This window comes from Bos javanicus, chromosome 16, assembly GCF_032452875.1.
Source record: "Bos javanicus breed banteng chromosome 16, ARS-OSU_banteng_1.0, whole genome shotgun sequence".
Classification (NCBI taxonomy): domain Eukaryota; kingdom Metazoa; phylum Chordata; class Mammalia; order Artiodactyla; family Bovidae; genus Bos; species Bos javanicus.
Window position 1 is genome coordinate 36097371 of NC_083883.1, and position 506863 is coordinate 36604233.

At 39.1% G+C, this 506863-nt stretch overlaps 1 protein-coding gene and 1 pseudogene across 8 annotated transcripts; both read left to right on the forward strand.

Annotated features, from left to right (window-relative positions):
• The first annotated feature begins 3618 nt into the window (after nt 1-3618).
• On the forward strand, nt 3619-483356 carry RGS7 (regulator of G protein signaling 7). 8 transcript variants are annotated; one of them, XM_061382530.1, is made up of 18 exons: nt 3619-3708; nt 4913-5042; nt 274391-274487; nt 360233-360283; nt 397638-397744; nt 404888-404939; nt 413893-413957; nt 415293-415369; nt 415476-415557; nt 447741-447815; nt 456880-456978; nt 458163-458224; nt 459189-459299; nt 460547-460672; nt 466601-466787; nt 469889-469978; nt 472171-472251; nt 482667-482753. In XM_061382530.1, the coding sequence occupies exons 2-17, from the start codon at nt 4965-4967 to the stop codon at nt 472243-472245; spliced, it is 1434 nt and encodes a 477-aa protein (XP_061238514.1). In that variant the 5' UTR covers nt 3619-3708; nt 4913-4964; the 3' UTR covers nt 472246-472251; nt 482667-482753. The 8 variants fall into 8 exon arrangements, with proteins under 8 accessions (XP_061238514.1, XP_061238516.1, XP_061238517.1 ...); XM_061382531.1 differs by lacking the exon at nt 3619-3708 and adding an exon at nt 3857-3951; XM_061382532.1 differs by lacking the exon at nt 472171-472251 and having other exon boundaries at nt 482667-483356.
• LOC133227698 (E3 ubiquitin-protein ligase ARIH2-like) lies at nt 88621-179937 on the forward strand (annotated as a pseudogene).
• Nucleotides 483357-506863: the final 23507 nt, after the last annotated feature.

The window sequence follows — 506863 nt, forward strand, 5'->3', positions numbered from 1 at the left end:
GTGAAAAAGATAAAGAGGAACAAGCAATGAGGCTGAGAAACAGCAACCAGTAATGCAGAAAAGAAATAAAAAGGTATAGAGGAAATGAGAGAAATAGGTGAGGGAGATTAAGAGGTACTTACTTTCCATTTATAGTAGTATGGTGGTTTAGTTGTGTCTGACTCTTGCCATGCCATGGACTGTAGCCCACCAGGCTCCTCTGTCTATGAGATTCTCCAGGCAAGAACACTGGAGTGGGGTGCTATTTCCTTCTCCAGGGGATGTCACGGGTATAAAATGTACAGTGTGGGACATGTAGTCAATAATTATTTAATATCTTCATATGGTGAGAAATAGTAACTAGTCTGACTGTGGTGATCATTTTGAAATGTATAAAAATATTGAATCACTATGTTGCAACAGGAACTACACAGCCTTGTAGGTCAGTTTTACCTCAGAAACAAACTAGCACGTGAACACATTCAAAGAAAAACAGATCAGATGTTGGGGGTGAGGAAGGGGAAGCAGATGAAGGTAGCCTAAATGTACAAATTTCAGCCACAAGATAAATAAGTACTAGAAAGGTAATGTACAACAGGGTAAATATAATTAACACTACTGTACATGGTACATGAAAGTTGTTAAGAGAGTAAATCCTAAGAGCTTTCACCACAAGGAAAAAATAATTTTTTTTCTTCCCCTTTGCATCTATGCGATAATAGATGTTCATTCACTAAGTTTACTGTGGTAATCATTTTACAACGTACGGAAATAAAATCATTATGGTGTACACCTTAAGCTTATATAGTGCTGTATGTCAATTATGTCTTAACAAAACTAGAAAAAAAAAAAAAAAGAAATAACAGCCAGTGGTACCCTGATAAGCAAATGTAGAAAGTTTTTGAGAAAGTGAGAGGCATAAACTTTAACTTATAAGTCGATTCACATATTGCGAAATGACCATTGATATAGTAACAAGGAGATTATTGTCAGAATAGAATGGGTTCAAGGCAGAATGAGGGAAGAGGAAGTTTTTGGTATAAAGGCAGAAAAATAGGACAAGAGTAAGTGGGAAGTGTGACAAGGGAGAGTTTACACATGCCTATATCTGTATCTATGTATAGATGCCTTATGTACATATCTTATGTGAGATAGTCTACATATAGATATTGACATATAATGGGTAGATAGATGGATAGGGTATATTTTATACTTTATGCATACAACTGGTGCATATTTTACACCTCATTCATAAAATATAAAATGTTAGCTCTTTTCTGTTAGTTTGCTGATTGATGGGAATGTTCCATCAGTGCTAAGCTTGGGTGAGACCCCACTAATGGGATAAAATCTCTATCTTGGGATGTGAGGGAGAAACTGCTTCTTTCAGGCAGTCCTCCTTAACACAGTATTAACCAGAGACATATTAATACATCTTTTGTTACCAGAACTTTATTGACCAGAGACGTATTAATATCTCTTACATAACAAATCGCCAGCCACAGGTGTTAGTTTCTGAAAATATCCTACAGTCAATAATGAGTTAAGAAAAAAATGTTCAAACTGAGTTCAGTTCAGTTCAGTCACTCAGTTATGTCCGACTCTTTGTGACCCACGAACCGCAGCACGCCAGGCCTCCCTGTCCATCACCAACTCCCGGAGTCCACACAAACCCATGTCCTTTGAGTTGGTGATGTCATCCAACCATCTCATCCTCTGTCGTCCCCTTTTCCTCCTGCCCTCAATCTTTCCCAGCATCAGGGTCTGTTCAAATGAGTCAGCTCTTCGCATCAGGTGGCCACAGTACTGGAGTTTCAGCTTCAACATCAGTCCCTCCAATGAACACCCAGGACTGATCTCCTTAAAGATGGACTGGTTGGACCTCCTTGCAGTCCAAGGTACTCTCAAGAGTCTTCTCCAATACCACAGTTCAAAAGCATCAATTCTTCAGCGCTCAGCCTTCTTTGTAGTCAAACTCTCACATCCATACATGACCACTGGAAAAACCATAGCCTTGACTAGACGGACCTTGGTTGGCAAAGTAATGTCTCTGCTTTTTAATATGCTGTCTAGGTTGGTCATAACTTTCTTTCCAAGGAGCAAGCATCTTTTAATTTCATGGCTGCAATCACCATCTGCAGTGATTTTGGAGCCCAGAAAAATAAAGTCAGCCACTGTGTCCACTGTTTCCCCATCTATTTGCCATGAAGTGAATATGCCCAATTACTCTTTCCAAACTTATTAATCCAATTCATCACAACTTCCCGGAATTGACTGAACGAATGGCTAGAGAGAGGGGCTGAAGGGGACGAGGCAGGTTTTGGCTACAGTAAGAAAGTTAAGCACATATTTAGAGAAGAAGTGGAAAAAGTGGCAATTTTGCTGAAAAAAATCACAATTTCCAGAGCACACGAGGGAGATGGTCAGACTAGGGTGTGTGTAACATAGTTTGGGCTAGGAATCTCTGCCCTGTATTATTCAGAAAAGAGGGTAGGTTGAAAAAATACATGTTTCCTGGTTAAAAGCTGACAGGAGCTAGGTGGGACTGAGGAAAGGCACTTGAGGACACCGCCCTGGGTTTACTTTGATGGGCTCTCCTGACCAGTTGTAACTTCCATTCTTATCTAGGATGTTAGGAAGAGGCTAGCTTGATTATTTTGTGTTTCTCCCCAACACCTGGCCCAGCTGTGGAAGGAAAACTTCAGATATTTTTAACTTCACGACCCTGCCCCTGAAAGCCAGACACACTACTTTCTTTACTATAATTGGGACAAAAGTGATTTTTCTTCTTAATGTCACTCTAATCCTTACAGAAGAACTAGTGACAGCCACCTGAAGAATAATTATGGGGGAATCATCACCCCACCCTCATTCTTTGAAAACTGCTGGAGGGTGAGAGTTAAGTGGGTGACAGGTCCTCTGAGCATCTCCTGTCTAAAAGACAAACCACATATTGCGACTATACCTTCATTGTGCACTTCGAGTTGGCAGTCTCCAAATCGTTTTCCATTTCTCCAACTTAGGAGGAAGCTGTGAAATTTGCAGGCAAACGGGCTGAATGACTCATTCGATCCTGGACATTTCCTTCACTCCTAGGATGTCTCAATATCCCTCTACTCCCGTTTTTAAAGCATAACGATAATCAGTCATCTGCTACCCTCGCAGTGTCAGCGTAGTCACCGGGCACGTGACCAAAGTGGCCCGCCGCAAGGGGCTACCTCCATTCCTGCATGCCTCCATCCATCCATCCACCCACCCACCCATCGCCCTTTCTGTTCTCCGGCTTAACACTCCCATCTCCAGGCCTTCAGCGGCGCGCACACCGGCGAGCCGGGTGTGCAAGGGCCCGGGTTGCACGCGCCTGGGGGCAGGGCGGCCACTTTCCCTGCCCGAGACGGTGGGGCGGCAGAGGAGACGGGGCAGCGAGGCCGCGCGGAGCCGAGCCCCCCGAACCCCGCCCGGCTCCCCTCCCCGAGCCGGCACCTAGGGACGCCGGGTCCCACGTGACAGTCCCCTCCTCCCTCCCCAGTCGCGCGCACGGGCCGGGCGTCTCGGTCCCGCGCGCGCTCGTGGTCCGGGAGCCCGGGAGCCAAGCGAAGGAGGGAGCGGTGGAGCGCGGGCCGTCAGAGCCCTGTGCCCGCGCGGAGGTGATGAAGCTGGCCGCGCGCTGACACCGCCGCACCCAGCCGCCGGGAAGCAGGCGCCTCGGGCCGCGACCTTGAGGAGGAGGTACGAGGCTGGGCACGGGGATGGGGGTGGGCTGGGGTGGGGGCGGAGGTCGGAGGCGGTGCCCCGGAGCCCCGCGCCCGGGTCCGCGGGGCTGACACCGCCGCCGGCCCGGCTCCAGTGCGCGGCTCAGGCTCGCCTGCCATTTGCTGCCGCCGCAGGCGAGCCGGGCTTGCTTGTTTTCCCCTCTCTCTCTGCCTGGTCGCTCCGAGGCTTCCGCAGTTGGCGCTGCTCACGGTGACCCAGGTAATTGCCTGAAGGGCCGACCTCCCACCTGGTCTTGTTGCCAGGACACCTTCTCCGCCTTCTGGCCGGGGTTGGTTAGGGTTACGCCGCGACTTCCGAAGCCCAGTTGGGCCGAGGGGAGAAGCAGCAGTGGCCGGGCAGTGCAGGCAGGTGAAAGTCGAGGAAGCTGCCTTGACTCTGTGCGGGAGACCTAGGGGAATGAAGAGGAAACACATGACTGGAGAATGGCCCAGGAATGGGCCTCTGATGCGCTTGCATGCGGGGAAACTAGACAGACACCTGGGAGAAAGTGCTGCCACAGGGTGTAGCCTTTTTAACCACTCGGGGAGGGAGGGGGGAAACACCATCCGGTGGAGATGCAAGTATTGGGAGAGAAGAGAACTCTGTAGGATGGAAATGGTAACCGTGTTTGTTTTTTTTCCCAGTGAGCCTCAAACACTTAAAAATGAGTATCCAGAAAATCAAGTCAATTAAAACCCTAGTCAAATGACAGTTTTAACTAAAAGATTGTCATTTCTTACAATTTCCTGGGAGTACTGTAGGTGTAAATTTTTTTTTTTTAAATCTATTTCTGTGCTACTTTCTACAAGCCAGCCCCAGCATGTAAGCATGCTCCAATGTTGGATGGGGGTGATGAATCAAGAGTCAACCTGCTTGGATAGTTATTAGGGAGTTTGGGATGGTCATGTACACGCTGCTGTATTTAAAATAGATAACCAACAAGGACCTTTGTACAGCACATGGAACTCTGCTCAATGTTATGTGCCTGCCTGGATGGGAGGGGTACTTGGGGGAGAACGGATATATGACTGAAGAGCTTCACTGTTCACCTATAACTACCACAACATGGTTAATCGGCTGTACTCCCATACAAAGTAAAAAGTTTAAAGTTTGGAAAAATAAGAGTCAACCTTCTTAAGTACTACCATTATGAACTCACTGAAGTCTCTGTCTCTTGCAGGGTAGACTGACAATTCCTGTATCTGAGAGTGGACCACCGGGTGTGTGGTGACATGGCCCAGGGGAATAATTATGGACAGACCAGCAATGGGGTGGCAGATGAATCACCCAACATGCTGGTATACAGAAAGGTAAGGATTTCTTCACTTTTCTGGAAAAAAGGAAACTTCTGGCTTCTTTGAATTTTTCTTTCCCCCCTCAGATCAGAGTATCTATCTAAGTTTTGTGACCTTAAAAATTCTCCAAATCCTTAATGACTGCATACTATACTTGAGGATGAGCTGACATTCTCAAGTAATGCATATGTATAGAGACATAGTGAAGTACACGAGGCTACTGATACTCTGTTCTCACACTTTCTCTGTGGATCCTACATGGATGAAGCTGTAGTCAGCAGCAGCAGCAGCAAATTTGGACATCCCACATATTTTGTTTGTCACATACAGGATTTTATAGTATCTGTAATAGTTTTTAAAAGCTTTTTCTAATACTCTTCCTAAGCTTTTGGGTTGTAATGATCATACAGATGTATAACATTTTAGAAATGAATGAAGACTACATTGCATTCCTGGGGCAAGAGTGAATGTGGCTATGTATGTATGGGTGATTTAATAATTTTGCTTCTAACTAAATAATTCCAGTTTCTTTTTTTAAATCTTAGCTTAAGGTATTTTTTACTTTGTGTTATTTTTATAATTTTACTTATGGGTATTTATGTTCTAGTGCCATATGCCCATTAAATAAGTCTTTATATTTTAGAAGCTTTTTTTCCCTCCAAACTGATCTGACAGCTTTATGCATTTTATAATGATGCTGTCAACACCAAATTTCTAGATATTGAGCCACCATAATAAAGATGTATTTGAATAGTGTATGTGCTTCAGAGTGGTTGCTTAGGTAAATTCTTTCTGGTTAGAATCAATAATCTTACTAAAATTAAGGAAGCAGCATTCTTCATTTAAATTCTGGTGCAGAAGTTACTGCATTTTCTGGGGGATTATTTTTCTTTAGCACATTATTTGTAGTGCTTATTGGGGTAGGATTTCTTTAGTTAACACTAGCAGTGGTAAAAAGGAAATTGGGCCTGGAAAACCAAGAAGACTGTTAAAGATTTTAATTAGCGTGAGCCCATTGAAGAGTCTAGGATGAGTTTACTAGAGGATCAGAACTGGTTATGGAGAAAGATGAAATGCTTTCCACCTTGACCTGTACTAAATCCAGACTTTCCTTCATTGTGGCCCAATGTCATTAACAGGTGCTGATGATACGTGTTTGCGGAAATCTTGTTATTGTTTCTATGTGAATATGCATGGATATCCTGATGGTGCTAATCTTGTAGACTGTAGTATGTTGTGTACCTGTAAATGCAGGTGTGTGTGTGTGTGTGTGACAGCACAGTAAAACTTTTTCTTCACAGGGAACAAAATTGCCTATTTTAGTCTTAAAGCATCCCGACTGGATAAATCAAGGAAATAATCCCCTTGAGCTTAATTATTACTATTCTATTCCTATACTGATTGAAATTATTGGATATTTGCCCATTCTATATAAATTCAGTTAGGAGAAGACCTATTTTGGGGCAAGTTACGTGTTTCTAAAGAAGTTGTAATATTCCTTATTTTTTTGTATGACTTTGAATATTGTAATATGAAAGATATGAGAATTGTAAATTCTATCTTGTATGTTTGTGCAGTGTTGAGAGTTGGACTTTTGTAAAATTACTAAGTTAGCTATTTTTGTTAGGTCAAACACTGTATTCTCCATTTCTCTATAAATGATCCGAGGCTAAATTGATTGGACACCTAACAGTTATCTTGATTAGAAATAAACAATATGATATCAATCTGTGTGTCTCATTTAGTCAGTTATCATGAGAATAAGTGAAAACTGAGGCTAGGAGTTTTATAGATAGTTATTGGATTATTTAGTGTACCTAAGGTTCGTACTGCTAATTTTGAAACATTAAGTTGTTGTTTAGTATCAAACTGTCATTATGGTTACTTAAAAGTGAACAGGCTATGATGACTTCATAGCCTGGGGAGAGAATGTAATTATTTTTCATTCTTTTAAGCCTTGCTGTTCTGTTGTGTAAGCTTGGAACCGCTTGTGCTACTTCTTTTGCCCTCCTTTGTTTAGGGTAGTGACACATATAATTAATTTCTAGAAAAGATTTCCCTGAGAAATCCTTATTAGAAAAATGTAACTCCAGTAAATTTTACTCATAATGCTTAATTATGGGTTGCTTGTCTATCCTTTTATTTTCTGAATGTATATATTTTTTGTTTTTGTTTGTGACACAAATAATAATATTAATACATAAATACCAGATAATTTATATAAAGAAACACAATGTTCTTGGTTATCATTTGCTGGTTACCAAGTCTCATGGTCTGTCTCTGTAGGCAGATATACATCATGACATCATGTGACCATTTAACTTCTGTTTTTTTGTATCTTATGTGGGCTTTGACATTTAATATCTTCTCAGTAGAGACAAAATTTTAATGTGAAGAACAGCAGAGTAGTTGGAGGAGGGTTGTAGGTTAACTTCATGTATTAGAATATTTCAACTGGTGGACTTGCATAAAAGAATAAGTGACATGTTACAAATGCTAAATCAAAGGTAAGGAAAGAATTTCAACCTCACAGTGCCTTGCTTAGTATCAGTGAGGAGAATGCTTGGGGAAATTGCTGTTTTATTGATTTATGCCAATTTTCCACTTCTGGTTAATTGTGGAAACATAGCATTTAAAGTGGGCTCTGAACTAGAAGTGTTCATGGTGTTCTCACTATTTCCCCTCCCTGCAAGCCGCCCAGGATTCAGATGGCTTATACCTACTAAAGATATGCATGCACTAATTCCGTGTTCTCTTGATAAGTTATGTATGAGGTTTAGGAACGTTCTCGTGTGGGATAGGAAACAGTGAATGGTTGTCAAAGTGGAATACACAAAAGAGCTGGGGTTTGTGAATTTCTTGTGTTGGTCTGATGTCCCTCCACTATGATTGCCCTCATACGGATTATTGTGGTTCCTGCAAATAATGGGAACATTCCAGGAATCTTTTTTTCCATGGAGAATTCCTTTGTGATATTATGGGGAAAATGTACAATGGGTAGAACTATGATCTTCCAGGTAGAATGAGTGCTACCTTTGTAAAAGCTGCAGGCATTACTAACACTGTTACTGACCAGGGTTCTTGGACTCCTTAATCAATAGAAATTGATAAGATTCCAGATGAGAAATTCAGGCAAGATTTTATTGGCTTTAAGGCTTTATTGCTTACTCCCCGAGGTGGAGCAAGGTAGCCCATTAAATGGGATGAGGGTAAGGATGAACGTGTGGTTTAGACTGGACAGATGCCTTGGGTGGTCTGCCAGCCCCCTTGGTGGGGCTGTGTGCAGGGATCATGCACAGTACCCGGGATGCCTCAGAAGTGGCAGCTGGGTTTTTGGTCTTTTTGTATCTTGTTCATAATTTGCCAACTGCATATGTACGCAGTTATTTTTAGTGTCTTACAGTTTCTTTATATTCTGTTGCTTGAGATGAGCAGATGAAGAGATGTGCAGGTGCAAGCATTACAACAAAGGGTCCCAGGTCCCAGGCCCAGCCTGTCTCAACACTGCTTCACAATCAGGGTTGGTACCTGCAAATCAGTCTCGGATATTTGCTGGTACCTTTTTGACTTAATATGAGGACTCTTTGTAGGCTTCGTTTGATAGCAGAGGTACATTTTAAAAAATCATATGGACAAGATATTATCCTTAGCAATTTTTCAATTTATAATGTTGCTTTTTCCACAAGCAAGTGATGAAACTAGAGTGGTTATGTCATTTTATATATATGAAAACATTAACAAATGTATAAAATGTGAGGCTTAACCACTTTTAGTAGTGGGGCTTCCTAAGTTCCCTTCGGTAGGCCTTAACTAGAATGGAATAGAAATAAATCAACTTCCTGAAGAAGAGACCCACCTAGCTCCAACTCACCCTGGATTCAGACTAGCTTCTTGAAATGTATGTAGAGGTTTGACTCACATGTCAAACACTGCTCTCTTTCTTGGTCTTCTCATTCCTGGGGTACTGGCTGTGAAGGATTGCTGAGCTAGAACCCGAGATGATAGGGAGACACATTCTAAATTTGGTGTCTGGCCAGTATGCTGCCCACCAGACAGCATACATCACTTTTCATCCAGAAGCTGACATTCCTACACTCGAAAAACAAAATATCTAGGGCACCTTGTGGGCCAGTATTTCAAATTGGCTGGCATGCTGGCTTCATACTAGCAGGAATGTTCAGAATGACCAATAATTTCTGGTGTTATTGCAACAACCATTTATGCTCCAGCTGTCAGAAAAGAAAAGGAAAATATTTTCCTCATTCACTGTTTTAGTGGAATGAACACATCTTTTGGAAAGAGCAAATGTATAAAGTTCACGATACCTCTCCCCTCCACAAGCACCCTGACCTTTTTCCTCACCCATTCTCTCTTCCCTTCCTCTCTCTTTGTTGTCCATCTAGTCACTCTCTTTCCATTTGTTTCTTCCTTTTAATTTTTCTTTTCAAAAAAGACCTAAGGGTGAAGATATAATTTTCCCTAAGATGCTGCTCATTTTAATTGTGAAACAGAAAGTTATGTTTTGGAGGTGAGAGCAGGTACCAGCCTTGTTTTGACTACCTCTTAGGCACAGACACTCAGATGGGTGCTTTTAAACTTGGTATCATATTGTGGTTGTGGCAAAGGGTTAGTCTTGAAGGACACAATTCAGTTCAGTCGCTCAGTCGTGTCTGAGTCTATGTGACCCCATGGACTGGCTTCCCTGTCTATCACCAACTCCCAGGGCTTGCTCAAACTCATGTTGGTTGAGTTGGTGATGCCATCCAACCATCTGATCTTCTGTCATCCCCTTCTCCTCCTGCCTTCAATCTTTCCCAGCATCAGGGTCTTTTCCAATGAGTCAGTTCTTAGCATCAGTGGCCAAAGTACTGCGGCTTCAGCTTCAGTGTCAGTCCTTCCAGTGAATATTCAGGACTGATTTCCTTTAGGATTGCCTCGTTTGATCTCCTTGCAGTCCAAAGGACTCTCAAGAGTCTTCTCCAACACCACAGTTCAAAAGCATCAGTTCTTTGGTGCTCAGCTTTCTTTATATGTGACTATTGGAAAAACCATAGCTTGGTTAGCTGGACCTTTGCTGGCAGTATCTCTGTATTTTAATATGCTGTCTCGGTTGGTTATAATTTTTCTTCCAAGGAGCAAGCGTTTTATAATTTCATGGCTGTAGTCACCATTTGCAGTGATTTTGGAGTCCAAGAAAATAAGGTCTGCCACTGTTTCCATTGTTTCCCCATCTATTTGCCATGAAATAATGGGACTAGATGCCATGATCTTCGTTTTTTGAATACTGAGTTTTAAGCCAGCTTTTTCACTCTCTTCTTTCACTTTCATCAAGAGGCTCTTCCTCTTCGCTTTCTGCCATACGGGTGGTGTCATCTGCATATCTGAGGTTATACTGACATTTCTCCCAGCAATCTTGATTCCAGCGTGTGCTTTATCCAGCCCAGCATTTCTCATGATGTATTCTTCATATAGGTTAAATAAGCAGGGTGATGATATACAGCTTCGATGTACACCTTTCCCAATTTTGAACCAGTCTCTTGGTGTATGGCCGGTTCTAACTGTTGCTTCTTGACCTACATACAGGTTTCTCAGGAGGCAGGTAAGGTGGTCTGGTATTCCCATCTCTTTTAAGAATTTTCCACAGTTTTTTGTGATGCACACAGTCAAAGGCGTTAGCGTAGTCAATGAAGCAGAAGTAAATGTTTTTCTGGAATTCTGTTGCTTTTTCTGTGATCCAATGGAGATTGGCAATTTGATCTCTGGTTCTTCTGCCTTTCCTAATTCCAGCTTGAACATCTGGAAGTTCTCTGTTCACATACTGTTGAAGCCTAGCTTGGAGAATTTTGAGCATTACTTTGCTGGCGTGTGAGATGAGTGCAATTGTGCAGTAGTTTGAACATTCTTTGGTGTTGCCATTCTTTGGGATTGGAACAAAAACTGATCTTTTCCAGTCCTGTGTCCACTGCTGAGTTTTCCAAATTTGCTGGCATATTGAGTGCAGCACTTTCACATCATCTTTTCGGATTTGAAATAGCTCAGTTGGAATTCCATCACCTCCACTAACTTTGTTTGTAGTGATGCTTTATTGAAGGACTGAGATAGCTCTATTTTTGAAGAGTAAGATGCGACAATTGGCCTTTCTTACATAAAAGATGTAGGGGAGCTCTCAGCCCAGTCAGAAGATCACCTCTGCTGATTGCTTTGACCTAGACATTGCCTTGGGAAGCTCTTGCTGTAGTCAGTCTGTTCTGTGAAAACAGCTATATCTGCAAGAGAGGGGAGTGACTTGTTTTCCTCTTTGGAAAAGAGTGAGTCATAGACATCACTAGTTTCTTAGTGGCGATTTAGCTGACATTTTCAGCATTAACTCAGTGCATTTGTCTTTTCAGGATTGTCCAGTCTGGTCAACCTTGAAGTTGTCACGTTTCTCCCTCCTCAAGCTCTTTTATGAAAAATAGGCTTTGACATTTTTGCACTTTCATTATCTTGATCTGTCCTTGTATAGGGTGCTGCTGCATGTTAGTGTAGAATATTTATAGGTGATAAAAAGAGAAAGGTCTGTTAGAAAACAAAGGAATGTTTGCAAATGGATAATCACAAAAGGCATTTAGGTCCTCAGATTTCTAAACTAGGGGCTCAGAGGGAAGGCAGGCATCTACGCCATTTCTAGAAAATTCCAGAATGAAGTGTCTTCTGAATATATGACTTGAAAGCTCCTTCCTAAAGGATGTGTCTGCTATAAATATAAGTTTAATCTGTTTGAATCAGATGCAGACCTGTTTTTTCCCCTCAATGACACTAATGCGCCCTGAGATAGAATAGGACCATCATTTGTGATAGTTCTGAGAAGTAGACAGAGATGTTTTATGAGTAATAATTTAATCATGAATTTTGGATAATAATTAACATAAGCTTGAAGCAAGGAAGCCTTCCATTGAGCTTTTTTCCTCACCAATTGTTGCTTGTCAGTGCTATTTGTGGAATTAAGATAAGGATTTGTGGCTTCAGTTTTATTTCCTTCCTTTCTCACCTCCAGCCTAACCGAAATCTTAATTGATCAGAGGAAAGTGCAGATGCAGAAAGGAGAAACTATGTAGAGGTTTTTAATGCCTTATAATAGCCTTTGTGGCTTTGTTGAGTGATGGAAGCAGGGTATATTTAGGTAGTATGGTTGATGGAATGGGATCACTGCAGAGAATATGAAATTATTTTGGATTTGGATATTTAGTGACTTAATAAATGTTAAGTCTCCTTGAAAACGATATTGCAGCACAAGTAATTGGCCCTTGCTCTCCCTCTCTCCCTGTACAAAGGAGGCATTTGAATGTCAGTGTTATGGAGGCTTCTATCTTACAAAATATCAATCTAATTATAAAATAATTGTAAATGTTAAAGTGGGTACGCAGTTCCTCAGGGAAAAAAAGACCCACTTCTCTGACATTTGCCCAAGGCAATATGAAAATTTAACTTACCCTCCTTTTAATTCCCTTTGTCCTGTGTCTAATTCAATTAACAAAGGTCTCAGGACATTGGAACTCTAATAGACAATCATGAACTTGATTCCAGTTCCATTAAAATTGCCGCTTGGCCTAAGCTAGAAAGAATTTGGGCTGAGGGGCCTATCCAGGGAAATAAGTTGTTGTTCTGTCTTCTGGAAAAATATATAGGAAAATGGTAGCTGTGTGATATTAGCTGGGTTCTTAACAGTAGTCTAGGAGCCTTCTTATTTAGGTCCTTTCTAATGATTAGCATGTAAAATTCTCTTTAGGAGTCAGTGTGCTAAAGTAGAAGCATGTGCACTGCAGCTGAGTGGTTTTCGTTTTAAATCATGACTCTGCCCTTGTTTAGCTCTGCAGCTGTGGGTTAGCAACCTGCTGCTGCTGCTGCTGCGGCTCAGTTGCTTCAATCGTGTCTGACTCTGTGCGACCCCATAGACGGCAGCCCACCAGGCTCCCCCGTCCCTGGGATTCTCCAGGCAAGAACACTGGAGTGGGTGGGTTAGCAAGCTAACTCCCTTCATTTCAGTTTTCTTACATGTAAAATGTAAAATAATAAAAAATAAAAAAAAAGTTTCCTTCATAGAGCTGTTTGATGATAAAATGAGTTCGCCTGTTCAGTTCAGTTCAGTTCAGTCGCTCAGTCGTGTCCGACTCTTTGTGACCCCATGAATTGCAGCACACCAGGCCTCCCTGTCCATCACCAACTCCCGGAGTTCACCCAGACTCACGTCCATCGAGTCAGTGATGCCATCCAGCCATCTCATCCTCTGTCGTCCCCTTTTCCTCCTTCCCCCAATCCCTCCCAGCATCAGAGTCTTTTCCAATGAGTCAACTCTTCGCATGAGGTGGCCAAAGTACTGGAGTTTCAGCTTTAGCATCATTCCTTCCAAAGAACACCCAGGGCTGATCTCCTTTAGAATGGACTGGTTGGATCTCCTTGCAGTTCAAGGGACTCTCAAGAGTCTTCTCCAGCACTACAGTTCAAAAGCATCAATTCTTCGGCGCTCAGCCTTCTTCACAGTCCAACTCTCACATTCATACATGACCACTGGAAAAACCATAGCCTTAACTAGACAGACCTTTGTTGGCAAAATAATGTCTCTGCTTTTGAATATGCTATCTAGGTTGGTCACAACTTTCCTTCCAAGAGTAAGCGTCTTTTAATTTCATGGCTGCAGTCACCATCTGCAGTGATTTTGGAGCCCCCAAAAATAAAGTCTGACACTGTTTCCACTGTTTCCCCATCTATTTCCCATGAAGTGATGGGACTAGATGCTGTGATCTTTGTTTTCTGAATGTTGAGCTTTAAGCCAACTTTTTCACTCTCCACTTTCACTTTCATCAAGAGGCTTTTGAGTTCCTCTTCCGTTTCTGCCATAAGGGTGGTGTCATCTGCATATCTGAGGTTATTGATATTTCTCCCGGCAATCTTGATTCCAGCTTGTGCTTCTTCTAGCCCAGCATTTCTCATGATGTACTCTGCATAGAAGCAAAATAAGCAGGGTGACAATGCACAGCCTTGATGTACTCCTTTTCCTGTTTGGAATCAGTCTGTTGTTCCATGTCCAGTTCTAATTGTTGCTTCCTGACCTGCATATAGGTTTCTCAAGAGGCAGGTCAGGTGGTCTGGTATTCCCATCTCTTTCAGAATTTTCCACAGTTTATTGTGATCCACACAGTCAAAGGCTTTGGCATAGTCAATAAAGCAGGAATAGATGTTTTTCTGTTAAACAACCTCAATAAATGTTTCAATAAATGCAATAATAATAATAATATAATTATGCAGTTATAATTATAACAATGTATAATATGTCATAGTTACATTATATATTATAATTGTAATAATTATTCTTTCCCTATTACTATTTAATGAAACACATTGTATATGCCATAGGGTCCAGTATGTTGCTATATTTTTTGATATTGGTAAAAATGTGAACATTTTAACCACTCCCAGTCATGTCTTTCTGGTAGTTAAAGGCAGATTCTGTAGGATGCTGTGGTAATACCATTTTTATGACACAGTGAGTGTCCTAACTTACATTCTATATAGCTAGCTTCTTCTAATTTTAATAAAGCCTTTGAATTATTATCTAATATATATTTGAAGTCTGCACAGTGTTTTAGATATTACATAAACTAAATAAAGTCTTTGCCTCTGGAATTTCAGAGGTGAAAAGAAACTAAGAATTTATCTACTTTTCAATTTTGCAGATTATGAAATTTAAGATCAGAGGAGTAACATGATTGGTCTAAGTCACACAGGATGAATTCAGGTCTTTATTTATTTGTCTTTCTGTGTTATGTGTGTTTCTCTATCTTTCTCTTAAAATAAATGCAATAAGTCTTGTGTTTATGATTTAGTTTCAGTAAGAAATCAGTGTCCTGGTTACGCTGTGGCATCCATGATTATTCCCGGATATTTAATCACCACTATAGTAGATGACTAGATTCCCTTTTCCCTTCAGCTATAGTTTAGCATTTGAAGCCCCAGGAATAATATTGAGAACTAGTCCTACCTACTCTGGTAGTAGTTTTGTTCTTGATTTAATCCTGACTGGAAGTTCTAGGCTGATGAAAACCCAGAATTTGATGTTCTGTGGCAGCACTGCCCAATAGAGCTTTCTATCATGATGGAAATATACTATGTACTGTCTAATATAGTAGCCACTAGCCACAGAGGGCAGTTGAACACTTGAAATGTGGCTAATGTGACCAAGGACTTGAATTGTAAATTATATTTAATTTTAATTAATTATAATTTAAATTTAAATAGTCCCCTGTGGCTGGTGGCTATTATATTTGATAGCACAGTGATTATGGAATAAAGCCCGTAGAAAAAGCGGTATCAAAGAGAAAAGATAAAAGAGAAGGCTGTACTTAGCTTGAGACTTGGCATGCAGTGCTTGCAACAACGTTGCAACAAAAAAACTGTTCAACAAACAATTTTTAAAAATTATAGTACAGATGTAAAGCTTTAAAGGAGAACCATGGCCTGCTAAGGAAATATTAGGAGATATTGTAATAAATTACACTAAAGGTTTATGTTTTGGTTTTTTTTCTGCCATGTGGAAACTGGAAGTGGTCTGCAGAGGGTGGCCCTCCAAAGGTCAGATGATAGAGGTTGTTTTGCAGCAAGACTAAAATCTGCATGCACGACTAAAATCTGCATGCACCATGAGTATCCCAGGAAGTGCACTTGCAGCATCTCAGGTGGTTTACTAATGTTGAAAGCATTCTAATTAACCTTTGTATCTTATGGAGTCTCAGACATGCATTGTAGCCATTCCAATTCCTGTTAAGACTGAGGGGAAAACCAGAGTTCTGGGTATAAGGGATTTAAAGTGGTTGTAATCCTTGTTGAGAATTTAAAATTGGGGTATAAAGAAATCCAGTTTTTTAAAGCTTACTTCTTTTCATATACCTCAGAATGTTGAAGGGAAGGCAGTAGTCTAGGGAAAGTAGTTAACTCATGATGAAGTGACAGAGTCTCCAAGTCAGAAGAGCTAGATGTGAACCCCTGCTCTGCCCCTGATTGGCTGCATAAGTCTGGACAAGTTTGTTAACTTCTCCTAGAGACTACTTTTACAGAATCATTGAAAAGATGAACTGTAAGTGAGAATGTTTGACTGAAAGTGACTGACAGGTTATGCTACAGACTCTTTGGGAATTGTGGAAGATACTGAGGTTCCTTGCAAGAATAAACTTTGCTATACTCTCCTTGACCAGTCTTCCCAGTTTGCTGAGTGTCCCTATGGCCATAGGTCATTTAGAAGCCCAACTTCCCCCCAGTTGGCCATTGATGGAAGTTCTCAAGATTGATATATATCTACATGACCATCTTTGGCCATACAAAACCTTTTGGAATGTCAGGCAAACTGGTTCAGTAGAAAGTTTTTCTCTAGTACAGAATCTAGGGAAAGTGTTCAACTTTAGTATTTAAAATGATGTATACCAAAGCATTTTGAAGGAAATTAAGTATCACATAGAACATATTATTACTCATATTTCTCTTGGTAAACTTTTTAAAATACATTTTTTTTTTCTGGAAATCAGGGCTATTTGTCACTTGCTCCAAGGTTTATATTTAGTATTTTGGGTTTTGACTTTCAGTTTATTGTTAATTAGAAGAGTTGTCTTTTATTGAGTGCTTACCATGTGTCAAGGCCTTCATGTATATTATCTGATTTCCTTAAAATATGTTGCATGTTGATTATTACCGTCCTGTTTTTCTAATAAGAAAGCTGAAACTGACATACGCAGACTAAGTGGCTGTCCAAGATTGCTCAGGGATTAGTAACAGAGCTGGTGAGCTCCATGAGGATGGAGACTCCTATCTTCAGTGCTATGTTCACAGCACCCAGAGATGGTATAGTAGATGTTCCTGAATATTGAGTGCCTAAGCACATGATCAGTGAATGAACAAATGAATGACTGCACAAATGAATGAATGCTTGACCCAAAGTCTGCATTCTTGCCTCTTCACTGTGTTGCTTTCATTTAGATTAGTGAATGGATAGCATGTTCAAAATTCAATTCTGTACACCATACATACACTGAGCCTCAGCTATGATTGAACTGTGTGGTGGGCCTTGGAATTAGAGTTGTGAACTAGACAGATAGGGGTTTGAATCCTCAATGAGCTTACTTTACAGTGGTGAGGTCAGATGTCAGATAACTTACTGAAGAGTGATTACTGCTGTTCTCCAGTGGACCACATTCTGTCAGATCTCTCCAGCATGACCCACCCATCTTGCCCCATGGGCATGGCTTAGTTTCACTGAGTTAGACAAGGCTGTGGTCCTAGTGTGATTAGATTGACTAGTTTTCTGTGAGTATGGTTTCAGTGTGTCTGCCCTCTGATGCCCTCTTGCAACACCTACCGTCTTACTTGGGTTTCTCTTACCTTGGGTGTGGGGTATCTCTTCAAGGCTGCTCCAGCAAAGCGCAGCCGCTGCTCCCTACCTTGGACGAGGGGTATATCCTCACTGCCACCCTTCCTGACCTTCAACGTGGGATAGCTCCTCTAGACCCTCCTGTTCCCCGTAGCCATGGCTCCTTGGACATGGGGTTGGTCCTCCTGGCCACCACCCTTGGCCTCTGGCGTGGGGTTGCTCCTCCCGGCCGCTGCCCTGGCCTCGGGCGTGGGGCGTGGGGTAGCTCCTCCCACCCGCCGCCCCTCACCTTGGACGCTGGGTATCTCCTCTCGGCCGCCCCCCCTGACCTCGGACGCGGGCAATGCAAAGAAATAGAGGAAAACAACAGAATGGGAAAGACTAGAGATCTCTTCAAGAAAATCAGAGATACCAAAGGAACATTTCATGCAAAGATGGGCTCGTTAAAGGACAGAAATGGTATGGACCTAACAGAAGCGGAAGATATTAAGAAGAGATGACAAGAATACACAGAAGAACTGTACAAAAAAGATCTTCACGACCAAGGTAATCATGATGGTGTGATCACTGACCTAGAGCCAGATATCCTGGAATGTGAAGTCAAGTGGGCCTTAGAAAGCTTCACTACGAACAAAGCTAGTGGTGGTGATGGATTTCCACTTGAGCTATTCCAAATCCTGAAAGATGCTGCTGTGAAAGTGCTGCACTCAATATGCCAGCAAATTTGGAAAACTCAGTAGTGGCCACAGGACTGGAAAAGGTCAGTTTTCATTCCAATCCCAAAGAAAGGCAATGCCAAAGAATGCTCAAACTACCACACAATTGCACTCATCTCACACGCTAGTAAAGTAATGCTCAAAATTCTCCAAGCCAGGCTTCAGCAATATGTGAACCGTGAACTTCCTGATGTTCAAGCTGGTTTTAGAAAAGGCAGAGGAACCACAGATCAAATTGCCAACATCCGCTGGATCATGGAAAAAGCAAGAGAATTCCAGAAAAACATCTATTTCTGCTTTATTGACTATGCCAAAGCCTTTGACTGTGTGGATCACAATAAACTGTGGAAAATTCTGAAAGAGATGGGAATACCAGACCACCTGATCTGCCTCTTGAGAAATCTGTATGCAGGTCAGGAAGCAACAGTTCGAACTGAACATGGAACAACAGACTGGTTCCAAATAGGAAAAGGAGTACGTCAAGGCTGTATATTGTCACCTTGCTTATTTAGCTTATATGCAGAGTACATCATGAGAAACGCTGGACTGGAAGAAACACAAGCTGGACTCAAGATTGCCGGGAGAAATATCAATAACCTCAGATATGCAGATGACACCACCCTTATGGCAGAAAGTGAAGAGGAACTCAAAAACTTCTTGATGAAAGTGAAAGAGGAGAGTGAAAAAGTTGGCTTAAAGCTCAACATTCAGAAAACAAAGATCATGGCATCCGGTCCCGTCACTTCATGGGAAATAGATGGAGAAACAGTGGAAACAGTGTCAGACTTTATTTTTGGGGGGCTCCAAAATCGCTGCAGATGGTGACTGCAGCCATGAAATTAAAAGACGCTTACTCCTTGGAAGGAAAGTTATGACCAACCTAGATAGCATATTCAAAAGCAGAGACATTTACTTTGCCAACAAAGGTTCGTCTAGTCAAGGCTATGGTTTTTCCTGTGGTCATGTATGGATGTGAGAGTTGGACTGTGAAGAAGGCTGAGCACCGAAGAATTGATGCTTTGAACTGTGGTGTTGGAGAAGACTCTTGAGAGTCCCTTGGACTATAAGGAGGTCCAACCAGTCCATTCTGAAGGAAATCAGCCCTGGGATTTCTTTGGAAGGATGATGCTAAAGCTGAAACTCCAGTACTTTGGCCACCTCATGCGAAGAGTTGACTCATTGGAAAAGACTCTGATGCTGGGAGGGATTGGGGGCAAGAAGAGAAGGGGACGACAGAGGATGAGATGGCTGGATGGTATCACTGTGTTGATGGACGTGGGTCTCAGTGAACTCCGGGAGTTGGTGATGGACAGGGAGGCCTGGTGTGCTGTGATTCATGGGGTCTCAAAGAGTCAGACACAACTGAGTGACTGATCTGATCTGATTACTGCTGGGAAAAAGGAAGAACCGAGTGTTAGGAAAATAAATTTATATTGGGTCATCTGGTTTCTAAAATAAATATTATGTTTATCCATGTCTTCTGTTTGCAGTTCTAAGTGCTTATCACAGTGCCCAGCTTCTGAGACTTAGTAAGTGCTCAATAGATGAACTAAATTGAGCTGAGATAATGTTGAAAGTCTTCAGAAATTTACAGAGACAGATGAGGCAAGAGTGTTGATCTTATCCCTTCTATCTTATGATAGAGGATCAAATCTCTCCTTCCATAGACTTAAAATTTACTCAATACTTGTGAACTTGAATAAAATTATTTTGCCTCTTTGAGTCCCAGTTTCCTCATCTAAAAAATGGAGATAGTAATAATAATAATGATGATGATGATGACAGATTATTATAAGGATTACATAAATAGTATATGTAAAGCTTGGATAAGTAGGAAACATTTAATATATGTTAACTGTTACTTATAAATGCTGCCCCAAAGGGTTTCTTTATAAGTGGAAGAAATGATATCTGGAATTCTCCAGGCAAGAATACTGGAGTGGTAGTCATTCCCTTCTCCAGGGAATCTTCCCGACGCAGAGATCCACCCTGGGTCTCCCAGGTCGCAGGCAGATTCTTTACCATGTGAGGCACCAAGGAAGCCCCTTATAAGGAGCATGTCCCTTTAAAATTTTTCTTTCTTACACTTATTTTAGAATTTAGAATTTGCTGCTCTTCATTGGCTTTTGATGATTTTGTTTAAAACTTTTTCATATGGTAAATGTACGATAAACAATATTAAAAATTTTCATTATAGCACAATTCAAGCAAGTGCAAAAGTAGAGAAAAATAATATAAAGAATCTTCATGTGCCCATCCTGTAGGGTCAACAGTTCTTAACTGTTGGTAAATCCTGTTTAATTTATATATCCTCACTTTGGAGTTCCCCTAGTTGGTTGTTTTGAAGCAAATCTCAGAAAATATATGACTTAAGATATAAGTTCTTTAGTGTGTATAAGTAATTTTAAGGAAGATAAAGGTAACTAAAATGATTATTACTTGTCCTGCATCCCTGAAACAATGACATATTTTACTCCATAAGCTTTTAAATTCTTTCATATTGCTCAAGTGAGTCTATCATTCTTTCCATTTTTTCCAAAAAAATAAGCACAACTTTTTTTATGCACTTATTTATTGGCTGCTCTGGGTCTTCATATTGTGGCTCACAGGCTCTAGGCTCGAGGGCTCAGTAGTTGTGGCTTATGGGATTAGGTGCTCCATAGCATGTGGGATCTTCCCTGACCAGGAATGGAACCTTTCCCAATGGAACCTTTCCTTTGGGCTTCTCTTGTGGCTCAGTAAAGAATCCTTCCCACAATGTGGGAGACCTGGGTTTTATCCCTGGGTTGGGAAGATGCTCTGGAGAAGGGAAAGGCTACCCACTCCAGTATTCTGGCCTGGAGAATTCCGTGGACTGTACAGTCCATGGGGTTGCAAAGAGTTGTACACGATTGAGTGACTTTCACTTCTTTACCACTGGACCACCAGGGAAGTTTGTTTCTGTTTCTTTTTGATAAAATACACACAACATAAAATTTACCATTTTAAACATATTTAAGTGTACAGTGGATGAAGCACAGCTGGAATCAAGATTGCTGGGAGAAATATCAATAACCTCAGACATGCAGATGACACCACCCTTATGGCAGAAAGTGAATAAGATCTAAACAGTCTCTTGATGAAAGTGAAAGAGAGTGAAAAAGTTGGCTTAAAGCTCAACATTCAGAAAACTAAGATCATGGCATGTGGTCCTATCACTTCATGGCAAATAGATGGGGAAACTGTGGAAACAGTGACAGACTATTTTTTTGGGCTCCAAAATCACTGCAGATGGTGACTGCAGCCATGAAGTTAAAAGACACTTGCTCCTTGGAAGAAAAGTTATGACCAACCTAACAGCATATTAAAAAGCAGAGACATTACTTTGCCAGCAAAGGTCTATCTAGTCAAAGCTGTGTTTTTTTCAGTTGTCATGTATGGATGTGAGAGTTGGACTATAAAGAAAGCTGAGCACCAAAGAATTGATGCTTTTGAACTGTGGTGTTGGAAAAGCCTCTTGAGAGTCCCTTGGACTGCAGGGATATCCAACCAGTCCATCCTAAAGGAAATCAGTCGTGAATATTCATTGAAAGGACTGATGCTGAAGCTGAAACTCCAATACTTTGGCCACCTGATGTGAAGAACTAACTCGTTGGAAAACACCCTGATGCTGGGAAAGATTGAAGACGGATGGAGAAGGGGACGACAGAGGATGAGATGGTTGGATGTCATCACTGACTCAATGGACATGAATTTGAGTAAACTCCGGGAGTTGGTGATGGACAGGGAGGCCTGGCATGCTGCAGTCCATGGGGTCACAGAGAGTCGGACACGACTGAGTGACTGAACTTAACTGAAGTATACAGTTCAGTGGCATAAAGTACATTCACAGTGTTCAGCAACTATTACCACCATCCATCTCCAGAACTTTTTCATCTTCCTAAGCTGAAACTCTGTACTCATTAAAAAACAACTCTTCATTCTCCTCTCCCTCCACCCCTGACAGTCACCCTTCTACTTCCTGACTCTATGAATTTTACTGCTCTTGGTACCTCATCTAAGTGGAATTATGCAGTGCTTATCCTTTTGTGATTGGCTTTTTTAACTTAGTATAAGGTCCTCAAAGTTCACCCATGTTATCACATGTGTCAGAATTTCCTTCCTTTCTAAGGCTAAAAAATGCTCCATTGTATGTATGTACCACATTTTGCTTATCCTTTCATACATCAACGGGCATTTGGGTTACTTTCTCTTTTGACAGTGTGTGTCATGCTGCAGTGAACACTGGTGCATAAATATCTGACCAAGACCCTGCTTTTAATTCCCAGAGTTAGAATTGCTGGATCATATGGTTATTGTATTTCTAACTTTTTAAGGAACTGCCATATTGTTTTTCATAGTGGTTGCACCACATTTTACATTCCCATTAGCAATGCACAGAGATTTGAACTTCTTCACATTCTCACCAAGACTTGTTACTTTTGATAATAGTTTCCTAATGGGTATGAAGTGGCATCTCTTTGTGATTTTGATCTGCATTTCTGTAATAATTGAGCATCTTCTCCTGTGCGTGATTGGCTATTTTCATATCTTCTTTGGGAAATTTGTGAACTTTTAAAGACAGACTAGATTGTCCACATCTAGAAATGGTTATATGAACTATATGATCATATGTCTAACCAGAATTCTGTTATTTTTGTTTGGATTTCTGAGCTACCTTTTTAATAATGGGGAGATTTTCAAAATACTTTCTATCCTTAGGTTCCAAGTTTATACGGTTAAAGTGTAACTTCCATATTTGACTCTTTCAGGTGATGGTAGGGATAAAACTTAATGAATACAAAAATTAAAAAATAGCACACTTAAAGATAAATTCAGTTTTGTTTATTTTGAATCTATGAAATAACTGCTTTGGGGGCATTGAGGTAGGACAGGCAGTCCACATCTCTTAAAGAATCTTGTAAATGTTTGAAAGAATATCCCAGACTCTCTGAAATTATATATTGTCTTTCTTTAACTTTTATTTAGTCTCTCCACCTTTTTATTCCTGGCACATTTAAATGTACTAGGACAGTGTTAGTGAATATAGAGTATTCACTCTATTGTTTTTTTTTGTTGTTGTTGTTAATTTATTTGTTTTAATTGAAGGCTAATTACTTTACAATATTGTATTGGTTCTGCCACACATCAACATGAATCTGCCACGGGTGTATACATGTTCCCCATCCTGAACCCCCCTACCACCTCCCTCCCCATACCATCCCTCTGGGTCATCCCAGTGCACCAGCCCCGAGCATCCTGTATCGAACCTGGACTGGTGATTCGTTTCATATATGACATTATACATGTTTCAGTGCCATTCCCCCAAATCATCCCACCCTCTCCCTCTCCCACAGAGTCCAAAAGACTGTTCTATACATCTGTGTCTCTTTTGCTGTCTCGCATACAGGGTTATCGTTACCATCTTTCTAAATTCCATATATATGCGTTAGTATACTGTATTGGTGTTTTTCTTTCTGGCTTACTTCACTCTGTATAATAGGCTCCAGTTTCATCTGCCTCATTAGAACTGATTCAAATGTATTCTTTTTAATGGCTGAGTAATACTCCATTGTGTATATGTACCACAGCTTTCTTATCCATTCATCTGCTGATGGACATCTAGGTTGCTTCCATGTCCTGGCTATTATAAACAGTGCTGTGATGAATATTGGGGTACACGTGTCCCTTTCAGAATAGAGATATAATTGATTTTAACCAGAAAAGTTCATTTAGATTAGGGTAGAAAGATAATTGTAAATGAATTTCTCCTTTCATCTTAAACCTTGTTTTTATGCAGTTATATATTCTTTTCATAACATTTCTTTTAACTGATTTGAACTGATTAACTGATGTGAAGGTGTTGGGATGGAACTTTCAGTGGCTTCAATCAAAATCATTTATCTGTTGGAAATGTGTTCCAGGATTCCTCATTACTGTCTTACTCTGAAAGTTTACTAGAATTAATTAATTTGCTGTACACTGTGATTTGTTTGACCTGTACCCTATTGATTTGTTTGACTCAAAGCTCATTATCACTTTATAAAACTATGTAGACCTGTCTGCCATTGATATTTCTTTTCTTCTTCCATAGTAATAGCACCCTGCTTTTTCATCAAGGCATATGGCCTCTAGAATAAAGATTGAATTTCCCAGGTTCTCAGGCAGCTAGGTGTAGCCCTGTGATATATCCTGGCCAATGAGATGTAAACAGAATAAATGTATATAGTATCTGGGAAGTGCCCTTAAAGAAAGGGAATATACCTTTCTTTTTTTCTTTTCTTGCTCTTCCTGTCTGGAAAGCAGTCATCTTAGCCAGGAGGTGAAAACTGAGTCGTGGATAGCAGAGTGAAAAGGGAATGAACCTGGTTCCTTGATGGCTATAGAGGCAGCATAGCAACTTGATCTGCCTGTGTAATTGTATTAGAGAAAAATTAACTTATGTACCTTCTGTTTTTTTAAGTTTTTTTTTTTTTTGGAGTAGTTCTAGGTTTACAACAAAATTGAGAGGAAGGTGAAAGTCACTTGGTTGTGTCTGACTCTTTGTGACCCCATGGACCCCAGTCCATGGAATTCTCTAGGCCAGAATACTGGAGTGGGTAGCCCTTCCCTTCTCCAGGGGATCTTCCCAACCCAGGGCTTGAACCCAGGTCTCCTGCAAGGCAGGTGGATTCTTTACCTGCTGAGCCACCAGGGAAGCCCATGAATACTGGAGTGGGTAGCCTATCCCTTCTCCAGTATATCGTCCCAACCCAGGAATTGAACTGGGGTGTCCTGCATTGCAGGTGGATTCTTTATCAGCTGAGCTACCAGAGAAGCCTGGTAAAAGCCTGGAAATTGAGAGGAAGGAACAAAGATTTCCCAAATATTCCCTACCCTACTTAATTAACCTTATCAATACTGTTCATCAGAGTGGTAGATTTTTGCCAAAGATGTACCTATATTGATACATCATTATCACCCAAAGTTCATAGTTTACCATAGGGTTTGCTATATTTTTTTTGCCTTTTTTTAAAAAATTTTATTTTAGTTTTAAATTTACATAATTGTATTAGTTTTGCCAAATATCAAAATGAATCCGCCACAGGCATACATGTGTTCCCCATCCTGAACCCTCCTCCCTTCTCCCTCCCCACACCATCCCTCTGGGTCGTCCCAGTGCACCAGCCCCAAGCATCCAATATCGCGCATCGAACTTCTTACGCGCATCGCGTTTCTTACATGATATTCTACATATCAAAAAATTATTTTATTTATTTTATTTTTGATTGTGCCGGATCTTCGTTACTGTGTGGGCTTTTCTCTAGTTGCAGTGAGCAGGGGCTGCTCTTTTGTTGCAGTGCTTGGGCTTCTCATTGAGGTGGCTTCTCCTGTTTTGGAGCATAGGCTCTAGGGTTCGAGGACTTCGTGCAGCTCCCAGGGTCTGGAGCCCACGTTCAATAGATGTGGTGCATAGGCTTAGTTGCTCCAAGGCATGTGGGAGCTTCCTGGACCAGGATTTGAACACATGCCTTCTGCATTGGCAGGTGGATTCTTCACCACTGAGCCACTAGAGAAGCCCCAGGATTCACTATTGATGTTGTACATTCTGTGGTTTTAACAAATATATAAAATGTATCCATTGTTATAATCTCTCTCAGTATTTTTATTGCCATCTTTATGTCTTCTAGATATTATGGTTTGAATTTTCTGTAACTTGCAACCAAATCAAATTCTAACCAACAGCTATATCCAAAACCTTTTATTTTTAATCTGTAAGATAGTAATTGGGAAGAAGCTTTTTTTTTTTTTTGAATATATGTTTGTTGTTTTATTTAAAAAAAACATCTATTTGTTTTCTAGGAATAAGTCTAATTTCTTTTAAGCAATATAATTTGGAAATTCTGACACATAATTATGTAAATGGTTCAATTTAATTTAGTAAATATTTGTTGAACAGTTATTTTGTGCAAGTTAATTTGCTAGAAGTGTCAGGGGATAAAGAATCAGTGATGACAATAATATATTCTTTATCAGAGCACTTTACAATCCCAAGATAGGAGAATCAACATTTTTACAATTAATTTCATGTATGTATATGTGTATTTGTAAAACCTCATAAAATTGATGGTCCACTTATTCAGTTAACAAAAAAAGCTCTTGTTTTCTTTTGAGAAAACTAAGGCCTGGAAATATTACTTGTCCATGTCAAAAAATGCACATTAAAACCATATGTTTCATTTTGTGTCTTAGTTGCTCAGTCGTGTCTGATTGTTTGCGACCCCATGGACCCTGCCAGCCTCCTCTGTCTATGGAATTCTCCGGGCAAGATTACTGAAGTGGGTTGCCATTCCCTTCTCCGGGGGATATTCCAAACCCAGGGATATAAGAGGAAAAACTTCATAAAATTTTGAATTTATTTCTTTACCTTAGAAATTAGTTACTCATAGGACAGTTTTTATAGCTGAAGATGTTCTTAGAGTGCCTTTGTTGCTTGTAAGTTTAACTTATTTGAAAATGAAATCATTTTACATGATAAAACACAAACCACTTAAAGTTGTGGACCTAGGCCAGTACTGCTTAAATTTATTTGAACAGTATATTTGAACCTTATTTTATATCTGGAAGCACTTTGTTGAAATTATTTATGAAAAATAGTATGAGTTTCCCTTCTTGGTAGCATCTTTGTTGGAAATTGTACATTCTTAACCATGTAGATGAGGTCCTGAGTTGAATTTTAACAAAGTGAGTCAAATCAGTGCAATGAAAACAATTTATTTACACCAGCTATTCCATCAATCTGTGGTGCCCAAGTATATCAGAAATATCCACACAAGAAAGCAAAATATAGACATTTCTGCTGTGGCATAATACATTCCATTAAAGAAACCCCACACTCTGCAAAATCACATGCTAAAAATAACTGACATTTTGAAAGAAATAGAATAGGAATAGATCACTTGAAATGTTTTACTCACCCCAAACATTTAATGTTATAATTAAGCAATAACCAAAACAATCTTATTAAAAATTCTAGCACAGCTGTAAAAATATGCTAACTTCCTTATAAGTAAAGCAGTAACACAGTGATACAAGCCATTGCCTTTAGAAAGTAAAGGAGAGGGTGGCTTGATGGAAGAGTATATAGGGGAGTATTGTGTGCTGAATTATGGAAAAGAGAACAGAAGGACATTACCAGGTGGAGAAACAGTGACAGGCTTACCATGAAATAGTCCTAGCCTGTTATCTAGTGTTTGCTTGTTTGTTTTGTACAGATGTCTGAGAGAAATGTGGAGTAAACCCTTTTGACACCTAATGATTGAGCCAAGAGGAAGAACGAGTCGTATGAGCAGTGCTACATTCCTCCAGAGCTTGCTGCGCCCACTTGTGTGTGTACTTTGAGTTGGGCTGCTGTATCATGGTGGCATAAAATGTGATGTGCTAAGAAAAATTGTGAGGCTTCCCAGGTGGCTCAGTGGTAAAGAATCCACCCATGGAACAGGAGACATGAGTTCGATCCCTGGGTCAGGAAGATCCCTTGGAGGAGGAAATGACAACCCACTCCAGTATTCTTATCTGGGAAATTCCATGGACTGAAGAGCTTGGTAGGCTACAGTCCATGGGGTTGCAAAGAATCAGATATGACTTTACGAGTCAACAGCAACAAAGAAAAATTGTGCATGAACCCATGGGGCTTCTATGTTGGTCTGATAAAATTCCCTGATTTAGCAATGGGCTAATTCTTGCTATGGAAATACACTCCGTGTGAAACACACCATGTCAAATGATTGTTAAAATCCTCACTGTTGAGCTAGGGAGACCTGCCCAGTCCAGGCGAGAAAAAAAGCAACTGTGTTCCAACTAAGGGGGTTGCAAAGAAAGGAGGCAAAGGAGATGAACAATGAAGTAGAGAAGAGTAGACAAAGGAAGGTGAATGTTTTGAGAAATCTTCTGTTTTCTTTGTATGGTTTTATTTGATTTTCATGATAATCATATGAAGAAGATTCTATTCCTTTATTCTACATATGAGGGAAATGAGGCCCAGAGAAGGTGAAGACTGGGCTCAAGATCACACCGAAAATGGTGGCATCAGGATTCGAAATCAAGTCTGTGTAATTCCAAATTGTGTGTTTTCCATAACATAGCAGTTGGGTGCTACTTCCTTACTGGCTTGGAGTATGTGCTCTGTAGCCCTTGTCTTAAAAGCAGTGGGCTACACTTCTGTGACTTTGTCAGTTTAGGGAGCCTTTTAAACTGCCTGAGCCTCTCTTCACACACAGTGGTGCTAGGCATAGCCGCTTCAGAGGATTATTGTGGCAATTATGTATGATAACACACGTAGAAGTGCTTTGCAAATGCTTAAACGTTATGGAAGCAATAAAGCATCTTATTTTCTCTCCACAAAACTTTTAAATTAAAATTTAAATGTTTTCTTTCATTAAAATGTTTATAAATTTTTTTTTTTTTAAGATTAGAGGTTTAGTAGATTGTATAGTGAAGTCACTCAGTCGTGTGTGACTCTTTGTGACCCTGTGGACTGTAGCCTACCAGGCTCCTCAGTCCATGGAATTTTCCAGGCAAGAGTACTGGAGCGGGTTGAAAACAAAGAGGAAGGTCTCTGGAAAGTTTGGTTCCAAAGCACAATGCTTCTGTATGTTATGTAAATTGAAGGAGGAACGATTGTTTCCAGCTGCAGACACTGTTGAAAATAAATCTCAAAACTAAATGGATGGCATATCACTGCAGCTTTTCTGGGGGCTTTGGCAGAAGCAATAGTGTTCTTGCCTGTATCCTGTGCTTTAGAGATCACCTTTTGGCTTGTTCCCACTTCCCTGGATATTTGAAATGATTAAGGATGTATGACTTAATCATTGTATGACTGGATATTTGAAATGATTAAGGATGTGTGGTGGGGGGCATGCTTTATACATATAGTCTGTAGGTTATAGGAAGTCCTGTGGTTATGAAGGTGGAGCTCAGGAAAGCTTAGTGCTAAATGAAGTCTTGTGATGTGTTCAGGCTTCTCTGGTGGCTCAGATGGTAAAGAATCTGCCTGCAGTGCGGGAGACCTTGGTTCGATCCCTGAGTTGGGAAGATCTTCTGGAGAAGGGAATGGCTACCTACTCCAGTATTCTTGCCTGGAGAATACCGTGGACAGGGGAGCCTGCAGGGCTACAGTCCATGGGGTCACAAACAGTAGAAGACGTCTGAGTGACTGACACACTAACACTATATATATATATATATATATATATATATATGCACGTGTATAAAAATTATATAAATATAAACATAAATATAGTAGTAATGCACTGGAGACAGCTCAGTGCACATCGCTCCCTAACACCATGTTCACATACAGCCTGTGTACAGTTTGAAATCTGCGATAGTGGGAATTGGCAAATGCTATAAAATCAGGGCTCTTTTACCCTCTTCCTCTTCTTAAATGTTAAACATTTACTAGGACATCATGGTGTGTGTGTTGTGTGCCCATGTGCGTGTGTGTGCCCATTTGTGCATGTGTGTGTGTATGTGTGTATGTGTTTTAATCTTTTTAGGTATTTAAAAAGAGGATCTGGTTCTGGTTTCCTTTTGTGTCCCTAGAGAAACTAACGTATCACCTGGCAGAGTTAGTGAATATTTAATATTACCCTGGTAGCTCAGCTGGTAAAGAATCCACCTGCAATGCAGGAGACCTGGGTTCCATCCCTGTGTTGGGAAGATCCCCTGGAAGAGGGCATGGCAACTCACTCAGTATTCTTGCCTGGTGAATCTCCATTGACAGAGGAGCCTGGCAGGCTACAGTCCATGTGGTCGCAAATAGCTGGACACAACTAAACAGGCACACACAATAACTGTCTGACAAAGTTAAGAAAGAGAATGTGGTTTAAAATTTTTACAACAGATTCAATATATTTGTTTCTACAATTTTATTAAAAAGTAATTCCATAGACTAAAATGAAAATAGCATTTTTGCAGTTTGCTGTGTAAGTTGTTGAATTGATAGGAGTGGTATTAATGCTCCAATCCCAAGATTGTTTAAACAACCATTTAAGCCTCCACAGAGTAGAAAGTACATTGGACTGATGTGAAGTCCCTGGTCCTGACTTTGCTCATCTTTACTGGCTTTTTGGTTTTGACAGTCTGTCTGGATCTTAATTCTTTGATTTGTGGAACTTGTATGTATCGGTGCATGTCAGAGGGGCATAGCTGATGCAAAGATGCTTTCCAAGCAGTGCGGAGCTTTCAAGGCATGATTCAAGGTGCCAGAGTAACTTCCTGTACTCTCCTAGTAACCTGAGAGATGTAATCTATCTCCCAGTCCATTTCCCCCTTACGAGTGCGCTCAGTCTTTAGTTTCTTGCTGCACTGTTTCATTTTATCCGGTTTGCTGCTGCTGCTGCTAAGTTGCTTCAGTCGTGTCCGACTCTGTGCCACCCCATATATGGCAGCCCACCAGGCTCCCCCGTCCCTGGAATTCTCCAGGCAAGAACACTGGAGTGGGTTGCCATTTCCTTCTCCAATGCATGAAAGTGAAAAGTGAAAGTCAAGTCGCTCAGTCGTGTTGACTCTTTGTGACCCCATGGACTGCAGCCCACCAGGCTTCTCCGTCCATGGGATTTTCCAGGCAAGAGTACTGGAGTGGGGTGCTTTATCCAGTTTAGGACTTCTTATTAGTGTGGAGATTGGAATAATCAATGTGCAGGAAATTGTCTCATGGATATTATTTTTGATTGTTCGGAACATTAGACCAGCAAAACCCAGTGTCCCTGCCTGCTGATTGTTAATGACTCCTAATATGTCATAATTTAATAATGCTTATGAAATAAATGTTTGCTTTCTTTTGTGTTTGTGTATATTAAGAGTCTTTTCATAATCAACTGATTATTATTTGTTAATTAATTAATTTATTTTAATTGGAGGCTAATTACTTTACAATATTGTGGTGGTTTTTGCCATACACTGACATAAATTGGCCACGGGTGTACATGTGTCCCCCATCCTGAATCCCCCTTCCACCTCCCTCCCCATCGCATCCCTCTAGGTTGTCCTAGTGCACTGGCTTTGAGTGCACTGTTTCATGCACTGAATCTAGACTGGCGATCTATTTCACATATGGTAATATACATGTTTCAATGCTGTTCTCTCAAATCATCCCACCCTTGCCTTCTCCCACAAAGTTCAAAAGTCTGTTCTTTATATCTGTGTCTCTTCTGTTGTCTCACATATAGGGTCGTCATTACCATCTTTCTAAATTCCATTTATATGCATTAATATACTATATCAGTGTTTTTCTTTCTGACTTACTTCACTCTGTATAATAGGCTCCAGTTTCATCCACCTCATTGGAACTGATTCACATGTGTTCTTTTTAATAGCTGAGTAATATTTCATTGTGTATATGTACCACAGCTTTCTTATCCATTTGCCTGATGATGGACATCTATGTTGCTTCCATGTTCTGGCTATTGCAAAGAGTGCTGTGATGAACACTGGGGTACATGTGTCTCTTTCAATTCTGGAGCCTGGTGGGCTGCAGTCCATGGGGTCGCAAAGAGTCAACACGACTGAGCGTGTTTCCTTGGTGTGTTTGCCCAGCAGTGGGATTGCTCGGTCGTATGGCAGTTCTATTTCCAGTTTTTAAGGAATCTTCACACTGTTCTCCATAGTGGCTGTACTAGTTTGCATTTGTACCAACAGTGTAAGATGATTCCCTTTTATCCACACCCTGTCCAGCATTTATTGTTTGTAGACTTTTGGATCGCAGCCATTCTGACCAGCGTGAGATGGTACCTCGTTGTGGTTTTGATTTGCATTTCTCTGATAATGAGTGATGTTGAGCATCTTTTCCTGTGGTTGTTAACCATCTGTATGTCTTCTTTGGAGAAATGTCTATTTAGTTCTTTGGCCCATTTTTTGATTGGGTCATTTATTTTTCTGGAATTGAGCTGCATGAGCTGCTTGTATATTTTTGAGATTCATTCTTTGTTAGTTGCTTCATTTGCTATTATTTTCTCTCATTCTGAAGTCTGTCTTTTCACCTTGTTTATAGTTTCCTTCATTGTGCAAAACCTTTTAAGTTTGATTATGTCCCATTTGTTTATTTTTGCTTTTATTTCCATTACTCTGAGGGGTGGGTCTTAGAGGATCTTGCTGTGATTTATGTCAGAGAGTGTTTTGCCTATGTTTTCCTCTAGGAGTTTTATATTTTCTGGTCTTACATTTAGATCTTTAATCCATTTTGAGTTTATTTTGTGTATGGTGTTAGAAAGTGTTCTAGTTTCATTCTTTAAGAGGTGGTTGAGCAGTTTTCCCAGCACCACTTGTTAAAGAAATGGTCTTTTCTCCATTGTATATTTTTGCCTCCTTTGTCAAAGATAAGGTGTCCATAGGTGCATGGATTTATCTCTGGGCTTTCTATTTTGTTCCATTGATCTATATTTCTGTCTTTGTGCCAGTACCATACTGTCTTGATGACTGTAGCTTTGTAGTACAGTCTGAAGTCAGGCAGGTTGATTCCTCCAGTTCCGTTCTTCTTTCTTAAGATTGCTTTGGCTATTCGAGTTTTTTTTGTATTTGCATACAAATTATGAAATTATTTGTTCTAGTTCTGAGAAAAATACCGTTGGTGGCTTGATAGGGATTGCGTTGAATCTATAGATTGCCTTGGGTAGTATACTCATTTTTGCTATATTGATTCTTCTGATATGTGAACATGGTATATTTCTCCATCTATTTGTTTCATATTTGATTTCTTTAATTTCAACTGATTATTCTTGAAGTGATTTTATAGCTAGGACTAGTGATAGAATTTTTTGTCAAGGCATGGCATTTTTTATTGCAATTCCCCTTCTTTTTATAAAAATACATAGTGGTCATAATATTAAAAAAAAATGAAAAATCCATTGTTGTTGTTGTTGTTCAGTTGCTAAGTCATGTCTGACTCTTTGTGACCCCAGAGACTGCAGCACACCAGTCTCCTCTGTCCTTCGTTATCTCCTGGAGTTTGTTCAAATTCATGTCCATTGAGTTGGTGATGCTATCTAACCATCTTGTTCTCTGCCACCCCCTTCTTCGTTTTGCCTTCAATCTTTCCCACAATCAGAGTCTTTTCCAATGAGTCAGCTCTTTGCATCAGGTGGCCAGTTTTGGAGCTTCAGAATCAGTCCTTCCAATGAATATTTGGGATTGATTTCCTTTAGGATTGACCAGTTTGATCACCTTGCATTCCAAGGGGCTCTCAAGAGTCTTCTCCAACAGTTCAAAAGCATCAATTCTTCAGCTCTCAGCTTTCTTTGTGGTCCACCTCTCACCTCCATCCACAGTAATTTTGGAGCCCAAGAAAGTTAAATCCATGGACTTAAAGTTACTCTTTAAAAAATACAGTAAAGAAGGAGACTTTTGTCAATTGAGTGGGTCCTGCTTCTTCGGAGGAATGCTTAGTTTGCCCCCTCCTCACTATATTGCCCTTTGATAATACGAAAGAACTTTTAACAGCCATTCAACTAGAGAATGAGTCCCTTCGGAATAGGAAGTCTCTTTCTCTAAGAGGTGCATTAGTTCAGTGAGACTGAGTGTCATTGAGGTTATTAAAGCATTCTGTGGTCTAGAATGATCTTAGAGATCTTTATGACCCAGACAATCTCTAACTAAGAATGAACTCTGCTATTTCAACCATTGCTCTTGTTCTTAGTGGAAACCTTAATTACTCTTTAAAGGGAAAACTATTTTAAGCTACCAGTTAACTACCATGTTCATAATGTCTAGAAGCTGAGAATTCTGAAAAGCTTTTACTTTTCCTCTTCTATCATTTGCTTATTCTAGATTATTTTATTTCTGGTTTACTCTCTTTTTGAAGGAAATAAAACATTTTTGATATATATTATATTGAATTATTCTGCTAATAGATTTCTGAGAAAGTTTCCTGTGGTTATGGCTTTTGTTTTACTTAAATATAATGAAACCAAACAGTGTTCACAAAATTATAATTGCTATGTATGTAGAACTTTCACAGAAATTTATTAAAATAGAGAAATACAAAGCACTATTTTTTCTCCTAAAAATAACACAGATGTAAAATAAAAAGAACTTTTTTATATTAATAAAGAAATCTAAAAGTCAAAATGACCTTTTGATCTTGCTAATAGATCATACTACCTATACAAATAGTTTTGATGATCTTACAAAAAATAATAAACTATAGGACTTGCCTGGTGGCACAGCATATAAGAATCTACCTGATGATGCAAGGGACATGGGTTCAATTCCTGGTCTGGGAAGATTCCACATGCCTTGGAGCAGCTAAGCCTATGTGTCACAACTACTGAGCCCACACTCTAATGCCATGTGTTGCAACTCCTGAGCCTGTGAGCTGCAACCACTGGAGCCCATTGCCTAGAACCCATGCTCTGCAAGAAGAGAAGCCAATGGAATGAGAAGCCCGTGCACCACACCATAACAAGAGAATAGCACCCCCCCCGCAACTAGAGAATAGCCCCCACTCTCCCCAACTAGAGAAAGCCCTTGAGCAGCAACCAAAGACCCAGAGCAGCCAAAAATAAATTAAAGAAGTGAACAGATATAATTATATAAAAAGGAAAATATGGTGTATTCCTTTAAATCATTGTTAAATTATTGAATTTAAGGAGTCACATCATGACTATTAGGCTCAGTGAAAGATTGCTTTGCTGCTGCTGCTGCATCGCTTCAGTCGTGTCCGACTCTGTGCGACCCTATAGACAGCAACCCAGCAGGCTCCCTCGTCCCTGGGATTCTCCAGGCAAGAACACTGGAGTGGGTTGCCATTTCCTTTTCCAATGCATGAAAGTGAAAAGTGAAAGTGAAGTCGCTCAGTCGTGTCTGACTATTAGCGACCCCATGGACTGCAGCCTACCAGGCTCCTCTGTCCATGGGATTTTCCAGGCAAGAGTACTGGAGTGGGGTGCCATTGCCTTCTCCCGAAAGATTGCTATAGCTAACATCTAAGCAGTATTTTGAACTTTACAAAGATGCTATTTTAAAGATGCTATTTCTTTTTAGTCCTTATAGTCATCCTGTGGAAGTTATTTTCCTTATTGAGTATGGCAGATGAGAAAATGCAGTCGTAGACTTAGCCAAGATTATAGATATAAGGATACAAACCAAGGTTTTCTAACTCAGAAAGTGGTTGTCGTTCTTCTAACCTAAGTCTTTCCTTAGTCATCTAGATGCCATTTTGAACGCATCTGTTTTAATGGCCTCAAAGTAAAGATTGGAATGATCTGGCTGAGATATATCCAGTCACTACTGGATTACTCACAGCAAATTTTCACCTGTGAATGAACAGACTTTATGAAGTTGCTGTACCTCAGTAACCTCATCTCAGCAACTGAGTGTTTTTCTGTCAATCCGCAGTAAGCTAGCAGGACTTCAAAAGTTAGTGGTGGAGAAAGCTAGGGGAGCAAATGACAGTGTTGTAGTGGTTGATGCCTTTAAGGAGTGACTGGGTCTGCCTCTCTATTGATCTGTTTGGAAACTCTTTCTAAACTCCCAACTACTGAATTTCCTCTCTGTGAGAGACTCTTCAGAACAAAACCTTGATTTGTTATCCTTTTCTTCCCAGGTGAGAGTGAATTGAGACAAACTCAGTCGTGACTGTTCACCATTTTGGAATAAAACTCTCCACCCCTTGCAAGAAGCAGTGAAAACAAAGGCTGGTGGGGAAATAGGACTATCTGTTGCTTTCCTATAATGTCTGAATGTGGTTCAGAAGTTGAAATGTTAATTTTTCTGTTCATGTCAGTTAGTGGGGAGGATTCAAAGACTTTATTTTATCCACATTCCAACTAAATTCTCCAAGGAAGGTCAAGTTGCCAGTAAGTTTCTGCTTCTCATTTGTTTATAGTGCGCAACCAGGAAATGCACCACAATCAAGTTTTCAAGAGTTTACACAGTTAATTAGGTTTTCTCTAAAAGGGAAGTGCCTCATTGTTTTTGATATTTCATTGGCAGTTTATGAAGTAAAAAATTACTTTTTAAGTTTGAATGGTACTTTTTGGAATAAATGTCTAGATAAAAGGACTGGAGTGGAGGCTGATGGTACAGTGGGTGAGAGGAAGATTCATTGTGAAAGTACAAGAACAGTTTTGGAAACTAGACTGTGCTCTCAGTCTATTAACAATTTTAACCTTCCTGGAACAACAAAACTCCTTCTCTATCTGCTGAACTCTTCCAACATTTGATTGATGTTTCTTTTATGATACTAATAATTTTTCATCTCTGCCTTACCATATATCTTTGTATTTGTGTGTATGTGAATGAAAAATTACCATGTGACTCTCTAACTTGGAATATCTGAATATAAGCTGTATTTCTCTTTTTTTTTCTATAAAACATCACTGGGAAAACTGCTAGCTGGTTAATAAAATCACCCAGAGTTCTACCCATAAGCTACATTTGGCAGAGCCAGGATTCAAGCCCACATTTTTAAAAAAAATGTTCTTTCCACTATTTTATTACTATAATGCATTAAATTAAATAGATTCTCAATGAGGTTTCATTAACAGTTTTTCACCCTCGAAGTGAAGCTAAGTGGTTTTGCAACCTTAGTGATGACTTTAAATTCAGTAAACAAAAGCACAGTGGATAAGTGATAAACCCGATAAAATTAGAGTTTTTCTGTCATTTTTGATAGAGAGGATCTGAAGTTGGCAATAAAATAGTATGTATATTTAAGTGCCTCTTTAGTTGGTTTTTGATATCTGACAGAGCAGTTTTAGAAGGAAAAATCCACTAAAGGGGAATTAATATAGGAATTATGTATAAGCTATACTAAATAGGGATGAAAGGATGAGTGAAGACACTTACTGCATCCAAATAGAAACGGGGTTTTATTTTGCTTTGTAGTGTGAAAGAGTATAACTTTAGATTCTACAGTGAATAAATAGTTTCCATAATAAAATTCAACCACAGAGTAGCTTGATTAGTAGAGAGCTCTGGACATTATAATTCTGTTTTTGCATGAGTGTTTTCAACAGCTCTTTGTTTTGTCAACCCCCTTACAGTTTAGTTTAAATTGAACTTGCAATCAAAGGAAGACTCCAGGTATTTTTCAGAGAAGTCTATTATATAGCAAGGCCCTCTTCAAGTCCTACTTTGATGATTATTTAAACCTAAACACTAGCTTTATGTTGAAATTTGTCTGATTACATTTTGTTAAATTCAATTCAGCTTTCCATCATGTTGGTTTTTTTTTTTTTTTTTTTGGTCTGAAAGATTGTATATTCTATTCCATTTCACTATCAGATGTGTGACATGGGCCATTTAAAGCTGATCATATCAGAAGACAGAGCCATAAAGCCTCACTTTAGTTAACAATTTGCCACCAAGTTTTCACTGATATATTTACCAGTATTTTCTGTAAACTCTAATTTGAAAACATCATATGTATCTTGTACCTATATATTACCCACCAGGAGCATATATGGAATTTTTTCATATATCTTCCAAGATTTCACTTAAGTTCCTAGAGCTAAAGAACATTGTCATTTTATCTAGTATGAGGGACAGCACCACACTGTTCAGCAATTAAGAACCCATGGGAATCTGCCCCTTAAGTGGTTGCTGTTGACTTAGCTGCCTTACGGAACAGCGTTAATTGGAATGCATGGTCAGCTGATATCACCAAGCCTTGTGTAGAAGATTAACTCTTCATTGGATTTTCTCAACCGTAAAGTCTCTTGTGAAACATTTTGTGTAGCATAATACAGGAAAGATACTGATATTTCACCTTTAGTGATGGATGTACCATCTGTGAACAGTTCCAAGCAACTGTAACTGGATTCACAATCATTTGGACATTTAAATACCCTTAAGCAATTGAGTGCATTTTGTGTGTTTTCTGATCTTCATTGTTGTTATTCAGTCCCTAAATCATGTCCAACTCTTTGCAACTGCATGGACTGCAGCAAGCCAGGCTTCCCTGTCCTTCACTATCTCCTGGAGTTTACTCATGTCCATTGAGTTGGTGATGCCATCCAACCATTTCATCCTCTGTTGCCCCCTTCTCCTGCCTTCAGTCTTTCCCAGCGAGTCAGCTCTTTGCATCAGGCCTCTCTCTTTTTACATTTTATTGTTTACTTATTTATTTATGACTGCACTGGGTCTTCATTGCTGCAAGAAGGCTTTGTCTACTGTGATGAGTGAGGGCTTCTCTCTAGTAGCGCATGGGCTTCTCATTGCAGGGGTTTCTCTTGTAGAGTGCATTCTCTAGGTGTGTGGGCTTCAGTAGTTAACAGCACATGGGCTCAGTAGTTGCAGCATGTGGGCTTCATGGAATCTTCCCAGATGAGGGCTCAAATCCGTGTCCCCTGAATTGGCAGGCAGATTCTTTACTGGGCCACCAGGTAGGTTCTCTCTTTTCTAATGATATTATCTTTCTATCTTGTCAAGGTAAGATTGGAAATGATTGTGCAATTCTTTTGATACCTATTGATTATATATGTAACTCATCAGTGGACCTTGGTATGGAAGGTTTTGGTATAGATATGGGTTATAGTCAAATTTGCCCTGAGAAATTTAGGGGATAAGTGACAGCCCCAAAGTTGGCCAATGAGGGATGATAGATGTTGCTACTAACATTTTACAGATTGCTTTTTTATTAAATGGAAATATATCAACTGTCTAACAAAAATGATTCTTTTCATTCCTTTATGTTGTCCATAAGGGAAATGAGAGAAAGTATTGTTTATGAAGATAAAGTCATGTTGGCCTCTATTTCACATTTATTGTTGATTTTTTGATGTGAGTCTGTGTTCTGGAGGAAGGAAAAAAATTTTGTATCCTCAGTAGACCACTTGCCTGAGCATCAGCTTTGTTTTCAGGATGCTTCCACAAAAGAAATCACCCCACTATAGATTTATTTTCAGATATTTAACAAAAGATAAGATGGACTTTTCTAAAATGTTATTATAGAGACCTAAGATTTAATAAATAGGGTTGCAGGAAGACATCATAAGGTATTAATGCAAGCATCCTAGGTTAGCCAAACCTAGGAGATGAAAAGGGCTTCCAAGGGGTGCAGTGGTAAAGAATCCGCCTGCCAGTGCAGGAGACACAGGAGACTCGGTTGTATCTGTGGGTTGGGAAGATCCTCTGGAGTAGGAAATGGCAACCCACTCCAGTATTTTTGCCTAGAAAGTTGCATGGACAGAGGAACCTGGTGGGCTATAGTCCATGGTGTCACAAAGAGTTGGACATGACTGTGTAACTAAGCCAGCAAACACACGGGAGATGAAGAAGCATGCTGGAGAGTTTAACTGTCAGAGATCAGAACAGATAGCAATGATGTCAGTGGGGCATATGGAAATTAGAGGCCAGAGCAGGTGAAAGGTTTGAAATTCAGACAGGTTAAATTAATCTATGTTGAAAACTAAATTAAAGTGCTAGCCATTAGAGTATGGTTATATGATCTCACACTGGCATAAAAACTTGATTTAAAACCTGTGAGGATAGATATTAATTCTGTATTAGATGTTACCCAGGCAGCTGGAGTTGGTGAGCAGTTAGTGGTCTCTTCAAAAGTCTACAGTCAACAAAATATTGAGGATTCAATGACCAGGAAGTCCAACAGTTTTAGTTTATATATGAGAAGATGAAACTTTCTGGAAGCTAAGTCATTTGTCCAGGGTTGCTAGCTAGGAGCTGTAAGGCTCTAAACATGCTACCTACCACATATCAAAAGATGGTAACATGAAGAGACTTCTGTAAAAAACTGGGGTAGGATTTCACTTATTTTCCCCCTGGGCTTTCATTTTTAACAGCTTGTAAGTGGATCCGTTTTTAGCCAAACACACATTCCAGACTTTCTGTGGCACTTCTGACTTCATAAAGATTTTCAAAGAGCCATTAGATGTAAGATCAAATTTAAAATATATATAAATTGTAATCTTTAAAACAAATACTGACCCCCCACCCCAATCCAATACCTTTTTCAAGTCATATCTCCTTGTTTCTGTTTTGAAAAATTTGGTCACTTTAGCTGTATTATAATGTGACAGTTGTACTGTTAGGAACAATTTTAAATCAAAACCCTGAGTTAGACTTCAGCCACAGAATGAATTCTTTAACTTTTAGGTTAGTCGATTGTTAGATTTTTTGGGGTTTCTTTTTCATAAATGACAAACAGCAGTGTAAAGGTGTATTTTTGTACTTAAATTGTATTATTTAATGACTGATTTAGTTGCTTATGTGGTAAAATGGTGAACTTTTGTCCTTGTGCTGTCATTTACTCAATAATAAATAATAAATCCAAAATGCAGTACTTGGATGCAATCTCAAAAATGACAGAGTAATCTTTGTTCGTTTCCAAGGCAAATCATTCAATATCACAGTAATCCAAGTCTATGCCCTGACCAGTAATGCTGAAGAAGCTGAAGTTGAATGGTTCTATGAAGACCTACAAGACCTTCTAGAACTAACACCCAAAAAAGATGTCCTTTTCATTATAGGGGACTGGAATGCAAAATTAAGAAGTCAGGAAAAACCTGGAGTAACAGGCAAATTCGGCCGTGGAGTACAAAATGAAGTAGGTCAAAGGCTAACAGAGTTTTCCCACGAGAACGTACTGGTCATAGTAAATACCCTCTTCCAACAACACAAGAGAAGACTGTACACATGGACATTACCAGATGGTCAATACCAAAATCAGGTTGATTATATTCTTTGCAGCCAAAGATGGAGAAGCTCTATACAGTCAGCAAAAACAAGACTGGGAGCTAACTGTGGCTCAGATCATGAACTCCTTATTGCTAAATTCAGACTTAAATTGAAGAAAGTAGGGAAAACCACTAGACCATTCAGGCATGACCTAAATCAAATCCCTTATGATTATACAGTGGAAGTGAAAATAGATTCAAGGGATTAGATCTGATAGAGTGCCTAAAGAACTATGGATGGATGTTTGTGACAAGGTATAGGAGGCAGTGATCAAGACCATCCCCAAGAAAAAGAAATGCAAAAAGGCCAAATGATTGTCTGAGGAGGCCTTACAAATAGCTGAGAAAAGAAGAGAAACAAAAGGCAAAGGAGAAAAGGAAAGATATACCCATTTGAATGCAGATTTCCAAAGAATAACAAGGAGAGATAAGAAAGCCTTTCTCAGTGTTCAGTGCAAAGAAATAGAGGAAAACAAGAGAATGGGAAAGACAAGAGATCTCTTCAAGGAAATTAGAGATACCAAGTGAACATTTCATGCAAAGATGGGCACAATAAAGGACAGAAATGGTATGGACCTAACAGATGCAGAAAGTATTAAGAAGAGATGGCAAGAATACAGAGAATTATACAAAACAGAATTTCATGACCCAGATAACCACGATGGTATGATCACTCACCTAGAGCCAGACATCCTGGAATGTGAAGTCAAGTGGGCCTTAGGAAGCACCACTATGAACAAAGCTAGTGGAGCTGATGCAATTCCAGTTGAGCTATTTCAAATCCTAAAAGATGATGCTGTGAAAGTGCTGCACTCAATATGCCAGCAAATTTGGAAAACTCAGCAGTGGTCACAGGACTGGAAAAGGTCAGTTTTCATTCCAATACCAAAGAAGGGCAATGCCAAAGAATGTTCAAACTATAGCACAATTGTGCTTATCTCACATGCTAACGAAGTAATGCCCAAATTCTCCAAGCCAGGCTTCAACAGTATGTGAACCATGAACTTCTTTTCTTGGGCTCGACAATCACTGCAGATTGTGACTGCAGCCATGAAATTAAAAGACACTTGCTCCTTGGAAGAAAAGCTATGACCAACAGCATATTAAAAAGCAGAGACATTACTTTGCCAACAAAGGTCTGTCTAGGCAAAGCTATAGTTTTTCCAGTAATTGTGTATGGATGTGAGAGTTGGAGTATAAGAAAGCTGAGCACTGAAGAATTGATGCTTTTGAACTGTGGTGTTGGAGAAGACTCTTGAGAATATTTTGGACTGCCAGGAGATTCAACCAGTCCATCCTAAAGGAAATCAGCCCTGAATATTCACTGGAAGGACAGATGCTGAAGTTGAAGCTGCAGTCCTTTGGCCACCTGATGAGAAGAACTGACTCATTGGAAAAGACCCTGATGCTGGGAAAAATGGAAGGCAGGAGGAGAAGTGGACAACAGAGGATGAGATGGTGAATGGCATCATCGACTCGATGGACGTGAGTTTGAGTAACCTACGGAAGTTGGTGATGGACAGGGAAGCCTGGATTGCAGTCCATGGGGTCGCAAAGAGTCAGACAGGACTGAGTGACTGAACTGAATTGAAATAGTAAATATGAATGTGTCTAAAAAAGCCCCCTGAGTTAGGGTAATTATTTTATTGGGAAAATGAAATTAAAGAGTTTCAGATTTCTATATAATTATTTTTTCCTGTAGGAATTTTAATAATAAGAACTTTAAAAAACCTTTATATGTGTAACTGTAAGACCTAAACATATAAATTGATTGATTCTTGATTACTTCTGACTTTTGCTCAAGAGTAATAACCTTTCTTTTCTTTCCATCACTATCATCGGCATAGCATTGTTTGACATTCTTGTCACATTTCCCATTGAATGGCAGTCTTATTGTGGGTGTCTAGTCTTGATGCTGCTATTTCTGTCATTATAATACTGACTCACATACTGGAACTTAGAAAACAATTGATGTCCATTTCCTAGGCTCAATTATGAAAACTTATGCTACAGTGTTTTATTCTTGCTTACTATGTATTGCTTATTAAGGAATCTCATACAAATGCATTTTTATTTTTCAGGCTGTTTAATTCATCTCCTTTAACATTATAATAGAAAAATACCCATGCCAAGCCAGTCTTATGAAGTTTATTTATGATACTGTATATCCTATAACCAACTGCATTTTCCCTCAAACATTAGTATGTTTAGAGGTCATATCTGTAGCCTGCCTTGAATAGAGTGTAAGGATGAGAGGCAAGTATTAAAATTACCTAACAGTGCTTATGGTGTGATTCTACTTTCTCTTCTGTCATTTTGCTTCCTTGGGATTTTCTAATCATTGAAATTTAATGTATCTTTATAATTGACCTTATATATATATTTTAAAAATAAGGCATGACATAAATAATAATGTAGATAAACTTCAAATACATTTTTTAAAGAACAAGATGAAGTACAAACAATAAATATATGCAAAATTTGGTACAGCTCTTGTTGGCAGACCTACAGATAATGTTGGTTCACAACCTCAGGGACTTTCTGGGTGAAATCTGAAACCTGCTCCAAAGATGGAGGGTAATAGGAAATGGAAGAGGCAGACAGTCCCGGGTCCAGGTTGTTGTTGTTATTCAGTAGCTCAGTTGTGTCCGACTCTTTGCGACTCATGGACTGCAGCATGCCAGACCTCCCTGTCCTTCACTATCTCCCAGAGTTGGTTCAAACTCATGTCCATTGAGTCGATGATGCCATCCAACCATCTCATCCTCTGTTGCCCCCTTCTCCTCCCGCCTTCAGTCTTTCCCAGCATCAGGGTCTTTTCCAGTGAGTCAGCTATTTGCATTAGGTGGCCGGAGTATTGGATCTTCACTTTCAGCATCAGTCCTTCCAATAAATATTCCAGATTCCAGGTGGCAGGTGGAATAAGCAGGAAACATGCATATGAGACTTGCCTTGGGTGACTGTAAGACAAATATGTCTCCACACCTGCCCTCCAGAATCTTAAAAGTTTATCTAGTTATATCAACTGTACCTCAGTAAAAAATAATAATAAAGCTAAGTTTGAGAAACTCTGAAAGAAAATCCATCTGGAGGCCTCAATAGGATTCAGTCGTATATTCATTTCAGATGGTCTCAGCACCACACAGCTCTCTGAAGTCTGCATCTGTCATAATGGCTCCTGCTGGAGAGTCCTGCATGGAATATGTACTCCAAGGACAGGGTCCAGGTGGGGAGTCTCTGAATGCCTAGAGGCAGCTCAAGAGTCGACCTGCAGTCCTATCCTCTCTATACATTCTTCCAACACATACACAGAGAAACACTCTCATAGGGATTGAAGAAAGGAAGATGTTAGCTGAAGGATTCTCTACATTGAATAAGTGATGGTGCAAATGAGGAGGCCAGATAGGCACAACAGACAGTCTGTGGCAATAAACCATCCCTCCTGGAGTGACCTGAGAGAAAGCCAGACCAAGAGTGGTTTCCTCTGCTCCTCACTCAGGAGTTGATGTCATAGCACAACTGGGGTCCCCCAAGTTGGGTGTCGAGGGATTTCTTCTTTTCCTTAGTCTTTTTCCATTAATGGTGAAACTGGAGATGTAGCTCTTAAAGGTACCTCTGTCTGGATATGAATCCTGAGGGAGGAAAATTAAAGTTATTAGTGCTTGAACAGTGTTATGACTTTTCTGAGAAGGCTAATAACCCCTGGGGAAGCTGACCTTTGCTGGGAGAGGTGGCAAAGGAGTCCCATTGTTTTATCAGTAGATTCTGTTACCCTGTACTTGAGTTTATTTAACAGTGTAGTCTCTAGAGAAGAAAGTACTTGTGATATAGTTAAAAAAAAAAAAAAAAAAGGAAGACTAAAAAGCTAATGGTTGTTCCAAGTTGTCCTGTTTACCTGGAGAAGTGAGGAAAATTACCTTTTCCTTTGATCAGCTTACAGATATTCCCTCGCTCTTTCCTTCCTTTCCTCCCTCCCTCCCTCCCCCTCTCTCTCCTTCCCCCTTCCTCTTTCTTTCTCTCCCTCACCCTCTCTTTGTGTCTCAATACTTGATTGTACTTAATTTAAAAACTACGTAGCTTCTGAGCATGTTATCCTACAAACCAACAGACACATGCACAACAGATATCAGGTCTAAAATCCGCACTTGACGCCTTGGAGTTTGAAGAATGATCTCTGTAAGAAATACTGGAGTGACCCAAAGGGGTCACCATTTCTCTTGCCAGTAGGCATATCCTGCTACTCTCCTATAGTAATGAAGTGAATGTCAAACAAGATTTATTTGGGAAGCAAGTAGGTTTGTGTATCTATGTCTCACAGTGGATTATGCATACATGAAAGATGTCTTGAAGCTATTCAGATCCTTTAATTTTCTCCTAATTCCAGCTCTCATGTTAGCAACATAAATATCCCTTTTACCATTGTGTGGTCATAATGCAGTTTTGTATTTACCTTTATGGGAGTTACTGGAGATGGATGAGTGCCATAGTACTTATTGTATGATTATTTTTGCCTTTTAATTTTTCCAGTTTTATTGAGATATAATTGACATATAACATTGTTTAAGTTTCAAGTGTATAACATAATGACTTGATATTTCTATATATTGTGAGATGATTACCACAGTAAGTCGAGTTAACATGCATCCCATAGTTATACATTTTTTCCTTTTTGATGAGAACTTTTAAGATCTACTTTTGTAGCAACTCTCAGATATACAATATTGTTAACCTTACTCATCATGCTGTATATTACATCCCCCAAACTTATAACTAGAATTTGTACCTTTTGACCACCTTCACCCACCCCACCCACCTCACTGGCCTCTGGAAACTACACATATGATTTCTGCTCCTGTGAGCTTGGTTCATTTATTTATTTTCCTAATATATGTATTTTTTTGAAGTATAGTTGACTTCAAAACACTATACAGTGTTTCACGTGCACAGTATAACAGATTCAGTTATACAAATGCACATGTATTATTTTTCAGATTATTTTCCATTATAGGTTATTACAAGATATTGGCTATAGTTCCCTGTGCTATACAGTAAATCTTTGTTGCTTGTTGCATATATATTTTTTTTAAATAGAAGTTTTGTTTTTTTTTAGATTCCACATATAAGTGAGAGCATATAGTATTTTTTTTTCTCTGTCTGACCCACTTCTCCTCGAATAATACTCTTGGTGTGGTGTGTGTGTGCTCAGTCGTGTCTGACTCTTTGCAGCCCCATGGACTGTAGCCTGCCAGGCTCCTCTGTCCATGGGATTTCCCAGGCAAGAACACTGGAGTGGGTTGCCATTTCCTTCTCCAAGGGATATTCCCAACCCAGGGATGAAACCCGTGTCTCTGGAGTCTCCTGCATCGGCAGGCTGATTCTTTACCACTGGCACCACCCAGGAAGCTCTCATAAATGCCTTTATGTTTAACCAATATCATTGCAAATGGGGGTGCAGACATCCTCTGGGGTAGTGTTCCTGTTTCCTTCAGACACACATCCAGAAGTTGAACCACTTCACCATATGAAAGATCTATTTCTAGTTCCCTGAGGAACCTCTTCACCGTTGTCCTCAATGACTGCATCAGTCTGTTCTATCCCCAAGAATGCATGAGGCCCACCCTCACCCCCGCCAGCACTGACCATCCCTCAGCCGTTTCATCAATTGTGAGGTGACACCTCACTGTCGTCCTTCTCTGACTGTCTTAATAATTCCATGCACGTGCTGGCCACCTGAATATCTTCTTTGGAAAAAGACCCATTCAGGATTGTATGCCTTCCACGTAACTGGTAGATATGAGGATCCCCTGCTAGTGTGGATCATAGTGATCATTCATAAAGAATTTGGTGAAAAGGTTGCGTAGCTCCTTCACGTCTGGTTTCACTTTGTTGTGCTTGACACCACCAGGAAGGCCTGCCATTGTAGTGAGTAAAAAGTTTGTCGCATTGATATAGAGAAAATCTTTGTTGTGTAAATGATTGTTTTGTTTTCGGTCATTAGGATTCTTGAAATCTCCTTAGAGTCCAGTTGTTGACGGGGACGTGTTGATGGGGAAATGTGGACGTTGAAATACATTATGTCGACTAGTTTGGAATACATTTGCCAGTATTTTTCTCATATCAAGTTTACCTTGCTTATGAATTTTACATTCACTTTATTTTTCCATTCCTCTTCATTTGAAATGTAGCTGCAGATTTTTAAAACTTTATTTATGTTTGGCTACATTGGTCTTTTGTTGCTGCAAGTGGGCTTTTTCCAGTTGCGGTGAGTCAGAGCTACCCGATTGTGGTGCCCGGGTAGGCTCTAGAGTGCGGGCTTCTGGTAATTGTGGTGCATGGGCTTAGTTGCTCCAGGGCATGTGGGATCTTCCTGGACCAGGGATCAAACTCATGTTGCATTGGCAGGCAGATTCTTAACCACTGGACCACTAGGGAAGTCCCGTGGCTACAGATTTTGAAGAAAATGTAAAATTATAAGTTTATAACAGAATGTGAAGTGTTATAGTAAAAATACAGATTGCTCTGACCACAGAAAAGGACATTTTAAATTCTGAATATAAGTATTGAATATATTTCATAAGGAAAGAGCAATATTCTGAGCCTTAAAATAGGTCAGATTTTTATGTAGACACATAAGTTAGAAGGAGTATCTAGCCAGGGAAAATTCATCGATATGAGAATGAGCCATGAAAAGTTGGTGGGCAGCAGTAGAGAATGATGCCAAGAAATGAGGTCAGTTTGTAAAAGGTCGTCATAATCATTATAATAGAATTTAGCCTTTATGCAGCAGATGGTGGTGCTCTATAGGAGAGTTTTAATTGAAGATGACTGTGAATTAGAAGGTCTTTTGAAGCAATACAAAGATTGCATGTGTGAGAAGACAGGAGACTCAATGATGAGGTCCTCATAAAATCCCCAGGAGGGTAATGAGGGCATAAGTTGTGCTGTTTGTAGAGAAAATGGGGAAAAGGGCATTGGTTATATATGAAATATAGCATCAGTAGGTAGTGATGGATAAGCAACCATCATCTAAGTTATAAGGCAAAAAATGTTCTGGGTTTCTGCTTCCATCTCTATTCTTTTCCTTTACAAATTTTCTCCATGACAATGCATTGTGGATTTAAAATACTCACTATAATATCTAACTATTTGAAGTGATAAGCAGTTAGATAATTTAAATTTAAAGCTCATTTATTCCTCTATTGAGTAGAAAAGAAAATCCTCATTATTATTGTCATTATCACAATAGTGATCATCATCTAACAACATTGAAGGCTATTTGTGCTCAGCACTATTGTTCATAATTTCACTTATTGCTTATAATAGCCCTTTGAGGCCCTCTTATTATACCCATTTTACACATGAGATACACTAGGCTTAAAGAGATTAAATAGCTTCAGTTCAGTTCAGTTGCTTAGTCACGTCCGTCTCTTTGCAACCCCATGGACAGCAGCACACCAGGCTTCCCTGTCCATCACCAACTCCTGGGGCTTGCTCACATTCGTGTCCATCGAGTCAGTGATGCCATCCAACCAACCATCTGTCTTCTTCTTCTCCTCCTGCCTTCAATCTTTCCCAGCATCAAGGTCTTTTCCAGTGAGTCAGTTCTTTGCATCAGGTGGCCAAAGAATTGGAGCCTCAGCCTCAGCATCAGTCCTTCCAATGAATATTCAGGACTCATTTCCTTTAGGATGGACTCGTTGGGTCTCCTTGCAGTCCAGGGGACTCTCAAGAGTCTTCTCCAACACCATAATTCAAAGCATCAGTTCTTCAGTGCTCAGTTTTCTTATAGTAAACTCTCACATCCATACATTTCTACTGGAAAAACCATAGCTTTGACAAGACAGACCTTTGTTGGCAAAGTAACGTCTCTGCTTTTTAATATGCTGTCTAGGTTGGTCATAGCTTTTCTTCCAAGGTACAAGCGTCTTTTAATTTCATGGCTGCAGTCACCATCTGCAGTGATTTTGGAACCCAAGAAAATGAAGTCTGTCACTGTTTCTATTGTTTCCCCATCTATTTGCCATGAAGTGATAGGACCAGATGCCATGATCTTAGTTTTTTTAATGTTGGGTTTTAAGCATACTTTTTCACTCTCCTCTCTCAGTTTCATCAAGAGGCTCTGTAGTTCTTTTTCACTTTCTGCCGTGGGGACACATAGGTAGTGAGTGGCAGAGCTGGACTTCGGGTTCAGGCAGCGTTGGCTTTAAAAAATGACGCTATTTGCCTTTGTGCCTCTTTGCTGCAGCAGTTTATCAAGAAAAGTTTAAATTCTTTTATTTATGAACTTCCGGAATTTATTCAAATTATTTGGACATATTATGAATCTGTTGTGTTGGAGTTTGGGTTATATTTCAGAATAGTCGTAACCCAGTGGGTTGACTGAAATCAGATTCTCCAGGTATCAGGACCTCAGACAGCTCTCTAATGGCAACTGCTTTGGTCTGGCATCTTTTATTTTTTTATTTTTAATTTTTTTAATTTAAAAAAAATTTTTTTAAAATATAAATTTATTTGTTTCAATTGGAGGTCATTACTTTACAATATTGTATTGGTTTTGCCATATATGAAACGAGTCGCCAGTCCAGGTTCGATGCATGATACTGGATGCTTGGGGCTGGTGCACTGAGACGACCCAGAGGGATGGCATCTTTTACAAATAATTCTATTTATTTATTTATTTTTGGTTGTACTGGGTCTTTGATGACGCATGGGCTTTTCTGTAGTTGCAGTGAGTGGGAACTACCCTTTAGTTGTGGTAACTTGTGCTTCTTATTGCGGTGGGTTTTCTTGCAAGTGGAGCACAGGTTCTAGGGCACATGGGTTTCAGTAGTCGAGGCAAGTGGGCTCAGCAGTTGCTGCTCTGGACTCCAGAATGCAGACTCAGTAGTTGAGGTTCACGGGCTTAGTTGCTCTGCAGCATGTGGGATCTTCCTCCATCAGGGACTGAACCTGTGTCTCCTGCATTGGCAGGTGGATTCTTTACCACTGAGCTACTAGGGAGGTCCTGGCATCTTCATTTGTCCTTTTTTCTACTAGTTAGACTTCATCCTATAGCTTTTGTCTTCCCTCATAACATTAAATTACATTGGCTCACTCTTCTGATTTCTAAGTTTTTGAGTTTAGAATCTGATTGCCTGATTTATCTTTTGACATTGGGGTGTAGGTTTGCCAATGCCTAATGTGTGCACTGGCTGTCCTTCAGTGAGAGCCAAATTTTTGTTCTCAAAACTGGATCTGGGAGAAGGAGAAGACTGTGCTCTCCTAGGCCTACCTCTTTTGTGAAGGTGAGCAGTAACACAGGCTCTGACAGGTATTTCTTTGGTTTAGAAGAAGTAAATGGTGTGTGTTGCAAATACATCTCTATTTAAGTAAAATAAATTGTCATATCATCTATTGGTAACACCGGGTATGAGCTAGAGCTTGGTGTATTCACTGACACTTAATACAGCCACAGAAACATATTATCAAGAAATTTTATATTACCACAGAATCAAATGCCTCACTTTTTATTTCTTTAATTTTCAGATACAAATATCAGAGTAATTTATAGCATATAAGAATAAATATTTAAATGATTAAGTTAAATTAAAAAAATCCTTGGTTTTTGTTTTCTACTTTGATAAAATTTATGTCTATGTTTCTTAACTGTCAGAAGAATTTTAGAAAGCATTTTATTTACCAGCCCTACCAAATTTATTTCTGTCCTTTGGAGTATTCTAAGATTGCAGATAAAAATTCAAGGTCTGGGCAATATTCTTGTGATTCTGTTTTTGTTTGTTCCTCATGTGGGAATTCATGAATTATAATATCTTTATTATTGGAATTATCTGGAAAAGGTCAGTTTTCATTCCAATTTCAAAGAAAGGCAGTGCCAAAGAATGTTCAAATTACTGCACAATTGTACTCATTTCACATGCTAGCAAAGTAATGCTCAAAATTCTCCAAGTGAGGCTTCAACACTACATGAACAGAGAACTTCCAGATGTTCAAGCTGGATTTAGAAAAGGCAGAGGAACCGGGGATCTAATTGACAATATCCGCTGGATCATAGAAAAAGCAAGAGAGTTCCAGAAAAACATCTACTTGTGCTTCATTGACTATGCTAAAGCCTTTGACTGTGGGGATCACAACAAACTGGAAAATTCTTCAGGAGATGGGAATAGCAGACCACCTTACCTGCCACCTGAGAAACCTGTATGCAGGTCAAGAAGCAACAGTTAGGACTGGACATGGAACAACAGACTGGTTCCAAATAGGAAAAGGAGTACATCAAGGCTGTATATTGTCACCCTACTTATTTAACTTCTATGCAGAGTACATCATGAAAAACGCTGAGCTGGAAAAAGCACAAGCTGGAATCAAGATTTCTGGGAGAAAAAGCAGTGACCTCAGATATGCAGATGACACCACCCTTATGGCAGAAAGTGAAGAAGAACTAAAAGTGTGTTGATGAAAGTGAAAGAGGAGAGTGAAAAAATTGGCTTAAAGCTCAACATTCAGAAAACGAAGATCATGGCATCTGGTCCCATCACTTCATGGGAAATAGATGGGGAAACAGTGGAAACAGTGTCAGACTTTATTTTGGGAGGCTCTAAAATCACTGCAGATGGTGATTGCAGCCATGAAATTAAAAGACGCTTACTCCTTGGAAGGAAGGTTATGACTAACCTAGACAGCATATCAAAAAGCAGAGACATTACTTTGCCAACAAAGGTCTCTCTAGTCAAGGCTATCATTTTTCCAGTGGTCATGTATGGGTGTGAGAGTTCGACTGTGAAGAAAGCTGAGCACCAAAGAATTGATGCTTTTGAACTGTGGTTTTGGAGAAGACTCTTGAGAGTCCCTTGGACTGCAAGGAGATCCAACCAGTCCGTCCTAAAGGAGATGAGTCCTGGATGTTCATTGGAAGGACTCATGTTGAAGCTGAAACTCCAATACTTTGGCCACCTGATGTGAAGAGCTGACTCATTGGAAAATACCCTGATGCTGGGAAAGATTGAGGGCAGGAGGAGAAGGGGATGACAGAGGATGAGCTGGTTGGATGGCATCACCGACTCAATGGACATGAGTTTGGGTGGACTCTGGGAGTTGGTGATGGACAGGGAGGCTTAACGTGCTGTGATTCATGGGGTTGCAAAGAGTTGGACATGACTGAGCGACTGAACTGAACTTGAAAATCCCTTGGACTGCAAAGAGAACCAACCTGTCCATCCTGATGGAAATCAGTCCTGAGTATTCTTTGGAGTATTCCAAAGACGCTGAAGGTGAAGCTCCAATACTTTGGCCACCTGATGCAATGAACTGACTCCTAGGAAAAGACCCTGATACTGGGAAAGACTGAAGGCAGGAGGAGAAGGGGATGACAGAGGATCAGATGGTTGGATGGTATCACGGACTCAATGGACATGAGTTTCAGTAAAGTCTTGGAGTTGGTGATGGACAGGGAGAGGCCTGGCGTTCTGCTGTTTATGGGGTTGCAAGAAGTTGGACACAACTGAGTGACTGAACTAACTGACTATCTTTATCTTACATTTCATAGAATATTTGTTAGAAAAAAGTAGGGCCACTGACACTATGACTGTGTAGAAAGAATACTTGCTGCTCTACTGTCAGTAGGATTTCCAGAACTAATACCATCAATAGTAGTCATGTTGGTATTTATTATTTAATGCCATAAAGACCTTCAAGTTTTCTGAGGTTGGAACTTAAGGAACATCTGAGGGGTTGCCTAGCATCAAGGTTTAGTTCACCTGTAAAGGAGAATTCATGCAGCTGACAATTCAATTCAGGGTGGTAGATAATAAGCTCTTTTTTACTTTCATTTTTATAAGTAGGTTATTCAACCATCAGACTATTTTTCATTAACTTTATTGACATGAAATATAAACAAGTGACAGATAAGCCGCTATGTATATTTTCTAAAACAAACTTCTGATATCAGTTATAGGGTGGACATAGAATGACTAACATCTTACAATACCTGAATCTATTAAGGAATGGTAGTAGATATGTGTGGATTATGTGGAAAAATAGAGTAATCCTGGATTGTCTTATGAGTAATTATTTTGAAAGATCCAGTCATTCACTTATAGTTCTGAAGTTGTATGCCTACTCTGTCTTCACTGCTGTGAAAGGCCATAAAAATGAGTAAGATATGTTAGAGGTGTCAAGAGAGATATAAGTCAAAAGATTGAGAGTGTAGAGGACAGAGATGTTACCCTCATATGTGCAGACTCATGGAGGAGAGGTTTGGATGAGTTGGGTTTGAATAGACAGAATGGAAGGAATGTTAGTCCAATTGAAAAAAAAGAGGAGAGCACAGATGTGGGGTTGAAGGCGAGTTCTCTGAATGCTACGAGAATACCACAAAACCTTCTGGAGATGAAGTATAGATTTTTACAAAAGGTATGTGGTTTACCAGTGAAGGAGGCAGGTTGGAGCCAGCTTGTGAAGAGCTTAATTCTAGACTCAAGGTTTGGACTTTGTTCTACAAATAATAAACAGAAATTATACACTTTAAATCAAGGACACATTTTTGAGCTGTATTTTAAGAAGCCTAATCTGGGTACTATGCCTGGGATATACTAGAAAGATTATTTAGGATTATGGTAATAAATTCTAGGTATATTTTATTCTTTAAGTTTTGGAGTAAATATCTGATACATGTGGTAATTCTGTGTGGTAATTTCAGCAACCACTGAACAACTGAAGCAACCACAGCCTCCTGTCTTCACGTTGTTATGTATAAATGACAGTATTCTTTGGTTTGAAGTAGTAATTTTAGGAAAAATGTTTGAAATAGTCTGATGTTGAAAACTAGACAGCATATTAAAAAGCAGAGACATTACTTTGCCAATAAAGGTCCATTTAGTCAAAGCTCTGGTTTTTCTAGTAGTCATATATGAATATGAGAGTTGGGCCGTAAAGAAGGCTGTTGCTGCTGCTGCTGCTGCTGCTAAGTCGCTTCAGTCGTGTCCAACTCTGTGCAACCCCATAGATGGCAGCCCACCAGGCTCCCCCGTCCCTGGGATTCTCCAGCCAAGAACACTGGAGTGGGTTGCCAAAGAAGGCTGAATGGTGAATAATTGATGCTTTTGAACTGTGATGTTGGAGAAGACTCTTGAAAGTCCCTTGGACTGCAAGGAGATCAAACTAGTCAATCCTAAAAGAAATCAGTCCTGAATATTCTTTGGAAGGACTGATGTTGAAGCTAAAGCTCCAATACTTTGGCCACCTGATGGGAAGAACTGACTCACTGGAAAAGACCTTGATGCTGGGAAAGATTGAAGGCAGGAGGAGAAGGGGACGACAGAGGATGAGATGGTTGGATGGCATCACCGACTTGATGGACATCAGTTTGAGCAGGCTCCAGGGGATGGTGATGGACTGGGAAGCCTGGTGTGCTGCTGTCCATGGGGTCGCAATGAGTCAGACATGACTGAGTGACTGAACTGACTGATGTCGAATTAGTTAGAAATCTGGCTTTTGATTCTGAATCAAGTGGAAAGTTTTTCACTATCCTCTTGGAAATTGAGTCTGTGTCCATTCAACTTCATATTTTTGGAATGTCATGGAAGAACGTTGGCTGAGGTAAAAGAGATGTAGGGTTCAGATCCATCTGGGGACTCTGAATTGCTTGGAAGCAGAAAGCATTGGAGACAAAAAGACTATTCATGCTTACTAAGTTATTAATATAGAAACAACTTTGTTTCTTTGGTAGGTAGAAAGGACAGTAATGCTCAAAGATGAGATGGCTGAAAGTGACCCTGATCTTCTGCATTAATTTGATCTGAAAGAATTTCTCCCTGTGGTGGTACAGTTTAAGGAGAAATTTATTATCTCCTCCCCACCACTCTGCCCGAGTTTGGACCTAGGAATCATACTCATGCTTGTGCTAAGTCATTTCAGTCGTGTTCAACTCTTTCCGACCCTATGGACTGTAGCCCACCAGGCTCCTCTGTCCATGGGATTCTCTAGGTTTGGAAAATAATAAAATTGATGCCAGATTTAAATATTTATAAAACCTTCATGAAATTCCCTTTTTCAGATCTAGACTTCCTATAGTGAGTGACAGCATGTCTTCCAATCTTTCTCTGTGGGCCGGTGCTTATAACAGTGAGCTTTTGCTGTTTCCTCTGTCCATTCAAGTTATGTAACATTGAGTGTTTACCCTGATGATGTTAGTCAGGTAATTGTCCAGTCTAATTTCTATTTTGCTTTGTATTGTAGACATAGCTGCATTTGAATTTTATGTGTTATTGGAACAAGGAAGTCTTGTTCCCACACCCCAGCCATCCGCACCCCGCCCCCCCTTTTTGCTACTGCTGCGGAAAGTGCCTGCCTCAGTACAACACTCAGCAACCTCTGCTGTAACTGTTGATGAATGTCCTGTCTCCACTAGTCTGTTTGTTGAGAGAAGAAGCAGTGTCTCTCCTTTCTATGTTCCAGTGCCTGACACAGTGCCATGAATTGATGTTTACTCAGTAAATGCTGTTGCTGCTGTTTAATCACTAAGTCTTTGTGACCTCAAGGACTGTAGCCCACCAGGCTCCTCTGTCCATGAGGTTTCCCAGGCAAGAATACTGGTGTGGGTTGCCATTTCATTCTCTGTAGGATCTTCCTAACTTAGGGATCAAACTCAAGTCTCTTGCTTGGCAGGCAGATTCTTTACCACTGATCCCCCTGGGAAGCCTCAGTTAATAAATACTACTAATTAAATTAATGGATTGAGTTTATGTGAATAATTGTAACCTTTCTTAAGACATCAAATCACCTAGTTGGTTTAACTGTTCTAGTCAAAGGGCTAATCATTTAAATGAAAGAAAGGACAAAGGCCTACCGTTCATTTAACTTATGGGAATGTCAACATTGTTCATTCATTCCTTTTTTTATTCAGTAGGTGCTGTGCTAAATCACTTGGGAATAACACTTTCTGCAGTGATTTCAGAGTGATAAATCCTTACTGTTGATGAATACATGGAGGGTTCTGTTCAAAGGATAAGCATTTATATTGCGCTTGAGAGCCCAAAAAGTCTTCCTGGAGAAGGTGATGGCTGAGTTTTGAAGGAAAATTGTTACTTTAAGAACACAGGGTAGGATACTTAAGGTTTAGGAACAGAAGTTCCTTAGTGGTCCAGTGGCTAAGACTCTGCACTCCCAATGCAGGTGACCTGGGTTCAATCCCTGGTCAAGGAATTAGATCTCACATGCTACTAAGAGTTTGCTTGTTGCAACTAAAGACCCAGCATGCTGCAACTAAGACCTACCAGAGACAAATAAATAAATAAATAAAAGTGTATATTAAAAAAGATATCAGGAATAGCATCTACAATGGTGCAGAGTTGGAGTCGGCATAATGCTTCAGTGAACTACAAGTACTTCAGCATGGCTGGGGAAAAGCCTGGGAGAGTAATTAGCTTCTTTTGGACATTTACCTTAGATAAGAAATTATAAAATATTTTCATAAAGATATTTAATTAGTAAAATGAAATGGTAATCTTCTCTTTCTTTTTATTTATCCTTATTAAAAATAAAACTTACTTTCTTCAGCCCAATAGTAATACATGATTGTTATGGAAACTTGGACTACATAGAAAATAAAATGAAACTCCTCCTTTAATCTCTCCATTCAAAGAGCCCACTGCCATTAATATTTTGGTGTATTTTCTTACTGATTTTTAAGATATCAACATTTAACAGATATCATTAACAATAATAATTGATGTGTTTTTGTAGTTTTTTCTTTTGTATGTTTCATATCTAATTCCATTAGATGTGTAGAACATGAGAAAAAGTCAGTCAATAAATCATTTCATCAATAAATCATTTAATGATCAATAAATCATTAAACCATTCTCCTTTTATTTTAGAAAAGGAGAAGAAAGTTAGCATTCATAGACAAAATGTTAGGTTTTTTCATATGAAATATTGTCAGTCAACCAAGTTAGCATTGAGAGAAGAATTCAGACTATAATCCCTAGAAAATAAGAAGTACTCATGGGATGTTATGTTTCTGTGGATTTCCTGCTGCATTTCTGGTTGTTCATGTGGTCATTTTAACAATCTGATGAATTACATGAAAAATCACAGATAATCCTAATGTAGTTTATGGATCAGTGCTCTTCATTTGATCATTTCTTTCTACCTTCTGTTTTCTTTTTTTTTGAGTCATGTACCATGCATGTTTAAAGGGTTAAGCCAATGCAGTCTTTAAAAGGATACAGAGAATTGAATAACCAATTGCTTTATAATAAAAAAACAGTACAGATGTTGACTATTTTTACTTGTAAAACAGCACTCCTATGTTGAAAGCCCTCAGAGTAGGAGCACTTAAATGCTGGCAATTGCATGCATGTATTAATACGTAAGAATAGTTTAAAATGCTATCATATATAAGAACCAACTTTTAAAAGTGCCAAGCTCTTAGAGATAACCCACTTACTATATTTCAGCCAAGTATTATTTTACAGTTAATGTGAAATACTGTAGATGTGTATAATTTTATTGCTCTTTTATTGTTAGAGCTGAGACATTTCCAATAGTGTTTGATGTTTGGATTACCATATTGACTCAATAACTTTAATTTACTGTCCATATATATGTCTTTATTTTGCTTTTTCTATCAGAATGCTTACTCTTTGGCTATCAATGCCTGAGTGGCAGGAGATATATCTGTAATACATAAGCAAATGTATTAAACAAGGAATAAGTATCATGCTCATTCTTCATGGGTCAGGAGCATCAAGATGGCAGGAGATAGCTTTCATGTGGAATATGCAAGAAAGGATTTAGTTTATGTAAGGAAGCCAAGGCCCTGAAGGGGAATCTCAGAATAACTGGTATGGCATATGAATCACTGTTTACTGCACAATGTTATCTTCTACTTTGGCAAAGGAGATGATGATATTATTATCCTTAAAGCTATGTTCAGAACCTAAGAATACATCCAACAACAGCAACTGAGGAGTGGTTGAGAAACAGATGTGTGAAATCTTGATAATCCAAAGAGATACGTCTGTAGTGTAAATAATTTATATGTTTATTCCATGATGTTTTACAAAGGTTGCATACTTTGATATGTGGGAACCACACTGGTCTCTGCTTTCAAAACCTGTCATCAGAATCCTGGATGACTAGGCGTGTGGTTTAGTATGGTGGGTTCCTACATGAGATCTTAAAAAGCCTCAGCTGAAGGGTTGATGGCAGCTTCTTCTAGGCATATTGAGAGACCCACAAAAAGATGAATGCAGAAAGCAAGAGGCACATCTTTTCCCTATATTTGGCTCCAGGTCATCTTGCTTACTGGAAACTCAAGCTGTGATTATAAAGCTGACTTGTGATGTTTCACAAGAGTCAGTTGTTAAACAGCTCATACAACTCAATAACGAGAAACAAAACAACTCAATCAAAAAATGGACAGGAGACCTAAATAGACATTTCTCCAAAGAAATAACACAGATGGCCATTAGACACATTAAAAGATGCTGCACATCACTAATTATTAGAGAAGTGCAAACCAAAACTATAATGAAGTATCACCTCACACAGGTCAGAATGGCCATTATCAAAAAGTGTGTAACTGAAAAATGCTAGAGAAGGTGTGGAGAAAAGGGAGCCCACCTGCACTGTTAGTGGGAATGTAAATTGGTGCAGCCACTATAGAGAACAGTGTGAAGGCTCTTCAAGAAAACAAAAATCGAGTTACCATGTGATCCAGCAATCCCACTTCTAGGCATATATCCAGATAAAACTCTAATTTGAAAAGATACATGCACCCCTATGTTCATAGCCACACTGCTTACAATAGCCAAGACTTGGAAGCTACATGTCCATTGCCAGAGGAGTGGATAAAGAAGGTGTGGTATATATACACAGTGGAATAGTACTGAGCTATAAGAAGAAAAATCAAATAATGCCATTTGCAGCAACATGAGTGAACCTAGAGATTATCATAGTAAGTGAAGTCAGACAGAGAAAAACAAATACCATAGGATACCACATGTATGTGGAATCTAATATGACACAAACGAACTTACCTATGAGATAAAAGCAGACTCACAGACATAGAGAATAGACTCATGATTGCCAGGGTGGAGAATGGGTTGGGAAGGGATGGATTGGGAGTTTGGAATCAGTAGATGCAAAGGAGCCCTGGTGGCTCAGAGGGTAAAGAGTCTGCCTGCAATGGGGGAGACCTGGGTTTGATCCCTGGGTCGGAAATATCCCCTGGAAAAGGAAATGGCAACCCACTCCAGTATTTTTGCCTGGAGTATCTCATGGACAGAGGAGCTTGGCAGGGTACAGTCCAGAGGGTAGCAAAGAGTCGGACACAAGTGAGCGACTTCACTTTCACTTTCTCTTATTATACATAGAATGACTAAATAACAGGGTTCTATTGTATAGCAGAGGTAATGGTATTCAATATCCTATAATAAACATAATGGAAAAGAATATAAAAATAATAGATGCATATAACAGAATCACTTTGCTATACAGCAGAGATTGGCACAATATTGTAAATCAACTATACTTTAATAAAATGAAAAAAGAGCCAATTGTTAAAGTCTCAGAAAGTTTTTGTGTTGGTTTTTAAACACAGCCATAAATAATATAAATTTACAATTCTGTAAATTATATTAAATGAGATAATAAATACTGAAAGCTCATCAGGTCTCTAGCAGAATTTTCTGACCCAGGGATTGAACCTGCATCTCTTATATCTCCTGCATTGTCAGGTGGGTTCTTTACCACTAGCACCACCTGGGAAGATACATTATTCATCAGAAGCTTGAAATCAACCACAATGGGGTTGTTACACCACAGAAATTAGCTAATAGTATGAATGAGTTGCTTACTTAACTGTTTTTTATTAAATTCTAGATCTGAGAAAGTGATGGTGAAAACATTGACAATGAAGATGCAAACTTATCATACATTGTGTTTGTAGCTGTTACATGTGAACAGCAAAGAAAAAAAGTGTTTTAATATTTAAAAACTGTTATCTGAATAGAAATGTTGCTCACATCATTGATAAGCAAGTTAAGCTTTGATAACCATCTTCCTTGTTTTACTTGTTAAAATAAAAATATCAACCAGCATCCCTGCCACATATAAAATTATAACAAAAATTTTATTTGGAAAGGAGCTATAGCTTGAGATTCAACTCCATTTGTCAAATCATGGTTGAATTCCAACCATAGTTGGCTGTGGATAGGGCAGTTGGGTAGAAATCAATGAAAGCATCCTGTGAGAATCAATTGACTATATAGAATTTACAGTAGAAGTATGTTTATTTTATTCTTGGTTAATTGTGTGGCACTCATTCTGTCAGTAACTGTGTGTGTGTGTGTGTGTGTGTGTATGTGTGTGTGCGCGCTCATATGCTCAGTTGCTCAGTTGTGTCTGACTCTTTGGCAGACCATAGCCTGCCAGGCTCCTCTGTCCATGAAATTTTCCAGGCAAGAATGCTGGAGTGGGTTGCCATTTCCTGCTCCAGGGGATCTTCCCAACCCAGGGATCAAACCTGTGTCTCCTGCATTGGTGGGCGGATTCTTTACCACGTGGGTATAATTTATAATAAACTTATGTTTATACTTACAGACATTTTTGGAGAGCCAGGTTCTGTCATTTATTAACAATGCTGCCAAAATAGAAGCTGATAGCAATACCACCTACCCCTTGACCTTCAAAGTTGGGCTTGTTTATTGGACTCTGATTATGAATCTGTGGAAAAACCCTTTCTCCTCCTTTGTCTTGATTAGAAATTTATTTCATAGACTCAAAGCTTCCTGGTTGTTTAAAATGTTAACATTCCCAAGAGAAGTGGCATGTTATTCTTTATTAGTCATTAGCATTATACTATGCTTGAATTTATTGTATTGCTTCATTGATAAGAGAGTCAGGGATATTGTGGCAGTGAAAAACTGAGAATGGAGAGTCAGAAATCACAGAGGAATTTTATCCACTTCATTATTTTGTTCAAGGGCAGCAAGGAATTTAGAATTAGAATTATTTATGAATATTGGCCACAGGAGTATTTAGCATCCTTTGTGGGATAGCGATCTTAAATTGCTTGCTTCTTTTATTGGGGTCTTTTCTGGTCAGCGGTTCTATGTGACATTCCACATGTGGCTCAGGGGCTGGAAAGTTAGTAAGGCAGGAATTTTGGTGTTGTTCAAAACATAAGTCAGCTGAAATTATCAGGAAGAACTCGTATTAGAGAATGCATTCAAATCTTTGGTACTACAAAGAAGTGACTTGCTGATTACTGATATATTTTTTAAGCCATTAAATTCCTGAAATCTATTTACTCCTAATCTGAAATTTTTCGACAGTAAAGCATAGCAATTTTCAGACATCAGAGAGTTAACAGGATAACTATGCTGGAGGAAATACAGGATTCAAGAGGAACACTTTAAGTTCATTATTAAAAAAACATGAAGTTAAAACTTTAAAATTCCTTTGGTAAACAAAGTGGGGTGGTTGATTTTGAGACTGATCACTATTCAGTTTCAAATAATTCTTTATAAGGCTTCTCTTTTCCTTAGGTTGAACTCTGAGCACTGTTAAGTAGATCTTAAATGCTGGCACTCCTGTACTCCCTAGCCCCACCCTCATTTCTGCCATCATTGACATCTCAAAAAGTGGTACTACCATTCATTCCATTGTTTAATTAAAAATCTGGAAGCTGTTCTTGATTCTGTCCTTTTTCTTTTCTTTCTTTTTTTTTTTTTAAAGGATAGTGTTTTGATGTCTTTATTGAGTTTGTTACAATATTACTTCTGTTTTATGCTTTGTTATTTTGGTCACAAGACATGCGGTACCTTAGCTCCCCAACGAAGAAACAAACCTACACCCTCTGGGTTGGAAGGTGAAGTCTTAATAACCACTAGACTGCTGGGGAAGTCCCAGATCCTGTCCTTTTCCTCACGTTATAGTCCATCCATCAACAAGTTCCCTTGGCTCTACCTTTAAAATACGTCATGACTTCATCCACATTAAGTCATTTTCATAGCTACCACTATCATCTTTTACATGAAAGTGAAAATGAAGTCGCTCAGTCGTGTCCGACTCTTTGCGACGCCATGCGCTGTAGCCTACGAGACTCCTCCATCCATGGAATTTTCCAGGCAAGAGAACTGGAGTGGGTTGCCATTTCCTTCTCCAGGGGATCTTCCTGACCCAGGGATCAAACCCATGCCTCCCACATTGCAAGCAGACACTTTTATCACCTGAGCTACCAGAGAAGCTGTGGCTTTACACAGCTATGTATCTTTAACATAGGCTATTGCTATTTTTTTCTCCACAGTACAGAAAAATGGATCTATTAAACATTTCAATTAGCTTATGCCATAGCATACTCAAAACAGTGCACTTGTAGTTCCTTGTTCTAGGTTACAAATCTGTATGGTCATTCCTATGACCACTTCTTTCACCAAATCTGTGAAAGGCAAGGGTCTGTCCCTGGCCCTTTGCTACAATTGCATTGGTCTCTGGATGGGTTTCCAATGTGCCAAGCTCATCCTAATGCAAGCAGTTTACACCTGCTGTTCTGTCTGAAATTCTCCTTCCCCAGATAGTCATATGAGTCTTGATTTCGCTTAGCTCATGTGTCAAGTTTCTTGAACTCCCTGCGTTATTCTCTTTGTTTTCACCCTGGTGTACTTCTCAGCATTAATCATTATATGATATTATATTACATATGATTTTTAGTGTTTGTTGTCTGCTTTTCAACGAGGACTTCTCCTTGATCACATAATTTAGTAATGCTGTTTTCCTGATATTTCTAATTCCCCTTCCCCTTTACTCTTATTCATTACATTTATCACTTTCTTACATTGTATGTAATTTGTATATTATGCTTTTGTTCCTAGTCTGTTTCCCTCACTAGAATGTAAGCTCCATGAGAATAGGTACCTTTGTAGGTTTTATTCACTGATGTATCCTCAGTGCCTAGAATAGTGTCTGACACATAGTCGGTGCTCAGTAAATAGTTACTGAATGAATAAATATCAGGAATGAACATTTGTTGAGTGATTGGAAAAAGTAAGGAAAATCTCCCTATGGTTTGCAATCTAGTGATATTAATTCCCTAATCAAATGTCCTTTGTGAGGCTTAAAGTTAATAATATGCTAAGAAAGTCCCAGTTGCAGCGAAGTCACTTTTTTTTTTAAATAACCTTTTATTGAATGCCTACTATGTGCCAGTCTTTTTACATTCATTATGACATTGCATCATTATAACCCTCTTAACTAAGAGCTGGACCTGGAGCAACAAACTGGTTCCAAATAGGGAAAGGAGTACATCAAGATTGTATATTGTCACCCTGCTTATTTAACTTCTATGCAGAGTTCATCATGAGAAATGCTGGGCTGGGTGAAGCACAAGCTGGAATCAAGATTGCCAGGAGAAATATCAGTAACCTCAGATATGCAGATGACACCACCCTTATGGCAAAAGTTAAGAACAATTAAAGAGCCGCTTGATGAAAGTGAAAGAGGATAGTGAAAAAGTTGGCTTAAAGCTCAACATTTAGAAAACTAAGATCATGGCATCTAGTCCCATCACTTCATGGCAAATAAATGGGGAAACAGTGGAAACAGTAGCTGACTTTATTTTTCTGGGCTCCAAAATCACTGCAGATGGTAACTGCAGCCATGAAATTAAAAGACGCTTACTCCTTGGAAGGAAAGTTATGACCAACCTAGACAGCATATTCAAAAACGGAGACATTACTTTGCCAACAAAGTTCCGTCTGGTCAAGGCTGTGGTTTTTCCAGTAGTCATGTGTGGATGTGAGAGTTGGACTATAAAGAAAGCTGAGCGCCGAATAATTGATGCTTTTGAACTGTGGCATTGGAGAAGACTCTTGAGAGTCCCTTGGACTGCAAGGAGGTCCAACCAGTCCGTCCTAAAGGAGATCAGTCCAGGGTGTTCATTGGAAGGACAGATATTGAAGCTGAAACTCCAATACTTTGGCCATCTGATATGAAGAACTGACTCCTTGGAAAAGACCCTGATGCTGGGAAAGGTTGAGGGCATGAGGAGAAGGGGATGACAGGATGAAATGGTTGGATGGCACCACCGACTCAATGGACATGGGTTTGGGCGGACTCGGGGAGTTGGTGATGGACAGGGAGGCCTGGCGTGCTGTGGTTCATGGGGTCGCAAAGAGTTGGACGTGACTGAGTGACTGAACTGAATTGAACTGAATGCAGGAGACCTTGGTTCAATTCCTGGGTCGGGAAGATCCACTGGAGAAGGTTTAGGCTACCCACTCCAGTATTCTTGGGCTTCCCTTGTGGCTCAGCTGGTAAAGAATCCGCCTGCAATGCTGGAAACCTGGGTTCAGTCCCTGGGTTGGGAAGATACCCTGGAGAAGGGAAAGGCTACCCACTCCAGTATTCTGGCCTGGAGAATTCCATGGAGTGTAAAGTTCATTAAGTCACAAAGAGTCAGACACCACTGAGCAACTTTCAGTTCGCTCTCTTCACATGTCCTGGCTATTGTAAATAACGCTGCAGTGAACACTGGGATTCATGTATCCTTTTATGGTTTTCTCTGGACAGAAGTGAGACTGCTGGCTTACATGGTAGTTCTGTTTTTAGTTTTCTAAGGAGTTGCCTTAGTGGCTGTATCAGTTTACATTCCCAGGGGTGAAATTTTGAGTGTTGTGTTTCTAACTACATTTTCCCTCCCATAAGCTGTGTGGATTTTATTCCACAATTTTTTGTACTGTACAATTGTGTGTTATAACACAACAACAAAAATAGCAAAATTGGATAACAAAAATGGTATGCAATTTTTTATTTTCTTAGTGATTCTAATGAAGAATCAAAACATGAGAGAGAGTTGAGAACCTTGTCAAGAGTCAAAAATCAGTCAATGTCAGAACTATAGTCAAACCCAAGCCTCTGTCTCTAAGTGCGGTTCTCTGCCTCAGCAACTACAAGGACCAAGATTCGAGGATGCTGGCTTATTTCTTTGATCAATGTCTTGCAGATGCATTCCATATTCCTCTGTGGGAAATTGTCAAATGAATACCTTTGATTGAACAATGAATTTTTTAAATTTTATTTTATTTTTAAACTTTACATAATTGTATTAGTTTTGCCAAATATCAAAATGAATCCACCACAGGTATACATGTGTTCCCCATCCTGAACCCTCCTCCCTCGATTTTTAAAATAACAAGAATATTAAGGGTTTTAAAGTTTCACATAACAACAGAATATTGTTTAGTTGCTAAGTTGTATTCAACTCTTTGCAACCCTATGGACTGTAGCCCACCTGGGTCCTCTGTCCATGGGATTTCCCAGGAAAGAATACTGGAGTGGGTTGCCATTTCCTTCTCCAGGAGATCTTCCCGACCCAAGGATCAAACCTGTGTCTCTTGCATGGCAGGCAGATTCTTTATCACTGAGTCATGTGCAAAGCCCAACAGTGGAGTAGGAAAAACAGTTTTAAATTGGGTGAGGGAGGTATTTATAGGCTATGGGAGCATGATTTCCTTATCAGTCGCTCTGATAAGTCCCTTTTCATGGATAGTCATTACCTCCCTGGGAATTTTATGATGCCGTGATTTTGCCCTGGGTTTTGGTAACATTCTTTACTGTAGCAGATGGTATATTGGTAAAAAGAACACATTCCTGTCTTCCGGTGTTGACTGCTTCATTCTTTCATCTCTTTCTCTCTCTCTCTCTCTCTCTTACACACACACACACACACACACACACACACATATTACTTCTTCATCCAGGTCTTAACTTACACTAAGATAAACATACTTAATAGAACATGGTTGACTTGACTAAATTAGAAGATGAATTTGCTGCCAGGAGTCAATTTCTCAAGTTCTTAACTTTTTTCATAAAGAGAAGAATGACTGCAAGTATTGGTTTTTTGCTCTCCTTAAAATGAAAGTTAGTCCTTTGAAAATAATCCACCTTTCAGACATCAGGAAGAAGCAAACATGCTGTGTGCCTTGGAAATATGCCTTATTAACTTATAATGGAATTACTCACAAGACAGCTTTAATGGCATTTTTGGGCTGATGCATCTCCTATCTTGCTCTGGGATGCTAGCATATTTTTGTGAGTAGCAGAGTCTGCGGCATTTAAACTCCATTTACTAGGGTTCTTAAAGATACTCATGTCAGTGTGAAAAATAGATTATTTTAAACTAATAAGAAGCTGAGCACTGTATGGTGAGAGGTTAGACTGAGGCAATCATGCAGATTCATGAATCTGTGCTATTTCAACTCTCACGTTAAATGAAGTATTGTAATTTTAGATTAATTCTAACATTTGCATTTTGCCTTGCCTCCTCTGCCAGAGAATTAAATGTCACAATCTGTATTCTTTTCTTAAGTTTTTGGTGAATCAGGCATCTTTTATAGGAAAAGGCACTGTAATGCATAACACTGTAACACAGTATTCCTCAGATCTTTGTTATTATACTGATATCACTTTTGCATTCTAGTAATGCTTCACTATATGAGTTTGTTGTTGAAATCTTCTGTTTCCAGGGGCAAATGTCAGATCCCTACAGTTTTATTGCTAGATGCCATGACTTTTGAATGATTTCTTTTGATAACAATCTTTCTTTACAACAGCTTGGAATATAACCTAGATGATTGGATGATTTCTGTTCATTATGGACTCCTTGGGTTGCTTATTCTTGTCATTTTCTATTGAGTGCTTGCATGCCTTGAATATTACAGGAGAGATTATTGGAAGGTAAGTGAGTGAAAGAAAGTGAACACTTTTGAGCTCCTCGTGTGTCCATGTACTCAGTCACTAATGCCTCTCTGACATAGGCGATGGCTGTTCCTCAGTTTTAGAGAGGATGATGGCGAGGAAAACAAAGGAGACCTGATGTTATAAGAACCAGTATTTAAGTAATTACAAACATTTTTAGTTTAAAAATCTGCATTAGCTAGCTTTCTTTTAATAAATCCTGCTTGCTTTCTTTTGCTGATGATTTTTGTGTGCGTTAAGCTCGGAAGACCCCCAGACAGTGGGCTCATTGTAAGTATCTGTGGTGTGAATCAGTGTTTAATTCTGGAAGCATGCTGTAAAAGGCAGTTGAGAGTCATGGTCAGATCTACTAGATTATAGATACTTATACCCTGGCTATGTTAGAAACTTTAAAAATACTTCGCAACAGTCTAGCTCAAGGCCTTAAAAGTACTTACACAGCTGAGCACGACCCTTTCTAGGTCTTTCAAGAAACAGCTGTTGTTGCTTAGTTGCTAAGTGATGTTTGACTCTTTGCGACCCCATGCACTGCAGCCCACCAGGCTCCTCTGTCCCTGGGGGTTTCCAGGCAAGAATACTGGAGTGGATTTTCAATTCCTTACCCAAGGGATCTTCCTGACCCAGGGATCAAACCCACATCTTTTGTGTCTCCTGCATGGGCAGGTGGATTCTTTACCCCTGAGCCACCAGGGAAAGCGTCTCAGGAAATAGATCTGCTGATAAAAAAAAAAAAAAAAAAAGCAACTATTTGCTCTGACCCCGTATCAGGCTTGTTGCTGTCATCTTATAGAGCAAATGTCTAAAGTGTGATACTTTATTCAGGTTCTTGATCCACATAAGTGTAAAAATGTAAAGTTGATTTAGTTTTGCTTAAACATGACTAGAATATTATACTATAGCTGAGTTTTAAGCCAATACTTTTATGGTCCTGTTTTAAATACCAAAATGGCATCACAGCTCCTTCTGTCTTCAGTGGACTGTAAGGGATTTGATTGGAGGCTGGACTGGTGGTGTTTTTCCATTCTGGTCAGTATGCCCTGGGCTGCAGGCTAAAGAGAGCACTAAGTGCCCCCCTGCCTCATCTCCCTAGCAACTGCAGTGGCTTCAGTGCCTGAAACAGCACTTGAGAAAGGATAAAGATGATTGTGTCCAAAGTTATTCCTAATTTCCAAGAGGTAAGGATGTGTGTGCATCCATCTGCACATTTTAAGCATAAAATCACAAGAGTGAAAAAAATATTAGAATGGGGGGAAAAACAGTATCAACAGAGAGCTGGAATTCTCATTGAACACATATTCCTATTGCCATCTATATCTGTATCCTGAGATCAAGGGAAGCTTTGACTTTCACCAAGGATACCCTCTGAATGCTGTGCAGCTTTGGGTCAACAAAGCTGTCTTCTGTTAGCTGCCTTGTTTGATAAGACATTCCATTCATTCAGTTGTTTGTGTGTTTATGCATGCTAAGTTGCTTCAGTCATATCTGACTCTACGACCCTATAGACTGTAGCCTGCCAGGCTCCTCTGTCCATGGGATTCTCCAGGCAAGAATACTGAAGTAGCTTGCCTTTTCCTTCTCCCGGGGATCTTCCCAACCCAGGGATCTAACCCACGTGTCATTATGTCTCCTGCATTGCAGGTGGCTTCTTTACCACTCGTGCTATCTGGGAAGCCCTTGTTCATTCAAGAATATTAACTGAGTATTTATATATGTCAGACTCTGCAGATGCTTGGAGACACAACAGAAACACAGAACAAATTAAGACCCCTGCTCTTACAGAATTTCTTTTCCAATGTATACTCATCCATGTCTTAATATGACTTATGAAAAGGGCTTAGGAAGAGACCTTTTATATAATGGGTGATCAGTAACAGCATTCTCTGGTGAAGATAAAGAAGTGACCTATCTTCTTTTTACCTGAATTTCAATTTCCCTAAAAAAATCATGTGTCTTTTAGTTGGTTTGAATGAATAACTAAATCTCTTAGCAGTTTGTTGTGATCTATTGAGGAGTTAATAGAAATATCTTTGAAAGGCCTGTTCACTGCCTTTGCTCAATGGAAAGTACCGAGATAATTGATGCATTCAAAACAGTCTGTTGTTTATTTTTATATAATATGCATTTGGTATTTATCTCCTTTGGCAGTTGGTTACACCAATTTCTATTAGACTCTTCCTCAATGTGTCCTTATTAATAGATTAGTGAATTTAGTAAATTTTCCTTTAACCACTTTTAAATTTATTAGGATGTAGGAGAGAGTACACACTTCCAGGCTTACTTGGAGATTTTTGGATGTTCTCAAAGTGTTCCTATAAATATCTCATTCAATAGATTGCATGTAAAGACTGGAAAGGAAGAAGAGCGTTTTTCTATGGTCACATTTATAATAAAGCTGAGAAGGCTCAAGAAGGAGGAGATACACACATACACACACACACAATCTTTTGGCTGATTTGTGTTGTTGTAGGCAGAAACCAACACAACATTGTAAAGTAATTATCTTCCAATTAAAAATTTAAAAATGTACTATAATAAAGCTGAAAAAATGATACCTAAAGCACCAGACACACAGTAGAATCTTTCAATGAAAATCTATTTTAGCAAAAAACAGTGGGTGAACAAATACTCATTTGCCAGCCGGGGGCTTTGATTTCATTTTTATAGCCTTTCTCCCTTACAAACCATTTCATTACCTTATTACCTTTTTGTTAGTATGCTATGAAAGGAAACACTGTAAAACCAGTCATATGATGCTATTTTGCCAGTTAACCTCTTCTGTTCCACAGTAGGCTTCTAGAGAGGGGTGTGTGTGTGTGTGTGTAAGAGAGAGAAAGAGAGAGAGAATGAGTAGGGTGTCTTCTTGTAGTTACTTAGAAAATATATTAGTATTTCTCTTTTCTAGTCTATATTCCATCCTCCAAGGCCATGAACTATTTCCAACTTCATTTCTACTGGTTAGTTGCAAGTTAATTACCTTGGAGGAAGTTACTTCACCTCTTCACATCTTTTTTCCTTCTATAAAAAGAGAGTGGGAGAGTAAAGTTTGTCAGAAGACCTTTGAAGTTCATCCAGTTAAGAGATTATTTTATTCTTTTAACAAATCTCTCTGAGGAAAATGCCCACCCAGGTTCTTTGCACATGTTCTCTATTATCCTGACACACTTTTTAGCAAGCGTGGTCATGTCTGATCCTATGAGAGCATGGCAGTCAGTGAGGTGGAACTTGATCTAGAAAATAGGCTGAAAATAATGTGGCATTGAGCATCAGCTTCATATTAATACCTGTTTCTCCAGTTATATGTTTCTTAGTTAACATAGGAAAACTGGATGGTCAGTTCGTTTCTCTACCTGGCATCTCCTAGCATCTCCCCCAGTACCCTCTCAGCTCTTTGCTGAGTGATTTGATTTTCTATACAGCTTGTGGCACCTAGAAATTGAAGTCCTGCCTGAGCCATATTACACACTTTTAATCATCAGATACCTCCTGTGAAGTTGCTCAGTCATGTCTGACTCTTTGTGACCCCATGGACTGTCGCCTGCCAGGCTCCTCCATCCAGGGGATTTTCCAGGCAAGAATATTGGAGTGGATTGCCATTTCCTTTTCCAGGGGATCTTCCTGACCCAGGGATCAAACCCTGGCTTCCCATACTGCAGGCAGACTCTTTACCATCTGAGCCACCAGATACCTCCTGGGCCACTTGCAAATAGCAAAAACAACAACTGAACAACTCCAATCCATTGAGAACTTTGGTTGGATGTTGTCATTCAGTCCCTAAGTCCTGTCCAACCCCATGGACTGCAGCACACCAGGCCTCCCTGTCCTTCACTATCTCCTGGAGTTTGCCCAAGATTCATGTCCATTGAATCAGTGATGCCATCCAGCCATCTCATCCTCTGCTACCCTCTTCTTTTGCCCTCAATCTTTCCCAGCATCAGGGTCTTTTCCAATGAGTTGGCTTTTCATATCAGGTGACCAAAGTATTGGAGTTTCAGCTTCAGCTTCAGTCCTTCCAATGAGAATTCAGGGTTGATTTCCTTTAAGGTTGACTGATTTGATCTCCTTGTAGTCCAAGGGACTCTCAAGAGTCTTCTCCAACACCATGATTCAAAAGCACCAATTCTTTGGTGCTCTGACTTCCTTATGGTCCAATTCTCACATCCATACATGACTGCTGGAAAAACTTTAGCGTTGACTATACAGACCTTTGTTGACAAAGTGATGCCTTTGCTTTTAAATACACTGTCTAGGTTTGTCATAACTTTCCTTCCAAGAAGTAAGTGTCTTCTAATTTCATGGCTGCAGTCACCATCTGCAGTGATTTTAGGGCCCAAGAAGAGAAAATCAGTCACTCCTTCCACTTTTTCCCCTTCTATTTGCCATGAAGTGATGGGACGGGATGCCATTGTTAGACGAACTTCAAGAAAAATCTAGGATCTGATGCTTCTCACCACTTCAACAGTTGTTGTTCAGTTACTCAATTGTGTCTAATTCTTTGTGATCCTATGGACTGCAGCACACCAGGCTTCCCTGTCCTTCACTGTCTCAGGGAGTTGCTGAAACTCATGTCCATTGAATTGGTGATGTGGTTACACCCTGCCATTAAGCATGACTGTGGCTCTCCCAGGTGAGTGAAACACCTAACTCACATCTCTGCTTCTACACTTGCCTCTCTGGTCTTTCCTCTGCACAGCAATCAGAGTGGCCTTGATAAAATGTAAACTCATCAGGTGGTTGACCGATGAAAATTTCTCTTATAGACATATTCAAATAATAAGTAGACAGGTGATAGAATGTAAAATATTATCATGTTGGAATGATCATCAATAGGCTTTTACTACCATAAAATAAAACTTAATCTATATTACTGTTCCTCCTGATAAAATACTCTTTCTTCACCAATAAAGGAGATTTGTCCAAAAAATGGAACTGAGTCTGCATTAGCTAGCCCCTTGATCTTACTGCCAATTTATAGGAGATAGGGGATCATGTTATGTGAAGTCAGAAGGCTGCAGTCAGCAAAATCCAGACTGTGGCAAGCTCTGTGGAATAGACAACCTGTTTTTTTTTTCAATAACAGCAAAAACAAGTACAAGAAAAAAAAAAAAAGATGTTGGAGACCCTGCAGATTAAAAGCAACTTAAGAAAAAGCAACAATTGCAAAGTGTGGGTCTTATTTTGATCCTTGTTCAAACACACAGACTAAAGAATATTGTAAGTTTACCAAGAAAATATGACCCCTGACTGGACATCTCTTGATGTTAATAAAGCATTGTTAATTTTTCAAACATGAATCTGAGGTATGATGATAAATATTTAACAAATGGATCTCCTTAAATTAAAGCCCTGATTTTCATATTTGTTGATTTCTGTGAAATATGTGCTCCCTTTGTGGCCAATTTCAAGTAATCTGTTTTAGGTCAGAGATCCCTAAATGGGAAGGGATATACACATTAGTGCTTACTGGCCAAGTCAGTATGAACTGCTTTAGCCCACACTGAGGGTGGTAATTGTTGATATACTACAGTGGTGTTAAAAAAGAGTGCCTATATTTTGGAGGTCTCTACTAAAATACATGGGTTTCTCTGGTGGCTCAGGAGTAAAGAATCTGCATATCAATGCAGGAGACATGGGTTTGATCCCTGGGTAGGGAAGATCCCCTGGAGAAGGAAATGGCCAATCCACTGCAGTATTCTTACCTAGAGAATCCCATGGACGGAGGAGCCTGGAGTCGCAAAATGAGTGGGACATGACTTAGTGACAAAGCAACAACAACCACTGAAATTCATATACAATATTGTAAAGTAATTAGCCTCCAATTAAAAGAAATAAATTTGTATTACAAATATATATAAGGAATTCATATAGTTGAAATGACAGGATGTCTGAGGTTTTCCTCAAAATGATCTGGGGTGAGAGTGGAGTAGGGAGTATAAATGAAACAGTGTTTTAGACTTAGTCACAAGTATACTGGAGTTTCTTATACATTTTTCTCCACCTTAAATGGGTCTTATATTTTCTAAAATAGACAAGATTGTAAAAAGTAAGTTATATTTTCTACTGAAAATCCTCCAGGACTTCCTGTCTGAGTAGATGCTGAAATCCTGCCTACAGGAGGACAGAAGGTTAAGAGGCCTACACTTAACCTTCTCCTTTGACTCTGCTCCACTGCTGTTGGCCTACCTGCTGGCCTTCAGTGTGCTAAGCCTGCTCTCTCCTTTGGGCCTCTGTGCTGTCTCTGCCCAGACTACTTTCCCCAGATGACCACAGAATTCACACCCTCACTTTCTTCAAGCCTTTGCTTAGATGCTGTCATCCTAACAAGGGCCCTGTTTAAGGCCCCTTTCTGCTCACAGCTCCAGCCTAGTACTCTTGATGTCCAAAACTTACCATTTTCTAACACATAATATTATTTACATATTTAAATCAGTATAAACTACACATTTAAGTAGTATGAAGTGCCTGGAATGCAGTGCTTACTCAAAATAATTTTTTGTTGAACAAAATGAGTGAATGAAGGTGACATCTGTGAATGTCACAGAATTTTTCTTCTCTTTTATTTGACACTTCTGATTATATTACCTGCACTGACTACAAGATTTTTATTTCTGGAAGCTGTAGCTGCTGGAAACACTTCTTAATATCGATAACAGTAGTACAGATTGTCTTAGATTCTCTTTAAAACCTCAATATTAGCTTGTTTCCACACCAGTATTGCAGAGGTAGGCACCTTTTATAAAAGACTCCATTATCAGTTCAGTTGCTCAGTCGTGTCCAACTCTTTGCAACCCCATGGACTGCAGCATGCCAGGCTTCCCTGTCCATCACCAACTCCCAGAGCTTGCTCAAACTCATGTCCATTGAGTCAGTGATGCCATCCAATCATCTCATCCTCTGTCATCCCCTTCTCCTCCTTCCTTCAATCTTTCCCAGCATCAGGGTCTTTTCCAATGAGTCAGTTCTTCACATCAGGTGGCCAGGTATTGCAGCTTCAGCTTCAGCATCAGTCCTCCCAATGAATGTTCAGGACTGATTTCCTTTAGGATTGACTAGTTTGATCTCCTTGCATTCCATGGAATGTGCAAGAGTCTTCTCCAACACCACAGATCAAAAGTATCAATTCTTCAGTGCTCAGCTTTCTTTATGTTCCAACTCACACACCCATTCATGGCTACTGGACAAACCATAGCTTTGACTAGACAGACCTTTATTGACAAAGTAATGTCTCTGCTTTTTAATATGCTGTCTAAGTTTGTAGTACTTTTTCTTCCAAAGAGCCAGTGTCTTTTAATTTCATGGCTGCAGTCACCATCTGCAGTGATTTTGGAGGCCCCCAAAATAAAGTCTGCCACTGTTTCCATTGTTTCCCCATCTATTGGCTATGAAGTAATGGGATTGGATGCCATGGTCTTAGTTTTCTGAATGTTGAGTTTTAAGCCAGCTTTTTCACTCTTCTCTTTCACTTTCATCAAGAGGCTCTTTAGTTTCTCTTTGCTTTCTGCCATAAGGATGGTGTCATCTTCAAGCCTGAGGTTATTGATATTTCTCCCAGCAGTCTTGATCCCAGCTTGTGATTCATCTAGCCTGGGATCTCTCATGATGTACTTTGCATATAAGTTAAATAATCAGGGTGAAAATGTATAGTCTTGACCCTTTCCCAATTTGGAACTCTTGTTCCGGTTCATTGTTCCTGTCTGGCTCTAACTGTTGCTTCTTGACCTGCATACAGATTTCTCATGAGGCAGGTAAGGTGTGTGGTATTCCCATCTCTTGAAGAATTTTCCACAGTTTGTTATGATCCATAGAGTCAAAGGCTTTGGCATAATCAACAAAGCAGAAGTATATGTTTTTCTGGAATTCTCTTGCTTTTTTGATGATTCAGTGGATTTTGGCAATTTGATCTCTGGTTCCTCTGCCTTTTCTAACTCCAGCTTGAACATCTGGTTCACATATTTTGAAGCTGGGCTTGGAGAATTTTGAGCATTACTTTGCTAGCATGTGAAATGAGTGCAATTGCACAGTAGTTTGAACATTCTCTGGCATTGCCTTTCTTTGGGATTGGAATGAAAATTGACCTTTTCTAGTCCTGTGTCCACTGCTGAGTTTTCCAAATTTGCTGGTGTGTAGAGTGCAGCACTTTAATAGCATCATCTTTTAGGATCTGAAATAGCTCATGTGGAATTCCATCATCTCCACTAGCTTTATTCAAAGAGATCATAACACATATTTTCAAAACAAAATCAGTAAGCTTCAAGAGGAAAAAGAATGACAGTTTGATTAGTTTACTTCTAAAATGTCTTGGTCATTGTTTTAGAGGGTTAACGATTTTTAGTTAGGAGCTGGTTCTTTTGGATTTTAGCATATTTGCATGAATCAGAATTCCCCCACCTCCACTGTTCCCCCATTATCTTGCAGCATATACTTAGATAACTTGCTTTTTTTTCAGTACATATTCATCTAGGTAGATTAATGTTGACACTCCATAACCATCATCACTAAATGTTCAGGGAAACATCTTGTCAGAACTTCAATGAAGAACAAATCTCCTTACTTTTTGGACCTCAAAGAAGCACTGATAATGCTAGGTGAAATAACTAATGCCATGGCCCAAGCAGAGAACTCCAAAACTTGTCTGAATTTTTTTCATACGTGTTATTAGGGTGTGTGCTAAGTCACTTCAGTCGTCTGATTCTTTTGGATCTTATAGACTGTAGCCTGCCAGGCTCCTCTGTCCATCAGATTCTGTAGTCAAGAATACTGGAATGGGTTGCCATGCAACCAGGGGATCTTCCTAACCCAAGGATCGAACCAGTGTCTCATATGTCTTCTGTGTTGGCAGGTGGGTTTTTTACCACTAGTGCCCCCTGGGAAGCACGGGCCTGACTGCTGTATTGAATTGTGCTGTCCTTTTTTCCTCTTCGTTTCTGCACAGATTTGTTTTCCCTATCAAAGTTAGCTATTTCAGTGACCCAGGAATAGGAGCGCTTCATTGTAGAATGTGAAAACCATGGTTGTTTTTTTTTCCTTAAATCACAACCAGCTAATGACTGAAGGACCTGGTTTTCATTCTGTTGCATGGCTTTCAGTGGGACACTCAGGTATTGAGTAAAAGGAGAAAGGCTTAGAAAGTAAGCATATGTGAAAGGTGCTCTACTTTGTATGGTGTTAGTCACTCAGACATGTTCACTCTTTGCGACCGCATGGACTGTGGCCCACCAGGCTCCTCTGTCCATGGAATTCTCCAGGCAAGAATACTGGAGTGAGTTGCCATGCCCTTTTCCAGGGGATCTTCCTGACCCAGAGATCGAGCCCAGATCTCCCTCATGGCAGGCAGATCTTTTACTGTCTGACCTACCAGGGAAGCTCTATCTTCAGTTCAGTTCAGTCACTCAGTCATGTCCGACTCTTTGCAACCCGATAAACTGCAGCAAAGCAGGCTTTCTTGTCCAACACCAACTCCCAGAGCTTGCTAAAACTCATGTCCCCTGAGTTGGTGATGCTGTCGAACTGTCTCATCCTATGTTACCATCTGCAGTGATTTTGGAGTCCCAAAAAATATAGTCTCACAATTTCCATTGTTTCCCCATCTATTTGCTATGAAGTCATGGGACTGATTGCCATGATCTTAGTTTTCTGAATGTTGAGTTTTAAGCCAGCTTTTTCACTCTCCTCTTTCATTTTCATCAGGTGGTCCTTTTGTTCTTCACTTCCTGCAATAAGGGTGGTGTCATCTGCATGTCTGAGATTACTGATATTTCTCCCAGCAAACTTGATTCCAGCTTGTGCTTCATCCAGCCTGGCATTTCGCATGATGTACTCTGCATAGAAGTTAAATAAGCAGGGTGACAGTATACAGCCTTGACCTACTCCTTTCCTGATTTGGAACCAGTCCATTGTTCCATGTCTGGTTCTAACTGTTGCTTCTTGACCTGCATACAGGTTTCTTAGGAGGCAGGTGAGGTGGTCTGGTATTCCTATCTCTTTAAGAATTTTCCATAGTTTGTTGTGATGTACACAGTCAAAGGCATTGGAGTGATCAATAAACCAGAAGTAGATATTTTTTCTGGAATTCTCTTACTTTTTGTATGATTCAACGGATGTTGGCAATTTGATCTCTTTTTTTTAATTTAATTTAATTTTTTTTCTTTTTTTTGTTATTTTTTTTTTTAATTTTTTATTCCTTTATTTCTCATGTGTTCCCCATCCTGAACCTGATCTCTGATTCCTCTGCCTTTTCTAAATCCAGCTTGAACATCTGGAAGTTCACGATTACATACTGTTAAAGCCTGGCTTGGAGAATTTTAAGCATTACTTTGCTAGTGTGTGAGATGAGTGCAATTACACAGTAGTTTGAACATTCTTTGGCATTGCCTTTCTTTGGGATTGGAATGAAAACTGACTTTTTCCAGTCCTGTGGCCACTGCTGAGTTTTCCAAATTTGCTGGCATATTGAGTGTAGCACTTTCACAGTATAATCCTTTAGGATTTGAAATAGCTCAACTGGAATTCCATCACCTCCACTAGCTTTGTTCATAGTGATGCTTCCTAAGGTCCACTTGACTTCCCATTCCAGGATGCAGCTGGCTCTAGGTGAGTGATCACATCATTGTGGCTATCTGGGTAATGGAGATCTTTTTTTGCATAGTTCTTTTGGTATTCTTGCCACCTCTTCTTAATATATTCTGCTTCTGTTAGGTCCATACCATTTCTGTCCTTTATTGAGCCCATCTTTGCATGAAGTGTTCCCTTGGTATCTCTGATTTTCTTGAAGAAATCTCTAGTCTTTCCCAGTCTGTTGCTTTCCTCTATTTCTTTGCATTGATCACTGAGGAAGGCTTTCTTATCTCTCCTTTCTATTCTTTGGAAATCTGCATTCAAATGGGTATATCTTTTCTTCTCTCCTTTGCCTTTAGCTTCTCTTCCTTCCTCAACTATTTGCAAGACCTCCTCAGACAACCATTTTGCCTTTGTGCATTTCTTTTTCTTGGGGATGGTCTTGATCCCTGCCTCTTAACAGTGTCATGAACCTCCATCCATAGTTCTTCAGGCACTCTTTCAGATCTAATCCCTTGAATCTATTTTCACTTCCACTGTATAATCATAAGGGATTTGATTTAGGTCATGCCTGAATGGTCTAGTGGTTTTCCCTACTTCCTTCGATTTAAGTCTGAATTTGACAGTTAGAAGTTCATGATCTGAGCCACAGTTGATTTCTGGTCTCGTTTTTGCTGACTGTATAGAACTTCTCCACCATTGGCTGCAAAGAATTGCAGCCAAATTGGGATTTGGCAGTCGAATTGGGATTGACCATCTGGTGATATCCATGTGTAGTCTTCTCTTGTGTTGTTGGAAGAGGGTGTTTGCTATGACCAGTGCTTTTTCTTGGCAAAACTCTGTTAGACTTTGTCCTGCTTCATTTTGTACTCTATAGTCAAATCTGCCTGTTGTTCCAGGTATCTCTTGACTTCCTACTTTTGCATTCCAGTCCCCTATGATAATAAAGACATCTTTTTTGGGTGTTAGTTCTAGAAGGTCTTGTAGGTCTTCATAGAACTGTTCAGCTTCTTCAGCATTACTGGTCGGGGCATAGACTTGGATTACCGTTATATTGAATGGTTTGTCTTGGAAAAAGCAGAGATCATTCTGTCATTTTTGATCATTCTAACTTAGGGAAATGCAAATTAAAACAACAAGATACTACTATATGCCTGTCTGTTAGAATAATGGAAATCCAGAACACTGACAGCACCAAATGGTGTGAAATATGGGGTAACAGGAACTCTTCATTCATTTTTGGTTGTATAGTTACTTTGTAAGACAGTTTGGAAGTTCCTCAAAAAATTAAGCATAGTCTTGTCTACAGTCCACAAGCACTTTTCTTTGTTATTTATCCAAAGATATTGAAAAGTGTATCCACAAAAAAGCTTGTGCATGGATATTTATAGCAACTTTATTCATAATTGCCAAAAGTTGAAGGCAGCACAACATCCTCTAGTAGGCTAGTAGATAAATAAACTGTGGTATAACCAGACAATGTAGTATCATTCAGCACTAAAAAGAAATGAGCTGTTAAGCTGTAAGAAGACATGGAAGAACCTTAAATGCATATTACTAAGTAAAGGAAGTCAATCTGCAAAGGCTACATACCGTATAATTCCAACTATGTCACATTCTGGGAAAGGCAAAACTATGGAGACAGTCAAAAGACAGGTGATTTCCAGGGATTAGCAGGAAGAAAAGGATAAATAGTGGGGGGAGAGTGGATTCTTAGGGCAGTGAAATTACTCTATATGATCCTATAATGATATTTACATGTCACTAAGAGTTGACTCATTGGAAAAGACTCTGATGCTGGGAGGGATTGGGGGCAAGAGGAGAAGGGGATGACAGAGGATGAGATGGCTGGATGGCATCACTGACTTGATGGACGTGAGTCTGAGTGAACTCCGGGAGTTGGTGATGGACAGGGAGGCCTGGCGTGCTGCGATTCGTGGGGTCGCAAAGAGTTGGACACGACTGAGTGACTGATCTGATCTGATCTGATCTGATACATTTTTCAAAACTCACAGAATGAAAGTACAATACCAAAAGTGTACCCCTAATGTAAACTATGGACTTTGGGTGATTATGATGTGTGAGTGTTATTGGAGTAACAAATGTACCTCTCTGGTGGTGGATTGATGATAGGGAAAGCTTTTTGTGCATTGGGGGTTGGGTGGAATATGAGTACTCTCTGTATTTTCAACTCTGTTTTGCTGTGAACCTAAAACTGTCTATTTTTAAAAAGAAGATAGGAAGGCCTACTAAAACTGAGAGGAGAGTACATTAATGTGTTAACGTGATTAGTTAAGGAATGAAATGAGAGGCTGCTCCATAATGCTCATACCTTTGTAATAGATTGTTATCTGTTGATTTGCAAGTATAGGTGTAAATAGATTCAGGAATGAAAATCAAAGCTATATTCAAAATTAGAGTGGATTAGACCTCATAGTCTTTTCTGTTTCCTGCAAAAGATGCTAGATGTGTAGCGATACTGGCTTCAAATCATTTTCTAAATATTCCAGTTGCCATAGCAGCCAAAGCTGATGATGGAATTTATATACAGAGCCTTCAGAAAAGAGATTTGCTAAAAAAGTCTTAATAGTTGCTCAAGACAGTTGGTTTTTCATATCTCATCTTCAAAACGTTTCTTTGATTATAAGTTTTCTGCATTTATTTTAGTAATTAATATGGTAGTGTTTTTTTTTGACCTAAAATATGGGCCTATCATCTAAGTGACATATATGAAATGGTTAGTGTAGTAGGTATAGTGTAGTCAGGATAATTGAAACACTGACTTTTCTGGAGAATATGAAGACTGTCAACAAATCTGGGAGTGTCAGTGGCTGGATGGGGAAGCTCAAGAGTCTTCAGAACTCTATTAGCTCAGATTTTTTAGCCTTTCTTTCTCTTTAAACATATTATCATTTCTTGGGGATTGATCCTAGATTTGAGATTGTACACACTAGAATTAAAATTAAAGTGGGGAGTGAGAAGTACTTGTCATGTCTGCAGAGATCTAAGAACTAGCTCTGGGTTTCCCTGGATATGTAGTTTTACCACCTCTTGTTCTTTATCTGCAATCTGTGTGGTGGCAAAGATGCCTCAGCCTTGTGCACAGCTCAATTGACCTTATTACATTTATTTTTATATTTCTTTTCTAGATGCTTATCTTAAGGGTGCCAGAAATGTTGTGAAAGGAGTGAAAACAATGGACACTAAACTCTTTCTCCATGACTCTCTGATATCCTCGGATGATTAGATGATGGGAGTTCTGGAAACTTTGAGAGAACTGACCTTTATCAGTGTTGCTACTACCAATTAACATGGTTTCCCTGTTGACTGGTGCCACTGTCTGCTTAGTGTTTAACATTCATAGAAAAGAACAAGCCTTATTTGGGGAAAAGTATTTGTGAGTTGCTCGTCTACCCTCTGTAGGCGCCAGAACATTCTCTAAAGTTGGGTCGTGGTTTCTACTTAGCCTAAGCATCTCTTTAATAATACACAAGGGGGTAGATGACTGTGCTGAGTGCAATGAAGAAACAGTAAAATATGCCATCAGGGAATATGGAAAAACCTGAGTTAGTTGGAGGAGTGAGATGAGAGAAGATCTTCCTGAAGTGGTAACATTTGATCTGGGATCAAGAGAGTGAGTAGGTATCAGTCAGGCAAATGACTCTTCTTGGATTAACTGACCTTATTGTAACTTTTCAAACATAATGAAAGCTTCCTGATCAGGGTCTTCAAGTTACTTAACATTGGCTTGATGTGCAGGTCCTCTCCTGGTTTCTGATTATTTTTGTGATCATCCATTTCTTAGTCTTCGCTAGTAATCCACAATCAGGACATTAAGTTTCTTTCTTTATCATCCGAATTTGAGTGATATTGAATAATTTTGTGATTCCTCTTCTATGTCTCATTAGTCACTGTCCCCCCAACATCTCCTTTGAGGGGAGTGAGTTAATGTACAGGTAGTAGATCCAATGGGAATTGAATGAAACTTGGCTTGAAAAATTTTCTGTGTTGCTCAAGTTCCCCTTAATAAAATAAGTTTAGTGGTTTTCTAGTTGACTTTCTTTAATATATTGTTTTACCGTATATATGTTTCAGTGTTTGGTTTAAATCTTGTAGTAAAGTTTGCAACATTACAGTTGTTTCTTCACCATTTCATTGGGCACCTTCAGACTGAAGTAGGTGCCACTTTGAGTCACTTTGATTTTGCTTTCTTCGATACTGTTCATTAGAAAAGGATTCTTTACCATCTGAGCCAAGATTAGGACACTCTGAAAATCTGAAACTGTTTGTATCAATCCATTATTGAAGTCCAGATTAATGGGGGCTTTAAGGATTTATGAAGTCAAAACTGTCTATGGCTTAGTACTATAATTGTTTACATGTCAAGAATTCAGCCCTGGCTTTTATAGACATCAAAGCAGCTCAAGCTTTACATGTAGTTTTTCCTGGTATTGGCCAATTATGCTGTTGAATTTTCACCTGGTGGTGGTGTCCCTAGAGACAGGTTCATTCTCATTTGCTAATGAATTCTTAAATTTCTGAAATGCGGTTTTTAGAATCACAGAGTTTGTTACTGATTTTTCTTCTCATGGAGCTGAATAATCAAAGCCATGTTCAAGTTACATATGAAGAAAACTGACTATTCCTATACCTCATTACAAAAATTCCTATCTTTTCCTTATATTAGTAGGACATTCTTGTTGTGTCCTCTCTGAATTGAGTCCACTCATCTTAATCTGGTTCTAAAATGGTGCTGCTATCCTTCTGGAGATTCATTCTCATAATTTATCTGTCCTTTCCATCCCTCCTTTTACACATTAATCCCATAAACATTCATTGAACACATTCTATAGGCCAGACAGCTATCTAGGTTCTAGGACTACAGCAGTTAATTAAATATACACAAATCACTTTCTTGGTGGAGTTCACATTCTAAAGGCAGGAAGTGAGTGAAAGTCTCTCAGTCGTGTCTGACTCTTTGTGACCCCATGGACTATACAGTCCATGAAATTCTCCAGGTCAGGATACCAGAGTAGGTAGCCTTTCCCTTCTCCAGGGGATCTTCCCAACCCAGGGATTGAACCCAGGCCTCCTGCATTGCAGGCGGATTCTTTACCAGCTGAGCCACAAGGGAAGCCCAATCTAAAAACATGAAGCAATGAATAAAAGAAATAAGGAAAATACATCATTTTAGTTGGTGATGTGTGCCATAGAAGAATAAAAGAGAGAAATGGAGTGCTGGTGGGCAAATTAAATTTTAAATCAGGTGGCTAGAGGGGGAAAAAAAAAAAAACCCAGCTAAGAAGCTTCCCTTGGAGTACAGATGTAAAGGAAATAAGATGGTACTATCAGAGGAAGAATTCCCAAGCAAAAACAGCAGCAAGAGGGAAGATCCTAGAGGAGAAAAGATGCCTTGAAAGGTCAGGGGTCTTGAGTAGACCAGAGGGGTCAGACTGGAAGGACCAGCAGGAAGAGGAAAAGAGGATGAGGATAAGATCAAGTATGTGACAAGGATCAGGACATGTAGGGCTGTGTGGGCTACCTCAAGGACATTATGGATTTTACTGTGAGGGAGATGGAGAAGCCCCTGGAGTTCTGAGGAGAGGAGTGATGTGATCTGATTTACACACAAGCAGGTTTACTCTGACTGTTGTATAATAGGCTGAAGGGGATATAGGGAGACTGGTTAGGAGTTTGTTGCAATAACCCATGCAGGAGGTGAAGGTGGTTTGGATCATAATGGTGGCTGTGGAGGTGGTGAGAAGGAGAAGGATTCTGGGTGTATTTGTCAGGTAGATTTAGATAGTTTGTTGATTGATTGGGATGTGAAAGAAAGCATCACATCAAGAAGGACTCAAACGTTTTTGGCCCAAGCAACCGGAAATGTGAAATTACTATTAAGAGAGGTGGGGGCTTCCCTGGTGTCTCAGTGCTAAAGAACCCGCCTGCCAATGCAGGAGATGTGGGTGTTCGATCCCTGGTCTAGGAAGATCCCACAGGTTGTTGAGCAAGTGAGTGCATGTGCCTCAGCTGCTGAGCCCACCCTCTAGGGCCCTTGAGACACAGCTGCTGAGCCCACATGCCGCAACTACTGAAGCCCTTGAGCCCTAGAGCCCAGGCTCTGCAGCAAGAGATGCCACTGCAGTGAGAAACCCATGCAGCACATCTAGAGACGAGCCCCAGCTCTCTGCAACTAGAGAAAAGCCTGCACAGCAACAAAGACCCAGCACAGCCTAAATTAAGTAATTAAAAAAAAGAGAGTTGGGGAAGGTTGGAGGAGTATAGGTTTGGTTGATGATCAGAAGTTTAGACAAGGCCTCCTCCTTCCTCCTCCCTTTCTCAAGAGCCATAGTTGTCCTCAGGCCCTCAGTCCTGGCACACACATGCTCACTCCTTCCCCGCTGAAGGTGGTTGACGGCTTCCTAGGGGCTAGAGTCTCATTCAGTGCTGAACAAAAGGGTCTGGGGCACGGGAGAGGATCTGTGTAGAGACAGAGTTGCCTTTGTAACATTTGAATTTTGTGTGGAGTCCTGGAGGGCCAGGGATGTGAAGAAAAAAATGCAAATTATATTATCAGATCAGATATTTAATTTTAAAGTAATATAATCTCAGAAAGAGTCAAATGAAGAACTTTGGTTGGTTGTTCTGATACACTGGTATGTGTTTTCCTCTTTCTAGTCAGAGTTGAGACCTCAAGCTAGAAGCCATTCTTCTGGGATTCACATTTTTAATTCCCTCATGCTATCCCTCTACTCCTAGGCCCCTTCTGCCTAGATTTAGATCTTACTCCCAGCCTGTTGCATCAGGTGCATATTTGCTTCTTCACTGCTGAATTTGTTGCCTGAATGGGGTTCAGATCTATGATATGACTTGTGCCTTAAAAAGTTCTCCTCTTAGAACAGATCATACTATCATTCATAAAAGGATTTCACATTAAGATTGGGCTTCACTGGGAAGAGATTTGTTAAGATATGGGTACATAAGCTATTTGAATGTAACAAAGAAAATGGAATCTTTGAGATTCAGTATTCTCAGAGGTATTAGCACGTCAGTCATTTGTTAAACTGTATTTTATCTAGTAATGTTTACATGTTTATACTATAAGGCCACTTTGAAAGAGGCTCACCTAAAAATATTGATTTAAACAAAAGTTAAGTAATAGTACAGGAGGGTCACAGTAATAGCAAAAATTGTGTGAAAGCTTGGATGTAAATATAAACTTAGGAACCTTGTTGTTATTTAGTTGCTAAGTTGTGTCCAACGTTTTTGTGACCTCGTGGTCTGTAGCCCACTGGGCTCCTCTGTCCATGGGATTTCCCAGGCAAGAATACTGGGGTGGGTTGCTATTTCCTTCTCCACGCCATCTTCCTGATCCAGGGATTGAACCCCGTCTTCTTTTTGGCAGGTGGGTTCTTTACCACTGAGCCACCAGGGAAGCCAGTTCTAAACCATCAGTTGATACTTGGAAGTATTCTTCTGTATCTTTGCTCATTGGTCATTCAGCCTATCATTGTGTATATTGAAGACTGGAGATTTTTCATGCCACAAGGTCATATTCAGACATCCTGGGATTTATGAGAGTTCTCTATTGTATTAATGATACCTTTCTACTGAATCTAGTAATTGTAAGACGCATAATATACGGATCTTCAACTCTCAGTTCCCCTGCGCTGCTTCTCAAGCATGTTTTATTTGTTATTTTAGTACTGTTAGTAACAGTAATTAGGTAGCATGTGTGTATGCTCAGTTGCTCAGTCATGTCTGACTCGTTGCGACACCATGGACTATAGCCCACCAGGCTCCTCTGTCCGTGGGATTTTCCAGGCAATAATACTGGAGTGAGTTGCCATTTCCTCCAGGGGATCTCCCTGACTCAGGGATAGAAGCAGTGTCTCCTACGTCTCCTTGCATTGGCAGGCAGATTCTTTTACCACTGAGCCACCCGGGAAGCCTATCGGTAGCATTGATTCAAATAGTTTCAGGTATTATCTACTTTGGCTCATACAAATGCCAATAAAATGAATAAAAGAAAAATCAATTTATGTGAAAAAGAGAATAGACTGAATAGCTGATTCTTGTCCTTTTCCCAAGCTGGCCCTTCAGGACAAGGAGAGACATAAGCAAGACCCAGTGTTTGATTTAGGTCTTCCCCCGTATCTCAGTCGGTAAAGAGTCTGACTACAATATGCAGGAGACCCAGGTTCAGTCCCTGGGTTGGGAAGATCCCCTGGAGAAGGAAACAGCAACCCACTCCTGTATTCCTGCCTGGAGAATTCCAGGGACAGAGGAGCCTGGTGGGCTACAGTCCTTGAGGTCACAAATAGTCGGACACGACTGAGTGACTAACACTTTCAGTGTTTGGTTTGCTTTTGCAGGGATGTTTTAGGTGTATGAATTTCCTCTTCAGTATTAAGGAAAAGTATCAGTTTGATTAAGGAATTGCTAAAATTGTGTCTTAAAAAACAATTAAATCCAATATGAATTGATAAATATATTATAGTCCACAAAGCTAGGAATTAGTTTGTCTCTCCTGACTGCTACCAAACTGCTTGGTAGATTTTATCATTCTAGTTTTTAAAGAAAATACACTGTCAGGCAGTGTTCACAGACACCTGCAACCATGCTGAGTCCCACACAACAGGATTTGAAAGAACAACTTCATTTCTATGCATTTCACAGCCTGCAATGTAGTTGGCGATGGGCAGAGTTAAAAAACAACAGTTGTTCTGTTCGTTGCTGTGGTGATGGCCTCAAGTTGGTAGCATTCCAGAGGTGAATGTCTCAGCTCATTTGGGTGAGGCAGAAATGACGTGATGCTTAGAGTTTGGCTCTCCAGGTGTGTTTTTAATGTGACAGTTACTGCAGAGAAATGTCTATTCTGAGACTGGCTGATTTTATTTTTAATGTTTCACCTGAAAACATTTTAATGTCAGTTGACACCCGCCCCCACCCCCCATCACCATTTCCAGCAGCCGTTTCTCAGTGCTCAGTCTCTCTGAATTTTGTGCCACATTTACCATTGAGGGTGACTTACCATTCTTAGATCCTTTTTTCCATGGTACTGAAATAAGGGCTCACCTTTCTGTTTGTTTTTCGTGACTCTGTCAGTGTCCACTTTTCTTTGTTACAAAGTATGATTCTCTGATGTTATTGCCTGTGTCCTCTGTCTGACTCTTTCTTGGTCCCTTCTCCCTTCTCTCTCTCTCCTACTCTTCATTTCCCCATCCACCACTCATGTCTATACAGATGATTCCTGAATCCATGTAACCAGCCCAGAGTTCTCTCTCAAGTTTCAAATTCACATTTCTAATTCGCTGTTAGAATCTTAAGATACTCCTTTGTTGTTGTTCAGTCGCTAAGTCATGTCTGACTCTTTGTGACCCCATGCCAGGCTTTCCTGTCCTTCACTATCTCCCAGAGTTTGCTTAAACTCATGTTCATTGAGTCAGTGATGCTGTCCAACCATTTCATCCTCTTCTGCCCCCTTCTCCTCTTGCCTTCAATCTTTCCAGGCATCAGGGTCTTTTCCAGTGAGTCGTCTCTTTGCATCAGGTGGCCAAGGTTTTGAAGCTTCAGTTTCAGCACCAGTCCTTCCAGTGAATAGCCAGGGTTGATTTCCTTTAGGATTGACTGGTTTGATCTCCTTGGATGCTTTAAACTCAACTTGTTGAAAATATACTCATACTCCTACCTCAATTTTGGTAAATAATATGGCTCTCTAATTAGCCACCCAGAATGGAGTCCTTGAGGCTATCTTTAATCCTCCCCTCTCCCATTTGTATCCAAGCATTGGTTGAGTTATAACCAGGCACTCAGGTCTACCACATCCTCACCTTCATCACCCAGGCTTAGCTGTCATCGCCTGACACTTGGACTCTTAAAATAGTCTCACTTTAATTGATTCAGGATGCTACTTGCTGGAGTAATCTCCAGAAGCACAGTTTCAGCTGAGCCTTCCCTCATACTCAGAATATGCTCTGTGGACAGAAGAAAATCTCTGTTCCTAAGTGTGGTATTCAGGCCCTTTGTGCCCTGTCCCCATTCCCTATATTCTGCCTCAGCACAGCTATCTGCACCCACATGCCAGTGCTCTGGCTGCTCAGGAAATGGGTTTTGTTTTCTTTTTATAAAATAATTTTATTTACTTGTGTATTTGTTTTTGACTCTGCTGGGTCGTCTTTGCTGTGCAGGCTTTTCTCTAATTGTGGTACTTGGTGCCTACTTTCTCGTTGTGGTGCATGAGGCTTCTCTTGTTGCAGAGCATGGGGCTTTAGGGCATGTGGGCTTCAGTATTTGCGGCATATGGGCTCAGTAATTGCGGCTCCTGGGCTCTAGAGCACAAACTCAGTAGTTGTGGCTCATGGGCTTAGTTGCTCCACAACATGTGGGGTCTTCCTGGACCAGGGATTGAACCTGTGTCTCCTCCACTGACAGGTGGATTCTTTACCACTGAGTCACCAGGGAACCCTGGGTTTTACTTTCTTACTGACTTGTCTTTGCTTTGAAAACTCTTTCCCTCAACCTCTGTTATCTTTACATTTTTCTTATTATATAACAAACTTTAAATGATGAATGTAACCTCACATAAATTTTGGAATACAACAGAAAAATTTTAGAAAGGACCTAAAATTCTTTTTTTTTTTTGGTTTTATTTTTTTTTAATTTTATTTTAACTTTACAATATTGTATTGGTTTTGCCATATATCAAAATGAATCTGCCACAGGTATACATGTGTTCCCCATCCTGAACCCTCCTCCCTCCTCCCTCCCCATACCATCCCTCTGGGTCATCCCAGTGCACCAGCCCCAAGCATCCAGTATCGTGCATCGAACCTGGACTGGCGACTCGTTTCATATATGATATTATACATATTTCAATGCCATTCTCCCAAATCATCCCACCCTCTCCCTCTCCCACAGAGTCCAAAAGACTGTTCTATACATCAGTGTCTCTTTTGTGGTCTCGTATACAGGGTTATTGTTACCATCTTTCTAAATTCCATATATATGCGTTAGTATACTGTATTGGTGTTTTTCTTTCTGGCTTACTTCACTCTGTATAATAGGCTCCAGTTTCATCCACCTCATTAGAACTGATTCAAATGTATTCTTTTTAATAGCTGAGTAATACTCCATTGTGTATATGTACCACAGCTTTCTTATCCGTTCATCTGCTGATGGACATCTAGGTTGCTTCCATGTCCTGGCTATTTTAAACAGTGCTGTGATGAACATTGGGGTACACATGTCTCTTTCCCTTCTGGTTTCCTCAGTGTGTATGCCCAGCAGTGGGATTGCTGGATTAACCTACAGCCCAGATTATTGTACCCAGCAAGGATCTCATTCAAATATGAAGGAGAAATCAAAAGCTAAAATTCTTATATAATCATATCACTCAGATGTAAGAACTAGTGTGTGTTTTTATATATATATGTGTGTGTGTATATATATATATATATATTTACCACACATTCAAGGGCTTCCCTGGTGGCTCAGATGGTAAAGAATCTGCCTGCAATGGAGGAGACCCAGGTTTGATCCCCTGGAGAGATGGCAACCCACTCCTGTATTCTTGCTTGGAGAATTCCATGGACAGAGGACTGGCTGGCTACAGTCCATGGGGTCGCAGAGAGTCAGACACAACTGAGCTACTAACACACATGCCAAACTTTTAGTTTTGTGATATTGATAAACACTGTATGTACAGATTTTACATCAGCTCTTTTTACTTTATGTTTTAAGCACTTTCTGGTGCATTAAATATTATTTAAGAATATGTGTCTAATGTCTTCAAAATGTTTTATCATATGAATGTACTGTAACTTACTTGAAATCTACTGGTCTGTGTAGTCAGTAATTTTAAAGAGGTGTAGTTTTCCATTGCATTTTAAAGATGATTATCCCTATACTGTTTCTTTAGGACACATGGTTTATTTCCTCTGTCCTCCCTCTCTTATTTCTGTTATTATCCCTTTATTTTCCCTAGAATGAGGAGTGTTCAGTGAAGATTAAGCATTTGGCTGTAAGCAGGGGCATGGGCTTGTCCATGGATCCACCCACTTTTGGCTTGAGTGCTTATAATGTCTTCTCACACCCACAACCTGGACTGGTGGTGTTATGAGCAGTTTCTAATTCCTGCACTGGTCTGTCGGATTAATGGGATCCTCTTCTATCCTCACTGTTTGTCTCTCTAATGCACTAATAAATGGACAAAGCACATGAAAATCCACAGCCCTGATGTCTCCTAATGTTATCAGGGCTCTTCAGACTTTGCTGTACAAGCCACCTTATAGTGTTTTGCTTTGTACAATCATACCCCCTTTCAAGAAGTGCTTTATGTCTTAAGTGATCCTGTTTACACCCTCTCTTCTTGTTTTAAGGAATTAGTTTCTATAGAAAGTTGAGGAAAGAATAGAATGGATTAAAGTTGAAGCCAAGACACAATTTCTCTCATTGACTGCACTACAGAAGGAGTGCTCCTAGTACTTTGAATACTGAGAATTCCTTGGGGTGGAATTAGAAGAATAAGGAATGTCTGATCTCTGCTGAAGCTGGTAACACTGTTGCATTTTAGGCAGTAAACCATGTTCTGGCCAGTCACAATCCTCAGTTCAGCTCTGCAAGTTGGTGACCAGTGGAAATTCTTTAGGGTTCTTTATTGGAGAACCATCTGCCTTAGCTTCTCTTTCTGTGTTAACATGTTACTTCAGCTGTGAGACTTATTAACTGTAAGTCACACATCAAAAGCACCCCATGGTTCTGTGAAGCCCATCTAAAATGGCCTTTGTGTGAACTGATCCTGATGTGCAGGGGAACTTGGCCCCAAATCTTTATCCCTGTGTTCTCTTAACATGTGGGTTATTCTGCGTTCATTTGGCTTAATCTGTGTACATTTTAACCCCTTTGCCAGTCTAAATTCATTAAGGAAGGAAGTACCTTATTTACCTTGCCATTTTCTCAATAGAAATCTGGGAAAAGAGGTGGGGTGAGTGGAAACAGAAGATGAGTGCACGTAGCACACTAGGCCAGGTGCACGATGCTTTACTTGTGCCATTGCGTATGACCCTTACATTCTGGTCAATTGCATACGTGGGTGGGGGTCTCCTTTTCAGTGCCAATGTCACATTAAAAAGGAGTGATCACAAATATACACATATTTATAAATAAGTTTATTTATTAAAATCCATATGGTTTTTCCTGTGGTCATGTATGGATGGGAGAGTTGGACTGTGAAGAAGGCTGAGCGCCGAAGAATTGATGCTTTTGAACTGTGGTGTTGGAGAAGACTCTTGAGAGTCCCTTGGACTGCAAGGAGATCCAACCAGTCCATTCTGAAGGAGATCAGCCCTGGGATTTCTTTGGAAGGAATGATGCTAAAGCTGAAACTCCAGTACTTTGGCTACCTCACGCGAAGAGTTGACTCATTGGAAAAGACTCTGATGCTGGGAGGGATTGGGGGCAGGAGGAGAAGGGGACGACAGAGGATGAGATGGCTGGATGGCATCGCTGACTCGATGGACGTGAGTCTGAGTGAACTCTGGGAGTTGGTGATGGACAGGGAGGCCTGGTGTGCTGCGATTCATGGGGTCGCAGAGTCGGACACGACTGAGCGACTGATCTGATCTGATCTAGTCAAGCCATGTAATGTCTACGCTTATTTCCCATTGACAGTTGAGAAAACTGAGCTTTGGAGAGTTTACAGAATTTATCCAGACTCACATGACTATGAAGTGACAAAACTGGTTCAAAATCCAGATCAGATCAATTATAAAGCCTCTTTGTCTTCCTCCCACATCCCCTACTTCTGATAAATTTATGCTGAGGTGTTCAGTTAATGTGCAATTGAGTACAAAGTGCATTCTCTTTCTTTAATACTTGCTTTTAATTGAAGGATAATTGCTTTACAATGGTGTGTTGGTTTCTGCTGTAGAACAATGTGAATCAGCTGGAAGTAGACATATATTCCCTCCTCCGGAGCTTCCCTCCCTTGCTCCCATCCCACCCCTTTAGGTTGTCACAGAGCACTGAACTGAGCTCTCAGTGTCACACAGCAGCTTTCTACGAGCCACCTATTTTACACATGACAGTGTATATATGTCAGTGCTAGTCTCTATGTATATATGTATACAGAGACAGTGTATATATGTCAGTGCTAGTCTCTATGTATATATGTATACAGAGACAGTGTATATATGTCAGTGCTACTCTCTATGTATATATGTATACAGAGACAGTGTATATATGTCAGTTCACCCCACCCTGTCCTTTCTCCTGCTTTCTCCACAAGTCTGTTCTCTATGTCTTCATCTCTATTCCTGCCCTGCACATAGGTTTATCAGTACCATTTTTCTAGATTCTCTCTCTCTATATATTCAGTTCAGTTCAGTCACTCAGTCGTGTCTGACTCTTTGCGACCCCATGGACTGCAACACGCCAGGCCTCCCTGTCCATCACCAACTCCCAGAGTTTACTCCAACTCTTGTCCACTGAGTCAGTGATGTCCTCCAACCATCTCATCCTCTGTTGTCCCCTTAGCCTGCCTTCAATCTTTCCCAGCATCAGGGTCTTTTCCAGTGAGTCAGTTCTTCGCATCAGGTGGCCAAAGTATTGGCGTTTCAGCTTCAACATCAGTCCTTCCAACATTCAGGACTGATTTCCTTTAGGATGGACTGGTTGGATCTATATATATGTATATATGTATGTATACATATATACATATATATATTAATATACAATATTTGTTTTTCTCATTATCTTTTTAAAAAATCAATCAATCTAACAAGAAGAGGCCAAAATTTCCTTTCTACTTTGCAAAAAAAGAAAAAGAAACAGAAAATCTTTATTTTGCACTCAGAGATAGTGAATAATGGGAGAGATGTTTAGGTATTTGGATTTCATAAAACTATTCTAATTTTTTAAGTCTTTGCTATCTTTTGGTAAGCTTTTGTTAAGAAGTTATTCATGTATCTTAAAAATTTAATCTGTTGGCTAGTGGACTGTGTCTGAGGGAAGTTTGCCCACGTTCTTTGGAATGCTACTTTGTTTTCAAACCATCTGAGTTGTACATTTGGCATCAGCTGCTGCTATTTTTCTCTTGATCATCTTGCCTATAGCAGTTGTGGGTGAGACATTATTGCATATGCACTCCCTAAAATACATACTTCTCATTTACAAACACTTGTACATATGAACCCTACTTGCTAATGTGGCATTTGATTTTTTAAAGAGGTTTAGGTATTTATTGACTGGTGGGTCTTCGTTGCTGCATGTGGGCTTTCTCTAGTTGTGGTGCACGGGCTTCTCGTTGGCATGGCTTCTCACGTTGTGGAACACGGGCTCTAGCTGTTTGGGCTTCCGTAATTGCAGCGTGTGGGCTCAGAAGTTGCCACACCCTGGCTTGGCTGTTTCATGGCATATGGGATCCTCCCGGACCAATGATCGAACAGGTGTCCACTGCTTTGCAAGGCGGATTCTTAACCACTGGACCAGGGAAGCCCCAGCATTTGATTTTAAAGGGAGATTTTCATATGTGTTTGCAATTAAGTGAAGTTGCTCAGTCGTGTCCAACTCTTTGCAACCCCATGGACTGTAGCCTACCAGGCTTCTCCATCCATGGGCTTTTCCAGGCAAGAATACTGGAGTGGGTTGCCATTTCCTTCTCCAGGGGATCTTTCTGACCCAGGAATCGAACTCGGGTCTCCCACATTGCAGGCAGACGCTTTACCCTCTGAGCCACCAGGGAAGCCCCATTTGCAATGAACTAGAACATAAAAACTGAGATAGAAGACTGAGATGCAACGCTGCTTTAACCTTTGTATATGTTCTAATGATATCTTCTTTGGTGAGATAAGAAATTCCTTGAGAGAGGATTCCTGCCGAGTTTGGATAAGTGATGACAACACCCCTTTCCAGTGTGGGTGCGTTGGGTGGAAGGTGCCTCTGTGCTCTCCCTTGCCTCCATAGCTTCTCCTCTCACTTAAGCAGCACCAGGCACAGTCGTGCCTCAACCCTGTTGTCTTCCCTGCCATTCCCAGTCTCCCCTCCAAGTAGGTTGTTTGAGAGTCTGTTTGATCTCTGATGCACCTGAAAAACTGAAATATGATGAAGGCTTCCCTCACTTAGAATATGGACTCAGGAACCCATGTGCTTTCTAAATATGCTCTGAGGTTACTCTGTAAATATTTCTTCAGTCAATAAATGAGATAAGTGCACCCTTTTGTTAAACACTTATTTAACAACTACTGTGTCATAGAATCTGAAACTATAAAATTGGATGAGTTGTATAGAATCTAATTGTTGAGGAAGGTTACTAGATGTTACTGTACGACATGGTGAGTATTATGATAGGAGCCTGGAAAGGCTATTAAGGGAAAGCAGAAGACAAATAAATCAAGCTTGTGAATCAGGGAATATTTCCTGATAACTGGACAATGGGACTAAATTTTGAAATATGAATGGGCATTTACTAGGTGGCGAATGTCCACAGGGCAGAAAGAAGAAAAAGTGTATGCAAAAAAAAGTACAGTTTTAAGGAAAAGATGCTGCAATTAGTTTGAATTGATGGACTGGGCTGAACTCGAGCATCAAGAGAAGCTGAGCAGCTTCAAGGAGTCCAAGGGTGCCCTTGGTGAGCATGTATGACCAGCTTTTTAGCCTCGGTCCTAAAGGTACCTCATTGAGTTGCTAAACTTACATTAATTAATTTCCAGTGGCAAGTCACAGAGATACTGGACTAATACAAGTCTAATTCTGCTCAGCTTCTCGTTGAGACTTGAGTTCAATCCATTCACTGAAACTTGTCCCCACAGCCCATCTCCTCACCACTGCACAGTGTGTATGCAGTTTGTGTGGAAGGAAAACCTACTCTCTCTAGCCTGTCAGCACAAGTTTTGCCACAGCCACTTGGAGAAGTACTGCTCAGTACTTATCAAGGATGGTCTGGGTGTGGGTGTCTCTTGCATGGCTCAGGACTCCCCGCTTCGAATACCAGAGGACTTCGTGTTTCTGTTGCTGCTCAGTGAAGAATCGAGAGACAAATACAGGCACTACATCTTCAGGGATTTCATGGAGAGTCACTGCCAGCTCCAGCTGTGTCATGCAGACTGCCCCATGGTTATCCGGGTACAGGAGCCCTGAGCTCACCAAGTACAGTGCCAGTGGTGCAACAAAATCTTCTGTTTTAAGTGTCATCAGATGTATCATGCCTCCACAGACTGCGCCACAACCTGGAAATGGATCTCAAAGTGTGCAGATGACTCTGAGTCGGCCACTACATTAGTGCTCACACTGAAGACTGTCCCAAGCACAACATCTGCATTGAGAAGAATGAAGACTGCAGTCACATGCAATGCTCCCAAGTGTAAACATGACTTTTGCTGGATACGTCTAGGAGATTGGAAGACCCACGGGAGCATAAGAGTACTATGAGTCATGAAGAAGGTACAAGATGAACTCTGACATTGTCAATCAGAGACAGCAAGCCCAGGCTAGGGAACCCCTTGAGACATTCTTGTTCTACTTTGAGAGAGGCACAGACATACCAGTGGATTCATGAGAAGATTCAGGAGAGGGTCATGAATAATCTGGACACACGGATCGATTGGTAGTACCTACAGAAGGATGCCAGCTCTTGGACAAGTGTTGATATATACCCTGCAGGACATACACCTGTGTGCAAACTATGTGGAGTCTGGACTCAGGAAGAAACTGAATACCAGTAGATTCAACTAGAGGTTGAGATCCAAAACCTGTCATAAAAGGTGAAGCATGTGGACAACTATGACCAGATGCATATAACAGAGCAGTGGAAGAGAATCCTGCCGAAGGAATTTTGTGACACCTGGGTTGTGACATGGACATACTGGTGTGAGGAAGATGTGGCTGCAAGGTCTTGCGGTTGCCCTACTGCATGCTACAGGCTTTCACAACGCTAGGCAACAGTCAGAGCCTCACTCCTAAGAGACGGTGGCCACATACCTCTTAGTCAATTTCTGTTTGTTTTTTTTAAATCTTTTCATTCCTACCAGGGTAGAGGCCATGTTGAATTGGCCTCTTCTCAGGACCTTTAGTTCCCCCAGGATGGTTGTTGGGAGGGGGGAAATTTTTCCTGAGTGACTGGTAATAGTATAAGATCATTGTGCTTGTGCTGAGTCACTTGGTTGTGTCAGACCCTTTGTGACCCCATGGGATGTAGCCCACCAGCCTACATGGAGATTCTCCAGGCAAGAATACTGAAGAGGGTTGTCATGCCCTCCTCCAGGGGATCTTCCCAATCCAGGTCATTACAACCTATGTAATATTTAGTGGTTGTACAATTATATGAAAAAGGAGGGGGGCAAAGAAACCATAGAATTACACAGAACCCTTTTAAAAATAAATTGGCATTGGAATGTTAAAAAATAAACTGAAAGTAAGTGATAAAAGATGGAATCTTAAAATATCAGGAAGGAGCAAAGAACATGTTAAGTGAAAGTATGGGTAAATACAGTAATTTTTCTTCTCCTCTTCAGTTTTCTGTGTTATATTTGACAGTTGAAGCAGAAACTACAACTGTGTCTAATGTGGCTAAGTGTATATGAAGGAAATATTGAAGGCAACTATATTGTAAAAAAAAAGAGGATAAAGATATATAAAGTGAGTTAAATTTTCTGTATGTCACTCAAGTTGGTAAAATAATGATACCCAAGTAGATTTTGATAAATTATGTGTCTATAATGTAAAACCTTAAAGCAACAAAAAGGATTACTCATAGAAATTCACCTAACAAGACTGTAAAGGTATCAAAATGAAATTTTATAAAATATTCGAATAATCCACAGGAAGGCAGGATAACTAAAGCATATGTAAAAAACAGAAAAAAATTACAAAGGCAGACTTAAGACCTAACATTTCAGTCAATCATTACATTAAAAATAAATCACTCAGTGAAAGGTTGTTGCTGAACCACGAAAAGACGCTGGGATTCTTGGCCTCCGGAGGAGAATTCAATCTGGGGCCAGAGACGAGGCTTGATCGCTCAGAGCTTTTGTGTAATAAAGTTTTATTAAAGCATAAAGGAGATAGAGAAAGCTTCTGACATAGGCATCAGAAGGGGGCAGAAAGAGTACCCCCTGTTAGTCTTCAGCTGGATGTTATATAGTCACTACCAGTTTGTTCATGAAAGAAAGGAATGTCTTAAAACTCAGAATGGCACCAGGTCCCTCATCCATAAGATGTATTTTGGGATAATCTTGGCAACAGATGAGTCATCCCAAGCCATGATTGACTTGAATCTTGTAGAAGGGCAGATTACCATACAAATAGTTTCGTTTACGTAGATTAGGGGAACAATATCTGAGTATAATATAATGGTTTGTCAAGTAGGTTCTGAGCCATTAGGCGGAACCGACTTGAAGACAGAGTCTGGGGTAAATGCATAGTACATTAACATAGCTTAAGACAGACATTTCCATAAGAAAAATGCATTGGTTAACTCAAGGTTTGAGAATAGTTAACTTCAGGTGGAACCAGGTGTCATTATGGCAACAGTATTTTAAGAGAAACTTTTTAAAATTTGTATAGAGAAGGGAAGAGAAAAAAAAAATATATCACTAGTTTGTTTCCTCCTGCTGCTTAAGAGAGATAAAAAATGTCTGACGCTTGCAGCCTATTTCCTCCATTTGGAGACCCCTGGCCTTTGTGCCTTTTAGTTACCCTCTCATCAAGTATACCAATAAAAACAGAGTTTGGCAGAATGGATCTGAAAACATGACCCAACTATACACTGTCTATAAGGAACTGACTTCAAACACAATAATAAACAGATAGAAAGTGAAGAATAGAAAAATTTATACAAATATTAAAAGAAACAATAAGTGACTATATTAGTATTATATAAATTAGGCTTCAAGGTCAAAAATAACTAGAAACAGAGGGGGACATTATGTAATGATAAAAATGTCAATCTTGCAAAAAGATAGCAGTCTGAAATATGTATGCATCAAAAAGTGGTTGTGAAATATTTCAAACACAGCTCATAACATTGAAAGGAGAAGTAGACAGATCTACAGTTTAGCTTGAGACTTCAACAATTCTCTCTCAAAAGTGGATTAGAACAACTGGATAGAAAAACAACAAGGTTGTAGAAGAACTGAGCAACACCTTCAACCAGCAGGATCTAATCAATATTTAAAGAATACTCTGTAAGTAAGATATATACTTTTGTTCAGTCCCTCGGTCATGTCTGACTCTTTGCAACCCTATAGACTACAGCATGCCTGGCTTCCCTGTCCTTCACCATCTCATGGAGCTTGTGCAAATTCATGTCCATTGAGTTGGTGATGCCATCCAATCACCTCATCTTCTGTCGTGCCCTTCTCCTCCTGCCTTCAATCTTATGTATATAAAGATATATATATATATATATATACACACACACACACACACATATATATATATATGTACATTTACAAATCCTTATGGAACAATGCCAAGATAGACCACATCTTAGGACATAAAACTCCTTTCAGTAAACTGTAAATAATCTAACCCATAAATAGTGTGTTTTTTGACCACAGTGGAAACGAATTAGAAATTAATAACAACAACAAAAAAGAAATTAATAACAAAATAATAATAGGAAAATCTCCAAACACTTGGCCACTAAACAGCATAGTACCAGATAAATCATAAGTCAAAAAGGAAGACAAATAGGAAATAGTTAAACAATATAGACTGAATGAAAATGAAAGTACAGTATATCAAAGTTTGGAAGAGAAAGGAGTTCTCTCTAAAATTGAACAAAGCAAAGATGTTTACCCTCACCACTCTCATTCAGCACAGTGCTTAAAGTTTTGGCAAGTACAGTAGCTCAAGAAAAGGAAAGGACATTCAGTTAGAAAGGAAGAGGTCTCTGTTTGCCAATGACATGATTGATTATGTGGAAAATTCCAGGGAATCTATGAAAAAGCTCCTAGAACTATGAAGTGAGTTTAGCAAGATCATGGGATATATGATACAAATCTTAAACTCACTTGTATTTCTATTATCATAGCAGTGAAAATTGTGAACACCAAAATTAAAAATGCAATACCATTTACAACTGCTAAAGATAAAATTGAAATGTTATATATAAACATAATGAAACAAGATATATGCTGAAAACTGTGCAATGCTGATCTAGTAAATCAAAGATTTAAATGAATGGAGAGACATATGTTCATGGACTGGTTGACTCAAAACATTAACAATGTCGGTTCTCCCCTGAATTGATATATAGGTGTAATATAATTTCTATCAAAATGCCAACAAATATTTTTGTAGATATAGGCAAGAATGCTCTAAGATTTATAATGAAAAGCAGAGGAATTAGAATAGCTAAAACCATTTCAGAAAAGAAGGATAAAGTTGGAAGAATCTGTCTTCTCAATTTTAAGACTTATTATATAGCTACAGTAATCAAGATTGTGTGGTATTGTCAAGAGGGACATATACATAGATTAATGGAACAGAATACAGTAACCAGAAACAGACCCATACAAATATGACCAACTGATTTTTGACAAAATTGCACAATTTGAAGGAGGAAAGGTAGCATTTTCATCAAAAGGTGATGGGGTAATTGGACACTCGGGAGGAAAAGTGAACCTCAACCTCTCATGTTTCTCATACTAAAATTAACTGAAAATGGATTATGAGCTTAAATATAAAGTAAACTGATAAAGCTTTGAAGAAAAACTTAGGAGAAAACTTTCAAAATTAAAGAGTTAAGAAAGATATTAAAAGCATAAAATATAAAAGGGAAAAAATAAAAGTGGACATCATCAAAATTAAAAGCTTTTGCTCTCTGAAATACCCTGTTAAGAGAATGAAAAGACAAGCTTTGGATTAGGAAAGAATATTTGCAAACAATATATTTGACAAAGGACTACTACTAGGAGTATATAAAGAGCTGTCATGATCCATCTTTGAAAAACCAAACAATGCATTTAAAAAATGGCAAAAGAAATGAGATTTTTCACAGGACAAATGACAAATATATAAAAATATGTTCAACATCATTGCTTATAAGGGAAATGAACCTTATTGTTGTTAGAACCAACAATAAGAAGCAACTACACAGCTTCGAATAAAATAAGAAAACAGTAGCAACAGCAAATAATGGGGAAAATGCAAAGAAACTAGATGATTCATACATTGCTGGTGGGAGTGCAAATTGCTATAGACATGCTGGAAAATAATTTGACAAATTCCTAAGAAAATAAACTTGCAACTATTATTCTACCTTTCCAAAATTTGCATTCCTGGATATTTTTATCCCAGATAATTGAAGATTTTTTGTTTTGTTTTTTAGTCAGTAAGTCATATCTGACTCTTTGTGACCCCATGTACTGCAGCACACCAGGCTTTCCTGTTCTTCACTATCTTCTGGAATTTACTCAAACTCATGTTCATTGAGTTGGTGATGCTATCCAACCATCTGATCCTCTGTCATCCCCTTCGCTTCCTGCCTTCAATCTTTCCCAGCATCAGGGTCTTTTCTAGTGTGTCAGCTCTTCGCATCAGGTGGCCAAAGTATTGGAGCTTCAACTTCATCATCAGTCCTTCCAATGAATATTCAGGGTTGATTTCCTTTAGGATTGACTGGTTTGATCTCCTTGCAGTCCAAGGGACTCTCAAGAATCTTCTCCAATACCACAGTTTGAAAGTATCAATTCTTTGGTGCTCAGCCTTTTTTATCGTCCAACTATCACCTCCATACATGACTAATGGAAAAACCATAACTTTGAGTATATTATTACTTTTGTTGGCATAGTGATGTCTTTGTGTTTTAATATGCTGTCTAGGATGTCATAGCTTTCCTTCCAAGGAGCAAGCATCTTTTAGTGGCATGGCTGCAGTCACTGTCTGCAGAGATTTTGGAGCCCAAGAAAATGAAATCTGTCACTGGTTCTACTTTTTCCTTTTAAGCCAGCCTTTTCACTCTCCTCTTTCACCTTCATCAAGAGGCTCTTTAGTTCCTCTTCACTTTCTGCCATTAGAGTGGTATCATCTGCATATCTAAGGTTATTGATATTTCTCCCAGCAGTCTTGGTTTCAGCTTGTAATTCATCAAACCGGGCATTTTGCATGATGTACCCTGCATATAAGTTAAATAAACAGGGTAACAATATACAGCCTTGCCGTTCTTCTTCCCTGATTTTGAACCAGTCACTTGTTCATGTTAGGTTCTAACTGTTGCTTCTTGACCCACCTACATGTTTCTTAGGAGGCAGATAAAGTGGTCTGGTATTCCCGTCCGTTTAAGAATTTTCCAGTTTGTTGTGACTCATGAAGTCGAAGGCTTTTGTGTAGTCAGTAAAGCAAAAATAGATGTTTTTCTGGAAATCCTTCCTTTTTCCTTATCCAATGAATGTTGGCAGTTTGACCTTTGGTTTCTCTGCCTTTTCTAAACCCAGCTTTGTACATCTGGAAGTTCTCAGTTCACATATTGCTGGAGCCTAACTTGAAGGATTTTGAACATAACTTTACTAGCATGAGAAATGAGCGCAATTCTCTGGTAGTTGAACATTCTTTAGCTCTGCCTTTCTTTGGGATGGGAATGGAAACTGACCTTTTCCAGTGCTGTGGCCACTGCTGAATTTTCCAAATTTGCTGGCATACTGAGTGCAGTTCTTTAACAGAATCATCTTTCATGATTTTAAATAGCTCAGCTGGCATTCTATCTAGTTTTGTCTGTGGTAATGTTTCCTAAGGCCCACTTCACACTCTAGGATATCTGGCTATAGGTGAATGACAACACTATCATGGTTACCTGTGTCATTAAGACCTTTTTTTGTATCATCCTTCTATGTATTCTTACCATCTCTTATCAACGAACTTCCTTTGGTGGCTTAGCTGGTGAAAAAACCACCTGCGATGCAGAGACCTGGGTTTGATCCCTGGGTTGGAAAGATTCCCTGGAGAAGGGAATGGCTACCCACTCCAGTATTCTGGCCTGGAGAATTCCATGTATTGTATAGTCCTTGGGGTCACAAAGAGTCAGACACAACCGAACGACTTTCACTTTTTTCTTATCTAGTCTTTCCAATTCTGTTGCTTTCCTCTATTTCTTTGCACTGTTCATTGAAGAAGGCCTTCTTATCTCTCCTTGCTATTCTTTGGAACTCTGCATTCAGTTGGATATATATTTCTCTTCTCCTTTGCTTTTCACAAGTTATGACCAACCTAGATAGCATATTAAAAAGCAGAGACATTACTTTGCCAACAAAGGTCCGTCTAGTCAATGCTGTGGTTTTTTCCAGTGGTCATGTATGGATGTGAGAGTTGGACTGTGAAGAAATTTGAGTGCCGAAGAATTGATGCTTTTGAACTGTGGTGTTGGAGAAGACTCTTGAGAGTCCCTTGGACTGCAAGGAGATCCAACCAGTCCATTCTAAAGGAGATCAGTCCTGGGTGTTCTTTGGAAGGAATGATGCTAAAGCTGAAACTCCAGTACTTTGGCCACCTCATGTGAAGAGTTGACTCATTGGAAAAGACTCTGATGCTGGGAGGGATTGGGGGCAGGAGGAGAAGGGGACAACAGAGGATGAGATGGCTGAATGACATCACCGACTCGATGGACGTGAGTTTGAGTGAACTCCGAAAGTTGGTGATGGACAGGGAGGCCTGGCATGCTGCAATTCATGGGGTCGCAAAGAGTCGGACACGACTGAGTGACTGAACTGACTGAACTGACTGACTGTCTTCTTTCCTGAGCTATTTCTAAAGCCTCCTCAGACAACCACTTCACTTTCTTTTTCTTTGGGATGGTTTTGTTCACTGCCTCCTTTTGAACCTGCATCCATAGTTCTTCAGGCACTTTGTCTACCAGGTCTAATCCCTTGAATCTATTTGTCACTTCTACTGTACTGTATAATCATAAGGGAGTTGATTTTGGTCAAACCTGAATGGCCTAGTGGTTTCCCTTACTTTCTTCAATTTAAGCCTGAATTTTGCAACAAGGAGCTCATGAACTGAGCCACAGTCAGCCCCAAGTCTTGTTTTTGCTGACTGTATAGAGCTTCTCCACCTTCAGCTGCAAAGAATATAATCAATCTAATGTCAGTATTGGTGATCTGGTGATGTCCATATGTAGAGTTGGTGATGTCCATATGTAGAGTTGTCTCTTTTGTTGTTGGAAAAGGGTGTTTGCTATGACCTGTGTGTTCTCTTGGGAGAAGGCAATGGCACCCCACTCCAGTACTGTTGCCCGGAAAATCCCATGGATGGAGGAGCCTGGTAGGCTGCAGTCCATGGGGTCGCTAAGAGTCAGACATGACTGAGCGACTTCACCTTCACTTTCCACTTTCATGCACTGGAGAAGGAAATGGCAACCCACTCCAGTGTTCTTGCCTGGAGAATCCCATGGACGGAGAAGCCTGGTAGGCTGCAGTCCATGGGGTCGCACAGAGTCAGACATGACTGAAGCGACTTAGCAGCAGCAGTGTGTTCTCTTGACAAAACTCTGTTAGCCTTTGGCTTGTTCCAAGGTATTCCAAGACAGACTTGCCCATTACTCCAGGTATTTTTTGACTTCCTACTTTTCAATTCCAATTCCTATTTCAATTTCCTATGATGATAAGGGCATCTTTTTTTGATGTTAGTTCTAGAAGGTCTTTTAGGTCTTAGAACTTCAACTTCTTCAGTGTTAATGGTTGGGGCATAGACTTGGATTACTATGATATTGAATGGTTTGCCTTGGAAACGAACAGAGATCATTCTGTCATTTTTGAGGTTGCACCCAAGTACTGCATTTCAAACTGTTTTTTTTTTTTTTTGGACTGTGAGGGCTACTCCATTTCTTCTAAGGGATTCTTGCCCACAGTAGTAGATATGATGGTCATCTGGATTAAATACACCCATTCCCGTCTATTTTAATTCACTGATTCCTAACATGCCTATATTCATTCTTGCCATTTCCTACTTGACCATATCCAATTTGCCTTGATTCATGAACCTAACATTCCAGGTTCCTATTCAGTATTGTTCTTTACAGGACTGGACTTTGTTTTCACCACCAGACACATTCACAACTGATGTGTGGATCATTTCCGCTTTCGCCCAGCTGCTTCATTCTTTATGGAACTATTAGTATTTGCTCTCACTCTTCCCCAGTAGCATACTAGACACTTTCTGACCTGGGAGGCTCATATTCTGGTATCATAGCTTTTTGCTTTTTCATACTCTTCATGGTGTTCTTGTGGCAAGAATACTGGAGTGTTTGCCGTTGCCTCCTCCAGTGGGCCATGTTTTTTCAGAACTCTCCACTGTGACTCATCCATCTTGGGTGGCCCTGCAAGGTATAGCTCATAGCTTCATCGAGTTACACAAGCCCCTTTGCCATGACAAGTCTGTCATCCATGAAGGGAGAAATTTTCATTATATAAGATGAATAAGTCCTAGAGATCAATCATTCAGCATTTTGTCTATAGTTAACAGTACTCTATTGTAGACTTAAAAGTTTATTAAGAGGGTAGATCTTAACTGTTTTTTATCATAAAAGTAAATAGAGAAGGCAGTAAGAAACTTTTGTAAGTATTGAATATGTAAGCATAGATTATGGTGATGGTTCTGTGAGTATATACTTATCTCCAGACTCAAACGTTGAATACTTAAATGTGTACAACTTTTGTATGTCAGTTGTAACCAAATAATGCCGTTTGAAAACTGTGGTTAAAAATATAAGTGTGACCGCATTGAGGAAAGCAAGCAGAATAAGATGAGCAAAAGTTATAATGATTTTAAAAAGTGATAAATATGGAAGAGAAAATGAATCAGCATACACATATTTACTATTTCTGAAAAAAAGAAGCAATGAAATGGAAAAAAAAAACTAAAGATGCAATTTAAGAAAAATTTTCATAACCAAAGGAAGCCTAGAACCCAGGATTCAAGTGCCAAAAATTTTTGATGAAAACAATCAAAATAGCTGTATATTCTAGTAACTTTAGTAGTTCTCAAAATTAGAAAAAATGATTTGGGTATAATATGATGAAAAAAACTGAGCCCAGTTTTAGACGTTCAGCAAATTATCTACAGCAGAAATAGAAGACATTGGAGCAGTACCCTCTATTGTTCTCTACCCACCTCCCCCTAATTGCACCAGTGCTTTTAACAGCAAAAGAATCAAAGCAATATGTAAATGCAATCATTAGAGATCTATTTAAATGAATTATAATATTAAGTTATAGTATATACATGCATTGGGAGATTTTATAGCTATTAAAAGAATACAGCACCTCCAACAGTAATATTTGGAAAGACTTCAAAGATATACTTTAAACAAAAAATCCAGTGACATGCTACTCTGTATTATTTTAAGATATATTTTTAGAAACTAATAGTAGAGATTGTCAGCAGAGGTAAGAGGGATACTGTTAGCTCTGTCTCTTCTTTTTTTCTCTGTGCCCATGCTATTTAGAAAAAGAACTGAAACAAAAAGAAATGAACTTGTTTATTCAAAATATATTCTCTACCAGAGCCTGAAAATTCCATTAGAGTCACCCTTCAGTTTAGCCACTGATTTCCATTATAAGGTGATATTCATAGGTCAGGTAGCACATTGTGGTTTCCTTGGGAGAAATGGACCATTGCAATTCATTTGTTTTTCTTCAGAACCAGAGAAGATGCTCCACAAACACTGCTTGTCTGAACATTCACTAAACTAAAATGAAGCAACAGAATAGGATCCTTAAGATGATTCATATTATTGCTTGAATATGAAAATTTTACCAGATTGTCAGCATTGCTCCTGAAACCCATTTAGCCAAATGAAACAGGGAATTGAGAATTGGAAATAAAATCAGCACTTTCAAGCCATTTTTCACTCTGCTGTAAGACTTGTATTTTTCCTTTTTTCATCAGAAAGAGATATATCTGTGCCTGTCAGTAGAATAATATTAACCTTTCAGGCTTTATCAGGAGCTAAGTATACTAATGACAGGAGTTATTCTAAGTTAATTGTTTTTAGTCTGAACTGTTTATAGAATATTTTGGGGGTCCCTAGAGCATTTTGTGTTCTGATCCATTTTGAGCTGATCTTAATGTCTCTTACTTCATTTCCAAGTTCTGTAGGATAAATCTCACTGTAACCCCTGTGGTTCCCACTATTGACACAAGAGTTATAACGGAAAAAGCTCCAAGGGATCTTCCTGACCCAGGGATTGAACCCACGTCTCTTATGTCTCCTGCATTGGCAGGGGGGTTCTTTACCATAGTGCCACCTGGGAAGCCCCCCTTAAATAGGGTAGGGTGATAAAATAATTGGATCATCTCAGTGTCTCCCATACAATCACATGATTATTTCTCAGCCATCAGCATGGATCATTTTGGTGTTGATTTAACCCACACAAGCCCATGTAAGTCACCTTTCTATATTCATTAAAATCTTCAAATAACTAAGTCTCCATTTGAATGATAGGTACTTCTAATAAGCAAGTAGGTTTTTCTTTTGTGTGCTCAGTGACTTTAGGCATGTCCAACTCTTTGCGACCCCATGGACTATAGCCCACCATGGTTTGCTGTCCATGGGATTTTTCAAGCAAGAATACTGGGGCAGGTTGCCATTTCCTCCTCCAGGGTATCTTTCTGACCCAGGGTCTGAAACTGTGTCTCCTGTGTCACCTGCTTGGCAGGTGGATTCTTGCTGAGCCATCGAGGAGGCCAGGTCTTTGTTTTACTGACTTGGTTTTGTTTCCTACTATAACTTTTTGAGAAATGTATATACAAGTGAAAGAACTGAGTGAAAAGAGCAAGGGAGAAGTAGCTAAAATGCCATCTGGAATGGCAGTGCTTAGACTGGCTAGTTTAAAGCATGCAAGCTTGATTCTTTCCCTGTTGTGTTCAAGTAGGGCTCTATGAGATCACTGAAAGGAGGTCCCTGGAAAGCTTTTATAGATGAATACCTTGCCTGCTCTTAACTCTGTTTTTCTATTCAGGCCATTAATAAAGACCTACTAGCTAATCTTAATTGCTACAAGAGAGAGAAAGGTGCCCTCAACTGTGGCCAACATTTCCTATCACAGAAGATTTTAAAAATATCTTAAGCTACTATAAGATGCAAATAGAGAGACACAAAACTCAAGACAGCGGAGTAGAAGGACATGCGTTTCTTATGAGAACACCAAAATCACAGCTCACTGTTGTACAACCATGGACATAACTCTGGAACTTACCAAAAAGATACCCTACATCCAAAAACAAGGAAGAAGTCACAGTGAGATTGCAGGAGAGGCGCAATCATGATAAAATTAAATCTCATACCTGCCAGTTGGCTGACTCACAAACTAAAAGATAATTATTTGGCAGGAGTTTTCCCACTGGTGTGAAAGTTCTGAGCCTTATGTTAGGCTTCCCAGCCTAGGGGTCTGGCAATGGGAGGAGGAACACCGAGAGAATCTGGCTTTGAATCTAAGTGGGGTTTGATGGCAGGAATTGCACAGGACTGGAGGAAACATAAACTCAACCCTTGGAAAGTGTACACATGGACCCATGTGTACCAAGACACAGGAGAAAAAAGCAGTGATCCTATAGAGAATAGGTTAGACATACCTGCTTGTGTTGAAGAGTCTCCTGAAGAAATGGGGGCTGGCTTTGGCTCAGGGTGGGGACATAAACATTGACAGCAGCATTCTGGGAGTACTCATTGGCATGAACCTTCCCAGAGGCCACCAGTAGCTCCACCCAACAGACAGCACAATGATTCAAAACTTACGGGATGCAGGATAGGCAATTTTAAGAGGGAAGTTTGTGGCAATACAATCACAAATAAACAACCTAACTTTATACCAAAAGCAAATAGAGAAAGAAGAACAAACAAAGCCTAAAATTAGCAAAAGGAAAGGGATAATGAAGATCAGAGCAGAAATAAACAAAATAGGAATAAAACAATAGAAAAGATTAAGGAAACTGAAAGTTGGTTCTTTGAAGAGATAAACAAAATTGAGAAACCTTTAACTAGACTTGTCCAGAAAAATAGGGAGAAGGTTCAACTCAATAAAATTAAAAATGAAAAAGAAGTTACAATGCATACCACAGAAATACAAAAAATCATAAAAGACTACTACAGGTAACTATATTCCAAAAGATGGAAACATAGAAAAAATGGACAAATTCTTACAATTGTACAATCCCATAAGACTGAACTATGAATAAATGGAAAATATAAACAGGCTAATCACAGGCACTGAAACTGTGATTAAAAGTCTTCCAATAAACAGAAGTCCAGGACCAAGTGGACCCACAGGTGAATTCTATCCAGCATTTAGAAAAGAGTTAACATCTATCTTCTGAAACTATTTCAAAAAATTGAAGAGGAAAGAATTCTCCCAAACTCATTCTATGAGGCCACCTCACCTTGATATCAAAAGCAAAGATACCACAAAAACAGGAAATTACAGGCCAGTATTACTGATGAAGATAGTTGCGAAAGTCCTCAACAAAATACTAGCAAACTGAATTCAACAATACATTAAAAGAATCATACACAGTGATCAAATGGGATTTCTTACAGGGATGCATGGGTTTTTTAATATCTGTAAATCATTCAGTATGATTCACCACATCAATAAGTTAAGAATAAAAACCATATGATCGTCTCAATAGATCCAGAAGAAGTTTTTGATGAAATTCAACACCCACTTACGATAAAGACTCTCCAGAAAGTGGGCACAGAAGGAAAATACTTTATCATAATAAAGGCTGTATATGATAAACCTATAGCTAACATCATATTCAACACTGAAAAGTAGAAAGCATTTCCTTTAAGATCAGGAATAAGGCAAGGATGTCCACTGTTGCTCCTTTTGTTCAACATAGTTTTGGAAGTCCTAGCTATAGCAGTCACAGAAGAAAGAGAAATAAAAGGAATCCAGATCGGAAACAAAGTAAAACTATCACTGTTTGTAGATGACATGATACTACATAGAAAATTCTAAAGACGCTACCAGAAAATTACTAGTGCTCCTAGAGCTCATCAATGATTTCAATAAAATGATGGGAAACAAAATTAATATACAGAAATCTGTTGTATTTGCATACGTTAACAATGGAAGATCAGAGAGAGAAATTAAGGAAACAATCCCACTTACCATCACATCAGAAAGAATAAAATACCTATAAATAAAGCTTCCTAAGGAGACAAAAGAATTGTACTCTGAAACCTGTAAGATGCTGATGAAAGAAATCATGGACAACACAAACAGGTGGAAAGATATACCATGTTCTTGGATTGGCAGAATCAATATTGTTAAAATGACTACAGTACCCAAGGCAACTCACACCTTCTGTACAATCCTTAACAAATTACCAGTAGCATTTTTCATAGAACTATAACAAAAAAATCTTAGAATTTGTATGGAGACACAAAAGACCCCTAATAGCCAAAGCAATCTTGAGAGATGAAAAACAGTTGGAGGAAAAGGCTCTTTGACTTCAGACTATACTACAAAGTTACAGCAGTCAAAACAGTCTTGTACTGGCAGGAAAAAATAACAGAAACATCAGTTCAGTTCAGTTCAGTCGCTCAGTCATGTCCAACTCTTTGCGACCCCCATGAATCGCAGCACACCAGGCCTTCCTGTCCATCCCAACTCCTGGAGTTCACTCAGACTCATGTCCATAGAGTCGGTGATGTCATTCAGCCATCTCATCCTCTGTCGTCCCCTTCTCCTCCTGCCCCCAGTCCCTCCCAGCATCAGAGTCTTTTCCAATGAGTCAACTCTTCACATGGGGTGGCCAAAGTACTGGAGTTTCAGCTTTAGCATCAGTCCTTGCAGTGAACACCCAGGACTGATCTCCTTTAGAATGGACTGGTTGGATCTCCTTGCAGTCCAAGGGACTCTCAAGAGTCTTCTCCAACACCACAGTTCAAAAGCATCAATTCTTCGGCATTCAGCTTTCTTCACAGTCCAACTCTCACATCCCTACACGACTACTGGAAAAACCATAGCCTTGACTAGACGGACCTTTGTTAGATCAATGTAATACATTAGAAAGCCCAGAAATGAACCCATGCACCTATGGTCAATTAGTCTACAACAAAGGAGAGAAGATTACACAATTGATGAAAGATAATCTTTTTAATATATGGTTCTGGGATGATTGGACAGCTATTTGTCAAAAAATGAAGTTAGAGCATGCTTTAATACTACACATAAAAATAAACTCAAAATGGATTAAAGACCTATATGTAAGATTGGATACTCTAAAACTCTTAGAGGAAAACATAAGCAGGACACTGTTTGACATAATTCATAGTAGTATCTTTTTGGAGTCATCTTTCAATCTCTCACAGTAATGAAAATAAAAACAAAAGTAAATGAATGGGACCTAATCAAACTCAAAAGTTTTTTTGCACAGTAAAGGAAACCAAAAAAAAAAAAAGAGAGAGAGAGAAGGCAACTCACAGAATGGGAGAAAATATTTATTTTCAGTTACACAACCAACAAAGAGTCTCCAAAATTTATGAAAGCTCATGCACCTCAATATGCCAAGAAGCACATGAAAAGATATTCAACAGCGCTAATTATTAGAGAAATGAAAATTAAAACTACAGTGATATAGCACCTCACACCAAGCCAAATGGGCATCATCAAAAAATCTATAAACAGTAAATGCTAGAGAGAGTGTGTAGAAAAGGGGACTCTCATACACTGTCAGTGGGAATATAATGTGGTACAGCAACTATATTGATACAATGGACTATCACTCAGCCGTTAAAAGAATGAACTAATGCTATTTGCAGCAACATGGATGGACATGGAGATTATCATGCTAAGTGAAGTAAATCAGGCAGAGAAAGACAAATATTATATGATATTGCTTATATGTGAAATCTGAAAAAATGATAGAAATAAACTTACTTACAAAACAAAAACAACAAAGTTCTGGTTACAAGGAGGGATGAAATTGGGAGTTTGTGATGGACATGTACACATTACTATATTTAAAATAGATAACCAACAAAAGTTTACTGTGTATAGTACAAGGAACTCTGCCCAACATTCTGTAATTATGTAAATGGGAAAAGAATTTGAAAAGGAATGGGTGCTCGTATATGTATAACTGAATCACTTTGCTGTACACCTTAAACTAACACAACATTGTCAATCAGCTGTACTCCAATATAAAGTAAAATTTTAAAAAACATCCTTAGAAAAATAAGATGCAAATAGGAAGTTCACACACTCCTAAGGTGACCAAGTCTAAGACTGTATAAGCTAGTATCCTGTTAAGGGTATGTTAGAAATCAAACAACTGATTACACAGACTCTTCCTACTAAATATTATCTTTCTTCAGAAAAGATAGACAGCTTCTTTCACTCATCATAGGAATTAGTAAGTACTTAGCAATGTCTTGTCTGTCCTGCATCAAAACATTATTGCTGGTCTGTGGCTTTAATGTATGACTGTGGTCGCTTCTGAAGTGTCAGCTGTACTCAGTCTTCATGGTGAAGATCTGTTATGCTGAGCCACCCCTAACTTTCCTCTGTACTGGGTGCCATGAGTACAGTTATAGTACACTGTTTTGACTCTTAACTTTCACTTCTGTCAATAAATCCAAGTGGCTATCCAGATAATACAGGAGTGCATCCACCTTGCCAAAGTTAACTTGAACAATCAATCCATCCTGTATAAGGAAAGGTCTTAGTGCTCTGGTTGTGGTATGATCTGAAAGAATGTATTTAGAAAGTGAATGATACAGATAATTTAATATAATTTCTCATTTTAATATAAACCAGGAGAAATTTAGGATTGCAGTTTTCCATTGTCAGTCATGAGATTGGGAAGAAATACCAAATGTAACCACAGGGCATTTCCATGGGCAGTAATTAGGTTTTACTAGTAATATAATTGTATTCATTTTAAACCTGGGAAAGTCATGAGTAATAAGCCAATTCAAACCATCCATTAAAATTTTTCTAACTTAATTTCTTTATTTTCCACCTAAATACATTAGAGTTTAGCCTTCTCAGTTAATATCATAATCATATTTCATAGATTAAATGGATATTTCTTCATCTATAAAATTACAGCAGATATCTGTGGTATAAAATCACAATAAATAATAGTTCCAGGTAGAAATTGCCTTGGAATGGCATTATTACTAAAAGTTATTTGAATAGTTCTGTTATTTGTGTTGTTACTTCTTCAAAAAGTTCAGGGGAAGTTTAATTTAATTAATCTTTGTCCAGCTAGGTGTCTGGGTAGCACAAGCAATTTGGTGTCTAATTGTGTCTAATATCACTTTCCTCTTTTTACACATTCAGTAAAAGTTTGCACATTTACACATTAGAAAGTGGTGTCTAATATTAATTTCCTCCTTTTGCACATTCAATTAAAATTTGAGTGGCTACCAAGTATCAGCACCAGTCCAGATGCTGAAAATATAAAGATGACAATTTCTGGTTGGATGTAGGAAGTTACAAGGGAATATCACTCCCACACTAACTTTGACATCAAGCCACATACTCTACAGTATTATAATCTTTCAAATCTATCAGAACTGAGTATGAAAAGAAAGCGAAATTAACTAAATGCCAGACAGCCAAAAGCTGTTTTTATGAGAGGAGAGACTCATAGTTACTTTCATTCTTGGTAGATCATCAGGAGAGGAAAAATCTACCATAAGCAAAAGGATAAAGAGAAACCAGCTTAACTTTTGACAGTTGCGTGTAAGTTGGCATGAAAGATTATAATTCCAAGGAGCTCCAGACACAGGCTATCTGCACCCATTTGCCAGCTCTTTTCTAGGGCCCTTCACCAAATGTACAGAGATACAGTGCCAAATTATGGCATCAGAACAAGTTTGCTGAACTCACTTATCTCTGAGATATGAGAGGCCTTCCTGAAATACAAGTCAGAAGACTACTGAAAGCTGGGGGTAGGGCACGAGGGATAAGACATCTCTCTCAGGGGTTTTAGACCTTTGTGAAGTATACTGTAGTAGCCACCTTCATTGGAAGCACTGATGCTGAAGCTCCAATACTTTGACCATCTAATGCGAAGAGCTGCCTCATTAGAAAAGACTCTGATGCTGGGAAAGATTGAAGGCAGGAGGAGAAGGAGATGACAGAGGATGAGATGTGGATGGCATTGCTGACTCAGTGGACAGGAATTTGAGCAAGCTTTGGGAGATGGTGAAGGACAGGGATGCCTGGCATGTTGCAGTCCATGGTCACTAAGAGTCAGACGTGACTGAGCAACTGGACAACAGAAGGCTGCAAGTGAGGCAAGAAAGCTGAGATCATCTCCCTAGAGTAATTAGGGACTTCACAGAATGTACTGGAAAAGCTTTCCGAAGACTAGGGGTCAGGTAGTAGTGCTAAGAGAGATATCTTGAGGTGCACAGAGCTGTTAGTGGGACTGGAATAAAAAAGATACCTCCCTAGAGACCCAAACAAACAAATGAAAAAACTAGAAGATAGACTGAAAAGTAAGTAGAGATTTTTCAGAGCTTGAAAATTGGGTGGCTGAGTGCTAAAGGAGAACTTTAGCAACTCTTATAGACTTGCCAACGGGCCATTCTTGCTGAAGGGAAAGTCTTAATCATGTCTTTAAACCTTTGAAGTCAGTGCAGAAGTAACTGTGACTAAAGCTAAATTTCAGCCCAGATGCATCTCAACTACAGATTATTTGAACTCTGCCCTGACCGAAGAAACAATGTATTCTTTCTTGGGAATTACAATTATTTTCTTTAGCCTCTAATATTATTTTACCTACAATGTCTGAACCACAATAAAAGTTTATGAAGTGTGCAGAGATAGAAGGAATATGACTCGAAGTAAAGAGAGGAAATAGTCAATAAAAGTGGACTAAGGGATGGACTAGATGATGGAATTATCAGACAGACTTCAAAAGCCCATAATATAATTCATTAAAGGATCAGGGGAAAGGGGACATAATATGTAAACATACAGGCAATTTCACCAGAGAGATACAAGATATTAAAAAAAAGCCAAAAACTGTACTAGAAATGAAAACTACAAAATAAAAAAATACTTGATGAACTTAATAGCAAACAGAGGAAAGGATCAGTATATTGAACAAATGAAAAGTGAACAAATGATCCAAACTGTAAAATAAAGAGAAAAAAAGAAAAAAGTATGAAACAAGCTACTTGAAACCTGGGCAGAATTTCAAATGGTCTAATCATAAGAAATTAGAACGTATGGAAAAAGAGCAAAGTAGCAGAGAAAAAAGAAATATTTGACAGGAGACTAATGGAGAATTTTTCAAAATTGATTGACAATCTCAAACTTGACAGAAAATCTAAAGAAAGACTAGATGGAGTCAAAAACTTTTCAGATTGGATTTTCAAGGAATGCTTTATATGAGATTGGCATAATTTGAACATAAATCATTAGCCATGGTTAAATATAGTTGAGAGAATTTTAGGGCAAGAAAAAACCAAACAAAGCCCTAAATTAGTATTAATAATAATCCTTGCGTGTTTGAGGGCAGCAGAAAGCCAGTAAAGGAGATGCCGTGGAAATAATGTGTAGAGATCAACAGAGTGAAATCACATGACCTTGAGTATGCTATTGAAAGATGTGATTGGCAAATTCTGCTAAGGGAAGATATTGGCAAGTCTTTCTGCATTTAATTGGAATAGTTTGGACTGTGGAAATACCCAGACAAGTTTTGACATCTGATTTCCTTTTTAATCCTTTTGAGATATAAACTTTTTAATTCAGGAAAGATTCTTTACTGGTTTTTCTAGTCAAGCTCATCAGGAAGCTCTGACATCATCCTTGGGTAAAGATCATAATAATTTTATTATTTTTGATTTCTTGATGATGATATTTGTTAGCATTAAATTATGTTACTATGTCTCCAGATAAAATTAGAGAATTTCTGTTTGTCTTAGTTTACTATTTATTTATTATTAAAATTTTTTTAACTTATTTACTTACTTTATTAATCTTTATTAGAGTATAGTTGCTTTTCAGTGTTTTATTAGTTTCTGCGTATAGCAAAGTGAATCTGCTATACATATATCCCCTGTTTTGGATTTCCTTCCCATTTAGGTCACTGCAGAGCACTGCATAGAGTTCCCTGAGCTATACAGTAGGTTCTTATTAGTTATGTATTTTATACATAGTAGCCATAGTGTATATATGTCCATGCCAATCTCCCAATTCATCTTACCCACTCTTACACACTTTGTGTCCATGTTTTTTCTCAATGTCTGTGTCTCTCTTTCTGCTTTGCAAATGAGATCATCTATACCATTTTTCTAGATTACACATATAAGCATTAATATATAATATTTTTCTCTTTCCGACTTACTTCACTCTGTATGACAATCTCTGTGTCCATCCATGTCTCTACAAATTTCCCAAATTCGTTCTTTCTGTGACTGAGTAATATTCCATCATATATATGTACCACATCTTCTTTATCCTTTCTTCTGTCGATAGATATTTAGATTGCTTCCATATCCTGGCTATTGTGGGTAGTGATGCAGTGAATGCTGGGGTACGTGTGTTTTTTGGAATTATGATTTTCTTTTGGTATGGCCTGTTAGTGGGATTTCTGGGCCATATGATAATAGAAACCTCCTTAGTGGCTGTATCAATTTACATTTCCATTACAGTGCATGAGTATTTCCTTTTCTCTGAACCCTCTCAAGTATTTACTGTTTGTACTTTTTTTAATAATGGCTATTCTGACCTGTGTGGAGAAGGCAATGGCAACCCACTCCAGTACTTTTGCCTGGAAAATCCCATGGACGGAGGAGCCTGGTAGGCTGCAGTCCATGGGGTTGCTAAGAGTTGGGCACTACCGAGCGACTTCACTTTCACGCATTGGAGAAGGAAATGGCAGCTCACTCCAGTATTCTTGCCTGGAGAATCCCAGGGACAGAGGAGCCTAGTGGGCTGCAGTCCATGGGGTCGCTGAGGGTCGGACAAGACTGAGTGACTTCACTTTCACTTTTCACTTTCATGCATTGGAGAAGGAAATGGCAACCCACTCCAGTGTTCTTGCCTGGAGAATCCCAGGGATGGGGAAGCCTGGTGGGCTCCATCTATGAGGTTGCACAGAGTTGGACACGACTGAAGTGACTTAGCAATGATTACTGATGTTGAGCATCTTTATCTCTTGGCCATCTGTATGTCATCTTTAGAGAAATATTTATTTAGGTCTTCCACTCATGGTTTGATTGGGGTATTTGTTTTTATTTTTTGATATTGAGCTGCATGAGCTGTTTGTGTATTTTGGAGATTATTTCTTTGTCAGTTGCTTTGTTGCAAATATTTTCTCCCATTTTGAGGTTTGTCTTTTTGTCTTGTTTATTATTTCCTATACTGTGCATAAGCTTTTCAGTTTAATTAGATCCCGTTATTATTTATTATTTTTATTTATTTATTTTATTATTTATTTATTTATTTTAATTTTCATTACTCTAAGAGGTGGGTCAGAAAAGATCCTGCTGTGATTTATGTCAAAGAATATTCCGCTGTGCTTTCTTCTAAGAGTTTTATAGTGTCTGGCTTTCTATTAAGGACTTCCATTCACTTTGAGTTTATTTTTGTGTATGGTGTTAAGAAGTGTTCTGATTTTGTTCTTTTATGTGTAGTTTTGCCGGGAGAAATATCAATAACCTCAGATATGCAGATGACACCACCCTTATGGCAGAAAGTGAAGAGGAACTAACAAGCCTCTTGATGAAAGTGAAAGTGGAGAGTGAAAAAGTTGGCTTAAAGCTCAACATTCAGAAAACGAAGATCATGGCATCCAGTCCCATCACTTCATGGGAAATAGATGGGGAAACAGTGGAAACAGTGAGAGACTTTATTTTTGGGGGGCTCCAAAATCACTGCTGGTGGTGACTGCAGCCATTAAATTAAAAGATGCTTACTCCTTGGAAGGAAAGTTATGACCAACCTAGATAGCATATTCAAAAGCAGAGACATTACTTTGTCAACAAAGATTCATCTAGTTCAAGGCTATGGTTTTTCCTGTGGTCATGTATGGATGTGAGAGTTGGACTGTGAAGAAGGCTGAGCGCCAAAGAATTGATGCTTTTGAACTGTGGTGTTGGATAAGACTCTTGAGAGTCCCTTGGACTGCAAGGAGATCCAACCAGTCCATTCTAAAGGAGATCAGCCCTGGGATTTCTTTGGAAGGAATGATGCTAAAGCTGAAACTCCAGTACTTTGGCCACCTCATGCGAACAGTTGACTCATTGGAAAAGACTCCGATGCTGGGAGGGATTGGGGGCAAGAGGAGAAAGGGACGACAGAGGATGAGATGGCTGGATGGCATCACTGACTCGATGGACGTGAGTCTGAGTGAACTCTGGGAGTTGGTGATGGACAGGGAGGCCTGGCGTGCTGCAATTCATGGGGTTGCAAAGAGTCAGACAGGACTGAGCGACTGATCTGATCTGATGTGTAGTTTCACCAGTTATTGAAGAGGCTGTCTTGTCTCCATTGCATATTCTTGCCTCCTTTGTCATAGATTAGGTGACTATATGTGCATGGGTTTATCTCTGTACTTTCTGACCTGTTCCATTGGTCTATATTTCTGTTTTTGTGCTAGTACCATACTGTCTTGATTACTGTAGCTTTGTTGTATACTCTGAAGTCAAAAAGCCTGATTCCTTCAGCTCCATTTTTTTTTTCTTCTCAAGATTTCTTTGGCTATTTGGTGTCTTTTGTGTTTTCATACAAATTGTAAAATTTTCTGTTCTAGTTCTGTGAAAAACACCATTGGTAATTTGATAGGGATTGCATTGAATCTGTAGATTGCTTTGGATAATATAGTCATTTTCACAATATTGATTCTTCCAGTTCAAGAACATGGTCTATCAGTCCATCTGTTTGTGTCATCTTTGATTTCTTTCATCTGGATCTTACAGTTTTCTGAGTACAGATCTTTTGGCTCCTTAGGTAGGTTGCTGCTGCTGTAAGTCACTTCAGTCGTGTCCGACTCTGTGTGACCCCAGAGACGGCAGCCCACCTGTCCCTGGGGTTCTCCAAGCAAGAACACTGGAGTGGGTTGCCATTTCCTTCTCCAATGCATGAAAGTGAAAAGTGAAAGTGAAGTCACTCAGTCATGTCTGACTCTTAGCGACCCCATGGACTGCAGCCTACCAGGCTCCTCCATCCATGGGGTTTTCCAGGCAGGAGTACCGGAGTGGGGTGCCATTGCCTTCTCCGTTAGGTAGGTTAGTTCCTAGGTATTTCATTCATTTTCTGGTAATGGTAAATGGTATTGTTTCCTTTATTTCTCTGTATTACGTTCATTGTTAGTGTATGAGAATACAAGAGATTTCTGTGTATTATTTTTGTATCTTGTGACTTTACTAAATTCATTGATTATTTCTAGTGATTTTCTGGTGGCATCTTTTGGATTTTCTATGTATAGTATCATGACATCTGCAAACAGTGACAGTTTTACTTCTTTTCCAATTTGGATTCCCTTTATTTCTCTTTCTTTTCTGATTACTATGTCTAGGACTTCCAAGACTATGTTGAATAATGGTGGTGAGAATGAAAATTGTTGTCTTATTCATGATCTCAGAGGAAATGCTTTTAGTTCTTCACCACTGAGAATAATGTTTGCTGTGGGTTTGTCATATATGGCCTTTATTATGTTGAGATAGTTTCCCTCTATTTCATGGAGATATCTTCCCTCTATGTCCACTTTCTGGAGGGTTTTGTTTATTTATTTGGCTGTAGCAGGTCTTAGTTGTAGCATTCAGGAACTTTAGTTGCAGAAATGTGGGATCTTGTACCATGACCAGGGGTCGAACCAGGGCCTCCTGCATTGGAAATGCAGAGTCTTAGCTACTGGACCACTAGGGAAGTCTCTCTGGAGGGTTTTTTTTATTATAAATAAATGTTGAATTTTGTTGAAAGTTTTTCTGCATCTACTGAGATGATCATGTGGTTTTTATTCTTCAGTTTACTAATATGGTATATCACATTGATTGATTTGCATACATTGAAGAATCTTTCCTTTTTTGGGATAAAACCCCACTTGATCATGGTGTATGATCCTTCTAATGTGTTGTTGGATTTAGTTTGGTAGTATTTTGTTAAGGATTTTTGTGTCCATGTCCATCAGTGATATTGGTCTGTATTTTTCTTTTTTGTGATACCTTTGTCTGGTTTTGGTATCAGGGTGATGGTGGTCTGGTAGAGTGAGTTTGGAAGTGTTCCTCCCTCTGCAATTTTTTGGAAGAGTTTGAGAAGCATAGACGTTAAGTCTTCTCTAAATGTTTGATAGAATTTTTCTGTGATTCCATCTGGTCCTGGACTTTTGTTTGTTGGAAGATTTTTAATCTCAGTTTCAATTTCACTACTTTGATGGGTGTGTTCACATTTTCTATTTCTTCCTGATTTAGTCTTGCAGGACTGTACTTTTTGTCCATTTCTTCCAGGTTGTCCATCTTTTTTTTTTTGCATATATTCCTTATGGTAATCTCTTATAAGCCTCTAGTTTTCTGTAGTGTCACTTGTAATTTCTTTTTCATTTCTAATTTTATTGATTTGTGTCCTCTCTCTTTTTTTTTTAATTTTAATTTTTTTCTCTTTTTTTTCTTGATGAATCTCACTAAAGTTTAATCTGTTTATCCTCTCAAAGAACTGTGCTGTGGCATGGACCCTCTGTGTAGGTCTCACTCTGTCCAGTCTGCCACAGACTGGTTGTTTAACCCTTCTCCAACAGCCTCAGATGCTCCTCTGTTCCAACTGATCTCCCTGTTGGTGAGGGGCCTTCCTGGATGTGGGAACCTCTCCTCTTCCTCAACTCCCCTACAAGGGACACAGGTCCCATCCGTCCTGTCCTCTTCTTTTTCCCTTATTCTTCCTCTCATCATACCTGGCTATGTGGGGATCTTTCCTATCCTTTCCAGTGTCCAGGGTCTTCTACCAGTGTTCAGCCAGTGCACCGTGATAGTTGTTCCTTCTGTAGGTGTATTCTTGATGCATTTGCAAAGAGAGACAAACTCTATGTCCTCCTACTCCTCCACCATCTTGAAATCCCTATGGTCCTAATAGTTTGATGTTTTAAAATTTATATATATGTGTATTTTTGGCTGCGTTGGGTCTTTGTTGCTTTGCATAGGCTTTCTCTGATTGTGGCGAGTGAGGGCAGTTCTGCATTGTGGTTGGAGGGCTTCTCATTGCAGTGACTTCTCTTGTGGAGCACAGGCGCTTGGCACAGGGGCTTCAGCATTTGGAACACCTGGGGTTTAGAGCAGGGCTCAGTAGTTGTGGCATGTGGGCTTAGCTGCTCCACGGCATATGGAATTTTTCTGGACAAGGGATCGAACCCTTGTCCCCTGCATTGGCAGGTGTGCCAGTCCACTTATCCACTGTGCCACCAGGGAAATCCCATAATAATTTTAAAGGTTATAAAATATATTTACAATTTTTGAGTTTTAAATTCACATTTTAAAAGAAACATTTTAGCCAGGTTAGTTTCCACCACCAGAAAATAGGTCAAATTTCCACATAGATCAGAAGTGAGGTGATGAGTGTTTTGAAAGGCCATTGTCATGATATTTAAAATATCATGCAGAAGTCAAAAGGAATGTTAAATATCTGAATGGGGAGTTTTATTTCTATGAATGTTGCTTCATAGTCATTCTGAATGTCGAGTCTTTTGTACTTCTCATGACCTAGGACAATAACCTACCTGAAGAATAAAAAGCAAATTCACTAGAACTTCAATTGGTGGAATTTTCTTTAAACTAAGAGTTCTTTAAACTGAGTTAAAACTTGAAAGTTTTCTTTGCTAAGACAGATGCTTGACCTTTGAGCCATCAGTATGCTTTCCAAGGCCAGGTTGAAAAAAACTGCTTGAATTTTCATGTAAGCTATGGAAATATGGCTTAAATTTTGTCTGTTAAAAAATAAGTTTAAGTAGGTTTGGAATGAGTTTTTATCCTTGTGAGATTTAGAATTCAAAAACCAAATGACCCCCGAATCATTTAAAGAGTATTTCTGCCCCTTGAGATTAATGGAAGGAATAGATGTCTGCTGTTCCATGTGTCCAGTTTTAAACATGCTTCTAGTTAGGCCAAGGGCACAGACATGTTTGTGCCGTAGAATGTTTTTAGCCTTATTCTACTCTGCCTACTGAGGTGGAGAATTTCAATGGGAATTGACCCTGTGGGAGAGGGACTGCCATTTTCATGGATCCTTGAGAGCAGTCAAGGGGGCAGAAGCAGGCACCCATCAGTGGAGCCAGTGGCAATCAGGCAGGGCTGACACAGTGGGTCTCCCAGTTCTGAAATTAGTGAGGTGAATTAAGTAAGATTTTGTAATACTCAGGGTCTCTGAGTTTGTTTTAAAAAAGCTTATATCTGTTCCTCTGTGCTATCCAACTCATTTCAGGCTTGCTGATAAATGTGCTGCCCAAAGTAATGATGTTCAGAAAAAATGAGCTGTTTTTAATTAAGCTTCATAACACCCTAAGTTTGCCAACTACTTTTAAGTCCATGGCCCTAAATGGTTAGGATGATTTGCAATGATGGATTTGTTCTTGTATTGTTCAGGCACTAATGTAAAATTCTACTGGAAAATTCATAGGTTAAGTTTTGAAAACCTGGCACGTCTAATTTGGGATACTGATGATGCTTTTAGATAGAGGAAATGTATTTATGGTTGAAAGAATATCAGATCGCCCCATTGTTATCAGAATGACTTTCCTTTATTTTTAAGTTTCTAACTGGTCCATTTTTCTCTTTCTTTTTCAGTTCTTCTGACTCAATCTTTTCCTTTTGCTTTTCCTTGCTTTCTAAATCTGACCAGAGGCATATGAATAGACAAGCTGAGAGCATGCATGTGTGGGTACATGCTCAGTCATGTCCAACTCTTTGCGACCCCATGGCTATAGCCCTCAAGGCTCCTCCATCCATGGAATTTTCCAGGCTAGAATACTTAAGTGGGTTGCTATTTCCTCCTCCAGGAGATCTTCCTGGCCAAGAGATTGAACCCACATCTCTTGTGTCTCCTGCATTGGCGGGTGGATTCTTTACTTATGTGTCACCTAGGAAGCCCAAGCAGAATGCATATTTTTGTCAGTTGTTCTTGGAAAAAGCTTTGGAAAATTGTATGACAGTTGTATTACCATTCCCACCTAGTAAATCTATCAAGCTAGAAATACATGACTTGGCAGGAGTCCTTGCTTGAGGAACCCTGGGAATGAGATGTGTGGTACAATCCAGTCTTCCTTCACGTTTATTTTTACTTGCTGGCACCCCCAGATGTTGTGGTTTTCCACTGGGAGGTCTGGGAGGTATCTCCTCATTTTTCCAAAAACGCATCACTGGACAAGAGTGTCATCTCCTTAATCCTCCTACCTTTTCATCTGAGGCTTTTGAGAGTTTTAAGTTTTAAAAAATTACAGAAGAGTTACAAAAAGAGTTTTCTTAAAAAGAGGCCCTGGATTCTGTCAGCTCCTCCATTTTCCTTAAACTATTAAAGCTAATCTCCTGGTAACATGAGGTAATTGGACTGCAAGGAGATCCAACCAGTCCATTCTGAAGGAGATCAGCCCTGGGATTTCTTTGGAAGGACTGATGCTAAAGCTGAAACTTCAGTACTTTGGCCACCTCATGCGAAGAGTTAACTCATTGGAAAAGACTCTGATGCTGGGAGGGATTAGGGGCAGGAGGAAAAGGGGACGACAGAGGATGAGATGGCTGGATGGCATTGCTGACTCGATGGACGTGAGTCTGAGTGAATTCCAGGAGTTGGTGATGGACAAGGAGGCCTGGTGTGCTGCGATTCATGGGGTCGCAAAGAGTCGGACACAATTGAGTGACTGAACTGAACTGAAGGAAAAAAAAAATGACAAGGATGATCAGTATCATGCTATATAATTAGTCCATAAAATTTTCAGGATAACTGCTGAAGAAATTTCTCCTATATTTATCTAAACAAAGAATTGAAGTTTTAAACTAATAGTACAAATTTATAGTTGAGCATGGAGCTTTGAACACATGGTTCACCTCAGCATCCTTCTAAAAGTCCCCTTAAATGCTGGTGCAAGATATAAAAGTTTAAGTTCAATAGTCAAGAGGAAGGAGAGAAGTCAGGAGTGGGCTGGGAGTGCCCAAACATTTCTGGAATAGGTTAAAGAGGTTGTAGGGGTGGAGACCGATACAGTAATGAGATAAAGCTATAATTTGTGCTTGTAGATGTTATCAAACAACACTCACATGATTCTCAGAAAGGCAGCATGATTGGAGGTACCGATCATAGTATCCCCAGGTACCACAGATAAGGATAATGTACAGGAAAATCAATTTACATATGACATTTAAACCTGCACTTTCCCTCTCATACCCCACAGTGCCGGGCAGCTACCCCTACCCTTGCTTCTGTAGGAGCCTAGACATCTACAACGGGGAAAACAGACTGGAGAAACTGCTGCCTCAGGGAGCCCAGGCACTTGGCAGGCCTGGGTTCTCAAGCAGGGACGGTTTTGCTCCCCTCCGTCTGGTGGAAGCTTGCCAATATCTGGAGACCTTTTGAATTGTCAGAACTTGGGACACTTCTGGTGTCTAGTGGTTAGAGAGGCTAAACAGCCCAGCAGTGTCCAAAATGGCCTCCCATAGCAAAGGATTGTTTAGCTCCAGATGCCATTAGTGCTGAGGCTGAGAAACCCTGCTCTGGGGTGAGCAGAAGCACAGGGCTGGATGAAGGGAATAAAACCAGAGTCTGCCTATGGAACACTGGGAACCCCAGTTCCTTTCCCTACTCTACTCTTGGAATACCAAATGGCAGGCAGTCGCTCAGAGATATCTCTTCTGCAACAGAGAAGAAAAGGTCATGGGACAGAGTCCAGGCAGCAACGGGCAAGACCACCAATACACACAGAGATCAGTCAGCTTGTTACCATTTTAGCTTTAAATATGAGTGACAGGAATTCATGTTCGAAATATTTCAGACTCAGGTTGTTATTTTAGAACAACCTCTGAAAGAAAGCACACAGGTACTTATACTGAAATTAAAATTGTACAAAGTATAAACAGAGAACGCTAAAAAAAAGTGTAGAAAAGAGAACACTTCAAAAAAATCTCATAATATCCTCAGAGAGATATTAGAAGTTTCAATGTATTCTATACTAAAAAGAGAAATCAGAGAGCAGGAAAGAGCATAAAAATGTATGGTGTTAAATAAAATGGGAGCATTAAATGAAAGTTGAACTTTGCAAGGAAGTAAAATAAGAAGCAAAGAAACTGACAATTGGAGAGAAAAGAGGAGAACTGCAGTTCTACGTGTCTACTGAAAGTTATGTAGAGAGAGAGAATAGAGAAAATATAAGTGAAGAAATGAATGAAAACAGTAATGTGAGATTAATTCCCCAAACTAAGGAATTTGAGGCTCAAGAGGGGAAGAACTGCCAAGCAACCAGCACCAAGACTTGGAAGAGAAAAATCAAGTCAAATGGTTGTGAATTTTTGGAACACTAAGAGAATTAATAGGTCCAAAGAAAGGATTGGGAATAAAAATTGGATCAGACTTCTTAGCAGCAACCTGATCCACTAGAAGTTAATGGAAAAATCCCTTCAAGAGTTATGAAGAACAAATGGTGTGACCTGGTCACAGTCATCAAACTAGAATTCTAAACCCAGTCAGACCCTCTGTGAAAGGTGAGGAAGAAAAAGGCATTTTCAGGTAAGCAAGAGGCCCCAAATCTACATTTTATGTATCCTTTTTGGGGGAAAGATGCTGGAAAAGGGGAGAAGCTATTGGAGATGAACCTGGGATCCTGGAAGCAAGGTACCAGGGCACCTCCCTAGCAGTTTACCTAGGGAGCACAGTGGGGAAGGGAACTTGCAGTTGGCTGAACCCCTCCTGGTTTGCTGCAGATTGTTAAGACACATATAATGTTGTGCCTTGATACCTCAGGGTCTTTCTTTTATCTCTTGCTCTGTGTATGTGTTGTCTACTTAATCCTTTCCTGTACTAATCACTGCATTTACCTTTCCCTCTCTTGTGACATCATGGGGAAAAAAACCAATCCACAGTCACTGCTTTGATATACTCAGTATTATGAGATAAAATATAGCTTGATGGAAACCCTCAAGATTGTCTCCCTTGATAACTTCATTTCATAGCTCAGGGAATGAAAGCTGTGGCATGACTTGATCATAATCCCATAGTTAGTATTGCTGCTGGGCATAATGTTATTAAGATAAAATATTCATTTATTTGTTTGACAATGAGATACTTTGGAGTTTCCATTCAGGAGCCATAGAAGGCTTGGGTCTTTACCAGCTGAAAAGGGACCTTAAATAGTTTAAGAATTAGAACAAGGGGTCATTAGCCACATATACATATCTCTCCTGTGTCATCTGCAGTACTTGGGATCCATCCAGAGAGGCCTCCTTCCCTTCTTCTCCCTAGCACACTGTGAATGACTAAGGCATTGCAAGGGGGGCTGATGAATAGAGTAGGGCAGTGGGCTCTAACCCTGTAGATGAAGAGCTGAAATTCAGACTTTGAGGATATATTGTTGTGGTTTAGTGGCTAACTCTTGTTCAACTCCTTTGCAACCCAGTGGACGGTAGCCCTCCAGGCTCGTCTGTCCACGTGATTTTCCAGGCAAGAATACTGGAGTGGGTTGCCATTTCCTCCTCCAGGGGATCTTCCTGACCCAGGGATCGAACCCATATCTCCTGCATTGCAAGTGAATTCTTTACCAATGTGCCACCTGAGAAACCCCTGAAAATATATAAATGTGCTGTAATGTTGCTAAATAATTTTATTTCACTTGGAAAATCCTTTTTTCCCCCTGTTCTTTGAAAATAACTTATTTTTCCTGGCCCATCCACAGAGTATATATGCAATATATATTATTTTCATTTTAATCTGAAAAGTGCCTTCATTTTTTTTTAATGTACAAACACATTATAAAAATCAGGGCAAATAGCATTTTTTACTTCTGGCTTTCCTAACTATCATAATTTTCTATAGGTTGGAAAATCCCATGGATGGAGGAGCCTAGTAGGCTGCAGTCCATGGGGTCGCTAAGAGTCGGACATGACTGAGCAACTTCACTTTCGCTTTTCACTTTCATTCGTTGGAGGAGGGAATGGCAACCCACTCAAGTGTTCTTGCCTGGAGAATCCCAAGGACAGGGGAGCCTGGTGGGCTGCTGTCTATGAGGTTGCACAGAGTCGGATACGACTGAAGTGACTTAGCAGCAGCAGCAGTAGTATTACTAAATGGTTATTTGTCTCTGCTTGGTTATAGTTAACATCATGACTACAGGTTCTTATTTAGCAGCTGTCTTCTGGATATAAAGGGTGTAGAATTCTAGAGCTGGAAAGGATTTTTGTTACATCTCAATTGTTGCCCTTATTTTTTAAATAAGTAACTTGAAACCCAGGCAGAGCTGAGACTGGAATGTATATGAGAAACCAGACAATTTGAGGCTCCTGTCTGTGTGACAAGGCTTGAGGAGTGCCAGCAGGACTCCTTTGCTGAATGTCTGCTCCACTGTCTGTCATCCAAGAGGACATCGGAGCCTTTGAGGCTTGGGGAGATTTTACATTAGAAGTATTCTGTTGAAACACAGGTGTCTTATGGAGGAGTCCCATCTTAAGTCCATCTTATTTATGTAAATTTTTAAATTAATTTATTTATTCTGCAGTGTCAGGTCTTAGCTCTGTCACGTGGGATCTTTGTTGTGTCATGTAGGATATTTTGTTGCAGCGTACAGATTCTCTAGTTGTGGCCCAAGGGCTCAGTAGTTGCGGTGTGCATGCTTAATTACTCCATGGCATGTGAGATTTTAGTTCCCTGGTTAGGGATTGAACCCGTGTCCCTGTATTGCCGGGCCAATTCTTAACCACTGGACCACCAGGGAAGTCCCTTAAGCCCGTTTTAGCCAACTTTGTGGATATTTGCTGGAACTGTATAAGGAATTAGCAGAATGAGGCACAGGACTTATCTGGATTTAGGTCACAGGGAACAGTGGGATATAAAGAAAAAGGGCATTTCAATGCTTTGTTACTGACTTTCATGGCAATATTGTCTACATATAAAGTCGATACTACTATCCCCATATTAGAGATAAGGAGCCCATGATTCAGAGAGGTTAAGTGACTTATCCAAGGTCTGCCTACAGAACAAAATCAAATGTTCCCAAACTAAACAATAGAACACTTTAATCTTTTGCCTCATGTAAACCTAAGTTGAATGTCTTTTGAGTTTTGAAACATCAATGCTTGCATTAGCTACCTTGTGAGAAAGCAGATGTTACTTTGAAGAGAAGTCAGGTTTTTTCAGGCAATAAAGGTAATTGAGGTGGACAGAAGCAATTAAGTTACATTTCATGATGACTCAACCACTGAACAGGTATTTAGAGCCACATTGTCTGTGTCTAGTAGAAACCAGGAACAGAAGAGCAGTCATCAGTCCCTACCCTCCAGTCACCTACAGTGTGTTTGTGAGCATTTCCTATGAGAAACAATAGAATGTTATTAGGACAACTGTATGGCTTAGCCTGCAAGTGTTGTAGGAACTCAAAGAAGACCAAGGCCAGTAGAGCCACAGTGGTTAGAGGAGCTCCAAGGTGAAAGTGGAGCTTTCAGTGGACAAGCAATGAGAATTTGGATGTACACAAGACAAATGTCATATGAATAGCAGACAGTGTGGTGTAGCTGAACAAACATAGGGAGTCAGATGACTTTGCGTTCATTCTGATCTTCACCATTCAACAAGCTGATTATGGAGTTATAAACCAATATTTTAATCTCTAGTCTGAGTTTTAAAATGAGGGAATAAGCCTGTTTGATCTCTAAGGTCCCCTCTAGTGCTAACATTGTATAATTTTAAATGGTGCCAACTAAGTGGGTATCAGGGGGTATCAGTAAGAGTGGGTATCAGTTGAGGTTTGAGTACTATCTCACGGGACTCGATGATGCAGATGCTGTGCCCTACTTCGTCCTAGACCCTTTCACTCTTCGGCCTCAGAAACAGTTGTTTTCGCTATTAGATTAGTGTTTTAGTGGTATATAATTTGCTCCTGACTTTGTTCTTTCTTTCTTTGTTCTTTCTTTTTAGTCTTTATACTTACCATATCTTTATATGTCATCCCAGTGCGTACATTAAGTGATAAGCTCCTTGAAAACAGGGCCACGCCTAATGAATACTTGCCTTGTACAGCGTGTGCCACACAGTTGCTGCTAAATATTTGCCAGATAGAAGTAAATAGGACATTTGAAATGCTTGACTTTTTGTGAGAGATATTGCATTGGTCATTAGAGTTGGTGCTGGAAACTGAGACGATGGAGGGAAAAGAAGGGAAAGTGGCCTTGGTTATGTGGGCCAAAAAACCGGAATTGGGCTCATATCTCTGTCTGTCTATAATTTCCTGTGTGTAGCATGGTTCTCTGATGCAACTGACATTTCCTGTAGTATTGGGGAATCATCATTTCTATTTAGATGTAGAAATAAAAAAATGATGGTGTAGATTTAGACTTTTCTTTGAGGTACTGTAGGATGGTAGTATGGAAATGTGAATTCCATGTTGCTGGGCAAAGTCAATTGGTGTAGAAATTTTTGCTTGTATCTTGCCTCTCGTAGATCATTTGAGTACTCCTCTCCTTACTTCCCCCTTGAAGTTTTGCTTGTTAAAACTCAGGCTTCGATGATGTCCACAGAATTTCTAGCCCAAATCAGTTCTACTAGAAACAACCTACACTTGTCTGTTCCTTAATGGGCTTGTAAGTTGTTTGACTTGCGTGACCTTGGCCTTTCCTAGTGTAGGCATGGATTGAGAAGAACTTGTGGTTGCTTGGGGGAAAAATTACATTTTATGACTTCCTCATTTTTTCTACTTAATTATGTTCTTTAAAAGGCTTGGCATGCATATATGAGTACTGAAAGGCTGCTGTGGTTCTCACTAAATATTTAAGTAAATTGCCTTAGAGAAGGTCATCAAAATCTTTAGATATTATAAATTACGTGATTCAATAAAACTGAATTCTGCCACTCAAATTCTATTGCTTCTTGTGTTTGAAACATATAAGACTTTTAGTCTGGAATAGTTTCCTCATTTCTTTCCCACCCACATTTCCTGTCAATTTGTTTTATCTACTTTGAATCTTGGGCTCTTCTCTCATTTTCACAGGGGATATGGGGTTCACTAAGATTATTAAAGTGCTGCAATTAATTCCATTTCTGGAAGAAAGGGGAAGTCTTTCCACTTTCCATAAATCAAAATGAATAGGATGAAATGAAAAAAAAAAAGAGAATTAAATCTCTGCCAACCCGGTATATCAGATCTCATTAGATAGTCAATGGCAACCCACTCCAGTGTTCTTGCCTGGAGAATCCCAGGGACCTGGGAGCCTGGTAGGCTGCGGTCTATGGGGTCGCGTAGAGTCGGACACGACTGAAGCCACTTAGCAGCAGCAGCAGCAGCAGCAGCAGACAGTTCTTTGGGAGAAGGCAGTGGCACCCCACTTCAGTAATCTTGCCTGGAAAATCCCACGGATGGAGGAGCCTGGTAGGCTGTAGTCCACGGGGTCGCGAAGAGTGGGACACAACTGAGCGACTTCACTTTCGCTTTTCACTTTCATTCATTGGAGAAGGAAATGGCAACCCACTCCAGTGTTCTTGCCTGGAGAATCCCAGAGATGGGGGAGCCTGGTGGGCTGCCATCTATGGGGTTGCACAGAGCCGGACACGACTGAAGTGACTTAGCAGCAGCAGCAGACAGTTCTTTAACTGTATTCAATCTCTGCAGGAGATCTAAATTTTTATAAGGCTGTGATCTATATCTTTAACATACTATTTAAGTCCTCCTACGTATGTGGTGGTGTTGTTGTTCAGTTGCTCAGTCCTATCCAACTCTTTGTGACCCCATGGACTGCAGCATTCCAGGCTTCCCTGTCCTTCACCATCTCCCGGAGTTTGCTCAAGCTCATGTCCGTTAGGTCGGTGATGCCATCCAGCCATCTCATCCATCCAGCCTCTGTCCCCTTTGCCTCCTGCCCTCAATTTTTCCCAGCATCAGGGTCTTTCTTTTTTTGCATCAAGTGGCCAAAGTATTGGAGTTTCAGCTTCAGTATCAGTCCTTCCAATGAATATTCAGGGTTGATTTCCTTTAGGATTGACTGGTTTGATCTTGCTGTCCAAGGGACTCTCAAGTCTTCTCCAGCACCACAATTCGAAGGCATCAGTTCTTCACATCCATACATGACTACTAGAAAAACCATAGCTTTGACTATACAGACCTTTGTAGGCAAAGTTATGTCTCTGCTTTTTAGTACACTGTCTAGGTTTGCTTTTCTTCCAAGGAGCATCTTTTAATTTCATGGCTTCAGTCACCATCTGCAGTGATTTTGGAGTCCCCGAAAATAAGATCTCTCACTGTTTCTATTATTTCCCCACCTATTTACCATGAAGTGATGGGACTGGACACCATGATCTTAATTTTTTGAATGTTGGGTTTTAAGCCAGCTTTTGCATTCTCTTCTTTCACATTCATCAAGAGGCTCTTTAATTCCTCTTTGCTTTCTGCTATAAGGGTGGTGTCATCTGCATATATGAGGTTATTGATATTTCTTCTGGTAATCTTGATTCCAGCTTATGCTTCATCCAGCCCAGCGTTTCACATGATGTACTCTGTATATAAGTTAAATGAGCAGGGTGACAATATACAGCCTTGACCTACTCCTTTCCAATTTTGAACTCGTCTCTTATTCCATGTCTGGTTCTAACTGTTGTTTCTTCACCTGCATACAGGTTTCGCAGGTGGTGGTCTGGTATATCAATATGTTTAAAAATTTTCCACAGTTTGTTGTGATCCACACAGGCTTGAGCATAGTCAATGAAGCAGAAGCAGATGTTTTTCTGGAATTCTCTTGCTTTTTCTATGATCCAGTAGATGTTGGCAATTTGATCTCTGATTCCTCTGCCTGTTCTAAACCCAGCTTATATATCTGTAAGTTCTTGGTTCACATATTCTTGAAGCCTAGCTTGAAGGATTTTGAGCATTACTTTGCTAGCATGTGAAATGAGTGCAATTGTACAGTAGTTTGAATATTCTTAGTCACTGCCTTTCTTTGGGATTGGAATGAAAACTGACCTTTTCTAGTTCTGTGGCCACTGCTGAGTTTTCCAAATTTGCTGGCATATGAGTGCAGCACTTTCATAGTATCATCTTTTAGAATTTGCAATAGCGCAGCTGGAATTCCATCACCACCACTGGCTTTGTTTGTAGTTGCTAATTTTCAATGATGTAAAGTAACTGGGTACTTTCTGCTTATTTAATGATTGGTCTAGTAGACTAAAAGTTAATTTTAATTCTAGCAAACACTTTTTGCATGAAATTTGGCATTCCATTTCAATTCTCTGCAAGAGAATTGTACTTTATCTGTGAGGCAAGGTACATAGCTTTTCTTTTCTTTTCTTTGTGTGTACCTGCGAGGTGAGTGAGAGGGTAAGAGGTGGGGAGAAAGAAAATGAGGAGAAGGCTGTGGACAAACAGTGAGAGTTTGGGTGCTGACAGTTCATCTTCTTCATTCAGTTTAAACACAAGGAATATTTTTGTTTTCGCTGTTCCCTCAAACTCAGTGTCTGTTCATTTTTCTGTCTGTCCTTGGAATGCTTTTGGGTTGGTGTTTCCTGTCATAGGCAGCGAATTCCTCAAATTTGTTTGATTCAGTTTGAATGACACTGTGTTCAAGTTATGGGCATTACTAACTGCATCTGTCAATGACATAGTGGAAAGAAGGTTTTTCGATGGTGATTAATGCCAGTCTCTCTGTAAAACTTGGCTTCAAAAGTGAAAGAAGAGTTATTTCTCATTCCCAGGAGAAGGTTAAAATACCTTTAGTGGACATGAAAGATTCAGAACCAGTCATGTCGCATTGCTTTGTTTCATGTTTATCATCCAAATAACCTGAAAATCAGTAGTTGCTAACTAATCATTATATAAATAGGGTCAGCATGAGATACTGTTCACTTATTTAGAAGAATTGTGAGAACTTTAGCAAACTAGTTCCTAAGATTATATATCCTCAGGGTTAGAAAAGATTTCAACAGTCATCTTCAGCCCTCTTTGTGTCCCAGTTTCTTCATCTTCAAAAGGAAAGAAGGCTGAATAATTGGATAAGATGATCTACCAACTCTGAAATTCTTTGAAATTTTGTGTTTTGGGTGTTTCAGCACTTGAGTAGGTGAATTCTAGGATAAGCTTCAAGAATAAATTGAATATTTCAGGGGAGAATGTTAGAAATGTTGGTTTCTAGCATTTTCCAGGTGGTAAAATACTAGAGCAATATAATTCTTAGTATATAATTATTGCTTTGCAATTTATCCAGTTACTTTTCTGAGAATATTCTGAGATTAGACAATATTATTCTGAGAATAGTCAGCATCTTATAACTAATTTATAAACAGACAGCTAAAACCTCAAAACCCAGCATCCTATAGATTAAATGTTTGTATTCCCCCAGATTCTTATGTTGAAGTCCTTAATTCCTAATGGGATGGTATCTGGAGGTAAAGATTTGGGGACATAATTGGGCTTGGATGAGGTCATGACAGTGGAGGCTTCATGGTGGAACTGGTGCCTTTATGAGAGGATGAACAGGCCAGAGTTTTCTCTCTCTGCCATGTGAGGGCACAGTAAAAAGGCTGTATGTAAACCAGGAAAAAGAGAACCTTCACCAGGCTTCCCAGGTAGCACTAGTGGTAAAGAAGCTGCCTGTAAGTGCAGGAGACATAGGAGATGCAGGTTCGATCCTTGGGTCAGGAAGATCCCCTGGAGTAAGAAATGGCAACCCACTCCAGTATTCTTGCCTGGAGAATCTTATGGACTCTGATGAGCCTGGCAGGTTACAGTCCATGGGGTCACAAAAGAGTCAGACTTGACTGAGGCAAACCAGTCTGGCACCCTGATTTCAACCTTCCCAGCCTTCATAACTGGGAGAAATGCATTTTTGTAGTTTAAACTACCCAATCTATGGAATTTTGTTAATAGCAGCTTGAACAGAACAAAACACATCTCAGAAAAAAAGAAAAACTCCCTCTCTTTGGCTTTCATTTCCTACAAAAGTGATTTTATTACCCCTTTAAACTACTCCTGTGTCCTTCTTATTCTTTTACAACACAGCTTTAGCATTCACTTCTTAACAGTATCCACTAACCATTCAGGGTCTCTGCTTAGTTTGCTTCTTAATCTCTTAACCACATGGTACGTTGTCATCCTTGATCCTGAAATTGTAATTCTTAAGTCTATTTCTGGCTGCTCCATTTCTGTCTCTACCTCTAGCCTTCTAGCCTCTAATTCATTAGTTTTTGAAAATTTTTACCCAAGAAGGAGGACCACAGAATCAGAGACCTTGGAGAGTTTTTCAACTTGCATACATGCCACGTTGTTCTTAACCTCATGTGTCTTTGTGACAGAATTGTGGAAGGAGAGGGAAGTGTACTTTAGCCATTTTGTACAGCCAAAACAAGAGTTGGCATAAAGCAATTAAGTGGTGATTCTATTGCTGGAGCATTGCATGGAGTGGCACTTCTTTGCTTCTTCCACAATTAGGAATCAACGTTCATTTCCTCTTCAAGCAGAGAGCGATTCTTCTTGTTAAAAGGGGTTTAAAGCCTTCTTCCTGTCATCACAATAGCCAAAAGGATGTTCACATCGTAGAAATCGACAGCCACCAGGAAGCCCTCAAGAATGAAGTGGACATGTCACATTAAACTGTACCAAACAAGACCCCACAACATGGAGCTCCAAGCCAGACCAAAACCACTCTCCTAACTGCTGTGGTTTGCATTTCTTAACCTGTCTTCTAGTGAGAAGAAATTTAGAATAATACGAGAATCTACTGTTTATTTCTTACTAATAGTGTTACATGTAGATAGACCTAGCAAATGATAATAGTTCTCATTCAGAGATTTTATTAACAATATTGTTTGTCTTTATAAATTCGGTAGTTAAGCTGAATTAACAGAGATGAGAATAGGTCAGAAACCAACTCAGATTAGGAAGAAAATAGGTAATCACTATAGAATTCTGTCTCAAGGTTTATTTCTGTTTTAGGTCACTACACGACATAGGCTTTCCTCAAGTTTCTGTAAACTCTAGAATTTCAGAGAATGAATACTACTTATTTCTCACAAAGACAATAAATCCCAAGACAAAAGAGTAGTATGCCTGGAGGAAGGCTTAATGGACTTGATCTTCTGTCTCAAGGCCCATGCAGAATAACCTCTGTCTTCCTTAAGAATGTGCCATATTCATCAAGAGGTAAGAGCAAAGAAGTAGCAGCAAGTGGTCTCTTGTTAGTCTTAAGAAGCCAAAGACTGTGTTGTGGAGATGGCTATGTGACAGCAAATGATAGGCAGACTCCAGGAGCTGAGGGCCTTACGGCCACAACCTCAAGAAATAAATCTTGTCAAAAAATGGTGAGGTTGGAAGAAGACCTCAGACAGGAGTGCAGATTAGCCAACACCTTTTTTGCAGCCTTGTTAAACCCTGAGCCGAGGACTGATGTAAATTGTGCCAAGATTTATGACCTTTGGAAGCTATGAAGTAATAAATGTATGTTGTTCAAAGCTGCTAAGAAAACACATCATGTCAAACATCTGTGTAGAAAGGTGAAAATGCCATAACATCTACCCTTGAAGGATTTAAAATTTATTTGTAGAACTAGCTAAATTGGATATGTATGGGTGGGGGGAGTTGTGAGGCTTAGGAAAACTCATGTGAGAGACAACCAAGTATGGTCTCAAGACCTCCTGTCCCTCTAAATTCTATGATCCTCATGGAAAAGGGTCATCCAAGATCTTTTAGAAAGTAAAAAGTGAAAGTGAAAGTTGCTCAGTCATGTCTGACTCTTTGCCATCCCATGGACTATACAGTCCATGGAATTCTCCAGGCCCAAATACTGGAGTGGGTAGCCTTTCTCTTCTCCAGGGGATCTTCCCAGCCCAGGGATCGAATCCAGGTGTCCCACATTGCAGCCAGATTCTTTACCAACTGAGCTATCAGGGAAGCCCCAGAGCTTTTGGAAATAGCTACTAAATGAACTGAGAAAACACTGAGATGAGTGTAACATGTTTCCCAAGTATTGAGACTTGACTTTGTGATGTTTCCCAAAGAAAGAAAATCCCAATGTGTTGTTCAGGGGGCGTGTCAGGGAGATGAAGAGAACTTGGTCTTCATCTCCTGGTGATAAGCTCACCTTTCAGTTCCATTTGCTTTTAGAATCATCAAGAAGGAAGCACAAAAGTTAGCCTTTTCTTGACATATGGTTACGAAGGACCATGTCATACCTGCAGTGCCATTCTCTGCAGCCTCACCCTGTAAATCTGGCTATGGCTGGTGAGGGTTCTTTTGCTCTTGCAGATCTCCCAAATAACTTGATTCTTCTGGTGCCCAAAGGATTGGCTTCTTATGATTTAAATGTGTGGCTTCGTGTTTGGAACTTGAGCATACATTCTTGAAAAATTCTGGGCCTCCTGTGAACTGGAGAGCCCTTTGACTGGAAGGACCTTCACTCCAGTCAAGCTTCATGTGCTTTATTCCTTAGACTGTTTCCTTTCTTTGCTTTGTTCCTTACAGTCATATACTCTCTACAGTGAGAGCATAATAGGAAAACATTTCAGGAGAGGTTCTTTTCTTGCTGAGCTGCAATGATAAAGGTAAGATATCTGAGTAATAATTAATGTCTTTGAAGCCCAGGGTGGTTGTTGAAGGCTTCAAGTACTTTTTTATTAGCACCAAACACAAAATTTAATTAAAAGCAGCCAGGGATTAATTTTTAATCTGTACCACTGGTAGTACCTTCTCAGTATCAAATAATTACTTGATTAATGTCTCCAGAGTGTTGTGAAAGTGTGTTTAAATTTTCAAAGGATTCAGTATTTGGTGCAAAAATACAGGATTTGAACATACACAGTGAAAAAGACATGTTATTATTTTAAAGAGTCATCAGAAAATAAATGTCAGAGTATCAATCAAGGACACTTGTTGAAAACCAGTCCTAAGTATAAAGGATTCAAAAATGAAAGGCTTAACCCTGCCCTTAAGTGAGCAGAGGAGGCAGACCTAAAAATAACAAATACAGCAGAATAGCTTATTATTCAAAGGGCCTTTCAGAAATCCACTGGGCTCAGCCTTCTTGTTTTTTGAACTTCCTGATGCTACCAGTATTTCTTAGTTTGAAAGGGTTGTTATTTCCTCTTGAGTTATAGAGTTTTATATTTGCTACGTGACAAATGACAGGCATCATCTGACACATGTCCAAACACTCATGGAACAGCCATTTATCAAAATGACTAGTGCTTTAAAGACACAGTGCTTACCCCTAAGTACAGAAGGTTTGTGCACTAGAGAGATCTGAAAGAAAATGGAGAGGCAGAAGAGAAAGGCACTGCCTGCTTTATCTTACATGGTGTTTTTATACAAAGATTAATTCTCACAGTTTAAAGTGCATTTGTTACTCTGGAGACAGTGAATGTCAAAAACCACAGTGTTAAAATGTTCACATTGGTGACTCCATATTATTTAGAGCATCATTTTGTTATTCATAGGTCAAACATAGAAAGGTATGAATAAGCAATTACATATTTTTCAAAGTAAAAGAATCATAAGTGCTTGTCAGGGACTGAATGTCTGCATACACCCCCACATTTATGTGTTAAAATCCTAACTCCCTAAAGTGATAGTATTGGAGCCTGAAACCAGGAGGTGATTAGATGATAAAGGTGGAGCTCTCATGAATGGTGTTAGTACCCCTATAAAAGAGACCCAAGAGAGCTGCCTCCCCACTTTTGCCATGTGAGAATGCAGTGTGACATCAATGTACTGGGCAGTGGGTTCATATTACTATCCCAGTGCCTTGATCTTGGACTCCCAACCTCCAGAACTATGAGAAGTAAATTTCCATTGTTTATAAGTATCCTGCTGCTACTGCTAAGTCACTTCAGTTGTGTCTGACTTTGTGCGACCCCATAGACGGCAGCCCACCAGGCTCCCCCATCCCTGGGATTCTCCAGGCAAGAACACCGGAGTGGGTTGCCATTTCTTTCTCCAATGCATGAAAGGGAAAAGTGAAAGTAAAGCCGCTCAGTCGTGTCCGACTCTTAGCGACCCCATGGACTGCAGCTTACCAGGCTCCTCCGTCCATGGGAGTTTCCAGGCAAGAGTACTGGAGTGGGGTGCCATTGCCTTCTCCGTATAAGTCTCCTAGTGTATGGTAATCACTGTATAGCAGCCTGCACAAACTAAGATGGTGCTTTTGACCTGTTTTGCTAATGTGAGATTTAATTTACTCTTATTTCCTCCACCAGCAAAAGTATTTGCTCTTTCTTTTTAAAAATGAATTTTTATTAAATATGAAATAGAAAAAGTGTAAAATGTAACATATGCCATAAAGAATAACACTTAAATGTTATGTACTCATCATTTTCCTTCCACTAAAAAATTACCCATATCTTCATTCCTCTATTTAGCATTCTCTGAGGCTTCTTTACAGTTTTCCCATGTCTATTTGCATTGTAAAATGGCATCTTTGCTTTTCATATTCTTGGTGGTTTAGTCACTAAGTCGTGTCGGACTAATTACGACCCCATGGACTATAGCCTGCCAGGCTCCTCTGTCCATGGGATTCTCCAGGCAAGAATACTGGAGTGGATTGCCATTTCCTTCTCCAGGGGATCTTCCCAACCCAGGAATGCTTAATGTAATATTAATAGAATAATATTATATATATCCTTTAAAAATTTAACCATTATGAATCAATTCATTGTTAAGTGCCATATAATATCTCTTAATTTATTTACATATAAATACCATTTATTCTTTCAACTGATGAAGGAAGTTGTCAGTATCTTTCTGTTACAAACAGTTGCACTAGAGGCATCCTTGCATATGTCTCCTTGTGAATTGTCAAAGAGTCTCTAAGATGTGTACCTAGGAAGAGATTGCTAAGTCACAAGGTATGTGTAAGTTTTCCCTCAAAAGATTTTTAGATTTAATGCAGTATCAATCAAGACCACAGCAAACTTTTTAGGTAGAAACTGGCACGTTGATTCCAAATTTATATGGAAATGTGAAAAGCCTAGAATTGCCAAAACAATTGGGAAAAGGAGGTCAAAGCTGAAAATTTTACATTACTGACTTCTGGACTTATTCAATCAACAAAACAGAATAGTAGTCTAGAAATAGTCCATGCACATGTGGTCAATGAGTTTTGATAAAGATGCTAGGACAGTTATATGGGAAAAATAATCTAGATGACAAACCTAGACATTATATTAAAAAGCAGGGAAGTCACTTTGCCCATAAAGGTTCATATAGTCAAAGCTGTGGTTTCTGCAGTAGGGTTGTATGCATGTGAGAGTTGGACTATGAAGAAGGCTGAGCGTGGAAGAATTGATGCTTTCAGTCTTTGGTGCTAGAGAAGATTCTTGAGAGTCCCTTGGACAGCAAGGAGATCAAACCAGTCAATCCTAAAGGAAATCAACCCTGAATGTTTGTTGGGAGGACTGATGGGGAAGCTGAAGCTCCAATACTTTGGCCACCTGATGTGAAGAGCTGACTCATTGGAAAAGACCCTGATGCTGGGAGAGACTGGGGACAAGAGGAGAAGGTGGCGACAGAGGATGAGACGGTTGGATGGCATCATCGACTCAATGCACGTGAGTGAGCAAACTTGGGGAGATAGTGAAGGACAGGGAAGCCTGGTGTGCTGCAGTTCATGGGGTTGCAAAGTGTCAGACTTGACTTAGTGACTGAACAACAACAATATAAATAAAGTCAACTCATTATTTTTCATTTGCGATGATTTCAGAAATTTTAAAAAATCTAAGCAAATCAGGTATAAAGCAAAACAGGCCATCTCAAGTACTCTGTTAGTGTACATTCCTAGAACTTTTGTGGAGTATAGTAGGCTAAATGTGAGTATCCCAACTTCAATCTTTTGGACTGGGCAATCTCACACTAAGAAAATAATTGTATATCTTCAAATATATATTTATTGTAGCACTATTTATATTAGTAAAATTTTAGAAACAACTTAAATGCTCCTTAACAGAAGTCAGTTCAGTTTAGTTGCTCAGTCATGTTAAATAAGTTATAATACATACATAGTGTGGAATATGTAACTATCAAAAGAATTGATTGACCAGTTTCTCCCATTTCCAGTCATCCATTTATCTTTCCGCACATTTATGTTTGTTTGTGTATTCATATTTGTGTAACAAGGGAAGTGACTCCTGTATTAAATGTTTCATGTTCTAAGTCACAAAACGTTACATGTTCTAAGGCACAATTGAGTTTTTCAATTGGAGAGAAAAGTGCTTCCCCTGCTGGGGGTTTAGGAGAGGTGGCTGGGTCTAGGAAAAGCTGAGAAAACACATATGGACAAGTAAAAATAACGAGATGGTGGTTTTAAATCATGATAGACTATTTTTCATGGCTCAAGTAGACTTATTGCCAAATTTAGACTTAAATTGAAGAAAGTAGGGAAAACCACTAGACCATTCAGGTATGACCTAAATCAAATACCTAACGATTGTACAGTGGAAGTGAGAAAGATTTAAGGGACTAGATCTGATAGACAGAGTGCCTGAAGAACTATGAACAGAGGTTCATGACTTTGTACAGGAGACAGGGATCAAGATCATCCCCAAGAAAAAGAAAGGCAAAAAAGCAAAATGTCTGTCTGAGGAGACCTTACAAATAGCTTTGAAAAGAAGAGAAGCCCAACGCAAAGGAGGAAAGAAAAGATATACCCATTTGAATGCAGAGTTCCAAAGAATAGCAAGGACAGATAAGAAAGCCTTCCTCAGAGATCAGTGCAAAGAAATAGAGGAAAACAATAGAATGGGAAAGACTAGAGATCTCTTCAAAAAAATTAGAGATACCAAGGGAACATTTCATGCAAAGATGGGCTCAATAAAGGACAGAAATGGTATGGACCTAACAGAAGCAGAAGATACTAAGAAGAGGTGGCAAGAATACACAGAAGAACTGTACAAAAAAGATCTTCATGACCCAGATAATCACAATGGTGTGATCACTCACCTAGAGCCAGACATCCTGGAATGTGAAGTCAAATGCGCCTTAGAAAGCATTACTACGAACAAAGCTAGTGGAGGTGATGGAATTCCAGTTGAGCTATTTCAAATCCTGAAAGATGATGCTGTGAAAGTGCTGCACTAATATGCCAGCAAATTTGGAAACCTCAGCAGTGGCCACAGGACTGGAAAAGGTCAGTTTTCATTCTAATCCCAAAGAAAGGCAATGCCAAAGAATGCTCAAACTACTGCACAATTGCACTCATCTCACATGCTAGTAAAGTAATGCTAAAAATTCTCCAAGTCAGGCTTCATCAACATGTGAACCATGAACTTCCAGACATTCAAGCTGGTTTTCGAAAAGGCAGAGGAACCAGAGATCAAATTGCCAACATCCGCTGGATCATGGAAAAAGCAAGAGAATTCCAGAAAAACATCTATTTCTGCTTTATTGACTATGCCAAAGCCTTTGACTGTGTGGATCACAATAAACTGTGGAAAATTCTGCAAGAGATGGGAATACCAGACCACCTGACCTGCCTCTTGAGAAACCTGTATGCAGGTCAGGAAGCAAGGTTAGAACTGTATATGGAACAGTAGACTGGTTCCAAAAGGAAAAGGAGTACATCAAGGCTGTATATTGTCAGCCTGCTTATTTAACTTCTATGCAGAGTGCATCATGAGAAACGCTGGGCTGGAAGAAGCACAAGCTGGAATCAAGATTGCCAGGAGAAATATCAGTAACCTCAGATATGCAGATGGCACCACCCTTATGGCAGAAAGCGAAGAACTAAAGAGCCTCTTGATGAAAGTGAAAGTGGAGAGTGGAAAAGTTGGCTTAAAACTCAACATTCAGAAAATTAAGATCGTGGCAATTGGTCCCATCACTTCATGGGAAGTAGATGGGGAAACAGTGGAAACAGTGGCAGACTTTATTTTCTTGGGCTCCAAAATCACTGTAGATGGTGACTGCAGCCATGAAGTAAAAAGACGCTTACTCCTTGGAAGAAAAGTTATGACCAACCTAATATGATAGCCTATTAAAAAGCAGAGATATTACTTTGCCATCAAAGGTCCAACTAGTCAAGGCAATGGTTTTCCCAGTGGTCATGTATGGATGTGAGTTGATGCTTTTGAACTGTGGTGTTGGAGAAGACTCTTGAGAGTCCCTTGGACTGCAAGGAGATCCAACCAGTCCATCCTAAAGGAAATCAGTCCTGAATATTCATTGGAAGGACTGATGCTGAAGCTGAAGCTGCAATACTTTGGCCAACTGATGTGAAGAACTGACTCATTTGAAAAGATCCTGATACTGGTAAATATTGAAGGCAAGAGGAGAAGGGGACGACAGAGGATGAGATGGTTAGATGGCATCACCCACTCAATGGACATGAGTTTGAGTAAACTCTGGGAGTTGGTGATGGACAGGGTGGCCTGACATGCTGCTGTCCATGGGGTTCAAAGAGTCGGACAAGACTGAGCGACTGAACTGACTGACTGAGTGAAGTAGACTATGCTTGTGGTAATGTCTACATCTGCCCCATGGACTGAGTGAACCTTTGTCCATTTGATGTTTTTAGGGAAAGAAGAAAGCATTTTGTGCAGGATGAGATTCAGAGTCAGAGATAATACCTAACTTGAATATTTAAAGAGATGTATTATGAATTCGTTCCATAACTGCTGAAAAAAAAATGTACCTGTTACGTCAGTGTATGCTTATAAGAGGGCTTCCCATATGGTGCTAGTGGTAAAGAACTCGCCTACCAATGCAAGAAATGTAAGAGATGAGGGTTCAATTTCTGGGTCAGGAAGATCCCATGGAGGAGGGCATGGCAACCCACTCCAGTATTCTTGCCTGGAGAATCCCATGGACAGAGGAGCCGGGTGGGCCACAGTCCATAGGTTCACAAAGAGTCAGACACGACTGAAGTGAATTAGCAGGCACTCATGCTTATAAGAATAGATGTCTGGAATATAGTCACTTAAAAGCTTGTGATGGCCATATTTGGGAAGTGAGATTTCGGGCTTAAAGTTTCTTCCTTGATTTTTATATATTGTTTGATGTTTTCCAAATAGCCAAGTATTATTTTTATAAAGTGCAAAAGATGATTTTAATGAAATGCCATTAGAGTTTGCATGTGATCATTTCATTAGGGAAATGAAGCTGACTAATTTTTAAATTTGTTTAATTAGTTTTTGAACTTTGATAATGTTTTCAACCATCTACAGATACTCTTGTACAAGCTTCTAAAAATTAAACTCTATAAAGAAAATTCTTCTTTTATGACTTGGGAATGTTATAATTTTGAAGATAATCTGTGGATTTACAAGAGTCCCTCTTTTGTCTTTACGTCTTTGCTATTCAATCTTCACCTCTTTACCAATTGTCATAAATAAGTTCAACAGAGTTACCAGGATATCTGAAAATGGTATGTGTTTTGTAAAAATTTTTCTTAAGATCTCAGAGATAAGAGATGGCCAAACAGTAGTTTTTTTTTTTTTTTATAATCTTGTTTATTTTTGGCTGTGTTGGGTCTTCGTTGCTGTGCAGGCTTCTCTCTAGTTGAGGTGAGCAGGGGCCAGTCTCTAGCTGTAGTGTGCAGCTTCCTCATTGAGGTGGCTTCTCTTGTGGTGGATCATGGGCTCTAAAGCACAGACTCAGTAGTTGTAGTGTATGGGCTTAATATCTCTGTGGAATGTGGGATCTTCCCAGATCAGGGATGGAAGCTGTGTCTTCTGCATTGGCAGGTGGATTCTTTACCACTGAGCCACTAGGGAAGCCCCAAATAGTAGTTTTTAATCTACTTAAAAATTATCTTGAAATAACTTTTGTAGTAGAGTCCATATAATAGTGTGGACTCAGGAAAACCATTTAAAGTACATCTCAGATGCAGTATAGTTTGACAACACTGCTTTAATAAATTACTGTCCTGGTTTGACATCCATTAAGCTACTCCTTGTAATAAGTAGAGGAAAATCAAACAGGAATTCTTCACCATCTCCCAGAGTTTGCTCAACTCTGAGTGATGCCATCTAACCATCTCATCCTCTATTGCCCGCTTCTCCTCCTGCCATCAATCTTTCCCAGCATCAGGGTCTTTTCCAGTGAGTTAGCTCTTTGCATCAGGTGGCCAAAGTATTGGAGCTTCAGCTTCAGCATCAGTCCTTCCAATGAATATTCAGGGTTGATTTCCTTTAGGATAGACTGGTTTGATCTCCTTGCAGTCCAAGGGACTCTCAAGAGTTTCTCCAGCACCACAATTCAAAAGCATCAATTCTTCAGCACTCAGCCTTCTTTATAGTCCAACTCTCACGTCCATATATGACTACTGGAAAAACCACAGCTTTGACTATACGGACCTTGATCTGCAAACGGATGTCTCTGCTTTTAATATGCTGTCTAGGTTTGTTATAGCTTTCCTTACAAGGAGGAAACATCTTTTAACTTCATGGCTGCGGTCACCATCTGCAGTGATTTTGGAGTCCAAGAAAATAAAATCTGTCATTACTTCCACTTTTTTTCCCTTCTATTTGCCATGAAGTGATGGCACCAGGTGCCATGATCTTAGTTTTTTGAATGTTGAGTTTTAAGCCAGCTTTTTCACTCTCCTTTTTCACTTTCATCAAAAGGCTCTTTAATTCTTCTTCACTTTCTGCCATAAGGGTGGTTTCATCTGTATATCTGAGGTTATTTTTATTTCTCCCAGCAGTCGTGATTCCAGCTTGTGCTTCATCCAGCCAGGCATTTCTCATGATGTACTCTGCATGTAAGTTAAATAAACAGGGTCACAATATATGGCCTTGACTTACTCCTTTCCCAATTTTGAACCAGTCCATTGTTCCATGTTCGATTCTTGACCTGCAAACAGTTTTCTCAGGAGACATGTAGACTGGTCTGGTATTTGCCTTTCATCAAGAGTATCATTTGTAAATTTCTGGAATACAGCCTGGTGATTTGATACATGTATAATTGAAAATGATTGTCACAATAGGATTAGTTAATATTATCTTAATAAAACTGGAAAAAGCAATACAGGATATAGGAATACATTAAAATTTTTTATTTATATTGTGGTATAGTTGATTTAAAATGTTATGTTACTTTTAGGTGTCCAGTTATTCGTACACATATTTCTATTCTTTTGTAGTTTCTTTCACCATTTATTATAGTATATTGAGGAGTCCTCTGTGCTGTACAGTAGGTCCTTGTTGATTATCTGTTTTATGATAATAGTGTATTTTATATTAATCTCGAACTCCTCATTACCACTCCCTTCCATGTTCCCCTTGGTAATCACAAATATATTTTCTAAGTCTGTGAGTCTGTTTCTTTTTGTAATTAAGTTCATTTGTATCATGTTTTTAGATTCCACATATAAATAATGTCATATGATATTTGTCTTTCTGTGTATGATTTATTTCACTTAATATGATAGTTTCCAAGTCTATCATGTTGGAAATGGCATTATTTCATTCTTTTTTATGGCTAAGTTATAATCCATTGTATGTAATCCAGATCTTCTTTATCCATCCTGCTATTAATGGACATTTATTTTGCTTGCATGCCTTGGTTACTATGGATAGTGCTGAAGTGAACATTGAGGTGCACGTTATCTTTTCAAATTATATTTTTCTTTAAATGTATGCCTAGAAGTGTGATTGGTGGATTATATGGTAGTGCTATTTTTAATTTTTTAAGAAACCTCCAAGCTCTTCTCCACAGTGGCTATACCAATTTAGATTCCCACCAACAGTGTAGGAGGGTTCCCTTTTCTCCACACTGTCCCCAGCATTTATTGTTTGTAGATTGTGATGATGGGCACTCTGACCAGTGTGAAGTGATACCTCATTGTAGTTTTGATTTGCACTTCTTTAATGATTAATGCACTCAATCTCCCATGCTAGTAAGGTCATGTTTAAAATCTTACATGCTAGGCTTCAGCATTATATGAACCAAGAAATTCCATATGTCCAAGCTGGATTTAGAAAAGGAAGAGGAAAAAGAGATCAAATTGCCAACATTTGCTGGATCATAGAGAAAGCTAGGCAATTCCAGAAAAAAACATCTACCTCTGTTTCATCTATTATGCCAAAGCCTGTGGCCGTGTATATCATAATATACTGTGGAAAGCTCTTAAAGAGGTGGGAGTACCGGAGTACCAGACCATCTTTCCTGTCTCCTGAGAAACCTGTGTGCGGGTCAAGAAGCAACAGTTAGAACCCTGTGTGGAACAACTGATTGGTCCAAGATTGAGAAAGGAGTACGACAAGGCTGACTGATGTCACTGTGTTTGTTTAATCTATACGCTGAACACATCATGAGAAATGCCGGGCTGGATGAGTTACAAGTTGGAATCAAGATGGTTGGGAGAAACACCAGCAACCATATCATTATCATATGCTAATGATACCACTCTAATGGCAGAAAGCAAAGAGGAACTAAAAATCCTCTTGATGAGGGTGAAGTAGGAAAGTGAAAGAGCGGGCTTAAAACTAACTATTAAAAAACTAAGATCATGGCATCCAGCCCCATTACTTCATGGCAAATAGAGGGGGAAACAGTGGAAGCAGTGACAGATTTCCTCCTCTTGGGCTTTAAAATCACTGCACGTGGTGACTGCAGCCATGAAATCAAAAGATATTTGCTTTTTGGCAGGAAAGCTATGATAAACCTAGATAGTGTATTAAAAAGCAGAGACATTGCTCTGCCGAGAAAAGTCCATATAGTCAAGGCTATGGTCTTTGTTGTCATGTACAGCTCTGAGAGCTGGGCCGTAAAGAAGTCGGAGCACCAAAGAATTGATGCCTTCGAACTATGGTGCTGGAGAAGACTCCTGGGGGTCCCTTGAACAGCAAGATCCAACCAGTCAATCTTAAGGGAAGTCAACCCTGAATGCTCATTGGAGGGACTGATGCTGAAGTTGAAGCTGCAGTATTTTGGTCATCTGATGCAAAGAGCTGACTCATTGGAATGTCCCTGATGGTGGGAAAGATTGCGGGCAGAAGGAGAAGAGGGCAACAGAGCATGAGATGGCTGGATGACATCACCGATGCAATGGACATGAACTTGGGCAAACTTTGGGAGATGGTGAGGGACAGAGAGGCCTGGCATGCTGTAGTTCATGGGGTCACAAAGTGTTGGACATGACTGGGGGACTGAACAACAACAACAGTAATTAGTGAGGTTGAGCATCTTTTTCATGTGATTTTTGGCTAAGTGTATGTTTTCTTTCTAGAAATGTCTATTTTGATCTTCTGCCCATTAAAAAAAATTTTTTATATTGAGCTGCATGTGATGTTTGTATATTTTGGAGGTTAGTCTCAGGTCAGTCACATCATTTGCAGATACATTTTGTCAATTGTTCTTTCATTTTGTTTATAGTCCCTGTGCTGTGCAAAGTCTTTTAGGTTTAATTAGGTTCCATTTATTAATTTTTGTTTTTATTTTCATTGCTCTTTGAGGTGGATCTGAAAAGATGTTTTCTGTGATTTATGTCAGCAGTATTCTGACATACATAGAGAATACAGCAGTATTCTCTAAGAGTTTTGTAGTATCTGGTCTTACATTTAGGTTTTTTTCTGTGTATAGTGTTAAAGAATGTTCTAATTACATTCATTTACATGTAGCTGTCCAGTTTTCACAGTACTACTTATTGAAGCGACTGTATTTTCTCCTTGTATATTCTTGCTTTTTTTTTTCCATAGGTTAATTGACCATAGATGTATTGCTTTATTTCTGGCTTTATATCTTGTTTCATTGATCTATATTTCTGTCTTTGTGCCCATACCATACTGTTCTGATTGCTTTTGCTTTCAAATATATCCTGAAGTTGGGGAACCTGATGCCACCAGCTCCATTATTCTTTCTCAAGTTTCCTTTGGTTATTTAGGGTCTTAGTATTTTCCTACAAACTGAAATTTTTTTGTTCTCATTCTCTGAAAAAATGCATTGGTAATTTGACTGAGATTGCATAGAATCTGTAGATTGCCTTGGGTAGTGTAATCATTTCAATAATATTGTTTGTGCCAATCCAAGAACATGGTGTATCTTTACATCTTTTTCTGTATCTTTGGTTTCTTTCATCAGTGTCTGAGAATTTTCAGAACACAGGACTTTTGCCTCCTTAGGTGAGTGTATTCCTGGAATTTTATTTTCTTTGATGTGATGGTAAATGAGATTGTTTCCTTAATTTCTCTTTTAGATCTTTTAATGTTAGTGTATAGAAAAGCAGCAGATTTCTGTATATTGATTTTGTATTCTGCAACTTTACTGAATTCATTGATGAGCTCTAATAGTTTTCTGGTAGCATATTTAGGATTTTCTATGTGTAGTATCATGTCATCTGTAAATAATGACAGTTTTATTTTTCCAATTTGAGCTCTTTTTTTCCTTCACTGATTGCCATAGTTAGGACTTTAAAAACTATGTTGAATAAAAGTGGCAAGAGTAAAAATTATTGTCTTGTTCCTGTTCTTAGAGGAAATGCTTGAGACTTTTCACTGTTGAGTATGATGTTAGCTGTGGTTTTGTCACATATGGCTTTTAGTATGTTGTGGTATGTTTCTTCTATATCTACTTTCTGGAGAGTTTTTACTCATAAATGAGTGGTGAATTTTGTCAAAATCTTTTTATGCATCTATTGAGATGATCATATAGTTTTTACTCTTTAATTTATTAATTAAGTGTATCACACTGATTAATTTGCAAATATTGAAAAATCCTTGCATCCCTGGGGTAAATCCCACTGAATCATAGTATATGAGCCTTTTAATGCTTTGTTGGATTTATTTTGCTAGTATTTTTGTGCCTATGTTCATCAGTGATATTGGACTTTGAGTTTTATTTTTTTTAGTGGTATGTTCTCTAGTTATGGTATCAGGGTGATGATGGCCTCATAGAATGAGCTTGGAGTGTTCCTTCCTCTGCAGTTTTCTGGAATAGTTTAAAAAGGATGAGTTGCACTCATCTCACACACTAGCAAAATAATGCCAGACTTCAACAGTATGTGAACCATGAACTTTCAGATGTTCAAGCTGGATTTAGAAAAGGCAGAGGAACCAGAGATCAAATTGCCAACATCCACTAGATCATCAAAAAAGCAAGAGAATTCCAGAAAAACAGCTACTTCTGCTTTATTGACTACACCAAAGCCTTTGACTGTGTGAATCACAACAAACTATAGAAAATTATACAAGAGATGGGAATGCCAGACCACCTGACCTGCCTCTTGAGATATCTGTATGCCGGTCAAGAAGCAATAGTAAGAACTGGACATGGAACAACAGACTGGTTCCAAATTGTGAAAGGATTACATCAAGGCAGTATATTGTCACCCTGCTTATTTAACTTCTATGCAGAGTACATCATGAGAAATGCCGGGCTGGATGAAGCACAAGCTGGAATCAAGATTGCCGGGAGAAATATCAATAACCTCAGATATGCAGATGACACCACCCTTATGGCAGAAAGCGAAGAAGAACTAGAGAGCCTCTTGATCAAAGTGAAAGAGGAGAGTGAAAAAGTTGGCTTAAAACTCAATATTCAGAAAACTAAGATCATGGCATCTGGTCCCATCATTTCATGGCAAATAGATAGGGAAACAATGGAAACAGTGTCAGACTTTATTTTTGGGGGCTCCAAAATCACTGCAGATGGTGACTGCAGCCATGAAATTAAAAGACACTTGCTCCTTGGAAGAAAAGCTATGACCAACCTAACAGCATGTTAAAAAGCAGAAACATTACTTTGCTAACAAAGGTCCCTTTATGGTTTTTCCAGTGGTCATGTATGGATGTGAGAGTTGGACTATAAAGAAAGTTGAGCGCTGAAGAATTGATGCTTTTGAACTGTGGTGTTGGAGAAGACTCTTGAGAGTTCCTTGGGCTGCATGGAGATCCAACCAGTCCATCCTAAAGGAAATCAGTCCTGAATATTCACTGGTAGGACTGATGCTGAATCTGAAGCTACAATACTTTGGCCACCTGATGCAAAGAACTGACTCATTGGAAAAGACCCTGATGCTGGGAAAGATTGAAGGCAGAAGGATAAGTGGACAACAGAGGATGAGATGGTTGGATGGCATCACTGACTCGATGGACAGGAGTTTGAGTAAACTCTGGGAGTTGGTGATGGACAGGGAAGTCTGGCGTGCTGCATTCCATGGGGTCGCAAAGAGTTGGACATGACTGAGTGACTGAACTGAACTGAAAAAGAGTAGGTGTTAAATCTATACATTGTTTATAGAATTTGCCCCTGAACCATCTGGTCCTGAACTTTTCCTTCTTTGAAGTTTTAAAATCACACTTGCTGTTTCTGTATTTGTGACTGATTTGTTCATATTTTTATTTCTTCCTGCTTCTGTTTTGAGAGATTGTACCTGTCCACGAATTTTTCCATTTCTTCTAGGTTGTCCACTTTATTGGCACATAGGTGCTTGTAGTAGTCTCTTATGATCCTTTCTATTTATATGGTATCAGTTGTAATTTTTTCTTTTTCATTTCTAATTTTATTGATTTGAGCCCTTTCCCTTTTCTTCTCCATGAGTCTTCCTAAAGGTTACCAATTTTATCTCTTCAAAGGTCCAGTTTTTACTTCCATTGATCTTTTCTATTGTTTTCTTATTCTCTATGCTGTTTATTTCTGCTCTGATCTTTATGACTCTTTCCTTCTACTAACTTTCTGTTTTGTTTGTTCTTTTTTCTCTAGTTTGTTTAAGGTGTAAGGTTAGATTGTTTATGTGAGGTATTTCATGTTTCTTGAGGTAAGCTTGTATTACTAAAAACTTCCCTTTTAGAACTTCCTTTGCTGTGTCCAAAAGGCTTTGGATTGCTTTTTTTTTTTTTTACATTTTAATTTTTCTTTAAATATTTTTTTATTTCCTCTTTGATTTCTTTAGTGATCCATTGGCTGTTTAGTAGCATATTGTTTAGCCTCCACCTGTTCATTGTTTTTTGTTTTTTTTTTTTTGTAGTTGATTTCTAATCTCATAGTGCTGTGCTCCAAAAAGATGCTTGGTATGATTTCAGTTTTTATAAATTTACCTCTGCTTGTTTTGTGGCCCAGCCCATGATATGTCCTAAAGAATGTCCCATGTGCACTTGAAAAGAATATGTATTCTTCTGCATTTGGATAGAATGTTTTGTAGATATCAATTAAGTACATTGGATGTAATATGTCTTTAAGGCCTGCATTTTCTTATTGATTTTCTGTCTGGATGATCTGTCCTTTGATGTAAGTGGAGTGTTAAAGTCTGCCACTATTATTGTGTTGCCATCAATTTCTCCTTCTTTGGCTGTTAGCATTTGCTTCATATATTCAGGAACTCTTATTTTGTGTACATTTATTGTTGGAGAAGGTAAGGGCTACCCACTCTGGTATTCTGGCCTGGAGAGTTCCATGGACTGTATAGTCCATGGGGTTGCAAAGAGTTGGACATGACTGAGCGACTTTCACTCACATTGTTGTTCAGTCGCTCAGTTGTGTCCAATTCTTTACGACCCCATGGACTGCAGCATGCCATGCTTCCCTGTCCTTCACCGTCTCCCAGAGCTTGCTCAAACTCATGTCTATTGAGTCGGTGATGCCATCCAACTGTCTCATCCTCTGTCATCCCCTTCTCCTGTTTTCAGTTTTTCCCAGCATCTGGGTCTTTTCTAATAAGTCTACTTTTCACATCAGATGGCTCAAGTATTGGAGTTTCAGCTTAAGCATCAGTCCTTCTAATGAATATAATGAATATTCAAGGTTGATTTCCTTTAGGGTTGACTGGTTTGATCTCTGCCTTCCAAGGGACTCTCAAGAGTCTTCTCTAACACCACAGTTCAAAAGCATCAGTTCTTCAGCACTCAGCCTATCTATGGTCCAACTCCTACATCTATACATGACTACTGGAAAAACCAGTAGTTTTCTGGGTGCATATATATTTATAATGGTATATATTTTTATTGGATAGATCCCTTTATCTTAATGTAAAGTCCTTCTTTGTTTTGGTAGTATTTAAAGTCTGTATTGTCTGATATGAATATTGCTATTCCAGCTTTCTTTTAATTTCTATTTGTATGGTATAGTTTTGCCATACCCTCACTTTCAGTCAGTATGTGTGTCTTGAAGTGGGTCTCTTGTAGACAGCATATATTTGGGTCTTGTTTTTGTGTATGTTCAGCCAGTCTATGCCTTTTGCATGATGCATTTAGTCCATTTACATTCAGTGTAATTGTTGATATATATCTTCCTATTGTCATTTTGTTGTTTTGGTTTACTTTGACAGGTTTTTTTTTTTTTTCTTTCTTTCCTTTTTTGTATTTGCATGTGATTTGGTAACTAAATTTAGTGTTGTGTTTGGATTCCTTTTTCTTCTTTGTTTGTATCTATTGTAGATTTTCACTTTGTGGTTCCCCTGAAATTTGTATATAGCAGTTTATGTATGAATAAGATTGTTTTAGTTTGTTGCTTTTTTAATTTACAATTTGCTTCAAATAGCCTACATTTGTACTCTCCTAAGCCTTCTTGGAGTAGGTTGCCGTTAACCCCAGCATAGAGCCACCAGAACTTACAAATGGCTGGGGAAACAGACTATTGGAGGGCACAAACAAAACCAGGAGAAAGGAGCAGTGATCCCCAAAAGAGATTGACCCAGATTTGGCTGTGTGTGTCCAGGAGAATCTGGCAGAGGCGTGGGTTAGCAGTGGCCTGCTGCAGGGTTGGGGCACTCAGTGCAGCAGTGCATGCATGGGGCCTTTTGAAGGGGTCACCATTAACTTCATTACCTCCACCATAGTTTGGCCTCAGGTCAGACAACAGGAAGGGAACACAGCCTGCCCATCAACAGAAAATTGGATTAAAGATTTACTGAGCATGGCTTTTCTTGCTCCTTGGAAGAAAAGCTGTGACCAACCTAGACAGCATATTAAAAAGCAGGGACATTATTTGCCAACAAAAGTCTGTCTATTCAAAGCTACAGTTTTTCCAGTGGTCGTGTATGGATGTGAGAGTTGGACTATAAGGAAAACTGAGTGCTGAAGAATTGATGCTTTTGAACTGTGGTGTTGGAGAAGACTCTTGAGAGTTCTTGGAATACAAGGAGATCCAGCCAGTCAGTCATAAAGGAAATCAGTCCTGAATATTCATTGGAAGGACTGATACTGAAGCTCAAACTCCAATACTTTGGCCACCTGATACGAAGAACTACTCATTAGAAAAGACCCTGATGCTAGGAAAGGTAGAAGGCAGGAGGAGGGGACAATAGAGGGTGAGATGGTTGGATGGCACCACTGACTCAATGGACATGAGTTTGAGTAAGCCCTGGGAGTTGGTGATGGACAGGGAAGCCTGGCGTGCTGGAGTCCATGGGGTCGCAAAGAGTCTGACAAGACTGAACATCTGAAGTGAACTGTACTCTCCTACTCCAAGGGTACTGGTTTTCATATTATATTTATGTGTGTATGAGTCCTTACCTTTACTATATATTTGCTTTTACCAGTGAAGTTTCACATTTTGGAATCTTCTTGTTTCTGACAGTGGTGTTTTCTTTTCCACATAGAGAAGTTCCTTTGGCATTTGTTGTGAAACTGGTTTGATGATGTTGAATCTCTTATCTTTTGCTTGTCTGTAAAGCTTTAGAATTCTCCATCAAATCTGAATGAGAGCCTTCCTATGTACTGTACAGTATGTCCCCTATATACAAACATTCAAATTGTGAGCTTTCAAAGATGCAAACTGGCATTCTGTCCATGCCAGTCATGAATGACATTGCAGTTTTCCCTTCATGTCCTATAACTGATGTTTCTTTAGCTCTACAATCTTCTAACTCCTCACCTTTTTCAGTCAGTAACCCTGACTGCTTATTCACATGATGCCAGCCCCTGTATGACACCTGTTTTACTGTTCAGTTCAGTTCAGTCACTCAGTCGTGTCTGACTCTTTGGGACCCTATGAACCGCAGCATACCAGGCCTCCCTGTTTCCATCACCAACTCCCGGAATCCACCCAAACCCATATCCATTGAGTCGGTGATGCCATTCAACTGTCTCATCCTCTGTTGTCCCCTTCTCCTCCTGCCCTCAAACTTTCCCAGCATCAGGGTCTTTTCCAATGAGTCAGCTCTTTGCATCAGGTGGCCAAAGTATTGGAGTTTCAGCTTCAGCATCAGTCCTTCGAAAGAACACTCAGGACTGATCTCCTTTAGGATGGACTGCTTAGATCTCCTTGCAGTCCAAGGGACTCTCAAGAGTCTTCTCCAACACCACAGTTAAAAAGCATCAATATTTCGGCACTCAGCTTTCTTTATAGTCCAACTCTCACATCCATACATGACCACTAGAAAAACCATAGCCTTGACTAGATGGACCTTTGTTGGCAAAGTAATGTCTCTGCTTTTTAATATGCTGTCTAGGTTGGTCATAACTTTTCTTCCAAGTAGTAAGCATCTTTTAATTTCATGGCTGCAGTCACCATCTGCAGTGATTTTGGAGCCCAGAAAAATAAAGTCAGCCACTGTTTCCACTGTTTCCCCATCTATTTCCCATGAAGTGATGGGACCAGATGCCATGATCTTTGTTTTCTGAATGTTGAGTTTTAAGCCAACATTTTTACTCTCCTCTTTCACTTTCTTCAAGAGGCTTTTTAGTTCCTCTTCACTTCCTTCCATAAGCGTGGTGTCATCTGCATATCTGAGGTTATTAATATTTCTTCAGCAATCTTGATTCCAGCTTGTGCTTCCTCCAGCCAAGGGTTTCTCATGATGTACTCTGCATATAAGTTAAATAAGCAGGGTGACAATATACAGCCTTGACGTACTCCTTTTCCTATTTGGAACCAGTCTGTTGTTCCATGTCCAGTTCTAACTATTGCTTCATGACTTTCATACAGATTTCTCAGGAAGCAGGTCAAGTTGTCTGGTATTCCCATCTTTTTCAGAATTTTCCACAGTTCATTATGATCCACACAGTCAAAGGCTTTGGCGTAGTCAATAAAGCAGAAATAGATGTTTTTCTGGAACTCTCTTGCTTTTTCCATGATCCAGCGGATGTTGGCAATTTGATCTCTGGTTCCTCTGCCTTTTCTAAAACCAGCTTGAACATCTGGAAGTTCACGGTTCATGTATTGCTGAAGCCTGGCTTGGAGAATTTTGAGCATTACTTTACTAGCGTGTGAGATGAGTGCAATTGTGTGGTAATTTGAGCATTCTTTGGCATTGCCTTTCTTAGGGACTGGAATGAAAACTGACCTTTTCCAGTCCTGTGGCCACTGCTGACTTTTCCAAATTTGCTGGCATATTGAGTGCAGCACTTTCACAGCATCATCTTTCAGGATTTGAAATAGCTCAACTGGAATTGCATCACCTCCACTAGCTTTGTTCATAGTGATGCTTCCTAAGGCCCACTTGACTTCACATTCCAGGATGTCTGGCTCTAGGTGAGTGATCACACCATCATGATTATCTGGGTCGTGAAGATCTTTTTTGTACAGTTCTTATGTGTATTCTTGCCACCTCTTCTTAATATCTTCTGCTTCTGTTAGGTAGGTCCCTACCATTTCTGTCCTTTATTGAGCCCATCTTTGCATGAAATGTTTCCTTGGTATCTCTAATTTTCTTGAAGAGATTTCTAGTCTTTCCCATTTCATTGTTTTCCTCTATTTCTTTGCATTGATCGCTGAGGAAGGCTTTCTTATCTCTCCTTGCTATTCTTTGGCACTCTGCATTCAAATGGGTGTATCTTTTCTTTTTGCTTTTGGCTTCTCTTCTTTTCACAGCTATTTGTAAGGCCTCCTCAGACAGCCATTTTGCTTTTTTGCATTTCTTTTTCTTTGGGATGGTCTTGATTCCTGTCTCCTGTACAATGTCATGAATCTCCATCCATAGTTCATCAGGCACTCTATCATATCTAGACCCTTAAATCTATTTCTCACTTCCATTGTATAGTCATAAGGGATTTGATTTAGATCATACATGAATGGTCTAGTTATTTTCTCCACTTTCTTCAATTTCAGTCCTAATTTGACAATAAGAAGTTCATGATCTAAGCCACAGTCAGCTCCTGGTCTTGTTTTTGCTGACTGTGTAGAGCTTCTCCATCTTTGGCTGTAAAAAATATTTTACTGTACTTCTGTACTTTTCAAGGTACTGAGATTAAAAATGTTTTCTTTTTTTTGGTGCTTGTTTGTTTTTTATGTATTATTTGTGTGGGAACTGTTATAAGCCTTCTACAGTGCAGTACTATATAGCCAATTGTGTTAGTTGAGTACCCAGGCTAACTTTATTGAACATACAAAGAAATTGAACTTATGACTGTGCTTTTAGAGCAGAACTCGTTTGTATGTTGTGGACTTACTGTAATCTTGATTGCAGGATTTTCCTTTCATCACTTTAAATATATCCTGCCACTCACTTCTGACCTGTATAGTTTCTGTGAAATAATCACATTATAACCTTATAGGGATTCCCTTGTTTGTCATTTATTGCTTTTCTCTTGTTGCCCTCAGTATTTTCCCTTTGTCTTTAATTTTTGTCAGTTTTGTTATATGTGTTTTGGCGTGTTTCTCATTAGGTTTTTCCTGTATGGGACTCTGCAATTCATGAACTTGAGTGATTATTTCTTTTCTCATATTCAGGAACTTTTAAACTCTTATCTCTTCATATATTTTCTCAGGCCCTTTCTGTCTCTGTTTTCCTTCTAGGACCCTAATTATGCTGATGGTAGTGCATTTAATATTGTCCCAAGGGTCTCTTAAATTGTAAATGGATTGCTTTTTAATTTTATTGTCTAATAGTTTGCTGATAAAATGTTGAAATATAATTAAATTTTGTATATTGACTCTAATTCCTGTAATTTTGATAAATTCATTTTGAGTTCTAGTAGTTTTTGTGGAGGGGTTAGATTCCTTTGACTATTTTATACATACAGTCATGTGAACTATAAAAAAGACTGTTTTTTCTTTTTAATTTTTATACTTTTATTTTTTTCTTACATTGTTGTACTAGAAAGAGCTTCCAATATATTGTTGAATAGCTGAGGAGACAGTGGATATCTTGTTCTTGAACTAAGAAGCAGTCAGTATTTCACCATTAAGTATGACATTTACTATTGTCTCTTCATATATGCCCATTATCAGGTTGATGGAATTCCTTTCTCTTCCTTGTGTTTTAGAGTTTTTTCTTTCATGAATGGGTATGACATTTTGTCAAAAATGTTCTTACATCAGTTGAAATTTTTTTTTCTTTGACATTTTTAATGGGATGAATTATAACCATTGATTCCATAATGTAAAACCAACTTTAATCCTGTCATAAGCTCCACATATTAATAACATTTATCCTTTTCATATAATGATGAATTTGATTTGTTGATATTTTATTGAGGACTTCGTATATTTATTCATGTAAGGTATATGCTGTGAAAGTGCTGTACTCAATATGCCAGCAAATTTGGAAACCTCAGCAGTGGCCACAGGACTGGAAAAGGTCAGTTTTCATTCCAGTCCCTAAGAAAGGCCATGCCAAAGAATGCTCAAACTACCGCACAATTCCACTCATCTCACACGCTAGTAAAGTAATGCTAAAAATTCTCCAAGTCAGGCTTCATCAACACATGAACAGTGAACTTCCAGATGTTCAAGCTGGTTTTAGAAAAGGCAGGGGAACCAGAGATCAAATTGCCAACGTCTGCTGGATCATGGAAAAAGCAAGAGAGTTCCAGAAAAACATCTATTTCTGCTTTATTGACTATGCCAAAGCCTTTGACTGTTTGGATCACAGCAATCTGTGGAAAATTCTGAAAGAGCTGGAAATACCACACCACCTGACCTGACCTGCCTCTTGAGAAATCTGTATGCAGGTCAGGAAGCAACAGTTAGAACTGGGCATGGACACAGAACAACAAACCGGTTCCAAATAGGAAAAGGAGTACGTCAAGGCTGTATATTGTCACCCTGCTTATTTAACTTATATGCAGAGTACATCATGAGAAACCCTTGGCTGGAGGAAGCACAAGCTGGAATCAAGATTGCTGGGTGAAATATCAGTAACCTCAGATATGCAGATGATACCACCCTTATGGCAGAAAGTGAAGAACTAAAGAGCCTCTTGATGAAAGTGAAAGAGGAGAGTGAAAAAGTTGGCTTAAAGGTCCACATTCGGAGAATTAAGATCATGGCATCTGGTCCCATCACTTCATGGGAAATAGATGGGGAAACAGTGGAAACAGTGGCTGACTTTATTTTTCTGGCCTCCAAAATTACTGCAGATGGTGACTGCAGCCATGAAGTAAAAAGACACTTACTCCGTGGAAGAAAAGTTATGACTGACCTAGACAGCATATTAAAAAGCAGAGACATCACTTTGCCAACAAAGGTCCATCTAGTCAAGGCTATGGTTTTTCCAGTAGTCATGTATAGATGTGAGAGTTGGACTATAAATAAAGCTGAATGCCGAAGAATTGATGCTTTTGAACTATGGTGTTGGAGAAGTCTTGAGAGTCCCTTGGACTGCAAGGAGATCCAACCAGTCCATCCTAAAGGAGATCAGTCTTGAGTGTTCATTGGAAGGACTGATGTTGAAGCCGAAACTCCAATACTTTGGCCACTTGATGCGAAGAGCTGACTCATTGGAAAAGACCCTGATGCTAGGAAAGATTGAAGGCAGTAGGAGAAGGGGCCAACATAGGAAGAGATGGTTGGATGGCATCACTGACTCAGTGGACATGAGTTGGGGTAAACTCTGGGAGTTGGTGATGGACAGGGAGGCCTGGTGTGCTGTGGTCCATGTGGTCGGAAAGAGTTGGACACAACTGAGCAACTGAACTGATTGGTCTATAATTTGCTTTTCTTATAATGTTTTCATGAGGTTATCATAACAGGGTTTTGCCATCCTCATTAAACTACTTAAAAAGTGTTTCTTTGTATTTTCTCAAAGAGTTTGTGTAACTGCTATATGAGTTTTGACCTTAAACCTTTGGTAGAATTTGTGAGTAAAGCCATCTGGTTTGGGATTTTCTTTGTTAAAAAGCTTTTTTTAAAAAAAAAAAAAAATATATATATATATTTGATTGTTCTGAGTCTTCATTGCTGTGTTCAGGCTTTCTGTTGTTGCAGCGAGCAGGGATTAGTCTTTGTTGCAGTGCATGGGCTTCAAATTGTGGTGGTTTTTCTCCTTGCAGAGCAAGGGCTCTAGATGTATTGTGGCTTGCAGGGGCTCTAGAGCACAGGTTCAGCAGTTGTGGTGTATGAACTTAATTCCTCTATGGCATGTGAGATCTTCCCAGACCAGGGATCAAACCTGTGTCCTCTGCATTGGCAGGCAGATTGTTTTCCACTGTACATCAGGGAAGTCCTGTTAAAAAGTCTTTATCAATTCAGTTTTGAAAATGGATACAAAGCTCTTTGAATATTTCTGTTTCTTCTTGTGCTAATTTTGCTAAGATGTGCTTTTCTAGAAATTCTTCCACTAGCTCTAAGTTGTTGAAATTACAGGCATAAAATCATTAATGTTTTTGTCTTCTTGGAAATTTGAATCCCTTTTCATTATGTAATAAGCCTCTCTAGTGAGTAGTAGTAGTGAGTGATATTTCTCTTCTGACATCTACTTTAATATTAGTAAAGCTATTTCAGTTTTCTTTTGAGTTGTGTCTGAATGGAATATCTTTTTCTCATTCTTTTGCTTTTAATCTATGCCTTTATATTTAAAGTGGTATTCTTAATAGGCAATATATAGTTGGGTCTTGATTTTTGTCTAATCTAAAACTAACAGCCTATCTTTGAATTAGTATGGCTTACATTTAATCTGATTATTGATATGGTTGAATTAAAATCTACCATATAACCAGCAATTTCCTTTTATAAATCTATTATTATTATTATTAATCTTATTTGCTTGGCATTTTGGGCTTCCCTGGTGGCTCAGATGGTAAAGAATGTGCCTGCAATGTGGGCGACCTGGATATGATAAAGGGTTGGGAAGATCTCTGGAGAAGGGAATGGCTCAGTATTCTGGCCTGGAGAATTCCATGGACAGAGGAGCCTGGTGGGTTAGTCCATGGGGTCAGAAAGAGTAGGACACAACTGAGCAACTTTCACTTTTCACTTGATTTTCAGTGCTGTGTTAGTTTCAGGTAAATAGCAGAGTGCTTCAGATTTTATATCAGTTCAGTTCAGTCGCTCAGTCGTGTCCGACTCTTTGTGACCCCATGAATCGCAGCACGCCAGGCCTCCCTGTCTATCACCAACTCCCACAGTTCACTCAAACTCATGTCCATCAAGTCGGTGATGCCATCCAGCCATCTCATCCTCTCTCTTCCCCTTCTCCTCCTACCCCCAATCCCTCCCAGCATCAGGGTCTGTTCCAATGAGTCAACTCTTCGCATGAGGTGACCAATGTTTTGGAGTTTCAGCTTCAGGATCAGTCCTTCCAGTGAACACCCAGGACTGATCTCCTTTAAGATGGACTGGTTTGACCTCCTTGCAGTCCAAGGGACTCTTATATATATATATATGTGTGTGTGTGTGTGTGTGTGTGTGTGTGTGTGTATTCTTTTAAGGATTCTTTTCATTTATAGGTTATTGCAAGATATTGAGTATAGTTCCTTGTGCTATATAGTAGGTCCTTGTTGGTTATCTATCTTATACATCAGTTCAGTCGCTCAGTCATGTCCCACTCTTTGCGACCCCATGAACCGCAGCATGTCAGGCCTCCCTGTCCATCTAGTAGTGTATATATTTTGATCCCAAACTCCTAATTTCTCTCTCTCCCTTTTCTTCTGTGGTAACTCTAAGTTTGTTTTCTGTGTCTGTGAGTCTTTTTCTGTCTTCAAATAAGTTCATTTGTATAATTGTTTAATATTCCATATCTAAGTAATATCATATATCTTTCTCTATCTGACGTACTTCACTTAGTATGAAAATCTCTAGGCCCATCCATGGCATTATTTTATTTTTTTATAGCTGAGTAGCATTGGTGTATAGGTATCACATTGTGTTATCCATTCCTTATATTGTTGAATATTTAAGTTGTTTGCAAGTCTTGGCTATTGTAAATAGTGCTGTAGTAAATATTGGGGTGCATATATCTTTTCAAATTAGAGTTTTTTCTTTTCTAGATTTATACCAAGGAGTAGGGTACTGGATCATGTGGTAAGTCTGTTTTTGGCTTTTTTAAGGAACCTCCATTCTGCTTTCCATAGTGGCTATACCAGTTCACATTCCCACCAGTGGTGTAGGGGGGTTGGTCCTTTTTCTCTTCACCCTTTCCCACATTTAATGTTTGTAGACTTTTTGATGGTGGCCATTTTGATTGATGTGATGTAATACCTCACTGTAGTTTTGATTTGAATTTCCCTACTAATTAGTGATATTGAACATCTTTTCATGTGCTTGTTGCCCATTTATATGACTTCTCTGGAGAAATATCTGTTTAGATCTTCTGCCCATTTCTTGATTGGTTTGTTAGTAATGTTAATTCTTGACTATTTTAGGAATATGGCAAAAAAATCTCTGCTGCCATACTCAATTTTATTATAGTTGGATTGTGAGTGAGTGCTCATGCTCAGTCGTGTCTGACTCTTTGCAACCCTGTGGACTGTAGCCTGCCAGGATCCTCTGTCCACAGAATTTTCCAGGCAACAATACTGGAGTGGGTTGCCATTTCCTCTTCCAGGGGATCTTCCTGACCCAAGGATCAAACCCCATGTCTGCTGTCTTGGCAGGCAGATTCTTTACCACTGAGCTGCCTGGGAAGCCCCCATAGTTGGGTTATTGCTTACCATTTTTCCACTTTTTCCTTTCCTTTCTGGTTTATACAATCAGATTTGACCCAGCACTTGTCTGTATAGTTAAATCACTTTCTAAAAAGGAAACAGTGCTTGATGTACATTTTCCTTATCTTGTTCTTCTTGGGAAATGCTACATAATACACCAAAATAGGTAAAGCAGAAGCTTTTGGAAGGCAGAAAAGATTTATTCTTTGTAGCATTTAATAGGGCATAGATTTTTTTCCCCTGAAATTTATATGTGTTAATCATAAGATGGAGTTTTTTTTTTTTTTTTAAATACTAGAATTATTTTGAGCCCTTGGTCTATGGAAAATTTTCTTCCTAAAGCTTTTCTGCTCAGCACTATTGTCAATTTTTAACCTATGTCAAGTTCAAATTCAGACCTAAATCATATTGGTTTTTTAATGATTGTAACTTGGGCATGATAATAATGCTGGGACCTTTCACCTGAGTTTTCCTTGTCCTATATTATTCATATTCTCTCAAATCTAAACAAGCTCAGCACAAATCTGACTGAGATTATGGCTTACTTGCAGATAAAGTGCAGTTTAATAAGATATGTCTTCCTTATCTGTAACCAATGTGTTAACTAGAAATAGGAAATCAATAAGTTAACACTATTCTCTCTGTGTGATGGATGTGCAGAAGTCCTTGTTTTGGATCAAATGACAAGGTGTTAGCAAGAGATATTAGCATCTGTGGGAGATTTAAGTGGGTCATTTGGTGTCTGTAAATTTGTTTCATGACTAACTCTACACACTGAGGAAAAATAAAAACCTTGAGCTGTGAAATTGCGTATTACATAATATAATATCCTGAATACATTTCACTTTGTATTAGTTTCCAGATTAAAAAAAAAAACTGCTTCCTTTTTGGTGTTTAAATATGTGCATTCATGCGCTAGCTTGTTTGCTTTGTGCTGATCATGAATTCAGCTATGTTCCTATTAATAAAACATCAGGGATATAGAATATATATATCAGGGACATTTGTTACCTTGGGGTATTCTGCCTGCTTCTCCTCTTCCTCTTCTCCACAGCATCTCAGTGGGAAGCAAATCACGGTACTTGGCTTCATGTTAATAAATCTGGAAGATCTCAGAAGTTCCTTGCACTGCCTCATCTTCACTCAAAGGCAGACACAACATCCAGAGTTGACTAATCAGACCCTTTTCCATATACTTAAAATCATGAGTGACATATAAAGTGGAATACTTTGTGACTGAAGGTAGGAGATAAGCCAGCTTACGGGTGGCTTAAGCAACAAATATATGATCTCATATAACAAGAGCTCTGGAGGGAAATATTTGGTAGAGTGAGGAGTCATCAGCTCAGAAACATCATTGAGGACTCCCTGCTTCTCTTCAATGTTTCTCAGAGGGCTGAGTTTTTTTCATTCTTAAGTATATCATCTCATGGTCCCAAACTGTGGATGTTATATATTCACACAGGCACACAGAAGATTTAAAAACAGAATATGAGGGGTTGTCAGTAAGCTGGAAAACACACAGAGTCACATAAACACACTTTCTCTCAAAAAACAAACATTTCCTAGGGTACTTCAAGAGACTTCCTCCTCTGTTTCATTTCCCTATGGCTAGTTAAGGGAAACCGGGAAGATGGCCACTTGGCAGTCTCAGCCGCTATCCTAGGAAGCTGGTTTCAGTCTGCAGGGAAGAATGGAAAGGGGGAATGGGCCTTTCCCCAGACAAAAACAAAAATCCCAGAATCAGAATGAAGAACCAAGCAGTAGATATTGCTGGAGCTTATAAATCCATTCCATTGGCCACATCACCATAGAAATTTTATAGAGCTGCCTGATGTCTGTCTGTTCCAAATTTTGATCTTTTACATACCCAGATTTTAAAAATATTTCCCATTTTGCTTATGTTAGGCAATTTGCTCTTTACCAAAAGAACCCTAACTGATTCAAAGAATACTAAGTTGGAAGCCAGATTAATCTGGGTTCTGACTTCAGTTCTGCCATTCAGTGTTTGTGTGATCTGGAATTAATTGCACAACCTCTCTGAACTTCAGCTTTTCATCTATGGAATTGGATTGTTTAATGGCTTTGCATGCTATTGTCATTAACGGCTATGATTTTGTACAATCTATTATTATATTCAATTATAGGCCTTCACTCTGCTTGAATATTCCCAGAATAATTGCATAAATTTGTCTTTTTCCTGCTACATCAAAAAAACAAAGAGCTTATTAGTATCATGATAAATAAATTAAAATAAATTAGATTTAAAAAATCTGAGAGGCTTCTGAAGGCCATATTGTATACCTAAAATGTTAGAAATTTAGTACCCTGGAAATAAAATGAAACTTGAAGTTGATATTCCATGAAGTTTTTTTTTTTCTTTCTTCTACTTTTGCTATTTCTTTGCAGTAAACCAGCAGATGTCAGCTAAACACCTACAAGGTGTTAACACTACATCAGTTACTGAGGATGTAGTGAAGTGTGGTGTATATGTTTGGATTAAGTTTGGCAATAGGTAACAGAGACCCAGAGACACAACAACTTAAGTCAGGGAACAGTGTATGTCTTTCTCATGGAAAGCCCAGAAGCAGGTGACCAGAGTTGCATGTAGAGATGCAGGCTCTTCTCTTATTTTTGCTTTGCCATATATGGTACCCCATTCCCAAGATCACCACATGGTCAGGATGGCTGCTGCTGATCTGCCGGTCAGGTTGGAGACTGGCTAGCAAGAAAGAGAAAAGCATAAAGAAGGAAAATGTGTACACTGGCTGTTTTGGAGGGAAGATTTCTGGAAGCTGTCTCATGAAGTCCTGCTCACTCATCACAGCATACTCATGCTGCCACATCTAACTGCTGGGAGGTTGGGAGATCCAGTCTTTAGTGTCTTTTTTGTTTTTGTTTTTGGTGTTGTTGTGCTTACTAAAAACTTAGGGACTCTCTTTCTTTGAAAGGAGAAGGTGAATATTGATGAACAACTAGCAGATTTTCCTATACATGGTTATTCAGTTTCTCAAGATGTGTATATAAGAATGTAGTTAAAATGCAATATGAGAAAAACAATGATGGACCTCCAATTTTAGAGTTTTGGAAGCACATAAGAGGAGCTCTGTGTGTGTGTATGTGCACGCATACACTGTACACATGCATTTCACAGTGGAAGGTAGGGCAGGTGGAGAGAAATCAAAAGAGATTTCTAGGATAAGAATGTATAAACTAGATATGAGATATAAATGAAAATTTAAGCAAGAAACATCATAGGATTGCAGGGTGCTACCAAAAGTTCAGTGCTAAGGAAACAAACACTCTGAGTTGTGGGTGATAGGAAATGATGTTAATTAGCAGGTAGATATGGTGTCCTGAAAATCTTTTCATACCATCACATGACTTCTGTAGAAAGGTTATAATATTTTACTTTATAAAAACCAGTGGTCTACAAAACTTATTTATGTATACTGGCAACAAGCAATTTAACAATGAAAAAAGCACAGTTTCATTCATAATAGCATTAAAAACTCAAGTCACTTAGGAATATATGTAACAAAAGAAGTGCAAGGTGTGGACATTGAAAATTACAAAACATGGATGACAGAAGTACATGTTCATGGATTAGAAGACTTAATATAGTCAAGACGGTGATTCTCTAGTTGATCTATACAACACAGTTGCTAAATCCCCACTGGCTTTTGATTTTTCTAGAAACTGATGAGCTAGTTTTAAAACTTAAATGGAAATGTAAAAGACTCAGAATATCCAAAGCAATTTTGAAACAAAAAAGTAGACTACTCAACTCAAAAACTTATTATGATCTTACATTAATTAAACAGTGTGGTATTGGCTCAAGAATACACATATAGATCAGTGGAACAGAATAATGAGATCCAAAATAAATCCTATATTTATGGTCAACTAATTTTTCAACAACGATGTCAGGATGATTAAAAGGGAATAAGAACAGCTTTTATAGTACTGGGACAATTAGGTAACCACATGCAAAGTGGTGAGTTTAGATCCTTACCTTCTATCATACACACAACTTAAAATAGATCATCGACCTAAATATAAGCTCTAAAATTATAAAAATTCTAAAAGAAAACATAGTAGAAATTTTTTGTGACCATGAATTAGTTAACAGGTTCTTAGACATGACACCAAAAGTGCGATCGTGAAAGAGAAATTGATAAACTGAATTTTGTCAGAATTAAACCTTTTGTTGTTCAAAAGACACCATCAATAAACTGAAAAGACAAGCCTCAGCCTGAGAGAAAATATTTGCAAGTTATTTATTTGATAAAAATATGTGCTGTAGAATATATAGAAAAATCTTACAATTCAGTAATAAGGTAATTTATTTAAAAATTGGAAAAAAGCTGAGTAGCTGTTTCATCAAAGAAGATGTATTAATAACCATTAGGCGCTTAAAAGATGCTCAGTATCTTTTGTCATTAGGGAACTTCAAATTAAAACCACAATGGAGTACCACTTCTCATCCAACAGAAAATGTATGTTATCAAAGACAATTACCAGTGTTGGTAAGGATGCAGAGAAAATGAAACTCTCATGCATTACTGGTGGGAATATCAAATAATTCAACCACTTTGGAAAACAGTTTGGAATTTTCTTGAAAAGTTAAATATGAACTTATAATACAGCGCAACAATTTTATATTTATCTATTTATCTAAGGGAATTGAAAATATAAGTCCACATGTTCATAGCAGAACTATTCATAGTAGCCAAAAATGCACACAATCCAAATATCCATCAAACGGTGAATGACTGAAAAATGAGTAAAAGCATACAGTAGCATATTTATAGCCTTTAAAAGAAAAAAACTACCTACACAAATTATAATGTGTAGGAACCTCCAGAAAGAAGCCAGTCTTAACAGGTTACATTTATGTGAAATGCCCAGTACATGCAATTCTATAGAGAAAAAAAGCAGATAGTGGTTTCCTAGGGATAGGTTGGAAGCAGGCTTTACTGTATATGAACAGAAACTCTTTTCAGTTCAGTTCAGTCGCTCAGTCGTGTCTGACTCTTTGTGACCCCATGGACTGCAGCACACCAGGCTTCCCTGTCCATCACCAACTCCCAGAGCTTACTCAAACTCATGTCCATCGAGTCAGTGATGCCATCCAACCAACTCATCCTCTGTCATCCCCTTCTCTTTCTGCCTTCAATCTTTCCCAGCATCATGGTCTTTTCCAATAGGTCAGTTCTTTGCATTAGGTGGCCAAAGTTTTGAAGTTTCAGCTTCAGCATCAGTCCTTCCAATAAATATTCAGGACTGATTTCCTTTAGGATAGACTGGTTGGATCCCCTTGCAGTCCAAGGGACTCTCAAGAGTCTTCTCCAACACTACAGTTCAAAAGCATTAATTCTTAGGCACTCAGCTTTCCTTATAGTTCAACGCACACATCCATAAATGACTACTGGAAAAACCATAGCTTTGACTGGATGGACATTTGTTGGCAAAGTAATGTCTCTGCTTTTTAATATGCTGTCTAGGTTCGTCATAGCTTTTCTTCCAAGGGGCAAGTGTCTTTTAATTTCATGGCTGCAGTCACCATCTGCAGTGATTTTGGAGCCCCCCAAAATAAAGCCTGTCACTGTTTCCATTGTTTCCCCATCTATTCTCCATGACGTGATGGGACCAGATGCCATGATCTTTGTTTTCTGAATGTTGAGTTTTAAGCCAACTTTTTCACTCTCTACTTTCTCTCTCATCAAGAGGCCCTTTAGTTCTTTGCTTTCTGCCATAAGGGTGGTGTCATCTCTGTATCTGAGGTTATTGATATTTTTCCTGGCAATCTTGATTCCAGCTTGTGCTTCATCCATCTGGGCATTTCGTGTGATGTACTCTGCATACAAGTTAAATAAACCCAGTGACAATATATAGCCTGGACATGCTACTTTCCGATTTGGGACCAGTTTATTGTTCCATGTCCAATTCTTAACTGTTGCTTCTTGACTTGCAAACAGATTTCTCAGGAGGCTAGTCAGGTTGTCTGGTATTCCCATCTCTTGAAGAATTTTCCACAGATTGTTGTGATCCACCCTGTCAAAGGCTTTGGCATAGTCAATAAAGCAGAAATAGATGTTTTTCTGGAACTCTCTGGCTTTTTTGATGATCCAGTGGATGTTGGCAATTTTATCTCTGGTTCCTCTGCCTTTTCTAAAACCAGCTTGAACGTCTGGAAGTTCACAGTTCACATATTGCTGAAGCCTGGCGTGGAGAATTTTGAACATTACTTTACTAGTGTATGAGATGAGTTCAATTGGGTGGTAGTTTGAACATTCTTTGACATTGCCTTTTGTAGGGGTTGGAATGAAAACTGACCTTTTCCAGGTCTTTTAGGAGTTATAGAAATGTTCTGAAACTGAATTGTGGTTAAAGTTGCCAAAGTTTGTAAATTTATGAAAACTCATTGAATTATGCACACAAAATGGGTGAATTTTATTTATGTAAATTATACATCATCAATAACACTTTTGAAACAAAACACAGTGAGCGATCTGAATTAGAGTGGTCCGTGTTTGATTAGAGAGGTCCATGTTCTGGATTAGAGACACATGTCAGAAGTTCTGAGAAGACTTAATACATACATGCTCAGACACCTTCCCTCCCTGCCTCCTGCCCCAAGGTAGTCCTGATTCTGTAGGTGAGGAGTGGGCATAGGCATTTATTTTATGAACATTTCCCCAGCTGATTTTGGCAAGCACTCTTAGATGATACTGTATGAAAGAGACACTGAAGACTTATAATCAGGAGAGACCCAGGGTGGCACTTATCTATTAATGAACAATGGAAATTTAGTGGAGAGTAGATTTTGAAGATAATTAGACTGTAAGCACAGCATGTTAGAGGAGATTATTGCACTTGTTCAGGGAAAAAATGATAAGGACCCAAGTGGAAGTAATCTAAAGCACCTGTTTCCTTATCTATAAAATGAGTGTAAGAGACTCATTTTTATTAGACCATAGTTCATAGAATTGTTGTGAGGATTAAATGAGTTTGTATGTGTAATGTGTTTAGAACAGCTTCTGGCAGAGTATTATATGAGAATTTGCAATTATTATTATAATATAATTAGCAGCAGCTTGTTATTGTCATTATTTTAGTCACTCGGTAATGTCCGACTCTTTTGCGATCTCATGGATTGTAGCCCACCAGGCTCCTCTGTCAATGGGATTCTCCTGCAAGAATACTGGAATGGGTTGCCATTTTCTTTTCCAGGGAATTTTCCCAATCCAGGGACTGAACCCAGATCTCTGGCATTGGCAGGCAGATTCTTTCCCACTGAGCCACCAGGAAATTAGCAGCAGCTTAAGACATGTCTAATCATCAGAAATACAGATTCGGATAATCAGGTGAACAATGGTAATACTGACTCTATAAGAGAAGGAATGTTCAGTAGGATAAGGAATCAAGATGACCCAGGAGAGAAGTGGGGAGGCCGGGGTGGGACTGGACCCATCACCCTCTGTGACAGGACGAACTCAAGTACGGATGTGGTGGTAGGTGTGATTGCAGGTGGGGAGGAGATGGGGAGCTGCGCTTGCAAACAGGCACTGGGGCTGGCATCTCGCTTGCTTGAGGAAGGAGAAAGTGGGTTTTTTGGCTGAGGGGGCATAGTTGTGGACCTGGGGAAGCCATATAGTGCCCAGGACATTCTTGTTTCCTCATCTTCTCAAATTTTACCTCTGTGCATTAGTACTTCTCTTAGTGCTTTGTACCCTCTCCTGTTTCCTTCAGTGACCAGTCTAGGAGTCATTCCTCCTTAAATTTTCTATGCTTTTGTCTTTATCCTTAGGTGAAAATTTTTTCAAGTTGGCTTTGATGAAGCTAGGTCTGAAATGACTTCTATTTTATTACTTTGTTTGTAAAATAAATGTATGACTAGAGAGGAGGATGACATAAATGCCCCTTGAGGCCAGACAGGGAAGATTCTGCCAGTGTTTTTGCATTTTATAAAGCAAAAGAGCATCCATTTATTTATCCCTTTTGAGGATGTAAAACATAACAGGCTATTTGATGAAAATTAATGTTACCCTCTTTAGTTCTAATGAAAATTCCTTTGTTAGCATAATATCTTAATAGATATCAAGTGTCTTGCTTTTAATGATTTTCCAGAACACCGGTGGTAGGATCACATTTGCTTTGCTCTTACTCTGGAAGACAGCTGGGGATGAGAACAAGTAGCCTGATGAAGTGACTGTAGTACAGACCAAGACCTATGGCTTTGACAAGTTATTTGACATCTTATGGAAATAATAAGATGTGATTTAATTTCATAAATATTGAAGTAATTGAAGAAGGAAGAGAGAGAAATAAATTCTCCCTGAATATAAAAAAGTGAAAATGAGCAGGGATATATAATACTTGTATAATGAGCCAGTTTATCCAGTCTGGTTGGAGAACAGTGCATTCTAGTTTTTTATGATTCTGGTAGTTTTCTGCCCAAACCTAAGGACAACTAATTTTCAAGGACTCACAATCAAAGAAGCCATATTTGACCCTATGGCTTTATTTTGCTGTGTGCAATCAGTCGCTCGGTTGTGTCCAACTCTTTGTGACCCCTTGGTCTGTAGCCTATCAGGCTCCTCTATCCATAGAGTTTTCCAGGCAAGAATACTGGATCAGGGTGCCGTTTTCTCCTCCAGAGGATCTTCTCAACCCAGGGATCGAACTCCCACCTCTTGTGCCTCCTAATTCTTTCACTGCAGCATCTGGGAAGCCCTGTGACTTTATTAAACATAAGTTACCTATACTTAATGATTCAGAAGATGCTCTCAGGCATTGTACAGGCTTTGGGGTCAATATTATTACTCTCTAAGAATACTGAACTATGAAAATAAAAGATGGACCATGATTAAGGGCTCTGTGGTGCAGAAAAATGAGTCTGTGTGGCCCCAAATTGTTGTGTTTTCTTACTACATTGACACACATCAAATAGGAATTTCCAAGAATGATAAGGCAAGGACTTCAGGTAGAAAGCAGTCTGATGTTAGAGAGACACAATATAGTACAGTAAAAAGAACCTTGAATATGGATGTTGGAGGTTATTAGTTTTATGAACTGATGAAGATTGGTCATCTTGTAGCCAAAATTCTGAATGTTGGGCAGCAACCCTTAACACTTACCTGTAGAAGTTACCTGTTTTCTGTTATAGATCCACAACAATATGTTTTTGGAACAGTCTGTTCTTTTGGTTTCAAGACAGGAGGCCAAGCCCATTGCTATTCTGCTCGTTTCGTATCTTTATGTTCATGAAAGTGAAAGTGAAAGTGAAAGTCACTCAGTCGTGTCTGACTCTTTGCGACTCCATGGACTGTATAGTTCATGGAATTCTCCAGGCCGGAATACTGGAGTGGGTAGTCTTTCCCTTCTCCAGGGACTCTTCCCAACCCAGGGATCAAACCCAGGTCTCCCACATTGCAGGTGGATTCTTGACTAGCTGAGTCACAGGGAATCCCCTTTATGTTCATAGATAAGTTTTATGAATGTCCCCAGGATTTGAAGATGGTAGTTGGCAAAATTATTTTTAAATGATTCTGATTACTGACCCCTGAGTTATCCTTCACTTTCTCCTTTATGGTATGGCAGGGTTCCCAGACCCCTGGTAGACTGATAAAATACATGTTTCCTTGAGGGAAAAAGGAGTTGGCCCAATCTACCATTTGGAAAAGCTCTTTAAATATCTTACTCAACTTCTTTGGTGCAACCCCATTTCTGTCTTTTCACATATTAATATTTAGAGTAATTCAATTAGCTTTGGAAGGGAGTTTCAGAGAGCGTTCAGCTAGTTCACGGCTGCAAACAGATGGCATCTAATGGCAGAGGGTGTCTCATCTCTGAACAAGGGCAAGTACAAGTGGAAGCTACAGGCGTGAGGACTCTCAACTAGACGAGAGCTTGTGTCCGCCAAGAACTCAAAGACCAGAGAAGAGGTTTAGACATTTCACTACTGTGGAAAGTTTCCCATCATCTACTTCTGAAGTTAATTTTCTCAAAAATGTTTTGGCTGCAATGTGCTTGACTGTAGCTACAGTGTATTAGGATACTGCCTCCGAAACAGGGCCTGAACTACCAGTCCGTTGACCATCTCTTCTGACTTTATCAGAAAGGTGTGACAGGTGAAGCAAACGGAAATGGAATACTTTCTAATCACCAAGAATGGTATTTTCCAAACACAGTGTTAAAAAAAACCTTACTAAGTAACTAGTGTTTTCTTTTTTTAAAACAAATTTAGGTCAAATTTTATTTAGACCCGATTTTACCTAAAAAATTTTGCAAAAATACTATGGAAATCTTGTATACCCCTCTCACAGCTTCTCTTAATATCAGCACCTTATATATTGTCTTAGTGGAATGATCAAAACCAGAGAATTAACATTAGTACAGCTCTATTAGTTACAGATCTCATTCAGATCACTATGTTTTTCCTGCTGTTGTCCTTTCTCTGTATTCTTCCAGTTTTCAGTATATAAGGACACTGAAACATAAGGAAGATTTTTAAGGACATAATCAGCTTGGATCGGATTCTAAATCATGTGTTTTTTTTTTTTTTTTTTTTTTTAAGCTGTATCATGTTTGGTCTAATGGGACTTCCCAGGTGGCTCAGTGGTAAAGAATCTGCCTGCCAATGCAGGAGATATGGGTTCTATCCCTGGGTCAGGAAGATCTCTTGGAGGGGGAAATGATAATCCACTCCAGTATTCTTGCCTAGAAAATTCCATGGACAGAGGAGACTGGTGAGTTACAGCCCATGGGGTCACAAAGAGTCAAAAATGATTGAGCACGCATGCAAGCTTGGTCTAATATTTTGGAAAGAATGCTAGCAGAAATCTAAATTCCTTTCCTGGATCCGCCTTTAACTGTGTATCTTGATCCAAGTCATTTTTCTCTGGGTCTCAGTGTCCTCAATTGAATGTCAGATGATCATTTTATTGTTATGATTTTATCATTCTATTTATTTTTCTATGATCTAGTTAACTTAATCTTACTGTGCCTTAGATTTTTCATCTGTTTAATGGGCTCAATACTCATACTAACCCTTATAGGGAAAACAAAAACCAAAACATTTGTTTTAGTCATTTATTTTTGGGTAACAAACAAACCCGCTAAGCCTGATGGCTCTAATTTATATTTACACTATTTCATTATGCTTATGGTTTCTGAGAGTCAGGAATTTAGACAGTGGGGTGTGTGTGTGTGTGTGTGTGTGTGTGTGTGTTTCCCCTGCTCCATGATGTCTAGGAACTCAGCTGGAAAGACTCAGATGGTTGGGGGAATCCCTTCTTAAACAGCTCCTCTATTCTCTTTTTGACCTCTTGGCCAGAATGGATGGAAGACTGGGCTCACCTGGGACTAGTCTGGAGCATCAGTATGCAGCCTTTCTAGTGTGGCAGTCAGTCTTGGAGTGGTTAGACTCTTCCATGGTTGTGGCTTCTCCAGAGTAAGTGTCCCAAGAGAACCAGGCAGAAGCTCCATGGCCTTCCTGACCCAGTCTGAAAAGTCACTCAGGATCACTTCTACTACATTGTGTTGGCTACTAACAAGTTATAAGGCAGCCCAGATTCAAGGGGAGGTAAATTAGACATCACTTTTTTTTTTTTTTAGGATAATTACTTTACAATGTTGTGGTTGTCTCAGCTGTACATCAGCACAAATCAGCGATAGTGTATGTATGTGTGTGTGTATATATGTATGTATGTGTGTGTGTGTGTGTGTGTGTGTGTGTGTATATCTTGAGCTTTCCTCACCTTCCCCATTCCACCCCTCTAGGTCATCACAGAGCTACAAGCTGGGCTCTCTGTGTTGTACAGCAGCTTCCCGTTAGCCATCTGTTTTGTATATGACCGTGTATATATGTCAATGCTGCTTTCTCAATTTGTCCCACCCTCTTCTTCCCCCACTGTGTCCACCAGACCATTCTCTACATCTGCATCTCCATTTCTTCTCTGTAAATAGGTTCATCAATACTATTTTTCTAGATTCCATATATATGTATTAATATATGATATTTGTTCTTCTCTTTGGATGTCACCTCCTAATGGAGAAATGACAAGATCTCATTGGAGAAGAATATGTGGGCTGAGAGATATGGTGGGGAACATCTTTGGAAAAACGTAGTATGCCACCACTATAAAAATAAAGTAATGATAATAAAGAGTTCTAAGCTACATAGAAGTGCCCTCAGGGTACCTGGTTAATCAAATCACTATTGCTTGTTAAAATTCTGTGCTTCTTTAATTTGAAAAATGTCTTTTTTCGACCCTGAAATCTGGCCTTTTGCATAATGAAGCCAAATAAAACTCTTGAGCTTTAGGCTTCATACCAATTACCTGCTATCTGACCTTACCTTTTCCCTCTATGAGCAATTTTGCCACCGAGTTTATTTTACCCATAGGTGGATTTCATCATATTCCAGTGCATTCTTAGCCATTGTCACTTGCTGGCTGAGCAACCTGAGCAGTATCTCTCATCTCTATGAGTCCCTTATCTGAAGTGTGAGGAGTTCAGGATATACAGTTCCTATATTCCCCTACACCTCTTCTCTCGTGTATGCGTGCACATGGATGTATTCCAATACATGGGCTTTATTTTGCTATTCTAGATCCCAGCTTAGAAAACTTTTTCCCAGCTGAATAAGTGAATTTTAACAACTTTAGACTTACTCACCAGAGCTGAGCTTTGTATTGTCAGTTCACAGTCATTATTGCATCAGATCCCAGATTGCCTTCTAAAAGCGAAAGTGACATGTGTTCTTATACGTTGGAATGTCATGAATGGTCATGACAATTTTTGGTGATGTCATCTGGGCAAGTAAAACCCATTTTGTATTACCGTATTTTTTTTTTTACCTTTTGATACTTCAGAATTTAAAAAATCAAACAAGACAAAGCAAAAACCTCATGCAGAATAAATTGTTAAAGAGTTTTGAAAAATAATGATTTGTAAATCCATCTGAGGGTAAAATAAACTTGGTGGCAAAAATTGCTCATAGAGGGAAAAGGTAAGGTCAGATAGCAGGTAATTGGTATGAACTCTAAAGCTCAAAACAGAGTTTTATTTGGCTTCATTATGCAAAAGGCCAGATTTCAGGGTCGAAAAAAGACATTTTTCAAATTAAAGATGCACAGAATTTTAACAAGCAACAGTGATTTGATTAACCAGGTACCCTGAGGGCACTTCTACTTAGCTTAGAGGGCACTTCTACCAGGCTTCCCTGGTAGCTCGGTCGGTAAAGAATCTGCCTGCAGTGCAGGAGACCCGAGTTCTATGCCTGGTTGGAGAAGATCCCCTGGAGAAGGAAACGGCAAATCACTACTTTATCCTTGCCTGGAAAATCCCGTAGGCAGAGGAGCCTGGCAGGCTGCAGACCAGGGGTCGCAAAGAGTTAGGCACGACTGAGGGACTAACACACATACCTGTCAAGGGTGATGATGACTTTCTCTGATCAATTCCTTTTTATCCTTCATCATTCAGCTGAAATGTCACCTGGAGGTAATCTGTCAATTTTCCCAATTTTATAAATTCCTACTCTTATTTATTTCTTTTATAACATTTGCCACAAATGTTATATAATTGAAAAATTATTGTGTAATGGATATTATATTGTTAATTATTTTTTACCTTCACTTTAGTATAAGCCTCATGATGATCTTACTCATTATATTTCCCACTGCCTGGTCATTAATAGGTGCTCAGCAAAGTTTCACTGTATATAGAAATGTAGAATAGGAAATACCCTGAATCCTGTATATTGAGATAGTGTGCATGCTTGCGTGCATGCTCAGTCATGTCTGACTCTTTGCAACACTATAGACTGTAGCCCACCAGATTTCTCTGTCCATGGGATTTCCCAAACAAGAATAGTGGAGTAGGTTGCCATTCTCTCCTCCAGGGATCTTCCTGACCCAGGGATTGAACCTGCGTCTCCTACATTGGCAGGCCAATTCTTGACCACTGAACCATCCGGGAAGTCCCATATTGAGATAGAGAGATCATCTAATCATTTTACCCACCAGACTCTGAGACTTGCCTTATCCTGAACATGACTGGAGCAAGTACCCACAGAAAAGGATGCTAGCCTTCCTTGAGCTCCTTCAAGGGTACGTGCAGACTATGATGGTAGCCAGCTTATTGTTTCATACATTTTAGAAGTATTTAATATTTAATAAAGCATTTTATTTGTGTTCCTCACCTAGAGGATAAAATAGATTTTCTCATTCTCTCTTTCTTTTCTCAGAGAGTGTCTTTATTTGGCTAATGCAGTTATCTTCTTTTATAGATGTGTGTTAGGGAATTTTAAGGGACATGGGGTGCTCTCACCTCCAGCATTGTTGGTGTGAGATGTAGCCGCTGAACTGCCCTTGTGGATGAAACAGTACCCTCTTGATGACGTGCGTTTCTCTTGGCTCCAAGCCCAAGTTTCAAGTAGTGTTGCAGATATCAGCACTCTTGAAGAGGTTTCAAATGTTTAGTCCAATAGATCAATTTTTCCTTACTCTTAGCACTACTAAATGGCACTCTTTTCTCAGTGGCAGCAAAAAAGGCAACTTAACATGGAAACTGCAATTGGGAAGTTGGCATACAGCTCCTGTTTATATCTCGCTCAGGCTGGACTGTTATCACTGTTGATTTCTGTACCTCACAAGTCAGAAATAACTGAGCTCAAGAAAGGATTCATACTTTTACCCTCTCTGTCAACATGAACTTTAAGATGCTAAATAAGTCATATGCTCAAAGAGAAGCTTGGTGGAAATATCATAGTCACTCAAAGGTCTTGTAATATCTCTTTAAAAGGCACATTAAACATTTCATTTTCAAAGCCTGCTCATTCATTCATTTAGCCAGTCTATGTGCCAGGTGCTGGGATACAGCAGTCAACATGAAAAGAATCCTCCCTGACTTCAGTGTACTACCGCATTCTATAAGGGAGGAAGCTGAGCATAGAATTTGAAGATTCATTAAAGTTCTTATGGTATCAGCAATGAAGTGTATGATGCATTAAGCCAGTATATTTACTATATATGTCTTTTTTGGAAAAATTGCATGAATTAGATCATAAGCCTAATTCTTTCACTTTTCCCTGAATTATAGGAACCTGTCTAAAATGTACTTTTCCTGAATTACACATTTTCCTCAATTCTCCACTACGCTCTGAGTGCAGAACCACAAACAACTTTTTTTTTTGGTCTAGGTCATTTCCAAATCAAAATTTTGTTGAAGACATTCTATGTGGCATTCACTCTGCTATACATGGTGGGGGAACCAAAACTGTAGTTTGGGCCTGTTTAGATACTCAAGTGAAAGAGGAGAGTGAAAAAGTTGGCTTAAAGCTCAACATTCAGAAAACGAAGATCATGGCATCTGGTCCCATCACTTCATGGGAAATAGATGTGGAAACAGTGTCAGACTTAATTTTTGGGGGCTCCAAAATCACTGCAGATGGTGGCTGCAGCCATGAAATTAAAAGATGCTTACTCCTTGGAAGGAAAGTTATGACCAACCTAGATAGCATATTCAAAAGCAGAGACATTACTTTGCCAACAAAGGTCCATGTAGTCAAGGCTATGGTTTTTCCAGTGGTCATGTATGGATGTGAGAGTTGGACTGTGAAGAAATCTGAGCACTGAAGAATTGATGCTTTTGAACTGTGGTGTTGGAGAAGACTCTTGAGAGTCCCTTGGACTGCAAGGAGATCCAACCAGTCCATCCTAAAGGAGATCAGTCCTGGGTGTTCTTTGGAAGGAATGATGCTAAAGCTCAAACTCCAATACTTTGACCACCTGATGTGAAGAGTTGACTCATTGGAAAAGACTCTGATGCTGGGAGGGATTGAGGGTAGGAGGAGAAGGAGACGACAGAGGATGAGATGGCTGGATGGCATCACCAACTCAATGGACATGAGTTTGGGTGAACTCTGGGAGTTGGTGATGGACAGGGAGGCCTGGCGTGCTGCAATTCATGTTGTCACAAAGAGTCGGACACGACTGAGTGACTGAACTGAACTGAACTGAGAAACTCTTGCTGTGGAGAAGGTGAGACAAGGCACAAATTCAAGAAAATAAATGGAATGATCACCCTTGGTAGCTGCTAAAGAGAGACATTGGCCTCCATTCTCTCTCAGGAAATATTTTATCCACTGATGTATTTGGTGGTGTTTATATTAAATATTGGAGAAGGCAATGGCAACCCACTCCAGTACTCTTGCCTGGAGAATCCCAGGGACGGGGGAGCCTGGTGGGCTGCTGTCTATGGGGTCGCACAGAGTTGGACACGACTGAAGCAACTTAGCAGCAGCAGCAGCATATTAAATATAATGAACATTTCACAGTTAGCCTCCTGTTAAGTTTTCATCAAGCAACACCTGCCATATTATTGTCATGAATTTTTGCTAATTTTAGTAATGGGAAAAGAGAGACCATATTCTACTGACATTGGAATCAATATACTATATAAATAGAAAGTGTGTATTTTATTCACTAGTTATAGGACAAGACATTTCATAAAACATCTTTTCCTGGAAACCTATGGTATGTAAAGATAGAATCTTAGAAATATACTTGGCTTTAACTATCTTCTTCCTTTCCAGTGCCAAAAAACAATTTTAGTATCTACTTGAACATTGCAATGGATGGGACCTCGCAAATGTGATAATAGAAACAAAATTACCTAGTATTTTATATGCTTTTTACAAAACATGTTTTCTCATTAAATTACCCCAGCAACCTTGCTTGTTATTTTTAGAACAGCACTAATTATTGGAAAGTCTTCTTTATATCAACTACAACTTCCTTTTCTTGCAAAATCTAACTTATGATACTGATTTAAATCTCTGGAGATAAGCAGAATCTGCTTATTTTATTTGGATAAGCATAATAACCTCTTTTAGATGACAACTTTCACAATATTTGAAGGTATTACCAATGTTCTCTTGTTCCAGTCATTTTTTCTCTCCACTCATCAAGTTAATTTTGCCTTTTTTTGTGTCAAACCCTTACATATTATTTTAACCTCTCCCCTGTGGAAATTGGTTACAGAGTCTCCAACAACCTGAGCACCCCTCTCTGGACACAAATTTGCTATCATCTTTAAACAAAGGTGCTGGGGTTAGAACATAGGTACCTGACTGTGTGTTGCCCAGTGAGATTCTTACTTATCTTAAGGCATTTTATTCAGGTGGATGGGGGGTGTCATAGCCTAGAGTTCAGAGTGTAGACTGTGAAATCAGCAAGACCACTAGTTTAAACTAGGGCTATCTGACTGTGGCTGTAAGCTCTTGAGCAGTTTACCTAGTCTTCTCTGTTTGAGCTTTGGTTTTCTCAGCTAAAACATGCAAAGCATACTATTTACAAAGCAGTTTTGTTGTGAGATATGTGTATAACCTTCTTGTTACTATTAATAACAACAATAATAATATAGCTCAAGAACTTTGATATGAGGCAGGCACATTATGCTGTTCTTTTGTATTATGCTTTTCACCCACAGACTCTTGGTTTCTCTTACACGTTACTTTTCAAATCTGGTCTCTGTCATCTTGTGGACCATTTGTTCTCCAACGTATCACCTGGGGAGCATTTAGAAATTCCGGTGTGCAGGCTGTACTTAAGAAACCAATTAAATTATACTTTCTGGGAGTAAAGACCAAGCACCAGTATTTTTAAAGGCTTTTTTTTTTTCATACACAGCTAATTTTGAAAGCCATCGCTGTAAAATGTAGCTTCAATATGATCTAATTAAACATCTACCATGTTATTCCTATTAAATACACACATGTTAGTAGTTGAGCACTGTGAAAGTCCATTTCCCATTTACTCCATGTCCAGTATGGATGTTTCTAGTTGTCAGGAGGACTTCTGATGCACAAATTCGAACTCCTTCCATTTTGTCTCTGTTGGTTTTGTTGTTGTTGTTTACTTTCTAAGTTGTGTCTGACTCTTTTGTGACCCCATGAACTGTAGCCCACCAGGCTTCTCTGTCCATTGAATTTTCCAGGCAATAATACTGGAGTGAGTTGCCATTTCCTTTTCCAGGGGATCTTCCCGACCCAGGGAATGAACTTCCATCTCCTGCGTGCGTCTCTGCCTTACAGGCTGATTCTTTACTACTGAGCCACCAGGTCTAATTCTTTCGAGTTCTTCATAAAAAGTTATTGTCTTGATCAGGGCTCTCCAGAGACACCAATAAGTAGGATATGAACACACACGTATACACACACACATATAGTACATATTCATGTATGTATTTATATGCATAATATGCATAAATACAACTGTGTGCTGTGCTTAGTCACTCAGTTGTGTCTGACTTTTGGCAACCCCATGGACTGTAGCCGCTAGGCTCCTCTGTTCATCAGGCTTCTCCAGGCAAGAATACTGGTTTGGGTTACCAGTTCCTCCTCCAACTGGGTTGCCATTTCCTCCTTCAAACTACAACTATATATATATATATGTATACATATACATATATATTTATTTATTAAAGGATTTGTTTTAAGGAATTTGCTTACACAGTAGTGAAGGCTGTCAAATCTAAAATCTGCAGGTTGGGTGGCTAGTAGGCTGAAGACCCTGAGAGGAGCTGTTGCTATAGTGCAAATCCAAAGTCCCTCTATTGCAGAATTCTCCTCTGCTCAGAGGATATCACCTTTTTGTTCTAGTCAGACCTTCAACTGATTGAGTGAAGCCCACCACATTATGGAGGGCAATCTGCTTTATTCAGATGGAACTAAATATGAATTTATTTCTAAAACATCTTCACAAAAATATCCAGAATACTGTTTGACCATCTGTCTTGGCACCCAGTGGTTCAGCCATGTTATGCATGAAAGTTTTCGTTAACCATCTGTTCATATTACACTGGCTAGAATTCAGTCACATCACTACAATCAAGGACAAGAAAAGTTGGAAAATATGGTTTAGGTGTCTGCCCAAGAAGAGAAGAAATAGGTGAACATCTAGGCTGTATAACGCCTTCCCTGATAGCTTAGTTGGTAAAGAATCCACTTGCAATGCAAGAGACCCCGGTTTGATTCCTGGAGAATGGATAGGCTACCCACTCCAGTATTCTTGGGCTTCCCTGATGGCTCAGCTGATAAAGAATCCACCTGCAATGCAGGAGACCTAGGTTCGATCCCTGGGTTGGGAAGATCCCCTGGAGAAGGGAAAGGCTACCCACTCCAGTATTCTGGCCTGAAGAATTCCATGGGCTGTATAGTCTATGGGGTCACAAAGAGTTGGACACGACTGAGCGACTTTCACTTTCAGGCTGTATAAGCCACATCTACATTAAAAAAAAACAGAGAAATAAATATTAGCTCTTATTAACTAATAGAGAGTTGTGTTATTGTTTCTTCTTTAACTGAAGTGAAGAACCTTATTTTTGTCTCCCTCTGTTTTTTAAGTTTTTCATTTCTTCTTTTTATTTCATTAGAATCTAAATCGTTAGTATACTTGTAGAGTATCAACAATATTAATAATATTAACAGTTACACTGCCACTACAGGAAGAGTCTCCCTGCCCTAAGATTAAAATGATCTTTATAAGAACCCAATAAGGTTCATAAAACTATAACACCCCATCTAATTTGAAATCTGTCTCCCAGTATCTTCTCTCCCTTATTTGAGGAATTTTCTACGTTTCCCACTATAAAAAAAGGAAAGAAGAAAAGGGAGAATGAGAGAGAAGAAAAATAATTTTCTCATAGGAATAGACTACATTCAAAAGTTCTTAATCCTGAATACACATTAGAAATACCTGTGGAATTTAAAGTATATTCTGTGTCGGCCCTGTCTCTAGACATTTTGGCATTGCCTTTCTTTGGGATTGGAATGAAAACTGACCTTTTCCAGTCCTGTGGCCACTGCTGTGTTTTCCAAATTTGCTGGCATATTGAGTGCAGCACTTTCACAGCAGCATCTTTCAGGATTTGGAATAGCTCAATTCGAATTCCATCACTTCCACTAGCTTTGTTCGTAGTGATGCTTTCTAAGGCCCACTTGACTTCACATTCCAGGATGTCTGGCTCTAGGTCAGTGATCACACCATCGTGATTATCTGGGTCATGAAGATCTTTTTGTACAGTTCTTCTGTGTATTCTTGCCATGTCTTCTTAATATCTTCTGCTTCTGTTAGGTCTATACCATTTCTGTCCTTTATCGAGCTCATCTTTGCATGAAATGTTCCTTTGGTATCTCTGATTTTCTTGAAGAGATCCCTAATCTTTCCCATTCTGTTGTTTTCCTCTATTTCTTTGCACTGATCGCTGAAGGAGGCTTTCTTATCTCTTCTTGCTATTCTTTGGAACTCTGCATTCAGATGTTTATATCTTTCCTTTTCTCCTTTGCTTTTCGCTTCTCTTCTTTTCACAGCTATTTGGCTCCAAAATCGCTACAGATGGTGACTGCAGCCATGAAATTAAAAAATGCTTGCTCCTTGGAAGGAAAGTTATGACCAACCTAGATAGCATATTCAAAAGCAGAGACATTACTTTGCCAACAAAGGTCCAGCTAGTCAAGGCTATGGTTTTTCCTGTGGTCATGTATGGATGTGAGAGTTGGACTGTGAAGAAGGCTGAGCGCTGAAGAATTGATGCTTTTGAACTGTGGTGTTGGAGAAGACTCATGAGAGTCCCTTGGACTGTAAGGAGATCCAACCAGTCCATTCTGAAGGAGATCAGCCCTGGGATTTCTTTGGAGGGAATGATGCTAAAGCTGAAACTCCAGTACTCTGGCCACCTCATGCAAAGAGTTGACTCATTGGAAAAGACTCTGATGCTGGGAGGGATTGGGGGCAGGAGGAGAAGGGGATGACAGAGGATGAGATGGCTGGATGGCATCACTGACTCAATGGACCGTGAGTCTGAGTGAACTCCAGGAGTTGGTGATGGACAGGGAGGCCTGGCGTGCTGCGATTCATGGGGTCTCAAAGAGTCGTACACGACTGAGTGACTGATCTGATCTGATCTAGACATTTTAACTTAATTTGTCTGCAGTACAGCTCAGGCATTGATATTTTTAAAGAGATTCCTAGGCAAATGTGACCAGAGTTAACAACTCAAAATTACTTTTATTGGCAGGGTTAAACTCTAAAATTGCAAAATTGAATATTTATTTAAATACTAAATACTGTAAAGTTATATATATATATATGTATATATAAATTTTTTCAAATATGTAACATAACCAAATGAAGCAGACCATAATAGCAATCAGGTGGAAAATGTATATGACAGAGTGTGAAAGTAGAAATGTTCTTCTTATTTGCAGATCAGGTTGGTCAGTCAGTCAGTGCAGTCACTCAGTCGTGGCCAACTCTTTGCAACCCCACGGACTGCAGCACGCCAGGCTTCCCTGTCCATCACCAACTCCCGGAGCTTGCTCAAAGTTACGTCCATTGAGTCGGTGATGGCATCCAACCATCTCAACCTCTGTTGTCCCCTTCTCCTCCTTCCTTCAATCTTTCCCAGCATTAGGGTCTTTTCCAAGGAGTCAGTTCTTCGTATCAGGTGGCCAAAGTATTGGAGTTTCAGCTTCAGCATCAGTCCTTCCAATGAGTAATCAGGACTGATATCCTTTACGGTAGACTGGTTGGATTTCCTTGCAATCCAAGGGACTCTCAATAGTCTTCTCCAACACCACAGTTCAAAAGTATCAATTCTCGGGCACTCAGCTTTCCTTATAGTCTAACTCTCACATCCATACATGACTACTGGAAAAACCATAGCTTTGACTGGACAGACCTTTGTCAGCAAAGTAAAGTCTCTGCTTTTTAATATGCTGTCTAGGTTCATCATAGCTTTTCTTTCAAGGAGCAAGTGTCTTTTAATTTCATGGCTGCAGTCACCATCTGCAGTGATTTTGGAGCCCCCAAAAATAAAGTCTGTCACTGTTTCCATTGTTTCCCCATCTTTTTGCAATGAAGTGATGGGACTGGATGCCATGGTCTTCGTTTTCTGAATGTTGAGTTTTAAGCCAGCTTTTTCACTCTTCTCTTTCACTTTCATCAAGAGGCTCTTTAGTTCTTCTTTGCTTTCTGCCATAAGGGTGGTGTCATCTCTGTATCTGAAGTTATTCATAATTCTCTCAGCAATCTTGACCAGCTTGTGCTTCATCCAGCCTGGCATTTTGCATGATGTACTCTGCATATAAGTTAAATAAGCAGGGTGACAATATATAGCCTTGACATACTCCTGTCCTGATTTGGAACCAGTTTATTGTTCCATGTCCAGTTCTAACTGTTGCTTCTTGACCTGCATACAGATTTCTCAGGAGGCAGGTAAAGTGGTCTGGTATTCCCATTTCTTGAAGAATTTTCCACAGTTTTTTGTGATCCACACAATCAAAGGCTTTGGCATAGTCAATAAGGTGGAAGTAGATGTTTTTCTGGGCCTGTCTTGCTTTTTTGATGATCCAGTGGATGTTGGCAATTTGATCTCTGGTTCCTCTGCCTTTTCTAAATCCAGATTGAACATCTGGAAGTTCACGGTTCATGTACTGTTGAAGCCAGGCTTGGAGAATTTTGAGCATTACTTTGCTAGTATGTGAAATGAGTGCAGTTGTGCGGTAGTCTGAACATTCTTTGGCATTGCCTTTCTTTGGGATTGGAATGAAAACCTTTCCAGTCCTTTTCCAGTCCTGTGGCCACTGCTGAGTTTTCCAATTTGCTGGCATATTGAGTGCAGAGCTTTAACAGCTTCATCATTTAGGATTTGAAATAGCTCAACTGAAATTCCATCACCTCCACTAACTTTCTTTATAGTGCTGCTTCCTAATGCCCACTTGAGTTCACATTCCAGGATGTCTAGCTCTAGGTGAGTGATTGCACCACCATGGTTAATTGGGTCATTAAGATCTTTTTTGTATAGTTCTTCTGTGTATTCTTGTATCAGGTTAGAGATTAGGAAATATTCTTCGTATGGAATTTAAAGATTGCCTTTATGTGGAACTTGTGATATCACATACATCAGATAAAAAAATTTGCATTGTCATATGAATGGCAATTTAGAATGCAGATGATGTTTATGAGGAAGCCCAAAGCAAACTACCACTTCTTCTATTGGAATGATCATTCCAACTCTTGGCTTTGAGATTTAGTTAAGCCAAGAGTGAAAAAAATTAAGGAATGAATGAAGAAATTTTGTACACATTTTAAAAAGTTTTTATCACCTTTTAATACAGGAATATAATATGAATTAAGATATGCATGTAGTGGGCAAAGAGTAAACAAAATATCTTTTTCTCTTTGACCTTCGTTTGTCTTCCTTGTACTGTTTTCCTGGAAACATATAAAGATGGCTTGGGTCAACTTTGTTACCAGGCTTCATTGTAAAACTGACCCCTGTTTGGTATTGATTGGTCCTGTAAGAGTCGGACACGACTGAACGACTTCCCTTTCACTTTTCACTTTCATGCATTGGAGAAGGAAATAGCAACCCACTCCAGTGTTCTTGCCTGGAGAATCCCAGGGATGGGGGAACCTGGTGGGCTGCTGTCTATGGGGTCACACAGAGTCCGACACGACTGAAGTGACTTAGCAGCAGCAGCAACAGCAGCAGTACCTGGACTGAGAGACCTATAAATGCCTGATAGGAAGGCTTAATTTTGGTCCCAGACTGTGACTTGAGTAATCAGCATGTCCCTTTTGGGGGTCCTGAAACCTAGGACTGTGGAGTTACTTTAAAAAGATATGAGGCATGTATTTTCTGAACCAGGATGCTCCTCACACCTACCAGATGTGAACTTCGTAACTCTTGACAACCGGGTGAGCTACTACAAGGACTTCCCAGAAAGAGGGACACTTGGTGCTTTCCTCTGCTGGCAAGATACATCTGTAGCATTAGGGGTTCTTAAAGTGTGGCTCTCCAGTTTACCATCATGATTATCTCCAGGGAACTTAGAGTTCAAATTCTGGGACCTTATCTCAGGACTACTCAATCAGAAACCCAGGTGGAAGAGGAGAGGTGGGGAACAGCAGTCTGTGTCTTAACAGTCCCTTGAGGTGATTCCAGTGCATACTCAAGATTGAACACCATTGCTCCAAGTGAGCTTGACACTAAGTGTGCCCTATGGTAGTCTTATGTTGAGCGTTCAATTGAACCTATGATGGTGATCTTCTCTGGTGGATATTGTGCATTAACTATACTCGAAAGTGTGTCAGGGAAATGCACTTGTTTTTCCCATGGGTTAGAAGTGGTTTTAGTGTTTACTGAGGATTTAGTTTGACATATATTTTATGGACCATAACATGAAATAATGTTCCTATTTGTGGTGAAACTTACTGAGTCCGTTTTACCTATTAAATTCCATTTCCCATAAAGCAAAAGTTCTCACCTGGACAGATGGTAGTGAAGGAGGGTAAAAGAAGATATTTGAGACTCTAATGCAAGAAGCACATTGTGTCCATCCTATTAGAGTTAACAGAATTTGAGGGTGAAGAAGTGTGTAATTCAAGGACATGTAACACACTCACACACATACATACGTGGGCTTTCCTGGTGGCTCAGATGGTAAAGAATCTGCCTGCAATGTGGGAGATCCCCGGGGCGGAGGTGGTGGGGGGGGTGGGGTGGTGGGGGGGTGGTGTTCAATGCCTGGGTCAGGAAGATCCCCTGAAGAAAGAAATGGCAACCCACTCCAGTATTCTTGCCTGGGGAATCCCATGGACAAAGGAGCCACACACACTCTCACACTTACATACACAGACACACTAATTACCCTCCCTTTTCCCCTTTGACCTTTCTTTCCTTCTTCCTTTTTCCTTCCACCCTCCCTCCCTCTTTCCTTATTCTTCATTTTTTTTCTTTTGTCTCCAATTATTTAATTCTCATAAAAATATTTCTTTTTGTTAGTGCCTCAAAATTGGAAAGAGATATACCAGTTACATGGTTAGCCTTGTTCGAGTTTTAGAACTTTTAAAATTTATTAAAAGCCATTTGAAAGCTTATCCTATAGTAGAGAATTCTTTATTACCATTTTCAGTATTGTACTCTTGTGTCAAGTTGAGATAATCCTGAGTGGCTTATGTGAAATGGCTCTGATTTGAGAAAAATGTAATTAGTCTAGGCTTAACACATAATAGTTAAGTGAATAATTGGTGGCAATTGTGTGATTGCAAAGTCCTTTTAGTTTAATTGGAACCTTGATTTTTGCCAGTGAACCACTTGGAAAGGTAAAAGGAAAATTTTTTAAAGTAAATTTTAAAGGTTTTTGTTAGTACAGTGGATTTTTAGTCTTAATGGGGCTCTTTTACTGAATACAGTATGGTTTTTCTTGAAGGGGAGTTTTGTCAGTGGAGTAAATTGGCATGATAGGGTTGTAATACAAATCTGCCTATGGAACCCTTGCTGCCATATTATATGGTGACAGTATTCATAGTTTTAAATGACTCTAACTATATTAGCCTACTCTGGCTGCCATGACAAAATAGCCCAGATTGGGTAGCTTAAACAACATGCATTGATTTTTCTTACGGTTCTGAAGGCTAATAGTCCATCATCTACTAGTTCTGAAGGCTAAGTCCATTATCAAGGTTCCAGCAGATTTGGTTTCTGGTGAGGACTCACTTCCTGGCTTGTAGACTGCCACCTTCTCCTTGTGACCTCACATGGCTTCTCCTCAGGGTGCTCGTGGGGTTGGATGAGTAGGAGAAGGAGAAAGAACTTTCTGATGGCTCTTCTTTTACCTTGTTTAACCTTAATTACTTCTTTAGAGGCCCCATTTCCAAATATAGTTGCACTAGGGGTTTAAGGCTTTAACACATACATTTTGGAATGACACAAACATTCAGTCTGTAACACCAGCTTAATTGAAAATGTCTTGAGGGCAATTAAAGTGGTCAAATAAGTGAAATTTCAGATCCGTTTATCAAAGTTGCTGGATGCAGGCTTAAATGAATTTGTTGGGACTCTTTTCTATATCTCTTAGCTTTGATTTTTATTCTTAGCTCGACTCTCAACAAGAGATGGCAAATGATCACTACCAGATTCCAAGTTTATGTTCTGTCATCTAACTCAGTGAAAGAAAGCTTCATGTTACCAACTGTTCTGTTCAGATTCCCATGATGGTATCTTTTTAAACATATTTGAGCCACAGACTCATTCCTGAATCAATTATATTGATCAGGAAGCCAGTTGGTCAGACCCAGGTTATGTGGCCAGATCAAGGATTGGGGCAGACATGTCCAAAAACTTGGACCAAGAATAAAGAAGAGGGTTTCCCTGCTGACTCAGTGGTGGAGAGTCTGCCTGCCAATGCAGGAGACAGGAGTTTAACCCCTCATCCAGGAGGATCCCACATGCTGCGGGGCAGGTAGGCTCTTCTGCCACAACTGTTGAGCCTCTGCTCTAGAGCCCAGAAGCTGCCAACTATTGAGCTCATGTGCTACAATTACAAAGCCCATATGCCCTAGAGCTGGTGTTCCACAACAATAGAAGCCGCCGGAATGAAAAGCTCGTGCATTGTGGCTACAGAGTAGCATCCGCTCATTCCAACTAGAGAAAAACCTGTGCAGCAACCAAGACCCAGCACAGACATAAATAAATAAAATTACTTTAAAAAGAAGAATTTACACAAAGGAAACTCTTTATGCTGTTGACGAAAGGAAAGCCCGTTCTTGGCATGCCGAAATGATACCTGCACCATAACTTCCTAAGCAGAGTGGACTTTCCTCCAGAAAACTGCTTATCTCTTCCTACAAATCTGGCTGGTATTGATAGGATTCTGTCTTACTTGGTATGTATTTTTTCTAAAGTTGAGCTGGATTTAGAGTGACTTCCTGAACACTGTTTGAAGGTTTAAGTATAGAAAGTCATAGTCAAACATGTTTTAAATCTTTAGAATTAAACTGTCCATGGTTTTTTCTCTTCTTTTTAAAGAAGAAATGTACATAGTTATCTATCCTTACAAATAGATGAGCTGAAAGATGAGATACTTCAATAATGCCAATTCTTGGAGTATACTTTTTTCTGTTGGGAATTTAAAGACATTATTCTCCCCGCTCATATGAGATATGAAAGGCATTGGATGTCTACCAGCTGGAGCTACTGAGCCTGCACGCTCTAGAGCCCATGCTTTGCAGCAACAGAAGCCTGTTCACTGCAATGATGACCCAGGGCAGCCAAAATTTAAAAAGATAATTAAAAAACTTAAAAAAAAAAGCTAAACTCTGGGGGAAAATTTTAAAAACCCTCACGTCACTGGGAAGTAATCAAAAGCAGACAGAAGTTAGAATACGTCTGAAACAAGTCCTTAAGCTCTGATTGTATAAGAACAGTGTATCTTGCTCCAGGACATGTTTCTCCTTCTTAAAAGGAACCTTCTGACTAATTTTGTTATCTTAAGATGTATGTTGTGGGAGTGGGTCTGTTAAAAGTATATAAGGCCTTGATAAGACTATCGGGGGGGGGCACTCTCCACCCCCTTCTGATGTCTGTGTCAGAAGCTTTCTCTGTTCTTTTTTCTGTAATAAAATTTCTGCCACACACGCTCAAGAAGAAGAATCTCTAAGAATCTTAGCCAATGTATGTAAAGAAAACCATACATAGGTGCATCTACTGAAGTCCTGAGATTAAAATAAAATCTTAAAAAAAAAATAAATAAAATAAAATAAAATCTTAAGTTCAACCAGAGGAAAAAAGAAACATTACATCTTGGATAAACATGATGAGAGTTTAAAAATTTTTAAAGACATGTCATTGGCAATAGTTGAGGCCAGACAAAATGGAATGATATCTTTCAAGTATTGGGGGAAAAAATTGTTGATCTAGAAATCTGTACTAAACAACATCATATCTAAAAAAAATAGAAGCACAATAAAGACATGTGTGTGTGCTCAGTCACTAAGTTGTGTCTAACTCTTTGTGACCCCATGGACTGTTGCCTGCCAGGCCCCTCTGTCCATGGGATTTCCCAGGCAAGAATACTGCAGTGGGTTGCCAATTCCTTCTCCAGGGGATCTTCCCAACCCAGAAATTAAACTGTGTCTCCTGCATTGGCAGGTGGATCCTTTACCACTGAGTCACCTGGGAAGCCCACAATAAAGACATTTTCAGATAAATAACAACTGAATTTGTTGCTGATATGTCTGCAATTCTAGATACGGTAAAACAGAGTATTCAGGCTAAAGTATTCAGTATTCAGGAAACTTAGAAATACAGGGGAAAAAAAGCAAAGGACATTTTTTGATATGCAGATAAATATAATTAATGTTTTAGTTTCTAAAATTATTTGAAGTCAACTGAATGTTTATACCTAAACTAATGACAGTGTATTTATGGGGTTAATAACATGGGTTTTCTCCTTGGGATAAAAGCCATGACCAACCTAGACAGCATATTAAAAAGCAGAGACATTACTTTGCCGACAAAGGTCTGTTTAGTCAAAGCTATGGGTTTTCCAGTAGTCATGTATGGATGTGAATTGGACCATAAAGAAAGCTGAGAGCCAAAGAATTGGTGCTTTTGAACTGTGGTGTTGGATAAGATTCCTGAGAGTCCCTTGGACTGCAAGGAGACCCAACCAGTCAATCCTAAAGGAACTCGTCCTGAATATTCATTGGAAAGACTGATGTTGAAGCTGAAACTCCAGTACTTTGGCCACCTGATATGAAGAACTGACTCCTTGGAAAAGACCCTGATGCTGGGAAAGATTGAAGGCAGGAGGAGAAGGGGATGACAGAGGATGAGATGGTTGGATGGTATCACTGACTCAATGGACATGAGTTTGAGCAAGCTCTGGAAGTTGGCGATGGACATGGAAGCCTGGTGTGCTGCAGTCCATGGGGTTGCAAATAGTCGGACATGACTGAGCGACTGAACTGACTGCCTGACTGAACATGGGTGAGTGTACTTTGCCTGCATACATGTTTAGTCACTTAGCTGTGTCCAACTCTTTGCGACTCTATGTACTTTAAACAATAGCAAAAGAATTGCAAAGTCTGTAATAGAATTATACTTACATTATGTGTAAGTGGTTTAATATTAATATTGTTAGCTTATTATAGTAATTTATTAATATTATTAATATTCAAGGTAAACTGTGGTAAGAGTTCATGTCCTAATCTTTATGGTGGCAATTAAAAGACTGCTATAAAGAGGAGTACCGAAAAATTCAGTAATGATGTTGAGTGTGACTCTGAGGAGGGAGGTGGGTGTTGACTAATGTTTTTGTTTGTTTGTTTGTTTTTCCAGTAATGTTTATACAGAATTCAAGGGGTTTTTCTTCTTTCCATTCCTATGGCTAAGTTTCACTTCCTGTCATATATGGTCCAGCTTCACATGAGTTATGACAGCCTAAGATAGATAACTTGATTTGCATTCAGGATTCATTCTGATTTGTATGAGATGGGCACAAAGTAATAATTGGAGCAGAGATATTTCAGTGCTTTGCCACCTCAAGTGAGATTTATGATTGGTAATGAAAGCCCAGTATCTGATACCCAAGGACATGCTTGTAAACAAGACATTACCTAGCAATAAGTCCTCATCCTTCAGGAGCAGTTTAATAGATAAATAATGCATTCCAAATGCTTTCCAAGTCAGCAGCATCAAAGCAGAGTCCACAGTATGTGGCTGAAGGTTATTCTCAGGTGTATTTCACCAGGAAGCTGAAAATAATTGAGGGTAAATAGAAAAAGGGAAAAAAAAAAAAAACACACACTTGGATTAATATAAGGTTCGACCCATTTTCTCAGTAACTGATACCAGGAACTTTGGGGAAATGTGAGAGAGTTCCCAAATAAATGGAGCTCAGACCAAGGAGCAATAGAAGGATGTGTTGATTCTGGAAGCAATATTTATAACCTGGGATACAAAGCTGTTCCTACAAGATCTCTTTATTTTCCTGGGCAAGTCATTCATTAGACAGAATGCAGAGTGTACCGCTGATGAGCTGGGGACCTTGGAAAAGTCACCAAAATTCTGGAGGCCTCAGTGTCTTCAACTGAAATGAGAAGGTGGGACTGACTGATATCCAAGGTCCCTGGGGTTCTGATTCAGTGCTGCAGTCCAGTACAACTGAGGGCCTTTCCTGCTCAGACAACCAGGAACTTCCTCCTCAAAGCCCACCTCTTTCTCTTTCTCCCCCAGATTCAGCTTGTATCGTCACTGGCAGGACTGGCTACATAATTTGTGAGGTCTAGTGCAAAATGAAAATGCAAGGCCCCTTGTTCAGATACTAATTAGATTTCAGGTTGGAGAGAGCAGAGCATGTCTTAGAAGCACAGGGCCTTCTAAACATGTTGCCCTGTATGACTGCCCAGGCTACATGTCTGTGAAGCCATCTCTGCTTACTGTGCTCTGAAGATGAAAGCTTAGCAGTGACACACATTATCCCAAAAGACAAATATGCAAGTATTACATTTTGATGTTAGAGTATCTATAAACTATAAACTGTCTCCTCATAGTATAAATCTGATAGGGTTAATTATAATTTTTATTGACTGAATTAATTTAATTACTGGTAATGATATTGATTTTCTAATAGATTTTATTTTTTAGAGCAATTTTAGATAGTGAAATAGAATGGAAGGTATGTGTGTGTGTGAGTGTGACTCACCCACCTCACCACACACACATAGCCTCCTTTTTTTTTTTATCAATATCACTCACCAGAGTGCTACATTTGTCACAAATTGTTGAGCCTACAGTGACATATCATTGTTACCCAAAGTCCATTGTGTACATTAGGGCTCACCCTTAGTCTTGTGTATTTTATGGGATTAGGAAAATTTAAAATGACTTGTACTCATCATTACAGTATCATATACAGTAGTTTCACTGACCTGAAAATCCTTCATTCATGGTTCACGTATTTGTCCTTCCCTTCCCCTTAACCCCTGGCTACTACTGATCTTTCTACTCTCTCATAGTTTTGCCTTTTCCAGAAGGCCATATAGTTGAATCATACAGTATGTAACTTTTCAGACTGGCTTTTTTTACTTAGTAATATGCATTTAATTTCCTCCAGGTTTTTTTGTGACTTGATAGTTCATTTCTTTTTAGTGCTGAATAATACTCAGTTGTCTGAATGTACCACAGTTTATCCATTCACCTACTGAAGGGCATCTTGGTTGCTTCCAAGCTTTGACAGATATGAATAAAGCTGCTGTAGACATTGGAGAAGACAATGGCAAACCACTCCAGTACTCTTGCCTGGAAAATCCCATGGATAGAGGAGCCTGGTAGGCTATAGTCCATGGGGTCGCTAAGAGTTGGACAGGACTGAGCGACTTCCCTTTCACTTTTCACTTTACTGCATTGGAGAAGGAAATGGCAACCCACTCCAGTGTTCTTGCCTGGAGAATCCCAGGGATGGTGGGCTGCCATCTATGGGGTCGCACAGAGTCGGACATGACTGAAGCGACTTAGCAGCAGCAGCAGCAGCTGTAGGCATTAGTGTATAGGTTTTGTGTATATGTAGTTTTAAATTCTTTTGTACAGTTGCTGGCTTGTGTAACAATGTAGTCAAACACTCAGTCGTGTCCGACTCTTTGCAACCCCAGGAGTATAGTCGGCCAGCCTCCTCTGTCCATGGGATTCTCCCAGCAAGGATACTGGAACAGGTTGTCATTTCCTACTCCAGGGGGTCTTCCCGACCCAAAGATTGAACCGAAATCTCCTGCTTCTCCTGCATTGGCAGGAGGATTCTTTACCACTAGTGCCACCTGGGAAGCCCGGCTTGTGTAGTAAGAGTATGTTTAATTTTGTAAGAAACTGCCAAACTGTCTTTGAAAATGGCTGTACCATTTTTCATTCTCACCAGCAATGGGTGAGAGTGCCTACTGTTCCACGTCCTCTCCAACATTAAGAGTTGTCAGTTTTCTGAACTTCAGTCATTTAAAAAGGGGCGAAGTGATAATTCATTGTTTTAATTTCTATTTCCCTGGTTACATATCATATGGAACATATGGACCATCTTTTCAAATGCTCATTTGCCATTTGCCTATATTCTTTGATGAGGTATTTGTTCAGCTCTTTGACCATTTTTACAATCAAGTTGTTTTCTTATTGTTGAGTTTTAAGAGTTGTTTGTATATTTTGGATGACAGTCCTTTATAAGATTTTTTTCCGCAAAAATATTTTCTCCCAATCTTGTCTTCTAATTCTCTTGACTTGTTTCTTGCAGAGCAGTAAATTTTAATGAAGTCTAGCTTTTTCATTCTCTTGTTCATGGATTGTGCCTTTGGTCTTGTATCTAAAAAATATCATTTTCAGACTGAAAGTCGTCTAGATTTTTCTCCTATGTTATCTTCTAGGAGTTTTATGGTGATACTGGTTTTCTGCTTGTATGACTTGTCACCGTACACTGAATGCTTTTCACCTAACATCATTATATTGGGTTCTTAGAAGCCTGTGAAAAACACAGTTGTTTTCCAGATTAAGCAACTGAGGCCATGAGACAGAACAATGATTCTGAGCCATTTCTTTTTACTCTTGGTCCAGTTTTCTTTCTTTGAGACCATGATACCCAACTATGTTACCTCCGTGAACTAAAACTTGATGAAATACAGAGACGCTTTTCATTTAGGAAGTTCAAACTGCGCTAGGTGTGGTTACTTATAAAAGATTGTTTTGGTTGTTTTGTAGAAATAAAACTGATACAGCTGTGTGGTGTTGTGTGGTCAGTGGCTAGCCGTGTCTTACTCTTTGTGACTCCATGGACTGTAATGTGCCAGGCTCCTCTGTCCATGTGATTTCCCAGGTGAGAATACTGGAGTGGGTAGCCAGCCCCTTCTCCAGGGGGTCTTCCCAACCCAGAAATCCAACCCATGTCTCTTGCGTCTCCTGCATTGGCAGGCAGATTCTTTATCACTAGTGCCACCTTGGAAGCCCCCAAAACTGGTATAGCAGATGCTATTAAATAAAAAAAATAAAAAAAAAAACCACCTTTATGACTACCAGCCATATGCTAGAATAGCCTTGGCTGCAAAATCTTTTGTGATTTTTTTTTCTTTTGTTGCGTACAGAGGAGACTTACCTCTGCTCTGAATGCCTTGGTCCCCATGCTTTGCATTTCTTGCCACTGAGCTAGAGTAATGGGGTCTTTCCTTACGAAGGTTAAGGGTTTCTAAACTTTACAATAAAGTTGCTGTTTTAAGAATGAAATGCATTGTTTAAAGATAATATTGAAACTGTTATCTACTTGATACTATACTATGCCTATCTTTCATTTTAGGGTGGGGTTGGGATAGTTAGAAGAGGATAGCCTGACGAATTAATGAGTTTAGTTCCATCACTAACTCACTCTAACACTTTGGACAAGTTACTTAATCTTCCTGTGCCACTAAAATATTGGAAAATATTGTACCAACAAAAAAGGGTTGTGCTGACTAAAAGAAATAGAAACCACATAGTTAGCTCCCTAAAATTCAGATAACAGCAGTTTATTATTTTAGAAGGAAATAAAGTGAAGAGTTGTTAGAACAATGTTCTATGAGTGATTTTGTTAGCAACTTGATGACACACTCCAGGAACTAGCATGAACATTATGCAAAATGGGAATATAGTGAGATGGCAAAAATGGAATGAAAATGACAAAAACATAATTTAGGAGAAAATTTTAATAGTAAACAAACAAACAAAAAAAACAGCAAGCACACAAAAAACAAACAGCTCAATCAAAGCAAAAAATATCTGAACTAAGCTTCAGAAAAGTAAAATTACCCAAATCAGATTATGCAGGAAAATAAAAGATGCAACCTTTAATTCAATTAATTTATTTATCCAGAACATGCATTATTCTGAAAGGCAATTTAAAACTAATGTAAAATGGATTTAGGGACTGTTGAAAACAATTAAGGTCAAGGTAATGTGTGCCTAAGTTCAAATTCTTATGGTTATAAGTTTGCTTTATGTCAGTATACTCTTGAAATAACTATTTGTAGCATATTTCAAATTAGTAGATGGGAATTCTCTTAAAATAGTTACTTTGTTCAGGGGAAAGTAAGCTATAAGCTTATGAGTAAGTCATGATCCCTGCCTATGGGTAATCAGGCATATAAAAGTCAATAAATGTTTATTGAATTTAACTGAAACACACAGAGGTGTAAGTGGAGGCCTTCTCAGAGGACTTTTGGTTTGGTAACCGTAATATACTGTTAGCCTTGGATTTAATTATGCTGATGTGTTACCAAAACAGTGCCTTTAATTTATTGATAGACTCACAGCATAATGATCCTTGGCAATCACTTGGTTCTATGTCATCTTGTGTCTACAGCTTGTTAATCCTCCACAAGGTTTGATTCCCACTAGAAATCTTTTTATTGACTATTATTAAGTCTCTTCTTATTGTCCTTCACATCTAAACCTTGTTCTTTGTAATTTGAGAAACAAAGTAAACACTCTGTGGAATGTGCCTGCTATTATTTCTATGACCACTCCTTGCAGAAGTGCAGACACCAGGTGGACAGCCCAAGGCTTGAGGACCCCTGCAAGCTGTTATGTTCTTCTCTTTCTGTTAAATAATAGAAAGGTCTAAATTTACCAATCTAGTGGTTGCATAGCCTCTCTTAAAGAGAGTTAAAGAGAGACTCAATTTTTCCTACAACAGAATACTTTCAGTGCAGGCTGATGTGGGGAAACTAGAGAAGCATTATTAATTCTCTTGTTCTGGGCATTATTCTTTAACAACGCTTGGTGGTGGTGGTTTAGTTGCTAAGTTGTGTCTGGCTTTTAGATCACATTAATATTTTTGACAATTTCAATTCAATATTGATGCATTTTAAGTTATTTTGTACTTCAGTTTCTTCACTTATAGAATGGGAATGCCAGTAATTTATTACGCTTCAAGGGTTTTGTACAGAGTGAATGAATTAATGATTTTGAAATATTAGACACTTTAAATGACTAGAGCAGTGCTCAGTACATGTTAAACCCTTGATATTTGTTAGCTGCTATTATTTTATGATTTTATTATTATTCTTATTGCTGTGCTTAGTTGCTCAGTTGTGTCCAACTCTTTGCAACCCCATGGACTGTAGCCCACCAGGCTCCTCTGTCCATGGGATTCTCCAGGCAAGAATACTGGACTGAGTAGCCTATCTCTTCTCCAGAGTATCTTCTGAACCTAGGGATTGAACCCAGGTCTTCCACATTGCAGGTGGATTCTTTACCGTGTGCTCCTTATTAATGATCAGTTAAGATTCCTAAGTCTTAATCGTACTGATGTTCAATAACTTTCTTCCTATCCATTCTGGGGTTTTGTTTTATCTTTAAGGGAAAGGTTTGGATTTACTAAATAGAATCTCATTAAAGATCCGTTATGCCACATTATCTGAATCAAGATACTCTTACCCAATTCATGCTGTGTTCTTCTGGACTGTGCATTATTTCGCATGTGATAAGTGTGTCATCTGTGTGCCCCAGGCTGTTAAGTCTCTGTTAAAGGTGTCAAGTTGGACAGTGACCTGCAGCAGACCACTAGAGACATTGCTCCAGGTTGACACTGATTTAGTAATCAGTTTTCTTTGGAGAGAGATGCTCAACCAGCAAAAAGTTGACCAGACTTTATTACCATTCCACCTGTACTCCATGTGCAGTAGATCCTGCATCCAGAGACTTGGTGTTGATAGAGGCCTCTGCCTTCATAGGAGCTCCACTTCTGCCTGAGTGCTCCGAGATTTTCAACTGTGGTGCTGTGATCTCTTTGGCAAGTTCTTTCACTGCCTGATAGTGCCATTAAAACAATGAAGCTCCTCTTACCTCACCTGAATATCTCTCTGTTAATTATATTTTCAAATCTCTCAGGGTTTCTTCCCTATTTTCTAGACCACCTCGGCACATTGGAAAGAACAAAACCATTGCTTGAACACAGAATTTCTGTAGTATTTTGAGCATGTTTGGGATATTGTTTCTGATTCTGGTGTGGCACTGGCTTGGGACATACAGTTGGAATAGGGAAACTATAGTATCCTATTTACCTGGAATGTTCCTCTTTGTCATGGAAAAGGAAATTGTATGGGGATATGGCTAACTGGGAAGGGCTAAGGGTTGAAATTAGACCAGTTCATTGGGATGCTCATTGTCACTGTCTTTCTTCCATCTTCCAAAAGAGAATACTGGTGTGGTTCTGGAAATGCCTCCTGATCTGTGGACATCACTGAGCGTGTCACAGTAGTCTCATTCCAGTGATCATTGGTTGACTCAGACATGAACGTGAGATGTAGAGTGTGAGGCAAAGGCCAAGTGAGAAGAATTGTGTCCTAAACAAATACTAAGAATTACTACTATTTTTATTTTAGAGAGGAAAACAGAATGCAGTGATGTCCGGAGAAAGCAACGGCACCCCACTCCAGTACTCTTGCCTGGAAAATCCCATGGACGGAGGAGCCTGGTAGGCTGCAGTCCATGAGGTCGCTAAGAGTCGGACACGACTGAGTGACTTCACTTTCACTTTTCACTTTCATGCATTGGAGAAGGAAATGGCAACCCACTCCAGTGTTCTTGGCTGGAGAATCCCAGGGATGGGGGAGCCTGGTGGGCTGCTGTCCATGGGGTCGCACAGAGTTGGACACGACTGAAGCGACTTAGCAGCAGCAGCAGCAGCAATGATGTCAGAGTTTCTACTCAAAATCCCACAATACATAAAGAAGAAAGAATCAGTCTACTCTTTAATCTTGAGCACTGAGCCATTATTTTCTTTTCCTAGGGCAGCAGTTCAGTGAACCTTCCATTTGAGGAGTTTTATGGACAATTAACTGCTTCTGTTGATTGATTTAGGGGACTGAGATATAAAAATTTTGCAAAACATTTTTACTTGAACACTTCACTTGATTTTTTGGTGAGTTTGGTTACTGAACCCTTTTGAAAATGCCCATTGTAAAGCTCTTTGCCAGTACCTCTTATTTTATTACCAGCAATTATTGCAGGCTGAAATTTTCTTCTTGTTCATTTTCTTGTTTGTTCTCTGTCCAGCTCAGTGTGGGCTGCATGAAGACAATGGTATTTTCTGTCTCATATTTCAGTGTTTGGAATATGTAGTCTCTTTATAAATATTCACTGAATGAACAATCAGATTTGTAGCTATCTCTATGATATCAGTATGTAAACACATTTTTAAGTGCTTTCTCTATTCCTGGCATAGTGGTAAGCAAAATATCTCATATTTGATTCTTACTTTTTAAAGGATAAAAGCAGAGAAGGAAGGAAGGTAGGTAGGAGGAGAGAGAGAAGGAGGGGGAGGAACAGATGGAAGGAAGGGAATGAGGGAATAAAGGAGGGGAAGGGAAGGAAAAAGAAAAAAGGAAAGAAGGAGGGAAGAAAGGAACAAATATCACAGTTCTGGAGGCTGGGGAATGTGCAAGATCAAGATGCCAGCCAACTTGTTTCCTGGTCTTGCAAACAGTTCTCTTCCTGGTTTGCAAATAGCTGCCTTCACCCTCTGTTCTCACCTTGTCTTTCCTTAAAGTGTGCATGTGGAGATCTCTGTCTCTCTCACTCTTCCTTTTCTTATAAGTACACTAATCCCATAATAGGGGCCTCATCCTTTTGACCTTTGTTGTCATTGTTCAGTCACTTAGTCTTGTCTGACTCTTTGTGACCCTATGGACTGCAGCAACCCAGGCCTCCCTGTCCTTCACTATCTCCTGGAGTTTGCTCAAACTCATGTCCATTGAGTTCAACCATCTCATCCTTGTTCACCGTCTTCTCCTCCTGTCCTCAATCTTTCCCAGCATCAGGATCTTTTCTATTGAGTCAGCTCTTCGCATTAGGTGGCTAAAGTATTGGAGCTTCAGCATCAGTCCCTTCCATGAATATTCAGAGTTGCTTTCCTTTAGGATTGATTGGTTAGATCTCCTTGTTGTCCAAGAGACTCTCAATAGTCTTCTCCAGCACCACAGTTTGAAGGGATCAATTTTTTGGTGCTCAGCTTTCTTTATGGTCCAACTCTTACATCTATACATGACTACTGGAAGAACCACAGCTTTGACTATACAGACCTTTGTTGGCAAAGTGATATCTCTGCTTTTTAGTACGCTGTCAATTTTGTCATAGATTTTCTTCCAAGGAGCAAGTGTCTTTTAATTTCGTGTCTGTAGTCACTGTCTGCAGTGATTTTGGAGTCCAAGAAAATAAAATCTGTCACTGTTTCCTCTTTTCTCCCATCTATTTTGACCTTCAGTTCAGTCACTCAGTCGTGTCCAACTCTTTGTGACCCCATGAATTGCAGCACACCAGGCCTCCCTGTGCATCACCAACTCCCGGAGTTCACTCAAACTCATGTCCATCGAGTCGGTGATACCATCCAGCCATCTCATCCTCTGTCGTCCCCTTCTCCTCCTGCCCCCAATCCCTCCCAGCATCAGAGTCTTTTCCAATGAGTCAACTCTTCGCATGAGGTGGCCAAAGTACCGGAGTTTCAGCTTTAGCATCATTCCTTCCAAAGAAATCCCAGGGCTGATCTCCTTCAGAATGGACTGGTTGGATCTCCCTGAAGTCCAAGGGACTCTCAAGAGTCTTCTCCAAACACCAATACAGTATACTAACGCATATATATGGACTTTAGAAAGATGGTAACAATAACCCTGTGTACGAGACACCAAAAGAGACACTGATGTATAGATCAGTCTTATGGACTCTGTGGGAGAGGGAGAGGGTGGGGAGATCTGGGAGAATGGCATTGAAACATGTATAATATCATGTATGAAACGAGTCGCCAGTCCAGGTTCAATGCACGATACTGGATGCTTGGGGCTGGTGCACTGGGACGACCCAGAGGGAGGGTATGGGGAGGGAGGAGGGAGGAGGGTTCAGGATGGGGAACACAGGTATACCTGTGGTGGATTCATTTCGATATTTGGCAAAACTAATACAATATCGTAAAGTTTAAAAATAAAAAAAATTTTAAAAAAAGCATCAATTCTTTGGTGCTCAGCTTTCTTCACAGTCCAACTCTCACATCCATACATGACCACTGGAAAAACCATAGCCTTGACTAGATGGACCTTTGTTGGCAAAGTAATGTCTCTGCTTTTGAATATGCTATCTAGGTTGGTCATAACTTTCCTTCCAAGGAGTGTCTTTTAATTTCATGGCTGCAGTCAGCATCTGCAGTGATTTTGGAACCCCCAAAAATAAAGTCTGACACTGTTTCCACTGTTTCTCCATCTATTTCCCATGAAGTGATGGGACCAGATGTCATGATCTTCGTTTTCTGAATGTTGAGCTTTAAGCCAACTTTTTCACTCTCCACTTTCACTTTCATCAAGAGGCTTTTTAGTTCCTCTTCTGCCTTAAGGGTGGTGTCATCTGCATATCTGAGGTTATTGATATTTTTCCTGGGGATCTTGATTCCAGCTTGTGGTTCTTCCAGTCTAGCATTTCTCATGATGTACCCTGCATAGAAGTTAAATAAGCAGGGTGACAATATACAGCCTTAACATACTCCTTTTCCTATTTGGAACCAATCTGTTGTTCCACGTCCAGTTCTAACTGTTGCTTCCTGACCTGCATACACCTTAATTACCTCTCAAAAGTTTATTTCTAAATACTATCATATTGGGGGTTATAACTTCAGTACAAATTCCACCCCCAAATTGGGGGTGGAAGATGCATTCAGTTCACAAAGGAAGGAAAAAAGAAAGAGAATATGAATGAAGGAAGAAAGGAGGTAATTTAAGATAGCATGAAGCATTATGGAAAAAAAAATTAGGTTGAATCATGTAATGTGACTGGAGAATTGTTAAATTTGGTGGTCACATGGCCTGTTCAAAGAGGTGATATTTATTTAAGATTGACATGTGTAGGTGAGCAAGAAGAGAATTCCAAGCAGAGTGGTAGGTAGTCCAATGTTCTGAGGAGGAAATAGCTCAGTGTATTTGAAGAACTGGAGGTCAATGGGGTAAGCATGGTAAGTGAAAAGATGGTGACAAGGAATAACGTTAGTCACACTGGTGGGAGTTCCATAAAACATACATATGTAAATCATGGTTAATAAGTTCTAAATTATGCAGAGAGTATGGGAAGCCACACTCTCTGCATAAATTAGAACTTCTCCCTTGGACTGCAAGGAGATCCCACCAGTCCATTCTGAAGGAGATCAGCCCTGGGATTTCTTTGGAAGAAATGATGCTAAAGCTGAAACTCCAGTACTTTGGCCACCTCATGCAAAGAGTTGACTCATTGGAAAAGACTCTGATGCTGGGAGGGACTGGGGGCAGGAGGAGAAGGGGACGGCAGAGGATGAGATGGCTGGATGGCATCACTGACTCGATGGACGTGAGTCTCACTGAACTCCGGGAGTTGGTGATGGACAGGGAGGCCTGGCGTGCTGCGATTCATGGGGTTGCAGTCGGACACGACTGAGCGACTGATCTGATCTGATCTGATGGGAAGCCAATGAGAAGTTTTTAGAAGAGTGAAACCCTCTGATTAGATTTTTCGAAGTTCACTCTTTACATCATGAGACAAATGGATCATAACACAGTAAGAATGGCAACAGGAGACTTGAAAAGGTATTGTATTAGTTCTTGACATAATAATGATATGTGGGACCAGGTTGGTTATAATAAGGATGGGGAGATGTATTTTGGAGTCAACTAAATTTGATAATAGATTAGATGGGGCTTAAATGCAAAAAAAGGGACATTACTGCTTAGTTTTGGCTTGAGCAATGAGCTTCACAGCTGTGAGAAAAGTCTAGTGTCTTGAAAATTTCCTCCACAGTTCTTTTCACCCAAACTGTGAATTATCAAAACCCATTACCTCTTGTTATCATTACTGGTACCTTATAATCCTTTTTTGGGGCTTCTCTGGTGTCGCCTGCCAAGCAGGAGATGTGCATTCGATCTCTGGGTTGGAAAGATCCTCTGGAGAAGGAAATGGCAACCCACTCCAATATTCTTACCTGGAGGATTTCATGGACAGTGGAGCTTTGTGGGCTACAGTCCATAGATCGCAAAGGAGTCAGACACGACTTGGCAACTGAAAAACAACAATCCTTTTTAGGAGTTTCTTCAAAATTAGAGTCAGAAAGTGTTCAAGATAATGAATTTCCATTTTTCTCCATTAGCTAATTATTTAATGAATTAGCAAAAAAAAAAATTCAAAAATAATGATTAACATGAATGTAGGGGTCTATCTGTGGATTCTGTTGCTGATCCTTGAATTTAAGACTATAGATAGAATATTAATAAATAATTTCACTTTTGTATACCTAAATGTGTATACATACAGTATGCCTGTATATGTATGTGAATATTATTTGAAACTCAGCACTTCTGAGAGCAAGATGTTTAAATATGAATTTTTAGTATAAAACATTTAAAAGCCCTCAAGTGGAACATTTTATTATTGATACTATTTAAATATATTTTCTGTTTTACAGCTTATGTATTGTTACTCTGTGAAAAGCCAATTTAAAACATTAATGATATTTCCTCCATTAACATTTCTTTTAATATATTCGCTTTTTTTTTTTTTTTGTAGCAGATGGGAAGAAGAAAAAAAAGTAAAAAGGCAATTAAGACAATGGTCTCTTCTCTTTTGTTGATACATCCACTAACTTTTAAAGAGAGCTCCCTAAATTGGATTCTTTCATTTTTAAATATTTCTGTTCTAAATTGGCAGACACCATAATTGTTAGCTTTTTAGAGAGAAAGAAGGAGTGCTCTAGTTACCTTGATTTTATTTTTTTGCCTAATGAATGTCTCCCTTATTCACCAAGAAAACTGTACAGTACCCACTTCACATTCATGATGTGTGCTGTGTGTTTTAAGACTTTGCACATCACACCTGTCCCCACCCCTCCCCATGGACTATAGGATAAAGAGCATTCTGGAACTTCACAGGCAATCACAATGCTTGACCTTTTCTTCTTCAGAGTTCTCTTTCTGTGGGATCCTTTCCATTTTAACCAGTTATTCTCTTCTGTTATTTGTTAACCCTGATTCTTGAGCTCCCTTCTTTGTGCGGTTTCTAAGAATATTTTACCCCATATCATTCTATCCCTCCCCCTTCACACATGTCTAAGTTCTTCCATTTTTTTAAGGTTCATTCTTTCTGATCCTTGCAAACATTTTATCTATTTTCTGTCCCTATATTTTATCTTTTCCAGAATATTTTATACAATATTTTATACATTGTCTTTTCCAGAATATTCTATACCTTTTATACAGAGTAATATTGCATGAAGTCTTTTGAATCTAGCTTATTACACTTAATATAACATTTTAGATTCAACTATGGCATCGCCAGGTATTAGTGCTCTATTTTTATTGCCAAGTCATAGTTCATTTCATGGATGCATCATTGTTTATTTAACCACGAGATTATTAAAGGTATTTGGGTTGAAATTATGAATAAATCCTCTATGAACTTCATAAATAGGTTTTTGAGTTGAGCATAAAAATTTGAAGGGTAGGTAGAAATGGCTTAATATCTGCTTTGTAACATTTTTATTATCCTTTCAGTATTTGTTAAGGTTTATAGTGATGGGCATTTTGTATCCCCAATGTTGACGATTTGTATCTTCTCTCTTTTACTCTTTATCAAACTGGCTAAATATTTGTCAATAGTTTAGTTTATTTTTCATGAACGAATGTTTGATTTTATCTATATTTCTGTTTTTAGTTCCACTGGTTTCTTTTCATGACTGTCATTTTCTTTCTTCTGTTTATTTTGGCTTTAGTTTGCTCTTATTTCCCTAACTTTTAATATGGAAAATTACTCTTTTTAAATTTTAGTGTTTAATGCTATGGATTTTTCTCTAAGCAGTCTTGAATGCATCCCATCATGTTTGATATAATGTGTTTTCATTTTCATTCAATTAAAAATCCTTTCTGTTTTCCATTGTGACTTTTTTTTGGGTTCATGGCTATTTAGAGGCATGTTTTTAAATTTCAAAACATCTGGGGATTTTCCAGTTTCTCTTTGTTGTTAAGTTCAAGTTTAATTCTATTATAATGAGAATTTGTAAGATTTTAATTTTTATGATTTCTTAAGTTTTGTTTCATGGCTGAGATTATGGTTCAACTTCGTGGATGTCCCAATGCACTTTAAAAGAATGTGTGTATTCTACTGTTGGAATGAATATTCTATAAATATCAATTGGTGCCATGGTTGAAGTCGCCTGTTTTTTCACCTTTTCTGTCTGTTCTATTGATTACAAAAAGTCTTGAAATATTGAACTATAGTTGTGAATTTGTTTCTTTCAGTTCTATCAGTTTTTGCTTCATGAATTTTGAAGCTCTGTTTTTATGTGATCATGGAAATTTCATATTAAAATAGGATGAAGTAGTCCAGGTTTGATGCACGATACTGGATGCTTGGGGCTGGTGCACTGGGACGACCCAGAGGGAGGGTATGGGGAGGGAGGAGGGAGGAGGGTTCAGGATGGGGAACACAGGTATACCTGTGGCGGATTCATTTTGATATTTGGCAAAACTAATACAATATTGTAAAGTTTAAAAATAAAATAAAATTTTTAAAAAAAGATAAAAAAAATAGGATGAAGAAGTAGAATCAATTGTTGTTCAATCAATCAGTCCTATCTGATTCTTTGCGACCCCATGGATTGCAGCATGCCAGGCATCCCTGTCCTTCACCATCTCACAGAAGTTGCTCAAACTCATGTCCATTGAGTCGGTGATGCTATCCAATCATTTTATCCTCTGTCATCCCTTTCTCCTCCTGCCTTCAATCTTTCTTTCCCATCAGGGTCTTTTCTAATGAGTCAGCTCTTCACATCAGGTGGCCAAAGTATTGGAGCTTCAGCTTCAGCATCAGTCCTTCCAATGAGTGTTAAGGGTTGATTTCGTTTAGGATTAACTGGTTTGACCTCCTTGCTGTCCAAGGGACCCTCAAGAGTCTTCTCCAACACCACAGTTAAAAAGCATCAATTCTTTGGTGCTCAGCTTTTTTTGCTGTCCAGCTCTCACATCCTTACATGACAACTGGAAAAAACATAGCTTTGATTATATGGACCTTTGTTGGCAAATTAATGTCTCTGGTTTTTAATATGCTGTCTAGGTTCATCATAGCTTTTCTTCCAAGGAGCAAGTGTCTTTGAATTTCATGGCTGTAGTCACCATCTGCAGTAATTTTGGAACCAAGAAAATAAAGTCTCTCACTATTTCTATTGTTTCCCCATCTTTTTGCCATGAAGTGGAAACAATGGAATTGTTTATTTCTCTTTAAGAAATTACTTTAAAAGAAGAATCATGTTCATGCATAAATCATGTAGGCACAGTTTTTGTTGTTGTTGTTCTGTTCTTTAGATTACATGGTGGTTCTCAGACTTTAGGTTAAAAATCCTACATGATTGTAAATCCACATCCATGTGTACTTCATGGATAACTTCAGAAATGTAAAAGGATACATTTAACTTTCTTTGATTTTTCTTTATGTACTTACTTGAGAGCCCAATCTCCTATAAAAATGCACCTCCACAATATTTTTTCTCCTTTTTTCTATATTCAGTTCAGTTCAGTCGCTCAGTCATGTCTGACTCTTTGCGACCCCCTGAACTGTAGCACACCAGGCATCCCTGTCCATCACCAACTCCCAGAGTTCACTCAAACTCATGTCCATTGAGTTGGTGATGCCATCCAGTCATCTCATCCTCTGTCATCCCCTTCTCCTCCTGCCCCCAATCCCTCCCAGCATCAGAATCTTTTCCAATGAGTCAACTCTTCGCATGAGGTGGCCAAAGTACTGGAGTTTCAGCTTTAGCATCAGTCCTTCCAATGAACACCCAGGACTGATCTTTAGGATGGACTGGTTGGATCTCCTTGCAGTCTAAGGGACTCTTAAGAGTCTTCTCCAACACCACAGTTCAAAAGCATCAATTCTTCGGTGCTCAGCTTTCTTCACAGTCCAACTCTCACATCCATACATGACCACTGGAAAAATCATAGTGATAGTGATAGTGAAATCGTTCAGTCATGTCCGACTCTTTGGGACCACATGGACAGTAGCCAACCAGGCTCCTCTGTCCATGGGATTTTCCAGGCAAGAATATTGGAGTGGGTTGCCATTAAATGGACCTTTGTTGGCAAAGTAATGTCTCTGCTTTTGAATATGCTACCTAGGTTATGAAAATGTTCAAATTAAAGGTTAATTTCTCCTTAGTAGATTAATCTGAACTTCCACATCTTTTCAATTATGTCTGTATCATGGCACTTGAAAATATATTATATCTGATAGCTGCCTTCCAAGAATAACTTAGCCATCTGTTTATCCATTGCGTGTCATAGCAACCTGACATGTGCTTAGGTCAATAGGAGTTGTTTTTAAAATAAATAGGTATAAAAATAGCTATAAAAATGAATATATTCTGTCATCTTCAACAAAGCAACTAGGTAATTTAATTTTTTTCTGGGCTCCTGACATCACAGTAATTGTGGGCTCATGATCCTTAGTAGAATGTGGTGGTTGGTGGTGGTTTAGTTGCTAAGTCATGTCCAACTCTTGGATTGTAGCCCACTAAGGCTATTCTATCCATGAAATTCTCCAGGCAAGAATACTGGAGTGAGTTGCCATTCATTCTCCAGGGGATCTTCCCACCCAGAAATTGAACCTTGTCTCTTGTGTCTCCTACATTGGCAGGTGGATTCTTGACCACTGAGACACCTGGAAAGTCCTTTAGTAGAATACTTCACTCAATGCATTTTAAATGTTTTTACTCAATGCATTTCTTGATTAACAAACCAGAACTGCTTATGTTAGATATTAAGTGACTTTACTTTTTTATTAATAATATAACCCTCTTTTTGTCTGTTGATTGATGCAAAGTTGCCTCATCCTTACTTGTAATACTCAGAGGTGAATTGCACTCCATTTCCCACCCTCTTCTGCTGTGTCTGTCTGGCTTCTACTAAGTAACAATCACTTCTTTTAGCTATCTGGTGTCTTTTTCCTGACAGTGAGGCCACAGATGTTTTTTGGTCTGAAGATGCCTAAGGGGTGTCAGGTTCTCTGATGTCATTCTTGTGCCAAGGCCATACAGAAGTAGGGAGAATGCTCCTCTCTCATTACTCTTCCATTTTTCCCACATGGTTCCCATGGGGTTCGCAAATGTTTTTCTATATATAACCTCTCTTTCCCAATCTCTTACTAGAATTCAGACAGGAATATATGGGAAGACCAGGCTGGATGACAAATCTGAACTCGTAAAATTAGTCGTCTTCTTTACAAATTATCTTTGCACTTGACCCAACTTGACTTCTTCCTGAGAGTGAATTATTTCCTTAGGAAAAATTTCAGTACCATCTATAGATAGACTGTTTATAGGCCTGACCCATCTATCTACCACACACACATAGATTACTTTTTTCCAGTTGTCATCACAGTTGTGATAAATGAAGGATGATTTATTGTGCTTTGAATATCTACAAGGCCTATTTAGCCATTTGCAACAGGATAAGCCAGACGAGAAAGGTTCTATTCCTGTCTGGTGAGATAGAGCAGACTGTGGCTGAGGTGAACCTTTTTCAAGTGCTGACAGTAGAAATCAAGTACCAAAGATAGACACACACTCAAATCACACTGCAGTCATTGTTGCAAAGAAATAATTATTGATAGAGATTTCTAGAAAAGGTAGTGTAATAGGCACACGTGTGAAGTCCAAGGACTGAGAGCTAAGACATAGTCAACTTGTATATCTAAGCAGGAAGGCAAGTCATATTTGGGTGGTCTCTAATAGGGAGAAGGACCAGCCCTCAGACTTAGTTGTGAATCTGGGCTTCAGGGTTTAATGAGTACATGGCAGTTGTAAATTTCACAGACAAATGTAGAGGAAGGTGCAGTGGTTTCCCTGCTGCTACACATGCGTAACCTCTCCCACTATGACATCCCACACTAGAGAGGTTGTCAATAGTGAGATAACCTGGAGTAACAGGCAAGTTTGGCCTTGGAGGACAAAATGAAGCAGGGCAAATGCTAATGGAGTTTTGCCCAGAGAATGCATTGGTCATAGCAAACACCCTCTTCCCACAATGCAAGAGACGACTTCTCATCCAAGAAATGGACATCACCAGATGCTCAATACCAAAATCAGATTGATTACATTCTTTGCAGCTGAAGATGGAGAAGCTTCAGACAGTCAGCAAAAATAAGACCAGGAGCTGACTGTGGCTCATATCATGAACTCCTTATTGCAAAATTCAGACTTAAATTGAAGAAAGTAGGGAAAACCACTAGGCCATCCAGGTATGACCTAAATCAAATCCCTTACAATTATGCAGTGGAAGTGACAAATAGATTCAAGGGATTAGATCTGACCGAGAGAGTGCACGAAGAACTATGGATGGAGGCTTATAACATTTTACAGGAGGCAGTAATCAAAATCATCCCCAGGAAAAAGAAATGCAAAAAGACAAAATGATTGTCTGAGAAGGTGTTAAAAATAGCTGAGAAAAGAAGAGAAGTGAAAGACAAAGGAGAAAAGGAAAGATATACCCACCTGAATGCAGAGTTCCAAATAATAGCAAGGAGAGATAAGAAAGCCTTCCTAAGTGATCAGTGCAAAGAAACTGAGGAAGACAAAAAAAAATGGGAAAGACTAGAGATCTCTTCAAGAAAATTAGAAATATCAAGGGAATATTTCATGTAAAGATTGGCACAGTAAAGGACAGAAATGGTATGGACCTAACAGAAGCAAAAGCTATTAAGAAGAGGTGGGAAGAATACACAGAAGAAATATACAAAAAATATCTTCATAACCCAGATAACCACAATGGTGTAATCACTTACCTAGAGCCAGACATTCTGGAGTGCAAGGTCAAGTGGGCCTTAGGAAGTATCACTATGAACAAAGCTAGTGGAGCTGATGGAGTTCCAGCTGAGCTATTTCAAATCCTAAAAGATGATTCTGTTAAAGTACTGACTCAATATGCCAGCAAATTTGGAAAACTCAGCAGTGGCCGCAGGACTGGAAAAGCCCAATTTTCATTACAGTCCCAACAAAAGACAGTGCCAAAGAATGTTCAAACTACTACACAGTTGCACTCATTTCACATGCTAGCAATGCAATTCTCCAAGCTAGACTTTAACAGTACACAAACTGAGAACTTCCACATGTTAAAGCTGGATTTAAAAAAGGCAGAGCAACCAGAGATCTCATTGCCACCATCCTTTGAATCATAGAAAAAGCAAGAGAATTCTAGAAAAACAGCTACTTCTGCTTCATTGACTATGCTAAAGTCTTTGACTGTGTGGATCTCAACAAACTGGAAAATTCTTAAAGAGATGAAAATACCAGACCACCTTACCTGCCTCCTGAGAAATATCTGTGCAGGTCAAGAAGCACAGTTAGAACCAGACATGGAACAACAGACTGGTTCCAAATTGGAAAAGGAGTATGTCAAGGCTATATATTGTCACCCTGCTTACTAATGCAGAGTACATCATGCGAAATGCCTGAATGTTTAAAGCACAAGCTGGAATCAAGATTGCTGGGAGAAATATCAATAACCTCAGATATGTAGATGACACCATGCTTATGGCAGAAAGTGAAGAAGAACTAAAGAGCCTCTTGATAAAAGTGAAAAAGAAGAGTGAAAAAGTTGGCTTAAAACTCAGTATTGAAAAAATGAATATCAAGGCATCTGGTCCCATCACTTCATGGCGAATAGATCGGAAAACAATGGAAGCAGTGACAGACTTTATTTTCTTGGGCTCCAAAATCACTGCAGATGGTGACTGCAGCCATAAAATTAAAAGATGCTTGCTCCTTGGAAGAAAAGCTATTGACATCTTATTACAAAGCAGAGACATTACTTTGCTGACAAAGGTCTGTCTAGTCAAAGCTATGCTTTTTCCATTAGTTAGATATGGATGTAAGAATTGGACAATAAAGAAGGCCGAGCACCATAGAATTGGTGCTTTTGAACTGCAGTGTTGGAGAGAACTCTTGAGAGTCCCTTGGACTGCAAGATCCAGCCAGTGAATCCTAAAGGAAACCAGTCCTAAATATTCATTGGAAGGACTGATTCTGAATCTGAAGCTCCAATACTTTGGTCACCTGATCCGAAGAACTTACTCATTAGAAAAGATCCTGATGCTGGGAAAGATTGAAGGCAGAAGGAGAAGGGGACGAAAGAGAATGAAATAGTTGGATGGCATCACTGACTCAATGGATATGAGTTTCCGCAAGCTCTGGGAGGTGATGAAGAACAGGGAAGCCTGGTGTGTTGCAGTCCATGTTGTCGCAAAGAGTTGGATACGACTGAGTGACTGAAGTGTCTGAGCGACTGAACAACAGTAATAACTAGAGTGGTGCATTTATTACAGCTGATAAACCTACACTGACATAGCATTATCACCCAAAGTCTGTAGTTTACATTAGAGTTCACTCTTGTTATTGTACATTAAATGAGTTTGGACAGATGTATAATAACATGTATCTGATTGGGGGAAGGAGGAGAAGGGGACGACAGAGGATAAGATGGCTGGATGGCATCACTGACTCGATGGACGTGAGTCTGAGTGAACTCCGGGAGTTGGTGATGGACATGGAGGCCTGGCGTGCTGCGATTCATGGGGTCGCACAGAGTCAGACACGACTGAATGACTGAACTGAACTGAACTGAACTGAACCACTCTAGCATCATGCAGAATAATTTCATGACCTGAAAAATTCTCTGTATTCTTCCTATTCTTCCCTCTACTCTCTAGCCTCTGAAAACCACTGATCTTTTTACTGTTTCCATGGTTTTATCTTTTCCAGATTGTCATAGAATTGGAATCATATGGTATGTATCCTTTTCAGATTGGCTACTTTCACTTAGTTACAAGCATTTTAGATTCCAGTGGTACTGTTCTTCCTGGTTTATAGATAAGAACATAACAGTGAAAGCTGTGTGACTTGCCTAGGATCACACAGAAGAAGTTTAAGTGGCTATGTGTCTGACTTCAGAGCTGGAGATAGCTCCAGACCCCCTTCCTCCTGCTGACCTTTGTTGGTAGCAAAGTCAGGAATCCCCAAGCCCCTTGACTCTTGATCTATTGCTCTTTCTATGGTGCCATTTTGTTTCTCAAATAAGGTGCTATTACAATATAAGAGAAGGTCTTCCCTGGTGGCTCAGGGGTAAAGAATCTGCAGTGCAGGAGATGCAGGAGACGTAGGTTCAATCCCCGAGTTGGGAAAATTCCCTGGAGCAAGGCATGGCAGCCCACCCCAGTATTCTTGCCTGGAGAATCCCATGGACAGAGGAGCCTGGCAGGCTGCAGTCCATATGATCATAAAGAGCTGAACATGACTGAAATGACTGAGCACACATGCATTCATAATACAAGAGAGGGGCTTCCCAGGTGGCTCAGGTAAAAGTATCAGCTTGCCAAGCAAGAGATGCAGCTTCAATTCCTGGGTCAGGAAGATCCCTTGGAAAAGGAAATGGCAACCACTCTAGTATTGCTTGGGAAATCCCACAGACAGAGGAGCCTGGCGGGCTACATTCTATGGGGTTGCAAAGAGTACGACACGACTGAGTGACTGAACCACCACCACCACCACACACATAATACAAGAGTAATTATAGGGATGGAAACCTTATTCTCTGCTTGGAAACACAGTCCCACATGCAGGCTGTGTCCTAGAGATCTGTTTCTCAGCATTACATTTCCTTATGGTTGCCATGCAACAAGAAACATGCGTCAAGGTGTGTTTCTTATATATGATGTTCTGGGACTGATAATTTTTAAGGGAGAACAAAACACACACACACACACACACTTTGTTATGTTCCTGTGTTTACCACACATTCAGCTAAAGATTCTTATCCACCTTATATTTGAATCACACTGAAGAATGGATGACTATTAATTATATAGGACCTCACATTTGTAATTTTTCTATTATTGCAAATTTACATTTTTAACATTTCATAAAGTGAAAGACATATACCTAAATTTTAGAATTCCAAAAGGCCTGGAAATGTACTCTATATTCCTTTGTATCCCTCACAGTGCCTATTGTGGAGAAGGCAATGGCACCCCACTCCAGTACTCTTGCCTGGAAAATCCCATGGATGGAGGAGCCTGGTAGGCTGCAGTCCATGGGGTCACTAGGAGTCGGACACGACTGAGTGACTTCACTTTCACTTTTCACTTTCATGCATTGGAGAAGGAAATGGCAACCCACTCCAGTGTTCTTGGCTGGAGAATCCCAGGGACCGGGGAGCCTGGTGGGCCGCCGTCTCTGGGGTCGCACAGAGTCAGACATGACTGAAGCGACTTAGCAGCAGCAGCAGCAGCAGTGCCTATCGAAGTGCTTCCTGTGAGTATAATTTAATATAGATTTGCCAATTAACTTGTCCCTAAAACCAAACTGTGATAATCGCACACCTTTTAGCTGAAACTCTTGGTGAATTTCTTCTGGGTGTCCACATACTGTGATATTATATTCTTCTGGAATTTGGTGGAGAATTGGACTAAGAGGCTTTTTAGATCAATTGTGTATCAGTAGACTCTCTATAATTACTGTGAGGGAAACTGTAGGTCAGCGTTGTCCATCTGAACCTGTGTGGCAGTAAATTGTGTGCTTGTGGAGATTTATTATGCACCAATATTATGAATAATGGAAGGCTTTGGAGCTACAGGTATTTACCTGCTTACACAGGACTTTGCTCAATTGTGGCTACCTCATTTCAGTATGTCAAATGGGAGTCCTAACCATCTTTTACTTGCTCTAATTTGGTGCTGCAGTAACTCAGAATAAGTGATTGATGATTAAATTATGTATCAACTGGAGTTTTTGAGAATCTACAAAGTATTTGACATTTGTTAAATTCTAGGACTTTATCTATGAACATATCAGGCCTGTTCCCACCCTCACAGATCTAACAGTTCAGTAATAATGTATTTAGTGATGCACATGTCTTTAGGCTGAGCTACAATGTTATAGGTATCTTTAAAATTCTACACAGTGAGAACTAAAGATATATAGCATAGTTTGATATATATCTTTATATATAGAGCACAGATTGATATATATCAGTCTTAGAGTAGGATCTAAAACTGATGCATGAGAGATAAATGGAAGTGATAATGAATAAAAGTTTATCTTTATTCCAAACATCTGGTGTGAGTAAATGTATTAAATTTTACCTGGATTTTCATGTCATATCAGTAAAACCTAAGATGCATTCTTTAGAAACTATATCCATAAGAAATATATTTGGCAAAATTTGATACTGCCTTACCTTATGCAGCGTATCAACCTCATTATACACGATTGACCACATCTTCCTTGAAACATATTTTTCTATTGGCTTCTGTCTGTCATATTCCTTTGGTTTTCCTCTTATTGCAGTGGTCCTTGATGGCTATTCACCCTCTATCAGCCTCCAAATACTCAACTCCCAGGCGTTGATATTGGGCACTCTTCTCATCTCTATGATTAGTCTCTCTATAAGTTATCACAGATAGTCCGACAGCTTTCAGTACAGTTCAGTTCAATCGCTCAGTCGTGTCCGTCTCTTTGCGACCCCGTGAATCGCAGCACGCCAGGCCTCCCTGTCCATCACCAACTCCCAGAGTTCACTCAAACTCACATCCATCGAGTTGGTGATGCCATCCAGCCATCTCATCCTCTGTCATCCCCTTTTCCTCCTTCCCCCAATCCCTCCCAGCATCAGAGTCTTTTCCAGTGAGTCAACTCTTCGCATGAGGTGGCCAAAGTACTGGAGTTTCAGCTTTAGCATCATTCCTTCCAAAGAACACCCAGGGCTGATCTCCTTTAGAATGGACTGGTTGGATCTCCTTGCAGTCCAAGGGACTCTCAAGAGTCTTCTCCAACACCACAGTTCAAAAGCATCAGTTCTTTGGCGCTCAGCTTTCTTCACAGTCCCATAGCTTTAAATCCATCCAAATACTGATAATTCCCAAATTTGTATCTCTTACTCTCAATAATATCCTAGACTCTTGACTTACGTATACAACTACCTTTTTCACATCTCCATCTAATTTTTAGTAGACGTCTCAACTGTAATGCAACTAAATTGAATCTCTGGATTTCCTCCTTGTTTATTCGCTAAGTTGTGTCAGACTCTTTGCAACTCCACAGACTGCAGCATTGCCAGGCCTCCCAGTTCCTCACTATCTCCCAGAGTTTGCCCAGGTTCATGTCCGTTGCTATTCAACCATCTCATCCTCTTCTGCTCTCTTCTCCTTTTGCCTTCATCTTTCCCAGCATCTCGGTCTTTTCCAGTGAATTATTTGTTCCCATCAGGTGGCCAAAGTATTTGAGCTTCCAGCTTCAGCATTAGTTCTTCCAGTGAGTATTCAGGTTGATTTCCTTTAGGATTGACTGGTTTGATTGAAGTAAATTGAACCTCTGGATTTCCCCCTACCCTTCCCTTTTCCTCCAGTTTTCCCAGTCTCAGTAAATGCCACATCCATCTAGGTAGTTGCTTAGGCACTTAAGAATAAGACCTAGGATTTGACTTTATTCTCTTTTTCTCCTCATTCTTACCCCATTCTCACCAAGAAGTCCTGCTGGCTCGATCTCCAAAATGTGTCTTAATTCTGTTCATTCCTCTACCTCCCCACTGCCACCGTCAGTCCAAGCTCGTACTGATTTTCACCTGAACTTCTGCAGTAGCCTTGTAACTATTTTATCTCAGAATTTGCTTCCCTGCAGTCCATTTTGCACTTAGCATTCAGAGTGCATAAAGTTATTTGAATAATTTTATTTGTCCTAAAAGGACATTCCCTTGTTCAGATTTTTCCAGTGGCTTCCTATATTCACAGTAAAACCCAAATTCCTAAATATGGTCACAGATGATCTGGCCAGCATGAACCTCTCTGACCCGCTTTTCCAGTGTGTTCCCCATCCATTTTTATGCTTTAGGTTCATGGGCATTCTTTGTTTTCATTGAGAATGCCAGATGCGTTCTTGTCAGAAGACCCTTAGCTCTACTACTTCCCTCTGTGTCTGATGCCCTCCTCTGGCCTTTGCCTTTTTACTACTCTGGTGTCTGCTCATTCATTGCTTCTTCAGACAGGTCTCCTTTGGCCAGCTCTATGAAGTAGCCTTTTACTCACCTTGTAATGTGATCAGATTTTATTTCTTTCATGGCCTGTTTCATTATCTCTTTACTGACTGTGACAGGCATCTTTATCCCCACACCTGAATGTAAGCTCACTGAAGACATGTGCTTTTCCATATTGTTTGTTGTTCTCTCCTAGTCAGTCAGAATACCCATCAAGCCCTCAGGAAGTACTGCTTGCATAAATCCCTTAGCTCTGTGCATAGCCTCAAAGTCCTTTTCAGTTTGGTGAGATGCTACTGTGTCAACTTGATACATCACCATTTTTAGAACTTGGAAGGCCAAGTTGCATAGGGTCCTACTCCAATACTTTGGCCACCTGATGCGAAGAGTTGACTCATTAGAAAAGACCCTAATGCTGGGAGGGATTGGGGGCAGGAAAAGAAGGGGACAACAGAGGATGAGATGGCTGGATGGCATCACCGACTCAATGGACATGAGTTTGGGTGAACTCCGGGAGTTGGTGATGGACAGGGAGGCCTGGCGTGCTGATTCATGGGGTTGCAAAGAGTTGGACACGACTGAGTGACTAAACTGAACTGAACTGATTGCTGAGCAGTTTCTCATGCCTAATCCCATTATTTCCCAGAGGAGGGAATCAGCACAACAGACTACCAGAGGATCCTGCCATGTGACTTTGCTCTCCAGGATTTCCCTCAAGATGTGAAGAGTTCAGAGTAGGGTTTATTTTTCCTTATAAGGTTAATATCATTGTTGCTGTTCCATCACTGTCATGTGTCTGACTGTTTGCAACCCTAAAGAATTGATGCTTTTGAACTGTGGTGTTGGAGAAGACTCTTGAGAGTCCCTTGGACTGCAAGGAGATCCAACCAGTACATCCTAGAGGAGATCAGTCCCGGGTGTTCATAGGAAGGACTGATGTTGAAGCTGAAGCTCCAGTACTTTGGCCACCTGATGCGAAGAGCTGACTCATTTGAAAAGACCCTGATGCTGGGAAAGATTGAGGGCAGGAGGAGAAGGGGACGACAGAGGATGAGATGGTTGGATGGCATCACCGACTCAATGGACATGGCTTTGGGTAGACTCTGGGAGTTGGTGATGGACAGGGAGGCCTGGTGTGCTGCGGTTCATCAGGTCTCAAAGAGTCAGAGACAACTGAGGGACTGAACTGGAACTGGAACTGGATGCAGCACACCAGGCTTCCCTGTCCTTCACCATCAATAATGCTATTATTGTGCTGTGCTGTGCTGTGCTAAGTCGCTTCAGTCATGTCCAATGCTTTGTGACCCCATGGATGTAGCCCACCAGGATCCTCTGTCCATGGGATTCTTCAGGCAGGAAACTAGAGTGGATTGCCATGCCCTCCTTCGGGGGATCTTCCCAACCAAGGGATTGAACCTGCATCTCTTATGTCTCCTGCATTGGCAAGTGAGTTCTTTACCACTAGCACCACAGCTTTAATTACCCCAAATGCAGCTGCATTTTACCTTTATCTAACATATAAGCTCCCAGTCCATGTTTCCTGTCTCAGTGGTTGTGTATAATTCTCAGACCTTCATTTACTACTCCTGGGTTTAGGATCCTTCAGTTCAGTCACTCAGTCATGTCCAACTCTTTGTGACCCCATGGACTGCAGCATGGCAGACTTCTCTGTCCATCACTAACTACTGGAGCCTACTCAAACTCATGTCCATCGCATTGGTGATGCCATCCAACCATCTCATCCTCTGTTGCCCCTTTCTCCTCCTGCCCTCAATCTTTCCCAGCATCAGAGTCTTTTCCAGTAAGTCAGTTCTTTGCATCAGGTGGCCAAAGTATTTGCGTTTCAGCTTCAGCATCAGTCCTCCCAATGAATATTCAGGGCTTATTTCCTTTAGCATGAACAGTTTGGATCTCCTTGCAGTCCAAGGGACTCTCAAGAGTCTTCTCCAACACCACAGTTCAAAAGCATCAATTTTGGGGCACTCAGCTTTCCTTATAGTCCAACTCACACATCCATACATGACTATTGGAAGAACCATAGCTTTGACTAGATGGACCTTTGCTGGTAAAGTAATGTCTCTGCTTTTTAATATGCTGTCTAGATTGGTGATAGCTTTTCTTCCAAGGAGCAAGCATCTTTGAATTTCATGGCTGCAGTCACCATCTGCAGTGATTTCGGAGCCCCCAAAATAAAGTCTGTTACTGTTTCCATTGTTTTCTCATCTATTTGCCATGAAGTGATGGGACCAGATGCCATGATCTTCTTTTTTTGAATGCTGAGTTTTAAGCCAACTTTTTCACTCTCCTCTTTCGCTTTCATCAAGAGGCTCTTTAGTTCTTCACTTTCTGCCATAAACATGGTGTCATCTGTATATCTGCGGTTACTGAGGATCCTTAGCCAATTAGAAAAGTTCATCTGACTTCTAGGTAAGTAGTGTTCTCCTAGAGGGTAAAATGAGTGCTTGGAAGATATTGACTCAGAAATAAAATGCTTCAGATGAGTGTATGAACAAGTGAACAAGCTAATAACTGAGATTTTAGAAGCATCTCAGGCAGCTTTGGTCTTCCCAAAGCTCAGCTCTGAACCTGACCCTGATAGAAATCTTTCAAAGCTTTCCATTGCTGACACATCCTATCTTAGGATAATGCTCAAGGACTTTTTTCAGCCATGACTCCAGTTCACAACCGTATCTCCCATGTCTTTCCTTCCAAGGATGGCAGAATAACAAAGGGAAGCTGGGGTCTGGCTGCTGGTGTGTCTGCCTTGTCTCAGCTCTTCCTCCTCTCACATATGATCTTCTCTTGTTTAAATTTATTGAAGTTTAATCCTTTTTGCCTCCTTTGTCATGGATTCCTCCCACCACACAGCCTGACACACTTCTCTCTTTTAAATCTCATATTTCTCAGCTATTCTCTTAGATATTAGAATTACCACATTCTGGCTTTGATGCAGATGTTCACTTTCTTTCCTAGTCTGCAAGCACCTTACAGTCTTCCAGGTCTGTGAAGATCCATAAGCCTTGCACAAAAGCCTGGTCTTCCCTTTGAGAGGACCTCTTCCACACATGTGGCATCCTGGGGGGTTATTCATGGAGCAGTGAGTGAGGAAGTAATACTCAGAGAGTAACATGAGAACCCCTACAAACTGGGGAGGTGGTGACTGAAGCCTCCCTGCTGTGACATCCCGTTCTTCTGCTCTCTCCTGTGTGTGTGTTCAGTCACTCAGATGTGTCTGACTCTTTGTGACCCCCATGGACTATGGCCTGCCAGGCTCCTCTGTCCATGGAATTTTTCAGGCAAGAATACAGGAGTGAGTTGCCATTTCCTACTCCAGGGGATCTTTCTGACCTGGGGATTGAACCTGTGTCTCTTGCCTCTCCTGCATTTGCAGGAGGATTCTTTACCACTGCACCACCTGGGCAGCCCCTGGTAACCATATAAAAGTAGTAATGAACCTTACATGCTGCTAATGTGTAACAGGAGACAAAGATGCCTTCTGTTTCTCAGGTATCTTTCTTTTGATATTTTCTATGAATTAGAGTCTAGAAATACATGGGAGATATTTTCCCTTTCAAATATTCTAAAAAAGAGCTCCATTAGTTTTCCAGTATTCATAGAGCTGCACAGAGTGCTTTTCTTACTGATCACCAAGTGTAGAGGAAAAGAAAGGAGTTGCCCTGGTATAAGCACTTTTCCATTTAATTTTTAAAAATAGCTCAAGATTGTAATGTGTTTTAGCTTTGGGTCCACCACTAATATGCTAGACTTCCCAAGTGGCTCAGTGTTAAAGAATCCTCCTGCCGATGCAGGTTCGATCCCTGGGTCGGGAAGATCCCTGGAGGAAGAAATGACAACCTACCCCAGTATTCTTGCCTGGAAAATTCCATGGACATGACTGAAGTGACTGAGCATGCACGCATGCATGCTAACTAGCTGGTTCCTGATAAAATGGGAATTAGTAATAGTCTCACCTGAAAGAGTTTTAAGGATTAATGAAAATACTTCATGCAAAGCACTCAGCCTAGTGTCTGGACAAGAGAATGACTGAGATATTAAAAATAAAAGTTTCCCTCGGGTGTGCCGTGCAACACTTTGAGTTTTCATTAGCATTAATAGCTCACTCTAATTCTGTGGATCTGAACCAACACACTTCTTATTGGAACAGAAGAATCAGCCTCTTACAAATTTGTACTTTGGGCGAAGTAAAGATTTACATTTCTAAAATTGCCTCTTGCTTTCTGACTCTGGTTTTAACACATAGAAATTGCTTTTGTGGACAATAATTTAAGTGGTGGAATGCTTCCATGATAGATTTTCAATTCTCTCAATGTGATACTTCAAGCAATGCTCAAAGTTAACCATTTTATTTAAAAATTGGGTTGTGTCTTATTAATTTCTTAGGATCACTAAAATTCTTGGTGAATTCCTCAGGATTAATAAAAGAGGGCTGTGAGCTCCTATTTTTCCTTACTTTCCCTTCAGCAGACCTCCAGGTGGGTGGTAAGTGAATATACGAAGTCAGTGCACTTGGAAATAAATTTGTATTTTTAAACAGCCAAACTCTCCATACACTGTGGTGTTAGGTAAACCTGACACAGAAACATGAGTAGCATTTCCGCTCTTGTCCTTCCTCCAGAATAAGTGTGAGTAAGTGTGTTCTGAGTAAACCAGAAGAATGGGAATGTGGACTCATTTCTCAGTACTGTCTCAAGCTGCATCTCTTGCTGTAAAACTGAAGTATCATCTGGCTTGACTGGTAGGAGAGCAGAAGTGGTTGTTGGATGGATGGGTAGCTGGGAGGCAAAAATTGGTGATTATTAGATTACCATAAAAATAGCTAACTTGGAGCCATGTAACCACTTTTCTCTCAGGCAAGTCAACCATACTTTCTATATACTTTGAAATAAAAACTTCTGGCTGTTAAATTTCTAAAATATGTTGATATACATTATGATGCTTGATATTGATAACAACTCTGTGACCAAGGTAAGTCAGGCGTCTTTATTTATTTATACAGAAAAGGAAAGAAAGAGTCAGGCAGTCAAAGTATCAACATTCACTGGAAGAAGTTAACTAGAACAGAGGCTTGAGTATGAAACCCAGAGGCTGTGCTTCAAATCCTAAACCTGCCCCATGTAAATGGTGACTCTAAAGGATAGAAAACCTCTGAACCTCAGCTTATGAATCTAAAAAATGATTATAACTGACATTATGTATGATTTATTACAAGGAACATAAGTTGGAAGCTACATTTAAGATATGAAGATGGTCTAATAATCTCTAAGGAAAAAATTAGCATTGGTTTATTTATGCTTCTCTTTCAAGGACCAAAAAGTTATGCCAGGAAAATTCCTTGGCTCCCTTTTAGTGCAAAAATGTGGTAGAAAGAAGGCCTGATTGTCATGTATCCTTCAAGTTGCTTGCCTTTTTGCTCTTTAAAGGAGCATTGAGAATTTTGGGGGAAAAAAGTGCAGTTACTGGTGGATAATCTCCACTGTTTATTGCATTCTTTATGAACTTTAGAAATAAAATTTCCTTTCCTGCTGATTTTGTTCTTTTCCACTTGACAGAAACAGATGACTCATTTCTCCAGGTTTGAGGACGGCAACGATTTAACGTTTTCAAAGTCATCAGCAAATTAACTGACATCAAAATCAAGGCTGAGTTTAGACGCAAAATCAGATTACTTTGTCCTTGGATTGTCAGTTCAAAATCTGGTGAATTCTTTCTAATGTGAGTCCAACTTACTGTTCACAAAGCATTAAACTATGCTGTGTGTGTGTGTGTGTGTGTGTGTGTGTGTGTGTGTGCATACTCAGTCGTATCTCACTCTGTGACTCCATCAGCTCCTTTATCCATGGAATTTTCCAGGCAAGAATACTGGAGTAGTTTGCTATTTTCTTTTCCAGGGAATCTTCTTGACCCAAGGATCAAACCTGTGTCTCTTGTATCTCCTGCTTGGCAGGCAAGTTCTTTAGCAGCTGAGCCACCACTATGGATAGGACCTTAATTTTAGTCAGTAATTTATAAATGTACAGTCCAGCAAACCTATCCTATTCTTTGCCCTAGTCTTCTGGTTAAGTATTGGATTTTGAGATACTGTTTTTTTTTTTTTCTTTACTATGAGTAAATGTAATTATTTCAAATCCTGGATTTGAAATAATATTTCAAATAAAAATATTTTTGTTTTACCATTTTATCTTTGTGTTTTGCAATTTCTTTATCAAAATCAATGTGTTCATTCCCCCAAAAGCATAGCTAGTGATGCCAGCAAAGATCATAGTATCTAGACTGCTAAAGAAGCTGTGCTTTTTAAAAAAAAAATAATGTGCCAAAATCAGAAACAGAAGACAAAACCAACAAGTATCTTAGCAACACAGAAGTGACTGTATAAACAATAGGTTCATTAGAAAAGCAGTTTCTAAAATACACTGAGTCCTGGTAGAGAAATCCTAGTTTGCTAAAGGCTCATCTGAGTATAATCAGTTAGGTTAAACTTTCTATCACATAATTTTCCACTTGTTAAATTGTGAAGAAGATGCAGTCTTTTTTTTTTCTTTCTGGGTTGTTAATTGGGATATTTCATGAGTAGCACAAACACTAAATCTACGCAGTTTTAAAAGAAATACATTGAATAAAGAAACCTGTAGTCAATCCCTTTACGACAGATGGATTACCTTTGATTTCTTTGCACTACTGGAGTGAATGATTAAGAAAGCATTACAAAAGTGTTCTAATTAACTAATTATCTAATAAACATAGAGAAAGCTGGAGTCATTTCCATTTACTCTACCTATTTTTCTCATGGATTAGGTACAGAAATAGTCTGGTTTTCAAAATATCACATGTGTTAAGATAGTCTCACATTGTTAACTCAATGACAGGTACTAGAAAGTGATTTAAAAACCTCTAGAACTCACTTATTATAAAACTGAGCTTTGGAGGAGTTTTGAATCATATCATAATATAATTGTAGATTTACATTTATATTTAAAATTTCTGACATTTTATTTTGTGGAACTATTAGTCATATTAATGTTCGATAAATTTGTGTTAAATGAATGAATGAATGGACCTGTGAAAGAACATTTATAGGAGTTAAAAAAACGTCATACTTGCTAAGTCATCTCAGTTGTGTCCAACTCTTTGTGACCCTATGGACCCCACCAGGCTCCTCTGTCCATGGGATTCTCCAGGCAAGAATACTGGAGTAGGTTACCATACCCTCCTCCAGGGGATCTTTCTGACCCAGGGTTCGAACCCAAGTTTCTTATGCCTCCTGGTTTGGCAGTTGGGTTCTTTACCACTAGTGCCACCTGGGAAGCCCTAAAAGAACTGAGTCACTGTCTAAGATTGTGTGGCTGTGTCTCAGTTAAATTGTCAGCAAAGTGGGACTGATATCTGATTTATGGGATTATGGTGAGAAATGAAAGAAAACCGCTGATAATTATTTAAAGTAATGTAATCAGCCCTGGGATTTCTTTGGAAGGAATGATGCTAAAGCTGAAACTCCAGTACTTTGGCCACCTCATGCGAAGAGTTGACTCATTGGAAAAGACTCTGATGCTGGGAGGGATTGGGGGCAAGAGGAGAAGGGGATGACAGAGGATGAGATGGCTGGATGGCATCAGTGACGCGATGGATGTGAGTCTGAGTGAACTTCGGGAGTTGGTGATGGACGGGGAAGCCTGGCATGCTTCGATTCATGGGGTCACAAAGAGTTGGACACGACTGAGTGACTGAACTGACTGACTGATGCTTTATTTAGTGTGGTAACATTTAATTTATCCAACATTGAGAAAATGATATGTTTGATGAATGAAATTTCTAGGCATTCACCAATTTAGTTCACTTCAGTTGCTCAGTCATGTTCGACTCTTTGTGACCCCATGGACTGCAGCACGCCAGGCTTCCCTGTCCTTCACCAACTCCCAGAGCTTGCTCAAACCCATGTCCATGGAATCGGTGATGCCATCTAACCATTTCATCCTCTGTTAACCCCTTCTTCTCTTGCATTCAATCTTTCCCAGCATTGGGGTCTTTATTAATGAGTCAACTCTTCACATAAGGTGGCCAAAGTATTGGAGCTTTAGCTTCAGCATCAGTCATTCCAGTGAATATTCAGGATTGATTTCCTTTAGGATTGACTGGTCTGTTCTCCTTGCAGTCCAAGGGACTCTCAAAAGTCTTCTCCAACACCACAATTCAAAAGCATCAGTTCTTCGGTGTTCAGCTTTCTTTATGGTCCAACTCTCACAACCATACGTGACTACTGTAAAAAACATAACTTTGACTATATGGACCTTTTTCAGCAAAGTAATGTCTCTGGTTTTTAATATGCTGTCTAGGTTGGTCATAGCTTTTCTAACAAGGAGCAAGTGTCTTTTAATTTCATAGCTGCAGTCACCATCTGCAGTGATTTGGGAGCCCCCAAAAATAAAGTCTCTCACTGTTTCCATTGTTTCCCTATCTTTTTGCCATGAAGTGATGGGACCAGATGCCATGATCTTCTTTTTTTGAATGTTGAGTTTTAAGCCAGCTTTTTCACTCTCCACTTTGATCAAGAGGCTCTTTAGTTCCTCTTTGCTTTCTGCCATAAGAGTGACATCATCTGCATATCTGAGGATATTGATATTTCTCCCAGCAATCTTGATTCCAGCTTGTGCTTCATCCAGGCCAGTATTTTGAGTGATGTACTCTGCATATAAGTTAAATAAGCAGGGTGACAATATACAGCCTTGACGTACTCCTTTTCCAATTTGGAACCAGTCCATTGTTCCATGTCCAGTTCTAACTGTTGCTTCTTGACCTGCATAATTTAGATAGTATTAAAAATAGCTAATTTGACAGAAAAACTCTAAAATGTGGCATGTATTTCTTTCCTTTATTGAACAGAACATAATGAACATAATTTAACCTTGCTCTAATGACTCTTTGTTATAAAGTGTGCTGCAAATTAATTATTTTTTCTTGTTTATTCAGTTTGTAGGACTGATGGCTCCTACATCAAATGGCCCCTGACTGCTTTGCTTGTCTAATTAGGTTATTCCTATCACTGGTCACTTCTAACTATCTTAAGAAGATTGACTTTATTGCTTCTAGTCTTTAGTTCTCTGTGTCTTGGATTAGGTAGGATTCATAGGAGAAAGAGGGGATCTAAACATGTTGAGTAATATATTGTTGGGTTTTAGTCACTGATTTGTTTCCAACTCTTTTGTGATCCCCTGGACTGTATTGGAGTGGCTGCCATTTCTTCCCAACCCAGGGACTGAACCCAAGTCTCCTGCATGGATAGTCAGACTGTTTAGCACTGAGCTACTGGGGAAGCCCTTTTGAGTAGTATTTGTTATTGTTGTTCCGTCCCTTAGTCAGTCCAACTCTGGCCTGCAGCATGACAAGCTTCCCTGTCCTTCACTATCTCCCAAGTTTTCTCAAATTAATGTGCATTGAGTCAGTGATGCTATCTAACCATCTCATTCTCTGCCACCCTCTTTTTTCTTTTGCTTTCAATCTTTCCCAGCATTGAAATCTTTTCCAGTGAGTTCACTCTTTCCATCAGGTAGCCAAAGTATTGGAGCTTCAGCTTCAGCATCAGTCCTTCCAATGAATAGTAAGGGTTGATTTCCTTTAGAATTCACTGGTTTGATCTCCTTGCAGTCCAAGGGACTCTCAAGAGTCTTCTGAAGCACCGCAGTTTGAAAGCATCAATTCTTTGGTGCTCAGGGTTCTTTATGGTCCAACTCTCACACTCGTACACAACTGGTGTAAAAACCATAGCTTTGACTATGCAGACCTTTGTTGGGAGAGTGAAGTCTCTGCTTTTTAATACGCTGTCTAGGTTTGCCATAGCTTTTCTTCCAAGGAGCAAGTGTCTTTTAATTTCATGGCTGCAGTCACCATCCACAGTGATTTTGTAGCCCAAGAAAATAAAATTTGCCACTGTTTCCATTTTTTCCCCATCTATTTGCCATGAAGTGATAGACCAGGTGCCCCTGTGAGTATGTATAAGTAGTATAGTTTAGTACTATGGTTATGGTTATGGTTATAGTCATCTGAGTTAAATGTTTTTCATGATATTCAGATTATGTAAAACCTTATTGGCAACTCTGAGAATAGTTACTTACATTCAGACTGAGGACAAGAGTTTCCTCAGTTTGGGGGTTTATTGATCCCAAGTACACATTAGCATATGTCCTGTTGGTTGGTTGCAAACTGATGCCCCATAGACAAAATCTGCCTAGTTGATAATGTTTTGTTTGTCTTGCACAGTATTTTTAAAATGTGGCAAACTTCACATGCATATTTAGATATCTGGCTTCTTGATAATGTCCTTAGCAGCAGTCTGCCAGGTCTAATTAGAAGCTACCGTGTTCAGATGGATCAGGGGCTTCTCAGAGTAACAGTACCCCACTGGTCATCTTACACCTGGCTTTCATTCCTTTATGTTACTTCCTTGGGCCTCCTGTAGACTCATGAGTTTTCAACCTGTCATTGTGTTATATAATAAGCATTAGCAAGCATGTGTGATGTGAAGAGATGATTAAGACAGCCCTAGGCCTCCAAGCACACACAGTCTGTTGGGAAAGACAGGCACTGAAGCAAATAATTATAATGGTAAAAGTGCCATAATGAAGATTTGCATAAAGTACTAGAGGAGTTATTACTACTTATTGCAAAGAAGCAAGAGAGAAACAGAAAATGTATCCAAAGGTCTTTTGTTCTTTATGAGATGAAATGCCACAGATATGGGGAAGATTTTTTTTTTAATGCAGAATAATTCTTGGACAAGTGCATGATATCCACTGGGCTTGTCCTTCTCTTTTTTCCCTTTTTATATGTAACTATTTTGTTTATTGAGAACATTTGATACGTGTTCCCCTTATCTTTACCACTGAAGGCAGCAATGTAAGGTTATTGATTTTGTCTTTTTCTTTCTTCATGTTGTCATGCACGTGATACAATATTTCATTTCAGATTACTGCTTTTTCAGTGTCACCAGAAACAAATGATAATAAAAAGTAATTAGGCAAAACGCTACCAACCACCACCACCAATGTGTTTTGTATTTGGCTGACACTGTTTTTATTTTAGCTTCATCAATGATTTGTTATACTTTTCATCAGAATCAGGTTTTTAACCTGACTGTATGAAACATGATAATTGCCTAGGTAATTATGACAGAAGTACTATTTCATGTAGGATTTAGCATAGGAACACTTGGAGAAATGTCTCCCTGTAATTTGTGATGGCATTCATATTTGTTTCTTCTTGTGATCTCTGCTCAAAGGAATTTTTGTTCCTCCCAGGAATATGCACCTCATTTTATCTGTGTAAACTGGGCTTCCCAGGTGACTCAGTGGTAAAGAACCCGCCTGCCAATGCAGAAGACAGGGATTTGATCCTTAGGTTGGGAAGATCCTCTGGAGGAGGAGATGGCAACCCATTCCAGTATTCCTCCTGAGATAATCCCATAGACAGAGGAGCTTGGTGGGTTACAGTCCATGGGATTGCAAAGAGTCTCACACAGCTAAGTGACTAAAGCGCGTCTGTTTTAATTACTAGTGGAAAAGGAATGAAGCACTGGGATCAGCTAGAGAAAAAGAGGTTCTCAGGCTAAAAGTCTAAAGATTTTTGTACATGAGACTATCTTTTTTTTTTTTTTAATTGGAAGGTAGTTGCTTTACAATGTTGTGTTGTTTTCTGCCATATAAAATGCAAATCAGCTATAAGTATACATATACATATACATATACATATATATATATATATCTCCCCTCTCTGTTGAACAATATAGTAAGGTTTATCAACAAAGAATTTTCTCTAAAATGAAGGTGAGATACTAAGTGTAATATTCAGTTTAGTTCAGTCACTCAGTCATGTCCGATTCTTTACGACCACAGTGACTGCAGCGTGTCAGGCCTCCCTGTCCATCACTGACTCCTGGAGTTTACTGAAACTCATGTCCACTGAGTCGGTGATGTCATCCAACCATCTCATCCTCTGTCATCCCCTTCTCCTTCTGCCTTCAATCTTTCCCAGCATCAGGGTCTTTTCCAATGACTCAGTTCTTTGCGTCAGGTGGCCAAAGTATTGTAGCTTCAGCTTCAGCATCAGTCCTTCCAATGAGTATGCAGGACCGATTTCTGTTAGGATGGACTGGTTTGATCTCCTTGCAGTCCAAGGGACTCTCAAGAGTCTTCTCCAACACAACAGTTCAAAAGCATCAATTCTTCGGTGCTCAGCTTTCTTTATAGTCCAATTCTCACATTCATACATGACTATTGGAAAAACTGTATTTTTGACTAGATGGACCTTTGTTGGCAAAGTAACATCTCTGCTTTTTAATATGCTGTCTAGATTGGTCATAGCTTTTCTTCCAAGGAGTAAGCATCTTTTAATTTCATGGCTACAGTCACCATCTGCAGTGATTTGGAAGCACCCCCAAAAATAAAGTCTGACACTGTTTCCACTGTTTCCCCATCTATATGCCATGAAGTGATGGGACCAGATACCATGATCTTTATTTTCTGAATATTGAGTTTTAAGCCAACTTTTCACTCTCCTGTTTCACTTTCATCAAGAGGCTTTTGAGTTCCTCTTCGCTTTCTGCCATAAGGGTGGTGCCATCTGCATATCTGAGGTTATTGATATTTCTCCCGGCAATCTTGATTCCAGCTTGTGCTTCATACAGCCCAGCGTTTCTCATGATGTGCTCTGCATATAAATTAAATAAGCAGGGTGACAATATACAGCCTTGATGTACTCCTTTACTGATTTGGAACCAGTCTGTTTGTTGTTCCATGTCCAGTTCTAACTGTTGCTTCTTGACTTACATACAGCTTTCTCAAGAGGCAGGTCAGGTGGTCTGGTATTCCCACCTGTTTAAGAATTTACCACGGTTTGTTGTGATCTACAGAGTCAAAGGTTTTGGCATAGTCAATAAAGCAGAAACACCACTCCTGCATCATACAGCCGCCAAGTGTAATACTAGATCCTGGAATAAAATTTTTTAAAATTGATTTTTAAAAACTTTTAAAAAAATAATTAAAAGCAGAGCAGAATTTATTAGTTTACAGTACAACTTGACAAGAGTGCTGAGATCTTGTGTCTTCTAATCAACCAAAATGCTCTCTCCAGATACAAATACATGAAAAACTAAATTAAAAATGGAACGTTCATTGTGACCATGTTGTATATAACGTTGCATATAACTGTTCCAATAATACAGTTTCAAAGTAAACCCCAGGACAGCTGAATTCCCATCTTTGAAAAGATGGGTGTTATGCAGTTATCTCCTCAAAGCTGCATTTAGCCCTGGGACTGAACGTGTTGAGGTAAATCACCTTGTTTTCAGCGAAAGGGTTGGAAAGTGACTACAGTTGCTTTCTTTAAGTACCTTCCTTTCCTGCCTTCTGATTCAGCCCCTATTCATCTCATTGACTGAATTAAGCCACAAGTGGTCCTGCTTTCCTACCTGTGGAGGTAGTCTTTCTTTAAGGAGACGTTGTATGTAACTTCTGATCGTATAGTCTTCAAAGTAAACCCCGGGACAACTGAATTCTCATCTTTTCCAAGTTCTTGGAACATAATGCTGTCATTTCCAATATACTAACTCTAGGTATCCATTCTAAACATATAATAGGCTTAATGAAGGCAATAGCTATCAAGGAACTGGAAACTATGATTTAAAAACTTGTTTCAGACTGCCTTAATTCAAGTAAGTGCTCTGCTAATTACTGGCTGTGTAGATTTCACAAAGAAATGTACAACTTTGTGTCTCAATTTTAACATCTGTAGGAATAGTTATGATTAAATGAGATGATATACACATAAAGTTAAGCAAGTTTCCTGACATTTATTGAAGTAAGTGTTAAGTTGAATGTTAGTTATTAGTATTATAGTACATGGCATTTTTAATCATGTCTTAGCACCAATCAGGTGCAGTGGGCTGACCAAGTCTTGATTTTCTTTCTTGGTGCAATGAGTTCTCTGTGTCAATGGTAGAACTTTCAGGATCCTTCTGACTGCTACTTTTGATCCATTGGTAGCTATCGTCCCTTCTCATGACATATTGCATCAGACATTATATTTCAGTTATTTCAGACCTCTGCGTATACAGATACAACCTGGGAATGATGTAGTTTCTATGTTGTAACTCTTGAAGAGAGTGTTTTATTTTATGAAGATTTCTTAGTCATTCCTACAGATTATTTGGGTGTCTAACTAAATGCACAATGCATCAGCTACCATAATCCTTATGATTTCAAAACAGCAAAATGTGATAAATAGTATGAATTCCTAGCATAGTGCCTAGCTCTTGAAATAATTTGCTTGGAAGATTAACTGTAATTAATGTCTGACTAGGCATCATAACTCCAGTACTCTTGCCTGGAAAATCCCATGGAGGAGCCTGGTATGCTGCAGTCCATGGCGTCGCAAAGACTCAGACATGACTGAGCGACTTCACTTTCACTTTTCACTTTCATGCATTGGAGAATGAAATGGCAACCCACTCCAGTGTTCTTGCCTGGAGAATCCCAGGGATGGCGGAGCCTGGTGGGCTGCCATTTATGTGGTTGCAGAGTTGGACATGACTGAAGTGACTTAGCAGCAGCAGCAGCAGGCATTATAATCCCTACGGTAATTACCTTAATTTTATTTAGTTGTATAGAAAGAAGTAATTGAGGCTTAGAGAAAAGAAGAGGGAATCCAAAAGGATTTCTTATTTTCAGCCTGTGGTCCATTTGGCCTTTTCTAAAAATCAGACAAAACCTAAGTATTATCTGAAGAATCACTCTACATGAAACACAGTGCTCAGTTGTAAAATTTGTGTTTGTTTTTTTTTTATTTTTTAAAATAGAAGCTGACTGGAATTCTCATTTGCAGACTAAATTGTTTATTTGCAGATAAACAATTTTACTTTAAACATACATATTTTACAGAACTTTATTTTGAAAGGTGTTTGATTTCTTAATTGACTGAACAGCACAGGCAATTGCCTTGTTTTTCTTCAAATGAGCATAAATTTTGGATATTGGGCTTCTCAGGTCTTTCTGACAGTTCTCAAATTTCTTGGCTTCTCTTTGGATCCCGTAAAAAATACAAAAGATGCCTTGTTTCTTTTTTTTTTTTTTCTTTTCACAAATTGTTCTGTGCAAATCTCCATTTTTATTTTTTGAAGAAGATGAAAGTGAAAGAGGAGAGTGAAAAAGTTGGCTTAAAGCTCAACATTCAGAAAACTAAGATCATGGCATCTGGTTCCATCACTTCATGGGAAATAGATGGGGAAACAATGGAAACAGCGTCAGACTTTATTTTTTTGGACATCACTGCAGATGGTGACTGCAGCCATGAAATTAAAAGATGCTTACTCCTTGGAAGGAAAGTTATGACCAACCTAGATAGCATATTCAAAAGCAGAGACATTACTTGGCCAACAAAGGTCCGTCTCGTCAAGGCTATGGTTTTCCCAATAGTCATGTATGGATGCGAGAGTTGGACTGTGAAGAAAGCTGAGCACCAAAGAATTGAAGCTTTTGAACTGTGGTGTTGGAGAAGACTCTTGAGAGTCCCTTGGACTGCAAGGAGATCCAACCAGTCCATTCTGAAGGAGATCAGTCCTGGGTGTTCTTTGGAAGGAATGATGCTGAAGTTGAAACTCCAGTACTTTGGCCACCTCATGCGAAGAGTTGACTCATTGGAAAAGACTCTGATGCTGGGAGGGATTGGGGGCAGGAGGAGAAGGGGACAACAGAGGATAAGATGGCTGGATGGCATCACTGACTCGATGGATGTGAGTCTGAGTGAACTCCGGAGTTGGTGATGGACAGGGAGGCCTGGCGTGCTACAAGACACAACTGAGCGACTGAACTGAACTGAATCAGATTAATTACGTTGCAGTATCAACCAGTTAAAAGTATTTATTTTGTTTTCATTGTTTGTGTGTTCTCAGTAGCTCAGTCACGTCTGACTCTTTGCAAATTTACCATGAAATTTACCTTTGGCAGTTTATCTCAAGATTAGTGAGTTTGTGATAAAGTTCTTTTTTATTCCCTTTATTGATTTTCTTTTTCATATCTGGCCTGTGCTGTTTTTGTAAAACAGCATGGCTTTTTGGACATTTTTTTTTTTAGCTTTTTGCAAGTTGCTGTCATTGTTGATTATAACTTCCCTTGGAGTGATCATTTATTAGATAGTCTCATATCCCATCTCTGCTGACACTGACAATGAAATCAGGTAGCTGACCGTCAGTTGTCTATTATTTCTGTCTCCTCTTTGCCCTTGTCATGCAGTATGTCTCTGGGCTTTGCCAACTTTACCTTGGTACAAGTTTTCAGATTTTGGCATCTGCAATAACTGCCTAAGGCTAGATTCTACTTATCTTGCACTTAAAATATTTTAATGGCCTCTGCCCTGTTTCCTTGGCATTCATGGAATGAATATATATATATATATATATAATATATATATATATGTATATATATTTGTATCCAGCAACGGGTTCATTTTCAAGAGCCTTCTAATAACTTTCCCTTCTCTGGGTGCTGCCCTGGCTCTCACTGACCTTTTCTTAAAGTCCCCCTCCTGTCACTGCTGCCTTTATTCTTATGTCCTGGGCTCACCCCTTCTCTTCAATGTGAGGCACACTGGCCTCCTAGGAAGACACGCTGGTTTTCCTTTGAGCTCTGAACAGTTGCTGCTTCCTCAGTTTGAGACTCTACGCTCCCTATGTCTCCTTGAGGTTCTTTCCCTCCCTACCCCAGGACTCTAATAGAATTCTGTTTGCACAGACCAGAGTTAACCATCTGCCCAAAGAAGCCAGACCCATTCTTCTCTATCCTCTTACTCTTCCTTATCTTTCTCCATGGTACTCATTCAGTTCAGTTCAGTTCAGTCGCTCAGTTGTGTCCGACTCTTTGCGACCCCATGAATCACAGCATGCCAGGCCTCCCTGTCTAAGAAGGGGACGACAGAGGATGAGATGGCTGGATGGCATCACTGACTCGATGGATGTGAGTTTGAGTGAATTGCAGGAGTTGGTGATGGACAGGGAGGCCTGGCATGCTGCAATTCATGGGGTCACAAAGAGTTGGACATGACTGAGCGACTGAACTGAACTGAACTGAACTGAATAAACAGTGCTTGCTTCCCTGCCCAGATTCTGGGCAAGTGGAGACACAAAGCATAGCAGTAAGACTGAGGAGACCACATTACCACCATTATTCCTGGTGAAGGCTACACTGAGAGATGGGGTTTAGGTCTGCAGGCAGATACGCTACCCAGTGCTGAGCATTCAAAGTAGATACACTGACCTGTGTGGCCATAGGTGGCACTCATCTGGGTCAGACCCCTCCTCTGCTGGGAAAAACTTACCTTAGGGGCACAGTGGAGAATATTTCCCTTAATGCATTTTTATGTATAAGACCTTCATGAATCTCACCACTTTCCCCCCAAATGATCTCATCACATATGTATAACTTGTACAATCTCTTCTTCACCAAATCATGCAGTACCTCATTATGCACATTATAATGTCATGCTCATACCCAGAAATTATTTTTACTTTTAAAGTTGATTGAGCTGAATTGCATAACACCTGAAGGCGGTGCTTGAGTCTCAAGGTACCTGCAGGATTGCTGAGCTGTCATTGGAGTTGTTAGCACTTCTGACACGATTCTTTACAATGCTACCCCTCATTTATCAGTGTGATATATGTACCTCATTTAAACACAATCCATCTGTGGGTTTATCTATAGATCCACAGTGGCTATTCATTACCAGTTGATGTTTACTGAGTGACACTTAGATGGGGAATGTACTACCTAAATTACTCTGACTTCCAATCAATCAATTCATAGACCTTTATAAATAAAAACATTACACTGACTTCCAGTCCAGGCATATTTAGTAAATGACCTGATCAGCAAATATTAGTATAGTGAAGTGAAATCACTCAGTTGTGTCTGACTCTTTGCAACCCCATGGAGTGTAGCCTACCAGTCTCCTCAGTCTATGGAATTTTCCAGGCAAGAATACTGGAGTGGGTTGCCATTTCCTTCACCAAATATGAGTATAGAGATATGCAATAATACATTTATTACAGTCAGACTCAGTTAGAGTATGGAAACTAATAACCTCCAAATCTCAGTGGCTTAAAACAAAGTTTTCTTTCTTTTGTCCTCACCCATTGAAACAGTGCTGGCTACTGTGATAGGAGGAAGAAAGTGATCTCCTACCAGCAAGTGTGCAAAATCTTTGGCACATCTCTCCCACTCACACAGTGGCCAGAGCTAGCTACATAGCTCTGTTCAACACAAGGCTCCAACTCTCATACTCGTAACGTTTCCCTAGATAGTAGGGAGCCAGAAATACTTGGGAAAGGGCATTAGGGGCTATGTCAGCATTGTAGCACATGTAGCATTGTAGCATATGTAGCATATGGCTGCACTGAGTCAGAAATTAAGCAGACTGTATTGTGGCTAAAAGCATGTGGAAGATTCACCAAGCTTAATGAAAAGAGTTTCATTCAATGACAAAAAAAAAAAAAATAGCAGTTACTATTAGAAATAGTTCTCAGTGTTTCTAAATAACTTAAAAGAGCCATTACTAGGGTACTGCTGCTGTATCTTCAGTGAATAATAATTTTTCAGTAACAATGCAAAAAGATACCACTTGAGACCTATTTTTAAAGTAATATACATTGTGAGGCATTAGGACACTATTTTGTTGATACTTTGAAACTGGGAGGATTTTGTTCCAGAGTTAAATTATCAAGAAAAGTATCAGACATGTATGGCACTGGTGTCCAGCTCTACACTCTCCTTTCTCTTTAGGACTTTGACTGCCCTAAAATCCCATTTTCTTCACTCTCAGTGGAGTAGAGTCACCTTTCTTCCTCATTTTCCATTAAGTCATTCACTAAAATATCCATTAGCATCAATAAGAATACTATTTACAGGGGCACACATTAGGTAATGAAGGGAATAAGAAGCAAGTAAGTGGAATTTCTGGACTAACTTTGTTGTTTAAGTGAATGTACCATAGACATAGTTTGCAAAGATGGCTCAGTTCACACCCCAAGGTACAGTAAAAGTTTTTATAGACAATCCCATGGCATCAAGAATTGGTGTCCATTCACAACACATATAGACGTCAACATAAAAATGTATCCTTTCCTCTCAGATGAAGTTCTTTGCTATTAATTTAAGAGAAATTCTACTTGATGTTTTTCTGGTTCTTCTAGCAAACGTGTAATAGTGCATCTTCTCATTGTAATAGCACAGAAGTGGAAGTGAAGTTGTCTTGTTAGATGTACCCCAAGTGTTTTGGCAGCCTGGAATCCAGACCTAAAAGGATTCCTAGTTCACTATTCCCTCTATTCACTTGATAGCTCCCATCTGTGCTCCCCTTGACTGAACTGGAACTGGATGTTTCTCCTCTGGTCCTTATTACAGTCCCTTTCTCAATACCACATGCTAAGTGAACTCTTCCGTTTCCTTCTGCTGGAGTCTCTACAAATGCCTAGGCTGCTTTCATGGACATGGTCTAAGGAACTCAGGCTTTCTTTGCTCTGACACTTCAGTCAGTTCAGTCACTCAGTCGTGTCTGACTCCTTGTGACCCCATGAATTGCAGCACACCAGGCCTCCCTCTCCATCACCAACTCCCGGAGTTGACTCAGACTCACCTCCATCGAGTCAGTGATGCCATCCAGCCATCTCATCCTCTGTCATCCCCTTCTCCTCCTGCCCCCAATCCCTCCCAACATCAGAGTCTTTTCCAATGAGTCAACTCTTCGCATGAGGTGGCCAAAGTACTGGAGTTTCAGCTTTAGCATCATTCCTTCCAAAGAACACCCAGAACTGATCTCCTTCAGAATGGACTGGTTGGATCTCCTTGCAGTCCAAGGGACTCTCAAGAGTCTTCTCCAACACCACAGTTCAAAAGCATCACTTCTTCGGTGCTCAGCCTTCTTCACAGTCCAATGCTCACATCCATACATGACCACAAGAAAAACCATAGCCTTGACTAGATGGACCTTTGTTGGCAAAGTAATGTCTCTGCTTTTCAATATGCTATCTAGGTTGGTCATAACTTTCCTTCCAAGGACTAAGCGTCTTTTAATTTCATGGCTGCAGTCACCATCTGCAGTGAGTTTGGAGCCCCCAAAAATAAAGTCTGACACTGTTTCCACTGTTTCCCCATCTATTTCCCATGAAGTGATGGGATCAGATGCCATGATCTTCGTTTTCTGAATGTTGAGTTTTAAGCCAACTTTTTCACTCTCTTCTTTCACCTTCATCAAGAGGCTTTTTAGTTCCTCTTCACTTTCTGCCATAAGCATGAGGTCATCTGCATATCTGAGGTTATTGATATTTCTCCTGGCAATCTTGATTCCAGTTTGTGCTTCTTCCAGCCGAGCGTTTCTCGTGATGTACTCTGCATATAAGTTAAATAAGCAGGGTGACAATATACAGCCTTGATGTACTCCTTTTCCTATTTGGAACCAGTCTGTTGTTCCATGTCCAGTTCTAACTGTTGCTTCCTGACCTGCATACAAATTTCTCAAGAGGCAGGTCAGGTGGTCTGGTATTCCCATCTCTTTCAGAATTTTCCACAGTTTATTGTGATCCACACAGTCAAAGGCTTTGGCATAGTCAATAAAGCAGAAATAGATGTTTTTCTGGAACTCTCTTGCTTTTTCTGTGATCCAGCAGATGATGGCAATTTGATCTCTGGTTCCTCTGCCTTTTCTAAAACCAGCTTGAACATCTGGAAGTTCACGGTTCATGTATTGCTGAAGCCTGGCTTGGAGAATTTCGAGCATTACTTTACTAGTGTGTGAGATGAGTGCAATTGTGCAGTAGTTTGAGTATTCTTTGGCATTGCCTTTCTTTGGGATTGGAATGAAGACTGACCTTTTCCAGTCCTGTGGCCACTGCTGAGTTTTCCAAATTTGCTGGCATATTGAGTGCAGCACTTTCACAGCATCATCTTTCAGGATTTGAAATAGCTCAACTGGAATTGCATCACCTCCACTAGCTTTGTTCGTAGTGATGCTTTCTAAGGCCCACTTGACTTCACATTCCATGATATCTGGCTCTAGGTGAATGATCACACCATCATGATTATCTGGGTCGTGAAGATCTTTTTTGTACAGTTCTCTGTGTATTCTTGCCATCTCTTCTTAATATCTTCTGCTTCTGTTAGGTCCATACCATTTCTGTCCTTAATCGAGCCCATCTTTGCATGAAATGTTCCCTTGGTATCTCTAATTTTCTTGAAGAGATCTCTAGTCTTTCCCATTCTGTTGTTTTCCTCTATTTCTTTACATTGATCGCTGAGGAAGGCTTTCTTATCTCTTCTTGCTGTTCTTTGGAACTCTGCATTCAGATGCTTATATCTTTCCTTTTCTCCTTTGCTTTTCGCTTCTCTTCTTTTCACAGCTCTGGCACTTAGGGGGCACAAATTGTAGTACCCACTCTTCAGGACGCCTTCAGAACTAATAGCCAGCACCATCTCTCTTATAGATTTTCAGGCATCAGTCAGATAGACATCAGGCCAAGCCCTACCTGCCTTGTCTATCTGTATTATTTTATGAGTGAGGAAAAAATCAGGTGTAGTGACATGCCTTAGGCTACACATAGTGGAAGGAATGTTATCATTCAGTATTATGATTATTATTTACATTTCAACTGACCCTTAGAGTTAGGTGTACAGGGCTAAGTGCTGGGAATAAAGTATTGAGACATAGTCCATGAGAAGTTAAAATCTACATAGGAAACAAAAGGATTTCTTACTTACACTAACCAGTATTATCAGCAGAACCTATCCCTTACCGTCTGGCTAAATGACATGAAGTGAACAGAACATTTAAAACAACCACATAGTACCAGTAAAACTGTTTTGCCACTGGGCGTATCCATGTAGTTACAGCTTCTCAGTCTTAACATGTTTCCTCGAAAGCAGTATTCATTTGATGAATATTTGTTGAATAAGGAATGAATGAGAAAAAAGTAAAAAGGTAAGAAAACAGTGTATTTTTTGAGTCCCCTTATGGTATTGTGCTGCTTTCTTACAGTGTAATACTTAATCTGGATGGAATATTTAATCTGCTGAAAAAAATAGTTACTTTGTGGAGTGACTGATTCTCAGAATGCTTTAAAGATGCATTTTATTGGTACCCTGCATAGAAGTTACATGTTGAAACTGTGATTTCCTGGGGGTATTACACCTATTAGACAAAAGATTCAGATGAATCATTTATGCTTATCATTATCAAATCTTTTTTTTTCTGTTTTTCTTTAATCATAAAATATGGAGAAAATAAAATTCATTGTATTTTACAGACAGAGAAGACCCAGACAGATAATGTGGCTTAATTGGTCATATAGCAGTAAATTCCCTCAAAACTGAGAAGAGAATCCTACTTCTAGGTTAGGCTCTAGGTTAAGGTTTGCTTGTTGTTTCTCAGTTGCTTAGCTGTGTCTGACTCTTTTGCGACCCCAGGAGCCTTCCAGGTTCCTCTCTGTCCATGGGATTTCCCAGGCAAGAGTACTGGAGTCGGTTGCCATTTCCTTCTCCAGGGGATCTCCCTGACCCAGGGATCAAAACCATGTCTCCCTGCATTGGCAGGCAGATTCTTTACCACTGAGCCACCTGGGAAGCCTAAGATTTGGTAACCAGTATGAACAGTAGCGGTGGTCTGATCTTGCAGCAGATTGAGATTAATTTAGATTTTACTTTTTTTTCTTTTTTCGGTATATAGGGAACAATCATACTGGATCCAAATGTGTGGAGAAGGAAAAGAACCCAGGACCGTGAATTTCTTTGCATTAATCAGTGTGTCTCCCCATTCTTATAATAATCTCTGGACCTTTCTCTGACTAGCCAGAGAGTAATTTTTTTTTTTTTTCTGGAGGTTGCCTTTGCTAGACAATGGAATCTTGTGTGTATGCGTTATTAGTTACATGTGGTATACATGTGGAGGTGGTGATTGTCAACCCAAGGGATGCTTCAGGTATGGAAGTGTGCAAGTGAAGTCATAAAACTTAGCTATCAATAAAGCAAAAAAAAAAAAAAAAGCCTTGAGAAATGCAATGAGTGCCCTGTGGGGAGAAAGAAGACAATATCTTATTTTCTTGGGAATCTTGTCCCCAAATTATTTATGTCCAGAGCTCAGCTATTGTGACAGGTTTTCCAGATGATTCCTCTGATGCTGACAGTTTACTGAGAAGGATAAGGGAGCACTTGTGTGACTCTGCTGCTGCATCAGTAGCTTTTGGAAGTGCTCTTGGAAGAGCACATTGCCTTCCCTTCCTCAGCTTTCTCTATCTGTCATCCCCACCCCCAGCAGAGCAGAGATGTGGTTACCTCTTTATCTTCAGCCAACAGACAAAAACACCTTGCCCTTTCCAAACTGTGACTTTCCCCTTCAAAGGTCCACTTAAGGGATTAAAAAATCTTATAGCTTACATCTTCCTCAAAACAGAAATATTAGGAAATTTGCAAGGCAGGAGAGCTCTCAAAGAAAATGCAAAATTTCACTCTAATTATCACCACTAGAACTGCGAAGTACACTGCGGATAAGAACGTGGAATTATAGAATGTAAAAGCATAGCAGCGGGACCTTGAGGGCTGTCTAATCCAACTTGGAACCTAAAATGCAAAGTTCTTGTCAGAAATCCTGCTTGAGTCCTTCCAGTGGCGAAAGGGTTGGTTTATCTCAGGACAAAATGCTCCCTTTTTATAGAGCTCCAATTAATGTGAGAATGTGCCTTCAGACTCTGCCTGGAGCAAACAGGCATAGAAACCTTTTTTTTTTTTTTTAAATAAATGATACCAAAGCCTGAGGCGGGGAAGCAGGAGAAGGAAGGGAGAAAGAGCCAGCTCCTCCCGACTTACTAAGCTGTCTTTTTGGAGAGAGTAAGATGTCAAGGAAGAAAAAGAGGCAGGAGCAGTAGCAGAAGAGGAAAGATGATGGTGCGCCTCATGCTCTCCTGCAACACTGACTAGTTGAAGGGCTTCCTGCCCCGCTGGCAGCTTTGGGATTGACTGGCTGGTTGTCAGCCGTGTGCATCAGGCTTGTGGCTGCTTGGAGGATGGAAGGCTCCAAATGCCAAGTTTAGCATCCCTCTGCTTCTGTCTGGCAAATGCAGCCAGATAAACAGCACTTATTGAGGCAGGCCCAGTACAGAGCAGTGGCAGAGATGATTAGGTTTCTGCTGAGGAGGCCAGCCCTTTGAAAGCACTTGCCTGGTGGGTTAATATGCTACCGCAGTGCGCATCAGTGAAATATTACGTTTATGGCTTCCCAAGGAGGGTGGGGTATTTTGAAAGTTTACAGAGCTGCTTCTGCAGATAATCCTCTGTGCCTCAGTAAATGATAATGGGGTCTAGAAGTTCTTATTGATAAGGCCTTTTGCCAAACATCACTGTGAGACTGATAGAGGGCTCTACGGGACATATCTACTGTGCACGTTTCTGTGTGCACACATGCCCATGTGCATAGTACCTCCAGGGTGTGCACGTGTGTGCAAGTGCATAAGATGGATGCATGTACAACAAAGATTTGGTTTAAAGACCAGTGGAATAAATAGCATACACACCAGCACACAGATAGCAGTTTGAATGAGAAGTTGAGTCTTTTAACAGCATGTGCTGTGGCCTCTCTTCCAGAAGCAAGCCATCTGAAAAATGCTTTTAGTTTTATATATATTGTCAAAACAAACTTGGAAAATCAGTAAAATCTGTGCATTACTATTTCAGCTAAGTAAGTAGTTTAATTCTTTGGAAAATATATTCCTCCCTTGCTTGCTTTAAATATTCCATTCAGAGCTGCCTGCATATAGCAGTGGTTCTTACCTCGAGAGGGAATACCCATCTCCTTGAGGGCTGTCAGGAATGCGCATTTCCAGTCTTGCTGCTGGAGAGTCCAACCCAGTGGATCTGGGAGTCAGAGCCCTGCACTGGAGGGACTGGTGATTCTTAGCCTCTTGATCAGGCCTCATAACTGCTCCTTCTTGGGCTGCCCCTCCAAGGGGCTTTGGGTGGGGCTCTGATCTTCGCTTGCCTTCACTCCCCATCAGTAGTGAAGTTCAATAGTCAACAATCCATAGCTCCAATCTGGGTAGACAACATCTACTGTAAAGCACACTGGCTCTTAGAGACATTGCGCACTTTTTGGGTTGAAGAAAGATGCTTTGGCAACTGTAGGAAAACTGAAAGTGTACCTTTCTTATTTTTATACTGAGAAGGGTGGAGGTGGTGAGATTGTCTTCTACTGCAAGTGACTGCAAAAGCAAGATAGGGAGGTGACTGTTCTCACAAGAAACCCAAATGCTGTGAAATCAGAGGGGAATGGACGCTAGTGGGTAAACTGTGTCAACTATGCCTAAATCAATGACTTCAAGATAACTATTAATATTATATTTTTGTTTTATGCATATTAATAATAAGAAGTTTTGCTTATTTTCAGTGTCAGTCAGTGAGCCAGAAGGAAGGAGGACAGGCATTTGAAAGTGGCTATTTGAAGGAATGAAAGATGCCCAATCCAGAGGGTGGGCAAGGTTAAGGAAACCATCAGGGAATGGGGGAAAAGAAGGGACCAGTCCCTGCAAGGAGCCCTTCATGCCTCTGGGCTCATGGTACAAAGAGAAGGAGGTCTTGGTGGGAGCTGTCAGGAACTTTCAGCCACAAGAAAGGGCCTGCCTGGCAGGACTGTTCAATAGGAAAGGACAGAGGGAAATTGTTCTCCAATCCTGCTATCCTGCTGCCTGTGTTCCAGTCATAAGCCAGACACAAGGAGCTTAGTGTGGAGGAAGAGAGAAGGGGTGAGACAAGAGTATGGCAGATGTAGAGAGCCAGTGAGAATATGCTGTGAGGTCTGTCTCTGTAGGGTAATTCATGTAAGGAGCAGCACTCAGAAACAGGATGGTTGTTGGGTATGGGTCTCTTAAAAAATCTACTTGGGTTGAAACCAAGATTATGACTGTAAATGTTAGTTGAGGCAAAGCTTTTTGGGAGAGTGTTTTACTAAATTGGGGAATTATAACGATGAGAAAAAACATAGTTGAGAATTTATTGTTGTGTTGTTCAGTGTCTCAGTTGTGTGTGACTGTTTGTGGCCCCATGGACTGCAGCATGCCAGGGTTACCTGTCCATCATCATCTCCCAGAGCTTGTTCAAATTCATATCCATTAAGTCAGCAATGCCATCCAGCCATCTCATCCTCTGTCGTCCCCTTCTCCTTCTGCCTTCAATCTTTCCTAGCATCAGGGTCTTTTCTAATGAGTCGACTCTTTGCATCAGGTCGTCAAAGTATTGGAACTTCAGCTTCAGCATCAGTCCTTCCATTGATTATTCAGGACTGATTTCCTTTAGGATTGACTGGTTTGATCTTGCAGTCCAAGGCACTCTCAAGAGTCTTATTCAACACCACAGTTCAAAAGCATCAATTCTTCGGCATTCAGCCTTCTTTATAGTCCAACTCTCACATCTATATATGACTACTGAAAAGACCAGTTAAGAATAGTCAAATGAAAGTATTTTGAAATGAACACTTTATAAGAAAGCATGGCATAAACACACAAGAAGATGCAGAGCATCAATAGTCATTAGGGGAATGCAAATTAAAAGTACAGTGAGATACAACCACACACCCAGTACAGTGGCTATCATCAAATAGACAGAGAATAATATGTTGGCTACCATGTGGAGAAATGGGAGCCTTCAGACTTGTCCATAGGAATGTAAAGTGGTGCAGCCACTGTGGGAAACAATTTGGCACTCCCTTAAAAAGGTAAACATAAGCTTATCATCTGACCCATTATTTCCACTCCTAAGAATCCATTACCTACCCAAAGGAAAGAAAAATATATTTCCATCTGAAGAATAGTACGTTAATGTTAGTGGCTGCATTATTAATCATAGCCCCAAAGTGGAAAAACCCAAACAGTCATCACAACTGGTGAATGGATAAACAAAATGTACAAATATTCACTCAGTGGAATGCTATCTGGAGAAAAGAAGGAAGGAAGAAAGGGAGGAAGGAAGGACAAAATCTACCAAAACATGAAACAATATAGATGAACCAAAAAAAAAAAAATTATCCTAAATAATTAAGTCAGACATATATTTTATGATTCTATTTTTATAAAATATCCAGAAAAGGTAATCTATGGAGATAGAGTTTTGGAGCATTTTTAATCTTTGATGATATGCTATTTCATCTCATTCCTAGGAGTTGAGTGTTACTGATTGATGATTTGTATCAAATATACAAAAAGCCTGAAGCTGATACTTCATTCACTTCATATCAGGTGCAGTCATTTAGCCCTAGTCTGAATTATGAAAATCTTATATTTTATAAAATCATATTATGGGAGGAACTTCCACAAAGATGTTTAAGAAAATTGGAAATAACCCTAAAAGCTTTTAAAGAAATATATTAATAAATAAATATTTATGTGGAGAAACTCAAGTAGTAACTGGAAAGGGTGGATGACTTTTTTTAGATATGATTTTTTAAGAAATGAGAGTTAGTGCAGTAAGTAAAATAAAGAGGATACAGAAGACTCTACACATGGGCATCACCAGATGGTCAACACCGAAATCAAACGGATTATATTCTTTCCAGCCAAAGATGGAGAAGCTCTATACAGTCAGCAAAAACATGACTGAGAAGCTGACTGTAGCTCAGATATGAACTCATTATTGCAAATTTCAGACTTAAATTGAGGAAAGTAGGGAAAACCACTAGACCAGTCAGGTATGACCTAAATCAAATCCCTTACGATTATACAGTGGATGTGACAAATAGATTCCAGGGATTAGATCTTATAGACAGAGTACCTGAAGAACTATGGACGGAGGTTTGTGACATTGTACAGGAGGCAGTGATCAAGACCATTCCTAAGAAAAAGAAATGCAAAAAGGCAAAATGGTTGTCTGACATTGTAAGATGTCTGACATCTTACAAATAGCTGTGAAAAGAAGAGAAGCAAAAGGCAAAGGAAAAAATGAAAGATATACCCGACTGAATGCAGGGTTCCAAAGAATAGCAAGGAGAGGTAAGAAAGCCTTCCTCAGTGATCCCCAAAGAAATAGAGGAAAACAATAGAATGGGAAAGCCTAGAGATCTCTTCAAAAAAATTAGAGATACCAAGGGAACTTTTCATGCAAAGATGGGCACAATAAAGGACAGAAATGGTATGGACCTAACAGAAGCAGAAGATATTAAGAAGAGGTGGCAAGAATACACAGAAGAACTGTACAAAAAAGATATTCATGACCCAGATAACCACGATGGTGTGATCACTCACCTAGAGCCAGGCATCTTGGAAGGTGAAGTCAAGTGGGCCTTAGGAAGCATAACGATGAACAAAGCTATGGAGGTGATGGAATTCCAGTTGAGCTATTTCAAATCCTAAAAGACGATGCTGTGAAAGTGCTGCACTCAATATGCCACAAATCTGGAAAACTCAGCCGTGTCCACAGGACTGGAAAAGGTCAGTTTTCATTCCAATCCCAAAGAAAGGCAATGCCAAAGAATGTTCAAACTACCACAGAGTTATACTCATCTCACACGCTAGTAAAGTAATGCTCAAAATTCTCCAAGTCAGGCTTCAACAGTACATGAATCGTGAACTTCCAGATGTTCAAGCTGAATTTAGAAAAGACATGGGATCCAGAGATCAAATTGCCAACAACCATTGGATCATTGAAAAAGTAAGAGAATTCCAGAAAAACCTCTACTTCTGCTTTATTGATTATGCTAAAGCGGACTGTGTGGATCACAAGAAAATGTGAAACTTCTGAAAGAGATGGGAATACCAGACCACCTGACCTGCCTCCTGAGAAATCTGTATACAGATCAAGAAGCAACAGTTAGAACTGGACATGTAACAGCAGACTGGTTCCAAACTGGGAAGGGTATAAGTCAAGGCTGTACATTGGACCCTGCTTATTTAACTTATATGCAGAGTACATCATATGAAATACTAGGCTGGATGAAGCACAAACTGGAGTCAAGATTGCCGGGAGAAGTATCAGTAACCTCAGATACTCAGATGATACCACCCTCATGGCAGAAAGTAAAGAAGAACTAAAGAGCCTCTTGATGAAAGTGAAAGAGAAGAGTGAAAAAGTTGGCTTAAAACTCGACACTAAAAAAAAGAAGATCATGGCATCTGGTCCCATCACTTCATGGCAAATAGATGGAGAAACAATGGAAACAGTGAGAGACTATTTTTGGGAGCTCCAAAATCACTGCGGATGGTGACTGCAGCCATGAAATAAAAAAACACTTGCTCCTTGAAAGAAAAGCTATGACCAACCTAGATAGCATAATGAAAAGGAGAGACAATGTTTTGCTGACAAATGTCCATCTAGTCAAAGCTATGGTTTTTCCAGTAGTCATGTTTGGATGTTAGAGTTGGAGCATAAAGAAATCTGAGTGCTGAAGAATTGATGCTTTTAAACTGTGGTGTTGGAGAAGACTCTTCAGAGTCCCTTGGACTGCTAGGCGATCCAACCAGTCAATCTTAAAGGAAATCATTCCCGAATATTCATTGGAAGTACTGATGCTGAAGCTGAAACTCCAACTGATGTGAAGAACTGACTCATTGGAAAAGACCCTGATTCTGGGAAAGACTGAAGGCCAGAAGAGAAGGGGACGACAGAGGATGAGGTGGCTAGATGGCATCACCGACTGGATAGACACGAGTTTGAGCAAGCTCTGGGAGTTGGTGATGGACTGGGAAGCCTGGAGTGGTACAATCCATGGGGTCATAGAGTCAGACATGACTGAGCGAATGACCTGAAACTGAAACAGGGTATGAAATTATATTAATTATCAAATTCTAAGCATCTGTGACTCTCACTGGATCAAAACAATAGGTACGATAATTTTAGCAAACATTCTGTAGAAGTCAGGTGTGCCTGGGGGCACTTTCCTTCTCAGAGAAGTGCTGTGCCTCATGTTAGCCTCCTGTTTACCTGTGGGGTATTTAGCTTCAGTTGGCAAACTGTGCTTAGCCTGTTCAGTATCCTTAAATCTCTCCTCTTCCCGCTCTCTTTGTACTTCCTCTCTAATGCCTCCTTCTTAATTTTCATTCACTACAACACCCCTTTCTGGTTTCCCATAGCATTTGTTACTGATGTTACACATTTTAGCTTTTGATTAAATTAAACTTTTATTTTATTATTCTCTAATAGCTTTGTGTTGATTAATACAATCATTTCAAGTGATAGCATTCAAGTTCCTCTTGGGTAGTATACAACCATACTTTGTGATTCAGTAGAAATAGTAGTATACTGGTAAACCAGCTCTCTGGGAGAAAGAAAAGCCCCTGAAATGTAACATTTGTCAACTTTTGTGGTTTAAATACTCCTGCTATGGCCAGTTTCAAGCTAGCTATTGTTTAACGGGAACTTCCCTGGTGACTCAGAGGTAAAGAATCTGCCTGCCAACACAGGACACTTGAGTTTGATCCATTGGTTGGGAAGATCCCTTGGAGAAGGAAATGGCAACCCACTCCAGTATTTGTGCCTAGAAACTTTCATGGTTGGAGGAGCATGGCTTTCTATAGTCCACGGACTCATTAGTCACAAAGAGTTAGACACACCTTAGTGACTAAACAACAAACAACAAATTGTTTAATGACTTCTCATACAATTCCTGAAAATTTAGCCTTCGGCTCCTGCAAACAGGTGTGTGCCAGGTCCAACCCATGCCACAACTAGTGTAGAGACTAATGATGTCCAGCAGCTGGCTTGGAGAGTCTGAATCAACTCACAATGGAGGTTCTGGCAGTTGAAATTTTAGAATCTTATAATGAATATTAAAATTTGGAAGCTCAAAGTCATAAAAGGCCCCTTTGTAAGTCCTTGTATGTTCACACTCCCTACAATAACAATAAAGACAAAAGAATAAATAAAGAGACTAATAGTGTTCTGTATTAAGAGGGCTCAGTATTTTTAATTCAGATATGATTCATTATTTATTTGATGTAGACTCTGTGCCACTCTCTGACTTAAACACCAGATATGTGAAGACTTAGGAGACATAACTACTCCTCTTGATTAATCCATAGTAGGAAGTGGAAAAATGTAAAAAGAAATGCCTATAAAATATAATTTTTGCTAGTAAAACATCAAGGAGCATCTATCCCAGACTTGAAGGGAGAAGGGTCTAGAATTAGGAAAAGCATTTGAAAGGAATGATGTCTGAGCAGAACCCCTAGAGACCATGTCTCCCTGAGAAATTAGCCTCCTCAGCTTACTGGTCAGCAATTAATCATAATAAACATTATTTTAATAAAGAGATTTATAATAGAATTTTGCTTTTTTTTGAATGGACATCAAGATGATCCAGGCAACTAACAGATTAACAGAAGGCACATCTTCATGGTTTCTTTGGGCTCCTCGAAACTCTAACATATGAAAAATACACATTTTTTTAATGCAAAGGATGAGAAAATAGTCTAGATGCCAAATCATTGTGAAAGCAAAATAAGAATAATATAATTCCCATTTGTAATTTTTTAACAGGTGAATTTACAAATGAACTTGAGCTGGGACTATGGACATTCCCCATACCAATTGAAAATGAAAACAAGGTAGAACAAATTAGCTATTTTTTGGTATTCTTTAAAAATAAAGAGTATGATCACTTTCAGGTGATCAGGTAATTTTGTTGCTTCTTCACCCCAACTTTCCCAGTTGCTGCCAGCACCTTCGTGCCTGGAGCTCCTGACCAGATGCACAGTGCTGCACATGGCCAATCCCTGAGCTTTTGTGGTGACTGTATGAGCACTCTGGGATGACACACACCTTTTGTGTGTCTCCACTCACCTCTAAACCACTAGGAACGTTTTCATAACGTGCTTTCCAAGGAAAATCTCCATTGTGACCATCTGTGGAGACAGTGGAAACCTGTGTTTACTTTTTATTTTTTTGACTTTTTCTACTCATTCTATTCTTTTTTAAATTGGAGCATAGTTGATTTACAATGTTGTGTTAGTATCTGGTGTACAGCAAAGTGATTTAGTTACATTTATAAGTATACATATATACAGGGGCTTCCCTCGTGGCTCAGACGGGGAGAATCCATCAGCAATGTAGGGGACTTGGGTTCACTCCTTGGGTCAGGAAGACTCCCTGGAGAGGGAATAGCAACCCACTCCAGTATTCTTGCCTGGAGAATTCCATGGGCAGAGAAGCCTGGTGGGCTACAGTCCATGAAGTCGCAAAGAGTTGGACACGACTGAGCAGCTAACACTTTCACTTTTCATACGTATACACATTCAGTTCAGTTCAGTTCAATTGCTCAGTCGTGTCCGACTCTTTGCGACCTCATGGACCGCGGCATGCCAGGCCACCTTGTCCATCACCAACTCCCGGAATTTACCCAAACTCATGTCCGTTGAGTTGATGATGCCATCCAGTCATCTCATCCTCTGTTGTTCCCTTCTCCTCCTGCCCTCAATCTTTCTCAGCATTGGGGTCTTTTCAGATGAGTCAGCTCTTCACATCAGGTGGCCAAAATATTGGGTAATTTACATGAATTAGCCAACAACACCTATGCTGCTCTCTCTTCCTAACCCACTTTCTCTCATTTCCTCATTGCCCCTGACTTGTCTCCGTGTCATCCTTATACATATTCAGTTTTATATATATATATATAATGTATGTATTATACATAATATATATATATGTATGTATCATACATAATATATATATGTATGTATTATACATAATATATATATGTATGTATTATACATAATATATACATGTGTATATTATTTTCCCTATTATTTTCTGTTATAGGCTACTAGAAGATATTGAATATAGTTCCTTGTGCTATACAATAAGACCTTGCTGTTTATGTTTATCTATTTTATACATAGTAGTTTGTATCTGCTAATCCCAAACTCCTAATTTATCTCCTCTTGCCCTTTTCTCCTTTGGTAACCATAAGTTTGTTTGCTATGTCTGTGAGTTTGTTTCTGTTTGTAAATAGTTGATTTTATCATATTTAAATTCCATGTAAGTGATACCATATGGTATTTGTCTTTGTGTGATGTACTTCACTTAGTAGGATAATCTCTAGGCCCGTCTGTGCTGCTGCATTATTTGGCATTCCCATGGCATTATTTCATTCTTCTTATGACTGAATAGTATTCCATACACCAAATATTATTTGTCCATCCATCTGATGATGGTTATATAAATTGATTTCATGTCTTGATTATTGTAAATAGTGCAACAATTAATATTGGAATTCGATGAATATGGTTTTCTCTGAATATATACCCAGGAGTGGGATTGATGGATCACGTGTGTGCCTGCTAAGTCTCTTCAGCCGGGTCCGACTCTTTGCTTCGCTATGGACTGTAGACTGTAGACCGCCAGGCTCCTCTGTCTATGGAATTCTCTAGGCAAGAATACTGGAGTGGGTTGCCATCCCCTTCCCCAGGTGATCTTCCCAAACCAGGGCTCGAACCTGTGTCTCTTATGTCTGCTGCATTGGCAGACGGGTTGTTACCACTCGTGTCACCTGGGACCTGGGAAGCCCTTGCAGGATCATATGGCAACTCTAATTTTTAGTTTTTTGAGGAACATACATACTGTTTCCCATGGCGGCTCCAGCAATTTATATTCCCACCAGTAGTGTAGGAGGATTCCCTTTTCTCCACACCTGCTTCAACATTTATATTTTTAGACTTTTTGATGATGTCCATGCTGACCAGTATGAGGTGATACCTCATTGTAGTTTTGATTTGCATTTCTCTAATAATTACTGATGTTCAGCATCTTTTCAGGTGCCTGTTGGCCATCTGTATGTCTTCTTTGGATAAATGTCTATTTCGATCTTCTGTTCAATTTTTGATTGGATTTTTTGTTGTTTGTATTATTGAATTGTATGAGCTGATTGTGTATTTTGGAAATTAAACCCTTGCTAGTTACATCATTTTCAAATATTTTCTCCCATTCTGTAGGTAGTCTTTTAATTTTGTTTATGGTTTTTCCTTCACCATACAAGGAAAAACCATACAAAGCTTTTAAGTTTCATTAGGTCCCATTTGTTTATTTTTGCTTTTATTTCTTTTGGCTTGGGAGAATGGCCTTAGAAAACATTGTTACAATTTATGTCAGAGAATGTTTCATCTGTGTCCTCTTCTAAGAGTTTTCTTGGAAGAAGAAGTCCTCTTGGTAAAGTGGTATCCCATTTTATATTTAAGTCTTTAACCCATTTTGAGTTTATAGTATTTGGGGGTATGGAGTGAGAGAGTATTCTAGCTTCACTGATTTATATGCAGCTGTCCAACTTTCCGGAGAAGGCAATGGCACCCCACTCCAGTACTGTTGCCTGGAAAATCCCATGGACGGAGGACCCTGGAAGGCTGCAGTCCATGGAGTCACTTGAGGGTCAGACACGACTGAGCGATTTCACTTTCACTTTTCACTTTCATGCATTGGAAAAGGAAATGGCAACCCACTCCAGTGTTCTTGCCTGGAGAATCCCAGGACTGGGGAGCCTGGTGGGCTGCTGTCTATGGGGTCGCACAGAGTCAGACACGACTGAAGTGACTTAGCATTAGCATAGCATGTTACACAATGATCTCCATGGTAACTGTAGTTATCATCTGGAACCATGCAGTTATTATATTATTATTGACTATATTACATATGCTGTACATTACATCCCTGTGACTTACCTATTTTACAACTGAAAGCTCATGTCTCTTAATCTCCTCACTCATTTCATTCATCCTATCACTTGTCTCCCTTCTAAGAAACATTTTGTTACGTGTGCCTGTAGGTCTGTTCCCCTTTTGTTATATTTGTTCATTTTTTGATTCCCAATATAAGTGAAATCGTATAATATTTACCTTTCTTTATCAGACTTGTTTCACTTATCATAATACCTCTTAGGTCCACCCATGTTGTCTCAGAGGCCAGACTGCATTCTTTCTCATGGCTGAGTATATATGTATATATATAAATACACACATACACTACATCTTCTGCATCCATTCTTCTGTTGATGGACACTTGCTTCCATATTTTGACTATTTCAAATAGTGCTGCAATGAACGTGTGAGTGCATGTATCTTGTTGAATGAGTATTTTTATTTTCTTTGAAAAATATCCAGCAGTGAACTTGCTGGATCATATGGTAATTCTAGTCTTAATATTTGGGAAAATTCCATACTGTTTTCTGTAGTAGCAGCACCAACTTACAATCACGAAAGTGTCCCAAGTGTTCCTTTTTCTCCACATCCTTGCCAACACTTTATGTTTGTTATCTTTTTATTAACATGTTCTGATAGGTATGAGGTAAAATCTCAAGGTTGTTTTAATTTGCATTTCCCTGATAATTAGTGATGTTTAGTATCTTTTCATGTTACTGTTAGCCATCTATCTTCTTTGGAAAAATGTCTATTTAGGTCCTCTGCCCATTTTGTTACAAACTGGATCTTCAAAAACATTTTGAATAGTATGAGTTCTTTGTTTATTTTAGATTATTAACCCTTTTTTGAGTATGTCATTTGCAAATAAGCTCTTCAGCAGGATGCCTTTTTTTTGCTGATAGTTTCCTTTACTATAAAAAGCCTTTTTATTTTATGCAGTTCCATTCATCTGTTTTTGCTCTGGCTTGCCTTTGCTTGAGGAAAGGGAAAGTGAAAGTCACTCAGTCATGTCTGACTCTTTGTGACCCCATAGACAATACAGTCCATGGAATTCTCCAGCTCAGAATACTGGAGGGAGTAGCCTTTCCCTTCTCCAGGGGATCTTCCCAACCCAGGGACTGAACCCAGGTCTCCTACTTTGCAGGCGGATTCTTTACCAGCTGAGCTACAAGGGAAGTCCAAGAATACTGGAGTGGGTAGCCTATTCCTTCTCCACCAGATCTTCCTGACCCAGAAATTGAACTGGGGTCTCCTCCATTGCAGGCAGATTCTTTAGGAACTGAGCTATCAGGGAAGCCCAGGAGGAGACATATTCAAAAAAGCATTGCTAAGACTGTTGCCAAAGAGCATACTGCCTGTGTTTTCCTGTAGAAGTTTTATTATGCCTACATTTTCCTCTGGAAGTTTTATGGGTTCAGGTCTTTCATTTAAGTCTGCAATACATTTCGAGTTTACTTTTGGATATGGTGTGAGAAAGTAATTCAGTTTGATTCTTTTGCAGGAATGTGTCCAGTTTCTCTAGCACAAATTATCGAAGAGGCTATTTTTCCCCATTGCATATTATTGTCTCCTTTTTCATAGATTAATTGACCATATAATCATGGGTTTATTTCTGGGTTTTCTATTCTCTTTCATTGATCTATCTTTTGATTTTTGTGATACTATATGGTTTTGATTACTGTAGCTTTGTACTATAATTTGAAGTCAGGCAGAATTATGCTTAAAGCATTGTCTTTTTTCTTCAAGATTCTTTAGGCTGTGTGGGGCCTCTTTGTCTGGAGAGGCAAAGGACTTACTCTAGTCCTATGATAAATGCCATTGCTATTTTGGTAGATATTGCAGTGAACCTGTAGATTGCCTTGGGAAATATGGTCGTTTTACAATATTAATTCTTGTATCTGTTAGCATGGCATATTTTTCCATTTTTTGTGACTTGTTTCTTTCGTAAATGTCTTACAGTTTTTCATGTACAGGACTTTGATATCTTTGATTAAGTTTAACCTATTATTTGTTTTTGCTTCAATTGTAAGTGGAATTGCTTTTTAAATTTCTCTTTCCAATTCTTTTAATGTATAGACACAAATTTCTGTATATTAATTTTGTATCCTGTAACTTTACTGAATTATTGTTTCTAATAGGTTTGTGTGTGTGTGTGTGGCTTCTTTATGGAAAAGTCCTTTTCTGGACTTTTTATATATAGTATCATGTTATCTGCAAGCAGTGACAGTTTTATTTTCTGTCTGATTACTGTGGCTAGGACTTCAAGTACCATGTTGAGTAGAAGTGTCAAGAATGGGCATCTTTTTCTTGTTCTTGATCTTAGAAAAGTGGTCTCAGAGTTTCCCTGTTGAGTACAATGATAGCTACATTTTTATCACATATGATCTTTATATATTTAGATGTGTTCCCTCTATACCTACTATGTTGATAGCATTTTTTAATAATAAATGAATGTTGAATTTTGTCAAAAGTCTTTTCTTTATCTATTGAGATGATCATGAGTTTTATTCTTCAATTTCTTAATGTGACGTGTCACAGTGATTGATTTACGGATATTTAACCATCCATTAATCCCCAGGGTAAATCCACTTGATCATGTTGTATGATCCTTTTAATGTATTTTTGAATTCAGTATGTTATAATTTTGCTTTTGTTATGCTGCTTTTAAAATTCTCTCTTTATCCTTTTTTTTTCCTCCATTTTATTTATAATGTGTCTTAAAGTGGAACTCTTTGCAAAAATTGGTCATGACCTTGTATGGCTTCTGGTATCTGGATGTCTGTTTCCTTTCCCAGGCTAGGGACATTTTTAGCTATTATTTCTTCAAGTAAGTTCTCTGCCCCTTTCTCTCTTTCTTCTTCTTATGAAACACCTATAATGCAACTATAGTACATGTCATGTTGTTCCAAAGGCCTCTTAAACTATCCCAATTTTTAAATATTACTTCTACTTTTATTCCCTTCAATTTGGGCTATTTGCAGTACTGTGTTTTTCACTTTGCTGATTCCTTCATCTGTATCATCTAATTTACTGTTGATTCCTTATAATGTATTTTTTATTTCAGTTGTATTTTTCAGCTCTTTCTCTTCTTCTTTATGTTTTATAACTGTTAGTTAAACTTTTCACTGTTGTACATTCTTCTCTCAAGTTTGTTGAGCATCTTTATGATCATCATTTGAACTCTTTATTGGGTAAATTGCTTTATCTCCACTTTGTTTAGTTTTTCTTCTGATGTTTTATCTTCTTCATTTGTGATATATTCCCCATCTCCTCATTTTGCCTTATTTTTCATGTTTTTTTTTGTATGTATTATGTAGATTGGTTACATTTCCTGTACTTGGGAAAGTGGCTTTACCTAGGAACTCTCCTAAAGGGCTCAGTAGCACATTATCCTCTGGTCACCAGAGCTGTATGCTCTAGGGGTGCCCCATATGTGAGTATGTCCTGAGCCCTTCTGTTGTGCCGTGGCAAACTAATGTGTGAACACTGGTAGATGGTGCTTGCTCCCAGCCTGGTTGGCTATCAGCTCCTGTCTCTAGTGGTGGCTTTCAGCCAGCTGGTTGGTGAGGTTGGGTTCTAGAGTAGCTGGCTATAGCATGCAGTGGCCCAGGGCTTGTGCTGACCTGCCAGTGGGCAGGTCCAGATCCTAGGGCAGCTGGATGCAGATCTGTTCCTGGCCTACTAGTGAAGTAGGCTGGTTCCTGGGGAAGCTGGCTGCATGGCTGGAGGAATCGTGGAGCTGGTGCTGACCTGCTGGTGGGCTGGTAACCCCCCTGGCACTAATAGGCTAGTGGGAGGATTCTAATGCACCAGCACCAATGTCCTCATGATTGAAGGAACTCCCCCAAATGGCTGCTGCCAGGATTTAATATATCCTCAGAGGGATTCCCAGTTGGCTCCTGCCTCTCAAAGAAGCTCTCTGAAGTGTCTGAGTGAGGCTGCTTTTCATTTACTGCCTCTGTGTTGGGACTCAGTGTACATATGATTTTTGTTTGCACCCTTTTACAGAGTCTCTGTTTCCTATAGGCCTCCCATTCTCCCATATGCAAGCCCCACTGGCTTTCAAAGTTGGATGTTCTGACGGCTTGTTTCTTGTTGCAAGGCCCCCCAGGCTATGGAGCCCAGTATGGGGCTTGAATTGCTTAATGCTTGGAGAAAATCTCTGCAACTGTGATTATTCTGTTTGTGGGTTGCCTGCTCAGGGGATATGAATCCTGACATACTGCATCTTCAACCCTCCTACCTATCTCATTGTGGTTACTTCATGCACCCTTTAGTTGTGGAAATCTTTTCTGTTAATCTTCGTGTTGTGCTTATCAATAGTTGCTGTGTAAGTAGTTGTAATTTTGGTATGTCTATAGGAGGAAGTGAAGAAGGCAATGGCACACCACTCCAGTACTCTTGCCTGGAAAATCCCATGGACGGAGGAGCCTGGTAGACTGCAGTCCATGGGGTCACTAAAAGTCGGACACGACTGAGCGACTTCCCTTTCACTTTTCACTTTCACACATTGGAGAAGGAAATGGCAACCCACTCCAGTGTTCTTGCCTGGAGAATCCCAGGGATGGGGGAGCCTGGTGGGCTTCCATCTATGGGGTCGCAAAGAGTCGGACACGACTGAAGCGACTTAGCAGCAGCAGCAGCATAGGAGGAAGTTAGCTCAGCGTCTTCCTACCCCATCATCTTGGCCACATGTCCTCTGCATTACAATTTTTACAACCTGTTACATTTCTACAGTGTATTACGATATAGAATATTTTGCTCATTTTTTTAATTTTAAAATTCCATTCTTATAAGCCAAATTATTGAAAAATTTTAATAATAAATCTAATGTTTAACCTTGAGATTGCTTGTATTCTGTAAAATTTTGGGCTAATGTACCCCATCAAGAAATGCAAGTATCTCTTATAAACTTGTGTCAGTATATACCACAGTGTCCTACACTCATGCCAGTTGTATTTAGTTATTTAGTTGCTTATTTTTTCCTTTGATTAAAAAATTTTTGCTTGAGACTTTTATCTTAAGCAGGTGTTGTATTTTTGTTCCTAGCTGACAGGCTGTCAAAACTAATGAAGAGAGGGATTTTTTTTCCCTATCCAAAGCACAGACCTGGCCCTGTGCTTTCCACGAATGATTATTAAGTAAATATGTAAATGAACATTTTTCTGAGCTTCATTCTACACATGGAGATGGGAGAATCATTCAATGAAGTCCTTGTGCTATTTTGTAACAAAATATCTATGGATTTCTGCCTGAAAAATATTAGTCCACCCCAAATTATCCTCCTTCTTAATTTTTATATGAAACATATACAAGTAGAATATTTTCCATTGTCTGTAGGCTCTCAGGAAGGTTTGAATTGTATTTGTGAGAATTTTCTATTAGTGAAAAAGGGGGCAGAATCCTTGGCTTGTGAACAATGACCGTCCTTCAACAGGTCCATCATTAATAGACTGCTGCTTCTTTCTTTCCTTTTATTTAATCTGTCACATTTTCTAGTTACGGTTGATAATAATGCTGCATTTGATTTGCTAAATTTTTGAGCATCATCTATTAACAGGATATGTAATGTGATTCAAGCTAGTATAATGAGCCAGACAAGTAAAAGAAAAAATGTCCTTCATTCTCTGCTTGGTTAATAAACATTTCTTTGCATTTTATTGTAAGATAGCTAGCAAAGGAAGTCAAAGTTTTTCTGTTTATTTAAGAGGAAAAAAAAATATCAGTGAAGTAACATTGTATGTTGGGTTTAATCAGCTCCAGCTTGTACATTTGTACTGCTCAGAATTGGAATCAAAATAAGTAGAAAAATGAGAGCTGTGATGTTATGAGAGATACATGGTATATCCTTAACCGTTTAGGTGTCCTTTTTCTTTTGAAATATTTTCCTACTCTGTGCCCAGTTCCCACATGTATGTCTAAAGAGACAGTCTCTACTTCATACTTATCAACCATTACCCGTCTTCTAGAACAATAATCCCTAACTATGGACCCGATACCATCAATGTCAACCAGCGTATCCTGGAAAAATATTAAAAATGCAAATTTTCAGGCCCTACTTCAGATCTACTGACTTGGAAACTCTGGGGGTCGGACCCAGCATCTCTTTTTATAAGCCTACCAGTAGATTCTGACACAGGCTCAAGTTTGAGAACTGTTGTTCTAGAAAGAGTGAAATATCATCTTTATTTTGGTGGTTAGATTCAAGTGAGTGAGCAGAGATCCAAATTCCTTTACTTTTCCAAATAAACATTTCATTTCTTTCACATGTGCTGAGTGTTTAGTTTAATTCAAGGATGAGTATGACTCATGAGTGACTCTGGAAAGGTGTTTTTAAGATACAGAGAGGAAAGTCTATAGGAGAAACACGTATTTTGCTTAAGTTTTCTTAAAAAAAGTGGATCTTGTTATTGGCGTGGACACATCATTCTTCAAACTGGCATTAATTCAGTTAATATTCCTTCTTAAATTGTTGCCATCTCTATCATGTTAGCCATGAAATTAAAAGACAGTTACTTCTTGGAAGGAAAGTTATGACCAACCTAGACATCATCTTAAAAAGCAGAGACATTACTTTGTCAACAAAGGTCCATCTAGTCAAGGCTGTGGTTTTTCCAGTGGTCATGTATGGATGTGAAAGTTGGACTATAAAGAAAGCTAAGCACTGAAGAACTGATGCTTTTGAACTGTGGTGTTGGAGAAGACTCTTGAGAGTCCCTTGGACTGAAAGGAGATCCAACCAGTCCATCCTAAAGAAGATCAGTCCTGGGTGTTCACTGGAAGGACTGATGCTAAAGCTGAAACTCCAATACTTTGGCCACCTGATGCAAAGAGCTGACTCATTTGAAAAGACCCTGATTCTGGGAAAGATTAAGAGCAGGAGAAGGGGATGACAGAGGATGAGAGATTGGATGGCATCACTGACTCAATGGACATGGGTTTGGGTGGACTCCGGGAGTTGGTGATGGACAGGGAGGCCTGGCGTGCTGTGGTTCATGGGGTTGCAAAGAGTCGGACACAAGTGAGCTACTGAACTGAACTGGACTATCATGTTACAACCAGCTCTCCTTTCAGATCAGAATCATCCTGGCCTCCTGTTTTCTTTTACTTTGTAATTAAAAATCTTTTTTCCTATTATTTCATATTTAATTGCTATTAACACCTATCTCCAAGTGCAGGGGAAGGAGTTGTCATCTTTAGATTGTATTTGAAAGGAATATTAAAAAACAAAAAAATTCAATCCAAACCCTTAATGGTTCATTCAGGTAAGGAAATGGTGTTCAAGAAAGTTAAGTGGCTTGCAAATTTAGGATGTTTGGTGGTTTAACAGAGAATGTTTACTGCTGTTTGTTGTTAGCAATTCTATATCGTTAGGAAAAAGATTTTAGAGTTACTGACTAAGAAATATGTATTTTTTGGCATGAAGTCATTACTGATTTTATCTTTGCCTTTTTCTTATTGTCTCCTTTCTTATTAATAGACATGAATAATTGAAAGCTTCCTACAGAATTTATAGAAGTAATTACTTGCTCATTACAACAAGTAAATGTTGCCAAGTAGAAGGGAGATTCATTCCAGGACTTTTTTGTGAGTCAAAATGATTCTGGTTCTTGAAAATGAGAATGAACAATGGTCCATAGTACAATTCAAAGCATCAGTAGAGAGCTTAGTGCTTTTTTTCTTTGTTGTTGTTAATCACTTAAAATGTGTAATTAACTCTCAAATTAATCCCTGGAAAATTAAAGGAGCATCTGGTGAAGTGCATTGTTTTGAATTTTTTTACTCAAAAGTGGTTACTAAGTGAATGCTTGCTGGGCTAGAAAAAGTTGTAACCTCAGCCTCTTTTTCTTCTCATTTTTAAAGTCAGCCAAATAATGCTCATTCTAAATAGAAGTAATAGCTCCATCTATAGTAACCCTGATCACTCAGTTGGTAAAGAACCCACCTGCAATGCAGGAGACCCCGGTTTGATTCCTGGGTTGGGAAGATCCACTGGAGAAGCGATAGGGTACCCACTCCAATATTCTTGGGCTTTCCTGATGGCTCAGCTGATACAGAATCCACCTGCAATGTGGGAGACCTGGGTTTGGTCCCTGGGTTGGGAAGATCCCCTGGAGAAGGGAAAGGCTACCCACTCCAGTATTCTGGCCTCGAGAATTCCATGGACTCTGTGGACTTTGTGTCCATGGGGTTGCAAAGAGTTGGACACCCATGGGGCCGCAAAGAGTTGGACACAACTGGGAAACTTTCACTGTCATGTAGTAACACTGATGATTTGAAGACTGTGTTCACTGAGCAGTGATAGCAACTTTCTGAGTTATAGTCTTGCCCTAGATTCAGAGAGATAGATCAGTAGTTATATACATCAAAAGCTTGTGATTCTAAAATACCTAGAAGATACTCAGTTATGTCATTAATTTGATATAAAAGTAATGGATGAAAAGCAGTTTTAATAATATAAGATATCTGAGATGAACTTTGGTTGATTACCTAAGAGTTATTCCCCTGACCCCTGCTCACACACCCAATTTTATGTAGGCATTCATACTCACTCATGCTTTAGAGCAATATAAAGCATGCTTAAAAGGATCCGCATCACCTAGGAGCTTTTTGGAAATGCAAACTCATGAATCTGCATTTTAATAAGCTCTCCAGATAACTCCAGTGCATACTCAAGTTTGAGGACCACTGCTTTCTGGGTGGCTGATTATGTGTATTCCATTCTCCTTGCCAGTGATGGGCTAATCAAATACATGTAACCAAATTCTGGCTAATTTGACCTAAAGAGATCTCCTTTATAGGGCTGCTGGGAACATTTCTTTGCTATTTGAAGGAAGCACAAGTAAGTGCTAGGTCCGTTTTGTTTGTATTTCAAGCTGGAATATGAAATGTGATGCCACCCTATGATTCTGAAGGTCACAAAGATGTAACCAGATCTCAAGCCACTCTATCTCAGGGCCTCTCATTTTGTGAGATTTTAAAACAGACAAAAATAATCTGTTATTTTACTGCTTAAGGAATTTTCGTTCAGTTTTTTTTTTTTTTTTTTTTTTGCCTGTTTGTTTCTGGTGGCCAGTAGCCAAGTGCACTTGAACACAGAAGTTATTTATGGCATTTTGCAAATAAATCTTATGGTTGATTTCAGTGTTGAGACTGAGGGTGAAAAACTCAGCTCTTTTTTCAACTTCTGTTTTGAAAGTTCTTTTTCAAAGTGTTAGTTCAGTTTAGTTCAGTCGCTCAGTCCTGTCCGACTCTTTGCAACCCCATGAATCCCAGCACGCCAGGCCTCCCTGTCTATCACCAACTCCCGGAGTTCACCCAAACTCATTTCCATCGAGTCGGTGATGCCATCCAGCCATCTCATCCTCTGTCATCCCCTTCTCCTTCTGCCCCCAATCCCTCCCAGCATCAGAGTCTTTTCCAATGAGTCAGCTCTTCGCATGAGGTGGCCAAAGTATTGGAGTTTCAGCTTTAGCATCAGTCCTTCCAATAAACATCCAGAACTGATTTCCTTTAGGATGGACTGGTTGGATCTCCTTACAGTCCAAGGGACTCTCAAGAGTCTTCTCCAACACCATCAATTCTTTGGCGCTCAGCTTTCTTCACAGTCCAACTCTCACATCCATACATGACCACTGGAAAAACCATAGCCTTGACTAGACGGACCTTTGTTGGCAAAGTAATGTCTCTGCTTTTTAATATGCCGTCTAGGTTGGTCATAACTTTCCTTCCAAGGAGTAAGTGTCTTTTAATTTCCTGGCTGCAATCACCATCTGCAGTGATTTTGGAGCCCCTAAAAATAAAGTCTGACACTGTTTCCACTGTTTCCCCATCTATTTCCCATGAAGTGATGGGACTGGATGCCATGATCTTCGTTTTCTGAATATTGAGCTTTAAGCCAACTTTTTCACTCTCCACTTTCACTTTCATCAAGAGGCTTTTGAGTTCCTCTTCACTTTCTGCCATAAGGGTGGTGTCATCTGCATATCTGAGGTTATTGATATTTCTCCCGGCAATCGTGATTCCAGCTTGTGTTTCTTCCAGCCCAGCATTTCTCATGATGTACTCTGTGTATAAGTTAAATAAGCAGGGTGACAATATACAGCCTTGACATACTCCTTTTCCTATTTAGAACCAGTCTGTTGTTCCATGTCCAGTTCTAACTGTTGCTTCCTGACCTGCATATAGGTTTCTCAAGAGGAAGGTCAGGTGGTCTGGTATTCCCATCTCTTTCAGAATTTTCCACAGTTTATTGTGATCCACATATTCAAAGTGTTAGAAGAGTATAATTTTGATAAAGTTAAGTTTCCCCCTTCTCTGCAGTGTTAATTGGCACATAAATAGAAGCTGTCCTCTGTCACTATTTCTTGGTATGAACATCAATACAATCATTTAGTTGTTTAAGCATTATTTAATTTGCCTTCTTTCTGGGCTTAAGACAGCATATAGGATAGAGGATGAAAATGTGAGCTGTATCCAAAACTGAAAAATCTTAATAGAGTTCCCACCCCTTTTGTAGAGTTCCCTATCTACTTCTCTGATGAGCTGCTTTATCCTTCTTCTTATTATTATTCTGTATGTTCAAATAACATTTAAGTAGTCAGTTTTTGAGCAATTGCTTTGTGAAATAATTTTTAAATATTTTGTAGAGTTGTAGAACATTCATATATACTTACATAAATATTTGTGTTTTATAATTTGAATTTTTTGATATAGTGAAATCATTTCTGACCTTTTAGTAACATATCTCTCTATATTTCTATTTGAAGCTACAAATTTGTTTATCCTTATATATTTATGAAATATGTTAAATTTTTGCAGAGAAAAGTCTCTAAAACTATGTTTTTACATGCAGATGTATATATCTAGATACATGTTAGTACCACAGTTGGCAGTCTACCTTGTTCAAGTATTTACTTCTATTTTAAATTTAACTGATAAAATAGTATGGAAATTATTTTTAAATGGCTATTTGATCTTTACTACTCTACCTAGTTTAATACTGTACCATAATGCACATGGAGCTTCCCAGTGGCATCAGTGGTAAAGAACTCGCCTCCCAATGCAAGAGACTTAAAAGTGTGGGTTCGATCTTTGAGTTGGGAAGATCCCATGGAGGAGGGCATGGCAACCCACTCCAGTACTCTTGCGAGGAGAATCCCATGGACAAAGGAGCCTGGCAGGCTACAGTCCATAGGGTTTCAAAGAGTCGGAGATGGCTGAAGTCGGAATTAGCACACATGTGTAGTACACTTAGTAGGCACTCAGGAAATATTTCTGGAGAGGAGGAAAGAAGGAAGAAAGGAAATAAAAATGGAAGGAAGAAAGGGAAGTGATAAGGGAAAAGAAAGGAGGGAAGTGAACAATAGAATGGCAATATGTTGGATTTAATCATATGCTTAGAATTCTGCAAGGTTGGTTTCCGTAGTTAGACAATGCTGTCACCAAGAGAAAAAAAAAAATCGACTCAGGGTTGCTAAAAAAGAATGAGCAATTTGAAAAGAAGGCATAATTATAGCCAACAGTTATGTGCTGTTTTTTTGTACCAGGCACTTTCCTAAGCTCTGTGGTAGGTGTATGGGGAGCTGGGGGTAGGAGGGTGTAAACTCATTTAATCCTCACAATAGCTCTGTGAGGTGGATACTATTATTTATCATTTCTATTTTTCAGATGCTGAGATTGAGGCGATAAGATGTTGACTAAGTTTCTCAAGATAGGAAACTACAATAGCAGATCTGTGATTTTTATCCAAACAGTTTTGCTCTAGAGCCTAGTTTGAACCTCCTGCTATACATACTACCCCAATGAGTACAAATGGTTGAAACCTCAGATTTTACCAATTTTGAGAGAAAGCACAAAATTTGAAAATTTTTTCTTGGTGAGACGACATTGTCTCCTGGCCCTTGACTTGGGTTTTCAAAACTCCAGGTTCTAGCTGTTGTTCTGCCCTTTGCTGCCTGAAGGCCAGTTTTGGAGTCATTTACCCCACTTATGTCTCCTCTTCTCTCTCTCTGCACATTGAAAATAAGAGCGTTTTTCCTTTGTTAGACAGCAACTGTGAGAAAATGTCTGAAGTTCATGTTCCAAAGAGGAACTGAGATCTATGTAGTTAAGGGGAATTAATATATGTCTTTCCCTTTATAAATTAAATGGGGTGTGTGTGTGTGTAAAACTCTCTGTCAACCTAGGCTGTTTCTATGCCAGCTCACAGTGCAGAGAACCTTCTATACTCAGAGCAGTAAATATGTATGTATTTATTATATTCTAAACACCTACTGTGTGTTTAAATTGGTTTTGAAAAATAGGATGATTGCTTTATTCTTTTTGCAGCTGGCATGAAAACTTTTCTTAAGTAGAGAATTGACTTGGTTGAGAATGCATGCTTGGAATAGAAGCTGAAGGCTGAGTGTGGGGGAAGAAGCTGATGTTCACGAGAGCCAAGGAGAAACACATGACTTTTCTGCAGAAGAAAGGAAGGATGAAGTCAGTGTGTGTGTGTGCGTGCACACACACATATGCACATGCATACATGCATCAGAAGTATTTGGATGAGGGAGAAGGAGGGACAGAGACCTAGAACAGCCTTCTCCATGTTATCTTCTCAAATACTGAGTGAATTCTAGAAAACCTTGAATTGATGTGAGTAGCATTCTTATGTCGGAGAAGGCGATGGCACCCCACTCCAGTACTCTTGCCTGGAGAATCCCAGGGACGGGGGAGCCTGGTGGGCTGCCGTCTATGGGGTCGCACAGAGTCGGACACGACTGAAGTGACTTAGCAGCAGCAGCAGCAGCAGCATTCTTATGTAGAGCTATGTAATTGATCTTGAGCTCACTATATGCAGACATAGAATAATGACCCTCTGTCTGTGTAAATCTGAGCCAGGAAGAGATTAGCCGATATCCCAGAACAGCATAAAACTTCCTCATGTCATTCATTGGAAGGTCAAGAAAATTCTACATTAAACTCCAAGGACATAGCGTTCCACCTGACATCTAGATTGCGGTTCATGAAGCAAAATGGCAAGACCATGCCTCAAATATTTAAGATACCAAGAAACATTTTCCACCTAATATCTTTGTTTTTGTTGTTGTGTTTAGTCACTAACTCATGTCTGACTATTTGTGACCCCATGGACTGCAGCAATCCAGGCTCCTCTGTCCTTCAATATCTCCTGGAGTTTGCTCGGATTCATGTCCTTTCAATCAGTGATGCTGTCAACCATCTCATCCTCTGCTGCCCTCTTCTCCTTTTGCCTTCAATCTTTCCCAGCATCAGTGTCTTTTCCAATGAGTCAGCTCTTTGCATCAGATGGCCAAAAGTAATGGAATTTCAGTTTTAGCATCAGTCCCTTCCAGTGAATATTCAGGGTTCATTTCCTTTAAAGTTGAATGGTTTGATCTCCTTGTAGAGATCCAATGAACTCTCAAGAGTCTTCTCCAGCACCACAGTTCGAAAGCATCAATTCCTCCATGCTCAGCCTTCTTTATGGTCCAGCTCTAACATCTGTACAGACTACTGGAAAAACCATAGCTTTGTCTATATGGACCTTTGTCAGCAAAGTGATGTCCCTGCTTTTTAATACATTGTTTGTCATAGCTTTCCTTCCAAGGAGCAAGCATCTTTTAATTTCATGGCTGCAGTTGCCATCTGCAGTGATTATGGAGCTTAAGTAAATTAAAAAAATGTCTTGGAGAAAGACAAACCCTTTATTCTCTTTCTGAGTGTGGGGAACTTTCCTCCCCTTCAGCTCTCCTCACCTTTAGCTTCCCGCTATGATTTCTGGTTCCTTTTTTGATTCCTCTTTTCTTTTTTCCCCCTTCTTTTGTCCAACCCAGTTGCAAGGAGATTTTTCTCATCCTTTTAGGTATTTGAAGTCTTCCTTCCACGAATGTTCAAAAGGAGCTCTGAGAGAATTGTTCCATTTGTGATGTGTTGTTGATGTACTTGTGAGAAGCAATGAATTCCACATCCTCTTATGCTGCCTCCTTGACTCCTCCTATAGTTGTGTTTTGGATGTCTTTTGGGGGATAGGTGATCTCAATATTTTCTCTTACTCTGCCACCTTGGTTGATCTCCTACAGCCTAATTTTTTACATACATAAGTACATCATTAAATGATTAACATAATCAGTTTAGTAAGCATCTATCTCATAGGTACAAAATTAAAGACAAAGCAAAAACTTTTCCTTTTGATGAGAGCTCTTCAATTCAGTTCAGTTCAGTTGCTCAGTCGTGTCCGACTCTTTGTGACCCCATGAATCGCAGCATGCCAGGCCTCCCTGTCCATCACCAACTCCCGGAGTTCACTCAGACTCATGTCCATCAAGTCAGTGATGCCATCCAGCCATCTCATCCTCTGTCGTCCCCTTCTCCTCCTGCCCCCAATCCCTCCCAGCATTAGAGTCTTTTCCAATGAGCCAAGTCTTCACATGAGGTGGCCAAAGTACTGGAGTTTCAGCTTTAGCATCATTCCTTCCAAAGAAATCCCAGGGCTGATCTCCTTCAGAATGGACTGGTTGGATCTCCTTGCAGTCCAAGGGACTCTCATGAGTCTTCTCCAACACCACAGTTCAAAAGCATCAATTCTTTGGCACTCAGCTTTCTTCACAGTCCAACTCTAACATTCAACATGACCACAGGAAAAACCATAGCCTTGACTATACGGACCTTTGTTGGCAAAGTGATGTCTCTGCTTTTGAATATGCTATCTAGGTTGGTCATAACTTTCCTTCCAAGGAGTAAGCGTCTTTTAATTTCATGGCTGCAGTCACCATCTGCAGTGATTTTGGAGCCCAGAAAAATAAAGTCTGATGCTGTTTCCACTGTTTCCCCATCTATTTCCCAGGATATAAAATTACCCTGGAATACTGTTAATTTATGATACACACCATAGTGATTCGATATTACTTTATATTTCAAAATAATCACCATAAAAATCTAGTTACATGTCACTGTGCAAAAATATTATATAGTTATTGACTGTGTGTCCCACACTGTACATTTCATACTCCTGACTCATTTATTTTGCAACTAGATGTTTGTACCTCTTAATTTCCTCACCTATTTCTTTTTCCCTCTACTCTCCTCCACCTGTATGTTCTCTGTATCTATAATTCTGCTTCTGATTTATTATGTTTGTTTATTTGCTTTGTTTTTAAAATTCCACATTTACATGAAATTATACCTGACATCCATGCTTTAACTATAAAATAATAGACACAGATGTTCTAGGAGGAAGTAAGGCAAACTATTTTTTTTTATCATGAAATTATTGTGTATTGTTGTCGGAAGAAGGCAGCTAGGAGTTCTGAATTCCTTGGCATGAGAATTTTGTTTTCAAGGGGGAGAAAATCAAAGTATGGGTGATATAAAAGAAATGTTTATTGTATGAGAAGTTATATATTTCATGTCTAGTTTTGGACCTAATTTGTATAGGAATTTTGTATTAGCTTGATTATTATGTATCCTAGTTTCTCTTTTAAGAGTAGAGTTGAGTGAGTGAAGAGCTGCACTAAACTCGGTGTAGAGAGCTTTTTTTGGTAGACATATCAGTTATTAAGAGGTGATTTTTGCCAAATCCCCATCTCCAACCTTCTACATGTAAAGGGTGAATCAGAAAAGTCACATGGAATTTTCCCTTATTTATAGCTAACTGTTCAGTAGGTTGGAAACATTAATATGTCTGTTCAAATGCTTTTGAAAAAATAAAACCCATTTTTGCCTTGTAATGCCTGAATTGGTAGCACTACAACAGATAAAAGAGGAATTTTTTCCCCTTTTGATTTCTACAATTTACTTATTGATCTCAGAAGAATTCTAAGAAACTGAACTTTAAAAATCATTTTATGAAATAAGTAAACCAAGGAATTCATGTAGAGAAGATCAACATCAGCAGGAGCGAAAACCAATTTAAAACTTTGAAAAACATGAAATATAAGGCAGATAGCCAAATCATTATATTTTTATTTTTAGAGTGTGCCTCTGAAGTAGGTAAACCTTCATCATTAGCATGAGTATGCTTTTGTCCATTTAAAGTGCTTTTGATTTACCTTCAGGTTATAATCCTTAATTTTTTTTCAAAATGGGAGCCACAGACAGAGTATTAATTCTTACGCTAAGCAGGCTGGATTAACCTAGGCTAGACAGTAATCATATATCTGGTGGTGGTGATCATAAGACATTGTTTTGGTCATTCTTGTAACAACAATAGTGAAATCATTCCTGTAGCCCTTCTACCCACACTTAATCTAAAGCCCTCATTTTTTTCTCAGCAGAAACAGAACATAGCTAGTGCTCATGACTCCACAAATAACACGCCATGCACTGACAGGTCTCGTCTGGAACAGAACTCTCAACCAGGATTTTCTGAGAATATTAAACCCTAATTGCCTGAGGGTTCCATTTTATGTAAAAAGTTAACTGCTATACTATCAGAATGCCACTGCCCCACTACCAACTTTGAGAGAATTCAGAAAATAATCACTAATAGCATATTTTGAAGGGCTTAATTTTCTTACGGAATCCCTGATGGGAAAGGAGCCTGGGCAGAATATTACTTCCTCTGCCATTGTCTTTTGCAGTTTTGTGAAGGAACGAATAGTCCAACCTAGGAGAACCTATGTATCAATGAAACCACTGGATAAACTTTTTTTTATAGTCCTTAAAAAGGATCTCACATTTCTGACTCCTGAGCCCTGACAAGAATGTTCAGATTCTAGGTCTCCAGGCATATAGATGGGCAAAGAACTGCCTGTTGCTTCCAGGCTGGGAAAAAACACAACACGTAGTGAGCACAGAGTTGGACACGACTGAAGCGACTTAGCAGCAGCAGCAGCAGCAGCAGCAGCAGCAGCAGTGAACACAGATCTTGTCTTGTCTACCTAACTCAGAAAGTTTGCCATATTTTTCTACTTGATCAATGCTGCAAGTATACTTGTCTCTTAAATTTCGTTCTCAGTGCACCTTCCTTTCTGGTCTTAAAAATCTCTTGACAGTTTTCTGAAGTCTTCCTGATAGTGATGAGACTTAGGGAACTTAACCTTATATTTACAGACCAGCTCTAGCTGGTCTGCTGGTTTTTCGAGTAGTCATGTATGGATGGGAGAGTTGGAGCATAAAGAAAGCTGAGCACTGAAGAATTGATGCTCTTAAACTGTGGTATTGGAGAAGACTCTTGAGAGTCCCTTGGACTGCAAGGAGATCCAACCAGTCAATGCTAAAGGAAATCAATGCTGAATATTCATTGGAAAGACTGATGCTGAAGCTGAAGCTCTATTTCAATACTTTGGCTCCCTGATACGAAGAGCCAACTCATTAGAAAAGACCCTGATGTTGGGAAAGATTGAAAGCACGAAGAGAAGGCAATTACAGAGGACAAGATGGTTGGATGGCATCACTGACTCAAAGATAATACTGGAAGTATTATGGTTTAAGGTCCTTCATTTAAATCTTTAATTCATTTTGAGTTTATTTTTGTGCTTGGTGTGAGAGAGTAGTTCAGTTTGATTCTTTTGCATGTAACTGTCTAGTTTCCCCAACAGTGGCCTTGTTGAAGAGGTTGTCTCTTCCTCACTGTATATCCTTGCATCCTTCCCCATAGATTAATTCCCCTATAATTGTGGTATAGTCTCTGTGCTCTCTCTTTTGTTCCAGTGATCTATGTGACTTGTTTTGTCCCAGCACCATACTGTTTTGACGCCTGTAGTTTTGTGGTACAGTTTGAAATTAGGAACTGTGATACCTTCAGCTTTGTTCTTCTTTCTAAAGCTTATTCTGGCTTTTGTGGGTCTTCTGTGTTTCCATACAAATGTTAGAATTATTTGTTCTAGTTCTGTGAAAAATACAGTGTGTATTTTGATAGAGCTTGCATTGAAGCTGTAGATTAATTTGGGTAGTATGGTATTTTAGCAGTATTCGTTCTTCCAATCCAAGACCGTGGTATATCTTTCCATCTGCTTATGTTTTCATTTCCTTCATCAGCATCTTACAGTTTTCCATGTTCAGGTCTTTTACCTCCTTAGATTTATCCCTGTATGTTTTATATTTTGCTGCAATTGTAAATGGGATAGTTTTCTTAATTTCTCTCTCTGATAGTTTGTTGTAAATTGGTAGAAATGCAATAGACTTCTATATATTGATTTTAAATCTTGCATCTTTGCCCAGTTCATTGATGAGTTCTAATTTTTTTTTTCCAGTGACATCTTTAGGATTTTCTGGGTAATCTGTCACTTGAAAATAACAGTTTTACTTCTTTTCCAGTTGGAATTCCTCTTTTTTCTTGATTGCTGTGTCTAGGACTTCTAATACTATGGTGAATAAAAGTAGTGAGAGTTGGCATCCTTTTCCTGTTTTGATCTTACAGGAAAGAAGTTCTTTTCATCCTTGAATATGATGTTGGCTGTGGGTTTGTCATTGTTGCTGTTGTCCAGTCACCCAGTCGTGTCTGACTCTTTCTGACCCCATGGAATGCAGCACACCAGGCCTCTCTGTCCCTCACCATCTCCCGAAGTTTGCCAAATTTCATGTCCATCACTTCTGTGATGCCATCCAGCCATCTCATCCTCTGATGCACTCTTCTCCTTCTGCCCTCAGTCTTTCCCAGCATCAGGGACATTCCAATGAGTCAGCTCTTTGCATCAGATAACAAAATACTGGAGCTTCAACTTCAGCATCAGTCCTTCCAATGAGTATTCACAGTTGATTTCCCCTAAGATTGACATGTTTTGATCTCCTTGCTGTCCAAAGGACTCTCAGGAGTCTTCTCCAGCACCATAGTTTGAAGGCATCAATTCTTCAACCCTCTGCCTTCTTTACCATCCAGCTCTCACAACCACATGTGACCACTTATGTGGGTTTGTCATATATGGTCTTTATTATGTGAGGTTTGTTTCTGTTATACTCACTTTGTTGAGTTTTGTTTGAAATCATATATAGATATTTAATTTTGTCAAATGCTTCTTTATGTATCTGTTGAGATGTTCATATAATTTTTATTCTTTAATTTGTTAGTGTACTGTATCACATTAATTTACAGATATTGCACCATTGTTGATTCAGTTCAGTTCAATACAGTTGCTTAGTTCAGTTCAGTCCAGTTCAGTTGCTCAGTCGTGTCCGACTCTTTGTGACCCCATGAATTGCAGCACGCCAGGCCTCCCTGTCCATCACCAACTCCCGGAGTTCACTCAGACTCACATCCATCGAGTCAGTGATGCCATCCAGCCATCTCATCCTCTGTCGTCCCCTTCTCCTCCTGCCCCCAATCCCTCCCAGCATCAGAGTCTTTTCCAATGAGTCAACTCTTCGCATGAGGTGGCCAAAGTACTGGAGTTTCAGCTTTAGCATCAGTCCTTCCAAAGAAATCCAAGGACTGATCTCCTTTAGAATGGACTGGATCTCCTTGGATCTCCTTGCAGTCCAAGGGACTCTCAAAAGTCTTCTCCAACACCACAGTTCAAAAGCATCAATTCTTCGGTGCTCAGGCTTCTTCACAGTCCAACTCTCACATCCATACATGACCACTGGAAAAACCATAGCCTTGACTAGACGGACCTTTGTTGGCAAAGTAATGTCTCTGCTTTTGAATATGCTATTCTAGGTTGGTCATAACTTTCCTTCCAAGGAGTAAGCATCTTTTAATTTTGTGGCTGCAGTCACCATCTGCAGTGATTTTGGAGCCCAAAAAGTCTGACACTGTTTCCCCATCTATTTCCCATGAAGTGATGGGACCGGATGCCATGATCTTCGTTTTCTGAATGTTGAGCTTTAAGCCAACTTTTTCACTCTCCTCTTTCACTTTCATCAAGAGGCTTTTTAGTTCCTCTTCACTTTCTGCCATAAGGGTGGTGTCGTCTGCATATCTGAGGTTATTGATATTTCTCCCGGGAATCTTGATTCCAGCTTGTGTTTCTTCCAGTCCAGTGTTTCTCATGATGTACTCTGCATATAAGTTAAATAAGCAGGGTGACAATATACAGCCTTGACATACTCCTTTTCCTATTTGGAACCAGTCTGTTGTTCCATGTCCAGTTCTAACTGTTGCTTCCTGACCTGCATACAGATTTCTCAAGTGTCAGGTCAGTCATGTTCAACTCTTTGTGACCCCTTGGAAACAGTACATTTGGCTTCCCTGTCTATCACCAACTCCTGGCACTTGCTCAAACTCATGTCCATCAAGTCAGTGATGCCATCCAACCATCTCATCCTCTGTCGTCCCCTTCTCCTCCTGCCTTCAATCTTTCCCAGCACCAGGGTCTTTGCCAATGAGTCGTTTCTTCGCATCAGGTGGCCAGAGTATTGGAGCTTCAGCTTCAGCATCAGTCGTCTCAATGAATATTCAGGACTGATTTCCTGTAGGATTGACTGATTCAATCTCCTTTCAGTCCAAGGGACTCTCAAAAGTCTTCTCCAACACCACAGTTCAAAAGTATCAATTCTTCGGCACTCAGCTTTCTTTATGGTCCAACTCTTATATCCATACATGACTACTGGAAAAACCACAGCTTTGACAATATGTAACTTTGTTGGTCGGAGAAGGCAATGTCTCTGCTTTTTTAATATGCTATCTAGGTTTGTCATAGCTTTTCTTTCAAAGAGCAAGCGTCTTTTAATTTTGTGGCTGCAGTCACCATCTGCAGTGATTTTGGAGTCCCTGAATATAAAGTCTGTTACTGTTTCCATTGTTTCCCCATCTGTTTGCCAAGAAGTGATGAGATGGGATGCTATGATCTTTGTTTTTTGAATGTTGAGTTTTAAGCCAGCTTTTTCACTCTCCTCTTTCACTTCCATCAAGAGACTCTTTAGTTCTTCTTCGCTTTTTGCCATAAGGGTGGTTTCATCTGCATATCTGAGGTTATTGATATTTCTCCTAGCAATATTGATTCCAGCTTGTCTTTCATCTAGCCCAGTATTTCATATGATGTACTCTGCATATAAGATAAATAAACAGGGTGACAATATACAGCCTTGACATACTCTTTTCCCAATTTGGAACCAGTCCATTGTTCCATGTCCAGTTCTAACTGTTGCTTCTTGACCTGCATACGGATTTCTCAGGAGGCAGATAAGGTGGTCTGGTATTTCCATCTCTTGAATTTTCCACACTTTGTTGTGATCCACACAGTCAAAGGCTTTGGCATAGTCAATACAGCAGAAGTAGATGTTTTTCTGAAATTCTCTTGTTTTTTATATGATCCAACAGATGTTTGAAATTTGATCTCTGGTTCCTCTGCCTTTTATAAATTCAGCTTGAGCATCTGTAAGTTCTTGGTTCACATACTGTTGAAGCCTGGCTTGGAGAATTTTGAGCATTACTTTGCTAGAGCATGAGATGAGTGCAATTGCTTGGTAGTTGGAACATTCTTTGGCATTGCCTTTCTTTGGGAAATACAGATAGATAGGTAGATAGATAGATGCATATATACATGTCTTATTTGAAAGGTAGGACATCTGAGTCTTTAAATTAAAGGTATTAAATTAAATTAAAGGTATGACATCTGAGGCCTTAAATTAAATCATCTCAAAGGATTTTATCATTTATTAAAGTTACTTTTTTAGTCTCTTCCTATCTAGCTTGCTCTTTAGTTTGTCTGCTCTTATTTTCTAATCTTATAATGAGAATGCTGGTGATCAAGCATGTTAAAACCTGCTTATTTTAAAAATAGACTCTGAGTGAATGCTTAAATGAGTTTAGAATGATTTTTTATTATATGTGGCCTTTGTGACTGATCTTAGCTTTTAAAAACTAGATTGAATTTATCTTTGTTTGCTCTTTCTATTTCATGATAAAGTTCATGCATAGATCATATCTGAATTAAGATAAAAACATGAATTCATTTTGGTCATCACATTTTCAATCTGGAATACAAATCCTGTTTTTACATGGATTTTTAAACTTTTTCCTCCTGTGGAAATTATGGCTCAAAAAATGCAAGATTTTAAAATACAACCACATAGGTTACTCTTAATTCCCACATTCATAACCTTGGTCCTTTGAAATTCAACAGACTGAGAAGCAGACCTTAATTCCACACCCAAGACCAGAGGTGATGATTGTCACATGCTGGGGAGCTGAATTGATTAAAGTGAGAGTCAGAGAGGTTTCCATGTCCATCATAGGTGGCCGGGTTTAAACTAGTAAGCTAATCATACAAAGGTTTACAGGCTGATATTAGGTAAAGCAAAGCAGCTTATTTGTCACTTCTGAACATTGTGTCAGATGAATGAAGGACAAACAACAACAAAATAAAAGTCATAAAAGTGGATCTTTTTCATGATTCTGTAATTGGATGAAATATATTTACTACATGTGAAGAATTGAATATGTTGGTGTGTTTGGGGGGTCTGATCTTAGAAAAAAGACTTCCTTTCCTATCTGAATTCAGAACCCATTGAAACTCACATCCAGAAAGTAAAGCAGTTAGAGATCACAGTAGCACCTTGATTGCTGACAAAGCTATTATATTGAAGAGTATTTGTGAACACGGGAGACTTAATCCTAAAACCTAGTACCTAACTGACTAGTCACCCACTGGGGTGGGCCTCTCTAAATCAGCAGATTTGGATAGGGGCTTCCCCACAGGAAAGTGATGGGCCCAATAGGCCAATTTCTCTTTACCAATCCTCTACCTAAGTCAGCCTAGATCCCCAGAGTGGAGTTAATTGGGGAACAGAGAGAGGCAAGAGAATTCAGCTAATGGTGCTGCTTTCACATGGAAAAGGGACATAAGGAGTGGAAAATATACATCGCTAAGTATCAGGGGTGTTTATAGACATCTGAAGTCCAATATTTGTTGTCTGCCCATGTATGGTGCTTTGTATATGCTAGCTTGTTTAGTAAATTACCGCTTTTGCCCCAACCCAATCCTACAAATATTGTGAAAGAATAATTATAAATATCATTATATGCATTTTATACATGAGAAAATGAAGCCTTAGAGAACTTACTTAGCTTGTTCAGAGAGTCATAAATGATAATAAGATCTTATATCCATTCTTCCCACATCTCAGTTTCTCATGTTAATAAACCTGAAAATACTTACCCAGGCAAGTAAGATTTCTTCATTGAATATTGTTCTGAAGTTGTATTGGTTGATAATTGATGGATAAAACAATTTGACATTGAGGGGAAGAATGGGGGGAAGGGATATTTAGGGAGTTTGGATGGACATATATATACTGCTATATTTTAAATGGATAACTAAGAAGGACCTACTGTATAGCACATGGAACTCTTCTAATGTTATGTGGTAGCCTGGATGGGAGGGGAGTTTGGGGGAGAATGGATACATGTATATGTATGGCTGAATCCCTTTGCCACTTACCCTAAACTATCACAACATTGTTAATTTACTACACTCCAATACAAAATAAAACTTTTTTTAATGTTTTATTTTGAGTAATTTTAGATTCACAGAAAGGGATGCAAAAATAGTACAGAAAGTTCTACGTCCTTTACTCAGTTTCCTCTAATTCCAGCATCTTATATATTTATAGCATAATTTTCAAAAATGGGAAATTGATATTGGTACTACACTATTAATGAAACCTTACTCAAATTTTACCATTGTTTTCAATATTGCCTGAATTTTTTTGAAGGCAGCAAGTGTATTATATTCATTTTCACATCCATAGTGCCTTCTGTAAGTCTGGTCTAGAATCCAGCATCAGTAATTTTGTTGTTGTTTAGTTGCTAAGTCATCTGTCCATGGACTTCCTAGGCAAGAATACTGGAGTGGGTTGCCATTTCCTTCTTCAGGGGATCTTCCTGACCCAGAGATCGAACCCGCATTTCCTGTGTCTCCTGCATTGGCAGATGGGTTCTTTACCACTAAGCCATTTATAGGGTCATAAATGAATAGATTTTGAGATTCATAGTGTTCATACAACGTATGTATGTGTATATATATGTGCCATAGGTTTAGAAGCACATACAAAAGTCAGAAGCTGTGATTTGAATGAATGTTATTTAGAACTAAATTTCATATTAGACTTGGTAAAGCAAAGCCCTTTAAAACTGAAAAATTTTCAGAAACAGAAGAGAATGTACTAATCAAATTGAAAGAAAAATACGTACCTTAGAAGGTAGTAAATAGGCAAAAGCTATCATGTGACATTTATTTTATTAATTGTGTACATGTGTGTTGGTGCATGTACATTTCACATCTCACTTTAGTAAATGCCTGAACAAGAGAAGCAACAGTTGCTGGCAATTAGTCCTGTATTTCTAGGCAGATCACAGGTTGTAGGCGTTAATATTAAATTAAATAATAGAAACTCTCTTATTTGAAGAGGAAATCCAAGCTGATGCTTTTAAGTCTTCTATTTTCTTTTGCACTGAGCTCAAGAGCTAGCACTAATGAAATGTGGATCTTATTATCACAATATTTTCTATCATTTATAACCAAAGAATATGAAAACAGGAGAGAGGCAATATTCTAAGCACAAAATTATTCTTAAGCTTAGTGGACTCAAAAATAGCCACCTTTCTGTTTTATCAATCACCTTTTAACCAAACTGAAAATATTTATATGATAAAGTGTAGAAAGACAAAAACATGGCATTATTCTTAGCTAAGCAAAACAGATATACAAAATTCTTATGAGAACTATTTTTTTTCTCAAAAAGTTCAACTTTTAAAATGCTTTAATTAGTAATGGTGAAAGTGGGCACCCTTGTCTTGTTCCTGACTTTAGAGGAAATGCTTTCAATTTTTCACCATTGAGGATAATGTTTGCTGTGGGTTTGTCATATATAGCTTTTATTATGTTGAGGTATGTTCCTTCTATTCCTGCTTTCTGGAGAGTTCTTATCATAAATGGATGTTGAATTTTGTCAAAGGCTTTCTCTGCATCTATTGAGATAATCATATGGTTTTTGTTTCTCAATTTGTTAATGTAGTGTATAACATTGATTGATTTGCGGATATTGAAGAATCCTTGCATCCCTGGGATAAAGCCCACTTGGTCATGGTGTATGATCTTTTTAATGTATTGTTGGATTCTGATTGCTAGAATTTTGTTAAGGATTTTTGCATCTATGTTCATCAGTGATATTGGCCTGTAGTTTTCTTTTTTTGTGGGATCTTTGTCAGGTTTTGGTATTAGGGTGATGGTGGCCTCATAGAATGAGTTTGGAAGTTTACCTTCCTCTGCCCAGCAATCCCACTGCTGGGCATACACACTGAGGAAACCAGAAGGGAAAGAGACACGTGTACCCCAATGTTCATCACAGCACTGTTTATAATAGCCAGAACATGGAAGCAACCTAGATGCCCATCAGCAGATGAATGGATAAGAAAGCTGTGGTACATATACACAATGGAGTATTACTCAGCCATTAAAAAGAATACATTTGAATCTGTTCTAATGAGATGGATGAAACTGGAACCTATTATACAGAGTGAAGTAAGCCAGAAAGAAAAACACCAATACAGTATACTAACGCATATATATGGAATTTAGAAAGATGGTAACAATAACCCTGTGTACGAGACAGCAAAAGAGACACCGATGTATAGATCAGTCTTATGGACTCTGTGGGAGAGGGAGAGGGTGGGGAGATTTGGGAGAATAGCATTGAAACATGTATAATATCATGTATGAAACGAGTCGCCAGTCCAGGTTCGATGCACGGTACTGGATGCTTGGGGCTGGTGCACTGGGACGACCCAGAGGGAGGGTAGGGGAGGGAGGAGGGAGGAGGGTTCAGGATGGGGAACGCGGGTATACCTGTGGCGGATTCATTTCGATATTTGGCAAAACTAATACAATATTGTAAAGTTTAAAAATAAAATAAAATTAAAAAATTTAAATGCTTTAATTATTTTATTATTTTTATTTAGATGGAAGACGTCATAGCACGCATGCAAGATGAAAAAAACGGAATTCCTATTCGTACTGTCAAAAGTTTCCTCTCCAAGATACCTAGTGTCTTCTCTGGTAAGTCTGCATTCAGTGTAACACTTTCCTGCAGCACTTTTCACAAAACTATTTAAAATCCGTTTTAGCCATTTACTTATTGAAGCTCTTTCTAACTCATTATTCAATAATTATTTATAAAAACTCATGACATGGTCAACATTATGTTGGATACTTGACAGTAAAACAAGTCAAAACTGCAAAAAAAAAATCATAATCTTACCAAATTTAATTGTGAAAATGTAATAAATGTGAAATAATAGAAAGTAATATTAAAATTAAAATGTATGAGCCAGTATGATGTAGATTATATACAGAAGTTAGGAGGGTGACTGAAATCAATGAGGAGTCAAGAAAGGGTTCCTGAAGAGTAGTGATAAGCTGAGTTTGAAAAATGAAGAATTTTATCAGGCTTAAGACTACTACTGCACCAACTCTGCGTGTAGAACTTGGAGGGACCAAACTGCTGAGAACTGGGTGGATAGATGAGAACGGCTAGAGTTGGGTCAAATAATGAGGGTCTTTGAAAGCCAACCAAAGAGTTTAATTCTGATACAGTGGGAAATATGGAGACATGTACAATGTTTGCCGAGAATGTTATGACGAAAGTGCTTAGAAATACGTGCTCTGGCTCCAGGAGACAGTGAACGACCACGCTCAGGGGACTCGGGTGTGCTCTGGCCTTGCCTTGCACAGGTTAGAGAAGAGAACAAAACCAGAAAGACCAAAGCCTTAGCAGTGATTAAGCATAGTAAGGAGGCTGGTGCTGAGCATGTGGAGGGAAGGGTGCTTGATGAGAGTCATCAGCAAGAGTTGTACTATGCATCCTTGTGAACAAGGATCAAAAGAAGACCAGAGATTGGAAGAATTCAGCCTTGGGACTATGCTAATAATTAGGACCAGAACACAAGTAGGCAGGCCCAGATGTTGGTGTTTCATAACTGCATTGCTCTCAGATGAAAGAGAGAGCGCAATGGAGCAGATGAAGGCTGAAATAAAATGATATTTTGCTCTAATGAAATGTATTCTCTTTTTCCTGTTACTGTCTTTTAAGCCCACTTTGTTCTAGTTTCTTGTTCTTCCTTGGTGATGCCTTATATTTTTCCACATCTAGGACTTCCTTCATCACTCGCCCACTTCCGGACTTCTAGGTCATTCAGACCATTAAATACTGTCCATTCTTCAATGGTTATCTCAGAAAGCTCTTTGGAGAAAACTATTCTGAACCTTTTTCTCTGTTCTCTCAAAACATGTTTTGTTATTGTTTTGCCTCTATTATTATACCTCACCTTGGCTTATAGTTATTTTCTGTATGCCCTATGCGTGTGTGTGTGCTAAGTCACTTCAGATGTGTCCAACTCTTTGTGACCCTGTGGACTGTCAAGCTCCTCTGTCCATGGGATTCACCAGACAAGAATACTGGAGTGAGTTGCCATGCCCTCCTTTAATATGTCCTATATCCTCAAGTAAATATTAAACTCCTTGCCATCAGTAACTCAGAGAATTAGCTTTACCTTTAAACACAAAATGGGAAAACTACTTGTTATTTTGTCAACTATTGAAAAAGAGAACGTATCTCCTTAAGATACTTCAATACAAGGGCTGTAAACTGAAATGCATTCAGAATCCAGGCACGTAAGTCCACTAAGTTTCCCATCTGAACTGAGATTGTGGTCGATTCAATAGTGCGTAGCCAGCTCCCCTGGTGGCTCAGTGGTAAAGAATTCACCTGCCAATGCAGAAAACATGGGCTCGCTCCTTGATCCAAGAAGATTGCACATTCTGTGGAGCAACTAAGCCCATACACCACAACTATGAGCCTGTGCTCTAGAGCCTGGGAACTGCAACTGCTGAAGCCAGTGTACCCTAGATCCCATGCTTTACAACAAGAGACTACAAATGGAGAACAGTGAGAAGCCTGAGCACCACAACTAGCGAGTAGCCCCCACTCACCCCAACTAGGGAAAGCACACGCAGTAACAAAGGCCCACCGCAGCCAACAGTAAATAAAAGTAAGTAAAACTTATTTAAAAAATAGTGTGCAGCCCATCCAAAGGCATTTCAGTTCAGGAGTTTTTATGACAATATACATGTGCAAAAATGGCTGAATGTAAAAGGATTGCCCATCAGTTTAAGCTGACCTTCAGGTTCACGTTATCTGCTATAATGGCAAATTTAAAATTTTAGTTGAGTTCTTCAGGTAACAATACCTCATACAATCCCAGTATAATATCATATTAGAATTCTGGATTGACAATATTAAATCTTTAATTAAAAAGCGAGAATGAAATTGGGCCATGAAGTGCCTGATATTGTTTTAAGGTTCATTAATATACACCAACAATGTTCATTGTGAAATAAAGAGAATATTCAATGACATTGTTCATATTAGTATAATTAGTTTCTAATTATCATTCTGTGTTTCCTAGAAACATTTAGGAGCTTTTTGCTTCATATGTTCAACTAGAAGCTCTGCTGTAGATTTAATTTGTATGTCTAGTATTTTACCAACTTCTTTGTATTGACGTCCCCAAATTATAATGGTCTCTACCATTAAAGTAGAATCCTCTCTACTTTATTAGCAGTTTTTGGTCATTTTTAGTAATTTTCCTCTTCTTCTATTTCTTATGGTGATTTGGAATTAATTCCTGTGTTCTTTTGTGGCCTGACTTGCTACCCACTGCCTGCTTTCCTGCCTCTTATTGCGTCGCCTTCATCATTTACTGCAAAGTTGCTAATGAAACAAGGAATCTACTAACTTTAGGCCCTTATGTCAATCAGAAACCAACTGTGATGAGTGATGTAATGTATGAGAGTAAGGTAGTGTGATTGTTGAGGAAAGGAGTCTATTTTGTATGGATCGTTCTACAAGGGAAAAACTGTCTCAAATATTGTTAAGCTATTTCCTTAAGTTTACCCATTTATGGTCCCTAAAGCCTTGATGAACAAAGCATGGTCCATGAACCAGTAGTATCAGCATCACATGGGAATTTATTAGAAATACAGCATCTGGGCCCTCTCCAAACCTACTGAATCAGAATAAGAGTTTTAACTAAAGTGTAAGAAGTATATCCAGTAGTCATGTATGGATGTGAGAGTTGGACTATAAAGAAAGCTGAGTGCCAAAAAATTGATGCTTTTGAACTGTGGTGTTGGAGGAGACTCTTGAGAGTCCTTTGGACTGCAAGGAGGTCCAACCAGTCCATCCTAAAGGAAGTCAGTCCTGAATATTCATTGGAAAGACTGACTGAAGCTGAAACTCCAATACTTTGGCCACCTGCTGAGACTCATTGGAAAATGATCCTGATGCTTGGAAAGGTTGAAGGCAGGTGGAGAAGGGGACAACAGAGGATGAGATGGTTGGATGGCATCACCAACTCAATGGACATGAGTTTGAGTAAACTCTGGGAGTTGATGATGGACAGGGAGGCCTGGCATGCTGCAGCCTGTGGGGTTGCAAAGAGTTGGACACGACTGAGTGACTGAACTGAACTGAAGAGGTGCTGCCAGACCGGGTTCCAGGCCAGCACTTGTTTTTTACTGGGTGCAGTGGCCAACCTGTTTGTGCAGAGCTTTCTATTTCCCTTCGAGGGCCCTGCTGTTTTTTTCTGAAATCTGTCCTCAGTCAAGCCCACCCCAGTTTGCCTATTGGTTCTTTGTTGTTTTGGTTTTGTTTTGATTTATTTCGCTTGCAGGAGGGATTTGAAAGAAAATCTAGTTCCTTCTATTTTGTTTGTTCCAAGCCAGGAGCCTCCTCAACCTCTAAGACTGAGGGATGTTAACAGTTAAGTGGAGTTACCTGACTCTACTAGGCAATACCCATGCATAATAATATGTCATGGTGACTAATAATGCTCACATCTGCTTCAGGTGAAAACAGCTGTATTTTGAACACGATGATGCAATTTCATCTTCTCACAGCGTCTGAGAGCCAAACTCAGAATCATGGCTGTTACACAGATGGACTTTGGAGATTTTTTGTTTGTTTTTCCCTACCTCTTGATAAATGCTTTCCTCCAGCTAAACATCCAAGACTTCTCTATTTTGGTTTTGGAGTTGTTAATATTAGCCTCCTGGTTTCCATGGTCCCAACATCAGAAGAAAAATATTTGGAAGAACACTCCACTCTGACCTCTTGAGCTATGGGATAGATGTCTTTGGGTAGGACAGTGTCCCTTCACAGCATTGTTTTTCTCCAGAATTGCCTTCTCAGTTTCTTAGGTTAGGTAGTTCCACTGGTGTTACATGACTGGACCCCCTCAAGTTCAAGGGGTGAAATCAGTAGTAGACATTTGAATGTTCTCATATGCTGGACATTCAGTATTTCACTTATTCCAGATCATGGTAAAATAAGCCTTTACCCACTGGATGAGTTTAATTTTCTTCAACGGATTGACTGGGAAATTACTGAATTTCCTGATAAGTCATAGCAGGAAATGGTGTAGGTTTTCATTAAACTTGAATTGGGCCACCCTTGTGAAACAGCCCACTGAGATGAAATAATTCTGTAGGATTTCCTGTTGAGAGTGAAAAGTGAAAGTATTAGTCACTCAGTCGTGTCTGATTCTTTGCAACCCCATGGATTAAAACCCACCAGTCTCATCCATGGAATTCTTCAGGCAAAAATACTGGAGTGGGTTGCCATTCCCTTCTCCAGGGGATCTTCCTGACCCAGGGGTCGAATCTGGGTCTCCTACATCGCAGGCAGATTCTTTACCATCTGAGCCTGTTGGTGAAGTGAAGTGAAAGTCGCTCAGTCATGTCCAACTCTTTTGACCCCATAGAGTATACAGTCCATGGAATTCTCTAGGCCAGAACACTGGAGTGGGTAGCCTTTCCTTTCTCCAGGGGATCTTCCCAACCCAGGAATCGAACCCAGGTCCCCCGCATTGTAGGCAGATTCTTTACCAGCTGAGCCACCAGGGGAGCCCAAGAATACTGGAGTGGGTAGCCTATCTCTTCTCCAGTGGATCTTCCCGACCCAGGAATTGAACCGGGGTCTCCTGCACTGCAGGTGGCTTCTTTATTAGCTGAGCTACCAGGGAAGCATCTGTTGGTAGCTAACAAATAAAAACACCCTTATTAAATTATTTAATGAGTTTGAAGACTGAATTTACTGAACTTGGAATAGGTGCCTATTCCAAATCAGCAAGGACTGTATGTAGGAAAGAAAGTGGACAGAAATAAATTAGGAGTTCTCAGCCACCATTTCTGCATTTCATATATTTCTGTGTTTTGTCTTAATAGCTTGAGGAGGTTCTCCATTATGAGCCCATTGATACTTAAGGAGTTGCCTCTTTTTGTTGCTCGTCTTTTCCAACTTAATTCCATTCTTCATCTGAGTTTGCCACTCTTTTTTTTTATTGGTGTATCCAGTATTCTTTTCTGCGAAATCTCAAGGACAGAGGAGCCTGAAAGGCTGTAGTTCATGGGGTTGCCAAAGAGTCAGACACAACTGCACACATGCACATAGTTGCTTTGTAGTTTATGTTAATTTCTGCTATACAAAGAAGTGAATCAGCTGTGTGTGTACATGTATCCCCTCCTTCACCCCTACCCATCTAAGTCAGCACAGAAGCCCGAGCTGAGCTTCCTGCACTACACAGCAGGTTTCCACTGGATATCTGTTTTACATGTGGTAGTGTGTATATGTTAATTCTAATTTCCCAATTCATCCCACCACCACCCCCATCATGTCCACAAATCTGTTTTCTACATCTGCATCTCTATTCTTGTCCCGCAAAGTGGTTCATCTGTACCATTTCTCCAGATTCCACATATATGCATTAATACACGGTATTTGTTTTTCTCTGACTTACTTCACTCTGTATATCAGACTCTAGGTCCATCTACATTTCTAAAATTGACCCAATTTTCCTTTTTTATGGCTGAATAATATTCCATTGCATATACGTATGACATCTTTATCTATTCATCTGTTGATGGACATTTAGGTTGCTTCAATGTCCTGACTGTTGTAAACAGTGTTGAAATCATTGGGGTACATGTATTTTTTTGAGTTACAGTTTCTCAGGGTATATGATCACTTATAAAATTCAGATGAAAAAATTTAAAGTTATAGAGATATCCTGTACAGCATAGTGCCTCAAGTTAACAATATTGTATTGCATATTTTCCCTGGAGAAGGAAATGGCAACCCACTCCAGTATCCTTGCAGAAGAACCTGGTGATCTACAGTCCATGGGGTTGCAAAGAGTTGGACACGACTAAGCAACTGAGCAGGCTTGCATTGCGTATTTTAAAACTTGCTAAAATGGTAGCTCTTATGTTAAATATTCTTACCCAACATTAATTAATTAAGACAGGAGGAAATTTTAAGGGGTGATGGATATGTTTACGACATGGATAGTGGTGATGATTTCACCTATTATGCTGCTGCTGCTGCTAAATCGCTTCAGTCGTGTCCAACTCTGTGCAACCCCATAGACGGCAGCTCACCAGGCTCCCCCGTCCCTGGGATTCTCCAGGCAAGAACACTGGAGTGGGTTGCCATTTCCTTCTCCAATGCATGAAGGTGAAAAGTGAAAGTGAATGAAAAGTGAAAGTGAAGTCGCTCAGTCGTGTCCGACTCTTAGCGACCCCATTGACTTCAGCCTACCAGGCTCCTCCGTCCATGGGATTTTCCAGGCAAGAGTACTGGAGTGGGTTGCCATTGCCTTCTCCTATTATACTTACCTCCAAATCCATCAAGTTGAATATATTAAATATGTATAGGTTTTTATGTTAATCAAACCTCAATAAAGTAGTTATAAAAAAGTTGTACCCTTTGACGATTATGTTCCCACTTCCCCATCTACCAGTCCTTGGGAACCACTATTCTACTGTCTGCTTTTATAGAGCTTGACTGTTTTATATTTCTCATTATATGGTGTCATACAGTATTTGTCCTTCTGTGTCTGGCTTATTTCACTTAGCGTAATGTCCTACAGATTCACCCATGTTGTCTAAAAGGCAGGATTTCCTTCTATTTTTAAGGCTGAATAGTATTCTATTAACCTCAAGTTTTAGGCTCAGAAAAGCACCTTTAATTCTCTAGAATCCATTCAGTCCATTTTTTCCCCTCTCTGTTCTATTCTTACTCTCAGCAAATTTGATAACAAAAGAAGCCCTCACCAGTGATATGTTGAGCTACTCCAGTTAGATAGAAAGAGGAACTATTATATTTCGTATTACTGGATAAGGAATCATTTTCCATATTTCATTATTATTTTGGCCCTCTAATAAAGTATACAGTTCTCTGTGATCTGTTGTTTTTAGGCATATATATAAAACTGAGTAGTAAGTATGAGCTTAAAAATTAAAGAAAGAAAGAAAGAAAGAAAGTGAAGTCGCTCAGTCATGTCTGACTCTTTGTGACCCCATAGACTGTATCCTACCAGGCTCCTCCGTCCATGGGATTTTCCAGGCAAGAGTACTGGAGTGGGTTGCCATTTCCTTCTCCAAAACTTAAATTGCTTTTAAATGAAATAATTTGAATATGTCCTGCCTCTTATATTTTCTTCTTCCAAGGCTTGTATGAATATTTATTAGTTATCAGGGAGAAATGATCTGTGTAGCCTTAGAGTTATCTTGTGGGTAGCTGCATGGGTAAGAAGAAAAAGGAGAAAGCTTGATGATATGAAGTGGCTGAATGCGAGTTTAGTTAGTGTATATTTTACACCTAAAAGTTTTTGAGAAAGCTTTCAAGGTGCCTTATGGCTTAAACCTGTCTACATTTGGAATCAACTTAAAGACAATAAAAATAAATAATGTGGAATATTTTTCATAGAGACTGTCTAGGTAATTCTAAGATACTTCTAAGAGTCTAAGATAACTTTTCTGAAACTGACATCTTACTGTGAAATATTTTTCATCTATCATTGGAATGGCTAGCATGGGTTCTGCAGAAACTCAGAGAGAAATAGATTGCTTTTCAAAACAGTTGTAAAATATTTTGGCATGAATCATGCTTATAATATTTTGCTTTTATAAATAAGCTAAATATGAACCTGAAAAAAATGGCATACTTGGGTTTTATCCTTATTTTTTTATGTTGATTGTTACTGGGAAATTCAATATTTCTGTGTGTGATACACAGGAAATGAGCACTAAGTGGAAAATTATTGTAGTTAAAACCAATAGTATTATTACTTTTATTACCACTTTCAGAAGCCTGGATTAGGCCCAGATTAGACACTCTCTGCCCTCCTAGAGAGTTCATGTGTTGCAAGACCATGAGTTAAGTACCTGTGTTGGAGACTGTAGCATGTAGCACAAGGTTTTTTTAGTACATCCTTAAAAGGTATTTTTTGAATGCCTTCATTAATTGGTGATGATTCCCCACATTCTCAAGGTGTAGCTTATAGATTTTAATACTGTGTAATGTATCCTATCTTTTATTTCTCACAAGTAACTAAGCATATGAAATTGAAATCTCCTAGGGAGATGAATGGATGTTAATGGCTCTTTCATATAGTATCATTGGAACTTAAGATCATTACATATGGATATTGATTTTTTCCTTAAATAAATCACATTTTGGCTTTCTTAGCTAATTTTTTTCCCATTATCATCATGTCAATACCCAGTTAATTGTGCCATCTGTACTCTTAGTGAAACAATAGTGTAGTGAAAATCAGAGGCAACCTTCCAAATTTGTTTAGGGAGATTTAACTGATGTGGGTATGTTAAATTTTCAATTTGTATTTACCTACTCTGTGAAAATTTTCACAAATGTTGACCTTTCTTTAAAGCAACAGACCTGAAAACCTTAATTTTGTTCATTGGTGAGTTATTTTCTAAAATCCTAGAAATGATTGCTAAAGAAAAGCCTACCAATGTGGAGCTTTACTTCTTTTAATTAATGCAATAGCATTGCTTTCTTTTGGGAGGAGATCAAAATTGACTATAGAGACAGACACTTAGTTGGGATGACACTAAAGCCTTAATTATCTCCAAGAATGAATAAATCTTGATGACTGAATTGCTGGTCTGGATATGTTTTCTGAAATGATGAATCACTATAATTGAGGTACACCATTTTGCTCTGCCTTTTTATCCTGATGCCATCTAGCTTTCTCTTCATTTCTGTCTCTCTCTCAACATACTTTGAAGGGCTTCCATTTTTCACATCCTAGAAATTCTAAGGTAGAGAATTATTCTGTCCTTATCCCCATCCTGCCCTATCTGCATCCCCAAGCCAGCCTGTATTAATCATTCCTTTCTTTGGGTTTTTCTACCACTGTGCCTTTTAAAAAAATGTACTGATTTTTTAATTGAGTAATAATTGCTTTACGGAATTGTGTTGTTTTCTTTCAAACCTCAACATGAATCAGCCATAGGTATACATATGTCCTCTCCCTTTTGAAACTCCCTCCTATCTCCTGCCCCATCCCACTCCTCTAGGTTGATACAGAGCCCCTGTTTGAGTTCCCTGCAACATACAGCAAATTTCCATTGGCTATCTATTTTACATATGGTAATGTAAGTTTCCATGTTTCTGTCTCCATACATCTCACCCTCTCCTCCTCTCTCCCTGTGTCCATAAGTCTGTTCTCTATGTCTGCTTCTCCATTGCTGTCCTGTGAATAAATTCTTTGGTACCATCTTTCTAGATTCCATATGTATGCACTAGTATACAGTATTTATCTTTCTCTTTCTGACTTACTTCATTCTGTATAATAGGCTCTAGGTTCATCCACCTCATTAGAACTGACTGACTCAGATACTTTCCTTTTTATGGCTGAATAATATTCCTTTGTATATATGTACCACAACTTTATCCATTCATCTGTCAATGGACATCTAGGTTGCTTCCATGTTCTAGCTACTGTAAACAGTGAACACTGGGGTACATGTGTCTTTTTTCAATTTTGGTTTTCTCAGGGTATATGCCTAGGAGGGGGATTGCTGGGTCATATGGTAGTTTTATTCCTAGTTTTGTAAGGAGTCTCCATACCATATTCCATAGTGGCACTATTGATTTTCATTCCCACCAACAGTGCAAGAGGGTTCCCTTTTCTCCACCACCCTCTCCAGCATTTATTGTTTGTAGACTTTTTGATGATGGCCATTCTGACCAATGTAGCACTGTGTTCTTCTTCATGGAATTTATTTTATCTCACATTTTGTCCTCAGTGAGCATGTGCTGTGATTCTTACTCATGGCTGTAAGCACCTGGAGAACAAGAATAACTTCTCATTTCAATTTGTATCTTCTGTACATCCAGTATCTGGCACATGGTGGATACTCAGCAAGTGTAATGACTTCTCACAGGACAGCTGATATCCCAGGCATTTGGGTACATCCACAATAAATTTCACTTTTTGATTCAGTGGCAGTGGAAAGAGCACTCAGTATAATTATTTGCTGTGTTGGCATCCAGCACTGTATGATCCTTTTATTTCAGTAGAGAACACTAGAAAGCTGACAACTCTGCATTGCTATCATCTACTAGCTTAGAAAGGTTTCAGGATGGAGACTCAGGATAAATTCCAGAGCCCAAAGCACCCTCGATTTAAATTTTATTATTTGGTTTAAAGTGAATGTTTAGAATGTCAGACATTCCCATATTTAAATGTAAATATTTTTCAACATCTGCATAGAATAGTGGAAAGAGTATATATGTTTTGGTATATATTATCTTGTGTATATACTTTTTTATATATATTCTGGAGACCTAGATTTCAGTCCTGTTTTTCATGTTGCAAAGGAGAATATTATGTGTTAAGTGATAGCTCTAGCTCCAGTGCATTTAAGAATATGAATGTTCTGGTCATAACTGCTATATAGGAACTCCTGGCACTCACAATATGCTTGATATTCAGTAAATATTTACTTTTTGGATGTATTTGTTTATATATCGTTGTCCTTACAAAAATAAGTAAAAGAAACTTCAGAGAAACTAAATAATTCGTCCAAGGTAATGCTATTAATAAGGTCCTAGGTATTTTCATCATCAATACCTTTGCTGCAAATAGTTTCATAGCAAACTAACTGGCTATAAAGGCATTTTGCTATAAAATAAAAAAATAACGGATGAATATTTTGTCTGGATTGCAGTAGAAAATGATATATCATCAGTTTTGCAAATCCTTTGGTGATCCCTCCCATGTGTCAGAATCAGAAGTTCTCCAAGGTAAGCACATTTTGTAAGAGGTGGCTAGAGATTCCCAACAGTTTTTGAGAGCACTAATGATCGATTCTTGACCTAATTTAGTTTCCATGGCTTGTTCTCTCTTGCTGTCTTTCCCAAAATTATGACATAATTTTAGAAATTGTAAGCAAAAGAAGAATAAAATCAAGCTCCTCCTATCCTCCCGCTGCTCCTCTACCCCCTGGAATTGGTTACATGATCCTGATGCATGTAAGTTTCTTAAAAACGTTGAAAACTTTAACAGAATATGGCTAGATTAGATCACCAAAGGATTTGCAAGAACTGATACGTTACTATTTTCTAGTATGATGTAACAGTCAACTATCTTATCTTTTACAGCAAAATGGCCTCACAGCTGGTTAGTTGTATGAGAAACTGCTTGCCAGGAAGTTATTCATAGGAAAATAGTGGACATGTGTTAGGTAAACTATAGAGCTGATGTTAATCTAGTGTGTGTGTGTACATATGTATACAAATTATGATAATACATATCATTATATAGATAGTACATATCATTGTATATGATAATACATATTATGTATATCATTATATATATATAAAACATTTATATATATGTAAGAAATTTATGAAACATACATATATATATATATATATATAATGATTCATACTCTGATCCCATAAAATAACTTGAATGCTTCCTGTTTCATTCTGCATTCAGCTTGGAAATGCCTCTTTTTCTTTTACCAAAAAAAAAAAAAAAAATCAGTCCATTAAGAGACCTATGTCAAGGTAAGGTAACATGAGTAGTAATCAAAGGCATTTTTGGTTTTTCGAGACTTGATTACTTTACAAACATCCATCCATTCACCATAGTATTTGGGCGTTTTATCCAATGAAAAAGTGCCATGTTTATTTAGGAGATATGTACTGTAGATGGTGACTATAACCATGAAATAAAAGATACCTGCTCCTTGGAAGGAAAGCTATGACAAAACTAGGCAGTGTATTAAAAAGCAGAGACATCACCTTGCCAACAAAGGTCCGTGTAGTCACAGTTATGGTTTTTCCAGTAGTCATGTATGGGTGTGAGAGTTGGATCATAAAGAAGGCTGAGTGCTGAAGAACTGATGCTTTTGATTTGTGGTGCTAGAGAAGATTCTTGAGAGTCCCTTGGACTGCCAGGAGGTCAAACCAGTCAATTCTAAAGGAAATCAACCCTGAATATTCACTGGAAGGACTGTTGCTGAAGCTCCAATACTTTGGCCACCTGATGCAAAGAGCTGACTCATTCTAAAAGACCCTGATGTTGGGAAAGACTGAAGGCAAAAGGAGAAGGGGCGAGAGAGGATGAGATGGTTAGATAGCATCACCAACTCAATGGACATACATTTAGAGCAAACTCCAGGAGATAGTGGAGAACAGAGGAGCCTGGTGTTCTGCAGTTCATGGGTTTGCAAAGAATTGGACATGACTTAGTGACTAAACAACAACGATAGTCAGTGAAGGAGAAGAAAACACATGCTGAGAACAGTATAGTGGAAAGAAATAGAACAAAACAGAGCAAAAACAAATAGAACAATAGCTAGAGGGTTAAAGAAGGGACCATGCTTGTGTAAATTTCCCTGGGGACCTACCATTGCAACAAACACACTGGCCCCCTTTCACTTCCTTCCTTTCCACTGACTCTGAGCAGCAAACACAGGAACATCCCACCAATATTCCCAGAACGGGGGCACACCCAAAATTCCATAGCTCTATGCCCATCACTTTTATCCAAATACCGAGACTGTCACATTACATAATTTTCACATTTGTTCTTATTATTGGTCACCACAGAATGGTCTTGTGTCCCAGTTAGCCATTTTGTCTCTTTCATTTATTTTGGGGATCAGATTTCTACTAACTTGTGTAATTTGCATAACCACTCAGATCTTTTTCCAGGGAAACAGTTATACTTTTCATGTAGATGTAAGTTTTTTGTCCTAACTCCACATTGTCACATTTTGTTACTAAGAGATATTTCAGGTATTTGTTTATTTTTAAAATTTCTTCTTTGAAATGATTTCTTGTGGAAATCATGTACAAAATGACTTATCCCTTTTACTATATGCAGAACTTTATTGAGAAAGGAGAACGTTGCCTGAAGAGCATTTGTTTGGACAAGGGAGAGTCAGAAAAGTTATGAGATTGGACTGTAAGCTTTGTCTTTAGCCTATGGTGTGGAATTAATTTAGAGTGTGATTTCTCCAGCGTGAGCTGGAGATTTGAGAAATTATTTACACAAGATCAAATTTTCCATGAGAGCAAAATGACGATTTTGGAAACTACACCCTTTCTTTTGCAGCATTGGAGTTCTTCACTGAGTAAAAATTTCCCCACTGTTTATTGCAGAGTGCTGCATTGTCCATGTCTGTGCGGGGAAGGTATCGTGAGGGCTGGGGAAGGGGAGGCTCATCACTAAAAGGGAGAGGGATATGGAGGCAAATGAAGAACATTCTGTTAATAGAAGAGGCTCAGTCTGAGAAACATGACACTTGCATCAGGTAGCATCATCTTTTCCACCCATCATGATAGATATGGATCCTTCCTGTGGGGTCCTCCAGGTAGACTGTGCTATGCTCAGTATAACAAGAGGATAGCTCTGAGTGTTAATCCATTGCAAGTTGAAACTGAAAATTGCAGATTTCAAATGGTTTGGGAACAGAGTTTGGTGATGGATGAATCATAAGAGCCAGTCTAGAAGACACCATCACTAGAGTTACACTGATGATTTAAAATGTTTGGAAAGCATCTATGTTCATCAGTGATATTGGCCTGTAGTTTTCTTTTTTTGTGGCATCTTTGTCAGGTTTTGGTATTAGGGTGATGGTGGCCTCATAGAATGAGTTTGGAAGTTTACCTTCCTCTGCAATTTTCTGGAAGAGTTTGAGTAGGATAGGTGTTAGCTCTTCTCTAAATTTTTGGTAGAATTCAGCTGTGAAGCCGTCTGGACCTGGGCTTTTGTTTGCTGGAAGATTTCTGATTACAGTTTCAATTTCTGTGCTTGTGATGGGTCTGTTAAGATTTTCTATTTCTTCCTGGTTCCGTTTTGGAAAGTTGTACTTTTCCAAGAATTTGTCCATGTCTTCCAAGTTGTCCATTTTATTGGCATATAATTGCTGATAATAGTCTCTTATGATCCTTTGTATTTCTGTGTTGTCTGTTGTGATCTCTCCTTTTTCTTTTTTTTTTTTTTAATTGAGGCTTGCTTTGTGGCCCCAGACTTAATTTTTGTAATTCTTGGATAAGTGTTTGATATATCCATACCATATCAGAATAACCTTGATAATTGCTTTTCTCAGAATATTTAAATTCATACTATTTTTCCCCTTGTGAATTCATCAATTAGTGAGAGAAATGTGCACTATCAATGACTGGGGATTTGTCAATTTTCCTTACAATTCTGATTTTTACTTTTTATATTTTGAAACTCTTTTGTTAGTTGTATATGTATTTCTATTTTCATTTGGAGATACATATATGTATCTCCATTTTCATTTATAATTTTGTTGATTTGATTTTTCTCCCTTTGTTTCTTGATGAGTCTGGCTAATGGTTTGTCAATTTTATTTATCCTCTCAAAGAACCAGCTTTTGGCTTGGTTGATTTTTGCTATGGTCTCTTGGGTTTTTTTTGCATTTATTTCTGCCCTAATTTTTAAGATTTCTTTCCTTCTACTTACCCTGGGGTTCTTCATTTCTTCCTTTTCTAGTTGCTTTAGGTGTAGAGTTAGGTTATTTATTTGACTTTTTTCTTGTTTCTTGAGGTATGCCTGTATTGCTATGAACCGTCTCCTTAGCACCGCTTTTACAGTGTCCCACAGGTTTTGGGTTGTTGTGTTTTCATTCGTTTCTATGCATATTTTGATTTCTTTTTTGATTTCTTCTGTGATTTGTTAGTTATTCAGCAGTGTGTTGTTCAGCCTCCATATGTTGGATTTTTTAATAGTTTTTCTCCTGTAATTGAGATCTAATCTTACTACATTGGGGTCAGAAAAGATGCTTGGAATGATTTCAATTTTTTTGAATTTACCAAAGCTAGATTTATGGCCCAGGATGTGATCTATCCTGGAGAAGGTTCCGTGTGCACTTGAGAAAGGTGAAATTCATTGTTTTGGGGTGAAATGTCCTGTAGATATCAATTAGGTCTAACTGGTCTATTGTATCGTTTAAAGTTTGTGTTTCCTTGTTAATTTTCTGTTCAGTTGATCTATCCCTAGGTGTGAGTGGGGTATTAAAGTCTCCCAATATTATTGTGTTACTGTTAATTTCCCCTTTCATACTTGTTAGCATTTGTCTTACATATGGCAGTGCTTCTATGTTGGGTGCATATATATTTATAATTGTTATATCTTCTTATTGGATTGATCCTTTGATCATTATGTAGTGTCCTTCTTGGTCTCTTTTCACAGCCTTTGCTTTAAAGTCTATTTTATCTGATATGAGTATTGCTACTCCTTTCTTTTGGTCTCTATTTGCATGGAATATGTTTTTCCAGCCCTTCACTTTCAGTCTGTATGTGTCCCCTGTTTTGAGGTGGGTCTCTTGTAGACGTATATAGGGGTCTTGTTTTTGTATCCATTCAGCCAGTCTGTGCCTTTTGGTTGGGGCATTCAACCCATTTACGTTTAAGGTAATTATTGATAAGTATGATCCTGTTGCCATTTACTTTATTGTTTGGGGTTTGAGTTTATACCCCCTTTTTGTGTTTCCTGTCTAGAGAAGATCATTTAGCATTTGTTGGAGATCTGGTTTGGTGGTGCTGAATTCTCTCAGCTTTTGCTTGTCTGTAAAGCTTTTGATTTCTCCTTCATATTTGAATGAGATCCTTGCTGGGTACAGTAATATGGGCTGTAGGTTATTTTCTTTCATCACTTTAAGTATGTCCTGCCATTCCCTCCTGGCCTGAAGAGTTTCTATTGAAAGATCAGCTGTTATCCTTATGGGAATCCCCTTGTGTGTTATTTGTTGTTTTTCCCTTGCTGCTTTTAATATTTGTTCTTTGTGTTTGATCTTTGTTAATTTGATTAATATGTGTCTTGGAGTGTTTCACCTTGGGTTTATCCTGTTTGGAACTCTCTGGGTTTCTTGGACTTGGGTGATTATTTCCTTCCCCATTTTAGGAAAGTTTTCAACTATTATCTCCTCAAGTATTTTCTCATGGTCTTTCTTTTTGTCTTCTTCTTCTGGGACTCCTATGATTCGAATGTTGGGGTGTTTAACATTGTCCCAGAGGTCTTGGAAAGCAAAGTTTGATATAAACTTGATGTGAAAAGTCACTGGCCACTTGGTCATTCTCACCCCACAAATAGTGGTATCTTAAGGTGACAAACTAATTTGGTAGTTCAATTTAGGACAGTTTACCATGTCCATATGTCTTTATTTAGATCATATGCTTTTTAGTGATCATTCTTACTCAGAACAAATTTCATGTTAGAAATCTTTCAGGGCCCATCTGTGGAAGGTACTGATGTGATAGAGGACTGGATTGCCCGTGGAAGACCTGCGTTCTCTCTTTGTCCTCCTTATCAGACATTTCAATAGAGGGTTAATGAAGCCTAGGTATGAAATATTTGGTTTTTAAAGCTTGTTGCTACCTGACCTCTTTGTTAGACTAAGCCTTAGAGAACCCAAACAGGGAGTTAAAAATAGAGTTAACATTTGCTTTAAAAATTTAAGGATATTCCTCTTTTGGGTGAGAGCAAGGAGGTTTCTTTTAATATTTGACTTTTCCCCCCTTCTCTCTTTTGGCAGCCTTCACATGTACAGATCTCACTGAAGTCATTCCAGGATGAAAGCATTTATGATCAAATACCAGAAACTAAAAATAATTATCCTACCCTTTCTCTAGAGGTTATTGAATATTTCTCCTAACTATTCTGGTCAGCTGGCCTTTTAACAAGAGATGGATTTTTATGGTTGAGGGGGGTGAATGTAGTAGATCAGTAAATAATTCAAAATAACTGCACTCAAAACCACCCTTTAGTGCCAAGCAATCTGGCTTGCTTCACAATTCAAATAGTTTTGGAAAATGGTGATGCAGCCCAAACTCAAAGAAAATATTAGATTACACCAGTCAGTAAATGTTGTGTTTGATAATGTCTCAGCCATCCTCCCCTTTCCTGGCACTAGCTCCATGGATTTACATTGGGCAAATATCTCGTCCTACCCTCAGTCCAAGTGGTTTGAGTGGGGCCAGCCAGTCTCTGGATCAAAGTGAGGGGATGGAATGTGACTCAGGTTTGGCGAATCTGAAAGTCATGACCAGTGGTTTTGCTGAAACAGTTGGAGAAAGAGACCTTTTCTTTCTGCATGTTGTTGTTAGTAGGTATAAACCTAAGGTGAAATTAGTCTGAAAATGAAACCAGTACAGAGAAGAGCAGAGTCACAGAGTAGAGTGAAATTTGGTCTTGACAACAGCTTTTTTTTGGCTATTATTTTATCTATTTTATTTTTTTAATTGGAGGATAATTGCTTTACAATGTCATGTTTTTTTCTGCCATACAACATGAACTCGCCATAAGTATATATATAAATACATACGTGTGTGTGTGTGTGTGTATATATATACATCTATGTGTGTATGCGTGTGTGTGTATATATATACCTTTTCTCTTGTGCCTCCCTCCCTCTACCCACCCCTCACCCCTCTAGGTTGTCACAGAGCAACAGGTTGGACTCCCTGTGTTATATAGCAGCTTTCCATTAGCTGGTTTTTTGTTTTTTTTTTTTTAGTTCCTCCTCGATTCTATGTTGTAATTGAAGCTTTTCAATTACTGAGCTAATAAATTCCCACTTTGCTTCAGTTCATTTCAGTTCAGTCACTCAGTCGTGTCCAACTCTTTGCGACCCCATGAATCGCAGGACACCAGGCCTCCCTGTCCATCACCAACTCCCGGAGTTCACTCAGACTCACCTCCATCGAGTCAGTGATGCCATCCAGCCATCTCATCCTCTGTCGTCCCCTTCTCCTCCTGCCCCCAATCCCTCCCAGCATCAGAGACTTTTCCAATGAATCAACTCTTCACATGAGGTGGCCAAAGTATTGGAGTTTCAGCCTCAGCATCATTCCTTCCAAAGAAATCCCAGGGCTGATCTCCTTCAGAATGGACTGGTTGGATCTCCTTGCAGTCCAAGGGACTCTCAAGAGTCTTCTCCAACACCACAGTTCAAAAGCATCAATTATTCGGCACTCAGCCTTCTTCACAGTCCAACTCTCACATCCATACATGACCACAGGAAAAACCATAGCCTTGACTAGACGGACCTTTGTTGGCAAAGTGATGTCTCTGCTTTTGAATATGGTATCTAGGTTGGTCATAACTTTCCTTCCAAGGAGTAAGCGTCTTTTGATTTCATGGCTGCAGTCACCATCTGCAGTGATTTTGGAGCCCCAAAAAATAAAGTCTGACACTGTTTCCACTGTTTCCCCATCTATTTCCCATGAAGTGATGGGACCAGATGCCATGATCTTCGTTTTCTGAATGTTGAGCTTTAAGCCAACTTTTTCACTCTCCACTTTCACTTTCATCAAGAGGCTTTTTAGTTCCTCTTCACTTTCTGCCATAAGGGTGGTGTCATCTACATATCTGAGGTTATTGATATTTCTCCCGGCAATCTTGATTCCAGCTTGTGCTTCTTCCAGTCCAGTGTTTCTCATGATGTACTCTGCATATAAGTTAGCTTAACCTGGGCTTCTGGTAATGAGTTATGAATTATACATTCCTCTTAATTATATTCAGTCCTCATTTTTCCCTAGAAATTCTTTGCATCTGACACTAAACTTGGTTATTTTGATCTGTTTTGGGTGGGGGAAGTGGGTAAAATTTTTCTTTTTAAGTTTCATGTTTTTATTTCTTTGAGCTGTAAAACTAAAACAATGCATCATTGTGTCCCTGTTAAAAATAGAGCAATCTAAGACATGGAGAGTTAAGCTTTGTCTCCTTGTATCTATGTGGCCTAGACTTGACTTGTCACAGTTGCAGAGATTCAAAGAAAGATCGCATTTGTAAAGGCTGTTAAATGGTGCATTAATTTTACAGGATATTGCCCATTAACTTTAACTATTTGACTATGATAAAGTTTCTGTGGCTTTTTCTTCTTCTTAGGTGCTTAACACTAGAAAGAAGCATGGTCATGCATACTCTTGTTCCTACTGCACGTTTTCAGAGTCAAACCTTTCTGAAGGAATTCCACCACAGTATAAACCACAAGAAGTAAAACTTGTGTTTTATTTACTCTCAGATCATGTGTCAGTGGTCAGTGCCTCTCTGGAACCAGAGAAGTAGAAACAGCCTCATTGCAGCCTTTTGCAGAATGGAGGGTCTCCTGGAAAGTAGTCTGTGCAACAGTTTCTCACAGACCACCCATCTTGCCATGTTCCAGGAAGGATGGCCAAGAACATTCTGCATGAACATGGTCAGACTGTAATGAAGCCTTGCCTGCATGATCTGTGTGGGCATGTGTAAGGTCCCAGGGCACTCTGGCAAAACAGTCCCCTCCATGTGTCATTTCTCAAGGTCTTCTGCTGTTTCTTGCACTGTGATATTTTAATGACAGCTTTAGTTTTAAACTCTACCCAGTTTAACTCATCAGATGTGCTGTGTTTTTATCTGATGTCTTTTAAAATGTGTTTACCACTTAGGTGACTAGATTATGGATCTATTCTGAGAGGTGTCAGAAATATTACCATCTAGTTCTATCCATTTCCTTAATTATTTCAACCTTTACACATTTTGTGTAATTTCAAAGTGATAAAGCATCTTTCAGTAAAAGGAAAAGACTAAGGGTCACATTTTTAAAATCAAGATCCTCCTTCCTTCCCCTTTTCTTTCTCCTTTCCGTACTTCCCGTCCTCTTTCTTTTTGTCTTACTCGGGTTTTGTAGTGTAACATTATGTTTGTCTATGGGTGGAGGTGCTTGGAATGTGATTTAATTAACTTTAGTGAGTGGGGAAATGGCAATCCACTCTAGTAATCTTGCGTGGAGAATTCCATGGACAGAAGAGCCTGGCAGGCTACAGTCCGTGGGGTTGCAAAAAGTCAGGTATGACTGAGCAACTATTACTCACTCACTCAGACAGTAAGTGAAAGTCAGGATATAGGTCTAGATTTCTTGAGTGGACCTTTGATTGTTAATTGTTCTTTGGTGGAATTAATCATGTAAATAAATTAAGGAATGTGTAAAAATTTAGCACAGCATACTTTCGCATATTATATTCTTAGTAAAAGTTTACCTTAAAAGTAATTTAGCATCTAAGGATTAACAAAGATTTTACATGCCATTTTATTTGAGCCTCTCAGTACCCTATGAGGTAAGACTGACTGCTTTTTCACTATTTATGGCAAAATAATTGAAGATTGGGGCTTTCCAGGTGGCTCAGTGGTACAGAATCTGCCTGCCAACGCAGGAGACTCAGGAAACATGGGTTCAATCTCTGGGTCGGGAAGATTCCATGAAGAAGGAAACATCAGCTCACTCCAGTATTCTTGCCGGGAAAATCTCACAGACAAAGGAGACTCATGGGCTACAGTCCATGGGGTCACAAAGAGTTGGACATGACTTGGTGACTGAGTATGAGCAGAAACTGAAGACCAGAGAACAAAAATGTCTTGACCAAAAACACACTGCCAACAAATATAGAAATAAGATTTGAACCCAGGCCCGGCATAGTTGTCCATAGTTATAATTATCTTGAGTCTCACACATGTTGTCTCAGGCGCTGTTATATCCTGAATTGTGCTTGCTCCAAATCCATATGCTGAAACCCTAATGCTTCGTAATTCCGAATGTAACTGTTTTGAGGTACAGGGCCTTTAAAGCAGTATTAAGTGAAAATGAGGCCCTTTGGGGTGGGCCCCAATCCAATCTGACTGGTATCCTTATAAAAAGAGGCTATTAGGACAAAATAGAGAGACACCACACCAGAGAAAAGCCACATGAGAGCACAGTGAAAAGGTTGGCCGTCTGTAAACCAAACACCGAGCCCTCAGGTAAAGCCAAACCTGCAGACACCTTATCTCGGCCTTCCAGCCTCCAGAGCTGTGAGAAAATAAATTTCTGTTGCTGAAGTCATCCAGTCTGTAGTGTTTTTGTTGTTGTTGTTGTTGCTTTTATGGCAGCCCTAGCAAACTAGCATAGGAGCGAAACAAAAGCTAAGGAATTCATTAATTCAACATATTCTTACACCAAACCAGCTTTCTGTTCAGGGCTGGTTCTGAGCAGAAACCATGGAATGTCTACTCAATTAGTGCTATGAAAGATGAATGGATAACTTTCTATATTGGAGATGTTTAAAATATCTGCCAAGGCATGCTGTCTCTGAGAAATACCCTGTTATCTAAGAATATAATCAGTCCAGTCCAAAACCTCCTACTGAGAAAGTGGATTAGAAAACTAAAATTGCAGAGAATTCTCCTCCAGCTATAAACTAAGGTGAAATACTGACAGCAATAGGAAAAAATTTAAATGGTCATAAAAGACAAAATTTTTATAGACAGTGCCACCGGCACCAAGGTAACTGGAGAACATGTTTAATAAAAACCAGAGAAAGGAAGACAATTGACCTTTTAAAATATGTATTATTTCATTGGAGGATAATTACTTTACAGCATTGTGATGGCTTTTACCATCCATCAGTATGAATCAGCCATAGGCATACATTTGTCCCCTCCATCCTGTACTTCTCTTCCATCTCCCTCCACACCCCATCCCTCCATGTTGTCACAGAGCACTGGCTTTGGGTGCTCGATGTCATACATCAGACTCCCGCTGGCTATCTGTTTTACTTATGGTAATGTACATGTTTCAGTGCTATTCTCAGATCATCCCACCCTCTCCTCCTCCCACTGAGTCCAAAAGTCTGTTGTTTATGTTCTGTCTACTTTGCTGCCCTGCACGTAGGATCACTTCACTTTTACCATATATATTGTATGAGGTTGGAAATGTCTCTCTAACAGGGCTATTGTGAGGATTAATGGGGCTTCCCTGGTGGCTCAGATGGTAAAGAATCTCAAATCATCCCAGCCTCTACCTTTTCCCACGGTGTCCAGTTTGATACAGTTTTGATAAACTGCACACAAAATGGAAGCCCAATGTTATTGTCAAACTTTTTGAGAAGAAACAGGAATTTTTTTCATCCCCATCATTCAGTTCATCCCTCTGAGTTATGTGAATATGATGAATTTTGTGCCATTTCTCTTCTAAACAGAGAATATCCCGCATAGTACCTGATAGGTGATTACCCAAGCACGACCCCCAGTTGGGCTGTTGCTTACAATATTTTCTTATAATGGTTTGCCAAATTGTACGCCTAAGGAAATTATTACCCATCCCAGGCGTGCCCTGCACACCATCTGGGTCTGTTCTTGTGCCTGCTTCCCAGCAGGGCAGCTCTGCCCGCAGTGTGGTCATCCTCCTCTGGAGGCTTGTCTTGTCCCTAATCAAGCCCTGAAGAGGCGTCTCCTTATGGCACTCACAGATGGCTGTGTGGAAAACATTATCTCATCTTGGGAAAGCTTTTGTAAGGTCATCTTTAGGCCAAGGTGACTTAACAACAACAAAAAAAAGTTGTTCAAAGAGGCTAGAAAACAATTGCTTGACTAACATTGGACAACCTAATTCCCCAGCTTATAAAAGGGACAGATCATAGATAAACTGATTTTGTTTAGCCTACTCTACTTCCCAGGTGGCTCAGTGTTAAAGAACCGACTTGTCAATGCAGGAGACACGGGAGACATGGGTTCGATCTCTGTGTTGGGAAGATCCCCTGGAGGAAGGCATGGCAACCCATTCCAGTATTCCTGCCTGGAGAATCCCATGGACAGAAGAGCCTGGTGGGCTACAGTCCATGGGGTCACAAAAAGTCGGACAAGACTGAGCAGCAGGCGTGGCACTAGCCTACTTTAATGACTTCCTGGCTGGGGCCTTCTTTGAATTTTTACTGAACTATGGAGAGAATCCCACGGATTTATTTGGATTACTGAGCTGTATAGAATAGAATGGCAAATTATCAATGAACAGCTGATCAACTTGTGTTTCATAAAAGTGAGTTCAGCTGCTCCTGGTGGACTTTCTTCCCCTGCTTACCTTGCCAGATGTTACCTTTACAGTCCCTCTTCATGTGTCCTATCCAGCCCTGTCCACTTGTTCCCTACTCTTGGGGTCAGGGAGCAGTTGTGTACACAGTCTCCTTGTCAGGAGAAAGAATGTTGCCCTTCTTTGAATGGTCCTGTGTTATCATAGACAAAGGCTTTGTCATCTGAGCTTCTTTGAACCTGCCTAGCTAGTATGTGCCACTAGGAAAAGTATTCAGTGTATCTGAGATTCAATTTTCTCAGTAAAATGAATATAACCATGCCTTTCTGTTAAGATTGTTGTAACATTAAATGTAATTTATATGCATATATATTCATATCTGTAAATGCATACATATCCAAAAGCAGTAAATATAAGGCATCCTCCTAGTACAGGTTCTGTTTGATTGCTTTTCCTTCAGTCAATTTGGTTTTGTTGTAGTTTTTTCAAATAGCATGTTCCTATCAAGGGCACTTTTGACTAGTACATTCACGCATTTTCATATGTCAGAAATAAGTCAGCAATGAACTGTGTTTCTTTTACATTTTCATGAATCTTTCACCATCTCAGTAGTACAAAAAGCCACATATGAATAAATGCAAAAGATGCTATACTATCCCTTTCTTCCCAAAGCAATCTGAAATCATTGCATGATTTCTTCCCCTCATGAAATATTTAAATTTTTCTCTTACTGACTCACATAGGAAAGATAAATTGTTATTAGCATGTTTGCATCTGTTACTCTTTATTGCTCTGGGGTGTTGGAGGCTCACTACGAAGTGCTTATGCTTTTAAATTAGGCATAGTCAGATTTCTCCATTTCTCTGGAGACATGGAATATGGGGGAATCAGAGTTACCAAATACACTACTAGTTTTAAAATATCTATATGTATCTCTGATAATATAAAAATTGTGATATTGACCAAAGATGAAAAAACATTTACTCCTATTGTGCTTCTTGTGTTTTAAATATCTTTCTCCCCAGTGTCAAGACCATACTGCTTTCCTGTACCTTCCACTTACAACACCCTCAGAGAAGAAACAGTGTGAGGTCATGGTTATGAGCGCGTGGTTATGGGAAGCCACGCTCCCCAGTTAAAGCCAGCCCTTCGGTTCACAAACTTTGTGACTTAGACTCTCTGGTGCTTCTGTTTCTTCATCTGTGGAAAAAGACTGATGGTAGTTGTTGTAAAAATTAAATGAGTGAATAAATATATGTAATATATTACTATAGTAGCTGACTGATGATAAATGCTTAGGAAATTTTTAGCTATGGTTCTTAGCTGTCATAGAGATGAACAAGAAAGAAAAGCTAGAGGGAATCCAGAGATTCCTAATTTCTTTGGCTTTGGTTACAGGATGGGTCTTTAAAAAATTAGATTTACAAATAGTATTTTATTTTATTTTATTTTTAAACTTTACAATATTGTATTAGTTTTGCCAAATATCAAAATGAATCTGCCACAGGTATACATGTGTTCCCCATCCTGAACCCTCCTCCCTCCTCCCTCCCCATACCATCCCTCTGGGTCGTCCCAGTGCACTAGCCCCAAGCATCCAGTATCGTGCATCGAACCTGGACTGGCATCTCGTTTCAATGCCATTCTCCCAAATCTTCCCACCCTCTCCCTCTCCCATAGAGTTTTAGATAGATGGTTAGAAAGGAAGAAAGAAAAGAAAGAAACAAAGAAGTGAAAGGGAGGAAGGAAGAAAGGTAACGAACCCCACAATTCAGTAAAATTTATTTTCGCTGGTCAAAATATGGACCCACCCATTGAATTAATACAGTGCATTCTGTATTGGCTTCTTCATTAGCTTCTTTCCACTGCTGACTGGTGGAGAAGCTTATGGGCAGCAATAACACGTCTCCTGAGTTGCTGTCAAGCCTGCTCCCAGTTGATATTATTGCTTTAAAAAAAAAAACAAAAAACCAACCCTCAATATATGACTTTACTTTATATTCCATTTTGGACTCAGCCCAAATCATTTAGATGGGAGCAATTACCTGTACATCTTACTATTAGGTAAGAAACCAACCATAGAAAACATAACAATTTATTGTTCTGATTATAGTGATTCTATAATTATTAATACATTTGCAGATCTTGTACTTAGAAAAATTCAAATTTTCAAGTAGGCTATTGATTTTTCATGACTATTGACTAGCTGTATGTATAGGTATCTGGAAGTCCTGGAAAGATAGTTCTCACTCAGTCCTTGCTTACTTAGACATTGTAAGTGTCTACTAAGTGTCAAGCTAATATCATGGAATACAGAGTTAAATTGGTGACAACTCTTATACTTTAGGAGTTCCCAGCCTACTGGGAGAGTAAAGTAGACACACAGTAATCTTCATAACACCGCGTTGTTAACATTATAATAGAAAGGAGGGCACAGCTGAGTCAAGCTGCAGCACATAGAAGAGTTCATTCCTTTAGCTTCATTTAACTATCGTGGAATTTCACCAGAATGACTATGTTAAGGCTTAACAACATGCAGCTGGAAACTTCACACAGCTAATTAGTACCTAAGCCCTTTGGGAAATCCAGACCTCCTGATGCTAAACGATGTAAAGTTGGACACTGTGTTTTAGTGAAGGAAAGATACATTTCTTCTCTTTTCACCAAATTAACAAATTAGTGATTATTTGTGCCAGGGATTGCGAAAGCTCCTTAACAACCAAACTCCTAAACAGTCTTACCTGAAGATTCTTTCTTATTTCCTCCTACAACAAAGGGGCAAGGGGTTCAACCTCACAACATGAGGAAGTCTTACAATAATGATCCACACCATGCATCTGATAGATAGTTTTGCTGTTCGTGTTCCTCTGTCAATCAAGTACTTTCATTTAAAAGCTTAAGTGAGTGTCTAAGTGGGTCTTAGATGGGAGGGTAGTTATTACTGGAGAAGTGGAAGATGAGAAGTAGACAGTTGGTCTCATCTAAAGAGATGAAGGCTCTTCAGAAAAAAGAAAGAAGCCTGTAAGAACTATGTATTGAGGGCACAGTGTTGCCCGCTGTGAATGTTTATTCAAATCTCGTAGTTTTATTTTTAATAGTAATGAACTTGGTGGATGGTTAGAGAGAAGGAAACAGAAATGAGCTATTCAACTAACCATTTAACTACAGGACTTCCGCAAGTGTAGTTCCTTTATTTGTGGTGCTTATTCTTAAGAAGACCAGAGCAAAGCAGAACTGAAAGTGTCTTTTTTTCAGCATGATTATTTGCATGGACCATCCTAGAATGGGCTAGGTGGTTCAGAGTTATACTGCTCTTCATAACATGGGATCAATGCATGTACATTTCTAATTGCTTATCCATTCACTGATACAGATAATCTTGAGAGTAAATGAGGAGTGCCTTAATGGATAATAGGTTAGAGTTAAGAGTGAAATAAAGATCAAAATTTCATCAAGGTGGTAATTGATTTTTCTTGCATGAGATAAATGAGAGTTTGTCATTTACTGCATTATTAACTTATAATGTATGCTTGTCCTAAACTTAACTCTTCATAAGAATTGAAATACATTCTGTTTTTACTATGTATTGTCAATAACTACTCTCTGTGTGGGAAATAATACTAAATAGCATCATTAGAGTGCATACCATATGCCAGATAGTGTTCTAAGTACTACATATGATTTACTTTATTTAATCTCCATAACAATTCTATGGAAGAACTATTAGCCTAGTTTAATACTAGGAATGTTTGAGGCTAATAAATAGCTCATCTAACATCACTCAGCTAATTAATAAACATTTATTCACATCCAGGTAATCAAATTATAGCTCTTCTGTGTGACAATACAGTCTCAATAATATCTATTGGATGGATAAAAAATTGATTAATAAATGAAAAAGTGATATTTTAAAAAATAAATATAAGCAATGTAGAGAGAATAATAAATGTTTTCTGTTATTGAACATTAACTTTGTATCCAAACTTTCTGGTAACTTAAACTAAAATATGGTGGTATGTATAATTCACATTGATATCAAAGAGAAACAATGTTTCAACCAAAAAAAAGTGAACTTGATTCTGCTGCCATATTCTAAAGGGAATTTAACATCTGACATTTTATACATCAGAAAGGTAAGGTCTTAAAGAACAGCATTTCAGAAGAGTTTTTATATGGCTACTCTGTTAAAACTGGCAAAACTGATGGGGGGAGGGTAGTTAAAACTTGGAGAGCATCCCTCCAAGCCAACTTTTGCTGGGTGCTTATCTGTAAATATTTCAGTCTCAACAACTAACTTGTCGTTGTTCCTTGCTAATTGTCCCAGTTTTATAGAAGAAAAAACCAAGACCTGCACAGATTAATTAGCTTGTCAAGCTTATGCAACTAGTAAGTAGTGAAGGTTTATCTTTCTGTTTCCAAAATCCATGCCTTCTTCACCACACCATGTTTAAAATATAATGATGGCTCAAGCTAGAGTCTCATATATATGACTTTCTAGTGATGTTACACTTAAAAGAAGTAATTTTCAAAGAAGCTCTAGCACTGGATTCTATTTTTTCTGGATATATTACACAGTAACCCAAATACATTTTAAAAACTTAAGAGAGAGAATGATCCTGTTGAAGGGACTGTGTGCAGAACTCCTTTCTACTCCCTCTTCTGTGAGATTCTTAGGGCATATTAGGTGCGTAAAGAGTACCTGGAGCACTGGTTTTAAAATGCAGATTCCTGGGGCATGACCCCAGATAATCTGATTTGAGGTGATGAATCTGCATTTTAAACAAGCACTGCAAGTGATTTTGATCCAGGTGTCTTAAAAAACAAACAAACAAACAAAAAACACTGACCTGCAAAATGCACAGCCCGCCTGTTACCTGATTTCCCTCAAGTATCAGATGCCCAGGTTTTTAGACAGGATCTCTAAGATTCTTAAACTTGGTAGATTTTACCTGGATTGTAAAAGCAAACACTGATTTCATTTATTATATTAATACCATCATTTGTAAATTTAATAAAAATCAGAGCAATGCCTGCCACACAATGGGTTGTCAATAATGTATGCCAAATGAATGAATGGATGAATGAATGAATAGTTTAGTTGCAAGAATAGGTCCAGGTTGGGAAATAGGAAGAGGCATAGTTTATGGGTCCAATGCAAAAAGATATTCAATTGAATTGAGTAAGAGAATTGTTATTAAAAATAAGGGTGTCATTTATGCCTATGATTTCTCTTAGTGATTGTTTTTCTAATTTGAATATTTGCATTAATTCACACTGAGATCAATTAGCCAGCTTTACTGAAACTCAGTGAAGTGCTAAATTGAAATCCTATTAATTCTCTAGTCATTTGTTACTTCTGAGCATCTTCTGATAATAGAGGATGGCATCTAAAGAAAAGAAAGGTAGGTGAAAGCAGAAAGTTTTAAATGGCTATCAATTAGATAAATCCCATACTTTTAAAAAGAACAGATCCTCTGTTTGAGGTGTCTGTTTGGGGGTTAAATTGCTTGCTTTCTGAATTTCCCATGCTCAGTAGCTGGAATTCTGCTCTGAATCTCTGTGTAAGAGTCTGCAGTTCTCCTGGCAATTGATGAGGCCCTAATCCAAGCCAGAAAAAATACTCTTATTGCCTATTTTAGAGGGAAATATTGTGTGCTTCCATATGAAATATTCTAATTCTTCAAAACTAGTAACTGTTGCTGCTGCTGCTAAGTCACTTCAGTCGTGTCCAACTCTGTGCAATCTCATAGATGGCAGCCCACCAGGCTCCCCCGTCCCTGGGATTCTCCAGGCAAGAACACTGGAGTGGGTTGCCATTTCCTTCTCCAAAGCATGAAAGTGAAAAGTGAAAGGGAAGTCACTCAGTCGTGTCCTACTCTTAGCGACCCCGTGGACTGCAGCCTACCAGGCTCCTCCGTCCATGGGATTTTCCAGGCAAGAGTACTGGAGTGGGATGCCATTGCCTTCTCCAAGTAACTGTTAACTCCCATCAAAATATTTAGTAATTTGTGGCTTTCCTACATCACTCACTCAAATCAGATTTTCACCAGTAATCCAATGTTGGTGAGAAATTTTGAAGGAGTACAGCTAAATAAAAACTAGGTGAGGATTCAGTGAACCTTTGTGATTAGACGGTGTTCGTGTTGTTCTGCCAGACACTTGAGATGATGGACAGTATGAAACAAGGAGAGATTGGTTACATTTAGCTGGAAAAATTTCAGTTTTGGTTAAATGAATTAGTTATGCTTAGCCATACCGGTTTCTATATTGTTTGGATATGTATTGATGAATACAGACTTCTAATCAGTGGATCATTTTTCATTAGAAGGGAGCCCCTTTATGAGTACTTGTCTATACTCTGTGAGAGACTTCCTGTAGAAGAGAATTTCTAATAAGACTTTAAAGGGAAGTGATTATACAAACTGACATTTTTAATGATCACTGAAGGAAAAGCAAAAACAGAAACTGTGAGCAACTACCTTAACTGGAATGGAACAAATGATCTATGATTCTTGACTGTTGGGATGCAGCCAAGCACGAGTCTTGGAGCTTGAGATACTTTTCAAGTGGTAGTGAAGATTCGGTGTAGCAGACTTAATAGGTTACAGAAAGAAACAGATAATGATTTCAGTTTAGTTCAGTCGCTCAGTAGTGTCTGACTTTTTGCGACCCCGTGAACCGCAGCACGCCAGGCCTCCCTGTCTATCACAAACTCCCGGAATCCACCCAAACCCATGTCCATCGAGTCGATGATGCCATCCAACCATCTCATCCTCTGTCGTCCCCTTCTCCTCCTTCCCTCAATCTTTCCCAGCATCAGGGTCTTTTCCAATGAGTCAGCTCTTTGCATCAGGTGGTAAAAGTATTGGAGTTTCAGCCTCAACATCAGTTCCTTCCAATGAACACCTAGGACTGATCTCCTTTAAGATGGACTGGATTTCCTTGCAGTCCAAGGGACTCTCAAGAGTCTTCTCCAACACCACAGTTCAAAAGCATAAATTCTCCAGTAATGATTTAGGCCCACATGAAGTACTGAAAACTCTAAGTCAAGATGATGAAAAAATCCAACCAAAGGGATTGCCTGTTTCCCAAGCCTTCATCTGGTGAATTTGTTTCTCAAAATCTAGTTCAAGCATCACTTCTTTTAAAGTCCTATCTCTTACCCTCCCCTTCCTTAACGAATTTAATTGTCTTTCTGTATGCTCCTGTTGCTGCTGCTGCTGCTGCTAAGTCATGTCAGTCGTGTCCGACTCTGTGTGACCCCTTAGATAGCAGCCCACCAGGCTCCTCCGTCCCTGGGATTCTCCAGGCAAGAACACTGGTGTGTTCCTTATCCAATGCATGAAAGTGAAAAGTGAAAGTGAAGTCGCTCAGTCGTGTCCAACTCTTAGCAACCCCATGGACTGCAGCCTACCAGGCTCCTCCACCCATGGGATTTTCCAGGCAAGAGTACTGGAGTGGGTTGCCATTGCCTTCTCCAGTATGCTCCTGTAGAATCCTGTTTATGTCTCTAGCTTAGCACTTATTTGGAATGGATGGGCTTCCCTTCTGGCTCAGGCAGTAAAGGATCTGCCTGCAATGCAGGAGACCAGGGTTTGATCCCTGGGTTGGGAAGATACCCTGGAGAAGGGAATGGCTACCCACTCCAGAATTCTTGCCTGGAGAATTCCATGGACGGAGGAACCTGATGACTGCAGTCCATGGGTCACAAAGAGTAGGACATGACTGAGCAACTAACACTTTCACAAATTTTAGAAGTCTTTTATACTGAGAGGGCAAAACTATTGTGTAACTCTACAATGTAATAAGAATTAAATAATATCAAATGATAATATAAGGTTAACAAAATTCACAAAGCTCTGAATTTGTCCACTGGTGCTTGTTCTGTATTAACTTTTTTGTTAACTATACAAGAGTATAGTTTTTTTGTATTAACTTCTTTGTATTAACTGTATCAAACTCTTTTAATTTTTTCTCAGCATCTTTGGTTCCTTGTTATGCTAGTATTCTAAGTATGAGGTTAATCTTCCTATTGGACAGTTTTGGGTTTTGGTTTTTTTTTTACTTAAAGGATCCATTTGTGTGTTTATTTTCACCAACATACAGTGAGTTTTTAAAGGGAAAATGTGTGTTACAAACACTGTATGACAAGAGTTTGTCAAATATTGGTTGAACTGGACATAACTGTTCCTTGATAGACAATAGAGGATTCAGTTGCACTGAGTCCAGAATATTGGTCAATAGGCATTAGTGAAACGTCTCAGTCTGTAGATCTGGGGCCTACTCCAGTCCTTAAGAAACAAACTGGTGGATGGAGGTGGAGTGGAAGGGGAAAAAAGGGAATCACTCCCTTTCCTAAAGAGACAAGAGAATGAGATGGATGCAAATGTAGGATTCAATATATCAAGGCCAGAAAAGCAGCAAATGTAATTTAGTAGTGAGCTTGAAGTCTTAGATCACTATTTCTTAAATCCACATTACTTCCCATTCCCAGTAGGCTAAGAATTGGTTCTTGAAATCAAGATACTAGAAATCATGTTGAAAATATTGGCTTATTAATTGATTTATTGAAGTATCTCCTCATTCATATTTATTCATTTGTTCAACAACAGGCTACTGCGTGTCAAATTACGTGCTAAGGATACCAAGGTTAACACTGACATAGCTAATCTATAACACAACAGAGTATGCAGACTAGTAGGAGTTATAACTGCATGAATGACATGGCTTGTCCAAAGTGGTGTTTAGATCAGTTTCTCATTGTAAATGGATTGGTATTTGCTCTGACTGTCTGGTGCATAGATATTTTTAATATCATCCTTATTTTACAGTGAGTAGCTACAATGTAATTAGAACACAGATTTCCATTTCTATGAGTTACTTTGACTGATGTATAGAGAAAAAGTAGAAGGATAAAGACTAGAGACAGAAAAAACAGGGAGAGAGTCATTGTAGTAACCTAGGAGAGATGGGAGAATGCTAGCAGCCTAGATTTTGGAAGTGCCAGTGGAGATGGAGGGAAAGAGATGGACTGGAAAATTACTTAGGTGATAGGGATAAGGGAGCGTGGTACCTGCCAGAATGTGGGAAATGTGGGCAATTCTCTTGATCTGTGCATTGGGAGTGGTCCCTCTGCTTTGTCATTTTACTCATATTTTTCTGACTCTTTGAGTTTAGGGAAAACAGTTATCTACTGTGTGCTTGAAGGACTATTTTTATGTGGAAGTATCCCTGTGTAGCATGCGTGATTCTGATATTTTTGGTGCAAGGGCTGTTCTTAGTCTGTGAGTACTTGCCATGTCTTTTCTCAGTGTGTGCTGGCCATTATCCCCTTGATAAAGGGGTGATATTAGTGTTGTGGTGACCAGGGAAGAATATTGGAGTGGTTTGCCATGCCCTCCTCCAGGGGATCGTCCCAACCCAGGGATCAAACCCACATCTCCTGCGGCTCCTGCATTGCAGGTAGATTCTTTACCATTGAGCCACTGGGGAAACCTGCTTATACTTAATAGCTAAATCAAATATATGGTAAAGTGTTTCATGAGTCTCTAAACTAACAGTTCTCAGGATAAGTCTCTCAAGATGATTCTTCATGAAACAACTGACAAGGGATTAATCTCCAAAATGTATAAGTAGCTCATTCAGGTCAATACCAGAAAAACAGCCCAATCAAAATGTAGGCAGAAGACCTCAACAGACATTTCTCCAAAGAAGATGTACAGATGGCTAATAAACACATGAAAAGATGTTTAACATCGCTCATTATTAGATAAATGCAAATCAAAATTTCAGTGAGGTATAACCTCACACCAGTCAGAATGACCATCATCAAAAAAATCTACAAACAATAAACGCTGGAGAGGGTGTGGGGAAAAGGGAACCCTCGTGTAGTATTGGTGGGAATATAAATGAATACAGCCAGTATGGAGAACAGTATGGAGATTCTTCAAAAAACTAGGAATAAAATTAGCATATGATCCAGCAATCCCACAACTGGGCATATACCCCGAGGAAACCATAATTGAAAAAAACACATGTACCCCAATGTTCATCACAGCATTATTTGCAATAGGTAGGATATGGAAGCAATCTAGATGTCTATCAACAGATGAATGGACAAAGAATCAGGGGTACATATACACAATGGAATATTACTCAACTGTAAGAGGAAGGTATTCGACTCAGTCCTAATAAGATGGATGAACCTGGAAACTATTATACAGAGTAAAGTAAATCAGAAAGAGAAAGACAAATATTGTGTATTAATGCATATATATATGGAATCTAGAAAGATGGTACTGACGCCCCTATCAGGGCAGCAATGGAGATGCAGACATGGAGAAGACTTATGGACTCAGCTGGGAGAAGAGAGAGAAGGGTGGGGTGAACTGAGAGATATATGTTATGGGGCGAATTGAAACATATATGTTACCATGTGTAAAATTAGATAGGTAGTGGGAATTTGTTGTATAACACAGGAAGCTCAACTTGGTGCTCTGTGACAACCTAGAGGGGTGGGATGGGAGGCTCAAGAGGAAGGGGACATATGTATACATATGGCTGATTCATGTTGATATATGGCAGAAACCAATGGAATATTGTAAAGCAATTATCCTCCAATTAAAAATAAATCAAATATTAAAAAAAAATTTTAAGATGATTCTTCATGAGAGAAGTACTTGATCAAATAATTGAGGGTTGTGTTATATACTGTAACTTCTTTATGGAGTTTCACAATGTTCATTAGCATTTTTAAGGTTCTGAAAATTCCCATAGTAATGATACTTTTCAAAAAAATATTTCTTAACCCAGCACTTCTGAGCATATTTGACAATAAACTCTCCCCTTCTTTTTTTGAAGGCAACCTCATTTTCAGTTTAGAGTGTACTTTGGAAATTTATGCTCTAAATTAAACATTCCCCAAAGTTTAGGGGGCTGTCGTCCAGTTGCTAACCTTATTTTGCCAAGTTAAGACATAAAAAAAACCCCTATAATCTGTTATTGTTATAATTTATTAAAAGGAAGGGCATTTTATCACCCTCAAATTTTAGAAAGGGCAGTAAAAAATAAACTTTTAAAAATTAAGTATATTTAGTTTCATAAAAATTTCAACATGTCATTTTAATTTTTCTCCTTTCATTTTAAACCAATGAGAATTTCATCATGAGTATGTAAGCCATTTCAGTTGTTTTTTTGCTGTGGAGCATCCCTTCCTCCTTTTAACATCAGAACTTCCACTTTTCAATAAGAAGGCCTTCATTCAATGTACTTTGTTTGGGGGTGGTATGAGGGAATTCACTGTTCGCTGGTCACAGGTACAAATGTAATTTGGGGCTGGCCCAGCTGAGCTCCCCCCATCGCCTGATATGACCTTGGACTGTCAGCCTCCATCTTTGTTATTATGTGGATAGGATTTTCTAAAGAGGAGTGCGTTTTCATTATTACTTTGGCTGTTGTATGAAGAATGGCTCTAGGAGGAGGAATGGAAACCAGGAGACCCAGAAAGGTCCCATGGCATAGACAGGGGAAAGATGATGTTGCTCAGACTAGGGTAGTGACCGTGGAGATGAGAATGAGTTAGGTTTTGAAATTCTTTTGCTGATAGAGCCAATCGGACTTGTTGATGATGGGGATGAGAAAAATAAAGATCAAGGAGACTCTGGGTTTGGATTTGCACAACTGGATGGGAGGTGGAACCATCTGCTGAGGGGTGCATTTTTTATGAAAAGTTACATAAATTGTGGTAAAAACAGACCAACTTAAAAATTTATCTTGATGCTCTGAAGGAGAAAAGAAACTAACCTCTCTCAATCAGTACCCGATGTTCCTTTTGTCTCAACAAATCATGGCTGATGTGAAGGAAAAAAGAAACCACTTTTAAGCCTCCCAGTCAATCCAGTTTTGTCACTACCTGGTTGGAGTAGGAGGGAAACCATACCTGGCTATTCCTTTAAATAAATTTCCAAACATTATTGAGAAAGTGGCAACCGAAGAAGAGTGATCTTTACACTTAGCTTAATTAATAGCTTAAATCAAAGGCTCTTGCCCAAACCTGGAAGCTGTATATTGTGATGTGCATCACCCAGGAAGGTCTTCAGAAGAAAGCTGTAAACCATCATCAATAAAATAGAAATGTCTGTTATTTGTGCCTCTTCATTTCACATAAGGGCTTCCCTGGTGACTCAGACGGTAAGGAACCTGCCTGCAGTGTGGAAGACCCAGGTTCCATCCCTGGTCCGGAAGCTCCCCTGGAGAAGGAAATTGCTGCCCTCTCCAGTATCCTTGCCTGGAGAATTCCATGGATAGTGGAGCCTGGCAGGCTATAATCCGTGGGATTGCAGAGAGTCAGACACGATTGAGCCAACTAACACTTTCACTTTCCTTTCACATATAGCAACTACCAACTATATTTTAAAAGGTGAATATCATCAAAGAGAATTGAAATAAGTTAATGCTAATACAGTTCTTTTGGTAGCTGTTGTTTACATCAGAACTGATGCACACAAGAAACCACATCTGTATATTTGTGTATCAATGTTGTGAAATCAAAGGTTAGAGACAAGCTGTCAGTAAGAGTATGGTATCCCCTGTAGGGGGAATTAATTATTCAATTTAGCAGTAAATAGATTAGTATACTGGGAAAACTGATGTTAAATTAAACCCTGGGATGCAGGGTAATAGAATAATCATGGATTTTATTCTTGTTCAGCTCAACATTCATCTTAAAGGCTTAAAATATTAACTTTCTTAATTTTCACATGCCACTGAACTCAGAATATTCTGCTCAAAAGGCAACAACAGGCTCTACAGCAGATGGGTGCAAGCTCATTTACAAAATATTTCACTTGCCACCAAAGTCATTTTAAACCACTATTCCAAGCCCTATTTCAGCCTTTTTTAATTAAAATGCTAGACTTGGGGAGAGGTTATGTTTAAAATGAATGAACATAAGTTTATGGGTTTTTAAATTTCATGGAAAAAAAAACACTGAAAGTAAATATTCATGTCTGTTCCTGAAGCTAAAAGAAAAATGGGTACTGTTGATTTTACTGAATTCTTAATCTTTTTTCTGCATTTTTTTTTGTCAGTGAGAAAATCACTGGATTTGTGCCACCTGGTAGAACATCTTCCTCTAATTTCTGCTTTTTTTCCTACTTCAAAAACCTCACCCTACTTAGCCATTTCCAAAATGCTCCTGACTTCAGTCTTATTCTCCATTATCCTGAGGATTATGTTGCAACTCAACCGATCAACTGATTTCTCCTACCTACCAACATTGCTCAGACCCGTACCTGGAACATCCTTTTTCCTTCTCTCCATGCATCTAACTCCTAGTTTCTCAAAAATATGGATGAAATCTTGTATCTTTCAAAGCTTGTTTTGGATTTGTCCTAACTACCCAGATGAAAAGCCTCTCAAAAATAAGAGTATTGTTGAATATAGTTGTTGACTCCTTCATGTCTGGTTTGTGTCTCTTTACTTGGCCTCTCCCTTTTTGCCTGTCTAAAGGTATCTATACCCTCAATGGAACTAGCCATGCCTATTTGGATTCTCACTGGTCTCCTTGTTTGCTTTCATCTTACTTGACTCTTAAGCAGCATCTCTTGGCTGAAACACTTTCTTTGGTTGGCTTTTGCAGTGTGATGCTCTCTGGGCTCTCCTTCATCTCATCCTCAGTTATGTATTCTTGGCTCAAAAATCTAATACAAAAGTTAATCCACTGGCACAGACTGTGTACCATGCTAGCTTTTTCAATTCTCTAACTACATATCATCTGTAGCTATATAACAAGTATAATGTTATAACATTAAGGCTTTGGATATGCACACACTATAATTGCATTTATTTCTACAAACTGAGTATGAGTTCCAAATTCTCTCCTAGCAGACAACTTAATATAGATACTTTCAATTCAATAATGTTATTTCTTGGTTGAAGGGATGATTGTTAACATGTCCCTGGCATTTAGTAGTGCCCACTCCAGTACTCTTGCCTGGAAAATCCCATGGACGGAGGAGCCTGGAAGGCTGCAGTCCATGGGGTCGCTGAGGGTCTGACACGACTGAGCGACTTCACTTTTCACTTTCATGCATTGGAGAAGGAAATGGCAACCCACTCCAGTGTTCTTGCCTGGAGAATCCCAGGGACAGGGGAGCCTGGTGGGCTGCTGTCTATGGGATCATACAGAGTCGGACACGACTGAAGTGACTTAGCAGCAGTAGCAGCTTATTCATAAGATCTTTTTTATTTTCTTCACAGTGCTTAATGTCTGAAATAATTTCACTTATGCAATACTACAATTGTCTGTCTTCTTCACTACTATGTAAATATAGCCAAACCATCATCTTGCTTATTGACTCATTGTTATGAAAGTGGCTGTTCCCATCCAGAGCTTAGCATCACAGATACCAACCAAATAAATGTTCATTTAATTATTTACAAATCTTTACGTACTACAAGGAAGTTTAAAATATATTAAAGACACAACTTGCCGATATCCATCTAGTACTGCTACATTTAGAATATATGCCTACATTACCATATGCCATTTATACTACATACTGAATAAAAAGCATAAATAATTCAGACTGTATTTCCCCTGAGAATTTATCATCCCATTATGATTCAGTTTTAACACCAGCATGCCTTCACTTCAAGAAAATTAATGTGCTATTGCTTACATTATTGATCTATTAATCATCTAGTAGGCATCTGGGCATTTGGGTTCTGTACTACAGTAGCTCCATCAAGTAACTGATTTCACTGAAAATGATCCCCATACTAGTTATGTTCTTTTTATGAAGTGTAGTATTCTCTATTCAAAGAGGCAGAGGAGCCAGAGATCAAATTACCAACATACATTGGATAATGGGGAAAGCAAGAGAATTCCAGAAAAATATCTAGTTCTGCTTCATTGACTGTGCTAAAGTCTTTGTGTGGATCACAACACACTGTGGAAAATTTTTAAAGAGATGGCAATACCTGACCACCTTACCTGTCTCCTGGGAAACCTGCATACGGGTCAAGAAGCAACAGTTAGAACTGGACATGAAATAACTGACTGGTTCAAAATTGGGAAAGGAGGACGTCAAGGCTGTATATTGTCACCCTGCTTATTTAACTTATATGCAGAGTACATCATGAGAAACGCTGGGCTGGATGAAGCACAAGCTGAAATCAAGATTGCCAGGAGAAATATCAACAACCTCAGATATGCAGATGATAGTACTCTAATGGCAGAAAATGAGAGGAACTAGAGAGCCTCTCCATAAGGGTTAGAGAGGAGAGTGGCTTAAAACTCAACATTTAAAAAATAAGACCGTGGCATCCACTACCATCACTTCATGGCAAATAGAAGGGGGAAAAGGTGGAAGCAGTGACAAACTTTCTTTTTTGGGGCTCCAAAATCACCGCAGAGAGTGACTGCAGCCATGAAATTAGAAGACACTTGCTCCTTAAAAGGAACGCTGTGACCAATCTAGACAACATATTACAAAGCAGAGACATCACTTTGCTGACAAAGGTCTGTCTAGTCAAAGCTATCGTTTTTCCAGTAGCTGTGTATAGATGTGAGAGCTGGACCATCAAGAAGGCTGAGTGCTGAAGAACTGATGTTTTCCAACTGTGGTGTTGGAGAAGATTCTTCAGAGTCCCTTGGACTACGAGGAGAACAAACCAGACAATCCTAAAGGAAATCAACCCTGAATATTCATTGGAAGGACTGATGTTGAAGCTGAAACTCAAAATACTTGTGGCCACTTGATGAGAAGAGTTGACTTATTAGAAAAGACTCATACAATTATGTAAAGTTTAAAAATAAAATAAAATTTAAAAAAAAAAGAAAAGAAAAGACTCTGATGCTAGGAAGGATTGAAAGCAAAAGGGAAAGGGAGCAGCAGAGGAAGAGATGTTCAGATAGCATCACCAACTCAATAAAGTCTTCCCTGGTGGCTCAGTCGGTGATAAGTGTACCTGCAATGTGCGAGACCTGGGTTCAGTCCCTGGGTCAGGAAGACCCCTGGAGAAGCAAATAGCAACATACTATGGTATTCTTGCCTGGAGAATTCCATGGACAGAGGAGCCTGGTGGGCTACAGTCTGTGGAGTCACAAAGAGCTGGACACAACTGAGTGACTAATACTTTCACCAACTCAAGGGATGTGAATTTGAGCAAACTCCTGGAGACAGTGGAGAACAGAGAAGGCTGGCATTCTACAGTTCATAGGGTCACAAAGATTTGAACAGGATTTAACAACTGATCAACAACAACATCCTCCATCCAAAGAAAAGCTTTTGTATTATAATTTCCCATTTTTATACATGCTTCATCTCTGTGGTTCTCCAGGCCAAGATAATGGGAAAAGTTATTACTCCTTCCCCCAAATTTTATTTTAGTGATTTTTAGCAATACAGAATATGAAAAGCTCCCTGTCACAGCCCCAAGCCCTAGTCATGTCAAGTGGTTAAGAGCATGAACCCAGTATTGGGCTGAGGGTTTGAACCTCAGCTTACCAGTTCTGTAACCTTGAGAAAACACCTGAACTTTTCTGTTTTACTTTTATTAGCTGTGAACTTGGATAAAGAAAGCATCTAAAGGGTTACTGTGAGGATTATAATACTTAATACATATAAAGCCTTTGAATCAATCATAGGCAATTCAAATATGTTCAATACAGCATAGAAGCAGTACTGTCTATTGACTACTGGCCTGTCTTCAAATATTGTGTATTTTAACTTTCCCTGATAGCCCATATCCTCCACTATATGTATGCATTTGAGAGTACATCACTTGTCTTAAAATACTTTGCATTTCATGAGTTGAAATATTTTTTTCTCAGAAACCAAAGGATGACATTCACTCTTCCCAAGAGTATTTTAGACTTCCTGACAATAAAGCCTGAAACCAGTTAACCCCTGAGGCTACTTCTTGGGGACCCAATGGAGTGAAAGCATTTGCAGTCCTTCAAGGTTTCTAAAATCAGTAGCTCTCCATAGGAAATTATCAAAAAGTAACATGGGTATATGCATGCATGCTCAGTCAACTCCGACTCTGCAATCCTTTGAACTGTAGCTTGCCAGACTCCAAATCAAACTCACGTCTCCTTGCAGGAAAATTCTTTACCTGCTGAACCATCATAGAAATTAACATTTTAATTGTGCATTTGTGCATGCTCAGTCTCATCTGACTCTTTGAGACCCCATGGACTGTAGCCCACCAGGCTCCTCTGTCCATGGAATTCTCCAGACAAGAATACTGAAGTGGGGTGCCATTTTCTTCTCCAGGGGGATCTTCCCAAGCCAGGAATTGAACCTGAGTCCTGCATTGACAGGTGGATTCTTTACCACTGCACCACTTGGAAAGCCCCAAGATTTTGATAATAATCAAGAATTGCTTTGACCTATTCTGCTCTAGATAAAGGGATGAAAAGATCACATTTCCTTTTTAAAATGGGCACAGTAGAAAACTGGCCTAAATTATCCTCAGTTAATACATAGTCATTTCAAATTAGTGAGCTGCAAGTGTTATTTTTTTTCTTTCTTTCTTTTATTATTATTATTATTTTACTTTACAATATTGTATTGGTTCTGCCACACATCAACATGAATTCACATGTTCCCCATCCTGAACCCCCTCTCACCTCCCTCCCCATACCATCCCAAGGGTTTTTTAATTTCAGTATTTTTCTTTGGAGTATAGTTGATTTACAATGTCTTGTTAGTTGCAGATATACAGCAAAGTGATTCATTTATACATATATATATATATATATATATATATATATATAAGATTTAGAATCAAATGGACCCTCCCATAAATTTCTACTTAATGAGATCATAGGCAAATCACTTAGCTTTTTTGTTTATTTATTTAAATTGAAGGATAATTACTTTACAGTGTTGTGATGGTTTTTGCCATACATCAGTGTGAATCAGCCATAGGCATACATTTGTCCCGTCCATTCTGTACCCCCTTTCCCCTCCCTCCCCACTCCATCCCTCCAGGTTGTTACAGAACACTGGCTTTGGGTACCTTGTGTCATACATCAAACTCTCACTGGCTGTCTGTTTTACATATGGCAATATATATATTTCAGTGCTATTTTTTCAAATCGTTCCACCCTCTCCTCCCAGAGTCCAAAAGTCTGTTTTTATGTCTGTGTCTCTTTTGATGCCCTACACATAGGATCACTTCACTTTTACCATATGTATTGTATGAGGTTAAAAACATCTATCTAATAGGGCTATTGTGAGGGCTAATGGGGCTTCCCTGGTGGCTCAGACAGTAAGAATCTTAGTGTAATGTGAGAGACCCTGGTTCAACCCCTAGATTGGAAGATCCCCTGGAGAAGGAAGTGGTTACCCACTCAAGTATTCTTGCAGGGTCTTGAGTATTACAAGACTTGCATATAATCAGTTCTCAATAAATGAGAGTTAATATAGTTCTCTTAGCTATCTCTTAGTTCCTTAGCTTAACTAATATAGTTCCTGTTCTGCCTCAAAAACTGCTGCCTTAAACAGCACAGCATAACACACAGTGTTCAGAGAGAACCCAAGGGGCAACTAGCCACCTTTATCATACCTGCTATTACGCATCCCTACTTAGAAATGCCATATGTTCAGTTGCTTATCCTTTCCCACCATTTCTCTCAGGTCTCTCGAGTTGAACAGAACATATGCTCCAGTATTAGAAAATAAACTAGGGCAATGGAGGTGGAACACCAAGTGATCAATGATTATTTAATAATGGAAAGTGATTAGCTTTTGCAAAGACACAGAACTGGAAAATTATCATATCCACTAGGAATGTTTCCACATACATTTTTAATAGTAGTGAAAAAGACATTCAATCTCAGTTGATTGTCTTCCATCTCCTTGTTACTCTTCATAATTTTAAAAGTGACAGAGAATCTAAAACTGTCCATACACCACTGAGTCAGCTAATACCTAGTTCTTATTTTGAAACTGGATAAATGGTCTTGTGAATCCATACTTCTAGTGAACTGTAATTTTTTATTGTTCTCTACAAGTCAGAGGTGTTTTTGCTGTCTAAATGATATGTATATGCTTAGAAATGAAGCTGAAGCATTATATCTAAGAGAATATTTAAACATTTTGAAAACAAATTACAGACCTTGGAAATTAGGATAACTATATTTTGAAATAACCTTTTTTAAATTTAGAAATGGAATATTATTGTCTCTTTGCTCTCTTATTTACCCAGCTCTGTGTCTCATCCCTGGCATGTGCACTGAACCAGTGAGAAATGAAACAACAAAACTGCTTATCACAGTAGAATGAGGACTTCTAAGCAGCTGCTGTAGTGTGACAGAGGAGGATGGATAAGCATAAATTGTTCATTGCTACTGATGCATGCAAAATAGAACTTCTTTGGTTCTGGATCCCAAATTGAATTTGAGAAAGAAATTAAGATGAGGCAATAAATGCAGTTATGTTGACAGCACTAATAAGGAGGTCTACCAACACTTCAAGTCATTCTGTCAGCATTTCTAATTAAACTGTAAACATTAACTGAATTACCCTTCTGTCTGAATTTCCCATTTACAACATAAGAACCACATTATTTGCTTTTTCTCTACTTAAAGGAATGATGCATAGTTGCTTCTGAAGATAAAATATTGAGATCCACTCTAGAAGAAAACTATAATTGGATATGGTTGATCATGTTTCATTGAGTATTTAGCCCTGATGATTATATAGTGGAATCTGTTGTGTTGGGCAAGGAAGTAAACACATTCCACTCTGGTCTTCTAGGGAAATCTAGAACTTTACACAAAGATTTAAGATGAACCCTTTGACCAAATTGATAAGTTGTTTCAGTGCAGCAACCGATTTAGCTAATGCATTTTTGTAAGTTGAATGGTGACCCCTCAAAAGCATGTCCACAGCCCCTAACTCCTAGAACTTGTATGTGAGCTTATTTTGAAAGCAAAAAAGCCTTTGCAGATGTGCTGAAGTTAAAGATTTTGAGATTAAGCCACCCTGCTTTATCTGGATGGGCCATAAAACTGATGATGAGCATCCTTACAAGAGATAAGAAAGGAGAACTTTCCTGATGGGTCCAGTGGTTAAGAATCCACCTTGCCAGGTGGTGCTAGAGGTAAAGAACCTGCCTGGCCATGCAGGAGATGTAAACAGACCCAGGTTTGATCCCTGGGTTGGGAAGATCCTCTGAAGAAGGGCATGGCAACCCTCTCTAGTATTCTTGCCTGGAGAATCTCCATGGACAGAGGAGACTGACAGGCTACAGTCCATGGGGTCACAACGAGCCGGACATGACTCAAGTGACTTAGCATGTGTGCATGCACACCAGTGCAGGGGACATGGGTTTGATCCCTGGTCGGGAGGATTCCACATGCTGTGTGGCAGCTAGGCCTGTGTGCCATAGCTATTGAGGCCCGCGTACTCTAGAGACTGTAGGCAGCAATGAAGATCCAGCACAGCCAAATATAAATAAATAAATATTTTAAAAATTAAGATAAGAAGGGAGAAGAAAGAGAGGAGAAGGCCAGGTGAAAATGGAGGCAGAGATTAGTGATAATACCACCAGGAATGCCTGGCACCACCAGAAGCAGGAAGACGTGAAGAAGGATTTTTCCCAAGATCGTTCAGAGGGAGCATGGCCATTCCAAAACCCTGATTTTGTACTTATGGCCTCCAGAACGGTTTAAGCTACCAAGTTTGTGGTCATTTCTATGGCAGCGCTAGGAAAGTATACAAGCATGTCCTATTGACTTAGAGAAACCATGTCCCTGGGAGGAGCAATTTGTTGGATTATTCTGTTTTGTTTAGATGTAGCGTGTGAGACAACTAGTAGATAAGAAAACCCACTGAACTGTAAAAATATGCATGTTTATGTAGCCCTAAATCAAGTGGGCAAATCAAGATTTCATTCCTTTTTGAGCCAAACTTGTCTGTTGGCATAATGGAGAGTGGAATCATCATTGAATGAACATCAGCTTTTAAAAAATGCAAAAATGGATTTAGTAACTCGCTAAGATTCCCATAGAAAAGAAGAAATGCGACTGCTACTTTCACCTCCAGCATACAAAGAACTTTTAATTGTAAGTGTAAATTGTAATTCATTACTCCCATCCTTACAATAAGAAAAATCTGGACAAACTTAAATCACTGACCTATTCTAGACCTATCAGAGAACTGAGGTCATCAGTCTACCTGCCACCCCGAAACCTATAGACAGATAGTTGCATTCATGGAAATACCACATGAGAATAGGAAGGGAGTGGGCAGAATTCATTATGGGGAAAAGAAGGTACAAGATATTTTAAATTAGTTGTTATGTTGTTGTTTAGTTGCTGAGTCATGTCCAACTCTTTGCAACCCCATGGATTGCACCCTGCTGGGCTCTTCTGTCCATGGGATTTCTCAGGCAAGAATACTATGGATTGCCATTTTCTTCTCCAGGGGATCTTCCCTACCTAGAGGTCGAACCTGCATCTCCTGCATTGGCAGGCAGGTTCTTTACCACTGAGCCCAGGGTAGGAACACTTAAATAGTAACCACAGTGAACTGGTGGAGACTGAGGGCAGAGTAGCATGAGAGTGAGGGAGTCCTAGTCATGGTAAGGTCCTCATACATTGTGGGCTTTCCCTTTAGAAAGCACATGAGTTTCTCAGGATTAGGCTCTGAGAAGGATCCTCTCAGGACCTTGGCAGGGGTGGGGTGGAAAGGTAAGTGTTCCAGACTGTTTTCACCAACAAAGGCCTTCCCTTCAGAGGGAAGGAATTTTCTGGAACTTTATCATAGCTAGGATAAGGGAATTCTGCTCCAATTCCAGTACTATCTACCCTGAGGAAAAAGAAAAGCTAGTCATCAAGGGGCAGCTCTTTAAAGAAGTAGATTGGAAACACCCAGAGAAGAGAGCAGGGAAAGTGGGGGAAAAGCACAGATTTATATCCCTTGAGGAAGATAGGACAAAAACACATATGAATGTCACAGCCCCACTAAATAACCGAGAAGCATTCAGAAAATTGTAGAATGCTCCTATCTGTTATACCCTACCACCGTGTCAATAAGCCTCCAGTATATTAACACTGTATTAGAGTTTGAAAATCAGTAAGGCTCAGATCTTCTTGAAATCAAGAGGGCTACCAAGAGTAGCCCTCAAATCAAGAAGACAAAAGGCAATCAAGCAAAAACAAATGAAAAAATGGAACCTGGAGGAATTGGAAGCCTCTGATCCTGTAGCTGCAACTAATAGCTGAAATCTTAGCCATATTAATAGAAATTCTCACATTAAAGCCTTATTTTTCTTAGTCCCTTTTACTTGATACAGCATGTCTGGCTTTCAACAAAGAAATTACAAGGCATGCAAAAAATGAGAAAAAACACAGTCAAATTAATCATCAGAATCAGACTAAGATATAACAGATACTGGAACTGTTAAACAGAGAATTTAGCATAACAGTACTTAAAATATAAAGTGCTAGAGTAGGATTTCCCAGGTGGCACAGTTGGTAAAGAATCCACCTGCCATTGCAGGAGATTCATGATACATGGGTTTGATCCCTGGGTCAGGAAGATCCTTTACAGTAGGAAATGACAACCCACTCCAGTATTCTGCCTAGAAAATTCTATGGACAGAGGAGCTGGGGAGGCTACAGTCCACGGAGTCACAGACAGTCAGACATGACTGAGCACACACAACAACTAGTAGGAACAACAGACAATGTAAGAGAACAGAAGGTGAAGTGGGAATTCTTTTTCAGGAATAAAAGAACAAAAACAAAAACCTCAGCATATTATACCTATTGTGGTAAACTAAAAACAGAAAATCTTCAAGAAAGACAGACGAGGATAAAAATCACCTTTTATGTAGGAAAATGCACAAGAATTAGAGAAGACTTATCAGAAACTATGCAATACAGAATGGACTGAACTCCTTGAAATATTGAAAGAAATATCTGTCTTCCTATAATTCTGTGTTTACCTAACTTGACTTGAACGGAGACATAGAAACATTTTCTCAGAGTGAAGTAGACTTCCCTTGCAAGAAATGTTAAATTATTCAGGCAGAAGTTAAATGACATAAGTGAGAAGCTTGCATGTACACAATGAAAGAATGAGCATCAGAGAAGAAATAAATGAAGGTACAGCAAAATCTTTTTATTTTCTTATTCTTAATTAATCTAAAATACAACTTTTAAAATCAATAATGAGAATCAGTTCAGTTCAATTCAGTTCAGTGGCTCAGTCGTGTCCGACTCTTCACGACCCCATGGATCACAGCACGCCAGGCCTCCCTGTCCATCACCAACTCTCTGAGTTCACTCAGACTCAAGCCCATTGAGTCAGTGATGCCATCTGGCCATCTCATCCTCTGTCGTCCCCTTCTCCTCCTGCCCCCAATCCCTCCCAGCATCAGAGTCTTTTCCAATGAGTCAACTCTTCGCATGAGGTGGCCAAAGTATTGGAGTTTCAGCTTTAGCATCATTCCTTCCAAAGAAATCCCAGGGCTGATCTCCTTCACAATGGACTGGTTGGATCTCCTTGCAGTCCAAGGGACGCTCAAGAGTCTTCTCCAACACCATAGTTCAAAAGCATCAATTGAGAATAATGGTAGGTAATTATAGTACATGGATAAATGAACTAAATAATAGCAATGTCAACAGAGATGAGAGGAGCTACAAACTCTGTTATCAGGCTCCTGCACTTCTAATGAAGTAATGTAGTGTTATTTGAAAGTGGATTTAATTTAAGATATATTTTGTCTATCCCAGGGTAACTTTTAAATTTTAAATTATTGAATAAAATTTTTTATATAAAAACAAGCACAAAAGCAGAGATAAAATAGAATGATATACTCAGTAAGCTAAAGCAGTAAAGAAAGTGAAAAAAGAGCACATGCAGTGAGCAGAAAACAGATACAAAGATGATAGATTTTTATCCAAATATATAAATAATCATTTTAACTGTAATAGTATAAAATACCAAGTTAAGACAGAGATTGTCAGATTGGATTTAAAAAATAGATCCAACAGTATGCTGTGTATAACACACACACACATTTTGAACCCAGAAATTCAGGTAAATGCTACATAGATGGAAAAAAGAGATTCTAGTCCCAGACCTCTCCCTAAACTTATATGCATTACAAAACTCAACATTCGAAAAACTAAGTTCACAGCATTCACTCCCATCACTTCATGACAAATAAAAAGGGAAAAAGTAGAAACAGTGACAGATTTTTTTTTTTTGGCTCCAAAATCACTGCAGACAGTGATTGCAGCCACGAAATTAAGACACTTGCTCCTTGGAAGGAAAGTTATGACAAACCTGCTGCTAAGTCGCTTCAGTTGTGTCCGACTCTGTGCGACCCCACAGACGGCAGCCCACCAGGCTCCCCGTCCCTGGGATTCTCCAGGCAAGAACACTGGAGTGGGTTGCCATTTCCTTCTCCAAAGCATGAGAGTGAAAAGTGAAAGTGAAGTCGCTCAGTCGTGTCCGACTCTTAGCGACCCCGTGGACTGCAGCCTACCAGGCTCCTCCATCCATGGAATTTTCCAGGCAAGAGTACTAGAGTGGGGTGCCATCGCCTTCTCCGATGACAAACCTAGACTGCATATAAAAAGCCAAGACATCATATTGCAGACAACGATCCAAATAGTCAAAGCTATGGTTTTTCCAGTTCAGTTCCATTCAGTCGCTCAGTCGTGTCCGACTCTTTGCGACCCCATGAATTGCAGCACGCCAGACAATCCTGTCCATCACCAACTCCCGGAGTTCACTCAAACTCATGTCCATCAAGTCGGTGATGCCATCCAGCCATCTCATCCTCTGTAATCCCCTTCTCCTCCTGCCCCCAATCCCTCCCAGCATCAGAGTCTTTTCCAATGAGTCAACTCTTTGCATGAGGTGGCCAAAGTACTGCAGTTTCAGCATCAGTCCTTCCAATGAACACCCGGGACTGATCTCCTTTAGAATGGACTGGTTGGATCTCTTTGCAGTCCAAGGGACTCTCAAGATCTTGTCTTCTCTAACACCACAGTTCAAAAGCATCAGTCCTTTGGCACTCAGCTTTCTTCACAGTCTAACTCTCGCATCCATACATGACCACTGGAAAAACCATAACCTTGACTAGATGGACCTTTGTTGACAAAGTAATGTCTCTGCTTTTTAATATGCTATCTAGGTTGGTCATAGCTTTCCTTCCAAGGACTAAGCGTTTTTTGATTTCATGGCTGCAATTACCATCTGCAGTGATTTTGGAGCTCCCAAAAATAAAGTCTGACACTGCTTCCACTGTTTCCCCATCTATTTGCCATGAAGTGATGGGACCAGATGCCATGATCTTCATTTTCTGAATGTTGAGCTTTAAGCCAACTTTTTCACTCTCCACTTTCACTTTCATCAAGAGGCTTTTTAGTTCCTCTTCACTTTCTGCCATAAGGGTGGTGTCATCTGCATATCTGAGGTTATTGATATTTGTCCCAGCAATCTTGATTCCAGCTTGTGCTTCTTCCAGCCCAGCATTTCTCATGATGTTCTTTGCATATAAGTTAAATCAGCAGGGTGACAATATACAGCCTTGATGTACTCCCTTTCCTATTTGGAGCCAGTCTGTTGTTCCATGTCCAGTTCTAACTGTTGCTTCCTGACCTGCATACAGGTTGCTCAAGAGGCAGGTCAGGTGGTCTGGTATTCCCATCTCTTTCAGTATTTTCCACAGTTTATTGTGATCCACACAGTCAAAGGCTTTGGCATAGTCAATAAAGCAGAAATAGATGTTTTTCCAGTAGTCAGTCACAAATGTGAGAGTTGGACCGTAAAGAAGACTGACCGCAGAAGAACTGATGCTTTTGAACTGTAATGCTGGAGAAGACTCTTGAAATTCCCTTGGACTGTAAGGAGTTCAAACCAGTCAATCCTAAAGGAAATCAACCCTGAGAATTCATGGGAAGAACTGATGCTGTAGCTGAAGCTCCAATACTTTGGCACCTGATTAAAAACCCTGACTCATTGGCAAAAACCCTGATGCTAGGAAAGATTGAAGACAAAACGAGAAGACGGTGGCAGAAGAGGAGATGGTTAGATAGCATTACTGACTCAGTGGACGTGAATTTGACCAAACTCTGGGCTTCCCTGGTGGCTCAGATGGGAAAGAATCTGCCTGCAATTTGGGAGACCTAGTTTCGATCCCAGGCTTGGGAAGATCCCCTGGAGGAGGGGATGGGTACCCACTCCAGTATTCTTGCTGGAGAGTCCCATGGACAGAGAAGCCTGGCGGGCTACAGTCCATGGGGTTGCAAGGAGTCAGACATGACCAAGCAACTAAGCACAGCACACTAGGACATAGTGAAGAACAGGGAAGCATGGCATGTCTGGCTCTAAGTGAGTGATCACACCATCGTGATTATCTGGTTCATGAAGATATTTTTTGTACAGTTCTTCTTTGTATTCTTGCCACCTCTTCTTATCTTCTGTTTCTGTTAGGTCCATACCATTTCTGTCCTATATTGAGCCCATCTTTGCATGAAATGTACCCTTGGTATCCATAATTTTCTTGAAGAGATCTCTAGTCTTCCCCATTCTGTTGTTTTCCTCTATTTCTTTGCACTGATCACTGAGGAAGGCTTTCTTATCTCTCCTTGCTATTCTTTGGAACTCTGAATTCAGATGTTTATATCTTTCCTTTTCTCCTTCGCTTTCACTTCTCTTCTTATCACAGCTATTTGTAAGGCCTCCTCAGACAGCCATTTTGCTTTTTTGCATTTCTTTTCCAAGGGGATGGTCTTGATCCCTGTTTCCTGTATAATGTCACGAACCTCTGTTCATAGTTCATTAGGCACTCTATCTATCAGATCTAGTCCCTTAAATCTATTTCTCATTTCCAATGTATAATCACAAGGGATTTGAGTTAGGTCATACCTGAATGGTCTAGTTGTTTTCCCTACTTTCTTCAATTTAAGTCTGAATTTGACAATAAGGAGTTCATGATCTGAGCCACAGTCAGGTCCTGGTCTTGTTTTTGCTGACTATATAGAGCTTCTCCATCTTTGGCTGCAAAGAATATAATCAATCTGATTTCGGTGTTGACCATCGGTGATGTCCATATGTAGAGTCTTCTCTTGTGTTGTTGGAAGAGGGTGTTTGCTATGACCAATACTTTGTCTTGGCAAAACTCTGTTAGCCTTTGCCCTGCTTCATTCTGTATTCCAAGGCCAAATTTGCCTGTTACTCCAGGTGTTTCGTGAGTTCCTACTTTTGCATTCCAGTCCCCTATAATGAAAAGGACATCTTTTTTGGGTGTTAGTTCTAAAAGGTCTTGTAGGTGTTCATTGAACCATTTAACTTCAGCTTCTTCAGCATTACTGGTTTGGGCATAGGCTTGGATTACCATGATATCGAATGGTTTGCCTTGGAAACAAACAGATCATTCTGTCATTTTTGAGATTGCATCCAAATACTGCATTTTGGACTCTTTTGTTGACCATGATGACCATGATGACCACTCCATTTCTTCTAAGGGAGTCCTGCCCACAGTAGTAGATATAATGGTCATCTGAGTTAAATTCATCCATTCCAGTCCATTTTTTTTCTCCAGTCCATTTTAGTTTGCTGATTCCTAGAATGTCGACGTTCACTCTTGCCATCTCCTGTTCGACCACTTCCAATTTGCCTTGATTCATGGACCTAACATTCCAGGTTCCTATGTAATATTGCTCTTTACAGCATCAGACCTTGCTTCTATCACCAGTCTCATCCACAACTGGGTGCTGTTTTTGCTTTGGCTGCATCCCTTCATTCTTTCTGGAGTTATTTCTCCACTGATCTCCAGTAGCATTTTGGGCACCTACCGACCTGGGGAATTCCTCTTTCAGTATCCTATCATTTTGCTTTTTCATACTGTTCATGGAGTTCTCAAGGCAAGAATACTGAAGTGGTTTTCCATTCCCTTCTCCATGTCTGCCCTCTGATGCCCTCTCGCCAACACCTACCATCTTACTTGGGTTTCTTTTACCTTGGATGTGGGGTATCTCTTCATGGCTGCTCCAGCAAAGCTCAGCCGCTGCTCCTTACCTTGGACAAGTCGCCCCTCCTGACCTTGAGTGTGGAGTAACTCCTCTTGGCCCTCCTGCGCCCGCGCAGCCACAGCTCCTTGGATGTGGGGTTGCTCCTCTCCTTCACCGTCCCTGTCCTTGGACATGGGGTAACTCCTCTTGGCCACCACCCTGACCTGGGACATGGGGTAGCTGGTCTTGGCCACTGCCCCTGACCTCGGACGTGGGGTAGCTCCTCTAGGCCATGCTGAAAAAGTGGTGAAAATCCTAATTGGAAATGAGAAGTTTTATTTGATAGTTTTTGCATTATATTTTGTCTTCTAATTTGTAGCAGCACAGTGAACCTAGAAAGTATGGTGCAGATGAACATAATGAAACTTAAAATTTCAGGTAAAATGAAAATGCATCATTAAAAGTCATGACTTTTCCTTAGCTCCCCAGAAATTGACTTAGAACATCTCGCTCTTTCTCTGTGAGCCTGGAGATGAAAAATGCAAGGCTTTTAGAAACTGTGGTTCTTTAAATTTAGAGGTATCTTAATCATGAGTTTGAACATGGGTGAATTTTTCAACTCATTCTTCATTGCTCATAAACATGCAGGAAAATGAAGGGGTATTCTGAAATCTGACAACTCTTTTAGTTTTCAGTTCAGTTCAGTTCAGTCGCTCACTCGTGTCTGACTCTTTGGGACCCCATGAATTACAGCACGCCAGGCCTCCCTGTCCATCACCAACTCCTGGAGTTCACTCAAACTCATGTCCATCGAGTCGGTGATGCCATCCAGCCATCTCATCCTCTGTCGTCCCTTTCTCCTCCTGCCCCCAATCCCTCCCAGCATCAGGGTCTTTTCCAATGAGTCAGCTCTTTGCATGAGGTGGCCAAAGTGTTGGAGTTTCAGCTTTAACATCAGTCCTTCCAAAGAACACGCAGGACTGATCTCCTATAGTTTTATCTCACTCTATTTACCTATGCCCCATCTGAACTAGACTGCATGTTGTTTCCATTAAAATTTCTGTGTTTGGTATAAGCAGTTGGCTGCTGCTACCACTAAGGTGCTTCAGTCATGTCTGACTCTGTGCGACCCCATAGACAGCAGCCCACCAGGTTCTGCCGTCCCTGGGATTCTCCAGGCAAGAACACTGAAGTGGGTTGCCATTTCCTTCTCCAATGCATGAAAAGTGAAAGTGAAGTAGCTCAGTCGTGTCCGACTCTATGCGACCCCATGGACTGCGGCCTACCAGGCTCCTCTGTCCATGGGATTTTCCAGGCAAGAGTACTGGAGTGGGTTGCCATTGCCTTCTCCGAAGCAGCTGGCATGCCTGTTTATCTCCATGTAGGGATCTCATCTTTCAGTCTAGGAAAACTTACCCATTCTTCAATGCCAGCTGAAATGCCTTTTCAACTCACCAGAGCCCGAATGATTTATTTCTTTCCAAGATTTTCACAGTTATTTCTATCCACTCATATGGAAACTTTCATACTGCAGTATTTGTGAGAATATTTTAATTCCTTTATTTGATCATAGGCATCATAGTATCATGGTACTTCCTGAACATAATAAATATACAAAGAATAAGTGAATAGGTTGAGCAGTCTTCATGTTTGGGAAATGACTATAGTTACTTGGTTGGCCCAGTAATTTCTGCTGTCTAACAGTCCTGTAATAGCCTTTGCTCTGTAGCCAAAAACACGAGAGAGAGCTTGTAATAGTTCAATTCTGAGGATACCTGTAGTTAAGTAATATAGAGTGCATCTGTCCAGTGGATTTAAAATTAAAGTCCTGTGTGATCCATTAATGTTTAAAACTTTATTTTTAGATAAGATTGCATAGAAGGCTAATATAAATATATATAGATAATGTCTAGACAATGCTGTCTATTTATTGGGCAGACTCAACTTTTATTTTGAGGAGTGGATGTAAACAAAGGGATGCACAGAAAGAAATAATTTTAATTTTCTATGCTAGTTACTGTTGTGCCATCTAGTTTTTGCATTTTAAGACATATGCTTTGTTTAGTTGCTCAGCTGTGTTCAACTCTTTGCAACCCTATGGACTGCCAGGCTCCTCTGTCTTTGGGGATTCTCCAGGCAAGAATATTGGAGTGGGTTTCCATGCCCTCCTCCAGGAGATCTTCCCAACCCAAGGATCGAAGCCAGGTCCCCCACATTGCAGATGGATTCTTTACCGTCTGAGCCACCAGGGAAGCCCATTTTGAGATGTAAAACTCAATAAATGTAGAAAATGGAAGATTGTAGGGAAAAAAGAAACCCTAAGACCTTTTTAGAAATAGCATTTTAAAGCCTTTCATCTAGAAAAGACCATCATCATCATTTCTCAAGTTAATGTCCTAATGCTAGTGAAGTTCCCTGAGAAGGGCATTCTCTCTGTAGCTCTCATTCTTGAAATTTTCTGAGTAGGATTTAGCAATATTCATTCACATTATCCTGCTGAAAGTTCCCATTAATATTCTGACTCTCAGGAGTGGCATCACCTCTCTTTGTCCCCTCCTGCCCTATGTCTTTCACTAATATGTTATGGTGGAGACATTTCATTATGGAGTGTAACACTAGGTAATGTCTCTATTTTCCTTTTTAAGTTACAGCTTCTTAAAGCCATTACATCCATTGACTAGGTTGATTTCCTTTTGCTCTGCATGAGTGGAAAGAGGCACATTTATTGAGCTGGATTTCTCATCAGCAGGGAGAAAGCAATAGTCAAGCCTTCTGAGCTTTGAAATGGAAAGGAATTTCCCTTTTGAACCCCTAGTTCAGGTTTTTAAAATTAATCACACCATGACATCAACAGAAACATACATATACATCATTTTATTTCTGAATAACTGACCTGAACTTCCTTGTGAGCTCTATTTCTATTTATTCATTTCCAGTTTCATGAAATGTGACTGGATTTTGCCTGTTATATATAACTGAGTCACATTCTGTTTATCCTATCACTTCCCAGTGACTTACTGTCATTTGGGTAAAGTTTCTTCCCTGATCCCCTTTCCTTCTCCTTTCCTTTTCTTGGACTGCATTCTGATGCAGGGGGTGGGAGAGGGGTGGTAGGTTAATATGACACCATGTTTTTGCCAGAGGGGCCTTGGACCTCTTGCTGGCTTCAGGTCCTTATTTGCTCCTTGGGCTCTCACTGGCCTTCACTGAGGTTTTTCTTGCCATATTATATTATCTTTGCATCTTGCCTTCTGGCCTAGCTATATCCAATATTCAATTCACCAGCATTGGTGCAGCCCATGTTCTGTTCTCTGGGCATGGTCAATGTTAGACACTCCTTTCCCCATCACCACCATTATCACTGTTGTCTATAACTGGCCACCTTCATCTACAAGTCCCTCATTCCACACTGTAGAGAACCTCAGTAGGCAACATATTTAATTCTCACCTGGCACCCATGCCCAACATTCAAGGGCCTCAGGAATGTTTGAACTTCTTCAGCCTCTTATAGATCCTCCTTGAGCAAACAGGGCCAGATTCCATTATTTCTTCCTGAGTCTACTCCACTTTGCTGTCAGCCATTCCATGAGACCAGTCCCTCCCATGATGCTAAGAAGGAAGTTGGACCTGTGTCATTCTGCTTTTGGATCCCCAAACCTATCTAGTTTGTTATAGACTGATAGGTTCTATCCTTCTCTGACCATCAATCAGGACTTTCTGCTAAATGTCGCATTAAAAGAAAGCAAAATATAAGAATGAAAAAAATACCCAAAATCCTTGTGTGTTTCTTAGACTAATCCAAAAGGATTAGCCCCCCCACCAGAGAACATATTCCTCCAGGCCTCTTTTTTATAGGCTTTTCTCTGCTTGAGACAAAAGAAAATTTCCTTTTATATCACTAGAGTTATATATTTAGTTTTAGTTAAAATAAAATGCATATAGTTCTTGTTAGATACCAAAACAATCTGTGCAGCATTTCTGATGAGAGGATCGAGCATCTGATGGAGCTCTTCACCTCTTGCACAGGAGCTAATTGTCATTCTCCCCCTTAGGACACCCTAGATGCTGAGTTTCTCAGATGAGACCCATTGATAATATCAGCTGGAAATTGCAGCATTGGCCTCAAAAGATGTTTGCTTGAAAGTCACAGAAACACACAGTTAGTTATGAATGTTAACTAATATATAGATACATTTCCAGAAGAGATGTTGAGCTTTTGATCTATGAGTTTTAATTTAGTTTCTCCCTCTTGGCCTTCTCTGCTAGGTTGGAGAGCGGAATAAAATAGCCCAAAATGCAGTCTCATTCTTGGCATGTTGCAGATAATCAGCAAATTGTTCTTTTCTGGGTGGTAAACCTGCTTATGAGAGATGATCAAAGAAAATGATTCTTAATCCTTTTGGGACTTTCTCCTGATGTGTTCAGTTAGGAACAGGAAAGCTGTGTTGCTAAACGTTTCATCTTAAAAGTTTATGTCTATGTGTATTCTCTTGCTAATATTTATTCGCGGAGGGATCCAGTTTCTTTGGCTGTACAATAGGTGCCCACACTTTGGACTATTAACATCATCAGATATTTTTTCACAGCACCAGTGGGGTAATTGCTTTACAGCAAAGTGCCCTTCAGGTACTCAAACCCAGGTAGTCATACCAAGTCTCTTGTCTTTTATTTTAGCACTACCCAAATGCCATATCATTTACTCTATTGCTTGGCCAGGGCTGCCATAACAAAGTTATCACAGAATGATTGGCTTAAACAACAGAAATGCATTGCCTCACTGTTCTGGAAGCTGTACACCTGAGTTCAAGGTATTAGCAAGGTTGGTTTCAGGTGAGGCCTCTCTCTTTAGTTTATGGATGCTCATCTTCTCCATATATTCATATTGTCTTCTTTCTGTGTGTGTGTCTTGGTTTTTTCTTATAAGTACACCCATCATATTGGATTAGGGCCCAACCTAATGACCTTCCTTAACCTTAACTACATTTTAAAATACTGTGTCCAAATACAGTCACATTCTAGAGTATTGAGAGTTAGGAATTCAACATAGGAATTTAGGAGACATGATTCAGCCCATAACATTCACTTAACTCTACGGTTTTATAGTTTCAGCTGACTTGATTCTGCTTTTTGTTCCCCTTGTTGACTCTTCTTTCAGCCATTTATAGTCTGCCCTCCAACGTGCCTATTAAATGATGATGATGACAGAGAGGTTCACTTGCATTTCTTGATAGTCTTTTTGATGTCAGTCTGTCCCCAGGGGTCCAGATGATGCTGGCAGTTCTCAATTTGGTGACTGAAGAAATTTGTGAACAGCACCTCCTGTTGGAACTATAATCTCCAAAGCTATTGAGCAGTCTTGGAATTCATACCAGTGTAGACTTCTTCACCATGGAGACCTAGGGATCCTTCTGTGTTTCTTCTGCTTTTTGTCTGATATCTGGCAGCTTCTCTTCCTATATTCTACAACACAAACATTTATGAAGTCACTCAGAATTGACTTACACTCCTCACGGTCAGCAACAACGTCACCTGGGCGTTTGTTAGAAATGGAGCCTCCTGGGTCCCCATCCAGTTTTACTGAGTCATAACCTGCATTTTAACAGGATTTAAGTGGTGTTATTAATGTGCACATTAAAATTTGAGAAGTGCTGGCCTTTCTGGCATCTCTGTCATTCCAGAGGAGATAAAACTAAAGAGTTTTAGCTCAGTCACTAAGTCTTGCTTATATATAGAAACGCCCTTATGTCTCTTTATAAAGATCTTTTAGACTCCTGGCCTTAATAGAAGCTTGGTCTTTCCTGAAAGACACTGCTCTCTTTATAGCCCTGTATGGCAGAGGCTGAACATGCAACATGTATCTGTGTGTTTGAGATGGGGCAGGAGAAAAGAGATTTTTAAACTTTATTGTCTTTTTAAGACTCTTGAATCTTTTCTAATTCTTTCAACCATTTTTCTGGATTTCCTAGATCACTGAATGGCCACCAGGGCCTATCCTTGTGCCCCACACACCTTGAAAACCTCCTGCTTCCTCTGTGAGCTTGTACCTGTACAGCTGAGAGCTGTTGGTGGAAGCCTCTCACCATGCTTCCCAACCTCACCTGGGCCCTTAGTGTCTGTCTTCAAACCTTTGTCAGCAGCTTCTCCCACTTATAGCAGCACTTCCAATTCCTCACTTCTTTCTTCAAATTCCCGATAGTAACCACACTTGACTCAAAAGACTGCCCTGCCCCCTGATTCATGGGAAAATTTTGAGATATTTACATACCAATTTGCATATGTTGAGAGTACTTTCAATTTCTAGTTCCATCTTTCTTTCCATCTCAGAAAAAGTGTTTTGGTTTGTATCCCGCCTGAACTTTGTCCTGTACTTTGATTTGAATTCTGTCCTATCTCTTCAAGAAGTTTCCTTTCCTATAATTCCGTCTCATACATAAGTTCAGTCTTTTCCATCCAGATGTTTGGAAAAACCTCTCATGCTTCCAGATTACACCAGGATCCCTTCTTTTAATCTTTCATTGTTCCCTTTAGTTTTTGGTCATGATATTTGCCACTTCAGTTATATATTTGATTTGGGATTATATGTACTGTATTTTCTCACTTGCTAGAGTCTGAGTACCATATTGTTTTCTATGAAGCTTCATTTTTTTCCTTAATATTAAAAAAAAAAAAAAAAACCTTGAGGGCAAAGTACAGTTAAGCTCTCGAGGAGATGGAATAAAATGAGATAAAAAGGGATTTGCTTTGGACAGGAAAATAGAACCCTCTTCTTCAGAAACTGGGGAAATAGGAGGGAGGAGTTACAAAGACAAGCAAATGTATGCATGTAGGGGCAGTAAGTTGATGGAGTTAATCTTTGTTAGCCTCCATTTTTAAATTGAAGTGTGGGGTGAGGGGAGGTCACTTGAATATTAAATTGAAATTTATGAACTCTCTGTTACCATTGGGTTTTTTATGCCCACTGTCTAACTTTTAAGGTTCAGAAATACTATATTCTGTTCGTCAAAAGCAGGTGGAAGGTATTCACATTAAAAATGAAAACTTGAGCCTATAAGAAGAAATGACCTGAATATTTATAGCAGTTTTATCTATAATGACTGTAAGCTAGAAATAACCCAAAGGTCTATAAACAAAGTGCAGTATATTCATATAATGAAAGAACTCATCAATTACAAGGAATGCTGATGCATGCAATAATATGAATGATTATTAAAGCAGTATATTGAGCAAAAAAAGCCAGGCACAAGTAAGTGCCTACTGTACAATTTTGTGTTTTGGAGTTCTGGGATAGGCAATAAACCATGGTGATAGAAATGAGAGTCCTACTTTCCTCTATCTGGAGAAGGGAGTGTCTTGTCCAAAAGTGATCATGAGGGTATTTCAGTTAATATGATGATGAAAATGTTCTGTGTCTTAACTGAAGTATAGCGACATCTGTCAGAACTTATCAAATTTTATACTTGAAATAGATGTGTTTTGGTGTGTATAAATTATACCTCAGTAAAGCAGGGCTGTAAGTTTTAGTTAACTTAAGCTTCTCCATTTTTCACTCATTTTGAGCAGCCTCATAGCAGTTGAGAAATTTGAGCCAGTAGTGAAAGATTGGAGTAGGCACCATAAAGAACAGGACAGGAAGCTACCTATGAGTGCCAGTTCCTGCTGTCCCGTCTCTTTCCTTCTCTCTCACCCTGTGGTAGGTACCCTATGTACTAGCTCCTCAGAGGGCTGTTCTTAGGTCTGTCCTAGCGCTAACCACATCTGTTTCCTTGCCTCAGCTGCCATTCAGTGAAAATGAGCATAGTACTTTTTTTTGCCTTTTCTCTCCAGTGTGCCAGTGTCCCCATTATTACATAACATGTAATGAGTGAATGAGTGGAAAATAAATTACTGAGTACCTGTGAGTACCAACTCATTGGAAAAGACCCTGATACTGGGAAAGACTGAAGGCAAAAGGAGAAGAGGGAGGCAGAGGATGAGATGGCTGGATAGCATCACCGATTCAGTGGACAAACTTGGGCAAACTCCAGGAGATGGTGAGGGACAGGGAGGCCTGGCATGCTGCAGTCCATGGGGTCGCAAAGAGTCAGACATGACTTAGTGACTAAACAATGACAACAACCAGTGAGAAAGGCTGAGGTAGGAGACTAAGTTCCTAATGGAGGTCTATGAGTTGTGTGAAATCTTCAGGATTTTCAGTCTTGGTATTGGAAGAAAGGCACAAGGTAACAAGGGTCCAACTTTCTTCCCTTTATGCAGCTGCCTTCCCTGACTAGGCAGGAAACTTCTAGGTAGAAGTCATGCTTCTCTTGTGTTATTCTCTTGCAGTGCCCAGGAGGTGATAAGAGAATTTGTCTTAATGAATTCCTGTGACACTTTGCTGGAGACAGAATGAGGAGTAGGAGGGAGAATTCCTTCATGAATTACAATTGGGTACTATTTTTTTTGTAGTAATTATATTTTAATGCAAATTCAGAATCCCTTGTTAAGACAAAACACTTTATGTGATTCTGTTATCCTCAGTACTAAGCTTCTTTTTAAGAGTGAGGTTGATACTCAGGAAACTGGACTCACTTGCTCAAAACACCAGAATATCAGATTGTATTGACACTTTATCTGAGGGAGAGTCATTGCAAACAATGCTGAAATGAGTCATATCCAACTCTTTGTGACCCCGTGGACTGTAGCCCACCAAGCTCCTCCGTCCATGGGATTCTCCAGGCAAGAGTGGGTTTCCTTCTCCAGGGGATCTTCCTGACCCAGGGATTGAACCCAGGTCTCCCGCATTGCAGGTAAACGCTTTAACCTCTGAGCCACCAGGGAAGCCTGTTACTGTGTTCAGATCAGATCAGATCAGATCAGTCGCTCAGTCGTGTCCGACTCTTTGCAACCCCATGAATCGCAGCACGCCAGGCCTCCCTGTCCATCACCAACTCCCGGAGTTCACTGAGACTCACGTCCATCGAGTCAGTGATGCCATCCAGCCATCTCATCCTCTGTCGTCCCCTTCTCCTCTTGCCCCCAATCCCTCCCAGCATCAGAGTCTTCTCCAATGAGTCAACTCTTCATATGAGGTGGCCAAAGTTCTGGAGTTTCAGCTTCAGCATCATTCCTTCCGAAGAAATCCCAGGGCTGATCTCCTTCAGAATGGACTGGTTGGATCTCCTTGCAGTCCAAGGGACTCTCAAGAGTCTTCTCCAACACCACAGTTCAAAAGCATCAATTCTTCGGCGCTCAGCCTTCTTCACAGTCCAACTCTCACATCCATACATGACCACAGGAAAAACCATAGCCTTGACTAGACGAACCTTTGTTGGTTAGACGAACCTTTGTTATTCATGTCCAACTCTTTGCGACCCCATGAACTGCAGCACACCAGACTTCCCTGTGCTTCACTATCTCCCAGAGTTGCTCAAATTCATGTCCATTGAGTTGATGATGTCATCCAATCATCTCATCCTCTGTCGCCCCCTTCTCCTCCTGCCCTCAATCTTTCCTAACATGATGGTCTTTTCCAGTGAGTCAGTGCTTTGCATCAGGTGGCCAAAGTATTAGAGCTTCAGCTTCACCATCAGTTCTTCCAATGAATATTCAGGATTGATTTCCTTTAGGTTTGACTGGTTTGATCTCCTTGCTGTCCAAGGGACTCTCAAGAGTCTTATCCAGCACTACAGTTCAAAAGCATCAGTTCTTTAGCGTTCAGCCTTCCTTGTTGTCAAGCTCTCACATCCATACATGACTACCAGAAAAACCATAGTTTTAACCATAAGTACCTTTGTCGTCAAAGTGATGACACTTTGCTGGCTTTTTAATGTGTACTACTGCTTTTTCATGTGTTGTCTAGGTTTGTCATAACTTTTCTTCCAAGGAGCAAGCAGCTTTTAATTTCATGGCTGCAGTCACAGTCCACAGTGATTTTGAAGCTCAAGAAAGTAAAGTCTGTCACTGTGACAGCTATATAGATAGCTAAAATTTAATAAATTTTACAAAATTATTGTACAGAGGGACTGAACTCTAATTAATGCCTAAAAGTTCTAGTTCCCTATCCTTTCCTCAAAATGGTACATTATAAAAGATTTTTTCCATTTTGCCAATATACTGAGTATAAATTTTATGGATATGCTCTATAATTTATTTATATATGAGTGAGATTATTTATTTAATATGGACTATTTCCATTTAATTTTTAGTGAATATCTTATTCATATTTCTGCCTGCTTTGCTGTTCAGTTGCTCATCACTGTTATTTTCTCAAAGTTTTAAATTTATATTCATCCATTCATTCATCACCCTTTATTGAATTCTTATCATATGCCAAAACTACTTGAGGCACTGAAGGTACAATCATGAACAAGGCAGATCACAGGCTTATCTGCATGGATCTAATATTTTACTTGGGGTTGAAGACAAACACCCACAAATCTAGTGTTAATAAATATAAAATGTAATGTCAAGATGATGAGTTCTGAGAAGAAAACATGGAAGAAATACGTTCTTTTCAAATTGATTGCAAAACTTCACAATTGTCCTTTTTATTATTTTGTTTATATGTCTTTCCTTTTTTTGTATAGAATTTTTTAATTTTAAAAATTCACATCTTCCAGTCATTTATTTTATAGCTTCTTGATTTTGTATCTTGTTTAGAAAGTTTTTATTATCCTTACTATTTCACTTTTTAAGTAATCTTTAAGTTTCTTCTGCTATAAATTGATTTGAACTTCTTTTATTTTCAGTTTGGAACAATTCTTTGAATTCCCTTGCTTTTTTTCTTACTCTTACTACATGGAAGCATTACTTCCAACTTTAGTGGAAGAGATACCAACACATTTTTGTTGTTGTCATATGGCTTTATATTGTGTTAGATACTGTGCTGTTTACTTTCACATGCATAATCTCATTAATAAGGTTTAGCCTGTGAAAACACGTACATATTCAGATAATTGTTCTTATAATACTTTAATATCTGGACCAGTGCTGTCCATTAGACTTTCTGTAGTGATGTAAATGTTCAATGTCTGCAGTTCCAGTAGCCACATGAGGATATTAAGCACTTCAAGTGTGACAAGGAGGAACTAAATTTTAAAAAAAATTTTTATTGGAGTAGAGTTGCAATGTTGTATTAGTTTCAGATGTACAGTAAAGTGAATCAGTTATAGATACACATATATCCATTCTTTTTTAGATTCTTTTCCCATATATAACATTATAGAGTATTGGTTAGAGTTCCCTGTGTTATACACTAAGTCCTTATTAATCATCTACTTTATATATAGTAGTATGTGTATGTCAGTCCCAATTTCCCAGTTTATCCCTCCCCAAGCTTCCATCTGCCCCTAGTAATCATAAGTTAGTTTGCTGGATCTATGACTCTATTTCTATTTTGTAAATGTGTTCATTTGTACCATTTTTTAAAGATTCTGCACATAAGTGATATCATATGATATTTGCCTTTCTCTGTTTCACTTATTTCACTCAGTATGACAATCTCTAGGTCCATCAGTGTTGCTGCAAATGGCATTAATTCATTCCTTTCTGATGGCTGAGTAATACCCCACTGTATATTTGTGCCACATCTTCTTTATCCACTCCTCTGTCAACGGACCTTTAGGTTGCTGCCATGTCTTAGCTATTGCAAATAGTGTTGCAGTGAACACTGGGGTGCATGTGTCTTTTCAAATTATGGTTCTGTCCAAATATAGGCCCAGGACTGGGATTGCTGGATCATATCATACTTCTTTTTTTAGTTGCTTAAGGAACTTCCATACAGTTCTCCAAAGTGGTTGTTCCAGTTTACATTTGCACCAGCAATGTAGGAGAGTTCCCTTTTCTTCAGATCCTCTTCAGAATTTATTTTTTGTAGGCTTTTTACTGACGGCTATCCTGAATGGTGTGAGGTGATACCTCATTTTTAGCTTTGATTTACATTTATCTAGTAATTAGTGATGTGGAGTAATGTTCATGTGCTTTTTAGCCATCTGCATGTCTTCTTTGGAAAAATATCTCTTTAGGACTTCCACTCTTTTTTTTTTTTTTTTTTAATTGAGCTGCATGAGCTGTTTGTATATTTTGAGATGAATCCCCTGTCAGTCACTTAATTTACAAATATTTTCTCCCATTCTAAGATTATCTTTTTTTTTTTATGGTTACTTTTGCTGTGCAAAAGCTTTTAAGTTTAATTAGGTCCCATCTGTTTACTTTTGTTTTTATTTTAATTACTCTAGGAGGTAAATCCAAAAAGATGTCCTGGAATTTATTTCACAGAGTGTTCTGCCTGTGTTTTCCTCTAAGAGTTTTATAGTTTTCAATCTTACCTTTAGGTCTTTAATCCATTTTGAGCTTATTATTATGTATGTTGTTAGAGAGTATTCTAATTTCATTTGTTTACACGTAACTGTCCAGTTTTCCCAGCACCACTTACTAAAGAGACTATATTTTTCTCCATTGTATATTTTTGCCTCCTTTGCCATAGATTAGGTGGCCTTAGGTGCATGGTTTTATCTCTGAACTTTCTGTCCTGTTATGTTAATCTATATTTCTCTTTTCTTGTGCTGGTACCAAACTGTTTTGATTACTACAGCTTTGTCATACAGTCTTAAGTTAGGGAGCCTGAATTCTCCCCCTGCATTTTTCTTTCTCAAGATTCCTTTGGTTATTTGGGATCCTTTGTAGTTCCGTACAGATTGTAAATTTTTTTGTTCTAACTCTGTGAAAGATGCCTTTGGTAATTTGATAGCTATTGCATTGAATCTGTAGATTGTTTTGGGTAGTGTAGTCATTTTGACAGTCGTGATTCTGCCAATCCAAGAACATGGTATGTCTCTTCATCCATTTGTGTCATCTTTCATTTCTTTCAATAGCACCTTGTAGTTTTCTGAGTACAGGTCTTTTGTCTTCTTGGGTAGGTATATTCCTAGTTATTTTGTTCTTTTTGATGTGATGGTAAATGTAATTGTTTCCTTAATTTCTCTTCCTGATCTTTCATTATTAGTGAATAAGAATGTGAGATATTTCTGTGTATTAATTTGGTATCCTGTAACTTTGCCATATTAGTTGATTTGCTCTAATAGTTTTCTGGTATCATCTTTAGGATTTTCAGTGTATAGTATCATGTCATCTACAAACAGTGATATTTTTACTTCTTATTTTACAACTTGAATTTGATTTCTTTTTCTTCTCTGTTTGCCATGTCTAGAACTTCCAAAAGTATATTGAATTAAAAGTGGTAAAGAGTCAGCATCCTTGTCTTGCTAATCTTAAAGGAAATGCTTTCATTTTTTTCACCACTGAGAATGATGTTATCTGTGAATTTGTCATATATGGCCTTTATTATGTCAAGTTAGTTTCCCTCTATGCCCACTTTAAAGAGTTCTTTTTTTTTTTTATCATATATGGGTTTTTGAATTTTGTCTGGATTTTTTTCTGTATCTATTGAGATGATCATGTGGTTTTTATTCTTCAATTTATTGATGTGATAATCACACTAGCTGATTTGTGGATATTGAAAAATCCTTTCAGCCCTGAGATAAATCCCACTTGAACATGATGTATGATTCTTTTTTTTTTCTTTTAATGTTTTGTTTGATCATGTTTACTAGTATTTTGTTGAGGATATTTGCATCTATATTTATCAGTGATATTAGTCTTTAAATTTTTTCTTTTAGCTCTTCATCTGGTTTTGGTACCAGGGTGATGGTGGCCTAATAGAATGAACTTGGGAGTGTTCCTTCCTCTGCAAATTTTTGGATGAATTTGAAAAGAATAGTTGCTAATTCTTCTCTAAATGCTTGATAGAATTTGCCTATGAAGTCACTTGGTCTTGGGCTTTTGTTTGTTGGAAGATTTTCCATCTCACTTTCAATTTCATTACTTGTAATTGATCTGTTTATATTTACTATTTCTTCTTGGTTCAGTCTTTGAAGGTTGTACCTTTTTAAATAAGAATTTGTCCATTTCTTCCAAGTTGTTCATTTATTGGCATGTACTTGCTTGTAGTAGATGCTTATGATCCTTTATATTTCTGTGGTGTTGGTTGTAATTTCTTCTTTTTCATTTCTCCTTTCATTATTTTGAGTGCTATCCTTTTTTCTTGATGAGTGGGTTTGTCAATTTTGTTATGTTCTCAAAGAACTAGCTTTTATAGTTTTATTGATTTTGCTATTTTTTAAAAATTCTATTTCATTATAATTTCTCTCCTACTAACTTTGGATTTTGCTTGTTTTCCTTTCTCTGGTTGCTTTAGGTATAAGGTTTAGGTTGTTTGTTTGAGTTTTTCTTGTTTCTTGAGGTAGGGTTGAATTGCTATGACTTTCCCTCTTAGGACTGCTTTTGCTGCATCCCATAGGTTTTGGGTAATTGTGCTTTCATTGCCATTTGTTTCTACATTTTGGTTCCCTTTGATTTCTTCAGTGGTCTCTTTGTTATTTAGTAGCATATTGTTTAGCCTCCATGTGCTTGTGTTTTTTACAGTTTTTTCCCCCATAATTCTTTCTTTTTTATTTATTTTAATTAATTAATTTTAATTGGAGAATAATTACTCTACAATCTTATGATGGTTTTTGCCATATATTAACATTTCTAATCTTACAATGTTGTGGTCAGAAATGCTACTTGATATGATTTCAGTTTTCTTAGATTTACCATGGTTTGATTTGTGTCCCAAGATGTGATCTATCCTGGAGAATATTCTGTGTGCACTTGAGAAGAAAGTGTATTCTGCTGCTTTCTGATGGAATGTCCTATAAGTATCAATTAAGCCTCTCTGATTAATTTTGTCATTTAAAACTGTGTTTCCTCATTTATTTTATGTCTATATATTCTGTCCACTGGTACGAGTGGGGTATCAAATTCCTCCTCTATTAATGTCTTACTGTCAATTTTCCCTTTTTCGGTTATATAAAGTTTTTCTCCTTATGTATTGAGATTCATGGGGTCGCAAAGACTTGGACACGACTGAGCGACTGATCTGATCTGATTGAGATGCTTCTATGTTGGGTGCCCTTATCAGACATATCATTTAGAAATATTTTCTCCCATTTTAGTAGATTGTCTTTTTGTTTTGTTGATAGTTGCCTTTGCTGTGAAAAAGCTTTTAAGTTTAAATAGGTCCCATTTATTTATTTTTGCTTTTGTTTCTTTTGCCTTAGGGTACAGAAGAATAAAAAATATTGCTACAATTTATGTCAGAGAGAGTTCTGTTGGTACTGTCTTCCAGGAATTTTATGGTTTCAGCTCTTACATTTAGGTAATTTATTTTGAGCTTATTTTTGTATATGGTGTAAGAGAAATATTCTAACTTCATTCTTTCACATGTAGCTGTTCAGTCTTTCTAGCACCATTTATTGAAGTTTTATCTTTTACCCATTGTGTATTCTTACCTCCTTTACTGGAGATTAATTGAACATAAGTATGTGAGTTTATTTCTCATCTCTGTATTCTTTTTCAGTGTTCTGTGTGTGTTTTTTGTGCCAGTTTCAAATACTGTAGCTTTGTAGTACTGGGGCATGATATGTCCATTTTTGCTCATTTTTCTCAATATTGCTTTAGCTATTTGGGTCTTTTTTGGTTATATAAAGTTTAGGATAATTTATTCTAGTTTTGTGAAAAATATCATGAGTATTTTGATAGGGATTGCATTAAATTTGCATTTTGGGTAATATAGATGTTTTAATAATGTTAATTCTTCCAACACATGAGTATAGTGTGTGTTTCCATTTCTTCCAATTGCTTTTACCTATGTATTATAGTTTCCAGAATATACGCCTTTAAACTTGGTTGTTTATTCCTAGGTATTTAACTCTTTTCATGTGATTTTAAAGTGGAGTATTTTCTTACTTTTTCTCCTTCAGATAGTTCATTATTAGTATACAGAAAAGCACAAATTTTGTATATTAATTTTGTATTCTGCAATTTAATGATTTCATTAATTAGTCTTTTGGTGGAGACTTTTGTGTCTTCTTTATATAGTATCACTTCATTTAGAAATGCTGATCATTTTGCTTCTTCCTTTCCACTTTGTATGCATTTTATTTCCTTTTCTTGTCTGATTGCTATGACTAAGACTTTCAATACTATATTAAATAGAAGTGGTGATAATGGACATCCTTGCCTTATTTCTGATTTTAGAGGAAAAACTTTAAGCTTTTCACTGTTGAGTATGATATTACTAGTGGGTTTGTCCTAAATGGCCATTACATGTTGAGATATGCTCACTGTATACCAATTTTGATGAGAGTTTTTATTATGAATGGATATTAAATTTTGTAAAATTCTTTTTCTGTGTCTATTGAGATTATTATGTGATTTTTACCGTTCCCTTTGTTAATGTGTTATCTGACAGAGATTGATGAATGGATATTAGCTATTCTTACATCCCTGGGAAAAACCACTTGATCATGGTGTATGATGCTTTTTGTATATTGTTGAATTAGGAATGCTAATATTTTGTTAAGGATTTTTCCATGTGTATTCCTCAGATATATTGGCCTGTAATTTTCTTTTGTTTTAAGGTTCTTTATCTGGTTTTGGTGTCAACGTAATTGTGGCCTTGTAGAATGACTTTGGGAGTGTTCTCTTCACTTTTCTGAAATAGCTTGAGAAGAATAGGTGTTAGCTCTTCTTTATATGTTTGGTAGAATTCCCCAGTGATGTTGTCCAGTTATGGACTTTTGTTTGCTGGGAATTTTTTTATCGTTAATTACATTTTACTACTAGTAATTAGTTTGTTCAGATTGTCTATTTCTCTGTCATTCAGTCTTGGAAGATTTAATGTTTCTGGAAATTGAAATGACCTGTTTGTCCTCATATCCTCTTGCTTTTAACTTCACTGACTCTGTTCCAGTTGTACGTACCTCTGTGCTGCTTCTCTAATAGGTCAAGAAGAATTCTAGCTTTGGGCCTCAGAATTCATTTTCTCTGTCTGGAATATTTTGCCCCATATATCTGTATAATTTATCTCATTCCTTCCCTGATAGCTCAGTTGGTAAAGAATCTGCCTGCAATGCAGGAGACCCCAGTTTGATTCCTGGGTTGAGAAGATCTGCTGGAGAAGGGAAAAAGCTATCCAATCCTGTATTCTGACCTGGAGAACTCCATGGACTGTATAGTCCATGGGGTCACAAAGAGTCAGACAGGATTGAACGACTTGCGCTTAGTTCCTTCAGGTCTATACTAAAACCATACTTTACCAGAGATGTCTTCCCTGACCACTCTATGAAAGATAGTAGCATGCCACCCACCCTCAACATCAGGCTTCTTGCTTCATTACACTCTTATTTTTACTACTGCAGTTATCATCACCTGACATATTTACATATTTATTTGCTTATTTTCTGTCTATCCTCATCAGAATATAAGAGCCAGGAATGTTGTTCACTGCTGTTTTCCTAGAACAGGACAGCCCCATTGTAGATACTACAGTCTTTCTGAAACTACCATTTATGGAGTGGCCGTCCTCGCTAGACTGTGTAAAATGCTTAAAATGTATTTTCTATTTACATCATACTGAGACTTTGAGAGAGAAGCATAACATTTTAATAGAGAAGTAAGCAGTTGGACTGTAGGCATGTTACATATAAATTAAGTAACTTAGTAATTGAATAACATGCAACCAGATTTTAAACTTCAAGAGAATGAATAGAATGGACATATTAAGAAAGGTGAAAGACAGTCTTCTAAAGGAATGAATCGAAAGTAAATCTATTAAATGGATTGTACAAATTTGATCTGACAAAGGTGATGAAAAGAGTATGAGTGAAAAGCCGAAATAGGAAGAGTAGACAAGGATTCATTTGCCCATTAGGTATCACCTCCATTTCCACTGGCTTGCAGTTATAACATGATTTTATTCAAGAAAATGAAGCAGAAAACCAGTAACCAATAACCATACTCTGACCATTGTGGACTTATAATACAAATTCTGACTTAAAAAGGATCAAGTTGAGTTAATAAGTCTATGAACTGATTTTTTATTGAAATATGAGAGCTTGCCGTGTCTAGCCTGTATCACAACTTACTAGCCGGTATTATAATAAGTTGTGAAATGAGAAAGTGAACTATAATAAAACAGGAGATATGTTGAAGAGCACTTATTTTTCCATGATTCTAATACAAAATTTTATTTTAAAAATTAGGATAATTATGTTACTTATTTTTATAACTATTTCATAGGGTGGATAAAGTACTTTAATTCAGTTCAGTTCACTTCAGTTCACTTGCTCAGTCATGTCCGACTCTTTGGGACACCATGGACTATAGCATGCCAGGCCTCCCTGTCCGTCACCAACTCCTGGAGCTTGCTGAAACTCATGTCCATCGAGTCGGTGATGCCATACAACCATCTCATCCTCTGTCATCACCTTCTCCTCCCTCGTTCAATCTTTCCCAGCATCAGGGTCTTTTCCAGTGAGTTAGTTCTTTGCATCAGGTCGCCAAAGTATTGGAGTTTCAGCTTCAGCATCAGTCTTTCCATTGAATATTCAGGACTGATTTCCTTTAAGATTGACTGATTTGATCTCCTTGCTGTCCAAGGAACTCTCAAGAGTCTTCTCCAACACCACAGTTCAAAAGCATCAATTCTTCAGCACTCAGCTTTCTTTATAGTCTGCATAAATTTAGATGAACACTACTGAACTGATAATAAAGAATGTTGTAGAGTAAACTATGGAGAGCTAAGGTTTGACAGTTTTCAGTTTTCTATTTTTTTCTTCAAAAGAATGCTTTGGTGAGAATGGTAAAATTAAAAGTATCTGTATTCTAGGAAATTTGCATTCATAATATAACCATTAAAAAAACAGATGTTGAAGTGTTTACTTTCAGGAAAATGGATTACATATATTTCTACTTATTCTTCCTGGTAAGTACAACTAAAAACCCTAGTCACAGGAAAAAATGTAACATTCTGAAAGGTAGATAGAACAAATTAGGCTATGAGGACTCAGGAACCTAGGAATGACATAGTTATGAGTTCCCTGGATTATATGTTTGCTTCACACATCTCAGACTTGAAGTGGAAAAGGTCAACAACCCAGAAATGTTAATGGGTATAGGCAAAAAAGGGGCTTCCTAGGTGACCATAGTGGTAAAGAATCGGTCTGCCAGTGCAGGAGTTGTCAGATGAGGGTTTGATCCCTGGATCAGGAAGATCCCTTGGAGGAGGAAATGCCAACCCACTTCAGTATTCTTGCCTGGAGAATCCCATGGACAGAGGAGCCTGTCCATAGGATCTCAAAAAGTCCGACGTGACTGAAGCAATGTAGCATGCACGCACGCATAGACAAAAAACAAAAGAGTAAAACACCAATTAGGTCCATGCATTCAAGCCAAAGGATTAGGAAAAGGACAACCTAGTGAGTAGGTAGGTAGCTTTTATATAATAATTACTTCATTCCAGTGAAACACCACAGGAAAAGCTATAGCCCCAATCTCAACCGTACTAACAAAGGCCAGGTAGAGAGCCTAGATTTCCATCCATGGGCGGGTATAATGAAGTAATCTCATACTGACACTGGTGTGGTGTTAGAGAAGGCCAAGCAGGGAACCAGGAATTTCATCCCCACTGGCCAGTAAAGCGGTCCCTTCCTCCAGCCCTGCTGTCAATGGATAACCACACCCACCTGGTAGTTTAAAGGCACCCTGCATCGCCCCACCACAGTGGTATCAGAGGAAGCCTAGCGGAAGGTCAGGACTTTGACCATCAGTCAGTGGCAACCAGGCTACCCCTCTGCGGTGTCATATTTCTACCTTCACCTGACAGTAACGAAAAAACAACCCCTTCTCCCTAGCAGAAGCAGTGTCAGAGAAAGTCAGCTGAAGGTTTAAATAAAATCCAGAGTCTCATAATATAAAAAGGTTCAGATTATTAAGAAAAGCACTTTCTACATCTAGAGGCAGGAATATCTCAAGCTTAATGAAAAACCATCAATAATGCCAACACTGAGATGACAGAGATGTTAGATTATCTTACAAAGATTTTGAAGCAGCTCTGATAAAACTTTTTCAATGAATAGTAGTGAACATTTTTGAGAAAAAAAAAAAAACACTGGAATTGCTCAGAAAACAAACAGAAATTCTTAGCAAAGAAATATGAAATATAAAGAAACACCAAGCAGAAATTTTAAAACTGAAAAATACAATAACAAATTAAAAACCTCAGTGGATGTGCTTGACTGAAGACTGGATGAAACAGAGGAAAGAATCAGTAAAATAGAAGATAGAGCAATAGAAATCCCCTAAGCTGAACAGCAGAGAGACAATAGACTGACAAAAATGAGCACAGCCCCTGACACTTGTGAAACTATAACAAAAGATCTAACATTTGTGTCATCGGAGTCCTGAAAGAAAAGGAGAAACAAGGTGAGAATTTAAGAAAGCTCTCAAAGAAATAATGGCTAAAAAATTCCCAAATATAGGATAAGACATAAATCTAGTCTAAAATAGGGTACATAAAAATCATCGAAATCTATGTTAAGACGTATCATAATTAAATTTCAGACAACAGAAGAGATTTTTGAAAGCTGTCACAGAATAATGATACTTTAATGGAAAAATAATTCAAATGAGAACAGATATCTCATCAGGAAACAGAAAGAAATGGCATGACATTTTCAAATACTGTAAGAAAAGAATTGTCAACCCAGAATCCTTTGCCCAGTGATCATTTCCTTGAGGAATAAAGTGAAGATAAAACATTCTCAGATAAATGAAAACTAAGAGAATTTGTCACCAGCTGACCTAGTTTAACAGAATGACTATAGGAAATTTTCTAAATTAAAAGGAAGCAATAAAGGAAAGAAGCTTGAAACAACGGAAAAAAAAAAAAAAAAAAAAACATGGTAAGCAAATATGTTGTTGCTGATGTTTAGTTGCTGCCATGGCTGACTCTTTGAGACCCCCATAGGCTGTAGCCCTCCAGGCTCCTCTGTCCATTGGATTTCCCAGGCAAGAATACTGGAATGGGCTGTCATTTCCTTCTCCAGAAGATCTTCCTGACCCAGGAATCAAACCAGCATCTTCTGCACTGGCAGGCAGACTCTACCGCTGAGCCAACAGAGAAGCCTAAGTAAATAAGTAGGTAAATGCAATAGGTTTTTCTTCTACTCTTTGGTTTTCTAAATAATTTCATTGCTGAAGAAAAAAATATAGCAAAGTCTGATATGCTTCTAAAAGTATATAGAATAAATACTTAAGAAATATTACAAACTAGAGATTAAAGGGACATAAAGGAATATAAAGTTTCTATCCTTTACTAAAACTGGTGAAATGATAGCGCCACCAGAAGTTGTGATGTTACATATATGTACTGTAATTTGGGCATCAACCATGAAATGCTATACAAAATGATACCCTCAAAACAACTTAGATAAATCAAAATGAAATTCCTAAGAAATGTTAATACAACCCATAGGATGGCAGAAAAAAAGAACATAGAGATAAGAAAATAATGTAGATAAACCAGAAAATGATAAATAAATAGCATATATTAACATATCAGTAGTTAAATTAAATTTGATAACACCAATTAAGACAAAAATTGGCACAGTGGACAAAAAATCATAACCCAACTAAATACTCCCTACCAGAAAGTAACATTAAACATATTTTAATCAATGGAAAGTAGGAGTAGCTCTGTTAATTTCACATTAAGCATTACAAGGAAACATTCGTTATGTTCATTACAAGGAAACATATCAAAGATCAAGAAAGGTAGTGAATAGAGAGTTTAGTTCTTTTAAGAAGATGTAACAAACTTGAATGTGTTTATACCTAAAAAGGGAGAATCACAATACACAAACCAAAAAAGGACAGAACTGAAAAAAAAATAGATGACTACTTTATTACAGCTGGAGATTTTGACACACTTCTAATTGATAGGTCAAGCAGCATTTCCCACACTTACTCTCGCCATCCCAAACAAGAAACACAGTGGTGTTTTTCAGAACACGATTTGGAAAAAACTTTTCTGGTTGATCAGTAATTATCTTGAGCTGTGGGACAGGGTGAGAAACAATTCTTAAGATCGTCTTGATTTCCTTTTATCCCCTCATTGTAGTCATTTATACTGCCTTCTTGTTTTTGCGGGCTATCTTTAAAGCTTAGGCCTTGAAAAGACACATACATAATCCTTGCTTTGTGTCTAAAGAGATCTTTTTATGCCTTATGGAAGTTACACAGCAAAGTTTAAAAATCTAGATAAATTCCCAAGGTCTTGATTAAATATCTGCTTAAAAAACAACCAGGGACCTCTACACCCCATAACTCCAACTTACTTTCACTGTGCTTTACTAGAAGATAAAGAAATGTATTTTTATTCTATCTTCAGTGTTGGAGAAGGCAATGGCAACCCACTCCAGTACTCTTGCCTGGAAAATCCCATGGACGAAGGAGCCTGGTGGGCTGCAGTCCATGGGGTCGCTAAGAGTCGGACACGACTGAGCGACTTCACTTTCACTTTTCACTTTCCTGCATTGGAGAAGGAAATGGCAACCCACTCCAGTGTTCTTGCCTGGAGAATCCCAGGGACGGGGGAGCCTCGTGGGCTGACGTCTATGGGGTCGCACAGGGTCGGACACGACTGAAGTGACTTAGCAGCATCTTCAGTGTACACTGTTAGTACTTGGTATGAATATTTGGGCTTTTGTCTCTTTAATTTGCAGGTTCTGGTTATGTTTAGAAAGACCAGTATTTTCTGTGATTCTACTTTTGTTCAAGGGCCATAGAAATCTGAGTAAGAACCTGAAAAGAAAATGTAATCAACCACATAATTTGTTTTTGCCATCTCATCTACAAATGCATTTCAATATCCTTTTTTCTACCTTTTTAAAGTGTTGTAGACCAAGGCTTAAAATGTGTTTCCGATTTAGCGAAAGCAAAAATTTAGCAAATGTACTGTTTTTGATTAGTAGTCTCCCAATGGTCTCTGGATGTCAGGGACGTTATTAGGTCTGGAAGATTGGGAGATGTGCTATTATAACTTCAATCCTGTTTAAAACTGTGACCAGAAGTAATTTTAATTCTATAGAAACTGGATAATCTTTTCTAAATGAAGCTGATATATAAAAAACCAGACATAGGGGCGCCGCGAGGCGGGGAAGATGGCGGCGCGGCCCGCCCGGGCCAGCCGCGAGGGGCAGCGGTGCTGTGCGCTCTCTCGGCTGGGCCGGGGAGGCTAGAGCCGCGCCTGGGCCCGTGCGGCGCGGCTTCCTCCCCGCCCGCAGCCGCCACCACACCTGACCCGCCCTCGCCACCGCGCCCCGCCCCGCGCGCCCGCCCCTCCCTGGGCCCGGCCCTCCCCCGCCTCGTGCTCACCCGGGTTGGCCTTCGCGCCGCAGAGCTCAGGCGGAGCAGCTGCGACCGCGCTCCAAGGGCGCGCGTGAAGGGGCCACCTGGGGGCCGAGCGGGCGCCGTCCGGGTCTGGCCCCTGAACCGACGAGAACTGGAACTCAACACCAAGTGGGTGGTGGAGATGGAAGGGAATCAAAAGGTCCTGCACCCTCCTTCTTCTAACACCAAACAAGAGAAAGAAAACCTCCCAAGGTATTTGAATTTGATTATTGCTTTTGGTCCATGGATGAATCTAACACTACAAAATATGCTGGTCAAGAAGTAGTTTTCAAGTGCCTTGGGGAAGGAATTCTTGAGAAAGCCTTTCAGGGGTATAATGCTTGCATTTTTGCATATGGACAGACAGGCTCAGGAAAATCCTTCTCCATGATGGGCAATCCTCAGCAGCGAGGCCTCGTCCCAAGGCTCTGCTTTATTTCAAAGGATCTCTCTGGAGCAGAATGAGTCACAGACCTTTAAAGTGGAAGTATCCTATATGGAAATTTATAATGAGAAAGTCCAGGATCTTTTAGACCCCAAAGGGAGTAGACAGTCTCATAAAGTTCGAGAGCATAAAGTTTGGGGACCATATGTAGATGATTTATCCCAACTGGCTGTATCATAAGAGACTACTATCAGCAATTATATGCCAATAAAATGGACAACTTGGAAGAAATGGACAAATTCTTAGAAAACTACAACTTTCCAAAATTGAACCAGGAAGAAATAGAAAATCTTAACAGACCCATCACAACCATGGAAATGGAAACTGTAATCAGAAATCTTCCAGCAAACAAAAGCCCAGGTCCAGACGGCTTCACAGCTGAATTCTACCAAAAATTTAGAGAAGAGCTAACACCTATCCTACTCAAACTCTTCCAGAAAATTGCAGAGGAAGGTAAACTTCCAAACTCATTCTATGAGGCCACCATCACCCTAATACCAAAACCTGATAAAGATGCCACAGAAAAAGAAAACTACAGGCTGATATCACTGAACATAGATGCAAAAATCCTTATCAAAATTCTAGCAATCAGAATCCAACAACACATTTAAAAGTTCTTACATAATGACCAAGTGGGCTTCATCCCAGGGATGCAAAGATTCTTCAATATCAGCAAATCAATCAATATAATACACCACATTAAAACAAATTGAAAAATAAAAGCCATATGATTATCTCAATAGATGCTGAGAAAGCCTTTGACAAAATTCAACGTCATTTATGATAAATACTCTCCAGAAAGCAGGAATAGAAGGAACATACCTCAACATAATAAAAACTATATATGACAAACCCACAGCAAACATTATCCTCAATGGTGAAAAATTGAAAGCGTTTCCCCTAAAGTCAGGAACAAGACAAAGGGGCCCACTCTCACCACTACTATTCAACATAGTTTTGGAAGTTTTGGCCACAGCAATCAGAGCAGAAAAATAAATAAAAGGAATCTGCCGGGGACCAGCCCCGGCTGATCCAGGGTATTCGAAGGAGAGACGGCATAGGCGAGGATCAGGATACAATAGCTTCAATTAGATATTAATTAAAGATATAAAGAGTAATAGAATAAGGATAGCTCAGTAGGAAAATTCAGTGGAGAAAAGAGGCTGAGTAGCTTGGTTTACACGGGAGACCAATAAAACTTCAAGACAAGAAGTTTGCACCACTTACGTAGGCCGCAGGCGTCCTTCCGTTCTCCCGAAGGAGAGGAGACACTGAGGCCTCCCCGGTCGGATCTTAGAAGCCCAGGCATAATTAGTAAGCATGGTGGGTTCCGCGCTCCAGATGGAGACTCAGCCAGAGTGAGAGAGAGAGCGACATGGGGAGACCAGTATTTCGAGAAACTGATCCCAAATCTTTATTTTCCAGAGTCTGTTTTTATACACTGAGATGTTATACAAAAGTCACGTGGGGACAGCAGTCCTGACTTTTATTAAAGTCAGGTGCTTCACACAAATGTATACAGAGGTCTTAGGGGTGTTACATCATCTTCTGGCCAGGGGGGCCTGCTGACAATTTACGACCCTCTCCTTGTGACAGCGGTCAGTCAATCAGGACACTTATTTCTCCAGGGCTGATTATTCTCAAAACAGATGCCACCCAAGTAAAGTTACATTCCTACAGGGTGAGGGTGTAGTGGGTTTTAGTTAAGGAAAGAATTTACTTAGCCTAAGGTCTAACGTGATTAATATCAAAGGTTAATACTTATTTCTTCTATATATTCATTAATGTGTGTAAGGGCAGGGGATGTGGAGACGTAGCAACAAACATTGGCTCAACAAATGAAAAACCCTTCACCAACACAATTTCTAATCAGCCCATTATACTTATACTAATAGTTTTCTAACTTTTCTAAGGAACCTGTTTTTAGAAGGTTTAAAGCATCTCATGCCTCTCACAGTTGGGAGGCTGTGAACAATCACATGTGGCCGGACGAGCCTGTCAGGCAGGCCAGAGAACCTTCAGAGGAGTTTGTAGGTTAAAACAGTCTTATCACGCCCAGGAATTATTATTAACTGGATCTCTAGGTTAACTCCTTCTCCAAAAGAGGTGGTGGGGGACAGCCCCCGTAAAGTCAGAGGTGTAGGTAAGAGCACAAAGTAGTAAAGTAGGCAGGCTCTGGTTATGGGGTTAGACGCTCGAGGATTTCCAGGGGGACTCCTGAGGCTCGATCCCGCCTTTGCGTATGTCGAGCCTCCTTCCTCATGACCTTTGCCATGGGCGGAGTACCTCACTCTGGCCCCCAACAGGAATCCAAATTGGAAAAGAAGTAAAACTCAGTTTGCAGATGACATGATCCTCTACATAGAAAACCCTAAAGACTCCACCAGAAAATTACTAGAGCTAATCAATGAATATAGTAAAGTTGCAGGATGTAAAATCAACACACAGAAATCCCTTGCATTCCTATACACTAGTAATGAGAAAATAGAAAGAGAAGGAAACAATTCCATTCACCATTGCAACAAAAAGAATAAAATACTTAAGAATATATCTACCTAAAGAAACAAAAGACCTATATATCAGTTCAGATCAGTCACTCAGTTGTGTCTGACTCTTTGCGACCCCGTGAATCACAGCATTCCAGGCCTCCCTGTCCATCACCAACTCCCAGAGTTCACTCAATCCCATGTCCATCAAGTCAGTGATGCCATCCAGCCATCTCATCCTCTGCCGTCCCCTTCTCCTCGTGCCCCCAGTCCCTCCCAGCATCAGGGTCTTTTCCAATGAGTTAACTCTTTGCGTGAGGTGGCGAAAATATTGGAGTTTCAGCTTCAGCATCAGTCCCTCCAATGAACACCCAGGACTGATCTCCTTTAGAATGGACTGGTTGGACCTATATATGCTGCTACTGCTGCTGCTAAGTCGCTGCAGTCGTGTCCGACTCTGTGCGACCCCATAGATGGCAGCCCACCAGGTTTCCCCGTCCCTAGGATTCTCGAGGCAAGAACACTGGAGTAGGTTGCCATTTCCTTCTCCAATGCAGGAAAGTGAAAAGTGAAAATGAAGTCGCTCAGTCGTGTCTGACTCTAGCGACCCCATGGACTGCAGCCTACCAGGCTCCTCCGTCCATGGGATTTTCCAGGCAAGAGTACTGGAGTGGGGTGCCATTGCCTTCTCCTGGACCTATATGTAGAAAACTATAAAACACCAGGACACTAATAACTATAGTTATTTATAGTTTTTTATAAAAACTATAAAAAGAGGACACTAATAGATGGAGAAATATACTGTGTTCATGGATCAGAAGAATGAATATAGTGAAAATGAGTATACTACCCAAAGCAATCTATAGATTCAATGCAATTCCTATCAAGCTACCAACAGTATTTTTCACAGAGCTAGAACAAATAATTTCACAATTTGTATGGAAATACCAAAAACGTTGAATAGCCAAAGCAATCTTGAGAAAGAAGAATGGAATTGGAGGAATCAACCTTCCTGACTTCAGGCTCTACTACAAAGCCAATGTCATCAAGACAGTATGGCACTGGCACTGGCACAAAGACAGAAATATAGATCAATGGAACAAAATAGAAAGCCCATAGATAAACCCACACACCTATGGACACCTTATCATTGACAAAGAAGGCAAGAATATACAATGGAGAAAAGACAATCTCTTTAACAAGTGGTGCTAGGAAAACTGGTCAACCACTTGTAAAAGAATGAAACTAGAACACTTCCTAACACCATACACAAAAATAAACTCAAAATGGATTGAAGATCTAAACGTAAGACCAGAAACTATAAAACTCCTAGAGGAGAATATAGGCAAAACACTGTCAGACATAAATCACAGCAGGATCCTCTATGACCCACCTCCCAGAATATTGGAAATAAAAGCAAAAATAAACAAATGGGACCTAATTAAAATTAAAATCTTCTGCACAATAAAGGAAACTATAAACAAGGTGAAAAGACAGCCTTCAGAATGGGAGAAAATAATAGCAAATGAAGCAACTGACAAAGAATTAATCTCAAAAATATATAAGCAACTCCTGCAGCTCAATTCCAGGAAAAGAAACGACCCAATCAAAAAATGGGCCAAAGAACTAAACAGACATTTCTCCAAAGAAGACATACAGATGGCTAATAAACACATGAAAAGATGCTCAACATCACTCATTATCAGAGAAGTGCAAATCAAAACCACAATGAGGTACCATTTCATGCCAGTCAGAATGGTGGCTATCCAAAAGTCTACAAGCAATAAATGCTGGAGAGGGTGTGGAGAAAAGGGAACCCTCTTACACTGTTGGTGGGAATGTAAACTAGTACAGCCACTATGGAGAACAGTGTGGAGATTCCTTAAAAAACTGGAAATAGAACTGCCATACGACCCAGCAATCCCACTGCTGGGCATACACACTGAGGAAACCAGAAGGGAAAGAGACATGTGTACCCCAATGTTCATCGCAGCACTGTTTATAATAGCCAGGACCTGGAAGCAACCTAGATGTCCATCAGCAGATGAATGGATAAGAAAGCTGTGGTACATATACACAATAGAGTATTACTCAGCCATTAAAAAAATACATTTGAATCAGTTCTAATGAGGTGGATGAAGCTGGAGCCTATTATACAGAGTGAAGTAAGCCAGAAAGAAAAATACCAATACAGTATACTAACACATATATATGGAATTTAGAAAGATGGCAACGATAACCCTGTATGCAAGACAGCAAAAGAGACACAGATATATAGAACAGTCTTATGGACTCTGTGGGAGAGGGCGAGGGTGGGATGATTAGGGAGAATGGCATTGAAACATGTATAATATCATATGTGAAAAGAATTGCCAGTCCAGGTTCAATGCATAATACAGGATGCTCGGGGCTGGTGCACTGGGATGACCCAGAGGATGGTATGAGGAGGGAGGTGGGAGGGGGGGTTCAGGATGGGGAACATGTGTACACCCATGGCGTATTCATGTTGATGTATGGCAAAACCAATACAATATTGTAAAGTAATTAGCCTCCTATTAAAATAAATAAATTTATATTAAAAAAAAAACGAGATATAACAACACTTAACTGGATGTTATTCACGTTAGAAAATAATTTCCTTAAAAATATACACATTCATATACAAACACCCCAGTGAATTTCTTTGCATATATACCATGAAGTTCTTTTGCATAACTCTTTTATTACACATAAAGAGTGGGTTTATTCACACACAGAGAGATGTATTCATACTCTGCCCTTCAGGAATATAATAATTTCATAGAACAGAACACATTTATATTTATAACAAAGCAGAATAACATGCTCATTTCATTCACAAATTGACATGCTTTTGAGTTCTACCTCCTTCCTCTTCTCTTTTTTTCTGATGGAAATATAAACACTAAAGAATTAAAGGAAGCTATGGTTTAACCTGTTGTTTTGTCTGCCAAGTACTCAAATTTCTGGACACTCTTTTGTATATGCCTCCAACCAGTTTACCAATGTTTGTGATCTCACTTTTCTTGCCACAGTTGATTGATGCAGGAATGAGTTCCTTCCCCAAACTTAGACCACCACCATCCCCCCCCCCCCCCCCCCCGGCCACCATGAGAAATTAGGAGTTGTGCCTACAAAATTTTAGTCTCAAACTTCTTGATGCCTTTAATGAAGGAGATGTAAACCCAGAAACTATGAGCCCTCATGATCCACCTTGTAGGAGAGAAACAACAGAGGCTGTTTTTTAGAGAGAAGTATATCCAGAGAGGAACCATGAGGAACTCTCATATCATCAGAGTCCTGTTTCCATTTTTCCTTGTAGCCTTATGTATCCTTTTGTATCCAAATGTATCCTTTTCCTTTGGCCCAAAGTTGTTGTTGTTTAGTTGCTAAGTCATATCTGACTGTTTGCGGCCCTGTGGATGGTAGCCCATCAGGCTCCTCTGTCCATGGGATTTCCCAGGCAAGAATACTGAAGTGGGTTGCCATATTGTACTGCAGGGGATCTCCCCGATCCAGGGATCAAACTTGTGTTTCCTGCATTGGCAAGTGGATTCTTTACCCCTGCGCTACCTGGAAAGCCCTGTTTTTTCAGTTCAGTTCAGTTCAGTCGCTCAGTCATGTCCGACTCTTTGAGACCCCGTGAACCGCAGCATGCCAGGCCTCCCTGTCCATCACTAACTCCCGTAGTCCACCAAAACCCATGTCCATTGAGTCAGTGATGCCATCCAACCATCTCGTCCTCTGTTGTCCCCTTCTCCTCCTGCCTTTCAATCTTCCCCAGCATCAGGGTCTTTTCCAGTGAATCAATTCTTTGCATCAGATGGCCAAAGTATTGGAGTTTCAGCTTCAGCATCAGTCCTTCCAATGAGTATTCAGGACTGATATCCTTTAGGATTGACTAGTTTGATCTCCTTGCTGTCTTTAGTTGCTTACAAGTCCTCATATATCATATTTATAAAAATTGAACAATATTTTTCTTTTGATGAACTTCATTTTAAGGTTCGGGTGGGGATAGTTATAGTTGTCACTTGTGAGGGGATTTGCTGTAATCTAAGGAGGCTATATGGCCTGAGTGGAAATACAGTAGCCTCAGCATAGAACCTAGTCCTGGTCTTGTCACTCAGCATTGGAGCAGTCTTGAGGAAGCCCCTTTACTACTCAAGTCTGTAGCATGGATGAGGAGATAGTATTTATGTCTAAATGTCTTTGATTCTTTCTTTAATTATGGAGGGTGTTCTGAAGTGATTGCCTTGGAAAGGGAAGATTATCACTATGAAGAGAAATTATGGTAGCTGAAAACTATATGCCAGTCAAATATCTTTGTATGACCACTGCCTTTGTTTTATAAATTCCCTTAGAGTAGGATATGAGGGGAGAAATCTTGCTGTTTGTTCATTCATCCTTTTAACACTTGCTCATCACCTTTTATATGTCAGCCACTGGTCTGGGTGTTTTAGATCCAGGGATGAGTAACACACACCCTGACCTCCAAGGAACTCAACAAGCAAGGAAAAGACAGACAAAAATTAACAGAGGTCGATAAAACCATTGACAAGTGTAATGAATGATGAGGATATTAATAGGTTTTAAAGGAGAAACAGATTACCTGGTAAGGTGGAGGTGAGGGTGAGAAGAGTAGGCTTCCTGACGTAGGTAATATATGAACTGAAGTTGATGAAGTCATCTGGGATTAACTGAAGGAAAAAGAGACAATAGCATAAGCAGTCATGGAAGTAAAAACAATATGGCATGTGGAGAACTATGAGCAGTGTGTGAGGATCACTTGCTTGTTTTGCTTGTTTTCACTTCAAATCATAGATTATAGGATTATCAGATCAGATCAGATCAGATCAGTAGCTCAGTCCTGTCCAGCTCTTTGTGACCCCATGAATCACAGCACGCCAGGCCTCCCTGTCCATCACCAACTCCCGGAGTTCACCCAGACCCATGTCCATCGAGTCAGTGATGCCATCCAGCCATCTCATCCTCTGTTATCCCCTTCTCCTCCTGCCCCCAATCCCTCCCAGCATCAGAGTCTTTTCCAATGAGTCAACTCTTCGCATGAGGTGGCCAAAGTACTGGAGTTTCAGCTTTAGCATCATTCCTTCCAAAGAAATCCCAGGGCTGATCGCCTTTAGAATGGACTGGTTGAATCTCCTTGCAGTCCAAGGGACTCTCAAGAGTCTTCTCCAACACCACAGTTCAAAAGCATCAATTCTTCGGCGCTCAGCCTTCTTCACAGTCCAACTCTCACATCCATACATGACCACAGGAAAAACCATAGCCTTGACTAGACGAACCTTTGTTGGCAAAATAATGTCTCTGCTTTTGAATATGCTATCTAGGTTGGTCATAACTTTCCTTCCAAGGAGTAAGTGTCTTTTAATTTCATGGCTGCAGTCACCATCTGTAGTGATTTTGGAGCCCAGAAAAATAAAGTCTGACACTGTTTCCACTGTTTCCCCATCTATTTCCCATGAAGTGGTGGGTATATACAATAATATAATTTACACTGCTTATGTTAAGTAGAGAGAACACATAATTTTGTAACCCTAAAAGTGATAGATGCTCTAAGATTTCAAGACAAAAGCACAGATCAAGGCTCAACTTTCCAGAAGCTGCAGTGACAGGGACGACTTTTATCTCTTAGGGTATAAGATACTGTTACATCTCTTAACTAATTTCACATTGTAGCTAATTGATAGCTCTAATGCAATTTAAAATAAAAACAAAACAAAACAAAACATCCTACTTGTTACTCTGATGTCCTCAGTATAAAGATAAATGAAACGCTGAAGTATTCTGCATATATACATTTGTGCATGAAAATTTTAGCAGATCTGCCCACTTATTTATTAATGTATGACAACCCACTCCAGTATTCTTGCCTGGCAAATCCCATGGACAGAGGAGCCTGGTAGGGTGCAGTCCATAGGGTCGCTAGGAGTCGAACACGACTGAACGACTTCTCTTTCACTTTTCACTTTCATGCATTGGAGAAGGAAATGGCAACCCACTCCAGTGTTCTTGCCTGGAGAATCCCAGGGACGAGGGAGCCTGGTGGACTGCCATCGATGGGGTCGCACAGAGTCGGACAAGACTGAAACGACTTAGCAGCAGCAGCAGCCCACTTATTTGTTAATGTTAAAGATAAAGCTTAGAAATTGCTACAAAGGTGCTATTCCTCCCTCTACCCCTCCTGACTATAAAGCCATTGAATCAGTTGTTAATGTGACTATGATAACACATTTCTCTTTCAATCTCTTGGTTCCATAAGATGCTGGAATTTTTTTCTTTCCTTTCTCTGTCTCTAATTGTCTCAACTGGGAGTTAAGGTCTTGCTAACATAGGTGCCTAATAAATGAATATGATGAACATGATATGAATATGATACATTTAACAATAAAATAATAATTCATAATGTGTTAACTTAAAGCCATAAATATATTGGGTGATCACACAACAATAAAACCACTATGATTATACTGACAAGCAATCAAACTGGCTTTTTTATGCTGAACTGAGACTACCTCTGTGACAGAAATAACCAAAAACCAGGCCAGTAAAATAAGTTTCTTGTTTCTTGTATTAAATGCAATTTCAAAAAGTAGGCTTCTTTGCATTTCTTTCTGTTCAGGAAAGTAGGGTGGAGGAAGAGAGAAGAAAACCTTAAAAAAAAAAAAACTTAAGATATTTTAAAATCATCTTTCACAATAAGAAAAAAATATAGTCCTGGAACCAATATTTGGCTCTCTTCAAAAGAATAGACATTTTCCAATGGTTGCTTGTATATTTTCCCTAAATAGATGCTCAACTGTGAAAAATAAGCAGGGTGCCTGGAGATAGCTAATAACATTTAGGTACTTGAAATTCTACATTGGTCAAGTAGCACTACATACATATTTGAAAAGCTGAGTTTCTGCTTTTTTCAAAAGGGAAGACAACTCCTCAAGATAACTTAGGGTGTTAGTGGCAAGTTAGGCACAACACTTTGCAATATCCATGCTCTTGTGAATGGTTTCCTGTCCTTCATTTCCTCAGAGCTTTCTTTAGGATCTAGATGAATCCATCATCTCAAATGCATTTAAATCATTGGCAGTTTTAAAGGAACAGCTATGAAATAGCACAAATTCGATTCAATATTTGCAAAACACGTGCTTATTAAAGGCTATTTTGGGTGTAAATGTTTTCATAAATTTTAGGAAATTTCATAAACATTGTCAAGTTTGATAATCAAGTTTATTTTAAAATTAATTTGGACCCATTCAGTTTTAAGCAACTGGAATCATTTGCCCGCTGTTAATGTCATTTACCAGATCTCAGGTGGGTAGGCTACAACCCTACCAAGTCTCCAAGAGAGGTAGAAATGGAATCTCGATTTTCACAGAATTTCATCCATGCAGCGCTGAGGCAGTTTACTGAGTGTGTATAGCTGTTTACATTACATATTTTTTGTTGTTGTTATTTTATGTAGAAATGAATTACACTGAAAACCAAGTTAAACAGAAATGAACCTCTTAGGTAAATCTCCTCTTCTGGAATCTCCCATTTCCTACCATTCTGTTCATCCATAATGCTTCTGGACTGGAAAACTTGAGTCCTCATAGTTCCCCCACTGGCCAACTCCAACCCTAATTAGTCACAAGTCTGATTTTGTTCTAATTCTCTTGTACACTGAACTAGCTCAGGGCCTTTCAATCTTGGATCACAACTGGCAGAAATGTTGACTACTCTGCTTTTCTTTTGACTGGCTTAAGGCTCTCCATGCACACTGCCAAAGGTGAGGATCAAGGGAAGGTCTACTGTGTAAATCAATCTTGAGTGTCTTGAAAATAGTAGAAAGACCTTTCAGTCAAAGAGAATAGTACTATAAAGGCTTGAAACACAAAGGAGTTTCAAAAACTGACAGCACATTTGGGTTGACTTGAGAGTAGATATAGGGATGGATGGAGCAAACCAGAAATTAGACAACTATCATCTTATAAAGTATTGGCTTTGCCATACTAAGAATTGTGCTTAAAACATAATAGATACTCAGCAATCATTCATAAAGTGAATAAATAAATGAATCACTTTATCCAATACTAGTATATTAAATCTTTCTGTTTAAACATTTCATATTTAATAACGACTAGTTTGCACTTGACTCATTGAATGAAGACAATGTATTCACACTATTTTCAACACATCGTGTGTGGCTGATCCTTAATCTGTTATAATAATTAGAAACATTCCTTCTCTTATGAGTGCTGTTAAATGTTCTTGAACTTAACATATATAGATATTCACATATATTTGTGTTTTTCTTTTTTTCTTATTCTAGGGTCAGATATCGTTCAATGGTTAATAAAGAACTTAACCATAGAAGATCCAGGTAAATAAATCATTTTCCCATAGAATTATTTTCTTTGTGGTTTTAAGAAATATGTTTCCTCAGGGCTAACATGACAAACAAACTTGGCAAGCAAATCTGAAAAATTATAATTATATTTAACTATATTTTTCACATATATACAGATTTTATGCTGATCAATGTATATTTAACTAAAAACTATAGTATGTTTAACTGTATTTAATTCAGTTTACTATAATTTTTTTCAATATGTAATATCCTATTTTATAATATTTAACTCAAGTGATTGGTGACTGTTAGAATGGATGAGCATTATATATGTCTAAAATAATTATACATATAATTTATAGAAAGTGATTATGAAATAATGAGATTTCTCTTATGAAAACACACAGAACTAAATCTCGTTAATTTTCCCTTAACTATGTTTTTTTGTGTGAGGTTTGAAAACAATTTTATTTTTAATTCCAACTTCTTTTTATCATGCCTATATTTTGTTTTTAATGGTCTTATTGCAGTCATGGACTTATTCATTGTGGTAGACATTTAGTGTATTCTGCAACACAAAACCAATATGCAGAGTTTGAAAACAGTTTCTAGGAGCACACTTTTTCATTGCCTAGACAGTGAAAGTGAAGTCACTCAGTAGTGTCTGACCCTCAGCGACCCTATGGACTGCAGCCTACCAGGCTCCTCCGTCTATGGGATTTTCCAGGCAAGAGTACTGGAGTGGGGTGCCATTGCCTTCCTAATTATGAGGAATTTAATTAATATTAAAAAGCATCATGTAAGAAGAGCCTTCATGTGTCGCAAATTTTTCACATCCTTGAAATTAAAATGAGATGTATTTTGTTTAGAGAAAATACATTGAACTTACTAAGGCCCCGTGGTGTTTTTCTGTTTTACTGCCGGTTGCATGAGAATAATTCAGCTGTTCTCCTACCATTCTAAAGTATGGTATTCTTTGAGTTCTCTAAGGTCCTTTCTGCATGGGCACACCATTTATTCCTTACAGTATAAGCCTTCTGGTTTTTCAGGTCTCTATTGGGAAACAAGAAACAGGTAGTCTGTGCTCTTAGATAAAAGTAGTAACCTTTTGTTTGTTTTTTCCCCCATTGTTTGAAATAGTATTCTATCATATCGATTAACTTTTGCTGTGTAACAAACTACCCTAAAACTTAGTGGCTTAGAATAAACAGCTCTGTGGATTGGCTGGTCACGTCTTCTGGCCAGTTTCCTTGGTTGATTCCTGCTGGACTTTCTTATGGACTGTAGCCAGCTGGTGGGTGGATGATCTAGGATTTCTGACATATTTGGTACTCAGTAGGCTGTCAGCCAGGTGCATCTCATTCTCTCATCCTCCAGCCTGCTTGCAGTGGCTTTTTACCAGGGTGTTTTCAGGGTTCCAAGGGCAACACAGGCTTCTGCTTGTGTTGCATTTTCTCTTGTTTCATTTGCCAAGGCAAGCACCGTGGCTAGGAACAGAGCCAGTGTAGGAAGGTACTATCCAAAAACATGGATGCAGAAGGGTGCAAGCCAATTGGGACACTTACTAAAAAATCTTCCACATTTATATTCCTTCTGCCTTTCAGATCTGCCCTCCTATGATATGTCCTACTAGCTTTTGGTTTGGAGTTGCAAAATCCACCCTCCAGCACTTGTTCATCTTTTCTTAGTAAATATGCTTTGTATCCAATATCAGATCATACTAATTGAATGAATTTATCAAAAGATAAAGCTTCAGTGAATTTTCCATCCTTCACGAAATAATTGACAAACCATCAATAACTCCTTGATATCACCCTGCTCATCTGTGATCCTTGCTGCCTCTCACTGGAAGGGTCACTGTTACCAAACTCTTGAAATGATACTGATTAAGGTGAGTAATACCTGAGACTAATGAGTAGTGAAGATTTGACATGAGTCTCACTATGACCTCTGGAAATCAAAGATCATTAAACGTGTATATGTTCCCTAAGTGGCACCCTAACCACTCTACTTTTCTCTTATCAGCCCATGCTTCTTGAGAACCCAGTATTCCTTGAGAGGCATCCTGGAATTGAAGATGGGTCATGGGCTCTGCTGACATGCTTGAGCTTGAGTCTCTATATATACTTACTCTCTATGGGGCATTGGGCAAGTTACTTAATTTCTCTGTTTTTACTTTTTTCTTCTTTTCAGTAAGATGATTTTAGTACAGTGTTTTGTGAAGCTCAAATGAGTTAACATGCACGTGTGCCAAAATCCTAATTTTACTTTTAAATAGGCCAGATTCTTTTAAAACCCTGAACATTTGCAGGCACATTTAACTAAATTGAATTCTCTAAAAATGTATGTAATTTTTATATTAGCCTTCAAAAACACAACCTGTTGCATGAAACCTTTTATTTATCATTCAGCTCCCATTGGCTTTCCTTTACCATGAATATTTTCCAAGCATATTTACATTTGTTAGCTTAATTTTATTATCTTTTATATTTTATTTTACATGTTGGTCTTATTGCTTCAGTCAAATCTCAGTAACATAATGCCAGAGAACATACATCCTGTCCAGTCATTGACTGAAGTGCCAAGATTAATCAGTTCTCAGTTATCACTTGATTTTTTTTTAACTTATGGAATCCATGGAAGTGATACCAAATTTATGATAACTACTGATTTAGTTTGTGATCTCCTAAGTGGATGAGGAGAATTGAGGAGGAAGAAATTTCAAATAAACTTTTCTTCATCTAAACCAAACCCAAAGTAAAAGAAATGGTTTAAAATGCACACAGAAGAATAAGATTTATAATAATAATAATAAATGTAGATTTATCCAGGATAAAAACTTAATTTTGAACAGTTGCAATTTTTTTCTTTAGAAGTATCATCTATGTAAAAAAAAAAAAAAACTGAAAATTGAGATTTGTACAAAATTGAGATTCACCTGGATGTTTTATCAAAATTGAATCAATCTATTGTGTTCAGCATTACAGAGTCTGTCATCTGCCCCTAAGTCCTGCCACAGGTCCTCTAGAGAGAGTGTTCTAAATTCTATTCTGTTACATATGGCCTTTGTATTCCATGGATTTGGTTAAAACCTATAAAAATACATATTTTATTGTCCAGTTGACAAGTTATCATGTCAATATGAAATAAATTAAAGTGACCGCTTTATTAATTATTGTTTCCATGCTAAAGAACCATTATAAGAAAATATTCTATGTTTCTAAGGCGTAATTTTAAATTCTGATGATAATATTCAAGAAATCATAGACTGGAGCCATCACATACACACCTCTAACAAGCCTGATTAGTTTAACATTGTTCAGAGTGATAGATATTACCCAAGCATACATCTTACAAATTTGCATTTTCTGTTACAAGTAATGCTTAAAGAAAACACTAATAAATTCCTCATATTATTTGAGTACCTACTCCCAACCCATGTCCCTTCTCCTGCCTCTGTCTGTGGAATTCTCCAGGCAAGAATACTGGAGTGGGTAGCCATTCCCTTCCCCAGGGGATCTTCCTGACCTAGGAATCAAACCAAGGTCTCCTGCAGGCAGATTCTTTACCATCTGAGCCACCAGGGAAGCCCAGTTATGTACACAGGGAATACTATATGTTGTTCTAATTATTTTCATGTGAGATGAGCAAGAACCATAGTTTCCATTATGCATTCATTTTAGTGTCTTATCAGCTTTTCTTTTTTTCATGTACTCCATTGGAACCCCAGGTTTTAAAATACTTAAATATTTAAAATACAAATATGGTATTAATATCTTTATATTGAATATAATCAGGAACCTCTCTTTTGGTGGGCTTTGCCCCCTTGGGAATGCTTTAGCATGGCAGAAAGTAAAAAGTCTGCAAATGTTTACTCTATGGTATCTTCCAGTTAAAGTAATCAAAACCAGCAAGTACATTTCAGACATATCTATGCTACTGGCCTCAACTCTTTCATTTAACTTATATCCTAGCCACACGTCCTTCTCTTCCTTTCCCCCATTTATCTGTATTTTGCATTTGCATTTAAATGCCATATTTCATAACGAAACAAGTAAGTGCTAGTGTCATTTTTTAATATAATCATGCAGTTACTCTACATAACTAAAACTCAAAGCCCAGAATGTACTGAAAAATATTCAGAAGTCCATAAATCAAAGTTTTGATTGCCAGAATAGAAGCTGTAATTGCCAGCATGTCTGCCATGGTGTACCTATGAGCAGGCCATCTTTCCTGCTGATAGAGGCTTTTTCTGGTTTTGGCTTCTGGCTGTCTTCATCTCCCACCTCGATTACTATATTGCAATAACAGAAAATAATTATAATACATTAGCACTAATTAATTGGGTGCCCCCAGGTACCATGCTGCATGTTTTCTTCCTATTTAAATCATATGAATAGGAAGGAGACAAAAAAATTCACATGTACTGAGTACCAACTATGCGCCAAGTACCTGTTGAAAACTTGCTATACAGTTGACCCTTAAACAACACAGCTTTGAACTACATAGGTCCACTTATTTGTAGATTGTTTCAGTAGCAAATACTGCAGTACTATAAAATCTGAAGTTTTAAATCTGAAGATGTGGAACCCTGGATATGGAGGATTGACTGTAAAATTATACTTATATTTTCAATTGTGTGGTGGATCAGTGCCCCAAACCTCCACATTGTTCAAGTATCAACAGTATGTTATTCAATCTCAAAGGAAAAAAGAGAGAAACTTCATATAGTAGGTGGTAGACCAGAAAGCTAAGTTTCAGATCATGGAACTACCAATCTCTAACAAATATATTGAGTTGCCATGATGTTTGATACATGAGCTGTGAACCCCTGCTCCGCATCTCAGCTCTGTTCGGAGTCTCAGGAACCTCATCTGGAAAGTGAAATGATATTCTTTGCCTGGATCTGAAAGTGTTCATTTTTTTATATCAAATGTATCTGGATTAATTTTTCCAGATAAAAAAATGAACAGCAGGTGCTCTCTGGCAATGCTAGTTTTTACTAGCTAGCAGCATGCATCTATAACTGGCTAGCAGCCCCAAAGTTTTGTAACCTCCCTCAAGTTTACCTGATTGTCTGATTTTTTATATTTTACTTATAGTTGCCAACTGTTAAGGAATATACTAAAAGCATCTGGGAATGTGATTAGAATTGCAGTCTTTTTTGCTTGTAAAACTAGAATAAGCACAATGATAGCCTTGTTCAGTGTACTTTTAACTAGGTGATTAACTCCCCTTAGGAACATTTTCTATCTCAGCAGAGCTTGATACTTCTATCGTTTCCACTGGAAAAACCAGAAATATGGATTACTCCACAGATCAAAGTGCCCTGTGACATTGTCTAAATTCTTTTAGGAGCTGATTGACCTGATTGCTGTCTTCTTCTTTTTAGGTCTTCACTTTATTTTTTATTAATCTTTTTGCATACACATATTCCTGAATATTTTTATTTTGGAGAAGAAATGGGGCATGTACCACTTTTTAAAAAAAGGAAAGGAAGGAAAATAGAAAGTAGAAAGGAAAGACAGAAAAAATTAGAAAGAGGAAAAGAAAAGTAAAAAGAATTAGTAAAGCTGATAAGGCTAGAGCATAAGATATCATTGAAAATATCCCTATTCATCAAAGTAGACTACTCAGAAAACGAAGGGAAGTGTAAGTAATTATATCTTATCCAGTGGAAACCATAGACAGTTGTATAAGAACTATCTAAAAAGTCAAGCCCCTTTGTTTTTTATTAAATATAACAGTATTTTTTATCTCCTAGCTGGAGAATAAATTATTTTCCCCTTTGTATTTGAGTTGAGGGCATTGCTACTTGCTTTATTTCTATATCATAATAGTGAAGCTTTTCCTTTTATTACCACTAAGAATGATCAGAAATGATAGCTACAATAGTACAGAAAACATGAGAAGTGCTGATAGAAGCTTTGTAACGTAAATATGGTCTTACTATGGCATGAATATACTGGTCTGTTCAGCTATCATTTGATCACAAACCATGCATAAAGATTGCTGCTCTCACAGTAAAAAAAAAAAAAAAAAACCTTTAAAAAATAATGTCTGAGAAATTCAATGTAACAAATAATATGATTTTTAAATTTTGAAAATTACCCTGTAAGTGAGGAATTCTTTCATCTAATAAAACTAAAATGCTTTTAAAAATTTTGCAGTTATATTAAAATTTAAGTGATTGGACCTTTTGAATTATCCAGAATTCCTCCTTCCTAATACCTGGGCACTGAGGCCCATTTGAATACATACCGTAGAATTCTGATTAACTCCATTTCACCTGAGGCACACACTCAGAATATGGTTTGTGTTATTTCTATATAAATAACTGCTCATATGATTTAATCTAAATTTTTGGAAAGAGAACTTCTAGGTGTCACTAACACTGATGCTATTGAATGGCCCAAAGAGAGTGTCAGTTTTCTGACTCTGGGGAATTACTTGTCTATTTCAGCAAACCTGAAGTTTGATTCTTCCTTTGCTGAGGTTCATCCTTGAAAACATATGTGGTTTCTGTAATTGGGAGCTTCTGTAAGCAGTGATAAACATACAGCTTCTTTAATCTGTTTCTGGCTGTTTGACCAGTGAAGCTTTCAGTTCAGTTCAGTTCAGTCACTCGGTTGTGTCCAACTCTTTGCGACCCCATGAAGTGTAGCATGCCAGGTCATTTCCATCACCAACTCCCGTAGTTTACTCAGACTCATGTCCATTGAGTCGGTGATGCCATCTAACCATCTCATCCTCTTTCATCCCCTTCTCCTCTTGCCTTCAATCTTTCCCAGCATCAGGGTCTTTTCAAATGAGTCACTTCTTCACGTCAAGTGGCCAAAGTGTGGGGAGTTTCAGCTTTAGCATCAGTCCTTCCAAAGAATATTCAGGACTGATTTCCTTTAGGATCGACTGGTTGGATCTCCTTGCAGTCCAAGGGACTCTCAAGAGTCTTCTCCAACACCACAGTTCAAAAGCATCAATTCTTCAGCACTTAGATTTCTTTATATTCCAACTCTCACATCCATACATGACCCCTGGAAAAACCATAGCCTTGACTAGATGGACCTTTGTTAGCACAGTAATGTCTCTCCTTTTTAATATGCTGCCTAGGATGGTCTGCCGTCTGTGGGGTCGCACGGAGTCGGACACGATTGAAGCGACTTAGCAGCAGCAGCAGCAGGATGGTCATAACTTTTCTTGCAAGGAGCAAGCGTCTTTCAGTTTCATGACTGCTATCACCGTCTAGAGCGATTTTGGAGCCCCCTAAAATAAAGTCTGACACTGTTTCCACTGTTTCCCCATCTATTTCCCATGAAGTGATGGGACCGGATGCCATGATCTTCGTTTTATGAATGTTGAGCTTTAAGCCAACTTTTTCACTCTCCTCTTTCACTTTCATCAAGAGGCTTTTTAGTTCCTCTTCACTTTCTGCCATAAAGGTGGTGTCATCTGCATATCTGAGGTTATTGATATTTCTCCTGGCAATCTTGATTCCAGCTTGTGTTTCTTCCAGCCCAGCGTTTCTCATGATGTACTCTGCATATAAGTTAAATAAGCAGGGTGACAATATACAGCCTTGACATACTCCTTTTCCTATTTGGAGCCAGTCTGTTGTTCCACATCCAGTTCTAACTGTTGCTTCCTGACCTGCATACATATTTCTCAGGAAGCAGGTCAGATGGTCTGGTACTCCCATCTCTTGAAGAATTTTTCACAGTTTGTTGTGATCCACACAGTCAAAGGCTTTGGCATAGTTAATAAAGCAAAAATAGATGTTTTTCTGGAACTGTCTTGTTTTTTCGATGATTTGATGGATGTTAGCAATTTCATATCTTGTTCCTCTGCCTTTTCTAAATCCAGCTTGAACATCTGGAATTTCACGGTTCACGTACTGTTGAAGCCTACCTTGGAGAATTTTGAGCATTACTTTACTAGTGTGTGAGATAAGTGCAATTGTACGGTACTTTGAGCATTCTTTGGCATTGCCTTTCTTTGCAACTGGAATGATAACTAATCTTTTTCCAGTCTTGTGGCCACTGCTGAGTTTTCCAAATTTGCTGTCATATTGCATGCAGCACTTTCACAGCATCATCTTGTAGGATTTGAAATAGCTCAACTGGAATTTTATCATCTCCACTAACTTTTTTTGTAGTGATGCTTCTTAAGGCCCACTTGACTTCGCATTCCAGGATGTCTGGCTCTAGGTGAGTGATCACATCATCGTGATTATCTGGATCATGAAGATCTTTTTTGTATAGTTCTTCTGTGTATTCTTGCCACCTCTTCTTAATATCTCCTGCTTCTGTTAGGTCCATACCATTTCTGTCCTATATTGAGCCCATCTTTGCATGAAATGTTCCCTTGGTATCTCTAATTTTCTATCTTCTAAGACTAGAAGAGATCTCTAGTCTTTCCCATTTTCCTGTTTTCCTCTATTTCTTTGCACTGATCTCTGAGGAAGGTTTTCTTATCTCTCCTTGCTATTCTTTGGAATTTTCCATTCAAATGGGTATATCATTCCTTTTCTCCTTTGCCTTTCACTTCTCTTCTTTTCACAGCTATTTTTAAGGCCTCCGTAGACAACCATTTTGCTTTTTTGCATTTCTTTTTCTTGGTGATGGTCTTGATCCCTGCCTCCTGTATGGTGTCATGAACCTCCATCCATAGTTCTTCAGGCACTCTGTCTATTAGAGCTAATCCCTTGAATCCATTTCTCACTTCCATTGTATATTCATAAGGGATTTGATTTAGGTCATACCTGAATAGACTAGTGGTTTTCCCTACTTTATTCAATATCAGTCTGAATTTGGCAATATGGGGTTCATAATCTGAGCCACAGTCAGCTCCTGGTCTTGTTTTTGCTGACTATATAGAGCTTCTCCATCTTTGGCTGCAGAGAATATAATCAATCTGATTTTGGTATTGACCATCTGGTGATGTCCACATGTAGAGTCTTCTCTAGTGTTGTTGGAAGAAGGCGTTTGCTATGACTCTTCATTAAATGATCTGCCAGTTTTTCCTTAGGTATTTCCTCAAGTATACCTTCTGCTCTGCTTGGTGGGTAGTTCAATATATCTTTTGGGAGGATAGATGTCAGATGTCACATGTAGTACTTTAATTGTATACATTTTCTTAAAATATTCTGAACTATTAAAAAGCAATATAAATCTACCATAAATAATTTAGGAAATGTGAACAAATATAAAGAGGAGAATAAAAAGTTCTCATAAAAAGCAGTCAGGTAATCACCACTAAAATTCTGGCACATTTTTTTTTTCAGTCTTTTCTGATGGCCTAAGTTATTTCTGACTTTTTTTAGCTGGAATTTGTCTCACTCAGTGTCTTTCCCTCCCTATGTATGGGAGTTTTCCTGGGCCACTCGGGAGCCAGTATCTCATGTCCCCTTTGCCCTCATCAGTTTGTGAGGCCCACATCCTTGCCACAGCTTCAGTTGTCCTTATAAGGTTGCTGTGTCCCAGCATGATGACCCCCTGCCACCACTGTTTGATCCCAGTTCAGGGCACCATTCCTGCCTAGAAGCTATGAAGTCTGTACTTCTTCCCAACTTCCACTTTCGTCTCTCAGACTTTAACTCTTCACAAGATTTGTTTGAGTCTCATGGAGAGTAGTAGGAAAATACATCAACAAGTGTAGCTATCACCCCTTCATCGTCCAAATTTGTCTCTGGGTCCTTTAGAAGCTGACGCCCTCTTGCCCTGCTCATGTCTAGTGACAGTGGCCAACATCCCCAACACTGACAATCTTCCAGGTATATTCAGGTCCAGTATCTGGGCTTTTTCACTCATAGTCAGTGAGAAAAGGATAGAATTTGCCTTCATTCTGCTCTTAGCCACAGTTTCTAAACTCTCATTGCTGACTCTAGGATTGAGGTTTCCCAAGGACATCTGAGGACTGACCTTTGCTAAGGATAATTTTAGGATTGACCTCTTTCAAGAGCATGTTGACATAACACCACCCCTGTGCACAGAGGCCTGGGATGCCCTTCCGTTGTCACATGATGGTCTAATTTCAGGACATTTCCCAAAGTCTGAAGCAAATTTTCACTAGACTGTGAACTTTGTTAAGTAGAAGGACTTTGTTTTGTTCTTTGCTCCATATCTGGCATCTTTACTGTGCGTCTCATATGTATTGGAGGTTTAAACATTATTTAATTTTAAGCATTTTTAACAAAGAGAACATTAATATAAAAATAGACTTTTTATTTTAATATTTCACTTATCATTGTATAGAGGGCATTTTCATATTTATTGTTCAAGCTCTAGTAGAGGTTTATCTCAAAGTATAAGCCCTAGGTTCCAGTTACCCTACATGACATGAAGGTTCAATTGTAGGACATAAAATGAAATATCCTGGGCTTATCAATCCATAGATTTCATATCATATATTTTTGTCTGAGTAAAGGCAAGAATAAATATTATCCAACTGTAGGAAAGTGTTCTAAATGTTCTGAGGCAGCCTAAGGAAGTTGTTTTTATTGCATGGAAGTATGAGTTTTATGGGCAAGTGGTAGCTCCTGTTAGAAATAAAACATGGTTTATTGGTTGAAATATTGTAGCACTCTGGAAAAACCCAAAGCAAAGGCATAGTAAGGACAGAATGAGAGTCTCAAAAAATCATAAAAAAGGCAACATAGTTTGGAAGTTTACCTTTAGGCCTCAGATAATATCGTATTAAGTGAAATAGCTGTTTTAGTAGTGATTTGATTATTTTTCTGAGAACTTTTCAAAAAAATATAAGGCCATTAGAAAGTATCCTGAAATCTATCAGGAATTCTTTTTTTAACATGATTCAAGTCTGACCACTTGCATCCAGCTTTGAAAAGTAGCAGTCAAAGACATTTCTTTTTCCTACAGTTCAGGAGAGAGAGTGGATCATTCTGTCTGGAATGACACATTTATACCAGCAAGTATTGTAAGATAAAATGATATTGCAGGTTGGAACACACGACTACTGAATTACTTACTCTTCTGGGACCTTTCTGCTCAACTGGCGTGTAGAGAGCAAGCTATGAAGGAAGGAGAACCTTGACCCTGTATAATATGCAAATTCCCATTGCCTCACTTTTTTACAAACATGCACTCTTAGATTTATTAATGTCTTCTAGTTCCCAACTAGAAGATGTCCTTTTCATCATAGGGAACTGGAATGCAAAAGTAGGAAGTCAGGAGATACCTGGAGTAACAGGCAAGTTGACCTTGGAGTACAAAATGAAGCAAGACAAAGGGTAACAGAGTTTTGCTAAGAGAATGTGCTGGTTATAGCAAACATCCTTTTCCAACAACGCAAGAGACAACGCTGCACATGGACATCACCAGATGGTCAATACAAATCAGATTGATTATATTCTTTGCAGCCAAAGATGGAGAAGCTCTGTACAGTCAGCAAAAACAAGAATGGGAGCTGACTGTAGCTCAGATCATGAACTCCTTGTTGCCAAATTCAGACTTAAATTGAATAAAGTAGGGAAAACCACTAGACTATTCAGGTATGACCTAAGTCAGATCCCTTCGGTTACACAGTGGAAGTGACAAATAGATTGAAGGGACTAGATCTGATAGGCAGAGTGCCTGAAGAACTATGGGCAGAGCTACGTAACATTGTGCAGGAGGTGGTATCAAAACCATCACCAAGAAAAAGAAAGGCAAAAAGGTTGTCTGAGGAGGCCTTACAAATAGCTGTGAAAAGAAGAGAAGTAGAAAGGCAAAGGAGAAAAGGAAGGATATACTCATCAGAATGCAGAATTACAGAGAACAGCACGGAGAGATAAGAAAGCTTTTTAAAGTAAGCAATGCAAAGAAATAGAGGAAAACAATAGAATGGGAAAGACGAGATCTCTTCAAGAAATTTAGCGATATCAAGGGAACATTTCATGCAAAGATGAGCACAATAGAAGAATTATACAAAACAGATCTTAATTACCCAGATAACCACAACCATGTGATCACTTACCAAGAGCCAAGTCAACTGAGCCTTAGGAAGCTTCACTACGAACAAAGCTAATGGAGGTGATGGAATTCCAGCTGAACTATTTCAGATTCTACACGATGTTGCTGATAATGTCCTGCACTCAATATGCCAGCAAATTTGGAAAACTCAGCAGTCACCACAGGACTGGAAAAGGTCAGTTTTCATTCCAGTTGCAAAGAAGGGCAATGACAGAGAATGTTCAAACTACCACACAGTTGTACTCATCTCACACTTTAGCAAATGCTCAAAATCCTTCATGCGAGGCTTCAACAGTACATGAACCATGAACTTCCAGATGTTCTAGCTGAATTTAGAAAAGGCAGAAGAATCAGAGAGCAAATTACCAGCATCTGTTAGATCATAGGAAAAGCTAGAGATTTTCAGAAAAGCCTCTGCTTCTGCTTCACTGACTACACTAAAGCCTTTGACTCTGTAGATCACAACAAACTGTAGAAAATCTTACAGAGATGGGAATAACAGACCACTTTACCTGCCTCCTCTGAAACGTGTATGCAGGTCAAGAAGCAACAGTTATAACCAGACATGGAACAATGGACTGGTTCCAAATTGGGAAAGGAGTATGTCAAGGCACCCTGCTTATTTAACTTATATGCAGAGTATATCATGTGAAATGATGGACTGGATAAAGCACAAGCTGGAATTAAGATTGCTGGGAGAAATATCGATAACCTCAGATATGCAGATGACACCACCCTTATGGGAGAAAGCAAAGAGAAACCAAAGAGCCTCTTGGTGAAGGTGAAAGAGTAGAGTGAAAAGTCTGGCTTAAAACTCAACATTCATAAAACAAAGATCATGGCATCCGGTCCCATCACTTCATGGCAAATATTTCAGGAAACAATGGAAAGAGTGACATACTTTATTTTTTGGGCTCCAGAATTACTGTGGATGGTGAAATTAAAAGAATATATTAAGAATAGAAGGCAAAAATACACAGAAGAAATGGGAATACCAGCCCTTTAATGTCACTGCAGCCCTGAAATTAAAAGACGCTTGCTTGTTGGGAAAAAAAAAAAAAAGCTATGACAAATCTAGACAGCCTATTAAAAAACAGAGACATTACTTTGCCTACAAAGGTCTGTATAGTCATAACTATGGTTTTCCAGTAGTCATGTATGAGCTGGGCAATAAAAAAGACTAAGCACCAAAGAACTGATGCCTTCAAGCTGTGGTGCTGGAGAAGACCCTTGAGGGTCCCTTGAACAGCAAGGAGATCAAACCAGTCCATCCTAAAGGAGATCAGTCCTGGGTGTTCATTGGAAGGACTGATGCTGAAGCTTCAGAACTTTAGCGACCTGATGCCAGGAGCCAACTCATTGGAAAAGATCCTGATGCTGGAAAAGGTTGAAGGCAGGAGGAGAAGGTGATGACAGAGGATGAGGTGGTTGGATGGCATCACTGAATCAATGGACATGAGTTTGAGCAAACTCTGGGAGATAGTGAAGGAAAGGGAAGCCTAGGATGCTGCAGTCCATGGAGTCACAAAAAGTCAGACACGACTGAGTGACTGAACAACAAAGCTCCCAACTGGCCTCCTAAATTTAATAAATACACCTAATTTACTAAAGGGTTTCCCTGGTGGCTCAGCGGTAAAGAATCCACCTGCAATGAAGGATAGCACCTCCAATGCAGGAGACATGGGTTCGATCCCTGGGTTGGAAAGATCCCCTGGAGATGGAAATGCAACCCACTCCAGTAGCCTGGTGGGCTACTCTTCATGGGGTCTCAGCAGTCGGACATGACTTAGAGACTAAACCACCACCCCAAGTTACTAACAGATATGTGATGACAACCTAATAAAGATGCAATATCATAAAAGGGAATAAATTATTGAAAGTAGGAAAGATTTCTTAATCCAGTGCCTTAACTTGCCTTTCATCACATCCCCACTGTCCCACTCAGTCCTTTACAAGAAAAGTTGTTGCAAATAGTTGAGCATAAATGTCTGGAAACTTGGGGCCCCTCCTCAGTGGTGGTGTTGAGAGGAAGGGGATCATGGTAGCTGCTTCTCAGGCCTGTGCTCGTTGTCTTTCTGTACCTTCTGCCAATTCTGCCTTTCACTTTGTATGTTCGTTTACTGTAGGGAAATCCTAGGGCCATGGCTTGCAGAAGCTGCCACCAGAAGTTAAATAAAGCTGTGCAGTTGGGAACACCTCTGTAACTAATAACTGAAACATCTTAACACATAATCCATCCCGGGCATATCATGTCACAGAAAAAGATGCAAGCAAATTGACAGTGATGTGGACAGTTTAAAAATAAAGAATAGGATAGAAATATAGCTGTGTGCATAGATTATATCATACAAACAATGCAAAACTTTCCCATCTTAAACAGGACCTCTGTAAAATATAACCTGTAATGAAAACAGAAGTGTGGGAGAGAGTTCATTGTGAAGTACAGAAGTTATTAAAGAGTTAGAAAATAAACTTATGAGAACAATAGAATAGGGCTAAAATATTTTACTGGGAGATGCAAAAGTAAAGAAGACAATTTAATGCATGAATCTTTTCAATTCTGAAGAGTTCTGATGGTGACCAAGCTACATATTCATGCAGAGCACACAGCCAAGCTTTATGCAACACATAAGACAATAAGTGTATGAAAGGGAAAATTATTTAAAATCAGTGGGTTCAGGCAAGGCAAAGGGATATTCTTTTGAAGAACTCTTTAGAAATAGACTTTGTCCCTTTATCTCTGGTAGTCAGAAGGTAAATTGAGTAATATTTTATCTCCAGTTAGAGTAAAATAACCTTTCTGTCTGCCGTAAAGTAAACAAACTAAAAACTCCCTGTGGTATGATGCTGTGATAAAATAATAACAGGATAAACCAGGATTTCAGACAGGACCACTCATACATTTATTAATTCCACGCATGCAAAATGCATCTGTCCAGCAGTGGAAATGCAGTAATGATCAGTGTGTACATATAATTCCCCTCTCACCAGCAAGATAGACATTGGAGAAGTCATTACACCAGCAGCATAGCAATCAGCGTCTTCAACTCACAAATGCTCTGAATTTCCCCTCAGCATGTCCTTCCAACAGAGTCTCTGACAGAGTGCTTAATCCTGGCTCACTCTCATTGTGTTCCTGTGTTTGAGATGAACTAGTGCATGTGCTACTGAAAAACCACTCAGTGCCATGGCTGATCAACACTAGGATGTCATGGCTTCAGATCCCAATCATGCCTTCAAGATTTCCTGGCAATCACAGATTTGAATCATAGAAAATGACTTATCCAGTGGGAGTGATTATTTGTAACCTGCATTTTCCTAAAGTTCCCTGTCGTGTTCATTCTCAGTCATCCTCAGCATCAGACCAGGACTTTTCAGAGAAAATAATAAAGAGTAGCTTTCTCAACTTTCTAACTCTTCCTACCTCATAGAAACATAACCATATGTATACTTGTTGTTACCTCCTCTCCTGTCTGAGTTATATTGCCCCAGGGTTCTTCTTGTACCCTTCGCATTTCTATTTTCTGTTTTAAACTACCATATATTTATTGGTTTACTCACCACAGTTCTCTCCCGTCATAAACACCACGTTGACCCATGATACACTCTACCTACTCTTCTATCTCTCCTATTTTTACAAATTCATTTTCACTTGCTATCTCTAATTCTTCTCTCTCCAATTTCTCAATTCATGTAATCTTGCTTGTGTCCTTCACTTATAAACTTTTATTCAGTGTGGTGAGTGATATTCTTTTTGCTAAATTCAGTGATCAACTCTCAGTCCTTAATTGACATTCTTGCAGTGTTTATCACACTTTTCTGTATTTCATTAGTCCAGTCTCCAGTTTGTACCATCATTTTCTAGTCCTTCAACTTAGTATCATTCCCAGATTTCTCTGCTTGTGTCAAAAACTCTCAGGGTTTTTGAGACCCAAGCATCTTTTTTCCCCTATTTATTGGCTCTATGGAGTCCATATACTTCCTTATTTTATCCACTATTGCTGTGAATACACATATAAAATCCCTTCTGAGCCCCTCTTCTATAAATCCAACTGTCTAATAGAAATTTCCACTTGGATTTTTTATCAGGCATCTAATGTATGCAAAAAAATAAAATGTACCTCAACATTTTGTTCCCAAATCTGGGTAGACTTTTCCTCCTAAATATCTCTCAGATTTGCCTACTTATCTCCATCATCTCTGCATCTTTCCTAATCTGTACACAGACACATCTCACTGGGAACTACCGTTATCTTGCAATTCATATCCCCTCTTTCCTTGTCCCATACCCATATATTCATTTCAATGCATCTAAGATGACCTTTCCAAAATGCAAAGCTATGTCTGTTCTAAAGTTCAATAGATCCCCCATTGTCCTCAGGATAAAGTCCAAACTTTTAAGATTGAATGTAAAACCCTTTTTGATATAGTCCTGTTTATCATGGCCTTTATTCAGATGCCAACTTTTTATGCCCTCCCCCACTGTACTTTCTAGTCACCAAATTGATGTCTGTTAAGTGACATTATACTCCTAATTACAAGCCTTTGAATATACTGCTTTTTTGATAAAACTTTTAAATTTATTTTTTTTTTTATTTTTAATTGGAGGAATAGGCTGCTTTCTTTGCTTGGAACCTCCTACTTCCTTTATATTCTTTTTCATTAGAACTTGTATTATGTATCAATACATAATGAGCTGATTATGTATCAACTCCTCCAGGAAGGGTTCTTGACCTCCAAAGATTTCACTGGATGTCCATTTAATGTGTTTCCAGAACACACTGCACTTGCCTCATTGGCATTTTTATCACAAAGTATGTTTGCAGGCCCATTTATACACCCAGAATTTATTAAGGATTGGGCTGGCACTTTGTTTAGTACATTTTCCCATGTATGAGCTATATACATTTGGTAGTAAAAGCTATGAAGTTAGAGGAGCTTACCAAAGAAGAAAGAATATAGAAAGGGCAAAGGAAAATGGGAGCCATTGCAAAGACAAATTTCAAAATATCTCCTCACTGTGGTTTGGGAGGAGAAAGGGAAGAAGAGGTCAGGAGTCAGAGGGAAAAACACTAAGGTACATAGAGTATGATGGAAGTCAAACAGGGGGTCCCTGGAAGAAATTGATCAGTAGCTTGTTGAGCAAAAAGGATTGAGGGAGTGGGCAGAAACTAGGAATTTTGCACTGGGAAGTCATTGGTGACCCTTTGAGAGAGCAAATTTAGTAAAGCTTTGGATTCAGAGGCAGGGTAAAGGAAGCTAAGGAAGAGGTTGAGAGCAGGAAGTAAGGGACATGTGCACAGTACTCTTTCAGGAAAAGTGACCTCGAAAGGAAGGGGACCAAGGGGTGATAGGGTGGTACTTGGGACAGTAGCAAAACCAAGAACAGATTCTCTCCTTCCCTTCCCTCTTCCTTCCTTCCTTCTTACCTCCCTCCTTCCCTCCCCTCCTCTTTCCCTCCCTTTCTTCTTTCCTTTGACTTCCCTCGCCTTCCTTCTTTTCCTTTCCTTCCTTCCTTCTTTCTCCTCTTCTTGCTTCTTTTTTCTTTAAAATCTTTCAGTATACTTATAGTACTAATGAGAAGAAAACTGAATGAGCATAAAAAACTTGATGACTCATCAAGAAAGGTTTACTTGACAAAGTCTCTGAAACTGTTGAGTGAGCAAAGCACTCATAGTGAAGAGAATTGGATTAGGAGTACAGAATGAGACAGTCTTGGAAAATAAGATAAATGCCCCATTTGTGAAAAGAGAGATTTAGTGCAAGGATAACATTCAGTGTGTGTTTGAAAAATAATAATTAATAGATTTTGAGTCATTGAAATCCTATATTTTCAACAAGTTCAATTCAGTTCAGTTCAGTCACTCAGTCATGTCCAACTCTTTGTGACCCCATGAATTGCAGCAAGCCAGGCCTCCCTGTCCATCACCAACTCCCGGAGTTCACTCAGACTCATGTCCATCAAGTCAGTGATGCCATCCAGCCATCTCATCCTCTGGCGTCCCCTTCTCCTCCTGACCCCAATCCCTCCCAGCATCAGAGACTTTTCCAATGAGTCGACTTTTCCAATGAGTCAACTCTTCTCATGAGGTGGCCAAAGTCCTGGAGTTTCAGCTTTAGCATCATTCCTTCCAAAGAAATCCCAGAGCTGATCTCCTTCAGAATGGACTGGTTGGATCTTCTTGCAGTCCAAGGGACTCTCAAGAGTCTTCTCCAACACCACAATTCAAAAGCATCAATTCTTTGGCACTCAGCTTTCTTCACAGTCCAACTCTCACATCCGTACATGACCACTGGAAAAACCATAACCTTGACTAGACGGACCTTTGTTGGCAAAGTAATGTCTCTGCTTTTGAATATGCTATCTAGGTTGGTCATAACTTTCCTCCCAAGGACTAAGCATCTTTTAATTTCATGGCTGCAGTCACCATCTGCAGTGATTTTTGAGCCCCCAAAAATAAAGTCTGACACTGTTTCCACTGTTTCCCCATCTATTTCCCATGAAGTGATAGGACCAGATGCTATGATCTTCGTTTTCTGAATGTTGAGCTTTAAGCCAACTTTTTCACTCTCCACTTTCACTTTCATCAAGAGACTTTTTAGTTCCTCTTCACTTTCTGCCATAAGGGTGGTGTCATCTGCATATCTGAGGTTATTGATATTTCTCCCAGCAATCTTGATTCCAGCTTTTGCTTCTTCCAGCCCAGCATTTCTCATGATGTACTCTGCATATAAATTAAATAAGCAGGGTGACAATATACAGCCTTGACGAACTCCTTTTCCTATTTGGAACCAGTCTGCTGTTCCATGTCCAGTTCTAACTGTTGCCTCCTGACCTGCATACAAATTTCTCAAGAGGCAGATCAGGTGGTCTGGTATTCCCATCTCTTTCAGAATTTTCCACAGTTTATTGTGGTCCACACAGTCAAAAGCTTTGGCATAGTCAGTAAAACAGAAATAGATGGTTTTCTGGAACTGTCTTGCTTTTTTGATGATCAAACTGGTGTTGGCAATTTGGTCTCTGGTTCCTCTGCCTTTTCTAAAACCAGCTTGAACGACTGGTAGTTCACAGTTCACGTATTGCTGAAGCCTGGCTTGGAGAATTTTGAGCATTACTTTACTAGTGTGTGAGATGAATGCAATTGTGCGGTAGTTGGAGCATTTTTTGGCATTGCCTTTCTTTGGGATTGGAATGAAAACTGACCTTTTCCAGTCCTGTGGCCACTGCTGAGTTTTCGGAATTTGCTGGCATATTGAGTGCAGCACTTTCAGAGCATCATCTTTCAGGATTTGAAATAGCTCAACTGAAATTTCATCACCTCCACTAGCTTTGTTCGTAGTGATGCTTTCTGAGGCCCACTTGACTTCACATTCCAGGATGTCTGGCTCTAGGTGAGTGATCACACCATCGTGATTATCTGGGTCATGAAGATCTTTTTTGTGCAGTTCTTCTGTGTATTCTTGCCACCTTTTCTTAATGTCTTCTGCTTCTGTTAGGTCCATACCATTTCTGTCCTTTATCGAGCCCATCTTTGCATGAAATGTTCCCTTGGTATCTCTAATTTTCTTGAAGAGATCTCTAGTCTTTCTCATTCTATTGTTTTCCTCTATTTCTTTGCATTGATCGCTGAGGAATGCTTTCTGAAAAGGCAGAATGATAGGATACTGAAAGAGGAACTCCCCAGGTCAGTAGGTGCCCAATATGCTACTGGAGATCAGTGGAGAAATAACTCCAGAAAGAATGAAGGGATGGAGCCAAAGCAAAAACAATACCCAGTTGTGGATGTGACTGGTGATAGAAGCAAGGTCCGATGCTGTAAAGAGCAATATTGCATAGGAACCTGGAATATCAGGTCCATGAATCAAGGCAAATTGGAAGTGGTCAAACAAGAGATGGCAAGAGTGAATGTCGACATTCTAGGAATCAGCGAACTAAAATGGACTGGAATGTGTGAGTTTAATTCAGATGACCATTGTATCTACTACTGCAGGCAGGAATCCCTCAGAAGAAATGGAGTAGCCATCATGGTCAACAAAAGAGTTCGAAATGCAGTGCTTAGATGCAATCTCAAAAATGACAGAATGATCTCTGTTCGTTTCCAAGGCAAACCATTCAATATCACAGTAATCCAAGTCTATGCCCCAACCAGTAACGCTGAAGAAGCTGAAGTTGAACGGTTCTATGAAGACCTACAAGACCTCTTAGAACTAACAGCCAAAAAAGGTGTCCTTTTCATTAAAGGGGACTGGAATGCATAAGTGGGAAGTCAAAAAACACCTGGAGTAACAGGCAAATTTGGCCTTGGAATACGGAATGAAGCAGGGCAAAGACTAATAGAGTTTTGCCAGGAAAATGCACTGGTCATAGCAAACACCCTCTTCCAACAACACAAGAGAAGACTCTATACTTGCATATCACCAGATGGTCAACACCAAAATCAGATTGATTATGTTCTTTGCAGCCAAAGATGGAGAAGCTCTATACAGTCAACAAAAACAAGACCAGGAGCTGACTGTGGCTCAGATCATGAATTCCTTATTGCCAAATTCAGACTGAAATTGAAGAAAGTAGGGAAAACAACTATACCATTCAGGTATGACCTAAATCAAATCCCTTATGATTATACAGTGGAAGTGAGAAATAGATTTAAGGGACCAGATCTGATAGAGTGCCTGATGAACTATGGACTGAGGTTTGTGACAGGAGACAGGGATCAAGACCATCCCCATGGAAAAGAAATGCAAAAAAGCAAAATGGCTGTCGTGGGAGGCCTTACAAATAGCTGTGAAAAGAAGAGAAGCGAAAAGCAAAGGCAAAAAGGAAAGATATAAACATCTGAATGCAGAGTATTTTCAGCAAAGTATCAGGTAAATACAAGCACAGATTCAGAGAAACAACCTTGATATCTGAGCTTGAGTAAAGTGCAAAGTTTTGAACAATGTATTAATCAGTTAAAGATAGAGTGTGAAATATCAAAATTAGGATGGATAAAGACTTCAAACTCTTAAAGTTTCAGAATTCTTAAAATGTTTTAATGCCCTTGAACATGTTCCTCCTCCTATAAATTGTTATCTTCAGAAAGATGCAAATTTAATACCAAATGCCCTTTGGCCCCCTTTAGGTAGACTTCATTATATACTCTCATTGTAGACAGGGAATGTTACAAATTTAAAATTAGAATATGCCAATAGATAGCATGCTGCTTGTCAAATAAAATTTTCTGGAATCAACCATGTGTTATTCATGGCTTTTTTTCTTTTTTATACCACTTTCTAAATTTCTCTCAGCATTCAAATTCAAATTATAAATGTACTAAAGTATTAATGTAATTAAAATTGATTCTACCATTAAACATATCTTTATTCATAACTGTACTTCATAAGTCATTCCAGAAAGACATTTTGGTAATTAGACTGAAGTTCATTGAAAGTAATTTTTTATGTGAATAAAAGATATTTGCATTTCACCATAGTGAAGTCTCAAGCTGTGTTGCTCTTATAAAGAAAATTTTCACATCCAGTATTTGCTTCAGTTAGTTTCTTCTTAAAATGTGTTTTCATCTGTCAGGAAATGCAGCATCACTTCTCATGGGCAAAATTAAGGGACTATGAATAGGTTAGTTTATGTCATCCATGAATGGGTAAGGTCTAAAGCTCCATGAGTTTTGTCTCAGCTACCATTAATCTACTGAGTTTTTTATTGAATTTTTCAAGCTGAGCTCAAGATGTATGGAAGAAATATAAAGGGATCTTTTTAGTCATTTCCTGATCCAAATGTATCGAAGCATGTACTTGAATTTCAAAACATGGATTTGTGGGTTAAAATAATTTTTGCATTCACACTAGGTATTCATTAAAAACAGGGAAGATGACATTTCAAGTTTGTTACCCTCTATACTGTTTTAGAAATTGAACAAATTCTCAGAACTTCTTCTGGAAATGTGTGATTTTTAGATACAAAGTAACAAGTATAAAATTCTTACATATAAATTCTGTATTTTCTTCATATTATTAAAGCAAGCATTAGATGTGCCGCTTGTCTCAAGACATTGTGACTCTTTTAATTTAGTCCTGCAGAGGTAATATATCACTTCCAAAAATGCAGGCTTTTAATCATATCTGGTATCAAAGCACAGTGGGTATATGAGTATTAAAGAAACACTCAAAAGTGAATATTTTTTTTAGAAACTAAATTTCTTTTCCTTGCTTTATTTTAAATACAAATGATATATTATTCCACTTTACAATTGTGAATTGTTTGGCCAGGGGAGAAAAAAGTTTAAGCAGAGTTCCTGTATTTCAGGATGTTAGAGAAATAATAGGAAACACGGAGAAGGCAATGGCACCCCACTCCAGTACTCTTGCCTGGAAAATCCCATGGACGGAGGAGCCTGGAGGGCTGCAGTCCATGGGGTCGCTAAGAGTCGGACACAACTGAAGTGACTTAGCATAGCATATAGCATAATACCAGAACAAAATTAGTTACAATAAATGACACCAGGTACTGGGGGCTCATTGGAGGGTGAGCTTGATACCAACAGAATCAGAAAAGCCTTCATGAGGAAGGGCTATATTTGAGTAGATCCAGGGAATTACATAGAATTCTACTTGGTAGCAAGGAGGCCTTTCTGGCAATAATGGCACAGAGGAGAGAATTATCTTCTCCAGATCACTAAGTGATCCAGTTTGACTAGAAGAATGAATGTATGAATGTAGTATAAAGGCAGGGTTTGGCCATAATGAGTTCTGGGGAGCCACTTTCTTATAGGGGAGGGATAAAAGGTGTCCTGTAGGACATCATTAAGGAGTGAATTGGGTGATGGGCAGAAGGTAGAAATTTGAATAGATTTAACTTGGAAAATAGAAAAGTAATGTCCACATTTGTTTGTTTCTACTATGTTCCAGATACAGTTAGATATTTTAGTTCATTATCTTTGATCCTTACAGCAAACACAAGGTTAGAGCTTGTCCTTTGAAAGATACTGTGGAGAATATATTAGAAGGCAACCAGACTAGGAGCCCACTGGGGAGGTGACTCATGCATATTTCATCTTTTTTTTCCTTTTATTCTGCATATGTGAAAACAATTTCAACTCTCCCACATTCTTGATTACCACTCACATTGGTTGCTGTCCACACGCTCTCCCACTTTCAGTTTCCCTTGTTGTTAATGGCTTACATTTGTATGATACATTAGTCAAAACTAATGAGCCAATCAGTTCAGTTCAGTTGCTCATTCATGTCTGACTCTTTGCAACCCCATGAATTGCAGCACACCAGGCCTCCCTGTCCATCACCAACTCCCATAGTTCACCCAAATTCATGTCCATCGAGTCAGTGATACCATCCAGCCATCTCATCTTCTGTCATCCCCTTCTCCTGCCCCCAGTCCCTCTCAGCATCAGAGTCTTTTCCAATGAGTCAGCTCTTCGCATGAGATGGCCAAAGTATTGGATTTTCAGCCTCAGCATCAATCCTTCCAATGAACACCCAGGACTGATCTCCTTTACGATGGACTTGTTGGACCTCCTTGCAGTCCAAGGGACTCTCAAGAGTCTTCTCCAACACCACAGTTCAAAAGCATCAATTCTTTGGCACTCAGCTTTCTTCACAGTCCAACTCTCACATCCGTACATGACCACTGGAAAAACCATAGCCTTGACTAGACGGAACTTTGTTGGCAAAGTAATGTCTCTGCTTTTGAATATGCTGTCTAGGTTGGTCATAACTTCCCTTCCAAGGAGTAAGCGTCTTTTAATTTCATGGCTGCAATCACAATCTGCAGTGATTTTGGAGCCCCCCAAAATAAAGTCAGCCACTGTTTCCACTATTTCCCCATCTATTTCCCATGAAGTGTTGGGACCAGATGCCATGATCTTCATTTTCTGAATGTTGAGTTTTAAGCCAACTTTTTCATTCTCCTCTTTCACCTTCATCAAGAGGCTTTTTAGTTCCTCTTCACTTTCTGCCATAAGGGTAGTGTCATCTGCATATCTGAGGTTATTGATATTTCTCCTAGCAATCTTGATTCCAGCTTGTGCTTCTTCCAGCCCAGTGTTTCTCATGATGTACTCTGCATATAAGTTAAATAAGCAGGGTGACAATATACAACCTTGACGTACTCCCTTTCCTATTTGGAACCAGTCTGTTGTTCCATGTCCAGTTCTAACTGTTGCTTCCTGACCTGCATACAGGTTTCTCAAGAGGCAGGTCAGGTGGTCTGGTATTCCCATCTCTTTCAGAATTTTCCACAGTTTATTGTGATCCACACAGTCAAAGGCTTTGGCATAGTCAGTAAAGCAGAAATAGATGTTTTTCTGGAACTCTCTTGCCTTTTCCATGATCCAGCAGATGTTGGCAATTTGATCTCTGGTTCCTCTACCTTTTCTAAAACCAGCTTGAACATCTGGAAGTTCACAGTTCATGTATTGCTGAAGCCTGGCTTGGAGAATTTTGAGCATTACTTTACTAGCATGTGAGATGAGTGCAATTGTGTGGTAGTTTGAGCATTCTTTGACATTGCTTTTCTTTGGGATTGGAATGAAAACTGACCTTTTCCAGTCCTGTGGCCACTGCTGAGTTTTCCAAATTTGCTGTCATATTGAGTGCAGCACTTTCACAGCATCATCTTTCAGGATTTGAAATAGCTCAACTGGAATTCCATCACCTCCACTAGCTTTGTTCATAGTGATGCTTTCTAAGGCCAATAGTGGTACATTATTAACTGAAGTCCATACTTTATTGACCTTTTCTTTGTTTTTACCTAATGTCCTCTTTATGTACTGCAGTCTCATCCAGCATACCATGTTACATTTAGTTGTCATGTCTTGGTGCATGCATGCTGCTCAGTTGCTTCAGTCGTGTCCAACTCTTTGCGACCACATGGACTGTAGCCCACCAGACTTCTCTGTCTATGGGGTTCTCCAGGCAAGAATACTGTAGTAGGTTGCCATGCCCTCCTTCAGAGGATCTTCCCGACCTAGGGATCAAACTCGCATCTCCTGCGTCTTCTGCATTGCAGGCAGATCCTTTACCACTGAGCCACCAGGAAAGCCTGTCATGTCTTGGTAACTATCTCTAAACTGTGAGTTTCTCAGACTTTCCTTGTTTTTGATGACCTTGACAGTTTTGAGGAGTACTAGTTAGGTGTTTTATAAAAATGTCCCGGAACTAGGATTTGTTTAATGTTTTTTTTCTCATGATTTTTCTGGGGTTTTAGGTTTGAGGGAGGAAGACCACAGAGATAAGTGTTCTTTTCATCACATCAGAAAGCCATTGATCTGTTTTGTTGTTGTTCAGTTGTTAAGTCATGTCCAACTCTTTGCGACACCATGAACTGCAGCACTCCAGACTTGCCTGTCCTTCACCATCTCCTGGAGCTTGCTCAAACTCATGTCCATTGAGTTGGTGATGCTATCTAACTATCTCATCCTCTGCTGCCCCCATTCCTCTTTTACCTGCAGTCTTTCCCAGCCTCAGAATTTTTTCCAGTGGGTCAGCTCTGAGTCTTTTCCAGTGGGTCGGCTCTTCACACCCGGTGGCCAAAGTATTGGAACTTCAGCTTCAGCCTCAGTCCTTCCAATGAATATTCAGGGTTGATTTCTTTAGTATTGACTGGTTTGATCTCCTTGCTGTCCAACGGACTCTCAAGAGTCTTCTCCAGCACCACAGTTCAATAGCATCAATTCTTCAGTGCTCTGCTTTCTTTATGGTCCATTTCTCACATCTGTACATGACTACTGAAAAAAAATCATAGCTTTGACTATATGAACCTTTGTCAGCAAAGTGATGTCTCTGCTTTTTAATACGCTGTCTAGTTTTGTCATAGCTTGCTGATCTGTTTACTGTCTCTATTATTCCTTTTTCAGAATGTCATATAAATGGTGTCAGACAGTCGATAATCTTTTTAGACTGCCTTCTTTTGATTAGTAATATGAATTTAATAAGGGAACACAGAATGTTGGAGGTATGCCAAAGGGACACAGAAGCCAATTGAGAGAGTTCCCATTGGAAAGATGAAGACATTTTGCAACAAAATAAATTAAGTAGTATTGTTGTATTGGGGAAAGAACAGACAAATAGATCAATGGAACAGCCCAGAAAGAGACCCACACAAATACAGTCATCTGACCTTAGAAAAAAGTGTAAAGGATATTTAATAGAAGAAAAGGATTCTTTTCAGCTTTTAAAAAATTGTTTTACATAACAAATTGCTATGTTTTTCAAAAAGCAATGAACCTAAACTTGTAATTTATGTTGATGATATAAATCTCACTGTAAAGTGAGATTTTCCCCTCCTTTTTCATACTTACTCTTTGGAAAGAAATTCCTAAATGTAGCTCAGACTAAAGGAGTAAGAATTTATGCTCCAACTCATTCAGGGTGAAATGTATACATAAATTACTCCAGTTTTTTTTTTTTTTTGATGGGGAACTTTGTCCATATCCTCCACTTATTCAGTCACTTATTTATATCAGCATGAACCTCTGGGTTTTTTATACTTCCTCACAAAGTTTGGGAGAAGAAAGACAAGGAAGATTGAAAAAGAATCCTTTTTTATTGATTGTTGAATTTTATTTGATAATATTTCGTTGAGGATTTTTTTTATGTTAGTAGGAGAAAGTGGCCTGTCATTTTCCTTCTTGTAATGTCTTTCTCTGAGTTTAGTATTTAGGTAATACTAATCTTATAGAAACTGTTAGGAACTGTTCTATCTGCTTGTAATTTTCTGGAAGAAGAACTGGTAGCACATCTCCCCTAAATATTTGGTAGAATTTACCAGCAAAACTTTTTAGAACCATTGCTTTTTTTGAAGGGAGGTTACTATTGATTCCTCTCTTTGAAAAAATAGAGCTTTTCAGGTTACCTGTTGCCTCTTCTGTATGTTTTGGTTTATATCTTTCAAGTAATTGATTATTTTACTTAAGTTATCAAATTTGTGGGCACAGTGCTGTTAATAGTGTTATTTTATTATCTTTTTAATATTCATAGGTCAGTAGTAATGATCCACAGTGTCTCCCCTATCATTTCTGATATTGACAATTTGTTTTTTCTTTCTTCTTTTCCCGGTTAGTCTGGCTGGAAGTCTATCAATTTCATTGATTTTTCTCTATTGTTTTCTGGTTGCTTCTGTAATTTTATCCTTTCTTTGGCTTTAAATCACCCTTCTTCCTCTAGTTTCTGTGATACTAAAGTCCCACCTTAGGTTATTGATGCATTTAGCAGTATAAATTTCCCTCTAAGCGCTGCCTTTGCTATAGAATACAAGTTTCGATAAATTAAATATTCATTCAGCTCATTATAATTTTTAATTTCTCTCGAATTTTTCTTTGACATATGAATTACTAAGATGTGTATTATTTCAAACTTTTGGGTATTTATCAATTATCTTTATTTTGTTGATATTTAGTTTAACTTTATAATATATGTAATTCTATTATAATCATACTTTGTATGACGTTTATTCTTTTAAATATTTTAAGGTTTGTTTTATGGCCCGGAATGTGATTCATCTCTTTGAACATTGATGAATATTTCATGTATGTTACAGAATAACTCTACTATTGTTGGATAGAATATTATATACACATCAGTTACATCAAGTGATGGATAGTGTTCTTCAGGTTCATCTAAGTCTCATTGATCTTTTTGTCTGTTTTATGTATCTATTACTGTAAGACTGGTGCTGAAGTTTACAACTATAATAATGGATTTGTATATTTCTCCTTTCAGTCCTATCACTGTTTGCCTTACATATTTTGACACTCTTAAGTTTATAGACATTAACTTGTTCTGTCTTCTTGGAGAATTGACCTCTTTATGATTATTCATCATCCTCCTTTAGCCCTGACAATCCCCTGTTATAAAGTTTGCTTTGTCTGAAATTAATATATCTACTATAGTTTTTGCAGAGAGGGAGTGGGGATTCCCTGGTAACTTAACTGATAAAGAATCCACCTGCAATGCAGGAGGCCCTGGTTTGATTCCTGGGTTGGGAAGATCCCCTGGAGAAGGGACAGGCTACCCACTCCAGTATTCTGGCCAGGAGAATTCCATGAGCTGTAAAGTCCATGGGGTCGCAAAGAGTCAGACATGACTAAGCTACTTTCACTTTCATAGTTTTTTAAAGAAAGCATATTTTGTAGGTTCGTTGGTCCATTCCTCTAAGTTAATTAAGGTAAAGAAACCTTTTAAAATTTATAAGTTAATAGTTACCAAACAATGCAAATTTGTTTGTTAACCTCAAAATTATCAATGATGAATTCAGCAAGGTAGCAAGATCCAATATTAAAATACAGAAATCTGTTTCATTCTTTATACTAACATTGACATATCAGAAAGGGAGTCAAAAAACAGTACTTTTTAAAATCGCATTAAAAAATAAAATATTTAGGAATAAACCTGACCCAAAAGTTGAAAGACTTACATACTGAGAACTATAAAACATTGATAAAGGAAATGATTCAAAGAAATGGAAAGATATACTGTGCTCTTAGACTAGAAGAATTAATATTGTTAATATGTGTATACTATCCAAAGCAGTCTACAAATTTATCGTGATCCCTATTAAATTACTCATGACATTTTTCACAGAACTAGAACAAATAATCCAAAAATCTATATGGAACAATAAAAGACCCAGAAGTGTCAAAGCAATCTCGAGGAAAAAGAACAGGATGCTGTTCTGAACATTCTGCTGGATGCAGAATCCTCCCATATTTCAGGTAGTACTGCAAAGCTGTAGTACCCACAACAGCACGGTATTTATGCAAAAAGAGACATATGGATCAATGGAACAGAATAGAGAGTGTAGAAATAAACTCACACACCTATGGTCAAAAAATCTTCAGCAAAGGAAGCAAGAGTATACAATGGAGAAAACACAGTCTCTTTGGCAAGTGGTGTTGGGAAAGCTGGATAGCTGTATGTTAGTCAGTGAATTTACAACACACACACACACACACACACACACACACACACCATACGCAAAAATAAACTCAAAAGGGCTTGAATGTTTAAATATCAATAGAAGACTTGACATTGTAAAACTCTAGAAGAGAACATAAATTAAACATTCTCTTACATAAATTGTACGGAGACAATAAAAATAAAAACAAAAGCCATTAAAAGGAATGAAACAATTTCATTTGCAGAGCTGTGGATAGACCCACTATCATATCATATAAGAGTGAAGTAATCAGAAAGAAAAAGAAATACTGTATATTAATGCATACATATGGAATTTAGAAAGATTGTACCAACAATCCTACACGCAGGGTGGCAAACAGGAACTTCTTTAACCTGGAAAACGAAAGAGTCACCTAAGTCCAGGAAGTGCAGAGAGTCCCATACAGGATAAAACACGGAGAAACATGTCAAGACCCATGCTAATCAAAATAGCAAAAGTTAAATATAAATAAAAAGTATTAAATGCAACAAAGGAAAGGCAGCAAGTAATATATTAGGGCATCCCCATAAGATTTTCAGCTGATTTTTTTAGCAGAAACTCTGCAGGTCAGAAGGGAGTGGCGTGATATCTTTAAAGTGAGGAAATGGAAAAACCTACAACCAAGAATACTCTACCCAGCAAGGCTCTCATTCAGATTCATCAGAGAAATCAAAATCTTTACAGGAAGAAAAGCTAAGAGAATTGAGCAATACCAAACCATCTTTACAACAATTGCTAAAGTAACTTCCCTAGGTGGGAAAGGGACCAGCAACTTACTTTCTACATATATAGACTGTTAAACAAAAAACTTATGGGGAATGCAAACCAAAGAACTACAATATATACACAAGCAAAAAAAGAAAAAGCATCCCAAACAGAACACTAAAGATGGTCATCAACAAGAGAACAAAGAGGAAGGAAGGAAAAAAGACCTATAAAAATGAAGCCAAAACAATTAAGAAAATGGCAATAGAAGAAAATCCCTGGTGGTCCAGTGGCTAAGACTCTCTGCTCCCAATGCAAGGAGCCCGGATGCGATACCTGATCAGGGAACTTCTACATGCCGCAACTAACTACATGCCACAACTAAGAGTCTGCCTATACCTGAAGATCCCACATGCCACAACTAAGATCCAGTGCTGGCAAATAAATAAATATTTTTTAGACAAAAATGGAAATTTTGCAGAATGTATATTGAACTTTAGAAGGAATGTTGCTTTACACTGTAATTTATTATTGCCTTGGCTCTTGTGATTATTACACTTTCCTTACACTATTCTTGAATAAACTCAGTGTGATTTTTCTCTCCTCTGAATACTGTTCTACCACCTAACTACACATATAAATAAAACAGAATCTTGTTGAAGTGTGGCTCATTTTATACAATGATGCACCTACCAGTTTTACAAAAGGATATACTGTGTCAGTGAAATGAACATCCTGATATAATATAGTTACCAGATACCATGGTTCTTAAACCAGTCCTCCACACCGATATCACAAAGATATCACCTATGGGATATCTTTCGCTTTTAAAATATTTCAGCGCTGTTCTTCATATTGAAATAATTTCCTAAGCTTTTGTACTTACCCATATGAGGCAACTAGGCTACTCTACCCTGTGTGTGATAAGGGCCATTGATGTATGATCTTATTACTCTCAGTACTACCTTTTAATGAGTTATTTTTTTTTTTTTTGAGTCCTGGGAAAATATTATGCTTCCTTAAGAAAGCACCTGCATTGTGTCTGCTGGCGCTGCGCTTCCTCTGTCACCGTTGTTTTTCAGCATTGCCAGGTTCTGTGTCCTTGCCACCCTCTGGTCTTTCCCACCCTCTCTTGAATTGGGGGAGTTCTCACTGATCTGTTGCATTTTCATGTTTCAGATTGTAAATCCCATGTGCAGAATATGTTACCTTTGGAAAATTTGTCCTATAACTATGATACCAAATCTTTAGAATTGGGGTAGTGTTCTTTGCTTCCTAGGAATAAATGTAAGTGTATTCCAGAGGAGAATCATCATCTATACACTAAAGATTCCAGTTGGATCATCTGGAGGACTTTAAAGAGTGTTCAATTGGGAGTGTTCAATGTGGTCTGGAGCGTGGATCAATACCAGCTACCAGGTTCCCCACTGCCTTTTCACTAAGTGCTTCCAAATGTGTTCTCTCATTAATATTAGCCAACTCTAATAACTCACATTTTTGGAGCTCTTCTATGTGACTGGCCTTATTTTAAGTATTTCTCATTTATCTCAATTGATCCTCATGACAATCTTTTAACATCAGTGTTTTATTATTGTCTTCTTTCTACGAATGAGGACTCTAAGCTCCAGAGGATGTATCTTCTGCCCCAGTTATACAGCCAGCACATGAGGGAATCAGGGTTTGAACCCAAGCAGCTGGCTTGCATATTCTAGTTGCTTCACCCCATACTGTGCTCCTTTGTTTGGAAATATTATTTACCTGTTTTAATTACCTAGTGTCATCTTCAAAGTTGATATAAATTAAGCTTGTTTTTATTTCTCCCAAGTAAAATCCTTTTATATCATCTGTATACCATATTATACACTTACAAACCCTGGTTTGTGAGTACTAAAAAGCAAGTGGCACTTCATTTTCCTATGTGAAAATGATGTTTTTTTAGAAAAGGAGGAAAGCCTGAATACTTACTGCTTTCACTAACTCTTCGTATTGAGAAGATAAACTTACTTCAGAAGTCCCTAACTATTGTCATTATTTCACTTTTATTTGACCTTGTTGGAGAAAAAAATCTGCATATGTGATTTTTTGCACATGATTCATCTTACCTTGCAAATGCCTATTCTATAAAAGTATAATATTTTTAAATATTTCTATAACCACTTCCCTGTCTTCTTAGAGAATAACAAGTTTAACAAAATCTTTCCTTTATGACTCAGACACATGAAGATGAATGTCTGTTATTTTATTAATACTGTTTAATGACTTACCTGTGACTACTTTTTAGCTTTTCTTGCCTTAATGTCATATTATCCACTGTCTTTTTTTCTGTCTTGAGTGGATTTCCTTCTAAAATACTTCTCCCCATACACTAATCATATTTGCTACATCATGTATGCTGTGTTGATAAATGAATCACATTTGCTGATTTATATACCCATAAAATAAAAGTAAAAATGCATAACAGGAATAAAAATGTAATTCTTAGTGAAAATTATTATTATTATTTTCTTGACTCAGAGGCATTGTTGTATCAGTGTCAAAATATAGGGTATATCTGGGAGGTACTGAGACTGCCAGCAGTGGGACAGCTGGATAAAGAAAATATACTGAGTTCTGAAAATATGTTATAATTAAAAATTTAATATAGAAATATATATATTTCTACATATGGAAATATAGAACTGAACAACACAAACCTCTTTTATAGTATACTTTTTATTCTTTTGACTTTCTGAAGTAGTTATGGATCCAAAGCAAATTACACCATGTAGAATTCCTTTTGCTTTTAAATGATTTTGATAATTCTATTATTTAAAGGTTCGAGGTGAAGTAATGAAATTAGTATATCTGGCTTAACACAGCCACATTACACTGTTCACATAGTAACAGTTGTCTAGAGATGCAGTTTTACTCCTGAGTTTGTTCATGCTTGAATATCCAAATGAAAAATAAACTGGAGTCTTACAGTAAATTTGTTGTTGAACTTTATTTAGCTGTGTGGGTGATGTGGATAACACATGTACAAGATGATTAATTATTTTGCTGAGAAGCATAATGATGTGGAGCCATCTGCTGTGCCATTATTGGGAGGGTGATCTTGATAGATTACCCACTAAATTCTTTCAACACTTAGGTCCAAGACTGCCAGTAGTCCTCCAGATTCTCGTTAAATTAAGGCTATTGTGGAGATTCAGGAGCAGCTGGACCATGTGGAAAAATGTCTCCATGTTATTATTATCAGTAATTCAACCTTGAGAAAACTATCTCAAGCCCACTCTAAGATCTTTTAGTGGGATTTCAGCCATTTATATCACTGTTATCTTTTCCCATATAATATACCCACAACAATCCCACTTCAAAAGCTTTAAAAGTATTTTGAAAAGATGTTTTGAACATCTACATTATCTTGGCAGAGCTTCTCAAATGAAGACAAGCTCAATGATGGAGGAGCTTCTCAATGATGACAAGCTCCTCATCATCAAACACACAATAGCTTGTATTTTTTGTGCAATACTATGTTTTTAAAATTCCATATACCATTTATTCATAAATTTGCTTATTCACTCATTCAGCAAACATCAATTCAATAGCTACTTTTGCTATTGCTATGCTAAATGCAAGGCTATAGTCTTAAATGAAACAAAATTCACCATGATGCCCTGATTTTTATCTTAGCATTCATCTTGTCCTGGAGTCATGTTCTCTGGAGGACCTGTGACAGAGCATTATAACTCCTGTAATCTCAAACTTTCCAGGTTACTATTTGACCAGTGAAATTAAAATCATTTTAAACGGTTTACCTGTGGCAGATTCATTTTGATATATGGCAAGACCAATACAATATTGTAAAGTTAAATAAAATAAAATTTAAAAAAATTAAAAAAAAGAAAAAGAAATTCAGTCCTCTTAAATATTAAGTTAAATAGTTTGACTTGACCTCTGCATTGAACTTTGTGTGGGCCATGTAGAAACTAAATTTTGATCTTATTGATACTCTCACAAAAGTGTATCTGTTGGATTCAGGGCATTTAAAAAACCTATCAAAAACAATTTTCCTTATTAATAAAATTATGAGCCTGAGAATATCTTAGAGGGTTGTAAAATGAGAATATATATGATTAAACCCAATAAAATGGAGTATTTGTACCTCAAAAGCGGGAGGCTGAGATTGATTGCTAATTTACTATTATTCTTTCTAGCAAGCATTTAATGCAGGCCTAATTATGATAGTGAAGAAAGCATTCATCTTGCTCTCTAGAAATGTTTGATTTATCATATAATTAGTAACTATTGAATACAGTAAGAACTTATTCATTTTCTTCTGATTTTCTTTTCTTCAGCTTCCCTATATTTAGTTTCACTATGTTTTTCTAATCCTCATCAGCATGTTAGCATCTTTTTTTTTTATTTGGTGTTTCTTTGTTTTATTTTAGTCACACTCTTTCCTGTGTTTAGAGTTCAGAACCTCTTTACTGTTAATCTTTCTGGGCATCTCAGTTTTCCTTTTTGTATCTATATTCTGAAAATTTCCTCATGTGCCATGACTCAATTTCTCTTTCTGAAAAATAGGACTAATAATATTTTCCTAGGCCACAGACTGTTGGAATAAAATGAATAAAGACGGTTGTGACAATATAGGTACTACCTACCTAGCAGATAAGTAGGCCACCTGACTTTGAAATCCTCAAAAATTGTTCTTTCTAGTGCTGCCAACATGAGTAACCAGGGATTCTGAACATGACCCAGGCTGTGAGCACCTGCTCATTGTTATAGGCCAGCACGCCTCACAGATATGCTTGCCATTTTAGTTTTATAAATAACACACAAAAAGAAGATGTGACTGGCTGATGCTATTTAGGAATGCCAGATCCTCTCACTCAGCCTAGTTAAAGACCAATTATGGAAGTGGATTTCCTGAAAGTACTTTGGAGAAAAGTAAAAATCATTTGGTGTATAAGTAATGAAGCACAATGTGCTCTGTGCTCAGTTGTGTCCAATTCTTTGTGACCCCTTGGACTATAGCCTGCCGGGCTCCTCTGTCTATGGAATATTCCAGGCAAGAATACTGGTGCGGTTTGCCATTTCTTACTCCATGGGATCAAACCTACATGTCCTGTGTCTCCTGCATTGGCAAGCGGATCTTTTACCACTGAGTCACCTGGGAAGCCCAGTGAAGCACAAGAGCTACCATATACTGAGTATCTACTATGCACAGGATACTAGTCCAACTTCTTCTCTTAAAAAAATTTTTTTTAATCATTTTTATTTATTTATTTGGCTGCATCGGGTCTGCACGTGAAATCTGTCAACATGGTGCCTGGACTCTAGTTGTGGAGTACAGGCTCAGTAGTTGTGGCCCACAGGCTTAGTTGCTCCAGGGCACGTGGGATCTTAGTTCCCTGACCAGTGATTGAACCCACACCCCCTGCATTGCAAAGTAGATTCTTTACCACTAGGCCACCAGTAAAGTTTCCCAACTTCTTTATATATATATGTATTATTTGATTTTCATATGAGCTGTGCAGGGTGGGTTTATTACCTGTATTAATGGATAGGAGAGGCACTGCTGCTGCTAAGTCACTTCATTCGTGTCTGACTCTGTGTGACCCCATAGACGGCAGCCCACCCAGGCTCCCCTGTCCATGGGATTCTCCAGACAAGAACACTGGAGTGGGTTGCCATTTCCTTCTCCAATGCATGAAAGTGAAAAGTGAAAGTGAATTCGCTCAGTTGTGTCTGACTCTTAGCAACCCCGTGGACCGCAGCCTACCAGACTCCTCCATCCATGGATTTTCCAGGCAAGAGTACTAGAGTGGGGTGCCATTGCCTTCTCTGCAGAGAATTTAAGTAACAAAAGCTAAAAAGTGTTTCCAAAGGTTTTGTTCTTCCCATCATATAACACTACCTTCTCAGCTTTAATGACAATCACAGAATATGTGAATATATACTTATAAGCAGCACAGACTTTGAGAAGATCTTGATTTTGAACTAAAAGGATGCATAAAGGATGAAATCCTTCTTGGTAGAAAAAGAACACTCTATGGAGAGAGGTGTATAACTGATTGGGTGTGTAAACAAGATAACTGGGTCACTTAATAACGGTCTTCCAGGCCCATGGTAAAGAGGATGGTCAGCAGTTGTTCTTTCTTATTGACAAGAATGGTAAAGTGGAGGCCGGAGGTAGAAGTTACCACTTAAAATTTTGCAATATGCTAGATAATATTAAAAGGGGCACTATAGTACCCAACTACAGGTTAAATAAATTGAACAATTATTTCATTATTAGCCAATATAGACGTGTGAAGGGGATAGGAGGAGATTCTTATGCTTAGGTAGGTGGGCCATAGCAAGCAGTTTAGGGACTCAGTACTAGCTGAAGTGTGAAAATTACCTGTGATTGACAGACGGAGATAGAGATAGATTCCTGGAAAGTCTGTTAGAATCCTAGAGTTAAAGAATCATTTTAGCTGTTTATCTAAAAATAGAACTAAATCTATAAATTGCACATTAAAGTGTAAAAAAGTGTCAGTTGCTCAGTCGTGTCTGACTCTTTGCAAACCCATGGACTGTAGCCCACCAGGCTCTTCTGTCCATGGAATTATCCAGGCAAGAATACTGGAGTGGACAGCTGTTCCCTTCTCCAGGGGATCTTCCTGACCCAGGGATTGAATCCACGTCTTCTGCATTGCAGGCAGATTTTTGACCATCTGAGCCACCAGAAAATTGCACCTAAAGATACACAAACAAATCAATAAACCTAACTTTTTTATTTTCTATATACATATATGCTTATGTTGGACTAAAAAGCTATCTTGAATAGTTCCATGGTTTCTAAGCTTCAAGTTGGCAAACTTTATGTTGTCCCTGCACAAATGCAGTAATAATCCTAGTGAACAAATTTTCTTATCCTTTTTATTGGGAGAAACCATTGACTGCTCTAGAAGGAGTGTGAGTATTACAGTATTATGTTCCAACTATTTATGAGACTACTGGGAAAATATAATGTTTTCATTGTTATATAAATCTCTACATAGTCCATGTCTAGAATATTGTATATAGAGTCGTAAAAGCTAGAGCAGTCTAGCCAACCACAGACTGCAGGCACACTTAGCGCAGTAGAAATTGTTCTAGATGCCTAAACATTGCCTATTAACGTTATCTAGTAATGATATGTCATTAGAAGAATTGCTAATAGTATTGTATATTCATATTACAGGACAGTTCAGTTCAGTTCAGTTCAGTTGCTCAGTCGTGTCCAACTCTTTGTGACCCCATGAATCGCAGCACGCCAGGCCTCCCTGTCCATCACAACTCCCGGAGTTCACTCAGACTCACGTCCATCAAGTCGGTGATGCCATCCAGCCATCTCATCCTCTTTCGTCCCCTTCTCAAGTTTAAAATGCTATGTAAATGCCAAATATATTTGTTTGTGGAAGATTATTAACACATAGCAAAACATGTCCCATCTGTAAAATGAAGGAAGCAGATTCTTTGATTACAGAAAGACGTTCAGCTTCAACATTCCATAGCTTTATGTTCTCATGGTCTGATCACGTGCGCGGTTGGTCATTGTGGTCACTATCAGGAAGCAGAGCCATCTTGTACCTTATGTGAAAGAGCTGAAAGAAGTACAAAGACAGGCTTTTCTGGGATGCTGAGTATTCCAATGTAGGAATGTGCTCAAAAGAAACAAGATAAAATTCTACATGCCTATAAATGAACAGTTTTAAAGAATTATATATGTGTTTTTCCATTTGTTTTCATGAACTAGTGGAGGCACTCCATTTGGGAACGCTAATGGCTGCCCACGGCTACTTCTTTCCAATCTCGGATCATGTCCTCACACTCAAGGATGATGGCACCTTTTACCGGTTCCAAGTAAGTTTATTAAAAGTATTATTTAAAAGTAAAAATATGTCTGCATTTTCATTGTTTTACAGAAATTTTGAGACTTGGCTTATTTTACTTTGACTTGAGCTAGTTAGAATCTAATTAATTAATGATTTGTGAAAACTAAGTTGTGTGATGATTGAAGTTATATTTTATATAAAAAGTTTGGGAAAAATTCAGAGTGACAGTGGAATTCAGGAAGATGAGAGAGTCATCTGTAAATTATATTTATTTGCTAGGAAGGAAGTTGAGAGACGGTAACTAAATTTGTTATATTCTAGACCCTGTGTCATCCAGAGCCATCTACAGTCCAAGCAAACAGTCATGGGAATGCTTAAAGCTCCAGGATAGAAATAACTAATAAATACATATCCTCTGCATGTCTGAGACCTTCTATAAGTCTGTGGAGAAAGGGGCAATGAAGGATGAGATGGTTGGATGACATCACCGACTCAATGAAATGGAGTTTGAGCAAACTCCAGGAGATAATGAAGGACAGGGAAGCCTAGCGTGCTGCTGTCTATAGGATCACACAGTTGGAAATGACTTGGTGACTGAAAAAGTCTGTGAAGGACACGCATGATGCTTTGTGTGTGTATACTCAGGAGGCCATCTTAGATAACTTATGAACTGACAAGAGTTATTCTAGGTCATTTTCAAATGAGATACCTATAAAAAATAATCTTTGAGGAAATGATTATGGACTCCAGTTTTGGTCATTGAGCACAGTCGACACTTGAGTTACGATGATTTACCTGAAGTGTATTCTACATTTCATCAGACATTATGATTCATTAGTAACTGACTAGTGGATTCCAGTCTGTAAAATTAAGGCTCATATAATGCCAGAGTTCAAACTCTAGCTCTAGGTTCTTTCAGAGGATTCTTCCCATTGTCCCACTTCTAGACATCGGAGCATCCTTCTCACTAGCTCTGATTTATTGATTAAATAAGTGACTTGAGTGCCTAAGGACTTGCTTGGGGAAACAGAGAACAGAGGGAATATGTTTTGAAAAAAGTTGTTCTCAAAGGTCATTGTCCTCCTAGAGTATTCTCACTGCCACAGAGCACTTCTATCCAAGGAATAATCATTGGATTTTACACTGAATAGCTAGGAAATAATGCAACCTCCTGAAATTGTGATACTGACCTAAGTATTCAAGCAATTGAAATTAGTTGGATCACTTAATTTTAAAAGTCTTTAAAATAATGAAGCTTTATCCTTAGAACAGTTAAATTTTAAGTAATAGTGCTTAAAATAGCTTATTATTAAGTTAGAGTAACTTGTAGTCCTAAGGTTAGCATTTTAGTGAATAAAAATTACTAGTTATTAGAAAAGAAATTTAATATGTGCTACTAACACTTTTTGATTTTTTTAAAGGAGTTACTTTGGTATTGCAGGGTTATATTTTCCATAAAATCTTATTTTTTATATGAATTTTTCATATACAGACTATAAAGTAAACATTTAAGCCTAATTTTTTTTTTACAAATTCTAAATAAAAGATATTTTTTGATAAAATACCAACTTTTATCCATCTTCACTGTCAATTTACAAGTAAAATCATCTATGTATAAGATTAATATATCTGTAAGGGAGGCATTGCAGAGAAGGCAATGGCACCCCACTCCAGTACACTTGCCTGTAAAATCCCATGGACGGAGGAGCCTGGAAGGCTGCAGTCCATGGGGTCGCTAAGAGTCGGACACAACTGAGCGGCTTCACTTTCACTTTTCACTTTCATGCACTGGAGAAGGAAATGGCAACCCACTCCAGTATTCTTGCCTGGAGAATCCCAGGGACGGGGGAGCCTGGTGGGCTGCCTTCTATGGGGTCCCACAGAGTCGGACACAACTGAAGCGACTTAGCAGCAGCAGCAGCAAGGGAGGCACTGAATATAATCTGCGTGTGTGTGTGTGTGTGTGTGTGTGTGGCAGGTCTATTCAGTCATGTCTGAGTGTTTGCTGTCCTATGGACTGTAACCCACCAGGTTCCTCTGTCCATGGGATTCTCCAGGCAAGAGTACTGGAGTGGGTTGCTATTCCCTCCTCCAGGGGATCTTCCCAACCCAGGAATTGAACCCTGGTCTCATGTCTCCTGCATTGGCAGCTGGGTTCTTTACCACGAGCGCCACCTGGGAAGCCCTGAATATAATCTACCTCTTGACAATTATTGAATTCAAAAATTTCCCTCAAAACAAACTAGCTGAGGCAAGGCTGAAAATTAGTAGTGATGTCTTGAAAGTGAAAGTGAAAATGAAAGTCCCTCAGTCATGTCCGACTCTTTTCGACCCTATACAGTCCATGGAATTCTCCAGGCCAGAATACTAGAGTGGGTAGCCTTTCCCTTCTCCAGGGGATCTTCCCAACCCAGGGATCAAACCCAGATCTCTTACATTACTTCTAGGTACAGGCAGAAGATTGCCAAGTTTGATATACCTAAATAGATGATCAGTTCAGTTCAGTTCAGTCACTCAGTCGTGTCCAACTCTTTGCAACCCCATGGACTGCAGCACACCAGGCCTCCCTGTCCATCTCCCACTTGTGGAGTTTACTCAAATTCATGTCCATCGAGTCGGTGATACCATCCAACCATCTCATCCTCTGTCGTCCCCTTCTCCTGCCTTCAATCTTTCCCAGCATCAGGTCTTTTCAAATGAGTCAGCTCTTCCCATCAGGTGGCCAAAGTATTAGAGTTTCAGCTTCAAAATCAGTCCTTCCAATAGATGATAGATAATCTTTTAAATTATATGAATTAATGTTAAATATTTTAATGACATATACACAGGTTCAAAATAGGATATAAATATGATATATTTATAAATCTAATAACCATACAATCTTAAAACCAAGGTTTTAAAAGCAAACAAAAGAAACCTCACCAAAGTCAGGGATAATTTAATTCCTGCTACAGTGTCTACCAAGGCATTAATTAATCTATACTTGAAAAGCTCTAGAAATAGAAAACACATTATTGTTCAAGGTATATACTTCCATTTTTGCATTGGTTCCAGGCAACATTAAGTTCTTTATTACATTAAATTGAAATTCAACTCCATGAAAGGATTTTAAAATTCATGAATTAAACTAGGAAGCCTGCAATATTGTGTTTATAATTGCTTCAGGAAATGATTGAGATTCTGGCCATCATTAGGAATCTGAAGAAGCTTTGGGGCATAAGTTTGAGACAAACAGTTTCACTGATATGCTGCTGCATTGTGTAAATTTTCAATCATGTGATTTTTGTATGCACTGTAAACTTGTAATTGTCTATTCTCCTTAGCTAACTGAAATTGAGATCTGACATGATTATCCAGATCACTTTCATGACTTTCATCACATTAGAATATGTGCCAAAGATTACTGAGTGATGGCTAGACAGTTTTGGATCTGTTTAATCACGCTAAAGAACCCAACTCTGAAAAACAAAGAAACTCATACACTAAAGTGTCCTAAAGTCTAGCTGAACTGTGAAAGTAAATTTTTAAATTCCAGCAAACTATAAGGTTTGTTATTCTTTAAATGTCTTTCGTGCTGTGTCCTGTGCAAGTCACTTCAGTCATGTCTGACTCTTTGTGACCCTATGAACTGTAGCCCACTAAGCTCCTCTGTCCATGGGATTGCCCAGGCAAGAATACTGGAGTGATTGCCATCTCCTCCTCCAGAGGATCTTCCTGACCCAGGGATCAAACCCATGTCTCTTACGTCTCCTATATTGGCAGGCAGGTTCTTTACCACTAGAGCCATCTAGGGAAGAAATTGTCTTTTCAGTTCAGTTCAGTTCAGTCGCTCAGTTGTGTCCAACTCTGCGACCCCATGAATCGCAGCACGCCAGGCCTCCCTGTCCATCACCAACTCTTGGAGTTCACTCAGACTCATGTCCATCGAGTCAGTGATGCCATCCAGCCATCTCATCCTCTGTCGTCCCCTTCTCCTCCAGCCCCCAATCCCTCCCAATATCAGAGTCTTTTCCAGTGAGTCAACTCTTTGCATGAGGTGGCCAAAGTACTGGAGTTTCAGCCTTAGCATCATTCCTTCCAAAGAAATCCCAGGGCTGATCTCCTTCAGAATGGACTGGTTGGATCTCCTTGCAGTCCAAGGGATTCTCAAGAGTCTTCTCCAACACCACAGTTCAAAAGCATCAATTCTTTGGCACTCAGCCTTCTTCACAGTACAACTCTCACATCCATACATGACCACAGGAAAAACCATAGCCTTGGCTAGATGGACCTTTGTTGGCAAAGTAATGTCTCTGCTTTTCAGTATGCTATCTAGGTTGGTCATAACTTTTCTTCCAAGGAGTAAGCGTCTTTTAATTTCATGGCTGCAATCACCATCTGCAGTGATTTTGGAGCCCAGAAAAATAAAGTCTGACACTGTTTCCACTGTTTCCCCATCTATTTCCCATAAAGTGATGGGAAAAGATGCCATGATCTTCGTTTTCTGAATGTTGAGCTTTAAGCCAACTTTTTCACTCTCCTCTTTCACTTTCATCAAGAGGCTTTTTAGTTCCTCTTCACTTTCTGCCATAAGGGTGGTGTCATCCACATAGCTGAGGTTATTGATATTTCTCCCGGCAATCTTGATTCCAGCTTGTGCTTCTTCCAGCCCAGAATTTTTCATGATGTACTCTGCACAGAAGTTAAATAAGCAGGGTGACAATATACAGCCTTGACGTACTCCTTTTCCTATTTGGAACCAGTCTGTTGTTCCATGTCCAGTTCTAACTGTTGCTTCCTGACCTGCATACAGGTTTCTCAAGAGGCAGGTCAGGTGGTCTGGTATTCACTCCCCTCTTTCAGAATTTTCCACAGTTGATTGTGATCCACACAGTCAAAGGCTTTGGCATAGTCAATAAAGCAGAAATAGATGTTTTTCTGGAACTCTTTTGGTTTCCTAGAAAAAAATATTGCAATATTAGTAAAGAGTGTTAGTTTTATACCTTTTCCACTTAATGTTGTTGTTGTTCAGTTGCTCAGTCGTGTCTGACTCTTTGTGACCCCATGGACTGCAGCACACCAGTCGACCTTGTCTTTCACCACCTCCTGGAACCTGCTCAAATTCATGTCCGTTGAGTCAGTGATGCCACACACCCAACCATCTCATCCTCTGGCACTCCCTTCTCCTCCTGCCTTCAGTCTTTCTCAGCATCAGGGTCTTTTCTAATGAGTCGGCTCTTTGCATCAGGTGGCCACAGTATTGGAGCTTCAGCTTCAGCATCAGCATCAGTCCTTCTAATGAATATTCAGGGTTGATTTCCTTTAGCATTGACTGGTTTGATCTCCTTGGAAGACCTGAAAACATCTTTCCACATAATATCACAGGATAAAATAGTTTCATTTATTTATTTTTACAATCAGGGAGTTTTCACTAAATAAATGATAGAAAAATAAATAAAAATTGTAAGAATACTGGTGAAAACATTCCTTGTAGTTTTGAGGGGGAAAAAAAAAAAGTTATGTTGTCTGACCAGTCTGACTAGAGTGTATATTTTTAAAATTAAATAAATATGCTTGCACACACACACACATCCCCCAAACTAAAGAAGCAACCCAAAGGGAATAATGCATTCTCTGAGAAGTATCTCAAACACTAGCAGCCCGTGTGAAAAGAGATTTTTTTTTCTATTTTCTTTCTCTATGCTTCGCCTAGAATAGTGACCCAATTTTGTCCTCAAATTGGGTTAAGTGAATTTATTTGCCAATGAGGGGGTGCTGTATAAAGCCTTGATATCCCCCTTTATCTAGTGCTTCAACCTTTTTACCCTCTAAATTTGTTCACCTATGTACAGAATTAATATTAGTAGCCTTCTTTATGATACCAGAGCAATTTCCAAGAAAGTATAGAGAGTGAATCAAATCCCCTGGGAGTCCTGAACTGTTTGGAAGGACCCTCTCTCAGAGATTCAAAAAGTTTTCCCAATTACCCTTTTACCCTCCTTGAGAATCCCTCTTCTAAGAGGCAGAATTATCAAAACAGAGGACCCTGGCTGGCTACAGTCCATAGCGTCGCAAAGAATTGGACATGACTAAGTGACTGAGCATGTCACCAGGGCCAGCTGTATCATCGGCAAGGCAACTCCCAGTGCACCAGCCCCAAGCATCCAGCATCATGCATAGAATAACTCGTTTGACAGTGAAAGAGGGTCATCACCCTCCATTACTTTCTGGTCTTACGTTTGGAATCCATGGTGACATGAACCTGGACACTAATAGATGGAGAAATATACCATGTTCATGGATTGGAAGAATCAATATAGCCTATGGGTATACAAGAAGGAACAATTTGAAAGAGCAGACAGATAGTCATGGAGTTTGCTCAGGGTTTGGAGTCAAGCATGTCCAGCCATCAGGGCTAGAACAACCCTATCAGAAAATATAACCTGCTGATGATAATAATTGGTTTTCTCAATCAGACAGTTTCTTTATAGTTTCATCAGTCAGTTTCTAGAATTTCACAGAATCATATATATCTATTGTTAAGCAGTCAACTAAGATATTAGTTTAAAAAACTGATCTCTGACTTGTGCAGATTAAAAATTTAGAGCAGTAAGTGTGTCTGTGGAGAAATGTTTTTTAAAGTGAAGGAGAAAAGTTGTTTTAATCTAGCTGGATAATGTTGAGAACTGCATTATATAATTAATAGAGCCAGGCAACTGTTTGCCCATCTTAAGGAAAGATTCTGATGGTTGTGCTTTTGGATATATGGAGGGCAATGATGAAATACACGAATCAACAAAATTAATTTTCTAAATATAAACTTATTTCATCATGAGTCTTAGTGAATATAATACTTTGCTTTCAGTCTTTGTGGATTAACACTTCTATTAACACTTCTGTATAAATAGTGCAATCAGTCCTTTTACCTTTATGTCAGATGACATGCAACTGTAGCAAAGGCACACTGTTTATATACATGCTGTACTTATTTAGAGGCTGAACAATTGATTAGCAAAGTAAATTTAAAAGGAAAACCTTACAGTGCCTCTCTGAGTATTTTTTTCTAGATAATAAAACACATTGTTAGCAAACTGTTCTAGATAATTGCTGAAGATAAACACGGTTCATAAAGCAGGAGTCCCACTAACTGTTTATGTGTTTAACCTAAGTTCCACTTCTTTTCATTCCACAGACACCCTATTTTTGGCCATCAAATTGTTGGGAGCCGGAAAACACAGACTATGGTCAGTGCACTATCTCTTCATTTTGTTGTTGACAATACCATTATGTATGGATAAATACGTGCTTGCATTTTATTGTTTGTCACTGAGAAGAGAATACTAAAAATTTCAATAGGGGGTAATATTTCTAACATTGAATTTATAAATGACCTTGTTTGGAAAGTCACCAAATCTGGTGGCAGCTTATTCCATGTTATAGTGCCTCCTGTGACTATTAAAAAAATACTTTTCCTTTGAATAGATTAAAGAGCTATAAATAAACCTAAAAGGATTATTATTATTGTTGTTACTCTACTGGAAAGAGTATCAAAGGGGTTCAGAGAGCCAGAATTTTTGTTCACCTCTTCTATTTAGCTATGATTTGTAGTAAGTCTCTTGCCTTCCACACTGCACTTTTCTCACTATTATTTGAGGGATCTTGTGATCCTGTTAGCAGAAGGTTTTGTTAAACATGAAAGGCCAAATGCAAACAAGAGAAAAGATACAGTAGGAAATTCAATCATAGTGAATCAAATTCAGTCTACTTCAAATGAACTCAGTTCAACAACCATGATTTTAATTAAACTCTTCAAGGAAACAGGCTCCTAATAAGTGCTGCTTCTTACATTTTCCTGAAGACTACAGTTTTAAAACATTGTAATATTTCATGGTTTTTAAATATCATTTTTACGAGTATTTATTGAGGATTTGTTTCAATGCCAAGGGCCATAGTAGGTACTGGGATAAGGAGACTCTGACTTTATCTACACTATTGAGTAACTCATAGGCTAAGTGAGAAAAGAGAATTACACAAAAGAAGTTGCTGTGAAGTGCCTAGTGAATGTTAATAGTGGTATATGTAAAATAGATGGAAGTTTGTAAGAATAAGAGAATTACTTTGAGGGTTTCCAGAGTGATCTCACAAAAGAACTGAGAGCATTTGAGGTGGATTTTAAAAGAGGGGAAATTTTTCAGGAAGCAAGGCAGAGAAGGCATTTGAGGCAGAGAAAGGGCCAGCATATGCAAAGACAGAAACTTGACAGCAATCTGGCTTTTTTTGCCTCCTGGAAAGACATTTGATAGAAAACCATAGGAAAGTCCATAAAAAACCAATGAAGTCAACCCTCATTTTTGTCAAACTTGGATTTCATAGTTCATCCAGGTGGTCATGTGCCAACCAAAAATTCAAACTAACATAACTTACAGAAAACAATCTAAAAACCAGAGTACTTAACAATTAATAGAATAGATGATTCTTTTCTAGTGAGGGGAATGTTGCTTTTTTTTCATCCAGGGTACACAGCAGGGTATAACTTCCCTAGTGGCTCAGATGGTAAAGAGTCTGCTCACAATGTGGGAGACCCGGCTTCAATTCTTGGGTCGGGAAGGTCACCTGGAGAAGGAAATGACAACCCACTCCAAGTATTCTTGCCTGGAAAATCCATGGACAGAGAAGCCCGGCAGGCTATAGTCCATGGGATTGCAAAGACTGGGACACAACTGAGCAACGAACACTTTCAGGGTACGCATTCTTCAAAACTGAGACGCTTAAAGAGAAAAGTTACTTAAAAAAAAAAACAACAACACAGCTTTCTGATTGGTATGTCTGAGTTGGAGAACTTTGTGGAATGTTTTGTCTATCCTGGGACTGTTCAATTCAGTTCAGTTCAGTCGCTCAGTCGTGTCTGACTCTGCAACCCCATGGACTGAAGCACTCCAGGCCTCCCTGTATCACCAACTCCCGGAGTTTACTCAAACTCATGTCCATTGAGTCGGTGATGCCATCCAACCATCTCAACCTCTGTCATCCCCTTCTCCTCCTGCCTTCAATCTTTCCCAACATCAGGGCCTTTTCAAATGAGTCAGTTCTTTGTATCAGGTGGCCCAAGTATTGGAGTTTCAGCTTCAGCATCAGTCCTTCCAATTAATATTCTGGACTGATTTCCTTTAGAATGGACTGGTTGGTTCTCCTTGCAGTCCAAGGGAATCTCAAGAGTCTTCTCCAACACCACAGTTCAAAAGCATCAATTCTTCAGCACTCAGATTTCTTTATAGTCCAACTCTGACATCCATACATGACTACTGGAAAAACCACAGCTTGACTAGACGGACCTCTGTTGGTAAAGTAATGTTTCTGCTTTTTAATATGCTGTCTAGGTTGGTCATAACTTTTCTTCCAAGAAGCAAGCATCTTTTAATTTCATGGCTGCTGTCTCCATATGCAGTGATTTTAGAGCCCCAAAAAATAAAGTCTGTCACTGCTTCCAGTTTCCCCATCTATTTCCCATGAAGTGATGGGACCAGATGCCATAATCTTAGTTTTATGAATGTTGAGTGTTAAGCCAACTTTTTCACTCTCCTCTTTCACTTTCATCAAGAGTGAAAGTTCTTCTCTTTCTGCCATAAGGGTGTTGTCATCTGCATGTCTGAGGTTATTGATATTTCTCCCAGCAATCTTGATTCCAGCTTGTGCTTCATCCAGCCCAGCATTTCTCATGATGTACTCTGCATATAAGTTAAATAAGCAGGGTGACAATATACCACCTTGACGTACTCCTTTCCCTATTGGAACCGTCTGTTGTTCCATGTCCAGTTCTAACCTGGGATGGTGCCTGGGAATCATTTCACCAAAGATTATGGAGTACGAGTGAAGAAAACACCTGGACATCCGAAAAGGAGCTCACTGAGAAAAACCCAGGCGATGGAGGCAGACGGACCTGAACTCAGTTGGTGTGTCACAGCAACATACCAACTGTGTAACTTTGGTCAAGGCTTGTTACCTCTCTGAGCCTGTCTGCTTGCTTTTCAAGAAAAAATAATAATAATACTGACTCCCTAAAATTGTTGAATGAATAAAAATGAATATGCCTAAGAAAACTGGTATTGTTCCTCTCATACTTAATGGATCAAAATTGTTTTCGCTTGTCATTATAATTTACTGACAGATGCACTTTCCCTGTTCCTTGCATAAAGGCAAATTCTTATTCTTAATGTTCTCTCCATACATCTTTTGTGTTTTTCTTGAATATGTTAATGTTTACAATGGCAGTTCATATTTCAACACTTCATGATAGATTAATGTTTTAGTGCTAAACACGAGGAAATGGCATGGCTTACACAGAAAATAATTTATGGAACATCTCTCAAAGTCAGTCATCTCAAAATTATTAATGTCATTCGGTTTAACATTAGCTCTTGTCAGAGTCCATTTAATGAGAGTCATTGTCTAAACTTTCTCCCAAACCTGGAGAGCATTTAATTTTTAACTAAAAGTAGGCATAGTCTTTATTATTCTGTTTGTTTTTTCCCCCTGAATAAACATATACCAGTTTATGTCTCATTTGCTTGGTTTATTATACAAGTGAAGATTAATATGCAAGTGTATTATTATACAAGTGAACAATAAAATAAATATTCAATAAAAGGTTATAGATGGCTGGATGGCATCACCGACTCAACGGACGTGAGTTTGAGTGAACTCTGGGAGTTGGTGATGGACAGGGAGGCCTGGTGTGCTGCGATTCATGGGGTCACAAAGAGTCAGACACGACTGAGCGACGAACTGAACTGAACTGAACTGAAAAGGTTATAGACAAAGAGAAAGTGAAATGATAATGATCTCAGACACTGTACCACTCCTATAGGCAATGATGCTTTGTCTTCTGTGATTTATCTTTTTACATACAAGTATAGAAGCGATTCAAATTATCCAACTTTGAATTTCCCACCACTGTTTGTCTAAAGAACATTTATAAAGCATGAACACTTTCTTATAAAGAGGATGTTGATGCTGTAATTGAGTTGGAAGTCCCAACAGAAATAATAGTGATTACTTAGCTGTTTTTTTTCTGAGACAGCATGGAACAGACAATAACTTATTGATTAAAGAAGATTTAAAGAATGCTTCTTATACTCTGTCAATATCTAATGTCTGTTTTCATCACCAATTTAAACTTGCTGGAAAGCCTCTGGAGAACATAAACATCTACAAGCCAGTTTATACGGAGAAACACTTTTCCATGGTTACCTTGGTTTCATAGAAAAATAGAATATGTTGATTGTGTTTAGTTACTAAGACAAGCCAATATGAACTAAAGGGCTATGAAAAAAACACCATTCTTTGACAATTAAGTTGTGTGAGATTTCTGATATTTTTTCACCCAAGTACAAAAAAATAATCCAATCCAAGTAAAATGGAGTCAGGAATGAATTTCCCATGTATTTACATCAAGAATCATCTAGTATAAAGGGATTGCAATGAGAGCTGGAGGCCAAGACCCAAGGAAGTTTTCAAGAGAACTGTGGTAAGGAGTAGAGACTGTAGTGGTGGTAGAAAACTCAAGCAGAAGCGAGAGATGGGAAGTTCACTAATATTATAAGCAAACAATGCACATTGAAATTCCTACAGATGAACACACATCAACCAACATCTTTCATCTGGCTTCTTTTGAGGGTGCAATCTCCAGTATTCAAATAGAATGTGGACCTCAAGAAATTGAAATTTCCAGTAAAGACAGGAGCTGATGCTATACTTTTATGACTCACCTCATTCACTTCACCCAAATCCTGACCCTGTTGGAGCATGTCCTTATTGAATACTTTTATATTTTTTTCATTGCTGCTGCTGCTGCTAAATCGCTTCAGTCGTGTCTGACTCTGTGCGACTGCATAGATGGCAGCCCACCAGGCTTCCCCATCCCTGGGATTCTCCAGGCAAGAATACTGGAGTGGGTTGCCATTTCCTCCTCCAATGCATGAAAGTGAAAAGTGAAAGTGAAGTCACTCAGTTGTGTCCGACTCTTCGAAACCCCATGGACTGCAGCCTACTAGACACCTCCGTCCATAGGATTTCCCAGACAAGAGTACTGGAGTGGGGTGCCATTGCCTTCTCTGATATGTTACATTAAAGTATTATTTATTTTCTTGATTAATGGGTAATTTGGCAATCTCTTGACTTACCCTGTAGGCAAATGCCTCACTCATCTCATCCTAGGGGCAACTGAAACCAATGTATGCCAACTGTAGAAAGGCAGACATGTTCTCAACATAAGGAACTTTTGACAATTTAACAATGAAAATTGTCCAGAACTTACCTTATTTTGCAGAATGATGGTTTGTGCCCCAAAATATTCCACCAATGCTCTATTTCCCTCAGGATGTTTTGAGGACCTTTAGCCTATATAGAAAGGTTCTTGGACTTCCCAGGTGGCTTAGTGGTAAAGAACCTACCTGACAATGCAAGGGACATAAGAGAGGTGAGTTTGATCCCTGGTGGAGAAGATCCCCTGGTGGAAAAAACGGCAACCTACTCCAGTTCTTGCCTGGAGAATCCCTCGGATGGAGGAAATTGGCTACAGTCCATTGGGTTGTAAAAGGGTTGGACACAGCATAGCAACTAAACAACAACAAAAAAAGGGCTTTGACAGTGTCAGTGTACAACCAAACTTCCCATTTTGCTTAGGCTTAATAACTACAGGAAGCATATTTATTTCATTTAAAGTTTTACTAAAGAAAAATAGTTAATTATGGTGACCATGAAAATAATAGACTGCTTACAATCCTTATATAGACTTTTTGACAATCAAAGAATGAAAGGGAAAATTTAAAAATAAAAAAAAACATCTCATAGAAATGAGATCGTTTATAATATTGTTGTTCAGTCCCTCAGTCATGTCCAACTCTTTGTGATCCCCTAGACTGCAGCACACCAGACTTCCCTGTCCTTCACTATCTCCCAGAGTTTGCTCGAACTCATGTCCATTGAGTCAGTGATACCACTCAACCATCACATCCTCTGTTACCCTCTTCTGCTCCTGTACTCAATCTTTCACAGCATCAGGGTCTTTTACAATTAGTCAGAATATAAGTAAGCACTAATAGGCAAACCTTACCTGCCTCCTTAGAAACCTGTATACAGGTCAAGAAGCAACAGTTAGAATCAGACATGGAAAAGCAAACTGGTTCAAAATTGGGAAAGAAGTACATTAAGGCTGTATATTGTCACCCTGCTTATTTAACTTATATGCAGAGTACATCGTGTGAAATGCCAGGCTGGATGAAGCACAAGCTGGAATGAAGATATTTGGTTGCTCTATCAACTATTAATAACCTCAGATATGCAGATAACACTACCCTAATAGCAGAAAGTGAAGATGAACTAAAGAGCCTCTTGATGAAGGTGAAGGAGGAGAATGAAAAAGCTGGCTTAAAACTCAACATTCAAAAAAGTAAGATCATGGCATCACTGACTCAATGGACATGAGTTTGAACAAGCTCCGGGAGATGGTGAAGGACAGGGAAGCCTGGCATGCTGCAGTCCATCTACGAATTAGCGATACTATTTCATCAAGACTCAATTTTCTCAAGTCTAGCAATTAAAGCTGAAAAACATTCTTGGTGAATACACAAATCAACAACAGAGGCATTATTTTTCATTGTTTTAATATAGAGTGGCTGGTAAGGTGCAGACTATTGTTCAGTCAGTTTTTGGTCTTTGAAATTTTCTCAGCCTGGGAAGTTAAGCGACAGAAACTTCATACCCTAGGAGGTAAATATTCTATATCCTAAGACTTTCTGGATAGATAATAGAAATTTTTTGTGGCATAGAGCTGAAATAAGACTACTTCTAAGTCCAAGTGATTTGCCAAAAAAAATTTTTTTTCTTTTAATTAAAACCTGCTTAACAAGAAATTTGGATGTCTGATTTCACATTGTCCTTGAGCAAGGAGAGGGTGTGGTTCATTCCAGCTTGTGCTTCATCCAGCCTGGCATTAGTATTCTGTTTCTACATTGTCTTAACAGAAAGGAGATTATGTTGTTATTGTTCAGTCACTCAGTCGTGTCTGGCTCTTTGCAACCCCATGGAGTGCAGCACGCCAGGCTTCCCTGACCTTCACCATCTCCTGGAGCTTGCTCCAACTCATGTCTGTTGAGTCAGTGATGCCATCCGACCATCTCATCCTCTGTCATCCCCTTTGAAGGAGATTTAGATTGTGTTAAATCACACTAGACAAAAGCTCTTGTGGGAACCTGAAGAAAGTGAAGTCAGAGAGTAAACTTGAACACCTGGCAAGGTTCCAAATTTTCTTTTGGCTTAGCAATTGCATGCCTTGCCCTTCAACTCTTCCTTGACTCAGAATGTCCATGTCAGTGTGAAATCATGACTTTATCCAGTAATGAAATTTCAGAGCTGGAGGGAACCTGAGAGGTCATCCAGTTTGACCATCTCAGCTAAGGATGAGGCAGCTGAGTTCCAGAGAGTGACAGGATTCGTTTAGTCAAGGTCACAAGTTATGGGCCAAGTTTTCAATGCACGAAAAAGTGAGATAAATAGAAGATTGCTGATATCTAACTCATCAGAGCATTCAGTAAAGACTTTCAATAATATATTGAAATAGTTGTTATTGAATATATTGAATAGTTGTTACTTTTCTCAGCTATTAAGGACATATACCAAATGTGGGGCTTCCTTTGTAGCTCAGTTGGTAAAGGATCTGCCTGCAATGGGTTCAATGGAGACCTGGGTTCAATTCCTGAGTCAGGAAGATCCCTGGAGAAGGAAATGGAAACCCACTCCAGTATTCTTGCCTGGTGAATCCCATGGACAGAGGAGCCTGGCAGGCTACCGTCCATGGGGTCGCAAGAGTCAGATACGACTTAGTGACTAAAACACAACACACAGCAATTGTGGGTCTTCCCTGGTGGCTAAGTGGTAAAGAATCCACCTGCAATGCAGGAGACACAGGTTTCATCCCTGGGTCAGAAAGATCCCCCAGAGACAGAAATGGCAACCCACTCCAGTGTTCTTATCTGGGAAATCCCACAGACAAAGGAGCCTGACGGCCTACAGTCTTTGAGATTGCAAAGAATCGGACATGACTTAACACTGAACAACAACAAAATAAAACAAATGTGCTGTGCCTTTGCATTTCTATCATTGTTATGGAACAAATTCTGGCAAAATCAGTTTTCTGTGACTGACCTGAGCTATGCTTTCATGCTAAGTCTGAGGTGTCATGTTCTTGTTAAAGAAGTTTCTTTTCAAGCCTAGAAATATGATTACAAGGCTGCTCAGTCTCCTACTGTTGCTCCTTTGTGAAGCTTTGGGCAGCTGTTATAATAAAAGTAAGTGATAACACACTGTACTCCCAAATCACCATGCTGTTTGTCAAGCTCCAGTACTACTCCTCAGGCTGATTTCCTGGAATGGGAGGCAAAGGGCCAGAATTGCAAAGCCATCATAAACATTTCTCTTTTAGATATAGTTTACCAGCTGGGAAAGAACAGCATCTCTGCTTAGTTTATAGGAAGGACCTAGAATTCTTCTGCCCAGCTGACTGACTGTTCAGTTCAAACCACCAGATGAAATGCCTTGGAGTTAAAATGTGTCAAGAGGAACTTCGTAGAATGGAATCACTGGAACATGACTGAGCAGTTGCTGAGTGCTTTTTGGAGGTTAAATCCTGTCTAGAGGCCAATACAGTACCCTGAGAGAACTTTTAATGACATATGAAATGGTTACCAAGGTTCCAAACATGTGTATTTTCTTGTAACACCTTTTTAAATTACCATTGTGTTTGAGTGGCTCAGACAATAAAGAATCTGCCTGCAATTCAGGAGACCTGGGTTCAATTCCTGGGTTGGAAAGATTCCCCTGGAGAAGGGAATAGCAACCCACTCCAGTATTCTTGTCTGTAGAATCCCATGGACAGAGGAGCCTAACAGGATGCAGTCCTTGGGGTCACAAAGAGTTGGACACCACTGAGTGACTAACACTTTCTCTTCACTTGAATTTCAGTAATGATGTTACAGATTATTTGTTTTGTCCCCCCAGAATGATAAAATCAGAAATTTACAATTTGAGGAAAAATGACAAAGACCAATATGCTTTGGTTTATAATGCTCTATTTTTTTTATTTTTAGTGCCTCAGTGTAAATAAGCAGGCAAGAAATGATTGTGTTTTTTTCCCCCTTTTAGCGGTTTACCTCTGCAAAAGAACAATGCAAAACAAAGCGAGGCTGGAGCTGGCCGACTATGAAGCTGTAAGTACCGAGGACTTCCTGGCAAAGGAAGGTATAAGATGAGCAAGAATAAGGCCAATGGTCATTTCTGGGCACTCTGAACTTTCTACATTTATGAATCTTAGAGATCAGATTTCCAGGGAGGGACAGCATAATTACTATATCCCTTACTTGCTTACTTCCTCTCATCATTCACAGTCATGATGAAATTCTAAATACACAAATTCGGGGAAGAAGTAGGAAGTATATATTATTTGCTAAAACTGATTTAATATAAAAGTTTTATGTATGTTGTCATTTGTTTTTAGTCACTCACTAAGTCGTGTCTCTTTGTGACTCCATGAATGTAGCCCTCCAGGGTTCTCTGTCCATGGGATTTCTGCCAGGCAAGAATACTGGAGTGGGTTGCCATTTCCTTCTTCAGGGGATTTTCTGACCCAGAGATCGAACCTGCATCTCCTGCATTGGCAGGCAGATTCTTTGCCATTGAGCCACCAGGAAGCCCAAAATCTTTATGTGTATACATATATATATATAGTAGTATATACTATATATATATACTATATATAATGAAGATATCCAAACTTCGAGAATTAAAGAGTGTTTACACTGGGAAAATGGTTTTTGCAAAATCTTTAGGTTGGTCACCATCAACAGATTAAATTGACCTCATGTAATCTGTTCAGATGATTGCTATCTTCTGATTTACTAAACTTAGAGCACTATCTGTAAATAGGTAGTAGGGGGCCAAAGGTTTACATTTTTCTCAAAAACCAGATAAACTTATTGAATCAGTAGTAGAAATGTACTGATTTCTTATTCAGTAAAATGGGCAGAGAAAAATCCAATGAATTACTCTTGAGCACTTTTTAATGTAAGTTTAGTATTTGGGGTTTTTAGTTATACTTGCTAATATTGATGTTTGTAATAGGCTTTCCTATGTCCTCTGTGACTGTTAATTTTAGGATTAGCTGCATTTAGTGAGCATGACTTATCATTCCAAGTACACTTACTCCAAGAAATTTTGATTTGTTTTCTTGGTAAGTACATATGGTACAACCGGGCAGAAACAGATAGCTTTTGGGCTTCCCTGTGGCCCTGCGGGTAAAGAATCCGCCTGCAATGTGGGAGACCTAGGTTCGATCCCTGGATTGGGAAGAGTCCCTGGAGAAGGGAAAGGCTGCCCACACCAATATTCTGGTCTGGAGAATTCCATGGACTGTATAGTCCATGGGGTCGCAGAGTTGGACACGACTGAGCGATTTCCACTTTCACTTTTCACATATGGTAGATAAACTAGAAGGGGGCATAGTAAGGCTGAGCTCCAGAATGTCTTCTCCGTGGTATATTTTACAGGAGAGCTTGGCCAGGCTACAGAGAGCATTTGCCCGGAAGTGGGAGTTCATTTTTATGCAAGCAGAAGCACAAGCAAAGTGAGTCCTTGTGAGTCTTTTGGAAGATTTGTTCAAGTTGTGGCCTTTTATCCACAGAGGCACTATGATTAACACTGCTTACTGTTCATTGCTGTGATGTTAACAGAGTGGACAAGAAGAGAGACAAGATTGAAAGGAAGATCCTTGACAGTCAAGAGAGAGCGTTCTGGGATGTACACAGACCTGTGGTGAGCAAGCACACGCACCAACATTGTCTGAATTCATAATTTCAGCCTTTGGAAAGTAAAGGAAGAATGTAGTAACTCCGTTTTTCTCCCCCCCGCCCCCGAAGTCGGTGAATTTAGAAGAGTGCCGCCGTTAAAGCGACTAGAGTTCAATAGTATAATATTTAATTTATAGGACTGCTTTTTTCTAACGTGACACTACTTGCATACTCACTTTTTGCTTCTGAGGTGCCTGATACTTTCATGCACTTGAAGGAAAGAAGTCTGCAACAAAGGAGTTTGGCATGGCTTCCAATCTACATTTTTTCTGAATTTATAGTAAAAGTCTGAGTTAAAATGTTATTCCTCCACTAATTTTTCTTTTTTAAAACCTACTAATAGCCTGCCTTGAATGACAGCTTTAATGGAAACATTTTAGGTGGCTCTGCTTCAGCTTAGCTCATTCTTCTGATAATGTAACTGGTCATTGAATCTATATACAATAACTTAGCTGGCTTTCTTATATAGTAATGTTATAGTAATAGTAATGTTAAACCATATGAGCCAGAGTAACAAATAACAAACAACCTTGATTAATACCAGAAAACTTTGTGTAAGGAGTTAAACAATGGTTATGAGCTTATATCTTTAAACATAGACCTAGAGAATGGTATTTATATAGTATTATTAAATAACAGGATCACAGCAAGAGATGAATCAAGATTCTTTGAGACTATCTTAAAATTTTCCTCTCAGCTACCTGTGGGAATGGGCCAAAATAGGTCTGTTTTCCAAAGGTTTGTATACGCATGTCTATATATATATATGATTAAAATTTAAATTTTATATATATTTAAATTCTAGATATTAATTCAACTCTCAGATTTCATATGAAATTTTTTTGAATTCACAAAAAATTAGAATTGAAACTTAACTGTCTTTCCTACTCAAAATTCAGTTTTATTGCTCATGGTGTGAAAAAGATTGTGAGGTCACATGCATAAGTATTGCAAGGATATGAAGTAGGATTTTTGCTTGTTTTAAGCCATCTCTAGAAACTGGTTAATAAGTTATGCCCTCATGTTCGTCCACTTTATGCTCCTGAACATCTGAGGGCCCATCTCTAGCCTAGTTTAAATCTGATGACTCTTGGCAACTCAAGAGGACTTGCTCCATGTCGGATTCCCTTCTCTGCCCACATCTGTTCCACAGCAAAAACTCATGCTCTCAGATTATGTAAATTGATCCCACCTCAACACACTTGCCTGTTCAGTCGCCCAGGAATTACTCAGCCAGTCCCGTGCCTTCTATGTGCCCTGTACCCACTGTGAGTAGGCTCCAGTCCTGTTTCTCCTCAGAGCAAGGCACTATGAATGTTCTCCAGGGGGCCCCTGCTGTGCCCCTCACTAGGTGTTCATTTAGAAAGTCCTCCCAAAGAGCACCTGGAGGCGGAAACCACCCTGAAGCTGTTAGTTCCGTTTCCCTTATTCAATTTGTGGATGCCTCTGCTTGGCTTTATATCTCTTAAAATGAACATGTTATGCAATTCTTGCTTACGGTTTGTTTTCTAGAGGGGAAGAAAAACAGAGCTTTGGGTTACCTGCATGATTCTGAGAATGTAATGCGCCTAACCCAACCCTACCTTCAGTTATGTATGTTTTATATTACAACTGTGTATCCCGTTGGAAGAAATGTTTTTGAAGTGGTTCCAGGTGTGTGTGAAGTGATGACACTTGTCTGGAGGCCGTATTAGTCACACAGGTCCTGCCCTGTGTCTGGATTTTAGAATTTTGAGTGCCTACTGAGGATTAATTGACAGAGATGATGCTGGCAGGATTGTTAAGCAGGACACTCCTAAAAGAGTTTTTAATGGCTATCTCCCCAGCAAAATACACAAGCTATATTTCTATTCACTGGCTGTAGTGTTAATTAAACAATAAGAAGAAGAACTTTCTAAGATAACTATACCTCCAAAAATGTCCTTATTTTTATTTTGGTTTTAAAAAACTCTTATTACAAAATTATGAACACACTACTGCGTGTTTTTAAAGTATAGAAATTAATATTCTCATTGGAATAAAAGACTCTATTCAAATTTCACAGACTTATAACACAATTTAATTAAAACACTTTTAAGCTATATAGTTATATTTTTCCTGTATTGCTTTAGATTTATGAATATATTAAGTATCTTTGTTCTCAAAGACAAAAATGGAGTTATCCTAGCAGTACTGTTTGTTGATTTGTTTCATTTTATTTCCTCTTGCATAATCCTACTCTTTAACCTTAGCAGAGAACAATTAATCCTGATAAAGCTTTTACTAGTTTAAGTCAAGGTGATACACTATACTGCATTTTGTTTGGTTTGCTTTGATTTGATCTGGTTTGATGCTGTAATTTATTTAATTAAAATAGGTTGGAAATAATTAGCGAGAAATATAGTCAGGAAGGAGAAATCTCAAAAAGAAGCTCAGAATCTTTAAAGTATACTTAAAGTAGAATATTGTAAAATATTATGAGTTTATAGTTAGAGATGTAGAAAATATATGTAATGTGATTTTTTTAATGAAATCACTTAACACAGTATACTCATTTATTGCATTTAATACCTTTTTAAAATAAATTTGCTTCCCTAAGTACGTCCATGTTTACTCCCCCCCAAAAAAAGTTAAAGTCATAACACTGAGAAGGACTCTTCAGTTATTAAGGACTCCAGACAGAATTGTCAAACACTAACTACAGTAAGTGCCTACACATGAACCTTCAAGTTGCAGACTTGAGAACGTGCACCCTCGTGTCCGCACACATAAGTTAGTTCACTTGTCTGGCGTACATTGTCACGTGCATGCATCCTCTGCAAGTGGTTATGTTTTTGTGTGCTTTACTGTACAGTAATGTATAGAGTTCAGTAGTATAGTATATTTACTTCAAGCTATTAGTCGATCTATAAGAGGACAACTTCATTGAACTCCTGGCTGTGCAGCACAGGGAGCTTACTAATGAAAACCTGATGGAATTGGAGCCCAGAGAAAGGACAAAGAGGGACAAGAGAAAGAAGAAGTAACTAATGAACAAGAGATTTACAGCCCAGGAAATGGCAAGGGGATTTTCTTTATTTGAGAAAGCAAGGTTAGCTTTTGAGGCACAGGACCCAAACACAGAATGGTATATGAAGGTTGTAGCAGCCGTTCAGAATGAAATCCAGTGCTACTATGTCATCTATGATGAGAAAAAAAGGGCTACTACTCAGACATCCCTGGATCATTTTTTCAAGAAGATAGAATTGAATCCAACAAGGAACCAGAATTTTTGCCATCAAATTTAGGCATGAATGAAATTTCAGCTTGCCCTCCATCTCTTATTGCTGACAGTCCTTCAGCTCTACCATCTCCCACTTCCTCTCTCTCCTCCAGTCAGTAACTCTTCTTACCTGTTCACTTGATGCCAGCCCCTGTATGCCAGTTGTACGGTACTCCTGTACCTTTCAAGATACTGTATTGTAAGATTAAAAATGTTTTCTTTATTTTTTGTTTTTATGTATTATTTGTGTGAAAATTATTGTAAACCTGTTACAGCACAGTACTAGATAGCCAGTGGTGTTAGTTGGGTACACAGGCTAACAATGTGAGACTTAACGAAAAAAATTAGACTTCCCAAGGTGTTCTTGGAAGGAACTCATTTATATGTAGGGGACTTACTGTATTCAAGATAATAGTAGGGGAAATAGACCAAATTGTAACAAATGTCAAAGATAATTTGGGATATGGGTTGACTTGTGTATTTAGTGTTTTGATACTTTTATAAAAGCCCCTTCAAGGGCTAATGGAGTCTTGTTGTTGTTTAGTTGCTACGTTATGTCCAGCTCTCTGCGACCCAATGGACTGCAGCACAGAAGGCTCCTCTGTCCTCCACTGTCTCCCAGAGTTTGTTCAAATTCACGTCCATTGAGTTGGCAATGATCTAACCATCTTAGTCTATATTAACTGAGTTCAAGCAACTAGTTGGGTGCCAGGTGGCTCATTTGTGTCCGATTCTTTGTGACCCTCTGGTCTGTAGCCCACCAGGCTCCTCCATCCATGAGATTCTCGAGGCAAGGATACTGGAGTGGGTTGCTATTTCCTTCTCCATTGAGCAACTAGTTAAATTGCAGTAAAAATTATGTTTGTCACAGTGCTAAAGAGTTTAACTGACACTAACTTCCAAGTATTTGTTTTAATATTTTCAGATTATAATTTCTTGAAGATCAGAGAGTTTGAAATTTTCTATACATTTCCTGTAAATCATTTTTTTATTTGAATAAATTAGTGTGGAGTGCCTGGTGAAGCATGTGTGTGTATGCACAAAGCCCATTAAAATTTGGGGTTTAAAAGTGTCTGAAGAAGAGGTTATAGATTTGCATAATAAGTTTGAGAAGTTCAATAAGATTCAAAGTTTTTATAACCTACTGAATTAGATCTAAGTGATTCTAAGGAAATACAACCATCATGGAGGGAAAAAAGTAGTCTAGTGAATTGGCCTTTCAAAGAAGAATGGTCCTGATATCTGGAACCAAACTTGTTCCTCACGGCCCTATTGTGGTGCCAGCTTATATCCTTAGCGCTGACTTTGGTTTTTTGTTTGTTAGTTACATTTTTTTCAGCTTAATGAGGTGTACTTGACAAACTAAATTGTAAGATACTTAAAGTGTACAATATGATGATTTTATATATGTGTTCTTTGTGAAAGGACTCCTGCCATCAAGTTAGTTAACCCTGACTTTGAAAGTTGATCTAAAGAGATGGAGTGTAGGGAACCTGGGCACATTCATATGTGCAAGGTAGAGTCAGCCGTATAGAGTGAATCACCTCTCCTCTCACCTTGGAAATCCATAGTGACCTGTGGGAGCTCTAGGGTTATACTTGAAGACAGTACTGTGGGTGAACATTATTTATACCACAAACTATAAAGCACAAGGCCACAATTATAAATATTCTTGCAGATACACTATGACAGGCATCACCTTGGCACATTTTTGTTGAGGACCATAGAGGGGAACCTGGTATAAGGTTAAGATACAGATATTTTAAAAAAATTTTGTTCAAGTATACCATACATACTAGAAATGCATATCAAATGCATAATGAAATGGCACCTCACACCAGTTAGAATGGCAGTTCTAAAAAGATAAGAGATAATAAGTGTTGGTGAGGATATGGAGCAAAATTCTGTGCACTGTCCTAGTGGGAATGTAAATTGGTGCAACCACTATGGAAACAGTAAGGAGGTTTCTCAAAATATTAAAAATAAAACTGCAATATGATCCAGCATTTCCACTTTTGGGTATTTAACCAAAATAAATGAAAACATGAACTTAAAAAAGCACCCTCATGTTCAATGCAGCATTATTTACAATAGATGCAACCTAAGTGCTCATTGATGGGTGAGTGAATAAAGAAAATGTGGACACAGGGATACCTCAGGGATAGTGTAGGTTTAGTTCTAGAGCACCACGATAAGTCATAGAGAATGTTTGCTTTACCAGTGTATATAAAAGTCATGTTACATGATATGGTGATCTATTAAGTGTGCAATAGCATTATGTCTAAAAACTAATGTCCATGCCTTCATTTAAAAATACTTTCTTGCTCAAAAATGCTAACCATCATCTGAACCTTCAGCAAGTCACAGTTGTAATGTCAAAGATCACAGATCACCATCAGATCAGATCAGATCAGATCAGTCGCTCAGTCGTGTCTGACTCTTTGCGACCCCATGAATCACAGCACACCAGGCCTCCCTGTCCATCACCAACTTCCGGAGTTCACTGAGACTCACGTCCATCGAGTTAGTGATGCCATCCAGCCATCTCATCCTCTGTCGTCCCCTTCTCTTCTTGCCCCCAATCCCTCCCAGTATCAGAGTCTTTTCCAATGAGTCAACTCTTTACATGAGGTGGCCAGAGTACTGAAGTTTCAGCTTTAGCATCATTCCTTCCAAAGAAATCTCAGGGCTGATCTCCTTCAGAATGGACTGGTTGGATCTCCTTGCAGTCCAAGGGACTCTCAAGAGTCTTCTCCAACACCACAGTTCAAAAGCATCAATTCTTCAGCGCTCAGCCTTCTTCACAGTCCAACTCTCACATCCATACATGACCACAGGAAAAACCATAGCCTTGACTAGATGAACCGTTGTTGGCAAAGTAATGTCTCTGCTTTTGAATATGCTATCTAGGTTGGTCATAACTTTCCTTCCAAGGAGTAAGCGTCTTCTAATTTCTTGGCTGCAGTCATCATCTGCAGTGATTTTGGAGCCCAGAAAAATAAAGTCTGACACTGTTTCCACTGTTTCCCCATCTATTTCCCATGAAGTGATGGGACTGGATGCCATGATCTTCGTTTTCTGAATGTTGAGCTTTAAGCCAACTTTTTCACCCTGCACTTTCACTTTCATCAACAGGCTTTTTAGCTCCTCTTCACTTTCTGCCATAAGGGTGGTATCATCTGCCTATCTGAGGTTATTGATATTTCTCCCGGCAATCTTGATTCCAGCTTGTGTTTCTTCCAGTCCAGCGTTTCTCATGATGTACTCTGCGAAAAAGTTTGAAATATTGTGAGAATTACCAAACTTACTCAGGGACACAGAATGCACAAGTACTGCGGGAATAATGGTGCTGATAGATTTGCTTGATGCAGGGCTGACACAAACCCCTTCAGTTTCTACAATGATGCAGTATCTGTAGCTCCCCAGCTGGCACAGTGGTAAAGAATCTGCCTGCCAATGCAGAAGATGCAAGAGAAGTACGTGGGTTCAATCCCTGGGTCAGGAAGATCTCCTGGAGGAGGAAATGGCAACCCACTCCAGTATTCTATTCTTGCCTGGAAAATCCCATGGACAGAGGAGCCTGGGGGGCTATGGTCCATAGGGTGCATAAAGAGTGGGACATGACTGAGCACTGACATGCACATGACATCTGTGAAGAACAATAAAAAGTGTGATAAAATGAGCTGTCCCTTATGTATGTACATATGTGTTTGTGTACACATATATACATACACAAACACATTTATAATTCAGTCATAAAAAAATAAAATCTTGCCATTTGTGACAGCATGGGCATGTGAAATATGTTAGAGAATGACCAATACAATAGAATTTCACTTATGTGTAGAAACCAAAAAATATACTCTTAAATACAGATTGGTGGCTGCTAGAGGTTGGGGGTTGGATAAAAAGAATAAAATCTTGCCATTTGTGACAGCATGGGCATGTGAAATACGTTAGAGAATGACCAATACAATATCATTTCACTTATGTGTAGAACCCAAAAAATATACTCTTAGATACAGATTGGTGGCTGCTAGAGGTCGGGGGTTGGGATGCTGGGAGAAATGGTGTGAAGGGGGTAAACAGGGACAGACTTCCAGTTTTAAAAGAAGTAAGTCCTGGAGATATGATGTATAGCACCTTGACTTTAGTCACTAATACCGAAGTGTGTATTGAAAAGTTGCTAAGACAGTAGATTTTAAAAATACTCATCATGAGGAAAGAAGTTTAAACTGTGTGGTGATAAACGTTAAGTAGACTTATTATCTAGTTTTGCAATATATACATATATTGCAATATTATTTTGTAATATATACATATATTAAATCATTATATTGTACACCTGAAGTGAATATAATGTTATATGTCAATTATATCTCAATAATAATTTTCTAAAGGATGGCCTACATACAGAAAATTGCACAAAGCTTAAGTGCACAATGAATTTTCAAGAATTGAACAGAACCAGTTCACCAGCCTTGACTGGCAAAGCAATGACAAACCTAGACAGCATATTAAAAAGCAGAAACATTATTTTGCCTACAAAAGTCCATTTAGTCAAAATTTTGGTTTTCCTAGTAGTCATATACAAATGTGAAAGCTGGACAATAAAAAAGGCCTGGCGCCAAAGAATTGAGGCCTTCAAACTGTGGTGTTGGAGAAGACTCTTGAAAGTCTCTTGGACTGCACGGAGATCACACCAGTCAATCCCAAAGGAAATCAACCCTGAATATTCATTGGAAGGACTGATGCTGAAGCTGAAGCTCCAATATTTTGGCCACCTGATGAGAAGAGCTGACTCACTGAAAAAGACCCTGATGCCGAAACTATTGAAAGCAGGAGAAGGGGACAACAGAGGATGAGATGGTTGGACGGCATCACCGACTCAATGGACATGAGTTTGAGCAAACTCCAGGGCATGGTGAAGGACAGGGAAGCCTGGCATGCTGCAGTCCATGGGGTCACAAAGAGTCAGACACAACTGAGTGACTGAACAACAACAAAGGCACCAGGATCCCAGAACCCTACCAGGGACCGTTCCAGTCACTGCTGCCTAGGTCAGTGGTAACTTCTCATACCATAGATACGTTTGCTTATTTCTGTCTTTATATAAATGGAATTATTAATATCACTCTTCTCATATTCAACATCTTCCTTTGAGAGTCTTTCATGTTATTGCGTATAGTTATAATTTGTTTATCCCCATTACTGTATTAGTATTCTGCTATATGACAGTAGAGGGTTTCATGATATATTGATGCTAAATTAACTTCCATAGGGTTAACACTCCACTATTATATCCATAATTTTGATTTTCAATTTATTATTTTCACTAACTTGTTATATTCATGATTCAACTTAAGTTACTCCAGACTTTTGTTTATCACACAAAACCATCAGCTCAGTCTCTTTAATTTAGGTTCAAAAGCAATGCAGACCTCAAAATAAAATAGAAAAACAAGGTGAATGATATTATATGTTATCACATATAATAAAGAAGTAATCTTATTTATATATAGAACTCATATGTCAGTGAGAAAATATCAAAGAAGTAAAAAATGTAATGGGAAACATTTATATTTTTACCTATTAAATTTTCAAACAATTTTTAAAAGGTAATATGACCATATATCTGCATACAATCTCACACTCTTAGGTCCAAAGGTCTATTTTAATTCTTTGGTTGTTGCAAGAGGCATAAGTAAATAGATAGGTAGGTGGATGGATAGATAGGTATGTAGGTAGATAGACAGACAAGACAGAGGGACAGGCAGATGTGTAGAGAGAAGACTGAAAAGATATATACATGAATATCAACAATAGTTTATTTATGAATGCTGAAATTCTGTTGATTTTATCTTTTTATGCTAATCTGTTTTAAAATTAAAATTTAATATGTTTACGTATTCAGTAAGAAAAATCAATAATAGTTTTAAAAAATGAATCAAGACTTCCAGTCCAGCATTGAAAGATCTTGGAAATTATCACTGTCAGTCTCACAATAAGAAAAAGAGCTGAATAAACTGAAAATCAACAATTTTTCTTACATTCATCTCAGAATGAGGTCATTACGTAAAATGCTGTAAGTGCCCAAAACTGGAGAGACAGGTGAATACAGGAAATCACAATTTACCAGAAGCCCAAGAGCAGAAACCTCCAAGGAACCGATACTGGGGTAAGAAACTTAACCTGTAATGGACAAATAGCTGGAGGTTCAGAGAAGACTAACTTGAAAGTTAAGACTCCAAGGGAGCCCAGTCTTGAGGCGACACCACACACTTGTGAGTTTTGCCTCCAGGAATTCTACCAGATTCTCACAGTGAAGTTTGAAGAGAAATCCCTTTGTACATCTCTCAGGGGAAGGGAAAAAGGAACTATTTTCAAATACTCTCAGAACATTCTCATCTTCTTAACTAGATCTGCCTTTAAGAGAAACTGATTGGAGTTGTACAGGAACTTCACCAACACAAAGAAAAGGAAATACCAGACTCTAATCCTGGTCTCACCCAAGTGAGGTGGAAAAAAAAAAAAATTGGAGAGAAATTTGTAAAGGTTACAGCCCCAGAGCACAGGCTCACGAAAAGAATGGCACCTAACCCTAGAACTATAGAATGCTTCCACTCCCTCTGCGCCAGCCACAACATTAAGAGAGTCTAAACAACAACAGGGAACTGCAAAGGAAAAAAATGCACATCTCAAGCCTTATTTAGGAAGCCTTAAGGAGGGATTCTATTTTGGGGGCTTTAAAATCACTGCAGATGGTGACTGCAGCTATGAAATTAAAAGACACTTACTCCTTGGAAGGAAAGTTATGACCAACTTAGACAGCATATTAAAAAGCAGAGAAATTACTTTGCTGACAAAGGTCCATCTAGTCAAAGCTATGGTTTTTCCAGTGGTCATGTATGGATGTGAGAGTTGGACTGTGAAGAAAGCTGAGCGCCAAAAAATTGATGCTTTTGAACTGTGGTGTTGGAGAAGACTCTTGAGAGTCCCTTGGACTGCAGGGATATCCAACCAGTCCATCCTAAAGGAGATCAGTCCTGGGTGTTCATTGGAAGGACTGATGCTAAAGCTGAAACTCCAATACTTTGGCCACCTGATGCGAAGAGCTGATTCATTGAAAAAGACCCTGATGCTGGGAAAGATTGAAGGCAGGAAGAGAAGGGGATGACAGAGGATGAGCTGGTTGGATGGCATCACCGACTCAATGGACATGAGTTTGGGTAAACTCTGGGAGTTGGTGAGGGACAGAGAGGCCTGGCATGCTGCGGTCCATGGGGTCGCAAAGAATTGGACACGACTGAGCGACTGAACTGAACTGAGAGAGGTTTCCCTGGTGGCTTAGTGGATAAGAATCCATCTGCCAGTGCAGGAGACATGTGTTTGATCCCTGATCAGGAAGATCCCACATGCCGATCCCATGTGCCACAGCTATTAAGCCTGTGCTCTAGAGCCCAGGAACTGCAACTACTGAAGCCCAGGAGCCCTAGAGAAGCCACTGCAATGAGAGGCCTGTGTACCTCAACAAAGAGTAGCCCCCGGCCCCCCACCGCTTGCCTTGCCAGGTTAGAGAAAAGCCCTTGCAGCAATGAAGACCCAGCAAAACCAAAAATAAATAAATAAATAATGTTTGTGTTTTAAAAAGCCTAAGGGAAACCTGAAGACAACTGGGGAGACACAAACAAGGAAAGCAGAGGAAAGTTTATCTCTGCTATAACAAAAGAAAGCAGTAAATACAGCTTCTTCTCTAGCTAGATGTGCAAACCACACAATAAACACCTGTTTGCCTCAGGGCCTTTACCCGATACATGATAACTGGCTTTCAACAAAAAATTCACATAGAGTAAAAGGGAAGAAAAAAAAGCAGCTCAAACAGACACATTAAGCATCGGAATCAGACTCAAATATGGCAGAGATGTCGAAACTATCAAACTAAGGATTTGAAACATGTATGAAAAATGTGCTAAGGCTTCTAATAGAGGAAATGAACAACATAAAGGAATAAAGAATAGAGGTATAAACATAAATATAGAAACTCTAAGAAAGAATCAGAGGAAAATGTTAGAATAAAAAATGCCTTAACATTAAATGAAAAATACACTTGATATGCTCATAAATAGACTGGACATGGCCAAGCAAATAATCAGTGAGCTTGAAAAAATGTCAATAGAAATTTCCAAAGCCAAAATGCAAAGAGAAAAAGGGTGAAAAAGACAAGAGCTGTGAAATAATTATTAAAGGTGTCACATACATATAATAGGAATACCAGAAAGACAAACAAGAGAGCAAGAAGAGAAGAAATATTTGAAGCAGTGATGAGCCATCATTTCTGAAAATTAACCGAGAGCCAGGAAGCTTAGAGAACACCACCAGACTAAATATCAAAACATCCAAACCTAGACATAACACATTTAAATTTCAGAAAGAGGACAAATCTTCAGAGAAGCCAGAGGAAAAAGAAACACTTTACATAGGGAGGAAAAAGATTAATGGTTGCATCAGACTTTTAGAAATCATGCAAGCAGGAGAGCAGAGTGAAATATTTTGTGTTGAAAGAAAAAAAAAAAACTTTTGAATTCTATCCAGCAAAATTATCCTTTATAAGTGCAGGAGAAATAAACACTTTCTCAGATAAATAAAAATTGAGGAACTCTGTCATCAGGGGACTTGCAAGAAATGTGGAATATCTTTAGAAAGAAGGAAATACCATAGGTCAGAAACTCAGGTCTATTTTTTTATTTTTAATTATCGTACAAATGATGATAGCAGTGTTAAAGGGTACAGAAAGGAGAAGGCATTGGGAATAACCTATTATAAGGTAATTGAATGGAGTAGTATAGTGTGATTTGAAAGAGGAGTCTGATTAGATGTAAGTATGTATTGCAAACCAAAAGGCAACCACTGAGGAAAGTTTAAAATGAAATAGAATTAATATGTTAAGAAAGGCAAACAAAAGGAATAGCAAAAATTCTCAACTGAAAACATAGAAGGTAGAAAAATAGAAAAAATAAAAGGAAAAGAATCAGAGCAATGGCAACGAATAGAAAACTATGAAAAAAATATGGCAGGTATTAATCTAGCTATATTATGATCTCTTTAAACAGTGGTGGCCTAAATACACCAGTTAAAAGGGAGAGAGACTATCAGAATGAATGAAAACCTAAAACCTAATTATATATTAAGAAACTCAGTTAAGTATAAAGACAGAGGTACAGATTAAAAGTAAAGTAAAGCTATGGAGAAAGTAAAGGGATGCTACCACTAGTAAACCTAGATAGCATATTGAAAAGCAGAGACATTACTTTGTTAACAAAGGTCCGTCTAGTCAAGGCTATGGTTTTTCCTGTGGTCATGTATGGATGTGAGAGTTGGACTGTGAAGAAGGCTGAGCGCCAAAGAATTGATGCTTTTGAACTGTGGTGTTGGAGAAGACTCTTGAGAGTCCCTTGGACTGCAAGGAGATCCAACCAGTCCATTCTGAAGGAGATCAGCCCTGGGTGTTCTTTGGAAGGAATGATGCTAAAGTTGAAACTCCAGTACTTTGGCCACCTCATGCGAAGAGTTGACTCACTGGAAAAGACTCTGATGCTGGGAGGGATTGGGGGCAGGAGGAGAAGGGGATGACAGAAGATGAGATGGCTGGATGGCGTCACCGACTTGATGGACGTGAGTCTGAGTGAACTCCAGGAGTTGGTGATGGACAGGGAGGCCTGGCGTGCTGCGATTCATGGGGTCGCAAAGAGTCAGACACGACTGAGCGACTGAACTGAACTGAACTGAACACTAGTCAAAAGATAGGTGGAGTTGTTGTTCAGTTGTTCAGCCGTGTCAGACTCTTTGTGACACCATGGACTGCAGTATGCCAAGCTTCCCTGTCTCTCAGCATCTCCTATAACTTGCTCAAACTGGTGTCCACTGAGTCAGTGATGTCATCCAACCATCTTGTCCTTTGTTGTTATCCCCTTCTCCTGCCTTCAGTCTTTCTCAGCTTCAGGGGGTTTTCCAATGAGTCGGCTCTTCTCATCAGGTGGCCAAAGTATTGGAACTTCAGCTTCAGCATAAGTCATTCCAATGAATATTCAGGATTGATTTCCTTTAGGATTGACTGGTTTGATTTCCTTACTGTCCAAGGGACTCTCAGAGTCTTCTCCAACAGTTTGAAGGCATCATTTCTTTGGCCAAAGTTCAAGGCATCATTTAATCAGCGCTCAGCCTTCTTTATGGTCCAAATCTTGAAAAACCATAGCTTTGACTATACAGACTTTTGTAGGCAAAGTGATATCTCTATTTTTTAATACACTGTCTAAGTTTGTCATAGCTTTTCTTCCAAGAAGTAAGTGTCTTAATTTCATGGCTGTGGTCCCTGGGTGCAGTGATTTTGGAGCCCAAGAAAATAAAGTCTGTCATGGTTTCCATTGTTTCCCCATCTATTTGCCATGAAGTGATGAGACCAGATGCCATTATCTTTGTTTTTTGAATGTTGAGTTCTAAGCCAGCTTTTTCACTCTCCTCTTTCGCTTTCATCAAGTTGCTCTTTAGTTCCTTTTCACTTTCTGCCATAAGGGTGGTGTCATCTGCATATCTGAGGTTGTTGATGTTCCTCCCAGCAATCTTGACTCCAGCTTGTGCTTCTTCCAGCCCAGCATTTCTCATGATGTACTCTGCATAGAAGTTAAATAAGCAGGGTGACAGTATACAGCCTTGACGTACTCCTTTTGCTATTTGGAACCAGTCTGTTGTTCCATGTCCAGTTCTAACTGTTACTCCTTAACCTGCGTACAGGCTTCTCAGGAGGCAGGTACAGTGGCCTGGTATTCCCATCTCTTCAAGAATTTTCCACAGTTCGTTTTCATCCACACAATCAAAGGCTTTAGCATAGTCAATTAGTAGCTGTATTAATTTCAGATGAAGCCAGCTCCAGATCAAGAAAAATTATCAGAGATGAGGAGCAACATTATGTAATGATAAAGAGATCAATTATTCATGAAGACGTAACAATCCTTAATGTGTGTGCACAATAGAGCATCAAAATATGAGACCGAAACTGATAGAACTGCAAGGAGAAATAGACAAATACACCATTATAGCTGTAGTCTTCAGCACACCTCTGTCATTGAATGACAGATCTAACAGGCAGAAAATCAAGAAGAACATAACTGAACTGAAGAGTGCCATTAATCAACTGGATTTAACTGATATCATAAGCTGCTTCATCCAATAGCAGCAGAATATACCTTCTCCTCAAATTCCCATGGAACACACTAAGAAAGAACACATTCGGGGCCACAAAACTCATCCTAATAAGTGTAAAAGAATTTTAATGGAAATTATATGAAGTATTCCCAGGCCACAATGGGATTAACTAGATACCAGTAATGGAAAGATAGATGGAAAATGACAAAATACTTAGAGTTAAGCAACACATTTCCAGATAATATATAGGTCCAAAAGAAGTTTCAAGAGCAATTGTAAAATATTTCAAGCTAAATGAAAATACATGTTATCAAAATCTGTGGATGCATTGAAAGTTGTACTTGGCAATTTATAAATATATGCATTGATACATATGTTAGGAAAACCTAATATCAATAATCTAAACTTTAATATTAGAAAACTAGAAAAACCCAGAAGAAAAGAAATAAAACTTAGAGCAGAAATCAATTAAATTGAAAACAGGAAAGTGATAGAGAAATACAATACTTAGAGCTGGTTCATTAAGGTTGATAAATTGCTCCTCAGTCCATGGAATTCTGTCCAAGCAAGAATACTGGAGTGGGTAGCCATTTACCTTCTCCAGGAGATCTTCCCCACCCAGGGATCAAACCAGATCTCCTGCATCGCAGGCAGGTTCTTTACAGGCTGAGCCACCAGGGAAGCCCCTCTAGTTAGAGAGCAGACACAAGTTACTAATAGCAGAAATAAAAGAGAAATGATTACCACTGATCACACAGGTGTTATTTTGATAAGAAATGAATATTGTGAACAACTCTATGCCCACGAATATGAAAACCTACATGAAATGCACAAGTTTTGTGAAAGACACAGTTTACCAAAACTCACCCAAAAAGTAATTGATATGAATATACCTACATGTATTAATGAAGAGTTGTATCTATTATTAAAGATTAAACAATCTATTCAACAAAAGAATTTAAATATATAACAAATAACCTTCCAAAATAGAAAGCAAAATCCCAGATGAATTCACTGAAGAATTCTAGCATGCATTTAAAGGTGAAATTATACCAATTTTTTTTTTTTACTCTTTTTCCTGAAAAGAGAAGAGGGCCTACTTCCTATGAATAACTCAGTCTATGATTCCAGCATTACTTTAATACCCAAACCTCACAAAGTCATTGCAAGAAAGGCAAACAAATGTCTCTCATGACCCACAGCTGCAAAATTTTCAATAAATTATGAATATATGACATCCAACAAATGTATGATAAGTATACACCACAACCAAGTGGAATTTATTCCATGTACACAATGCTAGTTCAACATTCCATAATCAACAGTTTAAAAATCATATACTCGTAACAATAGAAGCAGAAAAAATGTGACAAAATCCAACACTCAATAAAAGATAAAAATTGTCAGCAAACTAGGAATAGAGAAAGGGCTTCCCTGGTAGCTCAGCGGTTAAAGCGTCTGCCTGTAATGCGGGAGACCGAGGTTCGATCCCTGGGTTGGGAAGATCCCCTGGAGAAGGAAATGGCAACCCATTCCAGTATTCTTGCCTGGAGAATCCCATGAATGAAAGAGCCTGGTGGGCTACAGGCCACGGGGTCACAAAGAGTCAGACACGACTGAGCGACTTCACTTTCACTTTCAGGACTAGAGGAACTTCCTCAACTTATTGATAAAGCACATTTACCAAAAACCTGCAGCTAATATCATACTTAATGGTGAAATACTATTAATAGATGGTTTCTCTCTGACGTCAGGAACAAGGCAACATGTTCCTTCTCACCACTCCTATTCAACATCTTATTGAAGGACCTAGTTAATATAATGACAAGAAAAGGTAATTGAACATGCACAAACTGTGCTGTATGTCTCAGGGAACTCAAACAGGGGCTCTGTATGAACCTAGAGGGGTGCGATGGTGAAGCAGATGGGACAGAGGTTCAAGAGGGAGGGGACATTTGTGCACCTAAGGCCGATTCATGTTGATGTTTGACAGAAGACAAAATTCTGTAAAGCAGTTATCCTTCAATTTAAAAATAAATAAAGTAAAAAAAAAATACACAAATGGGAAGGAAATTGGGAAGGAAGAAATAAAACTGTCTTTGTTCACATATAACATGGTTTTTTTCTATGTAGAAAATCACAAGGAATCAACAACCACAGCAACAAAGCTCTTAAAATTAATAAACTGCAGTAATATAGTTGCAGGATATAAAGTTAATACACAGAAGTCAACGGATTTCTTATATATTAGCAATAAACAATTGGAATTTGAAATTAGAAACACAATACCATTTCATTAGCACTAAAAGTTAAATGCCATTACATATAGATTTTAAGTCTATCAAAACACACAAGAATAATATGGGGAAAGTACTGAAGCAATTTCAGTATTTGCTGAAAAAAATAAAGATCATGATAAATGCAGGGAATATTTCATGTATGGAGATAGGAAGACAAGTATTGTGAAGATGTTAGTTCTTCAATACTAGATCTATAGATTTAACACAGTCCAAATCAAAATCCCAGCAAATTATTTTGTGGCTATTGACAAACTAATTCTAAAATTTATGGAAAGGACAAATGACACAGAATAACCACCACAATACTGAAAAAGAACCACAAAGTCAGAGGACTGTGTTCATGTTCAGTTACTCAGTCATGTCTAACTCTTTGCATGCCAGGCTTCGCTGCCCTTCACCATCTCCCGGAGTTTCTTCAAACTCTTATCCACTGAGTAGGTCATGCCATCCAAGCATCTCATCCTCTGTTGCCCACTTCTCCTTCTGCCCCAGTGTTTCTCAGCATCAGGGTCTTTTCCAATGGGTCAGCTCTTGGCATCAGGTGGCCAAAGCTTCAGCTTTAGCATCAATCCTTCCAATGAATATTCAGTGTTAATTTCCTTTAGGATTTACTCGTTTGATCTCCTTGCAGTCCAAAGGACTTTCAAGAGTCTCCTCCAGCACCACCATTTGAAAGCATCATTTCTTTGGCACTCAGCCTTCTTTATGGTCCAACTCTCACATCCTTACATGACTACTGGAAAAATCATCAGATCAGATCAGATCAGATCAGATCAGTCGCTCAGTCGTGTCTGACTCTTTGCGACCCCATGAATCGCAGCACGCCAGGCCTCCCTGTCCATCACCAACTCCTGGAGTTCACTCAGACTCACGTCCATCAAGTCAGTGATGCCATCCAGCCATCTCATCCTCTGTCATCCCTTTCTCCTCCTGCCCCCAATCCATCCCAACATCAGAGTCTTTTCCAATGAGTCAACTTTTCACATGAGGTGGCCAAAGTACTGGAGTTTCAGCTTTAGCATCTGTCCTTCCAAAGAAATCCCAGGGCTGATCTCCTTCAGAATGGACTGGTTGGATCTCCTTGCAGTCCAAGGGACTCTCAAGAGTCTTCTCCAACACCACAATTCAAAAGCATCAATTCTTTGGCGCTCAGCCTTCTTCACAGTCCAACTCTCACATCCATACATGACCACAGGAAAAACCATAGCCTTGACTAGACGAACCTTTGTTGGCAAAGTAATGTCTCTGCTTTTGAATATGCTATCTAGGTTGGTCATAACTTTCCCTCCAAGGAGTAAGCGTCTTTTAATTTCATGGCTGCAGTCACCATCTGTAGTGATTTTGGAGCCCAGAAAAATAAAGTCTAACACTGTTTCCACTGTTTCCCCATCTATTTCCCATGAAGTGGTGGGACCGGATGCCATGATCTTCGTTTTCTGAATGTTGAGCTTTAAGCCAACTTTTTCAGTCTCCACTTTCACTTTCATCAAGAGGCTTTTTAGTTCCTCTTCACTTTCTGCCATAAGGGTGGTGTCATCTGCATATCTGAGGTTATTGATATTTCTCCCGGCAATCTTGATTCCAGCTTGTGTTTCTTCCAGTCTAGCGTTTCTCATGATGTACTCTGCATATAAGTTAAATAAACAGGGTGACAATATACAGCCTTGACAAACTCCTTTTCCTATTTGGAACCAATCTGTTGTTCCATGTCCAGTTCTAACTGTTGCTTCCTGACCTGCATACAAATTTCTCAAGAGGCAGATCAGGTGGTCTGGTATTCCCGTCTCTTGAAGAATTTTCCACAGTTTATTGTGATCCACACAGTCAAAGGCTTTGGCATAGTCAATAAAGCAGAAATAGATGTTTTTCTGGAACTCTCTTGCTTTTTCTATGATCCAGCGGATGTTGGCAATTTGATCTAAATGGACTTCTGTAGACAAAGTGATGTCTCTGCTTTTTAATATGCTATTTAGGTTTGTTACAGCTTTTCTTCCAAGGAGCAAGTGTCTTTTAATGTCATGGTTGCAGTCACCATCCACAGTGATTTTGGAACCCAAGAAAACAAAGTCTGTCACTGTTGCCATTTTTCCCCATCTATTTGCTATGAAGTGATGGGATCAGATTCCCTGGTGGCTCAGATGGCAGAGAATAGACTGCAATGTGGGAGACTTGGGTTCAGTCCCTGGGTCAGGAAGATCCCCTGGAGAAGGGAATGACAACCCACTTCAATGTTCTTGCCTGGAAAATTCCACGGACAGAGGAGCTTAACAGGTTAGAGTCCATAGGGTCACAAAGAGTTGGACATGACTAAGCGATTGACACACACACACACACACACACGCACAGATGGGAATGGACACCATGATCTTAGGGTTTTGAATGTTGAGTTTTAAGCCAGTTTTTTGCTTTCCTCTTTCACCTTCATTAAGAGGTTCTTTAGTTCCTCTTCGCTTTCTGCCATTAGGGTGGTGTCATCTGCATATCTGAGGTCACTGGTATTTCTCCCAGAAATCTTGATTCCAACTTGAGCTTCATCCAGCCCAGCATTCCGCATGACGTACTCTGCATATAAGCTACTATAATTAAAACAGTATAGTACTGATAAGAAAATACGTAAATACATCAGTTGAATAGATAGCCCAGAATTATATTTGACAAAGGGTGAAACAAGTCAATGGAGAAGAATAGTCTTCCCCAAGAATGTTGCTGAAAGAACCGAAGACCCACATTCAAAAAAACGGAAGAAAAACGTGAATCTAGATATAGACCTTATAACTTTTTAAAAAATTACCTCAAAATGGATCATTCACCTAAATGTAAAATGCTAAATTGTAAATTCTTAGAGAATAACATATGAGACAATTTGGATGACCCTTGGTTTGGTGATATGTTTTTAGATTCAACACTAAAGGCATAAAAGAAAAATTTGATAAGTCAGTTTATTAAAATTAAATCTTTGGGGTCTGTGAAAAACACTGTTATAAGAATGAGAGGACAAATCACAGACTGGGACCATAATATCAAAATAAATAAGTAACTGAAAATTGACTAGTATCCAGAATATACAAAGAATTCTTAAAACTCAACAGTGAGAAACCAACCAGTTAAGAATGGACAAAAGATCTGTATAGACACCTCACCAAAGAAGATACACAGATGGCAAGTAGGTATACGAAAAGGTGTTCAACATCATGTATCATTAGGACATTTTAGCACATTCAGATCAAATCAGATCAGATCAGATCAGTCACTCAGTCGTGTCCGACTCTTTGCGACCCCATGAATCGCAGCATGCCAGGCCTCCCTGTCCATCACCAACTCCCGGAGTTCATTGAGACTCACGTCCATCGAGTCAGTGATGCCATCCAGCCATCTCATCCTCTGTCGTCCCCTTCTCCTCCTGTCCCCAATCCCTCCCAGCATCAGAGTCTTTTCCAATGAGTCAACTCTTAGCATGAGGTGGCCAAAGTACTGGAGTTTCAGCTTTAGCATCATTCCTTCCTAAGAAATCACAGGGCACATTACTGGCCTGTAAAAGGGAGGTACACCTCTCCACTGTGGAACGTATTTCTTTGGAGCCTCTTATATCCTTTGGAATTAAAGGATTTTGAGTTCAAATCACTATTGTAATTCAAGGCACTATTACATTCAATATATGTAATTCATCATATGTTCCAATATGATTTTTATGAACTTGTCATTTTATCATTGTCTCGTGTTATCTATTATAATAATCATTATAAGCATTTTGAACTTACTGAGAGTTATTTATACTAATGGAAATTTTATTTGGTTCTTCTTCACCTTTTACATTACACCATTAAATCACCAGTACTAGCAATAGTAATATTTACAGAATTAAAAATTTCTGTCACCAATTTGGTCACATTTTCCTACTTTTTGGGTTCTCAATTTTTATGCTGTAGGAAATTTTTGTTGCCATCAGAGAGCTAGCCTAGGTTTCATTCCTTCATTCTTCCATTCAGTAAACAGAGTCAAAGAGTTAAAATCAAAACTTCTAAGTCATTTGATGATATTCAGTCTGAAGATCAGGGATTCCAAGACTGTATGCTGCTGCTCACCTTCCATGAATGAGATCCCAGAGAGACAACAACGCAGTATGAACCAAAAGCCATGTCACTGATGCTTATGGAAGTATCCTAGAAGCCAACCCAGGGCTCCTCTGTGTATGGCAAGTTGGAGCTTGTATGCTAAATCCGAGAGGGACTTTTTAAATCTCCCCTTTGAAAAATCTTTGCATGTCCCCAAATTACAACCAGATTTTTGTAAGGAAAGAATCATAGAAAGTGTTGGAGATCAGTCACTTGTGTACGTGGCAGATCAGGTCCATGCACATGCGCCTCAGGCTTTGTCTCTTCAAGGAGCTCATATTCAATATTTTATCCAAGGTAAGTACAACAACTAACTTTTGGTGATTTTTTTATTCCTGAATAATTCTAGCTGGGAATACTTTCAGTATTTTAAAACTGAACCTGAAACGTGAGCAATGCCATTGATCACAGAGAAGCTCTAGGCAGACTTATGTGTTAGACTCCTCTTGGTAGCTTGTTGAGAACTGTAACAGTCTGTGTCAACACCACAACAGCTAGTATATAAAATAGAAATATCATTGAAGGGTGAACAGACCATTCATGGATGTTAAATGGAAGGGTATTATTTCAACCAGAGCAGATTAGGAGAATGTGAAGAATAATTTAAGGAAGTATAGCCAATATTCTGAATAAGGAGGCTGCTCTACCACCCTCTTGGTAATTGACCATTAGATAATAATCTTGCACATTCAGTGATGTGCTTATATCAGCAATGATGATGCAAAAAGGCAAAGACACAAAAGGTTGGGTCAGAGGCAGGTTATTGTACAAACATTTATGTTGGAAATAATCTGTGCCATTACTCAATGAATGCATGTGTGCTCAGTCATATCCAACTTTTTGCGACCCCATGGTCTGTAGTCAGCCAGACTCCTCTGTCCATGGAATTTTCCAGGCCAGAAAACGGGAGCGGGTTGCCATTTCCTCTTCCAGGGGATCTTCCCAACACAGGGATCAAACCCACCCACTTATGCTACGTCTCCTGCATTGGCAGATAGTTTCTTTACCACTGCATCTCTGCGAAGTCTCATGACTTGATAATGACTGCATAAGGAGCTGCATTCCAATTGGAAAATTCAGTAAATATTAAAAATCACATGTAAATACAATATCAGAGTTATCCCTGACTCACGTCTTCACTTCCATTTATTTCTGTCCCAGGCTTCCTCATCTCAGCTGATGGCAACTCAGTTGCCAAAACCTAGAAGTCATCATTGACAATTCTCTTCCTTTTAGCTCCCTAACCCAACACATCAGCAAATTTTACTGATCCTGGCTTCAAAATGTTTCCCAAACACAATACCCATGATCTTTAATGCTGATGTGCATATGCCCTCAGCATCATTTCTTGCCTAGATGATTACAGTAGCCCTGTGACTGGTGTCCTTGCTTCCACTTTTGTTCTATCCCCATCCTGATAATCAGTTCCCAAAGGACTCACAATTCCCAATTTGTTTGTTTTTTTAAGTAGACTTTCGTAGAGCAGTTCTAGGTTCACAGAAAAATTAAGCAAAAAGTATAGGTAGTTCCTGTACCCCCTCTTCCCTTCCCACACACAGCCTCCCCCCATTATCAACATCGCCAGAATGGTACTTTGTTATAAGTGAAACTACACAGCACTGTCACCCAGAATCTATAGTTTACATTAAGGTTCACTCTTGGTATTTTACATTCTGTGGGTTTGAACAAATGTATAATGACACATATCCAGCATTATAGTATCATACAGAGTAATTTCACTGCTCCCCCAAATCCTCTAGCTCCCCCTGTTCTTACTCCTTATTCCCAACCCCTGGCAACCACTGATTTTTTTTTTTTTAAACTGTCTCCAAGGTTATGACAGGGAAACCTGGTGTGCTGCAGCCAGGGTTGCAAAGATTTGGACATGACTGAGCAAGTTTACAACAGCAATATTCCAGAATCTCATATAGTTGGAATGATACTATGTGTAGCCTTTTCAGATTGACTTCTTTCACTAAGTAAGAGGCATGTCAGTTTCCTTCATGTCTTTTCATGTTTAACATCTTATTTGTTTTTAGTGCTAAAAAATATTCCACTGCATACCTATACCACAGTTTATGTATCCATTCACCTAATGAAGGACATCTTGAGTACTCCCAAGTTTGGCAATTATAAATAAACCATCCACATGCAGGTTTTTGTGAGAATCTAACTTTTCAACTCTTTTGGATAAATACTAAAGAGTACAATTGCTGGATCGTGTGATTAGAGGTATATTTAGTTTGTAAGAAACCACCAAACTATCTTTCAAAGTGACTGTACCATTTTACACTTCCATCAGCAACAAATGAGAGTTCCTGTTGTCTCACATTCTCGTAGGCATCTGGAATTGCCATTGTTTTTGGTCTTTCTAATAGGTGATGTAATGGTATTTCATTGTTTCTTTAATTTACAATTTCCTAATGACACATGATGTGAAGCATCTTTCATATGCTTATTTTCCATCTGTATATCTTCATCAGTGAGTTGCCTGTTCAAATCTTTTACCCATTTTTTAACCATGTTGTTCATTTTCTTATCATTGAATTTTAAGAGTCTCTGTATATTTTAGATAATAATCCTTTATCGGATCTGTATTTTGCAAATATTTTTCCTAGTCTGTGACTTATCTTCTTGTTTCCTTAACAGTATCTTTCATAGACCAGAAGTTTTTAATTTTTATGAACTTCAACTTATCAATTATTTCTTTCATGAATTGTGCCTTTGCTGTTGAATTAAAAAGTCATCCCCAAACCCAAGATCACCTAAATTTTCTTTTATGTTATCTTTTAGGAGTTTTATAGTTTATCATTTCACACTTAGTCCAATTTTTTATGAAGGATATAAAGTTTGAGTGGGTTTTTAAAAATCTAGAGCATAACAAGCCACTTTCATGTTTGAAACACTCCAGTAACTACCACTTATGTTTAGAATTGAACCAGAGATTTTTACCATAATCTATAATTTCTACCTAAGCTAACCACTTTCCACAATTCCAGGCTGTCCTGGTATATTTCTCTCCCCTCTGCCACAGTAGACTTCCTTGTGCCTCTTGACATGCAGAGGTCATTCATAACATACACAAAAGTAGGATTACTTAATTAACAATCTATAGACAACAATTAAGATTGAGTAGAAATCAAATGAGTAAATATTATAGAGGAGAGTGAATGTAGTGAATTCCAGGAACTTCCCTGGTGGCTCAGTGGTGAAGAATCCATCTGCCAATGCCAGAGACTTGGATTTGATCCCGGGTTCGGAGTTCAATTACTTAGTGCGGAGCAATTAAGCCCGTACACCACGACTGTTGAGCCTGTACTCTGGAGCCTGGGAACCACAACTGTTAAAGCCTGCACACTCTGTAGCTTGTGCACAGCAGCAAGAGAAGCTGCTTTAGTGAAAAGCCCAAGCACCACAAGTAAAAAATAGCCCCTGCTCATCCCAACTAGAGAAAAGTCCTCACAGCAGTGAAGACCCAGCACAGCCAGTAAATAAGAGATTATATCAAAAAAGCCAACTCCTTCAAAAAAAGGGGAGAAGAATTCCAGCCACAGACAACTTCTTTCAGTTTGTGTGTAGCATTTAGTAGATGAGTAGGTCAGCCAAGCTGAAAGGATCAGAAGTTAAATCAATTGGCAAGTACCCAAGAAGAGAAAGAAAAGTTTGAATTGGATCTTTAAAAAATATCCTGAGGTTGAACACTTTAAAAACCTAGAATTGCTTTGTATAAGAATACCTGTGGCGGATTCATTTTGATATTTGGCAAAACTAATACAATTATGTAAAGTTTAAAAATAAAATAAAATTAAAAAAAAAAGAATAAGGGATCATTTTAACTGAGGTACAATATGTTGCAAATTGAATTTTTAAAACTGGTACAGTGTTACAGAAGGACAGATCATTTTCAATAATGTATTTGTTTGACCCAATAATTAACATATATTCAAAATGTTAATTCTCCCAGAGTCAAGTCTGAATTTTTAATTTCCAGGAATGTGTGTATCTCTTACTATCAGCTCCATATGCTGCCTGATTCTTAAATCTCCACTTATTTGTCCCTTAGGACATTGTTTTGCAGTTACATATCAGCCATACTGATTGAATTTAGGGAGTTGTTTTCTCCATTACTTTTAATAGTGCTGTTCTTCATCAAAGAATCCTTCAGGTATCCCAAGTTATCCTGAACTCAGGTTTGCCTTCTGCTACAGGTAATAAAAATGCATTATGTCATGAGAAGAAATAAGTGATTTTTAAGTTCTTTTAAATAAGATGTCAACAGTGAAACCAAGAATTCCAGCTTCTGTTTTGCAACTCTTTAAGACACTTAAGTGAGCACTGTGTCAGTAATAGTTCTCAATAGTATGCTCCTTTTGCCCCAGCAGGAATGGATTCCAAGACATTAAATTCTGCTTTTAGCAAACAATATTACAGTAGTGTTACAACACAGGTTAGTTTTGTTGAAAATAAATTCTCCTTTGAATCACTAGAAATAGTTCTTTTCTAGGCCAATGTAAATGCAATTGTATTATTTCTTAAATCCAACAGTAATGTATACTTCATTATATCTGTAAAATAGTACATATTTGACCATTTTTACTGAGTGCCTACTTGGTAATGGTACTATCATTTGTGTCTTATTGGGAAGATACGTTTTGAACATTTCAAGTGAATCTGTTGCCAGCTAGTGGTATGGGTTTGGGTGGACTCCGGGAGTTGGTGATGGACAGGGAGGCCTGGCGTGCTGCGGTTCATGGGGTCGCAAAGAGTCGGACACGACTGAGCAACTGAACTGAACTGAACTGAGTGGTACATATTATATGTGCTTCAAAAGGATAACTGCCTTTTCAAAATAACCAAGGGGCACATCAAATTTACTTAAAAGCAAAGTTTTAAAAAAATCTTTATCTGACACATTGGTGAGGAACAGCAGTATTCATGTAAGAATGGATGTCTGGAATGTCCTCTTGACGTGTAATGCCCTCTGCCATCTACTGCCTAGTCCTTAGGCTCCCACACTGTGATGATACATCTGTCTGGCATCCTTACTATATTAACAGAATAATGAGGTATGGTCATACCTTCATTTTTATACCTTACCACTTATCATTAGATTTAGATACAAAAATAAATTTTCTTAAAATTATTTTAAAAATTCCAAAGAAATATTCCCATATTTCACCCACTTCAGTGCCTGATTTCTGAAAGTAGTTATTTTGAAATGACATTAATTATTCAGAAATACACCAGAGGGCTTTGAGTATTGAAGCTTTTTCAGTCTTCAAGAATCCCCTATGTAAGCTTAGATACCAGAGACCGGTCTAAGCATTAGCTTCCTAAGGGGCTCTTTAGAAATGAAAGGAAGCTGGAAGTCCACTGAGACAAGCATCCCAGGTTCAGTTTATTATTTTAACCATTGTGCCATTAGCAAAAAATTTTGAACTAGCATATTTCATTAGCCTGGAATGGGAGCTGAGTTATGGGACATTACCTCAGGGTTCAGTCTTCTAATAATATTTACTTTTAGGATCTATGACTTCTCATTAATTTGCTGATCAATGGTGTTAAAAATTGGTTCAAGTAGAATTTTAGATGTTTGCTAAGGGCTCATTAACTAAATTTGAAAGACCAAAATTTTTTAACTTTGAAAAGGAAAATTCTCTTTGAGAGGGCAGTCAGATACATTTTTATACAAGGAGAAAATATCTTTCTACTTCGTGCCTTCAGTGGTTGACACAATTTCTAGGGCCATTTATAAATACCCATTTGGTATGACTTGGTATGAAGATTGATTTAGAATTCTAGCTTATAACAGAAGGAGCTTTCAAGTTCTATTAGTTCAGACTCCTCTTGTGTATATAGAAAATATATTTTCTGGTGGTTTTTTTTTTTTTATAATTGGCCTATTTATCTCAGAAACATTGGAAGAATAGTCTTCAATGTGTGTGCTCTGTATGATGCAATCATTTAAAGCATCTGCTAGGTAAATTTTGGGTAAGTGATCACACTTTCCGTTTTCTTCCACCTTTCCCTGCTTCTATGCAAGGTAGTTTTGATAGGAGTGTGGAGTATAAATGCTTTGTTTTTATATGATCTCATACAGTGGAGAAAGGGTCAACCATCCACAGGACTTCTGGCTTCTTTCTGATTTCTGCTTTAGATACGTCAGTTGAGTTTATTCCTGGGACTGCTCTCATGGGAATACCATCTCATCTTTGGGTGCTCACTGGAGTTTGTATTCCAGACATTTGTGCTACCAACATAAAAATCCCTGCACAACCTCAGGTTCCCATCCATCTATTAGTCTCAGAACTTCTGCCTCCTTTACCACTGAGACATGCAACAAAATCTGGATCTCTTGCCTACTTCCTACAGGCCCTAAGAAATACTATCTCAGTTTTATCTCTCTTGCCAACTCCAATTGTAAAGATTCACATTGAGTGTGATGGCATGTGGTGATTCTTCTAGGTAAGCGGGACCAGCTATCCAACCCACACATTATAGGCTCCCTCATAATTGACTGGGCATTTCTATCACTCTTTTCATTCTGCCTGGGCTTTCTTCTCCAGAGGAAGAAAATGAGGACACATGTTGGATGCTGCATCTTACCTTTATTTCTCTTTTCCCCCTCAGTTACAGAGGGACATGTCTTCCTTTTCCTGTATATCACATTCTCATTTATCCCACTCCTTAAATTATAGAAGAAAATCTTCTATGATCTGTCTTGTCATGCTTGACTCTTGATATATCAATAAGAGCTTAAGGAATTTCAGTGTCTACCATTGTCTAATAAGCTTAGGGGTAGAAGGCTGCAAGGAAATGGAAATTGAATGGGAAATGAACACACACTGCTTTAATATTTATAAAACATTATCTTTGTCACTTCTAGATCAATGGTTATGAATTTTTGTTGCCCAGTCGCTCAGTCTTGTCTGACTTTTTGCGACCCATGCAGCACACCAGGCTTCCCTGTCCTTCAGAATCTCCCAGAGCTTGCTCAAACTCATGTCCACTGAGTCAGTGATGCCATCTGACCATCTCATCCTCTGTCATCCCCGTCTGCTCCTGCCTTCAGTCTTTCCCAGCATCAGGGCTTTTTCTAATGAGTTGGCTTTGCATCAGGCGGCCAAAGTATTGGAGCTTCAGCATTAGTCCTTCCGATGAATGATCAGGATTGATTTTCTTTAGGATTGACTGGTTTGAACTCCTTACTGTCCAAGGGATTCTCAAAAGAGTCTTCTCCAGCACCACAGTCTGAAAGCATCAATTGAGAAGGCGATGGCACCCCACTCCAGTACTCTTGCCTGGCAAATCCCATGGACGGAGGAGCCTGGTAGGCTGCAGTCCATGGGGTCGCAAAGAGTCGGACACGACTGAGAGATTTCCCTTTCCCTTTTCACTTTCATGTATTGGAGAAGGAAATGGCAACCCACTCCAGTGTTCTTGCCTGGAGAATCCCAGGGATGGGGGATCCTGGTGGGCTGCCGTCTATGAGGTCACACAGAGTCAGACATGATTGAAGTGACTTAGCAGTGGCAGCCTTCTTTATGGTCCAACTCTCACATTCGTACATGACTACCGGAAAAACCATAGCTTTGACAAGTTGGTCTTTTGTAAGCAAAGTGATGTCTCTGCTGTGTAATATGCTGTCTAGGTTTGACATAGATTTTCTTTCAAGGAGCAAGCGTCTATGAATCCTGGCTGCATATTAAAATCATCAGTGAGAGAGGATATGGAATGGCTGGTAGTGGGGGAGAGGGGACTTGTTAATGTACACTTATACTAGAACCAGCCACAGAAAATTAAATCAGAATATCAAATATTGATCAGTCTGATGCCGATAAAGTTTAAGTGAATCGCTCAGTGTCAGTTAGTAAATAAGTCTCACACAGGAGGGTGCTCTTCCTTTCTCCGACACTTCTAAGCAGATCATGGTGCTAAACCAGCTGCTTCTGTTGTTTTTGAAAAAATTATTTATTTACTATTTATTTTTGGCTGAGTGTGCCTTTTGTTGCTGTGTGGGCTTTCTTTAGCTGCATCAAGTTGGGGCTGCTCTCTACTTGTGGTGTGCAGGCTTCTCACAACAGCGGCTACTCTAGTTGCGGAGCATGGGTTCTAGGCACATGGGCTTCCATAGCTCTGGCTCGGTAGTTGTGGCTCACAGGCTCAGGGTGCAGGCTCAGAAGTTGTGACGCACAGGCTTAGGTGCTCCATGGCATATGGGATCTTCCTGGACCAGGGGTCGACCGTGCATCCCCTGTGTTGGCAAGTGGATTGTTAACCACTGGACCACCAGGGAAGTTCTTTTCTTTTATAAATTATTTATTTATTTACTTATTTTTGGCTGTGCTATTTCTATTCTTAAATAGATATGCAAACCACATTTATAGTTTATTTAATGTTTACAGGAAATGGCAACCCACTCCAGTGTTCTTGCCTGGATAATCCCATGGACGGAGGAGCCTGGTGGGCTACAGTCCACAGGGTCGCAAAGAGTCAGACATGACTGAGCGACTTCACTTTCACTTTCACTTAATGTTTACAGGGCAGTGTAATATAGTGTATATATATATATTTCACATACAACCTACAAAGAAAACAATTCAAGAGAAAAATGCTTTCTTCATTTACTTTTTTATCCCTTACAACACTGTAGTGGAATATTGTCACAATGGTTGTACTGTCAGGAGAAAGGTCTCTAAGAAAAATGTCCTAGGTTCTCATTATACAAAGAGCTAATCCCTATTGCTTGCCAGTGCTTGTGTAGAACAACTTATTTCTCTATCACATCAGTGCTGCCTTTCGCCCTTGCCTCTATATCCTCCCAGCTCCTCAAACTCATTTTCTCCACTTACATATTTTCTCTGGAGTCACTTTCAAGGGTAACTGATGATCTTTCAGTCTGTGGAGAGAAAATAGAGAAATTGAGCAGAGATATACAATGTAATAATTTTAACTAGTACCAGAGATCCCTGCATCCTGTATCAAAAGTTGCAAGTAAAGGAAATACAACCATGTAACTACTAACTTCCAATCACATCTAAAGGATAAGTGATGTCTAAGGAATGCTCAAACTACCACACAATTGCACTCATCTCACACGCTAGGAAACTAATGCTCAAAATTCTCCAAGCCAGGCTTCAGCAATACATGAACTGTGAAATTCCAGATGTTCAAGCTGGTTTTAGAAAAGGCAGAGGAACCAGAGATCAAATTGCCAACATCCACTGGGTCATCAAAAAAAGCAAGAGAGTTCCAGAAAAACATCTATTTCTGCTTTATTGACTATGCCAAAGCCTTTGACTGTGTGGATCAAAATAAACTGTGGAAAATTCTGAAAGAGATGGGAATACCAGACCACCTGACCTGCCTCTTGAGAAATCTGTGTGCAGGTCAGGAAGCAACAGTTAGAACTGGACATGGAACAGACTGGTTCCAAATAGGAAAAGGAGTACGTCAAGGCTGTATGTTGTCACTCTGCGTATTTAACCTATATGCAGAGTACATCATGAGAAATGCTGGGCTGGAAGAAGCAGAAGCTGAAATCAAGATTGCTGGGAGAAATATCAATAACCTCAGATATGCAGATGACACCACCCTTATGGCAGAAAGTGAAGAGGAACTAAAAAGCCTCTTGATGAAAGTGAAAGAGGAGAGTGAAAAAGTTGACTTAAAGCTCAACATTCAGAAAACGAAGATCATGGCATCCGGTCCCATCACTTCATGGGAAATAGATGGGGAAACAGTGGAAACAGGGTCAGACTTTATTTTGGGGGCTCCAAAATCACTGCAGATGGTGATTGCAGCCATGAAATTAAAAGACGCTTACTCCTTGGAAGGAAAGTTATGACCAACCTAGATAGCATATTGAAAAGCAAAGACATTACTTTGCCAACAAAGGTCCGTCTAGTCAAGGCTATGGTTTTTCCAGTAGTCATGTATGTATGTGAGAGTTGGACTGTGAAGAAGGCTGAGCACCGAAGAATTGATGCTTTTGAACTGTGTTGTTGGAGAAGACTCCTGAGAGTCCCTTGGACTGCAAAGAGATCCAACCAGTCCATTCAAAACGAGATCAGCCCTGGTTGTTCATTGGAAGGAATGATGCTAAAGCTGAAACTCCAGTACTTTGGCCACCTCATGCGAAGAGTTGACTCATTGGAAAAGACTCTGATGTTGGGAGGGATTGGGGGCAGGAGGAGAAGGGGAGGACAGAGGATGAGATGGCTGGATGGCATCACTGACTCGATGGACGTGAGTTTGAGTGAACTCCAGGAGTTGGTGATGGACAGGGAGGCCTGGAGTGCTGCACTTCATGGGGTCGCAAAGAGTCGGACAGGACTGAGCAACTGAACTGAACTGAAGGACCTTTCTCCATTAAGATCTCAAGTATTTTTAATCTCCTTTCTTCTGTTTCCTGATTTGTGTTTTCTCTCTCCCACCCTCTCTCTCTTTCCTTTTCTTCTTCCTTCTCCTACCTCTTCCTTTTTCTTTCTCCCTCCCTCCTTTTCTCTTCTCCAAATAAGAAAGAAGCTTTAGAGTTCTTTGTTTCTTTGCAACAGAAAAATAAATGTGGCAAAATGATATTCCTGTGGTTGTCAAAAATCAAGGAGCAAACTGTAAACTTTTCCTCCAACCCACCCTGTTTGAAAGGGGCTCACCTGTCTATGGAAAGGGAAAAAGAAAAGAATTCTGAAAAGAAGCATGGTCTGTTGATTACCAGTTGCTTTCTTCATCTTCCACATTTTGACCATTAACTCCGCTGCACATTCTGTCTACAGACAAACAAATATTCCAAGTCACTGGATGTCACTGATCCCTGTAGAAAAATTTCTCTGGGATTTGAGCTGGTTCAACTGAATGCCATTGATTTTCTAACTTAGGAGATGCACACCACCGTCTAATAAGTGTCATCTCATCCAGATAATGTAGACTCTGAGGGAAGCTGAATGCAGATATCAGCTGGGGGCATCACCTTATTTGGTCTCTGGATATCCTTGCTCTGAATCTGTTGGGTTAGCAGCTAACACTCACTTTCACATGCAGATCTCTTGTATTTCTTTTTCCTGTTTCTCTGTTAGTTATTCTAGAACGGTATCTGAAGACTTTTAAACTTAAGATGTCAAAGAACGCAGTGCATTTTCTCACTGGATAACTGCCCAGAGAAGAGGCTGGGGCCATTTGGACAGGGCTGCTGGGGGCTTGTGTCATCACAGCGTTTACTCGGGTCCTGGAGAGTGAATGTGCACATCAGAAACTTTACACCCAAAGATTTCTTTGTCTCTCTGTTTTCCATTTCTAGCCTGGATGTGTAAATACCACTGAAGTGGACATTAAGAAGTCATCCAGAATGAGAAATCCACACAAAACACGAAAGGTAAAATCAACATTTGTTGTTCTGATCTTGCAATGTGTTGTACTGTGTATGATCTCAGGTGGCCTCGGCCTGCAGTGGCTAAAGTGGGGCTTCAGTTCCCTGGCCAGAGATTGAGGCCAGGTCGCAACAGTAAGAGCATGGCATCTAGCCACTAAACCAGTGGTCAGTGACAAGGGCCGTGCCCCTTCAACTTTGCAGAAATGAATTTCCTGAGATAGAAAGTAGTGAAAAAGTATTTATTAAGAGAAAAAAAGAGTATATTACATGTGACTAGACACATGGGTGGACTTAGGAGAGTCCCTGAGTCACGCCCTCTTGGCAGTTTGAATTACTTTTATGGGGAAATTCTTCCTGGTTTCTTTTGGCCAATCATTTTAATTTGCCTGGTTTGCAGTCCATATTTGGTGTATCTAGGACCCCCCACCCCCCCCCGCCATGTGCGTGCACACATCTCTTAGCCAAGATGGATTTCACAGAAAAGGCGTATGGGTAGAACATCCCTTGGCATCATTCCCCTTTGGCCTCCAAGGAGCCTTTCTGTGCATGTGTGGTCAGGGAAGTCTCCTGACTTCAAGAATGAGAAATATGTGGTCTGGCAGGGCCCTGCCTCCCCACTTAATTGTCCTGCTACTCTCTTCTTGGATTTTCAGTCCACAGGGAATGAATCTCGTCACTTTACCCTGTAGGGAGCTGGGGGAGCATCTACCTCCTGCCTCATTTAGAGGACGTCAACCACAAAAACAAAAAACAAACAAAAAAACCCTCTTCTTCCATTTCATGAGTCCTTTATAGCATATTCCCTGCTCTTCCCTGTTACTTGGCTAGAAGAAAATCGGGAGGTTCAAGCCCTGGACTTCTGTCAGTTCCTCTCTCACCAGGAAATAGACCCCGTCCTGATTCTCAAACATGCCAAGGTCTCAAGGTGTGGAGGTGGCTGTGACAGGAGAGCTGAGAGGAGAGCCATTAGCAGAAAAGGTATCTCTTTCAGAGCTCAGGAAATGAGGGAAAATAAATACAGATTATCTGAGAACAAGTGGTACTCATGAGAGACAGGCATTGTTAGAGAAAAATTTGAAGAAAAAGACATCATCATAAAGATGTTTAATTATAGGTACTGTGTGAAGACCACATTTCAATATCAAAATTTTGTGGCATAACTATAGGATCGTAGCAGTAGGTTTAGGATCTCTTATATGAGGAAGTATGTAACAAAAACGAGGTGCTATCCTGAATTCAATGACATTTAATACAATCTTTTGAAAACACATAGCCGAAGTACCTACACTTTTTAATGTAACACATACATATAGAAGGCATTTTTTTCTTTGGGCTTCCCTGTGGCTCAGACAGTTATTATAGAAGATATTTTTCAATGATAAAGAATCTGCCTGCAGTGCAGGAGCCCCAGGAGATCTGGGTTTGATCCTTTGGCTGAGAAGGTTCCCTGGAGGAAGGCATGGCAACCCACTCCAGTATTCTTGCCAGAGAATCCCATGGACAGAGGAGCCTGGTGGCTACAGTCCATAGGGTCTCAAAGAGTCGGAAATGATTGAAGCCACTTAGCACACACACACACAGATTCGTTTTGAACTTCCCTGGTGGCTCAGATGGTAAATATAGATGGTTTATATTTATTCCATAAAAAATGATGCACATAAAGTTACCTGGCCTGTAGTAGTCACTCTGAGGACACAGCCAAAGGTCAGTGCCACTAGATCAAACCATTCCACAGAGTTCAAGACCTTCTCTTCCATAGCTTTTTACTTATGCAGCGTTTTCTGGGATATGTGTCCAGGCAGCAGGTACTAAGTTTTTTCTATAGTCTAATTTCTTAATGTCTTTTTCTTCCATCCCTAGAAATAAGCATTATAGTCAAAGGCCCCACTATGGTCCATGTACCTTTTTTTTCTTTTGTTCTTTTAAAACTGTTTACCTTGATGTTAGGATAAAGAAGCCACAGGAAAAGTGCCATGAAATCCATTCAGGTGAGGTGCTCAAAAGCTTTTGGTCCTAGCATGTCTCTGAGAAAAAGAGGCAAAGCCAGACGGCAGCAAGCCTGTTGGCCCCTCTCTCTTATGATCAGGCCTGGGCACTTCCTCTCTCCCTCCGCTCACAGCGTGGCCTAGTGTACCGGGACTAGCTTTGTGGTTCCAAATTCAAACATGCAATCAGCTACCCCAGAGTGCATTAAGTCACTTCTCACTACTTCCTGAATTTTGAAGAGGTCAAAATATATTACTTTGTGTCTGGTTTCCCCTATAGACACCAGCTGAGATGTGCTCTGAATCACACAGGAAAGTATCTGAATTGATGAGATAGAACTTAAAGATTAGTAAATTTACACTGTCCCTGGAGCTCTGTACTCAAGTGATGGTGTCCTACCAGTGCTTCACACTGCATCATTGTTTTTGAAAACTTGGAAATCATTAGTTTTCAGTGTTGCTCTTCAGATACCATCAGCCCTCACTGAATGGTAGAAAAACATTGTCATAGCAAAGTGAAATGTTGTAAAAAGTGGAACCATGGAGCTCAACTCTATTGGTCTAGTTGGTGGCGTAATTTCCCGTGAATCAATAACAGTAGAACTAGAGAACTAATAGCAGAGCTGTATAGCACTAAAACCACTAGAGAAAAACAGAAGTCCTGCAGGATGCAGATAGCGTACATACCCTTGTTCTTAACAATTGGAGAATACTGATTTTCTCACCTTCTGATAAATACAGCTTTTCATACTGAGAAGTACTGGATTTTCTTTAATTTTCACCAGCAATGTTACTTTATATAAAAGGTTATAGGACTCTAAGTCACATACTGGTTTGTCTTTAGAATTATTACCACTTGTGCTTTAGCTCATATTTGGCTAGGAACTGGAATGATCCATTCAATCAGCAGATTTAGCAAATCTCTACTTTATGCCAGGTATGTACTGGTCTTTCGTTATTCAAAAATAAATGAGACAGGCATGGCCTTGCTCCCATAACTTACGGTCTTAATGAGAGTACACATATTGAGCAAGCAAACAAAACAAATGTGTGTATTTATGTGATATATATACTAGTATATAACAGTTGACAAAATTGTGTGAGATATATATACATATATATATATGCTAGTATGCTCTGGCTATTCTAACAAAATGCTACAGCCTGGGGAGCTTAAACAATAGGAATTTATTTTCTTCCAGTTCTGGAGACTGGAAATCTGAGACCAAGGTGCTGGTAAATTTGGTTCCTGATGAGAGCTGTCTCTCTGGCTAGCAGATGGCCAGCTTGTGTTCTCACATGGCAGAGAGAGAGAACTCAGTGTTCCTTCTCTTCTTTTTAAGGGTACCAGCTCCATAGGATTAGGATCCCACCGTATGATCCCACTTAACCTTTATACCTCCTTTCAGACCCCATCTCCAAATGCAATCAGAGTGGGCTGCAGCACAGGAATTTGGGAGGGACACAACTCAGTCATGTTATCAAGGGCATTTAAATGGTTTGTGATTCTAAACTGTCACACCATTTTATTAATGAATAGCTTGACAACAAGAACAAACCGTTTCAACATACTCTGAAGACTTCACAGTTCTGTCCTTCAGGAGCAAGCAGTTCTGTGAGAGTCTAGACAGAAATGGCAGAGGCCAGCCTGCCACCTGTGGAAACTGCCTTCGCCTTCTGCTGTTAATTGGCAAGTGCCCTTTGTTCCTTCTCTTAGCTGTGTGGTCTCCCTCTGTGCTATACTGAGGCTGGTAAGGAAGTGGAACCCCTGGACTGCACTTCATTTTTGAAAGCAGATACTGCCCTTAGTGGAGAGAGCTGCTGTTCCATTCTTTGGGATTCAGCCGTGATGATATTGCTTGTGATTATGTGTCATAGAACAAAGGACATATATGTTAAGAATAAAAGACCAAGTGGGTTCCTTAAGTATTCATTTAGCATATGTACCTGAAGAATATCAGGGTTTGGGACATTGTATTTAAGTGTTTAATTTCAAATACATTTGTCAAATATGTGAAAAGAAGGCTGAGATGTATATCTGATTTGAAATACTTTTGAATAGGTAGGGCTAACCAGTGTTTAAATCTGTCTTTTTATTTGAACATACTTTACTAAAATACAAAGAAATAAGTAAAGTGTATAACCTCAGTTTTCTGTGAAGGAATAATAATGAAGCATAAGCAAAAATACCTGGGGAAAGAAATGGCAATCCATTCCAGTATTCTTACCTGGAAAATCCCATGGACAGAAAAGCCTGGCAGGCTGGTCTGTGGGGTTGCAAAGAGTCAGACACGACTTAACAACTGAGCACAAGTGGAAATAAATCAGCCTAATCTAGGCAAATTTTAAGGGGCACTATGTACCTGATTTTCTTCATCTGATTCTAAAATTTTAACTCTAATAAGTCAGGCTTTGTTTGTATTATGGCTAAATTTCTCCAGAGAAACAGAACCAAAAATAAGGAGATATATAGATATCTGTATGCAGAGAGAAAGAGAGAGAGATTTATTTTAAGGTACCAACTCACATGATTGTAAAAGGCTTGGCAAGTCCAAAATCTGATGAGGTAGGCCAACAAGCTAGGGATCCAGGGAAGAATTGCCATCTGTTGGCAGGATTTCCTCTTGCTTGGTTGGTGGAGGTCTTTTTGTTCTATTTAGGTCTTCAACTGATTGGATGCAAATGCATTATTGAAGATATTCTGCTTTACTCAGGATCCATTTATTTAAGTTTTAATCTCACCCAAAAATCATGCTTATAGAAACACCCGAAATAATGTCTGATCCAATATCTGAGCACCATGGTCCAGTCAAGTTGCCACATAAGATCACCCTTCTATATGACAATTGCTAGAAGAGGTCCTAGAACAACACAAAACATAAAGAAAAATGACAAAAGCATTTGTTCTTACATGACTGCAGCCACACTTCAGATTGTTTCCTATAACTGTAGAACCCACATTTCAAAACAACAGCAAGTTGTTTACTGTCTTATCATCTTTCTTTCCTGTGTTACTTGCATTTGAACATAATGGCATGTAATATTTTAGTTAACAGCTAAAGTGCACATCCTGGAAGAACAGTTAGCAAATTCATGATTAATGCCTAGTTTTCCTGCTATTAATGCAGTGGTTGTAGCTGTTTATACTTTAAAAGATTGGTATTTCTTTACTTCCATATGCCAAATGTGGAAATTTAAATTTTAATGTGTTACATAACAGAATAAACTATTCATATCTTAGTGCAGCACAAAAATGTTTTAAGTAAGAAGTACAATACATTTGCAGGCAAGAGAAACTGCTCAAAATAGATGAAAGAGAGGAATATTCTAAAACCTTAGGAATAGGCAGGGAGTTAGCCTAGATATTCCTGGGTGCAGAGATGTGGACGCTGGCAAACTTTCTCTCTCAATCTTCTCTAGTCTCCTTTCACTGCTCTGTCTCTGCACTGGCTTCTTCCACATGGCATCGGACATAGTCCTAATTATTCTCCAGTCGAGCTGAGCATCCCCCCTCCTCCACCCATCACCAGTTAGAAAAATCCCAGATATTGCACTCCACATAAAAAAGCATAGAAACTTCCTTCACTCTTTAGTTCTTAAAGTGCCTTCCCCTTGACCAAAAATAAAGGAAAGAATTGTCTTATCTCTTCTGAGATGTAAAAGGAGATCACATATGAACAGATTTATGTAGAAAGTCAAATCTGTTTCATTTAATGAATAACCTATTCAGTATTCATTAGGATGGTACTGCATATGTAAAGTGTTAATCCAGGCACCCTGAGGAACAACAAAAAAAAGGTGTTATAAGTCAAAGCATCTTGGTTTAGTAATTATCTTTGCTATTAAAACTCAAAGTGGATCCAAATTAGTTAATTTTCCCCATCTGCAAATATTAAGACACTGAGACAATTTCATTTCTCTTTTTCTCTAGCCCTATCCGCTCTATGCCAAGATTTCTAATATATTTCAGTTTTCTAAAAGGTGCAAATCCTTTTACATTGCAAATGATCCTCATAACTTATTGGCCAAAATAGGACCACTTTTCTTACCTCCTTTATGCATGAAGTAAGCCTTGAGCATAAAATTGCATTATTTGTGGCTATTTTCACTCTAGCCAACAATCAAAGTTAAAAGCTATTACTGATCCCCAGAAAATGAAAGGTACCCTGAATGAGGAAAGAGAGAATTCATGATGTTTACTTACATATAAGACAAAAAAGGAAATGTTCCAGTAACCTCAGAACCAGTGGCCAGGCTGCTGGAAGACTATTTGAAACAGCACCGCCCGATGGTTTGGGTGTTTTATGGAACTTCAGGATGATCATGTGAAGTGCATGTATATTGAAATAATCATAGAAATGTAGAGATAGAAGGTAATTTATTAATTATTTTACTTCTTTGGCACCATAAATTGTGGTATTTTTCTAGCACTCTTTTAAATTATTTTAAATCTTAACCAACAAACTCACTGTTAGAACTGTCAGCTATCTTGTCTTTAAAACATTTTTTACATGAACTAGAGATTCTTATTAAAGAACCTTAAGTAATTAAACCAAGGTTAAGTGAGAATGGAAAGTTTACACCTTAGATGTCTTTTTTATTTTCTTTGTCAAAAATTAGTATGATACAACTAAAAAAAATAGCAGACATTAGAAACTATAAGCGTTTCATAATTGGTGGTCTTTCGCTTCACTAATTTTAAAATACCCACCTCAACTGTTACTTCGGAGTTCAGAGGGTTATGTTATTTAATAACCCTCAAACACAGCTAGTAGCAGTTCATACAGACCTTTCTTCAGTGAAAATTAAGTCTCTTTGTATTCCAGGTACTGTACTCTTGTCATTCTTTTCTTTTTCTTTTTTTTTCCTAATTTTATTTTATTTTTAAACTTTACATAATTGTATTAGTTTTGCCAAATATCAAAATGAATCCGCCACAGGTATACATGTGTTCCCCATCCTGAACCCTCCTCCCTCCTCCCTCCCCATACCATCCCTCTGGGTCGTCCCAGTGCACTAGCCCCAAGCATCCAGTATCATGAGTCGAACCTGGACTGGCAACTCGTTTCTTACATGATATTTTACATGTTTCAATGCCATTCTCCCAAATCTTCCCACCCTCTCCCTCTCCCACAGAGTCCATAAGACTGTTCTATACACCAGTGTCTCTTTTGCTGTCTTGTACACCGGGTTATTGTTACCATCTTTCTAAATTCCATATATATGCGTTAGTATACTGTATTTATGTTTTTCCTTCTGGCTTACTTCACTCTGTATAATAGGCTCCAGTTTCATCCACCTCATTAGAACTGATTCAAATGTATTCTTTTTAATGGCTGAGTAATACTCCATTGTGTATATGTACCACAGCTTTCTTATCCATTCATCTGCTGAAGGACATCTAGGTTGCTTCCATGTCCTGGCTATTATAAACAGTGCTGCAATGAACATTGGGGTACACGTGTCTCTTTCCCTTCTGGTTTCCTCAGTGTGTATGCCCAGCAGTGGGATTGCTGGATCATAAGGCAGTTCTATTTCACAGTTTTAATCATATGTTTATCTATGTGATTCTTTGTGTAACCATTAGGTCATAAGTTCCAAGGAAGGAGGAAGCATACCTATTTTTGTTTACATCTATATCCCTAATGCTCAACAATTATATACAGCATATAATAGGTGTTTGATACATGTTGAGTGAATGATGGAAGGAAAGAAAAAGACAGTCCAAGCCATTTAGTTCAGTCCAGTTAGTAATTAACTGACATCACGTGTGCTAGTCTTTGGGTTGAAATGTATGCCCAGTGACAAGAATTGAGTTTCAAGGAGGTTGGAACTATGTCAAAAGAGGGAAAATTGAAGTACCTACCAAAGATAGTCAGAAAAGCAAGTCAAATATGTTAAAGGTGGGCTAAGAGCAAAATAGTGGGAACTCACAAGGGAAAAGGGCCCAGGTACAGAGCCAAAAGGTTAACATTAAGAAGAGGTAGAATCCAGGTGAAAACAGGTCAGTTAACAGAACGAATTTAAATTTAGAGTTACTGGTAAGGTTGGTGATGGGCCTGAAAATTGGCTTGGTTAAACATCTTCCCTCTTCTGATTTCAATAGCTTCTTTCCACTATTTGGCAACTTTAATTTTGTAGGGCTTGTGAAACTTTGTCACGTCCTCGTCCATCCTCATGTCCAATGGAAAAGTGCTTAGAAGCTAACATTAAATTCTTTATTTTAAAGTAACAGTGCTTTAATATTAAAGAAAAAGTAACTTGGCCTCTCCCTTGAGTTGACATGTAAGATGTCTCACCTTCAGTTAGGGATGAATTTTTGTTCTTGAAGTCCCCAGATTTTTGTTTATATTTACTAAGCAATGGGTCTTTCCCAAAAAAGAGCATTCGCAAATAGTAGGGTTCACCTTTTGACAAAATAGTAAAGAAGCACTTGGATATTAAGAATTTCAAAGATGTATAAAACCTTAGGGGTCACTGACGTTTGTAAATGGCACCTACTGAAACCAAATGACAAAGTCAGTATTGTGAGGTAAATGGCCCAATGTTGAGCTGGGAAAGCAGGAACATTCTGGTGTGTCTTTGATGATACCATCAGAGACAAAATCAGCACTGGAATTCTTGACCTGATTTCTCTCCTTATTACTCGGTTCCTTTCCTATAAAACAACTAGATTATTTTTACCCTTTTGGCCTTATTACATTTTTATTCTATTATATATCCACCTCTGTTTTATTCTGAAATTAATACTTATTAGATGCTCTGTTGTGCTGTCATTTCCCAAATTAGTATTCTCAGCTCACCCCATATTTTGTCACAGTTACCTAGTTTTATTCCTATAGTCAGTTATTCTGTCAGTTAATAATGCAACCACATATTTTTTCCAAAAACTCTGTGCTTTCATTTTAGATTCATATGACATTTATGCTAGCAGTGCCTTTTGAATTTTGATAAGCTTAATCCAATATGCAGCAAAGTTTTGAGTTACCTTAATGAATATATAACACAAAATTACCTTTTAGAAAGTCTGTGAATATAAATGTAACTTTCTCTTAACATATTTCTTTTTTATTTTAATATAGTCTGTCTATGGTCTACAAAATGATATTAGAAGTCACAGTCCTACCCACACACCCACACCAGAAACTAAACCTCCCACAGAAGATGAGTTACAACAACAGGTGGGTCAACCTATAATAATGGTTTACAGAGTAGCTAGTGTAAAGACCAGATGTTAATGTTAATAGGAGATATTTTAAAAATTGATTTGTAGGATTGTATTTAAAATGTAATTTTAAGATATGTATTCTCTTGAAGATGTATTAATATAAGGAGATAGTTTTCAAAACTCTTCGCTTGTTATTTCTCCAAATCCTTTTTCCTCTAATTTTTAAAAATCACACACACTGACTCACAGATGACTCCATTATTGAGTTAGTGTATATTCCATAATTCTGTTTTAAAAAATGAGAAGACAATAGGTTGGTGACATTTAGGTCATGTGTTTTCCACCTCCAATCATGTGATGTGATCTTCACAAAAGAGTGCTCAATCTTGTTTCTGCAGTACTGATCTCTAGAAGCCTCTTGAAGTTTTTCCTCATTAGCACTGATGAGCAGATATATGGCTTCTTGGTATAGCAATGGTATAAATTGCTTCTTGTTGCATCTGTTGATAAATAAATAGCTTTGGCTGCAATATTTCAAAGGCAATACCAAGTGTCTCATATCAAATCATCATCAAATTTCTTGGTTAGTTGTCATGAGACTTTTTCACCTTTTGCTTATTTCTTCCTATCAACTATGTAATACATACTTTTTCTAGTATATTTATAATCACCTTGAAGGAAAAGTAACTCAGAGAGTTTTAAATTTCTACATGTTGTTATGTCCATGTGAGAATTTGCTCTGAAATGTTGATAATGTTATTAGTAAAACAAATATAATTGATGCTTTTGTTGGGCTAGTATTAGGAAGTAGGGTTTATCTTGAAATTATAGTAACAAATAGCAAATACATTTATTTTCTGAATCCACTGTTTGATGGAGAAATGTGATTCTAATTTGTATAATCACCATGAATAAATGCTTACAATTTCTATAATACTTTTAAAATAAAGTTATGTTGCTGACGTGGGCAGAACGTTCAACTCCACTGCTGTTCGAAAGCAATATTGATTATGTGTTTACCGTCAGAGCTTAATTTTTATTAACTCTTTCAGAGCCCTCATGTTTGATTTTTTCTATAGACTGAAATATTCCTGTCTGAGAACATATTCTTGTTTAGAATTACTCAATCTATTAGAGTTTAGAGTTGAAAATTGGAGAATGTCACTACTTATGTAACTACTTATCTCTTTTTTCCAGATAAAGTATTGGCAAATACAGTTAGATAGACATCGGTTAAAAATGTCAAAAGTTGCTGATAGGTAAGTATTGTAAGATGCCCATATAAATTAAAAAATGTTCAGATGACAATTAAATGTGTTCAATATGGTCAGAGAACTGGTGGGAGGAGAATTGATATAATTGGAACCCTGTAAGAAATATTATTTTCTTTTCCCTTTTGAACATAGAAAACTTTGAAAGAGCTCTTTTGTTGCACTTTAAATGACAGAATGATCATTATTATCTTAGGTGTCTAGAAGCCCAATCTTTGTGCAACCACAATCAAATACAGAAGATAATTCCAAGGAATTGAATCTTTTCACTCCTGCTAGGAGAAATAAAACTCAATTCATTAAGTTACTTGTTGGCAACTTTGAAACTTTCTGTTAATTCTTCTTAACATTTACAGTACTAAGTTATTTTATGACTTCAGAATTTGAATTAAGCTTAGATTTTTACATATTTTCTTCATTTAAATCTGTTGAGACATTTATATTCCGCACTTTGAGGCATTGCCAAATCTTACCTCTCCAGTGTTTTTCCTCTCCTTTCTCCCTTTATTTTGTTTTAAAAATAGATTTTTTCCCCCAAAAGCATGCTGTAAGTGATTCCCCCTTTACCTAATTCCTGTAAATACTTTTGACAAAAATTGCCTTTTAACCTCTTCTCCAAGTTGAGCTAACATCTGTTCTGCTGTGGGTAGGCTAGATGACCAAGGGTTGGAATTGCTCCTTGACACTTCCTTCTATACACTGACCTTTTCCATTTTGTCTCATTTTAATGACATTAAAATGTCTCATTTTAATTCATATTGCTAAGGCATTGGGAAAGATGGAATCCTTAACCATATTTATCTTCAAAGAAGCATGAAAACTGCTATCAGATTTTATTCTATAAGCAAGCAAGGATTCCTTGGCCAGATGTTTTTATAGTGTGTCCCTTACAAAGATCAGTTTTACCTCAACCAGAGAACTAAAGAAAATGAAAATGTCTCTTTTTCTCAAGTCTGCTAAGTTACACAGAGCAGTATGTGGAATACGACCCGTTTCTTGCGCCACCTGATCCTTCTAACCCATGGTTGTCTGATGATACTACCTTCTGGGAACTTGAAGCAAGGTAAGTGACATTTTCTCTTCCTTCCAAATATTTCACTTATTTCAGGATTTGAGTGATGTAGAAAGAATCCTATAGCTGACTAATTGTAAAAGTAATTTTACTCTGTGTCTACATTAACCATGATATAAAGCTCTTCTTCAAGGCAATGGTTTTTGAAACTTAGATGTTTGTATTATATCAGATTTGCATTTCCAGAAAGACTGGCACGAAAAAATCAGATGTGCAAGGGTTTCAAGGTCGACTAGTTAGGATCCTTAGTTCTTAAAATTTAGCTCATTGTTTTTAGCTTCCTTGAAAATCCACATAGCCACAAAGGTCCATCTATTCAGGTAAAATGAATGCTAAATCCATACTTACTTAAGCCCGATACAAGTATGATGCCTTTATAAATTCTGTTTTGGAACAAAATGAATTTACCATAAACACTCTAAGAGAAACTGACAAGTGTCTGACTTCTTAAGAAAACTAGAACACAATTTAAGACTCCCTGGTTTCTTTCATCAGCTATATAAGAGAAGAATTATATCACCAATCTTGATAGAGTCATAAAAAGATCACTGCATACCCCTTCACAGAGTGAGGATTTAGTATTCTGCAGCACTTAGCTAGATTGCATTTATGGACCTTCTCTTGCTTTTATGTCAGTTAAGTGGTTCTCAAATGCTTGACAAGTATAAATCTCTTCATCCATAAGTTCTCAGTTTTATAGATGTGAAAGTTGGAATCCCAAAATGTTGTGACTCAGCCAGGACTATGTCACACATTTAATCAACAACAAAGTCATAAACCAGGATGTAAGCCTTTTGATTCTCAATGCATTTTCCTCCAGTACAATGTGCCACCATGAGACTTCGTAGTGTAGCGGTTAAGAAATTGAGCCCTGGCGTCAGAATGTCTGCAACATTACCTATTTGACATTGGAAAGTTATAACCCTCTATCCTTGACTTCCTCATTTATAAAATAAGAATTATAATAGTACCCATCTCAAAGTTGCTGAAGAAATCTAAAAGAGAATCCATCTCTTGGCATTTAATACTTAATAAATGTTAGACTTTATTATTAATGCCTAACTTTCTTCTCACTATAATTTCATGCAGAGTCATCAATCAGAGGTTTTTTTTTTCCCCTGAAAAATATGTTAAAGATGGGAGCTTCAAAGAATATATGATTTTGAGGTGAAGTGTAATAGCAGAATATAGAATTTGTAATGAAAGGAATATATTTGGCTTTGTTTTGTTTTCTATAGCAAAGAACCAAGTCAGCAGAGGGTAAAACGATGGGGTTTTGGCATGGATGAAGCATTGAAAGACCCAGTCGGGAGAGAACAATTCCTTAAATTTCTAGAGTCAGAATTCAGCTCAGAAAACTTAAGGTAAGACATGTTGTTTGAATCTTATATTCTAAGCAAGAGTGACCTTCTTATGATGAGTCTGGTGATTTTGCACTCGACAGACCAGTTACTATCCCACCAACATCATGATGAAGCTATGGACCTATTGAATTTCTGCCTCTTGATAGAGGAAGAAAATGTAATGAAGGCAAAGCACTTTGTCCAACATTATCACTTCTTCATAATGGTTTATTTTACACTGTCTCCTGATCTTTTAACTATGTAAATCTGATGCATTTGAAATGGACTGCATAAAGAAGTATCAGACTAGTATTTGGCAAAACAAAGAATCATCAATAATACATATGTAGTTTAATTAAAATATCACTTATTTATCATATTGGTCTTCTTTGTGTATTGCATCTCAAGTAAGACCTAGAAAAAGAAATCGAGTGCCTGTATCAAATAACTTGAAACAAAATGATGGAGGCAGTTCATTTACTTTGTACACTTAAACACAGCCTCATGGCAGTTGAGAGCAGTACCAGATTGAGCTGTTAGTGTCTGCTAGAGAGGTGTGTGTCCTCTCATCTGTTGTAAACATCATCCTTACATATTTTTGAAATTTTTCTGACTTAAGAGGCACCTGGAAATTGAATTTTTAAATGTAAGACACTGGAATAGGTTTTAACAGCTCTAAGATCACTGAAGTGAGCAGTAACTTTCCACTACATAAAATGGTTCTTCCACAAGTTCTTTCATTCAGTATTCTTTTGAAATGGAACTCTAATTTACTTTCCCATGACTTATTCAGTCCTGTGAAATCCATTTTGAGAAAGTTGCCAGCATTCCTTTATTTTCACTGCAACTTAGCAGTTCCAGAATCATCACATTCTTTGCAGGAGATTTAATAGATACCCAAACCAAACCATTTAGAAGAACATAGAATTTTGACTGAAGTTCCATGGATTAAGCAAGTTGACCACAGGCAGAATCTGGAGAAATTTAATTATGCCTGTCATTGGTTTCAGTGACGCAGCTTCCTATTCTTTTTCAAGTTTATTGAAACTTGAAAGCCTGTTGACCAGGATTTCAAGAGGTCTGCAGGTACTAAGGATTTTTTTGGACCTAAATAATATTTTCTGTCATAAGGTCACATCGTCAGTTATTGAGTACAGAATGCTTTAGAAAATAAAGCAGAGATAAATCTAGTTTTAGTCTTTTATGGAGTTTCCTCTAATTCTCTATGTTTTTGAAAAAAAGTGCTATCATCATGGGTTTCATGATAAAGAAATAAATAAGTAGTACTTCACCATTATCACCCAATCAAATAAAAATCCTTCCTGATTTTATTAGAAGCACAGTTTACACGTGAATACAGAGATGAAAACAGATCGCAATACAAAAGGATGAGTGTTAGATCTGAGAAATACAGGAGAAGGGCAAACCCAAGGGGAGAGATCACTCAAAGCCCCCTCAGGGAAATAGCTTCCAGCTGAGACCTGGATGATAAGGAGATAACCAGCTGAAAAAGGAAGAGGCTTTGGGACTAAAAGATTAGCATGTGCAAACTCTCTTTGATGAATGAAATTGATCACTGCTGATTTTTTCCATGCCTTATCTTATTTCCATTTTTATCTCAATAATCCTATGACACACTAAATTGCATATATACTGATAAATAATTGCATATAAGAAATATTACACGTTTCATTGTATGAAAATGTATAAATATCATCCAAAAGGCTTTCTGCCCTATATTTTAAAAATACAGAATAATTGCATTTGAAGTAGTCCCAGCCCTAATTCTATAGAGCTTGGATATTTTGTATTTTTATGGAAGAAATGTTTAGTTCTGGAAAGGTAAATGCTTGTATATATTTTTGCAGCCTGGAATCTCCCTTTCCCATTTCTTCCTTTAATTTAAATGGCCTATGTATATGTCCTTCCCTGCTGTGTTAGGAAAATAGGGGCTGGATATACCAAGAATCAGAGGTTGTATAAAAATGTTGCAAATAGACAGCAGACATAAGTATCTACCAAACGCTATTTTTAATTTTGGTCTAAACTGATCATTTGGAAATAGATTTATTGTGTTTAATTAGAATGATTTCTTAAATCTGAACTAAATTGCTTTTAGAGTCCTTTTTTTCTTTTTAAGCATTATAATCTGTTAATATTTTATTGCATGTTATGTTGAAATAAAAACAAAGTTATATAAAAAAGAACCATTACATATTTCTTATGTAGTCACATATATATTTCTTGAGTATATACTGTAAGTCTGTTTCCTACTAAGAACAGATAGATAGATATAGCTATCAAGTCTTGAACACCTAGGATATGCCATGTGTGCGTGTGTGCTTAGTCGCTGCAGTTGTGTCCACTCTTGGCAGCCCTAGGGACTGTAGCTCGCCACTCTGTCCATGGGATTCTCCAGGCAAGAATACTGGAGTGGGTTGCCATGCCCTCCTCCAGGGCATCTTCCCAACCCAGGGATTAAACTTGCATCTCCTGTGTCTCCTGCATTGCAGGCAGATTTGTTACCCACAGAGCCACCTGGGAAGTCCGGTGTATGCCATACCATAGTATGCTTTATATTCACTACTTCTATAAGTATGCCATGCCATATTTTACATTTATCATTTCTGGTTATCATTCAACTAATCATCACTTCAAACATAAAATTTAAATATTAATACCCTTGCCCCATTTGACAGGCAAGCAAAATATGAATAGAAGAAGTTAAGCATCTTTACAAGTCAGATTGCTGATAATTGCCATCCTAGGCTTTTTATAAACCAACACTAAGCTTCTGTCCACTGCTCTTCCTGTTTCTGCCTAGGTATCTGGTGTCACAGACCAAGAGAGACAAAACAGTCCATTTAACCAGCAGGGCTAATTACACCTAAATACACCTCAGTGCATCTTATTTAGCATCTGCTATTTATGGAAGTATGGCGCTCATGTGAGCAAACTTCAGGTATTGAGACAAAAAATAGTCAAGAAATACTGCTCATTGATAAGGACTTATTTCTCAAATAGAAGTTCTATTCTCACTTGGTGTGCTTTTGCTTGTTCCTCTTTCAGGTAAACAGAGTAAGTACCAAGTAAATTCAGTAATATGAGAGTTATATAATACGAGTGCCTAAAAATATCTCAAGCACTTCAAAAGTGCCCTTTACATAATTTATCTCATTTTACCTAATGGAAACCCAGTGAGATAGGCATTATTATCCCATTTTACTGATGAAAAAAAATCAAGGCTCAATGACATTAAGATAATTCCTCATATTCCAGCTTTCATATATTAAGGGGGGAGTGGAGTTTTAGTGAGTTCCCTTTACATTCTACTAAATCATTGCAATGATGACTATGCTGAGGATAAGAAAAAGAATGATGCATTTAGTGAGGCATTCAAGAGAGTGCTTTTTAGAATGTCATCTGCTGCAGATCTGGGGACAAACCCTATATATGGCACTCACAGTGGGCAACTTAAATAAGTGACTTAGTCTTCATATATTCAGCTTTCTCTGAAGTGGGGGAGATATTAGCACATACTCTATAAAGCTGAAGGGATTGCATGTTTTAATATAGCTAAATCACCTAGAATAGAGCCCGCACTTACAGTGTAGGCGCTGTTATTATTACCTCCTCAGCCCTTTGATATCTCATCTATAATTTCAAGTCTATTTAAGATGTCACTGCATCTGTATAGCCTTCCTAGAACTCCCTTTTCCAATGCAGTAGTTGCCCCAGCAGAGGGGCTCCTTCCTGCTCAGCATTCCCAGACTGTCTGGTTTGTGCCTATTCCTTGAGAATCTCTCGTGTGCTTCCTTGTATTATGGTCATTTGAATGGTGTATCTTTGCTAGTTCAAGAACACAGATATTCTTTTTATCCATATGTTCAAAGAGCGCTGCAATGAACTTGTTGTTGTTGTCGTTCAGTCTCTTAAGTCATGTCCGACTCTTTGAGACACCATAGACTTCCCTGTCCTTCGCTATCTCCCAGAGTCCACTCAAGCTGATGTCCATAGATTCGGTGATGGCATTCAACATCTCATCCTCTGTCCCCCCCTTCTCCTGCCCTCAGTCTTTCCCAGCATCAGGGTCTTTTCCAATGAGTTGGCTCTTTGCATCAGGTGGCCAAAGTATTGGAGTCTCAGCTTCAGCATCAGCCCTTCCAATGAATATTCAGGGTTGATTTCCTATAGGATTGACTGGTTTGATCTCCTTGCAGTCCAAAGGAGGGACTCTGAAGAGTCTTTTCCAGCATCACAGTTCAGAAGCATCAATTCTTCAGCTCTCAGCCTTCTTTGTGGTCTCTCACATCCATACATGACTACTGGAAAAACCATAGCTTTGCCTATTCAGACCTTTGTCAGCAAAATGATGTCTCAGCTTTTTAATATGCATCAATTATAACACTTAGGCTCCCTCAGATTGCACATAGCATTCCTATTAGATTGCACATTGTCAGAACCTGTATTTAAAAAGGAAATGGTCTTGACCCTTGCCTTCTAAAAGCAAAAACATTTAAGATATAGTTCATATTGGATTATCTACTGATTCCTGTCCATAAGAAAATGGTACCTAGAAACTGGAAAATTATTAGATTGAGTAATATTTGATATTCTAATTCTAGCTCAACTGCTTTATTACTTTTTTTTTGAACTTTCCTTAATCCCTAAGTTTAAAACATAATAGTTATGAAGGTACTGCTTATCCCCTTCTACTTCTGTTAAAACCCTATAGCCTGTGTTGTGTGTTAGTTGCTCAATCATGTCAAACCCAGATCTGCTGCACTGCAAGCAGACTCTTTGAGAATCCCCTGTAGCTTATAGTGATTCATCTCTGTGGTCATCTTGTCCATATCAAGATCACATCTGGCCCCTATTGAGGATAACAGATCTAGTGCTTCCTTTTTCAAGTGTCCTTTTTGTTTGTTTGTTTAAAGACACTATTATGACATACATATTCATGTTTCATCATTACTTCTAGGTCTAAACAAAAAGATATAGGGCAAAATTGTAAAAAAATGAAACCCATTAATATGATGTGGCTTTTTGTTAGACTTTGCTATTTGCTTTTATCAACCAGAATATGTCCTGGTGTTCTTTCCTTTCCGGATAGACTATATTCTATACAGAGGGACATAAAATATATATTTTATATTTAGAAGTAGGTCAATATTATTTTTTCCAGAGCTTCTGAATTGCTATGATGCTTCTGCAGATTTAAGCCTTTTGAACAATTACATGTGAAAGCTTGCTGCTTCTGTCATTTCATAAGTCTCGGAATTAAATAGCCTAAAATTAGTTACTTGCCCTGATTTCTCCAGCTACAGCATTTTCTAATCTGTGTCCAGGCCTCTTTACGTTCCAGTAAAGCTTCATGGTAATTCCCTTACCAGGTAAAGTAGAAAATCCTCTCCATACTAACCCCCATTGCTCAAATGGACAAAAGATCCAAAAAATAGAGTATGTGGTATAGTTTATGCCCTCAGTCAGATGATCCATGTCACTCCCCCTAAATCCCTTCAAACTCCTCTTCCTGTCTAACAAAAGGTTCTTTAGTACTGCTCCATTGTTTTAGTAAAAATTTGAGGTTGTATGGAATCAGGGCCCTGGCAGGTCTGCTTTTCAGTGTGTGTGGACTTAGTGGCTCAGTCATGTTCCACTCTTTTTGACCCCTGGACTGTAGTCTGCTAGGCTCCTCGTCTGAGCCCCCTGGGAGGCCCCTGATTTTCAGAGAACACTTAAAAAAGATTGTTTTCAATATTTCCTTTCCCCAAGTGTTATATCTTTGAATACAACTAATAAAAAAATCAGTAGAAGCCTGTTTCTGGACGCCCCCAGAGAAAATTAGCTTATTATTATACCTCATTGTGAATTATATGATAAGCCAATATTTTAAGAATTGTCAGATTATGAGACATCAGACATCAGATTATGTCTCGTTTTGTGTAGATTCTGGCTAGCAGTGGAGGACCTGAAGAAAAGGCCTATTCGAGAAGTTCCCTCTCGAGTTCAGGAAATATGGCAAGAGTTTCTGGCTCCAGGAGCCCCCAGTGCTATTAACTTGGATTCTAAGAGCTATGACAAAACCACCCAGAATGTGAAGGAGCCCGGACGATACACTTTCGAAGATGCTCAGGTTGGTGCATGGATGGAACTCACATTGCATCACACATGTGCTCCTGAGAAGTTGAACGTTGAGATACTTTTGTTTGATTTTCATTATAATCTGTGGCTATGTCTAACATTTTCAATTTAGGGGTGTGTGTGTGTGTGTGTGTGTGTGTGTGTGTGTGTGTATATATATATATATATATATATATATATATATATATATATGTGCGCGTGCGCATGCGCTAAGTCGCTCAGTCATGTCCGACTCTGCGACCCCATAGACTGTAGCCGCCAGGATCCTCTATCCATGGGGATTCTCCAGGCAAAAATACTGAAGTGGGTTGCCATGCCTTATTCCAGAGGATCTTCCCAACCCAGGGATCAAACCCAGGTCTACTACATTGTAGGTGGATTCTTTACCATCTGAGCCACCAAGGAAGCTGTATGTAAAACAACTAAATGATCTAGAAGATAACGGGGATACTTTAAAGAGTTTTTAAAGCCTGAGGATTTTTGTAAATTTGAATGTTTTTACATGAAAATTTCTTGAAGGGAAATATTTTAAATATTTGAAAGCTTTTTGCTTTAGTTTCAACTCTGATACCTCAGTAACACATACTTGAACTCTTTAACTTATCTTCTAATATGGAGAATCTGAGATTCTGACCTTCCTAAATAATATGTTATTATGAATAGTCAGAACTAAATTAAATTAGCTTAAAGTTATGTAAAACTGAAACCAGTTTTGTCTCTGATGGCAAACTGAAACAGTAACTTTAGGCATTTAAAAATTTTCCAAGTTACTTTTTTTAGTCTACATAAAGAAGAAAAAAATGAAATTGATATTAAGATGTTAACTTCCTAAGACATAGTTTTATTTAAGTGTGTTTTTTTTTCCCTCAAACTGGATGAAGTTGTCTCCTTAGAAGTAATTTTAATTTCTCTAAAAAAAGTATATTGTGCTCAAGAGGAAAAATAAATGTGTAACGAGAGGATATCATTTCCTAATGATGTGTTGAAATTGGCATTTAAACCTGAACAAACATGTTTCATAATTTCTTAAAACCTCTTTTAGAGATGAATGTTAGCTCTAAAAAGTGTCTTGTTTTTTAAATAGCTATGTTACTAAGAGAAAATATAGAAGATGAAGCATGAGGTACAGAAAATTCCTTTCTTATTTTTACTCTCAGTATAAAATATATTTATCACTGGCTTTGGTTTAAAAAGAAATGAGCCACTGTGCAGGAAACTAACACAGGTTGAAACAGCCAACCAGAAACCCATTCATTCACCCTGGCTCTGCCATGGTCTTCTATGTGGAAATAATTATATTTTATGGAGACACATGAGAGAGAGCAGGAGGAAAATTCTGTTGCTTATTTCTCTGCTGTTTTATCTTTCTTTCAATTCAAGATAAACTTTCAAGCATTTTTGTAGAGTCACAATGTGTAAAATATTTGGAATGACCTTCCCAAAAGTCTTAAAAAGAACATTTCTTTGTTATCTGTGTCATTGAAAAATATTTTTGCTTAATGTGTCTTCAATAAAAGGAAAAGGCATAATTTTCTATGGAAAATATTACCACCTGACCATAGGCTTTTTTCAGTCAACCTCAGCTATTTAATCCCAGTTTTTTGTGGGTTTATAAACCCTATATTCAAAAATACAATAATAAAAACTCTTGCCACTGTTTAAGAAGAGATACAGTGTAATAAGAAAGCAGATTCTGAAGGCAAATTGTCTGGGTTCTGTTCTGAGCTCTGCCCTGTGACCTATTGCAAGTACCTCTTTGTGCTTTAGTTACTTCATATTTAAAATATATATGGAAATGGTTGCCAACCTTGTTGAGGTTCTGTGAGAATTTAATTAACTAATAGAGGCAAGCACTTGGAAGTGTACCTGGCACATACTCAAACATATTTGAGCACTTACTATGCATTCCCTCATACTTTGCTAAATATTGATCATTCCTCAAATCCTGACAATAACTCTAGTTTATAGACTAGAAGATCGAAGCTCAGAGAAGTGAATAAAATTGTCGAAATTAACATGTTTGTAAGTGGTAAATCTTGAGCAAGATAGGATCTGAATCCCAAAATGCTTGAGTCCAAAATAAAACATCGCCCCACTTTTCCAACAACAAATTCTGATACAGTTCCAAATGTACCATACTTTTGGAGACGAACCTTGGGCTAGAGAGCCTGAATGTCAGGATTACTGAGGATTAATATTGAATGTCATTAAGTGGATTCACAGTAACTACAAATGATTACTGGTGTATTTAAGACTAGGAAACTAAGTCATCTCTTAAAATACATGTTTTCTCCAAACAAGTAGACACTGGGACATTCAGGATACTCTCAAATAGTTCAGAACTCTGCCTCTAACAGACTAGAATGAGCAAGGAGCATTTATGCTCCCTTAGGCTGCAATAAACCAAAGCAGAATCTCCTTGGATTAGGCCAACGTTGAATTAAATGAATATATTTTTTTCCTTTGTCTACCAATATTCATCTTCGAAACAAAACATTGCAAACTGATTAGGATTATTGAATATTTACTTAATATATTTCAGAGTAAGTCAAAACATGCATACAAATTAGGACGTTAAGCAATTAAATATCACAAAATTTATTTCTGGACTTATGCTCTGGCCTAAAGTAGATTTGCATAACAATTTTCACCAATGAGATGATTCATTTGGAAAGTTTGAACCCTCCAAGTACATATGAATGCCAAGGTATCTAGAATGATTGAATCCTGACTTTGCATCATTCTCTTTTGGCTTAATCTTAAGAGATAGCAGATTTATTCATCTTAATGGTCTATATAAATCAACAACTTGATTTGAAATTACGTGATGACAGTCAACTAACTAAATCCCATTTTTTTTAAGGACTGGATTTGATTTGCCTCCTCCATAGCTCCCAAACCAGTTTAAACATGGATCCTTGAATAAAATAATAAATTTGAAGGTCTAAATTGTTCTATAAGCATATAAAATATTCTCATCAGCATTATCATTATTCCAGATTTGTTTTTGAATCAGATGTTGCATTCTTATCACAGTATTTGATTTTTCCTGAGAAATAATAAAGAGGCACTTCAACCATTATTTCTTTTTAGGAGCACATTTACAAACTGATGAAAAGTGATTCATATCCACGTTTTATAAGATCCAGTGCCTATCAGGAACTTCTACAGGCAAAGAAAAAGGTATTGGTTCTTTGTGAACTTTTATGACTTGGTTCTCAGTTATAGTTATTTGGAGTAGTTATCTCTGCTGGGACCACAGTATTGGACAAATGGTAAGTGGATACACTCCAAGACCTTTCCCCAAATCCTTGCATTTTATCAGGGTCATTTAAGTTGTATGTGTTTCTGCTTGTTGATTGCTTATTTTCTTTATTGCGTGTTTGTCTCGGCAGATGTCCATGCTTTACAAAGGTTTTAAGATGCTGTTCTCATGTTTCATGTTAGTCTTCTGTATGCCAGTTTAAGGAAATAAGAAATTACAATAAAGAAAAGAACAATGCCATTGGATTAAAAACTCAGGGAGGACTTTCCTCATCCTGTAAACTGGAATGTATGTATATGCCTCATAACTCACTTTTTTCCTATGATAGTTGCCAAAATGCAGCAACTATCAGCAAACTAAATATTTGCTTCCAAATATTTTCATTTGGCATTTATCCTGAGTCACTTAGTATCCCTGTGATGAGGCTTCATACCTAAGAGCTGCTAGCATATTTTTGAAGAACTGCAGTAGGCTACATTGTTCAATTAATGTTTATAATGAAAGTCTCACTGTCAGTAACACCTTATTAATCAGTTTAACAGAAAATGGAAAATCTGTATGTAAACATCAACATCATTCATTATTTTGTAATATTAAAATAGTCCATAGCTTCTTGAAATTCTGAGATGAAATGATAATTTTGTATAATTCATGATCATCACTTAAGCTAATGATATTTTTCAAAGTCAATTGACTTTGCAACCAGACAGTTGCACTGACCAGTACAGAAACCACCAGCACATGCAATGGTTTAAATTTAAATTAGTTAAGATTACATAAAATTCTAACCGAATTTCTCTTACTCAATGGCCACAGCTAAAGACTTCTGAAATATTAGTATAGAATGAAATTTCCATGCCTTCAGAAAGTTCTGTTGGACAGCAGTGGTCTACAGAATTAATGATATCAACAGAAATTTAGTACCAGTAGAAAATTATGAGGACATTCTGAACATAAGCCACTAGATTTTCAATAATGTAGGCTTTAAAAACGTCAGCATAAAACCTAAACATATCTACTTTATTTCAGTGTCATTCGATTTTGCTTGAAATCACATCATTTTGTTTGCACAAGAAAAGTTTTGGTGTTATAAGCGTTAATGCAAACAGAGCCCATGCCCTGTGACAAGAGGCCTTTGGTGGCAGCTGTCCTGTTTTCCTGATCCCTGTGATTTAGAACATGAATTTGGTGTTGCGTCATTTCATCACCCTGTCTTTTTCTGCCATTTTTCTTTCTGGCTTTTGCCTGCCTTCCTTTCTTCCTTCCTTCTCTCTCTCTTTTTCTCTCTGCTTGTTATTTTTCTTTGCCCCGCCCAACCCCACACATATAAGTCGGGATATTCAATGGACCGCAGAACATGTTTTGAAAACTTTGCACAGAATGTGGTAAGTTTTCATTTTTAAAGAATTACAAATCATTAAGTCCATTTGGGAAATGTTCCCAGTTTCAAGCCCCATCTTCCATCTTGCATCCTTTGATGTAACAGCAAAAGTATTTATGTCTTTATTCAAGTTCAGAACTTCCTACTTACCTTTCTGTCCTAACACTTCCTAGAGTAGATAAAGATATCATATGTGAAAATCTGTATGTGTCAAACTAAGACTTGGAAAGTAGTGTGTATTATGATACATAAAATGAAGAAATAACTATTTATATATTTTTTTTATTCTATATATCTCTGTCTTTGTTAACAATAGTGCATGAATTTCTGTACTCTATCCCTTAGCTTTTCCTATGGCTTAAAAGATTAAGAACTATGAGGGTTCTGTGTCTCCTACTTTTGCAGAGAGAAAATGACTTATTTAACAGTGTAAAGCCAGAGCCAGACTCAGTATGAATGGGAGTTGGTGACAATAAATGCCCACCAAAGACCCACTAGCATGCCTTTCTCATTCGTTATTTTTCAGCAAAGTATTGAAAACTATTGCATAAATCATCCAGGAAATCAGTTGTTTTCCTACCAGTGTTTTCTTAGTATCTTGCCATGTGTTTTAGTGATATATTTGTTTGTGAGATTCTTTTTTTTTTTTTGGTATTGTGCCAGTGCCTTTGGAACTTTCTGACATTGTATAAGCTCAAACTAAAGCCTTCAACACATTTATTTTTATAGGGCAGAAACATCCCTATTTTCCCATGCCATAAAAACTGTACACCAACACTGAGGGCCAGCACTAACCTGTTATGAAAAGAGGTAGAAAAATCTTGGTTTATACTCCAGTTTGTCTGCATTGTCTGTTGAGTTGTGTGGTCAGCTCCATGCTGCTGCTGCTGTGGGTGTGTGTTGTGGCTTTTGCTGTGATGGCCAGTTAAGTGGAGTTATGTGTGTTGAAATGTAAGCTAATTGGATTCAGCAAAAATACGGTTTTTGTTTTTAGTCTCCTTCAAGGCTCCTTGTGGTGGGGAATGTTAATCAGTTATTTTTATGAATTCCCAATTAAAAGACTTTAAAAAGCAGTATATACTTTGAACATTCATTGTGATTGCACAAATTAAAGGACTGGAAAATGAAGGACTCCAAGAATTAATCACACTATTAACTTCCCAAAATTTTGGCTGGATCTTTTGGAATCTCTGACCTTTAATAAAAATTTTTCTTAAGCATGCCTCATAAGTCACCATGGGAAGATAAAGACAATGCTAAAGAAATGCCTCAAGATTTTGCTGGAGAAAGTCACCATAGGATGTTGCACAGTGCTCTGTGTATTGTTTAAGAATTGTTTCAAATTCATTCTTTTCTAACATAGTGCTGACAGAATATTGTTCTTGAGCAATTGGATTGGAAATTTCTGTGATATAATTAAAAACATATAATGCAATTTATGGAAGATGGAAAGGGAAAGCAAAATGGCTGTCTTTCCTCCAACACCATCCCCACATCTGACCAACTTCCTCAACCCTTAAAATAGCACCACATTGTCATTCATTGCAAACTTTAAGAAAAGATCGATAGGAAATAAGAGGAAGTGAGGAAGTAATCCTATGCACCTTCAATCAGAATTTATACACCAAGTGCCAACTATACTCTAGACATTGTGCTATATCTTAAGAACAAGACCTAAATTGCTATGGTACATAATGATATAAACAAAATATTATGATGTACAGGAGAAAGATAAACTATTTCTATTTATTAGGGTGAATAAGTAGAGTCCATGAATAATATGAGAATTTTCAGAAGTTACATTTAACTGGGTAAATAGGATTTCATTAGGCCAGGAAAGGCAACCATCTTTTTAAGGAGAATGGTACAAAAGGCTGAGATTACTGAAGAAAGATAAGTTGAGTAACATTCATACCAGAACACGTATACACACACAGCATACTGATAAATTTCAGGTAAGCTTCAGACACAGTTATTTAGGGTTAATCCTTTTCTATCCAGGAAAATGAAAAGTAATATCTTTATTGAATATTTTGTTTTGGTAGTACTCTGAAGAAATGGGGTAAAAAATTAGAAAGGCTCTCTAATTTCCTCAGTAGATTACAAGTTACTACATTTATTTGATTAGGCATAAGAAGTGAATTTCTATCCTGAAAATTATTTTTATACAAAAATTAAAAATATTATACTGTATACCATTAAATCTTTTGATGGTTAATTTCTATTTAAAGTTCCCTTTAACTTTCTATTTTCATTTATTTTTTTATTTCCTCTTGGTTCAGTGTTCCTCAATATTATGATTCCTTTTAGAGTCAGCAGTTGTGATAGGCATCTGAAGTACTTACATAATAAATTTTATGGGATGCCTTTATAGGATCAATAAAATGATTTTAACACAAGATAATGAATGAGTGGTTTTATTATAACTAAATAGAAATAATAGAGGAAATATAGAGTTTAAATAAACATTTTAAAAGAGTTCTATGTGGAAGTTGCTCTGGTAAATATAACGAAGCTACGAGATAAAGTGTCTAAGAAATGAGCTTGGGGAAATACTTTTAAACAATATGTAAACTCTGAAAGGACCTGGGGAAAGTGAGATAATGATAGTAACTCACATTTAATGAGTACCTGCCATGTGCCAGGCTCTTCACCAGGTACTTTATATTATCTAATTTAACTTAATCTGAACCTGCTAGTTAGGTAATATAATACTCATTATTGTACCCATTTTATAGGTGAGAGAAAGTCAGGACTAGAAGGAAATTTTTCTGACTTTAAATTCATTACTTTATAGAGTACTCATTTTCTTCCTATTATACCCAGCACTGGAAACTTGAAATGTTAATATTTAGGCTTGAAACCCAGTCTCATACTTTCTTGCCATATGAATTTTTAGAAGTCAGTTAAACTGCTACACCTCAATTTCTTCATCAACAATTTCTTTAGCCAGAAGCAGCCGTAAATAGTACTTGTACAAATAAATAGATTTAAGAAATTCTTTAAACATGCTTTATTTGCTTAAATTGCATCAGAAATATCTTCCAGGTCATTTCATATTCTACACAATTCTGTTTATTGGCTGCACAAAATTCCTCTGAATGTATATACCTGTAATTTATTTTTCTATTCCTCTATTGATGGACATTTATGTTGTTCCTTATTTCGTTCTTTCTTTATTCATTGCCATTATAGCTCAAAGTGTCATAGGCATTCATCAAGTTAAATATTCATTTTTTCTTATAAAAAATTGAATTCCTCAGTTAAATGGAATACAAAATCACAAAAGAAGAGATGTCTATTTATTTTTCTCTGTCTTATCATTACTTTTGCCCTAATGCAAGAGATACATACACTAGAAGGGAAAATAACTTGTAGAAGGGAGAAGTCAGAGTTTGTATTCTTGATTTCCAAAGCACTTGTATTACACATTAATAGCAGGCTTCCTTGTCAATTAGTCTTCAATCTATGAAGAATTACAGTGTTTTCTGGCAGTTTTATGCTGTTTTAAGATGCTTTCTAAAACTCTATGGATTATTTCTAGTCCCTGGTCAAATGATTTTTATCTTGGTTTTATTAAACATGAAATCTGGCATGAAATTTCCTTTCCATATGCTAACAATCACCATTATTGTACACTGAGCCCACCCTTCCCACCCATGAATAATATAGATGCCAGGCTTTGGAAATACAACCTCAGACCAGTTATGGAGCAAACCTGGGAGAGGGCAATGCTGTGTCAAATCTACTCATGCAGACTCACAACACTTGAGAAGTAACCGAACCAGCATAGATTAGAAATATCAAATGCACAATAGGAAAGAAGGAATATACGTAACTAGCACAGTTCACCCTGAAAATTGCATCAGATTGCAGTCACAGCAGCCAGGTTATTTGGGGCTTAAAATGTTTTTTAAATCTAAAAAATTTTTTTTTCTTGTGAACTACGATTATATCTCCTCAATCTTCTCTTTTGCTGCTAGACTTTTGGTTTATTGTTTGTTTATCAATTTTCGTGTAAGTTCTTTATTCTTTCCATTAAATTTTATCTTGTGAGTTATCGCATTATGTAATTTTTTGGAGTATCTCTTTGTTATCCTGTCTTTTAACCAAGATTAGCATATTGGCATCATTCGTGCATTAATTTTAGCAGAATTATATCAATTTAGTCAAGCAAATTGCTGATTAAAATGTCCTAAGAACAGAAATGAAGAGAGTTCCACTACTCCAAAAATTAGCACACCTTAAAGGTAGTTGTTTATTTAGTTACGAACTTCCTCTTTTTCTGTCTTATCCACAGAAATACCATGAAAGACTGCTAAATGCCTTACTTGTTTAAAGCAACTTCCTGTTCTCAAGTTCGGTGAACTCTTTAAAAACAAGTAAATGAGCATGTAATTGACAAAGATCTAATGTGGTTTATATGGGGAGTTCTTTGCAAAAAAAAAAAAATCAGAAGAGCAATATGCCATTAGAAAAATAAGCAAAGGTCTTGATCCGTTTTAACAGAGGAAATACAAATAGTCAATAAATATATATATAAAAAAAAGGAAACCTATATTAATAACCAAATTTAATTCAAAAGGCAACAAAATAACTTTTTCCTCCAATAGATTAGTTTTTTTAAATAATAATATCTAGGATAAGGAAATTGGTGAATTCACATATTGTTCACACTTAGTAGGGATATGAATTTCTAATCATTTTCTTGCAGAGAACTTTATACAATGTGTCAAAAGCTTCAAAAATATTCCTTCACATTCAATCAGTATTTCAGCTTCTAACAATTTAATTCTAACAAAACCCAGATGTTTGTACACAAAAATATTCATTGCATCGTATAACGGCCAAAAATAAAACACAATCTGAATATACAATTGTGAATTTCTTAAATGCATTAAGGTATATCAACCTGATGCAGTTATTAAAGAATAGATTTTAGAGCATTGGCTTTCATCTTTTTTTATTGCAACCCATTACTATGACATAGTAATGCAATATATATATGTTTGTGAGTGTGTGTGTATGTATATATAAACTGTACTTATGCATGTTTATATGTGTATAGGACTAAAATAACCTTTCAGAAATAACACATTCCCTTATTATATGCAACTTACCCTAATATGTTTTTATTTATTCTATGATATGTGATTTTTTTCTAAATGTTGGTAGCATCTTTCTAAATTGATTTCCTTTCCCACTAATGTGTTGAATTTGAACAAAATATATGTTACATGGGTAATGGATCAAAATATGATCATTTTTAATTAGCATATTACTCATAATAAGCTTTAGTACTATGCACAGTATAATTTTAGTTTTTTTTTAAAAATAAATAAAAATATTTTTGTATAAAAAATAGAAGGATATATTAACATGTAAATAATTGTACTTTGAGTAATGTTTATTTCTTCTTTATATTTTTCTATGTTTTCCTCATTTTCTCTAATGGATATGCGCTATTTTTATTTCAGGAAGCTATTCTTAACTAAGGAAATGAAAGTATTTGGCTTTACTTTTTCTATCTCAAACCACACAAGAAGCTACTAATAAGAACTGGTATATAAATATGTTCATAAACCATCTCTTTTAAGTACATAACAGAATTTCTTCCTGTTTTCAACATTAAATATACTAGCCTCCAAACTAGCTATAGAATCCCCTTCCTTTCTTTCTCCATCCCTCCCTTCTTTCTTTTCTTTTTCTTTCTTAATTCTCAATAATTGAGTTTTCTTTAATTTTCAAGGAGCTCACACTTTTCAGTTTTGCTGAAATTATCCACCATGTTTCAGTAAACTTACCTGAAAATTATCCTAGGGGACTTGGTTTCATTTGAAGCAGGATTTTTCCAAACCCCTAGCCTAGTTCAATTCCCTCAACATATTCCCTCTTAGTTTCACTGATGGCAACAACCAGGGCAAAATAAAAGTTAAAAAGACCCAAATTCTATCAGTTAATTACTTAATACGGTGTGTCCAACATGCTCCCTTTTCTCATTCTACCGTGCCTCTCCTCCCCTAAAAGTTACTTGTACCAATACATTTGAATCTCATTACCCTGGTTTCTAGAAGCCCATTCCTAAACTATGACTTCCAGTCAAGGAACTCAACTCATGCAAAGAAGCAAGTAGATTTTTGGAGACTTCTATAATATTAAGATTGTTTAACAGGTATCAATTGCTTTATCAAGCCAGGTGACTTAGAGGACTGTACAAAACAGCATTTAAAAAAAATGCACTTACTGTTGTTGTTTAGTCACTAAGTCATGTCCAACTCTTTGTGACGCCATGGACTGTAGCCCACCAGCCTCCTCTGTCCATGGGATTTCCCAGGCAAGAATACTGGAGCGGGTTGCCATGCCCTCCTCAAGGGGATCTTCCGACCCAGAGGAAAAAAAGCACTGACAAAGAATCAAGAGAGGTAAACTGCAGAAGAACTTAAGGGGCAATTAGAAGACTTCAGCAAAAACTTGAATAAGAAGTTTATCTGAAGAGTGAGAAGAACCCAAGCTCAGAGAGTAGCAGGTGCAAAGACCAGCCACAGAACCATTCTGTGGAGTGACAATAGGTAGTTTGAAAGGCCAAGGAAGCCAGTTTCGAAATGATTTTGAAACCCAGGCAAAGACTTTTATATTTTTTAAGCGAAGCAGGTGCAATTTTCACATGAGAATAAACAAACATATCCTTTAGTTCAGCCTGACATGAGCATGTACGTTTCTTATCTCTAGTCCAAAGGCATCTTATTACCATCAAACAGTCAGCTCTTTTTATTACGCAGCTGTGGGGCTCAGCACAGGTCTGATAGCTGGGTCACATACACCAGTAGAAAGTCAATGACATGATTTGCCCTCTCCTGGTCCCAGAGCCTCTGGAGCTGACAAGGCATTCTAGAAGGTATTTCTAAGTCTACAGCAACACATGGGGAAGACTAGGAGGTAGTGATAATGAAACAAACAAGTAGGAATAAGAGTTAAGATGTTAATATTTTTTTAATCCAAAAGATCCTGGTAATTTCCTACCCTTTAAGCTCTTTGATGGCTATCTTCTAAAAATCCATCCCTTCAGTTAGTGTTGGTTTGTGTCCTGTAGACTGGTAAAGACTGAGTACATTGTTTTTATGTTTTATGACAGTAATAAAACAAGTAGCTAGTCACCCGAGCAAATATGGCTTCTCTCCTACTTCCTTCATGGATTAGTGTCTGCAGGAAAGACGTGTGGGCATTTGCTTCCATCTCCCAAATGCTGAGGGCTCTCATACGGAGCTAAGAGCCTGATCTTTATTTCCATTTCTAGGGATTCACAGCTCTTTGTCAACTTTCTGTTATTACTTTAAAACCAAGAAAAAATTGTATATCATGTGAAATTCATAATGTTTGATAGTCAACTTGAGAAAACTAAGAATGAGCACATAGGTTGTTTTATTGGGGGGAGTTTTATTTTCCTAAATATAACAAAATCTCCATGCAACATTTTAAAAGGAAGGAATTAGTTTGGTGGAGATGAAATTTTATTGTGAGACACTAGAAAAACTGCTTTGTTTATGTGATAGCTATACTGTAGATTATCCAGAGAATCTGTCTTCACTTAGATGCCAGTTAAAGTCAGGTTAATTTTGTCCTGAAATTGATCATGTGCTAGCATATTGTCCATTAACTAGATATTATAAAATCTCACAGGATGCTGAATTTTCGTTTTGAGTTTCTGTCTTTGTCTTTCTATATAGATTTCCATTTCCAATGTAATCTATTTCCTTTCTTTTAATTTTTATTTTACATTGGAGTATAACATAGTTGATTAACTGTGTTATTTTTAGGTACACAGCAAAGTAATTCAGTTATACATAAACATTACATGTATCCATTCTTTTTCAAATTCATTTCCTTTAGAATCTATTAAGAACGGGTATAAATGACATAGCACAAATGTAGTCATTGGGTTGAAAATAGTCATTATTCATACAGAATTCAATTGTAAGCAATTTGGTAAAAACAAACAAAAAGCATGCTATTGGTAAGGAATTTTAGCCCTTTTAGTTTCCAGAATTAAGATTTTTAGACCTTAACTATGAAATTTTCCCAGATTCTTCAACTCAGAAAAATTAGCAAAAATCAGATAACTTCATGATTGTCTTTTAAGATGATTTAATACAGCCTCCAAGGATCCACACTGAAAAGGATTATTACAAAACATCTGATGTGCAAGTATATTCTTTCTTACCTGCAAAAAAGAATTCGTGTTCTTGTTAAGATTTTCCAATAGAGTGAGAAACTGATATTTCTTTGCACACTAGAGAGTGCACAAAATACCTTTGCACGGCATTTTTCTTTCCAGTACGTGAACAAGACAAGATTTGCACAGGGCTTACAGACACATCCACGTGATCTAGGTCTTTAAATCTAGATAACTCACTTGGGTGTCCATGCTATTTACTTTGACCCTTGGGTGAGGCACTTAGGTTTTGTTTTTTTTTTTATTTAACTATACCTAAATTTGCCTTTTAATTGTCTCAATACACAAAACAAATACCCTTATTATGTATTTGGTGAGTCCACATCTCAGAAGAGTTTCTTGTGTGGGTTTGTTAACATATATACATATATTCTCCCATTTCTGTTCATCTGCTTTCTTATTACCACAAACCCCAGATTTACTGTAGGCCTGTATTTCTCCATGGGCTTCCATGAGTGAGTATTTTTAAATTATTTCCTGCTACAACAGCTTACCAAGCTAAATCTGTACCTCAACCCCCCCTTTAAAAATGAAGACAATACCAGGACAATACTAATAACTTCATAGATATTTGAGGGGAAAAGTAGGTAGAGAACCATATTACCATTTGTTACATTTACAAATATGACATCATTTCCACTGATCAAAATGAAAAATGACTCTGAGTTGCAAATGGCTTCTTATTTCAACCTATGTTATTCATCCTCCCAGTGCTGCTACTGCTGCTGCTAAGTCGCTTCAGTCATGTCCGACTCTGTGCGACCCCATAGACAGCAGCCCACCAGGCTCCCCCATCCCTGGGATTCTCCAGGCAAAAACACTGGAGTGGGTTGCCAGTTCCTTCTCCAATGCATGAAAGTGAAAAGTGAAAGTGAAGTTGCTCAGTCGTGTCCGACTCTTAGTGACCCCATGGACTGCAGCCTACCAGGCTCCTCTGTCCATGGGATTTTCCAGGCAAGAGTACTGGAGTGGGGTGCCATTGCCTTCTCCGCATCCTCCCAATAGTTTGAACCAAATTATATTAATCTTTAGTTTTAATATAAATAGTTTTATGTTAGCATCTTCCTCTTCCTCCTCAACTCAAATATGAATTCACTCTTATACGTCAACCAGTATAGGTTCTCCCCACCCCACAAATGGCATTAGAAACAGTAAGCACCTTTTAAAAATACATTAGTATCAGAATGAATATATCTGCACACATTAGTAGCATAAGAGAAAAAAGTAGTAGCTATATAAAATAATGTAATTTTCAAGTATAGAAAAGTAGTTTTTTTATTCAAACATTATTTGATTAAGGTATTGGAGTGTAAAAGTAGTATAATTTTAGCTTCCAAATTCATGAGAAATTTTGTGTTCTTTTCGGAGTCAGAAAAGTGACTTTGGGTCTCAGTATCCTGATGAGAAAGAATGTAACAGTAGTAATAATAATAATGATGGTAATTATATAATAAGGTAATGACTAGCAAACTGAGTACACAGAATGTTCTGAAATAGTTTTAAGTAATTTACTTGTATTATTCTTCAGGAAAAGCTTTTAAAATAGGTACTTATTCCCATTTTGTGAATGAGAAGGAAACAAGCACAGAAGTGACAGGAAGAAGCAAAGCACAGTTTGCCTAGAAGGCCGATGTAAAATAGGGCTTCCTGTCAGAGATCTGCATTTGCTTTCAGTAGTTTTCTTCCCATAAAGTGATTAGAGCGTAGCTAAGTGGGAAAGTCCTTTGCTAAACTGGCTCTTCTACAATCAGATGTCAAAACCTGCTAAAAGCTAAGTTATGAACTCCTTTTCCCCAATTAAAAGAGAATGGTGCTTCATTTTTATTACTGCTGTTCAAGTATACAAAAAGACCTTGTCAGTTACTGTACAGTATGTAAAGAAAGATTGAGTCTGGAATCATTAATCATTTTTTAAATATATCATTCTTTTTCCAAAATATAGTCATGAAGGCTGATTTCTCTCCCCAGACCACACCACTCATTTATCAAACTCTGAGCCACGTTAAGGAGTAAATCAAGACTATTGCTATGACCAACATTACTAAAATATATTTCTCAAAAAATCTTTTGATTTTCCCTTATTATTTTATCCTCTGAGAAGTACAAATTCCACCTATTTTTTATACTAAACATATACAGTGAGGGATAAAACAGAAATAACCAAATTGACAATCTGTTATTCTGATCAGAAATTTAAAATCTCATACCTTTCTCTAGAGTATTTGCAATTTACAGGGACAGTTTTAACTATCAAGATGTTCAAAAAATGAATATGTATAATAGTTATTAACACAATAAGTGGGATCAGAATATGTAGGGTTTTTTCTGAGGTTGAGGTTAGAGGAAATCAAATGGTTTTCCATTTACAGTTTGACATTCCATTACAGGAAGACATTTACAGTTTGAAGTACAAAGCAAATAGACTTTTCTCAACTTTTAGGCACCGATTGTTTGTTTTTCCATTACCATATAGGATAGGGAATAGATTCAATCATGAGTTTCCAGCAGTCTCACCCTCAAAAATCATTTTGTTTAATTAAATCATACCCTGTGCACATCTAGATATTTATAAATGCAACACTAATCTTAGCAGTTGGACAAGAATGCATCACATCGCTATCTTTCAGAGCAACTTCCTGAAGTTTGCTGTAACATGTTATAACCAGTTGCAAACCTAGGTGTTGCATCATTGCTAAGCCTCAGTGGAACATTTTGGACATGTTTTATGATTTGCTGATTTGTGCTGTGAACCCATCAGTCTGTTTACAGGGGGAGGAAGTGGGTGGAGGGGTGGGAGGATGGAAAAAGGAAGGATCATTTTGTTTGATGTGGAGGAAGGGAGGGAACTTGGTCATGAAATTTGAACTAAGATGCACCTAAAGGGTTCCCTTTTGACCCTTGTACAGTATCAGCTGCAATAAACATGTTACTCTTAAGCAGGTTTTCAGTGATCATATTGTTTTCTCTTTCTTCCCTTGTTTATATTTTTCCTCAGGGGAAATCTCTCACGTCAAAGAGGTTAACAAGCCTCGTTCAGTCTTATTAAAAGGATCATCTTGTAGCATGAAAGCGAACTGGAGTCACTGCATATACTTTGTAGTTCTTTGTTGTTACCTGGAGCAGAGGACATTAGACCAAGATGTTGCATGAGCAAAGGACCTGAATTGTTCTTTCTTTGTGTACATTAAGGCACTGCCATCTCCAAGGGACTCTACCATCTTGACGCCTCCATTTCAGGATGTCTGCTAACTTCTTCCTTGTATTAAGCTGGATCTGTGTCTTTTCCTTTTTAACAGTTCAAGTGAAGTAAACCTTTTGTTTCCCCCCTTTCTCTCTCTCTTAAACCTTCTTCTAGACACACAGGTCACTAAAAATTCAGTCACAAACCGGAAGAATTGTAAAAGGAAAAAAGCATATATCAAGAAGTATACATACAGCTTCACATTTATTAAATAATAAATTAGCAGAGAAAGTTTCATTTCACCAATGTATCACAGTCAGAAACAAACTTACGTCTTTGTCTGTTGTCTGTACATTCTTGGTTAATGTTTCTTGCATTTATTTTTATACCATATTTAAATAAGAGACACCTTTTACTCCAGATGTATCAAAGTTGATCCCTTCTCTGTAAATTTGTGTATGTTTATATTGTTGTTTTATCTTTCATTAAAAGATGCGTAATCTCGTTGCTTTTGTAACTTTTGACTTCTGTGCTAATTGAAAATGAAAATACTGGGAAGGCACTGACAAATGTAGTCACAATGTAAGCTCTCACCCTAGGAAGTTTATTTCAGGGTTTTCAAGACAAGCTTGGATGGTGGAGCAGCCAGGAGCAGATTCAAAGTGATTCATCTGGGAGCTTACCCCAGGTCAGGAAGATGGGTTTGCTCCTATGGAAAACAACACAAATGACCTCCCACATTTTCCGAGTTATTTATGAGGCCTTTCTAATTATGAATATGAGTCTCTATCTTTTACCAATGCATATTCTATTTAGAATTACATTTTAGTGTGACTTCTCAACTCAGGAACTGATTCTTTAAAGTATAATCATAAAAATGCCTTAGGTCAGTGGCTCTTAACTCTGGTGGTTGCAAATTCCTTTGAGAGCATGATGGTAATTACTAATATTTAGTGAGTGCTAACTAAGTGCCTACCACTGTATTATGGGCTTCACATACCCACAAAATTTTCCCATTTAATTCTCACAGCAGGCCTATAAGATTATTTCTGCAATTTTGAGAACACAGAAGCAGAGAAAAGTTGCATCGTTTGTTCAAACAGCCAAGTGGTATGTTGTGATACAAATCCAGGCAGTCTGACTCAGAGGCTACATACTACACTGATCCACCATACCACACAAATTGTTCTGGTAAAAGTTTTACGTTAAAATCCATACACTCTCTCACATAGGGAAGATTTGCACTGAATTTTAAGACATTCACAAAATAACCTCTGAAATTCATCCAAGGACCTCAGGTAAGAAACCTGACTGCTTTTAAGGGATGCACCAGTGACCCAGAAGGTCACCCAGCCAAGAGACAGGACTAATTTGTTTGGTTTTGCATCTACCACAAGATTGCAGACTCTGGCTATTAAAAAAAAGAAAGAGATCATGTTGTTAGTGGCTATTAATTACTGTGAGTAAATTTAAATTCTGAAAAAGTTTACCAACACTGGTGCAAAATCAGTAGTGGAGTTTGTTAGCTACTTTATAAACTACCACAAAATGGAAAAGACTTGTAGATAGGTTGTAATCAGGACACTGTGAATAATTTAACAAAGATTTGACTATATGCTCTATGGCTTTTTAAAAACAATACGTAAAATGCAAATAAACCTAAGTTGATAGTTGTTCTTTCTTAAAAACACTTATGTCAGAACAGCTTTTGGCACTGAAGCTAAATTGAAACCCTATCTAAAGGGAACATTGCTTGAAAGAAAGCAATGCCCCTTTTATAGTAACCTGATGCATAAACAGTATGCCTTGCACAAATATGATTGGTCATTTTGGAGACTATTTTTAAAAAATCATTCTTACTAATTCCAAATCATGGAATTATACAGAAATGAAATACATATGAATGACAATAGAGGACAAAGAGGTGAAACCCTCAAGCAATTATCCCCAAGTCAGGCGCTCCCAGTGAAAATGTGAGTTAGTTCATAGGTGCAAGTACTTAGAAGTGGGACTAATGACTCATTTTAATATGGTTTAGACAAGACTCAGGATACAAAACAGTGGTATTTCAGGGTAAACACTTAGAAAAGTTTTAGAATTCTTTTCACCTAACTGAAATAAGCATGGGGAAACAGTGACAGATTTTCTTTTCATGAGCTCCAAAATCACTGAAGACAGTGACTGCAACCACAAAATTAAAAGATGCTTGCTTTTTGGAAGAAAAGCTATGACAAACCTAGACAGTGTATTAAAAAGCAGAGAAATCATTTTGCCAGCAAAGCTTTGTATAGTCGAAACTCTGGTTTTTCCAGTAGTTGTATGGATGTGAGAGTTGGACCATAAAGAAGGCTGAGAGCTGAAGAATTGATGCTTTTGAACTGTGGTGCTGGAGAAGACACTTCAGAGTCCCTCCTTTGGTCTGCAAGGAGGTCAAACCAGTCAATCCTGAAGGAAATCAATCTTGAATGTTCATTGGAAGGACTGATGCTGAAGCTGAAGCTCCAATACTTTGACCACCTGCTACAAAGAGCTGACTCATTTCAAAAAACCCTGATGCTGGGAAAGATTGAAGGCAGGTGGAGAAGGGGACGACAGAGGATGAGATGGTTGAATGGCATCACCAACTCAATGGACATGAGTTTGAGCAAACTCTGGGAAATAATGAAGGCAGGGAAGCCTGGCGTGCTGCAGTTCATGGGGTCACAAAGAGTTGGGTATAACTTAGCAACTGAACAGCAACAACTGTCTCCCTCCCCAGTTTGATCTATAAGGCATAGGATAAAAATGTTTCAAGTTTCTAATGAACAAAATATTTTTTAAAGTCTTTTCTACCTTAAAGCAATTTAAAAAGTTATTCACCAAAGCAGTGACCCAGTGATATATTACACCACAAGAGTAATATATTCTCTAAATTGCACTGACTGCTTCTTCCCCTTGTGATGTATTTTCAATAACGTTTTTGGTGAATCTCCAAAGGAATTCCTGCTTGAACCAGTGTAGTAGAAAGGTGGTTAGCAATCTTAATTAAGCCATCTCCTGTCAGATGCCAGGAAAATAGATGAAGGCAGAAACTCTCCCTCTTCATTATGATAAGTACGTGAGATGATCTTGCTACTTAGGAGTAATAGTTCTCACTTCTCTTTGTAGATTCATGATTTTTTTTTTTAATTAATTTTCATCTATGAGAAAAGGCAACGTTTTGCTACTAGCATGAATTCAGTCCGGTTATATGCACTAATTGTCTCCACACATAGGATTTTTGTGTTCTTAGAAATATACTTGAAAGAACACATTGAAATATTCAGCAGTTTTGCTACTCCCCATGACTATCTCTGCATATCGTAATACCTTGTTAAATATCAACATGATATAACCGAAAGTACCAGTCCATCTTCTAAGACATTTTAGAAAATAGGAGATGGTGAAGAATTTTATGGCTGTAAAGAATGAAGAGAGAAAAGTAAACTCATGTAACACAGAGTGGTATCTCGTATATTCTGTCATGCAACCATGTATTTGAGTCTTTTGAGAATTTTGTACCACAAATTAATCTTTAAAAAGATACCAAATGATGTGTCAAGCCAAAATATTGTTATTTTAGAAGTGCATTAAAACAGAAACTGTCATATATGCCCTTGAATGCCTATGGCAGTTTCCCTGGACTTGAAATAAAATGCATTTGTAACTTAACTTCAAAAAGGGCATTAGTTGCTGGGAAGACATGAATACTTCTTGACTAATAAATTGATCAATAAATCTTGGTGCTTTTATTAGGTTATAGGACCTTAATCATTTCACACTTGTTTGGAAATCAACTAAATTGGAGTGTGTTTGACATCCTTTTAAAGGTTAATGACGTCTAACTCCAGTATTGGTTGAACTGATTAAGAGTGTGTCTAAATCATCAAGCAAAGTATTTGGTACGTATATGGTAGTCAAGAAACAATATTTAACTTACTCTCTTCCCTTTCTTTTCCTCCACAAGGTCATCTTTGTAAAACAATAAAAGATGCATCCAAACACCTTTCCTAGCTGGGGTGGAATCAGGAATGAAGTGCAGGAGACAAAGTGAAAGTGACGTCCTCAGTCGTGTCCGACTCTTTGCGACCCCATGGACTATACAGTCCATGGAATTCTCCAGGCGAGAATACTGGAGTGGGTAACCTTTCCCTTATCCAGGGGATCTTCCCAACCCAGGGATCGACCCAGGGTCTCCTGCATTGCAGACAGATTCTTTACCAACTGAGCTGTCAGAGAAGCCCTCGGGACAAAATGAAGTGCCAAATCACGATATCAGAGACCAAGGGGAAGGTGTGGCGAACAGTCAGGTGTGATGGTGGAGAACCAACCAGATAAAGTCAGTAAAGAGTCAGGACCAAATGAGTGACCAAAAACTGAAATTGATAAGGAAATTAAGTCTTGAACAAATTGATTCTAGAAAGGGTGGCTCTGGAAAGCAGAAATGGGGCTTTTCAGAGAGCATCAGTGCCCTCACCTGTGGATAGAAAAGAAACGTTTGTGGGAAGCTATCCAGTATGAGCTAGAGGTGAAGAACAGAGTAGGTGGCTATGACCATGTAGAAGAGATTATATCATCTCTTTCCCAGTTCAGGGTGTTCAAAGGAATCTTTGTCTGGCCCCAAAGTACAAGAACTTCTCTTTCTCTCACACTGTAAATTTCCAGAGGACTCCTGGGCTAACGGGGAAGTAGGTATTTAGTAACTAAAACATTGCATTTTGTAATCAGGATCTTATAAAAAATACACATTTACTTTACTAATTTAGTACTACTTTCTTTGCTTACCATTAATTCTTCATTCTTGCATATATTCTTCAAACTTCTTTTTTTCCTCTTGATAAAGACCATTCTCTATCAAGAAGTAAACTTGGAAGTTGAAAAGTAGAAGAGAGTAGAAGGAAATAAAACACTTCGACTTTGTCTTATTTGTGAGAACTAAAGTGGGAATTAGCTTTCTATTTAGCTAGAAAAATACATTTTAAATTTGAATTAACTGTATATTTATACAGTATAGAATATGAATATTGAAAAATACCATGTCTTAGACAATAGGGAAATGATGAAAAAAAAATAAAACTAGACCTATGCAATTGTCAATAAGAAAGGTGAAGGGAAGTAACATCAAACTAAATGGTAAATACAAAATAACATGGAATAAGTTCAAATATATTAGTAATTAAAATGCAGGAGATGATTTAAAAGTGTCTCTTTAAAATACTCAGGTTAGACTAGAAATGCATCTGGGCATAACAGTGGTAAAGAATCCAAGATCCCCTGGAGTAGGAAATGGCAACCCATTCCAGTATCCTTGCCTGGAAAATTCCCTGGACAGAGGAGCCTGATGGGCTCGAGTCCATGGGGTCACTGAGAGTTGGACATAACTGAGCATGCACTCACACACAGTTTATAAGAGACACCTAAAACGAGACTACCCAAAGTTCTAATCTAAGGTGGCAGTGCAGCAAGACCCTGAACTCACCTTTTTCTCATGGACACTTCATGTCAACATTTGCACATAGAGCAATGCCTCCTGAAGAAGGGCTAATTGAACAGAATCTGTACAAAATAAATGACAGAGATGTTTGTAGGAGATGTGCACCTATAGAGATGAGTAAGAGATGGAGCCCCAGCATGGACAGGAACCCCACCCTTGACACTGTGACACATAGTAGGGATGCTTATCACTGATGGGCAAGTTCACAGAATTGCTTGCCCTAGGAAAAACAGTGGTCTAAAGGGCACCTAGATTATTTGTGAGGGAATTTTATTTATCAACCTTAGAGCTTCTGCCACATGGGAAGGACACTGCTGAAACTCTCTTTAAGCTCAGAGGTGCCAGACAGCATGGTTTTGTGTATTCCCCTTCCACTCTGCTATCACAGGTGGGGACACTGTGTCCAGGTGTCCCTTTCCCCCCTTGGTTTCAGGTTTTACCTGATTGAGGAATTAGGCAGGTACTTGGGACCTGTATTTAATTTTCTGATGTACAGAGAGATGCAAGACAAAGACAGGAAAGAAAATGAAGTAAAATGGATACATTTCACATCAAATGTTTTTTTTTATTTTTTTGTCTTGGTATACACTTTTTTAGTCCCTAGGAACTTAGTTTATAAAACCTTCTTCCTCTGTGTGCCTTGGTAGATTTATTCTTGCCATGGAGGTCTCTCCTCTAGAGAGAGTTCGTTCTCCTCCTTTTTCTCTTTCCTCAGTCTTGTTACAGCTTATGTCTGTTATTATGTTCTGAACAATATTTAGGTGACTTTTGGAACTAGCGCTAACATTGCTAAGCAGTTAATGTAGGCTGTCCTCTGAGCCTATTCTTTAACCAGACCCTCCATGACTGCAAACTCTCATGCCCGCATGCCTCTGGTCCAGTATCCCAGTGCAATTAAAGAAAAAGAAGAGACCTTTTATTCCAAAAGGCTTGATGTCTAAGGTGTAGAGTTTGATGACTTTTATATCATAATAGATGTTTTATTTTAGTTGTAGCTTCTGATTGTCACTGTAATCATACCACTCTCTGAGCCTGGTCTTTTCATCACTATTTGCTTTTTGGGGAGCTTTGCAGTTGTCTTTTTCCTCAGTATAACTTGGGTCCATGGTCACCTGTGTGTCAGCCACTCTATCACATGGACTGCAAAAATAGCAAACTGTCCTTAAATTTTATCCTTGAAGAAAACAAATGATACTGGCATGAAACATAGGCTTGCAAACTCAAGCAAAATTGATCCCCAATAGAAATGTGACCCTCATGAAATGGTTGTCAAAGTCACTGAAAATCTCTTCATTAAAAAGGTGGTCTGACTTATGGACATGGGGAGAGGGGAGGAGAGGGTGAGATGTATGGAAAGAGTAACATGGAAACTTACATTACCATATGTAAAATAGATAGCCAACAGGAATTTGCTGTATGGCTCAGGAAACTCAAACAGGAGCTCTGTATCAGCCTAGAGGGGTGGGATGATTGAAGAGAGAGCTTCAAGAGGGAGGGGACATATGTATACCTATGGCTGATTCATGTTGATGTTTGACAGAAAGCAGCAAAATTCTGTAAAGCAATTATCCTTCAATAAAAAAATAATTTTAAAAAAAGGTGGAGAAATGAATGTGGTTTCTGAGCAGCTCTGACACCTAGTGGTCAATTGGTATTTCTAAGGTAGCTAAAAGGAGCCAGTTCTGTTCAACTGAATTGTCATGGAGCTGTTGTACAGACACTGTAAGCGGACAGACTGACGGAGTCAGTGCAATGAAGTTAAAAGGTAAGGAATGGAAAATTATGAAAGTTACCCAGATATTTGTTATACCTATGACAGACCACTCAAGTGACTGTGGACTCAGAAATATGAGTTCCAGGCAATCACTTCTTAAGGAAAATGGGGCATGGAACGGAAAATGTACATGGGATAGTGTTTCTTGATGACAATAGTAACTATGTTACATGATAGCCTATGACAAGTCTTACACTAAATGCAGCAAACATCTCTGTCTTCCCAGCAACCTTGAAAAATAAGTAACATGATATTTGTGGCTGATGAAATTGAGAAGTTCAGTGACTTGCTTTGCTGCCCAAATTCTTATAACAAAAGTTAGTAGAGAAAAATCCCTTACCTTCCAGCTTGGCTATAATAGTGCAGCATGACATAACAGGCAGAAGGAGAGATTGAGTAATCATTCCTCTCTGATGATGGGATCATTATGGGCTAATAATATCATGTGTGCTGTGCTTCAGTCATGTCCAACTCCTTGTGACCCCATGGACTGTAGTCTGCCAGGTTCCTCTTGTCCATGGGGATTCTCCAGGCAAGAATACTGGAGTGGGTTGCCATGCCCTCCTCCAGGAGGATCTTCCTAACCCAGGGATGGAACCCGCATCTTTTAGATCTCCTGCACTGGCAGGCAGGTTCTTTACTACTAGCGCCAGCTGGGAAGCCCCAGGTTTTCCTTTGTAAGTTGCTTTAGTTGTGTCTGACTCTGTGCGACCCTATGGACTGTAGCCAGCCAGGCTCCTCTGTCCATGGGATTCTCCAGGCAAGAAAACTGGAGTGGGTTGTCATGCCCTCCTCCAGGGGATCTTCCTAACCTGGGGATCGAACCTGTGTCTCTGAAGTCTCCTGCATTGGCAGGCAGGTTCTTTACCATTAGGGTCACCTGGGAAGCCTTACGTTTTCCTTTACAACATCACAATTTGCAGCTGGAGACTATGTTAGAAGAGAAAAGACAATGACAGAATTCCTTACTCCCTCCACACCTCCATTTTTCTGACCAGAGAGCAACTTTGAACACAACACGATTGCTTGTCCTTGACCCTTTAGAGCCTGGGGTGGCTTCTTGCCATGCGCTATGGTTGCCAAGTGGGACAGTACTCCAGGTGGTCTTCTTACCTAAGCCTAGCCCTCAGAAAGCTCAGTGAACTCCTCTAAGATTTTAAATTAAAAAATTATGAGACTTAGTCAATTAATATGGTTGGGCCTTAAATTGTTTTGCAGGCTGAGTCTTCAGTTACTCGAAAAAACCTCTGACATTATTCAGCTTGCAGCTCATAATCTCTGGAAGAACTCCTCTGAATGACCACGATATCTAAGAAACTCCTCAGTGTAGAGCCCTCATCTGAGTCAGAAATCCCTACTCTACAGGAACTAGAGTGAAACTTCTAGGGGCAACATGATTCAAAAGGACACTGAGCAGATAGCCTAGAACAAGTTCGAAAGTGTAACAAAGGATGAGTGGGCAGTGATGTGCAGAAAGGGCCTCAGGGTGGGTGCCCAGAAACTCGTTAAGCTATGCGCTGCCGCTGCTCACAGGTTATCGGTTGTCCAATGGTGGGGTGCTTGCTGTGGAAAGAAGTGTCAGGTCAGGAAACTGGCAGGCCTGGGATCAGGACAAGGAGAAATTTTCTCTCATTGCAAGCCAGAATGTTTCTTCATGAGAGAGGTTGACTCTGGTCAACTGCCTGACTCTTGGAATGAGTGGGTGTGGATGTGGATGACTGTGAAGCCTGTATGTTCAAAGAGTTGTGTGATCAGAAACCAAGAGTGTCGAAGTCAGCCTATGGCTAACAAACTAGTGAGTAAAACAGAAAAGAAGCAGACTCAGAGATAGAGGGGGAAGGATAGCGCTTACAAGTGGGATACGGAAAGTGGGGAAGGGCAATATAGAGATAGGGGAAGAAAAAGGGTTATTATGGGAGTATATGAAATTATCTGTGTGAAAGTTTTTTTTAATTAATTTATTTGGTCATGCCGGGTTTTACTTGTGGCATGCAGGATATTTAGTTGTGACATGTGGGATCTAGTTCCTTGACCAGGGATTGAATCCCGGGCCCACGGTTGGGAGCATGGAGTCTTAGCCACTGGACCACCAGGGAGGTCCCTGTGAGACTTCCCCTCCCTAGGTGGGGAAGCTACTATGGAATTTAAACAATCTTTCGCTCAATAATTATTTTTTTAATATTAAAAAAACAAAGAGGGGCTTCTTGATCCCTTCCACGCTGAGAAATCACTGCTGACCCAGCAGTGAAGGTCCAGGTCCATTGCCTCAGCTGTGTTCAGTCCTTCGCACCTCTGGGAGGCCAGATTTTGGTGGCATTACAGCTATGTCATATGCTGGCTAGCCAGGGGACAGTGACTGAACCAGACACCACAGATGGTTCCGACAAGAAGACCGTGTGGCAGCAACAACTACAGCGATAACGCATTTGAGTCAGTTCTAATGAGGTGGATGAACCTGGAGCCTATTATACAGAGTGAAGTAAGTCAGAAAGAGGACAAATGCCGTATACTAATGCATATATATGGAATTTAGAAAGATGATACCGACGATCCTACATGCAGGGCAGAAAAGGAAACACAGATGTAAAGAACAGACTTTTGGACTCAGTGGGAGAAGGCGAGGGTGGGATGATTTGAGAGAACAGCATTGTACATTACCATACACATGTTATATAAAATAGATGACCAGTGCGAGTTCAATGCAGGAAGCAGGGTGCCCAAACCCGGTTCTCTGTGACAATTCAGAGGGATAGGGTGGCGAGAGAGGTGGGAGAAGGGTTCGGGATCGGGGACACATGTATACCTGTGCTGATTCATTTGATGTATGGCGAAGACCATCACAAAATTGTAATTATCCTCTAATCAAAATAATTCATTAAAAAAAAAATCTACCATTGCTCTGATGAAATGAGTCATATCTAGGACTGATCCTTTTGGACAGGATCTGAAAGGCACTGACTTAGGATTCTTTAAGTCTTTATCTTCTGGTGCCTGGCCTACCCCCAATTGTTTTTTCCAACTTGTGTTTCTTTGGAGTTGAGACAAAAACACTCTTTTCATTATATAAGTACTGTCTGTGAAGTATGTCTAGTCAACTGGTTAGTTGGCTGTATCACTACAGACAATGTAAATTTTCAAATTATTTAGCTAGTGAGTTCCTGAGAGAAGGAATCAGAGGTAAGTTTGATTGAGGTGAAGAGATTATCATTATTTTTTAAAAATTTATTTTATTGAAGTATAGTTGATTTACAATGTTGTGTTAATTTCTGCTGTACAACAAAGTGATTCAGGTTTTATATATATACATTGGGTTTTTTTTGTGGTGGGGGGGGCTTCCCAGGTGGTTCAGCAGTAAAGAACCTACCTGCCAATGCAGGAGACACTGGTTCTATCCCTGGGTCGAGAAGATGCCCTGGAGAAGGAAATGGCAACCCATTCCAGTATTCTTGCCTGGAGAATCCCATGGACAGAAGAACCTGGCAGACAACGGTCCATGGGGTTGCAAAGATTGAAACAACTTAGCACACACACACACACACACACCCCCCCCTATATGTGTACTTGTCTGACAAAGAGTTGGACATGACTGAGCACAGAATACATTGTTTTTTATATTCTTTTCTATTATGGTTTACCACAGGATAGTAAATATAGTTCCCTGTGCTATATGGTCAGACCCTCTTGTTGACCCATCCTAAGTATAATAGCTTACATCGGCTAACCCCAAAGTACCAGTCCAGCCCTCCTCACTTACCTCCCACTTGGCAACCACAAGTCTGTTCTCTGTGCCTGTGAGTCTGTTTCTGTTCTATTGACATTTGTGTCATATTTGTGTCATATTTTAGATCCACATGTAAGTGATATCATGTTGTATTTGTCTCTCTCTAACTTACTGAGGGGGGGCTTATTGATGATTGCTGATGTTTAACAGCCAAGGGACAATAAGAAAGTATAGTGTATGTGTGGCAGGGCAGAGCCAGGAGAAAATCAGCAGACATGGTAGCAGTCATTTTTGTAGCAGTCATTTTCTTCCAAAGACCCACCGGTTCCCACCCCTTTGCAATGGTGGTGACAGCAGAGAGGGACAGGGACAGAAGTGGTATATGAGCAGGTAGCCAACTCCGACTTTCTAAATCACTGTGTTAGACCTACACGTACCTGGAATTGGACTGGGGGCTTTGCACGGCCTTTGTCACTGCTGTTGGGCTGTGGTGTTGACAGGGGAGTTTGCATCTGTGCAGAAGATTCTAAAGTCCAATGCTATAAAAAGTAAGGATTCTCTACAGTGAAGATCTTGCAGACCAACACAGTGTCACTTCTGAGGGATGACAGTCTAAAAACCACAGAGGAAAGAGGACTGAGAGCAATGGGCACAGAGGAAGGAACTTGAAATTTACACCTCAGCTCTGCCACTGACATTGAGCAAGTTACCTCACCTTAGTGGACTTCAGTCTCCAAGTCTATAAAACAGTGTTCTATGGTAGCAGGTTTTGCAAAGAGTAAGAAGGCATCTGTAGTGCTCAGGGGTTCTCTTGGAAAGACAGAACCAGTGAATCATATATGTATATGTGTATGCATGGATTGACTGGCTGCAAGGAATTGGCATATGCCATTGTAGGGGGCTAGGCAAGCTTGAAATCTGTAAGGTAAGCTCAAGCAGGAGTGGTCTCTACAGCGTACCGGTGGAATCTCTCCTCCTCAAGGAAACTTCACTTTTGTTCTTAGGGACTTTAAGCTGATTGGAGGAGGTCTATCCACATTATTGAGAATAATCACCTTTATTTGACGTTAATTGATTGTAGATGATGTTAACCTCATGTACAAATACTTTCGACCTAGCCAAGTCACACATCAAACTAACCAACACAACACCCAAGCCTGCTTTTCCTTGCCTTTGCTCCAGTCTCTGAGACCTGGGGGAATATCCCTGGGGCACTGTTTATGTGGGACAAACAAAAGATCATAGAAATGTGTAGTGATGCCAGCCCTCTGTGGAGAAAACTCTGCCTTCTGGCCCTCGGAGAGTCTGTCTAGGAATCATCAACCAGGGAACTGCTTGTGGTTCCCAAGTGAAGGTGCAGAGGCCCCTGAGGCAGGAGATAGGTGGGCTCCAGGTTAGACATTTACACCTGGCCTCCTGTTTGCATCTCCTGAGACAAGATATAGGTGGGCTCCAGGTAAGGCATTTACAACCTCCTGCTTGCCCTCGGAAATGGAATCAACAACAGAAAGAGGATAAACAAATAACCCATCTTTGTCTCTTATAAACACCTTAAAGTAACAGTCGTGGCAAGGACAGAGAGGCAAAACCCTGTTTGAGTAAAGGATTAATGGATCTCCCTCCCCTCTTTTTTGGGACAGGGAGACACTGTACATGTGCAGAAAGGCTGCTTGAGGGGTCAAAAGTAAGGGGATAACACCAGGCCATAAGGAGTCTTGTCTTCCCAGAAGCCTTCACTACAAGATCCGCCTTGGCTGAGGGGTGCACGTGTGCCCAGGAGAGGGTCCCAGGGTAGGCGAGGTGTGGAAAACTGCTACTGCTAAGTCACTTCAGCCGTGTCCAACTCTGTGCGACCCCATAGACGGCAGCCCACCAGGCTCCCCTGTGCCTGGGATTCTCCAGGCAAGAACATTGGGGTGGGTTGCCATTTTCTTCTCCAATGCATGAAAGTGAAAGTGAAGTCACTCAGTCTTGTCCGACTCCTAGCGACCCCATGGACTGCAGCCTACCAGGCTCCTCCATCCATGGGATTTTCCAGGCAAGAGTACTGGAGTGGGGTGCCATTGCCTTCTTTGAGGTGTGGAAAAGGAAACCAGATAATTGGCTAAAGGTAAACCAGGACCTGGAAGAACTGCCCTATATTGATGACGTAACTGCGTTTTTACTGCTCACCTCCTCACTAGGGGAGACACCCACACCCTTCTCTCCAGGTGAGCCTCTCTGCTTTGCTTCTGTCATCTGAACTAAACAAATTGTTTCTCTGTGCTTCCCCACTTGTTGTGCTATGTCTCTAGTAATAAACTTTGTATCGGCATTTATAGTTTTTGTCTCCATGATAAATGCATTTTTCCATTGAGGGCAAAGATGCAGGGAAAATTAGCTTCTAGCCTCTAGCACTTGCTGGTCTGGGGGCTAGAATTCCTGGGTTTCATCCAAGCTACCCAGATTCAATTCCTGGGCAGGGAATTAAGATCTCACTTCACGCCCACTCACTGCTGCTTTGCAGAGATCACCTCTACCCTCTTCCGCTGTTCTCACAGGCATGCGGGTACAGGAAGAGCAGTGGTGGGGACCCTGGCCAACCAAGAGAAAACTGGAATCTGTGAAGCCTGGAAGTCAGCACAACTTGTCGGGTCCATATAGGACTTAGATAGAATACGCCTGGGGCTGGGAAGAGATGTTGGCCACATTCTTGTTCTCAAAATGAAGAAATCTGGAATTCACTGTTTCTGTTCATGACCACTCTGACTTACAGTGCCTCGTGGCATACCTGGGTGTGTGTTTACATGCATGTGTGTGCCCCGTGCATTTATTTAATGGGGGATTTTCTGTTCCTAATGGAGAAATCAATAAACCTTTGGGGGCAGACTCACTGTGTTTTAGAAGAGCACTTTTGGGGTGCAGGGTTGTGAGCAGGAGCATAACACGGAGTTTGGGGTGAACTGGGACTGGTTCCAGAGAGGCAGCTGTGGTGGCCCCCCCACATCCCTTCAGATGGTGTGGAGCTTGGAGGTTGTTGAGCAGAGATTGGACAAAGGTAGTTAGGACTGTAGTGATCTCTTAGAAGGAAAGAGATTCAGATCTTCACTTTTTCTCTATGTGGTTCAAATTTAGTGAAATATATGGATGTCCCCCCACCACCACCTTCACGGATTATAGCCTTTTTGTGGCAAAGCAGCTTGTGTAACCCAATGAAGCTATGAGCCATGCCACACAGGGCCACCCAAGACAGATGGGTCATAGTGAAGAGTTCTGACAAAACACAGTCCACTGGAGAAAGAAATGGCAGCCCAGTCCAGGATTCTTGCCTGGAGAACCCCATGGACAGTATGAAAAGGCAAAAAGATATGATGCTGGAAAATAAGCTCCCCACCCCCCCCCACCCCCAGCCACCAGGTTGAAAGGTGTCCAATATGCTACTGGGGAAGAGCTGCTGCTGCTGCTACTGCTGCTGCTAAGTCACTTCAGTCATGTCCAACTCTGTGTGACCCCATAGACGGCAGCCCACCAGGCTCCCCGGTCCCTGGGATTCTCCAGGCAAGAACACTGGAGTGGGTTGCCATTTCCTTCTCCAATGCATGAAAGTGAAAAGTGAAAGTGAAGTCGCTCAGTTGTGTCCAACTCCCAGCGACCCCATGGACTGCAGCCCACCAGGCCCCTCCGTCCGGGATTTTCCAGGCAAGAGTACTGGAGTGGGGTGCCATTGCCTTCTCCAGGGGAAGAGCAGAGAACAATCTAATAGCTCCAGTAAGAATGAAACAGCTGAGCCAAAGTGGGAATGGTGCTCAGCTGTGGATGTGTCTGGTGGTGAAAGTAAAGCCTGATGCTGTAAAGAACAATATTCCTCAGAAACCTGGAATGTTAGGTCCATGAATCAAGGTAAATTGGATGTGGTCAAGCAGGAGATGGCAAAATTGAACATCAACATCTTAGGAATCAGTGAACTTCGAAATGGTCAAGAATGGGAGAATTTAATTCAAATGACCATTATATATACTACTGTGGGCAAGAATCCCATAGAAGAAATAGAGTAGCCCTCATAGTCAAAAAAGGGTTCAAAATGCAGTGATTGTTTAGTCACTAAGTCATGTATGACTCTTTTGCAACCTCATGGACTGTAGCTCTCCAGGCCCCTCTGTCCATGTGATCTTCCAGGCAAGAATACTGGACTGGGTTGCCATTCCCTTCTCAAGGGGATCTTCCCGACCCAGGGATCGAACCTGTGGTGCCTGCTTTGGCAGGTGTATTCTATACCACTGAGCCACCAGGAAAGCCCTGATGACTGGCTTCTTTCAGTTAGCATATTGTTTTTGAGGTTCACCAGTACTTCATCAGAGAAGGCGATGGCACCCCACTCCAGTACTCTTGCCTGGCAAATCCCATGGATGGAGGAGCCTGGTGGGTTGCAGTCCATGGGGTCACGAAGAGTTGGACATAACTGAGCAACTTCACTTTCACTTTTCACTTCCATGCATTGGAGAAGGGAATGGCAACCCACTCCAGTGTTCTTGCCTGGAAAATCCCAGGGATGGGAGAGCCCGGTGGGCTGCCATCTATGGGGCTGCACAGAGACGGACACGACTGAAGCCACTTAGCAGCAGCAGTACTTCATACATACTTCAGTATGCAAGTACTTCATACCTTTTGGTTCTAAATAATAGCCATCTTTTGTCTACTCATTCACTTATTGATGGACATTTGGGTTGTTTCTACTTTTTGGGTATCATGAATAACAATGCTGTGAACATTCATGTATAAGTTTTCATGTTATATGCAGAGTACATCATGAGAAATGCTGGGCTGGAAGAAGCACAAGCTGGAATCAAGATTGCCAGGAGAAATATCAATAACCTCAGATATGCAGACAACACCACCCTTATGGCAGAAAGTGAAGAGGAACTAAAAAGCCTCTTGATGAAAGTGAAAGAGGAGAGTGAAAAAGTTGGCTTACAGCTCAGCATTCAGAAAACTAAGATCATGGCATCTGGTCCCATCACTTCATGGGAAATAGATGGGGAAACAGGGGAAACAGTGTCAGACTTTATTTTGGGCGGCTCCAAAATCACTGCAGATGGTGATCGCAGCCATGAAATTAAAAGACGCTTACTCCTTGGAAGGAAAGTTATGACCAACCTAGACGGCATATTAAAAAGCAGAGACATTACTTTGCCAACAAAGGTCCGTCTAGTCAAGGCTATGATTTTTCCAGTAGTCATGTATGGATGTGAGAGTTGGACTGTGAAGAAAGCTGAGCACCGAAGAATTGATGCTTTTGAACTGTGGTGTTGGAGTAGACTCATGAGAGTCCCTTGGACTGCAAGGAGATCCAACCAGTCCATTCTAAAGGAGATCAGTCCTGGGTGTTCTTTGGAAGGAATGATGCTAAAGCTGAATCTTCAGTACTTTGGCCACCTCATGCGTAGAGTTGACTGATTGGAAAAGACTCTGATGCTGCGAGGGACTGGGGTCAGGAGGAGAAGGGGACGACAGAGGATGAGATGGCTAGATGGCATCACCGACTAGATGGACATGAGTTTGAGTGAACTCCAGGAGCTGGGGATGGACAGGGAGGCCTGGTGTGCTGCAATTCATGGGGTCTCAAAGAGTCAGACACAACTGAGTGACTGAACTGAACTGAATGTTATTATTATCCCCTCTTCATAGATGAGGAAACAGGCTCGGAGAGCTTAGATGGGTTTTACAATATCACACAGCTACTAAAGGGTGGAATTCAGATCATGTGATGGTAGGTCTCCCTCGCATGCTCCCATCCACAACGTCATGTATTCCCACTGCACATAGAGTGGATCTAGGAGGAGCAGTTGTTTTCTCTGCTTGTGCCTCCTCTTGGTTTCTTGTCAGATGCCCACCAGGTCTCTAGAACTGCCGTAGCAATTAAGGGACGGATCTGTACTCACACCAGGAGGGAACCTGACTATAGGAAAGCAGTCAAGCAAGAGACGTGGTCATCATGGTATCAGCAGGATCTCAAGGGCAACCTGGAAGATTGCCATCCTCCAGGAAGGCCTGGGTGACAGGGAAGCATTTTGAGGGGATTCTCAGAAGTTTTTTGATACAGATTTTGGCAAAAGCGTGCATTTCTTGATGTAAGTAAAATATAGGTGTATTCTATTATAGTTTGGGTTATTAATGGAAATGAGATCTCAAAGTCTAATGAAGTCTCAAAAATGTTGATTGTCTTTAAAAGGAGATGGTTAATTAAACTTATTGACACCGAAACAAAAATATGCTGTAGTCGAAGCATTGACAAAAATAGTTTATAAATCCAAGAATTAACTTTGCATTTTTAAAAGATTTTATTAACACAATCCTTTATAATGCTGCTGCTGCTGCTGCTGCTGCTAAGTTGCTTCAGTCGTGTCCGACTCTGTGTGACCCCATGGATGGCAGCCCACCAGACTCCCCTGTCCCTGGAATTCTCCAGGCAAGAACACTGGAGTGGGTTGCCATTTCCTCCTCCAAAGCATGAAAGTGAAAAGTGAAAGTGAAGTCGCTCAGTCATGTCCAACTGTTAGCGACCCCATGGATTGCAGCCTACCAGGCTCCTCCGCCCATGGGATTTTCCAGGCAAGAGTAACTGACTAGACTTCAAATCAGCGGCCCACATATAAAAGTTATGCCAGTGTTTGGTAAGCCTGCTGCCAGGAGGGTATGAGCAGGATGACTCTATAAATTTCTCACCTAGCAAAGAGGAAGTGATATGGGCACCACCGATACCTGCCTGTCGCAGAGGGAAATCAGTGAGTCCTTGGGAAACATGGAAGGTGACCATTCTGGCTTGTCTGGGACTGACGACCTCATTGGAACATGGGATCTTCATTTTGAAACCAGACAGCATAGGTTTGCCCAAGATTAGTTGGTCAACCTGCAATGTGGAACACGTGATTGTGGGAGGACCACTGGGAGTCACGAATCCTGCTATGTTGAGCACAGGAGGAATGAGTCTTCTTCCCATAAGGGACAGAGCAGAAATGAGTAGAGAAGTAGAGAAGCTCACAGATGAGCACTCCTTTGTGGGCTTAAGCCCAACTGCTGCACTTTTCTCAGCAGCCTGTAGGTGGGGCTATTGCTCAGCACATTATGTACAGAAGGAAACCTGCCGCTTAGAACAGTAGGAAGTGTTCGAGGCAGTAAAGGCGGCTGCTTGTTTCACTTTTCGCTTGTCCCACCCAGCTCTATCGTGCATTTCTCTGCCAAATGCTTGATAGGGTCTGACACCTAGAAATGTAACTGAGCAGGACCCTAAGAGACCTTCCCGAGGCAGGCCTTCCTGCACATCCTCTGCTTTAGCTCCTCTCTGAAGTACCTGTGTGTGTGTTACTCGCTCAGTCATGCCCAACTCCTTGTGATCCCATGTACTGTAGCCAGGCTCCTCTGTCTGTGGAATTCTTCAGGCAAGAATACTGGAGTGGGTGAGCCATTTCCTTCTCCAGGGGATCTTCCCGACCCAAGGATAGAACTCGAATCTCCTGAATTGCCAGCAGATTCTTTACCACCTGAGCTGGAAGGCTGTTATTTCCTGAAGTACCTGGATAAAAGTATTTGATGCAAATTTCCTGAGTTGTTTTGCAGATGTAACCCCTCCCCATCTCCAGCAAGAGGTTAACTACTTGACAACCTTGAGCACAAAGCCCCAGGCCTCCTGGAGCCTAAGGGCTGATAATGTTTACCCCTGTGACACCACCCTGCTACCTCACCAATGTATCTGCCAGTCAGAGAACTGTGTACAAGTTGATCACACATCCTGCAAACCCCTCCCTTACCTGGCTTTTAAAAGTGCTTTGCTGAAACCTTTCGGAGTTCAGGGCTGTTTAAGGCAATCAGCCACCCGTTTCCTTGCATGACCCTTGAAACAAACTTTTCTCTGCTCCAAACTACAATGTTTCAGTTTGTCTGGCTTCACTGTGCATTTGGGCATACGAACTTGAGTTAATAGAAACACTGCATACGATCTTAAGATTTTCTTCTCTCACAGTTGTTGCAAAACTTCAGATTTGTAGCATGGCCTAGAGTTGTAAGATTTTATAGAAAGGGTCAAGAATCAGAGTTGGTGAGTCCTGCAGGCTCACGGCACTCAGAAGTACAGGTGTAGGGTTTATTTACTAGTTCAGAAACAGAGGCCTTGGGCTTGTGATAGTGAAATTACCCAGGATCAATTATTAGATTGTTGTTTAAGAAGCAAGAAGGTCTCTCCTGGTGACTCAGATGGTAAAGAATTAGCCCACAATGCGGGAGACCTGGAGTTTGATCCCTGGATCAGGAAGATCCCCTGGAGAAGGGAATGGCTACCCACTCCAGTATTCTTGCATGAAGAATTCCATGGACAGAGGAGCCTGGTGGACTACAATCCGAGAGGCCACAAAGAGTCAGACACAACTGAACGACTGACACTTTCACTTAAAAGGCAGGAACCCCATCAGTGGGTTTACACCAGGAGGGAAAGGGAAATAGAGAAAGCATAACCTTCTTCCAATGCCCTGGTCTCCTGCTGGGTAGCCCAAGTGCCCTATGAGTCCTGAAGAGTTACACTGTGGGTGGGACAAGGGCGCTTTCTTGAATGTGCTTAGTTCATTTAATGCATACCCAGAAACCTGGGGTGCCAGTAACTCCATGAGCAAGGTCTTTGGTGTAGGCAGAAATGTATGTGTATGTACATAGAGTAATTTGGGGGAAGATGGCATAAAAAGAAGGGATCCATAGTTTTTATGATGGGTCCTATCACCTTCCAAAGTTGAGATCTGCTGATCTCCTATACTGTAATGTTTGTTAGTGACATGGTCAGCCCATGGCTTCAACTTTCCACATATGTGCCAATGACCCATAAGATTCTTGCAAATAGTCGTCTTCTTTTGCTTCTACCTCCATAGGTACTATGGCCTACAAGACATCTCCACGTCTGTGTCTCATGGGTACCTCAATGTCAACACATGGAAACCTGAAGTTAGTAACTTCTCTTTCAATATATTCCCTGTTTAGGTGAATGACGTCACCACTGACTCAAGTACTAGAGCCCCGTGAGTTGTCAGAGAAGGGCTCTCTTCCATCTGATTAGCCAATAAACCTGGTCTATGCCACCTCTTTTTGGTTCAGCTGTACCACCTCCTTTTCTCAATCCCACTGCCATTTCATTTATTCAGATATGGGAACTACGGTAATAGGCCCTCTGCCCTCTCAACCTCACTGAGGAAAAATACCTCAGTTAGCTGTTTGCTTTTCCAAGGATGGTTGAGTCAAAACTTCTTTTGAAATACAGGCAAATCTTTGGTGTATTCAAAGACCAACTGTAGTTTCCTTTCAGAGTTTCAGTGTCAAGTCCAGGAAGCCAGAAATGGAGGCTCCCTTGGCCAATTGAGAGAAGATTCTGGAAACAGCCCCGTAAAAGAGCCTGTGTGATTAGAGATGGAATTCAGAGTCAAGAGCAGCTAGGAAGCACCTGACTCCAATTAAGTTCATCTTTAAAAAGGAATATTTTCAATTTTTAAATATTTTATAGACTGATTTTTAACATTTTATTTATTTTATTTTTGGCTGTGCTGAATCTTTGTTGCTTTGCATGGCTTTTCTCTAGTTGTGGGGGCTACTCTCTAGTTGTGGTGCGAAGGCTTGTCATTGCGGTGGCTTCTTCGCTTGTGGAGCACAGGTTCTAGGTGTGTGAGCTTCAGTGGTTGCAGCTCACGGGCTCTAGAGAGCAGGCTCAGTAATTGTGGTGCCCGGGCTTAGTTGTTCCACAGCACGTGGAATCTTCCCAGACCAGGGATTAAATCCTCATCCCCTGCATTGGCAGGCCAATTCTTGTCCCCTGTACCAGGAAGGAAGTCCTAAATATTTTAAACACTCAGTTCCACGCCGAAGAATTGATGCTTTTGAACTGTGGTGTTGGAGAAGACTCTTGAGAGTCCCTTGGACTGCAAGGAGATCCAACCAGTCCATTCTGAAGGAGATCAGCCCTGAGATTTCTTTGGAAGGAATGATGCTAAAGCTGAAACTCCAGTACTTTGGCCACCTCATGCGAAGAGTTGACTCATTGGAAAAGACTCTGATGTGGGAGGGATTGGGGGCAGGAGGAGAAGGGGACGACAGAGGATGAGATGGCTGGATGGCATCATGGACTCTATGGACATGAATTTGGGTAAAATCCGGGAGTTGGTGATGGACAGGGAGGCCTGGTGTGCTGCTATTCATGGGGTAACAAAGAGTCGGACACGACTGAGCGACTGAACTGAACTGAACTGAATGTATAGATAGTAACAGATATATCTATCCCCACCAACAATATTAAGTAGATGCTCACATTTGCAGTCTCTACTTCAAATTACTCTTTTTAAATTTTTTTCTTTTGTTAAACTTAAAAAAAAAAATCTTCCCTTTTGTCAAAAAAACATATTATAGATACTATGGCTTCATACTCCAATATATTTCATCACTTTTCTTTCCCTGACTATTTGGAAGCCTTGTTCATGTTTCTGCATATTTTGTGAGCAGACCTACTGACAACTTTTGTCCCAGACTTTCTTTTCAAGGTTGTTTGTAGTGTGAACAATCTTAGAAGATGGAGATGCTGTCTCCTTAAGAGCAGAGGGCAACTTTGTTTACTATCTGGTATAATAAGAGACAGCTTTCCTGGTGGTTCAGTGATAGAGAATCCGCTTGCCAGTGCAGGAGATGAGGGTTTGATCCCCGGGTTGGAAAAGGAAATGGCAACCCACTCTATTATTCTTGCCTGGAAAATCCCATGGACAGAAGAGTCTAGGAGGCTACAGTCCAAAGGATTACAAAAGAGTTGGATACGATTTAGTGACTAAATAACAAGCTGATAAAGAGTGTCTCCCTCCAGGATTTAAATTGTACAGCCCATTAAAAAAGCTATGGACAGGGATGCCTGGCGTGCTGTGATTCATGGGGTCGCAAAGAGTCGGACACGACTGAGTGACTGGACTGAACTGAACTGAACTGAAAAAAGCTTGGGAGTTCCTCAGCTGTGATAGAAACCCATTGTGTGCACAATCTCTACCCAGGCCACTTAGCTTCATCCTTGCGGAACTGAAGAGTCAAGAAGAACTAATGCAGCCACGAAGGGCATGCTGCCTCTCTGTCGTGAGTGATGATGTTCTTTGGCCAGGAAATGGTCTTTTGCCAGCATCCATAAAATTGGAAGGCTAACCTGTTAATGTGGAAGGGGGACATAGTCTTAAAACCTTCACAGTTCTTGACAATCTTAAAGTTGAAGTATGCCATTCCCATGTATGTTCTTGCAAATTTCCTAATATATATGAATCTATAACTAACACACTTGTTTTATATATCTTAAATTACAGGTAAATGATATTAATCTTTACATGTCCTTTGACACATTTTTTAATAATTCAATGAATGGTTTAAAAATAAAACCACATTTATAAACTTAGTTACAATTCATTCATTCTAATTGTTCTATCATCATTTATTAGATAGTTTTCCATTTTATGAACAAATGAAAGTGAAAGTCACTCAGTCTTGTCCACACTCTGTGAACCCATGGACTATACAGTCCATGGAATTCTCCAGGCCAGAATACTGAAGTGGGTAGCCTTTCCCTTTTCCAGGGGATCTTCCCAACCCAGGGATCGAACCCGGGTCTCCTGCATTGCAGGCAGATTCCTTACCAGCTGAGCCACCAGGGAAACCCAAGAATACTGGAGTGGGTAGTCTATCCCTTCTTCAGTGGATCCTCCTGACCCAGGAAAAAAAGCGGGGTCTCCTGTATTGCAGGTGGATTCTTTACCAACTGAGCTAACCGGGAAGCCCTAATAAGACTTATGAACAAATCTTAATTTATTTCTGAGAGCCAGCTTCCTGAAGAGAACCAGAAAAAGCCATCTTGCAGTAGAAAGAGTCGCGGCTGCCAGGGACCTGGGAGAGAGGGGATGAACAGGTGGTGCACAGAGGGGTTTTAGGGCTGTGGAAATACTCTGTGTGATACCAAAATGTAGGATACATGTCATAGGTTTGTCCAGACCTATAGAATGCACAACACCAAGTGTGAGCCCTAACGTGAACTATGGACTCTGGATGATGATGATGTGTGTGCAGATACTGCAGTGCAAGTGAAAGTGTTAGTTGCTCGTTTGTGTCTGACTGTTGTGACCCAATGGAATGTAGCCCCCTAGGCTCGCTCCTCTGATCATGGGATTCTCCAGGCAAGAATACTGGAGTGGGTTACCGTTCCCATCTCCAGTGGATCTTCCCAACCCAGAGATCAAACCTGGGTCTCCTGCATTGCAGGTAGATTCTTTACCATTTGAGCCACCAGGGAAGCCCCAGGTGTTGCAGGGAAGATCCAATGTTGGAACTGTTGCTTTGACTTCCTTTTCTCGCTTTTGTTATTTTAATCATACATAATGACCTGTCTCAGAGAATCCAGCCCCTCTGCCTAGTAAACTGAGGTGCCTTGGTTCAGAACCCTGTCCACCTGTGACTGACAGGAAGGAGGAAGTTAACACATCCTCTGCCTGAGGCTTGCCATCCTGGAAGATATTTACAAGATTCATGGCCCTTTGACTGTTTCCTCAGCTCCCCAGCATCTATGTTCTATAAAAGAAACCGGCATCCAGACCCCATAAGATGGTTATTTTTGAGACCGTTTCTACCATCTTCTACATCTGCCAGTGGTTCATTCATTGGCCTGTCGTGTGCTGAGCAAAGCGAGCTTGGACTCAGTAACATAGGTTCATCGGTTGTAACAAGCATCCCATTCTGGATGGGGGATATTGACAGTGAAAGAGGCTTGCAGGTGTGAAGGCAGGGGGTTATGGGAAATCTCTGTACCATCCTCTCAATGATGCTCTAATGAATAGGGTCTACTGAGAAAAAAAAAAATATGTCTTGCCTTTTGTGATGTAGCCTTGGAAGTCTTATATCCTCACTTCTGTCATAGTTTCAACGCCCCCAGATTCAAGGGGAAGGGAAGGTGGACTCTATCTTTGGATGGCAGGTGGGTCACAGTC

Bases quoted from the DNA above. Each gene is read 5' to 3' on its own strand.
- RGS7 (XM_061382530.1), top strand. From the start codon at position 4,965: ATGGCCCAGGGGAATAATTATGGACAGACCAGCAATGGGGTGGCAGAT. The intron at 459,300-460,546 runs GTAAGTGACATT...TGTTTTCTATAG, and splicing joins TTCTGGGAACTTGAAGCAAG to CAAAGAACCAAGTCAGCAGA. The intron at 469,979-472,170 runs GTATTGGTTCTT...TTATTTTTATAG, and splicing joins TTCTACAGGCAAAGAAAAAG to GGCAGAAACATCCCTATTTT.